The sequence below is a fragment of the Cygnus olor genome, chromosome 3, assembly GCF_009769625.2.
Source record: "Cygnus olor isolate bCygOlo1 chromosome 3, bCygOlo1.pri.v2, whole genome shotgun sequence".
Taxonomy (NCBI): domain Eukaryota; kingdom Metazoa; phylum Chordata; class Aves; order Anseriformes; family Anatidae; genus Cygnus; species Cygnus olor.
Genome location: NC_049171.1, coordinates 13754961 through 14331676, shown reverse-complemented (window position 1 = coordinate 14331676; position 576716 = coordinate 13754961). Strand labels below are relative to the sequence as shown.

General features: G+C 36.4%; 1 protein-coding gene across 1 annotated transcript; it reads left to right on the top strand.

The window, feature by feature from the left end:
- Window positions 1–480349: 480349 nt before the first annotated feature.
- LRATD1 (LRAT domain containing 1) lies at window positions 480350–483351 on the top strand. Its single transcript, XM_040552851.1, has 2 exons — window positions 480350–480515; window positions 481063–483351. The coding sequence occupies exon 2, from the start codon at window positions 481100–481102 to the stop codon at window positions 481952–481954; it is 855 nt and encodes a 284-aa protein (XP_040408785.1). The 5' UTR covers window positions 480350–480515; window positions 481063–481099; the 3' UTR covers window positions 481955–483351.
- The last annotated feature ends 93365 nt before the right edge of the window (window positions 483352–576716 follow it).

Here is a 576716-nt window from a genome sequence, read left to right as displayed (position 1 = left end):
TGTAATTCCTTTGCAAAAATAACGATTATAATGATTTTAACAAATTAATTGGCTTTAAAAGTCTAACAGAAGGATGTCTGGAAAGTGATAATGGTAATTCAGTAATCATCCTGAACTTGAATTATAAATCTCTCCTGCAATTTGTGCTGTTATTTACATGAGTTTTCTGGTTTATTTTTAGTACACAGAAATTTTCATCACCTTTCCCAACAGGAAGAATCAACATGCTGTGCGCAGGAGAGGACATTTTCCACTAGGGAAGCCTATGCCACTGCTGTGGTGGGGATCTGAGTTATGATACTCTCCAAAGTGGGGTGGACGTTGCAGCTAAGTCTCTACTGGTAAAATAGCACCAGGTTTTGTTCTGTACTCCTGAGGTCAACTACGTGGTCTGTTTGAATTGCTAACACAGAACAGCCCTTAATCCTCTAAATCAGGGAAACTGCATCCACACTGCCTATGGGACATGGCAACTTGCCAGTACTAACTCCAAAGCTGTGCATGGGAATTGTATGAATAAATTTTGGATGTATCAAGTCAAAACTGAACCAGGCACCATTTTAGCAGTTTTACAGAACAGAGGATAATACTAATACCCTAGAGCCACTGACCTAACTGAAATCTGAAATATTCCTATTCATATTATATATTCATATTATATATTTCCAATTGTAGGTTGCATTATCTATAGTAGTCCTACTCCAAAACACACAGGCACAAACATAAAGCCACATCTGATTTGTACTTAGGAATCCTGTAAGATCAAGAATCAGTGGAGATAGAAAGTATATCTAAAGAGTCACTAGAATAATTTAGAAAGCATTGATGTGCTTCAGGCTAAACATCAAAAATGTATCCTTTACAAGCTATCTTTATTCATGACTTTGATCTAGTCAGTATATAAACATTATCACACTTTTTTGAATTAAAGTTATGTCCTTGACACTGATCTATCTACTACTTATTCAAAAGAAATCACACTCACTCACACAATATTCATGTGTTTACACTGTAGAAGGAGTAGCCAGTACCTGTAAATTGCAGCTGCTGGGACTGCTTATTTAAAGTACTGCACTTTCTTTGTCTCTCTTACAAGCAATCTTTTAGGAATAACTTTAGAACTACATTATACAGAGACATGCTGCAAGACAGTTAACTGCCAACCTGGAATAGAAATGTCTAGCATTTCAATTATTTCTAAAATATATACTTTAAATCATTAAGTATAATCTAGTACCTAGAATTTAAGATTTTTTACAATAGCACTACATGGAATTCTTCAAAATAATGCACTCTCTAAATAAGTCTTTTCAGAATAAACGTTAAACTATTTGAGAATAATCTAGGCACAGGTTCAGTATGCTTCAAAAATATTCTTATTTGAAACACATTATTGGCAACAAATACTTTGCCTAACTGCAAAAGGAATATGTATCATTGGCTATCGGTCTTGTCCTCATTTGTACTGCTGTAAACTTGGACAAACTCCAGTAAGGTCAATGGACTTGAACTTGTACAAAACCTTAATATAAAACTGGGATGAGCAACAGCACTGTCTCCTGTGAAATATATAGACTTTATATTCCATGAAAAACTTAGGCTTCACTGATTATGGTTAATACATGCTCTTATGACAATGTGACAATTTGCAAAGATCGTGAACTGGGCATTTTATGTCCATATTTATTTCAAGCTTCATTTATGGTGAAGGGCCATTAAGATTAGAGATGATTAAAAAAGAAATAAAAGAAGAGAAAAAAAGGACTAGGCTTTTACTCATAAAATTTGCAGTTAACTTCTTTTTTTTTCTTTTTTTTTGTGGAAGTGGATTGGATTCAGTGAAAATTTCATAAAGACTGCTCCTAGGATTTTGGCTTAAAAGAAAGGATTCATTTTTAAGCCCCTTGCTCTGTGTTTGTTTTTAATTCCAGATTGGTCATTTTGGGGAGTAAAAATTTATTTTCCTGTCTTTGTTCCACACAGGCCTTCATAAAACATTTGGAAATGTCTTACTGTTACCTTATTAGCAAGCATGGAATTCAACTACCAAAGTTATCAGAAAAATTGTATTCCTATTTTTCATCCTGCCTTATTAAGGTTGATTTCTTATCAATTCCATTTCAGAAATACACAAGTATTTACTTGCATTAAAAATTGCAATGCCCAAGCAGTAAGGTTTTGTTGATAGCAAAGAACTTACTCCAGATTAACTAGTTGCTCATTTCAATGATATAGCTGATGGTCTCTGTGGCTTCTTCATTCGTCTATTTTGCTTCTTGTCATTAATTATTTTATCTCATACTTAGATATACTATTTGAAAGGAAAAACTTTGTTCCCAATAGTAAATGTTTCTATCTAAGAAATACTTATTTAACCATTGCCAGTTAGTGCTCCCCTAAAAGCAAAATAGAAGTAGAATACTGTCTAAGGATGGGATATCTTAAACGTGGAGAATGTCAAAGGATAGTATCAAAGCTTCTAGCAGTTTGATCTACATTATATTTTCTTTAAAATTGCTCAATAGCAGTTTTTCTGTAGCAGATATCACAATCCCTCTTGTTGAATATGTATATATAAAATCCTTGCCTCTTTAAAAGCAGTAGGGACATTTCTGTTCTTGCAGAACAACTGGATCTTTAGCCAAAGAGTCTTGAAGGAGATGATTTCTGTAATGAACCATTAAAGTTGTAGCACAATTTAATTATATTATAGGTAGGTAGATTTCATTCTGTAAGTGCTTACCTATAAATGCCTACTCTTTTTGAACATGGTTAAAATCTTGGCCTGAACAGTTATTGTGTCATTGCTTTCTATTGGATTGCTATGCATTTTATGAAATCTATTTCATTTTATCAGTGTTGTATTTGTTGTGTATCAATTTTAGTGGACATGTCTTTGTTCTTGCTGTATGAAAAGGAATATAAGAGCACCAGTTTACAGTCTCTAGACTATTTGTTAGTTCAAAAGCCTCTGTCATATCCATTTTTATTCCAGTCACTCTATCATAAGCGGTACCATGCTTTGGAGGCACACCATGCTCTTTAGAGAGACATCTTTGGTAGATTTTTACTAGCCATTTTTTATTGCTTCAATTTAAAAACTCATGCTATCAATTTGTTTGGCAAAAAATCACATTTAGGTTGTTTTAAAACATGTTTTTTACACAAGTACAGCAATAGATCCAATAACAATTCCAAGTGCCCTGAAATCAGGAATAGATATCTGCTTTGGACCAACTGTATGAAAAAAATATATTTTCATGTTTACAGTTCAAAAGCCCATTCTGTCAATTTTCAGATATTTCTGAAGAACTTTAACATAATTCATGGCTATGTGGCAAGACAATGGTGCATCAGTTTCCTGAAATGTGTCCAATTACTTGATAAAGCTTCTGGTCTAGTGTTGTCTTTTATGAAATTATATCCTTCTTTTTGTTATCCTGTGAAAATTATGCTCAGCAAGTCCAGTTTCATTCAAGTATATTTAAAGCTCTGTAAATAGATACTATACTATATCATTAACACAGTTTTAGAAATATTTTTACCACCTTTGATCTAAAATCTTGATTCTCTTAAATTAGTTGAATTAACTGAACTACTTAATGGTCTGCATTCCTGTATTTGGCATAGCACACAGCAAACTCAAAAGGTTTGACTTACTTTGGTAGGTAAATGACATCTTCACTCTATTAATCAAGGTATCTTGATAAATGCTATATGGTAATATCACTGAAGATCAGACAAATATCTCATCACTTTTATGACTTTAGTTGCAGACAGAATGATTTATGTAACTGAAACTATATTTTCATGTATAAGCTCTGTTTCAATGCTAACTTTTTAGTGTACTGAAAATTGGGCTACATATAGCAGCAGTATGTGTTTCACAGTCTTCATTGTGAGGTTTTACTTACCAGCATCCAGAATGGTTTCACTGTATGTCATCCTAAAACTGAGAGATGTTTGTTTGTTTTTCATTAAAAGCACAAGTTACAAGGTCAGTCCTAATTATTAGTAAGGGAGATATATCCAAAGTTAGTGATTTTTCTGTATACGTCTGAGGTATGTATTCTTATTTAATAGACCTCCTTCCTGTCCTTTCAACAGCGATAACAGACAAATTGCTTTATTCATTAAATCTCCATTCATTAAAAAATTAAAACACAGGAAATTATTTGAATCAATTCTAGTTGGACCAGGCATGCAGGTAGGAGGGACAAGAGAGTTGAACGTGCTTGGTTAGGCCCCACTTAGAGGAGAGTTAAGACAGAATATAGTACAAAAAGTTACTGGTAAATTAAAAAAAAAAAAAATCAGGAAAAAAACCATTACTATTATCCTGATATTATCCTGATAGTTAAGAAAATATGGAGAGCAAATTATTTATACATACTGAGATTTTATTCCTGATCTGGAAACTGCAGAGGTTTGATGTTCCCCTTTACAGGACTTAGAGTTTCATCAGAGCTCCAATTTCCTGATTTCAGTATAATAAAAATAGCAAAATATCCTGAGGATACATTGTGCTGAGGTAAAAATGTAAGTTTTATAAGTTTATGGTCCTTCAGGTTCATAAAAGTAATTTCATTTCAATTATTTATATATTTTCAAACATTGCTCATTTGGTGAATGTAAAGTCCATTCAAGAAGCATTTAAAAATAATAATAATCATATTTTAGCATTTAAACTACATATTTACAGGGCTGTTATTTAAATCCCAATGCTTAATTTTAACATATCCTAAAGATGAGAACAGCAAACCAACCAAAACTTGTTTAGTAGGTCACACAATCTAGTTTCTGATTTAAGTATTCTTTATAAGCCATTAAAATTTAAATTGTTATTATTAGAGAAAAGCGGAGATTGAGCTACATGGTTTCTACATGATGCTGAAAATCTGTCTCTACTGTATATCACATATTTTCCAATTGAATAGATAAAGGGAAAAAATACCGTGTATATTTTGTAAAACACAACATAATCCACATGCATTTACCATGTTTGACAGACACAGAATATTGTCTGGGAACAGAATCAGGTCTAGCAGGTGCTGTATCAAGTCCTAGCTTTCCTCTTCTTTGAACTTTACATACTCATTCCAGTCTGATAACCATTCGACCCCGCTTTGAGCTCAATATTCCAAATAGTATCCAACAGTATGCAAGCTTTGCCTATACTGGAAGTATAAATACCAAAATCAATTTAAAGACAAATTCTGTGTAATGCAAACTTGTTTTCAGTATACGTAGATTTTCTCAGTAGGCCAGAAGAGTTCTCTCTCTCTCTCTTTTTTTTTCTTTTTTTTTCTTCTAAATTAGGGAATTCAGTTTTGAGGCAGAGACCAAAAGTAAAGTATACACTTTGAAAGGATCAAAGATCAAGTGGCAAGTTATATAAGCTTCTTTTTGAAAATTTGGATTTGTGTTTGCACCGTGGTGTCTGTTTGCACCAAATTCGTGCCAGTATAAAGATGCTAGAAAAGACTGCATGCCAGAAAAAGGTACTAGAGCAACCTTGTCATGTCAAAATTTTCAGTAATTTCATCCCCCCGCCTTTTTTGTTGTGTTCACTTGGTAATGAACTTTCATCTCCCTTAAGTTCTTTAGGTTGTCAGTGTGGAAGAGACCTTACATTCAATCTTACATTTAATGAAAAGCGGGGGAGGGAAAACGTAATAAAAAGTGTCTGAAGTGTCTGACCTTGCTCCAATGAGAGATGCAGCAGTATAAGATCTTTCAGTTTATTTGTTGGGAAATAATAACATCAAGAGTTTGTTCCTCCTAAACATTCTGCAATTGTTCTGTTCCTGTACGATCTGGTAGAAAAGTGTTTGGGAACTTAGGAAGTGCTAATGGGATATTCATGAAGACATCAAACTAGATTTCAATGGGAGCTGGGAACTGATTTTGAGAGAACTGAGGCTGCAGAACACTGAAGTTCACCTACATGTGGGAGGGAGACATTCCCTGGTACTGAGAGAGTATAAGGATGTACATGCTGAGATACAGTAACAGATGAGACCAGCATCCCATCTTTGCCCATGACTAATTGGAAGTATTTAGGTAGAAAACATATGGCAAGTGATAATTTCCCTACATATTCAAAATATACATCTCCCAGTTCTGCACAATCTGCAGTTTAAAAGGACCTCCCGAACCTGAGCTTGCAGTAAGATTTGAATAGACCTTTGCCTGATTATTTTTAAATATAAGTTGTTTAAACATTTGGAATACACAGCATCCTGCAGCAGTGAGTGAGTTCTACAATATCTAGTTATGTCTTGGATAATAAAACTTTTTTTTTTCTTTTTTCCCACTAGGTGAAACAGTGGACAAGCATTACTTAATTTCTCCAAATAGCAGTTTTTAATCTCTCTTTGTCACACATTCCCTTCAGTTACCTGTTCTTACACAGAAGTTTTCATCATTCAATTACTCTTCCCTGTTTCTAGTATACATTGTGAGAACAACCAATTTGGCTAGGCACAATGGTTCATTTCCTTGGCAACTGGGGACTTATAAATCTTTTCAGTGGAGGTTATTATAAAGATTAGAACAGAACTGAACAACACCCTGAAAGTAAAAGTAACTACTCAGAAGCAGTTAGTGTACAAGAAGGAAAGGAAAGAGAAGATCACTAAAAAAGAGTCATTATCACACCGACTGTTTCATGGACACGGCAACTGGTGACCCTGGCCAAGAGTGTGTCCTGAAAATCAGTTTCCTATTGATTAGGTCAGCACCTGTCTGGTGATTGTAAGGTTTGCTGAGATGCCTTAATAAGTCTGTGAGTGAGAAAGGCATCACAAATTGCTTGTGTTTGTCCTTACCCCAACAACAAACCTGGACAAAACTAAATGTACTGCCAATACTGTCCCCTCCTCCATTCTTTCTCATCTAAGCTTCTTCATGAACACTGTGAGAGTTTTCTCAAGAGATCAGCAGCAAACTAAAACTGTAGATCAGTGGCACGGGTGGCTGGACCATAAGATGACAGTACAGATACATTCATAACGGGTGAATTAAAAAGAGACTATATAAAGTAGTCTAACCTACTACATATCACGGGCAATTAAATTTCAACTAAATACTACATGCTGTGCCAAAAATGCTGAGCATTCTCCCAAATAAAGGTTCAGTGGTGTGCAAATGTCATGTATTGCTCCCTGTAGATAGTTTGGATACAGCCACTCATTTTTGGGTGAGAAAGCTATGCAATCTAGATGCAAGCGAACTCATGCCATTTCTTTTCAAGGCCAGATAAGATGTCCTGGCCATCATAGTGTTAGCATAGTCCCAGACTGGAATGGAGAACGAAAGAGAGATCAGAGTGAGAAGTTGGCTGCTTAGCAACACTTGCTTATGGAGTGAAGACTGCCTCTATTTTTCCGGCATACAGAGGGCTCCTTTCAGCCCTTTGCTCTGTACTGCTGTACTACATGCCAGGCAGTACCTTTTGCATCATATAGCTATGGACTTGGAGTCATAACCCATTAGTTGATGCACAGAGCACCTATTTTCATTGAAAATTAACATTCCATCTTGGAAGTCAGAGTACACACCCTCCCTGTGAGATGAGAAACACACTGAGTAAAACCTTAGGATCCCAGCCAAGAACTCCATAACAGCTCATTCTCTCCAAGAAAGTCACTGCAAGTTCTATGAATTCAATTTTATGTTCTCCGACCATTTTTTTTTTAATATTGAAATTTAGCTTTTGTGATATTGCTGAGTAATTGAAAAAATATAAATAATTTTTGCAGAGGGCTCACACAGAAGTACTTTATGTCTGTATATGTATGTACACCACATTTCTTTATATGTATGTGTCCCGGTCAATATATTGTAAATGGTAACAGTATACCATTACTTTAGATTATTGGTCTTCTCTCTACCATCTGTCTTGTTTCCACTAGCATTCTTACAAGGCTAGCAAACATCTTTTTCCAACACTTGACAAGAATACTTCTTCAAACTGACCATTGTAGGTAGCAAAAATAGCCCAGCTTCTAGGATTTCCAAACTTTGCAGTCATCCAAAGAGGCTGTAGGCACACACCATTTCATTTGAACTTGCTATCTCAGTGGAAATAAAAGCACCAGCTATTTGTTACATACCCTTGAATCCACTTTAAACCTTTAAACTCAGGACGGGATTACAATGAAAATAACAAACTTTATCTGAGCAAAGCCAAAGCATCAATTTAACAGTTTTTTTTTCTTTTTCTTTTTTTTTTCTCCAGAGTATTGTTCTTCAGAAAGTCCCCAAATTCCCTGGAAGTTAACGAGTCATTACTAAGTACAAATGAAATGTCTCAACAGTTCTCTAGTACTCTTCCCTCAACCCCATCTATTTCCTTTCAATTCAAGGAGACTCTCTGTATTCTGGTTTTAACTGGCATGCCTGTTTTTGAAAATGCAAATGAAACATTATTTTAACATGTAAAGTTTAAAGAGCCTTCAGTATAGTCTACTGCTCTCTGAGTAAATCAACTTAAATAAAATTTTATCTTACTCTTTCACTCCTGGACAATAGATCTGCCATTACGATATGTTTTACTGTAGATAAGTGTTTTAGTGATATGTTAATTTACAATTTACATGTCAGAGAAGAAATTAACCATGTGAAAGTTCTCATAGTCTTACAGTTCTAAGTAAGCTGCTGGTTTGCTGTTGGTGGTTTGTTGGTTGGTTGTTTTTTGTTTGTTTGTTTGTTTACTGGTAGACATCATACACAGTATGTTAGTGTCTATATTTCTTATCAGCTTAAAATGTGTCAAAAAGATTTGTACAAGCAAGAGCTTTCTTAAGAAATTCATATCTTTCATTGTCATTTAGGCGCTGAAAATGCATCCAGTTTTTTAGACTTTGCAAATCTTAATTGGGAATCTCTATGTTCACCTGTATGTATAAGAGATACACAACCTCATTTAAAGAAATAAAGAAAGGAGAAACCATTTCAAAAGAAATAAGTGCATTTTACCATATATTTTTCTAATATTCTCTTCAGTGTTAAATGTATATGTGGGGCTACTAAAGAGTATATTGTGCTTTATAACCAGCATAAATGTGTGTCATCTCGTAGACAAAGAAAAGTTTTTCCCAACCAACTTCACAATCTTCAAAAATGATATAACAGTGGAGATCAAAACTACAAAGGAGAGAACATAGAAAAGATCTCAAAATAGGATTCAGGGGAACAATGTGAACATTTACTACACTTTTAGTAACCTTAATAGAGTGTGTGTGTATATATATATATATATATATATATATAAAACTAATTTTTCTCTTTTCCTTTTTCTTTTTCTTTTTTTTTTTTTTAATTCTCCTTCTCTTTGTCTTTTTTTTTTTTTTCTTTCCCTTCTCCTTCTCCTTCTCCTTCTCCTTCTCCTTCTCCTTCTCCTTCTCCTTCTCCTTCTCCTTCTCCTTCTCCTTCTCCTTCTCCTTCTCCTTCTCCTTCTCCTTCTCCTTCTCCTTCTCCTTCTCCTTCTCCTTCTCCTTCTCCTTCTCTTCTCCATTTTCCAATATGCTTTTTGTATTAAATAAACATTTGTACTGGTTTAAATTCAATAAGAAAAAGTCCTTTTACTACAGAACCACTGTTAAAAAATGTTTTGCCTGTCACCCATAATGATGAAAGAAACACAGCATGATTACTACTCTGAGTCACCTTCATCTGGATTACTGTGATGGGTTTAATGGCCCATAATATAAACATCATACAACTACTATCAATCTCTTGGGTTTCAGGTTGACATTCACGCATTCTGTGATAAACAGCATTTGAGCATTGCTATTGTTTATTTTCCCCCTAAAGGTAAGACTTGCCTGACCTTTAGTACAAGTTGCCTCACCTCATCAATATGATAATGATACTAAGTTTAGATGTCTGGGAGGGGTAGACAATCCTCCCCACATCTGTCCAACTGCATACCACTGATCAGGGACAGCCCTGTTGCTTGTCACACAGTGCCCAAATCACTGCAAATCCAAACCCAGGGTAAGAACATAAACTGCCACAAATTTCCCTTAATGTATTTTGCCAGGCTTGTAATGTACTGCAGTTTAGAAGGTACTTATGGAGAAACAGAGTTGTCACTGCGATAGAGGGACAGAGAATTGGGTGTGGATAAGGTGGGTCTATGCATATCCCAGAGTGACAGTGTATGTCAGAGCAATCTAGTGCTCTGAGGAAGGAAGGAAGGAAGGAAGGAAGGAAGGAAGGAAGGAAGGAAGGAAGGAAGGGAGGGAGGGAGGAAGGAGGGAGGGAGGGAGGGAGGGAGAAACCACCACCAGCAATAACAAACTTTCCTGAGTTATGATTAAGCCTGCCTGCTGTTGGGGAGCAGACAAATGTGGTTCAGTGCAGAAGCCATAGCTGGGATGGAGTGAAACTGAATCAAACGGTATATGCTGGCATCTCTGAATCACATACTCTGAGATAATGTTTTTCAAATTCAGAAACTAGAGAATTTTTACCTGCCAGCCTACAAGTTACAACTATGGGAGTAGGTGGCTGGAATTTGGAAAGGAATTTCTCTGACAGATACAAAGCCTTGCTTGTGGAAGTGCAGAGATATTTTGTCTACACATATCTTAGAAAACTGAATAGCAGCCGAGGAGGACTCCAACCACTGGAATTACATCAAATGGACAGTTAAATTGTCAGACTGATCTCCGGCAAGTGCTTGACCAGTCCAAGTATCACTCCCCAATCAATAGATTGATATTAGTAGTTAGTCTGTATGCAGCCACCCTCTTCAGTAAGGTGAGACTTGAAACATTTCAGGTTGTTGGCCTTTGTTGACTATAGAGATCCTTCCTCCTGGTGTATGGAAAGCTGAATTTCTCCTTTAAAAACAAACAAACAAACAAAGCTTGAAAAAATTAAGTTTAAAATTTTACTTTATTTTCAATTATTCTTTAACAGTTCTTTTGCTGTCTATAGTTTCTTTTGTGTTTAAAATCATAGCAATGTATATTTGTATTGAAGTCACCAAGTTCAAGAATTAAATAAAGAATTCACAAAGCTATTGTATTGCAAATAATACAAAAGATACAGTCTTCCAAAACTATAACTCATACAGCTACAAATTTATCCTAAAAAATAAAAAATTCTAATATGAAGTTTCCAAAAGGAATTTCATAGCTTTCTATAGCTCTTTTGTATAAAGGGTGGGAAGAAGAAAAACAACACTCTTCTGCCCATTTAGATTTCCTGTGATTTCTTATATGTAGTAATAAAAATAAATAGTATACATATATTAATTAATGAGAGAAAGAAGGGAATGAATCAGTTTGTATTTAAAAGATAGGGTTCCTTTGTTCATCATGAAGACGGGAGATAAATATTTTGCACTGCTTCATCAGCAAAGCTGATAAGGTTGCTTAGACAACCTGGAATAAAAATATATGTTTTGATTTTAAATGAATAAAAGCTTAGGCAATTTCAATTTCAACATGTCTATGCATTGCTTTTGAAGGTGTTTACTAATAAAACCCCACAAAATGAACACATGTAAAAGAAAGAATCAAATCAATCTTCCATAAATTCATTTGAGAATCAGAATGTCCTGAAAAAGGTATCACAAAGCAGGTAAAGTGTTAAAGCTCAAATAAAACCTCAGAGGCACAACTGGGAACAAACCCAGAGACTTTTTAATAACATTTCAGAATTATTGGTGCTTGTGACACTTTGCTTGAAAGATGCAATCCATGCCAGGTAAAATACAAGTTTCATAAAAAAAAAAAATATATACATATATATATATTCTGGGGCACTTATAACAAGCACTTTTTCCTTCTTTGGCTTTTTCTGTGTTTAAAAAATAAATAAATAAATAAATTAAAAAAAAAATAGCAAGTATGAGAGTTTATAGTATTGCACTATAGAGACCAAAAATATGTATATATAATTAAAAAACAAAAATCAGGTCTTGTATTGTTTGAAGCTTTGTGTACTTTGCAGAAGAGAATCATGGGCATCTACTTTTTCTTAATGGAATGCTTATTAAATTACTTGAGGGATGAATGGCTTCAGAGATGTGGCAATGGGACTTGGAGGCTGCCACATTGCTTGCTGCTTGAATATAAAAGCTCTGTGAAAAAGCATGCAGTGATGCACCAGGCAACCTAAAGACCAATAGGAGAGTTGGGAAAGAGACACACAGCTCTTCTAGTTCTTCTAACTTAGTAAAAAGAATTAATATATGTTACTCATTTTTAAATTGGTTATTTTGACATAAGGGAACTAAAAGGTTAGGATGTCTATATACTGTGCAAGTATGTCAGTTCCTGTCACACATTGCAAAATTAAACGTATATAGGTTAAAAGATCTGCCTGATAACACAGGCAGAGTCCTTTGTAATTTTTTTAATATATTGTTCCCTGTGTCTGTTGGAATTCTTTTTGAATGAGATTTTATTTAATTGTAATTCTCATGGGGGGGGGGGGGGGGGGGGGAATGAGGCATTGAATGCAAAAGGGAAAAGGGTAAATAAAAGAATAAATTGCACAAGATGGCTACTCTGGGATTGGCATGACTAAACGTAAACATATGCCTGTGAGCTAATCATACTAATTCTTTTTATGGATAAGTGAGAGAAATTGGCACTTACAACGGAAGGTTTATATCCTTTTGAAATATGGAATGGACAAGGTCAAACAAAACACTTCTTGAGCTGTTTTTTTTTCCCCAGCTAATAATTAATGAACTGTACAGTGGTAATGTGTAGACTGGGGTGACTAAATTTTAAACATCCAACAATGAAGGAGGCAAAGCTCACATTTTCATAGTTATATCAGAAAATGTAGTCATGCTGTACTAAACAGTTTAAACAATACACACAATGTATTTGATACTTGTTCTGATTTCTCCTCTGGATAAATGAAGTAAAGTCACTTCTGAATAGATCAAGAAGGCAAGCTAAAATTTTAATATTCATTGAACAAAAACTGCCAGACTCACAGGACAAAGGAGAGCTGTTTTACAAACAGTGCACTAGGGATTCAGGATCAGCTTTACATTTACAGGTGCTCCTGAAGGTGAACTTGAGAAAAATAACTTTTATATATAAATATTATTAGAAAATGACAGCTGAAGATGGGGGCCAGATTTCCAAAATTTTGTAAGAAAAGAGGTTATCAGAGATATTTTGAATGACTCGTGAAGCTATTTTTAAGTATAAAATGAACTATAACAATATTAAATAAAGTACTACATTTTAGGTACCATATTTTGTCATATGCAATGTAGACCACATAGATCTTTAGATTCCTTTTTGTTTGCTTGTTTTTATTTTCCATAAAGCTAAAGTTATGGCAGCTTTCCACAGCTTTTCCAGCATAAAACTGATTTAACCCAGGTTTAGCTAATCAGAGAATGGTACTGCTGAACAAAACAGTGTGCATCAGATACCTTCCTGCAGCACTATGGGAAACACAAACAGTGCGAGGAAGCAGAACTGCACTTCACCCACACTCTTCATGTTCACACACCTTGAATTCTTGCTACTATTAAAACTCATGTTTATTCAGTAGTTTCCACTTGTGGCTTCAAATCCATTCCAATCAATTATTCGAACCTCTACCTGCAATTTAGTCTAAGACCTTAAGCCTGAAATCATTCACTCCAAACCAATAAAATTATTCATCTGGCTACTTTTTTTTTTTTTTTTCCCAGTGAAAATACTCACACAAGAGAATATAAACTTGGAAAAGGAAAGATATTAGGAGATTATTTTTATGTATTCAGTAGAAATTGCACTTGGAAATTACATCCAGAAGCACACAAGTATGCATAAATGTTATTAAAATTAATGAGGTTTAAACACAAGATTCAAATTAGACATGCAGTTGCAGATTTTCATGAGCTGAGATGGAGTTAATCTTCCTTCAGCTGGACCCTAAATTTGCATTTAAAAATTTGCATTAAAATCAAAGAGGGTCTAAAATTGGATCCCTAAACATTTAAATATATCTTTAATATATATATATTAAATTATTAGTATATAAATTTTATTATATTAAATATAAATTATAAATATAAGTACATAATATAAATATAAATATATTATAAATATATACATATAATATAATGTGAATATGATTATAAATACAAAATTATCAATATATATTATATATTATATAATATATATTATATATTATATTATATATAAAGATATATTTAAAATATATCTTTAAAAACTGTTGCAGGAAATAACTAATTAAAAAAAAGAACTTAGGTCATTTTTATGACTTATAAAGCAAATGGAGTCTTGAAAGTTTTTGTAAGAAAAAAATAGCTAAGCAGACTTACCTTGTCAAAACAATCCAGAAGAGGAGTTATTATAGGAAAGAAAAATGAAGATTACTTAAGTTGGGTCTTGCGGTGGTTTTACTCGGGTGGGTGGCCAAGCTCCCACCACAACCGCTCTCTCACTCCCCCTCCTGAAAGAGGAACGGGGAGAAAATACGATGAAAAGGGCGCAAGGGTTGAGATAAGGACGAGGAGATCACACAGTAATTATTGTGACAGGCAAAACAGACTCAGCATAGGGAGATAGTAAGATTTATTGCCTATTACTAACAAGCTAGAGAAGTGAGAAACGAAGAAAAGAAACCAAAAGCACCTTCCCCCCCCCCCCACCCTCTTCCACCTCCTCCCGTCGAGCAGCGCAGGGGAACGGGGGAATGGGGGTTATGGTCAGTCTATAGCGCTTCTCGCCGCCGCTCCTTTTCGGTCACTCTTGTCCCCTGTGCTGTGGGGTCCCTCCCATGGGATGCAGTCCTTGCTGAACTGATCTGGCATGGGCTGCACATAGGCAGCAGCTCTTCAAGAACTGCTCCAGATATGGGTCCGTACCACCGGGTCCATCCCTCAGGAGCAAACTGCTCCAACCAGGGTCCCCCACGGGCAGCAGCTCCTGCCAGGTCACCTGCTCCTGCGTGGTCTCCTCTCCACGGGCTACAGGTCTAGCCCATAATCTGTTCTGGCGGGGGTCTTCCACAGGCCTCAGCCTCCGTCGGTGCAGGTCCACCTGCTCCACCGTGGTCTCCTCCACGGGCTGCAGCGTGGAACCCTACTGCACTGTGGTACTCCATGGGCTGCAGGGGGACAGCCTGCTTCACCATGGTCCTCACCCCTGGCCGCAGGGGATTTCTGCTCCGGCGCCTGGAGCACCTCTCCCCTCCTTCTTCACTGACCTTGGTGCCTGCAAGGCTGTTCCTCACTCCTCTCACTTTCCCAGCTGCTGTGTGGCACAGCGTGTTTTTTTTTTTTTTTTTTTTTTCCCTGTCTCCAATATGCTCTCACAGAGGCAACAAAGCAACATCACTTATTGGCTCAGCTCTGGTCAGCAGTGGGGCCCTTACCAAACGTAAGGCAGCTTCTAGATCCTTCTCACAAAAGCCACTCCTATGGCCCCCTGCTACCAACACCTTGCCACATAAACCCACTACAGGTCCATACAAATAATGTTAGTTCTATGTATTTCCTGCAATACCTTTCAACTATTAACCACTGCAGCCAATTTTAACAAAATATAATTGATAACTGTTACATATCTTATGCTTTAATACCTATAATTTAATTTAACAGACAATTAGAAAATAAACAAACAAAAAAGAAAATTAACAACATAATTAATAAATAAGATTAAAACTGTAATTATTTTTTTTAAAGAAAACTTACAATTTTATTATCAAAGCAAAAGTATATTCAATAAGCAACTGTAGTCATAATAAGTTACCAAGATCAGATTTCTTGCCAGATACCAAGAAATGCTGATACAGACAGGTATTTAGACAGAGAAATGAAAATTCCTTCAATCTGTAGTTACCACATGTACATTTATGGAACCTAAAGATATTTTCCAGTCGAGGTGTGGATCCTTGAACTGTGAATTTCTGCCTGCTGACAATTGGCTTCCCATTATTGCCTTTAAAGTAAACATTCACAAATAGTGCATTTAAGGTCAAAACACTTTCTTAATGTCACTGGTTAAAAAAAACACTGGAAAATGACACAAACAGGATAAATAATTTATGCACACACTAATTATCACCTACAAACCTTTCTGTCTTCACAGTCTTGTCTCCTTGCTTGTGACTGGACAGATTCTTGGGGAGATCTTTGGAAAACTTTTTATTCAGCCTGATTATACCTTTCCTCTTTAAGAAGACATAGATCTCTGCAAACTTTAGAGTTGATTACATTCAGATAGATCAGACACTTATTCTAAATTAGTCTGGACCAATTTAATACTTCAGAATTGAGGGAAACAAAGAAGTAAGGACAGATACAGGACAGCATGGATCATCACACCAAGCTTTAGTGTGTGTGGTAGGATTTTGCTCAAGATAAAGACACCTAAAGGAAGGTGATTATATCTTCACTTGTGCAAAGTGTATGTGACTTGGCAGATAAAGCTCAAGCCCAATGGGATGTTGATGCATGTTGGAAAGGCAGATGGAGGCCAGAACCTGTAAGTGCTTCTCAAGTGGCATTTCACTTGACGAATGTATTGAATTTTGAATTGAATTCAGTCATGTCCTAGAACAGATATCACCCATTCTCCATTAAAGATGTGACTCTGTTTCCTAAACATGAGCATTTAGTGCAATTCTACTGGTCTTGAGCATTGAATGTTATCTCTAACTGATGTTTCTAGAGGTTTTTGTTCTCCTTTTTTGGCCTCTGTCACATAGGCCAGCCCCATGCGATTATCCTAGAAAACTCACAGCATCTCAAGAAGCAATAAATGCTTCCATTTAAAGAAATGACTTGTCTTAGTTTGCCTTATAGTGAGATGAATTATTTGTAAAGTTCCATTCATTGTAGCGTCTTCACTGCTGAGAGCAGAAGACACATAGAGTAGCCCTGTGCAGCTATAAAAATTTGAGCTTCCTAACCTTGAGCTGAATCCTACTTTTCAGTGTATATCATAGCTGAGTTAGGCTGTCTTTATAGAAACTGACATGAAATGGAGCATCTAAATAATAGTTCATATAATTTATTTTTCATTTATTTTAAAACGAGATAAGTTTTCCCTAAAAGTGTTTTGTTGGTTTTTTTTTGTTTGTTGTTTGTTTTCCTTTTCCATTGGCCACAAAGTGAATCTGTGCAAGCAGTGTAGATTCAAACTTCTAAATATCCTACTTTGTTCATACTTTTCACTGTTCTTTTAGATCTTTGCATTTTCTTTTCATTGATTTTACCCACAATTGCTTAGGCATTTATTTTCCCTGTGATCACTGTTTTCTCTATTGTATTTACAAATTTGGGGAACAAATAGATTAGTGTTTAAAGGCAAGTCTACATTTTATCTTTCACTTTCTAATTCCTAGTGGCTCAACGTCGGCTCAAATATTAGTTTCCACCATTCTGGCAGTCTACTGCTACAAATAAACTTTTGCCAAACCTTTTTCTGAAGGTACAAACATTTAATTCCTGAAAATGCCTTCCATTCATCTCCTTTTTAGTGAACTGTGTCTGTGGTATACTTTTCTGCAGCAGTTACATGCTTGTGTCACTATGAACTCTTTTAAAGTTCTCTGAAGATGATGATAGCTTCTAAAATTTCATTTTTACTCATGGTCTTCATTGCTTGAATGTCTAGAGCAAAGTTTTTAAACCAGAACCATGTGGCAGCATATCCAGCAAAATATAATTTTTAGTCTTTAAAGATTGTGTTCTGAACAGCATGAGTGTAGGAGTAGTCTGAAATGAAGTGAAAGTCTTACAAGAAAAACTCAAGTTTTAAACACATGCTTATGACACTGGCAAAGGGTTTGTACTTAAGTCTGTTTTCCATCAAAATAAATAAATAAATAAATCCATAAAGCTTGAGAAAATAGCTTTGCATCTTAGTTAAGCAAGTATGTTTGTATTTCGTTACCTTATCAAGGCTTTCTGGGGATAACTGTTTAAAAGACAATGGGAACACAAAAAGTTCAATATAAGTGTGGGAAAGGAATTAGAAAGGTAAAGGCATAAAATACCTAAAATAAAAGACAAGCTTTTATTGTGTTACTTATAAGGATTTTAGAAAACATTTTGTCAATGATGTCCACTCCTGTACAAAGATGCATTAAAACTGTCAAAAATCTTTTCATAGATATCTACTGAGAAAGTTAAATAAGCCACAGCAGCATCTGTTTTACCATGCAAAAGTTGTTTGCTGTGACAGGTTGTTTAGAAGGTTCTTTGAAATAACCTGGACAATGCAAAACATGCTCCTAATAATTGTTGTCTGACAAGATAAAAGCATTGAGTTCTGCAGCCTATTTCTTTCTACAAATAACAGGAACCAGGAAATGTTATTTATTTATTTATTTTTATGGTACCACTTAAACTTCTTGACACTGAGGCAAGGTGATTTGAAATGTAATGATATTTATTACTTATTAAATAATTTGGTTCAATTATTCACTTAGCATATATATGTCTACATACATATATCTTTCCCTCCCTCCCAAGTTTTGCTTGATGGTGACTTTAGCTTAGGTATATTCAGGAAAGAAAATTATCTTGTGTTTAAAGTTATGCTTTTTTTTTCTTTTCTTTTTTTTTTCTTTTCTAAAACAGATTAGTTATCAATTAAAATGTGAGAAATACATAAGATGTAATCCCATCAAAATGAACAGTTATTATTCACATGAGCAATCTGGAAAACAATTTATGTGTATAAGGTCAGCTCAGTAATTGCCAACGACAAGCATAAAACACTTTGCCAATTAAATGGTACTTACATATATGTGCAATATACATTTTTAATATGGAATGTGAAAAAAATTACGTTATAATTGTTAACTGTATACATTGTTTATAAATACTGTTTCTATTACTGAGCACTCTTTAGGAACATTAATTAGAAACAGACTATACTGGAATCACTAGAACTGCAAACATGTAAGAGAGTAAACATCTAAACATACATATGACACTTTCTTAAACAATATAGTGTTTTTCTTTTTTTTTTATTCAGAAGTCTGAATATATTTAGCAACATATCTAATCCATCTAATTTGTCATTTTAAACATCTGGAATCTTATTTGTGATTCTACAAAGAGCAAAGAATTGATTGAACTATGTGTACTGGTTTACATTGCTGTTCATTCTAAATCCAAAGGTGTCAAAATATATGGAAAGTAAACTTAATCCTTTCCACTTTGTTGGGATTCATTTAATCTAATTTCAATAATCTAAAAGACAGACACATGAAAAGGAAATTGAGCTCATCATAAAGAGGTGTTTAAGATAATTAGGATGAATTGTTCTCCAGCTTCTTTGCTTTCTTTCAAGAGATCTGAGGCTGCTATTATAGACCAAGTGTCTAACTTTTGGATTGCTAAAGTTAGTGTAATGAATTCCAGCCTCTAGGTTTATACCTGGTAATATAATAGTAAGATTTTGGGGGGAGTTCAAGAAATAGATTTAAATAGTATTCTAAAGTTCTGCTCTTTGCAATCTGTAGCAACTGTTCCTCTTTTTTTTTTTTTTTTTTTTTTTTTTTTGATAAAAACACTCCTCTGTTTGTTCTGACAATAAAACAACATTGAATTCTGGACCTGAATGACTTCTAAGAAAGAAGAGTCTCTTTAGAAATGAGTCAAGTATGCTCCTTTTCTTCACATTTTACCAAGTTTTCCCCAAACACTGTCATTTCTACAACTGAATATCTCTCAACCGACAGCTCATAAAAAGTCCACTGCCTAGCTAGTGTTTAAATAATGCATTAAAGACATCTTTTTATAATATCAAAAACTGTTTGAACTTTGCTTGATTGCCCTTTTTCAAAAAGTGTTTTCCCCCCAGTTTGAAAATGTTCAAACTAAGTAGTCCTTTGTTTTTAATTTGTGCTTGCTGTCCTTGCTGCATCAAAATTGACCCCGGTTTAGTGGTGTAAAGAAAACTTGTACAGTTATCTCTAGGCTTGTATTATGGTATCATTTCCTTTAAGTGAAATCTACTTTTCTGAATTTATTTGGAATTCAACCACTAACTTTAAAATTGTTTGAGTACAGAGTATAAGATTACTAATGAACTGGAAGGTCTTTTTATTCTTTTTTGTTTAACCCTGTCTGTCTATTAGAAAGGCCTGGTCACAAAGGAAAAATAAGAAATAAGATTGATTGTTCCTCCTATTTGATTAAATCAGTCTGAATGTGAATAACCCTACCTCTACACCCCACCTCTGTAAAATAATTACAAAAAAAAAAATAAATCACCTGGGTGTCAGAGGGACTGCCTAACACTATCCTTTCGTTATTTTAAAAGAAAAAAAAATACATTTCCAAGCTCACATCAAAAATTTCAGAATTGCAAAACCTGTGTAATTGTGGATTACAGTGGTAATCCAGACAGTGGATTACTGTTGCATACCAAGCTGAACGTCCTCTGCATGTGTGGCCCGCTGGCAGAATATCATAGTAGATTTTGGCAATGTGTGTCCTGAATTCTCAGAGCACCCATCTTGTCTCAGCTTCAGTTTGTTTTTCCTTCCTATTCCATGGACCAAGCTACGATCTATGTCTAGACCTTGCAGCCCAAATGGCATGATTTAGCACCATCCACATTACTAAGCACTCTAACCAAAACAAGGTGGTACATTTAAACTAATTTTATGGAACACTCCCTGCATAACTTCCATGCTAATTCTCACATTGGGCCTGAGAACTGTTTGTAAAGTAATAGTTCACCTCAGTCAAAGTCATGCAAGTGATCTCTCTGACAGAGTAACAATTAAGGTAATCCAGTCTCCAATTCCGTTTCATTTATAGTTGCATATCCATCCCATTTATCCTTAGTTTAACTGATAGAGTTCAGTAGCTTGACCAATACCTAGCAGAGAAATGAATAACTGTACATGAGCTGAATGAAGCTCAGTTTAGACAAACATAAAAGTACTAACTGATTTGATAATGGGATGCTTCCTGTAAGATGTGTATTTTGCCATTGTTTCCCCCAAATCCTTTACCTGAAGTTTAAAATATTATAATGCACACTATCTTAACACTGTAAAGAGATAGATGAGGTGTCATAAAGAGCATATAACATAACTTGCAATGGCTATTTATGTATTTAAAATGCATTTAATATGTTATTTACCTGAATATGTTATTTTACCTAAAAAAACCTCTTTGAATGATAATCACTGTGTAATTCCACAAGTATAATTAGGTCAGATATATTGCATGAATATTCCTCAAACACATCCTTAGGAGCTGTGAGACTCCACTTGAGTCCAAAAATAGCCTAGAATTGTTGATTTACTAGTCATAATGTAAGGAATAATTGTTTGACTGGCTTTTGGAGACCAAAAGCTTGCCTCCTAAAACTGCAAAGGAATTGAAAGTAAGTTTTTGTTGGAATCATTATTTTAATGCTGCTGGAATACCTCTGTATCATATATCAAATATGTATAAATCTACGACTACAGACCTAGACAGAGGTTCATAATTTTAAATTATATGAATTAGCGTAATAATTTTTTTATTTAAGAAAAATCTTTCATCAAAAAGACGACAATTTGCATAAAGTGAAGAGATTTAATAAGCTTTGAATCATGCTTTGGCATGATTCTTTGATTTTTAATATTTTGTTGTTTTTGTTCAATGTGAAGAATACAATAAACTTAGTTATATACACAGACCCGAATGTTTCATATTCTGTAACTGCCATTTTATTAATAGTTGAAAAACTAAGAAAATTTAAATTTAGCCTTGGAAATATTAGTAGATATTAGTGTTTAAGAGAAGTGAAGAAATAAAGATTAAAGTGACTATAAATGGGAGTCACGTCCCTTAACAACTACCTGAATTGAAATGCTGTATTTTGTGTTTTGTCTAGACTGTTTCCAATTAATGGCAATAAAATGTGGCTTTCATATGCCAGTTTCACAGTTTATACTGTCCTAAAAGAAGTGTCAATGATCTCTGAGATGAAGTGCATTAAGAAGGTGCTGACTTCCTGTACTAACTACAGAGGAAGCTTCAGCAGCAAGCTGACATTAGCACTGACATATTTTTATCATATGGCAAGACTCTTGTACTGACTGTAGAAATTCATGCGATAAACATCTACAACTCAACTAGTCACCTTAGACTTTATTACTTATGAAGATAAATAAGCGCTTCTGGTGTTTCATCTAATCTATCTTTGTTGTCTACCTTCAGTTATAAATAAATAATCAGGTGCCTATGTAATAAATAGCAGGCTCTCTTAAAAATATGGTTTTCTCTTCATTGACCATAAAGGAAGTGAAATAAAGAAACTAAATACAATCATCCACATTTTATGTCTACATTAGCCACATTATGGCAAAATATTGCCTGAAAAGTTCCTCTTAGAGTTCTCCAGCAGAGCAGACTTCATTCTAATCATGAATATTAGAATTGTGAATCAAACAGAAACATCACTATGATACATTAAAAAAATAATAATAATCTAGTCACTTACAAAGGAGGTATCCATATTTGTCTACTTTAATTTTTTGCTGACACAAAAGGAAGATTCACTGAGATGTGGATCTGGCACCATCTGAAGAAAAGGGAGATGTGAGCTCATGAAACAATAAGGCTATCAGGAAGCCATTGGTTTTTTTGTAACTGAATGATACCAACGACTGCGTAGATTCTCTCAATTTATTTATATATTTCTTTACACAGGGTCTTGGGAAAAGAATCAATAAATATATTTCTGAAGTATATGGAATTAGGATTAGGTAGTCAGAACTGGCAACACAAGATTCCTCAATCAACTGTCTAATGCCAGAAGATGTAAAACAAAAAAGATATTTTAACTAGTGGGACTTGACAGGAATACTTCACCAGCATTGTGTTTCTTTCAAAGGTATAAAATATAAGGCAGCAGGCAGAAATCAGATTAACCTTGTCCATCTCTGTTATTCACTCACAGATACGACTAACCAAAGGTACAGATGTCTAAGTTATTTGTATTGCAGGTCCTGTATTGCTACAATATTCACTCTCATAAGTAAAAAGCGGGCATTAGTTCATTTTAATAAGTTAGGTTAGAAACTTATTTCTTCTTTAATATGCTGGGTTAGAAACTTTCTTCCCAAGATATTAGACATTCTGCTCAGAGCGGCAGCATCTATCAGAAGGGTAAGATGGGAGAATGACTGGTGGCTATAGCTGTTTCAGCTGTCTGAATTTAATCCTCTGTCACATGTCTGCTGGAGTCTTCAGTGAGATAAAGCATTGCCAAGGATTAGACAGACTATTAGTGAAATAGATTTTAATTAAGAATATTGACTTATTGAGAATTTAGGTTTATAGTGTTTTCTCCCGTTCAATCTTGAAAAACCAAGGACAAAATATTTTTGAGAGGGGGTATTAACTGATATAAGTAAGGCAAAAGCCAAGTAAAATTGTTATTTAGCTTTTTCTTAAAGTTACTACTTTCTACTCAGTGCCTTATCTTAAATTACATGAAATTACTTGATGAATTAAAAGGTCTTAAGTAACTTTCCTGAATATCTTCTCAAAGTGAATCAATCACTCCTATATGCTAAACATACTTAATGCCTGCATAAGATTAGTGCAATTGAAACTCCACAGAATATAAGGTTTGCTATTTTACACACTGTCCTGCTCCAAGAAGCTTCTACTCTATACATCAAAGTCAAGCTGAGAAAAAAAAAATAGAGGTGACATGATCTGGCAAGAAAAATGGGACATTTCTTGTCCAGTTCCTAGTTCAAAGCTTGTCTTCTGTATCATCTGACTCAGAAAATTCAATTGTGTATAATTAAATGCCCATAGCTTCAGGAAAGTTGGAAAAAAAATCATTTAGAGGGTATATATATGTGTATATATATATATATATATATATATAAAGGAAAGAAAAAAAAAAAAAAAAAAACACCACCAAAAAAACGTACTTCTTCAAAAGCATCATTTCTGTGAAGAATCCTCTGTGGACACTTTATACAAAATGAATTTATGTGAGGATTTCTTGGCCTAGAAAAAATTGCATGCTTTGGTATTGTGGAGATAAGAATATACTAAATACAACATAAATTGATATAGGAAAACAGCTCTTTGTTACCCCTGATACATAATAAACACTGTTGCATGGAGGAAAATGATTAAAAACAAATTAATAAAATATAATATTATATGCAGTTATTTTATTTGTCACAATAACTCTCATGTCACATTTCTGTGGAAAAAAAAAAATGTACCTAAAAAGGAAGAGTTGTGGAAGAGAATTTGGTAAAAGCCTGTTGTATTCATGGTATTAGAAACATGGTTTGTATCCGTATCTGAATGTGCTATTTAGTCCAGTCTAATGAATTTGTGGTCCAATGAAGAAATGATAGAAAGGCAGATGACAGTTTTCTCCCATGTTATTCTCAAGATATTTCTTTAAGACTTTATTAAACGTCTTTTCTTATGCAGTTGTGATGTGGAAGTACGTTATTTAATATGATTTCTGAATATTACAACATAGCATTTAAATATTTCTCCATAATACATCTGACTTTACCTATTGTATACATCTACTTTGGCAAAAAGTCATATTTTCTATTGCATAGTTTTGGCTAGTACATTTTAACAGATGTGTTACAGTCACAGATGAATGCAGCTTACTCTGTTCTAAGTTGAGCAATATAGAATTTACCTTTATACTTCCTGGCAAATTTTTCAACTCTTGTATATATACCACAACAGTTATGCTTTATTAACTTGCTCTTTATCGGTTTTTGTCCTATATTGCTAACCAGCTATGTGATCCCACACAAAAAGGTAGTCTTGTGAATGGCCAAGGACACAAAAACCCACTACATACAAGAGTTCAAGAAAAAAAATTCTGTGAGTATTTCTCAAATGGAAAATAGTAAAGGTTTCTGCATTTTCCACTGTGCTATGGGGTTAGACTGCCTTTATACCAGAGAGGGGACCAGATCACCTATCAGTTTTCGAATAACCTCACCTATGACATGTAGTTCCAAAAAGCCATTTTGACACTTTTTTTTTGTGACCTACATGTGGTTTAAGATTCAGATACTGATGTCGCCTGATGTGTATATGAACCAGTATTTTTTGTCTATTACTTTGTCTATTTAGTTCATACGAAAGACAGAATACAGATAGAACAAAACCTAGTGAAAGAGGAAAATAACTTGGAACAAGGGACAGATAGTATATCTAGGCTCCTATGTATTTGTCACATATATTCCTTGTATATGAAGTTGAATTCCTTCTGATAGACTCAGTTTGTGCAGAAGAAATGATATAGAAAGGTGATGAGTGGTGCTCTCCCTGAGGTATACCTTCAAGTCATGCTCCATTTCTTTTGAATGCTGAACGAGAGATGCAGGAAACATCATTACATCATCATATATGCACCTATAATTGACAGTTTTGATTTTTTATTCTTCACAGATCCAGACTCTCACTTAAAGTTCTGTAGGGGAAGCCATAAGCATCCAAACTTTTTTTTTTTTTTTTTTTTTTTTTTTTTTTTTTTTTGGAAGAAGCCCTAGCAGTATGAAAATTATCGCTCTCAATGAGCCAGAACAAACCCAACTCATCAAACATAATTTTGATAATGAACATCACCATTTTACATTCAAATACCTCCCAAAATGGTGGCAATTTATTAATGTCAGATTAAAGGGCTCAATTCATTACTCCCTTTCAGTAAAGAGGCAGTTAATGAGTGATGCATGCACATGGACAAGCTTCTAATTAGAGCTTCTGTATGTGTTGAAAGCTTGGTGCTGGGATACTGAGTGGCTGCCAGCAGACTATTGACTTTTCTTCTTCTTTGCTGAACATGCCTATTTATTCAGCTTATTGCTAATGAGATGCTAATTGAGTCTGCCATATCTAAATAAATAACAACAACAAAAAAAAAACTTGTGTTTATTGCTGAATCCTCTAAATGAAGCTCCATTTCAGAATGTTCTCCCCTGACTCATTCTCCTCAGCACTCTCTGTGCTCTGATTGAAAAATATTTTTCAACAATAAGAGCAGGATACCACTTAAAAAAAAAAAAAAAAAGAGGAAGATTATTTTTAATATTAGTTCAGAAAAGAACCTAGTGAATTTATGCCTGGGTATTTACATTTAGTTTTACTTAAAACAATTTCAAAATGCACTCAAAGAGGTGGTGAATGCTCTCTAGAATATGTATAAAAGAAAGTTTCTATGCCCTGGAAAGGTTCCAATATAATCGCTTTGCATGTAATGCAAGCAGCCTAAAATGATCATCACAAAAACAATAACAAAGCACATTAAGAAATGTAGAAAGAAGGCAAGAGTAAGGAACAGAGCAATTGAATCATTTGGTTATTTAACTTAAGGTTTAACAGGAGTGAAACATATCTAAGTATGACAGAGGTCTGTTTTTATGATCTTCAGCTTATTATTCATTCTTATAGTCCTTTTTTCTATACAGTTCTCTTTAATTTAGGATCAACACTAATTTTGGAAGTATTTCTCTAAAAACATTCAATGCTTCTTCATACTGTGGCTGAAATTCCCATTGGATTTGGGTTTTGTTCAATTTACTTTTCCTCTTTTTTTTTTTCTCTCCATTTTGTTATTTCTCTTTTGCTTTCCAATTTATGAACAATGCCTTTGGGATAAACTCTTTTCTAGGCATACCATCTGCAACAAGTCTGCAAAATTCTTCAGTTCATCATTATATTTCATACTGACAGCAATTCACTGTGATGTATCTCATGATGATGTTTGCATGCCTCTCCATGGTTTTAAATTCTCTTAGGTTGTGTGGGTAAAGGCTAATCACAGTGAACACAAAGACCTGGAAAGGATTAGAGGACAATAACAGGCAGAGAAACTGTAGTAACATAATCAGGAGCACATTGGATCCTCTACTCAAAAAAAAAAAAAAAAAAAAAAAAAAAAGAATAATCAGATCTGCCCCTGCTGTGAAACCCACCAAGACGTGTCAAGAAAAGAATCTCTCTGGAAGGACATGAAAACTAAAGGAATTACTGCATAAATAGGTGTAGGACTTATATTGGGATGCAGTGGGAAGAGAATCTGTGGAATCTGTGGACTGTGTAAAATTTATATGATGTTTCAATGCAATTTTGGAAACATGAAGATTCTTACGGAATGTTTAGGGGAAGGACTAGAAGGGGGAAAATGAGGTCTCAAGGTGGAACTAGCTTAGTGAGGAACTAGCTTAGGAAAAAATAGATGGAAAAAAAAAGTGATAAAAGAGTGTAATTGCCTGTAAACAGTGGCTGGTCAGCACATTCACCTGGGAAAACCATGCACCTGATCACTGCAGTCTATCACATATTCTTATTAAATCCTATATTTAACTGTCTTTGAGGTGTACGTGTTCCCTAGCTGAGCCTTTGTGTATACATGTTAGAGGACTTAAAGCCAAACAAGCTGGTGAATAGGAGAAGAGTGTATGTGACAGAGATAAACCTCTCCTGGCAGAAAGGGAACTGAAGTCCTGGTGACAGCAACTGGATGGACTGACTGCGTAAGACAGGAGAGATCCTATTGCGTGTATGCGTATTCCACTAGCAAGCTTTAACCCTGATCAGCAGGAGGGCAGGGACAAGACTAAGACAGCCACTTTGTTTGGTCTCACTGCTGGCTGGAGATGGGGGCATGAAAATGCAGCAGCCTTGCAACTATTTGGCTGGGACAGGAGAAATTCCTCTGGGCCCTGAAACCTACTGAATTCAGCTATCTCTAACTAATTATCCTAGAAAGATCAGCTTGTCTCCAAGCCAGAGAGGCTATAGAGCCTCCATCATTGGAAATGTTTAGATTAGAGAAATCATCTGTCAAGAATGGTATAGATGCAATTGATCTTACTTGGGGCAGAATGGACAAGCTAAATGAGGTCACTTCCAGCCTTATGATTTTATTAATCTCTGTCATTTGGACTATTATTCACACTCTTGGAAATAAAGACAGCCATTGGCCGAGCGGTGCTTGCTCTGTCTGACAACAAGGAGACTAAGAGGTGAGCCTGCAGCCCAAGGGAGCCTGAAAAGGTGAGCTGCAGTTGCCTGAAGGGCAGTTACAGACAAGAGAGTCAGTCTCTGCTCAGTAAATAAATGATGGTAAATCACAAGGTAAATGAACACAAACTGCAGTTTGGAAGGTTCAGAATGGACATTTAGTAAAATATTCTTCGTTAAGACAGTAATACAGCACTAAAGAATGTTTGCTAGAACCAATGAGGAAAAAAACTACCTTTAAGGCTCAGTTGAATAAAGTCACAGGCAAACTGCTTGGCACAAGTCCTGTTTCAAGGAGGAGGAGAACTGAATGACCTGCAGCAATCCCTTACAAGCAGCATTTTTAATGTTCTGTGATCCCTGCAGCAGCTGTTTCAAATGACACAGTTTAGGGAAGGTTACTTTCAAACAGTTTGGTAGCAGGATTGACACAGGCTATCACGACTTAGCTGGAAGGCTGATGAGTATGACTAGATTTTTAGCACTGGCATCGGATCAGTACCATAATTTCCCATTTCATCTTCAAGATTACGCCTTTCACAACACTCAAAAGTGGTACGATGCTACTTCACAGTGAGAAGACCCCAAGGTCGGTGCAGAAGGAGGGCAGGAGGTGCCAGAAGTTCCCCTGTGGCCTGTGGAGAGGCCCCTGGTGGAGAACGCTGTCTCCCTGCAGCCCACAGGTCCCATATGGAGCAGATCTCCACACTGCAGCCTGTGGAGGAGCTCCCCCGTGGAGCAGGTGGATGTGGCCTGGAGGAGGCTGCAGCCCATGGAGAGCCCCCGCAGGAGCAGGCCCCAGGCCGGAGCTGCAGCCTGTGGAGAGGAGCCCACGCAGGAGCAGGGGGTCTGGGGGGAGCTGCCGCCCGTGGGGTACCCGTGCTGGAGCAGTTTGCTCCTGGGGGATGGACCCCCTGGTACGGAGCTGTGTGGGAGCAGTTCTTGAAGAGCTGCTGCCCGTGGGCAGCCCCCGCAGGACCAGATCAGGAAGGACGGCGTCCGGTGGGAGGGACCCCACGTGGAGCAGGGGCACTGTGAAGGAGCCAGCAGTGACGAAGCATTAGGGACTGACTACAACACCCATTCCCTGTTCCCCTGTGCTGCTTGGGGGGAGGAGGTAGAAGAAGGTGGATGGGGGCAAGGTGTTTTTAATTTGCTTTTAAGTTTCTCACTGTTCTAGTCTGCTATTGATAGGCAATAAATTATTCTTTCTATGTTGAGTCTGTTTTGCCCATGATGGTAATTGTTGAGTGACCTCCCTGTCTTATCTCAACCTTTGAGCCCTTTTCCATCGTATTTTCTCCCCCTCTTTCTTTGAGGAGGAAGACTGAGAAAGAGGTTGTGGTGGAGTTTAGTTACCCATCAGTGTAAAATCACCAAAACTTGTAATAGCATTTCTAGTAAATATGTTTCTGCAAAGATTGTCCATGTCAGTTTAAAGCAGTTCAGTGCAAGTATAAAATGCCAGTTTAGAGTATTCAGGTACTAAATTAATGTGTGTGTATATATATATATACATATGTATACACACATACATACATAAATTGTCTTCCTACACTGATTATGAAGTTCATCAGATAACGTGCAGATGTATATAATGAAACAATCTCCCTTTACAGCCAATGGAAAGACACAGGCAATGTGAAAGCATCATTGATGCCACCCTAAGATTTATATTTCAAATGAAACAGAGAAATTTTATTTGTTCTTTTCAATGACCATGGAGGAACTCTAGAGTAGTTAGCTGAGATGTGTCTGTCTACGTTGCAGGCATTTTTTAGCTGACGGCAAGAGTTAACAAGTGGTAGGAACTTCACTAGGCAGTTTTCTGGTCTGGGGATCTGTTTGGAGAGAAAAATTATTTCATTCTATCTTAATAGGCCCTCTATCCCCCTGCAAGGCCCTCTATCCCCCTGCAAGAAAGCTTGGTCTGATTTCCAAAAAGCTGTCTATTGAAATGAGATAAATTAGTAAGGAGACTACTGAGTAAATGAGTGTTTCAGAGTTTCAGTAATAGTTGTACAGCATCCCAAATGAGTCTTTCAGTGCCTTTCACATTGCACTTTCTCTCCATGGTTACCCTCATGAACCCATCAGATGAAATTAGAAAAGTGTTGCCTAGTTTGCAGATTCTGATAATAGTAAATTAGGTGCTGTCAAGATGTAGTGCCTTCTCAACATGGCTGGAAGCTGAACTTTAAATGTAAGGAGAATTTTGATAGCAAAAACTTAAGCTTTTCCTAAGATCAATTTAATGTATCTTTGTTTAAGTAACAGTCTGGCACATCCTTTGAACTAGTCATCTGCTCTGAATAGAAAGAGACAGATGGCAATTCAACACACTTATTTTAGGAACATATATTTAGATAGGATGAAAAACCTTCTGTTTGTGCTTATCTCTTTCCTGGCTCAAATTTCTATTTATGCTCTTAATTCTAAATCTGAAATGTGTTATTGAAATTATGCCTGATATAATGACTTGTATATACCATATATACAATGCATATATGCATATATGCTTATATAAAATGCAACTTGATTCAATACAATATGCCTTCCTGAGGTAGAAATACTGTATTATGCATTTTTCTTCCATGTAGAACTAACAGGACACAAGATACACAACTTGAACAAATTATAGAATAAGAACATAGCAATACTACTTCTTGATGTAAGATACCACATACTAGCAGTAATTACTGCTATGTAGCTTGAATACTTGTCAGACGGACTATACTTTAGAACACTTTCTTTCACAACTGCCACTGCTTAAGATTCTTAGAGTAGCCCACAGAAAAAAGGATTGTTTAAAGCTGCAGGGTGGGCTTGCCATGCTTCTCACTGAAAATAACTAGGATTTTGGTTCTGAAGTCTTTCAGGTTATTTTGAGAAAGTTGTTTTATATTGGAGTGTATGTAGTATCTTCAGTATCTAATATCTTCATGCATCACCCTAGGTTCCCTTGGGAAACAGTGAGATAGACCCTTGGAAATAAAGAAGAAAAGATCAACAGTAGGTGAGGTAAATTGCCCCAACTACCTACAGATATCTAAATATAATTGAAATAAATACCATCCTCACAGCTTTAACAAAAGTAGCCAAATTATTTTTACACTGAAAATAGCAGAAACTCAATTGCAACTAATTTGTATGTTGAGTAATTTCTCATACATATCTCTCTGCCTTTCTTTGAACAGGAAAAAGGCCTTTAATTACCTGTCAGGAATAGCATGGTGTCCACAATGATACCAAAGCAAAAAAAGGCAAACTTAATTGTGTATTATTTGATAAACAAGCATTAGAAAAGATCTTTCCAGTTATAGTATGTAAGTAGTAATGTAGTTATGAAAGTACTGGTGAGAGCTCATCGAAGTTGTTATAATTTTTTCATAATTTATGATCAAAACCAGTGAATATGCAATAGAAGAAGAAAAGAAAAAAATATCAGGATGATCAGCAGAAAATAAGGCCTGTATTGTGAGAAGGCACAGAAAAAGCATAATCTGTTTAGCCTCACAGAATTAAGAGTGGATGCAAATATAATGTCGACACCAAGAACATTTATTTTAGCAAGCTATACACAGTGCCTCCGCACAACAATGCGTGCTGAAAGTGTAGGCTAAAGCTTCTGTGTAGGCTAAAGCTGCAGTCACATTGCACATGAAGGAATATCTCACATTTCTGTTGTCCTGCTCTGTTCTGTCAAAGTGCACATATTGAACAAGATTACACTGCAGGGAGTGTTGCAACCTTTGTTGCCTTATCCTTTGGGTCACCTCTCAGTCTTGCTCTGTAGAGAGTTCTCATTAGTGACATTTAGACCAGGTTGCATAATCCATCCTTTTACCTTACTTGGATAGCTGGAGAAGGGCAGATCAGTGAATCACTGAAAAGAAAAAGTAAGCACTGTATATATTTAAAGATCCTGATGACTTAGTCTGAAGGTAGGTACCTTTCTATGATAGCCATACCTGCAGTGTGAGAGGAAATATATTTTGGTCCATTAATCCAATTTTGATTATATAAATAAATAAATAAAAAGAAATTCAAGGCAAGCTTTTCTATCAACTATCACAAAACCAACAGATTTTAAGAGAAATATTGCAAACTTAAATGTTGAAAATATGTTAATCCATAAATGGCTTTGGGAAGGTTCTGGATACATTAAGCAGTCCACCTTAAAATAGTCTGTTAGGTAACTTTACCAGCTCTTGCTGTGTTACCTGAACTTCCTTTTTTCTACTGGGGTTACCTGCAAACATTGAGATAATGCATTAGGAATCCAACTAATTTTTATCTCCTGAAAACACACTACTTCTTAGGGGTAACCACTTTATATAACAGGTTATGCATATGTGGTATATAGGTATATATCTTCAGACATGTTTGTGTACTTTTAAACACTGCAAGAAAATGTATAATAGCTAATCAATTGTTGTGTTTTTATATGTATTTAATTTTCGTGTTCTATTCTTAACCTTTTGCTCAGCTAGGATTTCATAGCTTCTGACTCTACATCTGTATAGCATTACAGTGTCCACTAACACTTGTCCTTACAACTCATTTGGAGATTTTTCCAAACAGAAATTTTGGGCAAACTACTCTCCAAATAGCTATGGTCTAAATACAAATAATCTTAAAATACAAAAATAAAATCTGCAATACACACCAGTATCTAGAAGCAATATAAATTAATGTTATTGTAGTCAATGCTATTTTCCATTTACTTCATTCTTTATAATAGTTTATTAAACACACTCTTTTTTTTTTCCTGATTTTTTTTTTTTTTTTCAGATGATTCATGATTTTAGAAGTTTCATTTTCTGGGTGCTCATGCTGGTCATTTCTGAGAGGAGCTTTATTTTCAAAGGCTAGATAAATTGCACTTTCTGAAAATTAGACCCATTCTAAGATCATTCATTTTCTTATATGGAGATCTGAAATCACATTTTGTTGTGATAAAATTTTTGAAAGTTATTGTGATATTTAACAAGCTTATTTAAAGTTAGTGTCTATATCAGTATTTGACTGCAAAACTAGAAGCCTTTTTTCAATCCACTGAAAAGGATATTAACATCATCCATTTTATGCAATTGTAGGCATCTGACTCACAGGTGGTTTAGAATAGCAAATTTTATATCTCAAGTACTTACAACAGTGTATAGGAATATTCCACCCTTCCAGGGCAATATAACTGTTCAGAATATTTTCAGATGGATATTTCTGCTTGGACTGGTGAAATACTGGTTATGAAGAACAAATTAATGTCTTAACTGCTGACCTAGTAAAAAAATACATCAGACTTTCAGAAATTTATGTTATGGAGATTCATGAATTCCTTCAATATATACACTATTTTTACCACCACTATTTTTAGTTTGCTTTTTATTGGTTACATAATTATATAAAATACTTTTGTTTTCAGTTTATAACTGTACTTAATTAGGTTATGAATGGCATTTTAGGAATTCTTAGAATAAAATTCTTATGAATAACTTCTATATATTGCAAAGGTCTTTACAGAAATATACCTATCTGGAGTTTATTTTACAATGAAACCATAAAAGCATGGTCTTTGCTCATCAATTGGTGCTTATAAAAAGACAAAATGTTTTAAATACCCAGGTTGTAACATGAAATTTACCACGCATTTGGTAAAGCATGGCAAGAAAGAGTCAGCATACTATGAAATCTGATAAGTATACCCACCCACTCCAAAATCACTAAAATGTGTAATTTGTTCAGCAAATTCTAAATACATCTAAATATAACAGTTATCCAGAGTATGATTTAAGATTAATTCCAAAATTAGTTTACAGAAAATGAAGGATGTCAGGGTTTAAATCATTTTCTCTGATGGGAAGGAAAAAAAAAAAAAAAAAAAGCTGTATTTGGTTACATATAACCTAGCTGATGCCAACATTAGCTACAAAGATGATCAGAGGGCTGGAGCACCTCTGCTGTGAATAAAGGCTGAGAGAGTTGGGGATGTGCAGCCTGGAGAAGAGAAGGCTCCAGGGAGACCTCACTGCAACCTTTCAATACTGAAAGGGGTCTTATAAAAAAGATCCCAAACCTACCAACAAAGATGTATTAATCAAAGTATTTAAACTGTCTTTAACTTATTGCATGCAATTGCATGCATTAACTTATTGCATGCAATATTCTGCAATATAACACCATTTTAGTTATTTTATAATTATTGTTCATGCAAATCCAGCTGACATAACTTAGACCACTTTGGGCAGAAATCAAGGAAAAAATAACTTCTTTATAATCTAGATCTTCCAGCCTTGTGCATTGCTCTGCTGAAGGATGTTATCTCATTAAGTAAATAATTAAGACTCAGCATTTGGTGTTAATTTATCAGGAAGAAAAATCAAAATAAGCATTCACAGTGCATTTAGTAAGTCTGGGAGATGGTCATATTTTTGTGTATTTAACAAAGTAACAGTAAGAAATTAAAGAATGGAAATAAAAATAAGAATGTTGGTTTTTTTGTCATAACACCATGGAGTCAAAGTCATGGAGCAGAACCTCTTTTTACCAGCATTGTGCAAGACACAAATTATATACTTGTATGTGAAAATTAAAGGTTGTCTTTAATAAATTCATAAAATATGTTTACCTCTGTACTTCATAGAGTATCTGAACTATGTTTTTCATACTGACATTTTCTAATTTTTTGTCCCTATTGACATTATAACTTTAAGTTTAGTTTCTTATTTGCAGAGAAGCAAACATCCTGATGGATGATTCACTTACCTTTAGTTTTATGACCATAGTAAGAAAGCATATTGTCTTTTCTGGTTCTTCAGGCTTAAAAAGGACTGTCAAATTCCAAATGAGATTGAACAGTATTGCAAATCCTAATCTTTATATGATCTCTATAGGGCATATTAGGAAAGTTCAGGATCTTACAAACAGTGGGAAGTCAATAAACCTGGAAAGTGGAAGATGCCAGTGAGGGAACAAAATGGAAAACCAACATGGAAAAACATTCTTCAATTATGTATTAATAAAATTATTATTATTATTATTATTATTATTACTATTGTTATTGTTGTTATTATTGTTATTATTGTTATTGTTATTGTTATTACCTAGGTTTGCATACTCCAAAAATAGATGCTAATACCGCCCATATTTATAATCTGCAGATCAAGCCACACTCATAAGACAACTCAACTCTAGTCCTTGCTCCAGATGAATTAAAATGGGTGTTGGAAGCTATACTTCCCACAACCCAAATTAATTCTCTCATCAATGAGCAATTTCTGCATTTTGATGAGGACCATTACCAGCACTGTGACTCAACCATCTGAAGTGTTCAGTTGTTAAAATTGTCCCTGATAACGATTTTTTGAACAGTTACATTCTTCTGAAGGCTAAGAGACTTTACTAGCAAGGTTTTAGGCCCTTTATCACCTAAGTACAGAAGAAATTGACTGGTACTGTAATTGAAATTGACTGCAGTTTGATACTATACACTGCAGCAGCTCAGATATGTGGTAAGGCTTAAAAAAAAAAAAAGAGAGAGAGATAACTAGAGATAACTGTTAGGTAGCTTCACAAATACATTGGAGTTTAAGGAACTAGCACATCCAGATTTGTGTCATTTAAGTCATATTTTCCTCAGGGAACAGGAAATTTAGATTCCTGAGCTGAAAATACACACACACATATACATTCTTCTCTTCCAATACAATAAGAAACTAAAAATTTGAAGTTAAACATAAAAGTCATTCTTTAGCAGAAGGAAGAATTTTGGATCTTGGATTTCACTTCAAGACCATTTCCAACAACTTACTCTTGTACAGACTGCAAATCTGAAAAGATCGATCCAATCTCATGTTTCATTTCCATTCGTGACCACTCATTGGGCTTATGGGCAAATATTTCTTTATATTTGTCTCCAGGGTATTGCTTCCATCAATCAGTGGTGTACAGCTTTAAGACTATTTTTCCTTTTGTTTGCTTCTTTTTAGCCATAAAATTTACATTTTTTGCAGCAAGTTCTTTCTACCAACCCAGGAAGTCAGGCTGATGTTATATCCCTACCATCTTTTAATGATATCAAGAAGCTAAATATGCTTTTATAACAAAATAAATTTATACATAACAGAAAAAGTATATCACAGTATATGTTCTGTTTAGGATACACCACTTATAATCCAGCATTTCCTGCAGGGAAAAAAATTATTTGCAGGCAGATATTAGTACAGCACAAAGAGCAACCCTGGGAGCTGGGGATACTGCTGTACTTGTAACTGTTATTTCAAGATTCCTGAGTTCAACTGTAATTTATACTTTCCAAAAAATACAAGATTTCAGATGTAATTGTTATTAATTTTATCACTTGTTGTTTTCCTTGGCATTGACTACAGTATGCAATTTAAAATACCTCAATATTTCTGTCAGTTTTATTCATTCGTTTATTTGTAGGTTGGGGGATGGGGTGGGAGAAGAGAAGGGAGGGGAGTCTTTATCAATTTTATTTTTCACTTTCTTTTAAAATAATTAAATTGGAAATAATTGATCTATAATTTTGTCCTGTGCATGGATAGTTTTGTAATTAATACTCTGCTGATCTGTGAACGTTAATACATTATGATAACACACGGGAGAAAAGTATTCTTAATTTTAATCAAAACGAGTAGTATCTAACCTCTCAGGGCAAACGATTTGCCTATTTCTCAGGAACAGAAGAACTGTATGTAGCCTATTTCAGACATAAAGTTGTTATCTATCTATGCTCTAGAGTTGAGTTCTCATAGTTCATTTGTGAAGAATTTCAATGGCTTTGGAGATTGTGAACCATTTTAACAAAATTTAAATAAGCTAGGATTTTTTTTAAAAGGAGTCTAATTTATGGATATTTTTTACCTTCTTACAAGTGAATTAAGTTGATATAAAAATTGAAAGCAATTCTGGTTTACAATGCATACACTGAGTTTTCTACAGTTTTATTTTTTTTTTCTCAGAATAACTATAAATTGATGTTTTACCCTCAAATTATTAAACTCTTTAAATTTAATAAAAACTAGTGGAATGCAAAAAAAGCATTCCTTGCATTCATTTTTAATAAGAGCTCTTTACTTTTATTATTTAAAAACAGTGCATAAATATAAAATAGATATTTAACTATAAAATTAAAATAAGTCCATGAAAAATTTGCATTTTGAAAATATTATTCTAATAAATTCCCATCCACATATACAATTAAAATGACTGTCACTAATTTACAAAGTGTTGTGAAGACAGAAGCCATGAATTTTGCTTTGAATATTTTCTACTTATTGAAAAAAGAGAAGTATTTGGGGAGGCTATGCATTTACTTAAGGCAAGAGAGCAGTACTTGGGAGAACCATGTTCATAGCCTATTTTTTTTCCATATTTTCGTCATGACACTGAACAAGTTTAGAAATATGTTGTTTACAAATATGTTCTTTACAAATATGTTGTTAAAACAAGTTTACAAACTTCTTTTAAAGTTTATAAACATAAACTTGTTTTAAAGATTGTTCTTGAACTGTGATGCTGAGACAGCATGTGCCTGTCAGACATGGTTTTTAAAGACTGAAGAAAAACCCTCAGAATTTTGCTAGACACACTGTTAAATTACAGATTCCCGCTTGCTGTGAAAAATGTAAGAAACGCTTAGAAAAATAAAAGAATATCACTACAAAATATGATGACAATTTACCTGCAAAAAGAAACAACTTCCTCCCTCAGCAAAACAAACAAACAAAAACCCTCACATGAGTTGTAGTTCAGTTATACTGAGTTTCTGTTTAAAACTACAGCCCAAACCTCTTCCATACATCACCATCTATACATCCCTTACCAAAAGGTAGGGAAAGGAAGAGAAAAACAGGTATGTCAGAGACAAGACAAATCAAGCACAGCATATAAAACACATGCATGAAAAAAAGCTTCACCTCTGAATACTGTATGATGTTATTAACACAGTCAGGACTTTCATAACGCTACTTTCAGTTTTTGCCCTGGCTTCTTTTTCTTTTTTTTTTTTCTTTTCTTTTTTTTTTTTTCTTTTTACAGGGAGGTTGCCCCACAACACCACTTCTTTTTTCCAAATTCCAAACTAAGTATATCTACGATTAATTTTCCTGAATTAACATTGCCTATTTGTTCTTATGCCAGAATTGGACTTCATGAAAAAAAATATAAATAATAATCTTTTCTTTTTCACATATCTCACTTTGGATACATATACACATATAAAGAATAGCCTTAAAAGACTGAAAACACGAACAGCATCCTATAAGATATTCTGGCAGCAATATGGCATTCTCCCAGTCCAAAATAATTTCATATTTGTCTAGCCAAAAAAGTCATCAATTCTATTACAAAAAAAAGGCACACACAAAAATGTGCTTCTCAAAACCTACCTAATATTTACATAAACAGAAAAACAAAGCCAGTACTGAAGCTTTGACAATTGCAACCATTCTGCAGAGACCTCTTCAGTTTCTGTACAGGTTCCTGTCAAAAATGTGGCAAGTAATGATTTTCTGATAAATATAGTTTTAAAAATTAATTTTTAAAATCAAATTTCTATTATTAATGAACAAAGTCCTTTTAAATTATGTATAACGATAATTCCCTCTGTATTTTAGATCCCATTGGATTTCTCTCAAAATCTTGTTCTATTCTATGCTATGCTATACTATTCTTTCAGGTTTTTTTCCACTGAAAAAGAAATGCTTAAGTTTTTTTTTTTTTTTTTTTTTCGTAAGTTTCACTATATTTTAACAGATGCATATCAAAACTACTTTTCATTTTTTTTTTATAAAATGAAACACGTAGAGATTTGACAGTAACTCTGAGACATGTAAACAGACTGACAGAGCTTTTGAGAAAAGCTTGACTTGTGATTAATGATCCCTTTGCACAAGTTCTTGTTTTGTTCAGATACATAGCACATATAAAATTTAAAGCTGAACTGAAAAAATAATAAAAAAAATAATAAAGTGTTTACTTTTAGGAGAGCTTTGGGAACAAGAGCAACTTTCAAAATCATCCTTGAATAATTTTATTGTCATCTGAAATAACTATTATTTCTGGTTTACTTGCTAAGTTAATGCAAGATGTTATAAATATTACTTCAGTCTTATGTCCCCAAATTAATTTATTGTATAAATGTTTGTTAGTTGTATTTTATACTTTAATTTTTACCATGTAGTTTAATGGTAAATTATAAGTCAATTATTTAAACTTTGGAGGACAGGTTCTAATCCAAACCTCAAAGAAACAAATGTCTCACCCCCCCAAAAAAAAAAAATATTAAAATAATCTTCCTCAGAAAAGCAACAGTGAGCAAAGGTAAGGCAGCTTTTTTAAGAAAATACACAATCCTCTTATCTATAGATAGGAGGTATGCTTTACCTCTGAACCACATAGCGTAGCCTAGACTCAGTCAAATGGGTAATTTAGTAGATCATTTCCCTCTTGTAATATTCAAATTTATTGTATTGAAATCAGTATTTTCTAGATCCTGTACTTACAGTTTAATGGGAGTCAGGATGCCTCAAGCGGGTGTATGCAGCCGGGGAAGTGAATGCAGGACATTATTAAAAAATCATCTTTCATCCCTCATGGGAAACCTGTAGGCTTGGTCACCTCCCTGAAATGCTTGTATAGCAATACACGTAGCATGGGGAATAAACAGGACAGCTTGGAGATCTGTGTGAGGTCACAAGGCTACGATCTCATAGCAACTACGGAAATGCGGTGGGATAGCACACATGACTGGAATGCTGTCATGGAAGGCTATGTGCTTTATAGGAAAGACAGGCCAGGAAGATGAGGTGGTAGAGTTGCACTTTATGTGAGAGAACAACTAGAATGGATTGAGCTCTGCCTGGGGGTGGATGAAGAGCAAGTTGAGAGCTTGTGGGTAAGGATTAAAGGGCAGGCTACCATGGCTGATACTGTTGTGGGTGTTTACTACAGGCCACCTTATCAGGAAGAGGAAGTAGATGAAGCCTTATCTGGAATTAGCCTCCCAATCATAGGCCCTGGCCCGTACGGGGGATTTCAGCCTGCCTGATATCTGCTGGAAAGACCATACAGCTAGGCACAAGCAGGCCAGGAGCTTCCTTCAGAGCATTTTTGATAACGTTTCGACAGAGGTAATTGAGGAGCCAACAAGGAGAGGTATGCTGCTGGATCTTGTTCTTGCAAACAGAGAAGGGCTGGTTGGAGATGTGAGGGTCAGGGGTGGCCTTGGCTGCAGTGACAATGAGATGATGGAGTTCAGGACCCTGCGAGAAGGAAGCAGGGCAAGAAGCAGGATCACAATCCTGGACTTAAGAAGAACTAACTTTGGCCTCTTCAGGGACCTACTTAGAGGAAACCCATGGGTCAGGGCCCTAGAAGGACGGGGGACAAAGAGAGCTGGTCAAAATTCAAACATCACTTCCTCAAAATCTATGTATTCTATGTAATACACACAAAAAGGCAAGCAAAGGGGGCAAGAGACCTGCTTGGATGAGCAAGTAGCTCCTTGAAGGTCGCAGATGGAAGAAGGAAGTATACAGAATGTGGAAAAGGGAACAGACCACTTCGGAAGAATATAGGGACATTGTCAGAGAGTGCAGGGATGTGACAAGGAAGGTCAAGGCCCATTTGGAGTTAAATCTGGCAAGGGATGTTGAGGACAAGAAGAAGGGCTTTTTCAAATACCAATATCAGAGGATGACTAAAGAAAATGCGAGCCTGCTGCTCAATGAGGTGGGTGTCCTGGATACAGAGAAGGCAGAATTACTAAATGCCTTTTTTGTTTCAGTCTTCACTGCTAAGACCAGTCCTCAGGAATTTCTGGCCCTAGAGACAAGGGAGGAAGTCTGGAGAAAGGCGGACTTTCCTTTGATCAGAGGATCAGGCCAGAGATCTCTTAGGCAAACTTGACACCCACAGATTCATGGGCCCAGAAGGGATTCATCCACAAGTGCAGGGAGCAGGCGGATGTTATTGCTAGCCCACTTTCCATCATCTTTGAAAGGTTCTGGAGAACAGGAGAGGTGCCTGAGGACTGGAAGAAATCCCATGTCCCATGTCTTCCAAAAGGGCAAGAAGGAGGACACAGGAAACTACAGGCCTGTCAGCTTCACCTCCATCCCTGGAAAGGTGATGGAATCACTCATCCTGAAGGATTTCTTTTTGAATTTCTTTCTTTGGAGAATTAAAGATAGAATTTTAAAAATAGTAAAAAATATTCCAAAGAAATTGGCATCTGCTTAGCATGGCCAAGAACATTTGAGCATTCACCTGAAGTTCAGAATAACCAGAATCAAGGTTCAGTTTTTCATAGTGATTTGTGTCTGGCCTTAAATCACTCCAAATTACATTGCTTCTATTTGATCGCTTCTGCTTTCTGGTAGTGACATTTTTATTTATGGTGGAGCTTTATTCTTCACTATCCAAGGCTTTCCCCTATAACAAGTGAAAACCTAATTTGAATCAGACATGAACATTTTCTGGAAAATCAAGTTTTTCAAGAGAATGAGTTAAGTACTGAATGAATAACCAAGTTAGGATGGATTTATCTTTTTCTCTAATCATAACCTGCAAGCCAAATCAATATATATAGATTTGTATATATATATATACATATATATAAATATATATGCTTCCCCCCACACACACCCCCCCCTCCAAAAAAGAAACATTACTGCTTAGGATATATGACATCAGAAGTCTCTCTCTCTCTCAAAAACAGTGCTGTGTGTTTTAAAGCTTCTTTGAATTGGGGTGTCAGAGGGGTTTTACTTTTACCTGGATTAACCATGGACAAATGTTGTAAAAAAAGGACCTGACTGTGTTTCCGTGTTCATCAACTTCTTGTGAGTTCATTCTCACTACTTTACCATTGGTTCCAACAAAATTTAGCATTCAAGATTGGTTTTATAACATCTTAAGAGTATGAAAATGTTTTATTTCTACATAACATCATCAAGGCTGTTCTGGGATATCAAATGTCCTTTTGTAAAAAAAGTGGTAATCCATTATCAAAACTAAGAGATAGCTCATTATGCAGTAATGAAGTCCAAAGTAATCTAAGTAATCTGTCTTTATTACTGTTCACCGAGGACTACTTTTCTGGCAGCAGTTACAGTGAAAACCAAGCCAGAAAGTCTTTGGGTTTTAATTAATAATTGGGTTGTGATCTGAAAGACAGTGAAAGTCTAAAAGCTAGTCCCTTATTCTATAAATTAATAACTTGACAGTCTCTTTTAATTTTTTTGATACTTTCTGCAGCTTAACGTGTCAGAAAAAAAAAAAACACCTATTAACGAGAAAAAAAGACATTATTAAACTCGCAACAAAAATTAAGCTGTTAACAAAGTACCTCTGACTGAGCATCTTAATCTGTCTGTCATTCAGTGTTTTATACCCCATGAGGAGGTGCCTTTGAGGACCCAGAGACCCCTCTTGCCCTGCTTTACAGATGAACCTCTGACAGCAGAAGCTTCAAGTGGGTAGGGGTTAGCATTGTCAGCATAAATAGTCACATAGTCAAAAAAGGACTGTTTTCTCATGGAAAGAAATTCTGGAAACCTGCCAGGCATGTTTTCATTCTTGAATCTGCTAGTGAACTTCTTGAAATGGCTAGTGAACAACAACTGGGAAACACTTAGCAAGAGAAAAAGAAATGTTAACTATTACTGGAAAGCCTCTTAACTGTTATAAGAGCAGAGAGGAAAAAACTCAACCAACATTGCAGTTCTCAAAGTTCTGAAAAGAGACCTGAAGCTTAGAATATGTGAACACTATCATCCCAGAAATATACTGTACTACTCATATTTAAACAAGAAAGCAGCCTACAAGACTAAAGCAAATGCTCTGATTTGCTTAGTATTAATAAAATATCATCTGCCTGTGCCTGAATTTGGATAGGCACATATATATATATATATATATATCATATATATATATATATATACACAATTTGAAGAGAATTAAAAAGAAAACAGTCAAAATTATCAGAAGTTTGGAAAACACTGCTTTCAAAGAAAACATTTCAAAGTGTTGAATTTCAACCTAGTATTTTAGTCTAAATAACTAAAGACTGTATTTTGAGGATTACTTAAATTTGGAGAAGGCAGTTGTAAAAAGAAAGCAAAAACCCCACTGTCCACATCTATGACTGATGCAACAGGAATAAAAAGATTAATTTTGAGCAAACAAGTTTCACTTTTAAAAAAGCTTTCTAACAGGAAGAATATTGATGGACTAAAAAAGGCTACTTAGACCATTTCATGAGAATATTCCAATAATAATCTAAATGAACATCAATCATAAAACATCTTGCTGTTATGGTTTTGGCTGGGATAGGGTTAATAGGGCTAAACAAACAGGGGTGTTACTGTAGCAACCATAATAGGGATGTCAAAAAGGACTGTTGTGGTGTAGCCCCTGGCAGGCAGCTCAGCACCACCCAGCTGCTCCCTCACTCTCACCTGGTGGGATGAGGGAGTGAATTGGAAAGGTAAAAGTGCAAGAACTTTTGGGTTGAGACAAAGACAGTTTACTAAGGAAAGCAAAAGCTCCACGCAAATACCGTTTGTTCATCTAAAACGAAAGTTGACATTTATAGAATGATCCCAAAAGAAGATAAATGCTAGTAAAATAAATCAATGAATTATCTCAAAGAGTCTCATTGGTTTAGATGAAAGAGTCTTAATATATATGTATAGCAAAGAGTAAATTTAAGTAATATACCATTAGGTTTTTTTTTTTTTTTTTTGATTTTTAGTGAAGACGAAAGAGCAACAGCTTTGAACACAAGATATTTGATAATTTCATTAATTATTAAGGACAATTAATTGTGTACTTTTGGTGTCAGCAAACAAAATCTAAGTAGTGGTTAGAACTCATCAGAACTTTTGTGTGAATTTGAATGCATTTTTAGACACTTACGCATTCATCTTTCAAATCTGTCTTCCCTAGGGGTAGAAGTAGGGTTTGTATTTATTATCACCGATCATGGGCAGGAAATAATAATGTAATCATAGAATCATTTAGGCTGGAAAAGATCCGTAAAATCATCAAGTCTAACCATCACCTAAAACTACCAAGTCCACCACTGAACCATATGCACTACACGCACAGGTCTCTTAAATACCTCCAAGGATAGAGACTCTTATTACTTCCCTGGGTAGCCTGTTCCAATCCGTACCCACTCTTTTCATGAAGAAATTCTTCCTGACATCTAATCTAAACCTGACCCAGGTTTAGAGGCCGTTTCCTTGTGTCTTAATATTTGACCTTGCTAATGAGCATGCAGCTGAGTGCTCCTGCAAAAGGCTGGGGGTGCAAAACATGAGATGGAATGACTATGATATCATAATGTGCAATTATGAATACCCATCACATTGAGATTCATGTAGACTAGAACAAGAAGAATTCATTGGCAAAAGACTATCTCAACAGGTTTTAGAGACCCAGATTAAAAGTAACATTTTTTGGCAGGTACTAGAGTCCTGTGTGTTGAATAACAGTGAGGACATGCCTTTTTCTATAAATCTACCTCTGACTTTCATTCACCATACATTCTGGAAAGTATGTGATCTGTCTTTTATGCAGACAGTCCATTTCCATTTGAAAAACACTGTATTTTTATTGATTTATCATCTAGATTACACATATGTTCCAATATCCCTCTATTTCTTTGATATATTACCAAAAAAAGTAATATGATGATTCTTTTTTTTTTTCCCTTTTCCATATAACGTGCCCAGAATTAATATTATTTGGCAGCTGAAGTATTGGTCACAAATTATTGAAGAATCTCTTTCAAGGTTTATATTATTCTGAGTAAGATAATACTTCATAAGATTTTGATCTTTAACATTACAAAACTATAACTGTTTCATTTCTGTTTCCTCATCCAAATCTTAAAATACCTTTTGGATTTTTTTTTTTTTTGCAATGTTTATGCTTTTTTTTTTTTGAAAGACAATTAAGCATTCTTCTTACTGTGGTACCTCAGTTTTAGCTCTTTGAAGTGAACAGTAAGCAAGAATTAATGGTGTATTAAAGAAAGAAATCCAGTGATAAAAGATTAGCAATTCTATATCTAATTATTTTTTTCAGTTCAATGATGAAAGCTTATTTAACAATAGTGACTCTAAGTTAAAGTTTACATAGAAGCTATAACATTTAATTCTGGTTTTATTTTACTTTACTTTACTTTTTACTTTATTTTACTTTTATTTTATTTTATTTTATTATTATTTTTACTTAGTTTTTTTTTTTTTTTTTTTTTTTTTTTTTACAGCTGTCTTTATCATCTGCTATTTGGTGATTACAGAAAAAATACTGTGGACTCAATGAACTTTTAGTCTTATCTACAGCAGCCATTCTTACATTTTCATATTGCATGTATAGATATTTGAATATATGTAAAACTCTCCTAAGCCTCTGTTGAATTCTTTGTATATTGTTTTGCTTTGTTTTGTTTTGTTTTGTTTTTCAGGCAATCAACTTTTGTTTGGATGACACTGTTTTGAAAATGAAGATATGATCTATTTCTGATATTCCTCTTCATTGTTACCAAACACGGAAATGTCAATGGTGATTCTGCCTTCTTTCCACTTCTGTTTTCATGTGGGGTTTAATTCTTCACCCTGAACAATTTGAATTGCAGTAGCCTCCTAGTCCATATGCAGAGCATAAAGAACTTCCATCTTCTCTTTGTCATCAGCATATTCATTAGATTCTGTGTTTTAGTAATGTTTAAAAATAAGATGTTATTGGAAATCAGAACTTGCTGCTTACTGTGTGATCCTTCACATAGTCACTGGATAAAGTGATTAACTAACTTACGTGAGACTCCTGTAATAACTTCAAAATAGCAATAACCAAGGTGCTCTGGTGACCCCTTGCAGTTTTCCTTCAGTGACTGACAAGATTTAGACCAACAGCCTTACCTGAATCTAACTATCTGGCTAACTTCTTTTTGGCATACACTTTAGTACCATTTAGATGACATTTGAAAAAGAACTTCTGTCACTGACACTCAAAAATGTTAGCACACTTATGAATCAATGGAAATTCCAAGTGGCAGGGACTGATTTTGAGTACCATAACTTAGAGATAGATTTTAATAATGTTAGCTGTACAATAAATAGGGCTACTTGTGGATTAAACAATTATTCTTTGAAAGCAGTTACTCCATGAAAGCATAAAAATATGGCTATGAATGAACAGCTGTACGTCTTTGAAGAGCTCTTCTGTTGACAGTATGTGACATGATGCAAGACCTACTTCTTCTAGAAAGATAACGTTATTCCACAGAGGTAGGAATGAGGCAACTGAGTAGTAGTAGACTCTGAAGATCTGTTTTAGAAAGTGTAACTTCCTGTTACCTGGTGTTAAGCCCTAAAATTGAGGTAGGAAGGTCCTTCCAAAACACAAAAATAACAGACTAATATCATGAATTAAAGTTTGAATTTTCTTTCTTACTTTACCCAAATTTAGATCTCTCAAAATCCAGATGTCTTATGTGAAAACAGAATATATGTAACAGCTTTTAAAATGGAACAAAAATGAAGATATTTTAAGCTAAGGAAATTTTATCGTGCATGCATATCTTATTGAGCTTAGTATTTTCAGACAATTAACTGATTCATTCAATAACATGTTTTCATTCTATCATATTACTACTGTGCATTTTATCTATGTTGTCATACTGTGAAATCTCACATATAAGTTCCAGAGTCCTGTACATACACCTAATCATATAGTTTTAATGTTTATAGAATGTATCAATAAACATTTTCAATATGATAACGGACTGGTCTCATTTAGGATGCAGCATAGATCAGAACAGGAGTTTTTTAAAAAGATCCTAAATATAAATACAGGGTAGTTAAGCTCTATAGCTAAGATTTTTGTCATCTCATCTAACCTATTTTAGACATAAATATGTCCAAAGCTTAAGCACTAAATTTAAATGTCAAAATATCTACAGAAAATGGGATGGGAAATAACATTATGAGAAATATATATTTATTTCTCTCAACTGAGAGATTTGCCAATCAGTATTAAATCTCACTCTTTCACTTATGTATGAAGGCAATGTCAGATTTTTTGAGTTCATGGAAACTAGTAACTCTCTTTTTTTTTTTTTTTTTTTAAACTCTGGGGCTCAACTGAGTGTTCTAGACTCTTGAAGTATAGAGCCCTAAAAAATTCTAAATCAAGTGTCAACCGAGACCATATCGTGTAGATTGTATCAACAGTATTTTTGGAAATGCAAGTACATCAAAAGTGTATTTTAACAGAGTTGTCTATTAATTAATATTATAGATTAAAAAAATGTAACAGTTTACACTATTAGTGTTATTGGATTTGATTTTCTGAGGTATTCCTGTAATTTGTGTTCTGCCTTGTTGATGGTGATCATGTTGCCCCAAACCAATTTTTATCTTCTTTTTCCTTGGAAATTTATTAAATATATGAAATTATTTCTAGACCTATATTACATATAGATATATTTATTTTCCATTTTGTATCCTCCGTTACTTGTAATGGCACAGTAAAAGGTAACCAGCTGCGAAGGCATCAATGGGGAGGAAATCAATGATTTGGTGCTCAGCAGTTCCCTGCCAATTGTTCAGCTATTGACTGACTACCAATCAATTGCTACATGACTCCTACTGAGTCAGATAATGCAGATAAAGCACATGACTGAGGGTCAGGCAGCAGGATTCATAAAATGGAACGGGACCTCAAAGAGCATAAAGAAAAGGGAGAGTAGATGGTAATGGAAAAAAAAAAAAAAGAACAACGTAGGCAGAGTGAAAAACAAGGTCTAAAAAGAGAACGGTTGTGAAAATCAAAACTGCTGCTTACAGCTGGGGAATTGAAAAAAAGTAAAAAGATGCCTAACTTATCTTAGGTGATAGCTATTCTCCTCTACCTTCTGCTCCTCAGTTAACACTGAGAGTTTCAGGAAACCTTATCCACTCTCTTTCCTATTATAGACAGTATAATAGAGATAATAGAGAATGTGCAATTGCATGGAAGATATGTAGCAGATCCAAATTAGAAATAAGGATGTACCACATCCACTGTAACTGCTGCCAGAGAGAGAGAGAGAGAGAGAGAAAGCTGTAAATGCAAAGAATCATGTATCTTGAGGGGTCTGGTTCTTAGCATAATAAGGCACTGTTAGTTTACAATCCAAAAAACCTGTACTACCTGGTTAATCAAGATTTGAAGACTAGTGTTAGTTGCATAGAGTTAAACTTAAGAAAATATCCCCCCCCCCAAAAAAAAAAAAAATAATCCAGATACTTCTCCTTTCTAAAATGACACAATGCAACCTTCTCCAAACAGCTCTTTCCTTCACCTACCTCCAGCTAGTCTTGAACAGGACAGAAGGAAGTAGTAGAGTTAAAACACATGTAAGATGAAACACTAATATTAAAGCAAAATAAATTATTAAAACTGAAATGAATTAGCTAACATAGAAAATACCCCCGACAGAATTAAGCAATCTTACAACAATATAATATATGACTCAAGACAGATACTAGAAGAATGTTTACCTGAGATCTGTCCTGAAAATCTGAAGTTCAAAATTGTTGCAGTGATATTATGACGTATTTTCATTTATGAATACATTTATGGTTTCAAATAATCAGAAGAGTAAGAAGGAAATAACTAATCCCACAACAAAGAATTGATGGTGAAAGTGTTAATCTCAGAATTGCAGTTTAAATTCCTTGCTCCATCACTGATTTTTACTGTACCATTGGAAGTCAGTCTGTCTGTGCTTCAGTTCACTATCTTTAATGTGATGATAACTGCATTTTCATACCTCTCAGGAGTGCTGTAAATATTAATAGATGTAATTAATGCTTCTGAAATACTTAGACAATATAACATCAGGATCATGTTAATCCCTTATACACATGCTAAGAAGTAAGTGAAGTTAAACTACAAAGAGTTTTTTCAGTCTGTTAAATAGATGCTGTGTGATTCAGAAAGGTGGAAAGTGCAGGTAGTTTTCATTGACTTCAGAGAGTTGTTGAAGGTCTGTACTTCTGAACATCTAACTGTGCCCATTAACTGCTAACTGCTAGATGTGGTTTATAACACAAGCCTCTGTCAAGACCTTACTTACACCTTCCCATGTTTCACTTTAAAATACTGCCTGTATTATTTACTTTCATTGTTTAAAAGACAGAGGTATGTGATAAATAAAACAGGCTTTCCATGTCAATGACCATCACTTTTTCCATAAATATGTTAATTTTCAGATTCATAACCTCACTATTGCCATTCACTGACAGTATGGGAAATTGGAATGAAATAGATTTAACCTATTTAAAATCAGTAAAACGGGCAGATAGGATACATTATTAAAAAGAGAATGTGTTATTTCTTTGTGCTTGCTTCAAAGATAGGAATTGCATTGCAGGTACAGTGTGTGTGAGACAAAGCCCTTATTCCTAATTGTTGCCAACAGTTTTCTAATGTTTCATGACTAAGCATAACAGAAGTGATCTTTGTCTATTTTATCTGCTTCTAAGCTCACTATTGCATCCACTTGTCACAAAAGTTCCCTCCAATGCCACACCCAGGGCTCTGTATCCCCTCACCTAGATATACATGGACATTTGCATGAGAGGAGTAGACCGGTGACAAAAAGCTGTCTGTGCTTGGATAGTGAAACATTTGGTGGAATGGAAAAAAAGCTGGAACTATATTAGAAAGCTAACAAGTAAGGGAGAACCCATGTTGGAATTGAACCAGATCTTGACAAAGAGATCAGTACTGATCTTTTCTGACAGACATTTGAAATGAAAGACAGCCAAAGGGATAGTCCTGTGTATTACTCAGAGGCATGAATATTTACTACTGTGAGCAATAACAGAGTCTAGTTTTCACTCATATGGTAAGAGATTTTTTTTTAATTTTTATTTTTTTCAGCTTATTGAGCAGCTTAGGTAGCCACTCACAAAGAAAAGATTATGAGATTTTTTTTGTCCTACAAAGGGTATGCTTATAGGATCACTGGATTATCCAGGCTTGGAGAGACCTAGGAGGTCTTAAATCCAACGTCTTGCTCAAAGCTAAGGTCAAACCAGGTTGCTCAGGGCTTTCTTCAGTTGGTTTTGAAAATCTCCAAGGATGGAAAATCTAAGGATGTCTTCATAAAGAAAAAGGTTCTCTTATATCCAGTCTTAACTCCTGAACACCTGACTTCCTGCCAGGGTGCACTTTTGGCTCATGCGGCTTGCTGCCCACCAGAATTCCCTGGGCCTTTACCATGGGCCTTTACCAATTCCCTGGGCCTTTACCAACATCTATCTGTTTCCCATATAGACAGTCCCCAGCCCATGCTGTTGCAAAGCATTTCTTCTTTCCCAGCTGCAGGACTTCACATTTAACCTTTTTGAATTTCTTTGGGTTTCTGTCAACCTATTTCTCTAGCCTGTGTAAATATAATGGGAGCAAAACTCTCAGCATATTGACTGTTCTTTATTTGTTGTCATCTGCAAGCTTCAATTCCTTCCCCTCCACCCCACTAGTAGTTCTTCTCCCCTTGAATCCTGCCTCCAAGCACAGAGGCCTGGGAAATATTACTGGTAAAATAGAACCAAAAAAGATATTGACTGTGCCCATCTTTACTGTATCACTCATTACATTCAGCAAGAGGCTCACCTTTGGCTACTAATCATGGAATTATCATAGAACAGCTTGAGTTGGAAGGGACCTTAAAGATCATCCAACTCCAACTGGCCTGCTATGGGCAAGGACACCAATGACTAGGTCAGGTTGCTCAGGGCCTCATCTAACCTGGCCTTGAACACCTCTAGGGATAGGGCTTCCACAGCTTCTCTGGCAACCTGTGCCAGTGCCTCCCCTCTTTCTGAGTGAAGCATTTCTTCCTAACCTCTAATACAAATCTCCCCTCTTTTAATTTAAAACCATCCTCCCTTGTCCTATCATTATCTGCCCATGTAAAAGTCGCTGTCCATCTTCTTCATAAGCTCCCTTTAAGTACAGAAAGGCCACAATAATGTCTCCCCGGAGCCTTCTCCGGGCTGAACATCCCCAACTGTCTAAGCCTTTCTTCATAGGAGAAGTGCTCCAGCCCTCTGATCATCTTATAGGCCCTCTCCTGGACCCACTCTAACAGATCAACATCCTTCTTGTGCTGGGGGCTCCAGACCTGGATGCAGTCTTCAAGTGGGGCCTCACAAGGGCAGAGCAGAGATCACCTCCCTCAATCTGCTCCCAAGTCCTCTGTTGATGCAGCCCAGACTGCAGTTGGCCTTCTGGGCTGCAAGCATGCACTGCTGGCTCATGTTGAGCTTTTTGTCCACCAGAACCCCCAAGTCCTTCTGTGCAGGTCTGCTCTCAATGAGTTCTTCTCCCAGTCTGTACTCATATCTGGGATTGCTCTGACCCAGGTGTAGCACTTTGCACTTTGACTTGTTGAACCTCATTAGGTCCACATGGTTTCTCACTTGTTCTTTTGTCCCTTTGGATGGCATCCCTTCTTTCTGTTGTATCAACTGCACTACTCAGCTTGGTGTCATCTGCAAACTTGCTGAGGGTGCACTCAATCCCGTTGTCTATGTCACTGATAAAGATATTAAACAGTACTGGTCCCAGGACAGACCCCTGAGGTACCCTGAGAGACACCACTCATCACTGGCCTCCACACGGACATAAAGCCATTGACCACCACTCTCTGAGTGTGGCCTTCAAGCCACTGAATGGTCCACCCTTCAAATCTGTATCTCTACAATTTGGAGATCAGGGATGTCATCTGGGACCTTGTCAAAGGCCTTACAGGTAGATGACATTGGTCAGTCTTCCCTTGCCAACTGATGCTGTCACTCCATTGTAGGAGGCCACCGGATTGGTTAGGCACAATTTGCCCTTGGTGAAGCCATGCTGGCTGTACTACTACTAATGTAGTAGTAGATCTTGTTGCCCTTGATGTTCTCTGTAAACACTAATTCTACTTGATATTTGGCTTTCCTAACAACACTTTTTTATGCTTAGATAATATTTATAAATTTCTCCCTTGTATCCTGCTCCTGTTTTCTGTGGCTTTTCCTTTGTATTGGAGCTTTGTGATGAACCCCCTATGTAGCTAATCTGTCTTAATACATCTATTTATTTGCCTAAGTATGGACCATTAGTGTACTGTTTGCAACTCACATCTGACAAATCCCAAGATAATGGTCTTTGGCTAGAATATTTCCACTTACCTTTCATGCCATAAAAGTTAAGAATGTAGTCGTCGTTACATCTTTAAGCAGTAGAGAGAAAGATGTTTAGATGAAGATTTATCCCTTTTTTAGACAGATGTCACAGATGAATATATTCATATGGACAGAGCTTTGGTAAGTAACTTAGAACAGACTCATTACTTTCAGGTTGCTAGAGTTATCAACCTGAATCAGATAAATCATCTTTATCAGAAGACACTGAACATTGTTCCTTTGTTCTCTGATAACTCACTTGAATGACTAGTGAATCTGACAGAAGTAGATGAGATACTCTTTCTTTGCCCAGTTAGAAGAACACAATGCAGGAGTGGCAAAGACTAGGTTCCTTTAAGGTTTAGCAATTCTGTATGTAGCAGCCAACATCCGTGACAAAGCCAATATAGCAACAACACAGAACACTGCAGCCAGACAGTATTTGTTCAAGTGTTCAAGCTGTTTTAGAACAAAAATACTCTCCCTGTCTTACATGTGTGACATGTCCTTGCCTGTTGGCCTCTTTGGATCAGTAGCCTACGTGCAATTCTCTAAAAAGAACAATTGAGTACCCCTTCCTTAACCTTAGGAGTTCTTTTAGAATAGAAGCATCTTCCCTGAGTGAGGTAGACAGTCACAAAGTCCCTTGCTTCTTTGGTGGGATTCTTATGAACCAATGTGGATATTCACAGAACAGATCACTACATCTGAATTAGTCCTCAGTATGCTCTGCAAACAACGAATCTCTAGTAAATATTGACAGTGGAATTTAAGATGAGAAATTAATTGCATCTTACCAAATATGTTGAAAATAGGTCACATGCACCATTCCATAAAAGTTCCTGATTCTCCATTGATTAAAAGAGGAACATAGGATGGCAGGGTGAGATTGAGATACACATTGCACAAATCTCATATTAGGTGAGATGAATGGTTATTGACTGTGGTTATTCAGTTCCACAACACCAACAGACATTATTAATCTGAATCCTTTGTGCAAATGAAGCATTTATGTAAACATTCACTCCAAGATGAACATAGAAATAGTTAGTAAATTGAGTGACCATTATAAATGTTTCTTAATAATTAGCCTATTCTCACATTTTTCTTATTAAAACACGAGTGTAATAACATTGTTCTTATCAAGCAGTTTCAAACTAAATTATCTTTATTGACCTCCACAGACTTATTCATGATACATCATGTTATAACTGAAGACAAACAGGAGACATAATGCAATATTAGTAAATATAGAGAAGTGTGCTGTGGTTTCAGACAGAATAATAGATATGAGCGTTAGATAAATATTCTGAAGAATTAATATTTATTTGACACATGAAAAACTGTTTATTTGAAAAATTTATTTCATCTTCAAACACATTCATATAGTCTCCTCATTTATTTTTAAAAGCTTTTATTATCCTCTCAAGTCTAATTGGTTTATTAATAATAAAATATCTGATTATCAATAATAATACTTTCTACAGTTTTTTCTCACTTTGATGTTGTACATACTATATTTGGTGCAGTTCAAACATACTGGTGATGCAGGAGAAAAATGTAAGTATTAGGTTTGAATTATCTATAGTTATTTAAAAACCTTGCTATCATCTGGTTTACAGATCTTTCGCATATACCTGTAACATACTAACTTTTGCTATGATTTGATTTAGCATATGGTTTGTTATTGTAACTCTCCTTATTTTTTACGCCACAAGATAACACATGGTTCCTTACAGTCTTCATAAGGTGAAAGAGAATTCCCTTTGTAATGTATTCTCAGTGCAATCATATACTTATTATTCAGTGAGAAACAAAGAGCATACATAACACAGAAACTTTGCTTCAGAATGAATTGTGAACTATGACATTACAGAGATACTTGAATAAACACTAAATTTTTGAATAGGTAAATGAAACAGCAGAAAAGCCATGCACAAGTTGAACCTGGAACTGCTCTAAGGTAGAATATAACTTAAATAAATAAATAAAATCAGAATTCACTCTACCAAATCCAAACCATATAAGCCTAGAATGCAGAGGTAGTTTAAAGATAGTAGAAATTGATTACTTTTGAATTCCTCTGCACATAAAATCAGAGAATACAGGGTAATGAAAGGCTATCTGCTAGAAGCAAACATTCAATTTGCACTTGTTTGTGAGTCCATTTTAGCTGAAAAAGACTGCTATTTAATTAGCTCTCCTGCTGAATGCTCCAACAGATAGAGATGGAATTGAACAAACTGCATATTCTCCAATACAGAAGTTGTGCACTCATATAGCTTTCGATTGGGGAACTAGCATTGATCAATTTGGTACCAAATACAAGCAGTGTAAAATGAGTTTGTGATATATTATGACAAGAGCCACTCATTGATGTAAGTGTAAGAGAATATTTTTCAGAGCTGTGTCACACTCTTACATCAGGACTGAACTTGACCCAAAGGCACTAGAAGACAGGTGGAAATAAGAACACTCTTGAGCTTTGCATAAACTGTGTTACCCTTTATGCAATAAAAATACATAGTATTTACAGAACATAACCATAGCAATTACTTTAAATTACATTACATTTTATTAAGTACATCCAGAAAAAAAAAAAAAAAAAAGAAAAAAAAAAAAAAGGAAAACATCTTTGTTCTGCTGCTGGGCCAAAGATATTATAGAAAAGCAAATATAAGGCTGCATAAAATCTTTGGTTGTAGATATCATTAGTGGTGCTTTCACAGTGTGAATTTATTCAGTAAATTAGAAGCTGGAAAGAACTAAGATTCACTGAACACTATCTGCTCTTTGGCTAGAAACAAAGCACAGCTGGTTTGATCACAGAGGATAGTTCCATGAGTCTACTTGGCAGAGAGTCATCTTTTGTCCCAGCCAAAGTAGATAAAAACAAACTGTCAATGGATCAGTATAAAAGCCAGATGCCGTTGCACACGTGAGTATCTTGTTTCAAACACACAGGTATTTTATCAAAAGATAAGTAACAGAGTAGTATTTACACCTCTGTCTATATTTCAAAACTGATAGTTTCATAGAGAGCCCATTTTCTTAGAGGAGTAATATAAAATTCACAATTCCTTCAACATATTGATAAATTGATGCCAATAAATTTTTAAATAACAATAAACTTTTATTCTAGTAATGACAATCAATATTCATTCAATAATTAGAATTCAAAGAAAAAATATTTTATGTGGAACAAAAATGAGAGAGATTATTCATAATTTAGTGGTACAAAAAGAAGTGTACCCAGGTGGCCAAGAAGGCCAACGACATCCTGGCTTGTATCAAGAACAGTGTAGCCAGCAGGACCAGGGAGGTGATTGTTCCCCTGCACTCAGCTCTGTTGAGGCTGCACCTCGAGTACCGTGTTCAGTTTCTTGTAGTTTTTTCACCTCGAAGGACATCAAGGCCCTGGAGCGTGTCCAGAGAAGGGCTACGAAGCTGGTGAGGGGTCTGGAGTACAACTCCTGTGAGGAGCGGCTGAGGGAACTGGGGTCGTTTGGTCTGGAGAAGAGGAGGCTCAGGAGAGACCTTATTGCTCTCTACAACTACCTGAAAGGAAGGTGTGGGGAGCTGGCTTCTTCTCACAGGTAACTAGTGATAGGACTAGAGGGATTGGCCTCAATTTATGCCAGGAGAGGTTTAATTTGGAAATTAGGAGACATTTCTTCTCAGAAAGAGTAGTCAGACATTGGAATGGGTTGCTCAAGGGAGGTTGTGGAATCACCATCCCTTTTGGGTGTTTAAGGAAAGGTTGGACATGGTGCTTAGGGACATGGTTTAGTGGGTAATATTGGTGGTTGGGGGACAGTTGGACCAGATGAACTTGAAGGTTTTTTCCAACCTTAATCATTCTATGATTCTACGAATTTCAGGAAAATTCATTACAAAAATATTCTAAGGGATACACTTACAAAATTAAAGTTTTAACAGAAATGTAATTTTTTTTTTTTTGTCAGAAGCAAAAAGATATGATTGGAAAAAAAAAAAAGAGATGGAGATTCCAATAGTGATTGGAATTTTTAACTGAATTAATTGCAAAAAGTTTAGATCAATCTTCATATACTACTTATATGTTAATAACAATAAGACAAAGAAGAGAAAAGACATGTTTTTGTATAGAATGTATAAATGTGAAGCAGAAATTCCTTTGTTTTACTTTTTTTCCTCCAAAATTCATCACCTATCCTGCTTCGGACAAGTCACTTTATTTTTCTGCTTCTAAAGGAGAGATAGTACCATACTTAATTCTTGTCTACCTCATAGTGTTGTTTTGGAATCAAATGCTTAAAATAGACATTTCTGCTCAACCCTGTAATTAAAATATCTTAAAACAAACAAACAAAAAAACAAACACCTTTAGTGCATTGCAGTGAAAGTTTAAAGACTCTGTCTTGCATTTCTTACTGAATAATGCATCCTCTATAGCCCATTTGAAGTCAGCACGACCACCTGAATGAGTAATAGCACTGGAACAACTCCTAAAGGCTAATTTTGTTAGCTGTTCTTAGTTACGTGAATCAAATGTTTAACCTACAAGGTACTACAAGTGACTCAGTCATTAGTAAAAAAAGGAATTTCAACAATTTTGTTAAAAAAAAAAAAAAAGGACAATCATCCTGCAGAATTGTAATACATTATTGATGATTATTGTTCTCCCAGAAAGTACTCCCATCCTGTTGCTGAAAAGAAAAATGAAGCTGGTAGAAAAGCCAACGGATATGTGATAATATCTCTGATATCTTTTTTTGGCTTCAAGGAAAGTCGTTTCATCTTCTTTGCTGGTGAGCAGCATAACTTCTCTTTTCACTAGAAAGATATAAACTGTGAAGAAAGGACAACTATTAATTCCTATTGAATCACTGAGATTTAATTTTTTCAGCCTTGTTAGACAGCAGTGACTTTGTCTTTCAGTAACATAAGTGAACCAAATAATTCTAAAAAAAAAATACTCAGCTTGTTTAACATTTGTCATTTTTATTTCTTGAGAAAAAAAAAAACAAAACTGAAAACAACAGAACAAATAAAAAAACAAACTACCACCACCAACAACAAAAGAACCTTAATGATCATGGAAATACCTAGTGTCAAAAGCAGGATATTTATGAAATGCAAATAAACATTTGGGTACAGCAGGAAAGGTTACTTTAGGACAGAGAACTTGCCACATATCAGGAAATTGCAGCAGAGTATAGATTTCTTCCCTCAGATATGGAAAACAAGAAAAAAAATTCAAGTTCATTTGCAAGGGAAACTACAGAATGTTGCAAGTAGGTCTAGTATTTTGTTGGTCTGTTGAGATTTCCAGAAGAAATTAATTCAACAACTGTTGTCAGTTCCACTGAACAATTTTCATTTCTCTGATGAAGGGCAGTGAGAGGGTAGAAAATAGCACGGGAGTTTTGGGCCACTGCATAGCTGTGTCTGCTATCTGAGGATATTTCAGAGCCAAAGAATTAGTTGTCCAAATTCAGTCAATGATGCAAACTTAATTTTCAAGCAAGCTGAAGAGAGTTCTCTGAGAAGCATGTGGCAGAGTTTTATTACTTATTGTATGAATTTTTCTAGCTGATGGACATTTAAGCCTGCAGCTGAGACCTAAGGTTGCACTCCCAAACAAGCAATTCCATCCAATCTGATAAAGTGATCATGACAATGATAAGTAATTGTTAAAGCCAAAGCTCTGAATAGAAGTGGAGTGCAAAATGGTTTAACTGAAATATAATGCGAAAATGAAAATCAATACACACAAATGTTGAAGGATATATCATCCTATAGAAAGGATTGCTCAAGAGAAAAAGGAATGGAGGTAATAGCTTTATAGTTCAAAGAAGGTAAGTCAGTAAGACCGAACCCTTAAAGAAAACACAAGTGAAGAGGTCCTGATGATTATTCATAAGTGAAGGTATACATATCTAAGTTGTAGAATCTGTCACGCTAGGAATTAGCTAGCTCAATAGCACATAAACTAAAGGAAATCAAATATGATAAAAAATAATAGTATTCTACTGAATAAGTCATGGTATAAAAGAACACATTGTAGAAACCTACTTAAGGTAAAAAAGTAAAAAGAGTTGTGAGGGAGAAATTCTAAGACATAATTCTATTGACAGACTAAGGAAAAAAAAAGCCCTAGAATCTTCTTCTTTTACCTCTTTTTTTTTTTTTTCTTTTTTTTTTTTTTTTTCCTTTCTTAATCCTTTTCACAGCAGAAGTATGAAATGCATGGATTTGGAAGAATAGACAATGTTTGAGAGTTATCCTATCACCTCCTCTAGTAGTGGAGCTGGATATCAAAGCATGTCAACAATGAACAGTTAACAAGATGCAAAATAACTTTAGGAAACAATACAAAAAATAGTTGTAAATAACAATCTTAAACAACACTTTCATAGCCAGTCAGTTTAGAAGCCAGGACAAATACATGCTTCAGCAAATGAACACACCAAGAAACCAACTCTGTTACCCAAGCTTTGTGAAAACATACTACCCTAACATGCCATATGTTACAGAACAGAAAATACTCAGTTACAGCCAGTAGAAACCATAAACCAGCTGGTTTAATCAGTTTCCCGGTGCCAGTAGGGACACAACTGCACAGCTATATAATGTGATCAGTGAAAAATCTCAGTTAGGAAGGAGTAAAATTATACATCTCTAAGGTACCTGCCATTTTGGCCAGCAGAATAAAGTTACAAATGAAATTTGCAGATCTCTTCAAATTACCTGGCATCTTTTGGCCTCTACTTTCCATGTTTCACAGTACACATTGGAAAGGTTCAGTTTACTAAAGACTATATGTTTACTGAAAAACAACCCCCTCTCAGCACTCCTACAATCTGTTGTTAGTATATGATTTTTTTTTTCTCTCCCTCTTAAAGCAAATGTGAAACATCCTTATATTCCATTTAAATTTAGCAAGGAAGTGGGCATATACGTACAATTACTGTATTATACAATACTGCTATTCACATATAATGTGGTGGTATTGTATCTTGAATTATCCAAAGATTTATAAGACAGTTGCTCCTAAGGTTCAGTTGCTCCACAGCATCTCTGTATTCATCTTTCCCTCTCTCTGTATGTCCCTATTGACTCCACCACCTCCCTGGGCAACCCGCTCCAATGCCTGACTGCTCTTTCTGAGAAGAAATGTCTCCTAATTTCCAACCTAAGCCACCCCCGGCACAACTTGAGGCCATTACCTCTAGTCCTATCGCTGGTTATCTGCGAGAAGAGGCTGACCCCCACAACTTCATTTATTCCATTACCAAATAATCAGGAATTCTTTTTATATTTCCAGTATATGTTAACCTATGGAATTTTAATTGCAAGTTGATTTTTTTTGTTTTAAGTTGCTCTGTATTCAGTTTTTAACTCCAGAACACTATAAGTTTAGTTTCCTGCCATAAGACAATTCAAGAAGAGAAGCTGGAATTAAAGTAAAACAGTTAAGCCTCAGTCTTGCCTCAGTCCTTGGCATAAAACATTAGAGAAATGTTTAGCATTTCTGCAATGATAATTTTTTACCAATGCATTTGTAATAGGATTCCTAAAATATGTAAAAATATATCGATTTAAAAAATATATAAATAATCCTTTGGGAAAACATGATATTATTTTATCAAGGTGAAAATATGCTGTGGACAATACAGACCAAATTATGAACAAAAATACCCTCTGTCATTTCCAACATACCAAAATCAAGGAACTTTAGGTTTGTTTTTTTGTTTGTTTTGTTTTTTTTTCATCTTGCCAGTACCATCACCTTTGAGATATTTGAAATTAGGAAGAATGTAGGTATTTGCATACATTATTTTTAGAGCCTTTGATGTGCTTTCACAGGGGAAACATCTGTAGTCATAAATAGCAGCTCATTTGAGAGTCTGAAATAAAGTCGTTAATAATCAATACTCTAAGAATTTAAATGTTGAGTTATTTTTTATGATTACCGTTTGAATTATCTTTAAAATCTCCCTTAAGAATTAATGAGTATATTCAGATAGCACATAACACAGATAGATACAAGGGATACTTTCAGTGGATACAAACAGAAACAGACCAGAAAGCCTAAGTTATTATGAGGGGGTTGAAAGATTTAACTTTTACACTAAGAAGATTTGTTCTTTTAATAGTATAAAATGGCCAAGATTATACATACATTATGTAAACCTAGAAGTTCATTCTACATCTGAAAACCAAAATCTCTGTCATCAACAGTTCTAAGTTTCCAAAGAATAAATGAGACAAATGGAAGAGTTAAAGAAAAGACACAGAAAGCTTAACAGAAGACCATCATCTTTGCTGAGAGAAATGTAGGAGATTAATTTATTTCCAAAGGCATTATGGTGATTCTTCAAAATTTCTATAGGCTCAGGCACAATGAATACAGACAGCATGTCTATAAGTTATTTTTTTTCATTCGCTTTGTAATTAAAGGACATCTTATATACTCATATCACCTATTGATAGCAATGACAGCAATTACAGTGTGCTATTTACATTTTCTTTTGTTAAAGAAATATGTACCATATCTTCCCTTCTGAGGCTTTTTAAATTTTGACAAAAGTTTAAAATTAATATTGAATTACTAAAACCTTCTATATTGTTTAGTGAGTTACTGGCAAATATATTTTTAAAGGTAATCACCTGTACATTCAAACTCTGCAAATTGTTTTCTAGAGAGGAGACCTGAATATTAACTCATTTATTTAATGAGTTAAACATTATTACTGTTATTATTGTCTGTTAAACAAACAAACAAAAATAACAGAAGTGTAAGTTTAGACATCTGGACATCAAAGTAGTCTGCTTTGGAAATCTTAGCTTTTATTCAGATTCTTTTAATTATGGATATCTTTATTTTTATTTTATAGGAGTCCTGCTGAAATCAGTAGCTTGAATGACAAGGCAGAAACCAACCCAATAGGACTAGGATGGCAGAATCTTGCCTTCAGAAAGTCTTACATGAAATAAAAGAAAACAAAACATTCCAAAACACTGTGCTGTATCCATATGTTTCAAAGCATACTATTTCTACAAAACCATGTTGCATCAGTATAAAATAAATAAGAACGATATCTAGGAAAACAAAGCAAAGCAAAACCAAAGAAAGGAAAGAAAGAAACAAAAAATGTTCATGGCAATAAACAGAAATTATGTGTGAGTCACAACATAAACAAAATGTTGTATGTCAAGGGGTAAATGAAGAGCTACAAAATGTCACTGTGATGTGAAGACCAACCCTCCATGTTCTCAAGCAAGAAATGGATTAAGTAAGTAAATAAATAATTAAATGGAACTTAAGTAAATCATGAAAAGAGAGTTTGTGTTTGCTTGTTGGTTTGCTTTTAAATGAGGGCTATTCAATAAGGAAAAGGTGACAGATTCTCTCTTCCAGCATCTAGCTCCATTCTGAAAAGAACATGTGATATAACATGGTTATACGCCATTTGCAAATCTACATCCAGAACCAGAAAGCATGGAACCACTGCACATATGCCCCAGGCAGAATAAGTCAATGTATACTAAAGTCTTTTTCTCACAAAAGAAAATCAATTCTGAGCACAAAGGCCAATTAAATGACTTGCAAACCAATTGTGTTTGAAAATCTCCTTCTTTACTTGTAGTGGCCTTAGTCATAGTTAAATCTGAATTCTTGGGGTGGATTGGGTGTTAAAAACTCCTTGACTCTTAAAGCCTTGATAGTCTTGATAACAATTCATTTTCATTAAGAGGTATAATTTTTCCTCTGTGACATCATGCAGCTGTGGTTGTCAAATAATTTCATCAAACAGAATAACATCAAAGAGAATCACTGTGATAAGAGTCAATTCTCAGTATCCCTTATACTGCCATATAGATTTGAGAAGGTTTGCATTTTTCAGAATGTTACCCATTTTAAAGACAGCCACAGCTATTGAAAAATTTCAAAGTTTTGACTGAAAAAAAAAAAGAACATTTGATGGACACCTAATAATTTCAGTGATGACGATCACTTTTACCAGAAGACTAACATCATATTATTTTACGTTTGCTATCTAGTGAGTGTCTATTCACCTGGCAGCCAGTCCGTTCACAGTGCACGTGCAAAGCAACTCTTTTTTAATGCAAAGGAGAGATGGTCTGTGCTGACAAATATGTCTGTCAAGAACAGGAAGTGTCTGGCTTGCTGTACTATTTTTGGATCTGCCATTGTTGGCAGGATTGATGATATAATCTGTAAAACCATCAGCTTCAAATCTGGCAGCAATTAAGAAAATAAACAGAATGCCAGAAAGGATGGCAACAAAGATGGAAAAGGAGAACACATATCTGAAGAGATCATTTTAGATCTTGGCACGGTATACAGGAAATTAATGAGATCTTACCTGAAGTATTACACATAAATCTGAGCACCCTGTTAAGGCAAGTAGACCAAATACCTGGAAATTGTGCAAAATAGGGAGAGAAGTATGATGAAGTATCTTTCAGGTTATAACTACTGTTTGAAAGGAAGCTAAAAAATTCAGATTTATTGTCATTAGAAATGATTAAGAGAAGACAATTAAGCTATATAACATTTTGAAGAATGTAGAGGGTGTGTATCGTAGGCTATCAGCAAGGCAAAAATTCTCTCAAAATAAAAATGAAAACTGGAAAGCTAAAGGGGCCATGAGCACTGAGGGAGTTCAGGAGACAACTGCACTTTGAAAGCAAAAGCAATGTTCAGAATGGGCTAGAAACTGCATTAGTAGAAGGAAAAAAAGAAAAAAAAAAAAAAGTATAAGCTTCTATAGCAATTAGGGGAGGGGAAGAAAGAAGGAGAGAAAATTATATTCCTGTCCCCAAAGAGAGAGGGTTGAATGGGCTTGAAAGTTCAATTACACTCCCAGTCCTTGAAATACTGCCTCAGATCAGTACTGAAGAGATAAAGCATACTTTTGGAGTGAAATGGGCAAATGTAAGCATCTCCTCATGACCTAAACGTCATCAGACAAGTCCTTGTCTTTGGGGTTTATTTTCAAAAGAATTCTGTTCAAAAGAAGGATGAGATTTTACCATGGAATTTCAGTTCCAATATCCCTCCACTGTATCTTAAATTATCTTTTAGTTTTACATACTCTTTGCTGAGAAGGATACAAGCCCAGGAGCAGTAGTGATTAAGGCTGTCCACTAGGAACAAGGCTGAACACTAACTCATTTCACACAGGCTGTCAGAGGACTCGCAAACGATAATAACTTTTGGTTCCTACTTTCCTAGATGAGTCTCAAAGTGATTATCAAGAGGTGGAAAACTGTCATAGCCATGTCCTTTCCTTAAGTTTCTAGTTTATTTATTTATTTATATGCTACTCTTTCCAGAAGCAGTAAATTATTCATTAGATTGGATTTCAATAGTTTTTTGGTGGTGGTGGTGGTGTTTGTTTGTTGTTTTGTTTTTACCCACCATTCACAAAGCAACCACACAAGTACTTGTGCTACATAATGCAATGGGAGGACAGCAGTAGAACAAAACACCTGTGGAGAAAACAAAGGCAAATAACTCTTGATTGTTAGATTGTTAGGCTGGGAATTTTTGGTTGCCTTTTTAACTTTTTTTTTTTTTTTTTTTGTAAAACTCTTTTTTTTTTTTTTCCCAATGGCAAACACATCACTAGAGTTGTTATGCCTTAGTAGAGTGAAAAAAGTCCCTTTTATGTTCAAACTATTGTAGGCACTGAGTGAGCCTGCACCTTAGAGTTCTGGAAGTTAAGGTTTCACATCATAGACTTAAGGTTTCACAACATAGACTGTTGAGGAGATAGACATATTTTATGATTTTATATATATTTATATCTCAATATAATCTATATTTATATACAATCTATATAGATATATATATATCCTTCTGTGATGATGAAGAATAAGGGTTAGATTAGCCACTCCAACAAGCAGCATAGTTTAACTCTGTAAAAAGACCGTGTTAGATTTTGTGTAGTATGTAAATCCAGACTATAAATCTGGAATATATATAACATGTAAATCCAGGCTTATATTTGTAGTGCCCAAATCACAGAATCACAGAATATCCTGAGTTGGAAGGGTACCACAAGGATCATCGAGTCCAACTACTGTATCCACACAGGACCACAAGCAGACCGTGTGTCTGAGAGCATTGTCCAAATGCTCCTTAACTCCGGCAGGCTTGGTGCTGTGACCACAGCCCTGGGGAGCCTGTCCCAGTGCCTGACCACCCTCTGGGTGAAGAACATTTTCCTAACACCCAGCCTGACCCGCCCCTGTCCCAGCTCCATGCTGTTCCCTCGGGTCCTGTCCCTGTCCCCAGAGAGCAGAGCTCAGCAACTGCCCCTCCGCTCCTCTTGTGAGGGAGCTACAGGCCGCCATGAGGCCTCCCCTCAGCCTGCTGTGCTCTGGGCTGAACAAACCAAGGCACCTCAGCTGCTCCTCATATGCCATGTCCTCTAGACCCTTCATCATCTTCATAGCCCTTCTTTGGACACACTCTAATAGTTTTATGTCTGTCTTTTATTCTCGTGCCCCAAACTGTGCACAGTGCTTGAGGTGAGGCTGCACCAGCTCAGAGCAGAGCAGGACCATCCCTTCCTTCAACTGCCTGGCAATGCCATGATTGATGCACCCCAGGGTACGGTTGGCCCTTTTGGCTGCCAGGACACACTGTTGACTCATGTTCAACTTGCTGTCAACCAGAACCCCCAGATGGGGTTCTTCCATGGGGCAGCTCCCCAGCCTCTGGTCCCCCAGTCTGCAATGTATATCCAGGGCTGCCCTGTCCCAAGTGCAGAATCCAGCACTTGCTCTTGCTAAACTTCATACTGTTGGCGATTGCCCAGCCCTCTAATTTGTCAAGATAATTTAATTAATGTAATTACTTTGTAATAGAGTAATTTTTATAAGGTAGAATGTGAGCCATAAAATCTAGCTATTACAGAGTTATTTATGTTCTATAAATACTATAGCAATTATACTACAAGTTAAAGTACCATGCAATACCTAGCTTAATTGCCTCTTAGCTTGTATGGCGAGCTTGAAAATGAGGACCCTTTTTATGATAAGCATAGATATAAGTACATTATAACAATGTACATAATGTTTAATAGTTTAGCACATATAACTAAACAGCTAGAGCAAATCAAATTATTAACGACAAACAGCTTATACACAAATTTAGCCTCTTTATGGTATCCAGCAGTTTGCTTGTTGTTCCAACTGTCTGACAAAACTGTTTGTTTACTTTCTGTAAACAAATTTAGAATGACTGCTTCCTCATAGTTTATTGCCAGAATTAGTTTAATTGTTCAACAGAGAAAACTCTAATCAAGAGGTCTAATTGGTGAACCTACTTGCAATACAGTCAATATCTGTTTCTTGATTGGCTTTCCTGCAGAGAGGCAACAGAAATGTTTTATGAATACATAGAATAGGATTCTGAGGTTTCTGTAGCGCTTAGTGGCAAAGTTTCCACTCAGGCATTCAGAACATGATAGCCACATTACATGGGTGTAAGTTCTGTAAAGCTCTGTAAAGAAGTGGTGATGCGACACTTACTTTTCTTTCTGTTCCTCCTAACCCTTGACCAGCTGTCACAAGGCTTTTGTACTGAATCATCTCACCTTTCCAGGCTTGTTTCTGACAAACTTCATCTGCGGTCAAAGGAGTGACCTCTCTTCTTCTTTCCTCTTGAGGCTGTTATCTAAAGAAAGACTTAACTTTTGCCTGTGACGTGCTAGTAAAGGCAGCATCGTGGTTAACACTAAGGCCCATAGCAGCACTTCTATAGGATCTGTACAAGAGCTGTAGTCCTTCTGTCCTGATCAGCACTGTTGTTTTCTGTTTCAGTGCCACTTACCTTAGGAGTTGCAGGCAGCAAATTCCTCTCCTGTAGCCCTAGATTTATGCTGCTTTCAGACTGGTGATGAGCAATAGCACTTATCAGCTGTAGCAGCATGATCAAACGTGCTGTTTTGCAGTAGAAAACAGTAGCTGCAACCCACAGCATCAAGTGCTGATGCTATAAGGATCTAAGGCATTATTATGGTAATTTATTGCATTGCAAAGCTCGGAGTTGACCAGTGTTGCCCCAGTCTGAGACTACCCATTAGTACTTTGCCTTAGTGAACACCCTTCTCAGCCCTCTCACAGAATAGGGATAAAACAATTTTCAAGGTCTCTCCAGTGTTTTGATGGAGAAGGAAAAAGTCTGAGATATGCTGCTTTGTACTCTTCTTGTCCCTGGTTAAGAATACTTCTACTGTCCTCAGAAATGCATGAAAGGGACAGAGAAGTGGAGGATGGGTTTCCAGAAGGTATTCAAGTTTCTTAAAGTACTTTCCTGGCTGCTGTTGTCTTCTGACAAAGAGGAGGGCATTCCATCATTACATTTCATTTACATTTCCCTGTGAATTGATATTACCTAGAGAGAGAGAGAAAGATCCTAGTCTCTGGTGGCATCATTCATTCAGGGATATGCAGGACAAGAAAAGAAATAGGGATGCCAGTCACAGGTTGTCACTTGTCACTAAACCTTTGTTCAAAAGATTGAGTGCAGTTATGAAAATTCAAGGTATTGTGCCACACTTTTGCTATCAGCTCTAGGAAAATCAAGTTATCATTTTTCTCTGTTACATCCATTCAGTAACAGGACACAACTGAGCCATTGTGAGTTGATTCCCAGGACCTGACCTTGCTCCTCCCAAACACACACATCACTGATGAACTGGAGTATATGTAAAGGCTTCCCAGAGAAAGGGCTTCTGTATAACTTTAACTCTGTCTCAAACTCCGCATCAAACCACTGTTTCTCATCACTGGTACTTACTGAATTAAGTTGGTTTTTTAGTTTTCTGTTCCTTGCAATTCATGTTTATGGTTTGGCAAGCAGTCATAACACACATGGGTACAGATCTAGCCAAATATAACTGTCTGAACAAATAAAAATATTCCCTTCACAGAGAAATAATAACAAAACACATTCACAAATAACAGCTTAAACATAGCCAAAGGCAGTTAAGATTTATGTTAAACTGTGATTATAGAAATCTCCTCTTTGGATTCTATTCCAAACTACCTTTATAGTTATTTCTGAGCCATGTGTTTCACAGGTATTTTTAAATAAAACTATGTGAAACATTTTTATTACTTTTGTTTATTTGTTTATAAGTTACTGTTGCTGAAAGCCTGTCAAATTAGTGGGATTGTTTGTGAGCATGATTGATGTGGGAGCAGATTTTGGGGATGTTCTCCTGGAAATCTGATTGTCAAAACCTCACATAGACCACAGACTAAAAGAAGAATGGAGGATTTTGGAACAGTAGTTTGGAATTCAGGTGGTTTTCTTATACTAAAAAGAGAATGTGGAATGTTTATTTTGTAGATGTATTAGTCAACACATCTTTCTTTTAATTACAATATTTTGAGCTGCTACAGGAGAGCTGTCCAGGAGGGCTGCAAATCTGGCTGCCTAGCAGCTATATTACAGATTTAATTATCACACATTGAGAACTGGTGCAAATCAGCTGTGAAGGCATTCCCTTGCTATTGATGATGACAACCTTATGGAGGGCAAGCTGCAAATCCGCCTCACAGACTGCAGTGCAGTAACCATTATTCTATTGATCAGCTTTGTCTCAGATGTTATGTGGCTAAAATGTGGTAATCAGGTTGACAGGCTTAAAAGATGTAAGCTATTCATGGAGCTGGTGAGGAAAAGGAGGCTACAGGCATTTAGTGTCACTCAGAGCATCTTTTGAAAGAAAATACAATTTTTTGAATAAAGCAAAATGCCAGAAACAAAAATATGGCCAATCATAAAAGCAGGGTAAAAGATCTGAGTTTAAAACAAAGTGCACTAGAAAATAAATACTGAAAACAACCATCCAGGAAAATTCAGCACTTGTAGAAATGGGAAAAGACAAGAACAGATGTTTATTCCTTCTGATCTCTGTAAGGGAGCAGCGGCCTGCACAGTTGTTAATGACATCACAAGAATGGACAAAGAGGAAAAAGTGCAAACAAACAAACAAACAAAAGCACTGTTATTACCCAGTGTTGTGGCAATAAAAATGGTGTTTAGAAATAATGCCAGGGGAAACGTGCCCCTATGCATTGCCAAAGGAGGAAGATGTGAAAGTATTTTGACCTTAGAAAGTCTCAGTTCTGTTCTGTTCAGAGTCATAAATATTCTCATGGATGAACAGCTGAGAAACAGAACTGCTCCCTGAGGCTAATATGCCATCCTTGAGGTAGAATTACATCAGCATGGAAGAACTGAGTTAATAACAATGCCATGCTTGGGGAAAAGCACTCTTTGACTCATGTATTTTGAATTATTTTTAAGTAGTATTTGAGAAAGACCTAGCAATTGCTGAAACTAAATATGCAACCATTGATATAGAGACAATTAGCAAGTCTGCTGCAATTAAATTAGAAATTGTATGAAAGGATAACTCTAATTAACAGCTCTGGAGGAGGTGAGACAAATTATTTCTGGAATATTTACAGAAATCAGCAATTAAATACAAACTAATGAGTCAAAGAAATCATGTACTGTACCAAACAATGAATAAAGAGGAGCTTTAAATAGGGAGTAACTGATTTCCTGAATACTGACTACGAAAGAGGCTTGGGAGTTACTGTAGGTAATTCCCCAGGGGCCTTAGCAAATTATGCAGTTTCAAAAAAAGAAAGAATATAGAAGGTACTAATGCTCAGCTTCTTTACAAGAAGAATAGAGTTTAAATGAGTGTTGTAATTCGCTAACTGTAAAATATTGTGATATGCACAGCCTCTGAAAAGCAAGAACCAAGCTAACAAGTACAATGGACTTTGTTTAAACAGCACACTGTGATAAAATTATACCAACCAAAGAATTTTTGATTTAGGGTTGAAAAGCCATACAGCTAGCTCTCCTGACCATAGATAGCGTAGCCTATATGTAAAGTTATATTAACAGTCTGAGGGTGTGAACTGTTTACGTATTTATGAGAGTATTACTTTTGTTCATTCACATCACTATTATCTTCCCACTGCTCAGATATGAACATGGCTTTCTTTTGATACCACTCTGCTGTGAGCAACTCCCTGAACAGTAAAAGCATGCAGTATTTAAGGAGTATCTTCATCAGTTATTACCAAGATTTCCATCACATTTTTTCACACAGAAAATGGATTTACTCTTGAACTCCTCAGGTGTCCTGAAAGCTAAAGAAGCCAGACTTAAAGAAAAAGTTCAAATCCTACGTACAGCTTTTTGTCTCCTTTAACAAGATGGATGCATAGCTGCAAAATAAAAACTTTGGTAGATGAAAGACCACATTCGGTGAACTCAAGGGCAGGTTGTAGTGCCAGTCCCATTTGTCTGCACCCCTCAGAAATAGGTAAAGTTTCTTTAAGTTTAGCTTTAAGTATCTCTAAAAGAGATTTTTGTTTAAGTTTGACAAATATTATACATATGCTAGTTTTACATATGTCATCAAAAACAACAACAAAATAAACAAACAAAACAAAAAAAACACCTTGATATTAACTTCTGTTAGTCAGTTGGTGTAATTTAATTTTATCTGATAAATTGGTCACCCAAGTTATTGAGTTTTCAAATCCTTGAAAATATCATCACTGTCAAAGATTTTCTAAGAACAACCTGTTAAAAGATAAAAAGATATAATAGTTTTCTGTAAGCACAACGCTGATTCACTGACTTTGAATAACTCCAGTATACTAACAGCTGTATGCTAGCATTGGAAACGTGCAAAACTTGGGGATGTGTGAGCTAAAGTTGCTTGAAAAAAAGCATAAAACAAACATTCAACTAGAAGCAACGAAATTATACATGTACGTTATTTATACATCTTCCCTATTACCCATCCACAATCTCAGGTTGTCAGAACCCAAGAACTTTGAACTAGTTCAGCCTGAATTCATATAAATTTACAGGTTATTTGTGATCTGGCTTGCTTTCTTGAAGTATCTTTAGCAATATTAAAAGGTCAATAAATTTTACAACTTTAAGAAGCACCTGGTTCTTGAAACTAAACAGAAATCTCAGGTTTGTCCTGTGGTGGTTCACACTGAAGCACTTCTCAGTAATCTGTAGTGCAGCTGTTATTAACTGCTTAGCCTCAGGCAGGTGACAGACAATGCGCAGAATACACAAATCAAAAGCAACAAGGCACACTGTAAACTAAAAGTCTTCCTCAGTCATTAGAAGGCTTTCATAAATTCACAAACCATGTAAGCTGTTTCTATGCTGGCAAACAAGGAAGCTCTTGGGTCTTTTGTCTTACACAGAGGGCAAGCAATAGCTTGCATCCACAAAGTGATTGGAGACTGGAAAAGCATTCAAACTGTCTTCTGGGAACTGGTCTTTGGACTATGCCAACTCCCAGGAATTGTTTGGATGCCCAGGAATTGTTTATTTGGCTTAGGCTAAGAAGATGCTAAAGATAGTTGTAGCAATATGACAGTATAGACAGCTAGATGACATTAGCAATATAGAAGATTGATCTACGTGTTAACTCCTGAAACATTGTCATTACTTACAATTAGAGACACAACTTACAAAAAGCTATTCAAGTACAAAGATCCATTATTATTTTATTTTATTTTACTTTACTTTATTTTATTTTATTTTATTTTATTTATTTTATTTTATTTTATTTTATTTTATTTTATTTTATTTTATTTTATTCTATTCTATTCTATTCTATTCTATTCTATTCTATTTTTATTATTATTATTGGTGTGTTTTGTTTTGTTTTGTTTTTTAGTAAAATTAATCATATGTATGCAAAGTTGCAGCACTGGAATATTGTCTTTTGAGGCTTCATGTCTATTGCTGCCATGGTAATTTGATCAACTGGAATCCTCTTACATGGTTTTATACAAGATATTCTGACCTGAGGATTCACACTACTCTATTAATATCCTAGTGTAAATAAAAAGAAATTAACTAAATTATTGGCTGGTTCAAGTTATGAATATCAAGAATTTCTTTAAGAACAGTAAGTGTATCTTTCAGGGCATTCTGTGGCATTTGCAGAATGGAAAACACAGATATTTTGTCTCATATGAACTACATTAATAGCCACTTAAACTCCTAAAGCTTATGTGCTGCTAGATCTGTCTATAAAAGTAATCATTTTATCATGTTTTATCAGATTTTTTTTTTTTTTTTTTCACGAAATACTGCTCTTCTAGATATTATTCTACTGTTATTACTTTACCAATACTCAGGGAAAGCAGCATAGCCTAAAAAGCAAAGCATTCCCCTTCCTTTAAGAGTTTGGACTGTCTTTAAAGAAATAAATAAATACAAAATTAGAAAACAAGACAAAAACAAAAATACACACACACACACAAATAATAAAAAAATCAAATCAAATCAAAACGAAACCAAACAAAAAGCTCTTTTCTACTACTTCTGATGCAGCTATTCCTGCTCAGCCTTGACAGCACACATTTATTCCCCCTTTTTGCTGGTAGTCATGAGTCTCAAGTATTGGTGTGCCAGTGGTTCTCCACTTACAGCCCACTGGGACACAGAAAGCAAGACAGGGTAATTAAGCATAAGTGAAAGGTATCTGAGGAAAACTGGAGCTGAATGTTTTGATTTCAATATTTTGTCAGAGGTCGGTTGAAGGTTGCTAACATCAGCCAAGGTACAGAATGTGAAACGTATTATAAGAAACAAAGCGGTAAAAAGAGACAATATGCTATCCTTCCACCTTTAATTTGTTGACAGACAAGTGCACTCACTAATCTGTCTACAAAGCCAGTGAAATTACTCCAGCAGCATGCTTGCCTTAGCTGGCATTGCCTACAGCTATCAGAAAAGGTATTGCACAACTGTCTAAATTCATTATTAGAGTAGACAAAGGGTAGTTCACCTTCCTTTGAACCATAAGGAACTGGCCACAGCTGAAAACAGGATACCTGACTTAAAATAACAAACCAAAAAACTGAAAAATCAATTCCAGTGTGATGCATTACAGCTCTAAAAAATTGGATAAAGGCATTGCAAAATGATTGTCTAATCAGTAATATCAGCTGTCAAGCCTGAAAGAGACTGATGACTCTGATGCTGCTCTCCTATGCTATAATTTACACAGCCCTGGTATCTCTGTCCCCAAGAACAGCATGGCTTCAGAAACTTTTGTAGAACACCCACTCAAACGAGTGGAAATTTCCTGACTGGACTTATGAATGTTGGTATAAGAATAAATCACTTAAAATGCCCGCGGTAATGGTGACATTTATACTTACCAGTCTCCTGAAGTTTTGCAGCACAAAATGTGTTCCCATTTTCTATTAGCTATATTATTCTCCTAATTTACATAGGGCTTCTTCTTCTTCTTCTTCCAAAAGGTCTCTCAATATTTCTTTTTAACTAAATAGATAATGGAGGCCTCTAGCTGTGGCACTTCAAGTTGCACCTGTTAGGAGTAAAAATTGCCTTGTCAAAAGAGGATTTTTTTTAAAAAAATTATACTTCAGAATATAAATATATCATCATTGAATTCATCCCTATCATAAAGAAGTAGCTTATATCTTTAAAAAAATACCTTTTTTTTTTTTTTTTTTTAATCAGATCAAGAATGAAAATTCCTGGCAGTTCCTACTTCAGCCAGCAAAAATACAAACTATAGAAGAAAGTTTCTAAATAATTTCATAGCAGTTTAATTTTAGATTTTTTATTATTAAACACATAGTTTTCTGCTACATGTCTCCACCTAAGCTAACCATCTAGGCTGACTTTATAGTTCAGTGAGAGAAGTAGGAATTTGTGGAGAAAAAATTATCTCATCTTGAAGTAGGTATTAAAAACCCCTGTTTCTCTCCACTGACTGTAAAAGCAGTCCTGAACAAGTAGGAGAAAAGTTCTCGACAGGCTCTCTGCTGCAGGTAATTCTATGTGAGGTGAATCCTATCTTCTGTCCAAGAGGATATACTATGGTGAGAAGATAATTTTAAAACTCTAAAGGAAAATGTAGTGTACAGGTGTATCATTTAAAAAATCTATAAGATTTTAACATAAGTCCCTTAAAACATAAGAAAATAAATTTCAGCAGGTAAGAAATTCCAAACATATTTTCACAATTAACCTTCCCCGACTGTGGACCCCACTGAGCAAGACTCATCCTCATCTCCAATGAGGTCCCAGGTCTGGGACTGGGGGTGACAGGGTTTCTCTGCTCCTGGCTGTGGTGGTGGGATGGGCCCTGGTCGGTGTCTACCAGCACCCCATCCCCAGGAAACTCCCAGTGCACCCTGACCAACACCCTGACTTTTTCAGTGAAGAATTTAGATTTGACTAAAATCTTTTCCATGGGAAAATGTGTTATGACTAATACCCAAAATGAACAAAATCCAATCCATCTGTATTCAGAAGTTGTTTCATGTATATTTATTTGTTTGAGAATCTTAGTTGAGAGTACCTGTGCAAAATCAGATCAACAAGCTACATTATGAGTAAACTTAATTGGTCTAAAATCAGCTTTAACTGAGCATGCTATAAAGACATTTGCATATATGTAAAGGAGATGATGAAAGATTTCACTGGAGTCAATGCAAGCATGAATATGACTTACTTGAACCACATATTTACATTTTCAGGTTTATCTTTATTTTATTTATTTATTAAATATTCCTCAACTGCAAGAAGATCTACCCTTTGGGTGCACATGCAGTGTTCTCCAGTTCTTTCACACTTAGCCATAGTTCACCCAAATTAAATTTCAGACTGCAAAGCCTGGAATTACTCCCTGTCTGAGACAATAGCTGCTGTAACAGAATATAATAATAATAATAATAATAATAATAATAATAATAATAATAATAATTTTTAAAAATCTTCCTACAGTATTTAAATGTTTGACCTTCCTTGCTTTTATTTCAAACATTTTAATAGTGTAATACAGGGCATTTTAATTAGTGTTTTAAACTACCTATGCTATCCATTACCACCAAAGTGATAATTTGTATGAGGAATGGGATGTTAACAAACACAACTCTGGCACACACAGTGTATTTACTCATGAAACTAACATGAGGACACCACCTTGCTCAAGGTACAGGCAGGAATCATGTGCTCACAATCTGGTTAGGTTTGTCCCACTGTAATGAATATAGCAGAACTATTTTTAAATAGAAATTGGAATCCAATGACTGTTCACATTTTATACATCATATTTATAATAATGAATCGAGCAAACACCTTAAATCCAAAATCCTCTTACGACAATACTTACACAGCAGCCCAAAGTGATTAACAAGCTTTCCTCAAAACTTGAACCAAATTCAACAATGTACCCTTGAGTACAGAAGTACAGAAAGTACAGAAGAAGCAGACTCTATTCCTCAGGGTAAGTATCAAGATTGCAAATGGGAGATTTATTACTGATCTCTGTATAAAAGACATAGTCCTGTACACATTACTCCTGGGAGGCAGCTGCCACCCAATCACATAAAAATGTGGATTACATTGTCAATCAACTCCTGCATGCTTAATGCATCTATAAAGATAGTAATCTCTGTGACAGTAGAGCTGAGGAAACCTCAGAGGATTTTAAGGGGAAAATATGCAGAGAAAATGACTACGGAAAGCTGTCTGTGGTAATGGAACCTAGAAGGAGCTATACATTTTAGGACTTTGCACTTGCTACCTAATTGCAAAAGATATTCAGGAACAAAACATTTTGGAAAGGAAAGGGTGTGACTTTAGCACAAGTTCAAGTGAGCTATCAGTACTACAGCTTGACTCTTTGTTCTGGTTTCAGTTAGGACAGAGTTAATTTTCCTCCTAGTAGCTGGCAGGGTGCTATGTTTTGGATTAGAATGAGAAGAGCGCTGATAACATGCTGATGTTTTAATTGTTGTAGAGCAGTGCTTACACCAAGCCAAGGACTTTTCAGCTTCTCTCTCTGTCCTGCTAGCGAGCAGGCTAGGGATGCAGCAGGAGCTGGGAGGGGACAGACCCAGGACAGCTGACCCAAACTGGCCAAAGGGGTATTCCATACCATCTGACGTCATGCTGAACGATATATAGGGGTGGCTAGCCGGGGTGGAGGGGGGGGGGCCGGCTGCTCGGGGATAGGCTGGGCATCGGTCAACGGGTGGTGAGCAATTGCATTGTGCATCACTTATTTCGTACACATTATTACTATTAATACTATTATTATTATTATTATTGTTGTTATTCTTTTCCCTGTCTTAATAAACTGTCTTTATCTCAACTCACAGGCTTCACTTTCCCGTTTCTCTCCCCCATCCCGGAGAGGGAGGGGGGAGGGTGAGCGAACGGCTGTGTGGTGTTTGGCTGCCAGCCGGGCTAAACCACAACAGTCCATTTGGCGCCCAACGTGGGGCTCGAAGGGTTGAGATATCGACAGATTTGACCAGAGTGTGTTAAACTAAAATTGGTATAAGTATTCGACCTGCTTAATAGTTGCTAGTCACAATGTTGATTGCCTTAATCTCAAGTCTGCTGTGCCTGTTTCCCAAATTGAGTTTTATAGCAAGTTACTTTCTGTATGTGCTCCCTGTCGTGCTGTTTATCCTTTCCGGGCCCTGGTTTAAGATTGTTATGGTACTGTGTGGTGTAACGATGGCTTATGAAATGATGAGATATCTGGTCATGACTCTAACCTGGTATTTGTACTCAGCACTGTCGTCGACTCTATACTTCGGAAACCATATCTCAGAAACTATTAGCAATTACACCTATTGCCTTTTTTCATCAGGGAGTCAATCTCTGGAGGGGACAGGGGAAGATATTTTTTCCTACCTGTTCACTCTCCCTTCCTCCTTCACCACCTTCTTATCCCCCGAGCTAGTTACGGTAGCTCTCCAAGATGTTGAATATCCTTGGGATACTCAGACCAGCATGTTCGTGTTGTTATGTCTCCTGAATGCGCTTCAGGTTTTGTTTAAGGTTAAACAACTACTTAGGAATCTCATCCAGAGATCTGTCTTGAGGCGGGATATTTGCGAGTGGCAGGGAGTGTGGGAGGATATGGGCAGGCTTCTAGGGCAGTGGGCACCTCCAGTGTTTTGGACATTCACCCCTGAACAACTGCAAAATCCTAAAAAACTGGTAGAATGCTTGAAAAAAAGGTGTCATGACTCTGGCAGTTCCAAAGTGACACAAATCACTGTGGTGTGCTGGGGTCTGGCTTGTGCCTATCGAGCTGCAATTGATGCTACTATCAACCTAGTGACAGACCCTGCGGCCGTTCCAGTCCCGGCTCCTGCAGCCATTCCAGCTCCAGCTCCCGCAGCCGTCCCGGCTCCAGCTCCCGCAGCCGTTCCAGCTCCCGCAGCCGTTCCAGCTCCAGCTCCCGCAGCCGTTCCAGCTCCCGCAGCCGTTCCAGCTCCAGCTCCCGCAGCTTTCCCGGCTCCAGCTCCCGGAGCCGTTCCAGCTCCCGCAGCCATTCCAGCTCCCACAGCCGTTCCAGCTCCCGCAGCCGTTCCAGCTCCCGCAGCCGTTCCCACTCCTGTGGCTGGGTGAGAGAAACGAACTGTAGTAGTGCAAGTTGCCCCTGCAGAGGGTACTCCAACCCCTGTGGCAGACCCTGTGGCTGGGTCGGAGAAACGAACTGTAGCAGTGCAAGTTGCCCCTGCAGAGGGTATTCCAACCCCTGTGGCAGACCCTGTGGCTGGGTCGGAGAGGCGAGCTGTAGCAGTGCAAGTTGCCCCTGTAGAAAAGGTGAAAAAATGGTATAGAGACTCAGGTCGTTTAGAACGCAGAAAGTCTTCTGCTAAGTCTGGGTGTGGAGAAGACGAGGCTGGGCCATCAAGTGTGCAGGAGGATGAAGATGAGGATGAGGATGTCAGAAAATCAACAGTAACTACCCGAACCCTATACCAGCGTGAGCTACGAGATGTGCGAAAAGATTTTGGTCGCTGTATAGGTGAACAGCTTGTCACCTGGCTGCTCCGGTGCTGGGACACTGGAGGCAATGGTGTGGAATTAGAGGGCAGGGAAGCCAAGCGGTTGGGATCCCTTGCTAGAGATGCAAGCATTGACAAAGCAATTGGAGATGGAGCACGATCTCACAGCCTCTGGAGGCGTCTCCTGTTAGCTGTGAAGGGAAGGTATCCCTACAAGGAAGAACTTTACCAGTCAAGTGGACCACCATGGAGAAGGGAATTCAGTACCTGAGGGAATTAGCCGTACGGGAAGTAATTTATAAGGACCTAGACGATGCACAAACATCCACAGATCCAGATGAAGTCCAGTGTACTCGACCCATATGGCGGAAGTTTGTACGGAATGCACCATCAACATGGGCCAGCACATTGTCAATAATAACCTGGAAAGACGGTGAAGATCCCACAGTGGGTGACATGGCTAAACAACTCCGGGAGTACGAAGGAAATCTCTCCTCTTCCCTACAGGCCTGCGTCTCGGCTGTGGAGAAACTCTCTGAAGAGTTCCACCAACTTAAAGAGAATTTATCTTCCCCCCCACCTGAACAAACCAGTGGCCACCAACTAAAAGAGAATACTTTGGAGAAACTTTTTGAAGAGGTCCACCAACTTAAAGAGAATTTATGTTCCCCCCCCACCTGAACGAACCAGTGGCCACCAACTAAAAGAGAATACTTTGGAGAAACTTTTTGAAGAGGTCCACCAACTTAAAGAGAGTGTATTTTCTTCCCCACCTGTACAAACCAGCGTCTCGGCTATTAGGGGTAAAGGTGCATCCGTGCAAAGAAGACAATATGGTGGGTACACACCCTGCGCCACCCTGTGGTTTTACCTACGTGACCATGGAGAGGACATGAGAAAATGGGATGGAAAATCTACTGAGACCCTAGAGGCACGGGTACGTGAGTTGCAAAAGAAAACAATCGGGAGAAAGGGGTTCTCTGAAAAGTTTGCTGCTCCAACTTCTAGCAGGCAGTCTTTTAAACACAGAAACGAAGATTCTGACCAGGACTAGAGGGGCCCTGCCTCCAGCCAGGGGGAGGAAAGGGACAACCGAGTTTATTGGACTGTGTGGATTCGATGGCCTGGCACGTCTGACGCATAGAAGTATAAGGCTCTAGTAGACACCGGTGCACAATGCACTCTAATGCCATCAAGCTGTAAAGGGCCAGAGCCCATCTGTATTTATGGCGTGACAGGGGGATCCCAGCAGTTAACTGTATTGGAAGCTGAAGTGAGTCTAACCGGAAATGAGTGGCAAAAGCACCGTATTGTGACTGGCCCGGATGCTCCGTGCATCCTTGGCATAGACTATCTTAGAAGAGGATATTTCAAGGACCCAAAAGGGTTCCGCTGGGCTTTTGGCATAGCTGCCTTAGAGACAGAGGACATTAAACAGTTGTCTACCTTGCCCGGTCTCTCAGAGGACCCTTCTGTTGTGGGGTTGCTGAGGGTTGAAGAACAGCAAGTGCCAATCGCTACCACAACTGTGCACCGGCGGCAATATCGCACCAACCGAGACTCCCTGATTCCCATCCACGAGCTAATTCGTCAACTGGAGAGCCAAGGAGTGATCAGCAAGACCCATTCACCTTTTAATAGTCCCATATGGCCAGTGCGAAAGTCTAATGGTGAGTGGAGACTAACAGTGGACTATCGTGGCCTGAACGAAGTCACGTCACCACTGAGTGCTGCAGTGCCGAACATGCTAGAACTCCAGTACGAACTGGAATCAAAGGCAGCCAAGTGGTATGCCACAACTGATATTGCTAATGCATTTTTCTCCATCCCTCTAGCAGCAGAGTGCAGGCCACAGTTTGCTTTCACTTGGAGGGGAGTCCAATATACTTGGAATCGGCTGCCCCAGGGGTGGAAACATAGCCCTACCATTTGCCATGGACTGATCCAGTCTGCGCTGGAGCAGGGGGAGGCTCCTGAACACCTGCAGTACATCGATGACATCATTGTGTGGGGTGACACTGCAGAGGAAGTTTTCGAGAAAGGGAAGAAAATAGTCCAAATCCTTCTGAAGGCCGGTTTTGCCATAAAACAAAATAAAGTTAAAGGACCTGCACGAGAGATCCAGTTTTTAGGAATAAAATGGCAAGATGGACGTCATCAAATCCCAATGGATGTGATCAACAAAATAACAGCTATGTCTCCACCAACTAGCAAAAAGGAAACACAAACTTTCCTAGGTGTCGTGGGGTTTTGGAGAATGCATATTCCAAATTACAGTCTGATTGTAAACCCGCTCTACCAAGTAACTCGTAAGAAGAATGCTTTTGAATGGGGCCCTGAGCAACGACAAGCCTTTGAACAAATTAAACAGGAAATAGTTCATGCAGTAGCCCTTGGGCCAGTCCGAACAGGACCAGATGTAAAGAATGTGCTCTACACCGCAGCCGGGGAGAATGGTCCCACCTGGAGCCTCTGGCAGAAAGAACCTGGGGAAACTCGAGGTCGACCCCTGGGGTTTTGGAGTTGGGGATACAGAGGATCTGAGGCCCGCTATACTCCAACCGAAAAGGAGATATTGGCAGCATATGAGGGAGTTCGATCTGCTTCGGAAGTGGTCAGTACTGAAGCGCAGCTCCTCCTGGCACCCCGACTGCCGGTACTGGGTTGGATGTTCAAAGGAAGGGTCCCCTCTACACATCATGCAACTGATGCTACATGGAGCAAGTGGGTTGCACTGATTACTCAGCGGGCTCGAATAGGAAACCCCAGTCGCCCAGGAATCCTGGAAGTGATTATGGACTGGCCAGAAGGCAAGTACTTTGGGATATCATCAGAGGAGGAGGTGGTCCGTGCTGAAGAAGCCCCACTGTACAACAAGCTACCAGAAAATGAGAAGAAATATGCCCTGTTCACTGATGGGTCCTGTCGTATTGTGGGAAAGCATCGGAGATGGAAAGCTGCTGTATGGAGTCCTACACATGTGCCCCATGTCACCGCCCGGAACACTATCCTGGGCCTTGAAAAGCAAGTCCTATGGCGACATGGCACCCCAGAAAGAATTGAGTCAGACAATGGGACTCATTTCCAAAACAACCTTATAGACACTTGGGCCAAAGAACATGGTATTGAGTGGGTGTATCACATCCCTTATCATGCACCAGCCTCCGGGAAAGTTGAACGATACAATGGACTGTTAAAGACTACACTGAAAGCAATGGGTGCTGGGACATTCAAAAATTGGGAAACACATTTGGCAAAGGCCACCTGGTTAGTCAATACTAGAGGATCTGCCAACCGAGCTGGACCTGCCCAATCAAACCTGTTACGCACTGTAGAAGGGGATAAAGTTCCTGTAGTGCACGTAAGAAACATGCTGGGTAAGACAGTCTGGGCTACTCCCGCCTCAGGAAAAGGCAAGCCCATTCGTGGGATAACACTGTATGTCATCGCTACCATGGTTGCTATATATCATAGATGAAAATGGTGATTAATTAGAAGGTATTGGAAAGAGTGTAACCTGAGCATGACATAAATGGTATGGAATAAGGGGTGGATATCTGTCCTGGTTTCAGTTAGGACAGAGTTAATTTTCCTCCTAGTAGCTGGCAGGGTGCTATGTTTTGGATTAGAATGAGAAGAGCGCTGATAACATGCTGATGTTTTAATTGTTGTAGAGCAGTGCTTACACCAAGCCAAGGACTTTTCAGCTTCTCTCTCTGTCCTGCTAGCGAGCAGGCTAGGGATGCAGCAGGAGCTGGGAGGGGACAGACCCAGGACAGCTGACCCAAACTGGCCAAAGGGGTATTCCATACCATCTGACGTCATGCTGAACGATATATAGGGGTGGCTAGCCGGGGTGGAGGGGGGGGGGCCGGCTGCTTGGGGATAGGCTGGGCATCGGTCAACGGGTGGTGAGCAATTGCATTGTGCATCACTTATTTCGTACACATTATTACTATTAATACTATTATTATTATTATTATTGTTGTTATTCTTTTCCCTGTCTTAATAAACTGTCTTTATCTCAACTCACAGACTTCACTTTCCCGTTTCTCTCCCCCATCCCGGAGAGGGAGGGGGGAGGGTGAGCGAACGGCTGTGTGGTGTTTGACTGCCAGCTGGGCTAAACCACAACAGGGTCCAACCCCGCTGCCAAAGCAGGTTTCTTAGAGCAGGCTGCCCAGGTAGGCGTCCAGACGGGCCTTGAATCTCCAGAGGAGGAGACTCCACAACCTCCGTGGGCAGCCTGTTCCAGTGCTCCGTCACCCTCACTGTGAAGAAGTTCTTTCTCATGTTGGTGCAGAACTTCCTGTGATCCATCTTGTGGCCATTACCCCTTGTCCTGTCCCCACAAACCACTGAAAAGAGGTTGGTCAAATCCCACTGTCTCCCACACCTCAGGTATTTATACACATTGATGAGATCCCCTCTCAGTCGTCTTTTCTCTAGGCTGAACAGACCCAGGTCTCTCAGCCTTTCCTCATAGGGAAGATGCTCCAGGCCCCGTATCATCTTTGTGGTCCTCTGCTGGACTCTTTCCAGGAGTTCCCTGTCTTTTTTGTACCGGGGAGCCCAGAACTGGATGCAGTACTCCAGGTGAGGCCTGACCAGGGCAGAGTAGAGGGGGAGGATCACCTCCCTTGACCTGCTGGCCCCGCTTCTTTTATTGCACGCCAGGATCCCATTGGCCTTCTTGGCCACCAGGGCACACTGCTGGCTCATGGTCAAATATATATATATATTTACATATATTTATTTGTTTCTCTGTATCTATCTCTCACCAAATGCATTTACACTATGAATGCATAGCTATACAAGTTGCAGAAGTGGAGAATAGATTCAAAAGTATATTGGGAGGGTTACTATTAGTTCTGTACCTTAGCATCTCTTCTCTGCATGCAGATATAGCCATCTTAGAGAACATTTTTACGTTTGTGGTGAGTTCTTCAAGCTATTGTTTATATCTATAGTTCTATGTCTTGAAAGGTTACTTATTCATTCCCAAGATTCTTTTCTTCTATAGCTTGTGTTATGTTTTTGAACTAGCTCACAGATTTTAGACACTGTGCTTGTCAAAAGTGGTGGTAGATTTCCATTCAGTAACTTACATGGATATAGCCAGCTGCCTCAAACATGAGAAACGTTATCACTTAACTTTGTGTTTAACCCATATGCCCAAGGAGAGTGTTTGACACATGACTATTTGACATGACACTGACACCTGAAGAGGCATGAAGCTCTCCTGATCACCGTGCTTTATTTATTCATTTATTATTTATTTATGTATTATATTGGTTTAGGCAATTTCAGAGGACAACATAACTCTTCATGCATAACTGAGATTTCTAGGGGTTTGGGTATTTAAGCAAAGAAATAGAAGAGTAGGAATTCTGACTTGACTGTATTTGTCTTGACTATGAAACAGTGAAGAGGAAATCCTCCAACAGAACAAAGGTGTAGTCTGTCAGAGTCTAAGCAACACATATTCTTTGCCATGTTTCCATTTACACCATCTGCAGAGGAGATTCTCACAGATCTCTAGCAAAGTAGGTATTCAGGAATTCTCATTACAGTGCTTGTTTTAGAATAGTGCTTTTAATGAGCATGAGACTAGAAAAGCACTCAGTGGTAATTTAGAAATATATTGTATATCTGTTCACACAATCCCTTCCTTTCTTTCACAGTCCTTAGGAATCCATGCCTGAGAGGGATTTGAAAGGATGCCTCTTCTATCAGAAGGAAATTAGAAATGTAAAAATGAACATTCACCATGGAAGCAGACTGACCAGTTCCCGCCCCTCCAAAAACAACAACCAAAAGCCACTTTCTCCAGCTACACGTTTGTATATATAACCCATCATATGTACATAAAATATATGGTGCATTTCATGGAATAGTACCTTTAACTAACCTATGTTTAAAGTAGCTACCCTATCCCTACCTTACTATTAAAAATGCAAAATTAAAAAAAAAAAGAAAAGAAAAAAAAGTGCAGGTTGCATTAGCATAACTCTGAATGTTTTGGTTTGTTTGTTTGTTTGTTTTTAAGGAATGCCGTGGTCTTCCAGGTTCACCCTGTCTGTGATTCTAAACTAACCTATATTTTAAGTTGTGAGACCTTTATGACATGCCAGTGTTCAAAGAATCACTTGCAAAAAAAGCAATGTTCATCCCTTGGGTGAATTGATTTTTGGTCTTGGCAGTAAGTCTGATAAAGATTGATTTCAAGGCCGTGTTGGACATTAAGGTTACAGGCACGATAACTCAGAAGGTCAAAGGTCAGGGACCTGGTCTTTGCTTAATACGTTTTCATTACACACCATAATCCCCTATTTTTATCTTTGTCAAAAACTCTTCAATTCTTACTTTTTTTTTTTTTTTTCAAAGCGAATGTTTTTAATGGAAATGAACTAGAATAATATTTTTCTTTTCTGTATATGCTTATTATAAATGTCAACAATACACTTGACAGTTGAAGGATGACATATTGATTTCTTCTCTAATTTTAACTGTACAGCAAGGCAGCTGGCTGGCTAAACATTTGCAGATTCAGGATTTGCTGCCTCTATGAAAGAAATGGATTTTCTTTTTCTCTCTGATGGGACTATTGTTCAGACAAAGTTAATAACATGCTACAGCAGCATTTAAAATTTTTCAACACTACTATACATCTGTCTAAATTAAAATAAACTATACCAAGGCAAAACCTTATTGTTTTATGTTCAGTCTTGGACACTACTCACAAAATTGTTTATTCATTTTCTTCATTTTCCTGAGGAAAAAGAAAGACTTTATAAAAGAGTGCACTGCAGCTGTGTCTTTGAAATCATTATTAGGCTTTACAGAAGGAAGGTACAACCAATTGTAATTCTTAACTTCAGTGGAGTGGTTATAGATGAGGACATTTTGGGCTGTGCTTTGGTTTCTAAAACAATTTTCAAAAAAAAAAAGGTCTTGAATGAATATTCATCATACCTAATTTTAGCCCTAAAAATTTAGATATTTAACACATGCTAGTCTGTGGAGAGAGACAGGTGTTCTGGATAGTGATTTGTGCATGGGGAAACCTGCTAAAAGCAGTACATATGTCTGTAGTAGTAAACATGGCTTCTGTCAGTGTTGCAGCCTACTTTTCATGGATCCTGGCAGAAGGAATGAAACAATGTTCTTAATTCTATAGATTCTATAGATTTCCAAATTCAAAATATACATAAGCTATAATCCGGAAAACATTTGTGATAACTGTTTGTTTTTGTAGGATATATTAGGAAGGGAAAAAGAGTGAATGTATCAATGTTTCTATGTTTCCTGTTACCCTTAGCTCATAATACTTTCATCCTGGGGAAAAAAAAAAAATGTAATTCAGGGGAAAGGACTGGTATCAAAAAAAAAAAAAATAATCTTGATTGTGCTAGACGAGGCTGGATTGAAATGTGTTCCCAGCAGAGCATGAAATAATAGGTTGGATTTACCATACTAATTTCTGAGAATCATTGATATTTCCTGCAATATACATTTGTTTTTGTTGTTCTTGTTGTTTGTTTTCAAAAAACATAAGTCTATAGCAGTTATTGTGCTGAAAAGGCACTGTGAAGGGGAATCAAGATGTGATGATAGATACAAATAAATCTTTACGTATATAGTACTTATTGTTAGTTAGCTTTTTTTTTTTTAGTCTTTGTTTGTTTTTTACTTGGCAGACTAAAGGGTATCAGTCAGCATCTTTATTAAATATCATACACCTGTATATGCTTAACACCTCTTGCTTTTATTTAGAATATTACCTGATATTGAACCAACATTTATTTGGTGCTTTTGCTCAAACATATATACATTTTATTGAAAAGAGGATAGCATAAAATGGCATTTCTTCGATCTTTAAATCCAGATGCAGTTATCATGCCTCACCTCCATTTCAGCCAATCTCACTCACAGGATGGCACAAAATATATTGTCTATATATAGTTCAAGGCAATATTCCTCTTAAACACATATAAAGATGTGTCTTCAGCTGTAAGCACAAATATGTCTTAGATACAGCTTTTCTAAATAATGCCAAGAAACTCGGTTGTATTGTTTCTACATTGTCACACTATCTACATTATGACTGCAAAGGTTTTGCTGTTAGTTGTATTCAGAGGTGATTTTGCAATAATCCACAAATTTTCCTCTGTGCTCCATGTCAGATTTTGAAACGTGTCATTACAGTAAAAGATAAACAGGCATTTACTCTACCAACTATTGCTAATTAAACAGACAACTTAAAAAATGAAATTAACAAGCTTTTATCTGATAAAGACCTTTACTGTCCTGAAAAATTATGGGATGTGTTAGATTAAATTTTTCTCAAAGCAATCCAGGTCCCATATCATTTTAGGATGGCCATTTTTAGTCTATGGCAAACCTGTCATTTTATAATTCTCATTCTCAGGCTAAAGATGCTTTCAGCTTAAATATTTTCTCATCCATCTGCTCAGTGTTGTCCCTTGTGCAATTTCTTGCTCACCAGTGGCCTTATAGCAGGGAACCAGCAGGTAAGTGTGATCTCATTAGCTTGAGAAAGATTCCATAATGTCATAATGTCTTTTTTTTTTTTTTTCCCCTTCTGATCTATGTTGTATTCATTTTTTTTTTTTCTTCTTTTCTCCTATCCAGCTTCCTGCCAAGCACTGGACTTAATTTTAATGTCAGTATCTCCCAGGTCCATTTTCTTTCCCACTGAAGACAATTCATGCAGACAAATATAGCTTTGGATAAAAAAGGAACTCAATTGTCAACTGAAGTTATTTGCAGATCACTCCCCTGACATTACTGTAGATCTTTGTGTGTTCTGTTTTCCTTCTCCTCTCTTTTCAGATGAATATTTACAGGATTCTTAGAGGAACTTTATAATATATCATAAAGTAGAACTTGAATTAAAGAGGAGAATAATGTTGTTTTGATCACATAAAACTGGCACTGACTTTGAACTAGAGAATTTAAAATCCTTCATTTAGATATTGCAGTTTTATCCTAGAAACAAAAGGCTACTGTAAGTCACTCTCAACACTGGAATTGTCAGTCTTAAAGTAGATCTCTTACGCTCTTGACAACATGCAATAAAAACCATCAAGCAGTCCTGTAACTGTACAGCAAGAGATCATTTTTAAAACATTGCTAAACAACTGAAAATATAAACAGTTTTCGAAAACCTCTTTCTTTCGAAAGTTACTTTCTTTTAGTAAAAAGTTATGTGTAACAGCTGCTGAGTGCAAGTCAGATATCACAGACTTCTCAAAAGCAATGTGACTACAGCAAAAAATGTTTTGTTGTTGTTGTTGTTTTTCCCTAGCCAATATTTGATGTTTACGAACCCAAGCAAAGAAGGCCTTCATTGTTCTGGTGCTCATCTGGTATTTTTTCCATACTTTTGGTCCCACCAGAGGGCGCACTTTAAATTCTCCTCCCATCTTAGCAAATTCATAGCATTGTGCCATAGGGAACCTCACACTGAGAAGGATAAATGCCTGTCAAAACACCCAGGCCCTCGAACCTGTGTATTGTTCCTTCCCAGGTACTGGAGCCCATCTGGGTGTACTGGGAAGCCCTGGTGGTGTTTTTGTCCCAGCCAAAGTTCCTGTTTGCAGATTCAGCCAGTAGCAAGGCTGAGTGTGTACCCCAGTGATGTACACTCACAGAGGACATGAACACCATCAGCCACATAACACTACTAGAAGTCCAGGAGGTGAACACGTCTTAGTCCCTCCAGATCCTGGCACATAGTTCTATGAGCCTGGTGATTTGCAGCAGCTTTCCCAGTTGCTGGTACTTAGACTTTGTAGCACTCAGATAAGATATAGTCACATTACACAGAACAGGTTACTTAAGAAAAGGATCTCACGGCCTCTTTGCAAGATCAAGGAAACCTGCTAGTCTTTTTCCAATGTTTGTTCCTCCCTGATCTGCCCTGATCCTTCCTTCCCTGTCCCTGTATTCCAACCCCCCGCCCGAAAATCCCTCATGATTATCATGTTTCCTCATTCTTATCAGTTACAAGTCTCAGGTTGACCCCTTTGAAAGCTGTTCCTGAGTGATTCTTGGCCAATCCATCAGGGGCTGAAGAGCTCTGGTATTTCCTATTCTGTCTGCTAACAGCTGTACCTTAATGTTTCAGTTTCTATGTTTAATTTATCACTTTCCTTGATATATGTTATTTCCTTTATATTGAATAACATTTAGGTAGATAACTTGAGGTACAATGTAGTATCACATTCGAGTGACTTGTACAAGATGCAAGTGACAGAAAAGATCAGAAATTAGTTTTCTTAGTTCCGCAGTTATCCATCTGCTTTATTTCAGAAAGAGCAGTCAGGCACTGGAACGGGTTGCCCTGGGAGGTGTTGGTGTCACTGTCCCTGGGGGTGTTTAAGGAGAGGTTAGATTTAGTACTTAGGGACATGGTTTAGTGGATGACATTGTTAGTGGGGTGATGGTTGGACCAGATGATCTTGGAGGTCTTTTCCAACCTTAATGATTCTATTCTATTCTACAACAACTAGTAAAACTTGGCAACTAGTAAGTCTTGGACACATTTGAACATAAATGGGGATCCATAGTCAGAGTAATGGTCAAAGCATCAAAATCTTACTCCAAAAAAAATTTATTTCAAGTGGTTTTGCCTAAGACCAACGTGTGACAGAAGAACCAGGGGAAAACAAACAAACAAAAAGCACCATTTGGGGAAAAGGAAGGAATGAAAAGGAAAGGATTTGAAATATTGAAAGTAGGAAGCTGGTAACAACAACACAACAATGAAAATGGAATATGGCTACATTTTAATGAGTTTTAATTTAAAACAAAACAATATAACAAAACAAAAAAACAACGAAAAGCAAGCAAACACTACCAAAACCAACCAACCAACCAAAAAACCAATTAAATCCTGATATGATTGGCAGTCTTATTCGAAGCTCATAGTAAGCAGTATTAGGAATGACTGAACAAAGCCATTGGATGATTATTGATGAATAACTAATGGTTATCTACCATGTGACTTTGAAGGAAAAGGAACAGTAACCAATCATACCAAAGTAATTTTATTTATTTATTTTGCTTAAGTCCAATTTTAGCACACGAGTCTGTATATTGTTAAGATTTCCAAATTTTCACAGTAAGAATGTTGCATTTTGGAAAGAAAAAAAAAAAAACAAAAAACAAAAAACAAGCTTCATACTTTACTTTTTTATTCTAACAGAATGTATTTTACCACTCAGAAACATGTAACTGTGAAAGTGACCTCTACAATGGACTTCCTGTTTTGTGACCCAGGATATATTTGTTTCACAGCATGGTGTATATGGGTGTATTATATATCCTTCTTCCAATGATAAGTATATTTATGTTCTTGCCAGTCTTACCCTCCATTATATTTATAAGTTATAAAGTCAAAAGTCATATTGCTATTACCCAAACTGGCTTATTTTAGGGCAGACAATAGAATTTCCATACATTAATTCTCAGCTGAAGTGGATTGTGTCTTTCTGCTAAAAACATAGAAACACATATAATTTGAAATATATATATACACACACACACACATTATATATATATATAAATATTAGTGATGGAGGAACCATTCTAGTTTATAAAGAGTTTAAGTGGTTGCTTACTTTTGGTTGTACCTTAAAGTCAAATTAGAAATTAAAGTTAAAATTTCCTGTTATTGGATCCTGGCATGCCTTTTCCCGATAGATAGGAAAGTTGAAGTTGTTACAAGCATAATGCTGCTAAATGCATAGAGAAATTATTATAGACACATAATACATCCTCTGGTAGTCTACACCCAAAATGAAGTGTTCTTTTTGGAACATTGGGCTACCCTGTGAAAAGTGCATTTTTAAGAAGCCTGTCAGAGTTCATCTGCAAACCTAGTAATTGAAGTAGTTGGGACTGTACAGACATAATCAACTAGAGCTTCTTTTTGGAGCTAACTCTTAGGAAATAATTCAGTCGGTGGACACCAGAATACAAAATCAAATACAGCACACAGAAAGGCTGTTAGCACAGCAGGGCTAACAAAAAGTTTACAAAAATTATTCTTGTCTCTAAGCAGATAAGAGTTAAAGACTAGATATATTTATTAAGGTGACAGTCACTTTCCAGATTATAATGTCACTCTAACCAGTATCACAGCACTGATTTCCCAAGGAGATTCTAATGAAACTGAAACCTCCAGGAAGAATTATTTCAGATATGAAAAAGATTAATGAATATCACGCATTTTAATCACCAGTCATCTGATAAAATCAGATATTCAAAGTAAAAAATAAAAATAAAAATCCCCATCTGTCTATACTGTTATCTGTGACACTATTTCCTCAGAGGCTGTGTTCCTGTTTTAAATGTTTATATAACAATATATTTGTTTTATCAGTACAGTTTTAAAGGGTTGTAAAGTGTACATTTTACTTTTCTGGCTGTTGCTGAGTTATCTGAATAATGGTTTTGATTAGAAAGGCCAAAGTATGTAGGTGGTTATGATAACGATTTTTTTTTTTTTGATTCTGTCATCCCAAATTCAGTGGCTTTTGGGGACATCTGCATAATGGGATCTGATGCTGCTATAAAGTCTGAATGTTTGACAGCACAACAATAAACACAAAACCAACCAAAATAAATAAATTAATTAATTAAAAAATACAAACCGAGGTACTAAAATATACAAATACACAATAATAAAAGCAAGCCTATAATATTCTTATTAACCCCTTACCTCATATCCTCCAGAATATTTCTATTTATTTTGAATGGCTTATCAGAAGTGTAAAATACTCACATTTGTAGAATTAATGTCAGACCGCAAATCAATTTAAATTAGTTTGAACTGGAGATGTTTCTAAAGCTGCCAGAAATAAGCAAGTGATGTTTGTCTGAATGAACTATTTTACTAACCAATTTTCACTTATTTTCTTAATTAATTTTAGAGGTATAAAATTGTCAGGACCTTTACTATTTAGTTTTGCAGACGTACATCTTCCAAAGATGAATGTCCTCCCTTTCTCCTTTTCTTACATGTGAACCTGAATAGGCCTAGGAAAGAGTATTTATACTCAAACTTTTCATTTACATTTAAATTAAATCATTGTAACATGGACAAACTCATTATTGGCCTCCAAAGCAAGAAAGGTACATTTTTCGGGGTCTGCAAAATCAAATATAAAAATATTAAAACATGATTTAAAAGAGTGAGAAGGTTATTTCACAGCACCGTATTTAGTTCAGCAATTGTAAGAAAGAACAAGAAGCTTGGTTGAGATAAAATAAATAAAAATAACATGACAAAGTGAGCCTGCTAGATGCTTCTCTATTTCATTGCTGAGGCTAGAAAGACCATAATAATAATATTATTCAAAATATGGAGAGATAACATTAAAGGTTCTGAGTTAGTCTTTCTTCAGAGTTGGATTAGTTTCTTCCATTCTTAATGATATTTTGAAAATAGAGAATTCTTTAATATGTTTCACCTGTAAATCTGTGATGAGTAGACGAGTGTGATATTTTCACCTTTAGCCAACTGATGAAACAGGAGCTTATGAGCCAGAAAGATGTACAGAGATTTTTAGGATCAATATTTTTAATATTGGGGTTTAATCAGTTTTACAGAAAGAAAAAGAAAGAAAGGAAGAAAGGAAGAAAAGAAAGAAAGAAAGAAAGAAAGAAAGAAAGAAAGAAAGAAAGAAAGAAAGAAAGAAAGAGAAAGAAAGAAAAAGAGAGAGAGAGAGAAAGAAAAAGAAAGAAAGAAAGAAAGAAAGAAAGAAAGAAAGAGAAAAAGAAAGAAAGAAAGAAAGAAAGAAGGAAGGAAGGAAGGAAGGAAGGAAGGAAGGAAGGAAGGAAGGAAGGAAGGAAGGAAGAAGACCTTCTTTTACATTCATATTGAAATAAAGCCCACAGGTACACTGGTAAATTCTTTACCCTGTACTTGTACTTAACCACAATAAATGTCCTTAATTTAAATAGAATACACTTACACAAAGAGATGACAGTTCTCTCACACATCAGTTTCAAATCTATCTCTTGATGGGTAATAGCAATACCTGTTTGATAAAGCAGATTGAATTTTTATAAAAGAAAGGATCTCTTGTTGATTGTCGTTGGAGAAAGAATATATGATAACAGAAGCAGAAAGCTCGCTGAAGAAATGGCAAAGGCTCCAAGTTTTGAGAGAAAAAGCCCAGACCTCCAGGCTGGAACTATCAATATAGCAAGGGACTGATACGGAGTGAAGAATATTTGTTTGAACAAGAAAAAACAAGGTAGAAACATACACAGAAGTTTTCTTTAACTGCCATGTGCTCTTGAAGACTTGTGAACCCAGTTGTCCATAGAACTGATGCTTTGAGAAATTTGAGAGTCCACTTAATCTACTGAAGTGCTGTAAAAAGCCTTGAGATTTTAGACTAACCCAAACATGACTCTCTCTCTTTTTTTTTTTTTTTTTTTGGTGTGTGTGTGTATGTATGAACACGCAGCATTACTCTAAAGTAAGAGTGACTCAGAGACCAATGCTTTGTCACCTCTTCTTGTCACATAAACTTTACAATCATGTCCTAGCACCACAGAACCAATGGAAAGCAGCCAAGCAAACGATAAGGGGCAGCAGCTCCACAAAAATCTGGATGTCCAACGCTTTATAACTTTGCAGTAAAAGCAGCGATCTTATTAAATTTTCCACTGAGAATTCAAACTTGCTTTTCTTGAAGACAATTTAAAATCTCATTAATTTCTGAGAGAGCCTATTTAGTCCTGAAATTATTTTGTGTAACTTGTAGTTTTGTCATCGCTCCATACTTTCTTTAAAGTAACCTAAGATTCTGTTAAGTGTTTAAAGTGTTTAAACCCACAAATGTCCTTGAATCCTTATATATTACACATATATAATTACTTTTCAGTACAGTTAGTTCATTTTAGGTCTTTTTAGCAGAGGATTATTGTGTTTTTCTTAAAATGTTGTCCTAAAAATCATTTCTACTTCCATCTTTTTGATCCTTGGCTATGTTTTGAAGGTAGTTAGGAGGATGATACAAAATTCTTTTAGCTTGACTCCCTCTTTATCAGCTTTATTACTTTATCAAACTCACTCTTGTCAATCTGCCTCTCATTATTGCTTTGTGTATCCTGAAGGATTCATGTTTATCACATTCTGTCTGAGACCTACTTGATATTTAGCAATAAAAGGTTCCATTGTCAGTTGCTTATACCTTTGCTGATAATTTAACCCTCTATGTTTATATTCCTTATTCTTGGCTCAAAATGAACATTTTTAAGAAAAAAAAAAAAAAAAAAAAAAAACCATTCCCATATATATCTTGTGTGCCAATCATGCGGAAAAAATAGCATTGAGCATTTTTTATATTGGTATACTCTATAGGACTTTCAATCTGGGCCAAGAGCATTTAAGAGCTGTAAAAATATAACTAGATATATCAGTTTTGAAGTATGTCTACAAAACTTTAGCCACAGGCACAGAAATCATACTGAAGAGAAATGAGCACAAGCAATTTTCATCCTGATAAGTCTGAGGAGGTATATGCAACCATTTATTTTAATGTCTTCTGTTCCCATTAATTTACATATGTGTGTGTGTGTGGAATACCAATAGCAGGAAACCAATTACAAGACAAATGTCTGTCAGTCCCTTCAGGACCCCACAAGCTATTACTAGTCCTGACCAGTCTGCCTGGTGCCTTTCCTCACCCCCATGCATGGCCAAGAAGCCCTATTTCAGCTCATGTCAGGGCCATCAGGCTGTAGGTGTCCCTGTGCTTCCTCCTGTTCTTCCTAGATGGACTTGCATGGTAGGTTGCCTTGTCTCCAGTCCCGTCTTTGGACCTGTTTCCTGCTCTTCCTATCTGAATAAACCCTAGACATGACTCATTTCCTTTACTTCTCTGGACTGTAGGTAGTACTAATCACTGCCACTACTGTCACTGACTACTAGTCACTGCCACTAACCTGGTCCTGCTCAGATCCTGGAGGACTGTGCCCTGGTCACTGCCCTGCCTGTCACCCAGTCTTAAACATGCTGCTCCCTTCAGATGAATGCTATTCATTCAGCTATTCATGCTATTCAGCTATTCATTTTGAGTCCATTGTTTTATTTTAAAAGCCAGTAGAAGTTATTTGAGACATCTTATTCAAATCATGCTTAGAATATGGAATTATAAAGCACATCAGTAGAAATATCTTACTTTTCTCAGTATATCAGAAATATAATACTTTTCTCAGTCATTCACATGAACACATATATTTTCAAGTTATGACTATGAATTGAGAAGACAAATTCTTCTCCAAGGGATAGGAAAATAAAGTCTTATGAAGGCCCCAGGAAGGTTTTCCATTATATGAAGAATAATATATATATATAAATATATATTTATGCATATATATATATATATATTATTTTTTGATGTTTAACAAACATTATCTTTGGGGAGCCAATATGAAATGATTACAGCTTGATTTTCAAAACTCTTAGGGTTACAATTTCATAGTTTCAAAGTATGGCTACTTTAATTTTCAAATTATGAATGCCTATCATGTTTATCTATCATACCACGGTCTTCTAGACTGTGTACCCCAAAAGGAGACTAAAATGTACTAAAACCTCAATCTACTACAGAAGAAATGACAGAGGTATTGCTTTTTCATAGTGGTTCCCCAGTGCCTTCTTGCTAGGCTTAATGAATTCTATTCCTGGCTTCTAGGTTGAGTTGCTGAATTTTTGGACTGCCAAATTTTCTACTTCAGTGAAATACATGGAACAAATCATCATCAAAACCCCTTTAGGAGCCATCCTGTGCATATCCATCGGGGGTGGGGGGGGGGGGTGGGGAAGATAAAACTAAAATCTTTAGTAGCTCCATGGCTGGTTGCATCAGGCTGGCACACTGTTAAACACCATTAAACAATGTTAAATAGTGTCAACCTTAAGCACCCTGAGACCCAAGGAAGATTTTACAGCAATGTCCCAAGCTATTTGTAAAAGCAAATTTGCCTTTTAATAGAAGAAAAGCTGACTTCCAAAGAAATGTTTATAATTCCATAGTCCCTCAGTTCCAGCCTCTGGCTTTTTCATTTTCTTGTAGCGTAGCCTTGTCCTTCAACAATGTTGTGTTCTCTTCTTAACCAGCCTGGAAACTCACATCCCAGAGTATGGAAGCAAGCACACCACAACAGCAGGAGCTCCAGCTTCATGCAGGAGCAAGCTCCCACACAGGGACCTCACTGTTAGCTGCATCTGATCAAGGACTTACTGTACAGTTTATGTACACTAATTTAGGGTTTACTATCCTCTATTAATAATAATAATAAATCTTCAGATGGCTTCAGGCATATGATAACTAAATGAAGAGGAGAAATAAAGAGACTGAGACCTCAGGGTCTGTAGTAGTTTGAATTGATTGTATTAGTTATATCTATAAAGATATTTCTGTAGAAATAGAATTATCTACTAAAGTATTTAGAGGATCTTCTTAAATCTACAAGATCTGCTGCTAAAGGATTGCCCACACAGGCTCAGCAGACTCTGACCTTGGAGGTTTCAAGTCCCTGACCTTGGACGTTTCAAGACTTGACTGGTTTTCAACCTGAGCAGCCTAATCTCATAGCTGACATGGCTTTGAAGCAGGAGGTTGGAGTAGAAACCTCCTGAGGTTGCTTCTGACCTGAATTATTCTGTAATTCTAAAAAGAAGGTGCAAGGAAGCATGAACTATTAAAAGATCAAACTAAGGTGCTTATTTATTTATTTATGTGTTTAGGGACTACAAAAACTAGTCAACAGTAAGTTTTTGCCTACCTTTTCCAATATGCCAGGGTTAACTGGAATTACCTTTTTTTACAGTACTCCAAGTATTGCTGAATATAGTAGTTTCGGGACTGTGAGTAGGAGAGCCATGGAAACCAAACCTTAATGCATTTTGAAGCAATTAATCTGTAAGAACATTTTGTTACTGCTGAGTTCTATGAACTGAACAGAGATAACCTTAAAATGCACCCAGCAGACAAGCTGAATGATCTACATGCAGTTCCCAGTGTCATCTTAACTGTATTTTATTTATTTATTTATTTATTTATTTATTTATTTATTTTGTCATATGAAGTACTACAGTTTAAAAAGTATTTTCTTTCTTGAAATAACACAGGTATGCTTGGATTTTCCTTGCGTTATAACTGCAACAAATGAGAAAAGAGGTAAAAGCCCTCCAGCTTTTATTTGTTTTCTTCATAATGAAGCATTTGTTAACCAATTGTTTAATTTCAATTATTTAGAGGCAAGAAATTTCCTCTACCTGCAGTTGAGGAGAATAAATTAAGAGAATAAAAATAAAAATAAATAGTTAAAACCTTGACACTTTTGTCTCTATTCAGTCTGTAAAACATTTATTTGGCCCTGAACATTGGCTTTTCCTTCACTTTTACATGAACAAAGATCACTGTAATCATAACCAACAATAAATGACCAATGTCATCTATTCTTGTCTTCTGAAAGGTCCTTCAGTTTCATATATATATATATATATATATATGTATTTTTCAGGTACTGCAATTATTTCACAGCACAGAATGCTAAGATAGTCCTTCTCTGTTCCTCTTGGACAGGACTGAGGAGAGACAGGGAGGCACAAATCTGTAGTTAATTTCCATAAGCAAGTTCAACTGACTTTTTTTTACCAAGTGTTGAAGTCATCTAAACACTTAAGCTAGTTAACACAACACTTTCTAAGTTATTGGAGAAAAATGTAGAATTTAGCATAGGTAAGGTTTTTTGTTTGTTTGAATGTCTTCTCTCTCTCTCTCTCTCGCTCTCTCGCTCTCTCATATCCTCCAAATAGTATATTAGTATTTTTCCCCTTTTTCTCAGGGAGGACTAGGGTTAGGTAGCTTTTCTCCCCCGAAAGCAGTCATCTTCCCGATTTCCTAGACAGTGAGCCTCTTAAAGTCTTCCAATACTGGCTTCACAATCTGACTATTTCATGTAGACCTACCATTACCTACACTTGCAATAGTTTCTCAGACTTACCTCTTTCCCTTAAGAATAGCTCATTGAAGATACAAGATCCTTAATGATGATTTATGGTTCCATTCCAAAAGCTTAACTGACCCAGTTTCACAGAACTGTGTGCAACTCTTATGACCTTGCCAGTGTTTGTTTATTGTTTTCAAAGACACATTTGCTTTACCACTACCCACCTCTATTGTAAACTATTCAATTTGTGGAAAATAAATTAGGGAAAGAAATCTTGAACCTCTGTTACAGGCCAGAAGGCTAATTCCCCTTCCTCTTTACCTTCCCCTTCCCAGTGTATTTTCTGTATATTCTCACAAGGCTACAGGAAAGGGAAGCAAATGTTTTTGCTGATTCGTGGTCAACAGTGTGAAGTGTGTGGTCCTGTGTTCTTCCACTTATAAGTGAGTCTTCACTCTCTTCTGATGATTGCATGCAGTGACAGATTCACAGACAATGTGTTGTGTGTCAATTTTGTTGCAGAGGACAACTGCATTACAGAACAGCTGTAATAGATAGGATATGATGTGATAAATTCCAAAGGTATTAGATATTTTTTTCTCTCTCTGCCTAAGGCTATTGTTGCAATCAGACCATTTTTATCTAAAAAAAAAAAAAAAAAAAAAGGCAATTGAATAAACAAAGTAGCCACCCACAAAGAAACAATGCGATCTGTGGTATCTAAACTACATTATGTCTGAAATACAGTTAGTCATTAACACCAAACCACAAAACTGAAAGTGAAGAAGCAGAACAAAAACCTCCATAGATGGGGAAAGTAGTTGCTGGTTTTGCTAAAGGGCTTCATATGATGTCAGTGATGTCAAGCATCAACTTTGCCACTATGGTACTTTAGCCATGCCAGATAAATCTAGGGACGACTAATAAGTCATATGAAAGGAGAATACAATCAGTGAAGGAGGAAGCAGAATTCCAAAGGTTGACATCTCCTTCCTATTATCTAAAGAAAATGTAGACAAATGTGCAAGATGTAAAAATGTGGGTGTGTGTTTGTTTCTGTTTTTCCTATAAACGAAAGTGTTTGCACTATCGGAATGAGGTAGTCAGAAATTTAAGGCTTCCTGGAAGTAGGTGTGTGCGAAACTGAGCCAGTGAAAAAAGCTACTAGATAGAAAAAAAAAAAAAAAAAAAGGGAAAAAAGGGATCAAGCACAAACTTCTGTAGAGTATATATGGGACTGCATATTCATCCCTTAGTTCAAGCAACTAGTGATCTTTTGAAATATTTGTTTTAATAAATATATGAGTATGTGTTTCAATATTGTTATTCAATATCTGGTCTTTAAAACTACCATGTTTTTCTCTGCTTTGATGATTTGTATTGAAACTACAAACTGTTTTTTATGGTGAAGTTTTCTTAATTGTCTTATGTTTCTTACAGAAGAATGTTTGTCTTTTGGGAACTTCAGCAGTACTGAAACTTTAATTAATAATATGCACATACTGTTTAGTGGTGGGTGAAAAGAGGGTTGTTAATTTCTAGTGGAAGGTGTCCATGCCCATGGCAGTGAGGTTGCAACCAGACAATCTTTAAGGTCCAAACAATTCTATGATTCTACAAATTTTTAAAATCTGTTTTTTTTTTTTTGTTTGTTTATTTGTTTTTTTTTTGTTTTTAAACATAAATTTATAGAGGTTATTGCACAAGCAAATAATATATTTTTCCTATGTTTTGATATGAATGAAGAGCAGAAAAATGATCTATCTGGATACACACTCAGGTAAAATTTGCATTGCTTAAAGCTCAGGTACATAGGCAAACTCCTGAGAGGATATGCCATATATAGCTTAATTGTAGTACTTACCATGCTTCGAAAAAAAATATAATATATATATATATTGTACACCAAATATGAGCTATAAAACAACAGACCAAGTTTGACCCTATTGAAAATTTTTGAGGTTATACAAGGTTGTTTCATATATAGTAAAAGAAAACTAGGTTAGACATTATACTGCTTTCTGAGTAACCAAGCAGTCCACAGGAATGCAAATTTTACAGTTTTTGCATTCATATTAAAAAGATGTAAAGAACAAAATCCAGCAATTCTACATTCTAGGAAATGAATATAACAGTCTTCAAATATGAAGTATTTTATTTCACTGGTTTTGTAGTTATTGTGTTCCCTTACAGATACAAATCCTGTTCGTGTGCAGGCAAGCAATTCATACGATTTACATAAGAAAGGTTTAAAGAAAAAAATTAACATTCATTAGTGAGTCTGAGCTTCATCTTTCTCACATTGTCCTGGAGCAAATCCTACTTTATTTTTCCCCATCTCTGTATAACAAGTACAGCATTAAAAAAAAAAAATAGTAATAATAGTAATAGTAATAATAATAATAATAATAATAATAATAATAATAATAAATCTAGTGTGAACACAACAATTCTTTCAAAATTATATTTCTGGGAAATTCATGCAGAGTTTTATGACTTGTTCCATTAGAAGGAGAATATGTAAGTATACCATTATGTATCCCTGCCATCTCTAAAATAACATGGAATTCTAGTGGGGTATATAATTTACATATGCACAAACAAAGACATGAAGTCATATATCAACAGAGACCAAAATTATATATTTAGATTATATGAAAATGTATATAACATTTATATAACTGCTGATAAACTGCAGAATATGAGATACCAACCCTTCTGGCATTGTTTTTAGCTCTCTGAATATCTGAATGAATTTGTAGAAACTTCTGCTCTGTTTATATTGGTATAATATTCCCCAAATAATTCACACTGGGAGAGCATGAGAACACAATAATTTGGACTGTCCTATGTGTTATTGATAGTTGAATATATTGAATAATATTATTTCATTTTGTAAATGTGATTCTCAGATTTCTGTCAAGAAATATACCCAAAATTGCCATTAAAGTAGTCATAAAGGATTGCTTTCAAAGAGTTTGATAGAATCTAGTTAGTGCTATAACTATAAAGCAACTCCATTCAAATACTTATGATTCATTTCAAAAGCTTCCTATTCAGTATAATCAGAGTGTAACTTCCTATACAGTCCAATGAAGGCATTATGGCACTTAAATTAAAAATCCATCTAGGTGATTTTAATATAGCTCCCAAGTCCATTTATTTTTAAAGCCTACATTCTGTCTTCTGCTCATCCTAATTTTTAATCTATAGTAGCTGCCGATTTGACTTGTTATGGTCTTGTAAACGTAAGTGCACAGCAGAAATGTTTACAATCCACAGAGTGGTAAAGATCTGATCACAGTCTGAAGAAAGACTTGAGTTTATCACATATACAGGTAGATTGGACTATCAGTGTCTTGTCTCTCTACCGTTGCATGTACGCATTTTGCTTAAGATCAAAAAGGATAAGATACAAAAAAATAAAACAAGTTTTTAAGGTGGAATGCTAATATCACACTCTACTTTGTTTTCTATCTAATATGTTCAAATAACTTTACTCAGTAAGATCTTATTCTCATGAATTATTTATATTTCTAGAAAAGATTATTTCGTAGATATACTCCCAATATTATTACTCCAATTACCGTAGTGGACAGAAGTTGCAAGGTTAAACAGTACACTACACGTACAATTCTTGATAACGTACAATAATAACTCCTATAAGAAGCAAAAAGTATAGAGGAATGGAGAACTTGGCTCAGTAAAGGGACACAAAATGACCCGACTCTAACAAAGCTTAAAATTCCCATAAAAGAGCTATAAACATATTGTAGAAAAGCAAAATGATCTGAGTGGGTTTTTTTTGCCTTTTTTTTTTTTTTTCCACCAGTGTTCTCATGACAGATGTCTTCAGGGAAGTTCCTTTACGAGACTTACTCTCTGCTACAGAGAATTCCTGGGAAGAGAGCGAGGAAATTTCAATATCAATGCAAAATGTTATAATAAAATAATAATAATAACAACAACAACAACATCAGGACCAGATGGTACTAATCCACAAGTTCTAAAAGATCTCAGATATGATACTGCAGAAAAATTAATTGGTAGGTTATCTATCAGTCCAATCTGTCAAGAATTAGAGGAACAATATTTTGCAAGAGTGTCACCATCTTTAAAAAAGGCTTCACCACTGGTCCAGAACTTACCAGTGTTAGCTCTGACACATAAATCATGCAACTGGTTGGAAGTGGTAAATGGAAATCTACTAGTCAACACATGATAAACGAAGGGAGAGTCAATGGATCTAGTATTATATCACCAGGGTATTATATCTTGCAGAATATTAGAATTATTTGAAAAAAAATTGATGAGCATTTTGTATTGGATTTACGTGGCAAGGTTTTGGTAGTGGGGTCTGCAGGGGTGGCCTCTGTGAGAAGAATCCAGCAGCGGCCCCACGTTAGATAAGTTTCAGGGCCAGTTTCAGCTGGCTCCAAAAGGGACACACTGCTGGCCGAGCCAAGTAGGGGTCTGTGGGGAGCTGCCACCCGTGGGGTACCCATGTTGGAGCAGTTCGCTCCTGACGGATGGACCCCGTGGTATGGAGCCATGTGGGAGCAGTTCTTGAAGAGATGCTGCCTGTGGGCAGCCCCCACAGGATCAGTTTGGGAAAGACAGCATCCCATGTTTGGAGCAGGGGCAGAGAGTGATCATGAAGGAGAGATGGAGACAAAGTGCTATAGACTGACCAAAACCCTCATTCCCTGTTCCCCGGCGCTGCTCAGTGAAAGAGGTAGAAGAGAGTGGGTGGAGGTAAGGTGTTTTTAGTTTGCTTTTAGTTTTCATTGCTCTAGACTGTCTAGTAATTGGCAATTGTGGGCTTCTACGTCAGGATGAGCTGACTGCAATTGAGGCTTCATTGACCAAGTATAGTTTAGATTCAGGTGCCTAAACAAAGGTTGCCTAAATTTAGTATTACTGTAGTCATTAGAGGTATGTAAATTGCCACTGATTCATGCTGCCTAACCACTCTGTGTGTGCATGAATCTACTCCTGTTACAAAATTTAATTGTGTGCAGCTGTGAATAGCATCTGTGTCATAACTGGGGCCTACTAATGCAGTTGTCAAAATCAATGTGAAATAGAAGTTTGAATGCCCTCTGAGACATTTGAGTCAGCTATTTGATCTGGAAAGCTGGATAAAATTAAAAGATGAGAAAATGGGGAAATAAGCTTTATTTATTTTTTATTTTTTATTTATTTATTTTTTTTAGAAGTGAGGATCTCTCTATATTGCTTGATAGGAAACTTCTTGATCTTCTCATTATCATTTTACACTGAAGTAAAATAAACCCTTGCTTATTTCTGTAGGTTATTGTACTACACATTATGACAAACTTTTTAATGCATTTTTGGGTAAGAAGAATTTCAGCATGTATAACTTATGTATATGACTTAGTGTGAACAGAGATTGCCGTCCATTTATCCATTGGATTGCCATCCAATAAATAAATAAATAAAACCAAAACCCCAACAGTCAGCTAAATCACATGCTTGAATGCCTAAGGTTAAGACAAGTGACTTCATTTCATAGGAGGGTTCTTCTGTGATCTATGCCTATTTGCTTAGCTTGTTTTTATAGTTCTTCCCAATCAGAAAAATGGGGACAGCAGTGTTTCACAGGAGTGATTACATCTATTCCATTTATTAAGAACCAGAAGTCTCAGGTTACTTGTATCTGGATTAGACAAGCCACAGATTAACATGTTTTCTAGGTAGATATTGCCACTTAAAATTAAATATATATATATATTATTTCTAAAATTCTGACTGTAATGAAAGTCAACATCTTAAAATACATAAGGAGATACAATCTTCTTCTTACATATGACAAGGAGTTAGGAGGATAATTGCACTCAACATTGAGAGGTACTTGGATACCATGATCCAAGGAATTATGTAAACAGAGATAGGTCAGGGTCTGGGTTTGTTTTGGAATTCAGAGATGAAAACAGTCAACAATATCTTCATTACTACAATGCAAACAAAAACATTTAACAAATATTTAAATATAAAAATAATTCAAAGAATTAAACACATTGGAAATCTAACAAGTATGTTCAGAAAAATTTAAATTTAAACAGAGTAACATACTTTTTTTTTTTTTTTTCACTTTAAAGACTATTCAACAATAAAGAGGAAGACTTCTGTCTGGAAACAATCTCAGAACTCAGCTATTTTAACAATTTAATGGAATGAATAAGTGATTTTCCTAAAAAATAAGCAATGTGAAGTTTATTTATTTTGGAAAAATATTGAATACTTTCCTGTTAGAATTATTTAAAAGTTACACTTAATTGTCACATATTTTTCATTACTTGACAGGTAGACAAATCTTTAAGCAAATCTAAGAATAATTTCTTTTATCCTTTTTATTTTTAAAAAAATGTATTATAATGTCCACATTAGGGTATACTACAATATGAAATATATAAAAATGTGAGATTTTAAAATAAATCCTATTAAGGATAGGTTGCACCCTATCAAGGTGCAAACTTAATTTATGGATAAGTGATAATTACTTTGCCTAAGAAAAGCACTGGTTTTGTGCTTCCAACAGATCATAAGTTTTTGCCATTAAATATTCAATGAAACACAGCAGGGACTTGAAACAGGACCTCCCATAGCATTGCTCTTTGAATTCCAGTGAGAAAGTGTGTTTCTATTTTCTTGACATTTCTGAAAGGATCCAACTTGTTTCCCCAAGGATGGAGAAACACAAATTTCAGAACATGAACAATTTTTATTTTCTTGCAAATCTATATGAATCGTTCAAATCTATACGTATACCTATGACTCCTAGCTTAGAAAACAAACAAAAAGAAAAAAAAGAAAAAAATCTTCAGTAACAAAATATCATTCTGAGTTTTTTTGATATAATTCAGAACTATGTAGAAATTCTTAAGTTAATATTAGAAGTGGTAGGCAGAGGCTGATGTATTCATTTTCTGTGGTTCTCTCCTGTAGTTACTGGTAAATTCAGAGCTTGTTCCCAGGTACTGACCACCTGCTTGGCTCTGGTCTGTAACTGGTCTGTCTCTTTCCGTACTTTGTAACACCTTCTAACTTTCCCTGGTTCTTTGTGCATCTTGAAATACCCTTGTAGGCTCTTACTACATGCTTCATAGCCTTGATAACCTCAACTTCATTCCATAACAAGTGACTTAAATGTTTTGTTTGTTAGCATGTTTGTTTTTGTACACTTTATTTTGACTGCAGGGACTGGCCTTGATTTTTCTCTCTTTGTGCACTGTTGTGAGGCTCACATGTCTCTTCCTGATGCATTTGAACCTAAAGGACTAGCATAAAGGCGAAAACTGAAGCTGAATTCAATGTCACTGTTTTTACTACTAAATCTCACTTACTCATGACCAGTAATCTCTGCATAGTACTACACTGGTAAAATACAGCAGTAAGCTAATAAATATATTTGGTGAAGCTCTAATGATGAAAAGTATTTTAACATGCTATTTGCTGAGGTAAGGAATCAAGATTATAATGATATGGCACACATCTTACAAAAAGTTCTCATTTCCTTAGGTCAGCCAAACTATTATTAATTCAGATACAAATTATACTTTAAAAAGCTGAATTATGGTTATGCAAAGATAGTAGTTCTGTTTTTTCTTGCACTCAACTAGAGAAATCTAGACTTATTTTTAACTTTTTCCTTATTGATCCCTTTTTTTATTTAAAGCCAATGTTGTAGTTCAAAGAGCCCTCTAGATATATTATACTTATTCATGAGCTAGTTCTGCACATACTATTCCTTTCACTATGCTAAAGGAGGTTGTGCATATTTTCATTTAATCATATTTGTCTATATTTAAATGATAGCCATAAGCTTATGGTTACATTGTGTGCAACTGATTTAAGATAAAAACAACAAACAAACAAAACAAACAACATAAGTAGAAGAGAAAAAAAACAGTGGAGTCTAAACAATTCTACTTCTACACAGCTGCCTTGAATGTATCTCAGGAAGAAATAAGTAGTGTTACCAAATCAAAAGAAAATCACCTTTAATTTTCTTTCTTTTCATATTGCCAGTAACATGACTTATAAAAACGTAAAACATTCAATGCAACATATTATGGAGGTATATGAAAAGTGATGGCTTAGAGTTGTGTATCTTAAAATGCAATCAGCAATAATGGATAGCAATGCTAAGGAAAACATAATTTGAGGTTTACTAGAAATAACAACAATAAAAATTAAGGAAAAAAAAAAAACACTCAAATCCTGTTAGCAGCAGAGGAACCAATTCAGGAAAAAAAAAAAAAAAAAAGTGTCAGTACAATACTGAATGTATTGAAAGCCACCAGCACAAATAATTAACAGTACTCAGAATCACCTTCTCTGAATATATCTTTAGTTTTAGTCTTATAAAGGTAGTAAGAACAGCTTTAGCTAATGCTTCTATCTCTGAATCATTTATTTAGAAAATATTAATAGTTTTTACACAAGCTCCTTCATAATTTTTACACAAGTTGCTAGTTTTCAGAAAGAAAGCAAAAAGCTGCGTAATGCAGTCTTAGAAACATAAGCCTGGACAGAGATTCTTTGGTCACTGATCAGAGGCATACACAAACTTGTTGTCCATTCTGTTCTCAAAAATGCATAATGCATTTTTGCATTACAGTCTCCTTAGTTAATGTGCTTAACTATGATTTCCTAATGCAGTATATTTTGAATTAATTTAGGCTCTCTTTTATTATTATTATTATTATTATTATTATTATTATTATTACTATTATTATTATTATACGTGTTTACTTTTGGTGGATATAGAGATCTACTTTCACAATGTTCTTTAAAGCCTGTAATCAAATGCTTAAATACTTTTTTTTTTTTTTCCCCCTGTCATACATTGGCTACCTTTTCTAAATTAATTTTACCAATTTACACTGCACATAATTCTTACTATCATTCTTAACAACCTTGCAGGCAGTTTGCATTTTCTTGAGTGAAAAAATCATCTCTCTCTGAAGTATTGATAACCCAGTTAAGAGACCATGTTTTGTCATTATGTCTATTGTGGTCATAGCTTGAGACAGGCAACCACCTGGCTGGTAAAAGCTGCTTAAAGAAACCACATGCCCAAGCCTTGGGAGAGGGACTGCAAGTTTGCAGTCAGAACAGGCCAATGATATAATACAAAAAGAGACTGAAGGAAAAGAGGAAAAGTATCTTTGGTATTAAAACGATCATCACTACTGAATAAGCAACATACCTTAAATACAAACGTCAGATTTTGACCTTGCAACTCCATCTTACAGCAATAATTTAGCTAGCTATTCAAACGAGTTTCCAAGCTTTTTTAGTAGTAGGACAAAAAATGTCTGATAACTGCTTTTGATTTGCATAATAGGTGATTATAAAATAGTTATTTCTTTGAGTGAATAAATTCCAAATGTACAATTGTTGGATTTTATTTATCTGCATGACATTGTCAGATGCTTCTACAGAATTTGGTTATGAATTTTGCACAAAGGACATGCAGAATTAGCTGCTAGCATGCTATGGCTACAACTACATTAGCAAACAAGGCAACATTAGGGTATATCAGGTTAAGTAAATTTCTTTGCCATATTACAATTTGCTTCTTTTAAGATATAACTGTCAAAGACTTCTTTAGGTATATGTTAAGAATACATATATTTAATTTTATTGCAAGACTTCGTTCAGTTTACATCTATTTTGGAATCCAAAACTGCTAAAAATATTTTTCCTAGATACATTTTTATATCAGTCCTAGTAACTAATATGTTTCATTTACCTTATATTTTTAATGTACGTAAAGGTTGTCATGGACAGTCTAAATGAAAACAAAACCAAAAATAAACATCAACAACAAAATCCACTGACTGCCATTCAAGTTGTCTGTAGGTTTTCTTTTCAAAAAAATGCATATTAATTGAATTATACCTAAATTAACAATATTGCTGTTTCAAAAAAGTAAATAGCTATGATGGAATAACAGATACCTAGAGAGAAAAAGCAACTATTCCAGAAGATTGGATGCAGCAGTAGTAATCAGCTTTAAAGCTATCTTACTTTCTTCCACTTTAAAGAATGACAAGTCAGCTCTAGAAGAAAGGACATTTTATTTGATAAAATGGCAAATTATGTATTTTGACCAAATAATATGATTGCAAATATACAGACCAACACATTGTATGCTTTAAATAATACTGATCGTATAAAATATTATAAATATATATGCATATGTATGTATTTCAAGTGAGTATGTGCATAGATATATCTGTACAGGCACACAGAGCAAGAAATGTTGGTTTCCAGTTGTAATGCAATTCAGTAGCCTTCACATATTTCATTGCAGGCTTCTGTATGTAGCTGGATCAAACATTTGCCGTTCATGTTACATTCAAGTTCACTTGGATTTATTTCCTCCTTATTTCTCCACAGGTTTGGTTAACCACCTGCTGAATTCAGTGGGATATACCATCTGTTAAACTGGAGTCCAAGTCCTCCCTCAACAGCAACACTCACACTTTCCTAATATCCACATTGTAAATTTGCAAGCCCACATTAAAAGGTTTCCTTAAAAAAAAAAAAAAATAATAAAAATGGCAGGGCAGGACCAGGGAGGTGATCGTTCCCCTGTACTCTGCTCTGGTGAAGCCACACCTCGAGTACCGTGTTCAGAGTTTTGGGCCCCTCACTACAAGAAAGACATTGAGCATTTCTGGTATAGATTTAGCAGAGAGATGCTCAGGCATCACTGATATGCTTTTAGGCTCTGACATTCACTTGGCCCACAAAGCCTGAGTGATGTCTGGGCTGCAACCAACACTGTGGACAGAAAGTGTGAGAGTCCTGGCCTTCAACCTGCCCAGTATTCAAATCTCTTTACTTGCTGTTGTAAGCATTGCCAAGAATTTTTCTAATTCAATTAATTTTTTATTAGACCTCCAAATTCTCAGAAACTTGCAGGACCACTGGCAAGGTGGGGTTAATACATTTCCAAAACAAGACAGAAAACATTAAAACAAGCTCCTAGATGCCACTGCATTTATTTTGCTTTCAGTGTTCAAAAGCAGTCTGTTCGTCTTGGAGGAAAACCCATGAATTTAATCTGTTTCAAGCTGTTCAGCTACTTTACTTGGCATATAGGCACTTATCCATAAGGGAGCAGCTATCAGTGATGTTGAGAGGTTAATTATTATTCAAATTTGTGACAAACATTTAGTATATTTGTAACCAAGAGTTATTTGTTCATTCTTAGTCATGTAACATTGCTCCTTAAATCGTTGTAAGATATAGTGCATTTTAACCCTAGGAATTACTAGTACCTACCAAAAGGCACTAGTCAGCTGGCACCCCTTGATCAGAGTCAGTTAGCACATTACAAAATTACCTGCCTGAAAATTACATTGCAGCCTGGGTACATGGTGTATCAATGTGGCTACCTGCATGGCTAACATGAAATCATAGAATCATAGAATGGTTTGGCTTGGAAGGGACCTTAAAGATCATCTAATTCCCTACACACACAACACGGCCAGGGACACCTTCCGCTAGACCAAGTTGCTCAAAGCCCCATCCAAACTGTCCTTAAACACTTCCAGAGATGGGGGCATTCACGGCCCCTTTGGGCAACCTGTTCCAGTGCCTCACCACTGTCACAATAAAGATTTTCTTCTGAATATCCAATCTAAATCTACCCTTTTTTAGTTTAAAATAATTACTCTTTGTCCTATCACTACAGTCTCTGACAAGTCCCTCCCTAGCTTTCCTCTAGGTATTGGAAGGCCACTATAAGTTCTTCCTGGAGCCTTCTCTTCTCCAGGCTGAATAACCCCAACTACTTTTTCAGCCTGTATTCGTAGGAGAGGTGCTCCAGCCTTTTGATCATCCTCGTGGCCCTCCCCTGGATTTCTTCTAATATGCCCATGTCCTTCTTGTGCTGGGGGCCCTAGAACTGAATGCAGTACTCCAGCTGGGGCCACGAGGGCAGAGCAGAGGGGGAGAATCGTCTCCCTCAACCTGCTGGCCTCACTTCTTTTGAAATAAAGAATAATCCTGGTTTTTGAAACCAGGATATGGTTGGCTTTCTGGGCTGCAAGCACACATTCCCAGATCATATTAAGCTTCTCGTTAACCAACACCCCCAGGTCTTTCTCCTCAGGGCTGCTCTCAATCCATTCTCTGCCCAGCCTGTAGTTGTGCTTGGGATTGCCCCAAACCATGTGTAGGACCTTGCACTTGGCCTTGTTGAACCTCATGAGATTTGCACAGGCCCACCACTCAGGCCTGTGTCATCGGTAAACTTGCTAAGGGTGTACTCCATCCTACTGTCCAACAAAGATGTTAAACAGCACCAGTCCCAATACTGACCCCTGAGGAACACCATTCGTTACTGATCTCCACCTGAATATTGAGCTAATGACCGCAACTCTTTGAGTGCGACCATCTAGCCAATTCCTTACCCACTGCTTGGTCCATCCATCAAATCCATGTGTCTCCAAGTTGGAGACAAGGATGTTGTGTGGGACACTGTCAAACGATACTTGTTAAAATAATATGAATGATAAGTATTTCCTTTTTTTTTTTTTTTTTTTTTTTTTGGTTGCATTAAGGTTAGCAACCTTTTCGTTAGAAATAAATATAGATTTTGTCACATTTTGCTTCTTCATAGTTGCTGTAAGCATATGATTAAACTGTATAATCATTTCAGCTCTGACAGACAATCTATTATGAGTCCTTCCATTTGTGGCCTCTGATTTAGAAATGTCTTGACATTATATGGATTTTTGTCTTTGATTTAGAATCATAATAGTTTTTTTCTGTGCCTTACAATCCCTTGCTGCCTTTTGTATCCCATCCCTCACAAATAGTAACTTTGTAGGAGTAACATTAGAAGAATCAGTAAGACTAACTTCTACACTAAGTATAGCATATGTTAGCTCAGTGACATAATCTGACAAAATGATAGATGAGTCATTGTTTTTTGCATTTGATGATAGGATTCTATGAAATCTCCAATCCAAAACTGCATCAGTCAGGATAACCAAGGCTTTCATATTTTGCTAAAATCCACCTATTTTTCTATAGATCCATTTGGAATATGTCTGACAATTGCAGGGATTCATTTTTAGAATCTGGAATTTGCTAGAAAGTAGTTCAATAACTGAAGGGAGAAATGGATTTATAATCATTATTCAGAGTCGAGTGTTCAGTCAGCTTTATCTGATTTTGAATAAAGAGAAATATTCTTCCTTTTTCATTTTGTAAAATTAATCTTCCCCATTCGACTGCTGAAGAAAATAGGTCATGCAATAAAATCTGTTCATATTCTAGAATGATTAAAGTCTGCCTAGAAAGAAGGAAAAAATCCAGTTCTGTAGGAGAATTAGCATCTAGATCCACAAAGATCTTTCCAGTTTGTTTAATATCTACTAATTATCCAGTTAACATATTTATATTGCTGATAATTATTTTTAATGCTGTGTCCATGTTGACAACTCAATGCTATCAAGTTCCTTGACTTTCATACCTCAAAGATGTTATTTTCTTCTTCAGGTGATAACATTATACTACTGTCATGATCTTATGGAATATAACTTCATTAATCATTCTGTCGTCATGTCTCTTGTCTTTTTTATCTTGCCATTTCATTGCTGCTGTATGTTTTAAAATTTTGCCTTGCAAATGGTTTTGTATGCATAACATCTATTACAGTTTCCTTCTAAGGCCTCTTACTCATCAAGCATTCCTAATGCATCTACTTCTTATCTTTTGATGTAAGATTAATGACAGATTGTGTCGTACATGAATTATAAAGACTGTGAGTATAATCAGCACACAAAAAGCTGGATGGAGTCACGTGGAACTGTACATAATCTGTTCCAAACAATGTCCTGGAATTTTTCACTGCAAAGCTAGAAGCAAACCTGCTGGAAGCAAGTGTTATTTGTAAAAGGACTTTAAGCGGCAACAGCTACTTGTGAATTGTTTATTTAGTAGCCAGCTGGTTGCCAGCTTTTTTTTTTTTTCTAAAGTTTATTTATTTATTTGTGCATGATCTGTGAAAATAGTATGAAAAGATGGATACACTTTTTGTAACATATATCATTTTACCTACAGTTATGTAGAATGAGTGTGCAGTGTATACCAAACATAAAATTACTAGTGAAAATAATTCATTACTAAATATTACCACATTTATCACCAAGAAACTCCACATAGGTAGCTGAATGGAGCCATGCCTTAACTGGAATTATAGGGATGGTTTTGTTTTATGCAGTTTAATGGTTTTAGCTATTTCTGCATTGAAAACTTAACCTTGTACTTTTCTTCTTTCATCCAAGAGGGCTGGCATCAGAGGGGTAGGGGTAGGTGTTGATAGAAATTGCTTTCAGATTTTATTTTTTAGTTTTAATTTTTAGTAAGTAATCACTAAACTGGCAACCTGACAATGAATATAGATACACTGTGCTTTTCCAGTCAATTTTCAGAGGCTATCAAACAAGAAAATGTCACATTTCCTTGTCTCAGATACATACTCAAAGGTCAAGCTCATTAAAATTTTTAACATTTTCCTTTTAAAAAGAAGAAGAAGAAGAAAAAAAGTTATCCTACCACCCTCATTGGCCATTTAAGTCTTCACTTTTCTATTTATTGGTCCAGATTAAAACCTCAGGTAGGTCCATTAAATTCAGTGGAACTATACATTAAAATTTATACTTATTTAGCTTACTACTGGAAAAGTTCTAGTTGACTGCTGTCAACAAATTAATTTTCATTATTTCTGAATAGAAAATAAGAGGAAAAGCATCAGACACAACATGATCCTCCTGCCTCTAACCCAAGACAATGCCCATTTGCAGTATGAATATGAAAACACTTTCAGTGTTTTCTTCTCATTTTATATGTACCCATTGCTATCCTGTGTTCTTTGGTTTTCTCAGCATGACTATCCTATTTTCTTCTGCACCTGAATTTTCTATCTGACATTCTCTTCACAGGTATGTGCATCATTTCTCACGTGTGGTATCAAAACCCAATCTCAAAAGCTAAATTTATTTTCCCTGTCATGCTTATGGAATTAGTTATCAGGATATAATTACTTTATATTTATTATATTTATATATTTATATTATTGTATATTTATATATATTACTTATAAAAACTTTAGGGCAGTGCATAACTATTTTAAGCTGAGATGCAGATAACTATTTAAGTAGATAACTATTTTAAGTTAAGTTATTGATGGGTTAAAAACTATGTGTTTAAATGTTATTTTTAAGACTTATATCAAAAGTCCAGCTTAGGAAAATGACTGGGTAATTTCCTGTATTCATGTGAATAATAGAAATTCATGAAACATTTTTAAAGGACTAGATTTATCATGATAGACTTATTAGAAATTTTTTAAACACAAGTAAATGCATGAGTAAGAAGCCCTGGTAACAGGTGATAGAACTGACACAGATTTTATGTTTTAAAAACTGTTTTTCTGCTTTTACCTTCGTATCACTTTCATCTTCCAGTTGTCTCTGAATTCCTCCTTTGTTCCCTTTGCTGAGTTCATGCATATGTTGGGCTTTATTTTGCTTTGTAGTGCTTTGTTTCTATGACATTGCTAATAGTTAACATGTTATTTCTGAAAAAAAGTATAATCGAATACCTTAAAAAAAAAAAGTAAAAAAGGCAATTACAGTTTTCACCAGAATACCTATTGTTAGCACTTGACAACTCTTGGCAGGTTGGTAGAATAGAATATTTATTTGGAATATATTATGGAAAAGACATTCTCAATTTAACTTCATTAGTCCTAGTTATATGTCACTTATTATGGATGGGATGCTATTAAAGCTTTTAAAAACAAGATTTAAGTGAAATTCAAAAACTTATGTCCAAAATTGTGACTGTTAAAACACACACTCAGCTGTCACCTGAGTCTCTGCGTGCCTTGCATTTTTAAATTGCAGATTTCCAGGGATATAGAGTTGTGCCTCAGAGCTTGTGCAAAGCTTCAGCCCTTGCCAGGCTAAGCAGCATCACACCTAGCCTGATCCTAAAACAGTCAGGCCCTATTTGTAGCCATTTTCAAACAAGAAACAGCAAATGTTGTCCATCAAAATTAGTTCTCTCTCTTTTAAAGCTGGAGATGGCAGTGTAACAACAATATCACTCACCTTCAGGTCTACTTTCTCCCTGAGGATTCAATCCCATGGAAATGTAATGATATTCACGGTAGCTAACAGGAAAGGGAAAGGGACTGTTTGCAGTCTCTCAAAACTGTATCATTGTTTTCTTTAGTATAGGTTAGTCAGACTTGAGCCCACATCCCAGTGATGGACAGGAACTACATGGGAGCACTGGACAAGCTGATCTTTTTATTTCTTCCTACCTGAATTGGTTTTAGCACTGGAGAACTCTTGGAAGAACACTTTTCTCTTACATTATAATGAAGACAAAAGTGCCAGCATTTCCACTCCAAATAGCAAGATATTCTTAGGAGCTACAATATATCAGTGTTCAGGTTGCAGCCAAAAAGAAAAAGAACAAATGCTACAAAATCCCTTGAAAGAGACACTATTGCAATGTTTTAGAAAAATATTCAAAGCTACTCTCTTGCCGTGAGTGAGGTTCCAGAAAGAAAAATTGAAGACGTGGCATAGTTACCTACATAGCTTTGATTTCATGTTTTTTCCCTCCCAATTTGTGTTACTTACCAAGAAAACAACATATCTATATTTACACAAAGAACACATTTTTTAAAGATGGTAGTGAAAAAACATTTCAAAATCACTAGTCATCAGAAGGTAACACATAATGATATCTGAGAAACTGGTTTGGGTCATTGCTGATTATTTTGTGTGTGTGTGTGAAACAGTGAGGTATCTGAAAGCATTCCTTTTTGTGCAACATATCTTAAGCAAGTTTAGCAGTAATACTAGTAACGTATAACTTATGCATGTCAGATGCTTTAGTATCAGACTCTAACTTGTCTTATCCAAAACTCATCTCTCAAGATAGTTTAACTATTCTCTTCATCTGTAGTGCATTGCCTCCATTTCAGACCCTTATACCCCTCCTCATGTTGTCCTGAATTTCTCAGGTATTTTCTGGCCTATCAGAAATTGCAGGTAGAGGAAGCAGAAAATTATTGTACTTTCTAAGGAAACATTTTTATTTTTTTATCATTTTTTTTTCCACTCTAACTCACAGATTCTCTAAAATAGTTCTTTTGTGCCATGTTCAAAGCATATGAGTTTGTAGCTGTTATAATGAAATGAAGGTAATTACTCCACATTTAACAAAAAATATAAAAGGACCTCAAGGCCATTTATTCAATAAATTTCTTCTTAGGGTTTCACTTAGAAGAATAAAACTTGTTCAGTTTGATTATGTGGGAGTTACCTCCATTCTCCTTTGACTTTAGCTGAGACAGTAAGTAATCCAGTTGGCTTCACTGGATCCATTCAAATGAGAAATACTTACAGGACTCAGTGGTGTCGTGTTTTTTTTTTTTTTTTTTTTTTTTTTAATTAATATCATTTGCTAACTTTAGCCACTCTAAGAATGGCAATTACTGCGACACAATGACTGTGTCATACAGAAAAAGACTTCTTATTTTTGTTCTCAGTTATCTACCAGAAATGAGGGATGGAAGATTACTTCTCTGTCACATGTTAGGAGGTGTATTTAATCGACTGCAGCATTTCCTGCTATAATTACCTACAGGGATGTTGTTTTCTTTAAAAATAATAAAGTTTCCAATGGTGTAGTAGACACAAGAGTGGAAAACATGAACTCACTGTACTAATATACAATAAAATATACATAAATACACATAAAAAATACATAAAAAAATACATAAAATATACAATTCAGTCATAGCTTCTCTCCTTCCTTTGTCTCAGATACATTATTAGAAAGGTTAAGAGTTTTGACTGATTTTTTTTTTTTTTCTTACAGGCAACCCAAAGCATACATTCCAATGGGGTATTTCAAATCAACTGTGAAATAAATAACCACTAATATTTTATTTAAATGCCTCTTCTCTCACACAAATTAAACCATTATTTTTAAATCATTAGGGGCATAATTTTGTGGATAATAAATATGCAGATTAGCCTACTTACATATATTCTATAATAAATTACTTTTCGTTGAGACATTAAAGAAGCAATAAGGCCATAAGAAGCATTTAGAAAACTCATTGAGACAAGTGTTCTGGTGGATTTCTCTCTTCCAAGAGCCATCTTGACTCAGGGAAGCTGAGCAGAGATGTGGTCCCCAGCAAAACCTGACCTGTCAGGCTTCTCATTTCCATGGTAGAGACTGCAATTACATTTAAAATTAAACATTCTAGTAGGAATGAAGAGCAGGAATGAGGGCTGGTTTACTAACAACTGCTTAGAGTGATAGGAGCTAATATTTAAATTTTGCAAAGCCTCACATTTCATTTTCAGTTGAAATGTGTTTTGCATTGTACTACTTCTACCTGAGGAGGCCATAAAACTGCTGCTCCACAGTAGTGCCGTCCTGTTCATTTACATCATCTGGAAATTGAAAATTCCAGTTATAATTCCTACCTTTTCACTGTTATGTTAACTCATTTTTACCACTGTAAATCAACTGATCAAAGGTTCAGTCTTTTTTTCTTATTCCCAGTGGAGATGACTTTCCGAGACAAGGCTGAAATTAAAACAACATGAAAATGTCTTTCACCTGCCAAGCTGACTGGAGGGTCAGTGGCAGTCTTCTCTCCCCAACCCATCAACTGCCCCCCCCCCCCCCCCAAAAAAAAAAAAAAAAAAAAAAAAAGAGAAAACAAACAAACAAGATTGCAAGGATTGTAAACAGGACACATAGGAAAGCTCAGAGTTTTGGAGATGCCTAAAAACCAAGGAGATTCCTTTTACAGAACATCTGTCATGGAAAGTTGAGGGTTCTTTTTTCTTGTTTGTTTGTTTGTTTGTTTTCCTTTAATCTAAATTTTAAACAAGTATATTATCCACTAAATGACACCTTACATGACATGCTTTTATGTCAGTATATAAATATTTTAAGTTTTGCAGTATGTTTCATTTACCTATATTTTACTTCCATTAATTTTTAGCTATATTAAGGAAAGTTCAGGATTAAAGAAAAACTTTACAGAAGACAAAATGTTTATACTGAACAATGTATACTATGAATCCGAGAATACATAATGTAATACATTTATGATATTTATGTGACATAACATAAACAATGGCATATAATGTAGTACACCAATCCATTATATAACTCAATCTATAGCTTATTAGCAGTGAATGCTAGAATTTATTTGCTACTTTCAATATTCTTCTTCTAATTTTGTACCAATATCATTTTTAGAACTTATTAAAAACCTTTTTAACCACAATATAATTAATAATCACATGGATTACATTTAATTAACAGCTTATAAACTGCTAATCTTTGTGACATGCTAATTGCTTGAAGGTTTATATTTGTATTACATTTTTCATCACACAAGGTATGTAAGTGTTTAGAGTCCATTTCTCTTCTAATTTTATACCATAAATCCTGGTTCATGTTACTGTGTCAACACTAGCACAGTAGTGGAAGAAAAGAGTAGAACTGAAAAACACAAACTTTGGTTTGAGGCTATGTCAGGGAAGTCAAAGAAAAATGAAAAATCTTTACATGTTGCCCTTCTTCTGAAAAACCCTCAGAGCAGAGTAGGGGTGTAACTCACGAGGGAGAAAAAGAACCCACCAACACAATAAATTCAAAAATAGCTCAAGTCTGCACATCTGTGGAGTTACTGAGACCATGTATAAATATTTCTTATAATTGAGGAGACTACGTAGGAAAAAATACTGTTGATCCAAACCATCCTGTGCAACTTCTGTTTGAAAAGAAAGATGATGTACATCCCCTGGCTCCAGCTCAAACCATTCATTTATTCTCAACATTTTCCACTACGGAAATCATTTTGACATTTGGAGCTAGTACTTTTTGAGGAAACCATCTTGTCTCATGTCTGAGAACAATCTTCCAGTAAATGTGATCTAGTCCTTTTCAAAGATTTATGAAGAAAGGGAATGTGAACTATTATATAAAATGTGACAGTTTGTACTTTCTATGGAGAGAAGAGTAATTTGCTGTGGGCAACTTCCCCCACAGTCAAAAATAAATGCCCTCCTAAAATAAAGACAAAGTTTCTGTGGCGACCGAACATCTGTGAGTTCTGGGTGTGGAAACCCACTCTTCAAGACTTTAGGAAAGGAATTGTGTCGGTCTGCTCTGCATGCTGGTCAGTGACATAGACTGCTTTCCTTTCCAAAAATTTTCTTCTCTGTAGATTGTGCTATAGCTCCGCAACTGTTTCCAGTCTAGGTGGATTCACTCCAGAAGATATCTGAAGTCTCAATATCTACTGTTACTGCTACCACTGCTGTCACCACTACAACTACTACTAGTACTACTACTGTTGCTGCTGCTATTACTACTACTGCTACTGCTACTGTTTACTGTATTTCTGTTTCTCTGGCTACTAAATTTTCTTTTCCCTAAAGGCAAAATGTAGCTTTGTTTTGTAGCATTGCCTTGTCTAGAAATGTGTCCTTTCAGACTTCTGCAAGGAAATTATCTTTATGTATCATTATCATCTTTTAAAGATGAAATGGGCTGAGTTTTGCTCCTATTAGTAGGCATCACAATGCTATGTTTTCTGTGGAACTGGCCTTTTATCTTTCTGTGACTCTATTCCTCAACTTTTTTGAGAGGTTCATCATTATAGTATCATAGAATCATAGAATCATGGAATGGCTTGTACTGGAAAGGACCATAAAGATTATCTAGTTCCAACCCCTCTGCCATGGAGTCCCAGCCCACTAGACCAGGTTGCTCAAAGCCCCATCCAACCTGACTTTGAACACCTCCATGGATGGGGCATTCACAACTTCTCTGAGCAACCTTTTCCAGTGCCTCACCACCCTCTGAGTGAAGAATTCCCTCCTAACAGCTAATCTAAATCTCACCTCTTTTAATTTAAACCTGTGCCCCCCTTGTTCTATCACCATCTGCCTTTCTGATTGCTCTCCATCTTTTTTATAAGCACCCTTTAAATATTAAAAAGCTGCAAATGAGGTCTCCCCAGAGCCTTCCCTTCTCCAGGCTGAATGTCCCCAGCCTTCCTTCATAGGAGAGGTGCTCCAGCCCTCTGATCAACTTCGTAGCTCTCCTCTGAACGCATTTTAACAGATCAACATCCTTCTTTTGCTGGGGGCCGCAGACCTGGACGTAGTACTCCAACTGGGGCCTCACAAGGGCAGACTAGAGGGGCACAATCACCTCCCTTGACCTGCTGGCCACACAGTCACTCCTCTGTTGATGCAGTCATGCTTCACAATCATCTTGTGAGAAAAATACATTAAAACACTGGTCTTGAGAAAACATATATATATATATATATATATATATATGTAATAGTGAAAATAACAGAAAAATAATCTGAGACTTATAATGAAGTGTTTATTATTATTATTATTTATTTAGAAAGTCATCTGATACTTAATAGGACATTTATTTTGCCTAGGACATATACTTGAAAAAATAGTAAAGTTTTCTGCAGAGAAAGACTGTCATCACAGATGTAAATATCTATAATATATAATAAAGGCTAAAGCAGCCAAACAAATAAGTGATGTCTAATGTTTCATATCCACATGGAACATGATATTCCTCGATTCTAAAATGGAAGTGTAAGTGCCATTCCCACAGCATGGGAAGACTGTGTTTGTTTGTTTCCACTCCATATTTCCCTAAGGACACTTTGCTCTGCCAGTATAATTAGGATGACATTTGGAGCTGCTGTATGTCAATGCAAGAGTAAGAGACACTGTGCAGCTTGACAAGAGATTATGATGACAAGTCAATTGCTGTTGCAATATCAATATTTATTCCCTCAGTCCTTCTGTCTTATTTTTGTTTCCCTTTTTCTATTATGCATAGAATAAAGTCTAAAACTATCTGGCTGCTGCAACATATTTTTTTTTATTCTAGACATCCTTGCTTTTTCTCTGTTAATTTTGATCTTAAATCCTTTGCCCTCTCAGGTGAATGCTAGTTAACCCTTTCACTGGTGCCATCTATTTGCATCAAATTTATTGACATTTGATGTTATACAACTTTTCTAATAAGCTTATGTATCTGTTTGAATTAATTTAATATCGCTTTCAGAACTATAATGATTATTTTTTTTTCAGTTTTTGTTGTTTCACTAACAGAGAGTACATAAGGTACAGCAGTTGCTTTTAAACAGGCAATACTTGCCAGCACTGCATAGCATTACCAAAGGCTCCTGAAAGTTTATTTTGTGAAGATTAAAAGAGAGATGTGGTTACCAGCTGGTCCATACTTTCTTTTTATAGCGTATCAGAAATAATTTACTGTGAAGTGGAGTTAGACCATCAGGTAGATCCTGATGAACGTTTCAGCATTTTTTCTGTGGAATAATGTAATAACAACAAAGCACAGCAACACAGATGCCGGAGTTCAGAGCCAGCAGTGAAGCAATTACATTTAATTGATATTAGTTTAGCCTGATTAATTTTCTTTTATATTTGCCTGATTTTATTGCAGAAAACATAAGTATAATTATGTTCGGTGATACATTTTTCTAAGAAAGTGTTTCACTATCTTAGGGATACATATCTATCTGTTTATAAATATATTTAATTCATACCAAAGGCACAATTTCATTGCTAAGATTATTTTCTTAAATGAATCAGAAAACCAGTCTCCTAATTTGAAGGTCTGTTGAGCTTTAATGCATTAGCTCTTTGTTGAGAATTGTGTTTGTTTATAACAAATTATGTTATTGGTCTGTAACAAGGACTTTGTAGATGTATGACCTGGTTAAATTTTTATCTTACCGCTAGATGGCAGTGTCTCTTCCCGCCTTCTTTGTGTTTCTACAGGTCTCCAAGACATTTGTTTCAGAACCGTTCAATTTCTGTTAACCATTCAGCATGCACAATGTTAATATCAAATTCATTTGTTTTCACTATGAAACATAAGGTAAATACCAAAAGAATTAATGATGATTTCCTATTTGCTATGAGTGGGTTACAGGTGTTTATTGTTGCCCTATTTTGAAGTGAATTTTATACCTAATTTCACTACATCAATATGATAAGATCAACCTGTGATATAGCTGAACTTTTCTGCAATCAATTATCAACTCATCTATTTTCATGTTTATGTTATGTTTTTTTTCTTTTACTGTCACTTATTACCTGACTGCATGGTGCTCCAGATAATTAAAATAATAATAATAATAATAATACCTTTTTAATGCATAAAAAGAGAGAAAGAGATCTGGGGGTTGAGGAGAGAGAGAAAGAGAGAGTGCCCTTTGTGTTATATCCTTATGCTACACTCCTGTCTTCCAAAACCACTGGAGCCACTGGGATTTCAGCTAGGTATTTGTAAATTCAGCATAGTGAAGCTGGGCTTCCACTGGGATCTACAGAAATGTATACCACTATCCAGAATACAACTGGAATAGTTACAGATGGGTTTGAATACAGCTCATTTGAGGCATTTATACATGGGCAGCCAGAATATGCTTTCTGCCTTGGCTGCCTCTGTAGTCGGCAATCAGACAGGCATTTCCATAGGCTTTTTTGTGTGCTGGGACAACAATTCACTCACCCATGATAACCTTGGGACAATCAAGCTCACACTTTTTAGATCACATTTTTATGATATATTGTGTAAACCTGTGAAAACACTTGTCTTTCTCCATACATCTATATTAAATGTACTATATTCAATGTAATTAAATGTAAACATTTTAGTTATCTAAAAGTTAGTTAGAAAAAAAATTTACTTTAAATTGAACTCCTCTCCATTGATTATAATCAATGGAGGAAACTCAGGATAAGTTCGAGCTAAGCTTTATAAATTCTTCCCTTAAGTGACCCTGGACGTTTAGAATGAGTCTGCAAGCATATGGTAAAATTATCTGTTTCTTTATCAAAAGGGGATATTTAACACTTACAATTTGTTGAAGTTCCATCAGAGAAGAAGCTTAAGAAAAGCAGTTCTGAGCTCTTCTCACTTGGAGTTTCTCTGGTTTGTGTTAACTGGAATGTTCCTACCTGTAAAGTTTTGTGTGCTGCCACAGCTACTGTGTCATCACAGCTGGATGCAACAGCTCTGAAACCATAAAGACACTTTAGCAGCACATTTTACATCATTAAGTTGTTATTTTGAGCTAAGCAGTGAGAGCTAGATAAGGGAAACCTTGATTTTTAGAACAACTTTTTGTATTCAGTTTAAGCTGAAAACAGAAATGAAGTTTACAGGTTGTGAAATAGTATGCTGTTACCTCTAAATTATGGTGAGAGCTTCAGCCCTTCATTCACACAAATGCCTGTCTCCATCACTTCACAAAACAGAACTGAACAGTACCTAGCTGAAAGATTCCAAAATCTTTGTATTTTCCCTCTTACATAGAGCCTTTTGTAAACAACAGCCTCAAATTAAACAGTTACAACAACTTTTTCTTCTCTTAATGCTGTCTTTTCCTTCCTTTCGTTGGTCAGAATGTCTCTTCAGCATGTGCTGCTTCATCTTTTATTCCTTGAGGTGTCTCAGCTGAAAACTGTTTTCACAAGCAACTCCTAATCTGTTGTGGACTGTAAATTATCAATCATTTCCTCTTTCCCCATGGATGCACCCAGATTACATCCAAAGGATTTTCTGGTGAATTCATTTATTTTATTCTCACCTACATAATACCTTGGAGCTGATGAACAAACACATTATAGAAGCAGTTTGGAAAGAAGCTGAGTAGGAAATGTGGGACATTTAATATCACTGAAAAACTGGCAGCATGGCTTCATTCATTTGCATCACACAGGAACAGATAATGAAGGCTTTGAGCAAATAAAGACTAATTGATTGCTGGTTTTGTTGTTGTTTTCTTAGTATGGGTGTTCTGCTTTTATTTGTTTGTTTTATTATCATTTTACTTTTATTTATTTATTTATTTATTTTTATTCATGTTTAATTTATGATGTGGAGTGACCATGGTCCAAAATACCATTATACTACTGTGGTTCTACATACAACATAGAAACACCTCCCCTGTTGTAGAAAACTTTTCAGACAAATACACAATGCTCGGAGAAAGAAAATCTCCAACATAAAGATGGAAGCACAAAAGGAAATGGTAAGATGAGGTATTAAAGACAATAAGTTTGTTCCGTTTTGATAGAATCTTTGTATTCTTTGGGAGAGAGAAGTCTGCTTTGCAGATTGCTGTTTCCAAATACAGTAGATCATCAAGTACTTTCCAACTTATGTGACCACCTGTGACTATTTTAATAAGAAAGACAGATTTTGTCAGAATATTTTCATTACGAATTACATAGGGAAAATCACTCTAAGTCAGAAGTGATTATCCTCTGTATAGCTCTCTGTGCTTCTCTTTCAGGCAAAGGGATTATGGTGAAAAAAATCTACATTTAACATACACAGGAGTCTACAATGCATGAGCTATAGTCGTTAACATATAGCTTTATTAATTCTCAGAAAGAACAAAAGTCTCTTCTGATGTTTTGTGCTGTGACTTTTTTGATTGCTTCTTTAGAGGCAAATATCTCAATATGGCTCCATTAAACCACAAAGATGGAGAAAAAATTGTAAAAGTTTTGATCATGAGTATTCACAAAGCAGATCATATTTTCACATGAAAATATGTAGGCCTTATGTTGCATTTATCTCTTAATTTATGGAAGAGATGACTATACTTCTGCATGTTAAAACACCAATAAATTCAGAATATTTAAATGCCAGACTCATTTACCATTTCAGGTGATCTGTTTTCCTAAGAAGAGAATGATCAATCTGTTGATAAAGTCAGTTCTGCAAGTAATTAAGAACGTCACTCATAAACACATGCTTGTTGATTCAATGTCACAACACTTCTACTCTGTACAAGAATTACAAACTGTGTAGCCTACAGTAATAGAACTAAACATCATATTATCAGAAAAGTTCAGGACTTAAGAAAAGTTATTTTGTTATATAGTTACCCAATAAGCATTGCAGTTAATATCTCTATCTATCTATCTATCTATCTAATATACGAATATCCTATAGGATATAGGATATTTAAGAGAAGGCCTTAATAAGAAGGCTATATCCTTCTTATTCACTATAACAAATAAAGAGCAAATATGACATCAAATACGTCAACAAGAACATATTCTCCAGAACATATGTTTTATCACTTCAGAAAAGAATGCTAAGCACATGAATGAATCATAGAATATTTCATTAGTTATTTAGGCCCACATTTAAATTCTCTTTGTTTTTCTCCTTCAAATTTATCAGATATAATCATTTTGGTCTGAAACTATAGGTAATCTGATCCAGGATCACAGCATTCTCCCTTTTATCTTTGACAGAATATTCACAGAAATATTTTCAGGTTTACTGTCAAGCAGTCTAAATACTAGAATTTTCATTATGTCTTAAGAATCCACCAGAGTTTTGAAAAAACCTCGGGAATGAACTAGGCAGCACCTCTGTGCTAGCAAATAAAGTAGGATCATAATCTGATTGATTTGATCAGAATCTGAATTGAAATTTCTTCATCTCTTCATCTTTTTCATTCCTTATCAAACAAGTAGAGAAATCTCCTGTAGTTTTTTGTTTGTTTGTTTCCCTAGCTAAAATTCAAGGCAGAAAGGAAGAAAATGTGCAAGCTTATTATATATATATATATTTAACTTTAATAAAGTACCTGTTCTAGTACCTGGAGCTATCTTATGAGGACAGAGAATCTTGTTTTATTTATATCAGTTATCTTATAGCTGTGGTGAAGCATTACTATAATAATGTGCTCAGGTATTGACAGCTCTCTTTCCATAATCTGTTCAGCCACAACCAAATTATTAGATTCTAGTTGTACTTCAGTTCTTCTGCCTGAATTCAGTAAAAAATCAGAGATTTATTCATGATCATGAACAAAGTTTGTCACGAAATGGAAGATTCACTCCAGAAGTGAATTTAGTCAACCAGAATAGCTTTGACTGTTAACATGTCATACAAAAGTATCTAACAATTCACAGATTCAGACCACGTCTCAAACAAATAGACAAAGAAAAATTGATCTTCAACATGGCTAGTAGGTACTAGCCATACTGATGCAAATCTAGTAAAAGTGACTTTTGTGGTCATTCATATTCAGAAAAGCTGGACAACACAGCTTTGGATATCTGAGACAGAACAGAAGAGGAAATACCAGAATAATCACAAATTAGGTTTCTTGTCTGAAGAGAGGAGTCTGAAAGGAAGCCTGAAAAGGGATAAAAATGATATCATGAAATTGGAAAAAAAAGAGATGAGGAATAAAAAAAAAAAAAAAGAAGAAACTGATAACATTAATATTAGAATAATGGTCTGTACATTAATATATGTAGGCTGCAAACTAGGAAAAAGAAAAAAAATATATATTTTAATTACCAGAGAAATGTGGTTCTGAAACAATTCCAATAGGAGAGCTGTTGACAAAAAGCGAATTGATTTGATAAGGAACTAAAACACTTAAGGAGTTACAGTACAAGTTAGACAACCCAGAGAAGGATTAATAATTGGGCAAAATGTTGGAGTGCTTAACAGAAAGAAAAGAAACAAGTTACAGTTTAATCAACGTGGTATTTTTTGTTTACAGATCCTCTTCTCAGGCTTATTTAATAAACTAGTATTTTTTGTCATTGGTATTGTGTAAGGATTAGCTAAAGAGGTGAGACAGAATGTTTGAGTAGCAATTAATAATGTAGATTATGTTTTTGTATAAGGACTTGAAGGGAAAATTACTTCAAAACATATTTGTTTTTTTATTCTTGAATATAAAAATATATTGAGAAATATAAAGAAACTTCTGGGATGCTAAAATGTGCTCTTGTGTTGAATAATGTGAAAATACTTTTCTGAAGTCTCTTTTGCAGAAGAGCATACATTTAAAAATCTGAATATCTGATCCACTCAAAGAAAAGTCCAAAATATGATAGCATGCTGAAGGAAATCAAACAGAAAATTATTCTGTCTCAGAGAATGAAAGCTAAAATCCCTGAAACTGCAATCATTTCTGACATCTGCGTAACATTTCAGCAAAAGTCTTGTTTTTGTTTTTGTCACTTATATTATCTAAGAAAATGAAAACCAAGCTAGCCTACAGTTTTGTTTTTCCACCGCATTTGTCTGACAACTTGTTTATTTCTTATATTCTTATTTTCATCCTGAAGTGTTGGTGTTGATGAAAAAATCCATTTTGGTCTGTAGCTGATGCAAGAGCATAGTTATCAATTCATTTATAACATTATTTGCCTTTGACATTATGGCTATTATTGGAACTGTCCCTTTTCCCCACAGGGGCTAATTAGCTTTTGCTACTTCATTGCAGCTGATGATGGAACTCAATGGCCAGAAGATAACTGGAGGGTCCTTTTAATAATCTTGTTTGTCATAACACTTTCTTTCGTGCTGAGTAATTTGCTTGCTCAGCTAGTTGCCTTGGAAGATTTACTGCCGTTTGCTCACTGTTGAAAGACACATTCCCATCCTCAGTGCACAACCAGCACACCTTTAAAAAGTTGGCAATTAATGATTTTAAACATAAGATCACTTTCAGTATTTATATTTAGGTGGACTAAAACTTACACTTATACAATCACTTAACCAGTGATTAACTATTATGTTCTATTGTGTGGATGCCATAGGTTTATGACAAACAATACTCACACACCTAAAAGTTACCTAATTCTGTCCAAGGATCTATCTAGCAAAGCTGACAAATTCTTTGTCAGTGCTAGACATTTGCTTGGTCTTTATGTCACTGATCCTGTTTGCAAAAATTTATGTTCACTCATAAGTTGCTTCCTGCCTTTCTTGTTTCAGTTATATCCAGTATATCCTTATATTCAGTTCAAGAATTTAATCCCGTGTCTGTCTGTTTTAGGAATCTAATTTATTTATAAGTCTGAAGTGTAAAGAAACTAGTAGGTGCCTTCTTTCTTCCTAGTTAGTGAAATGTCATAGATGCTTTTGGAAATTTCTATTAAAAAACATTTTTTTCTAAGTCTAGGAAAAAAAAAAAAAACAGACGAATTGATACAAATTTAAGCTTTTTATACTATATTTTTATGAAGTGGTATACAAGGTTGTATCTTTCATAAATCTAGTTCAAGACCAGTAAATTTATTACTAGTCTTTAATCAAGACTCCTAAAGTTTCAAAGTTTTTTAATAACTGCTTCTAATTTGAGGGATTTAAAATAAATAAATAAATAAATAAATAAATAAAAGTCAGGTGCACTAGGTACTTTGTGTTTAGCTTCTTAAAACATTGGGAATGGCTTTTTTCAGGGTACCTAATACTGGAGGCTTAGAGATGAAATTTCAGAAACGTATCTGCCTACCCACAAATCCCTTTAAATCTCTTTTTCCAAATTGTCATCAAAGCTTAAAAAATGTTTACCTTATTATATGTATTATTTATAGAAGATATTTGGGGAAACAATAAACAGCATAATATTCCTGGGATTTGTCTATACCATGTTCAAGTATTAGAACAGAATTTTAGCTAATAAATTTTACAGGAATAAGGTTCCTTTGAGTTCATTCAGTCGTTAGATAAACAAAGGATACCTCTTTCTGACTTTTCATATACATAATATTTCCATCTCCTAGTCTATAGGCAAGTAAGGAATTATGAACTGAGCTTTTTTTAACAGAAGTATTAGTAATATTTTTGTTAAACTAGCCCATTATCATTCCTACCACATTTATTTTTCTTCCCCCAGTACATTTTAGGTTTTGTCCTTGAGTGTGCAATCTCTTACAGGCAAGGACTGCCATTTATTCCAGTACAATGAAGTTCCAGCTAAGCAGACCTCTATGTGCTTCTGCAAAATAACCAGTGGTACTAAGTGGAATTAATCAAAATCACAGAATCACAGCAAGGTGGGAAAAGACCTCCAAGATCATCTGGTCCAACCATCACCCTACCAATGTCACCCACTAAACCACGTTCCTAAGCACCAGGTCCAACCTTTCCTTAAACACCCCCAGGGACGGTGGCTCCACCACCTCCCTGAGCAACCTGTTCCAATGCCTAACTACTCTTTCTGAGAAGAAATGTCTCCTAATTTCCAACCTAAACCTCCGCTGGTGCAACTTGAGGCCATTCCCTCTAGTCTAATTCCTGTGACATAATTAGTATATAGATATAATGAGCACATTGTAATTTAGGACTGTTTTGACAGAATTGAATAAAGAACCATACCATTTCAGTGGACAGAAAACCATGGGGGAAAAGATCTGCAGAAAGTTATGAATGCTTTTTTTTTTTTTTTTAAGATGTCTCTGTGTACCTGCTTTAATGTTTCTTCATCTTTGGCAATCTGTTTTGCAGTAAATGAATTCCTGTATGCTTATTGTATAGTACACATTTTAGGATTATATAATTGATATAACCTGTTTTAATAAGGCAAAAGCTTTGTTGTACAAAAAATTAGGCAAACAAGGTCTTAAACATCATCCCTATAGATGGCAGTTAAGGCCCTAAACTGAGATATAGGTCCCAGAAAACGCTGGTGTTCAAATCTGTGAAGAGAGTTGGAGCAGAACCAAGAAATATTTTCACTGAAGTAGTGCTGATGTAGACCAAATAAGAATCCTTCTTTCCTTGTTTACTAGGACAAATCCAGTAGTATATTTTCTGTGGAACTAAATACCTAGATGAGAAGCAAATGCACTCCAAGGTCAGGACACTACAAAATAACTTTGACTTTTGCATTCTGTAAATGCTTCTGACTATTTATAATCAGAACAGAATGGAAAAGAATGGAGAAAAGTATAAAGAAAAGGTGCATTTTGTGTAAAAATTAAATTTTGTGTTAATAGAATCATTTCTCCATTTAAGAAAAAAGGCATTCAGCATTGCTGAAAAGGTATTCAGCACTGCTTTGTGCTTTAGTTTTCCGTACAGGCTTACTGGTGCTTTTGATTCAGAGAAGTGATGAGTTCAAAAACCTATTCATTTCTGTCAGTGGGGATAAACATAATTTAGTCAGTTGAGTTTAGTCAGTTCAGTCAGCACAAATTAGTTTTGCTTTAAAACTTAAAGAAAGTTGTGGGAGTCCTTCTTTTTTCCTCCCTTTGTCTTAAAGTAGATGTTACTTTACCTTAAAATAGATGGTACTTTGTGAAAACTTATTGCCTGCCACTTTGAAAAGGAAGTTTTCCCCTGATGGTTAAAAATGATGGGAAAGGCAGTGAGATAGTTGTTCATCAATTAGATGGAAGGCTGCAATGTCAGTATGTTCAATGTGTCTCAGAAGGTCTTGCAAGCTAAAGAAGACATAGAAAAACAAAATAATATAGTCATATAACTAGTGACCTTCAGTTCATCTTTACAGTAGTGCTAGAACTATCTCATGCCTAATCACCACCAAGACAGAGGGTGTTGTTCTTTTATCTACACTCCTGTCCTCTGTTCATAGCTTCTTTGTGCTGAGATGGATATTTATTTGGTGAGGAAGTTCTGGGAGCTAAGACAGCAGAAAGATGTTAACTCTTTTCTTCTACAGGCCTAGTTTTCTGCATTTCGTGGAGTGATTATTTCTATTTATTTTAAAAAGCTGATAAAATAAGCATTCAACATAAAGTCTGCCCTGACTTGGAAAAGCATAAGACTCATTAAGAAGGCACAAGAAAAACATGTCTGAGCTAAGACTGTGTGTGTGTGTGTGTGTGTGAATTTTCTAAACCTTGCTGAACATAAGTGTAGTTAAAACCCCATCCCCTCTTTCATCTCTCACTGCATATTGCTGATGTCTTTCGACACCAGTGAGGGAAGAAGGAATCAGTAGGTGCTTAGTGAACAGAGCTATGTTACAGAAGAACTGACTGGGTCCTCAGATGCAGCCTTGTTGTCTGAGAGGAGAAAGCTGTAGCACGGAAAATCTGTGCTGTCTTCTATTGCTTTACTGCATCAAGTAGCATGAATGCATTTGTGGAAACATGGCCCCCCATCTTCACTGTATCATTTTATCTTTTCTTCTCTTCCTACCTCATTGACAGCACATACCAGCCTTTCTCTATGTTTGTCAGAGTGGATAAAATGAATTTCCCGGAGTTCATTGAATATTTGTGTGATGAACTTCTCTACCTTCTTCTGCATATATAAATGAAGGGAGGCCACTTTCTTTTCCCTCCTCATATAGTTTTGAGGAGATCAGAGCTAGCTCTCAGCTATTACACTTGTGAGAAGCATGGGAGCACTGACATATTGGAGGAGAAGGACTGTGGAAGTTTAGAAATGTAGTGTGATTGTATAAGCAGGTCTAAACTGCTGAACCTTTTGAAATTAATCTGGCAAGTAAAAAATATATATTTTTACCTTAATTGCCAGATCTTCTTGAATACACCAATACGTTGCTAAAACAACTGTAAATTAGCAGAGCAGAAACACATTTTGAGAGAATAATAGTAGTGAGAATGTTGAAGCTTTTCTTCTATGTGCTATCCTATTTCATTTGTACAATACAATGATATAAGGGAGACTGAATCAGCCTGTAATTCTGTGCACTAAAGATTTATATGCAGTGCTTGAAACCACTGCTTCACTTGTCAAGTTCCCTCATTAAATCTTGAATATTTTTAAATTGTAAGAAGACAATACTGCAGGGCACATCTGCTAAATTGTAGATGTAGGTAAAGTGTCTGTGACATCATTAACATTTCTTTTGTTCTAAAATTTTAGAGGGCCTAGAAAAGCCTAGAAAGATATCTTGAATATGCCTACATTAGATTTCACAGGAAAAACTAAAACAACAAGCTCTAGTGACCCAAAGAAGGAAGTTGTAAATTTAAGCTTCTGTACATACAGGTAGATTTCTTCATAGGAGAATATTTACTAACAGAACAATTTTTGATGAACAGTCAATAATAAGTGAGAGTCTGTAAAATTCCAGTCATATGAGACAGATTACTTTATTACTATCTTAAATAAAAAAGGTAGTAAAATACTGTGTTTTATCTTGGACACAGCTGTTCATTCACACATACACACACTGGGAGGGGGGAGAGAATCGGGAGGAGAAAAAGTAAACGCTCATGCCTTGAGATAAAGACATTTAAATAGAAATGGAAGAGAAATAATATTAATAATAATAATTATTATTAATAGAATGTACAAAGCAAGTGATGCACAATGTAATTGCTCACCACCAACTGACCCAACCCATCCCCAAACAGCAGACCCCTACCCCAGCCAGCCACCTCATATTAAATGTTAAGAACATCCACACAACCATGTCACACAACCATGTGTGACATCACATGGTATGGAATATCCCTTTGGTCAGTTTGAGTCAGCTGTCCTGATTCTGTCCCCTTCCAGTTTCTTGTGACTCCCCAGCCTCCTCAGAAGCAGGGAGGTATGAGAATCTGAAAAGGCTTAGTGTAAGCACTGCTGTGCAACAGCTAAAATATCAGGGCGTTATCAGCATTATTCTCATCCTAAATCCAAAACACAGAACCGTGTCAGCTACTAGGAGGAAAATTAATTCTATCCTAGCTGAAACCAGGACAAGGGGAAAGGGGGATCCTGTACCTTAAAAGATGGTTCATCAGTCTGCTGATGAATAATCACCACCAGGCCTGCTCCTGCGGGGTCTCTCCATGGGCCGCAGCCTTCTCCAGGCCACATCCACCTGCTCCACCGGGGGCTCCTCCACGGGCTGCAGCGTGGAGATCTGCTCCATGTGGGACCCATGGGCTGCAGGGGGACAGCCTGCTCCACCAGGGGCCTCTCCACAGGCTGCAGGAGAGCTTCTGCTGTGTGCCTGGAGCACCTCCTGCCCTCCTTCTGCACTGCCCATGGGGTCTGCAGGGCTGTTTCTCACTCCTGGCTTTCCTGACTGCTATTGTTCAGCAGTTCTTTTCCCTTTCTTCAATCTGCTGTCACAGAGGCGCAAACATCGCTTATTGGCTTGGCTGTGGCCTACAGCGGGTCCCTTTGGAGCTGGCTGAAACTGGCCCTTATCTAACATGGGGCAGCTGCTGGATTTTTCTTACAGAGGCCACCCCTGCAGCCCCCACAACCAAAACTTTGCCATGTAAACACAATCCAGAAGGACCCATGAAAAGAGCTGGTATACTTCGTGGTAAAACATCCTGAAGAGACTGTTAAGTTTTTCAAGAAATAATATCATATTGCCACATTACTGCATTCACTGGAACATTGTTGATGATGCAGTTAAGAGCAATGAGTCAAGCCCCCTTCAAAGTAAAAAGGAGCTAGAGACCTTAAATCAATAACAACAACAACAACAAACAAATGAACAAAAATCTTTAAGTCATGTACACTGAAATTCTTTTGCTCTGTATCTTTAAACTACAAAAGTAGTACAACAGCGTGCTCTGACACGCTAAAAGACAATTAAAATTTTCCACCTGGCATAGCTGCAGTGTACTGAAATGCTTTTGCTTAAAATAAATATATTCAATAACTCTAGAGAATAGTCAACAAATAAAGGAGCAGTGCATAACATTCATTCCAAAACTCTATTAAATCAGTCTCATCTGGTGTAGAATGATGCAAATCCAACTAGACTACAACTCCAGCATGTTTGTGACAGAATAATTGATTCTGGCTTGGGATATGTGTTTGAGAATTATGCTGCTGAGTACTCACTTCATATATATTTTACATCTGTATACATTTCCTAGAGCTGTTTCCATTAATGTCTAGGCTTCTTTTCTCCTTAGTACTGCCATATGTAATAATATGTAATATTTTATCTTGTATAATAACCCACAGCTAAACTGTAAGCTGATTTACACACATTTAGATTTGAAGTAATGTTTGTATTGCCTTCACTGTATAGCTTATTTCTGGGTAAAGAAAAGCCTGAACTTTTAAGTGTTCACAGATCTAAATAAACTTGTTAAATAGTGACATATTTAATTTATTGTAGAAACTGTGCAGATCAGCATCTTTCAAGAGTTCCTCCATCACACAATTATTTTTATTTTTACTTGCTCTGCAATGTACATTTCACACAATAAGGTCACTCTTTACTTTGCAGTATTAAGCAAATCTTCATATTCCTCGCTGTAATAAATTTTCTTATCTGCAGTATACATCAGTGCAAGGGAAGATTCTGCAACAACGGCTTCTACTTGCATTGAGTCCCTGTTATGAAAACCTTGGATATCGTCAGAAATCCTTCAGGATAACTCCCTTATAAATAATTAAGAGAATGATTCAGCTTCTTTGAAAATCAACAGCATGTTTTCCATAAAAAAATAAAAAATAAAAAAAAAGCTTTAAAATATACTTTATATTAATGTCTCATATTAGTTATATCCCTATAGCTTACCAAGGACAAACTGTCTGTACTGGTAATGAAGAGCATGGACACAAGCATGTTATCTCAGTTCTGTTAAACTGTTCTGGGAAGAGCCGATATGCATGGGCCAGCTGCCATTCTGGCTGCCAGTTCCCAGTCCTGATTTGGGGACAACCATGATCTAAGGGGCTTTGGCCAACAATCACTTTGGATGTCATTGCCCTCTTTGGTATTGGGGTGTATAGCTGTAGACATGATGTACCAGCTGTCCAAAAGCAACAGAAGGGTTGTGAGGCTGTTTCAGCTGTTTATAAAAATGTATCCTTGCAAGTGGGAAAGAGCCAACCAACCAACCAGACAAATTGGTGTTACCTGGTTACTGCTGGAGGGTCTTGGTCATGTGCTACAGATTCCAAAAAGCAAATATTTTATTATTATTATTATTTTTTAGAACTTATATAAAAAGTTAAAATACACCAGCTTGCTTCTCCAAAACTGATTTGTTTTTAATGTTCTTGAAAGGTTGCCAAGATTTAAATTGAACTTCTGAATTCAATTTTAGTTTGCAGAATATGGTATTAGCCAATGCAATCCCTTTGGAGGGGTGGGGGATGAGGTGGGGGTGAAAAAAAAAGTTTAGGACCTTTTCATTAATAAAAATGCTTCAAGCTCTGTTTTCTCTCTGCAGATTTAAAATGCAGATGATGAAAAAGACTCCATAGTAGTCTGTCTATTCATATATTGTATATCGATGATGCTAAATGTAAGATATTAGGATTTAAATTACAGATAGGGATATTATTTTAATTTATTACATAATATGCATGTATAAATCCTATGTTTCCAACAAGCCAAACAGTTTCAGAATTGCAGGTCCTGTGCTCAGTGATACCCTTGCACAAGGGGACATCCTTTGCCTACAGATTCTATGGACTTTACCACTGCTGTTAAGCAAATGATGCTGAGAGATAGTGTTTCTTTACTCTGTTCCCCACAAAATCCAGCCTCCCACAGCCTTATTTGCAGAACATAAGAGGAGAAGCAATACCCCACAGTAAAGCCATGGTTTATTTTACTGCTGGAATAACTAAAAGCTATGACTAATTAAATACCCCCAAATATGTTTTTTATGGAAGTGGAAGATGTCTTTCTTGAACATTTTGTTTTCCATCAGTAAAACTTATCACTTTGTGCCTTGAAAACTTTGGCTATTCTCCCATTTATGGCTTCTGTGGATTCTGAGGTGGTGGTGAAGGGGAAGATAAATGCAAGATTTCTCCAACAGAAAAGCCATGAACAATCAACATTTGGAATACATTTGGAACACTGCATTTTCAGAATTGCAGAGTAGATTGCTTATATATCCTGGGGGAATGCACCTGGTGAATTTAAAAACATTTTTAACTCTAATCTGGAATTCAGTGTGTCCTTACTATGCAGCTCTAGAGAATGATTTAAATAACCTGTATATAAGGTCTCATTCATTGTAGTATTTATATTTCTTGGATTTTAAAAATAGCTTTTGTAAAGAAATAAGTAAAACAGCTGTTTGCTCTCTACTGTTGTTTCTATATGTACAGCAAGTTTTTCAACACTCTTTCCATAGCTGTGACTGACTTATGGACACGGGCCATAGTTCCCTTCAAATTTCAGTGCCTGAGTTTATGTGGGATATTTGTGGACATGGGTGGTGCACAGGGATGAAAAATGGGGATGGATAATAGGGATGGGTTGCATACCACAATAAATCCACAGCATGTCTCAGGTATGCATCAAAACTTGGAAAATTCGTCCAAAGCTCATCAAAAAGACTTAGCACAATAATCCCTTATAGTTTTATATAAACTAGTCAAGAGTGGGCACTACCACCTTTTTCTTTTTTTCAGGATGCATCAGGGAAAAAAGTTTAAGATTTATATTGCCAGAAACTAAAGGCATAACTGTACTATGTACCATCATGATTTTCACCTTCACTGGTGCTTGCTACCTCCTAAGGTACAAAAAAACCCCACCCTTTACATCCTTTTTAGTTAACTAAAGGAAGCTTCCTGTCAAATAAAACAAAAATGGAATGAGCATACCCATATCCAAGAAACTGTGAAGGATCCTAAGCAAAACTGTTTTCCTGAGTACCAATTATATTTTGTTTTGTAGACACACCTTTAATGGTTATGTGCACTAAAGCTAAAGGAAAAGCATTTAGAAAGTTAAAATGAAAAACTTTTGCCCAGATTAGAAAGTGTGCTGCAGTAGAAAATGTTCATAGGGCAAAGTAACATTTTTCAACAAATATATGGAAGAAAACACTTCAAACTTTCCAGTTTGAACATCGGTGGAAAACCTCTGTAATATATATATATATATATAAATATAATATATATAACATATATATATATAATATATATATATATATATATATATATATAAAATATATATATTGGTAAGAGCAGCCAAGGAAATCGTGCTCCTGCCTCCTACAGATATGCTGGGAATAATGGTATGAATAAATTTATTTGTTAAATCTAAGAGTGCCATGAGAAAAATAACTATTTTTGGTCAGCTGTAATAATTTCCGTTTGTTGCTTTTGTTGTTTGTTGTTGATGTTGTTTAATTTGGTATGTTTTTCCATAAATGTATTTAAAAGAAATATTAAACCTACTTAGAAAGCAACACTGAAAGAAGGTTTCTAATGTGTAGTGGAATTATTTCTTTGTCTTATTTTCAGAAATGTATACTACTTTTTTTTTTTTTTTTCTCAAAACAAAATAAAGCAAAACAAAGGAAAAAAATAAAGAGGAAAAAAAAGTTAAGGGTTCCTACAAACTGAGATCACACACGGAAAATTAGAGCCTGGAAAAGTAATAGATTTTAGCCTTAAATATACTTTAAAGTTAATACTGAAAAAGACCTTTACAATGAAAGTGATTACACAGCCATATCTCTATTGCTATATATAAAGTCATCTATGACATTAACATTTACTTTTAAATGTATATGCTTGGAAAACATACAGCAAAATGCAGGCAATGTTGTGTTAGAAACCATACTTTTTTGAATTCCCTGAATACAGGATTAACAACTATGAGATATTAGGGTAAGAAGCAAGTCAATTTGATGTATATTTTTAATCCTAAGTGCAAAGTATCTGAAAGGCATAATGAAAGTAAAAGAAAGAAACCAAGTAAGAAGCAACAAAGGGAACAAAATGTCTTTAAAATTCTAGTTCAAATGAAGACAATGAGAAAACTATGAAGCCAGAATTGTTTCTATCATTTTTTTCAAATACTAATGAATGCTTTAAGGCCTGAATTTTCAAAGGAAATTTGCTGCTACTTAAACAACAAAATAAGCACCCAAATTATCAAAAGATCCCAGCAGGTAGTAGCGAAGTGAGACTTTTTTAAAAATCTGCCTACAAGCATCACATAAAACTTCTCAGCACAAATATTATTCTAGTCCTTACACTAATTCTATGTCAAATTGCTTAATAATTACATTATTAAGCTTAATATACATGAATTTTATAGGAATTGGCAGAATCACAGAATAGCTGATGTAGGAAGGGACCTCTGGGTGTTGTCTGGTTCAACCCCCCTGCTCAGAGACACCCTGAGCATGTTGCCCAGAACCATGTGCAGGTAACTTTTGAAGATCTCCAAGGAGGGAGAATCCACAACTTCTCTGGGCAACCTGTGACACTGCTCAGGCAGCCACACAGTAAAGAAGTGCCGATTGCATCTTGTCCTGGCACTAGGCACCACTGAAAAGAGTCTGGTTACATCTTCACTGAGTTTTCATTTCAGGTCATTGCAGACGTTGCTAAGATCCCCCTTGAGACTAGTCTTCTCTAGGCTGAACAGTCCCAGCTCTCTCAGCCTCTCTTGATAAGAGAGGTGCTCTTGTCCATTAATTGTCTTGGTGACCCTGTGTTGGACTCTCTCCAGTATGTCTAGGTCTCCTTTGTACTGAGGGATGCAGAACTGAACCCTGTACTCTAAGTGTGGCCTCACCAATACTGAGTAGAGCAGAAAAATCATCTCTCTTGACCTGCTGGCAATACTTTGCCTAATGCAGCCAAGAATACCGTTAGTCTTCTTACTGGTACGGGCACATTGTTGACTCATGTTCAACTTGGTGTCTACCAGGACTCCTAGGTCTTTTCTGCAGAGCTGATTTCCAGCTTGGCATCCCCCAGCATGTCCTGGTCCCTGGGGTTGTTCCTCCCCAGATTCAGGACTCTGCACTTTTCCTCACTGAACTTCATGAGATTCTTGTAAGCTCACCTCTCCAGCCTGTCAAGGTCCCTCTGGATGGCTGCACAGCCTTTTAGTGAGTCAGCCACTCCACCTAATTTCATGTCATCTATGAATTTACTGAAGGTGCACTCTAACCCATCGTTCAGATCATTAATGAAGATATTAAAAAAGACTGTGGGTCCTGTAACGAACTCTGGGTTATTCCGCTCATTACTGGCCTCCAACTAGACTTTGTGCCACTGCTGTGGAAGTTTTCCATTAATCTCATAGAGAACTAGATCTTCTCTGCAACAGTAATGATTGTCTTTATTTGATTAAGAGATATATTATGTTGAGCTTCTCATTTAAATGTAACACATTTACAGAGTGAAAATAGTGTTTTGTCACTCTTGCAGTTGGCAAGCTGCGAATTGGCAAATGTGACATGCACTATCGTTATTTCAAGATGGGCTGAATGGACAGATGCCTGCCATTTAGACTTCTTTTTTTGCTTATTCAGATGCTACCAGGACAGCAGAAGACAACCAGCTCTTACCTCCTGAGAAATAAGTTAGAGTCTAACTGAACCATTGTAGCTATATTATGGTAAACTCAATAGTGCTGTCACCTGTGCTTTCTCCTTGAAATCAGTGGACAGAATTCAGCTACACGAGTACTGTTAGCACCCTGAAAAGTAGTAGCTATATCCAAACTGTCTACAAGAGTGGTACCTTGCCTGGGCTGACTCCTGAGAACCCTGGGTGTTTTGGGAACATCACTTATTTACCTGAAACAAAACAGTGTCAGAATCAGTTATAAAAATTTAAAAGTGTGTCTCAAATGTACTTACAGAACAAAAGTCTTAATAGCACTAAACTGAAATAGGACATCCTAGGTCATATGATTTTTACCCGATTTTCCTTTTTTAAAACTCACAGGTCTCGGAGTTTTATTCCCCACCCTTTTCCTAGTTTATCTTACCACCTTCACATGTCCTGGACAGGCAACGTTTTTTCTTTGAAAATTTATTTTTCTACTTCTTTGTTTTCCTTTTTATGAAGACTGGTCACAACCCTTTCCTTATCTAACTTCAGTGTTTATCCCTAATTAACTTCATTCATTAACCTCTAAAGGTCTTCCCTTTGATCCTGAATAACTGTGCAGCTAATAGGCTGCATATGATGGTTGAGATGATCTAGGTCATTCCTAACATTTTGTCAGGTAAAACATTGTCTCCAAATCTAATGAATTCTTTCAAAGAAAATATTATAACAACAGAGGAGTAGACAGTAGATGTCATCCCTTTCCTTATGAATTGTGTTCAGCATATCCAAACTAATGTGATTTAGGGATCAGTATCAGCTAAACTATTCTCCTTCCTAAGGACTGTGAAGCACCATGACAAATCACTAGATGCAGATTTCAGATCAATAACAGTATATGCTGGATCAGTAAAATGGATAAACACGGTCAATTTTTAAACAAAATTTATTGAAGTCAACTTGGTTTCCACTTACCCACAAAGTTAATTTCCTCTCTTTTGTAGATCAAAACTCTTGGACTTTATTTTGTACTAGATGTAGGTGTTAATAAGACGCTTAATCTTCTGTTGCAAAATGGAAGCATCCTTTAGTTTAGCTCAGAATAAATAAATAAATAAATAAATATCCTTTTAGAAAACCAGAAAATTATAAACTTTTGAAGTTAATAAATCTTTGGACCATTTAAGGAATGCTTTGGACTCACACTTACTGCTTATACTATTTTCTAGCAAAGCACAAGTGTCTGATTTGGTGAGGCCTACGAGGTTTACTTATAAACTTAACTATGTGCTGAGTGAAGGACCATGAGCTCAGTGTGTTGCTGGACTAAAGTAATACTTAAGGGTTTATATAAGAAAATACGATTTACATACTTTTATACAATTTTATACACTTCTTATATATGTATGTACGTAGAGAACCTACATATTTTCTATAGTTTTGTACATATAGTGTAAATATACATTTCTGCAGACTAACATATACCTAACTCATGTAAATAACATATAAAAAGAATATGTTAACAGACATACATGCACACTTAAATATACAGACACTCACCTTTATTTTGCTATTTCTTGTGATGATACATTTTTGTAGTTAGTTCCAGCACTCACACACATCAGAGAATGATAAGTAGCCATAACTGACACATGGATTCATGCAATCATAGAATCATTTAGGTTGGATCAATCTATCCATACAGCCACTTATCTGCCTTCCTCAGTTCTCTGAAATAACTATTCTCATTAATTAGTTCATTCAAAATACGGTAATATTAACTAGAAGGGAACAGGAAAATGGAAATTCACAGCAAGCCGTCATAACTGTAAAATAAAAATACTGAAATACTGCAAAACATTTTTACAGTAGACAGATTTTTTTTTTTGAATATTTCCCTTGAATTCACAATGACTACTCAAAGCAGATTTTTGTACGGTGAGGGGGATGCATGAGGGGAATGGGGACAAGTTACGTAAAGCCAATAGGTAAGAAAACATCCACTACCAAACTTTCTTAGACTGAAACCAGATGTTTTGGTGAAGTCAAGCCTTTACCTTCAGAATAAAAGAGGCTATGTCACTCACTGCACTACAGTCTTTCCTGTCTGCTTCTGCACACTGCAGACAACTCTCAGCACAGCAGATCACAAGGAAGTACTTTAGTGTGTGGGTGTGGGTGGGGTGGGGGGGTGGGGGGGGTTGTTTTTTTGTTTGTTTTGTTTTCTCCAAAAACAAGCAGCGATGTTCAGTTTTGCCATAATGACATGTTTTGTTGATATGGTTTTCTGGTTGTTTTACCCTTCTGGGCAGCTAAACTCCACCACAACCGCTCTCTCACTCTCCCTCCTCAGAGGGAAAGAGGGAGAAAATATGATGGAAGGGGCTCAAAGGTTGAGATAAGGACAGGGAGGTCACTCACCAATTATTGTCAGGGACAAAACAGACTCAACATAGGAAGAAAAATTTATTGGTTATCACTAGCAGAGTAGAACAGTGAGAAACTAAAAAGCAAATTAAAAACGCCTTCTGCCACCCATCCTCTTCTACCTCCTCCCCCCGAGTAGCAAAGGGGAAAAGGGAATTGGGGCTGCAGTCAGTCCATGATGTTTTGTCATCTGCCACTTCTTCATGGTCAGTTTCTGCCCCTGCTCCAACATGGGGTCCCTCCCACGGGATGCCGTCCTTCCCAGACTGATCCTGCGGGGGCTGCCCACAGGCAGCAGCTCTTCAAGAACTGCTCCCACATGGCTCCGTACCAGGGGGTCCATCCCACAGGAGCAAACTGCTCCAGCACGGGTCCCCCACGGGCAGCAGCTCCACCAAGACCCCCTCCTCCTGCGTGGGCTCCTCTCCACGGGCTGCAGCTCCAGCCTGGGGCCTGCTCCTGCGGGGGCTCTCCATGGGCCACAGCCTCCTCCAGGCCACATCCACCTGCTCCACCGGGGGCTCCTCCACGGGCCGCAGGGGAACTTCTGCTGTGTGCCTGGAGCACCTCCTGCCCTCCTTCTGCACTGACCTTGGGGGGCTGCAGGGCTGTTTCTCACTCCTCACTCTCCCAGCTGCTGTTGCACAGCAGTTGTTTTCTTTTCTTAAATCTACTTTCACGGAGAAACAACTAATGTCATTCACTGGCCCTGTTCTGGCCAGTGGTGGGTCTCTTTGGAGCCAGCCGGAGCTGGCTCTGATCTGACATGGGGCAGGAGCTACCAAAACCTTGTCACCTAAACCCAATACAGGTTTATAAAATAATTTTATCTTAACTCATTGTGAGACAGGGTGATATTACAAGGCAACTTTCAAACTGTTAATATTTTAGTCTAGAAATAACAACAACAACAAATAAAATAAAATTAATTTCCCCCTAAAATGGCATTTCTCATTTACTTACAAAAAAATATATTTTCAGAATTTCTAGCTTGATAGTAGTTTCTTACAATGTGTCAGAGTCACTTGAAAATAAGAAAGGACATACAATAAAAATATACAAAAAATAACAGAAAACTTTTTTATTGATGTGCATATACAATCCATATATCAAGAGTTTAGACATTGGTTAACATCCTTCAGGACAAATGAGATTTTCTATTAAGAAAGGAAACCTCAGAAAACTTTTGACTGTCTCATATATAAAGAACTGGAGATGTGTGTGTGGTCACAAGGCTACAGTCTCATTGCAATCATGGAGACATGGTGGGATAGCTCACACAACTGGAAGGCTGTCATGGAAGGCTACGTGCTTTTTAGAAATGACCGGCCAGGAAGACGAGGTGATGGAGTTGCTCTTTTTGTGAGAGAGCAACTGGAACGCGTGGAGCTCTGCCCAGGAGTGAATGAAGAGCAAGTTGAGAGCTCACGGCCCTTATTAAAGTGCAGGTTACTGTGGCTGATACCATTGTAGATGTTTACTACGGGCCACCTGATCAGGAAGAGGAAGTAGATGAAGCCTTCTACAGACAGCTGGAAGTAACCTCTCAATTACAAGCTCTGGTTCTCGTGGGGAACTTCAACCAGCCTGATATCTGCTGGGAATACCACACAGCTAGGCACAAACAATCCAGGATGTTCCTGCAGTGCACTGATGGTAACTTTTTTACACGGGTGGTGAGGAGCCAACGAGGAGAGGTGTATTGCTGGATCTTGTATTCACAAATGAGGAAAGACTAATTGGAGATGTGAAGGTTGGGGGCGGCCTCGGCTGCAGTGACCATGATATGGTGGAGTTCAGGATCTTGCAAGGAGGAACCAGGACAAAATGTAGGATTGCGACCCTGGACTTCAGGAGAGCAAACTTTGGCCTCTTCGGGGATCTACTTGGAAAAAACCCATTGGTTAGGGCTTTAGAAGGAAGGGGGGTCCAAGACAGCTGGTCAATATTCAAGCATCACTTCCTCCAAGCTCCACATCGGTGCATCCCTTTGAGTATGAAGGCATGCAAAAGGGGCAGGAGACCTGTGTAAATGAGCAGGGAGCTCTTAGCAAAACTCAAACAGAAGAAGGAAGTATAACAGCATGTGGAAAAAGGGACTGTCCACTTGGCAGGAATACAGGGACACTGTCAGTGTATGCAGGGATGTGACAAGGAAGGCTAAGGCCCATTTGGAATTAAGTCTGGCAAGGGATGTCAAGGAAAACAAGAAGGACTTCTTCAGACACATCAGTAGAAAAAGGAAGACTTGGGAAAATGTCAGCCTGCTGCTGAATGGGGTCGGTGCTCTGGTGATAAAGGATATGGAAAAGGCAGGATTACTGAATGCCTTTTTTGCTTCAGACTTTACTGATGAGACCAGCCCTCAGGAATCTCAGACCCTGAAGACAAGAGAGGAAGTCTGGAGAAAGGAAGACTTTCCCTTGGTCGAGGAGGATCGGGTCAGAGATCATTTAAGCAAACTTGACATCCACAAATCCATGAACCCCAATGGAATGCACCCATGGGTGCTGAGGGAGCTGGCCAATTTTATTGCTAGGCCACTCTCCATCATCTTTGAAAGGTTGTGGAGAGCAGGAGAGGTGCCTGAGGACTGGAAGAAAGCCCACGTCACACCAGTCTTCCAAAAGGGCAAGAAGGAGGACCCAGGCAACTACAGGCCAGTCAGCCTCACCTCCATCCCTTGAAAGGTGATGGTATCACTCATCCTGGAGGTCACCTACAAGCACATGAAGGATAAGAAGGTGGTCAGGAGTAGTCAGTATGGATTCACCAAGGGGTGATCATGCCTCACCAATTTGATAGCCTTCTGTGGTGGGGTGACTAGCTAGCTAGATGAGGGGAGAGCAGAGGATGTTGTCTACCTTGAATTCAGCAAGGCTTTTGACACTGTTTCCCTTAACATCCTCATAGGCAAGCTCAGGAAGTGCAGGCTAGATGACAGGACAGTGAGATGGACTGGTAGTTGGCTGGGTGGCAGAGCTCAGGACGTTGTGATCAGTGGCGCTGAGGCCTGTAGCTAATGGTGTCCCCCAGGGGTCTGCACTGGGTCCAGTCCTGTTCAACTTATCCATCAATGACCTGGACGATAGAGTAGAGTGCATCCTCAGCAAGTTTTTGGATGACACAAAACTGGGAAGAGTGTCTGATACACCAGAGGATTCTGTTGCCATTCAGAGGGACCTGGACAGGCTGGAGCATTGGTGGTGAGCAACCTCATGTAGTTCAACAAAGGCAAACGCAGGATCCTGCACCTAGGGTGGAATAACCCTAAGCACCAGTATGGGTTTGGAGCTGAACCACTGGAAAGCTGCCCTGCAGAGAAGGAGCTGGGAGTCTTGGTGAACAGAGGGTTAACCATGAGTCAGCGTTGTGCCCGTGTGGCCAAGAAGGCCACTGGTATCCTGGGCTGCATTTGGAAGAGTGTTGCCAGCAGGTCAAGGAAGGTGATCCTGCCCCTCTACTGAGCCCTGGTGAGGCCACACCTGGAGTCCTGTGCTCAGTTCTGGGCTCCCCAGTACAAGAGGGACAGGGAACTCCTGGAGCAAGTCCAACGGAGGGCTATGAAGATGGTTAGGGGACTGGAGCACCTGTTGTATGAGGACAGACTGAAAGAGCTGGGCCTGTTTAGCTTGGAGAAGACTGAGACTGGATGTGTACAAATATCTGAAGGAAGGGTGTCAAGAGGATGGGGCTGGACTCTTTTCAGTTGTGCCCAGAGACAGGACAAGAGGCAATGGGCACAAACACCTGAAGTTCTGGCTAAATATGAGATGTCACATTTTTACTGTGATGGTGACAGAGCACTGTAACAGTTTCCCCAGGAGGCTGTGGAGTCTCCTTTGGAGATATCCAAAACCTGCCTGGATGTGATCCTGTGCAACGTGCACTAGGTGATGCTGCTTGGCAGGGGGATTGGACTAGATGATCTTCAGAGGTCCCTTCCAACCTCAACCATTCTGTGATTCTGTGATCTCTAATTTGTAAAACTGAATTATTCTGATTTGCAGTTACAGTTTTGTTTGTTTGTTTGTGCTCCCGTGCCCCCATTTATCTTTTATATATTTATATATACATAAAGACAAAATTCTCTCTCACAGTGCAACATACATTCAGGACTGCTATTTCAGCTGCATTTTTTTTTTTTTTTCCTTCACAGAAATGAGAAAAATAAAATAAAACCAACATAATTAAATTCTTTTTCAAAATTCTTTTTTTTTTTTTTTTTTTTTTTAATTTTATTTTTCCTGATATCCTGGAGAGCTTTTAGAATTCTCTTATTATTCTGTGCATTTTTACAGTGCATAATATTTCATTTGCTTTTCACTAAAATATCCAGTGCCTCTTGCTGGTTTCATTTTACCATTAAATTGAATTTAACATTAAATTTTGCTCTTTAAACCATCACTCTTCTTTGTTCTAATTAAAACAAGAATATTCAAGCCATTCACAAAATTTATATGTACATGTACAGAACACATCTAATTAGAAAGAAGTTGTACTGAATCTCAAAGAGGTTTGAAAAAATTACTCTAATATTCTGTTCATGTGGATTTTCTGTTAACATTGGTCCCTGCTGATACACTAGTATAAATATAGATTTGTAGATGTATGCTATATTACACACAAAATTTTTTTGTCTAAGAAATAACATTTTATAGACTCAGTTCATGAGATACAATATGCAATATAAGCATGGAGAAATCTGAGAAGAAAACTACAAAACACAGGAGATTTCAATTCAGTAGGCATCTATTTTTACTGTGAAGACGGAAAGTGTTCTGTTTTTCTGCAATTTGGTTAAGTATGCTTCTGCTTACACTGACATCAGTGGCAAAAGTCTTTCCTGTCAATAACAGAGCAACATAACCTGAATATTAGAAATGCTGAACTTGATAGTGCATTTAGTCTACATAAAATCCTCTCTTTGCCAAATAGGAGCACTGGGTATGAAAAAGTGTCACCCTAAGTATGACAGAGATAGAGGCAAAATAATATTTCTTCTGCAGTTGTTAAAATCAAATAGTTTTAAATTTGATCAAGTAGGTCTACTTGGCAGCTCCAAGAATCAGGTGAGAATAGGTCTCATTTCAAACTACCTATTTCTAGTAAAATTAAGATTGGATTAATTCTCACTTTCCATAGCCATCTAAAAATTTACTTAACATTGGTTGTTTAGACTTTCTCTACAATGAGATGGAATCTTAGGCCTGAGAGATAGATACTTACATAAGTGGGGTGATTTGTCCTGAGGAAATACCTCATTCTCTTTTTGACTGGCTAGTTTCTGGTCAATAAGTCAAAATTTCAGCTCAAGTTGTGCTAGTTGGATCTCACCTATAGGGAAAAAGAATTTGTATGCAAAAAATCAGCAACATAAATGACAAAAAGTATAACATTTTCTTGTTCTTAAAGCAATTAGTATAGTATCTCAGCCATGATTAAGGTTGTTTAAATATTTTAAGGAAGGCATTCATAGAGGATGTTGTTTAGTGAGGGGAAAAAAAAAGTACGTAAGCCTAACCAGGATGTAACAAATCAATACATAAACAGTTAGAAGAACAGTCTATTAATTAGTCAGGGTATACAAATGAGACACTGTACTGCATAAAATATTGGGATTCTAAGTAAATCCTGAGCTGAAAAACTTAAACAGGGGAGTAAATGCCACACTGCAATATTAAATTGGTCACCACATTTCACCCTATTGTTTTTTTTCTTGGCTGGATAATACATTACAGTTGCTTGTTTATTGCATAGGAATTCAATCCTCACCTGGAGTACTGTGTTCAGCTCTGGGGTCCCCAGCATGAGAAACACATAGACCAGCTAAAGAGGAGGGCCATGAAGGTAAATAGGGGACTGGAGTAACTCTCCTATGAAGAGAGACTGAGAGAGTTGGGGCTGTTTAACCTAGAGAAGAGAAGGCTCTGGGAAGATATTATAGTAGCCTTCCAGTACTTAAAGGGGGTCTACAAGAAATCTGGAGAGGTACTCTTTGTCAGGGAGTGTAGTGTTAGGACAAGGAGCAATGCTTTCAACCTAAAAGAGGGTAGATTTAGATTAGATATTAGAAACAAATTCTTTACTATGTGCGTGGTGAGATTCTGGAACAAGTAACACAGAGAAGTTGTGGATTCCCCCTCCCTGGAAATGTTCAAGGCAAAGTTGGATAGAGATTTGAGCAAAGTGATATAGTGGAAGGTGTCCCTGCCAATGGCAGAGGGCTTGGAATGAGATGATTTTTACGGTTCCTTCCATCCTTCCAGTGCAAACTATTCTATGATTCTTATACAGGAAATCAAGGAATTAAATCTTTTTTTTTTTTTTTGGGGGGGGGGGGGGTGGGATTTTCTGTGTAACCACAAGTTTGACTATTTCATAGTCAAACTATTTCATTCTCAAACTTCTTTTTCAGTATACATGAAGAGAGTGTAATTATGTATCTGTATTACTAATGCATTTTGAAGCTCCATTACACAGTTCATTCGTATCAAACACAGACATCCTTAACAGGGAAAAAAAAAAAAAAAGTATTAACATACAAATATTTATTTATTTATTTATTATGTTCTCTAATTAGTAAATTCACTATTAGGGTTACAGTCTAGAACATAACATTTAACAGCCATTTTAACATCAGTTATTTGCTTGACATTAGGAGCTGTTTTCCCTTTCAGTAGCACTTTGCAAACTTTATGACTCCCTTCTGCCTTTTTCTGAAACAAAATGCTTGCTGACATAGACTACTTTTTCATGTACTTAAGAACACTGTAGATTTCCAGGATATTTATTTCAAGTCTCAAATCTTCAACTTTATGACTCATTCCCTATGAGCATAATTCTGTTTCTCGATATATGCCATTACTGGTTTGTTTGGTTTATTTCCTTCAGTATGTTTTCAAAGATTGGCAAGTCTTGTCAAATATGCTGCATAGGTTTTAATTTTAACAGAATAGTAATAGCAAGCAGGGGGAGGGGGAAGACCTTGGATTGCAAGTAGTCTGTGCATTGTTTGACAAAGCATCCCTGCCAACGTGTAACACTGACATGTTGGAGAGGCATTCAGGAAGACACTTTGATGTCTCCGCCGTGACATTTTAGGGAAGCTATAAGGTACCTTTTTAATTAGTCACTAAATGATAGAGACAAATTCAGCCCTAAGACAGCTATCAAATTCAACACTGCTAAATCAGGAAATTAGTCTGGCCCGAAGTATTCTGACAGATCTCATTCCTATTAACAAGTTTTTGCCCTGTTCTTTAGGTGATGTCAGTTTTGATGAAATTTGTGGGTGGGTCAGTGATCAGGCAAAAATATGACAAGTGTCCAGAGGCTGAGCAAGTCTGTTACATTCAGAGGAAGAGACCTACAGACAACCACAGGGAGGCTTCTCGAGTTGGCTTTCATGGTCACCTGACACCTATCGCTCTGGGGAACAAATAAATAGCAGTGACCTGAGTTTCTGAGACAAGGATGATGAAGGACAGAGATCTGAAGAGAAACAAAAAGTGGTTCAATCTTGGGCTGTCTGACACAGATGTGTGAGGCATCTATAAGAGAAAGATCTCAAGAAATGGCATTGCATGGCACTGCTGTTACAGTTCTGATTATTTAGGAATTTAAACATGGCAAGATCTGTCCAGTTTATGTTATTTATTAAGCCAACTACTGTATTGTGGGTGGGAAGACAAATTTTAAGCTGAAACAACCACATTCCAACCGTGACTAGTTGATCCTTCTTGTCAGGGAGCAGCAGGGCAGGGTGCTGGGCAGGTGCAGGGTGCGGGGAGCTGAGGGTGCCCTCACCCGCAGCACAGCCTCCTGGGGGAGGTGGTGCAGGCCAATGTTGGGGGACCAGGGCCTGCCACAGTTCTGAGAGGGCAGAACTCCTAAGGCCCAGTGGGGAGGTCATGGCAGTGGGTGGGAGAGGGGCACAGACAAGCACGGGGCTGAGAGCCAGAGCTGAAATGCAGCCCTGAAGCTGGGGAGATGGCCCTTGCAGCACCTCATCTCTCTGGTTCACACAGTTCATCCCACTACTACCATGGCTACATGGCAGCATTCCTCAGCACCAGCCTGAGGTGAGAATGATCAACCCCTGGGGTGCTGTGAGTGGGATCTCAGTCAGGGACCTACACAGAAGTGAGACAGATCAAAGGAGCACTCATTTTTCATGAGAAAATTACATCTTGAAAAATGACCACTCAACCTCTGATCTCCCATTCTCTTTAGTAAGATCTACAAAAGCCTTGGGAAGGTGAGTCTGAGAACTCATCACTCCAATGGATGCTAAATCATGGGTTTTATAAACATAGGGTTTTGTGACATATTATAATCATTTTCGTATGGTTTCTCATTCTACCTGTTAATGCCAATTTAGCATAAACACTGTCCTTTTTAAAACCCTGTCCTAAACCCTGTCCTATTTTAAAACCCTGTCCTATTTTAAAAAAAGTCATTTTCCCTTCCTCATAGAAAATAACTACCTCATCTTTCCCCTTTGCAATGCATCCTCCCCTCCTCGTGGGTGTAAAATACTTTTTCCTGTTTGAGAAACCTTATAAAATATCCAAAGCTGGCATTGAGGTCAGAATTTTGTCGGACTTGAAGAAATATTTGCTGTGCCAGAAAACTCATCTATTTTTGTCTAATACAGTATTTCCTTTACTTGCCAACCTTGTCTTACTTATGGTTACAGAAAGACTCAGCTAGGTTTACATTAACATTTGAACTACATTTTTTCTTAATAACTGCATATCAGCAGGGATAGTATTTTATTCATGTAGAACCTTGGAAGAGGCTCCTGGGAGGAAGAAAGGGAGGCAGCATCCAGGCTGTCTGCCAGATTGCATGAGCACCATTGCATGAGAAAGTCCCAATATTTTTTGCTGTCTTGTCTTACTATATGTGCTGGATACTTTTTCTAACTGTGTTTAAATCATCTAGGCAGTCTTTGAAGGAGCTTTTATCTGAAAGTTGATCTGCATAGATTACATTACTGTCTCCTCCTGCCATCTAGAGTGGACTCATGAACTTATTAATTACTTCTGCAAAGTTAAGAACTATCCAAGTTAGTGAGATTTGTCATAGATGAAAAGGCCACAATGTTGACTGCACAGTTGTGGACATATTTGCATTACTTCCATGTGGAAACTACTACGCAAATATCATTGTGATTAACAACAAGAAAGCCATCTTGGAAAGTCAACAGGTTTTGTGCTACATGTCAGAGCGTTCAGTATTAGTCACACAGCAAAACTCATATTTGACTTTCACATGTATTTGACATTACCTTAATATATAAGAAGTTCTGAGTTGACTGTCAATTAAAGGGTCATCTAATGGAAATAAATAAAATAAAATAAAAATATCTAAGCAGTAATCTAATATCCTGTTCAAATTTATTCAGTTAGCAAGCAAGACTATCGGCAAGATTTCTTCTTTCTTCACCCCAAATTGCGCAAGGACTCCTTACTGTAAAATCTATTTTGATGATAAAACAATTTGGCATTTAGAGAGCTGATAATACTGAAAGCTGTTATGTTTTGACATGAAAAGAGGTTGAGAGTGCTCACAGCCTCACTGGATCATTGTTCTAAACGGAGCTAAAGAACAACAGAAAATATTATTAAACAAACAAACAAACATAATCTATTGACCTCTTAGATAGCTTGATTAAGACATTATTGATAAGCAAAAGCAAAATGAAATGACAGGAAGTATGAAAGAACAACTCATAGACAATGGAAAAAAAGTGAGTGATAGCAAAGAAAATAACCTCTGTGGTTTTGAACATTCTAGTAGCTGAATGGAAGAATCTGAGTGAATGCATACTCTGTTCTGCAGTGAGAATACATACTGCAGTAAAACTAGGACTCAGCCAATCCTCTGTGTTGAGATGCAACGCCTTAGGCAAGCTCCAAGCGATGAATCTGTCTTCACATAATTATTCAGGTAAAAAAGAAAGTTCTAAGCAAGGCATGAACGGTCAGAAGTATGATTAGCGAAGGCAATAAATCTGTATGCAGTAATTTTTATTTACGAAAAGTGTGCAGAAGAAAGGAAAGACTGAAATATAATATCTTGTTCCCTTTCAAATCAGTAAGTAAACAATATTGAGAAAAAGTAGCTAATTAAATAAAAGCATTAGGATGCCCCACTTGCCCTAATGCAGATAATCATTAACCTCTCTAGTAGTAGGACCTAAAATGAAGATGAAAACTGACCAGAGAGCAGAATGGATATCCATTATATATTATTATATTCCATATAATATTCTCTTACCCCTACCCAAGTTCAAAAAAAAATTTTGTTTGTTCATTCTGTACCTTGAATGCAGTTTATAAATGTTTGCCTTTAATGCAGGGCTTGCACTCTCACCTGTGCACTGCTGCATTTTTTATAAACCATCTATCCACTACTATTATGTTAGGCAGTATGTAGTACAAAGATCATGCAGTTTCTGCCCCAGAAAATACAGAACTGGAATTCAGACAGTACTTTAAGTAGGCTCTGCAAGAAGTGAATATTTGGAGAAGAGGTGGAAAACCCTTAGATTCAAAGTGAGAAATCCCTGAAAAGCCATAACTGACAATGCAGAACAGTTCAGTGCTACAGCTGGGACATTAGTTAAATATGTCTCATGCTGGCAACCTTGTAATAATAAGTTTACTTGTTAAATTCTAATCCACTATTCATTTAACCTTTAAAAAGAGAAGCCTGACACATTACTGTAATTTTACATTCGTGGAGTATTAATAACCTCAAGGAAGGCTAGAAGTATGACCTGTGTGTTATTGGAGAAGTAACTTGCCAACCAAAAATAAACTTTGGTCATATTCTTTGACCTTCCAGTTATTTAGCTGTCATCTATACTCAGCTTTCCAAATAGTCTGAATAAAATTATCCATTATATATGTATTAGTGATTTTCAAAAATGCAAATGCTTAGACTTAGAATGCTCAAATTTCCATTGCTCCATTTTTCATAAGTTTTATTCTTAACTTCTTTGGTTTATACATTGATGTTCAGTAAAAAAACACTGCACCACAACATTGTAATTTGTTGAAGGAATTAAAGAACTTTGCTTTACAGATGTAGCTCTACATTGTTTTAATTGCAAATAATAGAATTGATTATGAAAGAGAATTGTCAAGTTATAGACCTTCTTCTTCTTCTTCTTTAATTAGAGAATAGAGAGATTTCCTACATAGATATATGTTTTAATGGTAAATCTTAAAAATTGTCCCTCAAGACGTTTCTTAGCACTAAAGACGAAAGACTGCATTTTCAGAAAGAGTGAGTACAACTTATATTACCAGTTCGGAACTTCATTGAAGTGAGTAATCTCGAGCAAAAGATAAGAAAACATAAAGTGCATTTCTTTGCAGATGGGGAGACCAATTGGAGACAGACAAATTAATGGGAAGCATCTTAAATCCAATTTCAATTGTGCTTTTCCTCTGTTTATCAAGAATATCTTACTTTGCCACTTCAAGGATGAAGTTTCCAATTGTTTTATAGTTTGAAGGAAGAAGTTATTATTTTTTCAAGTTACAGTATCTTTTTAATATCAAGTACAAGTTTATATGGTATTTCTATATATTATATAGGAACATAAAAAAAGACTGAGCTGTGCTCAGACTGGATATCAGGAAAAAGTTCTTAACTGAGAGGGTGGTTGAGCACTGAAACAGGCTCCCAAGGGAAGTGGTCATGGCACTGAGCCTGCCGGAGTTCAAGAAGTGTTTGGACAATGCTCTCAGACACTTTTTTTTTTTTTTTTTTGGGTCGTCCTTTGGAGACCCACGAGTTGGACTCAGTGATCCTTGTGTGTCCCTTCCAACTCAGATATTCTATGATTCTATGACCAAGGGCTAGGTATGTTTGGGGGAAAAGTATCAAATGATATTTTTCATAATGTATATCCCAACCTGTAGTGATTCAAGCTGCAAGATCTATTTTACTAATAATGAAGAAACAATGGTAAGTTGGAAAACTGCTTCCTCTTCATTGTGTTCAGTTCATCAATTCTCTATCATTTTTTCCCTTTCCTTTTCTTACTTTTTTTTTTTTACTTTTTATTTTATTTTTTTTTCCTGAAATGAAAACAGTAAATTGGACTGATGGTGGAATTGTTTGTGTGGTGCTCAAATTATATTTATTATCTATTTCTATCTTATTTGCTTGCCAAAGAAGGAAAACCAGGTCTTCCCAAGACTGGCTAAATTCAAAATGTGTCTACTGCTGTTCTTTCATCAAGTCATATTAACATGCAATTTATTAATGAATATGTACTATCTGACTGATTGCTTTTTTTTTTTTTTTTTTTTTTTCTGGCCAAAAATGATCAGTAGGTACTTAAACACTGAGTTTTAACTTTTTTCTACCATATATGGCATTCCTGAGATCTCCCTATTTTCCAAACACTAATGGCATTAAGATTAGTTTACTGAAGCCCTTGATTTATATTAAAAGGCTACCATACTTTTCAGACATATTTTCAAAGATAATTCTTAAGGAGTGCTTAAAATCTGAAAAATCACAAGATAATCTGCTATATTCTCTTATTGTCTATCTCTAAAACTTTTTTTTTTTTTAATTTACTACTTTTGATGGCATAATTCATTAGAAATCCAAGAGAACTAGTTCTCTAGTCTGTATTAGTTTGGTAGTCATATTGTTTCTTAGTACTTAAGTATGATATTAAAATATCTTGACATTGTCATAAGTGAGGCATATAATAATTACATTAATTTCTATAAGGCTTCATTTGAAACAGTGTTTGGAAATGAAATAAATCTTTTCTAGTTCTAAGTATGTTACTTAAAGTTTAATTGTTAGGACTTGAACATTTATGTGTTCTCAAACAAACAAACTGTCCACCCCTCTGTGTGTCCCCCTCCCCCCCCCCCCCAAAAAAAAAAGAAAGAAAGAAAGAAAGAAAGAAAGAAAGAAAGAAAGAAAAAGAAAGAAAAAAAGAAACAAAGAAAGAAAGAAAGAAAGAAAAAGAAAGAAAAAAAAGAACGAAAGAGAAAGAAAGAAAGAAAGAAAGAAAGAAAGAAAGAAAGAAAGAAAGAAAGAAAGAAAGAAAGCCAATTCTCAGACATTTTTAAGCTTTAGAAAAGTAAGATTCTTTTTTTCTTGCAAAGGGAAGTTAAAGAGAGTCAACTGATTTTACAGTGTATTTTTATGACTCTGACAAAAGCAAAACCAAACCAAAACAAAACACAACTCTGGATTCATCCTTATTCCTGAGTGAAACATCATCGCAGTATTTTAAGACATAACTCCTTCTTAAAACAGATATTTTACAACATTACTTGTTCTTTAATACACCTTTTACCAAAAGATATTTTTAGAAATGTAAAGCCTTCTGGATTTTGATAAAAGAAACGTGTTGCAATTTTTTTTTGAGCCAATACTCCTTAAATTTACAATGTTGCATTTATAGGGATTACTGTTTACTTTGAAAATCATCTGTTCAATATTTTATTTAAAACAGATTTTACAATGACACGTAGACATATCCTTCGGAAATATACATATGTATATAATGATATCAAATACAAATGCAAAAATTTGCTGAGTGTTAGATTCCTTGTAAAACATAAAATTTGTAGTCAGCAAAAAGTAATTGTCTTAGAACTCTCTTCAGTGTGAATACTGTTAATCCTTTTTTTTTTTTTTTTTTTTTTTGTGTAAAAAAAGGAAGAAGTACATATTATCAACTTAAGCACAATAAAAAAATCCCCAATGTCTCCTGGAATTACAATGAATAAATAAATAAATAAACAAATAAATAAATAATGATGCAGAAACAGAGTAAACAAAATGGATTTTCATGAGTATATTGATTCATATTTGGACTGTGCTTTTTTCTTTTGCAGAAAATGACTTCCATTTGACTTAGTTTTAAATGAGTCTCTCATCTCTCAGAATGGGTGGAGGTAACAAAGCCATGAGGATGTGATGTTCTGTAGCCTCATTCTCTTTTATGCTGTTAGCTGTTGAACTGACATTCCTCCACCACAGTAACCTAAAAGGACAGCCTAAGACAAAGAGGAACTTTCACCTTACTTGAAACCAAGGGAGGGTCTAGTTCCAATAAGCTGACGTTGTAAGAAAACATACTGATAAGTGATTGAACCATTGGGCCCTGTGCCTTACTGAACAGTGGCTGTGACCTGTAAAGAATGTCCTATGTTTCATTTTATCTAAAATGTCAGAATGATTTCTTCCGTGTGAATGGGTTGCTCAAGTGGAAGAAATAATTCATGGACTATAAGGACAAGATGGAGCCTATTTATATTCTGAGACACCAAAGGCTACTTGGGTAATCAGCACAAACCTCTCAGGCACAGTGGAGGATTAGCTAACAAGGTATGCAACAAAATTGCAGAGGATGCTGGAGAGGAAAACGTGTTTGTATAAATCAGATTAGATGTTACAAAAGCTGTAATATTTTATAAAATCAGCTCTGTCATGAACGAAATATTCTGTGATCCACAGCTTCCAAGGTATATCTTATCAGCAATATGATTGGCATGTCTGAGTGTCTTCTTTGTAATTTGGCCCCTATATGTCTTGATGACTTCCTCAAAACTTGTTCATTTTAACTAGACATTAGATTAGTTGTGCAAACCACATTCCTCTGTTTTATCTCCATAGGTTTCCTGACTGCTCAGGCCACATTCCTATGTTTTATCTCCATTGGTTTCCTGACTGCTCAGTTTCTCTTACTTGCTTATTTATTTTTGTAGTGTTTGTTTACGATATGATCATGTCTAAAACCACCAAACAGTCCTAAAAACCTACCAGCACTGCTGTCAGAAGGTGAGTGAGTTCTCCTCTGTCTCTGCTTTGTCTTCCATCTGCTGACACAAAGATATGTAGACCAGATGTTAAAATCTGCTAAAAAAAAAAAAAAAAAAAAAAAAAAAAGACATTAAAATCTAAGAGCTGGATTTTTAACATCAGTGAGTAACTAAATATACCATTAGACCTGTAGACATATTCTGAAAATGCTGTTAGGTTTTTATTTTCATCTCTCCAACACGTTTCATAATCCAGGTCTTAGCTGTTTAACATTCAAGGTTTTAGGCTTTGACTTTTGGCTCTTGTTTTGATCCTATCTTGAGCTTAGTGAACCGAATTCAAATGGTAGGAGTTGAACTTGCAAATACCCATCTATGACAAAGTATTGTATGTAGAATTAATGCTCAGAAAGATTTTCTGTGTTTATTTTTAAATTATTATTTTATTTTATTTTACTTATTTTATTTTTCTTATTTTTTAAACTGTATCTTTCAAGTATTTCCAACAACCTTTACTTTATAGCTATATGAATTTTGTTCAAGATTCCTTTTAAATCACCTATTCACAGCATATTACATTGTATTGAAGCCTGTCAAATGTTGGAGTCCATCACAATAAATCTTATGTCATATTGCACTGAACTGTGTCATCTAGGGACTTAAGTGTAATGCGAATGTCAAATTGTCATCTATAGTTATGCTTCCTAAGGGAAGTAGTGGAAGCCCCATTGTTAGAATAATTTAAAATGAGACTGGCCAAATCACTTGAAAACTGTACTGTGGGGAACAATCTCAGTTCAGCAGGAAGGAAGAAATAATATTTATTTATTTACTTATTTTCTGTCTTCAGCTTTTGTTAACCTATGAGACATGACAAAGTAGGGTCTGTATTGTTTGTACATTATACACTGTTTAATAAACCTCTAATGCCTAGTAGTTTTTGCCTCTTATATAGTGTCATCATTATAAATTTACAGAATTTGTGGTTCAAAACAGATAAACTTTGTTGTTCTAAAAAGGATTATTATCAAATGCTGAAACTGAGTCATTGATATTTGGTCCTGTTTCTGACGTTGCCATTTTGTTTCCCGAGCTAGTATGGCCTAACTATAAAATCAAACAAAAAAAATTTGCTAGAGGAAGACAGAAAAATATCAGTGATTTAAAACTTATGTGAAATTCTTTTCTTCTGCAATAATCTTTGATTGAAATTCAAACAAAATACTAGCATAATGGAAAGGAAAGGAAAGGAAAGGAAAGGAAAGGAAAGGAAAGGAAAGGAAAGGAAAGGAAAGGAAAGGAAAGGAAAGGAAAGGAAAGGAAAGGAAAGGAAAGGAAAGGAAAGGAAAGGAAAGGAAAGGAAAGGATACATGATACAAATAAACAATTTGTAAAATTGTATCATTATTAAATATGTATGCTAAATATGAGGACAAAAATGCACAAATGAAATCCAGAAAATATATTAAAAATTATATATTTTAAAATTGTATGCATATATAATATGTAATATGCATATATATATACCAAATTAAATTCATATATGTAATATATACAGTACGAGCATATACATTTAGATGGGTAAAGGTATATAGTGTAAGATATAACAATATTTTAGGAATTGTGAAATGACCATATTTCACTTTAAGGGAACTCTCATGATACGGTAAGTGCAAAGAGTTCCAGGGCTGGTAACCTACTGCTTCCTGGTTTTTGTGAATGTTTTGTGTTCAAGAACAGTGTTTATTTCTGAGTTTGCAAGCACTCACTGGTCTTGCTATGCTTTACATGTTTTGAAGACTGTTGCAGAGTTGTGTCTTGGAAGAGACAAAATGTGCTTTTACCCAAAACAGACAGACAGAAATGGAGAGGATGTCCCAAATAAGGACATCCGTGTTAGTCACTACTTTCTGTTGAGTAACTGACTATAAATAGCCTTGTTGTTTCTACTGATGCCTCTAAGGTTTGGGGTGTGCAAGATGATAACTAATTTTTTGGGCTGTATTATTCCATCAGCAGCAGTCTGGGAAGCACTTCTGTCTATAGCATCAATCACCACACCAAAGCCCATCTCTCTAAACAGTTGTCTCAACCTTGAGATACTAGAGGTCATTTCTTCCTGTATTGATGAGGATCCTTGAAATCGCTCTGGATCATACTACTGTAAAACAGGTCAGTTTCAAATTGTACATATTTGGGCTTCGTGATTATCACAAAAAAAAATTTATAAAGTAATTTTGATCATAGAATCATAGAATGGTTTGCACTGGAAGGGACTAAATATCATCTTGTTCCAACTCCCTTGTCATGGGCAGGGACACCTTCCGTAGAGCAGGTTGCTTGAATCTTTATCCAACCTGGCTCTGAACACTTCCAGGAAGGGGGAATTCACAACTTCTCTAGGCAATCCATTCCAGTGTCTCATGACCCTAAAAGTGAATTTCTTTCTAACATCTAATCTAAATCTACGCTCTTTTTGATTAAAACCATTATTCCTTGTCCTCCCTGATAAATACTCCTTTCCCAGCTTTCCTGTAGGCCATTTAACTACTAGAAGGCCGCTCTAAGGTCTCCCCGGAATCTTCTCTTCACTAGGCTAAATAACCCCAGATCCCTCAGTTTGTCTTCATAGAAGAATTACTCCAGCCATCTTATCATCTTCATGACTCTCTGGACCTGCTCTGATAGGTCTGCCTTTCTTATACCGGGGGCCCCAGAGCTGAGTGCATACTCCAATGAGTGTAATAGAAATGGAGAATCACCTCCCTTGACCTGCTAGCTACACTTTTGATGCAACCCAGAATAAGATTGGCTTTTTGGGTTGCAAGAGCACATGTAGGCAAAGACTAAGCAGAAGCAAGACGTATTAGTAATATCAGTACTTCTGTACTTCAACAGGAGCAATTACCCTTTGAGTAAGAAGACAGGGATAGACATTAAGTTTTGATAGATATGAGAAAAATATAAGGGAACACAGAAAAAAGGGATGAGGGATAGGAGTACAGATGCAAACTAGATGACGATTTGCTTTTGTAGATCTTAGGAAGGGCACTGAGTCAAAGGAAAGAATAAATGAGTTGTGTAGAGAGTTAAGGACTTGAGTGGGAGGAATTTCAGAAATGCCCCTCTAAATAGTGACATGCTAAAACTGATGAGTTTATAAAATAGGGAAAATTATCACCTAAAGAGTGAGACCAACCCTGCTCTGTTCTCATACTCTGTCAGTAGTCCTGCATCTAGCTTGTGTCAGCACATGAGAGCAACTCACCTCAGAATCACAGAATTCTTAAAGTTGGAAGGTGCATTTGGAGGTCATCTGGTCCAACCCCCCTGCTCAAGCAGGGATACATAGAGCAGATTTTCCAGGACCATGTCCAGGCAGATTTTGAAGATTTCCAAGAAGGGAGACTTCACAACATCTCTGGCCAATCTGTTTCAGTGCTTGGTCCCCTGCACAGTAAAAAAGTGTTTCCTGATATCCAGGCAGAACCTCTTGTGTTTCAGTTTGTGTCCATTGTCTCTTGTCCTGCACTGGGCACCACTGAAAACAGTCTGACTGCATCATCTTTGTACCCTCCCTTCAGTTATTTATAGACATTGATAAGATTGCCCGTGGGCCTCATCTTCTCTAGGCTCAGTAGTCCCAGCTCTCAGTCTCTCCTCATAGGAAAATTTCCTCATCTCCATGATCATCTAGGTCATCCTGTGTTGAACTCTTTCCAGCATTTCCAGTTCTTTCTTGCAATGGGGGGGCCCCAAACTGGACCTAGTAATCCAGGTACTCACCAGTACTGAGTAGCTGGGAAGGATCATCTCCCTCAACATGCTCGCAACACTAGTTGCCAGTGGCAGATTCCTTTCAGTCTTGTGACTGAATCTTGTGACCGTGATCCATCAGCTTTAGTAGAGAGTGGCTATGGCCTCATTACTTGCATGAATTAAATTCTATGATACAAGTGAAGAACAAAAATCAGTAGGGAAGATGGTTGTTCAGAAACCAGACTGGAGATTAAATGAAAGACTAGCATTGCTCCTGTTGAATTCTCCTTTGCCTCAGCATTCTGCTCATTTTGTTTCAGCAGGGTCTGGTGCATTGAACCAGAAGTGCTTTAAAAGGAGGAGAAAAATGCAGGTAAGATTCTTAATACATGGGACTCCTTTAGTTTGTTTTGGTATCCTGATTATCTTAGAGAAATGACACAATAATAGTCATTGTGCTGCTGTTTCAAATTCTGAATATTGCCATCAGAAGGATTTATTTTTTCCTTCATTCACAGGGCATAAAAATTCAACTGTGCTTAAGCAGCTGAGAAGTCCAGTTCCCATTCTCATGGATAGCTCTGACAGAAAATCCATCATTGGGATGCCAGGAACTGGAGTAGAAGGAATGAAACAATCAGGCTGCATCTTTCCTACTTAAAACCTGAGACCAGGTAGTATAATGCAGTTTGTATCCATGTGGTGGAGATCTATTCCACAAAAAGAACAGCTTCACCCAAACCATTGAAGAAATTTGCTCTGGGCTTAACTCATAACACATCACAAAATGTATGCTTGTGCTGGGAACGCAAATTTTGGCATACTCTCAAACTAGAACAGTTAAATAGTATGACTAATGTCAGCCTGTATGGTGATGTTGATGCCTGTACTTCAAAATAAAACCTGAAAGAAGAATAAAAGCCAAGTGTGTACAGTAGGTTTTGGGGGGAAATATTTAGGGAACTTCAGAAAATGTATAAGCCAGGGATCAGATATTTTCCATCTCATATATACTCACACATCAAACACAGAAATACTGTGCTGTACAATATTTTTTACTCTGCAAAAACAAACAGGGAAGTCTTTTGTTGCATTCCAGTTTTGGATGACAGGACTGAAGATTTTCTCTCACTGCCACTTAGTAGTAGGAAGAAGGCTGTGTACTTTTTGGCTGTCTTTAGTGATGGCTAGCAACATTTTTGTGTTAATTGAGTGTTACTTGTCTGTCTTAACAGAGTCCTGACATAATTTAAGAGAAATGCATAGAGGGATGGTTAAATTTAATTGGAAATTAATGTAGGGTAGACTGAAGAAATAGTAAGGAATGATATTTGATAGTTAGGAAAAAATGCTGGTGCAGGGAAACTATGTAAATAATCCCATAGGTGTATATAAATAGATTATGTGGTGAAGCTAGAAATTGGTGCTACCTCTGCAAGCAGGATTAATTAGAGCTGCCAAAGGTTCCCTCCCCCTCTCCATGTCCATTGCAGTGAGTGAATGAAAAGCTCATGGAGAAAATTTTCTCATCTCCTGCTGTGCTATTGTCAGGAAGATGCTAAGTGACAAGAGACAATTTTGTTAACTTTAAGGAACTGTGAAGTAAGAAACTGTGCTGCCTACACAGGAATGAGTGCAGCATAAAAGAAAATGTTGAAAGTCTGTTGACCTTTGCAATTGACAGAAACAATATTTTGGGGGCAGCAGCTATGAGTAAACCTATATCTCATATTGATTCGACCAAGGCTCAAGTATAGAATTCACTCTCTTATTCCCAGGGGTGCAAACCTACAATCTCCTAGTATGAATGTAGCTGTGTTACATGTAGAAAATTGTAGTTTGGTATTTTAACTCCTCCTTTGGCTGTACAGTTTTTCAGAGCACAGAAGAACATAAACTGTTCCTTCGTTGTTTCCATTCACAATGTGATACTTTTCCCACAAGTTTTCAAAAGGTTTATACTGTGTCATCATCTATAACTAGAGGACTGTTGCTTCATTAATCAAAAAGAGATATTTCTCCTCATGTACAGCAGCTAGTTCAGGACCTAATTATAAGATTAATATGTCAAATTATATATTTCTGTTATGAAATGTTCTCTTCAAATAAGTAACTGATTCCTCAAAAGTCTGATGTGGTTAGATTAACAGAGGCTTTGACTGGGGAGTGTGGAAAAGCTTATAATGATTTGGCATTATCCAGTTAGTGTTTGCTGCTGAAGGTTGATTGTGATTGCTATTCAGGTACATACATGGCATGCCTAATTACTGAGTATTTGTACAGGAGAATATTTCAGGATTGTAGCCAAGGTTGTCACTTAATGAAAAGTAAATAAATTACAAACAAACAAACAGAAAAACACAACAAAAAACAAAACAAACAAACAAAATAACATCAGTTGAGAAAAGGAGGTATTACATTCATCAGTTTGAATTAAATGGAAAGAGCTCATAGGGAGCACATTCACAAAAGCATAACCTGCCTGGAGATTCCGTAGCAATTGATTAACTCTGTAGGGACTGAAATATATAACTGACCCATAAAACAGAATTTCTACCAAAAGTGAGTAAACAAGTTCCATTCTGAAAAAAAAAATAATAATAATAATAAAAAAATCCAGCTAAGGCCACCTGGTTTTTACATAACCCGCTAAAAATCTGCAGTTTTAAGCTATTTCAGTGATTGTCACATCTTTTTGTAGTTGTAGGACATAAATATATCTACAGGGAAAAGTATATCTACCATAAGCATTTGAATACCAGAAAGAGGCTAGAATTGGCCAGATCCATGCCAGCTGATGATAAGATTTCATACCCAAAGGGCAGGTTTAGGCCAGGTTTATTTTTCACTGTTAAGTCAAAAATCAAAAAGGTAAATTAAAAAATAATAGATTTGAATAATTGTTGTTTATTATCAGAAGAGTAAATTCTGGTATCCTCACAATAATTAATTACTTGATACCTTAATATTAAGTAAATGCTGTTGAAGTTGATGGAATTTCACTGGAAAGTAAGGGAGAGATATCATTTGCTAACATTCATGTCAAATGCCTCTGCTCCTGCCAAATGCCTCCTTTCTCACCAAAACTTATCAGGTTTATTCTTTTTGATGTCTCATTTGGAGTCAAGTCATACATTTGGGAAGTCATTATAAGCAAAACAATGTATCTTTGAAATTCCTGCTCAATATACTCTTCCCTGTAATTTCAGTTATATAGGAAATATCTATCCTGTCCAATTTTCATGGAATTCAGTAATAAGAAATTCATACAAGTCCCTATGCAAATTCTGTTTGAAAGCAAGTAGTTTAACTTGCTTGAATAGTTTTTTTTTTTGGTTTGATTATTTATTAGGAGTTGGACTTAATGATCCTTGTGGGTCCCTTCCAACTTCTATGATTTTTTTTTTCACCAGAAAAATAACCAAAACCAGTTTCATGTGCCTGTTCGCATCCTCACAGCACATTAAATTTTGTTTGGCTTTTAGATTTTGTAGGAAATTACCTTAAGATGTGAAAGAATGCATCAAGACATTCCAGAACATGTAAGAATTAAAACATCTGCCTTACTTTAAGCACACAAACCATCCTATTAATTTCAAAAATCCTCTCTGGAAAAACACTTGGCAAATATTAATGTGGTGTCAATTGTAAATATATGGTATCAATTGTAAATATATGGTTGTCTTTAATCCTTGTGTTGTTGAAAACATCTAAATTATTTCACCTAAGATACCTTTAATTGCTCGCAACTTTTATCTATTAGTACTGATTTTTGTTAGTAGTCAAGATAATTATGCTTCCTATTCTTTGTATCAGTGAATCATAAGAGTTTAAAAATATTATTAGTGATTATGATTGTGTCCATTCTTATGCAAGGACTGAAGCATGATAAGTTCAAAACAGTTGATAATGGCTACCTATGGACAATTATTAAAGTGATTAAATAAAATCTGTGTACAGAATTCTGGTTCTAAGGTCTGTCCTGCCCCTGAGATCACATTACCTTACAGGACTATGAAGTAATACCCCTAGAAATCCATCACATCTTTCTGCCTGAAAGATGTCAGATGGTTCCCACATTATGGAACCTCATTCACAGAATGTCTCATTTACAGAATGATTAGCCATGGAGATTAACCGCTTTCATTACCAAAAACTTACTCTCCAATGTAAAGCCTAAGAACCTGTGTAACATATAATTATAGAATCACAGAAAGGTTTGTGTTGGAAAGGACCTTAAAGATCACTTAGTCCCAACCCCCCCTGCCATGGGGAGGGACACTTTCCATTAGACCAGGTTGCTCAAAGCTCCATCCAACCTAGCCTGAAACAATTCCAGGAATGGGACATCCACAACTTCTCTGGGCAACCTGTTCCAGTGCCTCACCACCCTCATGGTAAAGTGATGGAAATTAATGCTATCTGCAACCCCAGAGGGCAAGGAAATAGGCTCTGAACAGCTAAAAGTATTTTTATTTGATTTCAATGCATTCTAAGGAAAGGTAAGGACTTGTAATGAATCCTAAGAATAAAAAGGAGGATAACCTTTCAAAATACTGTTAAATATTGTTGATGTTAGGTTGATAATTATTTGTGGCTGTCATGCCAGGCCAAGAGAAATGCAATCTTCCCCCTGGAAAAAAATGGGCTGTCCCCCCCCCCACCTTAAAAAAAAAAAAAAAAAAAAAAAAAAAAAAAAAGATACTGACAGGGTGAAAGATAAATCCTTGCCACATAAATAAGCATTAAACCCATGATTATGTTGCTTGTTTTGTTTGTTTGTTTTTAAGGGATGTGGAAAGGTATGACAAGCTTTTTTCCTTTCTCATTTCTCATTCAAATTTCATGTTCAACTTAATCAGAGATTAAGAGCCTAAAATTCATTTCAAGAGTGTACAGTCCTTTTATACTGGTAAGCACTACCTTTGTTCCTTTGGTTTTCCCGATAATTCTCATGACTTGTTAGGCACAGTACTGTACTCAAAAACAGGAATTATGAAGAACTAGCAGGGAGAAGAATTTGCACCAGAAGGGTGCACGGTGAAATGAATTGGATATCCTTTGAAATAAGTAAATCGGTTAGAAAATTAGGAATCATATTTATTTTCTGCATTAAATTCTGTTTGCTTGTCTAACAAATCTGAAACTGGTTAGATATTGTTATATATATATATATATATTTGTACTCCCTTTTTTAGTGATTTTGAAGATACGATTGCACAATATAGCTTTCTGAAGAATCCCCCTATTTTATATTATATTCCCATATCCCAAGTATTTAGTCCTAATGGTGACATATGACATTGGTACAGATTGATGAAAAGCTATATTCCTATTTGCTACCAAATAAAAGAGCTTTTATCTTTTTTTTTTATTTGTTTGAAGATTATTTTTTTTAATCAATGACAGAAAATCTATAAAACTATGTAATTTAGAAAAGTAGAACATCAATCTAAGTAAGTTGGAGTATTATTTTTATTATGTCTATCAGATTGTAGCATCAGTATCATTATGTAACAATGGATTGATTTTTCATATGTGGAGGAGAGATAAACATAGTTTTGGTATATGTCTAAAATTACAACCAACCCCCATTTATTTTCTGAAAGGAGTAGCCTGAATTTTGGAAAGACAAGAGAGAAAGAAAGAAAAAAAGAAAAGCAACACAGTGACTATACTATATCCATACTGAGAAACTCTGTTCACAATTATTATATTGACAATAATGATAAAACCTTAATTGCACATTGTGTTGATACTTGTCTTATTCTGCAGAAATGGTCATCTCACAATCATTAGTGCATTTTAAATTTCAGTGTCCTTGTGAGGCAGAAAATTGCTAATATCTTTATTTTATATGAGAGGCTAATTTTTATGAAGTCAAGTGTTTAATTGTGTTTAGACACCTGAAGTTGCAAAGAGAGGTTCGCTAAGACTTTTTAGAAATGCTTTAATGCAAGACATGCTAATTTTAATGATAAAAAGGTAAGAGTGGGTAGAATTCATCTAACTAATTTTAACAGTAAAATGTAAATGACTAATTCTGAACTTATCACTCCTTATACAGTCAAACAGAAAAATAGGCATCTGCAGATGGTAATTCACTGAACTACTTTTGACTTGTATTTCTGAATGAGAAATTGTCTTTTGGTAATACCTATTTTTTCTTCATTAATGATGAAAGTAGGCCACAGGACTAGGTGAGATTTAGAGCTTCTGAACACATAGTATTGGTCTGAATGTTCAGCTAATTATTTTTCTCTCTTTTTGATCAATGTGAGAGACAAAATTCTACAGATGACAATTTATCCTAGATAACTGTTTTAGGAGAAGCTTCTGTCACTCTTTCATCTCTATAGTGAACCTGAATGATTAGTGTTAGCTGAATGCTAATTTCTGACTGCTAAAATTAGGGTGTATTAATACTATCTAAAGCTTACTACTTATCTATAAAGTGTTTTCTGGGTTGGGGCTTAATTATACTGATATGGAAACAGCAAAGCTGACTTCTTCACTGTCAAAAGCTCTATAGTAAGATGTGTTCCTTTGAAATTCTTATCTATTACTAATAAAGGAGAAAATATCACAGTGGTTTCACCGTTTCTACCAGACAAGGTTCTACCCTTCTGCTGGCTGGAAAATTTCCGCTAAAGAAAACCAGGATTTTCCAAATGATGGGCTCTTAATTCATAAAAAATTAAGGGGGAGGGGGAAGAAAAGAAAACTAAGCCATCTCTTAGGGATGTTAATGAAAGTTTCTGGTCTTTCTTTGAAGATAAAGGTACTTGATTTGCTCATAAATATTGTATTGCCTCTGCAATAATAGAAAAGTTAACAGTTGCTTCAGGAAAACAGTGCAATAATTATTGTGATTTAGTATATTAGGTCTTTTTTTCAGCCTTGAAAATTGAAATGCTTCCCCTCATTTGTCAGTAAAAACACAGAACAGGTACATTTCATTTGTCTTTTGGAAAAGTGCCTCTAAGGAATAATATCTCTCCTGAGGGGTATCAGAATTTAGTTTTACACATGACTTTTTGCGATGTTGCCATACTGGAATCTCCTTTTTCATCAAAACATGTAAACCTTCAGTATAGACATAACTAGATATCCAATCCTTTTTTTTTTTTTTTTTTTTTTTGTCTAGAATTTGGTCAGTTCTTTCCAATTAAAAGACTCTGGAGAATTCAGAAACACTACAGGACAGATCTAAACCAATTGCTGAATTTATTTCCTGCCAAATACTTGTTTATCTTTATTTATAAATGACCTCTTTAAAACAAAGACAACAGTAAATTTGCTATTTAGAATACAGCATTTTTTTATACAGAATTTTTTTATTATTGTTCTTCCATGAATTTGTTTAATCCCTTTTTGTCTAATCTCTATTAGATACGTCTTCTTTATTTACTTTTTTTAAAAATTATTATTATTAAGTTTTCTGTGGTATTTTCATGTGAAATCCTCTAGTTCTTATGTCATGAGAAGTGAATAATTATATTTATTCACCTTTTCTGTGCCACTTGATTTTATGCTTTTTTATTGCATCTCTCCGGTATATCTTGTCAAGGTTGTAGGCTTCCAGTCTATTTCTTCATTCGTCATACAGAAGCCACTTTATTACTTTGATCATTCCTGTAACCCTTCTCTGTCCTTTCTGATTCTACTGCATTTTTTTTTTAGGTAGAAAGATTCCAAAAATATGCAAGAGAGAAGCAAGCAATAGATTTCTACAACAACAGGTTTCTTTTTCCTTCCTAGTCAATAATGACATTTAGTTTGCTTTCTGTAAACCTTGTAATACTAAAGTAATGTTTTGATACAACATGTTAAGCAAAAACATCACTATTGCCTGTAAATCAAGCAAACAACAATACAATGTCTTCTATAAACTAGAGTCTGCCAACTGTGAGGAAGAGATTAAACTGGACCACAATGTGCATATACAAAGTGTTGTTTTTTTCCTGTTTTTTGTTTGTTTGTTTGTTTGTTTTGTTAAAGATTAAAAAAAAAAAAAAAAAAAAAAAACCACAAATTAAATAGTAAGCAGTCTTTTCGAGTGAGGTAGGTCACCCTCTTCCGTTATAAAGATTATATCCAGTAAACAGTCTTGACAGAAATCAATTCTGCACATCCCTAAATATGATACAGCTTGCAATTTTCAAAGCTCATTAGTAATACACAAAACACAGAAAAATGTTAAGCTCAGACCTAAAATCCTCTTCAGGTGGAATCATATGAAGCAGAAGTGGAGAAAATGGGCTATGTTAAATATTTTAATTAAAATGTTTTGGGGGCCCTATCTCTCTTGAACATAAACACATTCAACAACATTGATTAAGGATCTTCTATGTAAAAATGCCAGCTTTCAGTTTCCTTTATTCTTCATATATGCTGGGTTTGGAAGTCAGATGAAAATTTAACACTTGTGTGAAATGATCATTGCTGCACCGGCAGCTGGAAGGATGTGAAAAAGTGCAGTGACATTCATAAATCCTTTGATTGCCAGGGATGATTAGATGCCCTGGTTAGACAGAGTAGTGTTTATTATTTCTTTGTAGCAGAGTCAGTCATTAGATATAAGTGCTCAGTAGGAAAAGGTGCAATAGAGGTAAAATATCTAGTCTAGAAATATTACAGATGATATTTAGGGCACTAACTTGCTTGGCCTGCTTCGTTAATGGTTGAAACCATAATAGAACTTGGAATGTCAAAGTGGTAATGAAATTGCAAAGTATGTTCTTATTTTCCAGAAGTTTGGTTTGTCAAATGCCACTCAAATGAGATCAAACCTCACAGATTAATCATAAAGCTTTGTTTCAAGTTTAGCTATTTGTATAGGATGTCTCTCTCCATAGTTTAGGCATTTCAGGTGAGGCGTCTAACCTAAACTAATATTTTAGCCTCCTTCCACTGTCAATGGTTTACTCTCTCAATTGTCCATGCCCTTCCATCTGCTATGCTACAGCTGTGCAAACCACCCCATCATTTTTCCGTGACACTAGTGAGGCTATAGGTCTGTAGCTTTATATGCATTTATGATTCTTCCTGTTTGTTTCCCATTCTCCTTTCTTTCATGTACAGGCACTTGGCAAGGGCCCCCAGTCATGCTGATCCCTCAGAGAAAGAGTGGGAGTATCCAGCCACATAGTTCTCCTTGCCTCTGTACCTCCACTTTGGTCTTTGATCCCCATCTTTCAATGTTGTTAAGTTAACGTTGAAGATGCTGGCTGCTATCACTTTTTTTTTTTGTTGTTTTTGTTTTTGTCAAATGCATCCTGTCTATTCCCAGCAATCCTTGTTTCTCAAAAAGTGTTTTGAGACCATAAAAGCCTGCACCTTGTGTGCAACATCTGCCACTCAAAATCATAGTGACCTGCAGGCTGAATCTGCTCCTGCCAGATCCTTTCCATTTCACTGGCAAGCCCAGAGAACACATGGGTTGGGCTTCCAAGCCCTTCACCTTGGCCCCCGGAACCCCGCAGTCACTCCTGATACACTAGAGGTTTCTCTAGGCAGTACTGTTGGATCTCACATGGGTGAGCAGCAAGGGGCAATAGTTGGAGGGCTGGATGCCTCTTGGCAGTCTCTCCAACACATATTAGTTCTAGGCTTCTGGCAAGTAAAGTTGCCAAGTCAGCTCGGCAGATGAGTGCCTTAGTTGGCTGAAGAAAAGGAGGCTCTGATCACTGCTACCTATTACTTCCTCCTGGTGGCACTGTTCCAACCCACAAATCTAACTCAGCTGACCTAGATGCCTCCAGTACTGAGTTCATCTTTCATAGTGACCATGGTTCTATACCTTGTCAGTGTCACCTGCTGGCAGAGAAATAACCTTACTGGTGCCAGAAGTCACAGCTTCCACTGCCATGAGAGACCCATAACACTCTCCACACACTTAAGCATGTCATCTGGCTGTCCCTTGTTCTGTGCGACAGGAATTACACAGCTCCCCCTTCCCTCCCAGGGTCTCTGGAAATAACCTGTGGATCCCCTGTTGCTACACAGTCTGCTCTCCTCTCTGACTGGCAGCTCTACAATTTCAGTGCAGGCTTCACAAATAACACTGCTGAGACAGTGACCTACACCCTCCGGAGCCCTGTCAGGGCCAAAGTCTCTGACTGACCAGGAAAGCCAAACCTACCAGCACAGAGGACCATCTTGAAATGTTGCCACCATCATCATGCTGTGTTCTGCAGTCCCAAAATGCCCTATGGGAGCAGCATCTCAAGGTCTCCTGGGTGTTCCTTTCTACATCAATAGCCAAATCCCTGTTTGCTCATTCTGGCCAATAGTTAAATATGGAGTTATTAAATAGGTCTTACTTAAATAGCAAACTGGACACATTTGGAATCATGCTCAAACTCCCAGGTTATATCCTTAAAATAGTTTGCTTACTTGGGTGAAAGTTAGTTTTAAAAGTATGTGTGCCTTTGGAATAAAAGCCATGCCTAACTCTTCTGGCATCTTGGAATTTTCTGCTTCTTTGTGTATAAGCAATACATTATTTTATGTGTTATCTGAGAATTTCAAAGTGTATGATGCTAATCTTAAACTGCAAAATATAGAAGGCATATTACTCCCACTTTGCCTTTTCAAATGTGAAATTCATGTCTAATATATGACATATAACAACAGAAATAGTTTTTGTATTACAATGAATGAGTATATTACTTCAAATGTTAAAATAATACACTGTACTGTGTTTTTCATTTTGATGAAAGAATTGTAAGTGTCAGTCATATTCCTAAATGTACTAGTAGAATCTGGTACCTACAACAGATGGAAAGGATGAAGTACAATTGTTTTATAATACTACTTAGAATTGCAAGTTTTTTTCATTTTCAAGGTATTACAAACAGATTCTGCATTGTGGGACTGGGTGGTATCATTGCCTTTTGCATGCATTTATTATCCAACCTCAATGATTCTATAATTATTTTGCACTAATGGATATTTTACAACAGCAGATCTGCAGATAGATGATGTGAGTTGTTCAGTTTTTAAAGAACTGTATTTCTAGAAAGTGATGCACCAACTTCACCTCTATCCAGATGTTTTGTGCAGATGGTATATATGGTTTTCTAAGATGTATATAAAGAAGTCTGATAATATAAAAATTATGATGGCATCTGTAGGCGTGACTTGAAGAAAGGAATTATTTTCCTCTACCTACCTCCACAACTAGTTCTAAAAATTGTTTTGAACTTTTCTTTCTAAATTACTTCAGTTCTTTCAAAAACTATAAGAATGAGGATGCTCAGAATTCTTGTCAGCCTGAGATTATCTTACTAAAATTTAACTTTATGCATGAATGATTTCCTTCACTGTGATGAACAGGTCTTGTTTTCATAAATATTAGGGAAAGGATAGAAAAGAGGGAAGGGAAGGGAAGGGAAGGGAAGGGAAGGGAAGGGAAGGGAAGGGAAGGGAAGGGAAGGGAAGGGAAGGGAAGGGAAGGGAAGGGAAGGGAAGGGAAGGGAAGGGAAGGGAAGGGAAGGGAAGGGAAGGGAAGGGAAGGGAAGGGAAGGGAAGGGAAGGGAAGGGAAGGGAAGGGAAGGGAAGGGAAGGGAAGGGAAGGGAAGGGAAGGGGAGGGGAGGGCAGGGGAGGGGAGGGGAGGGCAGGGGAGGGGAGGGGAGGGCAGGGGAGGGGAGAAAATCAAAACTACAGGTATGACTAAATATTTTGGATTAAATCAAAGAACGGCTTCAGTTAGAAGACACTGAGATACAAATGACTATGTTTAAGGCTCTAACACTGAAAGGAATTGTTTTTGTCCCTCTGTCATGTGCTGGTAACGAAGCTGGTGAGGGATCTGGAGAACAAGTCTTATGAGGAGCGGCTGAGGGAGCTGGGATTGTTCAGCCTGGAGAAGAGGAGGCTCAGGGGCGACCTTATCGCTCTCTACAGGTACCTTAAAGGTGGGTGTAGAGAGGTGGGGATTGGTCTATTCTCCCACATGCCTGGTGACAGGACGAGGGGGAATGGGCTAAAGTTGCGCCAGGGGAGGTTTAGGTTGGATATTAGGAGGAACTTCTTTACTGAAAGAGTTGTTAGGCATTGGAATGGGCTGGCCAGGGAAGTGGTTGAGTCACCATCCCTGGAGGTCTTTAAGAGATGTTTAGATGTAGAGCTTAGTGATATGGTTTAGTGGAGGACTTGTTAGTGTTAGGTATGAGATTGGACTGGGTGATCTTGGAGGTCTCTTCCAACCTAGATGATTCTGTGATTCTGTGACACAGGTATCACATGACAAAAAACCTGAAATCTATGTTGCATATTAAGGAAGCAAGAAATGAGAGTGTCTGGGATTAGCAAAAAATAGTCATCTTGATGGATCCAATCTGAAAAGAAGACTAAATGCAAATCAGATGTATGTGTCTCAGGCTACTTCAGGCTAAATTATCAAAAAGAATTACAGTACCTCAAAACACCCATTTAACCTGACACTTAAGCTACAAAAAGTTTATAGTTTAGCTTTTGCCTAAGTGTTCAGAGACACATTTCTTCACATGTTCCAATCTCTAAGATGTTGGAAGTGAGGAGAAATGTAAAATTTAGTTTGTGCCTCAACCCTGTGGAGATTTGTTCTTGTCTTGAACAGAGATGCTAGAGAGAAACATTTTCAGAGCGACCTGATAGACTGGTGTCAGAACAAAACACAGCTGGAGCAATGCTGATATTTTTATAAGTATGAAGTCTTTAGTTTAACAGAAGTGTGTAGAAATCAGACAGGCTTGCTTGACCTGCATCTTCATACCTTCATAAGAAACCTTTTTAATGTGCTTTAACCTTTCTTTCTGACAGAGCATCGATACCTTGTGTGCTCAAACAGACCACAATCTGGCATCTGTTTTGTCTTGATAGACTGCTTGAATTCCATCAGAGTTCAGGCAATATGCAAATTGCATACACATTTATGGCCACTAGTGTTAGGCACTTTCTCTGCTTGATGTTGCTTGCATGACAAAACCACTGGCATGCATCAATGGATGTGCACAGAGTACTGGTGCATCTCCATATGCAGGCAATTGTTCCCTTGAGCACTGTCTAGAGGACAGTATGCAATTGATCTTTCCTATCCACAGGAGTACAAGCTGTGTTGCCCCTGAATTGGCCCAGAGAAGGATCACTCAAGCAATTAATTAAGTGGAGGTTTATAACAAATTGTGAGCATCCTGAAAGCTTCACTAGGTTTGACTGGAAGCCTAGAGGAGATTTATTCCTCCCCTTTGCCAGGAAGTGCATGAAGCACATGGTTTCTTCCTCTTCAGTCTGGGTTGTGTTTGATTTTAGGTTTAGACATATTCTTGTCACGGTTTGCTTAAGAGTATTTTGGTTTTGTTTTCCTTTTTTTCCCCTTTGGTTTTGAGGATCCTGTCTCGTTCAGTTTTCAGTCTCCCTTTGTTATTTCTAGAATTGATTTTACAGAATCAGTACAAAATTGTGCTCTTGTAGTGACCATTGACTGATGACTAGAATCTGTGATACCATTCCTTACACATCACATTTTATTTTGGTATCAAAAGTGGTTCACATGGAAAAACTAGTTGTTATCACTATAAACTAAAGTTAAAATAATTTTAGGCAGGAATAGCAGCTAAAACAAATTTAATTAGTTTAGTACAAAACAAGTCAGAAAAATTCTGAGAGATGCACTATCAAGTCAAGAAAAAACTGAAGTCTCTCAGGAGTTATAACGAAATTGTATTTGCTAGACTAGTAGGGGAATGAGGATGCTGTCACACTACAGTATAATACATATTTTTGCTTTGTCAGTTTAGATTCCTTACATTAAACAAAAGTCCATTATTAAATTGAAGGTTAGTTCATCTTATTGAAAATATATAATAGCTATTTTAGGTATTATAAATGTCTTGGCCAGTAAATAGAAATCGACTATTTCTACAATCATTTATTTATTTATTTATTTATAGTTTTTATTCTTCCTTTTGCTATATGGCATGAACTATATGAGGTGGGATTTCAGATAACAGACTGACAGATCACCTATACAGAGAAAAATATTAAATCTGCATTACATTGCTTTTAATATGTGATGATTGTATGAAATAGCCACACAGAAATAAAAAAGCCATCAACTTACAGTGAGTGTTTATATGGGTGTTATTTACTAAGGGATAAAAATTATTACATAATACAGAAAGAAATATGTAACAAATTACAAAATTTGATCATTATTTATCTATTGACTTTCAAATTCTCTCAAAAATCTCTCATATTCTCTCTCAAATATCACTCTCAACAGATGAAAAACATGAAAAGAAGTATTAACGGTATACTGATTTAGATGGAAGTTATCAGTAAATACAAATTTAATATATATTTTTTTTTCTGTAAGCCTTTACTTAACATATTTTTAGAAGCTACTCTAACTTGCAGTTCATTAGTTTGAGAAATTATATGATTGATTTGATCCCTGTTGTTCAATGCCACGCAATCTGTGTAATTCTTTATCTGAGTATGAAAGTATTTTTTATGATAACATTATTTTATATTTTCCTGGATAGGTGTAAAAACTAAGGCAAAAACTAAGACAAAGAATGGACAAAAAAAATATTTTGGGGCATATTGCATGCTTTCTTCTTTTTAATCTTCTTAGAAATTGTTTTCTATTTTAACAGCAGTGAATTTGCTATTAGTATTTTGAAAATAATAACTGTGATTTATCATCAATCCATTAAGATTTATCAATAATTTTGCCTTTCATTCTGTTACAATCCATGGTAACTGAATGGTACTCAATGGAGCCAATTCATCCATATTTTATATCGCATAAATGTGGTAGATCACAGAATCACAGAATGGTTGAGGTTAGAAGGGACCTCTGAAGATCATCTAGTCCAACCACCCTGCCAAGCAGCATCACCTAGTGCACGTTGCACAGGATCACATCCAGGCAGGTTTTGGATATCTCCAAAGGAGACTCCACAGCCTCCTGGGGAAACTGTTACAGTGCTCTGTCACCATCACAGTAAAAATGTGACATCTCATATTTAGCCAGAACTTCAGGTGTTTGTGCCCATTGCCTCTTGTCCTGTCTCTGGGCACAACTGAAAAGAGTCCAGCCCCATCCTCTTGACACCCTTCCTTCAGATATTTGTACACATCCAGTCTCAGTCTTCTCCAAGCTAAACAGGCCCAGCTCTCTCAGTCTGTCCTCATACAACAGGTGCTCCAGTCCCCTAACCATCTTCATAGCCCTCCGTTGGACTTGCTCCAGGAGTTCCCTGTCCCTCTTGTACTGGGGAGCCCAGAACTGAGCACAGTACTCCAGGTGTGGCCTCACCAGGGCTCAGTAGAGGGGCAGGATCACCTTCCTTGACCTGCTGGCAACACTCTTCCAAATGCAGCCCAGGCTACCAGTGGCCTTCTTGGCCACACGGGCACAACGCTGACTCATGGTTAACCCTCTGTTCACCAAGACTCCCAGCTCCTTCTCTGCAGGGCAGCTTTCCAGTGGTTCAGCTCCAAACCCATACTGGTGCTTAGGGTTATTCCACCCTAGGTGCAGGATCCTGCGTTTGCCTTTGTTGAACTACATGAGGTTGCTCACTACCAATGCTCCAGCCTGTCCAGGTCCCTCTGAATGGCAACAGAATCCTCTGGTGTATCAGACACTCTTCCCAGTTTTGTGTCATCCAAAAACTTGCTGAGGATGCACTCTACTCTATCGTCCAGGTCATTGATGGATAAGTTGAACAGGACTGGACCCAGTGCAGACCCCTGGGGGACACTACTAGCTACAGGCTTCCAACTAAGCTCAATGCTGCTTATCACAACTCTCTGAGCTCTGCCACCCAGCCAACTACCAGTCCATCTCACTGTCCTGTCATCTAGCCTGCACTTCCTGAGCTTGCCTATGAGGATGTTATGGGACAGCAGTTATCAGTGTCAAAAGGCTTATTCTTTTGTTTTAACTCATAAAATTTTTAAAGTGTATAGGCATTAAAACAAATGACATTCTATTGTTATATTTATTTTCTTGAGAAAATAATTGTTTCATAGAAGCATTTTGTTTGAACCTCCTTTTTTTTTTTCTTTTTTTCTTTTTTTTCTTTGCCACTTAACGGCTTCTTTCTAATGCAGTTAGCCTTACAATAATCTTTTCATGTCAATCCGTATAGTCAACTTGGACAGGCTAGGTGCTGTTAGTGTCTGCGCCATAAAAGCTCTTGTCATATAAAGCCAGAATTGTACATCTTGAGTTTGTATTCAGACAGTTAAAACACCAGCTGCTCACTGCTGGAGGCAATATATAGTTTATTTCTCTTTCAGTCATGGTCTCCAGCACTTCTTAGGAAGGCAGCCTGAGGAATGATGGCCATTAATATAAATTTGAAGTCAGAGAAAAGATTAACACTGAAAATTTCCATGCTTGTGCCAGCAAACACTGACAAACCCCCATGATTTAAAATACCTTCCTGACAGTTTTGATTATAATTAAATCACAGACATATGGGAGGCGAATAACTGAATGTCATTTGAGCTGCGTGAGTAACAAAGAGAAGTTTTAGAAGCAAAGAAACAGGGAACTTGTTTCTTATTGAATGTCACTTCTGTTGTTTGTTCCCTGTTCTTTGCTTTGCTAACTGATCCAGCAGTGTAGCCAATGTTTTATTGCCAAATATTTCCCTGCTGTGACAAGCAAAGAGATTCCAGCTTGGAATCTGAACTTTTTTTTTTCTTTCCTCCAGTAAGTAATGTACTGAATGATATTGACCAAGGCAGGATTTTTTTTAAATTATTTTATTTTATTTTTCTGTAGTCCAGAATTGCAGTCAACAGTCAACTATATTTTCTGACAAGATACTCAGGGCTTCAGAGAAAACAGGACCTGCTTACCATATTGATAAACCTTCTGGACTGCTTACTTAATGTAAAATATCAGCAGTTTCTGGAAAACAATCTATCTGTCACAGATTTATAAAACAACAATGATATGGTCTAATTGTCTTTGTTTATAATATGTCATTATTGATTCAGTTCTGAGAAGGTTTAAATTATGTAGCAATGAATAAGTCCACTATATAGAAGGCTGTAAAGATTAAGAAGAAAAAATCAATTTCTCTTTTTAAAACATTTAAATGTCTATATAATCTGTTATTTTTATTTTCTGAATTATCTTTTATCATGAACCAAATTCTAGCCTCAGGTAAACTACTTTGCCTCAAGTGAACTTTTTCCAGGACTTCAAAATGTACAGGTTAACTCCAAGTTATCTTTGCTGACAGTTTAAATAGGTAGTCAAAATAGACTGTAGAATGATCTAATCTTCATTTTTACAAGCATTTAACAACTAAATGCCTGCCCTTGTCATTAACATAGAAAATTACCTGCATATGTATGTGTTTTATATATACTTAGATGACATTCTACTTGTTAGTTCCTTGTAAAAATTTGAAATGCTCAAATGTCTGACCCATATGTCTTACAATTTTCAGATCTAGATCTAGATTTTATATGAAAATACTAATGTAATAAATACTGAAATAAACAAGGAGAATCAGCTAAAACTTAGAAAACAGAAAGCAAATAATGTGATTTTTAGCTTAAAATTCTTCACATTAGGCACAGGTAAAACAACCCCGAAGGAAATATAAGAAGGTAGAGGGAAAAATGTAAACTAGTAATGAGATAGTGCAGAAAGAGTAGAAGGTTCTTTTTTGTTTGTTTGTTTGTTTTGTTTTGTTTGTTATAATATAGCTGTCTAGGTGATTGACTTTGGATAATCAGAGTAATTGCCTCCAGAAAATCCAGAGAAGTTTCTGAACATTCTCAAGAGTATTGTTTAATTTTAGAGTCCTCATTACTTAAAGGCAAATAAAAAGGAACTCTGAAAAGTGATTAAAAATGAGAAACTGAATTTATGGAGAAAGTTTAAAATGAGATTAAATAGTAATGGTCTGCTGAAGAGCCCTCTAGAGAGAAAAGGAAACTTGGGACAGATAAGAGTAATCAGTGTAGCAGCGTAGACCAAATTGATTGTTGCTGCCCTGAAGGTGTGAGCAACAAGGCAGTCTTCATCACGGACCAGGGAAAAATTCAGTTTGTACCAATGACGAAGTATGTTCCAGGTATAATAGACGTAAGGCAAATGATGAAATGTAAGGAGGAACTAAAAATCTTCTCAGAGGATGAGAATGCCTCAAGGACTGAGTTGTAATTGTGGATTCACTCAAATGGACCAAGAGCTGCCAAAGGGGCAGTTAGAGCTGTGATGTGGAAATGGGGTATTTCTGAAGAGAGTAAGAACAATGGTCAGATAAAGTTCTTAGACAAAATTAAATAAAAGAGTACCATTAGATAGTGGCACATAATTCAGAGATGTCATGTGTAGACTGAATTTTAAGGGTGGGCATGTGCCATAAATAAACTATTTCAGAAGGTAGTTCAGAGGGCTATATTCTACCTGCACTGCCATTCTAAAAGCTGATATTTAGATCACACTTATTTTAAATGTCATGGTGGTCATAATTTTTTTTTACTTGAAGGAGGCTTTTCTGATGTTCATACATTGATATGATTGAAGCTGAAAACTAAATGTTCTCTTCTTCCATGTAGGAAGTTAAATTATGGCATGAAGGAGGGTCTACCTGAGACAAACTCATGACCATAATTTAGCCATGAAAGAGGTACTGCATGCTTTTATCTCTATTTTTGAAAAAGGATCAATAACCTTGTAGTAAGGGTAGAGCTAGATCAGACACATTGGTGACTATCACAGAGCAGATGTCAAGTTTAAATAATTCTCTAGCACAGTATAAAGCACATATAACTACATTATTGTCACCAGTTTCAGTGCTTACCACACTTTGGAGATGTCCTTCAACACATAGCCCAGATTTATGAGACTTGAACTGTAGCTAACTACTTTTAACTTATCTTGAAATAAATAAATAAAGGCAACTTCTGCTTCCTAAATTTCTTCACTCTTCTTGTTATCTGAAATAATAATAATTATTTTTTTTAATGTTATTGTATCAGATAATTCTAATCCTATTCAGATTATAGTAAAACTAGTTTGTACCGTCCTTTACATTCTATTTAGTTTTTGCTTTCTGTGTACTACGCATTTCATTTCTATTATCCTGCATGTCTAGATGCATCATTCAACAGTTCAAAAGCAACTCATACCATTACTGAGGCAACACGCATTACAACATGATTTTTTTTGCAGAACTTTGCCTATTTAATCTTGTACTAAAAAAAACAACAACTCTAAATTAGTGTGATGTGACAAAGCAAAAAAAAAAGATGTTAGACTGTAAACATAGATAACTGTAAATATAAATAAGCTATTGATCTATTTTTGGTGCAGCTGTTATAATGTTAGGAATAAACCATGAGCATTTCTATCAATTTGTAATTTTGGAAATTGGCATTCTAATGAATCTCTTTACTAATTTTAAGATTAGACTCCAGAAAAATGTTTGTGTTTAATTATTATATTTATTTATTTATTTATTTATAGTTGACTATCATAATGTAAAACATCACTACTGCAACAAAAGCTTTTAACCTGCTGTGAACATATGTTACCTAAAGTAATTAAGTCTCTTTGATCTGTAGCTTGCTCTCCTATACGCTTCTCTTATTCTTCCCAGATGTTATTCATGATTGACCTATCTGGTCTTTATCTAGAAATTGTTTATTCTCTGTGTACCAGAGAAGTATCAACTTCAGAAAAGATGAGTTTAGTACCAAAGTATTCTTAAATATTTATAAAAGTTATTTTATGATTCCTTAACAATTTAGAACAAAGTTATAATTTAATAACTTATCATAGTTGCAATAGGAGAATAAGGATCATCAGGTGGTGAAAATCTCTCAAAATTAAGTTTACTTAGCACAGGTTTCAAAGGGGTTATTCTAATGACAACTTTTTTATTTTTATTTTATATATTTTTTTTTCTGACAACGATAACTGAATCAGATCAAGAGTTAAGCCTTCCCTGTTGATTTCTTGTGCTGAACATAGAATGAAAGCACAAGATGGTGGAGGACACCAACTCAGAATGTAATGTTGGATAAGAAGTTCTTTACTTATTCACCCAAGACAATATATGAAGGGTAGCGTGGAGAACAAGGAGTATATCTTCTATTAAGAATTGCTTCCTTGGGTTCATACCATAGGCAGAATGGGTGAAGGATCTGGACCTCATGTTTCCCAGGCCACCCAGGTTGCTGTGGAGAACTAGAGGTAGAATCCTGTTCAAGATTCTAGCAGAAAACAAAGAAGAATCAAATAAGTAATTTGTGATGTGTTTTGGTCTTTTCTCTGTTCCTGAAGATATGGAACTTTGATATCAATTTGTTCCAGGTTCCCTCTGTTTCGTGTGGCTGCATCTGTATGATTTATGGACAAGACTAACCCGTGTCAACTTTTTTTGCTGGGAATACTCTGCTTTTCTTTTTTTAGAACTCTGGAAATTGAAGACTGTGCCCACATTTTATTTTATTTTATTTTATTTATTTATTTATTTATTTATGAGAGACAGGATTGGGTCTTTTTCTGAGGATTGCTTTAGCGATTTTATTTGCCAACAGTAGCAGATTTTAGTTGCTGGTGATGGGTATTAGCATGATCTGGCGAAAGGAGGAGCCTGGGAGGGAAACGGTTAATTAGTGGAATTAATCCCTAATTAAAGTGTAAGGTGGAAGAGTTGTATAATGAATAAGAGGGGACTTCTGGAGAAGCTGATGGTTGCTAAGGAGTATGGGCTGTGAGAACATTTATGAAAGGATGCTTTAGTAAAAGATACTTTTAAGTTCTTCTGATTGCTTTTGTTTAGAGGACAGGGTTCTCCACAAATTATCATCCTCATCAAATAGTCCCCCATACTTTTCCTTCTTTCTCTCTCTCTTTTTTTTTTCTTTTTTTTTTTTTAAGGAAAAAAAAAAAAAGAGATTTATAGTGTTATAAAAGGGAATCATGGCTGTGACTATCATGCTTGCACATCAGCTTCTCACAGCAATGTTTTATAAATTCTATGTCCCCTGAGTCTTGCAGAAAAAAACTATAAATTGAACGTCCATGGGGGTCGAAGTCCAATATTTCTTCCTTACTACAGCACAAGTAAATCTTTATTTTTGCCCTTTCCAGTCCTAATCAGCATATCCCTCAAATATACAGACAAGTCAAGGTGGGTTGGTCTTTCCAGCAGAAATTTTAAGAACAAAGTTTGCTCAGAAGTGAAAGAAGATAGGATCAGGTTTATTTCTGCTTTCTAAAAGCCTGTTACATAGTGCAGGCTAATTCCCCCTCTCTAATTTAAACTCCCTTGATTCATTATGTGAGCCCCATATAGCAATCAGGTCTATATATTATATACTACAAATTGGAAAATGCAGAGAATGATATAATGATTTCAAGGTCCAAATTAAAACACAAATATTGAGATACGGTGAAACAAACGTCCTGAGTATATTTTCTTGTCTAGTCTGAAAGGCCAGATATCTTCTTCCAGGTTAATACATTGATTACTTTAGTGCTACCAAGTTCTGAGCTTTGTTCCCTGCTGTTTCTTATGCAGATCAGGAGCAATGGAACCAGTGTCCAAAATACTGAAGTTTGAATATCTTTGATATTCAAAATACTGTGCCAGAGCCTGATGACTCTTTCTGGACAATTTGTTGCTTAATAATGCTCAGGACAACCTTACAGTTGAAATACTGCTTCCTAGTTGAAAATGGCTCAGGAAGGATCCTGTTTTTTTTTTTTTTTTTACAGAAAACAAAGGTACTCCATGCTTAAAGTGCGAGTCACATCTTGAGTATGAATGCTAATTGCCTGTCCCTTCAGCTTACTTTTTCTGTTACTGCAGTAAAAATGGAACCTAAATAAAATGACTAGTGTTCTTCCTTGTGTGATCTTTAAAAACCTTAGAAGAGACATAAGAGCAGATGGTATTTGTACAGATTCTCAGACAGAGTGTAGCTTCTTACAAGATACAATTATGTATCAGGTACAAAATCATGGAAGTTTCCTCTGACCTCAAAGCGTGTTAGAAACTAATTACCATGTCGTGTTTATTCCTAGATCTTAATATCAAGAATTTGCACAGAGAATATTTCCATTACCTTACAAGTTTTCTGGCCTGTTTTGCTATTGAAATGGCATGGAGTAACATCTGTGTGACTGTATCAGAAGTCCACTGTGCTTATCAAAATGTTATTGTTAGGATTTTTTTTTTTACCTTTTTTTTTTTTTTTTTTTTAAAGAGTTTATGGGGAAATGTGCAAAACTGCACATTAAAAGACAGAAGTTTAGAGTTACTTTATGTCTAGCCTAAAGAAACCTTGTAGTTATATGGGATATATCTCAGAGCTCAAAATCTTTATTTATCACAGACACAATTTTCAGTGAAATTCTTGGTGCAACAATTTGCACTTTGAGGACCCATAATGGTACGTTTTTGCTAACTCACACTGTTTGGCTGTGTTGATATTATTACCCTCTCTAGTTGGACCAATCAAATTCTTTTGATCAAGCTGATTGTTTTGACTGGTCCTTAGACTGGGCTAACACCGAAGTCATGCATAAGAATTTTGGGAAATGCTGACCATTTTAACAATTTGCGAAATAGAAATACAGTGCTTGGACCACTGTGCTAGCACTTTTTATTTTACTAGTATGAACATAATCTTTGAGTGTCCCTGACTGGCTTTTTCACTCTTGCTTCATCTCTTAAAAATTCTATACCAGCTGTAAGCTGTATGTGGCACAATGCAGCAAAAGGGATCAAGTTTATACGCTCTCCTTAAGCTGCACAGCACAAATACACAGCAGAATCACTATGGTTTCACTGTTTGTAAAGTCTTACAGCAAAGAGTACATTTTTGGCCTTGAATGTAATGTACGGCTCTACATTCTTTAATGATATGAACCAGTAAATCTCAAAAACGTTTGCATATTTCCTGTTTATGGAGAAGTTTAAGACAAGTTTGTTTGTTTTTCAAAGAAAAGTGAATGGTACTTGAAATGTGACGTGAAAATTGTGTATCCTTTCATATTGACAGTAAGAGAGAAGGAATTTCATTTTTGTTTTAACATCATACCGGAATATTTAATTTTTGTTATCTCTTTTGGGTGATTCTATTTTATTTTTATTTTCCTAATAAAAAAATAAATAAATAAAAGAGTTACCAATGATATGATTCAGGGATATCCTTTTACATGTCTGTGACAGGATAAGGTGAAAAACTTGATTAACAGAATCTGTAGCTCAGACTGAGGAATTCCACATTGACAAATTTATAGTAGATATAGTATTATCACAAATTCAAAGTATTTTCCAGATATCTATAATAGAAAATATGTTTAAATAACTTTCTTGCTTGAGGCTGAGTTTAATTTATATGTGAGGAAGATATTGTTGTGTTTTATTCAACACGATGATAAGGCTGGAAAAAAATTGTAGTAAGCTTTTGACAAAAAAAGCTCTTCATGTTTGCCCAAAGATTTTTTAGTAATTCTTTCCTCTAAAATGTTCATAACTTGACTGCACAAAGCTTTGGGCAATATGATCTAACTTGGATGTGAGCCGTGCTTTGAGCAGGTATTTCCTCACTAGATGACTCCCAAATGTCCCTTCCAACCTAAAAAGTGTAATGATTGTGTAATAGGATTAAAGCTTTTCCTTTTCTTATCTTTCACCTTTTTGTACCCAAAGGAGATTGAAGTTACCAGGGTAGAATTCAGAGCTATCCAATACATTTCATCATTTGGCCAGCCAAGTTTCCTGAATATTCTTAGTTTTGACTCTTCAAGCTAACAAGCAGAACTGGGGATAGAAGTAATGGGGCCAGTATGACAGTAAGGATGCCTTGGACTTTTGGACATGCTGAGGCAGTTACTGACTTGCAGAGAGGACAGGCCAAGCCATGCTGCACCTGCCTCAGCCATAATCCATATATCTCATGTGCACATGAAATAATATCTGTTGTTATCTACAGATATATGAGATGATCTGTGGGTCTTGCTAACCATGACCTCTTCTTGCATTTTATGTGATTAAATGAGCTACATGTGCAGCCTGGACCCAGAAGGTTTACTGATCTGGCTAAAATTAAGTTGCCTTATGTTGACTTTCTTCCTTAATTCCTCACAACTAGAAGAGTTACTCATCTTAAGCAGAAGTTGGCTTACTCATAACACATATAATCTGAATAGCCACTATTTGAAATTCTCATATCTGGAGTAGGTCAGGTAAAGCCTTACTCAGAAAAATTCTCTATCCAATAGATTCTTGTTAAGAAGATGTATTGTAATATTAATACCATTAAGCTTGGAGAAGTTTGGCAGTTAGTTGTCATATGATCTGTTTGGAGGTTTCTGGTTAAACGGAATATTGATGCCTCCCACCTCCCATCAGGAAATAGGTAGATCTAGGAAATGTAAAATCTAAACTGTTTCTGAAACTTAGATGTTCTCTAAGCTTTCAAGTTGAGAATTTATGTAGTAGACATGTCCAGCTTTTATGTATTCATTCCCAGCTCTGCCACTACCTCCTGCATAATGTGGACAGTCAGTTGTCCCACCTGTATTTTGTTTACTTCAAGCAGGATGTGTAGTGGTTGACTTTTACTACCTCTGAATACAGTGCATAGAACAGTGATACTAATTAGGCAGCATGCTGTTACAAAGAAATGGACCTTAAAATCTGATTATTTAGGTATAAAGATACTCACTTACATCATAATGAAATGGGCTGGGAGCTGGAGGTTGTCCTGTTCTCGCAGATAACTAGTAACAGGACTAGAGGGAATGGCCTCAAGTTGCTCCAGGGGAGGTTTAGGTTGGAAATTAGTAGACATTTCTTCTCAGAAAGAGTAGTCAGGCATTGGAACAGATTGCTCAGGGAGGTGGTGGAGTCACCATCCCTGGGGGTGTTTAAGGAAAGGTTGGACCTGGTGCTTAGGGACATGGTTTAGTGGGTGACGGTGGTACGGGGATGGTTGGACCAGATGAGCTTGGAGGTCTTTTCCAACCCTGATGATTCCATGATTCTATGAAATCTTTAAGTGAAAAGAACAGTAGTTCTAAATGTATTTTCCACATTTCATGGTAAAATATTGTCTGGACAAATGAATATGTTGTGGCATGCATTTATCAATGAATTGTTATATGTGATCTGTTTAATGTGCCTTCTAGTATAAGGGATTTTTAAATTCATATTTCTTATGAAAACAATTGTATTATGAATATTAAAATAAAATATGTTAATGAGTGAATTCTGTTCAAAACTTTGTTCTTTTAAGTTTGTGGATATATATATATATATATATATAATATATATATATATATATATATATATTTTCTTCTAATAGGTACACAGCAGCTTCACAATACTCCTGGGAATACCAATGGTTAATTCATTGGTATAGAAGACAAGCATATTTAGAGACTTTCAAGGAATAATTAAAATAAATAAATAATGTAAGTGAAAACTATCACAAAACAAAAAATTCTGAAATTCCTCTGAAGGTAGCTACAGCCATCTTGATTCTAGAAGCAGGGCATTACAAATGGCTCCCTTGTGCTCCTTCTGAGAAAAGCTGGGGACTGGGATTCTGATCTTTATTATCAGACATCTGCTCCATTTAGCTTCTTTTTGTTCACTAGGTTGACCTCAGAAAATGATTTCATTGACTCTGCCTTAGGGGGTCTGCCACACTGCCACTTCAATCTAATATATGCTCCAAAGGGAACATATGTAGTGATAAACTAAAAGACAATGTAACCTATTATATCTGAGAAAAAGCTTTCATTAAATGTCATGAAATCATTAAAAGGTGATTATTTTGAATATGTAAATAAATGATGGATCCATAGTGGAAGGTGTTGAATCTTAAATGTCAGTAACTCAGTAGAGGTGAAACATTCTCTACCTTTCCAGTTCTGGACCCAACTGTGTAATTAATATTAAAAAAAAAAAAAAAAAAAAAAAAAAAAAAAAGTATTTCTGAAGAACTTTCAACATTTTTTGCTCTATTGCAAAGAAAAAAAATGTGTATAGGTTTCTAATACTTGAATGTGGTGACAATATAAGTTCTGATTTTTCTGATGTTTATTTAACATTTTATATATTGATGGAATATTCATACATTTATAATGGAATTGCCCAACTATGAATATTTATTAGACAGTCATGTATCCAGAGATAAAGATAATTACAGGTCAGAGTTATCATCTGACCCCATGGTTATCCAGCTTGACATTGTGATTAATGGGATTTATACACAGTGGTGGTTCATTGCTGCTTCTGATAAATCCTATTATGTTCATTTGTCGCTAACCAAGTATTGAAATAAATGTCTAATGATATACAAATCAGATAGGGAATGTAGAAACCTTGCTGAGAAAAGAAAAGAAATCATTCTTGAGTACCAGTACCCTGAAACCCCTATTATCAGAAGAAATTTACATGGTCTGCATAAATTTTATAACTAAGTATAGTCATAAAGTTGGAATGGAATAGTAAAAAGATAAAAATATTAAAATGAAAATACTAAAACCAAACCAAACAAACAAACAACAAACAAACAAACAAAAAACATTGCTTAGTTTTCTGCACCCTCCGGTGAGGATATGGGCTACTGAACAAGTATAGAGGAATCCTGCTTATTCTTACACATAAGTCTCTTGTTAAGGCCCTTAAGGCCCTTCTATGATTTCTTTCAGAGCACAATTTATTTTTCATGCTAGTTCTTATACAAAGTTGAAAAAATACAATCTACCCTTAAATAGCTATTCTGCTTTGCACTCTAGTAACCTATGGTATATACTGTGATACCAGCTGTGATACCAGCACTGGAAAAAAATAAAAAGATAAAAAAAAAGTCAGATGGGCTAGGGTACAGAAATAAGTAATAGAAAACACAGAAAGAAAACTTTAATTTTGCAAGAATATTCAGGTTAGTTAGTAAATCAATTAATAATTGAATTATAATATACAAAATTTCTAGTATAGTTATCAAACTGGAAGCTGCTTCTTGGCTGAGTTTACGTCTAAAGGATAAAAGGTGGCAGTAGGTGTTGAAATAGTGTTCACTCTTCCCTTAAAGTTGTTTCTTCTCTGAACTGTAGATTATTCTAATTTTCTCTACTGAGTTGTGATAGGCTTGGCACATTTTGTATGGAAAATATTTGCTGTAGCAATAGCCAATCCTTATGCTCTCTGGAAAAAGGTACAAGTTTATAGGCCCGTATCCCAAAGTTTGACTCAAGACATAGATCATGAGTAGCTGTGGAGAATAGCCAGACTTGTTAGTACCATTGATAAACACCAGCCTTGGGCAAAGGGGAGTTAAGCAGCTTGCTCCTGCTTATCTCTTTTACAAACATTGTGGATGGAGTTCTTCAGGCTTGGCATGAGAGGATATCAAAGGAGGGAGTCTTGTGTTGGTGGGAAGGCCCTGTTTTGGCAGAAGAACAGAATCTTGAAGGCCGCAGTGCCCAGAGTGCTTCATTATTTGTAGAATAAATATTAAAGTTAACACCCCTGAATACCCCTCATAATGAGCTTAATGAAGTACATGCTAAACATTGCTAAACATATATGACTATAATACTCAACTCTTCAGAGGCCAAGTTTTGGCTCTGATGAGTCTGCCTTAACAGTAGGAACTTTTATTTAAAAAAAAAAAAAAAAAACACAGGAGTTTAATGAGTTTAATCTGAATAAACAGTCAATATCTTAAAACATTAGGATCGTTATGTACATGATTCCAGAAAAAAAAAAAAAAAAAAAAGATAAAATTCAACAGGGACTTAATTAAGACAGATCAGAGATGGACATGTAATCCATATTTTGTAGTATTGGTATAAGCCATAAAAATTACTTTGATTTCTGTAAAACATTTGCTACACAGTTATGAGGAGATGAGTCAGATTTAAGAAGACTGTATTTCTTGCATGTATCCCTGTTTTGTGGTTGTGAGAAGTTGTTTCTGGAAATGACTGTGGGAAGAACGGCCTGTGTATGATAGTTAGATACAGAACCACTGTGTCACATCAGTGTTAATGAGTTGTGAAAAGGAAAAAATAGATGGTACTATGAAAATATTTTCAGTAAAGATATCATTAATACTACTGCAGTAGTAGCATTAATGTCCTCCTCACAGGAGCTGTATATAGAATACTTAATGTAATTCTAAATTTGCATTTTAACATTATTAATTCCATATTAGCACATTACACATTACACAGAGGGCACAGTCTACTGATGGTACAGAGCTAATTCAGTTTAGAACTAGTTTCAAAAATCTCATTTTGGATGTAAAATACTGGCATCACAAAAGCAAACAATAGCCACAGTGCTGCTCCAAATGTTGAACATTGAGACAATATTAAATTTTGTGATATAGGTCTTATACAGAAATCTGAGTCAAGGGATGTTTCATCTTGATATCAAAATAAATGTAGAGTCCCAGCTTGCATAAAAAGGCAAGTGGAAGGATGGAAGACAAATGTTCTTTGAAAAGGGGACCAAAAAACACTGGCAAAATACTATGAGTCTGCAATGAAGTCCACCAAAGCTACAATGTGCTATAGGAGGTAAGTATTTGAAAAAATAATTAAAATGTCACTTGCTTTTTGAACAAACTTAATCCAACAGTCAGAAGTTATGCAAGGCCAATATTTCGACTGTCAGCATCCAAGTACACCTAATAGTCTTTCTTATTAAATATAATACAACTTGTGCTGCCACTATTTTGGGAAAGAAAAAAGATGCATATACAATTCGTTTATCAAAAATACTTCCTGAAAAGACATAAGAGCCATCTGGTAGGGTATATAGGGAAAAGGGGAATGCGCACAGAGAATGGTTCTATGAACGGTAATTCCAGAATCTGCAGGTTCTACCTGAGCATGAGGAGTTCAGGCTATAAATGAAAATACTTCTATCCAACAGTGAGGTTCTATGACAACTTTAGTACACTAAGTTTTGGCAGTGTATAAACTCAAGTCCTTTTAAAAACAATTTGTTTCTTAAACGGTTTGCTTGTCCTGTTTGTTGTAACAGGGACACAGATCCAGAGGTTGCCTTGTATTCCTGTTCAGTAAAAGACTAACCCTAACACAATTTTAGATTGCATTTAGATATGTGCTTATCTATTTCTTCAGCAATTTTGCTTTTAATAAAATTATATATATAATTGCTTTGTTTCTTTGAAGGTAAAAAGAACAACAACAACAACAACAACAAAACTAGCAGGCTTTCATTTCTATTTCATATAGAGTCATGCCATGAACTGTGTAAACATAAGGCATTCTATCTATCTATCTATCTAATCTATCTATCTATCTATCTATCTATTTATTGTGATATCCTGAAAAAATTAGTTCAACTGTAGTAACAACACAGTCCTAGCAGTCAGTTTCATGAGAGCCTTTTATTGCTATCTGAGAGAAGAAGTGTGGATAATCGGTACCCTAAGGGGAGTATATGAGCACTATAAATCAATTTATAAGTGACCCAGCAATTAATAACCAATAATGATGAGGGCCAAAGAGCAAAAGGACAGGATATGTCATAAATTATTTCAGGAAAGAGATTGTATGAGAAAGGAGATAATTCTCAGGGATGTTATAGGCCAGCAGAGCATTTTTAATAGCCCTAGATCTGTAAGTGAACTCTGTTGTATGAAAAAAAATAAATATAGTTTTCCTCTAAAATCTAAGCTCATTTAGAAGAAAAATAATGTTTAAATAAATAATGTTACATAGTTTTTCAAAGCTGAAGCATGCGAAATCAAGCAGTTTGAGCAAAACAGGGTTCCCTAACACATTTTCATGCAGCATAGCCATAGTGGTAGTGCTATGAAATGAAATACATTATCATACAGTTTTGTAGGTTGTAAAGGAAAAAGACAAGAAAAAAAATCTATGAAAATGTAAATGTAGAATTGTATAGTGTAACAACAAAATACTAAGATAAGTTTACTTGAGCTAATTCTGGGAAAACAGATGTCTCTACTTATCTGTGCTTTACTGTTACCCCTAAACTGTTTTTCCCTTTTGTTCTTTAAGTTGAATCTTAAATATGCAATCATACGATATAAAACTGTCTCATTACTGGGCTCAGATTGGCACTCAGATATTCGAATAAAGCCTTATCCATTTATGAAAATGGATGATACAGATGGAAAATGAGTGTAAATGTAATCTCATGAATGCCTTAAAAATTCTAAAATACATTTCAAGTAGCTGTGTTTGAGCGTTCACATCCATGGTTGTATATGCATTAATGTACAGGACAGGGATTTGGTTAAAACATTTCTTTTAGCAGGATGCCTTTTTACCTTTTTTTTCTACCTTTTTGTTGTTGTTGAAAATAGTCTTCAAGTATCAAAGTATGGTCAAGCTGCTTATGCAAGAGCAAACAGAAGAAGCAAAAGTGTTTAAGAAAGCCATCTACATGCATCTTTGTATTTGTGTTACTACCATACGAACAGCTAAAACATCCAAACAAAAACATATTGAAGATATTTTATTGACTACAAGCCGGGGGGTTGAGGAGTATTTATCATGATTAGATTTAAACAAACAAACAAATAAATAAATAAAAATGGTCTAATGATGGACTAGGCAGGCAAGTAGTAGAGAGACTACTCTGGAGTAGACAAGAGACATACAAATTCAACATCAAGAGAGAATCTAGAATATTTTTCTTCCCTATAAGAATATATACTTAAATATAAAATAAACTCCACTTTAGAATGTCAAAGAAAAATATTTTGACCTTAACAAAATGAATCATTTTCATAATGCTGATCTGAAACAAACAAATACTTCTGAAATTTCATTGGGGGAAATTTCATTTCATAGGGAAAAAAATGAAAAATCTGAGTTTTCTTCATTATTGAAATCTAGGAATTTTTGAAAGAGTGATTACACAACAGCAAAGAATTTCACTGGAAAAAGAATCTGTATGTCTTTTTGCAGAGATTTAACATAAACCCCAAGCAACACAAATATTAACAATCTGATTTTTAGTCTGTAACAGGGAACATTATAATAGGAAATATTAGCAGGCACTGGACCTCAATTTATTTGTACAGCTAAGATGTCAGACAGTCTTTGGCATCATTTTGACCTAATTAGCTCTTTTTCTCCTAAACAATTTCTGTGAATGGTTTGAGATTTAATGTAGGCCAGTGGAAATTTCGGTACACATTCTGGAAGTTACTCTTGTGACTAGTCGCAAAGAAGGCTGTGGCTTCACGCTTACTTAGTATAGCTGAATCCAGTAAATTTATTCTGAGGATTAAAATAAAAGTGAGGTTCACCATTTTGATGTTTTGCCTAAATAATTATTTAATTTCAAAGGCTTATTTTCTTATTGGAAATCTATGTGAAAGTGTGGGTGTTCTGTTTGCATTTTCCTTGTAAATTAAATAATAATCTTTATGAAAACTAGAAAGGTTTTTAAGTCAAGTGTCTTGTTATTTTAATGATCAAATGTGTGTGTGGCTTTTTAGAACTTTGATCTGAATAAGTATAATAATTTTCATGCATTTTTTATGTGTTTGTTTGTTTGTTTTCTTACTCCTTCTAGAGTAAGAAATAGATGTCAGATAGATATTTAGTTTTGGGCTTTCTTCTGTAGCTTCAACAGCCATGAGATCATGGCATTTAAGATTCTGGGATAAATGAACAAAATGAACAGTGGAATTACAACTGCATGAAAGTAGACTCTCTAGTTCAGGGATCTGCCATGGCAGCAGTTTGTCATGGAAGACTGCCCTGTGAGCGAGCAAAAGGGACTGAGAGCTGTCTGATCTTCAAGAATGATCTCTTCAGGGGTGAAAACAGGTACAGCAGATTTTTTTTTAATGCACATAGGGCTCAGAAAGGGGTTGTGAAAGGCCACAAAGAACAAATTGAAGCTCAGTTGAAAAAACTAATACACACAAAATGGAAGTAGAAATGGATGGGATAAAGCCATGAACCAGTACTGGCTGGGGCAGAGAAGGCCCTGGGTGTTGTGGTGGGCAACAAGTTGACCTTCAGTCAGCAGTGTACCTTTGAAGCAAAAAAGGACAAGCACATCCTGGGCTGCATTAGCAACTGAAGCGTACAAATATGCATGTGCCAGTTATGGAATCGATTTTTTGAGATTTGTTTAGAAGACTGACAAATCAGGTCAGTATTAACCTTTAAAACTAAACTTTAAAACTGAACTTCACTGAATTAATTTCACTAACACATTTTATGCCAGTAGTTAATTTTTATGCATTATTAATCAGTATTACTAAGTGTTCAAAATTGTCTGTGTTTAACATTTACATGTGGGTGTGCAATACCATGAAACTGATGCCACACACTTATTGATGGCTATGGTCAAGGTGATCTTTGCCAATGAAGGTGAAGAGTGCTTTTGTCTTTCTTTTCTGATGGTTGCCTGATGATTTTGTGATATTTTGCTCTAAAATCCCCCTCAAAAATAATAAAGGGATCTCATCTGCTCCCAGTACTGCCTGTCATGTTTTCAATTGTCATTCATCCTTATGTATGCAGGTGGATGTCCTTTCTATTTGCAGTCTCTTCTGCTTATCTCGTCCTTTGTCTAAATTTTTCTGTTACTTGTATATCACCTACACGTGATGTTTTCTAACTTTTTTTTTTTCTATGCACCCCCATCTCAATTTCAACATTTAATTCTCCCTTATATTAATTTTGCTGCAAAGGCTATTTGTAGATTATCCATTATATCATGTCCCCCCTTCAGTGTCCTCCATTACCCCAAATGAAGAAAAACATTTTTATTGTGTTGGTGACTGAACACATGAACGGGCTACCCAGTGAGCTTCTGGAGTCTCCACCTATGGAGACATTTAAACAGTAAACAGTTCTGAGCAACCTGCTCTAGTTGACCCTGCTTTGTGAAGGGCTGTTGGACTAATCTCCAGAAGTCTCTTCTGATTTCATATGTATTGTGACTTTTTTTGTGATATCTTCCTAAAATATTTTACACGCTCTCATAAGGATTGTCATATGCTGTGGCAAGTTCAAACCTCCTTGAGAGAAGGAAGCTGGGGACAAGACAGGAAATATAGACATGTCATGTGTTCATCATTCTCTCTCACATCTTAGTAGTCATCAGTTTCTGCAAAAACTGATATTGTCAACACTGTAACCTGCTAAAATTGTAAAGTTAGCCAGTGACTGGATAACCGGTTCAAAGTCATTATAGCAATAAGAAAAAGGGATCAGACAGAGAAACATAACACAAGCTTTTCTTTACTAAACTAGATGAGAAAGAGAACTTCAAATAACCACTAATTCCCTATCCGCAGTGCTTTTCCTAGGACTTGATTTCCTGTTTTATATACATACAAACATATTTGTAATGTAAATCTCTTTTCTAGGATACATAAAAGGAGAAAGATTCCCATTCATTAAAAAAGAAACAAAAATCATAACGGGACATAGTTGTGAAGTGATCAGAAGGAATTAGCCTGAGAAGTTTGGCCCAAGGGAGCGATTACTTATTTACAAATTACTTATTCTGATCTCTTTAGCACTTAATTCACAGGCTTCATTCAATAATATTCTTTATATTGTTGATAAAGTTGGATACAATGCTCTGCAAACAAAATCTGAATACTGTTGTATATTTTTTCTCTGTGACTACACCATTTATGCATATCAACAAATCACAACAGCAACAAGAGCTTTTGGCTAGCTACTCCTGGTGGCTTAAATTAGTAAAATGTATCTGTGCACAGTCTTTTCATCTATGGCTGTTCTTTCTGCCTTGTATATCTTTACCTATTCAGGTGGAAATTTTAAGAGCTTGTAGAACTATACAAAATGAGTACAGAATAACCTCAATGTCCTCTCCATTCATGTTCCCAATATAAAATCAAGTTGCAATTCTATGTCTGCATGTGAACTATTGTTGCAGCATAATAGCAGTTCTGTTTGCCTACAGGGCACAGCACTATCAACATTTAATTCATTACTTTGTAAAACACTTCATAGCACCCAATGTCTGAAAAGCTGTATGAACAATTTAATTTTATTATTGTGAATGTAAAGGAAGAATAGGCAATTCCGGGTATATTAGCCTTTCTTCATGTTCCTGTCACTTTAGAAATTTAAAGGTACCTGATTAAAGGAGCAGGACAGAAATTAAATGCTAATTGAGAATAACACTTTTCTAAAGAGTAAAATTAACGATGACAGAACTAAAACCTTGAACACTCTCAAAACCTTATCCATCTTGACAAAGCCCTTGAGGTAAAATTCCCTGGCTGTCCACATTGCTGTGCCTTAATCTTCCTCCCATAACATCTTGAGAACAAGCCAAGTAACACTTCTAGGAGAGAAATCTCAGACACATCTGGGCCCTTGTAGATTTCTTTAGGTATTCCTATACTCCATCTGGGTGATGGTCACATCTAAACCATATATTTTTGCAATGTTTCATGTCTACTATGGAGAAATCTCATACCATTTCCTCCAGAATATTCACAGTTTTACCATCATAAGACTGTTATCAGCAGCTACCTCAAGTACTCCACTGACTGGATATTCAGTGTAATCTTGGCTATTCTGTATAATTGCTAACATACATGAAGCTGTAAGAACTATTTAAGTGTGATGGGTTGAATTTAGCTGGCTGCCAGTTGACAACCAACGGAAGAAAATGGGATGAAAAAACTCATGGGTTCACATAAGGACAGAGAGATGGTTTACCAGTTACCATGACAGGCAAAACAGACAGCTTAGAGATTACTACTAGGTTAAAGGTTGTACAAGATGATCTTAGAGGTCTTTTCCAACCTGAACGATTCTATGATTAATTTGTTTTTAGTTCTCATATATTGAAAATAAATTAAACTAAAAATGCTTTCCCCTCACTACCATTTCCACCCCCCCCCCCCCCCCCCCCCCTCCATCCCCCAGCTCAGTCACAGTCCTGATTCTGCTACTTCCTCCCCACGAGTGGCAGAGGGGAATGGGGAATGGAGGTTGTGGTCAGTTCATAAGGCTTCGTCTCTGCTAGTCCTTCATCTTTGCTCTCTTCCCCAGCTCTAATGTGGGGTCCCTCCTATGGGATTTAGTCCTTCACTAACTGATCCAGCATGGGCTTCCCACAGACTTCAGTTCTGAAAGAACTGCTCCAGTGTGGGTCCTTTCCCTCAGCTCCAAAAAGCATTTTTATCCTTTCTGTAGTATGCTCTCAAAGAGGTGCAACCAGCATCACTCAGATTTGGCCAGTGGTAGTTTAATTTTGGAGTCAGATGCCTCTGGCTCTGTCCAGCATGGGGCAGCTCATGGTCTCTTCTCACAGAGGCCAGCCCTGCCTCTCACCTGCCACCAAAGCCTTGCCAGGTAAATCCAACACAGACAAAAAAAAAGGCTGACTAAACTATGGTTGTTTGGTCTGTGACATGGCCACAACTGGGGAATACACTCTCAGAATGAAGTGAACTTGAAAGTTTCCTGGGTGGGGAGGGAGGAAAATAAATGGTTGGAGTACAGATGAATGTGCTATAAACATTTTGGGAGACTACATAAATAAATAAATAAAATCTAACTTTTGTCCTGAACTTGTGAGATTAACACAGGAAGCAGTGGTAATAAAAGTAGATAGAAAAGGAGAGTCAAACATTAATGAATCTGTTCCTTGCAGAAGAATGTCAGCATTTTTGTGGTTGTGTCCCATCGCTGTCATCAGATTACACGAATAATTTCAAATCAATAAAACAGGTATTGAATATATTAAACCATAATAATTGCATATATTTGAAATAATTGCATAATAAAAGCCTAAATATTAGATGATTAATATGAGAAAAATAGAGGAAAGTAAACAGTAAAATATCAGAACAGTCCTTCCTTTATTGTCCATCACTGATCTCTCCCTGCATGGTCACGTGATATGTGCTTATAATTGCTTTACAGATTCTGATCACTGCACTGTATTGTTGGCTAGCCACTGGGATTGCATTTAGATTGAAAAAAATGAAACCCCATGAACAAAATGAATATAATAGTCTGCTCTGTGTGTAAATTACATTTGTTTGTCTGCAGCCAGCAAGATAAAATGCTTAATCTAAAAAACTAATAATCACAAAACAGAAATTCATTGCTATAACTCATTACTTCAGCACATGTTGCAAATTAAAAAATAAACACTAGAGGAAACTATATATAAAGAATCCCAGAGGCTTGTAAACTATCTAAAATGAATCATAATTTAACAGCTGAAGAACTGTAATATTAATTTATTGATGGATTGTGCTCACAAGTTGTGACTGTGCAGATAAATTATGTTTTAAAAATCAGAAGCAGATGATGGAAATCCTCTCTCCCCCCCCTTTCTTTTTTTTAAAGGTGCTATTGAAATTCATTCTTTAAGCTTGGTAATTGTGTGTTGGCCTTTATCAGGAAAATGTGTCACACCACAATTAAACTGTAACTAGTCATCCTTAATTGATGCTAGCGTTCATCCTGCTTTCACTGGAATTAGAATCAAAATTTTATATACTTAATGGTGAAAATATCATTTCATTTGGACCTCGACATAGTACAATTAAAATAAGATATATACTTTAGAATACAAAGATTCTACCTTTTAATAGAATTTCCTGTGTGAGAAAGAAAAGTTGATGATTCTATAAACAGAGATATGAGAAAAATGAACTCAGATTAAATTACTTACCTCTGTGGGCTTTTGTATTGATGAATAAAATAATCTTTAGTTTCTAAATTAAGACAGTGTAAGATATAGAGTACATTAAATTTAAAGACTTCGTTCCCAGACCCAATTTGGAGATTAGAGGATTCTCCTGTAGCTAAACTGCTAGACAAACCACATACAAGGTATACAATTAATTTTTGTCTAGTTGTAGTCAGTAGACAACTCAGCCTATCTATCAGCTTTCCGGAAAAATAAATAAATAAATGAAACTTGTATTGACCCAAGGAAATTATTTGGCAAACTAATTTACAAAATTCTCCATTCTGATAAACATCAATGACTGCATAACTGACCCAAAAATAGGAAGTAATACCACTTTTCAATGATATTTGCTTTAGGAAATCTGAATTCTTTGTTTGTCCACTGAGAACATTGATAACTTGCACAAAGCACTTGTTGCCCCCCAGTCAGACCAGGATATCCACAAAGTAGAACGGGATGAATATAATTTTCAGAGGTTCTTCAGAGTATGTTTTCTCCTTGGAAAGAAATCAAAGGAAACTCAACTAAGGAAGTCTTCACCTAAAATCCAGAAATTTAACCTAGAAAATAAATGTCAAAATAAATAGAAAATAAATGTGGGGCAGAGAGACACATTAAAGAAAACAAGGATAATTAAAAATTTAATAGTTATACTTTGTCAGTGTCAGGTAGGCTCAATCCTACAAACATTGACACCCTTCATTTTACATGTGGGAATAGCAATGTTGTCTTGGATGCCATAAATCATGAATCAAGAATAACGAAGTACTTAAATTATAGTCTGTAATTGTTTTGTTATGGAGCCTCTGAACTCAAAGAAGGACCTTGTTGATGGTAATAAGTGGAACAGTACCACAGAAGTGACAAAATAAATAAATAAATCTCTCTGTTTCCAGCTGTCATGCTAGCAGTAGCTTAAAAATAGTCCCATCTATAAAGGGTGGGAAAGGAACTTCATTCTGTTCTAATTTCTACTCATGCTTTTTACATTAGAAAGTTTTTGGATTAAAAAACAAAACACAACACAACAAAATAAGCATTAAAAAAAGCCAAACAAACAAACAAACAAAAAAAAAAATTGAAATAATCCAGGACAAGAAGATTTCTCATTCTTACTTTTTCTTCTTAAAATTCTCAATTCTCCCTTATTAAAAAAAAAATAAATAAATAAAAAATCAAGTCTGCTTATTTTTATGTTTTTATAAAAGTGAATCAGCTGTATTCCATTCATGATTATTACGTGTTACAGTAATCTGTTTGCTTTTTTAAAACTGCATAGTTGTTCAGAAATGAGATCACTGGCTGAATTTAAAAAAAATAAAAAATAAATCTAGAAACATTTTTATTTATCTAATCTTGAAGATGACCATCATGTTCAAGTCTATGTGGAGTATGTATTCATCCACCCTGAACAGTATTTCAGATTAAGTAATTGATGCTGTTTTCATTGTACTCCATAGAGATTTATGCTAACTTTAAAAAATATAATATTTTGAAAACTATTTTACATGAATATCTGGATGTAAATCCTAGCCCAATGTAATAAGTAGTATGTTGGTAGTAAGCCTTTGCTATTTACCATATTTAAAATTTATTTTACTTTACATTTATTTTGTTAAAATATGTTATATTTCTTTAAAATGGTGGTGAGAATACTGTACATCATTACTATGGACATTATAGTCTTCTGTGCTCAATGGTGTATGCTATTTAAAGAGTTAGAAATGCCAGAAGATAATTTGTTTAGTTATCATTTACTGAAATAGTGAATTTCTCTACTGAAAAAGCCCAATTATAACCACCTGGTCATATTCACCATCTGCTCCCAAACAAATTGCCAAACTAAGGAGGCTTACATTTAAAATGTTCCATCAGAACAGAAGAGATTTATCCAATGGATTACAATAACCTTGTCTGAGAATAGAGAGCAAAATTTATATTTTCTGATCTGAGAAGAAACTTAGACTTTTGTTGTTGTCATGTATTTGTGAATCAGGTGTCATGTATTGTGAATCAGGCAGCAGTAAGAAAAACTCTTCTCCAAAACTAGTTATAATCCACATAGCTGTATTTCTAAATTGTATGATTGGACAAAAACCTATACAGAAATTTGGTAAAAATGGTACTGCTTTATAAGCTCGTCCCTTAGGATTTTATATATAATTTGAAAAAAAATATCAAATTAACCTTTTTTCCATTACTATGTGTGGTGAATAGTAAGTGACAGACATGTTTAAATCAGAAAATTTCTACAAATTTTGATGCTTTGTCCTTCTCAGAATGTATGTATATTAACGAAATGCAATGTAGCTGAATTATTCTGCTGGAAATGCTTAGGCCAGAATGAAAATCCTTGCTGGACCACATAATTTCACTCATATGAGGAAAAAAAGAATTACGACAAGTGAGGGTTTGGAAAATTGCAGGCTTTGAGTTTTGTTTCAGGAGATTAGAGTTGCTTGGAAAACTAACTGCAAAATGATGGAATAGGAACTGGGGAGGAAGAACTTTCAATCACTTTTACTGAGAGCTTCAAGCCTCAAAAATATCACTAGTTGTTCTTCAGTCCATAGTTACAGTGATCTTGCAAGCCAAAATCTTATATTCTACACATTTTTGCTGTAGTACCTTGAACTCTTCCTATTGAAAGTACATTTTTTTTAAATAGGTGTGTTTTTGTGCTTGTATATTAACAGTAAAGTTAATTATAATAGTCTACAATCCACCAGTTGGCTAATAGTTCTCTTTGAGGGGAACAATTTGTCTCTGATGCACACAAACAGTAAATCTGAATAAGCAAGAAAAAATAAAACAACAGTACTCTTACTGAGCTTACTAAAAGATATGTAGCTCATGTTTGACATCAAGCTGTTTTAGGAACATGGGATTTACTTAAAAATATCCATTTTCTATTATAAACATTTAAATGTGTAGACTTCTTAGTTTCAAGAACAATTCAAACACAATTTTATCTCTAAATGCATAGCAATAAAAACGTGTATTTATTTATTTATTTATTACTTTTAATTATAATTTTAATACTGATCTATCATGATTTTTGAATGGAAAAGAATGGCAATCTCAGGACTTAAGATTTACTTTAGGATTTACAGTCATAGAGGACTATGTTATGATATGAGAACAGAGATACCTGTTTCTCATAAATTGATTAAAGAAAAATATTTTTAAAATAACACCATTAACAGCAGTCATTGTTTTGCTAAAAAGGGGGTGACAATGTCAAGGAAACTAAGGAATGTTAAAGGAGTATGAAGTAATTACACGTGAATTACAATAAACTTTTTGAGAACAAATCAGTGGTGTTTGTGAAAATCTTTTCAGACTTACTGACTGATTATGTTGAATGTAACTTTGTTTTATTAATTCATTATGGAGAATAATATCATTTTGGAGGATTCTAATCTCTCTTTCTCACCCCCTTTCATACAGAAATGAACAAACTGAAACAATTTTAAATATTTTTTTTTTTGCAAAGTGAAGTTTGTCCAAAGGATCAGATTTTTAATCAGGCTTCACTCAGAGCACTTAAAAATACAACCTGAAATTTGGTAAATTTTCAATAGACACTCTTCCACAAACATTGCAGCCTTGACACAACCACTAAAAATAATTAAAGATGTGTCCCATATTCAATCTTTTCATTTTTTGTTCAAAGAGCAGTTCCTGATAATTGTCTAGGGTGAAAAGTGGCAATGAATTATAAAAAGGAAGAATTATTCAAGAAGAAATATTCTGCGCAGAGAAATCAGTATGATTAAGAGACAGTATGAGATGTTTCCAAAAGGAATCATAAAGAATTTCAATCCAAATCTACAAATAGCTTTCATTAACTCAAAATTTGATTTTTTCAGTAGATAACATTTTCACCAGTAAAGCTTCATCAGCTTACCTGAGGATCTAGTTGCTGCCTCTCTAACTTTTATTGATCCATTATTTCCTTGCAGTGGCTGCTACTGTTGCTGCATCTGCTGCTCTTTCTCCAGTCATATCAATGCTACTGTAGTACGTGCTTTTTATAGTCTGAAGGCACATATTACCAAATAAAAAATACCACCACAATATGATGGCAATCACCAATTTTTTATTTTATTTTATTTTTTTCCAGAGACTTCTAGTTCAGAATAACTGAAAAGGAATCCATGATCCTAGATCACTTTCAACTAAATTCTATCCCAATGTACATTTACTGAGCTGCCTTAATCTACCCCCTTTTCCTACAGTGTCTGATGGGGAGAGACTATTTTTTTATTTGTTTATTATAAAAATAAAAAAATATGAGGCCAAAGAATATGACTTTTCAGCTCATCTGAGAAGATAACAAGCTACAGTCAGTCAAAAATAGGTAGAAGGGGGAGAGGAGGTAGCAGATTGAACACACATGGATTCACATTGCCAATAGGACATTTCATAGCAACTTTGCTTCATAACCAAGCAACATTTGTTGTCTCTGTTGAGCTCATAAGTCTATTGTTGACTCAATTTTGTATTCACTTTTTTTTTTTTTTTTTTTTTAGTAATAACTACATCTACTAAGTAATGGCAATATAGATTGCAGATTCAGATCTATTTCTGCTTTTTCAGTACCTTTGCCACCCTATGCATAGCTTTTGCAGCCCACATGTAACTTCTACAAGAGAGGCTGTTCACTGCATGTCAAGTAGCTCCCAAACAACCCCTTTGGTTGGCATAACCATAGTCTGAAAGTCACTCTCTTTACTGATGTCCATTCTTCAATAATGCACCTGCTATTACCAAATGCAGAACATTAACTGGAAGCTAACCAGCATCTCTCCACCCTCTACATTACAAATCATAAATGGTTCTGAATTAATTTAATCTGTTTTGATATCCATTTTACATGGTGTATTTTGATTTTTAATAGAGACTTTTATGGTTCATTTTTCACTGTAAAAATGTAATTACATTTTTGGGGCCTTCAAAGTAAGGTAGCATCAATGACACAAAGACCAGAGCTCGAAAAACAAACTCCAGAGCTGCCAAATGGAGTTTTTGGATTACAAAGGCAGCAGGGCTGGGTTTTAAAATATTGCTGAAAATTGATTCCTATCTACAGGCAGAAGCTTCATGCCAAGGGCTGCCAGGGGCTGAATAGTGAGATTTCAATGACTTCAGGAGGAAGAAATAATGGAAGAAAGGAGATAGGGACATTTCTTAATGACTTGCATACGCTATTTATGAAATATCCCAATATATGCAAATAGCTGTCAAAAATGTATATAAAATATTCTACCTGGAATATTTTAACGATTTTATACTTCTGGTTCCCACATATGAGTGAACTAACTCTAGCTGGCACAGGTAGTGACCACGGCTTCACTTGGACTCCTGATCCCATTCTTTTTTATATGTTCCCTTTGCTTTTGCAAATACATAGCAAAATTAGACTCCATGTAAATAAGAGTGATTTAAGTCCTTTCCTCCACAAAAAACTTATTCCCTGGCCATCTGGTATCTCCTTAGGTGGTAACTAAAGATGTTCTCATGATAGATGAGGTTGCCTTTTTGTACTTTATGAGCCATGGTAATAAGAGTATAAGTACTCTGCCAAGTACCAATGGCACAATGGTTCCATTAATCTTTTCTGGCTTAACACCATGAATATGCAGATTTGTTAGTCTGCCATATTCTAGAAAGGAGGTGTGGACTGGGGCACCATGTATTTTGCTAGGCCATCTGGCAGCGGTAGTAGCCATACACAGAGATGAGAAAAGTTCTAATGGAGTAACATCCTTTTTAGTTGCTGACACACGTCTGTTGGGGAGTCTGGATATGTAGATGTGTGTCATCAGTATTGTCAACATAGCTGGGAGATTCACATGAGCAAAGCCTGCTATGCTGATATACATGTCATTACTGAAAAACAATATGAGTTAAGAACAGGAGTTGCTAATTCTCCAAGTGATTTTTCAGTCCTTGAACTGACTGTAAACAGAGCAATGGAAATTGAGGGTTGCATATTTCCAAATGCATCATGTAGTATTCTTCTTGATGGTAACTGTTATTATTATACTAGTCATTCACTATTTTCTTGTCTGAGTAAGCATCACATTTCTTATTGTTCAGTTCTCGTTCTCCTTATAGTTTCCCCATATTTTTCATGCTACTCTGTGCCATGAGGCATTATTATTCTAATGAACCAGACACTGGAGAAAAAGGGTGTAGTTCACTTTCATTTTCACTTTTTTTTTTTTTTTTCAACAATACGAGTCAAGCAGTTTGGGATACTGTAAATCAATCTGCATGTGTGTCACTGGCTCTGAACAAGCATAGTGTAAGATTCTTCCTCCAGCCATGCCAGTGGTGGATGCAGCTGCTGTCACTGACATGGCTACCCAAGGCAGAACATAAAAATGTCATATTGTCATTACCATGCTGCAGTGCAGCTGTGGCCTAGTCCCACTTTGGGGTAGATCACTCATTTTATGGGGGTTAGTGATTGATCTGAGGATCAGAGCAGCCAAAGGAGACAGTCAAAATGGTCTGTCATACCAAAGCCCACAGGGCAAGCAAGAACAGCTGAATACAATGGAATGCAACATGCAAAGCAGTATTTGTGGTGCATTCTCACAAAATGAACTTCTCTACCTTCTTGCCAGTCCATTGGTTCCTGTTTGTAACACTCACGTACCAATGCTATTAACAATCTCAGCTCTCCACAAATTGATGGTCTCTACTGCATATGTCCAGGATTAATTATCAAGCCATAGCTTTATTCTGTCACATCTTTTTTCACATTTGTCTGACACTGAAAATAACTCTTTCTACTCTTCTACTGCTTCATTTAATGTACCTTCATGGGTTAGTCATGGCTTTGATTCTAGTTCTTAAATGTAGAAGACCCATTTCTTGTATCTCACTTTAAATATTTGACCTTGTAAGGTGTGCTACTAACTGGCAAAATGTTCCAATCTTTCTCCATTATCTTATAGCCTCAGTAGGTGTTTACATTGATTTAAAATGGACATAGAATATTTTGGATATGTTTTAGAGAAAGTAATATTAAACCAGATATTAACCAAGAGTTGGTTTTAAACACAGAGTACATATTACTCTATATACTTTTAGGTTGGAGGTGTTTTTGTTAGAACAGCTATCATTCCTATAACTGTGCTTAAAGCTGCCTGGATAGAAGTCAGATTCAGTTTGTAGTAGACATTCTTGTAATGATGCAGTACCTTACCTGAAGAGCATACTAATCTGGGCAGTTTCCTCGTATGTAACTGCATTCATCCACACAGCAGTATAAGAATGTGTGAAAACTCCTCCAGACTTCTTGCAAATTCCTAGTGGACCCAGCAGGATGACTGTATGAATGATCATTGTCTTTGAGGGTACTACTGAGCTGTTAATTGTTGTATTTATATTTTCCCTAAATAGCAAATTCTGACTTTAGGGCCTATTACTAAGTCTGAGGAAATTTAAATCAGGATATTAAAAGCTTGGAATAAGTGAGCTATGAGACCCTCAGGACCTCCACAGTGTGCTCTTAGAAAGCTAATCCTATACAGCATTAAATTGTTCTGCCATCCTTGAGGACTTGTATGCTTTTTATTTCAAGTGAGCTAATTCACCACCATTGTCTGACTGCACTGGATTGCTACAGCACTGTGATTTAGGATATCCATCTCATTAAGAAAAGTCACCACAATTTTTCGTTCATTCTCCATTAAAATATCAGCATCTATGTTAAAACATTATTATTTGTGTTACTTTTTAAATCTCAAATCAAATTCATAAATTTAAATGTGTTTTGTTTGTTTGTTTGTTTTGTGCTGTTGTTTTACAGTATGGCATCATTCCAAGCTTAATTTGTTAGATAAAATGTTTTTATGGGTTGTTTTGTTTTAATGAAAGATACATACATCTTGATCTGAGAACAGCCCTTGAAACATTAGTTTATTTATTGCTTTGTTTCCTTCTTGAATCATAATAAAAAATCAGTTCTAAATATATATATATTTCTGTATTATTATCAGAATGTTAATATCATGAAAACTATCATGTTATAAAAATGTAAATTATGCTAAAGATATTTTCTGTAATAAAAAATTTCCAAATTAGACAGGTGCATCAGTAATTCAGCAATATCAGATTACAGCTTTTGTGATGGTAGGCGATCAAGACAAAGTAGTCCTGCCTTTATAAATCATCGTACATTATTGCAGAAATTATGACAGTTGTGAATCATAATCAAAGTTAGAATCTAATTTTTTGATATAATGTAAATATAAAATAAATGACATAAGTGATGTGTAAACCCCAGCCACCCTGTCTTGGTGTTACTGAACAAGTATTGTGTCCTGACATCATGGAGCTGTCATCCACCACTGGGAGCCATCAGTAAGTATGATGTTGAGTACAGAAGAACATGCTGGAAGTCCTTTTTGGTTGAATATAGGAGGCGTACTGTTTTCTTGCTCTGATATTTCAAATTCTGCTCTCCCACTATGACTGTTGAATATGAAGCTCAAGGTCACATTTGTAAAACTATTTAGCTATTGTCAAACTTATTTCGTTATATTTTGATATTTAGAATTGTTTGCCCAAATACATGACCTCAGGTTACCCAAATATTGTGTGAGTACTTAAGGATTACATTACCGAGTCTCTTATCAGTAATGAAAGACCCTTAGCAAATATTCTTGTAGTTGAGATTCTGAGAAAGCTCTGTCTTCTGAATTATGACCCAAAGACCATCTTTACACCGATAAATTGGTTTAATTTAAAAGTTCCAGTTAGTTAGTTCCAGTCATGTTAACTATTACTGTTTTTGTAAAGTACACCCATTCTGCTATGTAATTATAATTTACATCTTGCAGACATTACCTGTATTGAACAAGCTCCTTATTTCTATCAATTGTATTAGCTGAATAAAATAGAGTTGGTGTGATTGTCCAGATAATAACAAATATTCATTTATTTTACTATCTTCCCCTCAGGATTGAGTTAACACCTTTTTTCCACCATTTTTCTCTGAACGCTTCAGGAGTTACTACTAAGATCCTCTCTCCCGCATGTTTATGAAGGGTGTGGCGATCTGTGTGTCCATTTCCAGTACATGCATTTTATCTGACATTATGAAACTGTCTCTGTGAAACTCTCTGTGACAGCAGATGTCTATACATCTAACTCTAATGGCACACCTCAAACAAGCCCCTTCCATTAGAATGGGCACAGTGAAGAGGTTTTCATTTTGAAATAACTTTTTTGACCAAGCAGTTAGCATTCTGAAGAGGTTTGTCAAAATGAGGGGAAGCTGCTCATCCGCAATGAAAAGGTTTGAAGACTAGAAATTCCCCATATGAGACAAAGGAAGAACAAAGAGATTAACAAATTAGAACCTCAAAAAAAGTTGTAAGTAGCCATACTAGCTGGTGATCTCCCTGTTTCAATGTCCCTATTGCAGTCCAGAGCTTCCAGCTCCTCTGCTGTATGCAGTATTATTCCTTCCCTTACATGACTCTTCTCCTAGCTGTGTCCTCAGCTGTCTGTAATCAATGCCTACTTCTGATATAGTATCACTGAGAAACCTTTGTTCAGGTTTCTGAGAAAACGACTAAGTGGTTAGCTCTCGGTTAGATGCATAAAGATTCATGATGAGAAATCATGAATCAGTGGTCAGTGTTAAAATTTGAAGCCAGGGTAACTAAAGTTTTTGAGATAAAAGCAAACAAACAAACAAAATTAAGGAGCATAAGGAGCGGAAAGAAGCAGTTGGAAAACAGCAACTTAAAAATCAGCCAAAGCCAGAAAACAATGAATGCCAAGACTTCCCCTCCTGATTGACAACTACCAACCCAACCACAGTGCTTTACAACAGATTTACTGGGGATGATGAACCCATTATTACATAGTCTGGTTTTTATGCCACTTTATTTTTTAAACAGGATTCAAGGAGGATCCAGGGAACTATAGGTCAATAACAATCTTTATATGTGAGAGGTAAATGTAAACAAGTATAATAAAGAATAGGATAAGCGAGTCAATGGATAAATATATAGTGGGCAAATTTCAACTCTTTAGGTTACAGAAACAGCTACACAGTTACAAAGACAGTAATTTTATTGGATGCTTAACAGATATTCAGCAAAGTTGCTCACCAAAATCTTTTAAAGAGACAAAATTGTTATGGGATAACAAGGGAGGTCCTCTTGTGCTTCGACAACTGATCCAGAAAGGAAGTGTGGGAATAAAGTATCAGTTTTTTTAGTGGGGGAAGGAGTCTCTGAGGGGACTGCCATTCATAAATAATCTTGAACAAGGGTTAAATGAGCAACAGGTCAAAGATTATGTTAAATTACTTGTGACAGTAAATCCACTGCATCTGCATCAGTATCCACTGTTTTTATACACAGATCTTTACCCTGTTTAACATTCCATTTATGTAAGTGGCTATATTCTCGAAAGAACTCAAGAGTTTGACTGAGTTTAAAACTTGTCAGCATTTTTCACATAAAGACAAGCTTTTACTGAATTGTGATCTTTTCTCTAAACTGAAACTTAAATTAGAAAATAAGGATTGTTTTCCACTTCTTATTTTTCACAAAATGTTCTTCATGTCTTCTGTAAATTACTTAAGATAAATGAAATGTAACAGCTGACTAAATAAACAAATAAAAAATGTTTCATTTGCCATTATTGCATGTTTTCTTCACTTTTTATTTATTTATTCGTTTGTTTGTTTTAAAGTTCTTGACAGGATAACTAATAATGAAGTTGGTAGGACCTAAGGGATGGAAAATAAAAGCTCAAAATCTTGTTCTATGTTGTCCTTCTCTACATGGAGAAATTGTTCAACTCTCAATACCTAATATACCTTAAGGAGAGCTCAAGCTGTGTTCAGTGCTACAGAGACATTCTGAAGCCCTCCTCAGTTGGACAAAGATTCTCAACTTCAATTGTATTGACGAGAAACTACCTAATGAAATCTTTGATGAAACTAGAACAGAAAAAAAATATATGAAAAATATTTAAAAATGTAAACAAAAATTAAAGAGAAAATTTAAAAGATTAATTAGGAAAAAAAATCATTAGTTTTACATCTAGAAAATTAAATATAAAGGAGCTGGTAAATGAAAACAACTGAAAAAATATATCCAAAGAAATTTAATAAATAGTGTAAAGCAGGTGAAGTAAAAGTTCAAGATAAACTACAATGGGTTTTGTTTCATCAGAATGACATCCATTGTTTAGTACTGTTTTGTTTGGGGTGTAATGAAATTTTCACAGTATACCTTAGAAGTGGTGTTGAGTTTAGAAAGAGGTTACCCTCAAAGTTAATTCTTGTTATCCGAAAACAGGCTTAAGTTATCCTTCAGAAATATTTTATTCTATTCCTGCCTTTGTATTTGAGTGAACTTTGTCATGGACAGATGATGAACCTCAATGGCAATGCAGAATGCCAACAAAGTTCAAAAAAAGCAACAACCTTAATGAGTCTGTGGATATGAATCATAATCCATGAAATTGATGCAAAACTTTGATTTCTGAGAAAGGTGTATTTCCTTACATCTTTACTGACTTCATTGACTTAATTTCCTTACACATTTATTGACTTTCTTATATGGGATATGTTTAAATAACAAAAACGCAAGTATTCCAGTCACAGGTGGTGTTCCCCAGGGGTCAGTGTTGGGGACCATCTTCCTTAATATCTTTATTGATGACTTGGATGTGGTAATTGAGTGCAACCTCAGTAAGTTTGCAGACAACACCAAGTTGGGGAGAAGTGTCAGTCTGCCGGAGGGTGGGAAGGCCCTAGGGACCTGGACAGGTTGGATCAATGGGCAGAAGCTAATGGGAAGAGGTTCAACATGGCTAAGTGCTGGTTCCTGCACTTTGGTCACAACAACCCCATTCAACATTACAGGCTTGGGGCAGAGTGGCTGGAAAGGTGTGCAGAAGAAAAGGATCTGGGGGTGTTAGTCGATGCTCGCCCGAACATGAGCCGGCAGCGTGCCCAGATGGTCAATAAGACCAGTGAAACCCTGGCTTGTATCAGGAATAGTGTAGCCAGCAGGACCAGGGAGGTGACTGTCCCCTTGCATTCTGCTCTGGTGAGGCCACAACTCAGTACTGTGTTCAGCTTTGGGCCCCTCACTACAAGAAGGACATCAAGGCCCTGTAGCATGTCCAGAGAAGGGCTATGAAGCTGGTGAAGGGCCAGGAAGACAAGTCCTATGAGGACTGGCTGAGAGAACTGGGGTTGTTTAGTCTGGAGAAGAGGAGGCTCGGGAGAGACCTTATTGCTTTCTACAACTACCTGAAAGGAAGGCGTGGGGAGCTGGGGGTTGGCCCCTTCTCACAGATTAGTGATAGGACTAGAGGGAATGGCCTCAAGTTGTGCTGGGTGAGGGCGGCGGGGGGGGGGGGGGGGGGGGGGGGGGGCGGGGGCAGGGTGCAGAATAGGTTGGAAATTAGGAGACATTTCTTCTCAGAAAGAGTGGTCAGGCATTGGAATGGGTTGCCAAGGGAGGTGGTAGAGTGACCATCCCTGGGGATATTTAAGGAATATGGTTGGATGTGGTACTTAGGGACATAAATTAGTGGGTGATATTGGTGGTAGGGGGACGGTGGACTAGATGATCTTGGAGGTCTTTTCCAACCTTAATGATTCTATGATTCTAGGATATTACAGTTAGATAAGTGTCTGGCATCACTAGAGCTTGTTGTAAGATACATCATTTGATAAGTTTCAAACAAGGTTTTGAGTTTCAGATTCTTATCTTTAGGAGTGATGTGGACATTTGGGCTGTGGATGTGGTTTACCTTGACCTCAGTAAGGCTTTTGACACCGTTCCCCACAACATTCTCCTCAAGAAACTGGCTGCGCGGGGCTTGGACTGGCGTACGCTTCGCTGGGTTAGAAACTGGCTGCATAGCCGGGCCCAGAGAGTTGTGGTGAATGGAGTCAAATCTGGTTGGAGGCTGGTCACAAGTGGTGTCCCCCAGGGCTCGGTACTGGGGCCGGTCCTCTTTAATATCTTTATCGATGATCTGGATGAGGGCGTCCAGTGCACCCTCAGTAAGTTTGCAGATGACACCAAGCTAAGTGCGTGTGTCGATCTGCTCGAGGGCAGGAAGGCTCTGCAGGAGGATCTGGATAGGCTGGAGCGATGGGCTGAGATCAACTGTATGAAGTTCAACAAGGCCAAGTGCCAGGTCCTGCACCTGGGGCGCAACAACCCCAAGCAGCGCTACAGGCTGGGAGATGAGTGGTTGGAAAGCTGCCTGGCCGAGAAGGACCTGGGAGTATTGGTTGATAGTCGGCTGAATATGAGCCAGCAGTGTGCTCAGGTGGCCAAGAAGGCCAACAGCATCCTGGCCTGTATAAGAAGCAGTGTGGCCAGCAGGTCTAGGGAAGTGATTGTGCCCCTGTACTCGGCTCTGGTGAGGCCGCACCTCGAGTACTGTGTTCAGTTTTGGGCCCCTCGCTACAGGAAGGACATGGACGTGCTCGAGCGAGTCCAGAGAAGGGCGACCAAGCTGGTGAGGGGTCTGGAGAACAAGTCTTACGAGGAGCGGCTGAGGGAGCTGGGCTTGTTCAGCCTGGAGAAGAGGAGGCTCAGGGGAGACCTCATCGCTCTCTACAGTTACCTTAAACGAGGCTGTAGTGAGGTGGGGATTGGTCTGTTCTCCCACGTGCCTGGTGACAGGATGAGGGGGAATGGGCGAAAGTTGCGACAGGGGAGTTTTAGGTTGGATGTTAGGAAGTACTTCTTTACCGAAAGGGTTATTAAGCATTGGAACGGGCTGCCCAGGGAGGTGGTGGAGTCACCATCCCTGGAGGTCTTTAAAAGACGTTTAGATGTAGAGCTTAGCGATATGGTTTAGTGGAGTGCTTAGTGTTAGGTCGGAGGTTGGACTCGATGATCTTGAGGTCTCTTCCAACCTAGAAATCTGTGTCTGTGTCTGTGTCTATCACTGTAAACAAAGCTGAATTTTGGCCTTATGTGCTATAGCTATACCTCCCATTTTTTCTTTAAAATTGAAATAAACACAAGCAGTGACTTGAAGGTATTGTACTTGACTGGCAAATTGAATTTGAAAGTTTGAAAAATGTTCTGATGACTGTCAGGAATTTTGAGTTCTAATCCTGGCTTTGGCACACTGTGTTCTGTACAAGTTATTTAAGTGCCTCTGTTTGTCTTGGTTTCATTTTCTGTATGATAGGAAAAAAATATTACATACCAAATAACCTTAATGCTGGTAAAGCATTTTATTTTTTTTCCCAAGTTGGACTTTTTAATGAATATTTCATTGTGCTTAACAGCTGATTTTTATATGTGCCTCAGTTAGACAGCTACTACATCTTTTAAGATTTTAGGGGTAAACTTTTAGAAGAGGAAATTAGATACAGGACACATTAGCATAATCATAGAATTTATTTTTACAAATAGGCTTTGCATCTAGAAATTTATGCATCATGACTTCTTAATATGATGTATTACTGTGAACAATTTAACACTTGCTTAATCAATTTAGTTTGAACTGGTAAACAACACGGGGCAAAAACTCTGAAAGGAAAAAGGAAGAAATAAAGAGAAATCTATTGTATTGTTAACTTATAAGTTAACAACCAGTTCCAATACAGATGACTGTGGGACATCACTCGTCTCTGGTCTCTACACGGTCATTGGATTGTTGACTTCAACTCTTTGAGTGTGACCATCCAGCCAATTCCTTAACCACCAAATGGTCCATCAATAAAATCCAGATCTTTTTTTTTTTCTTTTTTTTCTTTTTCTTCATCTTCTTTGTGATTCTGTTATTTAAGCACTGTTAAATACCTGTGCGAGAGTCAGGAAGTTTAGTGAGAGAGCAAGGATTTTAAACTAAAAGTTAGATATAAGGAAGAAATTCTTTATTATGAAGGTCTGGAACAGGTTGCCCAGAGAAGTTATGGATGCACCCATTCCTAGAATTGTTTCAGGACATTGGATAGGACTTTAAGCAACCTGGTCTAGCGGATGGTATCCCTGCCCCAGGCAGGGATGTTGGAATTAAATGATCTTTAAGGTCTCTTCCAATCCAAATCATTCTATGATTCTATGAGTTTTGAAATATTAATGTCTTTACTGACAACCTGTCATTTGATGTCCTTCTTTTGTTCCTGGTGTCTTCTTACTGGTCACTCAAACACCAGGCTAGACTCTATGGAAAAAAATAGTCTTGAAGAATTCTTCACTTTCTTGCCTAAGGACTTTAATTAGCTGTAATGATTTTATTTCCCTGTTGCTCAGACCTGTAATCTCTCCTTTTCCCTCATTTTAGTGTCATGCTTTTTTAACAGGCTTGGCAATCCCCTCTGAGTTTGTAATATTTAACTCATTGTGGAAGACTGTATCACAGAATCACAGAATCATGGAACGATTAAGGTTGGAAGGGACCTCTGGAGTTCACCTGGTTCAAACTTCTCACTCAAGCTGAGATACCTAGAGCAGGTTGCCCAGGATCACATCCAGATGGTTTTTAAAGATCTCCAAGGAGGGAGACTCCACAGTTGCCCAGAGAGGTTGTGGAGTATCCCTCCTTGGAGATATGCAGTTAAAATAAATAATTAAATAAATAAACAGCAACACTGCAAACCCAGAATGAGGTCAGACAAAAGTGCAAGTTCTTTTTCTTGGTGGTATCTACACATGGAACAGAGAAAAACAATTTCCACAACTGCAGGAAGCTCTTCTTGAAATGCTGTAGACTGAATTCAGACATAATTCAGAACACATTGCTATAGTGGTTAATTCTCATCTTAAAATACATGACTTTGTGGAAGCTTCCATTAAATCCAGGTCAAAAAGCAAAAAAGATTACTTCTGCTGAAGTATTGAGCTCCTCTTGAAAGAGCAGAACTGATTTTTCTTAAAATATCACAGCAAATTCTTGAATTTCTTTTTATAAATCAACATCACTTTTTATGCTAGCATATTTGATTCACAACCCTGCTGAAAGTCACAAATGTTTAGGACTCCCATTTTCTGTCACTAAGTTTCAAGCTCCTTAAACAGTATATTTTTAGCTTGATTAATTTGGTAATGAAAGATTTTTCAATTTTAATTTGTACAAGAGTCAGAAAATGACTGCCTGGCACAATACTTCAGAGAAGCATACTACTTTTGTGCAATGAATCTGAAGGTATCTAAAATAATCTGTGTAGATGTTATGAAATATTTAGTTAGGTCTTAATGTACAGACTTATTCATAAACTTTGACAGATGCACAATAGAATTACCAGAATATATATATAATATCAGAATTACTTTATTTCATAGGATTAGATTTTATATATATGTTTAGCTTAGAACACTGAGAAAGCCTAACCATATTTAAAACCGCAATTATGACAACATTAGAAAACCCCTCAAATGTTCCATGCAGTCGATAAAGGCAGGAAAAGCACTTAGCGTGTATTATTAATGAGGTTCTCTAGGTTAAACTAATCATATTTATACACTGTATTACAATATCCTATGTTCTCAAATTACCCACAAGTAATTTAATATACTCAAATCATATGTCTACAAGCACTGCCAAAATCCATTTGTTAAATTTGCATTTTCTTCACTAAATATGAGGTTATACAGGGTAATACGATGGAAATATACTTTAAAATAAAATTTTCCATTGGAATGTCAAGTAGATACAGACTAGAGATAACATTGATTCTGTGCTTTACATGATGGATTCAAAAATACAGTGCTGCAATAGAGCAAAAGTACTCAGATCATTGATGAAAGAGTTCACGTCAAAGGCTTTTTCAAACCTTGTAGGCACTGACCTGCAGTGACATAAGTTATCGTCAGCTCTTGCTGTATCTTGCAAGATGAAACAGAAGAGATTATTCCAAGTAGAACTTCCTCTTAATTTTATGGCATGCCGAGGGAACATGTGAGCTGCTATAACCAGTCAGGCATGCAGCCTTTGTGTCTGGCAATATTTAATTAAGGAACAGATGTGATTAGGTTAAAAGTTTAGTTTAAGAATATTTTAATAATTATACAGTTAAATACTTTTTTTTTTTTTTTTTTAATCTTTATCACTCTTAGACCCCTCAAGAAAAAAATGGAAGAGACAGAAAGAGAGGATATGAGAATCATTCAGATTGGAAGGGACCTCTTGAGATCCAACTCAATTGCTCGAGACATCTACTAATTCAGCAGCCAACGTAATCACAGATTCAAAGAATCATAGAATAACCTGAGTTAGAAGGGACCAATATCTGGCTCCACACAGGACTACCCAAAAATCAAACCATAAAACCGTAATTGTCCCATCTTTCTCCTTGGTTCTTCACAACTCTAACTCTCACAATATTTTCTTCATTTTTGTTGCTAGTCCATCAACAACTTTAGCCCATAATCCATTATAGCCCAATAATTATTTTTTTTTTCTTTTTACTTTGATGTCATTACTTATGTATTGAATACAGTCCTTATGTTGGCCTTTAATGGCTGCTCTCTCTTCATTAGGACTTCTTTCAACAGTCTGTATTGTTATAATGCCCACAAGAAAATTTTCCGTTAAATTTTTGGACAGTTGAAAAGCTTTCTGAGAAACACTCTTTCTTCTTAACATGATTCTAGAAACCAGAGGTGAAAAAATAGCTGCAGTGCGCTGCAGAGAAAACCAAGTTTCCTTGAGATAGCTGCCCTGGGCTACTGATTCTGTCTCAGAAAACGATACTTAATCTTCTGTTTAAACTGTGCTTTCTCAGTGAATCAATATATTGTTCTTCAAAACTTGATAAAAGATCTGATTGTGCAAGTGACATAGGACAACTGTAGATTTTTTGACCATCTGCAGAATACTTTATCCCGAGTTGTAACTCAGACTAGAGGAAAATAATAAATAAATAAATAAATAAATAAATAAAATCAAGGCTCTTTGAGTAGAAGTCATCTGACCAAATGTTAATGTCTACATTTTAGACAGTTGTCTGGGGTTCCCATTACAGTAAAAGGAAAGAAATAGGCACATCGTAAAATTATTCTCATCCTAACATAGATGTCTAAAATGGGTCCAGAAAAACTGCACTGTTTCTTTGTACCTGTATCTTTGTACCATTAAAAAAGACAAATAGGTCGGATATAGATGCTATGTTATTTAAGTTAGGTAAAATTAATCTGCTCTGTTGGATTCTTTCCTGGTTTGGGGAGTCAAAACTAAAAGTGTAGAATCATTGTCGATAATTCGTAAAGATTCTTCATTCATTTTAAGACTTGTGAAACATTATCTTTAATACACAGTAATCTTGACTTCAACTCATAAGTCATGTTGAAATTTGACTTGCCTGCCAGTAAAGTGAAATGGACACTAGCTTGAGAGCATTACCTCACAACTGTCCATATGGCTGAATGGTTAATGTGCCTTTTTTTGCTGCTTTAACTTTTGCCAGGACTTTCCCAGACAGAGACCACCTATAGTTCAGGGGACAGGACTAGTTAGGATCTGTTCCCAAGAGGCATTTTGGATGTATCACCTGATATGGTGAAGTAACATGCTTAGGCAGTGAGCATGAACTGAACTAAGCCAGTTTGCCACAGAGTCAAGGAACAATTGTTAACCTGCTTTATTGATTGTGCAACTGTAGCTTTAGGTAGGGCTCAGGCTAAAAGCTGGTTCCACTAAAATAATAGCTAATACTGTTTCATAAAAGACAGGATTTTCCTTTTATCTTTTTATTATAAATACACATGCAAATCTCAGTTTCTGCGAGAACTGCACAGTGAAGACCAAAGGTGTTCTTTAATTCTGGGAACTGGAACAGGAAGATCTTCTTGTTTCTTACATAGCTGGTTTAAAATAGTTCATATAATGTCTGTAACAACTTCAGAGAAGCCTTCCTTTTACTTTTTTTTTTTTTTTTTAAAGTATATTAGTAATTGCTATTTTGTGTTTCTGAAGATAAAAAAGCGGGAGGAAAGTGGGGAGGGGGAGCTGAAAGGTATAGACATATTTGAAAGATTTAAGTAAAAGAGGACAGATCTAGTTTTTATGAGAAACTGATTTTATTTCATAAACTCTCAAGTCATTTTCACTATGCAAGATAAAGCCCATGGGATTAAAATGATCTTTCCAAATTTACACTAAAGAGAATTATATAAAATTTGTGTTGCATTTTACAAACGCAGATTAGTAAGCCTATCAGTTTCAAATCTCAATTTAGATGGATGAAGTTCTAGCACCTGTAGGACTAATTAGGATTTTATGGATGTTTAAGTAATTTATTTTATGTCTGATTTTCTGCTGTGGAAATCCCTTACATTTGAAATTAAATTATAAGTGCATTATGGCAACTATTTAAAATATCAGCTTCCTGGGGAAAAAGAAAAAAAAAAAGTCTTTTATTAGGGCTAAATTTTATTTTTTGGTCCTGACTTCAACAAGCAATATTCAGTACAGCTACCCCTTTGACCAAACAATTCAGGTTCAGCTCATTCTCTTTAGGTCTCTTCATCTCAAGAACCACTTCCACACTGAAGTCTGAATGGTACTTTCAAATATTTTTGGAAAGCATTCATGCAGTTATAAGTGTCCCACAATCAAGCAGAACCAAAGCTTAGAGAGGGCAGCAGGGACCTTACAAAGGACCTGAAAGAGAGGAAACTATGCATAATCTGCTTGGAAGTACTTCACTTTCCATTCACAGAAGTAAGACTTTAAAAAATTCATGTGGCCGTCACATTAATATTTAAGTATTAAAGATAAGATGCATAATTCTGAGTAAAAACTAACATGAACTGGAGACTCTCAACACTGAAAGGAGATTTTATAATACTAGTAAAGACTAGAATTTACAAGTAAAAAAGCAATACATAATTTCTGACAGAATTTGCTAGTGTGTCAATTACAAATATACAATGGAATTGTATCATTTTGGAGGGAAAAACAATATATGTGAAGCCATCTCAAAAGAAAAAAAAAATCTTCAGAAGAACGATATGACAATTTAGCCAGCCAACACTTAGCCAGCCAATTTTGCCAGGCAAAGAGAGTAGCAGAGCCACGTTGAACTGTAAAGGTAACAGGAGTCAGGTTACTATGCTGATTCTAAAGACCACTAGTGATGAGTTTCTTACAAGCCAGTCTCGTCTTACAAACTGAGACAGAATTCAAATATTTGTCTTTAATTTTTAGAAGGAAGAATTAAGCTGTTGTGGGAATTTTGGCTTGAGAGATATATCTTGGAGTTCCTGTTCAGATACTGATGTTTCCAAAGTACATACTGTTGATAAGTTTTCTAACACATATGGTATTATACCTAATGATAAAATTAAGTTTGTTTAATAACTTGTTCTAAAAAATATTTTAAACTATATGTTGACCAGCAACCAGTAAACACAAGTGGAGTGCAATTAAAATAAATAAAGAGAGGGCAGATTCTAAATGTATTATGGAAAGAAAAGAAGCTGTGATGTTTCACAGAGGCAATTTTCCTGAAATCTGAAGAAATTTTTAATTGATATTGGCTATTAGGAAAGTAAAGAAGTGTAAATTCATGATGGTAAGTTGGAAGTTCTTTTAGAAGACTTTTATAGAATAACAAGAAAAAAAAAAGAGATTCTCTTTTCTTAAACTCTCTCTAGGCTAAAGTGCTAAGGATTCAACAATTAGAAATAAACAATATATTCAAATTAAAAAGTGAAAATTTAATATATATTAAATTTCAGATATGTCTCAAATAAGTAAAAAACTTTTTTTTTTTTTTTTTTGAAAAAAGGGAAAATTCTGCTGTTTGGGGACATTTTCTCATCTCTCATGTATCATATGTCTCATAGACATATATGTATAAATCTATATTAGATTAAACCTAATATTAAATCTAATATTATCTATATTAGATATATAGATTAGATTAGAAAAATTTACAGACATTTCTCATATAATCATAGTAAGAATAATCAAAATGAAGTTAATAACTACATTAGGTCTATTACTGAGAAACACTGACAGAATGTTTAATAATTTATTTTGTTTGGGGGGGTATGCTTTGCAAAGTAACATTATAATTCTCATATCACATGAGAACTACTGAAACAAACTGTAGGCCATGAGTGAGTAAATAATAGACAGTAAATAAAATGTTATATCATATACAGTAGAGATAAATATTTACAATCGTATGACCTGGACAATTTACATCACAGAATCATGTAGGAGTCGGTTGAGAATATTACCATTATTGTTTTTCCAGTGTTTAATCCTGAAAATAAAATAAAATAAAATATGAAATAAAATAAAATAAAATAATAAAATAAAATAAAATAAAATAAAATAAAATAAAATAAAATAAAATAAAATAAAATAAAAAAAGATAAAGATAAAATAAAATAAATTCAGGCCTTGAAGAAGAAGTATGGTTTCTCAATGTTAAAGAAAATTTAGCAAGGCAACCAGGTAATTCAAGGTGACCTAGCTTGAGTCAAAGGTAAAAATAAGGAGGGGAAAAAAAAAACTGCTAGGGAATTTAATTAATAAAGAATTAAATGATTAAATTATAGCCACTGCTAATCACCATAGTTTTACAGAAAAAAAAAAAGGTTTATTAAACAAACTATACAATTTCAAATTATACATATAATTGATAATGATAGATGCACACTGATGAAACAGTTTCTTGTAAGGTGTTTGTGACAAAGTACTGTATATTATCTGGCATAAAGATTAGCAGTATTTGAAATCAGTAATGTAAACATTAAACAGATTATAAACCAGGTGACACATCTCAGGAAGCTGTTGATAATTGAAATGCATATTCTAATGTGAATTTCTAGTGACATCCCATAGGCATGGTAACTTCCAACTTTTTTGAATGTTTAATCAGTGAACCAGAAGAAAACACAAAATCCCTGCCAGTAAAATGTTCAGATGAAAACACTAAATGAATGATAAAAGATGGGGAGACATGAATCTTGGAAAACTGAGACAGTTCAGACAAAAAAATAATTTAAAATAATTTAATTAATTTAATTAATTTAATTTAATTAATAATTTAAAAAATTAATTAATCATATTCTGTGTCCTACATCTGTGAACAGGCAACGTAGACCATATTTACAGATTGAGAAACTAACTTGCAAAGCAGGGCCATAATAAACCATACACAATGGAACTTAAGAACTGTGTAAAAGGGTTAAAATAGCATGATTCTTGACTGTCTGAACAGTAGAGTAGTATACAGAACTCAAAAAATCTCTCTCTCTTTTTTTTTTTTTTCTTTTTCCTTGGATATGCTACTGGACTTCAGAAACACTTTCTGTACTCCTCTTACCACTTCTGTGAAAAGACAATAAAATATTGGAAATATTGGAACGGATAAGTAAAAAGCCACAAAATCACACAAGGTTTATAGGCAATGCTGGGAAAAATAAATAAATAAATAAAAATAAATCAGACCACTGTATTTATTTCGCTTACTGGAAATGAGACTAGAAGGTGACTTGACTATAGTAAGTCATTGTCTTCACAGAGAGAAAATACAAGTTCTGACAGGCTCCCAAACTGCACAAAGAAAGGCAGAACAAACTTATACATGGACAGTAAAGCTGTCCTTGTTCAAACTGGTAATCAAACACAACACTTCTTCAAGTGAGGGTAGTCCTTTTAAAAAGATAGTGTTGAATCTCTTACTGTCTTCATGTACATCTTCATGGCCAATCAGACCTTGCCAAAGAAAGTAAATATGGAGAATTATGCAGCCTAATGCAGGCAAAATATTAGACCAGATGAGCTAAGATTACCATGTTGTCTCACAAACCTATGAATGTCTTGCAAAAAATACACATTGATTGCTGAAGCTCAGCTAATCCATCTTTTTCTTGCTTTATCCTGAAACTTCTAGACAGCAACCACTAGGGCTAACAAGCATAGCTTTCAAAAAGATGCCATATTACGTATTCCAGTTGAGGTTGTGGAGATGCACACCATGTCTACCAGCACAAGGAAGAATGAGAAAGAGAAGACGGGAACAAGGCTTTGCAGGAAAGCTCTTCCATGGCTCAGACAGCTTGTGTGTCAGGACCTTTCAGAGAGTAATTCTATAATTCTTTTTTTGGGGGTTAAAATAATTTCAGTTTTCCTTTCTTGCCTTACTTTATTAGACAGCAGTGCCCACTTAAAACAGGATTTGATCTCACAAATTTCCATTGCAAAAAAATATTTTGTCTGGTGAGGTAATTCATGTCTCTGTTTTTTTGTTTATTTGTTTGTTTGGTTTGGTCCTATTTTGTTGTTGGGGCCTGCAGTGAGGTAATGACTTTAGACTGGAAAAGTTAACTCCATAGGTTCTTCTGCAGTCTCTGAAGAAAAATGGTACACTGTGACTCAAAACAAGATCCCAACTTCAGTACAATTATTCTTGGGAAAAGCCTGTTGAGAGTTCTGAATAACCCAACTTCTCTCAGCCAAAGTCAGCTCAGTGCTGTCCTTTACCTTTTTCCCCATTGGTCACAGGAAGACGCCAAAGTTGAGAGCTTAGTCATTCTATCCTCTTTATAAAAGGTATAAAGCTAAGGTACTAAGCTTCCTACTCTTCAACTGGATGCCTAAAGATATAGGTATGAATCAATTCAGTCTCAAAGGTATGGGAGGGCTGTATTTTTGTTGTTGTTTAGTGGTGGTGGTGGCGGCTAGTTGTGTTCTCCGTATGTTTCAATGCTTCACAGCATTTTAAAGGAAGTTGCTCATTAATTAAAATAAGTAAAACGTACAGCAGCTATGCAAATATCAGAATAGCTGCAAATTAATATGCCATTTATTTTCTTAAGAGAGAAAGTCTCATATTCTTAAGCTAAATGTCACCATCAGTTCTGTTTTTTTGTATTTGATTGTCGTGTAAAAAATAAAGTTAAGAGCTGTCCTGGACAAGACACAACTGACAAGCTCTTCTGTCTTAGCGAATCAACATAACTATCATAATGTAACATGTTATGTATATATGTAACCTGCCATAGTTTAGAGAAACGTAAATGTCTACCAAAACAAAGTGAATATAAGCAATCATTGATGACAACGATGACACTGAAAAATTAAAAATCAGTACATTTGACTGAATATATACAGTATTTTTTTTTCCCTGAGGGGTCTTGTAAAGTCAATAATCATACCCTGTTTTTTTTGTTGTTGTTGTTTTGTTTTTTTAAGCATGTATGCCTTTTCTTTCACTGAATAGGATAACAAATGTCTAAAAGAGAAAATAGAAAGAATATTAAGTCTCTTGCCATGTCAAACACACTTTCCTTGAAGACATATTTACAATCTACATTTTCTATTTTGTTGTTAGAATGATGCTCTCTGTATTAACAATTTAAACAATTCATCTGATAGATATCTGAAGCTGCAATCTAGATGCATGTACTCTATTGTATTTTCACTCAAGCTGATCCTGGCCTTGAGACTTATTGAAATGTATGACATCTGGTATTTAGTTTTAAGTATCATTAAATAAAATACAGTTCCAGCATGCTGACTGTTAATTATTATTTTATACCAATAATTTTATATTTCAGAAAAATAGATATATATTAAATATTGACTAAATTGGTCATTAATAATGAATTTATTTTTTATTTTTATGCTGAGACAAATATTTTTTAGTAAAGAATGTAATATATAAATGCTCTGTAAGACCTCTGCCTATTAAGAGTCAGTTTAGGAGCAAGTGTATCATCAAGAAAGTGTTTGTATGAGAAAAAATGAAAGAGAGGGAGACTTAAGGTTTTCATTTTACTTTTCTGCATTCCAGCTCTATCCTTTTCTCTAAGAGCAAGACTTCAAGGAAATAAAATGTTCTTTTTTACTCTACAGAAACAGTAAGCCTGGCATTCCCACTCACTGGGTTAGCAAAGGACACTTTTGGTTATCATGGATGTATTGTTTCTGTTTTCCTCTGGTCATTGCTGTCTCCCTTCTTAGACCCTTTTTCTTCTGCTCCTGCTGCTTAGTAGACTCTGTATAAGGAAATAAGAAGGGGACGGGAGAAAGAATACTTCCTTTTACTTTGACTCACTGTTTAAAAACATCTACTTGTTCTATGAGAACATCATCAAGCATAAATTCTAACATTATTGCTAGGCATCAGGAAAAGATTCACTAAGAGATAAGACACGGTAACAGGAAAATTTTCCCAGAGATGATCCAATAGAAAATGGTATGCATAATAAAATTATGCTTGATCAGCAGGCATACGCTATTTCAGTGAATACCAACTTCTAACAGCCTTTTGATCATAGCAAACCTTGTTATTCCCTCCCAGCAGAATATTCTTTACCTCTGCTGTGTTTCATAGTCAAAATAGCCTGGTGATCAAAAAGAGCCATTTTCATTTCTGATATGCAGAAGTTTTTGCCATTAATCTGGGAAGAAGTAGTTATTGTTGCAATTTTTTTTTTCCTTCTGAAAGTATAAATAATACTTTATTTTTTATTTTTTCCCATCTTTCCTTTGAGCAGGAAGGAAGAGGTTCTTTTTGTCTAACACATATTCTAGGGAATAGTACCAGCATGTCTATCACTTTCTGCCAGAGACATAGCAAAAACATGCAGTCTGCATAAACAAAAATAGCTGTGTCCCAAGAAGCATGTTTCCCATCAAACTCACCTTGCTTGACATCTTCAGTGCCAGCTGGAAAGACTACTAGATGTTTTGATCTCACTGTGCTTTTCTCTCAACTCTTACATCTTCCATCCTAATTTGCTGTTTGTATTTTCTTGATAGTATATACAAGATGACAACCATTCTGAATAGTGTTTGCTGATTTGACATCCACTTTGACTGCTTAATAAAAGCTTGTAATAATCTCACAAAAATTCAGCGAAGTTAAGTTTTTGATTGAAACAGATCACACAAGATGTATGAACTAGCTGGTTGGCAGCAAGGTTGGCAACAAGGCTTGATTAAAGGTAAAAGGATGCTGTTAAGCAAAAGAAACCGTAGGCTGTATGTCAGGGAAATTTATACTTAAATGAGTGTAAGACTAGAATTGACTCCCAAGTGAAATGTTTCAAGAAGCATTGTGTGACTAAGTTAAAGCAAATTATGCAAAACACAGACTGTAGGGAACATTTTTTGAAAATGAATTTTTATCTCTAATTTCCAGGGCTAAGAATATACATGATACAAGCAAATCCTATGTGGTATAAGTGGCAATTGGACCATGTTCTTCTAATGGATTGTCATTTGTATCATTCTCTTAAGGGAACTTAACAAACAAGGGATTCCATCCTGAAACTATCAAAAGATATTTCTTACTGCCTAGGATATCTGTCTTCAAGGGACCTGAAAATGTGTGAGAAACATTACATGGTAGAACTGCCATTTTCTTCAGTCCTAATCAGCCCAGATCAGTGGGCAGGAAACAAGCTGACATTAAATAACACTAAAAAAAAAAAAAAAAAAAAAGACCAAAAAAAAAGTCATCTAGTAATCTTCTGGATATCTCCTATTACCACAGATTTCTTTCTGAAATTTGGAAGTTCCAGACAATGAAGGATAATTGGAAACCTTGAAATATTTATTGCTTTCCTACGTCATTCACATGAATAGAATAGAATAGAATAGAGTAGAGTAGAGTAGAGTAGAGTAGAGTAGAGTAGAGTAGAGTAGAGTAGAATAGAATAGAATAGAATAGAATAGAATAGAATAGAATAGAATAGAATAGAATAGTTCAGTTGGAAGGGACCTTCAAAGATCATTGTGTCCAAATGCCTGACCTCATCAAGTCTAACCAAAAGTTAAAGAATGTTATTGAGGACATTGTCCAAATGCCTCTTGAACAGGCATGGGACATCAAACACGTCATTAGGAAGCCTGTTCCAGTGTTTGACCACCATCATGGTAAAGAAATTTTTCCTAATGTCTGAACCTCCAGTCAGAACCTCCCTTGGCACAGCTTTGTGCCATTCCCTCACATCCTGTCATTGGTCACTGGGGAGAAGAGATTGGAAGTTGTAGAGAGCAACGAGGTCACCTCTTAGTCTCCCTTTCTCCAGACTAGACAACCCAAGTGTCCTCAGCCTCTCCTCACAGGACATACTTTCCAGACCTTTCACAAATTTTGTTGCCCTTCTCTGGATGCTTTCAAGGATACTTAACATCCTTTTTATACTACAGAGTCCAGAACTGCACGTGATATTCAAAGTAAGGCCACACCAACACAACATATAGTGAGAGAATCACCTCTTTCAACTGAATGGCTATGCTTTGTTTAATATACCCAAAAATTCAGTTTGTCCTTGGCTGCCATGGCACACTGCTCACCCATGTTGAGCCTACTGTCAACAATTACCCCCAGATCCCTTTCTTCTGAGCTGCTCTTTATCTGCTCATCTCCCAGTATGTACCTGTATCCAGTATTACTCTGTAGCAAGTGCAGAACCCAACATTTTCCTATGCTGAAATTCAACTTCATGCTGTTGATGATTGTCCAATGTTGGAATCTATCTATATCCATCTGCAAGGCCTCTCTTCCCTCCGGAGAGTCAACAACACATTCCAGTTTAGTATTAGCAGCAAACTTGCTGAGGATGTATTCCACTCCTGCATCCAGATCACTGATAAAAATGTTGAACAGACTTGGCCCTAAATTGATCCCTGCAGAACACCACTAGTGACCATCCACCAGCCAGATGTAGTCTTGTTCACTAAAACACTTTGAGATCTATCTTTGAGCCAGTACATTGCCTGGCATAGCATGAATCTGTTTATCTGGACAATCTGTCCAGAAGGATGCTGTGAGGGACCATACCAAAGGCTTTACTAAAATCCAGAAAGTTTACATTTGCTACCTTCCCCTCATCCACAAAGTGGGTGACCTTATCATAGAAAGAGATCAGATTACTAAGGCACAATTTTTCCTTCATGAATCCATGATGACTATGCTCAATAATAGCTGTGTTCTGTAAATGTCTTGCAATAACCCTCAGGATAATCTTCTGCATAACTTTTCCAGGGTCTGAGTTTAGACTAACAGGTTTGTTGTTCTCTGGGTCTTTTCTCATGCCCTTTTTGTAGGTGGGTACAATGTTTGCTAGCAGGGACCTCCTTACGCTCCCACAACCTTCAGTAAATTGTTGAGAATGGCCCAGCTATAATATCCACTAATTCCTTCAGTAGTTCGGGTTGAATCCCATCTGTTTGTATGAAGGTAGGAAGGTTGAGCTGATACAACTGTTCCTTAAAATTTTGGTGACCATAGATGCAATCGTCCTAGGTGGGTGGTATATAGCAGACACCCATGATGATATCTGCTTTGCTATCATCACCCAGAGGCTCTCTACCATGTCATCTATAAAAACAAGGTCTGTAGAGTCTAATCTCTCTTATATACCGCACAACATCTCCACCTCATCTGCCCCACCTATCCCTCCTGAACAGTCGATAGCCCTTTATACCTACACTCCAGTCGTGGGACTTGTCCCACTAAGTCTCATTAATACCAGTGATATCATAACTCTGGGAAAGGAACAAAGCTTCCAGTTGATCCTGTTCGTTCCTCATACTGTGTCCATTGGTATACAAGCATTTCAGATGTGCTCTTGAAACTGCAGTGCTGCCTAGAGCACCATAAGCCTTGGCACCTTCAAATGGCACCATACCGTTCCTTGGCTTTACTTCAGTGTTCCTAATGGTATCTCCCTCCCGCATCAGTCCTAGTTTGAAGCCCTCTCAACCTCACTGGGTTACTGGCCAAGAAACTTTTCCCCTATCAAGACATGTTGGTCCTGTCAGTCCCCAGCAGTCCTTGCATCTAGAAAACTCTTCCATGATTATAAAAACTTCTGGCAGAGGCATCAGTTTTGGAGGCAGGCATTGATGACTTGGGTTCACCTGCTTCATTCTGTCTCTCCCGATTACTAGGAGGACTGAGGAAAACACTATCTGTGTTCCTGACTCTTTCAGTTGTCTCCCCAGGACCCCAAAATTGCTTTATATAGACCTCAGTCTTCCTGTTGCTACATCGTTGGTACATTGCAGACTATTCCAAGAATTCAATTACCTTCTAGCCCTTGTTTATTACAGTTATCTTTGCAAACTCAGAACTACATCAACTCTCATGAAGAAGGATCTATAGAATTCTTTGGAAGAATAAGACTCTTAAAAGTACAAGCAACCTTTCACACACACACACACATGCAAAGACACAGGAGTAGTAAACTAATTTGTTCTGATGTTTTAAAATATTTAATTAAAATAGGGGCCATGAACCTGAGCACTATGTTTAGCTCTCTACTAACACAAACGCTCATATACCTCTTGATATCCTGAGAGTTATCACAAAATATATTTGTTTTATTTGTCCTGCTGCTTTCTTCAGACTTTTTTTTTTCCACAGCTTTACTATGCTGATTACTATAAACCTACTAGTTGCCAGTCTAAATTAATTCATTTATGGACATTCAGTTCTTATGTCAGCATTGTTCTTTTCTATAGGTAAGTTGTCTTCTCTGGTGTTTTACTCTTGTAAAATATTTATAGAAAGGAAGCACGTTTTGCTTTTGGTCTAGATTCTGTTAAGCTAAATAAATCAACTCTTCTCTTACAATATCCAGGTTCATGATGGTAAATATTATTGATGTGTTTTTCTGAATGTTGATTTCCATAACAGTTCACAGAGTCTTGTACAACAGCATTAATACTTCTGATCTCTCTTGGCAACATCTGAATGTGATAGATCATACAAATATACTTTTAATTTAGTAATTCTAGATCTTTTTCCCAGTCTCTCATTTCTACCTGTGTTACCCAGTTTAGAACAGATCTTTTTTTCTTAATATTTTCCATATGCCTAATCTTCTGATCTGTTCCACATTTTTTCATCTCATTTCTGTTAACTCAGTGCTAACAATATCCCAAATCCTCTTTTATGGCATAGACATAACTGAGTCTTAGATATGCTCGCTTCTTGGTCAGATCTGATTCAGATTTATCTGATAGGTTCATGCACTAATGACAGATAAAGAAAGTAATTAAGCTGCTGTGGAAGTCATATGCGCTTTGATGCATCATAAGATCTATCTAATCAAAAGCTATTTTTATTCTCTGAAGTTAGCTTTTAAGGTAGCTTGATGCTAAGCTTGAGATCAGCTGTAAAAAGAAGGCTCATACTTCCACTCTTAAAACAGCAGAACAATCAATTACCCAGCTGCAAATGAATGTAAAACTACTCACATTCTTAAAAGTCAAACGTAATATATTCAATTGTGACTTTTCTGTTTCAACCATTTGAAGATGTAGCTCCCAAGGAGATGTGGGTGAATCTTGCTTAGCATTATTAAAAATAAATGTTTTATTATCACAGACCTCACTTAAGTTTTGTATAGAGGAAACAGTGGAAACTCTTTGTAGGAAATGGAAATGGCTGAATAGGAATTGTGATTACAGGGCCTCCTAGGACTTATTTATATCTTGAGTTAATAGTAAGGGAGAGATGTAGAAAGATCACTGTTTTTGTCATCAAATTGTTTTGAGTTACTCTTGTTTCACTTGAAACAGATAAACAGATCAAGCAGTGCTTCTTTGTGGCCAGCATCACCTTTTTCTCTTTTATGCACATATTCACAAAGGACATATTCTGTAAAAATCAATTTCCAGGATTCCTACTGGTGTGCATAAAACAGCTGTGTCATAATATGATAAAATGTAGATTTGAACTGAGAACAGGAGATGTGGGACTTCAGTCTTCTTCATTTAAGTAATTTCAGGAAAACAGAAATTGTCATGCTTGGGAGGATGATCAGAACCCAACAGAGAAATATGCACTGCCTCTTGCTTCCCACTAGGATGCCAGAGACCCCACAGTAACAGATTTAGAATAGAATCATAAAATCACTTAGGTTGGAAAAGACCCTTAAGATCATCAAGTCCAACCATCCACCTACCTACCAGATCCACCACTAAAACATGCTTTTCTTTAGCATCACATCCACAGGTTTCTTAAATATCTCCAGGTATGGCAACTCCACCACTTCCCTGGGCAGCCCATTCCAATGCTTGATCACCTTCTCCATGAGGAAATTCTTCTCAATAACCAATTGAAACATCCACAGCATAACTTGAGTATGTTTCCTCACGTCCTCTCATTTGTCACCTGAGAAGAGACTGACAACCACTTCACTACATCCTCCTTTCAGGTAGTGGTAGAGAGCAATTAGGCCTCCTCTCAGCTTCCTTTTCTTCAGTCTAAACAGCCAGTTTTTCAGTCACTCCTTATAAATCTTGTTTTCTAGTCCATTCACCAGCTTCATTGCTCTTCTCTGAATGTGTTTCACCAACTCAGTATCTTTCTTGTAGTGAGGGGCCCAAAACTAAACACAGTACTTGAGGTGTGGTCTTGCCTATGCTGAGTACAGCAGGACTCAATTGACTTCCCTAGTCCTGCTTGCCACACTATTTCTGATACAAGCCAGGATGGCATTGGTCTTCTTCACTGGCCTTCAAATCCAGGCCCTTTTCTTCTGGGCAGCTTTCCAGCCACTCTTCCCCAAGCCTATTACTGCTGCACGGGGTTGTTATGACTCAAGAGCAGCACTCAGCGTTTAGCATTGTTGAGTGCCATACAAATGGACACGGCCCATCAATCTAGCCTACCTCTCTGCAGAGCCCTCCTACCCTCAAGCGGATCAACACTCCCCTGCAACTTGGTGTTGTCTGCAAACTTACTGAGTGTGCACTCAATCCCCTCACTGACAAAAATGTTACCTAAAACTTGCCCCAGTACTGAGCCTTGCCTAACACCAATGGTGACTGGCTACCAACCAGATTTAACTCCATTCACAATGATCTTTTGGGCCCGTGCGTGCAGCCAGTTTTTCACCCAGTGAACTGTACACCTGTAGCCAACTTCTCCAGAAGAAGGCTGTAGGAAACAGTATCAAACACTTTGCAAAGTCTAAGTAAACACCATCCACAGTCTTTCCCTTGTCCACTAAGCAGGTCATCTTGTCGTAGAAGGAGATCAGGTTAGTCAAGCAGGACCAGCCTTTCTTAAACCCATGCTGGCTGGGCCTGATCACCTGTTGTCCTGCATGATGTCCTGTATGTATACTGTATGTATACTGTACTGTATGATGACACTCAAGATGATCTGCTCCATGATCTTCCCTGGCAACAAGGTCAGACTGACAGTCTTGGTTTGAACCCAGAACAATTTTATTTATTTATTTTTTTCTGGCTGCCTTGGAAATAAGGATTTCTAACCATACCATGACTCATTTATTTGGAATTTTCAAAAGATATGGTCAGGATTTGTCTTAACTCTACACTTACATAGTGGGCAAGTAACATTCACAAAATATTTGTGTGTTTTTTTGACTTTCAGCATGTGAATTTTTTGATAGGTGGTTTGTTGGTGCTGTACCACATATTATGTAATAAATGCTGCAACCTGTACAGTGAATTCAGAATTTGAATGATTAGCCTTTTCTTTCCCTGACCCTCTTACACAGAAAAGTCATGTAAAGCTTTTTCAGCAATAGTAAAGGAAACTTTGTGAGCTACAAAAGTAGGCAGAGAGAAATTAAAGGATTGCCTTCAGTCACACACACTAAGCTTTCAATTCTGTAATCTGCTTTTCAAGATTTAAGCAAATCCAATTGAACCCTCTGGAATGAATTCAGAGGTATAGTGACCCTGAATACTTGTGGGATTGAGATACAAAGTTTATAAAAAGCTATAAAGAAATCCTTCCTTTTATATTTATTTATTTATTTATTATTTGTCAATAAGCAGCATTTACTCTTTTCTTCAAAAGCAAATTTTTACTTTTGCAAAATAGGTGCAAAGTGTCCTCATTTTCATTTAGTGAAGCTTTGTGTTTTCTTTGCATTAGAATATCTAAATGCCAAAAATGCAAAAACCACTCACAAAGATGATCCTTCCTCCCCAGTCTTATGGAGCCCCCCTCCACAAAGTAAGCAGGCCCAAGACAGAGCTACCCGAGTACACACTAGACTGGTGTAAATGACTGAAGTTTCTACAGGGCTGATATTACGGGCAGTAGTATCCTGGAAGAAACAGGAATCTGCTTGAGGGTGTAGTGGGTTTATGTGGCAAGGTTTGGGAGATGCATAGGGGTGCCTTCTCCCATAAGAATCTAGAAGCTGCCCCATGTTAGGTAAGGGACCCAACAGCTAGCCAGAGCTGAGCCAATAAGCTACACTGTTTGCACCTCTGTGAAGGCAGATTGAAGAAAGGGGGAAAAAATAAAAATAAAAATGCTGCAAAACAGCGGCTGGGAGAGAGAGAGGAGTGAGAAACAGCCCTGCAGCCCCCAAGGCGTGTGCAGCAGGAGGGCAGGAGGTGTTCCAGGCATGCAGCAGAAGTTTCCCTGAGGCCTGTGGAGAGGCCCCTGGTGGAGCAGGCTGTCTCCCTGCAGCCCATGGGTCCCACATGGAGCAGATCTCCACGCTGCAGCCCGTGGAGGAGCCCCCGGTGGAGCAGGTGGATGTGGCCTGGAGGAGGCTGCGGCCCATGGAGAGCCCCCGCAGGAGCAGGCCCCGGGCCGGAGCTGCAGCCCATGGAGAGGAGCCCACGCAGGAGCAGGGGGTCTGGGCGGAGCTGCCGCCCGTGGGGGACCTGTGCTGGAGCAGTTTGCTTCTGGGGGATGGATGGACCCCGTGGTATGGAGCCATGTGGGAGCAGTTCTTGAAGAGCTGCTGCCTGTGGGCAGCCCCCACAGGCTCAGTTCAGGAAGGACGGCATCCCGTGGGAGGGACCCCACGTGGAGCAGGGGCACAGAGTGACCGTGAAGGAGCGGCAGACACAAAGTGCTACAGACTGACTGCAACCCCTGTTCCCCCGTTCCCCTTTGCCACTCAGGAAGAGGAGGTGGAAGATGGTGGATGGGGGGGAAGGTGTTTTTGATTTCCTTCCTTTGTTTCTCACTTCTCTACCTCGTTAGTAATAGGCAATAAATTTTACTAATCTCTCAACTCTGAGTCTGTTTTGCCCATCACATTAATTGTTGAGCAATCTTCCCATCCTTATCTCAGCCCTTGAGCCACTTATCATCATATTTTCTCCCCCTTTTAATTTGAGGAGGGGGAGTAAGAGAACGGTTGTGGTGGAGCTCGGCTGCCCACCTGAGTAAAACCACCAGAGAGGAAAAAAATGATCTCAATGTTACTGTATCATTAAAGGCCTCTAAATTTAAAACAAATTCTTAGATTGACCATTGGTACAAATGAAAACCAGAAAAAGACAGAAAAGACAACCAGTATGACTGATGAGATACCTCTTTATAAAGAAAATTGAGAAATTCAATATAAGGAGCAGCCCAAATTTCTTGATATGCTAAGGAGGTATTGTCTTGCAAGAAGAGTTGCAAAAACTGGGAAAAAATAATCAAAACAATATGAGTAGTCTGTGTGAGTTTATTAGATATGAATTTGGTCTAACAGTCTTTTTTCTTATTTTCTGTACTTACTGCCTGTGCAGCATTTGCTTTTCTGTATAAGTCTGGACATAGTAAGTCTGGCCATTATCTATGAGTCTGCTGGATGTTATAATATGAAGATTGAATAGATTCTACAAATCTATTTTATTTTCTTATGTTTCACTCTGAGAACAGTCTGTATATTATGACTTTGTGTTGTCGCCTCTTTTGCTAAGGAAAACTGGCAGCATTATAGAAATATAAACACTTAGCACTTACTGAAACACCTGACAGCTTATTATGACAAATCACAATCAAACACAGATGCTTACTCAATTTAGAGCCAATTTCACAGTGTTTTGGTTATGTTAATATAAAACAGTTATATTAAGTAGTTGGCTGATTATTATGAAAAATGTACATATCAGACCACTATTTCAGCCAAAGCAAATGCAGGTATGATTAATGGAATTAAACTCAAATAAATTGCATAATATTCAGATCTTTTACATTTCTTATCTGAACTTTAACATATTTTCAAAAACAAACAATGACAATGGTCTTTCTATTTGAAAGTTTGAAGGCTATTATTGAACTTTAGTCAACCTTTTCTCTTTTTTCTTTTCTCTTTTTTTTTTTTTTTTTTTTTTTAATTAAAAATGTGGGCTGCAGACAGGAAACAGTATGAAATTTGTGGAAGAATGAGACATGAGAGAAAAATGATTACTTATTTGGCTGGGAGTGTTTGCAGCTGGATTCTCCGGCCTAATTTGAACAAGCTCTTTTCTTTTTATGAGGCAAAAACAGGAACAAATGGTTTGCACTCTAAAGTCCTAATGACAAGCACTTGAATATGAAAGTGTTGACCTTTGCTCTGTGCATGGAATTAGGAGACTCTGAAATTGCTGTGACTTTCTTTTCCCACTATCATAATTGAACATGTTGAAAAATGGTTCTCTTATGTTTAAAAGATACATCAGAGGATTTATTCCACTGAATAAAACTGACTCATTATGATAAACTTTAAAAGATCAGAAAGTCAAGATTAGACTTTAATAGCCTTAAATACATGAGAGAACAGCAATATAATGAAAAAGGTTCAGGTCTTAATCTAAGGATACCTCTAAACAACCTACATCTCTACCAGTGCAGAAGAGAGTTAGCATACGCCTATAGACCTGCACTTCGTGCCTAGCATTTCCGATGGCTATTTCAATGTTCCAGTTAAAAACAATATAATGCAATTACATGATTATGGCCATACTAATGCAGTCACTGCAGCAAATATCATCAATAAAAAGGTTATTTATTTATTTATTTATATATATATTTTTAAGGAAACATTCTCACAGCTAAAAGGGCAGAAATTTAATGAGTTCTCTAAGTAATTTGGTCCCATTACAATGTTCCTTTTCATAGCTAATGACTTCATTTGCAGATGATATGGGGTTATGCAGTTCAAGACGGTTTAAAATAGATGAAGAGAAAGAAACATAGAAAATTCTCAATTTCAAGTGATTCTGACTGTAAGCCAGGTAGGTACTCAGTATATTCAATGTCAGAGCAAAAAGATATAATACATTAGTATCACACAAGACCAATTATTGTCACAAGCAATTTCTCTGTTACAAGAGACTCCAGGGTGGCTAATTCAAATATGGAAACCTATCATAAATATCTACAATACATCAGTTGAATCATCACTCATGTAATGATTCAGTCAACGTATGGAGGATGCCGTTCCTTGTTTCCTATCAATCTGAAAGACTGTTTTTAATGGCAGTGGGGATATGTATTTTTTAAAAAAGTCCTACTATCTGGGGGTTCATTTGTAGATGTGGATTTTTGGTTGTTTCTTGTTTGTTCGTTTGTTTGTTTTGTTTTGTTTAAGTGGTATTTTTTTTTCCTTTTTTTTTCCTCCCAAGTAAATAGTTTTGTGAGCTGCATTAAAAAAAAAAAAAAAAAAAAAAAAGTCAGGTCAAAAAGGTGATTCTCCCTCTCTACTACACTCTCATGAGACCTTGGAGTACTGAGTCATGAGACCTTGGAGTACTGGTCATGAGACCTGGAGTACTGAATTCAGCTGAGGGGACCCCACCATGAGAAAAATATTAAAAATTTCATAAGACCAATTAAAGCAGGTACAGAGGAGGACCACAAGGATGATCAGAGGACGGGAGCACCTCTCCTGTGAAGAGAGGTTGAGAGAGTTGGAATTGTTCAGCCTAGAGAAGAGAAGGCTCTGGAATGATCTTCTAGTACTTAAAGGGTGCCTACAGGAAAGATGAAGAGTGACTCTTTATTAGGGAGTGCAATAATAGGTCAAGAGGTAAGGGTTTAAACTTAAAAGAGGATAGATTAGAATAGATATTAGGAAGAAATTCCTTATTTTGAGTGTGGTGAGACGCTGGAACGTGTTGCCCAGAGAAGCTGTGGATGCCCCATCCCTGGAAGTGTTCAAGGCCAGGTTGGATGGGGCTTTGAGCAACCTATCTAGTGGAAAGTGTCCCTGCCCAAGGCACAGGGCTTAGAACTAGATGATCTTTATGGTTTCTTCCAATCCAATCATTCTATTATTCTATGATGAAGAAATAGTCTTCTACATTTTGCTAAAGACACTGAGAAAAAAAAATATTAACTTTGATGGAAGCCAGATACGGAGAACAGTGTATCTTTATTGTGAATATAATAATATGAGTAATTATCAGATGACAAAATTTAAACTATTCCAATATTTAAATAGATTTTAGTCAAATTCCAGTTTTAAAGGAAGGTAATAACTGTGAAGTTTGTAGATTTATTTGGATTAATGGAGATTTTTGAGTTTTTCCAGTGTATCACAATAATGAAATGGAAAAAAAAATATTGTCCTGAGAATACTAGCAGTTATGTCTTTTACTGTTAATGTTTGTTGTGCTTTCTTCTCTGGAAGCCAAATGATAGGGTCACAGATGCAAGCTGAATGGACCACCAGAATACAAATGTTTTACAAAAAATAAGGATAAAAAGTACTTCTTCTCCTATTTGCTATTGGGAAATGCAAGTACAGACAATTCAAAACTTTCTTTTAACAGCTATTACCCTTTCTTTACTTCTTTTTATTTCTGAAAGCTCTTTACTCTGAAACAATGTCACTCATGCTCTGCAACCCCCATTTATTTGAATTATCCTTAAACATCTTGGTGAAAGGACTGACTTCCATCTCTAAGCAGAATTAAAATAAGGACAAGAGTTGGCTGAGTGTACTGCAAAATACCTTAATATAGAAGATTCAGTATTTTGATATCATTACCTTTTCCAAAAGGTTACAAGTGTAAGATTTCATGAAAGAGATATTAGACAAAAGATAAAATTTTACCTTCTGTCACTACAGTCAGATGATCTTGGCTGGCCAACAGGTGCCTGCCAAGCCGTTCTTACATTCCCCCTCCTCAGCAAGATGGGGGAAGAAAATACAATTGAAAAGCTGGTAGGTTTTCATATTAGGACAGGGAGATTACTCATCTATTACAATCATGGGCAAAACTTAATTTGGGGAAGATTAATTTAAATTATTGCCAATTAAAAATAGTGTAGAGCAGTAAGAACCATAAACAAATAAGCACACCTTCCCCCAAATCCTATTCTTCCCAGGCTCAATTTCAATCTAAATTTTTCTACTTCCTCTCCCTGAGCAATGCAGGGGGATGGAGAATGGGAGCTGTGTCCATAACAATTCATTTTTGCCACTCCTTCTTCCTCATGCTCTTCCACTGCTCCAGCATGGGGTCCCTCCAACAGTACTTCAGGAAAAACTCCAGTATGGTATTCCCATTAGCTGCAGTTCTTCAAAAACTGCTCCAGCATGGATCTGTACTACAGGATGCAATTCCTCAGGAATGGACTGCTACAGCGTGGGCCACCCACAGGGCACACCTCCTGACAGACAACTTGCTCCTGTGTTGGCTCTCCACAGGCTACAGCTTCCTTCAGGTCACGTCCACCTCCACCAGGTGTAGCCTAGATATATGATCTGACATGGCACACCATAGGCCGCAGGCTGACAGCCTCCTCCACCATGGGCCTCTCCATGGGCTGCAGGGGAACTTCTGCTCCAATACCCTGAGCACCTCCTCTCTCTCCTTCTGCACTGACCTTGGTGGCTGTAGGGATGTTTCACTCACATTTTCTCACTCCTCTCTCCCAGCTGCTGTCATGCATCAGTTTTTATGCTTTCTTAAATATGTTATCACAGAGACACAACCACTAGTGCTCACTGGCTCAGGTTTGGCCAGTGGTGGATTCCTTTTCAAGCTGGCTGGAACTGTCTCTGTCTCTGACACACAATAAGAATTTGTGTGTATGCATATGATCACACATACATGCATATGTGTAGATGTATACATGTATGTATGTGTATATAAAGTTATTCCAAAACCACCTAATAGCTCACTGTGCTTGTTCATCTAAGTGGTGTAGATTAACAAGGTTTGCATATTACATGCTATTGAGAATTTAATCATAGCTATTGTTGTGGGTTGTCAGGTAATATCTGTGAGTTCTGATCTCCTTGTCTGGGATCTCATATACTCACCAGATGCTTTAGTAGCTTCTATCAGTTCCGTCTTTCCTGAAATTCCAGGTACATTCTTTTAAACATACCCTTTCTTATTTCTACATAAGGAAAGATTGCTTCCAAGTTCAATCCCCCCAGGAATGAAACATCAGGAAAGAAAAGAACAGAGGTTTGGTAAAGCAATATATTAACCACAGTAAACTTAAGTATAAGGATAAACAAATCTCGTCAGAGGAAGTTTGTTTTATAGAAGAAATTACTTAAACAAAAGGTACTACCTCTCTCCCTAAAATTATTTCTTGTTTACATTTTCAGATCATGATGGATAGAGCAACATTAGTAGCATGATAAAAATCCTTGGCTGCATGATGGTTCTGTGAAAATAAATTTAAAATAAAGTAAATTCAGAAATGCTCCATGTCCCTGTTACCTTACTTCCAGATGATGCAACACCTGCATCAGCAAATTAACAGGGAACAACTAGAAGTGAGAGTGACAGTATTATGCACAACAGAGTCATAAGGACAAGAGATTATTTTTGAATTCTTTTTTTCCAGTCAGCACATTGCTCAAAGTACTTACTGTCACGTGGAAAGTGCCATGATATACTCCTGTCAAATCTTGTTCCAGGGTCCAGTTTCAAAAGTTAATTATGAGGTGTCTTACCCACTGCTGCATGGTCAAGACATGTTTTTCCTTACTTCTGTCTTATTCCATGAAATATCTCAGATCTGCTTGGTTTTCCAATTTATTTTTAATATTTTCACTAAATACGTGAAAAGTAACAGAAATGTTTCCACTATTAGTTTTCACTGTCCATATTTCACTACAGTTGTTTTTTTTTTGGTTGGTTGGTTTTGTGGTTTTATGTTTTGTTTTGTTTTGTTTTGTTTTTAATAAAGGAAATGAGAACTCAGTCAAGACCTCATTTCCAACACTGACTACATGTGTTTTGGAGGTCTGTTTATATACAAGTACTTACTGTCTTCCCAGAGAACTACAGAGATCTACCAAGTAAACTGAACTGGTTCTTAAGGAGTGTAAAGTGATGTGAAAAACTGGTTCGGTAGCAAAATCAGATTTATAAATACTAAAAATATTTCCATGTTAAGATTTCATGCAGGAAAGGCTATTCATTGGTATGCAGACATGACAGAAAATAATAATTATTCATAGTACCTTTTTTAAAACTTTATTAATGTCATTGCAACGTGCAGCTACGGAAATTGATTGCAACTTATTTTTCTACAAAAATGATATTCTAAATGTTGTTTTTATTGAGAATTAGAATTTTTAAATGTCTGAAATTTCTGAAAAAATTCCAGTTGTTAACACAAAATAATTCCCTTTAAAGAATGAGAAAAAGTGCATGAAAGGATTTATATTTATATATTTTATTCAATTTATATTGTGATACTAATCCTAGATGAGTCTTTATATTCGAGCATAATTGAAGCAGTTTATACTATCAAAGTAAAATCTCTAAATGATTTGTTTTGACACTTTACTGTTATAAACTTTGCTGAAATCAGTATGCTTGTGTCTTTTATTGAGATGTTGACTAACTGCATTTTTAAGGTGTTTATCTTAATGTACTTTTGTTGAGTTCTAGAATATTCCACTAACCTTAAATTATTAAATAGACTTTCTGTCTCCACTTTATCTAGCTTTCCTGGCTTTCAGGCCAATTTTCTAACCATATATGTATAAACACTGTTATGTATTCTAGTCTGTTCTACATAGACCTGTTGGCTAGACTTACCATTTTAGAGTAAGCATTAAAACCTTTTTCTTTTCTGAGGACTAACAGGGAAGGAAGGAAGGAAGGAAGGAAGGAAGGAAGGAAGGAAGGAAGGAAGGAAGGAAGGAAGGAAGGAAGGAAGGAAGGAAGGAAATCTAAAATAACCATTTTAGATTAAATAATCAACAAATCAGGAGTTAGAAGGATGCCTATTATAATATTTTCATCACATTTACACCTTTACCGATTATATATCTCAGATTGAATACCCTTAGAAAATTTCAGCTGTTATTTCTCTGGCTTTTTCTGCCAAGCACAGAAGAGAAAATATCTCTCAGTGTTAAACAAACAAACATACAAACAAAACAACACAAACAAACAAACAAACAAAAACAAACAAAAACGAGTTTTAGTGGCCTTTCATCTGATAAGGTTCCTGAACTGTAGCTGGAGTACTTTGAGGACCTTTCCATTTTGTTTTTCCATGAATAACAGGACACTGGTAGAAACTTAGAACAGTTCTGTTGACAGTTCAGTTAACAGTTCTGTTAACAGAACCATTCAAACTAATTACAGAGATTTAGGACAAGGTACTAGGGAGGCATCACTGAGGGTATGTTTATTGCCCCCAAATAGCTAGTCTGAAAGTGAAAGATATCGAGAATATGGACACAGTATAAATGGCATAGGAAAAAAACTATGTCAGAAAAATAGTCCGATGAGGATAAATCTTCTAAGCCATGCATCATACCACAATCTGGCAATGATCCTGTGAGCCTTATCTAGCTACAGCTGTTGTTGTCTGTCTTTGGAAACAACCTCTGATGCATGTCAGCACCTTACATGCTGATTCACATAAGGGATAATAATTTCCTCTTGCAACTAGGGGTAGATGTCATTATGAAAGAATTCTATTTTTTTTCAGTTTCCTTTTAAACATAGTGACAAAAATATAAAAGAATTATTTCACAAAGTCAGGCATAATTCCAACTAAAAATATGTGAAGGGATAAAATATGTGAAGAAATCATGTGTAAATGATAACATCAAACTAAGAGCAACTGTACAATATTAATTCTAGGTTGTTGTTTTGTGTTTTTTTTTTTCTTTAAATTTAATCAACTTAGATTTTTATTGCAATTTTCCAATTGATAAGTGTGGTAGATAAATTTGTCTTTTATAGATAAATGGAGGGGGAAAGAGAGCAGAAGCAAATATGTAATCAGCAATGATATTATTCTGGTTTGGCTGGAAAATGATTGGGTGAGCAGAACCACAGCCTTTTATACATTTGTCCAGTAGCTTAAAAGAAACACAATATTTTCTATTGTTCATACCTTTGAAAAAATATATACTGCAGCCTAGGCAACTCAGACATGCTATAATCTAGGTTGCTGCTAGCAGCAGAATGAACCTTCAGAACTTACGGCTTTACCAGCTGATATGAGAATATCTAAATAAATAAAATCCTTTCCCAACTGTACCGTCAGCTCACAAACATATTTTCTTACCTCATAAGCCTGTCAATATAAGTTATTTGGTGGAACAATTTATCTCAACTGAGAACAGAGTTACCTTCCAGCTGTAAACAACATTTCTTTTCCAATCTATTTATCCAAATTAAACTCTGAATCTGTGGCTGTCATGGTAAGCTGATAACTTTACACTGATGTATATTATCCAGTTTTAAATAAATATGTCTTTTTTCAATGTTTGCCTCTGGGAGTTGTAGTAGGACTTCTGTTTACTTTTCAGCTGTTTAATTTCAAATGTTCTGATATCTTCCTCTTCTTCTTAGTCTTAGTTACTTCATAGCTAGGAGCATTCAACAATGTAGTTTAAAGTCTTAATTATAATCAATGTGAGCCTTGGACTGTATATGACTGTATCTAGGCATCTTCCTGCATCTTGCTTTGTTAGAAGGATCATAGAATCATAGAATCGTAGAATATCCCGAGTTGGAAGGGACCCATAAGGATCATCAAGTCCAACTCCTGGCACCGCACAGGTCTGCCCAAAAGTTTAGACCATGTGACTAAGTGCACGGTCCAATCTCTTCTTAAATTCAGACAGGCTTGGTGCAGTGACTACTTCACTGGGGAGCCTGTTCCAGTGTGCGACCACCCTCTTGGTGAAGAACCTCTTCCGGATGTCCAGGAAGGAGAAGCATGGATGTTACCAGGAGGACAAAGATGAGCAAGAGGCAGAAGTAAATTTCATCTGCTGTTTTAGTCTATGAGAATTTACTGGATTACATGATTACATGTTAAAGAGTGTGAAGATCACTTCCCCAGCACATTCTTAGAGTCTTTTTTCAATGAATGGACCTGGATCTTCTTCATTAGAAAGTGACGGAGTCGTATTGGAGGGTTAAGAGACCACCTTATATGTAACCAATGTTAAAATAATAAAAATGCCTTTTTTTTTTTTTTTTCTGTTTGCTTTTGTGAGCATGAGCCCTTTGGGATCATGTATAAAAAAATTCTCTGTAACTAGAAACTTTCTCTAAGGAAGCGTGTCAAAGCTCTCATATAATCATAACAATGATAGGGAAGTGTCATTTAAAGATGATACTGTATAAATTTGAAGATATTCAGCAAATATTTCCACTTAAAAACCTAATCTTCCCATAGTTCTAAAGAGTGGTACAGCTCTCATTTCTCTGTATTCAGGGAAAAGTGAAAAATGTCTCAAATATTTAGACATACAACAGACCGGGTCCTGAATAATAAAGGACCTGAATGATAAATGACAACTGAAAAATATCTCTCTCTCTCTCTCTCTCTCTTTCTTAACTTCAAATATATATATATATATATAGGTCATATGCTAGGCCTGAAAAGAAAATAAACAAATAAACAAAACAAAACCATAACAACCTTTTTTATACATACATATACATATATATATATATATATAAAACTGTTTTTGCAAATATTATATTTTAAACTTTCTTTTTAGGACTTTATATTTTCACTTGTAGTAGCATAGAGTCATGTATCCATTTTTTTTTTTTCCATTTATTCTTAGGCTAAATGTTTGAGAGGTACTTCCTGAGGAAGAAAAATGATTTTAGTCAGGAAGTGCATCATCTGCAGTAAAGAAAATATTGTAGTATTACCTATTTCTCATTCAAAAGTGAACTAGTGGTGAATTTTTGAATATGTTAATGAGGCTTTACAGCATCATTTCAAATTAATTTTTTTTTCAGGAGGAATAACGAGAACAAAAACTGAAGAATAATGGTTAGTATTTACTTCCTAACATTTTTTTTCCTGTATTCAAGAGAGAACAGAAAATTATGACTGCATTGATTTTTTTTTTTTTCATGGTGAAAGAAAATAAAGCCCAAACTGTCTATATTAGTAAGTGAGTTATTTGGTTATAGCTGACAGCAGTAGAGGCACAGCTATAGTATTTCAAGTATATAAAGTATTCGATAATACTCAACATCTGTACATTGCTGGTATATATTGCCTAAATTCAAATGTTGGAAGAAAGTCTAGCTTCATACAACTGCTTGTGAATGTGCTGTTAGTGCCCTAGCTGTGTATATTTCTTTCCATCATTCATAGCTGTATATGAAGAGAAAAAAACAAAAGTAACAACCAGAGAAGCAACAAGTTCTAGTTAATTTAAAAAGGGGAAAAACATATTTTAACAATTTTGGGAGAAACGTTTACTTTTAAAATTCTAAAGTCAATTTTTGCGTAGAGAAAACTATTCATAACTTCTCCGACAATATACACTAACCTCCTTACATTCATACTTCTTATTCTAAGATATCATTTGCCCATTACTTTAATTAGAGTTGTGTTTTGATTCTGAAAAAGCAACTTAGAGGACAGAATTATTGCAGACCACTAAGTAAATATGTCTTTGAATGTTCTAAAAGCACCTTGTTCAATTTCAGGAACCAGCAGGTAAATAATATTGAGAAAATTAACTCAGTGATATTTTAAAAAAATTGGCACCGCTATGTATGATTGGCATCAATATGTAAAATTGGAGTTTAAACCGGAAAAAATCAGGTTTTGGTCTTCACAGATAACTTCAGAGGAGCAGGAGATTGTTCAAAAGGCAAACTGAAAATATGTATGTATATATATATAAGCATATTTTACTTTTTATCATCTTTTGTCTGGAAAATTTTCCTCAGAAATTTGCAGAATTATATTTTGTGTGAAAGTCAAAAAAAAATATGCTGTTTTCATTCTGAGTGTTGTGACTTAAAGAATTTTCTCAGACTCGAAAATAAATAAATAAATCATGAAAGATAACAGCAAGGAGTACAGGCAAAATCTTATTATGAATAAAGAATTTTACTGGCTGCCCTGAAGCTGGCACTCTCCTATGACTCCACCTCTTGTAAGCCATACCTGGGGTGTGGGGAAAGAACAAAACCACCTCATAATTATATTTAGTTAGGTGGAACAAAGTGGATTTCTGTGCTGTGCAGCATGAGCACACCTACTGAGCCACCATCTGCACACAGTCTCTCTATCTAACTACATCTAAACTAGTTCAGTGGCAGGCAAAGAGTCCTCTGCAGCCACAGTATAGTGCAAGGATTTGCTTATTGTTACAGAACCACGAAGAAGTTAACAAGGAAACAATACAACAGAAAATTTCATCTGCCAAGAAAGTGAGATAATTTCATAACTAAGACAGTTTGAAAGAGGCAAAGAAGTTTCTTGTGCATAATGTTCTTTATGGTGACCTCTATCTTGTGTTAGTTTTCCAAATAGACTCTTGTCTGTAGTGGTCTTCATGTCTGTTAGAAGGACACTTTGTCAAGCAGCCATTCCTTGCCTGTCTTTTGATCATTTTTTCTAAGCCCCCATTTTGTGATACCACCACGGGGAATCTGATCCAGATTAAGCTTGTCTCTAGCATTCTGGATTTGAATTCTAGCTACATTCCCTGAATTTGAAAGTAATAATATTCACAATACTTTATTGTAGAGACCTTCACTTTATCCAGTGTGTGCTGAAGTCAGTAAGAATATTTTAATGCATTTTTGTTAGTGTTGTACTGGTTCCTGGGAGAAGCAGTTACCACTATGTGTACACTGGGGTCTTCCTACCGTTGACTTCTTCTGTCATGATATCCCTTCTCACCTGGATGTCTTGTTCCTCATTTGTCTCATTCCATTGATACTCCATTCTTGGCTAGAGCTTCCCATTTTGTTTCTGCTTCTCGCTGTCTGACCCATGGCTCCTAAAGGACTGTCTCATTGTTCTAGTCAAACCCAAGACCCTTCTCTTCCTGCCACTAGCTTCTTAAACATCCACATTTCCTCTTACTTCCCACAGGTTCCTGTAGCGCCTCCTTGGACCGCTCCTATTTATCTTGTCAGACTGTACCGTCCCTGATACACAAACACATGGAATTGCAGCTGTTCTGTTAAATATTTTAGCTAGTGACAAAGGAATATCAGCTACTTGTCTCATAGTCCTAGAGTAAGAGGTGATTTTGCAGATTATAAATGCCACCTTATTTTTCTATAGGTTTACCTTATTCATTTTTATAATTGTGTAAATAACTGTGCTTCTTCAAAATATTAACAGAATCCTCCAAAATGTTCTGGACTGAGGAAAAGAGAGATAGAGAGAGAAAATCAGTATCTTGAGACTAAATTCTTGACTCCCTGAATTACCTAGCTGTTATGCAAGAATGAAAGGAGCAGAGACATGCTGGAGGCTAGTAAGATGATGTAGCAGTTCTTTTGAACTGTAATATTTTACTGCCCATGGGTCAAGCAAGGAGATTCAAGAAACTAGTTCAAGGGGGAACAGATCTACTCGGTCTGTTGAAAGAATATGTAATCTGTCTTTTTCTAAGGGGCAAAACAACAACAGGTTTTTTTTTTGTTGTTGTTGTTGTTGTTGTTGTTTTTTTTTCTTTATTTGGCTTTTAAATTTGATTTTCTTTAAATCCCATGGAATTCATTCACATAAGTACCCCAATAATAACAGCAAAATACATTTAACCATATCCCACTATCTGAAAGAGCATCCTTTTGTTGGAAAAAGCATGGTTTAGACTCTGCTGGAGGATTATGTTGTGAGCAATGCATTTGAATGTTGTCATACCTGAATTTTAACACCAAATTATGGCTCCAAATTTTCCTGGTCAAATGTGAATAAGCAAAATACAGATTCATTCAGAACATTTTGTCCCTCAGATGTGTACTAGATACAAAGATACATTATTTCTAATTCTTATTTTAACCAAGTTGTGAGGTGTAACATACGAAGCCTTGTAAAAGCCTACTGTCATCATCTTACTATGTTTGAACTTAATTATAAACCCTCAATTTTCCTAATTAGAAGATAATGAAAAGATATGGCAGTCCTTTTGCTGTAAGCAATTTAGCTTCTTCAAGGCATGGCAATGAATCATCCTGTAAGGCAAGTTTCCAAACAAGGTCACATAATTTGTTATACAGAAGGTAAGCACAGACTTTGTGACTGTAAGGGAAAGGAAGCAGACCTATGCTTGAATCCCAGCATAAAATGTTTGAATAGTATTTTTTTTTCCCATAATAACCTGAACTGGAAGACAAAACATGGAAAACTTGTAGTTATGAACCTGTGCACACTGCTGTGAACTGAAGATTTCATGCATGTGGCTGTATTGCTTGAACAAGCAAACTGCCTTTGAAATCAGCATGGAGGTAGGACTGAAATATGTTTTTACTTTCTGAGCTTTCTACCCTCCTTTGTATTTTGTTTCTTCCTCTGAGTAAAAGAAAAGCACTCAAACTTTCTCCTTAGAAGTGTAAATTGCATTTGTTTTTCCAAACCATTCTTTCTCCTTAGAACTAGGTTAACAGACAGAAAGCATGAGCTATTTATTACCCCACTCTGTTTTCAGTAAGACCATTGTGAACACGATGGTATGACTATTATGCATTTTTATTTGTCTTCAGATTCTTATTGCCAAAATAGCTTGCTGCTTATAAAATTTAGCAAATATCGGCCAGGATTTCTTGGTCCATTAAAGCCACTTTGCTCGTGGCACGGATTTGGAAGCAGCATGAAAATAAGATAAGTGATTTTTTTCTGTGCAGGACAACTCTGCAGAAATTTGGCAGACGAACTTTTCTCTTCCTACTTTACAAACCACAGTACAATATATATGTTACCTATTTTTTTCTAAGCTATATCTTCTTCTGTATAGCAGTGAAGCTACCTTATACTGTCACAAGTATACTTTCTCCTTCCCACATAATCACTCATGGAATTTCTTGTTCTCATGTCATATTCTACATTAAAATGATTTTTGTTCTGGATTAGATGATTTTCCCTACTTCATAAATAGAAGAAAAGACATGTAGATAAGTTATATATGCAAATTAATAACATAAGATTCTATATAGCTTCTATATATAATACATATATAATTTTATACTAACGCAAACATATCGTTATTTATATACTAATGTGTATAACCTTAAAATGTTACACAAGCCTTGTTACCAATTTGATGCCAGCAAGATACAAATATTTAAGCATATTAATTCTAACTAATACACTGCATACATTCTAACAAATATAGAATACTTTTTTTTCTTCTTGAAAGTTATTTTTATTTTAATTTAAAAAGTAAATCAAGTAGTTTATTCCACAATAAAGATTCAGTTGTTGAACTTTAAAGTGAATATATATATATATATGTAAATGAGATATTTATAAAAATGAGAAGTAATAAAATATTAAAATATTAGTATTTTAAAAATGAAATTAATATAAAATGATTTGACAGTGATATTTGTGTGGGTTTTCTTTTTTTAGAAACGTGGCAAAACTAGTAGCTCCAGGCCTGTAGCTTTGAGTTCTGATTCTTGCCTGTCAGCAGCTCCCAAAAGCAGATCAGGTGATGCTTTGATGGAGACTAGGGAAGAGGACAATTGTAAAGGGGTAAACTGAAATTTTGAAACCTTATGGGAAATTTCTTTTTTCCTAAAGAAGAAGACAAATTAATACTGATGCCTTAATTTGCACTGAGTATGAAATACATGAATGTTCTGTAGTCTCCTGTGTTATTAAAATGTCTGGAAAAAAAAATGATTCTATGATTCTGCTGTCCATAAAGCAGAACATATGGACTACTGATCTTACCAGCATGGCTGTCAGGGTGTGAAGACACCCATCTGAAAGCTCCCCACCCCAGAGCTTTCTCAATTCGTTTGCTTTTGGACAGTGACTGGGATCCTCTTCTGGACCTGTTATATTACAGTAAAAAAAATTACTCTGATCTGTTGCTTTTTGGTTTCTACCTGCCAAAGATCACCGAACACCTGAAATAGTCTGTCTCAACTCTTCCTGTAATGACTCCCTAGACTACTTATTTAAATTAAACTATCTTAGTTTAAATACTTTAAAGATAGGTCTTTATATACAGGTCTATATATAGGTCTTAATATATATATATTTTTCCCTTTACTCTGGCTTACTCAGCTAGCTTCTCTGGCAATAACAGTAACTATGAGCAGCTCAAGGTAGGCTAGGGAATATTTATTCAATTTTAATTTCTCTTTACTCATTTCGAGCAGAGCTCATTGAAGTTGAAATTAACTGAACTCATCCCTGCAGAAATAAAAATAAAAGTTCTTTCTTCACTAGAATTGACCTGTTTTTCTAGTCTATTCCTCCCCGGTGAAGAAAGAAGTCAAAAAGAAAAAAACATTCTTCTATTTTTCATCTATCCACCATCTCCCATTCATTTTCTCTTTCTCTGAGCTGCTTTTAGAAGACAATAACTTCAGATACTGCTTATCATACAGCCTTTGACTTATGTAGATATGAAGCTTGGCTTGCACTGAAATATTGTATTGATATTTTTTTCATTATTATTGACATTAATAGTGATAATCATATTGATATTGATCATATGATATCATATACGTTTCCATAATTTTAAAAACAAAGTGACGAGACTCTCATCTTGAGGTGTGGCTACCATTACTAAGTAATTCTAAATAAATAGAAAAAAAAAAAAAAAATTGCCCATGTAATTTGAAAGGTATGGTTCCAAAGAATTATATAAAACAAAAACTGGCTTTTTCAAAGAAGAGATCTGGTCATATTCAATATAATCCTGGAAAATAAAGAGATTGTGATTTCAAATTTGTCTACTCACTTTGTTAAATATCTCAAATAATATGACAAAAAAAGGACAATGAATGCTCCTAAATGTATTTTAAAAAGAAAGTAGGATTTGCAAAGCAAACAAACAAGCAATAATAAAAACAAAACAAAACAAAACAACAAACAACAAAATAAATGTGCTATATGGAAGAAAAAAAATATTTTCCCCAGAACATCTTGTTTCCTTTACCTTCCATTTTCCTTTTCCAACTCCTTTCTCCCCTGTCCTCACCATTCTCTCCAACATCAGTCTGGCTGTTCCCTGCTACTGTCTCAAATTATTCCTTCTGTTTTTGTACATGATTCTGTCTCTATTAGTATAAGTGTCATGTCTGGATCTGATCTTTGATCAAAAATCTGAAAACACCAGAAGTATTGTCACTGCACTAACTGACATATAAATGTATCTTGTTTTATCCTTTACTAAAAAATAAGTTATTTTCCCTCAACAACTTAATTTAAGAAGCCAAAAGGTGATCAGAATGTGTGAAGTCTACCTTGACTAAATGTTTAGGGTTTTGGAATTTGCAGAAAAATGAAGTAAGAAAGAATAGCAGAGATTGAACATTTTTTTATTTACCTGTAATTTCTAATTGAAAATAAATAAATAAATAAAATTTTCTGTAGCAGCTGAGGAAAGAGGGAGTTCCATGACTGACAGAAGCTACGTGTTGCTCCTATTGTGTATGAAACTTTTTTAATATTGTCCTCAGGCTTCTGAAAGGGAGGCGTATATAGCATATTATAGTTACAAATGCAAGAAGCCTCAGATAAAGGTAGTACCCTAGATCTTCATGCAGTGCAGGACAGGTGCCTAGTGACTTCTTTTTGCATATTAGCAATGCTGCTGGGTGTCTATGAGTGGGACTTCTGGAAGTATACACCAGCTTTATCAAAATATTCTCTTTGTATTTCATTTTAGATACTAATTACATTAAGTGTGGGGTTATGTACCTGGCTGAATCTGGGCCAAAAAATCAACTTCATAAACTGTGTGGGAAGAAAACTGCACCCTGTACTAACAGTATTAAATGAGACATATCTTTTCAATGCATATTTCTGACAAGACAGTTGATGATGTGAGTGTATTATATTTTTTGTAGTACAGGTTATACTTTCCAATCAATGCTGATAAGCTAGTGAACCACAAATCAAATCCATTAGGTACAATTTGCACATCCTGTCAATGATTTCCATGCGCAGTCATTCCATCAGAAATTAGTGCTGTCAGTTCAAACAAAATAAAATGTAGGCCAGGCATTTTCTGCTTTTAAAGTAATGACTACTTGTGCTCAGCTTTATTTTGGATGTTGCTTTTGCCCTGAAATTCTTTTAAAATCATTTCAAATTTATTGCTAAAATTTATAGTCATTATATGCAATTAGGTGGATCATAAGTGTCTCAAAAGTAATAAAACGTTTAAAAAATATTTTAGGCGTGATACACACAAGTGAAAATTACTCTGCCATTATTATTATTATTTTGTTTAGTAATCTCTTTTTCATGAAAATATTCTGTTTTATCAAATCTGTTGTAACCCCTCTCCCTTTTAATCAGGATAATTCTCTTGTCTTCTATGTCTATGGTGATACCAGCTTGCTCACTGGAAACGTCAAAAGAAAGCCTCTTCTCCAGATAGATTCTCTTTCTTCAGTCATATTAGAATTTGCTGTTACAGTTTCCTTGGACTTATTTTTTCTGTGTCTTTTTCTCCTGGTAGCTGTTTTATCCATCACTATGTATTCTGTGTCATTTTATAAAACAGATTAAATAAAGCAGACAAGCTATTGTGCCTATGTCAGTGCTGACATGTAAAAGTCATGTGAAATGTCATGTGCTGTGCAAAAGAAGTGAAGAAAGTTTCCAAATTTATTTAAAAAAAAAAAAGGAAAGAAAAAAAAAAAGGAAAGAAAAACATTTTCTTATGGGATATTGAATACAAATTGTCTTTAGAGCTTCACAAAATAATAAATGTTATGTTTGCTCCACTGCAGACACTAATGAATGGAGTTCAGAAATAAAGAGATTAGATCTGCCATTTCATCTTGTAAATTTTTTCCTCTGAAATTTTGTAAATTAAATAATCTAGAAATGTGTATCAACATTAGAGGGGATTACTTTTTTCATAGACTGCGCCTTGATCATTCAGTAGTCCTAAAACAGTTCAGTACCTAATCTAAATGAAGATTTAAGTGTTAGGTTTAGGATTTTGACTTCTAACTCCCACTGGCATCCCATCTGTTTCTTTAAAAAGAAATAAAATTCAACAAACAGAGAGAGGCCAGGTAGATACAAAGATATAGGCACCAGCCAAGTCCCTGGGATAATTACACATTCATCAGTGTGGGACATCTGTATTAGCTTGAATATACACATCCATTCTTTCTAAATTCATACAATAAATGCTTTTTCATCAGGGTAAATTAAATTGTGTCATCTAGCCATTCATGTTTGATAAAGAAATATACATATCTCTCTTCCCCTGTTACTATCTTTAAATGCAGAATATACTGGCAACGTAGGAGTTGTATAGTTTATATGAAACAGGTTAACATTTATGAATATTATGAAACCGTCGTCACAGAGAAACTCTGAACCTGATGTCTTTTCTCTAATGGATCTTTCTGTTTTAGGAAGGACTTCCTCAAATAAAAATAACTGGGGTAATACCTCCCTAGAACATTTTATCTCCATCCTTGAAAGTTTCAGACATTTGCTAGAGAAAATGTAGATTTGACCTTGTATTACTAATATTTGAGTTTCAAGATAGAGGCTGGAGTATAAAACCTCCATGGCTCTTTTCTGACTCACGTCTGTGGCTCCTTGACTTAGCCACAACAAAGGCACTCTAATTTGGACATGGCTGACAGGGTGCTATGCTCTTCCTATTATCTAGTGAAATTAAAGATATTAATTTCCAGAAGTGTCAGTTTGGAATCTCTGAATAACATCATTTTAACTGTGAAGATTAACTGTGATGAACTGTGACAATCTCCATTTTCACAGAGATTTTAAAATAAGTACAAAGATTTTAAAATAAGAAAGGTCGGAGTAGAAAAGAGGTTAAACTGCTAAAACTTTTCAAATCTAACCTAATTGTAGAGCAAGTTATAGGATTGGGTAAGCAGTTTTTTAGAGAAAAGACCAATCTGGATGTACGGAGGAGTCAGACAAAGAGAGGAGCTGGGGATATTCGGAAGACTGTAGGATATCAGTTGCCTCAGCGTCCTGCAACAAGATGAGCACCTGATGTAAACTGACATGATGTCAAAACAAGCACCAAGTTTACCAAATCAACTTTCAAGAACATGTTACTATCCCTTATATATGAATGACTAATTAGCATTGATAATAACAAAAAACAAATGGAATTAAAATAAAATAAAATAAATAAAATAAAATAGAATAAAATAAAATAAATAAAATAAAATAAAATAAAACCTCTTTGTGAATATCTTTTTTTTTTTCTTTGTAATATCAGGAAAGTGATTTTGTATTGTAAGAAGACTGAGAAAAAAAGTATTCAAGCAATTCCACATAGTGCTCTGTCCCTCACATTCACTATCCTGTTAAGTGAAATAAATAGCTATGTTGTCCAACAGCTGTTCAAAAGTGAGAACTGCTAATCAGGTGTTTGAACTCTATCCGATCAGTTTATCATGTAAGTCTGTGCTAACTGGATACAACTGATTCGTACAAGCAGCTGTTAAATAGAATTTTCAGCAGAATGTCTATAGGTCAGAGCTGTGATGGGAGCAAAAATGTAAATGGTGCGGGAAGATGTGTTACTCATTTAGTAGGTGACATTCTGAAGACAGTTTCAGAATGTAATAGCACTCTGATCTAGAACATATTGAATCCACTGTGCTTCTCAAAATACTATTTCTTAGAGAAAACATAGTGACAAATGTTGCTGGATATAAGGTGGTACAAACTAAAGTAGCTTATATTCACTTACATTTCCTATTCATGTGTAATAATAATAATAATTATGTGTAATAATAATAGTGTAATAATAATAATTCATGTGTAAGTCTAAACTGATCTAATTTAGAGAGAATTTAAGATAAAAGACTACTAGACCAGCAGGAAGGATGTCAGTATTTAATGCAGTATTAGGATGCCTTGAAGAATACAGAAAATCTTATGTTTTTCTAGGCTGCCTTTGCCAACTAATATTTCATATTCATCTTTAAATAGGCCAAAAAATAACTTAGAATAAATGTATAGTTTAGCTAGAAAACCCTTAGAACTTTCTTTACAATGCCAAAGCCTTTTTTTTTTTTTTTTTTTTCACTTGCTATTTTTGTAAAAGCAATTACAGGAATGATTTGCAAAACCGAAATGTTATAGTACAGAGAAGTAATTGAAGTATTTATTTATTTATTTATTTATTTATTTATTTTTGCTTCGTGGATGTATCAAAGCAAAAGACAAGCTCAGCAAATTTTTAATCTAAGTTCTAAAAAGATTGTTTTTTTAAATTCCTACAGTGAATGCATTATAAAAATCTATATGGAAACAGCCTTGATATTTTCCGTTTAGTTGACATGAGAACAGATTAACCTTTAACATCTAAATGGATTTTTACAAAGATACACAGCAAGTTTCAAGTTACTCTAGGGAAAATTAAGATAGGAATGTCTGGAGAAGTTTCTTGTTTGTTTGTTTGTTTGTTTCTGTTGCTTTGTATTGTTTTTCCCCCTTCTCAAGCCCTTCGATATTACAGAGTTGAAAATTGAGTATTTATATAAAAATAAAAACTCATAATTTATCTTTAATTATTACACTTTAAGATGTTTCAATTTTCACATTAAAAGATTCTCATGTTAGCAAACAAAATTCCTTTCATGCTCTTCTGTTTCAATTTTCTGTCATAAGCCCTCTGCTTCACAATTGAAAACTCACATATGGCGTCCTGTTTCCCCACTTGCCTGTCACCACATCAATTTCTGTGCTGTTTTGCCTGTAACCATTTCTGAGGCACTGTCTCTTGTGGGTCCTTTCCTTTCCACCCCTTCTGTGGGGTCTCTGACTCTGAATCCATGTTTAGACTCAATCATAGCTGAGTTTCCGTTTTATGAATATTTTGAGAAAAATATTAACATGTTCTAAATGCAGAAGAAAACAGTTTTCTGCACATGTGACTAATATTATAGTTGAACAAAAAAAAAAAAAAAAAAAAAGGAGAAAAGAGTAAAATGCATCTTTATGGTGTAGAAAAATGTAAGTTAGTACAAACTGAATTGTCAACCCACTTTAGAAAATAATGAGATTTAACAAATCAGAAAATGGATTGCCAAGATGCCTTGGTCAACAGTATATTTTTAAGTGATAAAAGTTTCTCACTTCTGCTTCTCAGCTGTCTTTAACTTTCAGATCGCACTCACATCTTAAAAACACTCACCATCAAATTACAGTAAGATTAAACAGAATTTAGTTTGCCATTTGTTATTAATTTTACTAGGTTCAGTTTTGGCCAGTGATGTGAAAATTATAATTGGAAGTCACAGACTGACTTAAGCAGAAAATAAGAATTAATTATAGAATTGATACTCTTTATTGCTTTAAAAATAAAACAAAACAAACAACAAAAAACTAACCAGTTGTTAGGTTTCAAAGATGTATTTCTTAAATGAATTCTTGCTTGTATAATCTGATTTATGTACTCATAATACCCAATGAAGTATACATTGCGCAACAAATTTAAAAGTATTTAAGTTATAATTGTCTAATTTTTATATTTGAAACATCAGTAGAGTCACTATTATCTTAGAAATATTTTGTTAAAATCATTTAAAGTTGCATTATTTTAATAAATGTCTTTTATAAACTCTTGTTGTCTTGTAAATCTTAACTCTCCAATATCAAAAGTCCTCTAACATTCAAAGAAGAAATAAATAAATAAATATCCCTTGGGATGTTATTTTTCTTTTATTCATTAAGGAAAAAGAAAAAAAAAAACACACACACACAAAAAAAAAACATTTTTCTGGGATAAAAGTAAATCACACTTACTTATGTTGAACAGAGGCAAGTACTTTTCTGGACTTGTAAAGTAAACCCCCAAACCTTTTGGTTTGTTCGTTTTTTTTTTTTTTTTTTTTTTTTTTTTTTTTTTTTTTTTTATTGTTGTTGTTTGTTTTGTTTGTTTGCTTGTTTGTTTTTTGTTTTGTTTTGTTTTAAGGGAACTCTACAGTCTCATTATTAAGGTTTAAAATGTTCTTTGATATAACAAGAACCCTTCAGATATTTATAATTTTAATCTCTATAGAAATAATTGTGTTATTCTATCACATTAAATACGAATTTTATGGGCTATGCAATTTTAGGTGACAAATCTGGACTATTGTCACAACTTTTTCTGGGATGTTCATGAGGATTTCTAGTCCCATACTGAGATGAGGGATATAAGAGGAGAACTTGGATGGTACATATCTAGGTCTAGGTGTTGTCATGGTAGTTTACAAAAATACTGGCTGGAATGGATCCTAAAGTCTGTCTCTGGGGAAGACCACTCGACGAGTTCAACTTCTACCACCTCATAACAATTTCATTTCTCTGTCTATCTGTCTGTTAATTTGTCACAAAAAGAATTATGCACTTCACTCATAAGACAGAAGCAGCAATATATTTATTGTTGAAAACAGTGATTTATCAGGGCTTAATTGTGAATCGGAGAGTGATTTAACAAAATTCTAATGGTAAATGCAACATTAACAAGGTTTGTGATGGCAAGGTCATTTGGTTATTTACTGCATAGAGGACAGAGTGAGACTAAAAGTGTCAGAGAGACCCACATATTTAGTCATGAGGTTCAGAAAAAAAGTCCCTTTTGCTGTCCAAAATCCAAGATACAACCAGATCCTATCCCAATCCCAGATTTAATAATTTATACCTAAAGGACTATGCACAATCAATCCTTTATATCGCTTAGCTAAGGTTACAAAGTTTCAGCATGCTTAGACAATTAAACACAAAGTTTCAGCAAGATAACTATTGGTTACTTACAGAGTATCTGCCACAGGTAAATGATCTCTTGACCTCAAGGAGTGACCTTGAGAGGCATCCCTGCTCACGGGAAAGATCCTGGCACATGCAGTACAGGACCACTGCAGTACAGGAAAGCTCAATGGACTCTGGCCTGTCCCCTATTTATGGGGTACGGTGATTGACTACGAGTCATATTTTCATACCAGCCATATTTGGTTGGTGCATACTCCATTAGCCCTTGGATCTATGTCATACAAATCTACCTTGAGCCTGGTTCAGCTATCATAAACAGATGCTCACATCACAGTCACCACTGATGGCTATTGCCCAAGCAAGGTTACAAGTGAAAAGTCAGGTTAGGGGAGGTGAGGAGGAGTACACCGCCACACCATTTGCTTCACAAAACATTTGGTAATCTTCTTTTTCACCAGTTCAGTTAAGCATTTCCCGCATGGCTTGATAAAGTTGTTTGTGCGTGATAGTATATACTGTTATACAGGATGTAAAATGAAATTATGACGCTATTCTTTTTTGGCCATAACTTCTTTGAACGGTAAGTTTTACTGAAAATCTGAATCAGTGTTGTGTGTCACCACGGAATATTCTGGTTTCCCAAAACATAGTGAAGTTGACCCAAAGCTCATTAAAATGATTGCACAGATGCCAACTGCCTTCAGGCCCCTACTGAAAAATGAAATATTCTAGCCTATAAAGCCCCTAAAATGTGTAAAATAAAAATTTAGGGTATAAAGACTGAAGCCTTCGTTGAATCTCTGCAGAAATACTACTTTTGAGAATATTAAGATTAAATCAGCCTTGAAATATGTTCGATAGTAACTTTTCATACCTCTATCTAAGAAAAATAAAATAAAAATACCATTTATGTACCTCAAATGTGGCCTGCAGAATTGAAGTTGTAGACGTGTTATTCTTATGCTTAGTAACCTTCATATAAAGTTACGTCTAAAAGTCATTCAGAACCTGAACCTGAAGTCCAAGAGGAATTTCAGCATTGATCTATATGGGAACTGCAGATAGATAAAAAAAGATTCAGTCCAAGTAGACATCTTTACACAAATATCTGAAGGGTCTACCCCTCTCAGTGGCCACTATCTCACTGCACAGCTAGATGGCTAATGGTCGCTCAGTCCAGCTTCCTCCTCTTTGCTACCTGCAGCTCAATGCCTGAAGATAAAAATTATGAAATCATTATCAGAAGAGGCTTCAGAAAGGAAAAAGATCCTTTCATTGCATCTTGAAAAACACAGCCTGCTTATAGAATTGGAAAACTAGGGCTTTTTTTGAATGACATCTGTGTCTGCATCACATTGTTTAAATGCTGCATACAAGATAGAACACATTGAAGGACTTCAAAGGAGCTTTAAAAACAAACTTTTTTTCTTTTTTTTTTTTCTTTTCTTTATAGTCTTCGATGTCTGTAAAATCTCAATTTTCTTCCTTCATTTTAGCAAGTTCAGAGTTCTAATAAACTTTTGTGTGGAAATGGGGTAGATGGCCCACACAACAAAATAATTCTTAAAGAATAAAACAAAACATATTTGGTACTCTTTATGGTCCATCTGCAACCCTGGAGGTGAACTGTCCATTTCTCTTACATTTTTACACTTATACAGTCCCATTATAGACACTTTGTAGAGTATTCTCTTAACATTCATTTAGCAGACTAAGGAAAACATGTAGGTGTAATTTTTATAATGATATTTTGAGGCAAAGAACTTGTGAAGATCATCACACACACTAACACTTCTACTTTCATGAGATTTTCTCATAGTGAGCCATAGAAAGACTTCCTTTTTAGCAACAGCCATTTTGGGGCCTTTGTCTGAATTTCACACAATAAACTTTTGTCATACAAGTAGTTCAATATGAACTGGAGCTTGGTAGTTTTTTGAAATTAAAAATGATTAATCCTGCAATGATCTGTCCTTTGGTATTCTAGAACTTTCCATTACCAAGTAAAAAATGGTATGGATTTAAACACCCTGCACCACCTTTGAGATGAAGGAGAAAACCTAAACTCTTTTGGAATCAAACTGTGAGGTTTTTTGGCTACTGTTTCTTCTCTATAAGTGACACTTCCTCTGATGTAGAGGGACATCGATTTTGTAAAAGCATTTATATGGAATTGTTCTACACAATGCTAAGCAGTGATGAATTCCACTCATGATTATGCTGTAATAAATACACTGACTTAATCATTAGTAAGGATTACCCCAAATCACTGTGACTTTACCAAAATAGTTCAGACAAGAATTGATTTAATGTTAAGCAAAGAAAACAGGATTGTGGCTAACGATGTTTATCTCCCTAAAAGAAAAGAAAACAACAACAACAACAAACAACAAAAACAACAACAGCTATTAACCTTTCTGTGACAGTAAGTTCTTATTTTAGTGGAAGGCCCAGAATAATATTTCATTTTCATACAGTAACAAAGATTTCTAAAAATAAATAATAGCAAAAAAAAATCTAAACAGACTTTGGATATTTGGTGTCTATTCTTATATTGTGTAAATATTGTACAAATATGTACAAATAGTTTTAAAACTATTGTTTATTAATGACTCCCTGTGACCAATTTAGATATCTCCTAAGGAGTCAAGGTGGCAGGCTGACAATTCTGTTTTCTATGACAGTGTTGACCATCATTTTTACTCCAGCACAAAGCTGCAACTGTTCATTTTATAGGCTGATTTTCAAATTCTGAATGAAGAGCGACTGAGGTATCTAAGTTTAATAAAAATGATATGAAACATAAAGGTCAGGGATCTTTGCAGCATTGTATTGATTCGAGCTTATAGAGATAAGATATAAAGTTACTTATTAAAGATTTAATAAACCACTGGCTATCAATGGGCCTGTACATGTCTAGAGAAAGTAAAAATAATTACGTTCCTTCTAAGACTCATAAAATAATTGAATTTTCATTTCCAAAAATCTAATATGTTTGCAAATAAATAAAGAAGGAAACTGTTTATAAATTATGCACTGAAAAATCCTTTGAAAGGATGTAAAATTTCATCCTGACAACTTTCATGCTATTCTTGTATTTCACTCCTAAAGTAAAATGTTAGAAACATACTATATATTGATGATTCTTCACATTTTATGGTGTCGAAAACTGAAGGCCAGATCTTTTTTATTTTTTATTTTTTATTTTTTATTTTTTATTTATTTTTTATTTTTTATTTTTTATTTTTTATTTTCATTTAAGATAACAGGGTATAAGAGGCAAATTCTGATACCTTTAGTTTCAGGAATATTCTCTTTCAATAATCACTTGCACTGGCATTAAGCACATTAGTTACAGAGTAAGATAACTTATGATGAAGTAAGATAATTTATGATGATGACAAAGGCTTCAATTGTATCATTAGATCTATCATTATGCAATGTGATAACAGTGTCCAAGCATATTAAAAGAGAAAAATTCTAGTTCTAGACTTGCATCTAAACTTCCATCATGAAAGGAAATGTAGCCTGTCCTAATAGATTTTCTTTGTTGGATAAATGACTAAGTCTTGATTAGCTCATCAAACAAGTAAGTAGAAGTGTGCCAGGCTTTTTAGCTTATGGCACAAAAGAGACTGCTGTAGCCAGCATCACATCTGTTTTTTCTTGAGTCTTCAGTATGACCGACCACTCCCAGCAAGATTACCCAGTACAGCCCTTCAGAATGCATCCTCCAAAATGTTCACATTTATTCCTTGTTCAGTAATAAAAGCCTTGACCAATTTTATGTTTTATTAATAAAAACTTACCAATGTAAAATGCTTATAACTTTTTCCTGCATTTAAATATGTAAGACCACAGCTAAGATAATTTACAGATTCAAATATCTGGGCTACATTTTTTTTTTTCAAAAACACAAAAATGATTAAGCAATTGAAGCATCTCTCCTGTGATGAAAGTCTGAGAGAGCTGGGTATGTTTGGTCTTTAAGAGAGAAGGCTCAGGGGGAATTTATCAATGTATACAAATACCTGAAGCAACAGCGCAAATAAGGTGGTGCCAGAATCTCCAGGAGGTTTCATCAGAACATCAGGATGCACTTCTTTACTGTGTGGGTGACTGAGCACTGGAACAGGTTGTCCAGAGAGGATATGAAGTCTCTCTGCTTGTAGATATTCAAAAGCCTGACAAAAGTCTGGGCATCATCCTGGAAAACTGGCTCTAGGTGTCCTTGTTTGAGTAGGGGATTATAACAGATGACTTCCAGAGATCCCTTCCAACCTACACCATTCTACTATTCTGCCATTTTGTGATTACTTGAGCATATGCTTACTTATAAATAAGGAAGTATAGACATGGAAGCTTATAAGGAATTCAAAATACATGTTCAGTATATCTACCACATTATCTTAATTTAGCTTTTAAGGGAAAAACAGGGCTGAAGATAAGCGGAGTTGTAGTTGCATATATTCTCCTACAGTAATCCCCAAAATTGTCAATCTCCTTTAACTGTTTTCTGGTTCGTTTGTTTTGTTTTATTTTGTTTTGTTTTGTTGTTCATGCCCATTATTTTATTCCTGGTAAGTAGTTGAATGAAAAAACATATACTATATTTTAAAGAAATTTTTGCAAGCATGACATCCTTTAACATTCTCAAGCCACTGTTAACCTTTCAGGTTTAATGGTGCATTTCACCTCATTTACCAATCCACTCTACATTGACTCTTGCACAACAGGCAAGTAAATGAACCATTTTTTATTTAACCTTATACATTCCTTCTCTTTCTCCAGATACAGTATTATGATTATGTTTATTATGATTACCTGGAGTACTGGGCCCCAGATTTGGGGCCCCCAGCACAAGAAAGATGTGGACTTATTAGAACAGGGGCCACAAAGATGATCAAAGCGCTAGAGCACTTCTCCTATGAAGAAAGGTTGAGAGAGCTGGAGATGGTCAGCCTGGAGAAGAGAAGGCTTTGGGGAGACCTCATCACGGCCTTTCAATATTTAAAGGAGTGTTATAAAAAGGATAGAGAGGGACTCGGGTAGAAAATGATAGGACAGGGAATGGTCTTAAACTAAAAGAGGATATATTTATATTAGACATTAGGAGGAAATTCTTCACTGTAAGGGTAGTGAGGCACTGGAACAGGTTTCCCAGAGAAGCTGTGGATGCCCCATCCCTGGTGGTGTTCAAGGACAGTTTGGATGGAGCCTTGGCCAACTTGATCTACTGGGTGGCATCCCTATCTGTGACAGGGGAGTTGGAACTAGATGATCTTTATGGTCCCTTCCAACCCAAGGTATTCTATGATTCTGTGATGCAATAAAATTTCAGATGATTCTACTTAGAATCATAGAATCATAGATTCTAAATAGAATCATCTGAAATTTTATTGCATCACAGAATCATAGAATACCTTGCATTGGAAGGGCCCTTAGGGATGCCAGAACTTCTTTGGTAGTGGTAAGCCCTTCCTAGATCCTAACATTAAAAATCTTCTAAAAATATTATAAAAATATTATCACTTGATTTCCTGTAATAATCATTTATTCTGTAATAATCACATTTCCTTTATTTACTGAATATACTATACTTATCAAAAATATATTTCAAAACTGAATATAAAATCATTTCTCAAATTTCTTAATTTCTTAAATTAAGAATTATTTAATACATTATCTCTGTATACACTCTTAAATGCTGTCAGTTCAGTCCAGTTTTCTCAAGAGAAAAGCTAATGGTATAACATTTCTAAAGCTTGAGTGTATTGTGAACTTCTAAATGTTACTTTTGTCCTCAAGCAGAAAAGGAAAAGGTCATATGACCTCCTTATTAATTAAGTATTCTGCATTGTTTACATAGTTTCATTAACCTTTCTGTTCTTTATTAATAGATGTTATGTGTGTGTGTGTTCAGAGTTCATCAAAATGCTATATTTTGATCAATATTTGGTTATATGATCATTTTGCATATTTCTGTTTTGAAGTGTATCATAGTTTGCAAGGAGCATGAGAATGGTTTATAATGTCAATATATGGCAGAGTGAATTATAAATGAGGATGTTTTCCATTTCTATGAAAACATTTCATTTCCTTTTCATGTCCATTGTGACATTTTAGAATTCAAAGCAAGAGTTTCCTATAGGCATAATTTAATTTAGACTTTTGGAATTCAAATCTCTAGAATGTCCTATCTCTCATTTTTTCATTGATTGATAACAAGACTGATGTTCTTCATGGCATTTCACAGAATCACAGAATCGTCTAGGTTGGAAGAGACCTCCAAGATCAGCCAGTCCAACCTCTGACCTAACACTAACAAGTCCTCCACTAAACCATTTCACTAAGCTTTAAATCCAAATGTCTTTTAAAGACCTCCAGGGATGGTGACTCAACCACTTCCCTGGCCAGCCCATTCCAATGCCTAACAACTGTTTCAGTAAAGAATTTTTTCCTAATATCCAACCTAAACCTCCCCTGGCACAACTTTAGCCCATTCCCCCTCATCCTGTCACCAGGCACGTGGGAGAATAGACCAACCCCCACCTCGCTACAGCCTCCTTTAAGGTACCTGTAGAGAGCGATAAGGTCGCCCTTGAGCCTCCTCTTCTCCAGGCTGAACAATCCCAGCTCCCTCAGCCACTCCTCATAAGACTTGTTCTCCAGACCCCTCACCAGCCTCGTTGCCCTTCTCCGGACTCACTCAAGCACCTTGATGTCCTTCTTGTAGCGAGGGGCCGAAAACTGAACACAGTACTCAAGGTGCGGCTGTTCTTTTAACTTAGCAAATTAACCCTGACACAGTTCAAGCTTCTCTTCTCCTAAGAACAGTTACATTTACATCATTTCAGACAGTTGCACTACTTAATACATATTTAGGCTAAATAGTTATTTATTAACAAACTCTGATCATTAATGGCTAATATGGGACTGCAGTGGTCTGGGCTTCGATATACTTAATTTTCATCATAGTAACATCTATGCTGCTATGGTTTGGATTTGTGACAAAAGCAGCATTGATAACACAGAGATTATTTTAGTTGTTGTTGAACAGTGCTTATACAACCAAGGTATTTTTTGTTTCTTACTGTGCCGCACCAGCAAGTAGGCTGGGGGAGCACAAGAAGCTGGGGGGGGGACAGAATCAGGACAGCTGACCAAAACTGACAAAAGGAATATTCCATACCATACATCATCATGCTCAGTAATAAAAGTTGGAGGAAAGAAGGAAGAAGGGCGAATGTTTGGAGTTATGGCATTTGTTTTCCCAAGTAACTGTGATGTGTGATGAAGCCCTGCTCTCCTGGAAACGGCTGAACATCTGTCTGCTGATGGAAAGTAGTTCCTTTTTTTTTTTGCTTGCACACACACCTTTTGCTTTACCTATTAAACTGTCTTTATCTCAACCCACAAGTTTTCTCACATTTAGCATTCTAATTCTCTTTTCCATCCCAGTGGAAGGGATGGAGAGAGTGGCTCTTTTGGGGGCTTAGATGCCAACTGGGCAGCTAAGTTAACTGTCTTAACCCAAAACAGCAACAAACAGATTGGTTACCAGGATTGTCTAGCATCATTTGCAACTCACCTACACGAGTCCTGACTGTTTTGATGAATGTGCTGTATTTGTATGGATTGAATTTAATTCTACAAGTATGTTTTGGATATGAACTCTATGAAGCCAATATTCCAATGGTGCAGTGACAGATCTTCAAATCTTAACTCTTTTCAAATCTTAACTCTTTTTTTTTTTTTTTCTTAAAGCTTGTTACATCCCCCTGGCATGTAAAGAAGTGGTGTTATTGGCAGTGTCACCTGATAATGAGTAGAGAGTTTGTGACAGCTGTCAAAATTTCCCCGGTAGACGTGGAAATGCTTCACATCTGTTATATGCAGTTTTGCAGCTGGAGAACATTGTATTCTACAATGAAGTCTTGTCAGATTAATTTATTTTGCACAAGGGAGTGGCAATTCCACACCTCAGAGAAAGGAATAATTCTCATTAGATTTTGTCTCACAAAAGACTTGTCTTAGAATCATAGAATCATTAAGGTTGTAAAAGATTGTCAAGATCACCTGGTCCAACCATTACCCTACTACCAATGTCACCCACTAAACTATGTCCCTAAGCACCAGGTCTAACCTTTCCTTGAGCACCCCCAGGGATAGTGACGCCACCACCTCCCTGGGAAACCCATTCCAGTGCCTGACTGCTCTTTCTGAGAAGAAATGTCTCCTAATTTCTAACCTAAACTTCCCCGGCGCAACTTGAGACCATTCCCTCTAGTCCTATCACTAGTTACCTGCAAGAAGAGGCTGACCCCCTGTTCCCCACAAGTTCCTTTCAGGTAGTTGTAGAGAGCAATAAGGTCTCCCCCGAGCCTCATCTTATCCAGACTAAACAACCCCAGTTCCCTCAGCCGCTCCTCATAGGACTTGTCTTCCTTAAAAGATTTCATCTAATGATTAATTTATTGGTGCCCCTTTCTGAAACCTTTTCCACAAGAAGTTCATCACATCAAAGTAAAACTCATCCTTACCCTGCCTGTTACCCATATTTTTGCTTCATGGTAAGCTGATTTTATAATCAATGTTCAAAAAATGAGACGAAGATATAGTAAAGCATTAAAGGATTAAGGAAGTATATACTGTTGACAACCTGGTTCTCAAAGGGAAAAAAAAAATTACAGACCAGATAGACAGATGAATAAGGAAATGGAGCATTTTAACATAACTGTGAAGTAATATTGCTACATACTACACTTATGATAACATGTAGGATGAAACCACGAAGATGAAGGTTGGGAAGGAAATGTGAATCTTAATGTTTTCTTCCCCAAAGTAGCTAATCAAGTGTGAAATGAAATTTTCCACACTGGTGATCTAAAGTATAATTTACAAGGAAAGTAGTCTATAAGTGCCTGAGCCTCATATGCCCTCCCAGCTGTATATAAAATTCCTCTGATAATATCTCTGCTGATTAAGTAATTTAGAAAGAGAGTTATCTGTGTTTGTTGATTTTGATAAGATTCAAGATGACAGATTTATGCGTGTTCTGGAATACACTGATGACTCAAAACATACCTACCTTGTTTAGAAAAGTTTATATTGTGCATAGAAAGAGTAATATAAATAAACCATATAACATCATGTAACATGAAGAAAGAAGTACTTCTATTCCATTTCAACAGAGATGTACAAAGGGTATTGGAGACTTTGTGCACTGTCAAAATTAGTGGAATATTATATCAACACAAAAGTTCTATAGAACAATGAATGAGAGTTATGGGAAAGTACAAAATGTTAAGAAAAATAAAGTCAGGGCAAGTCTAAACTGTTAAGATGTGCCAAATGACCAAGTGGCAGACCATGTGATAGATTCCTATGATTCAGGAGTCTGATAATACAGATACAGAAGGAAGAAATAAAGGAAGTAGTACATGAAAGATGACTATCCAAAAAATACTTGACAGATTCTGAAGGTGGTTTTGTGATAGAGAAATTTACTTATCATCCATTTATGATTAATGAAATATTACATGGAAAAAACTCTAAAGGGAAAGTTATGGCAACAGTGCTGCCGTAAAAATAGTGCTGCTTGAAGTATTAGCTGAATATTAACAGATTAGTGTGAATAATTTCATTTCAGTATTTATATTCTCAAAATACATAAAAAATAAAACAAGGAAAGTGAGACAGAAGACAAATATCAGAAACTGCAGGATAAAGTTCTGTGCAAGAGACAAGAGATTAATTAACACTTCAGGATATTAATATGTTATTCCAAGACTGAGTTACTGATAATGTAATATGTTACCTTTTTAGGAGCTTAAGGAAGCTCTTAATGCATTTTGCAGCTTCCTTATCAAGTAAAACATCTCAGTTGGGATACAGAATTGTGCTAGTGTATAATACTGTGATCTTTATAATCGGTTAACCTTTCCATGTCATTTCATGCACAGTTTTGTTGAAGCCTATTGGGAACTCATTTTTTCAGAAACTGTTCTTTAACCCATTACTAAATTACTCAAGTCCTTCTTATAAGAGGTACATCATCTTGACCCTTTTTAATTTATGATATAAGAACCATAAATAAGGTATTCTCTGTAACAGAATATGGACTCAGAAATGCATTTTCCCCTTTAATCTCAGATAGTTTGTTGACTTTAATTATACATCACAAATTAACATTTTTTTCAGCATAAGATCATACTGGTGGAAACTCAGGGTTAAGGCAATTTTACTTTATAATGACTGAATGCTCCATACAGAATAGGAGAAATGAAAGACCTAACAGTCCTGGTCACTTCTGTGTCACAACATGTCTACTTCTTGAATGTACAGTCTAAAGTTGGAGACTGGTTTTCTTTGTCAATAAGTAATGGAAACAAATAAACAAGGTAATATATAATGTTACCACAACTATTTTGTGCAACCTTTCTAGCTCTGTGTCCTCATCTTATTCCATATGCTGACAATACTTGAAGCCATGAGTGTTGACAACCAGGCATAAACAGTATATGTGAAATAGCCAATATGTACATTGCCAGACCTGGAAAATTATATCAGTTAAAGAGTTAGGAGACAGACAGAAACCATGACATGAAAATTAGCCTTCTAGACAAGCTGATCCAGGTGGACTTTTAGTGACTTATAGGAAAGAGCCATAGTAAAAAGACAGTGACTTGTTTACAGTTCCTAAATTCTGCTGAGTTCCTAAGCTTCCAGGGAAATAAATGGTGATATTTCTACCAAGGGGTGAAATGTGGGGAAATATTACTACCATAAGCCTGGTGACTGTCATTGCTCTTACTCTTCACAGAAGCACCCAAAGGGAATACAGTGCAACATGTCAATCAAATTTTAGTGGGAACAAGGGTTTGATTGCAGTCTATGATTCAAGAGTGCTGAGGGTCTTGACGTAAGAGAAATAATAAATCTTCATCCCTGAGGTGTTATGGTTAGGTCAACAAAAAAAAAATAAAAAATGAAGTGTCCACAAAATAGAAGTTTAAGTCTTTTGACCAATATAATTCAAGAAATCTGAAATAGTGTTACCAAAAAACTCCTCTGGACACTCAGTGAACTCTTCAGCCTACTATAAAATGTTCCTGTATGCATGGGGGTACCATATTAACAGAAAATACTGAAAAAATATTTATAAATGGCTTTCAAGTGTATTGTTTCGTGTCTTAAAACAACTGACAAAAATATAAATTGGGAGAATTTTCCAAGAAAAAAAAAAGTATAAAGACCTTGTTTAAGGCATTTCATTTAACTTAGAGTAAATATAACATGTACAATCTAATTGTATTATTCAATTCTATTTTCTCCCTCTCTCAAAGTACTGATTAATACATGGTAAACACCATGGATCATATTCCTGACTAATATCTCTCTGACATGATTCAGTTGTCATTGGTGATATTGAAGAAGTTCTTCTATTCATTCAAACATTTTTAATGTGAACATAAAATGTTCTATTTTACTTTTATTTCCAGTTACTACTCACTCTATCCTTCTTGTTTCATCCAATACTCAGTGTTATGTGACTCCTTATAATCACAGAAATTACCTTTGTGAAACTTGACTGCATGTAAATAACTTGAGAAGGCTATAATGAGAACACTGGAATCTTAATCCAGTGGTGTTCCCAAGGCCCTTGATGCCTTCTTTGTGAAGGCACCAGGTTTTTGTGCCTTTGGAAATGTTTTTGAACATGAAAGAAAATTCTTAATACCTTGCAGGATGAAGCACCAGTGATTGTATACTGGTTCCTCGATGGATATATATCTTCCTTCTTTTCCTCCCTGTTCCCTGTTTGAGATACTAGTATAAAAATAATTTCCAAAGTTTTTATTCTGGGGGATAAAATTATATGTTATCAATCAACATGCTGTATCATCAAATGACAGAGACCAGCTTTCTAGAAGTGCAAAACTGAAATTGCTGCTTTTGTTGTTGTTGGTTGGTTGGTTGGTTGGCTACTTGTCTAGTCGTGTTTTTTTTAGTGAATTTTTTTTTGGGGGGGGTGGGGTTGGGGTAACTGTTGCACAGCTAAATTGTTTCCCACTTCATAGACAAGTAGAGAAAGGGGAAGGGAGAAACAGAAGGAGAAAGCTATACAGTTAAAAGCAAAATTCTTGGATTTTTCTCTTCCGCATTTACACATTACATCATTTACTTCACAATTCTATCAATTTATCAATATGAAATATATCGAATGAAGACAAAAAAACTTAATGAATGGCTTGCACCTTGGCCAATTTAATGTTTGAAATCAAATTTCTCTCAGCTAGTGAGAATTTTGACTTTATAAGGAAGGGCATTGCACAGACTAGTAGGAGCAGATACAAAAATTTGGATTGGCTTTCATTTGTGGAGTTGGTTAAGAACAGTATTTTGAAGCATCTGTTTATTCTAACTTCCTGATTTTTGGCTGCACCTGAATCACTGTTAACTATCAAATGTTGAAGAACATGTTCCTTCTTTGCTCCATTTTGGCCTATACTTCTAAAAAGCACAGGAGAAGCTACCAAGTCTCAGCTGAGAACTGTAACCGTCATCACATAACAATACGATAAATTATGAAGTTGTAACCTTGTTGTACCTGGTAATAAGTGAATTTTAACAGAGCATTTCAAGACAAAATTGTTCAGCTGAGATCACCTTCACCAGTGATACAAGTTAGGAGCTTCACTTGGCCTTAACAGATTCACTAGACTCAAAGTCAATTATTGGATTTTGTCTAGGAGGTGGTGTCTTTGCTAGGCTGAATTGTGAGACTGACTCCAGGCCATTTCAGAGCAAAATCAGAAAAGGGTCAGCATGTGGGAACTGTGATGTGTGATTTCTGTCAGCTTTCAGCATGGTGTCAGAGCAGGTTACCACTTCCAGCTGGGCAAACAGTGACCTCTTCAGTCATTAAAGTTAATTCTGACAAGAACTGTGCATCAGAGCTCTGATATTCTTTACTTCATAGTCCAGTATACCAACACAAAATGAAAGAGATGGGGATTTAGAATAATATACTCAATGTTTAACTGCAACAGCTCAAGAATGGATAGATTTCCCATATATATACTGCTCTGCATAGAATTTAATTTGTATTATTTACAAGTTTTCATTGCTTTCTTAATAGGTAAGAACATATCCTTTGTCTGCAACATAACCTAATCTACTGAAAATTCTTTGGATTATTTCAATGATGGTAGCTGTGGGAAATAAACTAATCAAAATTTTCAGGAGTAACCAATCATTTTTTATGTCTCCATTTTTGGTGCCTAGCTTGGAAATAAACAGAGCAAAGGGCTGATCTAACGTCTAAGAGTGGCAAAAAATATTTTTGGAGAATCAAAGACTATGGTCTTTGAGACCATTTTGAGATTATGTTTTCTTAAGCTAATTTCTCCCTTTGTGAAGGTGACCTTCCATCCTTGGAAGTGTCATTCCAGTAGTTAGCAATTTCACATAATTACTTCTTATATCACAGTTCAAAACACCACTTACACCTACACAGCTTTTATTAACAAACCAGTGATCCTCCATTGCTTTGTGGTACAAGTGGTTGTCACATACAATATGCACGTGAGATCTAAACTCTGATAAAAACTGTTCTCTTCTCCCTGTCAAAAGAGCTACCTGTCTCACTTCAAAATGGAACACAGGTATGAGCTAACATGTTGACATTGTAAACAATTAATTGCCTTTTACCACTTTTGATAAAATGGGTTTAGTTCCACTGATCATATAAATACACTGGAGTGCTGGGCTATTCTCATTGCAGAATAAGGCTGGCAGGTTCATTTTCAAGACTTTAATTTACCTTGACTGTACTGAAACTTCAAGTTAGCAGACCTTTTATTCTACAAATAATCTAGGCAATGAGTCTAGTGCCACACACTTTCTTCCATTGCCCATTCCCTAAAGGAAACTCCACTGGAGAACACAAAGCAATTCTCTGTGTCATTTATATGTGTGCCATCTGTTCCACAGCTGCACAGCCTATGTATCTCTTTCCCTGAGAGCAGCATCTCATTTATTAGACTAGTGGGCAATTTTATCATATTTTTCACCTTAACAGGCCCTAGCACAGCCTTTCCAGTGGTAAGAATTCATAGGATTTCCCAGTCTGCAATTTGTAGCTGAAAGTGAAGTCCTGACCATGCTGAAAGATGTAAGAATTCTGCCAGATTTTCTCACTTATACCTCAGGCAAAATAACACAAAAGTCCTTTGGGGCTCTTGGTACATTTATTTAAGTTCTAACCAACCTTAATAACAGCTAATCTGTTTTAACTCAAATTTTAAAGTATTTTATGTTCTGGGAGATATTTTACTGAGGTAGCATGAGTACAACTATAATACAAGGCAGTAACGGTGATCTTATGGATGGCAAAGTCATAAATAACTTCCTTAGCTATTACTTCCTTCTGAAGAAGCAAGATTGCTCCATTTTATTCTTATGTGCCACTTTTGGCACTTATTCTTTGACTGTTCAAGTCTCCTTCAGATACTACAGACTCTATAGTGAATTTTCTCTCAGGGGAAATTCAAACTGCTGGAGGAACTATTCAGATAAGGATGAATATCTGCTGCCATAAGGATACCTGCTGATAAAAATACTGGGGAAAAATAAATAAAATAAAATAAAATGAAACAAAACAAAACAAAACAAAACAAAATAAAACAAAACAAAAACAAAAAAGAACAAGTACCTGGTATTTCATGATGTTGGACTATTTTAAACAATTAGCAAGTACTTTCAAAGGCAGTAGCCTTTGCTAATATACTTCTGCTGCTGGAATTCCAGAGACATATTTGTGTATACATGAGGTTGGTAAAGGAGGATATTTATTCTTCCAGTTCTATTATTTATTATGTGCTATAACATTCCTTATTTTTCTGGAAGATGGCTAGAAGGTGTCAAGGCTCTGAATCTCGACAGAGGATTTACCACCCTGGTCTGCTGGCACAAAACATGACGCAGTGAGTTCTGCTTAGTAGAGATGACCAAGAGAAAGACTGCAGTATGCGTAACATTTCCTTCAAAGGACACCTTGGAGATTTAAAATAGAAAAGTGAAGAGATGTCATTTTGTATCAGACCTGTAGTGGACTGCCTTGTCTTCAAACTCTATACAGAAGTTCTTTTTCCTTCTCAGAAACTGTTGGGCTATACTTTCCCTAGTGACAAATAAAATTGACCAAAAAAATAAAATAAAAAAAAAGTGTTTTGTTTTCAAGAGAAATCTTAGATTTAAATATAAATCTACACCACTTGGGAGATATATTACCTTCTTATTCTGTGCTTAGGAAGAGAACAATACAATAATTTTTAGGGTCAGCAGTTGGCAGTTGGTTACTGCCAAATAATATTTGTTGACAGATGATATCGAATAATAAAACGGATATCAAGAGACTGAAAGTTTACACGAATGTTGTTCTTGTTTTTGTCAAGTTAGTTTACTTCTCTCTCTCTCTCTCTCTCTATATATATATATATATATACAAAATCTGTTTTTAAAACCTGTTTTTCTAACAGGTGTCTTGGTTATTTCTCTGCTAGTATTTTAAAGAGTTATGTGACTCCTTTAAACTCTTATGTGTACTTTCCAAAAATCAAATTATCATTCTCATGATAACATCCAAAAATATTGAATCTTACACAAAAACTGCTTAATATTTTTAGCAGAAAGTGATTTCAAGCTCCTGGGTTAGTGCACTCCAGTGAAGCAGTAATTTCTGCAATTAACAGACAAGTCTATACTATAAACAAGGTGTTATATGTAAACAAGGTCAAATGATGCTTCATTTTCTGATAGGCCATCAAACTGCTGAATCAATAAAATGAACAAAACACATTTTCTCCTGGTTTTGGTGTTGATGGGTATAATATACAGAAATAATTGAACATAACATATCAAAAATTTTTTCTTCTTAAAAAAGAAAAAAAAAAGATTGTTCAAAATTGAAGTGTTTTAGTGGTATTAAATAAGGTAAATAAATAATTTTTATCAGCAACAACATCTGAAACAGAAGTAACCTACATATACCAACCTGAAAAATAATTGGCAAGTCGATGCAAAAATGTAACATTTTATAATTCCATTTAACCTGTAGTATCTCCTACTTCCAGATCTACACAGCTGCTGATTCAATTCAGGAAGGTGGTATGTTGAGCATAATCAAGATAGTATTTCATTTCCAATCTCTTTTGAATGTAGCTGCATTATAAATAGATTTAAAAAAATAAAACTAACAACAAGAACAACAAAAAACAACACCATAGAGTATGTGAGGAAACAAATTACAATTAAATTTTAGCACCTCATTCTTTTAAGATAGCACCCCATAATTACTTAACTTGAGATCATTGGGGTCAGGTAATATTTATCTACAAAAATGTGTCTGATTAACGATTTTCATTACCTCTTTGTGGAAAGAAAGTGAAAACAAGCTTTCCAGAAAAGATTTTCTTTAATGTCAATGATAGATGGTCTTTCAGTTGACACTCCATGTTTTGACCACCTCCTCACTTGGCAAGGCAGTTTACAGTTTACAGTGCACTATATTGCTTTAATTTCATTCCAAAATAGACCATATGTCTTTAACTACTTGATGTTGAATCTGCAGGAAAGAGTTTCAGAAGTGATCCAAACTGTTAATCTTTGGACACAATCTGGTTTATCTCACTGTTTTCAGTTCTGCTTCTAGGACAATTAGAAAACAGAAGTCTAGCACAGTGTTATACTTCTTCCAGTTGAAAGCTTTCATGGGCTGGAAACTGTCAGGGTTCAGAAGACTCCCCTCTTAGGAGTTTAGTTCTTCTGACAAGTTCAGCTTGCTGATAGATCTGTAGAAGTCTTGACAGCCTTGGGGATCCTTAAGAAAAAACTGAAAGAAGGCTCAGAAGAGCCTTTCCCCTAACAATTCTGCTAAAGAGCCTCTGCAGTGTCTCCCCCTTCTTTTGCTTGGTTGTTGCTTATAAGCTGAGACTCTTTCACTTAATCATTGCCTGAACTGCTGCCTGAAGCAGCACTGCAGTTATGCATCTGCCTGGTCATTGACACTATTAGTCTGGACAATGACCCTGGCTGGTAGAGCTGGTTTCCTGACTTGAACTCAGATTGTCCTTGTCAGTTTGGACTTAGATGGCGATCATTAGGCTCTTGGCCTAATCACTAATCTTCTTTCTCAGATACCACAGTACTCTGTCATTGTACATGATGCTACTCCCTCTGTCTGTCTTGCCCTGGCTTCTGGCTTTGAGTAGCCTTTCTTTACGAAGAAGCATATCACAGAATCACAGAATCACAGAATCGAAGGGGTTGGAAGGGACCTCGAAAGATCATCGGGTCCAACCCCCCTGCCAAAGCAGGCTCCTTAGAGCAGGCTGCCCAGGTAGGCATCCAGACAGGCCTTGAATATCTCCAGAGAGGGAGACTCCACAACCTCCCTACAAACCACTGAGAAGAGGTTGGCCAAACCCCTCTGTCTCCCACACCTCAGGTATTTATACACATTGATGAGATCCCCTCTCAGTCTTCTTTTCTCAAGGCTGAACAGACCCAGGTCTCACAGCCTTTCCTCATAGAGAAGATGCTCCAGGCCCCGTATCATCTTTGTGGCCCTCCGCTGGACTCTTTCCAGGAGTTCCCTGTCTTTTTTTTTTACCGGGGAGCCCAGAACTGGACATAGTACTCCAGGTGAGGCCTGACCAGGGTGGAGTAGAGGGGGAGGATCACCTCCCTTGACCTGCTGGCCACACTCTTTTTAATGCACGCCAGGATCCCATTGGCCCTCTTGGCCACGAGGGCACACTGCCGGCTCATGGTCAACCTGTCGTCCACCAGGACCCCCAGGTCCTTCTCCTCAGAGCTCCTCTCCAGCAGGTCGTCCCCCAGCCTGTACTGATACATCTGGTTGTTCCTTCCCAGGTGCAGGACCCTACACTTGCTCTTATTAAACCTCATTTGGTTTATTCCTGCCCATCTCTCCAGCTGGTCCAGGTCTCACTGAATGGCGGCACAACCTTCTGGCGTGTCAGCCACTCCTCCCAGCTTCGTGTCATCGGCGTACTTGCTGAGGGCAGACACTATTCCCTCATCAAGGTCATCGATGAAGATGTTGAACAAAACCAGACCCAGCACTGACCCCTGGGGAACGCCGCTAGTCACAGGTCTCCAGACGGACTCTGCGCCACTGATCACCACCCTCTGAGCTCAGCCAGTCAGCCAGTTCTCAACCCACTTAACTGTCCACTCCCCTATCCCACACTTTCTCAGCTTTGCTATCAGGATGTCAAGGGAGACAGTATCGAAAGCCTTGCTAAAGTCAAGGTAGATGACATCCACTGATCTGCCCCCATCTACCCAGCTGGTGATGTCACCATAGAAGGCAACGAGGTTGGTCGAGCATGACTTCCCCTTGGTAAATCCATGCTGACTACTCCTCATAACATTCTTCCAATTGCTTGGAGATGACATCCAGAACGAGCTGTTCCAACACCTTTCCAGGGACAGAGGTGAGACTGACTGGCCTGTAGTTTCCCGGATCCTCCTTCTTGCCCTTCTTGAAGACCGGAGTGACATTGGCTATCCTTCAAGCTTCAGGCACCTCTCCTGTTCTCCAGGACCTTTCAAATATGATAGAGAGCAGTTTGGCAATCACCTCTGCCAACTCCCTTAGCACACGTGTATGCATTCCATCGGGACCCATGGATTTGTGTGTGTTGAGCCCACTCAGGCACTCCCCAACTATCCCCGGGTCAACCACAGGGGAGCCCTCCATTTCCCAGCTGCTCCCTAGGTTATTAATATATGTCCGTACTAGATGTATAGCCTAAGCCTATATTCAGTGTCTTGGCTTTCAAAACAACTTGGCCTGATCTGGTTATTCTGTCAATATGAGCTGCATGCTATGGGGGCATGCACACATCCTAGGGAATAGCCACATCCCAGCCCATTATTATATAGCTGTGACTATTGACATGTAACTTGCTATGAAACAAAGGTTTTGAACAGTATGATCATGAAGACAGGTAATTTTTCTAGTAATTTCATCTTTGCTACAACACATGCTACAGTGATTCGGATTACTCCTTGAATTTTCATTTGTTTCTCTCAGCTGAGCTATGATACTCATCTCAGCACTCCAGATATGCTTCTGTGTAAAGAATACAGGTGATTTAAGGAGGTCTATGTTTTATTTGCACTGGAACACACTCAGCATAATCACAGGATTAGTTACAGTTGAAAGGCTGGTTAGGAAGTGGCTTGTTACTGACTGTCATCCATTAGCATATGGCTCCATATTACTCCATTCCCCAGCAAAATTTCATTTAGTAGATAATTTAAAGGGCTTGTTTTCTCCATCTAAACTAATAGATCAGTGGTTGAATTTGTTGGTTACTTCTCTGTTTGCTGCTCTGTACCCAGAAGTCTTCTAGGAGCAAAGGGTCAGAAGCAGCAATTCCTTACTGAGGTTATAGTGCATTCGATCATCTAACAAGGTCTCTATACTGGACTTTATTTCAATTAATCACCAATTCTGTGATATGCTGACATTGTTATTTGTCCATAGGCAAATCTTTCATTTGAGAAATCTATTTCTCCACATAAAGAGAAATCTTAGGATGAGTGAAGTAGATAAAGAAAATGCAAAGTGTCAACACTTTGCCGAGGCGATCGGCTCCGGGGCAGACGCGTTCTGCAGTGGAGCGGGGGATTGGGACAGGCAGGGCTTTTTTTCCAGCATCGAGGCCACTCGAGGGAGCCGCCAGGACCCGGCAGCCCTTGCGAGGGAGGCTGACGAGGTGTAGGCAGAGCCAGCAGCGCCCCCTCCCTGACCGTTCAAAAGCAGCCCCTAGGGAGCATGAGCGACCAGGAGAGTGGCGAACAGGGCAGGCAAACAGGATGTGGCGCGTCAGAAGGGCGGGGCGAGGCAGTTTGCCGGCAGTTCGCGCAGGAAGGGCGAGCAGGGAGGGCCCCTCGCCGGTCTTTTGTAGGGGTCTTTCCCTTCGGTACCTGTAACCTGCCTGCGAGGAACCTGGCCATGGTATCAACCAGGCAGAAAACCACAGCCTCCGCATCTCTTGCAGCCTCTCCAGCCACTGTCACTGATGTGGCTACTCAGACGGAGGGCTCGGGGAAACACACAGCCGTCCAGGTCTTGGGCTGCAGGGTGTGCCCGAGTCTTCAGTCGGTATCCGACAGCAGCGGCAAGGGGTATGCCTGTGGGAGGTGTGCCCAGGTTGAAGAGCTGCTCAGCCAGGTAGCGGAGCTTCGGGAGGAGGTGAGCAGGCTCAGAAGCATCAGGGAGTCAGAGAGGGAAATTGACTGGTGGGGGTGTACTGTGCCCTCTCTGAGACAGACTCACGAGCCTGACATAGCACAAATGTCTCCTGCTATGCAGAAGACAAAAGTTCCCTCATCCCGCCAGGCAGCAGGAGGGGACCTAAGCCAAGGGGGGGAATGGAGGCAGGTTCCTGTTCAGCGGGGTAGGCGAGCTCTGTCCCTGCCCACCTCACCTTCCCATCTACCCTTACATAACAGGTACGAAGCTCTAGAACATGACAACCAGAACAATGAAGCAGGCGAAAGCCCGTCCCGGTTGGTGAGGATGCCTAAGACAAGGTCCCCTACCCCCCACATTGCTACATCAGCTCTCAAAAAAGAAAGAAGGGTTATTGTCATAGGGGACTCCCTTTTGAAAGGGACAGAGGGCCCAATATGCCGACCAGACCCTACCCACAGGGAAGTCTGTTGCCTCCCTGGGGCTCAGGTGAGAGACTTCGCTAGGAAAGTCAAGCACCTGATACGGCCCACCGACTACAACCCACTACTGGTCTTTCAGGCTGGTAATGATGAGGTAGCAATGAGAAGTCCGAGAGCAATCAAAAGGGACTTTAGGGCTTTGGGGCGACTACTTAAAGGATCAGGGGCACAGGTTGTGTTTGCCTCTGTCCTTCCGATAGGAGGGATTGAAGCTGACAAGCAGACTCGTCACATTAACACGTGGCTTCAGGACTGGTGCAACCGGCAGAATTTTGGGTTTTTCAATCACGGGAAGGTCTACGCGACCCCGGGCCTGCTGGCACCAGATGGGATGCGCCTCTCTCAGAGAGGGGTGAGGATTTTTGCTCAGGAGTTGGCTGGGCTGATAGATAGGGCTTTAAACTAGAGTCGAAGGGGAAGGGGATAGAACCAGGCATGCCGGTGACGAGCTAAGGGATGGTGTGCTAGAAGCAGAGAGACTGTGTCCTAGTGAGGCCCTTCAGTCGGATACACAAGGTGCTGCGTGTAGGGAGGCGCATTTGAAGTGCTTCTGCACAAATGCACGCAGTATGAGGAATAAAATGGATGCGCTGGAAGTCTTGGCCCAGTCCCACAGCTACGACATCATTGGCATAAGCGAAACCTGGTGGGATGAGTCCTGTGGCTGGTGTGTTGCAATAGATGGTTACAGGCTCTTCAGGAGGGACAGGCAGGGTAGGCGAGGTGGTGGGGTGGCAATGTATGTGAAGAATGGGCTGGACTGTGTGGAACTTCAAGTTGGCGATGGCAAAGTTGAGAGCCTCTGGGTAAGGATTAAGGGACGAACAAATAAAGGGGATGTTGTTGTGGGAGTCTATTACAGACCACCTGGCCAGGATGACAACGCTGATGAATTAATCTTTGCAGAAATAAGAGATGCCTTGAGATCAACTCCCCTCGTCCTAAAGGGGGATTTTAACTTGCCAGACATCAACTGGGATCACCACACGGCTGACATGAGCAAGTCCAGGAGGTTCATAAAGCACCTAGATGATAATTTATTGGTGCAGGTGCTAAGTGAGCCAACTAGGAAAGGCGCCCTCCTAGATCTGTTGCTGGAGAACAGAGAGGGTCTTGAGGGAGACGTGGCAATTGGCGGCTGTCTCGGTCATAGTGACCATGAAGTGGTTGAGTTTAAAATTTATGGTGACAGAAGGAAAACTGCCACCAAAACTTCAGCCCTGGATATGGGGAAAGCAGACTTCAGGCTGCTCAGGGAACTAGTCAGCAAGGTCCCCTGGGAAACTGCTTTTGAAGGCATTGGCGTCCATCAGTGCTGGTCAATCTTTAAGCAATGCCTCCTAAAAGCTCAAGATCAGGCGATTCCAAAATATCGGAAGGCAGGCAAGTGGGGCAGAAGGCCGGCCTGGCTGACCAGGGATCTTCTACTGGAGCTAAGGCGAAAAAAGAAAGTGTACGGCTGCTGGAAGGAGGGTCAGGCGACGAGGAAGGAATACAGGGATGCTGTTCGTGTTTGTAGGGAGAAAATTCATGTGGCCAAAGCCCAACTAGAGTTGAAGCTGGCCATGTCTGTGGGAGACAATAAAAGAGTTTTTTTTAGATATATGAACAGAAAAAGGAGAACCAAAGAAAACATAGGTCCGCTACTAGATGGGGAGGGTCTCCTCACAGACAATGACATAGGCAAAGCAGAGACCTTTAATGCCTTATTTGCCTCTGTCTTCAATGCTGGTGATGGGCTTCGGGACCCAGGGTGCCCCGAGCTGGAGGACCATGACGGTGGGAATGACAAACTCCCAACCGACCCTGAACGTGTGCGGGATTTGCTGCTCCACCTGGATCCATACAAGTCCATGGGTCCGGATGGGATTTATCCCAGGGTGCTTAAAGAGCTGGCAGACATCATCGCGGGACCTCTCTCAATTATTTTTCAGTGATCTTGGGAATCTGGAGAGGTCCCAGTGGACTGGAAGCTGGCAAATGTTGTGCCAATTTTCAAGAAGGGTAAGAAAGAAGACCCTAGCAATTACAGGCCTGTCAGTCTCATGTCAGTGCCTGGTAAAATTATGGAGAGGATGATCCTTGAAGTTATTGAAGCGCACCTGGGGGACAATGCAGTCACTGGTCCCAGCCAACATGGATTCATGAGGGGTAGGTCCTGCCTAACAAATTTGATCTCCTTTTATGATAAGATCACCCACCTAGTCGATCAAGGGAAACCAGTTGATGTGATCTTTTTGGACTTCAGCAAAGCTTTTGACACGGTTTCCCATAGGATCCTACTGGACAAAATGTCCAGCATACAGCTCAACAAAAACATCATACGATGGGTGAGCAATTGGCTGACGGGCAGGGCTCAAAGGGTAGTGGTAAATGGGGCCACATCTGGCTGGTGGATGGTCACTAGTGGGGTCCCTCAAGGCTCCATTTTAGGGCCAGTCCTCTTCAGTGTTTTTATAAATGATTTGGATGTAGGACTAGAAGGTGTTCTGAGCAAATTTGCTGAAGACACTAAACTTGGAGGAGTTGTGGACTCAGATGAGGGTGGAAGGGCCTTGCAGAGAGATCTGGAGAGATTGGAGAGCTGGCAATCACCAACCACATGAAGTTTAACAAAAGCAAGTGCCGGGTCCTGCACCTGGGACGGGGCAACCCTGCCTATATGTACAGACTGGGCGACAAGATGCTGAAGAGCAGCCCTGCAGAGAGGGATCTGGGGGTTGTGGTTGACAGCAAGTTGAATATGAGCCAGCAGTGTGCCCTGGCAGCCAGGAGGGCCAACCGTATCCTGGGGTTCATCAAGCACAGCATTGCTAGTTGGTCGAGGGAAGTGATTGTCCCGCTCTACTCTGCGCTGGTGCGGCCTCACCTCGAGTACTGTGTGCAGTTCTGGGCACCACAGTACAAACAGGACATTAAACTGTTGGAGAGTGTCCAGAGGAGGGTGACGAAGATGGTGAATGGCCTAGAGGGTAAGACATATGAGGAGCGGCTGAGGTCACTGGGCCTGTTCAGCCTGGAGAAGAGGAGGCTGAGGGGGGGACCTCATCGCAGTCTACAACTTTCTCGCAAGAGGGAGTGGAGAGGCAGATGACCTATTCTCTGTTATCACCAGTGACAGGACCCGTGGGAACGGTGTGAAGCTGAGGCAGGGGAAGTTTAGGCTGGACATGAGGAAGAGGTTCTTCACCGAGAGGGTAGTTGCACACTGGAACAGGCTCCCCAGTGAAGTAGTCACTGCACCAAGCCTGTCTGAATTTAAGAAGAGATTGGACTGTGCACTTAGTCACATGGTCTAAACTTTTGGGCAGACCTGTGCGGTGCCAGGAGTTGGACTTGATGATCCTTATGGGTCCCTTCCAACTCGGGATATTCTATGATTCTATGATTCTATGATTCTAACACAAAAGCTAATAATTATGTTTGTCACCATGATGCATGCCTTAGATTTTCCATATTTTTCTACCTTATCAACAATACACATAATTCATCTTAAAAAAATCATAATCTAACATGATTTCAATGTCTTGAAAGAAAGAATTATTTTGAACATCTGAATTAATTGGTTTTATCACTTCCAGTATCACAGCCTGAATGGATCTGAGTAGCAAAAGGTAGGAAAATACCAAAGTTACACCAAGTGTAACTTAAACCAGCTTTCTAGAGGTTTGTATATTTTTGAATAAATTTCTATTCTGTGGTGTCTAGTGAAAGCAATGACACACATGAAGTCAGTCTGTTGATATGAGGACACTTGAGACAGTGAGTTTCTTAAAGCTCATGTTCAAATAAATAACCATTATATGGGCAAAACTGTTTGCCCCCAAACCCAGCAGATTGGCTTCAGGTGCTCTGGACAGTGAAGATGAATAAACCAAACTTGATAGAGATGTCATTGCTTATTTTTCAGTATATTCATAATTCCTGTGAAGAGCAACCAATATCATATTTCACTAGAATCTTTCACTTAATCATACTTAATGCTCATCGTGATTCATATTAAGATTTATTATCTCTTCACAGCCAGAAGAAAGGTAGTAGGAAATGATATTTGAAACAGTGCTGGTATTGGTACATTTCAAATTATGTTTTGCATAATGATCTTGTAGAAAGCATAAACTCACCTAAATATATGTTTGGATAATTTACAGCTGCATCTTCCTGTTTTATTCTCTGGTAGTAACCCCACTGAAATAACGGAAGAATAAAAGTACTAGGCATTTTGAATGTGGCTGTGAGAAGATGGGGAGGACTTCTCTCTGGAATACCCATCTCCTTAGACAAACATATTAATAAGTTTCTTAAAACACATTTATTTCCAGTAGACAGTAATGATTCATTTAGTGTTATTGCCGAGACTCTCCACTGCACTACCCACAAATAATTAATTAGTCTCTATAATGGTAGTCCATCACATGAATTACTACTTGGGGACTTTGATAGGTTAATTGCATGATACTAGTTCTGGAAGAAACCATTATGATCTATTATGTCAGCAAATATGAAAGGAAAGAGGAAGAAAATATTTACAGTTCATCATAGACCTTAATGCAACGTATTTTCTGCAACAATAGTTTTATGTCTTGACAAACAGCCTTGAAAATATCTGTCCTGTGAATGTATTTCAAAGATTTGTGGTGTTTTGTTGTTTGTTATTTTCTTGATTCACAAGAAGTAACATTAAAAAAATGATACTAGTGATAAATATTAAGATTTTCTTAATATAACTCACACTTCCTAATACATTTCATATCAGTAGAATTCACTGAAGTATTAATATTTCTTTTGTAGTAATTATATGTATACCAAAAAAGCAATTTTTATATCAAAAATGCGTTGCCTTTTCTTGTCTCAAAATTTGGAATGAGAATGATTTTCTCTTTATTTTTGTGTTTTAGATTTTTGAATTTTAACAATCCTTTGTGAAAGTAAGAAAAGTGTGCTTTTGTGCTCCCATACTATGCAACAACAGCATTATCCAAGGTTAAGTAGTTTCTACTTCACTACTTCACCTTGGAACTTCACCAAGAAACTACTTCATCTAGGATTTAAGACCTCTTTTTGGCTTTTCAGATGAGTTTATACCTACTTCATTATGAATTGGGTGAAGAAAAAAAGACTACTGTTACAGACACCAGAGTGTTTGTAATTCTCAGAAGTCATATAAAATAAAACCTGTAACTTTAGAACAGGTTTTCCAGAACTGAGATTCTGAAGATGTACATCAAAACCATCATATGGTATGCTTCTTTGCAATAAAAACATAGTATGGAGGAAAATACTGTTGGCAAAGACCCAAGGGCACACGCTAAATCCTCCTCCACCCTTTTTATCAACAGAAAAGATAATAAAATAGTGCATACACTGAAATAATGAAAGTTTAAATTCTCCCTAGCCCTCTACAGAAAGCGTTAGTTAGCTTGGCTCAGCAACTTCTGTTTCCTTTTTGGGTAGGCTATCAGGAAACTGGTCAGTTCCAGATAGAACTAAAAGTGTGATAGGTAAATTAGCATTTTCTGATGGAAAACTCTTCAATTGGAAATGACTTTTGACCAGCTCTTTAATAAGACTGCCTTAAGTCTATGTCTGCTCACTGTATAGTAAAATCGGTATTACCTATTCAATAACCTACATGCAGTCAAGAGGCAATTAGAGTGTACCATGCTCTTCACTGCTTTTCAAGCTGAGAATCCTGCTATGGATCACTGATAATATTGTTTAAGTGATCACCGTTATGAAATAGTTTTCAGAAAGTAAGTCTTGCTGGGACTGAAAATACTAATCCATTTTGGTTCAACAACTAAAAAGAGAATAACTTTTTAAATTGTCTACAGAAAAGCGTATGGCTGACACCCTGTTCCAGAATCCATGGTAAGTCTTTGTTTTATATATCCATGTCTGGTGTTATGTAACAAGCTTGGTGTTCCAGATGAAGTAACTGCTGTACAAATAGCAACATGAACATTTATATTTACTCTACTTGTACTTAATTAAATTCTTATGATTGTTAAGAAATCTGCTATACTTAGTGGGATCCAACTCATGAATGAGAGCTGGCAATTCTGCAATGCATTTGTCTTCCAGATGTTAAACCAAGAAATCTTTTCAAATATTGAAAGCAGGGATCTTCAGACAATATTACAGACCTTTGAACCTCCAAGTAGAGCAAAGGAAATCAGAGAATTCCCTCATTATAAAGGAAATGTTCTGCTATTAGATAAGCATTAGATTGAGAATCCATTCTCAGGTTTCAACCAAAGAGGGGTTTTGTTGGGCAGTAGGGTGAGGAGCACTCTGTGCTGTTGTGTAGTCTTGCTTTAGTAAAGGCCTAGTCATGCAACTCAAGATCCTTTGAAACTTGTACCCATGACGGGTGCCTTAAAAGAATTTGAGGAAATGTTATAGACTTTATATATTATATATTAAGAAGTTAAAAACATTATGCTCTTTAGTTCTGTCCAGGGGGATAGAGAAGGTTTAATGGACAGGAGTCTTCACAAGGAAATGAATCTTTTGTATGATCTCAGTGTATTATACTTTGTTAGGTACTAAACAAATATTGGAAATAACTGATTGCCCATCTTCCTGAGTGCCACCTGCTGACACATGTAAATGGAAAATTGTTGTCATAACATTATTTTTCAGTGGTGAATGAAGCATGAAGATGACATTTTAAAGATGGGTATTTGAGCTGTAGTCTCATCATGAAAGCTATTACAAAGTCCTTATTCCCTCATCAAAGTGTTTAGACTAAAATTGAGGTACTGAAAGCCTAGTTGCCTGGAGGTATGGGAAATAATGATAATATGAAAAAGGGTGTGTCTCTTCTGTTATCTAAAATGAAAGATTGGATTCATAAGACTCTGATATGCTGAGTTTTAAGTTTTTCCCAATAAAACACCTATGGAAAACAACCACACCTTTAGAATACATGGAGAGCAAGCACTGAGTAATGAAAATGATGTTCACGTATATAAGCAGGGTGGGTTCATAGCTGCTCCCTAGCTAACAAGGATCTTGTGGAGAGGAGTATGTTTCCTTCTCAAATATTGTACTGGTAAACTACTGGGAAACACTTGGAGATTTCGCTATGGATCTATTCTGATTAGAATTACTTCTTTTCCACAAAGTATAATGAGAAGGAAATATTTCTTTATGCTCAAATAAACATTTACTTGAAAAGGGAAAGACCAGATTTCAAAGTACAACTCAAAGTCAGACAGAAATAGCAGATTGGTGCATGATGGAGATTTTTGTTTGTTCCTCCACACTGTTGATTTTATTCCCAGTATGTCAGGAAGATTCTGAGAAAGTTTTGCCAGTCTTGTGGAGCAAAGCTTAATTCATAAATAGCAGAAAGTAAAATATATAATAATAATGGTTTAAAAATATACATTAAACTTAATATTTTCTTTTCCAGTTACTAAATAACTGGATCCATCTAACTAGAATTATTGTGCCCTGATCAATGCTACAATTGAATTTATACTTCTGACTGAAGGAAAACCAAAGAGAAAAGGCAAAAACATCATAATTCATCACTATCTATATATGGCACAGAAGTAGCAAGCATAGTAAATTTTAAGTAAGTTGAGACCTTACATAGCTATTTAATACACTCTCAAAGAGAAGTACAGATAGCATGCTAATAAAATAAATAAAATACTCCTACCCCACCAACAAAAACAAGCAGACAAACACTTCCTTAGATCTTTTAGGATTTAATGTTTTAGGATTTAATGCTCACCCAGCCAATCAAATCTCCTAAGCATGATGCTCAGCCACTGTCTAGATGGTGATGGACACCTATGTTGCAAAGCTCTTTGAAACTGCATCTTTACCTGGATCAAAAGCATTGTTATTTTCAATTCCAGCTGCCCCACAGTCCTACCTGATGACTTCATTAATGTAAGATTTATTACTATTAATTCTCTGAAGCTACCTATAAAAATATCCTCTAGCTACTCTTACTAAGTGCAAAAGACTATCATATGTGATCATTTATTGATCTGCAGGAATATTTTCTACTGACTTTTTACAAGTACTTATACTGTTTGCTGAATCTGCAGCAAGGACAACCTCAGGGAGTCTCTGAGATGGTCAGATTCTCCAGCATGCTAAGTAACACAAAAACATACGTATAGTTCTGAACAACTGTCTAGGAAGCAGGAACTGCCTAGGGTAATCCTAGATATTGTGGAAATTCCCACTAACAGAGCTTTTGTAACAGTTAATCAAATATTTTGTTTTGAATGCTCTTGGGGTTGAGTCAATCACCTCATCAAAAGTTGTTTTATTGTCTTCTATCAGTACGTTGTCTAATATATACTAGCCAGGAAGTTGCTGGGTCACCTGTGAAATTAAGGACCTAACTGCACTAAGTTATCACAGCCCTAATACACAGCTACACTTTACTCTATTAACTATAGGATAAACCACTCACCAAGTGCAGATGTCTTCTGGACTGTGAGATGGGAGTTCTCGATCATCAGATCTCACTCTGTCTCCTTCGGAGGCTTGTGTACTGGACCTTGGTATACTCAGCTGACTTTTTGTTTTCTGGTACTAGTTTCTGTTTTTTCTTTCTTCACAGTAGCTGGAAATGAGCCTTATGTTTCTGGGAAATTAGGGTTTATATGTTAGATACTGCTGTAAACCTTATTTTTAATGCAAATGAAGAGTTTAATGTTTGAGATATACTTGCATAATTTTGCAATTAGTAATATAACAAGAACAAAGAGGTTCTGTATTATAAGCACCTACTCCTCTTAAGTACTTTCTGTTTCTGTTCTTTCTTAAGTGTGTTTTAACAAAGGCATCACAAACTTTGTGAATGGGCTCAACTATGCCCTGCTCTGGTTCAGCTGTGAAGCCAGCTGGAACCATATCTTGCATGGGGCAGCCCTGGCCTCTTCTCACAGAGGCCATCCACGCTTTCCTTCACTACCAATACATTGATATTTATACCCAATGCAATAGCAGGTTCTGAAAGGAAACTTCTTTCAAAGTAAGCAAGATCAAAAGGGCAAAACATGAGCATATTACATATAAGGGAGCTACTGAATGAAAATTATTTTTTCCTCTTTCTTTCGCACTTCTTCTTCACTTACTCAGACAGTTCTAACTTCAAATAATGATCTAATTTCTGGTAAAATTGATCTTTTGCATTTATACTTTTTTATTATGTATATATATACTTTTTCTGAAAATAGAATGTGCTGATAAGGTTGGGGTATGCTCCTGATCTGAGTAGTTTATAAAAAGAACAGTACCAGGAGAATATAAAATAATAAAATTGTCATTATCAGTAATGTAAGCAATTCCCAAAATTTCAGTGCCCACAAGGGAGTTATGATCTCCTTTTAGTGGCAAGTGAGACCAAACCATTATAGCTTTATTACAATTGTGGAGATAGCAAAAATATTTTGACAATAGCAGAGTGCAAGTGGGGAGGGGACAGAGAGTGATGTGCTTTGTGAAGAAGAAAACTTACGATTTCAGACTCATGGTAGCTACTGAAGATCAGAAACCACAAAGAACAAGTTCTTTGGATTTTAATATCAGCAGGTGTAAGAGTGTTCTCTGAACTGTTTTCTTCTTTATCTTTTAGCACACACACTTTGACGAAATCATCAAAAGTTCTAATAGAGAGAAAATTAGTGATATTTATTTTATTGGCCACAAAAAAAAAAAAAAAACGGGGGGGGGGAGGGAGGTGGCTAGTAACTGTTTTCTGTCAATGCAACATCAGCAGTGGTTAAAAAAATACTTACAGTATTAGCATTGACTCACATCAGAAAATATTTGTTATTAATGTTGTTTACTGTCTTCTGGAGGATTTTATTTCATTATTTTCAAGAGTCTCTATGGAAAGAGTAGGGATAAATATTAAATTGTAAGGTATACGAAGAACGAAACAAAATATTCAAGGAGTCTATCAGAAAAGCTTCCAGTTGGTATATGTGGGATAAACAATTTTTTCAATGTCTTGGTTATTTTCAAGTTTTAGTTCATATATGGGTCATGAAAATAAACTTGAAATTTGAAAGACTACCTCTGTAATGCAACTAGATTTCCGATTCAGCATTTCTACTTATGTTAGCTGTCAACAAATCAAATTCAATATAATTGGAATAAAACCTTGAAAGCCCAAACATGAAATTCGGTAAGCTGGATTTTCCTTACCACACTTGTAAAGAATAGACTGTACATGATGTTGTATAAGACATTTAAGTGTGAAATTCCTCTGTCTGGTTACATTAGGCTAAAAAAAAAAAAAATAATAATAACCAGAAAGACAGATTTGGAGAGTTTCCGTACTTGATTAAGGGGGGGGGGGGAAAAAAAAAAAAAAAGCACATCTTAATGTGAAATGCTGATTGACGTGAGAATACTAATAATCTTATTGAATACTTACATCTCATTTTGTAGAAAGATTAAAGAAACCATTCTTCCTCCCATTTGTAGCTACATTACTCTGGAATCAACAGAAAGTAAAGATCAAAATGTTTTGTTCATTGAGGGAAATAAGCTTCATTCTGCAAGACTGAACAAATATAGAAAAAAATGTCTTCACAAACAGTGAAATTAGTAATAGTGTTGTGGAATTAAGTAGCAATTTGTTTTTAATAGCAAATATGTCAGGTTCTGTTGATATATATATATATATATAAAGTGATATTTCTGTTCTAATAGCTGTGTAAATTTCAAGCTGATCTCCAACAAGTCTTTTTCTGCTGTCTAGATAATTACTTGGCCTCTAATTTGATTCTATATTTCTGTGTTTGATGATCAAAACAGAGAAGACTTAGTTTGTTTATAAACTTCTTCATTGTCCCTGCAGTAGAGGGTACAATAAAACCTAGTGTTTATTTGGGGAATGGATAAACATGAATCTGAGCCTGATATTGCACATGTTGAAGAGAAAAAATACTATTTTAAGTGTTCCTTTTTATTAGAGTGTGGAATTAAAGTCCCATAGTTGAAAATTATAGTTTTCATAAGTCCAGAGAGAACATACCTGTAGCAAAACCTCTGGGGTATTTCTGATCATTTAACCAGTTTAGAACACCTTTGCACACCTGAATCACAATGGGATAAAGTGGAAAGGTAGGTATTGAGCAGCATGTTGGCTGAGTAGCTGAAATATGTTGCTTAAGGTTTCATTTTTAACAGAAAATAATATGACTGTCACTGCTTTAATCTGGTGGGGAAAGAAAAAAAAAAAGTGTTAGGAAAAACTAAGTTACTGAATAATGTCCTATTGGCTTGAGTACTTATAAGTAAGAGGATAACTTCAATTCAAGTCCCTGGAATAATTGTGAACTATTCACTTTTTGAATTACATCAAAATATCAGCAATACCATTACCTGCATTCAAAATAAATAATAAATCATGCCAAATTATTGTCTGTTCTAAAAGAGGAATTATGCTTGGAATCTCCATATGTTTTATTATACAGATGTATAGTTATTATGTATAGATATAATATTATTATTCAGATTTTTTTTCCGCAAGGTCAAAAATTCAAGTAAGCCTTTCTTGTAAGTTTGTTTGCTACTCTCTTACTGTCTGTCCAGCTCTATATTTATGAACATTAATTGACACTCTAAAATCTCGAAATTAATCCAGTTTATCACAAAGGGTCCTGAATTATTAAGGTTTATCTAGTTATCTTTTTAAAGTCAGGGAGCTGATGCCCACATTCTCTAGTTTAATGTTGGGACTTTAGCTGAAGCAGCTAAGTTAGCAACCCACTTGCCATCTTGATTAATATTATAAATTTATCAAGCAGATTATCCATCTCTTCCCATTACATAAAAAGTGACCTATGGTTTCTATAAGCCTAATATAAATGCATCTGTGAGAAAACAAGTCGACAAAGAGTATGGCCAAAATATTTATTCTGTTTAATATTGACACAATGGAAAGGATGAACTGGGGAGGATATAACATCAAAATGTCAGCAGTTGATCCGTGCTCCATATTACACAGAAAAAAAAAAAAAAAGAAAAAAGAAAAAAAAAAAACACAATACAAACAAACAAATAAAAAAGCCTAAAATTGAAAACCCCTAAACTTGACCTGGGGGAGAAATAGCTACTCACATTTAATTGTCTGAATGACTAAGCTGTTACTGATTAAGAGCACAGGTCCTTCCAGTCTCACAAGATATTTCTCATCTATCATTCTTTTACCAATAATCAATCTGAGCTTTTAAAGAATCTGTGATGTAAAAATGATCATAACAAGCTAGACAAAGGCTGGAGCTGCACTCAGTGTTGACATGAACATAGTAACCATTATCTAGCATTTATGCAAGAAAACTTCTGAGTACTAACCTTCTGCAGCAAATCAGAATAGACACATATACAGAAATCATAACAACCACGTGAGAAATCTAGAACTGATAAATGGATGGAAATCCTTTAAAGTCCATAATCTTAAATGGCAGCTCTTTATGTACCAGAACGATGACTGGACTTAAAGATAGATTATGTTTTTTACTTAATCCAGACTTATCTTCTTATTTCTGTTATCTCATTAACCTTGCCAAAAACTGCTAAAAATAAAAAATAAAAAATCTACTTTGCTCCTGCCTGATCTCATTTCCACATATGAATTAGCAATTTATGAAGTAAGATGCAATTATATTTTTCTATAATCACGGGACTTGTTAAATTGATGTTTGTGTAGACAATGATACTAGCAGTCATTTGCCAAGTTACTAGTTGTTAATACAGCTGTAAGTGAACGTCTATATGTTATTAGAAGACAGTCTTTATTGACCCCCGAAAAGCAAAAAATAAATCTAAATATAGAGTATACTGATAGCATCTTCCAACTTTCTTATTTTAGGCCACAACAAAATTTCTATATATCTTTCTATATCTTTCATCACCTGATCTTTGTTTTTTGCTCCATGCTGTTGCCTAACACAAAGTGCCTAACTCCTCTTCCAAGAGTTTACCTGGCTAAGGCAAGTACAGCTGGCTGAGTCTAAGGTCAGTCCCTCACTTATAAGAGCAGTTATGAAGACAGCTAGAAGAAAGAGTATCCCTTCTTACTCTGAGAAATTAATTTTATGCTAGAGTTCTCCTGCTGATGCCCTGTACTAAAACTATGTCTGCACCTGGTCACATCTCCTCAATTCTAACCCTGACCTATTGGTTTGCTTGATCTTGGACCTGTGTCATCGTGATGGACCAGCACAGCACTCAGGCTGATTATGATCACTGCCCACATGTTAGATCCTGAACCTAACTTTCTAAGTCAATATCATAACTCCTTATTGCTGCCTGATTTACTCTCACCCTCAAGAAATTTAAAAGCAGCTCCCAAAGAAAGGAGGGGCAGCCTCCCTTTCTAGTTTTGTTCATGACAGCTGTTCCCAGTCAAGAAGCTGATTTACATTCAGCTTGGATTCAGCCAGCTGAACTCTTAGAAGGTGAGATATACTCACAGCCCTGACATGCTAATGATATTGCTTTCCTTCTTGTGACTCTGATCATGACTTCATATACCTCTGCAAATAAGTGAAAATTAATTTTTTGTTTGTTTGTTTTTCAGGATGAAGTTTTTTAAGTGGAGTGCAGAACATTTTGCTCGTTGTTTATAATGACAGCAGTCTTAACTCATTTCCACCTGACAAGCTGTCAAAGCACCTGTATAGCCTATGCCTGTATTGTTACTATGTACATCTATCTGCACATAGTAGCATTTGGACATGCTAACAGGTAGGTATTCCTGATGGGTTATTATCTGGCTGATTTCTGCAAATGCAACAGAAACACTTCTGAAAGTTTTTCTGTTGTTTGTTGTTGTAGTTTGTTTGTTTGTTTTCTGATAATTTGACCAAGAGACTTGTGGTGGTTATATCTTGCTGTGCAGCTGAACTCCACCACAACCGCTCTCTCACTCCCCCTCCTTAGAAGGAGAGGGGGAGAAGAAAGTATGCTGGAAAGAAAATAACTCACAGGTAGAGATAAGGATAATTTAATTAAAGGGAAAAGGAAGAGGGGGGAAAAACAAGAAAAGTCCGTGCAGAAGCAGAGAGGGAAAAGAAATTATTCTCTACTTCCCACCAACGAGCGATGTTTGGCCACGTCCCAGGAAGCAGAGCCTTAATACCCGTAGCCATTGTTTGTGAGCAAAGACATCTTCATAATGAGAGCTTCCCCTCTCCTTCCCATTTCCCACCTTTTATTGCTGAGTGTGACACCATATAGTAAGGAGTATCCATTTGGTTGGTTTAGGTCAGCTGCCCTGGTGATGTCCCCTCCCTACCCCTTGCCCACCCCCAGCCTACTGGCTCGGGGTGGGGGGGAGGGGGGTTGCGGATTAACGGAATCTTGATGCTGTGCCAGTATTGCTCATCAATAAACAAAACACTGGTGTGATACCAGTGCTGTTCTAGCTACAAGTGCAGAGCACAGCACTGTATGGGCTACTGCAGGGAAAGTTAACTCCATCCCAGCCAGACCCAGTACAAGCCTACATAATTAAGGAACAATGCTGAGAAAGACCATGTACTGAGGAGTGTTCTGGGGCCAATGAAGTCTAAGAAATTGAAGTGCTTGTTGATTGTTGAAACATTGAACAATTAAATGTGATTTGGGGTTTTAGGTCCTATTACTGCTGATGATACTATTGTGACAATCACATTTGATTATAAAAATACAATAAGCAGGGAGAAAGTTAAGACACTTGGAAAATCTGAGAAAGCAAAATAATTAGTACTACACATTCCAAGGGTAAACGTTTCTTTAATTTCCTTCAGCCATGTAATTCTTTACAAAAAGAGAGTTATCCTACAGCAAAATTTTCTTGATAACAAGAGCTGTTGCCTACTATTTTCTCATTCAGGGAGAAGCAGATTATTTTTAAAGCAGCACAGAAAAGTTGACAGGTGATTTGTGAAGTCAAAGAAGGAAGAATAGCAAAGATTTGCAACCCTTCTGTTTTTAGCTTTGGACAAACTCATTGCTGGAGAAGCATAGAGCAGTAACTGGTCTTTTAATCAGATGAAGATGTGGTAATCTTGTGCCAGTAAAATGCATCAGATGCTTCTGTAAATGTTTGATCATGAGTTATTTTCCAGTAGTGAGAGACCTTCTTGATAAAGTAATGCAAACTGTTGTAACCAAAAAAAAGAAGGGAGAGGGGGAGAGGAAGGTGGATTGGGGGAATGGAGAGAGAGAGAGAGAGAGAGAGGGAGAGGGAGAGAGAGAAAGAGAAATGATTTGAACCAGTGTTTTATATATCAGGATTTCTCCAAATCCAAGCTGAAGCGAAGACAGGTATTTGTTGTTGTGTTCCGTCTTTTTGATCTGACATAAGTAAGATGATTCTAAGATGATGATGACATATACTGTCAATATGAGTGACAGGAGTGACAAGTGAATGACACAGGAGTGTTCCAGGATGTCAGAAACACTATCCATGTTGTTTATGAGGTGGCTTCCTGCTTGCTTTAAAGCAACCTAATCCCTAAACAGTAATTAATTTATTATTATTATCATTATTTTTCTAGAAGTTCAAGAATATTTGGTCCTGTAGCCAAACAAAATTTTTATTCTTACAATTTTATTATTATTTAAACCTGAACACTCCAATGGACTGATAGAACATTATTATGGACTCTTTTCTAACTTTCTCCAAATAGTTGGCAAAAGATTTAGAAACAAACAAACAAACAAAAACCCTAGCCTCAGTAATCAGACCACTTCTGTACACTAGTCAAAATTCATCTTAAAAATAAATTGTTTTTTATGGTTTTGTAGTGGCAGTCCTACTAAAAGGCTGCAATTGAGCCTCATTGATTTATTTTGGAATCTTCCTGTAATTTCTAGTTTATATGTAAATTTATCCTTTCATTAATTTATCCTTTCAGCTCAGATTGAGTTTCCTTCTTTTCTTATTAAACACGGTCTTTGAACATATAACACTAAAGCTTTTACCTTTCTTGGCAAGATAGGTTCTTTATTACTCATGCACACTAGCTTCTCTTGGCCCACACACATGTACAGGACAAATACATTAATAGTTTTATTATTGTTACGTATAAGATCTCACCAAGAGTTTTTAAGGTAGAGTTAACAATTTCCTGCATTACTGGTGCTCTATCCTACTGGTATGCTACAATATATATTCTGAGCTAACATTTCTCTTTTTACTACTGATGTTTTTGGTAGTTTATCAGAAGGTAATGGAAGACCATATTATCATCATCATCATCATCATTTACGCTGGCCATTTTCAATTAATAAAGTTGTGCACAAATTCTTATTAATACTCAAGAGCATGATCTTGCCCTCTATAATTTATCTGATTTTCTATTACTCTGATCATCATGTTTATGTGGCTCTTCATGCATGATACCCTAGTATTTTTCCAAATTACTTCCATGCTTACATTAACAACTTTATGCACAATTGCAAGCTAATTTGGATTCCTGTTACCATTTAAGATCTCAGAGTATGATTTTTGATTGGTTGTCACGCAAACAAGTAGAATAATGATTCAGTAGGGCAATCACAATAATGTCTTCATTGTCTCCTTTTTGACAATACAGGTATTATTCTAAAGTAGAGATGAATTAATTACCTTTAGCAACTGACCACTGAAGGACTTAGCTCTCCTCTTGGGGCATGATAAACTCTGGTTTCTTATGACAAAAATTCTTCTTGAGAGACTATGCAGTCTTTTAACAACAGCATTTCAATGAAAAGTTCTAAAAAGTGACTTGAGCTACTGAACATGTATAACACAATGGTGAGATGACAATTCTAAAATAATGAATGAGCTCTGAAGAACAAGAAAGTATGCTATTCCAAGATGTGTTTAATCATAACTGAAAGCCAGGAGGTCGGATTAAAATGACTGCTAATTTGCTAGTTCTTTAACTCACTTTTCCCTGTGCTGTTAGTAAAGGAAAGACAAAATAAACATAAATTTACTAGGTCATTCATGATTTATTTTTGTGTTCCTTAATGAACAACAGTTGGTTATTAGCTTAGAAGTTCATATAAAAGATGTGTTTGTTAACAATATGTCATCCAAAGCTAAATGATATGAAGTTTGTTAAACTGAGCGTGTTGTTACTACTTTTATTAAAATTGGTTAAAATTCATTTTCATTAACAAGCATACTACCAAATACACTGAGCTTGTGTTGTTACTGCAAACAAATATCTGACAAAAGACAAAATGAAACCCCAGTAACTTCGACACATGCGTTATATTTATAATTCCATAAAAATTAACAATTTTTCCCTTATGAGACCTAAATATACACAGTGTAAGTTTTATACATAAATTCTTAGTAAATTACATGTTCAAGTGATGTTTTATTTTATCAGAAAACTGTCTAGAAGGAGCTAATTCCCAAATAAGAAAGTTTCCTTTGCTTTTGTCTTGTTTTGGGGATATCTTTCCTTATTCTTTGACAGCAGATCCTTAACATTTATATAGTAGCGTTCAGATACCTGTTTCTATCATTTCTATCAGGCTGCTGTTCAAGATAGCTGATATAGATATCAAATGCTTCAGTGCTAGTTCACTGATTCAGCTGATGAAATAGTCTACTGTCTATTTCCTTGTCCTTCTCTGAGATTTTTCTTGCTGAAGGCAGTCACTAATATCTTCCCTGTACAATGTCTGCTTCATCACATATGCTACTGATGTCACTTCAGTTTCATCATTTGGAACAAATCCATTCAAAAGCATCTTAAAGCCTCAAGGAAGTTTATTCCAGGTTGCAAAAGAGTTTCAGACTTATTTTTATTTTACATCTTTCTTACTGTTTATATGCAATCTGTAGCCAAATAATTTGAAAAAATAAATAATAACAATTACCTTTAAATAAAACTTTAAACCTCTAGACTTTATTAAGGTTTCTCGGCTTTTCTTGATGGATTGACAGATGGAGTTTGTGGCTTTACACATAGTTGTTTCCAACCACCTGATTGTAACATTATTCCTTAATAAGAGGCAAAAGGGATTGCACAGAATTATTACATTTAAATACATATATATATTTTCTGAAATTTAAAAATTAATTGAGGCATATGCATTTTTTTCTTACATAGTTCTACATTTTAATCATCAGCTAGATCTCTACTCCAGAATTTCAGATAATTATGTCATGCTACTTTTGATGTCCACCAAATTCATCTTGATATGCTTTAAAGCTTTCATCATAGGCATCTCCGAACCAATTCTTATGCAATATTTCTTTTTACAAACGTCCCTTAAGATATGTAACCTTCATTTTCTCTTGCATTCCCTACATATACAGTGAGTCCTGCATAACGTACTACAGATACAGAATGTTATTGTCATCTTCTCTCCAGATTTTCTTTTATTCAGTAGCTACAAATGAAATTTCACCTCTTCAGCAATAAAATTTTGGCCATGTCATTTTTCATGATGCAATGCAGAATTTTATACCAGGTATAAAGACTATTTGAGAGAGAGGGAATATCCCTTGTCCTGCATTGTTATCATAATCAGCTTTCTTTTAGCTTTCCAAGCTGAACATGAGAGAATCAGTATTTTTTTTATACAGGAGAAAATAAATAAATAAATGAAAAAGACTGAATAAAACAGGAAGGAGAGAGAAATAAGCCAGGATATGAGTGGCTAGGAGTATTCTGAGTTGTGCATGAAGAATATGTTTCCCAGTACCTACTGCTGGAAAGACTCTGATATCTTCCAGACCTGAGGAAAGAAAATTCAACATAAAAATTTTCAAGGATTTTCTGTTGAATTATCAGTTCCACAACTTCACCCTTTTAAAATATAGAGCATAAAGAGAATAGGAATCAAATTAGTTGTAAAAAAATTCTCAAGGTTTCTGTCAAAACTCAGGCTATACTTGGCTGGCATCCACACGAGTGTGAGTAATGAAAATTGAGTGAGGATCCAGTGTTAGAAGATGGTTGGGCAGAAAGTGTTTGGATTTTAATTTGAATTTTGGACCTTCAGATGGTGATATTACAGAGTAGAGCCTTAAATGAGCCTTGGGCTGCATGAAAAGAAGCATGGCAAGCAGGTTGTGGGAGGTGATTCTTCCCCCCTCATCTGCTCTTGACCCCACCTGGAGTACTGTGTTTAGCTCTGGGGCCCCCAGCACAAAGACATGGTTGTTAGAGCAAGTACAGAAGAGGGCCACAAGGATGATCAGAAGACTGGAGCATCTGTCCTGCAAAGACAGGATGAGGAAGTTGGGGTTGTTCATCCTGGAGAAGAGAAGACTCCAGGGAGACCTTAGAGTGGCTTTCCCTAAAAGGGGCCTACAGGAAAGCTGGGGAGGGACTCTTTGTCAAGGGGTGTAGTGATAGCACAAGGAGTAATGGCTTTGAACTAAAAGAGGGTAGGTTTAAATTACATATAAGCAAGAAATTCTTCAGTCAGAGGGTGGCGAGGCACTGGCACAGGTTGCCCAGAGAGGTTGTGGATGCCTCTTCCATGGAAGTGTTCAAGGCCAAGCTGGATGAGGCTTTGAGAAACCTGATGTAGTGGGAGGTGTCCCTACCCATGGCAGGGGGGTTGGAAGTAGATGATGTTTAAGGTTTTTTATTCTGATAAATAAGTTAAATTGAAAAAAAAAAAAAAAAGCAAAAAAGAGCAAACATTTGTGGTGGTCTATCGCATAATTAGTTATAGAAACTAGTCAATCATATAGACATGTGCATAGAAATAGTTAAATAATTTATTTCCTAAGTGTGAAACAAATCAGCATTGGTAGGTAATTATAATTTGACACACCTTTAATTTGAATACGTTGAATCAGTTGAACTCCCATGACCATGAATCATTTGTGTAGATTACATTTAAATCAGTATTCCAATTTAACAGAAATGCTCTTATTTGTGCACATTACTCCATCATTCTGCTTGGATAAGATATCTGATGAATGACCTACACTGAATTGCTTTATAAAACTTTTTCAGAACCTTGAACTCCTGTATTGCCTTTCAAATCTATTATAATAATATGACTGCCTTATTTTAATTCAATATTCTATCGAGTAGAGTATTACATACTAATATTTCTACAAATTCATTCCATGTTTTTGTATTCTTAACAGATTAAAGATAGGAAATAAAGCTCATTCATTTATTGCTTTTACATATATATATGTCAATCCATTGATGCATAAATACAAGATTGCTGAATATGATCTTTTTATGTTTTTCACATTTTTTTATGTAAAGGACATTTAATCCACAAATGTTTTCTTGGATGTGAGCCCACACTTGCAAAACTCAATAATCATGCCTAGACAAAGTATAGAAACCAAAATAGCACCAAAAGGTTGTACAAATTTAAAACATAATCTTTAATTGAAATGTTAAATTAAGATTGTTCCATCTCTTCCTCTTCCTCTTCCTCTTCCTCTTCCTCTTCCTTTCTTTTCTTTCTCTAGACTTTTGTTTGAATTGACTTCGAGTTAAGTTCTTTAATGTATATTGTATAAGAATACATTTAATATATCTAAGAAATATATATAATGTATATGATATAATTAATCTAATAGAATGTAATATTCCAGATTCAAATTTATGATTAAAAGGAATCAAGAAATGTTTGATCCTCTGTCATAGCATCATCTCTCCAGCTACTGGGTCAGGAAGAGCTGCTATACTCTTCTACAAGCAACTATGGAAAGGAAGCTTGTATGCTTGTTGCTGAAAGTTGTCAAATAAACTGTACAAATGCATAAGAGAAAACGTAAGCAACGAGTAGAGAGATAATGCATACAGTCCAGGAAAAAAAAATAAATGTTTGTATTAGAAAAGCACATTGTATATATTGTCCCATGGTGAACTTTTTTTATGGTTTCTCATTCACAGATATATTCACATACTGCAAGAATTGATTGCTCTTGGGAGTGAGGATTAAGCCAAGGTGTTGGTAAAAGACTTAGCACTTATGAACTGCTAAATTGAGAATTAAAATTGCTATAGAGTTGTGAATTAACATAAGCAATTAAATACATGTATAACTTGAAGATTTACAAAATTTCTTACATGTGATCAAAACTATCTAAAGAAAAATATGTAGCTTTTCTTATTGCTCAAACTTGTGATGGATAAAAGCATAATTAATGTGCAATAGAATGCTGTAATAGCTTTCAAACTTGTCCTAAAAGGAATGTCTCAGCAGAGTTCTGGACTGTATTTTTAAGTAAATGCCAATTCTAGAAATCTGAAGCTTATCAAATCCTTATAATTCCAACAGCTTGAAATGAAACATTCTGCTCATGCATATAAGCTTTAGGATATAACTGTACTGTTTTTCAGAATTTTATAAAATACAGCTGACATCACAATGACCTTTCAATTTATCTATGTTTACATTTATATTGTGTAATATTTATAATTAAAACATATTTTGCTAAATATTTTGAACAAACTATATATCCATTTAATCTATTTTCTGTTCTTTGTTTATCATGTAAGATATTTTCTCTTATATGAATGACTAAAACTTCATGCAAAAAAACATTTGACAAAAAGTGACAGCTCACTGCAGCATAAATTTTAAGGATTACACTTTGATGTTAGAATTTCTTATACTCCTGTACTCACAAATTCAGAATTTATTCATTTACTAAATCAATGTAGCTAATTCCCAGGCATATGTGCTAGGCAACATTCATACTCACATTGCATAACTACGTCTTCCATGTTCCCATCAGTTTTACAGTGCAGATAATGGAAACTTATTTCTTATCAGCCCGGCACTAATACTGTTATTACACGTTGTTGTGGTTTAACCTGGCAAGCAGCTAGGCACCACACAGCCATTTGTTCACTCCTCTGTGGGATGGGGGGGAGAATCAGGAAAAATGTAAAAGCTTGTGGGTTGAGATAAAGAAAACATAATAGACAGAAAAGAAAGAGAAATAACAATAATAATAATGATAATAGTAATAATAATAATGTGTACAAAGCAAGTGATGCACAATGCAACTGCTCACCACCCGCCGACCAGCCTATCCCCAAGCAGCCAGTCCCCACATCCCGGCCAGCCCTCCCATATTAATTGTTCAGCACAACGTCAGATGGTATGGAATACCCCTTTGGCCAGTTTGGGTCAGCTGTCTTGGTTCTGTCTCTTCCCAGCTCCCTGTGCAACTCCAGCCTGCCCACTTGCAGGACAGTGTGAAAAACTGAGAAGTCCTTGACTTGGTGTAAGCATTACTCGTCAACAATTAAAACATCAGCGTTATCAACTTTATTCTCATCCTAAATCCAAAACACAACACTGTACCAGCTACTAGGAGGAAAATTAACTCTATCTTAGCCAAAACCGGGACAGCAATCTAAAACAATGTCCTCTTAAGCAATGTTAGGACATTCAGTGTTCCTTACTACTCAACTTCTTAAAACTTACATACATGTATTTATTTTAATCAGCGCATTGCCCAGTTTTATTAATAAATGTATTCCTAGTTTCTTTTTCTCTGCACGGCTGGGGAATTCTTAGGGGACTTATCTATTTTAAATTTCTTTCATCTAACAAGAAAAAATATATATATATGTTTGTCAATAGCAAGAGGTGTTTTTTTATGTAGACTTTATTTATTTATTTTTCCATTCAGTTTGAAAAGAGAGACAGGCATTTTCAAAGTGTAAATTGTTGCCAAGGAATAAAAAGATTAAAGCTTAGAATTTCCCCAGCACATTGAAAAATAATTGAATGATACCCACTATTAACTTTAAATTTTGTGAAATCTAACATATGTCCTCTCCAGACAAACCATGATGGAATAAGCTAGATTTATCCAAATCCACACAAAGCTGTCTACAAAATGGCTCTAAAAGTAATTGCTAAATCTGAAATCATATATATCTATAACAGTTAGCGTCACTTATTACAGAAGACAAGAAATACTCTATTCAGTCTTGAGAATGTGGTTTAAGGCAGAAGATATTTTCAAATCACAGTAGTTTATTTTGAAGCTACTACTGTCACTTCCTGTCTCATTTTTATTTAGTTGGCCTCTATAATCATATGTGAAGCATGGTACTGAAAGGATTTTAATGCATGAAAGTCTAGAAAAGCAAGAAAAACAGTATTAAAACCTACATGCATTTTGCAGTAGTTGTGCATATTCATTTCCAATTTCAGTTTAAGAATACAAAATGCTGTTTAGAAAAGTTGCTTTATCTTTGTATGTATTATATTGTATCTTTGTATGTATTATAGGGCACAGTCTACTCTTTGCTATTAATAAATATGATCCACAGTGTATTAGAATCTACCATTATGCTTTGATAAAGCAGAATTTGGCCATGTTTTTAATTTAATAGTATATCTATATTACATCTGAGAATAATCAGTGAAAAAAGAAACACTTACGATGCAAGGGAAACAGACAGTCCTTTTTGCAGAGGAGTATATTGTTAAGCTTTCTATTATCATGAGAGAAAGAAATATTCCTGTGTTCAGAACAGGTCGTGAATTGATTTTAAATATTAGATAATACAAAATATAAAATAAAATATCATTTATAAACTTAAAAGACATACGAATAAATAGTCTATTAAGTATATGGTCTCATGTTTTATCTAATAAGAAAAGTAAAAAAAGAATCTCTCGGAAGTTAATTAGTCTGTTATCTTACCTTCTGTGTTTCACGTTCTTCATAAAGCACCAGTTTAAAAAAGGAAAATTACCTTTATTATATGACTTCATTGTGCCAAGCAGGATATAATTTTTTTCACTATTTTTCCCCGACAGTTATTGAATAACAATGTATTGGAAAATAAAGGTAGGTCCTGAAACTTCTCATGATAATCACCACTAGGTTATGCTACAAAGCATTAAGCTTTAGGAAGAAGGTCGTCTTTCCCAAGAAGAGCATATCTTTCAGATGCAAAGGAAAACATCTTGACAGAAAGCAGATATGGTTCTACAGTATGCAGCAGTAGCAATGTCCATTTCAAGAAAAGTGAAACTTATGAGCATAATGGAAACCTAGCAATTCTGTGAAAGTTGTCCCAAGATTAAAATCAACATCTCGGGTAACTTTCATGTTATGATTTGCCTTGTTTTACTGATTTTCTGGTTTTGTTTGTTTGTTTGCTTGCTTGCTTTCTAAAGCATGGGTATATATATCCATGCAAACTGGAAACTATTAAAGTTTGAGATACTCACCATATTCCAGGATTTTAGGCCTTAAGGAAATTCTTGAAAGCTCTGCAAAATTCATAATTAAATCAGTTGGGTACACCTCCTTTCTCTTCACTTGAACTGTTTCACTGACATGGGGGTGAAATGCGCTCTTTCAAACCATTCATGATCATTTAAAGGTTATTATTTGACAGTTTAATAATGTTTCATATAAATTTTAGAGTGTAATCTCAGAAATATACAAATTAGTTGTTTGTGTCACCTTTTCTAAGATGTAATATTATTTTATAGGAGAAGTATAAGATCAAGTTTCAAATGTATTAGTGAAAAGGAAAAAGTTTACATTTTATCCTAAAAACATGGGGACAAGAGTACTATTGTCTGCAGGTATTCTAAACAAAACACCTCCATGATATCTCATATGAGCAGAAGTGAAATTTATGTTTGAACAAGATGAGCTATCGTCACCTAGAAGGACCAGAGGAATTGCAGTGGCATCAAATTCTATAGCTTGAATCAATGATACTGCAACGAGCATGAAAATGCCATGTTTCTAAAAGGATACACTAACAGTATGAAGTTTAAAATAGAAATACATACTGCTGTGTTTAAAACAAAACGGGAAAAAATATTTAAAGTCCCTTTTCCAAGCCCAAGAATTAAAACCCATCACCTTTTATAATATTGATAACCAACGTTAATGCAACAGGACTGAAGAGAACAAAAACAGGATGACATTGAGGACTTAAGCAACTTTGATTAACTGATTAAATGATTTAAACTCCAGTTTTATAGCCTAGACATTACTTCTCCTCTATGCCACTCAATAGTGATCCCCCTTACCTCTCATTTTTCCTGGCTTTATATAATTATACCCTCTTTTAGAACTATAATTTTACAAAGCACAGGATGTATTCGGGGCATGGATGGTATAACCCAAAGTGTCAGGCAAAGGTCTGTTTTGTGCGTATTCATATACGAAAATGCAGTCTTACTCTTAAAACAGAATAAAAGTTTGGCTGTACTTGAGAATGATGGATAGAGAGATTTTTATGAAAGATCAATTCTGACTGAGCAAGATGGAGGCTTCGGTTTTCATCAATGCTGTTGCCTGGATGAGAAAAATTGTATTTAATGTTTATGATAAACCAGCTGACAGCCCTACAAACAATACACAGTTCAGAAGTAAAATGTATAAAACATGATAACCTTTTATTAAAGTTGTAGATGATATTAGATAATTCATACATATCAACATTGTAACTATGTTTCATATATAAAAAACACACATATCCCTCAGTGAAGCTGATTATTTCTGAGCCTTGAAGAGACAAAGAGGGAGAAATCTGCTTTAAGCATCTATAATCCATTTTTTATTGTTGTTTGCTCCCTTGCACTTACTGTCTGTAGAAGTTTGTTAGGATCTTTTGTATTTTTAAATTCTCTAGACTTGAATGCTTAGAAAACCTAAGAGAACAAAATTGCCCATGATTACTGACATATGGGTTTAATTCTCACTTAGACTTTTATGTAAATAAATAAGTGAGAATTAGAGTAAAGCCTTTTGAAGTCAGTCCATTTTCAGATTCATGAGAAGACCATAAACAAGACAGAAACCTGCCTCAGTATTTTGTTTTGAAGAGGGTTTATATCTTTCTTATGAATATAATTTTACTTTTTTTTTTTTTTTTTTAACCTTAACCTCTGGCAATCAAAAGTATTAATCTACAATCTCCTTTGATTGAGCCAAGCTGAGTGACTAGCCACAAATGTAAATAAGAGGATGCTGTTCACATCAAATGTAATGTTGTTTTGAAGTTGTGGTTTAGCATATCAAAAGGAGTACACTGAAAAAGCAGTATCACAAATATCCAAGACAGAGGGAAAAGTGGAAAAAAAAAAAAAAAAAAAAAAAAAGGCTGTGCATGGGGTGGGGGCAAAAAATAATTTTTTGTATGTTTTTTTTTTGTGTGTGTGTTTTATATGAAAAAAAAGGTTAGGGGGCTAAAAATGAGAGAAGTAGAACATATAGAGGAAACGAATGGCTGAAACTTTGCCTGGTAGAGGAAAGTTTTTGCACTTTACTGATTTAATATTTTATATTGACTTTAAGTACATATTTTGACTGAAAGCATTTTCATATTTGTGAGCTGTACAGAAGAAAGAATAGAAATTTGACTTTAAATACTTAAATTATTTTTTCAGGTATGGGCAGAAGCTGATAAATGGTGTGTACCTATAGGATCATGCTGTATCATGAAGAAGTGGGGTCCTAGTAGCACTCTTTTGCACTTTCTTTAGTGAAATGGCTAGATGTTACATAGAAAGAGAAATGATCACTACAAATATGCATACAGCCACACATGGAAGGATTTTGCTCAACTCTGCTTTTATTAAGTGTTCCTAAGCCACGAAAAAATCAAAAAGGGTAAGACGGAAATGACTGTTCTCTGCCAGTAACTTCAAATACATGATTGCCTTGATGAGTTTCAACAAATATATCTGAAGGATAAAAGTTTCAGAAGTATGAACTTCCAATGGCTTAATAAAAATCATGAGTTGGAGAAGACATTTTCACTCCTGGAAAAAAAAAAAAAAATAGACTTGATAGTTATTTTCTGACAGATTTTTTGGCTGTCCAGAAAAGCACATGTAGCTTGGAAACCAATGTGCTTTTATTCTGCCTGTACTCAGGATACACTGTAAAGAGCTGTGTTTTAGGGTAAAATTATGATATTTGGTACAAACGAGATTATTCAGGAAAAAGAAGGCAGCTTCTGACTGTAAAATACAGAAGACTCCTCCTTGCAGCCAGCTTTAGCTGGGGAGCATATAGCATTTGCATTTCTATCTCTTATGGCCTTGTCAGTGCTACAGCTGTCACCAAGAAGGAAATAATTACCTGTGTCTATCAAATATTTTGGAACTCTAAACAGATTAAACAATTTTTAAAATGTGTGTTAAGAAACCTCTTTATTTCCAAGGTCTCCCCCTGCTCCCTAAACATTCTATGAAATACAGTCTTTTGATATAGTTTAGCAGACAGCTTTGATGAAAGCTACAATATGCTTTTACAGACATTGTATCTAGTACATATCCAAATGAAATAGAGTATTTAACAGAGTTATTTAACAGAGTAACTCAGTTAGATGCTATCACTTCTACCCACCCATCTAATGAAAAGAAAGCAATCAATGACTATTTCATAGTAAATGCAAGAAAACAACTGTGGGAGTAATACAGTATGGGAGTAATACAGTAAACCAGTGAAGGAAAACAATACAAAACATATGAGGATTACCCATAACTTCTGACAGGAATACAGTTATAATAATAGGACTATGAAAGCACTTCTGCTTATGCATGCAACTGTGTTTTTTTTTCTTTCCTTTTGTGTTTGAATGTGAACTAGATGAAGGACAAGAAAATAAAATGATCATAAAAGGAGCCTTTATTTTTAGCAGCATTTGTGTTATGCGTGTGTTGTGGTTTAGCCCGGCTGGCAGCCAAACACCACACAGCCGTTCGCTCACCCTCCCCCCTCCCTCTCCGGGATGGGGGAGAGAAACGGGAAAGTGAAGTCTGTGAGTTGAGATAAAGACAGTTTATTAAGACAGGGAAAAGAATAACAATAATAATAATAATAATAATAATAATAATAATAATAATAGTATTAATAGTAATAATGTGTACGAAATAAGTGATGCACAATGCAATTGCTCACCACCCGTTGACCAATGCCCAGCCTATCCCCGAGCAGCCGGCCCCCCCCCCTCCACCCCAGCTAGCCACCCCTATATATTGTTCAGCATGACGTCAGATGGTATGGAATACCCCTTTGGCCAGTTTGGGTCAGCTGTCCTGGGTCTGTCCCCTCCCAGCTCCTGCTGCACCCCTAGCCTGCTCGCTAGCAGGACAGAGCGAGAAGCTGAAAAGTCCTTGGCTTGGTGTAAGCATTGCTCTACAACAATTAAAACATCAGCATGTTTTCAGCGCTCTTCTCATTCTAATCCAAAACATAGCACCCTGCCAGCTACTAGGAGGAAAATTAACTCTGTCCTACCTGAAACCAGGACAGCGTGTCTTCTACCGATGCAAATGCTTTGCTCTGATTCCGGTTATCTGATGTAGCCAAATTATTCCATGTATTTCTTTCATTCTCTTCTTTTCCTCCATGTCTAGTTTCATCTTACATATTTTAACTTTGCCAGAAGAATGACAATAAGGTTTAAGTACCTTTTTTCTTTTGTACATTCTGGTTAATTCTCTCTTTGCATTTTGCTTTCCCAAAATCTTTTACACACTGATGACAGTCTGTCACTCTTGAATTTCTTTTTAGTAGATCTTCAAGCTTGAAACTTTATGCATTAATATTACAAGATTTTCCATCTTCCAAATTTTCTCCTATTATGCAAAAAGGTATTGTATAAATCTAGTAAATGGATTTAGGTGTCATAGAGTTGTCATCTTCAAATCACCTACATAATTGTAGAAAGGTTATAAGAAATAGTCATCTTAATAGCTCTGAGGTATCTTAACAACGAAGATTACAAATTCTAAAGTAAAAATTTGTGGTAGTCATGTGGGAGCTATATTAAATTAAGATACATTCAACATACATAAAATAAACTGAAAAATCTTCAGGGCAAGGATCCTGCCTCCTTTTCTTGTTTTGAAGTATTTTGATAAAGGAAAGACATAAGCAAGTCTAAGCACACATTTAGGCATTTTGCTGTATTGTGGATAAATGTCCATGTGTGGTGTTTTCTGTTTGTTTGTGTGTGTGTGTTTGTTTGTTTTTGTTTGCTTGCTTGCTTTTATCATAAGCTAGTTGCAGAAAAAAAGTAATAGTGTATGCCTGGGAATTATCAGATCTCTACCTGCATTCCGTGTCTGAATATAACTTTTGAAATCTTCACAGTATTCATTGATTTTATATAGACTACTGCGATCTTATAATGCCCTTGAGAAGTCTCTTTAAGAGGATAAGAAGGGGACATTTACTTGGCTGCATCATTATAGTGTCTGATACAACGTTTAGGCAATTTCATCACCCTAAAAAATATGAAGGATGAAAACAATGTAAAAGAATATGTTGCTTATAACAGTATTTTATGGGTTATGATTAACCAACACTGTATGCTGTTATATGTGCAGATGGTACCTCTCTTGCCCCTGCTGTGACATTTCTCCTTACATGAAAGCGTTCAGATATCTAACACATTGGAAGTCATAATGTAAGAATATATACCTATAATATGTATTATAATATAGGTGATTTAAATACACACTGGTGTTAGGATCTTTTATACCTTCTTGTATGTACCCCCACATATAAGCTGTAGTATCATATGAATATAGAATTTATTGGTTATACTTGACAAAAAAAAAAAATAATCAAGGGAACTCACTAGGTACTGGAATCTTACTATTTATAATATTAAATTGTTTGAACTGTACCTGGAGTAGTCTTGGTCCAGGCCAATAAGTACTTGCCCAAACAGTTCCTGAATACAGGATGGGAGTTTTCACAGGGAACCATTTCTAGTGGACTGTTCTCATGCAACTGTTCCACTTTGGAGGATGAGTACTGTAGGTTGTATATTAGGGCTTTCTATGTCATTTGACCTCAGTGCAAGACCTGAGCCTGAGCACAATTAGCACATCAGAAGCTACACTCATTCATTTTCTAACTCAAGGCATATTTGAATATTTCCAGGAGAAAGAAAGAGCTCCAACATGTGGAACTGAACAACAAGCTTCAGGGTACTGCATATCTGATACTTAGGCAGATCAAAACTAATAATGGGAACTTGAACACAACTGTAAAGACAGAGTTTGATCCCTAGTTTTGTACTGACTCCCTGAATGTTTAAATTAAGAGATAATACACATTCCTAACTTGAGAAGTTCATTTGTTGAACAACTTAAATTCTAGTCTTTAGTAGATATAGTCTCAACTTTATTCAGTGGTGAGAACTTCAGAAGACCAAGATTTTAGCCTTTTCCTGACACTGCATAGGAAACAGCTGATTCAACTTCTTAATCATCATATTGTTAGGACTATGTCCATTCTGAAGTACTGCTATTGCTCAGTGGGCATTGTGCAGCTTAGATTCAGTACTTGAATGTAATGAGTTGTTCCAGAAGTTGGAAGGTTATTTTGAAGACCATTCCTTTCAGATCTTAATTCCCATTTGTGTATCTCACTAAGCATAATTATATAAATATTAACAAGAAAAAAATTCTGACTAGATGAAAGTTCAACTTGACAGTTTTATTCATGTTATTCCCGATTCTTCACCTCACTGCACCAGTTTTGCTTTGCTTTGACTCCATTGACAAGAGTTCAGTCACACTGGCATAGAACCAGTTTAATGAGGTAGATGATTATGGCAACAAGATTCTTAAAAAAAAAAAAAAAATATACCTCTCTTAAGAAAGTAAGTTAGGCACTTTAATGAGGGGATGCTTGAATTTAAGTTCCCTAGGCAACATTACCCAATACTTTTGAAAATGTTTTATGATAGCCTGCCATTTTCTTAACCCTCTAGGATCCATGATAACCTCAGTGTAGTGAGCAACCTAGAACTGAGACTAGAACATCCTTTTCCTACTTTTTTTTTTTTTGAAGGGGCCCACTGCATTTACTGAAATTTATTGAAATACTACACAATAATATATATATATATATATAGTTTCTTGGAATTCCAAACTTTGGTAGCCATGGTAGGGCTGCTTTCTCTGTTGTAGGACAATATATCACAAGTGAGGACAAGCCTGAACCAAAAATTTCTTCTGTGGTCCTGGCTGGTCCTTTTAGACCTGCTGTCCTCCAGCTGTATGATAGTATGGGCTCTACAATTCTACATACCCACTTTTCCACTTAAATAGTTGTGGGTGCTTTTCACCAAGTATATTGCACTTTAGACCTTTGTAAGGCATCAAAAATGAGAATGAAATCATTTTCAAAACTAGTGACAAGGAACTTGTCATATGATTTCATAAGAATACCATAGAAAACTTGCAGCTGAGGTACTAAATTTATTTATTTATTTAGGGTGGTATTCACTTAAACCAGGAGATGTAATTTTTTCCTTCTGCAGTTTTGTTTTATTTTCCATATAAGTCCCAATATCTAGAGAAAATAAAGTATTATTCCTTCCATTAGCACTATTTATGATGCATCTTTTTTTCTTTACCCTGATTCCATTATTCCAGCATGCTGAATAAGTCATGAGTCCTTTGGCTTAAAGAGCATTATAACGCTTATGTGCAAGGGAAATGTAGGTTTTTCCCTACTTTCAACCACATATAGATTTTTGTAATTAAAGACATTAAACTTTAATTTTGCTTGTGCGTTATGTTGAGAGGCAAGCGGTAGAAACTGTTTTGTACCGCTTTGGCATAATCCTGCACACCTTAACTAAGGCTTCTTTGTTTTTGTTTATTCTGTGTGTGTTTTTTTGTTGTTGTTGTTGTTGTTTTTTATTTGTTTGTTTTTTTTTAGTGAATATTTCTCTCTATCTTTACCCCGGGAGCTTGGATCTCAAATAGATGAACCACAGAAAATCTCTCACACTCTCGCTGGTGACTGTCAAACTTGAATCTATTTCTGCAAATATATTTATAATTTATTTTCCTTTTTACTCTGAAAACAAATATGAAATAAAGCTTTTGTTAAACATTTCTGCAAAAATGTATTTTATTAGTCATAAACCTATATTATTCACTACTGTAAATCCTTCTTTTTTGTTGTTGTTTTGGTGTGTTTATACCCACCCACAATAAAGACACAAGTTTGAACTGTTACGGCTTATTTTCTGTTATTTTCTTTGCCTTAGCAACACATCTAAAGAATTTTGTATTTCATGAGAGTACAGGTGCTACAAACACCCCGTGACTCACATTTTCTGCTAATTGGGGGGGGGCGGGGGGACGGGGATGGGACATACAACATACCTTAAAGGGTAAAGATATTCCTTAAAGAAGATATTCCATCTGTCTGATAATCCGTGAACACTTAACACATAAAGTGTTCATGTTGCAAATGTATTTTGTAATCCTAAATATTCAACACATTTTTTTGAATAAGCTATTTGGAATGTGTTGGTCATTCATGAAACAGCTGCTTTTACTTACTCTAAATTCAAATTCTATTATTTTTCATTCTGTTTTGTGTGCTTTACAATGTAAACCATACCAACATATTTTCTTTTATTTTATATCTTTGTAGAAATTACATTCTACATACCTGCCATGGTCCATATGTCAAGAAGAATATTTGCATGCTGTGCAGACAAACATCATCCTATCACAATGGGATACAAACGTTTTCTGGAGTTTGAATACAAAACAAATAAAATTTTTGGATGATGGAGTTTTTTAGAGGTCTTTATGTAGTTTCCTTTGTTATTTAAATCTGTTTCATGTTTAAACTTTTCATAAAAGCCTGGAAAAATTTCCTTCTAGACCTTGAGCATGGCAACATCTCTGTGAAAAGCTAAAATATGTATTTATTTTAATAGCTTAACCTCAAGAAAGATTTTTATGGGATTAATTGCATTAAAACAGTTAAGCAGTGCAATTTATATCAACTTATGAAACGACAAGATTCTAAAATCCTACTTGGCATCTTTATAGATCTTTAGTTTTATAATTAATTTAATAGACTAGCAATAATGTTCAAAGGTTCTTGAGCATATCATATACAATGATTGTTCTCTGATTTACTTACCCTACTAAGGTCAGAAGAAACAATTGGTACAAATCATAAAACAGAATTTGGGCTCAAATCTTTTCATGCTCTAATTCTTTATGTATAAAAGGCAGTCAACCAAGATATCACGCATTACTATGACAGTTTCTGTATGGAAAGTTCTGAGTATAATGTGGCGATGGCCCATCAACTATCTGAAGTTGGCAAGTGTAGAGTTTTGTCTTTCAGTATACAAAATAGCACACATTGGTTTTGTATCGCAACTCTGGTAAAACACCTTTCAAAATGCAAATTTCTGTCTCCTAAGTTACCTTCCTGTGACACAGGAGTCTGTGATACAGACTCTAGGAATTTATTAAATATCCTTGGTGAAGCATATGTCCAAGTTATTAATCTCAGTTCAGTACTGGGAAATAAATAATGAATGTGAAATACTGCCTCTGAATCCAAGCAGAGCACAGATGTAATTAATCATTCCCACTTTAAAAAAAATCTTGTTTTTCACAGCTTTGGTTAATGGTTAGAAAATTGTTATTCCCCTTTTTATTGTGCTGATTCTTGCTGAACTGGTGATTATGAAAAATGTTGACTTCAGCTTAGTTCCCCATTTTGTATAAACCCATACCTTCTTGAGATCCACTCCAAGAGAATTAAGAATTCTTGTGTCTCAATTCTGGGAGGTTAGGGGAGAAGGAAAAGGGGAGAAGGGAAGTTTGATCTTAAATTTAATTAATTAATTAATTAATTTATTTATTCTTACTCTCATCTAGGGTTTGGTGGCTTGGCTTGGCTTGGCTTGGCTTGGCTTGGCTTGGCTTGGCTTGGCTTGGCATGGCTTGGCGTGGCTTGGTTTGGTTTTAACCAATGCTACCACTACAGTTCCTATCTTAGGTTGCTCCTTTTCTCACACTGAGGTTCGTAATTTCCACAAACACTCTTGTACATATTTTTTAAAAGACCAGAAACAGAAATAATTATATAAATTAGTTAATAGTTCACTTAGATACTGTCCACCATATTTTCTCAGATTTTACATGTTCAAGAAAAACAGCCGAGGCTTTTCTAAACCAGTAGTATAAATCTAGATACAAATATTTCTCTCTGCTGATAAAAATATAGAGAAAATTATTCTGGGAGTTATTGAAAAACACCTGAAGGACAATGCAGTAATTGGTCACAGCCACAGGTTCATGAGGGGAGGGTCCTTAACAAACTTAATTTAATTTTATGACAAGGTCACCCCTCTAGTTGACCAAGGGAAGCCAGTTGATGCAATCTTTTTGAATTCAGTAAAGGTTTTGATACTGTTTCTCACAGTATCCTTATGAATAAAATGTTCATCACACAGCTAGATAAATATATAGCATGATGGATGAAGAATTGACAGACAGCTCAGGCTCAAAGGGTTGTAGTAAATGTGGTTACATTAGTTGGCGGCCACTAGCAGGAATCCATTTTAAGGGCAGTTCTCTTTAATGTTTTCATAAATGACTTGGGTGCTGGAGTTGGAGGTATACTAACAAAGTTTGTGGAGGACACTAAACTTGGAGGAGCTGTTGATTCTGTCAAGGGTGGAGAGGCCTTTCAGGGAGATCTTGACAAATTAGAGAGCTGGGCAATCTCCAATAGTATGAAGTTTAACAAGGGCAAGTGCCCTATTTTGCACGTGGGAAGGGACAACTCTGGATGTACAGACTGGGGGATGAGAGGCTGGAGAGCAGCCCCACAGAAGAGGATCTGGGGATCATGATTGATGGCAAGTTGAATATGAATCAACTGTGGAGGGCCAACTGTACCCATGGGTGCATTGCTAGCTGGTCGAGGGAAGAGATTGTACCTCTCTGTTCCGCACTGGTGCAATCTCACTTTGAGTGCTGTGTGTAGTTTTGGATACCACATTGTAAAACGGACATAAAACTATTAAAGAGTGTCCAAAGGAAGGCTACAAAGATGGTGAAGGGTCTAGAGGTCAAGATGTATGAGGAGTTGCTGAAGTCACTTAGTTTGCTCACCCTAGAAAAGAGGAGCCTGAGGGGAGGCCTGCAGCTTCCTCATGAGGGCAGCAGAGGGGCAGGCACCGAGCTCTGCTCTCTGGCAATAGGACTCAAGGGAATGGCATGAAGCTGCATCAGGAGAGGTTCAGGGTGGATGTTAGCCAAAGGTAGGGTGGTTTGGCACTAGATCAAGCTCTCCACAGAAATGGTCATGACATCGAACCTGCTGGAGTTCAAGAAGCATTTGGACAATGCTCTCAGGCATATGGTCTGATTTTTGGGTGGTCGTGCGTGGAGCCAAGAGCTGGACTCAACGATCATTGGGGATCCTTTCCAGGGGGAGGACATTCTGTGATTCTATGATTCTATAATTCAAAATTATGGAAGACTTTCAACATTTTTAATTTAGAAGAGCGACTAAATCCTAGATATGCCCTATCAGCTGAAATTTTTAGATACCATGGCTTTAGATTTAGTGAGTGTTCCATTACTTTTTATAAATAGGATGACATCAGTAGTAGAATATGAGGGACCTTACCATACACTAATACAGGGTACTTGGTTCATAAGTTTGATATAATTCAAAAAAGAGAAGGGAAGAAATTCTTTTTCTCAGGGCTGAGAACAAGGCAAGAGGAAGAAGAAAATTGTCTTCTTTTTCAGTGCTTTTACTATTATATATCTGTATTTTGATAAAAACTTTGCTTCTCCTGTGTCAAACAAAATGTTTTATTTTATTTGGGGGGTGTGGGGGGTGTGGGGGGGAGAAACATCAATTATTTTGACAGTCCAAAATGTGAGATGTTCCCTTGGAGAAGGGAGAAATCAATGGAGTAAGAAATTTTGGTTTCCTATGTTTGTTTGTTTGTTTGTTTGTTTTTGTTAAATGTAACTCATTAAATAGTTTTTTTTTTTTCCCAAATAAGATTTGACAGAAAATATTCAAGACTTCAGTTTCTCTTTTCAGATGCTTTACATATTTTCTTCAAAATACAAGTATGTTCTATTTTTTTATTAAATGTATAATGATGATACTGTCATCCTGGGTGCATTCATGCTGACTAAGAGATCACACTTTATTTTAAATTACAACTTTTTAAATCCAGTATCTTGCCACTTCATCTGAAAGTCCCAAATAAGGCACCATAATTCACTGCACAGTATGCTGAGGAAAACTCCTCAAATGTAGATCAGGAACACCTACATATTAAAAAGATTTCATTTGGTCCTGTGCAGACCCAGGACTTGGACTCGATGATCCTTGTGGGTCCTTTTCAGCTTGGGATATTCTGTGATTCTGTGATTATGCTCTACTTCTACATGACATGTTCATGTGTCTGTGCTAGAATGATGATAAAATGTCTTGTGAAAAAAAAAAAAAAAAAAAAAAGAAAAAAAGAAAAAAAAAACTTAAGTTCTAACTCTGAAATTAAGCTCAAAGTGGAAAAAAAAATAATATAGCTTTAGATACCTCCCACCATGAGTGGTTGTGTTATTTAAGCTACAAGATATGACAGACTATGTGGCAGTGCTGATTAATGGACATCTTGGGTGTGTAGCAAGGCATGAAGTGAAGCTGATGCACATAAGAAGTACATTAATCACAAGTTCAGAATCCTGAAGCATCTTATTGTCACTCTGTAATAAATAAGTTTTACATGTAAAAATACATACTGTTTATGCTTATTTTTACTGTTGTCATATGCACTAAAGTTTTATAGTCTTTTTTTCTCCCTCTTAAAAATGTGAATTATACCATCAAATTGGAAACTGGTTAGTAGTTCGGAGAATGGCCATTTTTAATTGCTAGAGGGTAAAGTCTTCAAGGGCCTTTGAAAATGGATATATAGATATATATATATATATATACACATATTGCAGTTCTACAATATAGATTATATTTGCATACAAAATAACAACAAAAGTTGTCTTTTTAGATATTAATTTAAGAAAAGGAAAAAGCTGTCTGTATAAAGTTGGCTGGTAAAACAGCAGCAGAAGCCTGTATTTCATTTTCATCAACTTGACTGTTCTTTAGTTTTGCTTGCCTGTGTCATTGTAACTTACCAGAATGTTATAATTCATGTTTGATGATGAAAGACATTGTAAGACACTGCTTAATGAAAGACATTGTATATATCTTGCCAACAGGAAGGGAGCACAAATGATTTCTTAATCAGCCAATTCTAGTATCTTAAGCTTTTAGTCATACCCTAGAGAGATCATTATGCTTTAAGGCATTCAGAGCAATTTTTTTTTTCTTTGAATGCTTGTCTATTAACTCTGTAAATAAGCCTCCTGTGCACCTCCTCATGCACAATTCATGTAAATATGTATAATATTATCTTCAGAGTAGAGATGACACTGTTTAACCTTAAAATGTAACTATGGTTATAGACCATAGAAAACATAAAGAATCTTTAAAAGAAATCTGTCTGGTTCCTGAATGATTCAAGAACTACTGAAAAATCTCCTGCAATTTTCCCAAGGAGTTGAGTATTCAAAGGCCAGTCTGTGCAATGGATCATGACATATTCATTCAAAAAAGATGCTTCATGCCTTTGGAGATGTAACGCTCAAAAGTACTGTTGGTGAAATTGTAGTCCCAAGCTGGGAAGAAACAAGGAAACCATGAAGAAAATAAGGAGACTTGTAGCTTGTGTAGTCTTTAGCTGAGAAAATAAGGAAGCCTTAAAGAAAACAGAGACTGGTAGCCTTGAGCTAGCAGAAGCAAGGAAGATAAGGGATGAAAGGTTAAAAAAAAAAAAAAAAAAAAAAAAAAAAAAAGTTGTAGGAAGATTCCAGACTGATTTATAACCTTTTGCTCATTAAGGGTCATTAACATATTAAAAACACACATGCATTAAAATGCTAATGTAGGATTATGTTAATGTGGGATTTGGTGTCGTGTCCCCCCTTAAAAAAAAGGGTTTAAAAACCTTTATGCTTTACAAAATAAGGTCCAGGGCTCCAGAATGTCTCTTCTTACGTTCAGCTCATGACATTTGCTTATGTTTTCCTTCTTATAACTGAGACATTCCTCTGTCATACAAAATATATTTATTTTATTTATGTTCCTTAGCAATGAACTATGGGATCTGAAAAGATACAAAGGACGCTTATGTTTCTAACTTCTAGCACATCTGTGTGATTTATATGTTCCTGCGTGTATCAGCGAGGTTGCAAGTCAACACAGAGTTCTCTTGCTAAGGTCACAAAGATCAGTACTATTGTAAGACATTAATGCCATGACAGGAGAATATATCAGGATTCTCTTAGTGTAATGCTGATGGTTTTGGTTTGACCCATCGTGCCTCTTGGCTGTACTACAAATACTTATTTTCCATCCTCCCTCAATGCCAGTACTTATTTATTCATATATTAGGTGCCTTAAAGATGAATGTTCCATGAATGTTCCACAGGAACATAGAAAGTCTCTTTGAGTACTTCAGCAAGCATTAATTTTCTGTCAGTGCATAGGTATAATCCCTTTGTCTTGGAAGCCATTTTAGAAAACAGTTAAATCACTTATTTCATTTTACATGGGGCAGAAAAATGTCAAACAGGCAAAACATATAAATTAAATAAAATCCTGAAGTAAATCCACTGTTTACAATGCAACTTTTTAGCTGCTTTCAACATTTTCAGTTTTCATAGAATTGTAATCATATTATCAGTTGCCTTTTGTGCTGTTGATTCTGAGAACCATTGCAGTTTCTAACCACAATAGCTACACAAATAATTTCGGATTTGAATCTTTTTACATTATTAAAATTTAAGTTTTTCTTCCTGCTTATAAATTCTCTAATTATTTCTAATCATATTCTTTTTCTTTTTTTATTGTATCATGGAACATGGAGGCTTTAAGAGACATGACGTCTCTTACAGTCGCCTTGGCTGTTATATCTAGAACTTTAACGTACTCGGAAATCTGCAACATTTATCTAAGATTATGCAATGTATTGGGTTTACCGAGCAAGGTTTTGGTAGCTGGGGGGCTGCAGGGTGGGCCTCTGTGAGAAGGGTCCAGCAGTTGTTCCATGTCAGATCAGAGCCAGCTCCGGCCAGCTCCAAGCCAATAAAGCAATGTTGTGTGCATCTCTGTGAGAGCAGATTTATGGAAAAAAAAAAAAAAAAAAAAAAAAAAAAGACAGCTGCACAACAGCAGCTGGGAGAGTGAGAAGTGAAGTGAGAACCAGCCCTGCAGCCCCCAAGGTCAGTGCAGAAGGAGGGCAGGAGGTGCTCCAGGCACACAACAGAAGTTCCCCTGCGGCCTGTGGAGAGGCCCCTGGTAGAGCAGGCTGTCCCCCTGCAGCCCATGGGTCCCATATGGAGCAGATCTCCACGCTGCAGCCCGTGGAGGAGCCCCCGGTGGAGCAGGTGGATGTGGCCTGGAGGAGGCTGTGGCCCATGGAGAGCCCCCACAGGAGCAGGCCCCGAGCCGGAGCTGCAGCCCGTGGAAAGGAGGCCATGGTGGAAGAGGTCATCTGGTAGAAGCTGCTGCCTGTGGGGTCCTGTGTTGGAGCAGTTTGCTCCTGAAGGGCTCCACCCTATGGTATAGCCCCATATTTGGAGCAGTTCTTGAAGAGCTGCTGCCCGAAGGCAGCCCCCACAGGCTCAGTTCGGGAAGGACAGCATCCCGTGGGAGGGACCCCACGTGGAGCAGAGGCAGAGAGTGACCGTGAAGGAGCGGCAGAGACGAAGTGTGTCCTGGTTTCAGGTAGGACAGAGTTAATTTTCCTCCTAGTAGCTGGCAGGGTGCTATGTTTTGGATTAGGATGAGAAGAGTGCTGATAACATACTGATGTTTTAATTGTTGCAGAGCAGTGCTTACACCAAGCCAAGGACTTTTCAGCTTCTCGCTCTGTCCTGCCAGCGAGCAGGCTAGGGGTGCAGCAGGAGCTGGGAGGGGACAGACCCAGGACAGCTGACCCAAACTGGCCAAAGGGGTATTCCATACCATCTGATGTCATGCTGAACAATATATAGGGGTGGCTAGCCGGGGTGGAGGGGGGGCCGGCTGCTCGGGGATAGGCTGGGCATCGGTCAACGGGTGGTGAGCAATTGCATTGTGCATCACTTATTTCGTACACATTATTACTATTAATACTACTACTACTACTACTACTACTATTATTATTATTATTATTATTATTGTTATTCTTTTCCCTGTCTTAATAAACTGTCTTTATCTCAACTCACAGACTTCACTTTCCCGTTTCTCTCCCCCATCCCGGAGAGGGAGGGGGGAGGGTGAGCGAACGGCTGTGTGGTGTTTGGCTGCCAGCCGGGCTAAACTACAACAAAGTGTTAGGGACTGACTGCAGCCCCCATTCCCCAATCCTCTGTGCTGCTCGGAGGGAGGAGGTGGAAGAGGGTGGATGGGGGTAAAGTGTTTTTAGTTGGTTTTTGTTTGTTTCTCACTGCTCTAGCTTGTTAGTAATAGGCAATATATTTTATGTATCTCCCTTTCCTGAGTCTGTTTTGCCTGTGATGATAATTCTTGAGCGATCTCCCTGTCCTTACCTGAACCCTTGAGCCCTTTTCATTGTATTTTCTCCCCCTTTCCCTTTGAAGAGAGGGAGTGAGAGAGCGGTTGTGGTGGTGCTCAGCTGCCCAGCTGGGTAATACCACCACATGTATGGATAAGTTTAAACTGTTACAGACTTCTGATAAATAGCTTAGTGAGTTTTGGTCTTGTCCTGACTCCTGCAGTCTGCAATAAGATGGGCGAAAGCATACCATCTTTGACTACTAAAAAGCAATTTGATTTCACAATAGTTTCACAGCTAATTTATCTTTATATGTATTACATAATTCTCTTTTACCATTGACCCTTTCACTATTCCGAAATCTGAATCTTTTGTCTTACCTATTGCTCACTTTGGATTATCCGCACTGCCCATCTTCATATCTTTTCATGTATTTATATGAATCTTCTGAAGTAGGGGACCATATCTTTCAGCAATACTCAAGTGTGTTGGAGAAAGCACAATGGATTTATGTAAGGGCAAATCTTTGTATTTATGTGGGCCTGTGCAAACCCCATGAAGTTCAACAAGACCAAGTGCAAGGTCCTGCATCTGGTCCTGGGCAATCACAAGAACAAATACAGGCTGAGTGGAGAATGGATTGAGAACAGCTCTGAGGAGGACTTGGGGGTGCTGGTTGAAAAGAAGCTCAACATGAGCTGGCAATGTGCACTTGCAGATCAGAAAGCCAGCTGTATTCTAGGCTGCATTAAAAGAAGCATGGCCAGCAGGTCAAAGGAGGTGATTCTCACCCTCTACTCTTGTGAAACCCCACCTAGAGTACTGCATTCAGTTCTGGGGCCCCCAGCACAAGAAGTATATAGACATATTATAACAAGTCCAGAGGAGGGCCATGAGGATGATCAAAGGGGCTAGAGCACCTGTCCTATGAAGAGAGGCTGAGAGAGTTGAGGTTGTTCAGCCTGGAGAAGGGAAGGCTCTGTAGAGACCTTATAGCAGCCTTCCAGTACCTAAAGGGTGCCTACAGGAAAGCAGGAGAGGGACTCTTTGTCAGGGAGTGTAGTGATAGGACAAGGAGTAATGATTTTAAACTAAAGGAGGGGAGATTTAGGTTAGATATAAGGAAAAAAAAATTACTGTGAGGATGGTGAGGCACTGGAATAGGTATCCTAGAGGAGCTGTGGATGCCCCAGCCCTGGAAGGGGCAGGTTGGATGGGGCCAGGGCCAGGTTGGATGGGGCTTTGAGCAACCTGGTCTAGTGGGAGGTATCCCTGCCCATTGCAAGGGGGTTGGAATTAGATGATCTTTAGGGTTCCTTCCAACCCAAAGCATTTTATAATTCTATGTATGTTTCTTCTCTACTTAGTTCCTAGTAACTGCTAATACACAGTTTTGTTTTTGACCACTTCCAAGCAATGCAGAAATGTTTTCATAGAACTGCATATACCTCATAGATTTTTTTCCTTATAACTACTTCTGGACTTTTGCTTTGTATTTAAAGATTGTTTATTTGCTGTTGTTTCATTGATTTTACTCAGGTATATCACTTGACATTTTCAACACTGAATTTTATTTACCATTTTATACTACACTCCTGTAATATTGTGTAATCCTTCTGTAACTTGTCATATTTCTTTTTATCTTTACAAAGCTGAATTGGATGTTTATTCTGTCTTTTTTTTTTTTTTTCATTACCTTCCACTTTTTGTGACTTTATTACTATTTTAGGACTGGTCCCTGCAGATCTCTGGTGATGACCTCCCTACACTATTCAAGCTGCCTAATTATTTCTATCCTTGATTTGCTATCTTCTAGCTAGTAATTAGCTTACAGGATCTTTCCTCCTTTATGCTTTTGTTTCTTTAAAACCTTTTAGTGAAGAATTTTGTCAAATACTTTTTAGAAATCCAGTTAGACTTGTTTGACCCCATCTCTCTTGTCCACACATTTTTTGACTCCTAAAAAAATGTTCTAAGTTCAGACTTTCTTTTATAAGAGCTACACTGACTTTTCTATAACATTATTGTTTATATTTAATTTGGGAGCACTTTGATTTATTTTGCTGGTTAGCATTTCATGAGTCATACTTAAAGTCTTTCAAAAAATAAAATCCTTATTCCTTTCAAAGAAACCAGAAAAAAAATCATATGTCATCCTATGATATAAAAAAATCATATTTCATCCTATGGTATTAGGGCAGTCATAAATTAGAAGTTATTACTACATTTGAATCTGACAGCTTAGCTATTTCATACTCAAGTTCCTTTACAACTCTGAAGGAATAACAGCTGGTTGTATTCATTTGTTACTCTTCATTTTGTTGACTTTTGCTAAGCCCCTCCGTGTTCACACTTAAATTTCAGACATTTTCTCTGGCTAGCCTAATGTGAGGAAAGGTTCTAGTGTGGGAATATTTAAGATCTCCTGCACTAGACATGAATGTGAAAGAATAATCTATTTTTCCTTCTATGCTTATATTTTTAGGTACATTCACTCTTTCATGATCTACCAACCCTAAAGACTCCCTGGCAGGCATCTTGCATCAATGGATTTCTTGTTGGATCTTTTTCCTTAGAGAAGTGTATCTATCTCCTTATATTTATTTATTTATTTATGCTGGTGATGTTGAGCTTTTTAAATTTTATTTTCCATTTCAGTATTCCTTTTGTATTTTCCTCACATGGACATGACTTTAGATTTTTTTTTTTTTTTTTAAAGGGTATCTTCATACTTTAAATATATTTTTGTATTCTTCCACTTTGCTATATTTTTAAAGTTTGTTCTCAGCTGGCTTCATTTCTCTGGTCATCTGTAAGCAATCTTCATACATGTAACCATTTCATACAGGCAACCATTTTATCCTTTTGGCTGCACTTTTCTAGAATTTTTAACAACCTGTTTAATGTTGTTCTTTTTATTTAAAAAAATTGTTATTATTTTCTTTGTTGAGTTAGTAATGTATTATGACTTACAGAATCACAGAATCACAGAATCGTCTAGGTTGGAAGAGACCTCCAAGAACACCCAGTCCAACCTCTTACCTAATACTAACAAGTCCTCCACTAAACCATATCACTAAGCTCAACATCTAAACGTCTCTTAAAGACCTCCAGGGATGGCAACTTAACCACTTCCCTGGGCAGCCTATTCCAATGCCTAACAACCCTTTCAGTAAAGAAGTTCTTCCTAATATCCAACCTAAACCTCCCCTGGCACAACTTTAGCCCATTCCCCCTCGTCCTGTCACCAGGCATGTGGGAGAATAGACCAATCCCCACCTCGCTACAACCTCCTTTAAGGTACCTGTAGAGAGCGATAAGGTTACCCCTGAGCCTCCTCTTCTCCAGGCTGAACAATCCCAGCTCCCTCAGCCGCTCCTCGTAAGACTTGTTCTCCAGACCCCTCACCAGCTTCGTCGCCCTTCTCTGGACTCTCTCAAGCACCTCGATGTCCTTCTTGTAGCAAGGGGCCCAAAACTGAACACAGTACTCGAGGTGCGGCCTCACCAGAGCCGAGTACCGGGGGACAATCACTTCCCCAGACCTGCTGGCCACACTGCTTCTTATACAAGCCACGAAGCTGTTGGCCTTCTTGGCCACCTGAACACACTGCTGGCTCATATTCAGCTGACTATCAACCAATACTCCCAGGTCTTTCTCTGCCAGGCAGCTTTCCAACCACTCATCTCCCAGCCTGTAGCGCTGCTTGGGGTTGTTGTGCCCCAGGTGCAGGACCCGGCACTTAGCCTTGTTGAACTTCATACAGTTGACCTCAGCCCATAGGTCCAGCCTATCCAGATCCTCCTGCAGAGCCTTCCTACCCTCGAGCAGATCGACACACACACCTAACTTGGTGTCGTCTGCAAACTTACTGAGGGTGCACTCAATCCCCTCATCCAGATCATCGATAAAGATATTGAAGAGGACTGGCCCCAGTACTGAACCCTGGGGGACTCCACTAGTGACCAGCCTCCAACTGGATTTGACTCCATTCACCACAACTCTTTGGGCCCGGCTATCAAGCCAGTTTTTAACCCAACGAAGCGTATGGCAGTCCAAGCCACAAGCAGCCAGTTTTTTGAGGAGAATGTTGTGGGAAATGGTATCAAAAGCCTTACTGAAGTCAAGGTAGACCACATCCACAGCCTTTTCCTCATCCACTAAGCATGTCACTTTGTCATAGAAGGAGATCAGGTTCGTCAAGCAGGACCTGCCCTTCATAATTTACATATTGAAGGTTACAATCTCAGCCTCTATGGGTTCTGCTGCTATCTAAAAGCTGAATTATATTTCTAAGATATGCCTATATTCTTAATATAGGCATCAGTGTTCCATTGTGACTTTGTTTTTCCTACACATATGGTGCAACATTTAGTAAAACACAAGTTGTTTTACTGAGTTCCTTGTATTCCTTTTATGCTAATATTTATGCTAATATCCACAGGCTCTTTTTCCTACTATTATATTTCCTAAGTCTCAGGACTGCTTTTAAATTGAACTCTTTTTACAGTAGATTTCACCATTTGCTCTCTATACTTTGCTAACTTCTGCTTTGTAGGTGTCTAAAAAACACTTAGATAAACTACACACAACTAAGGACTGAAACGCTTTGATCCTTAAGATCTCACTTTATTTATTCTTTCAATAGAATACTCTGTTTTAGGATATGCGTTGCTCATGAGGAGTGCTGGAGCTTGAATAGGTCTTTCTCTATTCCAGAGATGTACTAATAGTACTGATCTGCTGATTTTACAAACAACAACAACAACAACAACAAAAGGTTCTATTTGTTCTATTTGTTGTAATATTGTAAATTCAAAAATTCCATTAGGTTGCCTGTCAGATTGGCATTCCTACAGAAAAACAAACAAGATATCCTACATATTATTGTTGAGACTTTCAAATTATAGGGAAAAAAATTATTTGGACAAAGGCTCAAATACATCTCAGATAGAAGGGAAAACTGAGCTAGGAGCTGAGAGTTTGTACCAGTTGTGATCTTAGTCATGTAGCTTTACTTTACCTATAATATTGGGATATATTATATATACCAACAAAATCCACTTAAATACAACTGAGACTTTTTTTTTTTTTTTTTTTTAGAATTATGTGTGTGTTTGCGTGGAAATTCAGTTTCCACATTGATTCTGTCACAAATATCCGCCCCCCCCCCCTCTCCACCATCACCCTCGTCTATCTCTATAGCGATAGTAAAAGACAGAAGTATAAGGTCAATAACATCATGTGCATGTTTTGGGAGGCAAGAAGAAAGGGGGAGTAATGCAGGCATCTTAAATAGCTCCTGATGGGATTCACAGCATTAATGGCAAGACTTGAATCCAATACATGGTGGATCAACATTAATAACATACATTTATACATTAACAATTAATTGAGGTGAGTATAGATTTACCCTCTCCCAGGACAATGTTGCCTGTTAGTGAATTGGGTTTTAGGATTTAATGGCATTTTTACTTTACTTTTACAACTTTGAGGCCATCAAATCTGAATTCTAATAATTCCATACCAGCAACAGTACCTATTTGCACAGTAAAAGGTAGTAAGACTTATGCTGATGAAGGCTGTTGAGGATATGAAATAAATTGCCTACATGCTAAATAACAGAAGCATTCAATTCCTTTTTATTTATTTTTTTCTGATCAAGTATGTCTTAATATAGCCTATTTCCCATTAGAAAAGTTTAATAGGAGATAAAAGTTGATTAAAAATAAACTCCAGTTATGTTTATAAACACAGCAGTTGTTCCTTGTCACTTATTTAAACCAGGACAAGCAAAAGCTAGTCAATCATAAACTTGTCCTTTATAAATCACCCTCTGCAGGTGAAAAACAAAGAACATACAAGTGACCCTTCAAGCCTCATGAAGATTTAGATCAGTCACTTGCAGAATATCATATAAGAATGACATGATCAACAAATATTATTTCTTCCCTGTGAAGATGTGAGATGCAAGAATGGCATAGCTTTCAATTTTCATTGAAAAGCTTCATGGTCAGATCAAAAATGACAAAGACTTCCTAAGGTGAAAAATGGACACTACAACACCACAAAGAAATCAAAGGATCTCAGCTTAATTCTGGAGCTCTTGTAAGCTTTCTTACTCTGGACTATAACCTAAACTGGATCTGTATGGTCCGTAAAAGAAGGGGATGGGATGAAAGCTGTGGACCCTGACCCTGTTTCGTGTTTTGCATTCCTGATAAGAGGGGATGTATAGATGATTTATAAAATTTAAATATGTCATATAGGGAGGCATTGTAACTCTCCCTCATGAACACCTTGTTCATACAGTTTTTACTACATGAAAAGAGTCTTTGTTAGCAGAATATGCACAGCTTAACAGTATGCACCAGTTATTTATTAGCTCATACACAGTAGATAACTAGGTTTGGCATCCAACCAGTTTACCTGTTCACACGCTCACCATCAGCATCCATTTTTCCAAATGGCTGATATTCAGTTATGCTGAGTTGTCATCTTCTGTTTGTGAGGGCTTATAGGGGTATATAACTTTCATGAAGTTCAGCATTATCTTTGTGAATCATTGAGTCATTCTTACCACCTCAACAGTTTCTATGTTGTAACTCATCTTACTCTCTCAGTGCCCAACAATATACATATTTTTTAATGCTGCAAAAATATGCCAAGGTAACACAGCTACAATTCACAAAATTGGACTTTAAGTCACAGACAGTTGATGCCTAAGGCCATGGTTTACTGTAGAGCCATTCCGCTAATGAGCTACCCTACCTTCTCTGGCCAGCATCAGTAGCATAGGATATACCAGCCAGTTCACTTGGGCTTTTTCCTCTGCAGTGCTTTAGAATTAGTGTATAGGATTTTTATCTTAAAGATTTTGTAGTCAGACCCTCAGGGGGTTGAAAAAATAAATAAAAAAATCTTTAAATGCAAAAACAAGTCTGAATCTTTCCAGTGGGTGTTATATTTTGCATATAAACTTAATTAATTCCTAGTTTGTAATTTGGAAGTAATAATTTTTAGCCAGTTTACTATGAAGTTTTGAAGATATTTTCTTTAGTATGTTTGAGGAGTTTCAATTCCATAATGCTCAAATTAAGAAGAACCTGTTTAGGTTTCAGCATTAGCAGAAATCAATGTATACCAAGAATGGTGGTGGGGTTATAACCCTTTTTTAAGCATTATGGAAATAGCTGTACTCCTGCTTTATTAATCACTACACTGTACTTAAAACCTTGGAAATATACTTCAGTTATGCTGTGAAAAAAAAAAGATGTGCCAAGACCAGAGGAAGTCTGCTCCTTCCAAACCATAGAAGCATAGTTAGATTCTGTAACAGTTCCACAGTCGACATAAACATTTTGACAGAAAATATGTGGTGGTGACTGCAGTGTAAAACTATTTGAGAATAAATGTACTGTGACTTGGAACGTAATATACAATTTTATTTGCATAAAGGCAAGATGAAGTGATGACAGAGTTCACAAAACCTATTCTCCTCTTCAAATTGCAATTTGACCTTGCTTTTCAATAGGAGTCTTTCAAAAAATTGAACTTGATAGTGCAAGAAATTTCACAGACTTTTGTCTATAATTGTCAATTTCAATAAAACAATGCCCAAATTCTTCTTTAGTCTTCTGTTCATGAGAATACTAGAATGAGATCTCTGGGTCACCAGACCATAGTACTTACAGTAGCAACATAAAATTGTACATTTCAAGTTAATGGCTGTTTGAATCCAGACTTTCTGCTCATTACACTAAGTATTGTACAGAAAGTCCAAAAAAATGGACTTCTCTCCCTTTCTGGGCTACAGAAGTTTTCATTCTTTAATGCAAATGAAACATTTTCCCCAGGAGAGTGATAGGGCAAAACCATCACACTTTGGGCACTTTCCTGGGAAAGCATATAGTAGAATCTCCTTGGAAAATGAAAATGCCTAAGTTCACTTTCCTATGGATACGAATTTTCTCAAGTCCTGAAAGAGTGCTGAAACCTTTGTACTGGCAGGTTTATGAAAGTCACTATCACCTCTGCCTGTTTCTTAGGGTAATGTAATGGCTCTAGTTCAGTGACTCCAACTGTTTCAAAATAAAGGATTTAAATACTTTCTCTTGGGGGAGGTTCAGAGCTATGAGTGCTGAACAGAGAAACAGAGTAAAACATTTTAATATTAGACAGGAACAAGATTTAAGGCATATGTTTTTTATTTATTTATTTATTATATATTGGATTTCCTATTGACATGGAACTTGCTAAAAGTACAAGATCAGTATGAAAAGTTTAATATATTTCATATATTCTACAGGAAGTCTAGCTATCTAGTTCAGGGCAGATAATTTTCTTAAGCCACAGGTAGATTCATTTTAGTCTCAGTAGTTGATATATTGAAACCTTCATTTTAAATTATGAGGCCTTCCATATATCTTATCTAATATACATCCTTTGATATCTGCAATGGCACCACAGTTTTGGGTGGGGAGGATTTGTGGAGCTTGGTGGCAGGTCTGAGTCATTCCTTACAGCATAGTTCAAGCAAACTTGAGGTTTGCTCAAGAGGTTACTGCAAGACACTTTTCAAAATATTTACTTATGATTTTAAGCTTTCTATCCATATGGTTGATAAACTGAGTCAGCATGTGTTGTGGTTTAGCCTGGCTGGCAGCTAAACACCACACAGCCGTTCGCTCACCCTCCCCCCTCCCTCTCCGGGATGGGGGAGAGAAACGGGAAAGTGAAGTCTGTGAGTTGAGATAAAGACAGTTTATTAAGACAGGAAAATAATAATAACAACAATAATAATAATGATGATAATAGTATTAATAGTAATAATGTGTACGAAATAAGTGATGCACAATGCAATTGCTCACCACCCGTTGACCGATGCCCAGCCTATCCCCGAGCAGCCGGCCCCCCCTCCACCCCGGCTAGCCACCCCTATATATTGTTCAGCATGACGTCAGATGGTATGGAATACCCCTTTGGCCAGTTTGGGTCAGCTGTCCTGGGTCTGTCCCCTCCCAGCTCCTGCTGCACCCCTAGCCTGCTCGCTGGCAGGACAGAGCGAGAAGCTGAAAAGTCCTTGGCTTGGTGTAAGCACTGCTCTGCAACAATTAAAACATCAGTATGTTATCAGCACTCTTCTCATCCTAATCCAAAACATAGCACCCTACCAGCTACTAGGAGGAAAATTAACTCTGTCCTAACTGAAACCAGGACAGCATGCTATCAGGAATCTCCTGTTGTTTGCAGGAGTTACTTCTAAAATGAAGTTCAAACAATTAGGGACTAGGCACATTACAAATACATTTAGCCTCTGTAGTACAACATTTTATCAAAAGAGTGTAAATGAAGGGCTGTATTTCCATATATTTCCATGAGCTCGTCATGCTATTCAAATTGTATTCACATAGAGTAAGAATTTAGCATTGTAAATTAAAAACACTGAAATATTGCTTGTTAATACGCTTACATCTGTCAGCAAAGTCACTCTATATGCCCCGTAGCAACCTCAGGAAATAATGAGTAGGCTGAATAGATTACCTTAAAGAAATGAATTGTCCTTAAAATAAATCCTAAGATGCAGTTTTTAACAATTAAGCAAAATACTGAAATTCAGCAAAATATAAGAAAACTGAAGTATATGCACGTCTACTTCCATGTCAGAGTGTCTTATAGGTGGTGCATAAAACACACATAATCAAATCATCTTTTGTTATTAATCAGTATGATTCCTAGAACTGAAAGTATCCATGCCAATTCAGTTCAGTTAATGTTATAATGTCATAACGGATAATGTTATCCATATGTATGTATCCATATGTATAAAATGGTATTAACAAAAAAAAAAAACTGGATTTGTGTTTGAATACAAAATAAGAAAACAGCAATAAAACAACAGAGATAGGTTTAAATGGTCTATTTCAAAATTCCAAAAGGTTAAGAGGGGGAGGGCAGGTATTGTACTCAGGCTATGATCTGCAAAAGGTCATGCTGGGTGACAGCCTGCTGATGACACATTTAATTAGTTGAGTCTAAGCTGTACTGTAAAAGATTATGAGAAATTCTAAAGACACAAAGCAATGGCAGAGGGAATCTTACAACATCAAAGTAAGGTGGATTGGACAGAAGCTATTGAGCAACTCATGCAAACCTAGACTGTAAACCCTCGTGCAAACCTAGATTGTAAACTGTAAACTCTCTGATAATTTCCTGAAGTAATACTGAAAAAGTCAACAAAACAAAGGATGAATAATGCTTTGAAAAGAAATTACTACAGACAAACCACACACACCAAAAAAAAAAGGATGAAAATCAAAATCAAAGCTGTCTGAAAACCTTTTCTCCAGCATCCTAATATAACAGTTCATTCCGATGTTCCCCAGTGCACTGTTTTAGTAAGTGATATATTTTAGAACAGGATGCTTCTGGCTATATTTTAAAAACAAATCTTTGACTGCTCTTATCCCTGTACTAGGTATTGGCTTCTCCATGTCCAAAACTGCACTGCTGAGTTGATTGATGAGTGCTGGTTTCCATAATTTGTAACACTATAGGATAAGTAAATGCACAGACTTTAATTTATATCTTATAAGAAAAATCACATTTGCTATGGTGCAATTGATTAAAAAAAATATGCATCAACAACTCAGGATGCTAGCTGAATATGTCACTGATGGTGCCACCGCTGCAGTTCTGCATACGGGTCTACTCTCTACAGCTTCATATTGGGACTTTCTCAAGTCTTTTGGTGACATTTCTTTTGTCCCTTCACTCTTTAATATTTATCATTATTTACATCAGGTAATTACAGCAAGTATGTATTAACCGTACCATTGTATTGGGTTTATGTGGCAAGGTTTTGGTAGTGGTAGGCTGCAAGAGTGGCCTCTGTGAGAATAATCCAGAAGCTGCCCCATGCCAGGTAAGGGCCAGTTTCAGCTGGCTCAAAAGGGACCTACCACTGCCCAGAGACGAAGCAATAAGCAGTGTTGTTTACGCCTTTGTGAGTGCAGACTTAAGAAAGGAAAAAAAAAAAAAAAACCTGCTGCACAACAGCAGCTGAGAGAGTGAGGAGTGAGAAAATGTGAGAGAACCAGCCCTGCAGACGCCAAGGTCAGTGCAGAAGCAGGGCAGGATGTGCTCCAGGCATGCAGCAGAAGTTCCCCTGCAGCCCGTGGAGAGGCCCCTGGTGGAGCAGGTGGATGTGGCCTGGAGGAGGCTGCGGCCCATGGAGAGCCCAGGCAGGAGCAGGGGGTCTGGGGGGAGCCGCCACCCGTGGGGGAGCCATGCTGGAGCAGTTTGCTCCTGGGGGATGGATGGACCCCGTGGTATAGCGCCATGTGGGAGCAGTTCTTGAAGAGCTGCTGCCTGTGGGCAGCCCCCGCAGGCTCAGTTTGGGAAGGACGGCATCCTGTGGGAGGGACCCCACGTGGAGCAGGACCAGAGAGTGACCATGAAGGAGCAGCGGAGATTATTTTTTAAGTGCTATAGACTGACCACAGCCCCAATTCCCCCTTTCCTCTGCTGCTCAGGGGGAGGAGGTGAAAGAGGATGGATGGGGGGAAGGTGTTTTTAGTTGGTTTTCTTTGTTTCTCACTTCTCTAGCTTGTTAGTAATAAGTAATACATTTCGCTAATCTCCCAGTGCTGTCTTTTTTTTTGCCCATGTTGAATGTTCTCCCTGTCCTTATCTCAGCCCTCAAGTCCTTTTCATCATATTCCCCCCCACTTTCCCTTGGAGGAGGGGGAGTGAGAGAGCAGTTGTGGTAGAGCTCATCTGCCAGGCTTGGTAAAACCATACTACAGCCTATTTCAAGAAACACTTATTTGTCAAGGAGCCTGCAGCTGTAACGATGTCAAGGAAGATTCTGTAATCAAGGTTTTACCCAGAGATGGATTGCTCCCAAAATTTTTGGTCCAGTTGTTTCTCAACTTTTGCTGTTGATTTCATACAAGATGAATGAAGGCTTGCATGTTCTTCGTTATGTTTCAATTTCTTTGAAACTTTTTTCTTTTTCCCTCCTAAACATTTAAAAATCACTAATGAGGTGGTTTAGAAAATAGGTGAAGTGTCTTTGCAAGTTTATTATTTTTTTTTCATTTTTTCTTTTTTTTCTGGGCTGAAACCATACATGCCAAGCTCTTTTTTTTTTTTTTTTTTTTTTTTTTTTTTTTTTTTTTTAATGGTTGAGTTATAAACTCCCATGTAAAGGTTTATAATAGAAACAGTGACAAGCATTTAACTATTACACTAGTAGCAGGCTTGTTATAATAATTGGATTTGGGGTAGAATTCAAAGCTAAATTTACAGATTCTTTCTGCCTTGGGGGAACCATTCATTTCTGTCTGAAACAGCTAAGGCAAAACTTAACATCAGCATAGGAAAAAGACACTAAAAAATGAATGGTTCCATCTCTGTTAGCTGAAAGAACACAATCATTACTTGATAGATTTAGTGATGCATGAAATATTGGAGCCCACATCTGGGAATTGTTATAATAAATAAATAATAATAATAATAATTTGTATTGAAGGTCTTAATTTGTTACTATAAGTGAAAATGTGAAAGTTGATAACTGTCACACGTAGTTTTTCATTGGATAGTGCACTGGAGCATTAAATTAAACGAAGGACACCCAAATAAAACTGAAGAAATAAAGGCTGAAGCAATCAAGAATTTATCCTGCAGATTTTTTTTTTTTTTTCTGAGAGTCCTGTAGTTTAATTCAGTTAAAAAAGATGCCTTGTCTTTATTCTTTTTTTTTTTCCTGTTACTGAGTTTGTCAGCTCTTGATAACATCTTAATGTTTATACAAGTGAATGAAATTGCTTAATTCTGCCAGAGAGATAAATAAGATAAAGTCATCAACAAATTTTACTCAGTAGCAATACCAACATTATTTGTCATAACTCAAAAACCTTGCAGAAGGCCCTTCATCTCAGGACATTCTTTAGTTTTATACCCTTGTCAAGACTGTAGTGCTTGTACATTTCTAGTTGTCTCTTAAAAATACCCACTGTGCTGTCTCATCAATAGCTAAACATTAACTGATAAAGTTTGACTTGTATTTGAACTACAAAGACATGACAGATCAAATCTGGTATTCAACTCAATGAACTTAATCAGTCCAAGCATCTAGGCAGCTTGTACTATAATTTCTATCAGAAAACCCACCTTCATCAAATGAAGGGGGAAATTTGATTTTTTTTTTTTTTCAAATCTAGAGTTATTGTCACCCAGACGGTGATGTTCAATAATGAGTCAGATCCAAGAGTAAACCTTTTTTTTTTTAAGATACAGTCAAGTGTCTTTAAAAGCTATGCTTGAGCAACAGCACTCACTGAAATAAAACCAAACTAGAATTTATATTTAAAAGTGTCTGCATCAGAAAGTATTTGTACAGAACTTTGCATTTTTAAGAATGAACATTTTTAAGTTTGAACAGAAGAAACATTTTAATGACCTTTACTGGCTTGCATGAGATCTGTTCTCTCTGCCTGGACTAGGTTGGCAGCTCACATTCCTTTCAGCACATCAGTGGGCAATATTCTTCCTTGGTGGTCTGAATGGTAAAATGAAAGTCCTGATATAGAGTACTATCACCTTCCTATAGTATTCAGAAAAAATATTTCAATGATAATTGAAATTTGCTGATATGATCATATATAGGTCTATTTCAACTCCACAGCACTGAGCTTGTCCCTTTTTCTTCTTTGCGTGTCAGAGGAAGAGAAATGTCTTCACACTGTCCAATTAATATCTTACTCTGTATTTGCTGACTGCCTACATGGCTGTTGCCCATCATACTCTCAGAGATAGATATGATACCCTCAGGAAGCCCGCAAGTTGCTATCTCCCTCTCTTGGGCAAGGAGTGGGAGCAAAGGCAGAAGTGAAACTCTTCTCTGCAGCTGCTTTCTACATGAGTCTGCCTGTTTTTAATAAGTAACTTAATTCCAGTATAGTTAGTGTAATTGTTGTGAACTGAAATTTTACTCCTGATGAATCATGAAGGCATACTCTGCCTTTTTTCAGTGCTTTCAGAAGTGATCTAAAACATTTAATTTTGGAACTATTTCTAAGTTCAGCCATAGAGGTGGCTGTCAGAGCACCATACACTTTGCTTCTGTAAAACCTTGTTTTCTAAAGCAGTCTCTGTGTTAGCCTGAAATGTTTTTTTCCTTGTATCCTAAAGGATATATTCAGTCTAATGACTGTGTAGTTATCGGTAAGCATCCCCACAATGCTCTTTGTAAGAGACTACTGCCTTGTATCTTGGGACTGAGTTGCTGTAGCTGATGCACAGTAATTCATTAGACAAATGTTGCTACAGAAAACCTAGCTACAGAATTCACTATATAGCACTGTCCAATAGTAAACTGCTGACATAATTTGTTAATCAGTAATGTACCTGAAGTTGCTTTCATGGACTATTTAAATACAGAATGCAAGCAAAAAATAAAATAGCTAAAATAAAATAAAATAAAATAAAATAAATAACAGTCAGGAGGATGTTGAAGGATGTTGATCTGTTAGAACTGTTTCAGAGGTGGGCCACAAAGATGATCAAGGGGATGGAGCACCTCTCCTACGAAGAAAGGCTGAAAGAGCTAGGGATGTTCAGCCTGGAGTAGAGAAGTCTCTGGGGTGACCTCTTTGCAACCTTTCAGTACTTGAAGGGGACTTATAAAAAAGATGGAGAACAACTCTTTGCTCAATCAGATATTGACAGGACCAGGGGGAATGTTTTTAAACAAAAAGAGGGGAGATTTAGATTAGAGGTTAGGAGGAAATTCTTCACTCAGATGGTAGTTAGGAGGAAATTCTTCACTCAGATGGTGGTGAGGCACTGGAACAGGTTGTCCAGAGAAGCTATGGATGCCTGGAGGTGTTCAAGAACAGGTTGGATGAGGCCAGGAGCAACCTGATCTAGTGGGTGGCATCCCTGCCTATGGCAGGGGGCTTCGAACTAGGTTGTCTTTGAAGTCCCTCCCAACCTAAGCTATTCTATGAGTCTAAGCTAGATGTTGCTCTCCATCTTTTTTATAAGCCCCCTTTAAATATTGAAAGGCTGCAATCACAGAATCACAGAATGTCCAAGGTTGGAAGGGACCTCTGGAGATCATCTAGTCCAACTCCCCTGCCGAGCAGAATCACCTAGAACACATTGTGCAGGATCACATCCAGGTGGGTTTTGAATGTCTCCAGACAAGGAGACTCCACAACTTCTCTGGGCAACCTGTTCCAGTGCTCTGTCACCCTCACAGTAAAGAAGTGCCCTCTCGTGTTCAGCCAGAACCTCCTGTGCTTCAGTTTGTGCCCATTGCCTCTTGTCCTGTCACTGGGCACAAGTAAAAGGAGATCAGCTCCATCCTCTTGTCAACCTCCCCTCAGATATTTATACACATTGATGAGGTCTCCTCTCAATCTTCTATTTTCAGTGATTTCCCCCCGGAACCTTCTCTTCTTCAGGCTGAACATCACCAGCTCTCTCAGCCTTTCTTTGTAGGAGAGGTGCTCCAGCCCTCTGATCATCTTTGTGGCCCTCCTGGACCTTCTCTAACAGGTCTATATCCTTCTTGTGCTGGGAGCCCTGGATGCAATACTCCAAGTGATACCTACACTTTTGCTATAATAATGAAGAAAGTCCTCTTGAGAGTGAGTTTGTCTTAAACTGGCTTTAGACCAGTTGTGAAGAGCATTTCAGTGAAGACAAGATACCTTCTAATGATGAGGTTCTTAAATCAGGCACCTCAGGTAAGTGAGGTGCACAGCAGGATAGCTTTTCCCCTGGACAATTAGATAATCATTGTACTAGGAATCCAGAGAATCTGTGGTGCTCATGGCTAGCCAGGAGCCAAGGCTCTGAAAGTTCAATTTCTTTGCTTTTTTTATAAAAGGAAAGGGAGAGCAAACCTCCTTTCCCGCAGAATGAACAGCTGAAAATTCTCAGAGCGAAGCCTCTGTGGACTGAGCTTACCATTTGTTGTGTTTGATTCCACACAGAATAAAATTAAAATAACATAAAATAAATAAAATAAAATAAAATAAAATATAATAAAAACAAAACACCACCTCATTTTAAAAGGGGCAGGTGGTCCAGAAAGAGAGGAAATAGATGAAGAATTGTGATTCAGTCTGTGATGAATGCTTGAGTTGTTTGGATTTGAATTTATAGCTTTTGTTAATCAGCATTATATTGGAATATAAAATGATCCAAGCTATTTTAAAACCTGAGCCATTTTTATTGTTCTCTTAATAGAGTCCTTTTACACAATACTGTTTTCTGAACATCATTTTTAACATGAAATTTAATGATTCGGTATACAAGAGTACATGAAGGAAAACAGTGTAGTTTTTAAGTCCCTGCATGTGCATTTGAATTAAACAAAGATAAATGTTCCACTTTTATTACAGGACTTGTCATTAATAATACTAGCTAAATCATATGCATTATGACAGGTTCAGTGCATTTGCTCCATTTGACATTTTATGAAATGATCATAATGAAATTTGTGAGCTGCTACACAACTTTGTGGAAAAGAAAATAATGCCTGAGATTATTTGCAAAAGTTTATAAAAATGTCAGTTAAATAAATAATCTATTTCTGGGAGATGTTATGAATTCCATTAAGGAACTGCAAAAGATTTTTATTTTTATTTTAAACTTGTAACTCTCCATGTAATTTTGCAACTTTTTTCAGCCTCTATCATCACCCCTTTCTTTCTTTATAGATAAGTACTCACTTTTGGTAAAATACAACGGCAAGAATTTAAAGTTTATCAGTCTACATGAAAATTTCATTGAAGTAGTCCTTTAGTTTCCCCTTTGTTTAAAAAATAGCACAGCAATTTGTTCTTGTAACATTAGACTATGCTAGCAATTGTCTTGCAACATTTACATTTATAAATGTTGTGGAAATAGTTAAATGAGGAACAGAATATCTTTAGCATAAATTTAGGATGTAGGAGTCTATAGCTTTTGACCCTGTTCTCCAGCTGGCTGACTGGTAATACTGGAAAACCTCTGTAGAGTAAGGGAGATAATACCACTCTATCAATCATGACTGGTGTAATGATTGGTTGTTTAATATCTGTACATCTCTGTAAAAGTTACAAGTGCTAAATATTATTGAAGAATATTCTGGCTTACAAGAAATCTTGACAGCTCATTCCATAAAACAAGTCTGATGATGTATTGTCATGGCAATGGCTGCATCATCACAGGTTGTGGACTGATTGTACTTCCTCTGCAGAATCAACCAAATGAGAATAATTGGCCAGCAGGAGAGAAAGAGCTTTGCTTAAATCTGAACAGCAAAAAGAAGCTATTAAAAAAAAAAAAAAAAAAGGTAGAAAGGGAAATACATACATTTGAGAAAGCAACTCTATTTCAGTTAAATTATGATGTGTGAATTTAGAAAGTTTTCTCAGTCAGAAAATCTCCACTTAACAAACTGAAGAGCAGCACGGATTTTCAGAAATGTCTCTAATGGGAACTGATATTTAAAAGCAAAGGCTAGTGGGGATGATTACTTTTCTCATTAGGTAGCAACTCTAACAAAATAAATCAGATGTTGCCATATAACATTTCAAAAAATCTGTCAAACTGAAGGATATAATCTGGAAACATACCATGAAATTAGCATAGACCCAGGCAGAATTGGATTCAACAAGCATTTTCATCTTACACTAATTGACAAAAAGCAGTGCCACTGTAGCACACAATTTCACATGCAATTATTTTTAGAGGGACAAGTGAAAACATTCTGAATTACATTTTTCTCCTCATATTTTGATGTCAAGTGCTACCCAAACCAATGTCCGGGCTAAGTAGAATTTTCTCTTTAATACTGTACATTATATTCTTCAGCAGCATCTTCCTCCATTTAAAAGCAAACAGTTAAATGAGATCCCTTCCCTGCGTAACTCTGGTCTACGGCGGAAAAAAAAAAAAAAAAAAAAAAAAAAAGTAAAAATGCTTCTGAGCAAGGAGTGTGGAATTAGTTCAGTGTGCTAACATATAGACTCCAATGTGTCATAATTACTTCTGTAGAGCAAAGTGGCTTTCAGCAAGGTACTGAACATCTGGAAACTATAGAGAAATGAACAAGTATCTCTTTTTGATATGCTCAATTTGATGTGCTTGCCAAAAAATAGGCATACATCTGGGAAAACACAAATGTAGCAACCCATCTTCAATACTTTCTTGAGTCTCTTCAGCCTCAACTCTCCTTAGCTGCTTTCAGGTTTGGTGCAAAAAGTTGACAGTTGAAGCAGGGGTTGGTTATCAGATCACTGTTGATAGCAAAAATTTGATTAATGATATTTGATAGAGTGTTGATAGTTATAATTCATCAGGCAAGCACATTTTGTGTACTTATATCTTCAGCAAAGGCCCTATCTCTGGCTGAACTTTATTCAAGCTTTTAGGGAGAGGTACCTCTTGTGCTTTATTATTATTATTATTATTATTATTATTATTCATTATAGTTATTGTTATCATTATTATTATTGTTATTGTTGTTTTGTTGTTGTTGTTTTATTGTTTGTTTATTTATTGCATATTATTCCCTTTGTTATGTGAAGCATACCATTCTGGCTAAATTAACAACAAACAGACAATCTACTGCACTATATACCTTATCGGGTTGTTCAATGAAGCACAACATTCAGTTTCCGTGCAATTGGTATTTTAGCATAACTTACACTGAATAATCACTGGAGTTTAAAAATTTGTACCATTATCCAGCTTTTATTTCTACTAATTTATTTCTCTTACTTCTGCTAATTTATTCTTTTGTAACAAAGAATGATAAAATTTTACATGTACTGCCCAAGCAACCGTCTCTTGTGGTTTCCTGTGAAATCAGACTTTTTGGTTTTGTTACTTTTCAAGATTGTTATTGAAAAATGGCAAAACATCCTCCGTAATAATAATAATAATAATAAAAAAGCATGTGTGTGTGTTCCTCTTATAAAATCTATCCGATAAGATCTCTTATCAACTGGAGAGGGAATGACTGAACAGTGAAAGGTCAATCCCCACTGCTTCACATAATGATATTCTGCCTAATGCATGACAAAACATACGTGAAAGGAAAAGCAATTATCAATGTAACATTTCAGATTATAAAAATTCTCATAAAATAATTAAACGCTCTGTTTACTCTGATCAGTTACTGTGTGGATGATATTCTACCATGATGACATCTGTGGTTTTAAAGAAAAGATTTTCTAATGTAGGTGGCATTTACAAAACTTTGGCACAAGCTGTGCTGCAGTTCAAAAGCAGTGTGTGTTCTGTGTAAAGGAAAAAATACAGAATAGTAGCTACATATATTATCAGTAGTAGGGAATGGGATAATTAAAAGATAACGAGGAAGATAATTAAATGATAGCAGAGAATAACCTGATGTGCTTTAGGCTAAGTGCAATAATTAATCTTGATACATGGTATATAATAAGGGCTTTCCAGTATATGCTTCTACACTAGCTTGCTATTATAAAATCTTATATACAGGAAATAATTGGGCCAAAGTAAAATGTTCAAGTTAGACTAGCGCTGTCACTAGCATAGTTGTTCTGTGAAAGGTGCATTTTATAGAGCAAGCAGGAAGAACAGAACTCAATTAGCTATGGAATTTCTGAGGCTTCCAAATACATAGAAAAAATCCTACTCTGCCCCCACCCCCACTTTTTTTTTTTTTTTTGAGGCATGCTGAGGGTGGGAGTCAATGACTTTAATGAAAGGTGCTGGAGTGGTTGGTCTGGAGACTGCAACACTCAAAAGAGTTGAAGGTTCAGTGAACTGCAGGATACTTTAAACCTGTTCTGGAACAGTTGATTGTTGGCACTGGTCAGGAAAAGTGGTTCCCCTCACATGCACCTTAATTAAAATAAACGTGTTGTTTGTTTTGTTTTTGTTTTGTTTTTCTGTTATACATTGGAGAAAACACAGATTCTTAAAGCTCTTCACTGTGTGATAGTGAACAAACGTTACATGAAATGTGGATTGACTTAATTTTGATCGCAAGCACAAACGTATCTTGCATCCTAGATGGTTGCCTTGTCACATCACTTTCACTCCCTCATCTCTCCTAGTTTTAAATTTTCTTTTAATATTTCTGTCAAATTCTTCAGCTGTTGATAAATGAGTGGAAATTCTCTTGTGTAAAATTAATGTTGTAACAGATCACCCAAAACCAGAGAATAAAATAATAAATGGGAAAAACACTTATTTCTATGTGAAGCTATCAAAAGGGTTGGGCCCCTTTGCATTATTGTTGTTGTTGTTGTTGTTGTTATTATCATTATTATTATTATTATTAAATAGATTTTAAGATTTTTATGATGATACCCTCATCTTATTTTTATGACAATAACCTCAACCCTCAACTTTTTCAACTTGCTACTTTTATCATTTATTTATTTATTTATTTATTTATAAAGTGTACATCTCATTACCACAATTTTACACTGTTCTTTTTAGAGGTAAGGGAAGTTACGATTTATAAAATAGCAAATGGTAGGTTACAGTCATTCATTATGTTGACTTTCTGGGGAAATGGTAAAAATAAGTGTTAATTAGTATCAGCTATGACACTGCCTTTTATAATACTGATTTGTTAGAAATGAATTGATGTCAATAATTTCCATTCACACAGCTTTCCAAATAATGGCAGCATTTTAATGAGACTATAGTTAGAAAGAGTTTAACCACATAACATTTGCTTATAGAATAATTATTTGAAAGAAAGTACAATTAGTAGAAATAAAACATTCTATCTGTTTTTGAGAATAAGGCATTTTTGCCTTAAAACCAGTTCAGGGCTATTGTGAAATTTCAGCTTTAAGAAACAATGAGAAACATGGGATGAAAAGCAGAAAAGAATCACTAGATCAGCTTTGAAGATATCCTGAAGGTATATTCACAATCCAAATTCCTAGATAAGAGAACTGAGCAAAACTCCATTTGTTTGTACCAATAGGGGAGGTAGTTATACCTCTCTGTGTTTGGCTTTCCTGGTGTGGAATAATTGCCTGAGGTGATTTAGAAATTAAGCTTATATTCATATTTTACAGAAAAGGTACAGCATTTAAGAAGCTTCCAGGGCGTAGTGTAGCTGCATTCCACAGAAGTTCCATAAGCCTCCAACCTCAGATGTTGGCCACATCAGGGGAACTTGGTGTGCTGACTCTAAGAGGAACTGTATGGAGGGCGGAGCAGAGTGGAGACACCGCGGCCAGGCTCTGTGATAAGATGGGAACTCAAAGATACATCAGAACTGATAAACTTCATTTTTGCTACCCTGGGCCAATGGCCTGCCATGTTTTTGACAAAATGCTATACTTTGGTCTATCTCCCCCCACATTGGGATGCCTCTGGGTAAGATCTGAACACTTGGTCATACCATGTGCCTTCCCAGGAAACTTAGAAATCTCTACAGAGTCTTTGTGCCTTTTAACGCGTTTATAGCCAGGTTGTGTTACTTATACTTTTGGTATTTGAGTGTGCTTTGCAGAGAGTGAATTTATCATGGACAACCCAAAAAACCTGTGTACCTGTTGCTTTAATAAATTGCAGTAGATTCCATTAAACCTAGCCATGATAGTTCTCATTGAACACGATCAAGCTCTTTAAGTGTGGCTGTGGTAGTTCATGGAATGGAACTAGACTGAGGGTGTATTATGTTATTTGTGAATCCGTAATCATGATAGTTCTGTACACTGAACGCGACCGGACATATAATGGCTAATTGGGCATCTCTCCCAATTACTTTAACCTTTAACACAACACCTGGCTATACGGAAATTGCTTCCTCCTTTGTAAGCTGCAGTGATTCAGATGTGCCATTTTGTAGGTATCCATGTCATGGGGTGGATGGCAAAGGGATGACTGAGAGGATGCTCTGCTCTGGGGGGTGGACAGTACAAGATTCTTTCTGGATCTCAATAAGAAGGGCACAACAGCAAATAGTGTAATAAAAATGCTTTAATAATAAGATGGAAATAGGAAGAGAACTATATATACTATATACTATTTATTATCACAAGTAAATCTTTCATTCCTTCAGATGCTGGGAACTCTGCTTCTGTGCAGCATTGAATGGACCCCAGGTGAATTCCCACAGCACACTGGGCAGATCCCATCTGCGGAGAGGTTCTGTCTCCCTACCACACTGTGGTGCATTTTGCTTTGTGTAGCAAAGAAAAGTGTCTTCTCCTGACAGGATGGGATGTTATCTCTTTCTTGACATCCCCCTAGAGCTCAGCACTGACTGTCCCAGAGCATTCAGCACCTTCAATTACAGTGCTACATAGAGAGGCTTGGTTATATGGCAGCTGCTCATGTTACGGCTTTTGAAGCTTTAAGTACAAGGCTCAATAGAGCATATGTGGCTTGCCCAAGATCACTAACTACTCAAACGTGATGTCTTCCCCAAGGCACCCATTACAGAGGGCTGGTCAGTTAGTGCAATATGGGGTAGGACTGATATGCATATTACAAATAATTTACCTTAACAAGCTGTGGAAGTCTCTTTGACAATGCAGAATTTATAATAAAACTAAAACTAGAAGTTTGAGTGAGGAGGTTGTGTTCATATATCACAGTATACAATTTCTCTGAATTGGTGAAGTTAGGGGAAAGTTTCTTTAGAGCAGAAGATCACTTGCTGCACAGTCTTTTGTTTTCAGAACATACTTTTAAATTTTAAACAGCGTACTTGAGAGCAGGATAGTGGGTGGAAGAATGCAATTTTATTTTCTCTGCTTAGTAACCAGACTCTGAAATAATTCTTCCAGGCTATCATCTTCAAAAATATCTATGTCATACCTGGTGACATGATTTGTGGAGGCTTGGCCCTGTGTTTCCAGTTCTCTGCCTCATGGATATAAATGCATTTAACCTTGTGAATCTTTGACATATGTCAAACATAAATGCTTGAGGAAATACAGTCCCTTTCTATGGCTTCTGCTTTGACAGATTCCACTTCTGGAATTTTAGAAGTTGTAATCTTTACCCAGCCCTGATCCTGATTTATTTATAATTACACCTCCTGTGATTTTAAGATGACAAAATTACTTAATCTGCCAAGTTTTGTCAAGCATGAAAGAAAGCAACTGTGATAATGTTCTATGAGAAATTATTGTGAAATGTATTGATTACAGGAATTAAGTAGGAAATTCAATACATTTTCTTTCCATTTTTGTTTATTCTTTGGTAGGAGAACTCAGATTCTCATAAGAACTGTAAATGTAAATTTTATCATATCTAGTGTAGTAGTTTTACCCAGCTGGACAGCTGAGCTCCACCACAGCCACAACCGCTCTCTCACTCTCCTTCCTCAATGGAAAGGGGAGAGGAAATATGATGAAAAGGGTTCAAGTGCTGAGATAAGGGCAGGGAGATCACTGTATAATTATCATCACAGGCAAAAAAGACTCAGCAATGGGAGATAAGAGAAATTTATTACCTATATATTTATTATCTAAATTTATTACCAACTAGCTATAGAAGTGAGAAACAAAGAAAACCAACTAAAAACACCTTCCCCCCCATCCATCCACCCTCTTTCACCTCCTCCCCCTGAGCAGTGCAGGAGAACGGGGAATGGGGGCTGCGGTCAGCCCTTAACACTTTGTCTCCACTGCTCCTGCAAGGTCACCCTCTGGCCCTGCTCCATGTGGGGTCCCTCCCACAGGATGCCGTCCTTCCCGAACTGATCCAGCAGGGGCTGCCCATAGGCAGCAGCTCTTCAAGAACTGCTCCCACATGGCACCATACCACGGGGTCCATCCATCCCCCAGGAGCAAACTGCTCCAGCACAGCTCCCCCATGGGCAGCAGCTCCCCCCAGACACCCTGCTCCTGCGTGGGCTCCTTTCCGCAGGCTGCAGCTCTGGCCCGGGGCCTGCTCCTGCGGGGGCTCTCCATGGGCCGCAGCCTCCTCCAGGCCACATCCACCTGCTCCACCGGGGACTCCTCCACGGGCTGCAGCATGGAGACCTGCTCCGTGTGGGACCCATGGGCTGCAGGGGGACAGCCTGCTCCACCAGGGGCCTCTCCACAGGCCGCAGGGGAACTTCTGCTGTGTGCCTGGAGCACCTCCTGCCCTCCTTCTGCACTGACCTTGGGGGCTGCAGGGCTGTTTCTCACTCCTTGCTCTCTCCGCTGCAGTTGTGTAGCAGTCTCTTTTTCCCTTTCTTAAATATGCTCTCACAAAGGTGCAAACAACATCGCTTACTGGCTCAGCTCTGGCCAGTGGCAGGTCCCTTTGGAGCCAGCTGAAACTGGCCCTTAGCTAACATGGGGCAGCTTCTGAACTCTTGCCACAGAGGCCACTCCTGCAGCCCGCCGGTACCAAAACCTTGCCACGTAAACCCACTACATCTTTAAAAAATATACACTTGCTCTCATTTAACTGAAGTCAAGGATCTTCAGAGATCTCCTGAAAAGTATGTTTTGTAGTCTTTCATGTTCAAGTAGTAAATTGAACAAGGATTTGAATGAAATCATCAAGTAATTTGGCACTGGCTCATTGCTAAAATTTCATAGGCTTTGTTTGGATGTGAGCAGTTTTTCGTTTTTTTTTTTTTTTTTTTTTTTCCTCTTGTGAGTGTGTTTTTTTTTGTTGTTGTTGTTGTTTTGTTTGTTTTTTTTTGCAAGATTCAGCATGTGTCTTTTTGGGGAGATGATGCATGGTTGCAAATCCTGTTTCACTAAGTGGGAGATGAAGGTGTCTGACACTTCTGGAGAAGAACTCAGAGTTAACAAAATGTTAACAAATTAACATTAACAAATGTTAACCATCACAAGCTTAGAAGGAACAGTATTTTAATAAGACTATAGCTATTATTTATTTGCAAGAGGACAACTGATTAAAGTATATTTAGAAATGTGAGACTGTATGAAGCAGAGATAAGCAACTTACCATTTCTGCTGCAGTAGCTACTTCTTGTAACAATAATAATAAAGAAAAATGATCTAGGTTTTTCTAGAATAGGAGGAAAAAATGAAGTAGCTATTCATTCCCTAGACCAAGGAGTTGAGTTTGTGTGTCTTGATAACAAAAGCTATGCATGGTGCCAAAACCAGCTGGGAAGTAGCAAGGTAATGCAAGAAGAACTGTTTACCAAGGGGTATGTCACTATTAAGCTCCCATGATAACAGAAATTCAAATAAATAAAGTTATACTGATACCACTCAAGGATGAATGAGTCTTGTAACAAAGCTCTCCTTATAAACACTTTTATATGTCGCATTTCATTAATGTTAAGCTTATAATATATTAAGTATAGTTCTTTTCAGTTTGATTACTTTAATGAGAATTAGTCCTCTGGCTGTGAGCTTTTCCTAATAGCTTTCCCCTTTACCCATTCCAGATTACAACATCCCTGTCAGCTGGCACTTCCTAACATTGCCCCCTGCCCAAGCCATTATAGCTTACTAAGAACTTAACTAAAGTTCTCCAGTCTGTCTTTGTAAATATAGCAAAACATGTTTTTTTTGCACAAGTTATTTATTTATTTGCTGTATCTATATGAGAAGCAGACTTGGTGCCTGATAAAGACCTTTGAGTCCACCTTAAGCCCTCTAGCTCAAAATAAAACTCATACATTTCCTTGCAGCACAGTTATGTTCTTGATTACAAAGCTGGAAGCAGTGCCTCCAAAGTAAAGCATAAAATAGGAAAACTTAATCTTAGATCATACTTGGCAAGGATCTTAGCTACTCTTGTATCTTACCTTGCTTGGGGGGCTTTTGCTTTATTCTGTGCAGAGATGCACTCCTGTAGCAAAAGCTATTTCAGCTCTCTTTTGCAAAACTACCTAACACATGTGCCCAATCCTTGTATGTGAAAATTCCTTCACGCTGGAAGGAATAGATTGAACAAGAACATGTTGCCTGACTAAATTCTTCTCCTACACCTAACGTAAACTAGCTTAAAATTACATTTTTTTGTTTTTGCATTGCTAAAAACACTAGAAAGTATTGGGAGTGTAATTTTAAAGGTCACAGGGAAAGGTCTAAATTGTTATTGGCACCTGATGTACCAAAGTAGAGAAAGACAGGAGACAGGAAGGTGGGAGAAAACTCACTTTTGTAAAATCTCTCTCTCTCAATCTGTATACTCTTCATTCACCTCAAAGATCCAGGCTGTTTACCCCAATGGAAAATGAAGCCTTCTGTCACAGAGGAAAGGAGAGAAATGCTTAGGCCATGAACCACAACTATATTTGATGTATACCATGAAAGTCTAACTAGCATAGACTGAGCAGATATTGATATTACTTTAGTGAAATGGAAATTTTTCTTAGATCAAAGAGTAAACCCTTTAAAATTTAGGGAGATGTTTTTCATTCCTATTTTCACTATGTCATTTTTTAGGTAAAGAACAGATATTTCTTCAGTTCAAAAAGATGTCATAGATATAACAGATGTGAGTTGTACAGTATTTATTGCTTGCATTAACATATCATGAAGGAACATGAAACAGAGCCAACAGCTAGAAAAATAGAATGACCAGAAAGGGTAGGAACCTTGGAAACATTTTAGGTGACATTATTTCTCTTGACTTTATAATATTCCTGTTTATGATGACATGTGCAGTTCTTCAGATTGAAGAATTCATTCAGACTGTCTTATGATAAATTCCTCATGATTAAACCTTAATTAATAAAAAATCACTGGCCTTTGATATGTCCAAGAATAGAACGCAGGACCATTGAGTCTAACTTCCTGCATCCTACAGTTGAATAGTATAATTTCATTCCTCTAGACAGACTTTTCTGGAGATATTATGATATGAATCATGATAAAGAATATGTCTTTATCCTCTCCCATTCTTAACAAAACACTTCCCTAGCCTTATAAATTCTTTCCTCAAAAAAAAGCCATCCAGACTGCAGTTACATCATCCTTTCAGAAAGTAAAATGCAGCCACAAATAATAAATAAGTTTATTTTCCTGTGAGTGTTAACGTGGAGTTTCCCAAAAAATCATCATGAAAATGATGTGAGGAGAATCGTATATTCTGGATGTTGCCCTTATATAGAATGTTACAACAGAATAAAATCTGAATCTGCACCTTTTATCTAAGTCTAAACCATTCTTCTTCACCGCCACAAAGAAAAGAAAAAGATGCACATAAAGAATTGGAGAGAAAAAAAAAACAACCCCCCAATTCCCCTACACAACCACAGTGATTTTTGGTTTATCTCTCTGTTTACTGAAACTGACTTATTAATGTTTAAAAATTCCCTGATAATGTCTGTAAGAAGTTCACTAGAGTTTTAAATAACGTATCTTGGTAGTTGGCTGGAGCCATACCTCATATTTCTGTTTGATTAATCTAGATTATATTTTCTTCATGGTGAGACCATGACTAGAAGCAGTATATTGATTTACGAGACAAAAACCAAATTAAATATTGCTTACTGTCCTAGAGAATTTGAAATTATTGAATGGTTTCTTGCATCTTGTCACTGGTAATCCTCCAGGTGATGGGATTCACTGTTTTCAGATAAATTGTAATAATCGTTTCCAAAATTAGAAATGTACTCCCTTTTAGGGAAAAAAAAAAACTTTGAAGCAAGTACTCAAACAAAAGACATTCGCTTTTTCTAAATGGCCCCTAGGAGTCACTACACATAAATACTGCATTGCATAGGCTGTCAATAATAAAACACTTTCAGGACCAAATACAAATACATCCAGCGTCTTTAATAGCCCTTGGTATATGATACTGACAATCTTATACTTGTCTGGTCTTTTTAAAATAGAATGAAGATCTTGTCCCACAAGAACATCCCACTGTGCTTAAAAATTATCACAGCTAATCAGAACTTTTTGGAGACAGTTAGTTTGTATTTAAAAAATAGAATTATTTGAGAATACTGGTAAGCTATCATGTGTCCATAATTATGAGGATCTTTTATTAAGTGTTTCTGAGTGGGTGCTAAGTTACAGGAAAAACAACATAATACATGCTTCTTGTATTCTTTCTGCAAATTTGGAAATAATTACTTTGATCTTAATGGTATCTCTTGACACTGTTTCTTCCAGCAAAGGCGGCACCACTAGTTGCCATATTGTTGATGTGTGTCTTTAACTTGACTTCAGCCTGTAAGTGCTGCTTTTATCCAATACAGGCAGCTGACCTTCCCCTCTCACAGCACAGCCTGTTCGTTTAAAGAAGTCTAGAGACAAAACTAACAGTGGGAGGCAGTATCACTTAACTGAAGTCGGCTTATGGTTATAAAATTGTCCCACTGAAACAGCCCTTGAATTTCTCTTGTTTTTTAAGAAGATTTTTTTAAGCTTTTTTTTTTTTTTTTTTAATCATTGTCAGAATAAACTGAAAATAACTATTCAGGCTTCCCTTGCATGAAGTATTAGGTTGATCTGATGTATCTCACATTGAATTGCTGTAAAATTAACCATGCAAACAATATGTGTCAATATAGCTGCCACAACAAAAGTTGTCAACTCCAACCCTGCAGAAAATAAATAAATAAAAGTGCTCTTAAGAATCTGTAGATGTTAATAATTTACTCTTGATGGTAAGTAGGTGACAATATCTGAAAGGAGACAAAGAAAAATATTGACTTTCTACAGCCAGTTCTACTCCCAGGTATATCATGCTAATGTCACTGCTGTGGTTAGTAACTTTCTGTCACATTAGTAGCCTTATGTATGACTTTGTCCTGATGCTGTGCCAGTACTGCTCAGCAATAAATGAAACACTGGTGTGATACCAGTGCTGTTCTAGCTACAAGTGCAGAGCACAACACTGTATGAACTGCTACAGGGAAGGTTAACTCCACCCCAGTAGGACCCAGTACACCAGTAAATCTCCTGCTATCTTTTTTCCCTTAGCTGGAAAGTCTGTTATCCTTGAACAGACTACAAAAGGGTCAGCTGATCCTTTAAAGGAGTTCTTGGAAGCAACTTGGAGTTGCAACAATTCAAGAATACATATCTGAATACGTAACTGGAAAAAATTGAATTAATTTAATTCATAGTGTTGTTGCACAGAAGAAAAAAGTTGAAACAAATGTTTCATGTCTTCTAATGACTTTGGGAGAGTTTGATTTTTTTGTAGGAATCTTCTAATTTTTAAACATACCTAAATTAATTTATATTTTCACAACACGCAGAAATCTCTAAAGCCAAATCAAAGCATATCATATCAGGCATATGTTTCATTCAAACTGACAGAAGTTTTTTGTTTATTGTTTGTAATGTGTAAGAACTCCTGAGGAGAAAGAAGTAGCACAGAATAAGTCAGGAGTCACACAGGGGAATCTTAGTGCTCAAGATCAAATCAGATAACTCTTGATGGCTGAAGATGTACATTCAAAATTTCAAGGTAGGCTATAGACTGCCTAACTTCTGTAACTCATGTGTGCCTAAATTGCAACTGTAAAACCATCCGTCAAATTTATCTCATAGCATTTTGCCAATGGAGCGAAATAAATTACTCTAGATTTTTTCATTACATTAAACATGGAAATTAGGCAGAGTGCATCTCACTCCAAAGGTCTTCAAAGACAACTGTAGAACCATAGAATCATTCGGGTTGGAAAAGACCTGTAAGATTGAGTTGGACTTGATCCTTATGGGTTCCTTCCAACTTGGGATATTCTATGATTCTATATAAGATCATCTAGTCCAATCTTTAACCTAGTAATGAAGTCCACCATTAAACCATGCTAATAAGTTCTAAATCTACACATTTCTTGAAAACCTCCAGGGATGGTGACTCAGACATTTTCCTGGGCAGCCTATTCAAATGCAGCACAACTCTTTCAGTAAAAAAAAAAAAAAAAAAAAAAATCTCCTAATATCCAACTTTATTTCTATTGCTAAAACAGACATCTAAATGAGCAGGGATTTCCAAAATGATAGGTATACAGACTGAAGTCCAAAGAAGAAACCAGATCAGCAATGGGCAATGTAAAAATATTGATTTCTTATACTAGTATGTATGATAAATAACTTTCCTCCCTTTTGTAATAGAAAGAAAATGATGTTTGACTCCTACCTTTTTTTTCCCTTGGTATGGACACTGTCATCCTAAGGGAAGACTGAGAAGAAGCACAGTGTACAATTGCAGAGTGGTAGAAGATCCTTGGGTTGCCCTCAGGACTTCCGGTATCTAAAGGGGGCCTACGAAAAAGTAGCAGAGGGTCTCTTGTCAGGGAATGTAGCGATAGGACAAGGAATAATGTTTTTAAACTGAAGGAGGGGAGATTTAGATTAGATAGTTGGAAGAAATTCTTTACTGTGAGGGACATGAGGCACTGGAACAGGTTGCCCAGGTAAGCTATGGGTGCCCCATCCCTAATATTGTTTGAGGCCAGGCTGGATGGGGCTTTGAGCAACCTGGTCTAGTGGAACGTGTCCCTGGGTATGGCAAGGGTGTTGGAAATAAATTAACTTTAAGGTCCCTTCCAACCCAAACCATTCTATGATTTATTTTTTTTCTCCAGATGCTGATAAACAATTGCATACAGCAATCTAATTTCTCCTTTCTTTCTGGGTTGGATAGTTCTGAAGCAAAGGCAAAGTCAGAAAATCATAGAATGCCTTGGGCTGAATGGGATCTTAAAGATCATCTAGTTCGAACCCCCTTGCCATAGGCAGGGACACTACCCACTATGTCAGGTTGCTCAGGGCCTCGTCCAACCTGGCCTTGAACACCTCCAATGATGGGACATCCACAACCACTGGGCAACCTGTTCCAGTGCCTCACCACCCTCTGAATGAAGAATTTCCTCCTAACCTCTAATCTAAATCTCTCCTCTTATAGTTTAAAGCCATCCACCCTTGTCCTGTCATTATCTGCCCAAGCTAGAAGTTGCTTTCCATCTTTTTCATAAGCCCCCTTTAAGTATTGAAAGGCTTCAGAGAAGTCTCACTGGAGCTTTCTCTTCATCAAGCAGAAGCTTCTCTTCATCAAGCTTCATCCCTCTCAACCTTTCTTCATAGGAGAGGTGCTCCAGTCATCTGGTATTCTTTGTGGCCCTCCTCTCGACCTGCTCTAACAGATCAACATCCTTCTTGTGCTGGGGGCCCCAGACCTGGATGCAGTTCTCTAGCTGGGCCTCACAAGGGCAGAATAGAGTAGAAGTAGCTCATCGTATTATGGGAATATAAAGACAGACAGTTCTCTGCTTTAAGAAGCAGGAGTATGGTAACATAGATTACCGTACTATGTATTATGTATACTAATTATGTAATACTAATGTATTACGTAGAAGGCACTCTGTGGCTAGTAAAAGACAAGGGGTATGTTTGAGGGAAAACACTGTAAAAAGGAAAGCTTCTATATGCATAGTAATAATAAATTTTAAAATTGTTAGTTTGTAGATAAGGCTTAGCGTAAGACCTATTGTTGATAAATTCAAAATTACTGAGTTCCTACAGGAAAAGTTACTGTGAAAACACTGTCAAAGAAAACAGAACTAGTTCCGCAGATCTGGATGCAGATCTGTACAGCCTAGTATACTAATATTAGTCATTATTAGAATCACTAAGATGAGCTATTTTTACCTTGCCTTACATCCCAAGCAGTAAATTTAACTCGCATTAAAATAAACCAAAACATCTGAAATTTTATTAGGACCAGATTTTGTGAAAATTTGAGCTTGGCATGTTTTGAAATGATATCCGAAGTAAGTTTCTAACACATTATCTAACACAGGTATTCAGGATTTGCAAGAGACTAATGAGAAAAACCTTTACCCTGGAGAGGTTTGAGGAGGAAGCTGGGTTTGATCATACTGAATACTAACATAACATTTTCTAAGTCCAAACATTATGATACAGGTCCTTTGTAACCATTAGAGGCCAAAATTATTCTATGATGGTCAGCAGAAAAAAAAAGGAAACCTTAATTTGTAAGATGCTAGCAGAGCTATTTCAGATGTTTTCAATAACCTAATGTGAAGGTGTATATTTAAAATTTCTCACGTTTCTTTGGACAAATACTTTTATTTAAATAATTTTACTTCACAGCAAATGAAGCTTGGGCCATTGAGCTATTTTCTTGCTTGCCTTCTTTGAATGTCAATAGATTTCTGATCTTTGGGATTTTTCAGTGTTTCAAAACTTAATAAAAATGAACACTAGTAGGCCAGAAAAATCCACAGTTAGCTCATTTAGCAATACTGTTTGCAATTTCACCAAACACATTGATTTAAAAATGTTTATACCTAGTAGATGTTTGACATGCTCCACTGTTTCTAATGGGCTGTGAAGAACTTCATCATGCTTGTGTGATGTAATCAATCATCTTGTTATTTCTTAAATATGGAAAAATACTTGAAGATTTCTGGCTTTTCTGATTTATTTTTAGCAATCTATCTCCACTATCAGACGCAAATAATTTTTTCATTCTTATAAGTTAGTAAACAAATAATAACAATTGTTCTTACTGTCATTAGCTCCATAAACCATGGATTTCTTACTTTGTAATATATTGATACAGGATGATAGGTAAGCAATCTTCATCTTTGAATTTATATACATTGCTAAAATTGTCTCCTTTTCAATTCATAAAATACTACGATTTGTTATCACTACTTTTATTTAACCTCCAGCCTTTAATTAAACTTTTATGATGTCTAATGTTATCCTCCCTTTAGATTAAGCTGTTAGGATATTCAATGAACTCTTCATAAAGAACTGTAAATTCTAATTCACCTTTTTTTTTTTCTATTTTTCTTCTTTGGTTGAATTACCTTAAGCTTTAGGAAACTTTCCATTTACAAGTAGTGGGCATACATTTACTGCTGATAATGATGTTTCTTTGTTTGCCCATTTTAAATATATCTAGGTCAGGGTCACTGGTTCCTAGGCAACATTGAACTGACCTGTAAAGCTGTTAATTTACCATGATGTCCCATAATGAGATCTTAAGTAGATACCTGGCTACAGAAATAGCCAACTTTGACACAAATCTGTTCCCAGCCAATATGGAAAAACATGTAGTGTTAAACCAAACCTGTAGTTAACTTACATTTGTTTGCACATATGTACACTTTCTCAGCAGGTAAAAGCAATGAGCTGCAACAGGGAAAGAGTCAGTTCTTTGTATTTTCCTGTTCTTTCAGAAATATGAACCACATTCTATAATGATTGGTTATGAATTTATAAGATAACTCTTTACACATGTAATTGTCTAAAAAAACTGCAGAAAGTTCTCATAGCAATGTCAAAAGTTCCAGCTTTTATTGTAGTAGAATGACACTTCATAAAGTTTATATGCTGATGATTTAAAGTATATATGTCCTGAAGTACTGAGACTACAATCCAGCAGTGTTCCTCAGGAGTTGGTATTGGGACCAGTGCTATTTAACATCTTTTTCAGAGATATGGACAGTGAGATCAAGTGCACCCTCAGCAAGTTTCCTGATGACACCAAGCTGTGTGTTGCAGTCAACATGCTGGAGGGAAGGGATGCCATCCAGAGGGACCTGTGCAGGAAGGCCTGAGAGGAAGGCCTGTGTGAACCTCATGAGGTTGAACAAGGCCAAGTGCAAGGTCCTGCATCTGGGTTGGGGTAATCCCAAGTACAAGTACAGACCAGGCACAGAGTGGATTGAGAGCAGCTCTGAGGAGAAGGACTTAGGGATGTTAGTTGATGAGAAGCTCAACATGAGCTGCTAGTGTGTGCTTGCAGTACAGAAAGCCAACTGTATCCTGGGCTGCATCAAAAGCATGGCCAGCAGGTTGAGGGAAGTGATTCTCCCCCTTTATTCTGCTCCTGTGAGACCCCACCTGGAGTACTGCATTCAGTTATGAAGTCCCCAGTATATGAAGGACATGGGCCTATTACAGCAAGTCCAGAGGAGGGCCATGAGGATGGTCAAAGGGGCTGAAACACCTCTCCTATGAGGACAGGCTGAGAGAGTTGAGGTTTTTCAGCCTGGAGAAGAGAAGGCACCAGGGAGACGTTATAGAGGTCATCCAATACCTGAAGGGGACCTACAAGAAAACAGGAGAGGGTCTCTGTCATGGAGTGTAGTATAGGACAAGGAGCAATGGTTTTAAATTAAAGGAGGGTAGATTTACATTAGATATAAGGAAAAAATTCTTTACTGTGAGGGTGGTGAGACACTGGAACAGGTTGCCCAGGTAAGCTGTGGATGCCCCATCCCTGGAAGTGTTCAAGGCCAGGTTGGATAGGTCTTTGAGCAACCTTGTCCAGTGGGGGGGAGGTGTCCCTGCCTATGGCTGGGGGGTTGGAATTAGATGACCTTTAAGGCCCCTTCCAACCCAAACCACCCTATGATTGTATGATTCTATGAGGTAACTTCATCAATTGCATGAGAGCTCAACATTTTACTGCTGGCAGAGCATTAATATTATTAAAATGTATTCAGATTAGTGTATTAAGGATGCTACATAAAATGAATATTATGTATATAAAAATGATATACAATGTGGCATAGAACACCTTCAAAAGCTTCCTAGATACCTGCAAATAAATGATTCAATCTCTATGGTAGTTCCACCATCACAATGATTTTGCCATACTTTGACTTGTCTATTTGATGTAAGGCTCTTCAGGGCTGACTCTCTCTCGTATTCATGCAGTCCCAAGCATAATGGACCCTGATTTCATGTCCCTTCAGGCTCTGTGATAATATTAATAATTAACTGATTCACTCGACTTTTACAGTGGAGATGTTTTCAAGCTACATAACACAGATTGTTTTAATTAGTTTTTTGTGTTGAAGTCATCAGTAGGGCAGCCGACTTATTTCCAGCCCATTCCTATGTGCCAAGGTTTGGTATAGTTAGATGAAGAGTTTTCAGCAAAACTAAGCTCTGATTATTACAATAGACTAATTGGAGGGAAACAATCTGTTAGAAGTATTGTAAGCCAAGTCTTGGTTATTTCACAAAAAAAATAGAACATTTATCAGGATGATTTTATTTAAAGAGGAGCTGCTATGCTTCCCTTACATCACGAAGTCATTACCAAGTATTTGTGTACACATGATGCTCCTTTTTAAATTTCACTTAACTTGAAAGTCTTTTCAATACGAAGTGTAGATTTCAAGTCCAAAGGACTATCATACTTTCCAATCTATTAGTCACTGTTCTCCTTTTAGTCTAAGATAAGGAAACTAACAGTTTTTCAGAAAAAAAATCTGTATACCTGAAATAGGATTTAAGAATAATATTTGCAAATTTGCTAATGGTTCTTAAAGTGCTGTGAAAAAACACTATTCATAGATATTTTATATTATCTATCTTTTAGTGGTGTAATGATGCATTTCCTTGCCCTGGCACATATGTATTCTCTCTTGGGTTCTGAAGCTTGGTAGAGTCCTACTTTGTTAGGCTGGTAAGCGTATTTTCCTCTGGGCATAATGAAGAACTTAAACTGTGAATAAAACTCCAAATATGAAAAAATTGCTTTTGCTGATCATTACTTAGATATATGAATGTATGCATTAAAAGCAATGGAACTGTTTGATCAGTATATGCAATGGTTCCACTGTTGGCTCAGAAAAAAACTGTTCTGTGAATAGGTGAGACAAAACATTCTAGCTGTTCAACTGCTACTAACCAAAAACATTAACTTCTTTTTAGAACATCTAAGTGCATCACTTTGCCTGTCAGTACAGTTCCAGAAAAGATTTTTGGTTGGATTGTGTAATTAATAGACTATGAGTTCTGACAAGCTTTCCTGCAAAGTCCAGTCAGAGATAATGCAGAACAGTAACAACAGTCCCAGACACCTGATTGACAGAGCCCTTTGTGGTGTTGCTGATTTAAAGGCATGAAAGAGAAGAGATACCAAGTAGAAGATACCATCCATCTCTGCTTCTGCCTTCTGAATATTATTAAAGGAAACAAATATTTCTTTTAATATTAGTTCCCCAGCTAAGTAATTGTTGTAATTTCCTTTAGACAATGATAAGAACAAGACAGAGTAGATAGGTTCAGGAAACAATCTCACTTTTAAAATATGACCTTCACTACTGATAACCTGCCTTTGCAATACAGCTAGAGAAATACACAGTTTTAAAGACCAATACACTTTACCAGCACTACAGGAAGCTCACCATTGAAGTGGTTTAGACAATTTCAAGTGTATTATTGTAACTAGTCACTTCTCAACCAGCATCATTACTTCAACAGATATCACCTCTGTTTTGTCCTTTTTAAGAGATATTCTACTTCTGGAACATCTGCACACAAAATAATGTATTTAGAAAGTGCTCATGCATTTTGAGCAAGGCTTGATTAGAACGCCAGGAATAATGCACGCTTCTATCTATATATAAAACAAAAACTAACAAAACAACAACAAAACAGTCTAAATCCTATTTTATAAAGTCCCTTATAATGTAATGTAATAGCTGCCAATACAGGGGACTCCACAGTTGGAGGTGAATCAGCAGCAGCCTGCAGCATGTATACACAGAATCATAAAGAATCATCTAGGTTGGAAGAGACCTCCAAGATCACCTAGTCCAATCTCATACCTAACACTAACAAGTCCTCCACTAAACCATATCACTAAGCTCTACATCTAAACATCTCTTAAAGACCTCCAGGGATGGTGACTCAACCACTTCCCTGGGCAGCCCATTCCAATGCCTAACAACCCTTTCAGTAAAGAAGTTCTTCCTAATATCCAACCTAAACCTCCCCTGGCACAACTTTAGCCCATTCCCCCTCATCCTGTCACCAGGCATGTGGGAGAATAGACCAATCCCCACCTCACTACAGCCTCCTTTAAGGTACCTGTAGAGAGTGATAAGGTTACCCCTGAGCCTCCTCTTCTCCAGGCTGAACAATCCCAGCTCCCTCAGCCACTCCTCATAAGCCTTGTTCTCCAGACCACTCACCAGCCTCATTGCCCTTCTCTGGACTCTCTCAAGCACCTTGATGTCCTTCTTGTAGCGAGGGGCCCAAAACTGAACACAGTACTTTAGGTGCAGCCTCACCAGAGCCGAGTACAGGGGGGACAATCACTTCCCTAGCCCTGCTGGCCACACTGTTTCTGATACAAGCCAGGATGCTGTTTGGCCTTCTTAGCCACCTGAGCACACTGCTGGCTCATATTCAGCTATCAACCAATACTCCCAGGTCCTTCTCTGTCAGGCAGCTTTCTAACCACTCATCTCCCAGCCTGCAGTGGTGCTTGGGGTAGAATAAGTTTTTTTATCTTCTTTCTACAAGAAAGAAAAAGAGAAGGTCATATCTGTGATGGACATACAAATAGTACAGCTCCTTGCAGAGGACTCAAGCACAGAGACCAGAGCCAGAGAAAAACCCTCTGATCCACAGATGCCAACAGGACATGAATGCACAGCAGCCCCAGCAGAGGTAATCACAGACTTACCCTTCACAGATGAAAAAAGTGACCCTGCTCAGTCTCTTGGTAATACTGCACCTATGTGGTCAAGTCCCTTGCAGTACATACTGAAGCTCTTTGTGAATCCTCTGGAGAGTTACACAAATGGCTTGATATATCTAGAGACTAAAATATAACCCAAAACCAGAAGTGTACCCCACCACATCCCAACAACAAGTTAGCCAGCAACCTCTGCTAAATATCCCTCTATTAAGGGAATTCCAAGCACTTAAAACCTAGAAGGCTACAAGGTCTAAAGATTCTACTGCCAGCAAAACAGCAGAAAAAAGCTCCAGAAATATAAGAAACTGTCCCTAACCCTGAAAAAGGCTACACCTTACATACTTACTTTTGCTGTTTTCAGATACCCACTGGCACAGGGAACTTGGATGATACATTTCCCCTAAACCCTGCTGCATCACTTTAACACCAAGGTTGTAACTTTGATAACATTTGACATACAGGTGAAGGCATAAGGTCACATTCACAGTAAGCCCCGTAATTCTGCAAAAATCCTAAGAGACCTAGAACCACAAAGCAAACACTTAAAGTAACATCATCTTCCTATCCATAAGCATGCTCTAAAAGTTACTCACCTGAAGAAGAGCTGCATGCAGTCAAGGCACCTACTACTATAGAGCTTGCTTTACTCTAAAAGATCCTACCAGTTGTTAACATTAGTACTTGTTAAGACATGCTTAGCTCTCTCAACTTGGAAACACATCAGCCCATGCACTCTGACCCACCTGAAGAACCCTACCACTGGCTGAAGGAAAAACAAAGCACTTACCCCAAAGAGCAGCTCAGGCAGAAAAAGCTCTCTGATGGGACACCTACGGCTTATATACCATTAGGCCCACCTGGCACCCAACCAATCACCTGGGAAAGGGGCGGGGCAAAGCAAAAATGTAGAAATCAAGCAGGATGAGCAGCAGCTGTGTTGTTCTTGTTTATCTGGCTTAGCTCAACAGTGTATAAAGCACAGCACAGAGACCTGGGCTGTTTCTAGAAGTACCAATTCTGGTGCTTTTGCTTCAGCTTTGAATACTGAAAGGACAATATGAACAAGTAAGCAACTGAAACCATTTCAACTGGAGTTAGCTCAAATCTTTCTTCACAATTATAATGGATGAAGGCCTCTCCATGTTAATTCTCTTAGGTTTATAACTGCTGTTAGTAACGTTAGCCATAATCTTCTTTTGAATCTGAACAGTCTTGTATGGCAGTAAAAGGATTGCTTAATGTTGGCTGCCCATATTTTTCTTTTGGGGGCCCTTAGGTTCATTGTTTATCATTTTTAGAGTACTTTCATGCCAATAAAGACCAGGCAAGATTATGACTGGTCTTAATGAAATTAAGTACTATGAAAACTGGGAAAAACTACTGGGAAAACTTACTGAGAACGTTTAATATCAGCAAGCCAATGCAAGTGATAAAAAATATTTTAAATATATTCACTTTCAGTGGGATTTGTGGAATAAAGGGAAAGACATAAGGATAAGAAAAAGAAATTTCCCTTAACATGGAGAATGTTCCTTTTCCCAGTTGTGTAAAATGGCATCAGCATAAACTCTTGCATCCCCTTGGCCTTTTTGATTTTTAATCAGGTTGTTTTAACTTTTATTGTCTTATACAGCATGTGAAACTGAGCACATGGTTGCTATTAAGGAGATTAATATAGACCTAAAGATATACATCTGTGCCTTCTTTTTGACTATGTCAGAGTAAATTAATCAAAATATGGGTTTATCCTTTTGAAACAGCACTTTGACACTTAGAGGTTCTATCATTTGTTGCATATTTCAAAGATGAAAGCTATACAGGCCTCCCTATCATTTAAAGAGACAAGACCAAACACAAAGTTGAAAACAAATGAAAAAACATATATTGTAAGAGAAGACAATGTTACAGTCATATTTTACAAACCAGGTCTTCCTTAAGGATCTGGAGGAATGATATATACCATCCTGACAGAAATCTTCTAGGTGATGCCGTGTGCTCCCAGCATGACTGAGGAGAAGAACTGCCTTAATAGAGCTTTCTGGACTAAAACCTTTGTTTTAGGACCTAGACACATATAAAAGTTTAGAAGAGGTAGAAAGGATGAAAAAGAATCAGTAAAGAAGCACACAATGATCTGTGCATGGGTTCCTTAGCAGATAACGTAGTGGCATCTTTCTTAGCAGATAACAAAGACTTTTTGTGAGATGTGACATAAACATGTCACTCCCAGTGAATCTACCAAACCTCACAGTGACACATAAGAAATTAGTATGAGAGTATGTTTCTTGATACTGTGTGGCTCAAAATAATTTATAAAGACCAATGACACACATCAGGATGAGTTAATGAGGTGCTTTGTGCTCTCCTGGCCTCCTCCTCTTTCTTTTAGTGCCTATGAACTCTAACTACTCTGAGCACTAGCTGTCAGAATATTGGGGACCTTGTCCAAAGACAAATTAGGGCAAAGAAGTTTTAACACTGACTTCAGCCATCTTTGTATGCACATTGTAATGCAGATGCAATGTGGCCCTTCTTGCTTAATAGACTTGACACATTTTCTTATTTACCAAGAACGTTTTTAATCAGTAGGCAAGAATCTCTTTCTGACTGCATTTGTGGATAGAGCTGAGAACTCTTTCACTCTATATACTACATAGTTTATTTATTTGTATTTATCAAGTCTCTAATTAATATCTAAGTCCATGCTGAACTAAATGATGCATTTTGTTATGATTTTTTTATAGGAAATTAGTAAAATAAGAGTAAGCATTGGCATTAGCTCTTAATAGCTAAATTCAGTCACAGCCTTTCTCAAAACAATTTCATGCTACATTTTATTTTCTTCTTTCTCCCCTATTCTTGTTTTTTGTCTTAACCCCCTTTACACCCTCACTGACCAGATGATCCTTTTGTAGGCTACTACCAACTGTGGAAATTTCAATAAGCAATTTTCTCTAAGTGCTTTCTCCTGTGTCTCCTGAACCTTTCTTATATATCTTGCAATCTTTCTCATTGAAACAGGAGGTTTATGATTGGTTTGGCTAGCAGAAGTACAAATTGGGCCTCATCTTGACACTGTGCTTGATGTGGGAGATTCATGTAGTCAGGGACTTTTCAGTAGAAGTTCCTTCTTCATTCTTATTTGGAAATACCTGCCTTTATAAATTAACAAGCAAACGAAGTCATATATATGTATTCAGAATAACTGTCTGAAGTGGAGGACTACATACTAGTAATATCTCTGAGCAGTGCAAATCTGCTTATCACCACTGACTGTAGTATAGCCATGATGGCTTAGAGCAGCAGTGAATTTCAGCCATGGGACAGGTTTCCACTCCAGGTTTTGAAGTGCTTGTGCTGCAGTATGGTACCTTTAGCCATACTGTTTATACAAGTTAATATTCAAAATAATAACAATAATAACAACAAACAGGATTGTTTCATAATTGTCTTATAATAACCCTAGGAAAATTTGAAAGCATGTTATTAAAAATATCCAGGCATTAATAATGCCAACAACTGAATTTCAACTATAGAAATCTTTGTGCTTGAAATTTTTCATTTGCATAATTTTGTTACCATCTAGAAATTCCAGTAATTGACCAAGTGCAAATAGAAAGTTAAAGCAAAGCATATTATTTTCCAGTGCAGCCAGTGTTTGCATTCTTAACCTAATCACACATTCAAATATAGGTTTTACTTTATGAGGAATTTTAATTTTTACAATCACAAAATCACAGAATGGCCGAGGTTGGAAGGGACCTCTGAAGAAGATCATCCAGACCAAACCCCCAGCTGAGCAGGATCACCTCGAGCATTTTATGCAGGATGGTCTCCAGAGAAGGAGACTCCACAACCTCTCTGGGCAGCCTGTTCCAGTGCTCTGTCACCCTCACAGTAAAAAAGTGCCCTCTCATTTTCAGCTGTGTTCAAGCCTCCTGTGCTTCAGTTTGTGCCCATTGCCTCTTGTCCTGTTGCTGGGCACAACTGGAAAGAGACCAGCTCCATCCTCTCGACATCCTCCCCTCCAATACTTACCAATATATACATTGATGAGATCTCCCCTCAGTCTTCTCTTTTCTGGGCTAAACAGGCCCATTTTTTTCAGCCTGTCCTCATACAACAGGTGTTCCAGTCCTCTAATCATCTTAGTAGCCCTCCTCTGAACTCAATTATATTTGAAAAATTGTGCATATTTAGCAATTCAACTCATAACGAAATTTATCCTTTGGCTTTTTTTCCTGATTAGAATTATTCCACCTTTTTTTTCCTTTCTGTGTTGCTCTCTATGGTCACCTGCACTGTTAAAAAGGGGACTAAGACAATTAATGTAAATAAAGGTATTATACATCAGATTCTTAACTGGTGTTCTACTTCATATACTGTTTAGAAACTGATTAATGAAAATGATCATCTGACTGATGGGAAAGGCACTAAGATTATTTTTCAAGCCTCTCTCTTCTTTTTACATTATTTAATGTACATTTTAAGGCTGCAGCACTGATGAAAATCAGAAGAGTAAAATCTGGATTAAACCTCTTATTTTGTTTGTATAACTTTAATGTTCTGATCCTTCCCTAGAGCACTGTGCCTTTGAAATAGAGACAAGACATAACACTGTTTTTCTTTTCCCATAGTTTCTAATTTGCTTTGGAGTTGAATAGTTGGTTATTTTTTAACCTAAATACCAGAACTAATAACCATACTTCTGCAGATGCAGACTTACAAGAGGATGTGGAGAAAGAGAGGTGCAGCACAGGGATTTTTACTTCCCTTTCAAGGACCAGCTGATTCAAAGCATATTGCCATGTATTGCATTTCCAACCACACTATTTTGAAGCCACGTATTAGTAGGTCACTATGCAGGCAAACAAATCAAAAGAGTTTATGCTGTTACACACTCATATGATTTGCTGAGTCAGGAACTTCAGCAACAAACCAAGGAAAACATGCTTGCAGAAATATGAGAAGCCAGAAATCAATGAACCTTGTGTATGGGGTATAAATGCTTTTTGTAGTTAATATAATAGTGCCTTACAATAAGGCACTGGGCCATGGTGTTTTGATTCTATCATCATATGCTGCCATGTTTATACTAACCAGTTAGATGTTTCTGAAGCCAGTGAACATAAACCTACTTTCTGAGTGAAGGGCTGCTTTCTTTTGCAGGTGCACTGACAAGACTGAGAAATCTCAGAAGGTTAAAAAAAAAAAAAAGGATTTTTTGCAGCATATTGCTCTTTGAAAAGCCTCAACACGGACTGTTTATATTTTTTATATGAAATACTGTTTTTACTGTTTTATACTGTTTTTATTTTTTTATACTTTTATATTTTATCAATAGATTAGAAAATACGAAATACAGAGGCAATGTGGGGATCAGGGTTGCAGACCACGTTACTGCATGTTAGAAACCCTTTATGGGCCAGCACAGAAACCTATCTGCATTCTATGTGTGCGCTCATCTTTCTTTAAAAAAATTCCCTTTCAAGATAAGGAGTACCATGCTTTTGTTTGGGAGTACCTTGCTGCTGCTGCTGCTGTTGTTGTTGTTTTTTTTTTTTTTTTTGTTTACTTCTCTTCAAGCATAGAAATAGACCCAAAGATGTCAGCAAGGTGTCTCTCATGCTCAGATATTAAATATGCGCTTCTTGATTTGCAGCAGAGAATTATATGATCTAAAATGACACGGTCTCAACAGTTTAACGTGCCTGCTGACTTTGATTAAAAACAGTATTTTGTCATGATCTTGCACATTAGATAGGAAGACAACATTGCTGAAGTAGATTTTTAATAGTAGCTTTAGTTTGTGTTGAGCAGGTTCTAAATTTTAAATGAATTCCAGCAGAATTTTCCACCCAAACTGCTCAGTATTCTCCTACTTACCTGAACCTTACTAAGGATGAAAAATTTTTGTCACCTTCTAGCATGTTCTCCAATACTTCCAACATAACCATTATAATCTCTGTCACTTGCTCATATCTGAAGTTGGCAGGCCAATTCAGAATAGCAGGACAAGCTGAAGTCTCTGTTGTTTATCCCTGAAGCTACTGTGTTTCAGGGAGAGTTTACTGACATCTGCAAGACCAGAGGGAGCCTCTTCCAACAACGGCTGACCCAGTACCCCGCAGCCCTCTGTAGTATCCATGCTGAAATATGCCTTTTAGTGAGGGAATTACCATTGCAAAAATTTTGGTAATTTAAGGTTGTTTAAGTGGAAAACCAACTTTCACAAGGACGAGTTTCAGTCATTGGAACATTACTGTCTTCCAAGATGCACAGAGCACTGCCGATGCATTACTCAGTGTTTTTATCAGAACAGCATCTTTTCCTTGGGGAAACTTATCTATTACTATGGCTGGAGCTGCTTTATTGTTATAAAATTGTTTACTTAATCTGAAACAATAACAAGAACCACAGCTTAGATGATATTAAATGGTCAGAATAAGAACCCAAAGGATTATTCCAGAGATATTCTGTGCTGTAAGGCAAAATTTTCCTCTTAGAGACTGTACTTGAGCCATTCATCACAGGGAGTGAATTGTGGAAAAACAGATGTTCTTCATGCTTGCAGCAGAAAAGCTGTTTTCTGTACTTCCTTTGAAAGTTTGAAAATACTTTATATAGATTTAAGAAAAGGTAAAAACTGAAGCACTATGACAAGATTATCATTTCAGCTGTGACTAAATGGTTGGTTCGGTTTTCTGACAGCTTCATTAGAAGTTGTGAATCAGAACCACCCATTCTGGTTTGCATTGCTTTCCTGACATAAAACAACTGTAAACTTGGCTTAACTGGTACTATTCCATGAATTATTGTTGACTAATTCAGCCACTGCTAGCAAAAGTTGCTTTGGAGAAAAACAGAACTTTTTTTCCCCACTGATTAGTAAAAGAAATATGTTAGCTTTTCAGCACTCCATAAATTTCATTAAAAAAAAGCTTCCTTGTGTTTCTATAACCTGAATTTACTTTATTCCACAGACATTAAAAAATAATAATAATAAAAAAAAGAAAATAGAGAAAATAATATAAATTTCTGATAAACTCCAGTACTGAGCTGCATTCATGATGTCCTAATTCACATTACAATATTATCATTATACTTGATTGTTAATGATTTCCTTCTCTTATATTTAAGACTATCCTCCTCTTTTCTTTGCTTTTAATAAAAGAAGAATATCTTTTAGCATTTTGCATTCACCCTTTAAAGACTTTCATGAGGAGAATGGCAATATTATCACAATTAAAATGAGATGTTCAAGCAGAGCTGTCTCCTTCCAAATCTTTGAGTGGAGCTGTGCAGAGCTAGTTACTTTAATTGAACTAATGAATTCAGCCTGCAGTACCCCATGTGGATATTCTTTTACTTTAGCAGCTACGTTAAAGGTTTTCTATTAAAAGTGACATTATATGGGGACATTTATTTGTCTGCATAATCAGAAATGTGTGTGTTGATTTCTCCAATTATATATCTGAATTTTTATTTTCTTTTTAATATTTTCAGGAGCATGCACAAAGCATTGAAAATCATAAGAATTTCTAGCCTTTGGTTAGAGCAAGTCATGTTCTTGCATGTAAAAGTATCTATCTATAGGTTTTTGCACTAAATTTTATTGTGATTTTTGTCTTCCTTGCATACTCCCTATCACCATGTTGCACTAAACGCCACTTTGATTCTGAGGTTCATAGAATGGCCAAGGACTGAGGGCAGATTCAGCCCGTTAAAGCTGACATGGTATGGACTTTGGCTGAGATGATCTTTTACTTTTAGAGTTTGATATATTTCATTTTTCAGTCAGCCTTTCCCTTCAGGTCCGATTCAACCATGCACTGAAGTCCATCAAAAGATAGACATTGTCTTCAGCTGAGTTGGATTGGGCCCTCAAGGGCACATGAGGATGTTTTCACCACGGATGGCAGCAGCAGTATTTTTCTTTCCTTGAAAAAACAGAGCACTCAATTTTCAGAAGAGTCAGCAAGGACAGATATTCAATAATATCATATTAAAAAATAAATTATGGAGAATTAGATTTTTATCAACAGTTCTGTTAAACAACAGCTGATTTGACAGATATGATTGTAGTTTTCATGAGGAAACTTGTGTGAATAACACTGGAATTTACCTACAAAGGTGTTTCCTTTTTTCAGTCAAGCTTCTTATATACATAGCACATAATTTATATTTATAAGTGGAGTTATTTAAAATGGCTTATTAGTTGAAGGAAATGGCACAAATCTGGCACAGCATAAAACATACAAGTTTGAGTGCCTTTTTTAATGGTGGTAGCAAATGCCCTTTAATTCAGAAGAGGGTGAATTCTTACAGTGTAAAGTGTCTTACTGATACAAGGTTATGCAGAGATTTTATTTTACTTTGTTTTTAATATTCTATTTTACTTTATTCTGTGGTGCTTACAGACAACAAATAATCTAAAATCTTAATTTTTATTTTGCCAGGAGCAATACAAAAATAAAAAAAAGTCAGAAAATACAAGGAAACAAGAAATATTTTAATTAAGGATCATCCTGTTTAAATGAAAGGAAACTTTCTTCTTTCTGACTTGTGGAGTTAGCAAATTTGTGCTATGATATATAGGAAATGACTGCACCAAAGATTTTTGTCATTCCCATTCTAAAAATAGCATTACAGAAATCTCTTTGTGCATTTCCTCACCGTTGTGTAGAACTCTATACCTCCCCCACAGAGCTAACTAATTCTCTCAATGTATAGAAGCTAAAGTGCATGCCTTACAAATTGGGTTAGGTGTCTGGAGTAGATATTCTAAAGTTTTTTAATGTCTATCACACAGAAAATCATTGTTTTAATTTGTTGCATTTCAAAAGATAACTTGAACTCTCAAAAAAAATCTAAAAACTATATAGGAAAGAATTACAATCATGTCAAAGATCAGAATAAACACTTAAATTTTAAAATATTAATCTCATTTTATGATGGTATCTATTTTATGTTACTGAACGATTTTTCTTCAAAGTGACTGAAAATAGTTTATCTTGCATCCTCTTCTCTACATATCACATGGTGATGTGTGAACCAGTGCCCCTATTTATCCCTTAAAATCATATCTGTCTGTATCACGTAGAGATGTGAATTTATTTCCATAGCATCTTGTAAGGTGAACAGTATATCATCCCCACTCTAAAAAGTAAGACTTGTTGCCCTTTATAGATTAAATGCAAGAGATCTAGAAATTCTAAGTGTCCATAATAAGAAATGCAGGATCTGATTTTGCAGAGTGTTCATATTGCATTTTATATATTCAAAGCACAATCTCTATTGACTGCATTTGCACTTCTATAAATCAGAGCCTACAGTCTCAAGTTAGACACACAGAAAATGAGGAACATGTAGTTGGTAGTCTCCTCTGAAAGACTGAATTTAAGTGATTTACTACAATCAGAGAATTATATATAGTTCCATGCAAGCATTCTGATGTCTAGGTCACCAAGTAACTGCTGTAACTGGAAGGCCACCTTTTTTTTTATACGGTCTTACAAATGTGGAAAATTTAGATCCACTCTGTTGGTCATACCAAGCAATATATAATAACTACTGGCACTTAAAAGTTGTCACCCTTTGTGAAATTCAATGTGCCGTATGGAAGAGATACACACTTAATGGATTTCACAGATATTGGTTTACAGGGGAAGGCAATCTCTGTGCTAAAGATGAATAAAATCTCTTTGGAGTTAAGGAGAGACCTATGTAAGGAGGATTCTATGTAAGCTGAATCATTTTCAAATTTGAATAGATTTTCATGGGAACTTAAATACGTTTCATAACTTAAATTCATCAATCAAAGCAGGTTTTGTTAAAAAAAATCAATACTTTTACATGTTAGTGGAACGATGTATTCCTTTCATAGCCTTATTCTCTGAAACAGCTGTACTGTTAAGGTTTTTTTGGGGAGGAGGGAGTTTTTGGTGTCTTTAATAGATTAATATTTGGATGTATTGCAAATCCCATTCAGATTATTTTTGTTAAACTATAATAAAACCATATAAATTATAAACTAAAAATATCCAGAACCTTAAATTTTGACGATCCTAAGAACAGAGAACTGCTAATGAGCCCCTGCCTCATTAGAAAGTTGGATGACTTTCAGCTTTAAATTAGGAGAGAGGACTGGTTTTCAGGCCTGATGGCAGGTAGTTTTCAACTTGTTCTTGAATTTATTAAGGACAGCTTGATTACAGCTGTAAGTGGCTGCTTATAAGGTTCTGCTTCTGCTGTTTCTAGTTTATTCCTGTTTATTACTTATGGAGTAGAGAAAGAAACTTCAAAATTAATATAGCCCTACCCTGAAAGTTAAAAGAATGTGCAAGGCCGTGCCTAGGGTTGTAGAACAAAGCCATGTGCATATTGATTTGGGGTTTGTTTAGATCTTCTAACATGTCCAAAAGAGTAGTTCTTGAATGAATCAAACCACGGTATGAAAGCTTGTCCTGTATTCATTGTCAGGTTTAGGGGGAAAAGTATTAGTAACAGAGCTATTCTTCATATTTTAATTAATAATGGAAGGTGACAGCTCATCTGACAGATTTTCAAACTACAAATAAAAAATGATTGAGGTTCAGCCACTGAAAATATCTGTGAAAATAACTTGCTGCAAACTCAAAACATCAGTTGGCTCCCAGCTCTGTTTCACCAGTAACATCAGGAACAATTAAGAAGTTTATCATTTTATTTCTCACTTCTACTTTATTCCATTTTATGCACTGCAAACACAAGTACTCTGCGTTTTAGATACGTTTTGTCAATTCATTAATGTACTAAAGTCTAATATGACTATGCTATTCTAGAACAGAAAATAAAATGTTGCTGTTGAGTTCTGTCTGTTGCCATTTCAATGTCAGACTAGGATCATCTAAGCTGGAGTAAGGTACTGATAACAATATCAAAACATAGTTTTCTGGTCTACTAATGGCTTTTTTTATATAGTACCTTAAAGTAGTAGAACAGTGATTTTTATTTAAACATTTTGGTGTAATGTGACATAAACATTTCATAATAATAGCCGCTACCTACTGAACACTAAGTCTGGTGCAATACTCCCTCTCTTTCACAGTTGTTTGTGAAGAATGGTACGTGATTCTGGGAATAATTGTGAACAGTTCTTCAGGTCTGGTTTTCAGACATATTGCAAGGGGCTGTAATAAAAATATTGCTAGGGTATTACATGAAACAAATGTTCTTACATGTCAAGGCCTTCACAATTATACATATTTTTAATTATAATTATATATATGTTATAATAAAAATAAAAACTAATTTTAAAAGATATCTCCTTTCTAATATTCTTGAATCAGTTAAGATCTTCATCTTTGTTAAGTTGTTTGATTCTAATTGGATGCAGAACAAAAATCTCCAGCAATCTTGCTGACGCTTGTGCTAAATTTCTTTACTGGCTTCGGATGTGCTCTCAGGTATATTTCAGAATATTAATGATGATTTTTACAGCCGTGCATAGTCTGAGATTTGTTTTTTTTAAGAGCTCATTGTCATTCTTCTTGCTATTAATTAGGAAGCTAGAATGTTTGGACTAGTATGCATTTAAATGCTTCTGTAGTTTTAATATGTTGATGTTAGAATTACCTATTAGTAATTACCAACCTAGCGTAGCCAGCCCAATATGTATGCCAAACAACAGCAGCAACAACAACAAAGGAAGACAAGAAAAAGCAGTAACACTGAAAACATAAACAACCCCCCTCTTTTTGATATATATTTTTGATGGTTTTGATATAGCACCTTTCATTTAGAAGAGGAATGCAAACTGCTGTTTCAAGAGCTGTTATTCTGATATAAGCTCTCTCCATTTAGAGGCTTTCTTGGTATAGTCACTGTGGCAGCCCATTCCTTACCTAGACAGGCTTTCTTAGCTCTGAAATCTGACAACCTGGGTGAATTGTGTGTTAATAAATGAGTGTAAGTCTATTCAAGCCACAAGATTTACTTATTCTCATCTTGGCAGACAATATTCAGTGGTAAGGACTTGTAAGGACAGTCTCATGGCTTAAAGATTCACTTGCATTGACAGGCTTTGAGGGATGACCTACAGTTCAGCTTTGTTTGATTGTAATTATTTTTTTCCTATGATCCCACTACTGCTCAGTTATGAAGAGAATGCTGGTAAGAGTAAGTTTGTGTTCATGTATTTATCACCCCTAGCTTCATACATTCTACCAGCTTCAGTTTTCTCTGTATTAGCTACGACAAATGCGTTATCCAAATCAGAAATCTCTATTATCTTTATTATGCAAAAGCAGAAGTGTTCAAGGATTCCTACAATTAGTAAATTGAAACCTTATCAATGGGTACATTTATATCTTTGCACCATACATATTTAACTTTCTAGAATTTACCCTTCAGCATGTTGCTGAAGCTAAAAGCTATCTATGCAGGATCCGATCAAACACAGACTTTTGCATATAGTCTAAACATGCAGAACTATATTGGTACATCTTTTTTAAATCAGAGGTTTGGGGAAAATATTCATTTTCACTCACTTCTAACTACTATGAGTCAGTTAGATACTACATGTTATTCCATCCCTTCCCAGTGTAAAGTCTCTTGAACTTTCTGTTCTATATCTGCCTGGACCCATCATTACTAAGACAATGCACCAGTGAGCCGAAGTGAAAAAGCTGATGCACACTGGCTCCCAAATGCTAGCAAAACTATGCTAGTGAACACACAGCTGCCATCACAGTGAGCATCAAGTCTGTTGGTAGTAGAGGAGGCAGGGGTTTAGTGGAGGGGCTGGAGATTAGTAACAGGACATTCTGAGAATGAAGATGATGAGGTTATCTGTGACACTGTGAGGGTGGTTAAACTGGATGGACCCAGTGGAAACTCAGGGGAGTGCTCATACAGGAAGGAGAAAGATTGCACAGATGCCATGGTCCATTTCAAAAAGCAGGAAAAATTATTAGCTACTACTATTATTTTTATTCTATTATTAGCTACTACTTTGGAAAAATAACAGAAAAATAACAGAACAAGAGAAACACCAAAATGATATCTACTGCCAGGAGCTGGTTTACATGTAACATTTGAGTGACTCAATGCTTCAATCCTGTGTCCAGACAGAGAGCAGAGAGCATCTTATGTTTAGTGAGGGGTCTAAAGACCTGTGATATCCTCTCTAGGGATATGCCCCAGTGAAAGTTCTTTCTCCCATTCATTGTTACACTGCTTAGTACAACGTCTGGGTAAGGAGAGTTCAGCCACTAATAGCAAAAGAGGTTGTGACTAATTATTCCACTTCATATTGACTGCAAGCCTGCATTTAATCATTTTCTTTTCACTTAATTCTAATAAAATATTAGAATTATCTCAACCTAAATGTAGTATCACACCATATGAAGTAACCGCACCGTCCAGACTGTTCTGATTTCTCAGAAGTGGTCTGTTAGGATGTTGGGATCCTAAGACTTAGGATCCTATTAACAGCTATCTATGGTGTTATTTTTAAACTTTGTTTCAGTGCATTTCTACAATTAATACCTTTTATATCATATGGACTGGTGTTAATTATAACAATATCTTAATACAGTTTCTTGAACAAGTAAGCACACAGTGGAACACATGCACTGTTTTTAGAAGAGGAGTGTACTTTTTTTGAGAGAAAATTCTGTGTAATGCTGACTGGCCTACATTTTTGCATAGACAACAGTGAAAAGTCTTCTCTACTAATTTGGCTAAGGGCTATACAAACCTAATTAGAAATGTTCAGTCCCAAAAGAGCAGAAAACTCTAGCTGGAAACAGCCATTTAAATATTCATTTCTACCCCCCTGCCCACCCCCACCCCACCCCCCCAAAAAAAAAAGGAGAATAAAATATTTTATTTTGTAAAAACCTTCATGTACAGGGAAAACAAGGTTACTATAAAATTATTAATTAGTGGTTGGTGATTACTCCGTCTTATTTGATGATGTCATGAATTCAATGCTATACTCTAAGACTGAGTTTAACTTTGTGTATTCTATATACTGCAAACAATACCTCCTTGATTTATGAGTCAATAATATTCCTACTTTAATTAGAGTCAGACTGTAGAGTTGTTTTTTTTTTTCTTTCTGCATAACAGCAAGTTTGATATGTAAAAATGGCTATCTGCACATTGATTAATTTGGCCTTCATTTAAATTGTTTCTTACAGATGCTGAAATAACAATGCCTATATTCCCACGTTTTCTTTTCCTTTTTTTTTTGCTTTTTGTGTGTGTGTGTGTGTTGTTGTTGTTGACTGAACTGAGGAATTGGAAAACAAATCACTTTTCTAATCCATTTCTAATTTCCTAACAACATTTTTTTTCTGGTGGATGATATTAAAAAGTAATACTGAAAACTGAGTGTTGTCAGGTAAAATTAAGCAGCAACTGCCTGATATAAGTCTTGTACCAGTTAATAATCATGCACAGTGTAATTCAGCCACTAGTGTTAAAAATGCATCTAGCAAAAATGTATCTAGCAATAATCTTGCTTTTGGTTTAATTGTTGTATGTTCTCAGTATTTAAACTAACTCAGTATCAAACCATTCACAATCAGCAGTTGATTTTTTCCCCTTTCCTTCTTTTCCTTACAGGGTATTTACTCCTTCTGTAACGACTTCAAAATAAAGGATAAGATGTCTCTCCATTTGTCTTCCTTGAAAGATCCCAAAAGAGTTTGAATTCATGTTTTAGCTTAGGAAGTTTGTCTCTAACATCTCAGTTCAAATTTGATCTCAGGCTTCATGCAGCTCTGTAGGAGCGACAGCCATAGGTAGTAAACAGTTTTTAATGATATCATACCCAGTGCTGGCACTTGAAATCATTCCACAGATAGGGGCAACATCCTTAGATAGCAGTAATGCAAGTGCTTTTGTTAAATGTTACATTTTCTCATGTCATGCCATCCAAATATGTAGTAAAAAGAATGTCATTTTCTTCATCATCCTTTTCGTGTTACATGCCACAAACAAGAAGACAGTCAGACCTCAGGATTTTTTCGTGAATGCGTTGTAGTTATTTGTTGCTTGTATTGATATTTTATACAGTTGAACGTACCAGGTGTACTGAGAAGTAGTTTCCCATAGACTTCTGTTTGCAATCATTTCCCCAGGCCATTTCAGAGATGTTCCTAAGGAGCAACAGGCTACAAACTCACTGGTAGCCTCAGTAATGCCAGGGTATGGGCACAAATATGAGCACTAGACATTCTTTAGCTGTTTACTATGGTTTTGGATTAGGCCAGCCTGAAAACAGCTAACTTTTGCTAACAGCTCCAAGGATGGACCAGGAGTTCAGACAGGTCAGGTCATCTTTCCAGCTGGCAACTTAAATGCTAGTACCCTCTTTCTGGATTTAAAACAGCCACATGTTGTCCAAAAGTCCAGATACTCTATAGTTTAGCCCTTTTCTCTCAGAAACACAAATACCTGATAGATATTTTTTTGACTCTTTCAGGCATGGCAACTGGCTATTGATTTACTTCCAGTTTGTTAATATCATCAGTACATCATATAATCAAATGCTCTAAAATGGCTCTACTCCGTCAATTATCCTCTGAAAACCTTGTTGTCTACTTTCTGCATTTTCTTACCCATGTGTTTTAAAGAAGGTTGAGTCATCCTGTAACACCTTGGATATGCCTAAACTACTCACTGGTTAGTTCTGCCCAAACCCAAAGGGCAACTACTTGGTCGTACATTATAAATTGCATCGTGGACCAGAACACATCCCCCTCTGCCTGCCTCTCTTTAAACCAGCAAAGGAACTTGGAAAGATCACAGGAAAGAGTTATAACTTAAAGAAAATGGTAGAGAATTAGGAGAATTACAGGTGTGTGGGAATGTATTGAAATCATTATCTCCTAATAACTGATCCCAAAAGATTTATACAACTGAAAAACTGCTAGATTCATCTTTTTCTCTCCCTCTGCTCTCAAGGCTGAAATCACAATGTCACTGTTCAGTGTAAAAATATAGGGATGATTAGTGCTACTAGCAACAAGCGTAATGAGAACAAGGTACTGAATACAGCAGAGAGGTTTTTTGAGTGCAGTCCCTTTGATAACCCAGTTATAAAACAGGACTCTGATTACTGTAGCAACTATTTGAAGAAAAAAAGTTCTCCTGCTGAATTTCTCTTTTGCCTTTAAACACCATGTTAACCTTGCATATTCAGCAGAATTCTTTCAAAGCCACAGTCATGCTTTCTGCTTCCAGAAAATAATGTATTGGAGTGTTCTCATGGACTTGGCAATCAATTAGAAGAACCTATTCTCAGGGAGTGTATACATTTATATATGAAAGCTAACAACTTGGTCTTTTGCTGCTCCTTTAGAAGGTTGTTTCTTTGGTTACACTTGACTTCAGATACCAAGACAGGGTGTATTTTCATGTTTTTCAGCAGATATACTTTTTAAGTACTTCATTTACTTGTGGTGCCTAAGCAGAATGTCTTTGGAAAAGAGTACATTTTTTAAAAAAAAGAGAACTTTGGTCATGAAAGTTTGTCAAGAATCTCATACCATGGAATTTCAGTGCAATGAAAAACATTTGACTGCAAACATTTGTTGGTTATATTCACAGGAAGTAATGGACAAAAGGGACAGCAAATTCAACCTGCTGTGTTACAAGCACTGTCCTACTAGTGTGAGCCATATTAACTGAATTTGACTCTGTAGTCGATAGCTGTCTTTCCTCCTCTCAAATATATAACTCACTGGGCAACTGAAACTGTAGGAAGCAGAAGGACAAATGGAGAAAGAATCTAATAATTATGCATGATACATTTGGGATGCTTGTTGTCTATGATCATTCAGTTATTCTGAAATTTAGAACTCAGCAGTAGATTTTGTGGTTTTGTAGGAAGAAAAAAAGAACTGTGTTGTACTTAAAGGATAAACATTGACTATGATGTTCAGAAAAATGTAAATACTTATATCTATTTAAAAAACTTTGTCATTAAGAGGACAATAAAATGACTGTGATAATGCAGCATTAAAGTAGCAAAATATTTCACTAAATAGCAGAACATTATTATTTGCTTTACATAATTAACTTATGAATAACTGAAATTCAGACTTTTCTTGTTCAATTACATTTAGTAACATGAAATTATGTCTCAGAAGCTTCCAACGAAGTGGTTTATTCACATATTTTCAAAATAATACATTTTCAATGTTCATAGGTTTTGTTAATTTTGAGTAAATTTTCATGGCAGATCAAAACTCACATTCCTTATATAAAAATTGCAGTCAGTCTCCTCTTTCAAACACTATGTCCTTTCACCAAGAGTAGAGATGTTTCCATTTTTCATGCCTGTTAGTTCAACAGTTTCAAGGCAGTTCTTTCTAAAAGTAATGTATTGTCCTTAACTGATGCATTCAAAATCTCACATGGTGACTTGGACAATATCCTCCCATATTTTCTTATTAGGTAAAGCCGTAAGCAGCCAAAGAGAGCTGCTTCATTAGGGAGATAGGAATCTTTAGCTATAACAGAGTTCTCAAGATTGCTGTGCAAAAGTCCTTTATGAAGTTTATATCAATTTCCATTCTAAGTATATTATGCTGTTAATGCTTCTTTCATGCTCTATGAACCCATCCCTCTCAGAGTTAAGCATCATGTAAACCAGAGTACAAACCCTTTGACTGATCTTTGAATTTGTACACTACTCAGCATACTGTGACTTATTGCCAGTTTGGACTTATGGCTCATCCAGTGGTAGCTGACAGTTCATTTGGATAAATCACATGTTGAGGACTATTTAGTTATAAGATTACATTCAAGAATTGAATTATGTTGTAACGTTGTTGGTTTGCCCAAGAAGCAGTCCTTCCGAATGAAGTTTCCCTTTCTCAGAACACTTTTCCTTTTCTATAAATGTTTCTAGTTGCAATACCCACGGCCTACTATCCTTCATAGACTAGATTCAATAACTGACATATGCTTTAACAGATTTTCAGAAATGAGTATTTTCATTCACTTTATATATTAGGTTACTTTTTAGTGAACAAATAAATACAGATAATTTTCAAGCCTGAACACCTATACTATGAAACTGGATTTTAAGATTAAATAATTTGTATAATGTAAACAGAATTTCAAATGTTCACATTAAAATATATCCTTATATAGCTGTACCTTTAACAGGGAAATCTTTTCAACTTCTCAGATTATAGAGAGATGTTAAGAAACTTTATTTATTTATTTATTTTTAATATGTCTTCATTTGTCTAACTTCTTTCTTAGGTGCTATTTAACAGTACTGAATTATTTAGGTAGTGAAGGATCCTTTCAGCATTCAGTTTAGAGAATGGATGATTGTCTCAGAAAGAAACAAGGTGTGGGAAAATCATCTATTTGTATAGACCTCCAATTTATTACAGAAATTAAATGAGACTCACTCAGTAGAAATTGTATGATATTGCTGATCAGTGCAGTAAATGTCACTAAATTAAGGATAGATTATTAGTCAAAGAATTTGAGTTATTAAGTAAAAAGACAAGAATTTGTCTTCTGTAACATCTCTGTGAATGTTAGCTTATTCAGGAAACATCATCTGCATGGTCACTTTTGTTACTAAAAACTGTCAAACACTCTTCTGTAGAAGCCAAAATGATGTAGTTCAAAATGCACTGGAAACCTTGTAGTGTCCCATCAAAAAATGTAGGGGGAGAATCACCTTGGTGATTCAAGATACATTCTTAAAAAATAGTTTTTCCTTGCCTTTTTTTTTCATCTTAGCTTCATCCGTTGTGAAATGTGGACACTTCTATTTGACTTTTCATATTAATACAAACCCACTTTATAAATATACTTGAAGTACAGGTCTGCCAAAGCAATATATTACTTCAGCTCCCACAGCATGAACTATAAATAGCATGTAATTTCAGCATATGGAACACAATATTACAGAAAAACTATTAATATTGACCTTAAATCTTTTCATTTGTTCATTGGACCTTTCTTAAAGTATGATTTTGCAGTTCTTGTTGCTGTTACTCTAGTGATTTAACTACAGTTCTGAAAATGAATATACTTTTGAGCCACAATCACTATTTCTAGCTTAGAATGGCAGAGTGACATTTTTTCTTGCTAAGCCAAAGTTTGTCTTCAATTCTGTTGACGTACCAGAGACAATTACAGTGAATGAAAATACATGAACATTCTCAGCCAGTTTCAAAAATGAATAGTAGCAGAGACATAAAGCAGATGATGTGCTGAGATCATTTGCTCTATTTTAGTGGCATGAGAGCAGGGCAAAGCACCTGATTACAGGGATATCATATAGCATTAGCAATAATTATGTGACTGAGCTAACTATTTTATGAGCTCAACATGAGCAATTTTTTTCTCATCTTGAAGTCACACTGCTCCATGACAGGAAAACTAAGTTCAGCTGAAATCCCGTCTGTTTTCAGAGCATTATGTACTTCCTCCAGGTTGGTTACTTACTGCTGAGCATGATGAATCGCTTCAAAGTATTTAGAAATTAGGTGACCTAGGGAATTCTTAAACTTGGAGATAAGCTTCTTTTTTTTACTGCATCCATGTTACACAGATTTCTATTTAAAGAAAAATGTGTTGTTTTTCTAAGGTGAAACTAAAAATATTTAATTGCCCTTCTTTTTATTAAAATTAGACTACTGCAACATCAGAGCATCTTAAATCACCCAGCTATGATCTAAATCCTCACATCTCTCAAGTGAAAAGAAACAAACACTGACAAAGGAAGTACTGTTCCCCTTTCCTTCCTATCCGATTTATTAATGAGGAGATGAAGCAGAGGAAATATGCCTATACCAATAATAGCAATCCAGCTCTATCTGTATGATGTCTACACAGATGTTAGCCTAGAAGGAGAACCACACAAATGTTGGTAAATTGCTTGTGGGCAGTTGCACTGGCCGCACCAGTTCTGTATATATGTACTAGCAAGTCAAGCAGTGCAAGAAACTAGCCACTGTCAGAACAATTCTTAATGGTTTCTGCCTCAGGTCAAATCTTCAAAACAATTCATAGGCACTGAACCAATCTAAAACGGTCAGTTTCAGAGAGAGCAAATGGGCTATGGCACTATTTATTTTACTACTACAGGCATATTTGCAGAAGTCTATTTCATAATATACCGTGAGTATCCATGAGAATGGAGTCCCTCATTTTCTGCTTCTTGGAGTACTTCCTTCGCTCTAAAACCAGACTGACATCATTTTTTCCTTGTGGCTGCTCTTTTTCAGTTTCTTCCACCAAAAAAAAAAAAAAAAAAAAAAGAGAGAGAGAGTTTGGATTGAATATCAGCAATCACAGATGCTGCTGTAGTTGCAAATTCTTCCCTGTCAGGTTATGAAAACTGTCATTTTAGAAATGCTTGGAAGAAGCTCATGTTGTTGAGGAAAGTCAAGAAAATAACCTTGCCAGCAGCAGTATTGTCAGGGCTTGACATCAGTTGTGAAACCAAAAGAGGTCAGGGAGTCAGAACTCAGTTCTCTCAGCTATAAGAAAGTTCATTTCAACCACTTTGACAGAGTATGGTAGGTCTAGAGGTTCATCTGCTCTTGAAAGCTTTTCAACCTGTGCATTTTCATGCCTCATACACAGAGTCAGGACTCACTGGAAAATGAAGTAGCCCCTACCTTTCTCATGAAGTGGACCACAGAGGTCCACATCATCAAGGGCTAACACACAGGTCACAGGAGCTGTTGAAAGTCGCCATTTTTCTTCTTATTCTTGATTACCTGACTCCTGGATAAAGAAGTTATGAATTCAATCATTTCATCTCTACCTTGAGAGCTTCCACTTGATAATTCTTCTATCCATGAAAGTTCCTATGATACTTTCTGTATGGATTCATCATAAATTTTACTTGTGACTAACCTGCTTTGGTTATCACTTTTGATAAAAGTGATTTCAAATGTAAAGGAAAGAAGATGTACATTTTATGACAAAAGAAAAGATTGAAAAGATATTAATAATGCTAAATATTAACATTAATGTAATTAATAAATATTATTAACATTTTATATTTATATTAATATAAGATATATATTAATATAATATATTGTATTTATATTATAAAGTAATATTAATGAAGTAATACATTGCAATGTAGATGTGCATAAAGTCAAAGGAATAATAAGTGAAACAGCAAATCCAAAGGCTTTTTGTTTAACCTTTTTAAACTGAAATTAAAGTAAATTGATAAGAACAGATTTAAAACTGATGGCAAGACATCTGTTTTTCACAGTGGAAATCTGTTTAACTTCTAGAACTCATTGCCATAATATGTTGGTGAGTTCAAGAGCCTAGTAAGCTTTAAAACAACTAACCATTTACATGGATAATGGGAACACCCACTGTTATATTAGATAGAAAATAATGATTTTGTTCAAAATGGGAATAAATCTTCATATTTTTATACAGAAACATATCATTAGCTGACAAGTACTAAGAAACAATTTCCATATGGACCAGTTATTTTGAAAGAAATGTTCATATAACCAGGAAGGAAGGAAGGGAGAGAGAGAGAGAGAGATCGAGAGAGAGAAATAAAGAAGGAAAGAAAAAAGAAAGAAAGAAAGAAAGAAAACAGAATTATTGGTGAAGTAAAAAGACAGCATGTTTTGTGTCAAACAAAGCCTCCAGTTTTATTTGCAATTTTTTAAAAATTGAAATAGATTGAAATAATAAATAAATATAAATTAATAATAATAATAATTACAAAAAAAAAAAAAAAAAGCCATCAACTTCTGAAGACCTTTTCTTTGAAACCATCTCTTAAGGTTGCTGGATTACTTCTGGAGAGCTGAGGCTGGCTTGTAGCATTCATGGCATGTCCTTCTGATGACAGGGACGCAGAGACTCTCAGGGGCTGAAGTAGCTACAAGGCAAGCCAGGAGACAGCTGGGAGATGAGTGGCAGGATCAATCGTGACTACCTGCAGAAGCCGCTTTATCAGAGAAGTACAGGCCGTTAATCTTGCTAACTAGTTGGTATTGCACTTACTCAAGTTTATTTTATTTTTGAATGAAATTTGAACACTAGTTTTGTTTTGTTTTGTTTGTTGATTCTAAAATTATGGCTTTTTTAAGTCTCTCCTGTTAAAATTGATATTCTGTGCATAGAAAAATTAAACAAACTTTTGACCAGACAGAGAAAAAATGGAGAGCTTGATGCCTCTTGTGCATGCATGCACTTGTGCATATCTTGTTTATGCAAATGGAACCTCTCAATTAGGGAGAAAAAAATGTAAATCTTTCACCAGTACCATTCATCTTTAAATCTTATTTTTTTTTTCTACCAATTAATATTATATTCAATGAATATTATATTTTTCATCAGTCATTGATTAAAAAGCATTTTCACAGGTAAGAAGGAGAATAGATATGAATCCAGAGATGAGCATTTGCCCAACTGACATGTTAGTAACCCAGAAATGCATGTTCTAGTACATGCTTTATGTCAGTGAAAGGTAAACACCATAAACAGATCAGAAGACCAAACCTTAAAAGTCCCTATTCACATGCATCTTTTATATAGAACTTAGATAGAGTTAAAGACATAAAAAGATCTGCTATGCAGATATCTACACTGAGATCGGGTGAACCTACCTATTTTCTTTGTAGTCTGTTTGATGTTTATTGTCCACACTACTAAGAGACTATTACTTATCCCAGTACTAGTTTTGTTTTATTAAGGTATCTTCAATGTCCACCACTCTTCCTTCATATTTTTCTCTATGTGAGAAAGCTGAAATGTATAACATTATTTTAATGAAATTTTAGTGCCTTTTCTTGTGTGTATAGGTCATGGATCAGCAGGTATATCTTTGTCAGTCAGCTCAGTTGATACAATTTTTAGAGATGATATTCTGCCTACCTATAGTCTCACCAGTTACCTGTAGTCAGTATCCACCAGCACGAAATTATTTCTTAAGTCCTTAATTTTCTGTACTAACTTCAGAAGGTCACAGTACAAGCTCAGGACAAGTTTAATCACTGAACATAATAATTGCCTTTACAAACTCAGAGCTCAGTAATGAGTAACATCGTACAGTTGCTAAAAATTGTGTACTAAAAGCAATCTCTTCCACCTGTTCTGAAAATGCTCAATAATTTCTTTAAGTGTGTATGTATTTTTGCATTATTTTTTTTCCTAATTCCTTTTTGCCTCTCTTTCCCTTCAATCAGTAAGGAAGCTGCATGATTCATGATAAAGGATATTAATTAAACTCTCCATAGGAACATAAACTTGAAAAAAAAAAAAAGCAAGCTTGCTTTTCTGGCATCTCTCTGTGAACCTTCTCAGGTTTGACATTCACATTTAATCATAGCCTTCAAACAAATTAAATTCTATTGTGTTGCTTCTTATTGTGTTTATTATTATTATTATTTTTAAAATATCAGGCAAGGCATATTCTATATTGTTTGCCCCAACATATTTTTAGACAATTATATTGAACTTCAAAAGTATGAGAAATATATGTCCATCTCCTTATTATGTTGTTCTTCAAGAAGCAGTTCAATTTTCTTTAAAATTGAACAAACTCAGTTCATTAGCATTTTGATGAAATTAGGAGGGGAGGTCTAAGAACCTGATTGTATTCTGATGGAAAATAAAGAGCAAAGAAGCAGAAAACTGTTATAAAGAGAAATAGGAGATTTAGAACTCAAAAGTGGCACTAGAAATGATCTCCACTTCATTGTCTGTGATGTAACAAACATATTTTTAATAAACTATTTTATAATTGGATTTTAGACCTGGAGTCAGGATAATTTCTGTGTTTAGAAAGAAAGAGATAAAAAGACTACAGACTGAGAGATAAATAGGGAGGAAAGGAAGGAAGGAAGGAGAGAAAGAGAGAGAGAGAAAGGGAGAGAGGGAAAGAGAGAGAGGGAGAAAGAAAGAAAAAGAAAGAAAGAAAAGAAAGAAAGAAAGAAAATTATTAAGTATCTCACATTTCAGATACATTGCTCAAAGAACATTTGTTTAAATCAAAAATATTTCAAAAAGTCTGCAGTAGTGCATACATGCAGAGTTTAAATAATATTTTCAGGAAATCATGTTTTGAGAAATGCTTAAATTCACTTCTATTTAAAGATAACCAACAACATGCATGTGTTTTTTTGTTTGCTTGTCTGATTGATTTTAAAGGTGTTTTGGTTTGATGGGCGAACTAAGAAGTAAAGTAAAATATTATGGGTCAGCCTGAACTTTTTTTTTCCAACATGAAGAAAGTTATAGGTACACATGACCGCTTCAAAAATTAGAAACTCATTATTTCTTTTGACACAATGATAATCTTCAGCCCATTAACTAAGATGTTCTTCAGAGATGTTCAGAGGCAATCAATACTTTTCTTACCTTTTACAAACCACATCTCATATACTCAAGAATCTAGCCTGAGTTGGTTTATTCTGACATATCCAACTACTTTTCTTTTTTCTAATTCAACATGAATTCAGTAATGACTTCAGGCAACCCAAACATACATTTGTTTTAGAAAACAGTCATTGTAAAACATTCACCAAGACACAATGCTGGGCCCTCGGGGTTCAAACAGAGCTGAAGATGATGCAAGAAGTGCAGGCAACATTAATAACAAAACTTCTGTTGATAAATTAGAAAAACATTCAAATATATACAGATAGTTACTATATATATCTATTCTATACGATCTGACTGGCTTGAAATAATTTAGTCCTAACTTTATTCTCATTAAAGGACACAGAAAAATTATAATCAACTGTTTTCAAAGTGCTAATTTAGAAATCCCATTTTTAAAATGTAACTCAACTTATATGCAAGCGTCCTAGCTGACATCTTAGTTGCTAAGCATGGCACTGGCCAGAGTAGAGCCACTTGAATAGCTGGCTGCAGATTCAGAACTTTCTTTTTTCTCCTGCACTGAACCATGTTGTTTGGACTCTTATATGAAAACTCACAGAGAACACTGAGAGACTGGATAGTCAGAGACTGTTCTATTTCTTTCCCTTTAGCAGAGGACTTCTTTAGAAATATTTGTTCAAAAGTTTCCCATTTCACTTTTCTTTCTTTGATCTTTTAATCAAAGACCTCCAATTTTCATATTCAAAGAAAAATGTTATGATTTGAGATTTAAATACTGATATTAAGACATTAAAACTTCTGCAGTAATTGTAAACATCACTAACAAAAGAGATTGGACATGGCTGACTAAGATTCCCCCAGAAAACATAATTTTCAAGGTTTTGATTGGTTCAAAATTAATATCTTCAAAATAATATTAATAGCAAAATAAGAAAAACATTGGTCTCTCTTTTAGGATATCAGAGGTGAAAACCACAGAATTAAATAAAAAGAAATACAAATAGCTTCTGAAGTTGCGTAAGGAAATGTTATAAATAGGGAATTATGATAAAAAGCTAACAAATTTAGGAGGAATTAATTATTCTTTTTAATCATATTCAACCTCAATAACACAAATTTAATAGGCTTATACCTTTCTGCCAACTTCAGAAAAGATTGCTACTGATCAATATCATCTATTTTCAAGAGAGTAAGGCAAAGGATAGATGCTAGTGGCTGAAGAGACACTTTTTATTTTTTTTTCCCCAAAGTGTCTGAAAAGTGGCATAATGCTGTCTGAAACACAGAGGTCATATACCAAATAATCATCAGTTTTATTCATCCCTCCTAAAGCTTTTACTTGCAATTATTTATTGTTTATTTTCTTACTCAGCACTGCAAGAATTCAGATAAGTTACACCTGTTTGGAACAGAGTATTTTCTTGACATAGGGCAGTTGAGACTTCCTATAGAATTCACCATAGGGAAGAAATTCCCGGTACTACATGAGATACAGAGGACCCTGGATGTAGAAATACATCATAGCATAGTATATTCCCATCTGTGAGACACTTTTTGTCTTAAAGCTGGGCAACAGTTTAAGACCCTGAATGTCCTGTTTTGATTCCTGTTTTTTCATAACTGATCTCATACACCTTTTGGTTCTGCTGCTTCAGTTCTCCAGCTTTCTATTTACATGGACATTCCCTCCGTTTATTTTATTAATTCGTTTGCTTGTTTTTTTTTTTTTTTTATTTGTCAGGTCGTGCATTCAAAACTTTCCAGTCTAAGTAGAGAAATAGTTTTACAAGCTTCATTTGCTACTCTCCAGCCACTTCTCATGGCTTTCAGCTTACAGTTTTCTTTTTTATTATTATTATTTTTTTGTCATCCAATATTTCATTTTGTTTCTCTTCCCAGCACAAAATTGCACCATTGCTCATTATTAGTTCATTGAATTCACATCTATACCTGTAAATAAAAGAGGGCAGGGAGTGTTCCTTGGCAGAGAGATGACTGTTCCACACTGTTAAAATCTTTTACCTCTAGAATATGGTGGCCATACTTTTTCCTTTATTAGTTCCTTCATCAAAAATACACCGTGATTGCTAGAGTTGATAGAAAGGTTGAGACAGAAGTTATGGCTGCATAAGGACAGGAGTCTTCCACCACAGGGAAATAGATGATACTGCCAGCTCTGCTAATTCAGTGATCCCAGTTAAAGAAAGAAACTACAGACTAAAACAAAACTTTAAAATGCCTTAAAATAGGATTTTATTTTTTTTTTATTTTTTATTTATTTTTTGTGCTTGTGTGTCCAGGATCAGGATTCACTACTTGGTGATTATCTATAATGCGTTGATTCTCAGCATTTTTGTGCACATACAGAATTTTGTGCTGCCTACACACAGTAAAAACAGGCAGATGCAAGCACACATGCTGTACATAGGGCTAGCCAACCAGAAACCAGCTAAGATTCAAGACAAGCTAGTGGGCATTTCATTGATTTCATGCACATATACCCTGTTTTTTAAAGACTGTGTTAATCTGATATGATAACACTAATGTTGACATAGGTTTCCTGAACTGGAGCTAGTTCACATCCTGACTACCTGAAGGTCAGAGGACCTCAGTTCTGCATGCAGTTGCTGATAAGCAGTTAGCCTCCGGAGGCCCCCCAACCAGTAGCTGGCTCCAAGAGATCTGTATTAGTGGCATGGGCACAAAAAAAATGCTTGGAAACAATTGGTGCCTTGCATTAAAAATCTACAACATTCTGACACTTAATAGTAGCAGGCACACATATTCTGCTGAAATGCTAAATACAAAGCCATGGTTGAACTAACTCCCATTTGGGGGAACATTGCCTGTTTGAGTGCATCTGATTGCATGCTTGACTCATACAGGCATGTACTGGATGTCCAAAGCTCTTCTGGTGGTAGATGCCTATTCCTTCTACCTCTCCTTTTCAAAAAAGGACAGTTTTGGTCCTGTTTGTCTGTACAGCATTGTGGTTCAATTACTGTAAAACAGTGGTTCAGCAAAGAATTCACAATTTAGAGGTATGCAGAGAAAAGAAAAGAAAACAAACAAACAAATAATTTGATTCTAAAAACTAAGGACAGAGATTTACGCTTTTTTTTTTTTTCTGTTAAAATGTGTAATGACAAACAGATTTTGTGACTCATAAAGGACAGTGACATGGTAAAAACAATGGCATGATCATTTAATTTTGTTGTTGTTGTTGTTATATTTTTTTTCAGAAATACTAGGAGGAGGAAGGAGCACCAGAATATACAGAAGGTCTGATAGAGAATCTTTCGTTGTAAAGACTGAAGAGGCTTAAATTGTGCAAAAGTGCTTCTCTTTTTTGTGTCATTGAAGTTCATTATAGGTAAGGTGGTACATGTGCTACATGGAACAAAGACAGCAATGCTTCTTTTATTGTATGAGACAAATTTGAATGAAGCCAAACAAAAATGCATGGATGAGTGAATATGCAAAAATGCCGTATGGCTTATTTTGAAAACGCTTGCATACAATAACTCTGGAACTATCTTTTTTAAAAATATCTAACCATCTGCATTGACTTTAGTTCTTGATAAACACAATTTTAAACCTTTATACATTATATATCTTTAAAACTTTAGAGTGGTCAAAATATGTGCCTTTATCACCATCTTCCACAATATTCTCATATCCATCTAGTCTGAATAAATGGAAAACCAGATACATGAATTTCTGGTTGGATGTTTGGGCTTAGAGTGTAGTGGGTAATGGATCATAATATGCTTAGAGGTTGATAGCTAGCAGGGTACCACAGGGGTCAATCGTACAACTGTCCTTACCAATGCCCCAGAGCAGGTGGAGTGCTGCATCATCAACTTTGCAGATGACATCACATTGGAGAGATGATTTGTTACTTCAGAGAGCAGGCTGACATCCTGAGGGACCTAGACAGGCTGGAAAAACAGTTTGATAGGAACCTTACGAAATTCATCAAGGTAAAATGTGAAGTCCTTCACCTGGGAAGAAACAATCCTTTGCAACAACGCAGGCTGGGTACTGACTGGATGGGGAGCAACTCTATTGAAAACCTGGGGAAGGCTGCACAGGTGCTCTTAGAGTACCTTGAAAGGAATGATATGCATCAGCATCATGAGCTGTGTGAACAGAAGTAGAGTCAGGAGGCCAAGGGAGGACATTATCCCCCTACTCAGCACTGAATATTATTTCCAGTTTTGTTTTCCCCAGAAGACATGGATAAACTGGAGAAAGTTCAGCACAGGGCCAGAAGGTTAGTCAGGGGCCAACACATAACATATTAGAGCAGACTGATGGACTGGGGTTTGTTCATCCAAAGAGATGGTTTCTGAGGGATCTAATAGCTGCCTGACAGTACTTTCAGGAAGGTAGTCAAGGAGATGAAGCTAGGCTGTTCACAGTGGTACATTGAGGGAGCAGAGGCAAAGGACATGCAGTGAAATAATATATATCCATACTGGATATGAGTTAAAATCTTTCTCTCCAATGAGGACAGTCAAGCAGTGAACCGCTTGCCTACTTGTCATGTTGCTAAGAGAGATTGTACAGTTCCCCTTTGTTGTGGTTTAGCCCGGCTGGCAGTCAAACACCACACAGCCGTTCGCTCACCCTCCTCCCTCCCTCTCCGGGATGGGGGAGAGAAATGGGAAAGTGAAGTCTGTGAGTTGAGATAAAGACAGTTTGTTAAGACAGGGAAAAGAATAACAACAACAATAATAATAATATTAATAGTAATAATGTGTACGAAATAAGTGATGCACAATGCAATTGCTCACTACCCATTGACCGATGCCCAGCCTATCCCCGAGCAGCCGGCCCCCCCCCCTCCACCCCGGCTAGCCACCCCTATATATTGTTCAGCATGACGTCAGATGGTATGGAATACCCTTTTGACCAGTTTGGGTCAGCTGTCCTGGGTCTGTCCCCTCCCAGCTCCTGCTGCATCCCTAGCCTGCTCGCTAGCAGGACAGAGCGAGAAGCTGAAAAGTCCTTGGCTTGGTGTAAGCACTGCTCTACAACAATTAAAACATCAGCATGTTATCAGCGCTCTTCTCATTCTAATCCAAAACATAGCACCCTGCCAGCTACTAGGAGGAAAATTAACTCTGTCCTAACTGAAACCAGGACACCCTTCTTGGAAGTTTTCAAGATCAATCGGAAAAAGTCCTAAGCATTCTGGTCTGACCAGAATGTTCATTGAATTCACAGCTATATCTGTAAATAAAAGAGGTAAATAAAACACTGCTACAGTTTACAGCTATTACCTGTAAATAAAACACTGAGCAAGTTTTGAGCAAAAGGTTGAACTAGAGATCTCCTGAGGTCCCTTCTAACCAGAATGATGTTAAGGTCATATATACCTGCCTGTGTTTTAAAATGTTGGTCTTAAAAATCTAGATCTGCTCTCCAATCATCGGCTTACATGCAAATGCTCAACCACTTGTGTTTCGTCATTTTTGTTTCTTCTTCTTTCTTTCTTTTTTCCTTCTTTTTTATTCTTGTATATTAAGTTCCAAGAGGGGAGCCTTGACTGATTGTATAAATGAGGACACAGCAACTGCAACCACTGTTTTATAACACTTTCATATCGTGAATCTAAATTCAGCCCCCCCCCCTCCCCCCCCCCAAATTTTAATCCAAACATAGAAACTAGCGGTATAGTACTGGATTTTCATATTAAATAGAACATTCTTTCTTATTAATCCTACATTTTTTTCCAGTCCACAAACCTAAATATATATATATATATATATATATATAAATATATATATGGTTTAATTTTCCAGCTGTAACCTTCAAAATGATGTCAGTGTGAGGAAGTTCTCAAGGATATCTCATGTTGTCTTAGCTATATTTCATTATATTAGGTAGAAAGACTGTGTGATTTGGGAACTTCAGTGACAGGTGGACAGCATAAGTGGATACGTCACGTTTTTCCACATGAGACCGTACTGACAATTTTTTTTACTTGAGACAGCATGTGAGTGCAAAGAACACTCTCATGCAACTTTTCTGATCTTTAGAAAGCATTCCAGAAGAAATTCACCATTTGAATATGATTCATTGTAATCAGCTAAGTTTGGAAGAGTCACTTGATTCATAAAGTATATGAATGTTAAGAGAAATTTATAAAAAGAGATTCCCTTAAGACTGAAGAAAGCAACTGCTTGTCTACTTAAGGCAATACAATTTCCTGACACTCTGTATTCTTACTGTGAACTCCAAGTCAACAATATTTACTCGAGCTGCATGACATACATTGTAAGTTATGGTTTAAGTGATCTAGCAATGTGTTTATATCCTGTTTTGTCCAGCTTAGTAGACAAAAGAATATTTAGCAGTTATTCCTATTTAGTGATTAGTAGCTGATGGATGATGATGGTATTTCAGTAAATTACTTCTCTACAGTTAAGTGATGTTGTTAGCTTTGTTGTTACTGTTCCTTGGAAGTATATGGCTTCTTTACATTAGAAATGTGTACCATGTTAACTGTTCTGGAAAAGATTACATCGTTTCTCCAGTGTGGGTATGGATGAACTTATATTTATAAATGATGATTAATTCAGGCATAGTTATTTCCATAAAGGATATGCTATTAATAAATAGCTTTTGTATCAGTGAACTTGTATCCATGCTACTGGTGCATCTGGCTGCGCTTGTTAATGTTGTGATCTGGGATCTTAGGATCATAAGATCATTTGTGTTGGAAGGGACCTCAGGTGATCTCTGGCCCTACCTCCTGACCAAAAAAAGGGCCGACTATAAGTCAGAGTAGGTTGCTTAAGCTTTAGTCTTGTTAGATCTTGAAAGTTTCCAAGGAAGTAGAGTGCACCTCTCTGGGCAGTATATTCTACTACCTGCTTGTTTTATCAGGTACTTTTTAAGCATGCTCCCCTTCCTTTCCTTCCGATGAGACACCTGCTTGTCATCTCTTTTCATAGTATACATTCAACCTTTCCTCTGCTTTCTTCTATGATTCTTATCAGTAACTGTCTCCAGATAATCTGTCACTGCTACATCCTCATCAGTGTTTCTTTGTATGCACTGATACCAACACAGTTATGCTTCTTTTATCCATGAGACATATCATGTATATAGACTTTCCAATTATTGCATTCATTTAAAAATCTATCAATTCTGTGAAAATTTAAAGACAGCTTTGGGAACACTTCTCAACACTGACTTTTTTTTACTTCCTCCTTTTCTGCACATATTATTCAGTGGCCAAATTTTGTCATGCATAGTACCTGAAATAGCACTGCAAATTTTCTCTAACCATACATGGGCTGCAAGTTCATTCTTATTTTTAACAGTTTGAGTAACGGAATGATCTGACCAGCTCCACTTCACAGCTATAGCCAGGTCAGTGTCCTCCGATACTAAAAAACAAGTTTCCTCCATTAACCTGAACATCTAACTTTTTAGTGGCACCCCGACCCATCAAACTGCAGTTTGAGTCTGCTCATCTTCTTCATCTGAGTACATAATGATCATCAGATGATTCTGTCTACAGTGTATTTTTTTTTCTGATATTTTTACTGCTGTCTTTCTCATCTTTTCTTTGTGAATATCTTTCATGTGAAATAACAGGAAAAACACTAGTTAATTGAGAAAGACTTTGTCTGAGTTTCACTGCAGAGGATACATATTTCTAAAACATGAAAAACTGTTCAAAATGGTAAAGAATTAAATTTAAGAGTACCAGAGCCCAAGCACTGTGATTGTCATGTATTGATACATGGGAATCATGGGCAGGAATGCACGGGCACATTTCTGGAGTTATTACAAGCTAGTAATTAATTTTCAACAGATATTTTGAAAGCAGCCACCCTGTTTTAGACAGTAAGAGCATCTACCATTATGGACATGACTGAAACTTGCCTGCTGGCTGCAGACCCAAAGTGACACAGAAACTGCTCGATACATTAATATCCCTGTCACTGTAGAAGATGCCACCTCAGGGAATTAAAAGGGAGGGTAATACATATTTCTCTCATTTTGTTATAGTAACAAGGGTCCACAAAAAATTATTTTCCTAATTGGTGATGTTTCCTCGTGTTCCTTCAGCTGTGATGCATATGCTATTGACATGAATGTGGGCTGTGTGCATGCAGCGAGTGTAGCCTCGTATTTTGATTCTTATTTCAATTCTTTGTTAAATTCCTTTTGCTTCTTTGTTCAATATGTAATACTCTTTGGAAGATTGTCTGTGTTTAAAAACCCTAATCTATCAAACAGATAAATAACTGCAAAATTCATTTTCAAATTTTTGAGTAATGCAGATAGCTCTGTGCCAGTATTAGTAGGGTTTTCATTTGTTTCCAAAGATGTTTCTTTTGTTTCTTTTTTTTTTTCTCTTAATGCAAAAATCTACTATTTTTTTCTTTTGTATTTATTTATTTATTTTTGTGGCTTCTGAAGCAATATGAGTTCTACAATATAGAGTTAAGTTTAAAATGATCTGTAAATTCTTAGTGCACACCTAGTCATTTTACTTGCCAAACTGGATGAAATTTCATTAATAATGTGTGATAAAATAGAATAAAACAGGATTGCTGTATGTATAATTTTATGATATATCTATGTATGCCTTTATGGATATTGTGTGTGTGCATGTACACACATATCTATATCTATGTACAGATATGTACGTACAATGCATGAAAAAAGATCAGATTTCCTCCTTGGCACCACCAAAGATTTTTTAACGGCCTGAAGACCTAGCATCTGTGGAAGGATCCTGTTTAGAAAACATTAATAAGCCCAAGTCTGAAAGGGCTGGAGTAGAAAAAAAGCACTCCTAATTATGTTGACACTCAGAAGGTTACCCCCATGTAAAACAGCAGGGAGCATGACTCAAATTCACATTTCAAGGTGACTTCTATTTTATGTTTCTAGTATGCCAGGTAATATTTCAGGTCCAACTAGTTTAATCAGGTCTTTCATAAGAATTGTCAACACATTATGCCATCCTAGATGTATTTTATATTAAGGAGTAACATGTTTTTCTCATTTTAATGTGGCACGTAGGCACTCTTTTCCTACACTCATGAGTGAGCAACTACAATTACATTCAACAGAAGTTTCTTTTCTCCAGAAAGTGGGAAACAGAGTTCTCTGTATCTGCTTCAGCCCTTATAACAAAGTTCTACAGAAAGATTTTCAGAAAACAGATAAGTGAATGAACAATATCAAAATATTGCTAATTATCAGTTAATTCCTTTCCTCTCATTGACTTTCTTATGAGAATGACAAATTTTTGAACAGGCGTGAGCATGTGTTGTAAAAGTCATTCCTTTGGCTGATGGTATGTGTGCATTGGCACAGGCAATGAATAAATAAATATTTAAAAAAGGATGATGCTTTTGAAGGAAAAAAAAAAAAGTTAATTGTAATTTCAAACATCTTTCAGTCAAATTATTTCTGCAATACACAGCTTGAACACAGCAGTGCAGCTTTTGGCTTCATATAGCATTTTGTTTACAGGTCACGTGTTTTTTCCAAGACAATTAAAATACCATGTACAGGGAAATTAAAACAGTTTGTAAAAAAGTCTTTTCTGTCAAAAGTTCTCTTATCTTTACCATAATCATTACATTATACTGTTATTAAAAAAATAAATAAAAAAAAAATCAGGTGTTTGAGACTTAAAAAATATATTTTGTTTCAATTTGTTTTCCAGCATAAATATTGTGCTTACTATAAGCTTGCATAAAGAGAATTCTGTAGAGAGATTAAAATTTGCTTGTGTTTCTTTTGTTCACACATCTGTAAAATAAGTCTCTCAAGTATATGTTTCTATTCAGTTTTTCTGCTGTCTTTACAAATACATTTGGTTCAGTGGTTTACTGTTGCAAATATAAGTCATGCTCTTTGTTTTAGTTGTATGCACTCGTGACTAATTGAACATGGTATTTCATCTAAGGCTTGAAACCTTGACTGAACACCCAGGTAATATTTTTGTTTGTTTGTTTGTTTGTTTATTTCAATCTACCAACTGTTGAAATGCATAATCTTTTGAATAACCTTGTATCTAACTCAGTCAAATGACTATCTGAGTGAGGAAAGCAAACAGAAAAGGCTGGTAAATATACAAGTGTAAATTAATTTTTTTGATCTTGTGATGATCCAAAAAATATTCCTCAAACCTAGTATTCATTAGTTCGACATCTGCTGAGAAAGTAAACATTGCTGGTCTCGTGATGCTGTGGGGAAGTAGAATGCTGTAGGTTGTTCTGTATGCTAGCAACATTAGGTATTTGATGGTAGAAATCTAAATCACAACCATAAACTAAGTCCAAAGCATAGCATGGACTTAACCTTATCTACAACGTATCTTCCTGTAGCTGAAAAGTAAAAGTCAGAAATTAGTGGGTTTTGTTTTGTTTTGTTTTGTTTTTTAAATAATAAATTTGTATTTGTTGTTCAATGATATAATCAAATACATTTTTCTTCTTCAAGACCCCTGGCTCACTGAGTGTGTGCATAGTGATGTTTATTTAAGAACTGCTCAAAATTTCTTTTGTTATCTGTGTTTTCATGTTTTATTATTAATCAAGCCTTCTTCTGAAGATAACATGCATATTCATGGCTTTAAAATACTTTTCTAGTTTTCAAGACTGTTTATCACCTCAAAATCTCATTAGAAATCATTTGAAATATTTATGTCCGCCATCTTTAAATGGCCTTTAAATTCCAGTTAATTATTCATAACTTTTGGTGCTGATTTGGATAGTTAATTTATGTGTCTTTGTATGAATTCCACACTTAATGAGGTGTACTTCAGTAGGAATGTTAGACTTTTTGTTATTTTGTTTATTGGCCTTAGTTCCTTAGTTGATTGGCTGTAAGAAAGAAAAAAAAATGTTGACAGTTTTGTTTTTTTTTCTTTTTTTCAGATTTTTTTTTTCTCAGATACACGGTAATCACCATGAAGACACAGAAAACCTATTGTTCATTCCTAAGACAGCACTTCAGATATATTGATGTCCCTTAAAAATAAAATAAACTGTTAATACATCAAGATACAGATAATAGCATTATTTTCAATAACAAAACAAAAAAAATCAGGACGGCTAAAGCCCTGTATGAGCTCAACCTGGACACTATGGTTAAGGATTTAAAAAAAATAAATTAAAAAAAAAAATTATAAATATATTAACAGCAAGAGGAAGGCCAAGGAGAATCTCCATCCTTTACTGGATGCAGGGGGGAACATGACTACTGAGGAAAAAGCTGAGGTTCTTAATGCCTTCTTTACATCTGTATTTACTAGCCAGACCATTTATCCTTGGAGTACTCAGCCTCCCAACCTGGAGGTCGGCCTCTTCTCGCAGATAACTAGCAATAGGACTAGAGGGAATGGCCTCAAGTTGCTCCAGGGGAGGTTTAGGTTGGAAATTAGGAGACATTTCTTCTCAGAAAGAGTAGACAGACATTGAAACGGGTTTCCCAGGGAGGTGGTGGAGTCACCGTCCCTGGGGGTGTTTAAGGAAAAGTTGCATGTGGTACTTAGGGACATGCTTTAGTGGGTGATATTGGTGCTATGGTGATGGTTGGACCAGATGACCTTGGAGGTCTTTTCCAACCTTAATGATTCTATGATTCTATGTAGCTACTCACAGCTGTGAAGAAATAATAATGACGGGCTGACCTACAGCAGTCATATAAGTTAAGAATCTGACACCCAGATGGGATAAGAATTTGTCTCTCCTAGCAAAGAAGAAAAACTGCTTACATACAAGATCTTTTTGTACTCTCTCATAACTGTCCTACTTTTTAAAAACTCTTTCACTATGACAGTATATATCTACTAGAACTTCCAAAGGTCATTAATCAGCTCACTAATTTTTATGAATATTAGTGGCACACTAGTGAGTAGAAATCCTGAAAAGAAATCGTGTAACAGGTGAATGCATAAGAGAAAGTTTTGTTATCATCTGCTAAGATCCAGTGAGATATCTCAGTTCATGTTGATCTATACTTGAATTGCCTTGGAAGACTAGAATGTACAGTGGGGTAGTAGTAATTCACAAGTGGCACGACTCCATCCAGTTTAGCCCTGACCCATCATTCCGGACTGAAATAATCATTGGAGACACTGTATTTTCCAATGAGTTTTATGTCTAAGGTCTCAAACATTTCTAGCAATGATTTTCTTTTTTTTTTCCCCCCTTTAAAAAAAAAATGAATGAAATCATGTGTAACCCTGATGCTCTAATGATTTTGAAGCAATTAGAGGCAGATGTAAAATATTCATTTTTTATCTATGAATCTTGAGATTCACTATCATCATCTTGACATTTATTTATTTATTTATTTACTTCTGAACACTTACACAGAGCTGCATTCTATCAACCTCCCATTTTCCCTTGCAGAACTTTTTTATTCTGGCAGGTGTTTAATTAGCATTTTCTCTACTTTTGAAAAACTGCTCAACTTCAGAGCAGAATGCAGTTGGCCTTCATAGTTTCTTTCTAAGTTGATTAAACAGTTCTCAGAGTTCTGGTCTGCTCTGTGGACCTCTGAGAATAAAAATGTCATATAGCTGTCAGTAGTTCTTTTTGTCAAATTAATTGACACAGTGTATGTCCTGTATTTAAAATTCAGAAACTCTTTGTTACTCTACCCTAGAGAGCAAAGCATAGCATGGACCAAAAGCAATACAATAAAGTTAGCTAAATGTATTATTTTAAGACTCAGAAGTACTATGATCAAATTGCTGAACTAAAGGTACATTTACAAAAGGGACAATTATACTATTATACCTTGTACTATCTTGTACTATTATTTACTAAAGAGCAGTTCAGACTTTTTTGAACCAAACTAGATACATGCCTTGTTTGTAAGTATAAAGCTCTTCCATAACCAAATCTAAAATTATTTCCAGAAATGGTGTGCTTTGCAACAGCCAGAAATCTGCAAAGAAAACATGTCTTTGTCTCATATTGCTTGTGTTGGTAGCTGTATGTTTTACTAAATACATATAGTCACAGTTTCAAACTGAACACTAAGTTATAGGAGGACGATACCACAGAGCCTGTGGACTCCATGAACTATCTTTCAAATGAATACAACACTACAATTTTCAACTTCCAGCAGGTCTGTTGACAGGTGATAGCAGTACATATACTGTTATTTTGTAAGCAAATTTTTGTGATTCATTTCCACGTGGTATGTTCTGCCAAGCTTTTCCTCAATAAATTGTTGGTCATTACAGGATTTGTTCAGGTAACATAAGATAAAAAGCAACTTATCAGTCTCTTACCTGTTAGACACTCACAAATACATCATCCTCTCAAACAAACTTCAAAGAAAGCAGCTGTCTAATCTGTAATTTAATTTGCAGTCAACCTTAGAGAAAAACCTTTGCAATGTCACACACTAAAGCAGAAACTTCAAAGAAATGGTGATTGCCAAGGACTGCAAAAGAGGTTTTTCCTTCCTACACCTTGAAAAAATAGTTTTAGAAATATAAATCAAGGTTTTTTTTGGTTTGCCTTTTTTTTTTCTTTAGATACAGTCAGGATTTTGATATCTAAACACAAATTTTGTGCATTCAGCTGCAGGAATAGTGTACAAGCAAAGAAACTAGTGTTAGAGTCTAGGAACGGTCTGCTAATTTTTACTCAGAGTGGATCAGATAAAGAGTAGAATGTGAGGTGACAGCTTCAGCATGAAAGTAATCTGGGGTGCTGGAAATAAGGGCACTGGTACGGCAGTACTATCTTGTTTTGTTCAACTGTAGAGCTTTAAGATCAACATGATTAGTTTAAAAAAAAAAAAAAAAAAAAAAGCCATACAAGAAAGCACAGAACTAAGCTAGAACAGTTGAGGCTGGTCAGAATTTTAAAAGATCCCACGCAGGTTTGATACAATGGTTTAATATAGCTGCTAGTTGCCTACACACAAAGTTTTTCACATGGTCTGTACTAAAAGACTTCTCAGGCACAGTACAACAGAGGTTGAAAAATATTTGACTTTTATATTTATTGGTGGTACAAATAATCTGGGGAATTCAGCTAGATTTAAGAGACATTAAATGTCAAACACAAAATCTGCCTGATTCTGTTAACATCTTTTTCTTCCAATTTGGAAATCAAATGACAAGCGCTATGGAAAAGGTCATCTCTTGGTTAATGGTAGCTCTGAAAGAAAATGCATTAGATTGAAACATAGTAGTTTTCTTTTTTTTTTTTTTTAGCTTTTTATTTTTTTTTTTTCTGCTTGCAAAGTATTTGAAACTGGGGATCCTTTGCATCAATCATGAATTCATATAGGCTGTAATCAAGAAGACTGTATCATAGAGTACTTGAAGAGACTGAAATACCTAAAGGAAGTGTACAGTAGTCAGACAAAGTTTCTATTGTGCCCAAGAACAAGCATGATTTGAATTGCTGCTTCAGCAAGAGTCTGGCAGAATATGTAGCAGCAGCAAAAGCACATCCAAATCATTAAAAAAATCGTTAAAAAGTAGGTCTTTATTCAGTGAGAGGTTCGCACAGGTAGGAAGAGTCAGGTCAGTCTCTTCACCACAGTGAGGTTATAGCAGGTGATACATGTGAATTCCTGATTTTGCTTCTTGCTACTAGTGCAGAAAAAAAAAAAAATCTGTTTAGGAAATAAATAAATAAATAAACAGCTATATGCCAAATTATATTTTGTGATTCCCTGCTGAAATACCAGCGACATTAAATGGACCAATAGATAAATAATTAATTAAATAAAATTGTTATTATTCCATAATAGCATTGACGTTAAAATTAAATTTGCGTCTGTAGCTTGACTTCAAATCATGCTCCCTTGCACATTGTGAGACCATTGTGAGACAGACTGAAAAAATGTGCTAATGAAAAAAACTGCACACAGCCTTTTACCAATGAAACTTAGCAAAACATTTTTTTGATTTTGTGATCTCTTTTCTGAGGTGTTGGTGGCCAATACTGCATCTCACTCTGTGGAGCTAATACTTTCAGAGTTTGGTCTCTACTATTTGCAAATCTTGCATAAAGTGCTTTAGAATTTGAAGCTAATTGTGAACATCTTGGAAGTTTATTCTGGGAAGTTGTGATTTTTATGCCAAAAGTTGAAACTTTGCATGACATTCAAAAGCTACTTCCACAAAGTAGTAAATTTTCAGAAAAATAAAATGCATGAAATATGTAATATATTGTCCCCTTAACAACAGTGACCAAATCTACAGAAAGTTAGATCTTGTCAGAGAGTGAAAAAAGTAGTTGGAGAACTAAACAGTTATTCATATTTTATTAAATATGGAAACAAGGACACCAGTACTTCAAACAACACAATATTTATTTTTTACTGATTAAGTCTTCAGACCCCAAAGAAGTTAAGAACTCACAAATCTCAAACTCTCTCTCTCTTTAATGCACGTTGTTTTTATGCAGATAATGTAATAAGTATTTGAAATGCAAACAGACTGACTCATGCATCTGAAATACAAAAATAGTGAATGCAGAGGACTCTGTACTTGGAGAGTGTAACTGCAGTCAGAGCAGCCTGCGTTGGCATTCCTGTCTAGAACTACATCTTTGATGTACCCTTTATGTATATCAGTAGGCTGACTTCAGTAGGCTGCCCACTCCTCTCTGATCATCTTCAAGGCATCTTTAATCTTTGACCTCAGAAGCAGACAGTTGGTCAAGACAGGAACTTGGCTGAATTTTTATTTTACGAAACAGAGTAAAATATGTCAGGGTGCAGCACAGGCCAGCAGCTCCCTGGTGCTGTGAGTGGCAGGGGCTCCCCAGGGATGTCAGGGCAGAGACTGTCAGTCAGGGCCTATCCCACCAAGAAAGCCAGGAACAGGGGGCAGGCCAGGAGACATTGGTGGCAGCCCCAGACCTGGTCATCAGCACCTCCCCGGGGATGCTAATACGTCCAAGGATGATGTTAGCCCTTTTGACCAGGCCTAGCTGTGGAGACCAGTAAATAATCTTTGTAATGCAATATAAAACAGATTATGTGTGTGCAGGGGTCAATGGAGATATCACGATCACCTGCAAAATCATACAGGCAGATAGACAAGGGAAAATAGCAAGATTATAAACTAGGAGATACACTGTCCTGAGAAGCAGCACATAATATGCTGTCATATCATCAGAGATACCTAGCAAATATCTTCTATGAGATTTAGAGAAGAAATGAACAGAAACAAATATATTCATAAACAGTTGCCTGGCAGAAAAGGACTTGGTGGTGCATGTCAACAGTAGGCTGAGTGTGCCCAGATGACCAAGAAAACTACTGGCATTCTGACCTGCTTCAGAAACAGTATGTCCAGCAAAAATAGGGATGTGATTATCCTCTTGTATGTGACACTGGTGAGACCGCACTTCAAATATTGTGTTCAGTTTGGGACTCCTAACTACAAGGATATTGAGTTGCTCAGGCATTTGTACAGAAAAGCAACAAAGCTGGTGAAGGGACTAGAAAACAAGACTTATGAAGAGTGACTGAGGGAACTGGGGTTGTTTAGTCTGGAGAAGAGCAAGCTGTGGGGAGACCTTATTGCTATCTACAACTACCTGAAAGGAGGTTGCAGCAAGGAGGGTGTCAGTCTCTTTTCTCAGGTGACAAGTGATGGGATGTAAGGAAATTGTTTCAGATTGTGCCAGGGGAGGTTTAGGTTCAACCTTATGAAGAATTTATTCACAGAGAGGGTGGTCAATGGAGAGTACTGCCGAGGGATGGAGTTCCCATCCCTAGAGTTATTTAAGAGATATGTGGATATGGCTCTTAGGTACATGGTTTAGAGATGGACTTGGTAGTGTTAGGCTGATGGTTGGACTTGATGATTTTGAAGGTTTTTTCCAAGCTAGGTGGTTCTAAGATTCCGTTTTACTAAGAGCTGACAGTCCATCTTGAGTACTGTTTTTTAGGGGGGTATAGACATACCCATGGTAATCACCATTCAATATCTTTCTTTCTGTCAAATTAAATTGGTTTGAGGGAAATTAATTATTATGTGGACAAAAGGAAACAGGGAAGCTATTGGAAATAATTGGAAGCTGCACATAAGAGAGATGGGAGGGAAAGAAAAAATAGTCTCCAAAACAGCTTAATTGAAACTTCAAGGTTAAAAACAAAATAGCTCGTGTTGCTGCCATTTCTCCTAGAAAGCCTTTTCTTCATGGCCATAATTTCATTGGTACGCAGAAAATTGCTAGAGATTTCCTATGTTCATGTTTGTAATTTGGAATACATTCTCAAAGAGATAGCCAGTTACATTTGCAAATTTCAAATCTAGGAAATCTAAATGCTAGTGTATGGAAGGTCTCCATGGGTCCTGGTCAGAATCAGCTTAGAAGTGACATAAAGGGACATCATGAAAATTTTGTGCTGACAGCAGCTTCCATGAAATAAAGGTATATTGTAAACTGCTACTTAAATGTAATGAGCATGCTTTCGTATATTATCTTCAAGACATTTTGTTTTCTTTGAGAGCTTGTGACTCAGTGTTGTCTAAAATTAATTAAAACTGAAATAACGTGTTATTTTTTAATATAAAGTTTCTGGATTTTCCTTTTTTTTTTCTTTTTTTTTTTTTTTTTTTCCCCATGTCATATGAAATAAATCATGTAGTTTAAGGATTCTCAGACAGAGGGCCTGTATTTTGTTCTATTCTCTGGAAGAAAACAAGCTAAAACCATACAAGTAATTGGAGTCACTTGGTAAGCAATAAAGAGATGGTTATAAAAGTGGGTAAATTTAGGCTGTATTTTACAGATAAGGAATAATTAAAAACAAAAAACAAAACCAACCAAACAAAACAATATTAGAGGAACATTTCATCCTCTTTCCACCAAAGCATAAATGAAGCAATATTTACTAATCAAAGTCAATAATAGAAAACACCATACAAAAATATGTTTACAGCTGTGGTAGCTTTACTTGAGTGGGCAGCTGAGTTCCACCATGGCCGCTTTCACTCCCCCTCCTTAAAGGGGAAGGGGGAGAGAATATTACACAAAGGGCTCAAGGGTTGAGATAAGGACAGGGAGATCACTCAACAATTATCGTGACCTGCAAAACAGACTCAGAGTAGGGAGATAGCAAGATTTATTACCTTTTACTAACAAGCTAGGGAAGTGAGAAACAAAGGAAAGAAACCTAAAACACCTTCCCCCCATCCGCCCTCTTCCACCTCCTCCCCCAAAACAGCGCAGGGGAACGGGGGAGTGGGGGCTGCGGTCAGTTCCTGACGCTTTGTCTCCTCTGCTCCTTCACAGTCACTCTCTGCCTCTGCTCCACGTGGGGTCCCTCCCACGGGATGCCGACCTTCCCGAACTGAGCCTGCGGGGGCTGCCCACAGGCAGCAGCTCTTCAAGAACTGCTCCCACATGGCTCCGTACCACGGGGTCCATCCCCCAGGAGCAAACTGCTCCAGCACGGGTCCCCCACGGGTGGGCAGCAGCTCCCCCCAGACCCCGTGCTCCTGTGTGGGCTCCTCTCCACGGGCTGCAGCTCCGGCCCGGGGCCTGCTCCTGCAGGGGCTCTCCATGGGCCGCAGCCTCCTCCAGGCCACATCCACCTGCTCCACCGGGGACTCCTCCACGGGCTGCAGCGTGGAGATCTGCTCCATGTGGGACCCATGGGCTGCAGGGGGACAGCCTGCTCCACCAGGGGCCTCTCCACAGACTGCTGGGGAACTTTTGCTCCAGCTGCTGGAGCACCTCTCCCCCTCCTTCTTCACTGACCTTGGCGTCTGTTTGCAAGGCTGTTTCTTACTCCTCTCTCCCAGCTGCTGTTCCCAGCAATTTTTTTCCCCTTTCTTAAATATGCTCTCATAAAGGTGCAAAGAACATTGCTTACTGGCTCCTCTCTGGCCAGCAGCGGGGCTCTTACCTAACATGGGGCAGCTTCTAGATTCTTCTCACAGAAGACACCTCTGTGGCCCCCCTGCTACCAAAACCTTGCCACCTAAACCCACTACAATGGCCAAAAGCAAAACTTACCCTAATAAAATTGCTTGGCACAAATTAAACTGCCTATTTTCCTCACATCATAGTTATAAGATTTAATCATATTATTATTCTTTGCTTGCTATGACCTAGAGGTTTTGCAATTGGTAATCAATCTTTAGTTTTACTTATAATAATACCATTTTTGATCCCTTTTTTCTTCATTCAAAGAGTTCATTATTTAGTCTGTGTAGTATAATTACATATCATTGTTAATCACACCATGAAATAAAATGTAAATGTATCCTTCAAATATATTCATAAACAGTTGTCCAGTTGCAAAACACTTTTTCAAGTAAACTATCATAAAGGGCTTTAACCTTCAACAGCATTTATATTTAGTGGCATAAGTGAAAGAGGATGACATTAAAACTTCAAAGCAGCAGGGATGATACATTTCCAATCACGCTGTCACAGTGAGATCTACAAACAACATACCAGTACCCAAAGAACTGCTTTTTGTTTTACTGAAGTTCAAACATTGTCTTATCTCAAACAATATCTAATTCTACTGGTACTTCAAATCCACCAAATGGCCATGACAAATATATGTGATATTTTGGTAAATTGATCGCTTAATACAAAACTTAAATAGTTATTCAATCTTTGTCCCAGAATGACCACCAAAATTTAAAACATTATGATGTTAACATGGCTAATCATCTGTTTATGTCACAGTATCAAAAACACTGTGAATACAGTGACATGAAAAATGTCATTCAATTACTTCAGGTCAAGACTGCATGTAAAAACTGTCCTCTATCTTGCCACTAATTAAAGCTGTGGATTGGCCTGAAACTATTCTTCACTTGATTTCACCACAATTTTGCATGGGATTAATTTCATATAGACATCTCACAGTATGTTGTCCAATGCCAGCATAGGCTGTCTGAGATTGCCATGTTTTTAGCCTATGAAAAGAAATAGGTGCTTTCAGATGTCAGTTTCCTTAGGGTAGTGGTATAAAATAATTGAACTGACCCTCACAATTGCTTTGTTCTGCCCATAGCTTGTAAAGAAGCCAAGATTGTATAACTTGAAATTAGATGGTCAATTTAGAGATGTCTGACAATAGAAGAGGTGAAAACCACCCTTAATACCAGTAAGAAAAATGAGAACATTCCTAAGTAATGTTGTGATAATTATATAGAATAGAATAGAATAGAATAGAATAGAATAGAATAGAATAGAATAGAATAGAATAGAATAGAGTAGAATAGAGTAGAATAGAGTAGAATAGAATAGGAGTAGTTCAGTTCGAAGAGACCTACAAAGATCATCTTGTCCAACTATCTGATCACTTCAGGGCTAACCAAAAGTTAAAGGATGTTACTGAGGGAATTATCCAAATGTCTCTTGAACACTGACAGCCATGGGGCATCAATCACCTAACTAGGAAGCCTGTTCCAGTGTTTGATCAACCTCATGGTAAAGAATTTTTTTTCTAATATCTGTCTGATACAGCTTTGTGCTGTTCCAACGCATCCTATTAGTGGTTACCACTGAAAAGACCAGCACCTCCTTCTCCATTTCCCCTTCTCATAAAGTCATAGAGAACAATGAATTTGCTTCTTATTCTCTTTTTTTCTCCAAACTAGGTATCTTTATTTAAAGAAGTTAGTGCCAAACAAACTCTTCAATATGCTTCACTTCAACACAGCTGTTTCTTGCTCATAAATTGATCTCAGTACAGGATTCAACTACTTCTGTGGTCTTCAAGTAGCCACAGTTTCAAAGATAATCACTCTGAATCTTGTATTACTACCTGAAGTACTGAGTGTGAACACAATGGAAGGTGTTGATAGTTCATGTAAATTGGTGAGAATATTCACAGGACTGGGCACAGGATCCTGCTTAACACTAAAGACAATTTCATATATAATAATAACATATTTTCCCTTTGTGGTTTTATTATTCTATGCATTTCCTCAAAATATGCAACATATCCACATACAAATTATAAGGCTTCACAATGTTACTCCATTCATGAAAGGAATTAGAGTTTACATGCTGAAATGGCATGTTGTTCTGAAACAGTGAAATTCCATATTGGGCTGTATAAGCAGAGTGTAATAGGTAATTGTTCTCCATTATTCAGTACTGCATTAACCTCTGTTTAGTTTTGGCTTTAATTGTCAACAAAAAATGAGATTAATAGAATAGACTCCAGAAGAGAGTAACAATGGAGAACATGAACGATAAGGAAGATGTAAAGCTTAGAACGTTTTTAGTTTGGAGAGAAGCTAGGTAGGCAAAAATGCAAGGTAAAACAGTTGGGGAAAAAAAAAAAAAAAAGATAATAGTCTTCTAATACATGTTAGAAGTATTTCAAAGAATATTCTCAGACCCTTGTGTTCTTGACAGGATAAAATGATATTGACTTAAACAGTTATAAAAAAAAAATAATTCATACATGAGGGAAATATTTTTACTGATAAGACTGGTAGATTTTTTTAGGAGGTTATCGGAACCTCAGAAAATGTGCATCTTAAAAATAAAATAAAATAAAAGACTAATCAAATGCCCGTTAAGAATGATATTTATAAAGCATATGCTACTTAGGCCTAAAGATGGACTAGGTGATGGACTACAGGTCAGGTCTTTTCCTATCCTATGTTTTTTTGTCATTCTTTGTAATTTAAGTATTATAACTTTATGTAGACATTGTAACATATTTAAATATATAACATTATAACTTACTAAACGTATTCTAATTCTTTTCCAGGTTGTCAAGGTCAATTAACATTATCTCTATTAAAGATCCTACAACAAACTATGCTCTGAGAAAATGACATCAACATAGACTTAGTTTGACTGGTCAATTCAATAAGTATATATATATGTCATATATATGTATGAGGCTTATATATATACTATAATAATTACAAAACAGAGAATAGATAGGTGCAAAGAAAGCATATGGATTTGCTTACAGAGTATGGTGCTGCTCAATGTAGGAACAGCAGAACTGTGGTTACTCTGAGAGCTTTTCCACTGTGGTACTAGTAAGAGTTTTAGTTTTCAGATAAGGGAACTATTTATAGGAATTTGCTTTCAAATTTCAGCTTATATGATTTCAAACAGGATTTTTCAAAAGGATGCTTATGTAATTTTGAGGAAAAGTCAACAGAAAATAGGTCTGATTTGAAATGGACTTCATTCTGAGGTTGTTTGAAATAAAAAAAAAAGAATGGATAAAGATCTCTAAGAATTCCGAAATAATAGCAAAAAGAAAATAGTCTTTTTTTTTTTTTTTTTCTATTTAATTTCAAATACAGAAGCAAAGCAGGCACCCTGACAAGCCCTGAGGAAATCATTGATGGAGATGTGAAGGTCGATGATACATTCTTCCCAGATAAATGTTAAAAAATATGGTATTTCTAACGGATGACACTATTAAATTGGCGGCTAAATTGTTTCTGAAGAATAAATCTGAATAAACAGTTGCCTTTTCTTATACACATGCCTTTTCTTATTTACACTGCATTCACATATAGAATCTGTTCATTTATTGACTGTTGTAAGATTATTATTTTTCATCTTTTTTTTTTGTCTGAATTTTTCAGTAAACTCATGCATTTTTTTTTATCTAATCTGACCAACATCTGACTAGATTTCCTGATGCTAACCTTTTCACAAATGCAAACTATTATGCTGAAAAGAATACAAAGAAAAATGTGTGGAACGCTGATTTTATGATAATCATGGACATAGAAAAAGTACACCTCAGATCCTACCACAAAAGAATCTGATAATACATCAGAATTGTTTATAAATTAAAATAAAAGTTGATCACAGAGAATTGTTCTGTGTTTTGTTTTGTTTTGTTTGTTTTGTTTTGTTGCACAGAAGGAAAAATTCAGTGCATTTCAGCACCCTGCCCTGCCAAATGGGTTATTCATCAGATTGTTTGTGCATACATTATAAAATCAGTTTCCCACTTTTTAACAAAAGAGCTGTCAGACACCACGGTACAAGGACCGAAGCAGAATCATACACAGAGACAGCCAGATAATTACCAGCAAAGAGCATGCAATACACAAACAAAAAAGTGAATATCTTTTATTGACAAATGTTCTTCATTCTTGACAGTAGCCATAGTCACTGCATCCAGCACAAAACCTTTTCACAGACAATGACCGAAATGAATGCCTGGAGTTAAGTGTAAGAAGACGGCAAGGACACTTCTGCCAAGTACTGTCATAGGCTTGAATCATATATGGCTTAAGAGTCTTCTCTGCCAGAAGTGATCTGTCCGTATTTAGTAACCCAAAGCAGATTTTTATTCTGTGTTTGTCCAATCTTCCTATGAAATGTGTAAAATTTTAGAAACCATAGCACCCAGGAACAACGATTTTTACTACTCATCTATGTATTGTATTGGAAGCTACCGATACATCTTATACCACCAAAAACTTGTGCTAAATCACAAGAATGGTCAGTGCTTAACATGAATTGAAAACTGAGTCTTATGTAGTTTGGCTGTTATTTAAATCAGTTTTCTGCTATAAATCTTAGAACTAGAATTATTTCCATAAAATTACAGGCTGTGTTCTGAAATTATGACATTGAAAACAGTTTAGAATGCAAATAGGCAATTTCTTCAAATGAAATGCATGTCATATATGAAATAGTCCATTGAAACTGTAAATTTTCACTTGTATCTTGATCCCCCACCATTATGCATCAGTTTTATTATTCTATAATGGTCATTAAAGGTGTGGAAACCCTTAAGATTATGAAAACACCAACAAGGAAATAGTCTGTCTCACAGTAAGATTTATAGAAACAAGTAGTTTTTCAAACACATGGAATTTCATATCTGAGAGGCTTTATTTTTGGTCTGCACTAATTACAAACAAGTTGTGAAATGAAGCCTCCTTCATTTGTGGCATATCTGACAGGAGGCAGCCTCAGTGTCTTGTCATATGCCTGACATAGCATATCATCTATGTGATCTGCTCACTTTCTGGTTTTGACATGTTTAAAATATTAAATGAAAGTCAATTTAAAAGCCTTTGAGATGAGTTACAACAGACCCAGAAAAAAAAAATTAAAAAAAAATAAAAACACATTGTAGTCATCTCTCTGATATTCCCTGATATTCACTCACTCAAAGGTCTTTAAAAATATCTTTGATGGAAGTTAATTTCATGAATTAACTATGCCTTGGTTTGCTTGAAGGGCCATATCTTAATTTTTTATTCAAGTCACTTTTTAAATGCCCTAAGATATTAATGGTGCAAGATGAAACACTCAAAGCCTTACTCTTTAAAGTTATTTCCTAAAATGTAACCTAAAAATTCCTGTATAGTGTATTCAATTTCCAGATTTTCTGTGGAATATCCCTATGCAGTGGGCCTCATTGTGCTCAATTTAAATTCCTCAGAGAGTTAATAATCAATGTTGATGGTAGAAGAGACAATGCAGTAAATAAAGTTATAACAGCCTCTGTAACTATCACACTTTGCCTCTGAGGTATTTGTAAGTACTCATATCATTTTTATAGTCTTTCCGTCAAACTGTGGAATAGTATATTAAAATGTCTTAACCTTTTTTTCATATGTCACAGCTCCAAATCCTTCTTTCTGGATTTTTTTTTTTTTTAAGTTTGTAAAATCATCTTTCTACATTGAGTATTGTCAGTGTGCACAGAGGACTCCGAGTGCAGGAACAGCAACGGGCTATAGCTTACTAAAACCTACAAATGTTCATTCTCATTTAAATTCACTGAAGAAAGATAGTAACTTTTTTGTTGGAGCAACACACTGAAAAGTCTTACTTGTTAACCATAAGTGTCTGCTATCTTTTTCTGCTCTTCCTGAACAGACAGTACTCTGATATGACAGAGATACAGAATTAGCTAATCATTATCCCCGGTATTCACCCTCTGTTTTTTACAGAAGATCCATCTAAAGTCAATCTTCTGCTTCTCTTTAAATTGGATATTCTTGTCCCTGAGTAGCAAAGAGAAAACTTGCAAGCTTGATCTACATGTTTATGTACTTTATTTTTTTTCCTTTTTCCATATTCTTAAAGACATCTGAGTCAAAAAGTTGATTTCTGAAACCATTACATGCCCATCCAAAAATAATGTTAATAATAAGAAAGACACAATTATCACTACAAACTCTGTCCTTTTGTTTACAGTATTACTGTGCCAGATGGAGTGGTTTCAAATTTATCAAAAGCAATATTGTGCTTGTAAAGATCTGAGGCGAGCAAATAAACCCCAGAGACAGTGAGAAAATACTCTGAGAAGGTTTCAGTGAAAAAAACTATATAAAAATCACAACCACTTCTCCATGAAGCAACTCCCAGGCAATTGTCAAGGTGTTTAACTTGTGTGATCTGCTGACATCACTGGCCAAATAATACAGCTGAAGGTTAAGGGCTAGCCTACATAGTGCTTTGTCACCCTGCCAGATATGGAATTCACCAACACTTGCTAGCATCAGTCCTCAGTAATTTCTGATGCATCCAGAAGAAGTATGCAGGACAGCACTAGCTCTTAACAGTATCTCTATAATTCTTGTCTTTTTGTTTTATCTTTCAGATGACTGGACAAAATAATTTCAACTTCTTTAGATTTTCTAGCACAAAGGAGTAGAAAGGCTTACAGGACCATGTCAGTTACTCTTCTTTAAAGTCTTATATCAACTGAGAAATTGAACATTACTTTGGAAGTACATACAGAAATCAGAATATTTTAATAGAAATGTCAGATGTAATCCATAGCAGAATTAGACCATATTGTTTAAAGCAGCTGACCAGACTTTGCTATTGATGCTCAATGTATGTATAGTTTCTTATTGTAATCATGTTATGGTAGGGCTAGCTGTTTGAGCATTTCTTGATCAATTCCTATTTTTAATTGCCTGAGTTTCCTGAGTGCTAGGGGAGCATGATTTCTTTACAATAGAAAAAGAAATATAATGTACGTTTTTATTAATCATAATGATAATAAAACATTAAAGGTAACTTTAATGCCATTTTTTTGTGATAGTGTATACATCTAGGTATGACGGTATAGAATTTATGAAGAACCCTTTTTTACAGATGAAGCAAGATGAAAATGACAAGTGAAATAAAAGCTTTATTCTGAGCAAAGCATCTATTTTTCATGGCTTGCTCATAAACAGAAGATAATACAATCATTTTACTCATAAAAGTCACTGGAAACTACGACTACTTTTTGATGCTATTCTGTTTATCATATTCTCACTTCGAGGATGAATGTCAATGGTTGAGAATTGGTGTCTCTCTTTTATTATCTGTTTTGACCATCTTTGTTTAACCATGGAATAAATTTATGGATGTTTCCATCGGTCCTAATGATTCATTTAAATATATTTTCAATTCCGTTATTCATTGTCTTTAACAGCTTAATGTCAATAATGCGTTAAGTCAGTACGAAACTATAGTTTTCCTAATTCTCATTTGCTTCCTATATCTGTTACTGCATATTTTAATTGCTGCCTTGATGATCTATTGGAATTTTGCTTCCTTTTTCTATGTTCTTCTGCACTGTGCTATACATGATTCAATGCCATATTTCAGTTCTTTAATTAACCCTCTATCTAGCTCTCACTCATTCTTCCAATGTTGCACATTCTTAGTGGATTTACTTTTCTGCCTTCATTGTGATATTGTCCGTTCTGAATTTATTGCTTTATTCCTAATATCTCTGCTCATGGGACTTGTGCCATTTGTAAAATCTAATATAATGTAAGTGTATACATAATTTAATTAAAGTCCTGTAAACAGTATTTAGGCTCACAGTCTTCTATGTTACACATTTTCTATAGAGCTATGGAAGTTTTTTCATTTTAATGATTTCTCTTCTTAAAGGGTGGGCAGAGAGAAAGGTACTACTGAAACTTCTGACCTTTCTGTCTTTCCCAAATTAATCCTACATCGGACCTCCCCCTCTTTTACTGGGGAGTAGGACAGGTTATCTTATACTTTGGGTATAAACTGCAGTCTATACTAGTATATAGTACTTTATACTATACTATACTGCTCTGTAGTACTTGGGTTGTACTATAGTATACTGCTCTGTACGACTTGAGTTAGTTCATTTCAAGCTTCCCTTTCATATCCATACAAAATACAATATACAATATGACAATGTTTTTGTCACAGAAGGTCCTGTTTCTGCAATACCTTTAAAATTATGCCTTAAATATTTCTATTTCTATGAGAAACTTTTGTTTCAATGAGTATTTCTATTCCTACTAGCACTTAACTATATTTGCTCACAGATTTGCTTAGAAACCAGGACTGTGATAAATATTTTTCTTCATACTGTAAAATTTGCACCAAAATAATTTATTAGATCAAGCTGCATTCTTGGGTGACTTTATGTCACACAAGATGGTTTTGTAAACCAAGAACCATGAATTACATAATCTGGAACCACAGTCAATTTCTTCTGCAGGCATCAATTATTTGTAGGAGCCTGTAGTTAGAAAGCAAGCTTTCAGACAAATTCCTAAAATCCAGGGTTTGAATCCAGGGAAAGTTGCATAGGCTAAATATTAATAAATATATATACACATTAATATATTATATATAAGTATATATAATATATATATTATTAAATATATAGAAATATCCCACTGTAAGCAAAGAGAAAGTTTGGGACCTCCTGATGCAACTTAACAACTATAAATCTATGGGCCCTAATAACATGCATCCCAGAGTCCTGAGGGAGTTGGCTGATGTAGTTGTCAAGCCACTCTCCATTTGATTGGAAAACTCATGGCAGTCAGGTGAAATCTCTGGTGACTGGAAAAAGGGAAACATCACTCTCGTTTTTTAAAAGGGTAGAAAGGAAGACCTGGGAAGCTACAGATCAGTGAGCCTCATCTCTGTGCATGAGAAGGTCATGGAACAAATCCTCCTGGAGGCAATGTTAAGGCACATGCAGGACAAGGAGGTGATCTGGGACAGCCAGCATGGCTTCACCAATGGTAAATTATGCCTGACCAATCTGGTGGCCTTCTATGATGGAGTGACTGTATCAGTCATCTACTTGGACTTCTGTAAGGCCTTTGACACAGGCCCACATGACATCCTAATCTCTAAATTAGAAAGATTTGAAGGGTGGACCATCCAGTGGATAAGGAATTGGCTTGATGACCACACCCAGAGAGTAGTGGTCAGTAGTTCTATGTCCAGGTAGAGACCAGTGAGGAGCAGTGTCCCTCAGGGGGTCTGTCTGGAGACTGGTGTTTTTCAATACCTTCATCAATGACGTAGACAATGGGATTGAGTGTACCCTCAGCAAGTTTGCAGATGATACCAAGCTGAGTGGTGCAGTTGATACCAAAGAAGGAAGAGATGCCATTCAAAGGGACCTGGACAGGCTGGAGAAGTTGGCCCATGTGAACCACATGAAGTCCAAGAAGTCCAACTGCAAGGTGCTGCACCTGGGTCATGGCAATCCAAAATAATCTTCATTATTTATGCATGATTTAAGAATACCTGAAGTACAAAAATGGTTTGGAAACATAAGGCACTTAACTGAATAAATGTTTATTACATTGAAAACAGTTGCTTGAATAAAAGTATTTAAATATACACATATATATAAAGTATTCTCTTCAGAAATATTTGTTCCTCTTCTCCAGAAATGAGCAAAGAAAATAATATACATGTACGATCTGGTTATAAACACAAATGTTTTTGTTTAAGGCAACATTTTAAATGAGAGGAACTTCATTCAACCTAATAAGAAGCTAAGGGAATATGCCTGTGGTCTGTCTATCTAGGAAGAAACATCCCCAGGCTGGAGGGAAAAACATGATTTGTGTGCCATATCAGACAAATGCAGAGCTGACATTGAACTAAACATCTTTTTTTGTTCTTGTTAGTATAGCAGGAATTGCACTGTGATGCTCTTCAGGTTCTTACTTTTCCTGGTCCTTAGAGAAAGTCCACATGCTCACCTCTATTATAGTTTCTCGAAGAAAACCTCTATGATCATTTTCTTCTTATACTGGCATTTAGACTGAAAGATGGAGACAAAGGAAACACATCTTACTGGAGCAGTATAATTTAAAAATGAAACTCATCAATCTGAAAAAAAAAAAAAAAAAGTTTTCTTTTAAATGTTAGTATCATTAGGGTTGTAACTGAGGAAGATCTATTTTAAGGGACTATTGATTTTTAAATGTTGGTGTTTAGCTTGCAGTTTCTGTTGTCTCTTCCAGGATGTGTAAGTAATTTCAATTAATCCTAATTACAGAGTAAACTTAGATCTATAGAGGATTTTACAATTTGTTTGGCTCTCAATAAGCCAAAAGTCAACACCACTTTTTGATGGGTTAAAATAGATAAGAAAGCACATGCTGAGACAGTGAAAGTGTTCTTGTTTAAATAACATGCAGGCTTTTAATCCAAGACTCTGAACATGCTTTGAAAATTGTGATTCAGGAAAATAAAAGCCCTGAACGACCACATTCTGATATGGTATAAAAAACAAAATGAAACCAGACTCAAGATGTACAAAAAGACATAGTTCTGGAAGAACATTGGAAAGCTAGGAAAACAAACAAAACCTCAGTTTTATTCTTCATATGAAAAATTTGAATTAACTGTCAGAAATGCATAAATCACAATTTTCTGTGACTGTTAACCTTATAGTGTGGTAATATAGTGGAATTATAGAAATTATTTTTAGAACATATGAGTTAAGAATTCTGTGTAAAGGAATGTAACGTAAATTCTTATCTTTCAGCAAAGACTAACAAACAGCTGGAGAATCTACATGCATGTATTCTCTTGTCACTTTTATAAATTGCCTTTGAAATAATTTACAGCTGGTATGTATTTCTACAGAAGTTCTCACTAAATTGCCTTTGGGTCAAACTATTACATAGACTTTGTCTTGACTTCTTGTGAGACTATCCTTACATTTAAAGCTGAAATATCAAGAAGAAAAATACCAGCCTCAGGTTTAGTGTGCATAGCAATATCCAGTCTTTTCCAGAAAAGAACAGGAAGATCTACCCATATATATATTTATTCATAGATACTTACATTTACACATGTAGCAAAGGCATATGTAATTTATACCCACAAAGCTTAAGAAACATTTTGTCTCTTTTTTTCATCTGATACTTAAAATGAGGACTGAATAAAATTGCTATTTGACTCAAGGATATTCACTGTAGAAAATCAAAACAGAGTGATTGAATATGGTGTCAATAAAACAATTTATGATAGATAGCATTATTTTCTTTATGACTCAGTGAGAATATTTTATAACCAGTATAACTCATTTGATTACAAAATGTATTTATTTGCATAGTGTTTTAAATGGCAATACTAATATCAATATGTATGTTTATGCACATACATATAAATATATATAATAACTATTTATATAAACTAAAACTCTTTAAGCAAGCAAATATCTCATTAGTTTGAATATTTTAATTCTATTTTTACAACAAAAATCTTAGCTTTTGGAAAGAACTATCTTGTAGTACAAATAGCATATTCTTTGTAATATTACTTTTACAAAGAAGATTATACTTAAAGAGATGAAAACACATGTTCATGATTAGACAAAAGTGTACAGCCCAGAGAATGTTTCTGGTAGTGGCCAGTATCAGAAGAAGAGGGCAAGTATAAGGTGATGCACCAACACTATACTCCAAGTTTCTGACAAATTGCAGTTTAGGTGAAGAATGATGTTTCATCCTCTTACCAAATTTAATAACCCTTGAGAACTTCAGCACCATAAATTGACTTAAACACTTTTTAAATTTCAACTACACTTTCACTATCTACACCATACACCATTGTAAGTTCTACAGCTGAATTATTTATCATGTTAGAAGACATTTTCTTAATTAAGTAATTAATTTTAAATTTTAATCTGAAGTATTTACTTGATAATGTTCCTACCTAAAGAGATAATCTTTTTTTTTTTTTTTCTTTAACTGAGGACACAGAGGACTGGGGACTGATGTGGGCACCTCAACATATAATATTTTTGAGGTAAGCTTAACTATAATGTTAAGAAATTAAAGTCAGTGGTGTCTATAAATTTCAATACGCTCACAAATGCATGAACTGAATTCTTTCTGCCTCTTCCTTTCATTCACAAAACGATATTATAATGATTTTTTCCCACATTCCCTGGAAGTAAAGTATGAAGCAGACGTTATTTTTGTAGCTGGAAAATAACAAATAACTTACTTATAAGGAAAAACAAAACAAAACAAACAAAAAACAAACAAACAAAAATAAGCAAAGATCTGTAGAAACTAGAAAGCATGGACTAGGAAAGATATGGAGTCTTTTAACTGAGGTTCACAGGAAGATGGCAGGGAAAAACCTAAGAAGCATTTTCTTAGCACAACTATGTCAGAGCACAGAGATGGACTCAGTCACTTGACAAAGTCCCTTTCAAATCCATTTAGTTGCATCTTTATATTTCTTAATAAGTCCATGTTGTTCTTTATCTTGATCTTTATGAATCAAAGATAAAGAAGTTTTTATACTGCATTTTGGCATTCCAGGAAACCAGTGCCTAAAGAAATGCAAGAGAATTTTGTGTTAAATTAATAAGGCTTATCTATAACATTTTTACAAGTGCATAATAAAAACCCTGACGTGTGTTCTCCCTGCTCTCAGCATGGAATAAGCAATGCTGATCTCAAATATAACAATACAAGACTAGAATTACTATTTATTACAAATTGAAATGGAGACAAATTTAAATAAACTGCAGTTCCAAGTTTTTGATTTAATACTGTAAAATTGGAGTGTCCTTGCATGTCTGCTCTGAATCATAACTTTGAAGGTAATGAGTAACCCAAAATGTCGCCCAGCCAGGCTGCACAAGGTAAATATGGCATATGGACATCACACAGATGCTAAATGAAAAGCGTTAGAATGCACAAAGGTAAAGGTTTGTAGAACAAGTCATTTTTCTTATTTTATTCCACTCCTTTAATTCTTCTATGTGACTCTAAATGTTCATTTGGAGAATAGAATGTTAGCTGTGATCCCCGATAAGTTGTATGCAATGATCATAATCATATTTAAGCTACCAGGTAGGATTATTTATTTTCTTCTGGGTTAGATACTCTAATAGTTAGTAGTTATACAACCTTACTGCAAGTGCCTTACTGTATTCTTAATCGATTCTATAAGTGTTTACCTTGTGCTGTCATAAGAAAGTTTCTTTTTACTGCCACTGAATAAAGGGTGATATTCCTGGTTCAGGAAAGAACCACATATGCTTAGCCTTATACACACACGTAGGCAGATTGTTGCTTTACACTCATTCTTTTGGCATAATGATTATATAATCCATAGATAAAATTGGGCACTTGGACCTCCAGATATTTATGGTTAAAGGTAATAATAACAACAACAACAATAATAATAATAATTACACCCTTACCAGTTTCTAATTTAAGCAAATGGAAACTTTACGTGATATATTTCTCAATTACACACCAAGTATCAATATGTAGAAAAGCAGCAGTTTACAGAAAACCTGTATTGATTATTCTTACTTTTGCATCTTCAATAAGAAATTTAAAGATAAAGCAGTAGTTAATGCTCAGGCTACACCTTTTTATAATATGCTGGTGGCTGTTTTTTAAAGCCAAAATATTAAAAGCAATAAGTTAATATCAGACAAGAAATCATTAAATTCCCACCTTCACGCAGCTCAGATGAAAGTGAGAAAGAGCATTCTGGTTGGGTTATTTCTGAGGTCATCCAAAGGAAAGTGACAAAGACTATCAGATGCATTTGATAGAATTTATGTTTTGAGTCATTTGTATACTTTTATACTTTTAAACTATGAGCACTCTCAGTCATTATTATGACTCCTGAGACTTGTAATTTCATACAATTTCCTAAAAGTTTTTTATGGATGTGATCCTCAGTTCTGTGATGAGAAACTTTGGCAGAACAAAACTTAAGATCTCTTAATTTGGTCAAAATTATATGAAACTTCCAATCAAAATGTATGGTTTAGTTACAACTGAAAATTATCAATTGCCTCTAAGCTATAGTCATGCATGTCAAAAACATAAGCATTTTGAAAATAGAATGTTAATTATGAAATTACCATACTAGTAACAGAGCAAAAAGATTTTCCATATGAAAATAGAAGTATGAAAAAATTACATTAAAATTCTAAGAATGTATTAAAAGTACATATATTTAAATCTTAACTGCAGTATGGGTAACTGGCTATTTAAGAAGTAGAGATATTTTATGACAGACAAATAAACATAACAAAAGCAAGTAAACTGGGGGAAAAAAATCAGTATCATAAGTTAAAAGTATGCTTGTTCATCTATTGCTGGAATCATAGATGTTAGGCTCAGTTCACTGATAAGGTAAAAGTATGGTAGTTAGAAAGCCCACACAGTTTCCATCCTACCTATGCTTATATTACACTGTTATTGACATCCCAAATGGCAGGCAAGAAAGGATGAAAACTGGCACTTTTTTTTCCTCCTGCCTCCACACCTTTTTAGTCTTAAAATGGATTTCAATTACATAGTGGTTTTAAATTCTCTGGAGTCAAAAAGTTCAGAAAAAGAAGAAATAAGAGTTTTACTTTAAGCCATGAGAAACAGACTAAAAAAAAAAAAAAAAAAAAAAAAAAGGAAAAACAGGAAAAATTTCAACTTGATGCCTGAAGATTTAAGCATATGTGCAAGCCTAACCTTGTGAACTGTAGCTGCGCCCACAAATCCATGGTCAATACCACCCCACATAACAAACAGAATGATAGAAATACTAAATACAGTGAAGATGTCTTTCTTTTTTCTCTTTTCCTGTCTTTTTATTGTTATCTTTTTCCCTTGCTTTTCCTTCTTTCCTTGCCTTTACTTTCTTTCTTTCTTTCCTTGCCTTTCTTTTCCTTGCCTTTCTTTGCCTTTCCTTTACTTTTTGTAAGAAAATGTTTTTGCCCTGTTGGAAATGCTTTTACTTCCAGTCATAAAGAACAGGACATTTTATGTAAAACCAGAATTCCTAAGAAGAAACCTCATCTCAGAAGCTTTTAGCTCACATTTTTCTCTACAGACACTAATCACGTTTTGCCTCTGATCATTCTTTTGGGGCACTGGGGATGTTTTGGCCTCGGTGAGGCTCCTGCAGTACAAATGCCTACTACAGTAGAAGACAACAGTCTTCCTTTTAAAATAGTTTTGCAATTCAGTGCCATAGATCCGGTGATTGTACTCTTGGAGTACTGAAAGGACTGGATTGAGAGCAGCCCTAAGGAGAGGGACCTGCGGGTGTTGGTTGACAAGAAGCTCAAGATGACCCCGCAATGTGCACTTGCAGCCCAGAAAGCCAACCATATCCCAGGCTGCATCAAAAGTGTGGCCAGTAGGTTGAGGGAGGTGGTTGTCCCCTTCTACTCTCCTCACATGATACCCCACAAGTACCAAGTTCAGCTCTGGAGGCCCCCAACATAAGAAAAACCTGTAGAAGTGGGTCTACAGGAGGGCCATGAGGATGATCAAAGGGGTGGAACACCTTTCTCATGAAGACAGGCTGAGAGAGTTGGGGTTGTTCAGCCTGGAGAACAGAAAGGTCCAGAGAGACCTTACAGTGGCCTTCCAATACCTAAAGGAAAGCTGGAGAAGGAGTCTTTGTCAGGGAGTATAGTGATAGGACAAGAAGTCATGGTTTTAAACTACAGAAAGGGTAGACCTAGATTACATATTCAGAAGAAGTTCTTTACACTGAGGGTGCTGAGACACTGGAATAGGTTTCCCAGAGAAGCTGTGGGTTATCCATCCCTGAAAGTGTTTAAAACCAGGTTGAATGAGGCTTTGAGCAACCTGGTCTAATGGAAGGTGTCCCAGCCCATGACAGGGGCTGGAACTAGAAGATCTTTAAGGGTCCCTTTCTACTCAAACCATTCCATGATACTATGATTAAAAAAAAAAAAAAAAAAAAAAAGAGAGAGAGAGAGAGAGAGAGAGAGAAATGGAGCACATTTAAGAGCTACATGCAACCTAAATGGCCTTATATCATGGTTTTAGCTGGGACAGAGTTAATTTTGTTTGTAGAAGCTCACACAATGCTTTGGATTTTTGATGAGAATGGTGATGATAACACACTGATGTTTTTAGTTGTTGCACTGTAGTGTTTACATAGAGCCAAGGAATTTTTTGCTTCTCATACCGCCCATCCAGGGAAGAGGCAGGAAGTGGGAAGGGAACACAACAAGGACAGCTGACCCATACTGACCAAAGGGATATTCCATACCATAGGGCATCATGCTCAGCAATAAAAGCTGGGGGAAAGAAAAAGGAAGGGGTCATGTTCAGGGTAATGGTTTTTGTCCTCCCAAGAAACCGTTACATGCAATGAGCCCTACTTTCCTGAGGGTGGCTGAACACCTGACTGCCGATGGGAAGCAGCAAGTGAATTCTTTAGTTTTCTTTGTTTGTGCACGCGGCTTTTGCTTTCCTACTAAACTGTCTTTGTCTTAACCCATGAGTTCTCACACTTTTACCTTTCTGACTCTGTTCCCCAGCACACTTGGGGAGAGTGAGCAGAAGTCTGGGTGGTGCTGAGCTGCCTGCCGGGATTAAACCTAAAGGCCTTAGGAATGGTATTGTGGTACAATAGGTGTAGTAAATGTTGAGGAAACACTAGCTTTGAGTTATTAGCCATTTGTAATGCAAAATACCCACTCTTCTGTTTCCAAACTAAGCAATTCCAGTGACAATTTTCTCGTATTTTTTTCTCCTCCCTTCTGTCTTGGTCAGCTTCATTGAGCAGCATTAAGTCCATAGAAAATGCAAAATAGCTTACAAGAAAATAAAAACCTAAAAACAGACAAAGTGCCAAATATCTTCTGATGTTGGAAGCATCTAACACACTGATCATGTAATTACTTCCTAATTTCACTGTGTAGAAACCGATTCCACCAAGCCCAGAAAGGTAATTCAACCTGCAACTTGTAAAACAAAGCTCAACACAGTTGAGCTGTCACAGTTTGAATATATGTATTGAATGCATGACTGTTAAAAGCATCCACCAAACTAAAGAAACCATGCAGCAGAGAATATGAGAAAAATAGTGGTTAATAATATTTTTTCTGTCGTACATAAGGCATATGTTTTTTCTGGTATTCCATTTTCCAACCTGTCTGACAGCCTGCCTTGCCTGAGCATTAAAAGAAGAAATTAATATTTCTTTTCTTTCTTTACTTTATGCTAATGTAATGCACACACTTCTCAATGACAAATGCAGCAAGATTTTAATAGAATATGAAATTAATAGGAAAAGAGACAGATCATTAAGAGAATGTTAAACTCAGATGCAGTCTGATAATGTAACTAAACCCTGTAACTAAAACCTGAATCTAAGGCCAAATAAAATAAATAAATAAAGAAATAAATGTTATTTTGTATTCACTTTAAGAAAGCTCCAACCTCTACTGTGAAGAAAATTTTCCCATGTAAATAATATCATCCAAGTATGTTCAGAAGCAGAAGTTAAGGCTGCAAAGAAATGTGAATACAATTTCAAGGTAATGTTGTATTACAGCAAAAATAAATATTGGAAGTCTAGAAAATAAACTTTCAGGACTATAAAATCTTTTTTAGCCTATATTTATTTCTATTTATATAATGTATATTTTAATCTTTATGATATAGTTATAAAGCAGCGTGTTAGTTTGTTCAGTTGCACTTTTATACCTTAACATATTCAAATTCTAAAATATGAGATATAAACTTTTAAAAGTAATTAAAATGTTACAACATATTCCTTTATAAGTTCTGCTTACTTTATGTTTCTTGGGATACCATGAAAAGCTAGAGCTTTGCAGCCATAACAGATGGGGTTAATTTTTATTTTATATTTTTTCCTCATTAGAGAATAATGAAGCAACTGGGTAAATATCCTGGATTTTCTCTATCTTTACCTTGACAGGAGTTAATCTGCCTCTTGAACTTTAATTTCAATGTAAACATGTAGACACATTTATTTACTAATCTGCCTATTCTGTCTACATTTACAGTTCATTATATTTCTCGTAGTAGGAACATTTAAGAAAAAAAATATATTGACTAAATAAATATTTAATATCCTTCACTTTTTTTTTTTTTTTTTTTTAATGCTGGTTTCACAAAAATTCACAAACAAATACTTCTTTCAAATGTCTATCCTATATGTCAAATTTAGGTCACTTAAGCAGCTTTCAGGAAAGATGACCACCTATAGTGTGACAAAATGGATACTATTTAGTTCCACTGAAAAAAAAGAGAAAATTGCCCTTTTCCAAAATGGACACTTAAATGGGCACTTTGGTTCCATAAAGGTTTGTACAAGTGTAAGTTTTTTTTTTTTTTTTTAAGATTTTAATGATCTTTGTATCATGATGTTGTTCTTTGATACAAACAAAAATAATATTTTTTATCTCAAAAATAACAACAATTCCAAAAAAAAATCTATCCCGCCATGTTCCAGGCTATTTCATCAGTACCAAGCTCTATAAATGTATAACCTAAAAGAAGGATTCATTCTATCATTAAGATAATTAAAACTTCACAATTTCAGTGAGCTTTCTTTTATTTCTAACTGATACAACCTAACATGGGTTAGATATAAATAGCAGGTAACACAGGTCGTCTGATCTGGTTTTAACAGCTGGTGTTACAACCTGAATCAGGGCAGCTCCTCTGAAGACAAAACATCAATCTTATACACAATTCTATGTGCTGAACATAAGGGTTACATCTCTAACAGTACACTAAACAGCGTCTGTGTCTAAATAGATTCACACAATGAAACTTAAATCCTTCTACTGGTCAATTATCAGAAAAGTCCCTAAACTTTTGGCCTGGGACAATTGATTCCTAAAATTTCCAGGCATGGTTTAGAAGTTAACAGAAACATGCTGGATATAGGCTAAGAAAATGTAGCATGAAGCTAGTCAAATTCTGCCAGCTGGACTCAGAACTGTAGAAAAACTCTGGCACTGTTCAGTTTCTTAGTACAAACATAGCTGTGAATAAGTATTAATAGCTTCTTTTTTTCCTGTTAATTTCAGAACTGAGAGGAAAAAATAAAAATAAAATAAAGTGTATTCTTGGTGTCCTGGTAACTTGGTTTTAAGAGCAAGTCTTATGTAATCTCCAAAAATGCTGAGATCTGAATTGGTATGTGTTACGTGAGGCAAAGAAGCCCAGCCACCTCCTCCAGCTGCTCCGACCCATGATTGCTCTTGTCCAGTTGCTGAGGCCCAGCCCAGAGCCCAGGGACCCAGGGTCTCTGCCCAGGCTGGGGGACGTGGCTGCCTCTTTCCCCGTTGCAGGTTCAGCTGGTAGCAAAGCTAAGCCTGTTTCCTGGTGACACACAGAGGCAGAGACTCTGTCACACTGGCATGCACACTGGCATGACTGGCCACACAGTCTGCCCAGTCAAGGGTTGCCTTCAACAGGACTTGCATAAAACATAGGCACAGACAGCCAAGTCCCCTTCCTCATCTCTGGCTGTTAGAGACAGTTCACTAGTGAAGGTACACACACAGCAGTCTCTAGGTTCACAATCACACACACGTTCATGGATCTCTTGAATACCCTGTACTGTCTGTCCAGTACCCCTGCCTGGGTCTGAGGCCTGGCAGGGGCACCAGTTTCATTCACACACACACAGGTCTCACCAGGAGATGGCATGTAGTCCTGGCAGCACACATACACACAGGAGAGAGAGTGCAAATGCAGAGAGAGAAAGAGTTAAGAAAAGATTTATTGAGGAAATATAAGAAGATAAGACAGAGTGCACTGATGAGGCACAGGGTTCGGCCAGACATGCATACTGACCAGCCCCCTCTTACACACGACTGACCTTTTCATACCCTTTTCTACCTACCCCTCCTTTGTTCCTCCTGCTCTCCCTTCCATTGCACAAACCTCCAGAGGTTTGAAGAGCTCTGCTATTTCTACATCCTTATGGTCCGTGTTCACAATCTTATTAGCTGCAAAGTCCAGGATGATCTTCTTGGAAATAGCACCTTTAGTTTGATAGCTCATCAACCAGTGTGATGAGGAGGTTTGTTTCTTGTCATTGTTTCATTTTTGCTTTGTCAGGTCTGTGTCTCAACTTTTTGCTCACAGTGCCCACTTCTTTATTTCTATCATCCTGCTCCAGAGATCTTCACTCAGACAACTTTGCTTGAATCAATATTCCAACATTACATCTTACATACATACATACATATTACATCTCTTTCCTGACCAGACTTGGTTCCCATCATTTCCTCCCTTTCTTCCCCTTTGTTGCATTGGAGAAGGACATTAACCAGATACCCTGAAAGGGGCAGATGCTTTCCTCACAAATAAACTTACAGTATGAATTGTAGGCAGTCAGAAATAACCTTTCTTCACATCATACCTGGGTGTGTTATGAGGCACTAAGAGGAAAAATGTCTTTGAAAAGATTTTCATATAATTATTATTTCATTTCATGATTGTTTTATCTTTGTAATAGGGGCTACTGGGACCATTATTTTGTGATATTACATAGAAAAATGTGAACTGTTTTAATTGCTCTCCTTTGGTGTCTTTTCCAGTTTACATAACACCTTGGGACTTATAAAAGTATGAAACCATCCTCCCCATGAATGAATAGTTAAGCAACACATTTTTTATTACAAGTAAGCATTACTTAATATTGGACATGATGAAATAGATTATTTATTTATTTTTATCCCCAAACAATTTTTTATCAGCTTGGCAGCAGTACAGCAATGTAGCTCCCACTGGGGAAAAACAGCATTTAATCATCAGTGATTGCTAGAGGGACCTGACATATTGCAGCTCATCAAATTTTATTTCTGTAAAGATATCATGGTCAGTCCTTAGCCAAACCTGCAAATCTGATTTGACCCCTCATGAACGCTAATCAGATGCATTGAGATAAAGAGAACTGGAAATAGCTGAGACCTTGTGATAAAACATGGCAAGAACAGGGTTGCTGTCTCTATTTTAAGTCTGAGACACAGTAAAGGACATGTCAGACTTTGAAAAAAACAGAGAAGAGAAATAAAAGAATATATGAGTAAATAGGTAAAGTGTAACAACCAAAGCACTCAATGTCCAAATGAAGATCTCCAGTTATTTTTTATTATTTTTGCTCAGTTCTGCTACTTGCAGTATGCAGAGAAATCCTTGGAATGATTCAGGAGGACATGACCAATCACTGGTAGTAAAATGTGCACATTGGTTTCAGTTACTGTGCTTTCATTTGGCAACAACTGTCCCGAGACAGGTAGAGAACTGCTGTATGACTCTGTGGACCAGTCTTATTTACGGGTTCCCAGAGTACAAATAATAAACAATCACAGTAAAACACACAGAGATCCTTTTGCTCCACTTGATTCTTCTTTGAGGATTTCATAGCATTTTTGAAATGGAGAAGGTTAAAAATGGGCACAAAACAAAATCTTTTTCTTTCCAATCTTTAATCATAACAACCGACAGATTAGTGACATTTAACCTTGACTTTGTTATTTTCCTAATGCTGAGCTGGATTTTTTTCTGTTACCATGTACTATTAAACTGTTACTATATAAAGTAATGATTTCAAAAGAAAAGAAAGTAATGACTTTTTTGAAAGACATCTCTCGAAATGGATTCACTGCCACTGAATTCAGAAAACCTTTTCCTTCCAGAAGATCTGAACAGTGCTGCATGCTGATGCATTTTTTTTTTTAAAGTTACTGAGTATCCAAAACAGTTCTTTGACAAGAATGATAGGATTTACCCTCCTCTCCCTCTTCATGCTGTAGGTACAATACAGCCCTTTTTTCTTCACCCTTGATCCACCTTTTGAAAGAATTTTTGTTTTGCTTTTTTTCTGCTTTATAATTTATCTGAAACCTCCCTCTGTGCTCTCCTCACACCACATACAAATCCAATACTGACAAGCCAGCCCAGTTTAAATTATTCACACTTCAGTGTACGTGAGCTGCAGTGCAACAATCAGTCGAGCAATCGTTCCATTCATTGGTCTCTTCTGAACTTATTGATGAAAAATGCAAGAGGAAAACTAGAATTCTTTGTTGCTAATGAAAGCTTAAGTCTGAGCAAAATAATTTTCATATAACACACACACACACAAAAAAAAACACTCTTAGAATAAATGTATAAATACATAAATAAACTAAAAACATTACCAAAAGATCATAGAACAATTATTAAGAACTGTTTTGAACATATGATATGGTAGCATAGAATCACACTGAAATCTTCAAAATCTCCTTTGTTTTTTCTAAAAAGTTGCAAGATTTTCATAGCAAGCTCCTTTAATTGACTTCTGCTTTACATACCAGAGATAAAAAGAAGCTAGTGGAGACTGTAGAGGAGGTCAGGAAACATTTCTCTTCCACCAAAACAGTTCAGCTAACTTATGTTAGCATGACACTGAAAGACAGGTTTATACATCATAACATTTAGTACTGTGAGTCAATAAAACAAATGAGGTATCTTGTGATACAAAAAAGAAGCGTACACTTTAAGGTTGAATTTTGTAGAAAACAGAAGCATTGTTAAAAGTCACCTTCCTCTAACATTAAACCTGACTACCTTTTTTCTTGGTTTATGTAAATTGAGAGAAAAACTGTATGACATATGGTAGCAGTGTCAGGCCAGATGCATGTAGCAAAGTAAGCAACATTCCTTCAGAAGAAAAAGGTGGGGGGGGGGGGGGGGGAGGGGGGCAGATATATTTATTCAAAAAAGAGCTTGCTCTTTTAGCCCTGATCCATGTCAAACATCTTTTGATCTAGTGATCTTCAGGTTACAGAAATAGGAATATCTATGATAGCTTATGCTGTCTAGTTATGCTAATATAGAAGCCAAGTCCTGGGCACAGGCTCAAGGACAGACTTCCTGCAGTTGTTCAAGTTACTAACAAGCAGATTTCCCAGTACTATTTAGCCCCTGCCAATTATCATTCTCTACCCTATACACTTCCCCAACAGTGTCCCAGAAAGCTTTGCACCCTGCGATGTTCCACGTGCCCTCACACCTACACCCAGGACATGAAACTTCTACCTTGCTGCTTCAGAAATCTCTACTTCACTGTGTTTTCTCATAGCTCATCAGCTGAAGTCCCTTTAAAAGTAAGCCAATAGCAAACCTCCAATTTATATGAAAACAACAAGACCCAAAGGTAGTCGATATGGGGGAGCACATGACAAAACTAATGAGCAGACAAATAAAACTGTGTGCTGAGTGAGCTTTCTGTAGCTATTTAGAGCTACAGTGAAGTGAATGTGCTGTAGTAAGTTATACAAGAAGTTTGGTTAGAAGTTAGCTGAAAGAATTAAAGTAGGTTAATGGAATGGTCAAACAATTGTAGCTCTTTGAAAATCACCGAGTAGTAAAAACAGTGTTTAAAACTGAATAAAAATATCATTCCAGCTAAAAAGAAACTTCAAGTGAATTGAAAACCACTGAGTTGTAAAAACACATTTCAATTAGAAATTGTCAGAGCAATTATTTTGGTTCTAGTAGAAAAGATTATTTTTCTCTAGGTTGTTGCATCATTTTCTTTTGACATGTCAGAAAAGATCTGACAATACAATGAATTCAGTGCAAGATCACAGATGGTTTCAGTTAAACAAAACTTGCATTGAGGGGTAAAAAAAAATCTTGCTCTTGAAATTTTTTTTTGCAGAAAACTCACTCTGATCTAGAAAACTTAATTGAAGGCCAGTAATTTTGTCTGACAGCCCAGACAACACAAAAGAGAGAATAAAGTTAGCCATGTAACAGTAGGCAGATCTTTTCACTGAATATACTGCTTAGTGCAAATGCAGGACCTCTAGTCACCCTAGTCTTGTACGAAGGAGCTCTATTTTGTGTTTTCAGGCAGCATATGTTACAAGCAATGTCTGGCAGGCAAATTTTGAACAGGAAATCTTCTAACACATGCAGACTTTGCAGAGCAACTTTGGTAGGTATATGTATGTATCATTCCTATATTGTTGATTTTTTTTGTTTGTTTGTTTTGTTTTTCCTTAGGAGAAATAGAAATGTAGATTTCCTCTTTTTTCCCCCTTTCTCCTCCATTTCTTCCTGATTTTAGCAAGAAAGCTGGTGGGGAAAAAAAAAAAAAATCTTAAACTGTTAATGTCCTCAGAGTTACCACTTAAAGTTAAAGGTGTTGCAGCTAATCATATTACTGATTAATGAATCATAGAATCATTAAGGTTGGAAAAGATCTCCAAGATCATGGGTTCTTCCAGACAATGTTCTTCCAGACATTTTAAAATTTAGAGTTTAGTCCTTTTACAGGAGATATACAGGTGTAGTAGTTTTTCTTTTTAATAGCTTCAGGATTACGATGAATGGCAGCTGCTGATTGACTGCCTACATCTTTAAGGAGTAAAATGTCACATTGAGCACCTGTTAGGGTTCTTCTTCAAGCATCACAAAATCTTACATCCTTCAGAATGCTCAGCACAGCCAAACAGCGATGTATATTGTACTGTTAACTATTCACTTCTCATCTATCTAACTCTGTGTTAGATCAGTGTCAGGTCTCCTTGATTGCTTTTTAGAAATAGAAGAGATCAAACTCACACAGATTTGTATAAAGTATTTTAAAGTAACAAGCTCTTAAAAAATTCTCGTGTGAGATTATCAGCAAATAATTATTCTATTGGTGTGAAATTATGCTGTTTTCTAAAACTTTCATTCACTATATGGTTGTTACTGGAACCAAGAGGGAAAACTAGGTGATGTGGAGATTATTTCCAAGCGGTTTGACTTTCTGTCTTGAAGGAAAAAAAAAAAAAAGTATTGACTATGTGACAGCCTTTCATGTAAACAAAGCTAGATGTGGAAATTCTTCTGTTTGGAATTAAACTCCATGCTAAATTCCATGGTAGGTGGAATGCCAGAAGTCTAATCTGAATACTGCCCTAGTTTTCCCTAAAGACTATATTCTGAGCACCAGACACAGGCCTGAAAAGACTTATGTATGGACACAGGGAAGCATGAGTCATATTTCCTGCAGTCTGAGGGCACCAGCTAGGCTGTTACGGTGACACAGCCAAAGGGTTTTATATTTTCCCAGTAATCTGAGCACTTGTGACTGAAGGCACTGTTTGGCAACAGAAGGAAATACTTCTGATCCATATGTTTGTAGTTAGCAAACATGTCATTGGATTCTGTCACTTGGCCACAGATCAGCTTTACCAGGAATCCCCTTCATATTCAAGTGCTCCAGCAAAGCAACCCTGTCTGGTTTACCACTCCTTATTCATGAGAATAGAGTTTGCTTCAAAGGAACCAGATCAGGTACTGGAGCAGTCTGGCCTTGTCAACACAGAGCTCCTCTTAGCCTGGAAAATCTGTTTCTCTGCTGCAAGGAGCAAAGGTAGTTCATTTAAATTTAGCTCTATATTGCTGTCTGGAAACCATGTTATTTCCAGCTGTGCTAGATAGCAAGAGTTACAGTTCTGATACTGACATATTTCCCTGGGTCTATCTCTTTCTATTTCAGAGGAAGTATATGCTCTAAACCATTCTGTGCGACAGTCTGATATTGATTATTTAAATTCTTCTCTTAGGCACAATTGTTACTGAGCTGAGGCATGCAGGTTTCAATAAAAGCAGATCTGTGCTTCTGTGAAACTTTTGTAAATTGATCAGATTTTTGTACAATTGTCATTAAATAGTTATGGGTTATGTTACCATCCACATTGTTCCAGGCTCTTTCCAAGCTGTCCCTACCTGAAAAGCAATATTCCTTTGTTAAAATATCAGTGGCAGTGATGTCAATGGTGTTGCACCCAAGATACATCTGACTGAAGTTTTCACTGTGACTGTTGCTCTCATATATCTCTTTCAGCTCTGCTAAGCAGAGTAGAAAATGTATCTTCTAGAACTACTCAGGAAAACATGGAGAATTATCTTTGCATCTTTATTGTCCAAGAGAGCTCAGTCTGTAGCATGAGACTCATTTAGACGATGCAGTATCCCAGGGAAATGGGGTATGTTGCATAAGAGAAATGAATGCAAGTTGAAAAGATGCAATACTAGGTGATTAATCTAGTCACAGTTTCTCTAGATTGCTGTCTGTGGAGAACTAGTGTAGCATTGTTTTGAAAACTGTTGTGTCGATGCTTGATGCTTGAATTTGTCCCTATCAGACATATATGTAAATAGTCTCAGAATATTATTTTGGGGGGAAAAAAAAAAAAAAAGAGAGAGAGATAGGATGAAGGAGTTGAGACTCACCAAACTGTATTAATCTAAAAATTAAGTTTCCCAACTAAATAATCATGTAATTAGTTTCTTTCTGTTCTTTGTATAGAGAGAACATCGATTATCGAGATCAGATTAAACTAAGGCAGCTCCAGAGGTCAATTCTCCCTACTCATCTTAGAGAACATTTTAGCTAGCCTCTCATCTATTCTAGCCAGCGTCTGAGGAATTATCCTCAGAGATGCCTAGGCTAGAGATGTGAGATTTACAGCCTGCTAGGTACCTGAAGTTCTCTCTCTGTCATAGACATACCTCAAATGTATGCAAATATTCAGTACTTTTTCCTACATATGTATCTGTCAATTATTTAATATTTGATCTGGTACAATTTACAGTTATATTTACAGAGAGGGTGACTAAAAGCTATGAGTCTTTTTCAACCTACTTAAATGGAAACAATTTTTATGCAATTATGCAATGCCTCATAGCAATGTCATTTAATTTCTGTATCTACTCCAGAATGGTCCGTATTACCATGGATTCGTAAGATTAAAAATCATTTAAACAATTGAATATTTTTTTTCAGTATCCATGACATTCATAATTAGTTTGTGCATTGGAAACTCTTATCCTTCATGATATCTCTGTGTATACGTGTGTGTGTATTTGGGGGAGGAGGGGAGAAGAGGGAAGCATGCATGTGTCTATGTGTTTCCAACAGAAAAACATTATCCAAACAAGATAACTGTAACATGTCACCTTGAAAACACCAACCTTTTAATATTTATGAGAAAATTCTGTCTCTGCGTCCTTCTGGAATATATGCTACTTGTAATAGAAGGTACTGTACTTCTATTTCCTCTTGTAAGGCTGCTACATCTTGTCATCTGCTATTGTGTGTTTATCTATCCATATTGACTCATTCCTGGTCAGAAGGAAATCCAACTTTGATCTGGAGGGCAAGTTTTATGCAAAACTGATTTCACAGCAGTCTTCTAACACAGTGGAAAAAACATATACATATATATAGCTGAGGTAGAAAACTGGAAAATGCTACCTTTGATTTTGATTTTTTCTTTCATTTTAATAAAAAATCCAAATAATTTAATATCATTAATTCTAATAATGATATTTAAATAGATAAATAATAAATTATATTTCAAAATTCTAAGAGTAAAATCTCAACCCTTTTAAAGTATTTAGGAATTTTAATCTAACTTTGATAGGAGCAGAATTTTATATAGCAGCTAAAAACAGCAAGAACAAAGTAATTGAGAAAGTGTTGTAATTTCAAAGGAAAACTACAAAGATAACATTTTGTCAATATGAACTAACTGTCAGTATTCATACTCTATTAAATTATGCTTTATCTCAAATGTGCTATCATTTGGATTTTTGGTGAAAAAGCCCATATTAGAATTTGGCTTGTGTTTTACTGAAAACTTGCAAGTATATCAAACATTTCTGTTTATCACGTATTTCTCTATTGAGTGATTTGAAAAACAGTATGATTACTGCATTGTGTTACTCTTGTATATCAGATTTTAGATCCTGATCTCTTTTAACTATGGGGGAATTTAAATTAAAGTGATTTAAATTGAATCCTCTTCGTGTCAAATCATTTAATTGAGATTTTCCTTAACCAAAATAATAATAAAAAAAGCAATTTCTTAGCAACATACATTATAGACAAAAACTGCATAAAAGAACTATATTCAAAATCATTAAAGCATTTAAAAAATAAATAAATAAATGAAATAAAAACCTGACTTCAGAACTCCAGGTACAATATGGAGAACTTATTAAAGAACATGTCTGGACCCTTGCTGTGCCTAGATTGTGTGCTTTAGTTATGGTACAGTTTAAGACATACTTTTAATATCCTTATACCAGACAGCTGACTTATGTATTTCTTAGATTTTATTTATTATTATTAAACTGGGATTTGTCTATTTCCCTCTGTGTTTGTTAATATTGATTATTTTGCAACTGTATTGAATAGGGTAGACTCAAAAGGAATTTAATTATATTAACACACAATTAAAAACAATTATTTTGTCAAGAAATGAAGAACAAATCCATAACTGAAAGACAAACAGACAAAACAGAAACACCAGAAAAATCATGGTGGAATTTATAATATATCACTCAGTAATTACATTTTTTTTTCTTTTCAGAGTTTGATCTCACCAAACAAAAGCTTTTTGTATTACTGTATGTTCGAGTTTTCTGTGTATTTGTCTTTCTTTGTCAGCTTCAGACCATGAACCAGAATCACAGATCACAGAATCACAGAATCATCTAGGTTGGAGGAGACCTCCAAGATCACCGAGTCCAACCTCTGACCTAACACTAACAAGTCCTCCACTAAACCATATCACTAAGCTCTAAATCCAAACGTCTTTTAAGGACCTCCAGGGATGGTGACTGAACCACTTCCCTGGGCAGCCTATTCCAATGCCTAACAACCTTATGCCAAGCAGAATCTTTCATGAAAAGAATTCCAACTGATTTCAGAAAACCGACTTACAATGAAATATTGTTCACGTTAGTACAGATGGTCAAACTGGATAATTGCATCATACACTTGAGAACTATTCCAGTTATTGTTAATGGTCTCCATTGCCATAAGGAGATTTTGGCTTTATGCCCCTGAATTTTTACCCTATTAGTAGTATTAATGTGTGAATTTCATATTATATTCTGAATGAAATGTTAGATATGCACAGAATTTCCACTTGTTGTTTGTTTGTTTGTTTGTTTGTTTTTCTTTCAGGGTATTTTCATATGGTACTGTCCTCTGGAGTAGATGTTATGGACTGGCTCACATCTGCACCCTTCCAAACTGTACTCACTTTTGCAGACTGACCACATGTGGATGGCTAGTGCTGCTGACCCACACAGAGTTCCTCAAGGCTTTGTCCTCAAAATTGTATTTTTTCTCTGGTCTAGTTCACATCCACGTGCCAAAACACTTTCCCCAGCTTGGAAAGCAGGCTTGGATAAAAGAAGATAAATATGTTCTTAGTTTCATACACCTGGGGACCAGAATTGGGTAAAATTCTGTTCCTTCAGGGTCAGCTGCCACCTTTGATGGACCCATTCACATAAAGGTAATATCCTTCCTTTTTGTCACCACATTGCACATTATCATAAACCCAGACTGTTATCAGTCTGTAAGTGCAAATATACTATGGACCTTCCAGTTCTGATTTCTTGCCAATATCAACAGAGTCTGTATCAACCAAATCATAAAGATAACAGGGGATCTAAGCCAAAGACGAATTCATAGGATTTCTGTATCACATAAGTTCTGGAGTACCTGTTCTATGTCCATACAGATTGCAAAGACCAGCATTCAATTATTCTTCACACTCCTAAACAATCACAGGTTTAGACATATAGACACCAGCACCATATAGACACCAGCAAGAACACAATGTCTGGGTTTAAACTTTTTAGAGCTATTACAGTGGGAACAAAAAATTATCTTCTGCCTTTCTAGTGAACATTGTCATTAAAAGATAACAGTGCTTAAGATGCCTAACAATGACAACTATCCTGCTTCATACAGCTGGACATCAACAGTAAGGAAACTGACACAGCCTTAAAAATAGCAAAGAAAGAAGCCTCACTCCCCTCCCCCCCCCCAAACAAAAAAAAAAAATCTGCATTCTTGCAAAGTAATAGCTGACCAAAGAAATATGAAAACAGAACTATCAAAGAATCACCACTAAGAATATTGCCAGGATCTTCATGGCCTACTTCATCCCAGTACCAAAGGTTTCAGTTTTGCATAAGGATGTTTAGACAAGCCTCATGACTTGAATACTGAAATCTAAAAGGTCTTTTGGGGAGAATCTCATCCCATTGCTGGTCATCTAAGCAAGGATAAATGGCTTTATGTATAGCTTCAGTGACCTGCAGCAGCCTTAGAAATTCCAGAAGGGAGGGAAAGAAGGCAGCATCAGTCTGTGTGTATATCCTGCATGATGAGCATGTTTTGTTATTTCTCTGCTGTCTTTTCTATGTATTCAAAATAGCAGGTGAATCTAGAACATCACACTGTTTCTTTCACGTGTAGAGCATCATTCCTATTTGCCATGCAGCTCTTGTGTGCTTTTTCTGAAGGAGAAGTGGTTTGGAAGGGAATGCTTCTGCAGTTGTTCTGCTCTCTTCACTTTTCCTTCCCTCTAAACATTTCTTCAGAGATGGGGATGAAGAGCATATCTGACAGTTCTCTGGATTCATGTAAAAACAGCAGAGGCAGTTCACTGTAGTGTGAATACAAAGAAACCTCACTGAATACTTGAATCTTGGATTTGCTACCTTAAATGTTTTAAATTAAATCTAAACTGACCAGGATTGAATTCAGAAATGGCAGTACCAACTTGCTGAGCTACTTCTATATATATATTTAGAGGAGTCTTCCCCACAACAAAACTATGGCTTCCCTACTCTTTATACACACAACTCCATGAAGATCTATGTCTTCTTATATATATAACAAGTGGTTTATATTTTCTGTGTATCTCCTCTGCAAACTCTTGAGACAAACTTATTTATGGGTCTTTTGACCACACAATTCCCAAACAGAAATCACTTGACAAAATACTGATATTGCTTGCAATCCATCAGAATTATATTTCTACAGCTTGTCAAGTAAGGATGCTTGATGCATGCCTTGGAAGTTAGTGAAGGCACAAGATCTGCTGGTATCGTAACGGGGGAAATGGGGGGGTTACACTGACGGAATGAGTGTACAGTGATGTAGGCCTTCTAACGTAGCAGATGAGGACTGGATCCTGACCGAAGAAAGCTTTTGACTTCACCTGTGCTTGCTGATGGAAAGATCTAGTTGCTTCACACCAGGTGGGAACCTGAGAACCTGCTAACATGGGTGATCATGGAGTATGCATGGAGTATTGCACAGTCATACATACTGCCCAAGCCTGAAATCATTCTAAAAAGAAGCCAAAATGCATGATTAAAAAAAAAAAAAAAATGTGTTCAACAACAACCGTACATATAGTCCTATAGTTAACAACTACCAGCACTGGTGGAACTCCCCTGATATCAATATATCAATATATCATATTGCTACATAACCATAGAGCCTATGGGTCTCACATACGTAAGTGTAAAGGTGTTACTGGAGTAATTTTAGAAGAGAATTGGAACAGGAAAGCTGAAAAATTTTGGCTACATCTATAATATCAAAGAAAAATATTTTAGAGATTTTACTCTGTTCCCCCAACCAACTAGCATGGTTTGGTTTTATCTGTTCTGTGAAACTCTCTTAGACCCCTCTCTTCACAATGTGGCTGCATCCAAACTATCTACTTGGCCTATGCTTAACGCCTGAATTACATATGGGAAACATCCTGGAGAATGTTAGTCTGTCAAAGTGAAAAGCAGACTAGGTAATATTGCAACAATCAAATAAAGAGTATAAGCAACCGAGTTCTAGTGCACACATAAGAGGAATATTACTATAATTCTACCATGGATAAGATCTGCAGGTAATGTCATTGTAGCCCATATGGCTAATGATGCTGTCATCATCTGTTGAGCAAAGCAAAGAAAGGAAAACAAACTACAGTGTGAAGAAGGTGAAGGAGGGAGAAAGGATGAGAGATGCTTTTTTTGGATAAGGAAAATGTTTGTTTTTCTGAGCCATTACTGTTGCTTATTCTTTCTGTTTTCCCAGTTGGCTGTATGTGGAGAACAGAAAAGCCCACCCTGCAGGTTAGCAACATTCCGTAATAGCTGAATTCAAAGGTAATGTAGTTAGAGGCCAATGGTCCTTTTAGGGACCTGAAGCTCAGGAGCATTAAGACATATCCAGAAGCTTTATTTAGGAGAAAATGAAGAGTTCAGGGTAATGAGGACAGATGTTAGGGTGCCCAAGAATTCTCAGGATAATTCATAACAGAAATAAAATAAAATAAAATAAAATAAAATAAAATAAAGTAATAAAATAAAATAAAATAAAATAAAATAAAATAAAATAGTTCCACTGGTTGCAATTTCTTCTTGTTAGGAGTCCAGACTTGTAGAGTACATAGGGGATCCACAAATGCTTTTCTACCAGTATGTTTCCACATAGACAGGTTAAATAGACAAATAATCTTTTTTTTTTTTTTTTTTTTTTTTTTTCCCAACACGGATGAAGGAGGGTTCATCTGAGGGGATGGATGATATTGTGAGGACAGGTAAGGGAAAAAATGTATTTTCACTAGTCTGATCCTCCTCTTCTGTTTTTTTGTTTGTTTGTTTGTTTGTTTTGTTGTTGTTGTTGTGTTGTTTTTTAAATGATATTTTATGTCCAGGGGAAAAAAGAAATGTAGTCAAAAACAATAAATAAGATTGTTTTCATAACTGGCAAATGTTGCTGTACAAAAATGGGGGAATAGTGAAACAGCCAAATCAATTTGAAATGCTTGGCTGCAAAAGTTATTTTCAAGCTGCATATGCAAAAACCCAATCCCTAATCTTCTGACAAGATCTCTCTTGTCATGAGCAAGAATATGCTTTCATCAATACAGAAAACTTCCATTGAAATCCTGAAAAAAAAAAAAAAAAAAGCTCTGGATCCAAATAGTAAAGAAAAATTGTAATGTATACATTCAATGTAGTCTTAAATGGACTCAAGACATCATGGACATCAAGACAAATGGACACAAGACTCATACACAGTCAAATAAAGGCTGGGTGATTTTAGATCTGTCTTTATGGTCAAGTGAAACTGCCTTTACACTTAGTTTCCTGCCCAGCTAGGATCAAATTATACAGCATTTTCAGTACAACTAACTCTACCTACAGTCCAAGCCAGAATAGTGCAAACCACTTCTGGCCACAAAATAAATGTCTTAGAAGTGCAGGAATATGCCCACAGGCTAGTAAGCCACCTGAGACACAGAATGCATTAACACTCAGCACAGTCATGTCAGTGCATGCGAATTTATCTAAATGGTGTCAGCGCTGAAGCTGCCTTATGCCCCAGTGTTTTGGGACACAGGGGAATTGACCTGTGACACAGGTCACAGGGGAATTGACCAGCACTTAGCAATTTAAATGAACTGCAAAGGATTTATCTCATCTAATTTGGGCACCTAAAAATTTCTTTTGGTCAGTGGAGATAAATAGATAATTCCCAAAGATGATTCAACACACGTATTTAGGAGCCTAAGGTAATTAGTTTGAACTGTAACAGCTAATGCTTAGCTACCTAAATTAGATTAATCTGTGTACGTAACTGAAAATAACTTCTGAATATAAATCAGTTTCTTGCCCTTATGATGGCTACACTTACATCTGAAAAGTCAGTGCTAGTTCTTTCTAAAGGAGTAATCACTCAGCCTGTATTGTAATGAATTTTTAATAGGGATGAATAAATCAGAAAAAAAAATGGAGATCTTTAGAAGTATCCCATAATACATAATATTATCTTTGCAAGTATTACTCCTCAGGGTGAGAATGTGACTCAGGTCAGATAGCACTCAGCCTCTAAGGATACTGCCAATATACTATGGTGTTAATTCTCGTGATTTTTACTGTACATATTCTTTGGGAACTGTCCCTCATTTCCCAGGAACTGAACTCTGCTGGAAAATCATTTTATTTCTCCACCAGATAGAAATAAATATCTGTTAGGAATAGTCCAAGCAATCCTCAAACTGATGATCTATCAGTAAAACTGTAGTGAAAGGACATTGTGCAAATGGAAAATAAATTAAAAAATAAATAAAATTAACTACTGACTTTCAAAACAAAGAATTCAGTAGCATTCTCTGTGGAGAATGTGCAAATCTATGGATCCCCAATAGCCTTAAATTGGGGACATCTGGCTTCAGTAAGTCTGTATGTTTACCTTCCAAGTTCCCTCAAAATGCACTTCATGTTGCTAAAAACAGCTACAAGTGGGTTCCACAGGGTAGAATAAGGACAGACATTACTGAAATACACATTAACCTACACTGTTTGATCCCATCTATTTAAGAGAAAATGTGCTTCTGGTTTTTGAGTCCTTCACAGGAAAACATTGGCTTTGATTCTCTATCTTCTCTCGTATAAATAGTACATTCATGTAATAATTATAAATGTAGCTATTTATAATGATGACATGAGTTACGTAGAGAAATGTCAATGGCTGTTGCTTGTATGTTTAAAAAAAAAAAAAGTAAAATTACGTATCAACTCACTGTGACAAGCAATATCACAAATGCACTTCTGAAAAAGAGGATCTACTGAAGTAAGTTTTTAGGGCTGTGCATAGTAGATTAGGCATGCAGTTGCCATTAACATTAACAGAAATTACATGCTTGAGCTGCCACAAATGCTGCTGAGATTTCTTTCTATGTCATAAAGCAAAAGCCATTGATTTCCACTAGCAAATGAAGTTCCACAACCAAAGGGGAAGATGCAGAAATTATTCCTACGTTATCAACAGTAACAGATTGTGAGGACCAACAGAGTCACAGCTTAACAAAAAGGGAAAAGTAGCTTTTTCAAGCGTGGCTAGAACACCTTTTTCTTCCAGTTTACAATCATTTACAGTTTAGTTAGTTCCAGCTTTCAAATAACATCCAAGTCCTCATCAGGTCTTATCTGTTTTTGTTTGTTTGTTTGTTTGTTTGTTTTTTAATTTACATAAGGAAGTAAATAGCAAAATAGCAGAAACTAATAATATAACAGTGGTAGATTAAAAAACAACAACAACAACAACAACAAACACATTATTAATCACCAGCCTCACAAATGAAGCTAGGTGCTTTAAAACAACCACCTAAAAACTGCAATACAACTAGATTTTTTTTTTTTTGCCAAGTCAGTAGTGCATATGACATATAACTTACATTTCTCTTTACAAATGAATGAATTTTTTTAATGGTTTTCATCACAGAGATATCTGAGGATGAAACAAAACTCTGAAGTATATATATAGGTATGAATATATAGAGAAAATTCTGAATTTGTACCTACCTGGGCATAGCTATCTTCAGTCTACAGTGACTTGATCTGGGGGGACAAGTTGCTGAGGAATAAACGTGGTTTTTGTTTGGTTTATTTTCCTTCCTTTTTGTAACAGAGAGAAAATTCAATCAAAGACTTTATCTGTGACACTCATACCTTCCATATCACTGCTGGAACACCTAGGCACTTCATAATACATTAAAACTCCTGTCTTCAGCAACATTTATTATCCCCATTTTCATGGAAGGGAATCTGAGCAAAACCCACTGTCTCCGGGGAATAGAGAAAGGCTGGGAGAGAGACCCATGAGTGTGGATCAAGGTCCCCAACGTTAGCCTGACAGCATTTAGACTCACAGTCACTTTGCTTTCTCCTCTGGCAGTCTCCCAGATTTGTGGACAGTTTGGTGATGCAGCTTTTGCTCCTTCATATGAACTGCACTGTTTTGACTGACAGCTTCATTGATAACCTCGTAATCTACAGGGAGGGAATGATGGGTGCCGTGTGCTGACATGATAGTCTCTCAGAAGCCTATATTGATCCTTCTCCTTTAAATTGTACAACTATATTCTCAGGTTCTCTTGTTATTGTAGTGTCACTATTTAGTTGTTATCTGATTCTTGGTCCTATAAAACAGTTCTCTAAAATGCAATATAGAATCAGGTGCAATCCTGCCACTCCCACCCCAGGTGAATAAGCACTTCACACATTCAAGAAAAGAACAATTAGGAGAAAAAAATGCAGTGCCACACAGAGCACTGTTTTTTCTACACTTCAGTTTTCTTTTTTATTATTATTTGACAATTTGTTTATACTGACTGTATAGTTACAACTCTGACATAGATTTGACGATCTGTAGTTGCTTCTTATGATTACCTATTTGATTCTAAACCTAAGCAGATTTATACTATTAAAGATGCCACGTAAGTTGCTATGATACATTAGTTTCAATATTTATAAGCAAAACAAGGAAAGAGATAAGATTGAACAGTACACATCTCTGAAATGAACGAACTAATGTCATAATCACTATGAATATAATCTTCACACTGCACAGCATGACAAAAGCAACAAGATTTCATATTATGAAAACAGACCTCACAAGTCTAAAAGGTTGAGTAATGTTATTTAAGAGTAATCAATTAAAGATGTTTTTACATTTCATAGTTTCTACAATTTTCCAATAATTTAAGCAGTAGTATCTCATTAGTCAGCTATGTGTCTGTGTTAAATACAGTCTGATGGTACAATAAGCACTATAAATTTACAGAAAATGATAGATAACTCCTATTTTTTGATAATATATATTAACCATAAATACTTATTAATTCAACATTTTCCATTCAGGTGTGATATCGTACAGCCTTGCTTTTTATAAGGTTAATACGGTCAGAATATTACAAAGCAAACCTGAGCAAAAGGAATAAACTTGTCTCCCTAACCGTCCATGCATCATTCTGTAGCCCCATCCCCTTTGCTCTGTGCTGACATGGCATGACAGAAATCCCTGGTCATCTTAGGAAATGAGACATCCCATTTTATCTCCGCTCATAGTAAAATTCCCATTACATGGGTCTAAGCCATTTGTTGGTCATGCCTTGTCTAGCTCACTTCAATTAAATCATAATTTTGCACATTTTTCAAATCTGGTTTAAAGATTCTGTTACTCCAACATGATAAATAGCCATTGTTTAGATATCATAACCTCAGCTACTCAGTTCCAGTCACACCATGTCTAACAATAAAGCTTTAGACTTCCCATGTAACTCAAAAAATTGCCAATTTCACACTTGATTTTCCACCTGCTCCACTCTGTAGATTTCATGTTTCTTGTCTGTCTTTATACTTTTTGCAGAATCATTTTGGATTGAACCATTAATAATCACACTATTAAAAAAGTGTCTTGATTTAAACAGTATAATCCTTAAATCAGATTCTAAAGCTTTTGAGTTTGGCTTCCTCCAGATCACTGATTTCCAGCTTTTTCTCTGCTATAGCTTAAAAATATGTTAAACCCTTCTTGTTTATTTGTAAATAAAAGAACTTTAATTCTGACAATACCCTGCCCGCCAGGAGACATACCACATCCCTGAAAATCCATGTTCTAAATTTCTTTTTATGTTGAAAAGTTTAGGGAGCTGAGCTAAAAGCACATCTTTGTGCTTTCTCCAGTCTCTCCTCTGCCAGTAATCCTGACAGAGGAAATCTCATATAGCAAAGGGACAAGGACTTCAGTGTGCTTTTTGCATTGCCTCATTCTTCATGTACTTTTTAGAGCACCTGGATGTCTGAGTACATTTATAGAGTACAAACAGAGAGTACATTTACATTGTGAAAGAACTTAGTTCCTTGGTTTCTCCTCAGAAATCCATTCATTTAATTCTGTTCACTTTCACTCTCTTTTGCAGTGAACCAGGTAGTCCTTCCAGAGATGAAACTTAGGTGAGCTTCAGAGGATAATCTACCCTAGGGTCATTCCTGACAGGCAAATTGATTCTCTCTTCTCTTACTATTTCAGTGACATTTGTGTTTTAAATGGTCACATATACTTTTTTTCCTCCAAAGAGCATGTAGAATCTGGTCTTAGTTTCACATTATAAAAACAGACCTCACAAGTTTTCAGATGTTTTTTAAATGAAAAAAAATATATATATAAGCTAATATTTGTTCCTCACACACCAAGAGATATGGCATATGGCTCAAAGGAGATCTTGTCCTTCTGTGTTAAGATGATTGTCTCCATCAATGAGGGAAGTGGAGTGGATGTTGTTTACTTTGTCTTTAGCAATGGTTTTGACACAGTCATAACATCCATCAATGTCTTTTGACCATAATATCCTTGTAGCAAAGCTGAAAAGAGTTGGACTGGATGTGTGGCCTAAAATGTGGGTTGAAAACTGCTTAATCACAGTGCTCAAAAGGTTGTGGTCATCAATAAAAATTCTAACTCACATCTGATTACCAATGAGATTCCTTAAGCACAATGATAGGGCCAATACTGTTCAATGACTTCAGCAATGACCCAATTTGCAGAGGAGATAAAACTGGTGGGGAAATGATCCTTCTATTCACACTTGTGGGGTGGCATTGCTATACTCTGTTCAGTTTTATCCAAATACAATCTAAATAAGACATACACATGCGTTGAGGGAAGTGTCACCAAGATTTTCAGTGGGCTGGAGCACATAATGTGCAAGGAGAGGTTAAGAGAAAAGTGTTTTTAGCCTTGATAAGAAATATCTGAAGAGAGATCTTACTGCTAACTACCTAATACCGTACTACCGTATAGATGACTATCTAATGTGAAGATATGGATAAGATGGAATGAGACACTTCTTGAAGGTGGAAAGAGAAAGAATGAGTGGCATCTATCAATAGTGCAACAATAATTCCATTCATATATTAGGATTTTATCACACCATAGGGGTAGAAAAACTCTGCAACAGGTTGCTCACAGAGGCTGTGAACTGTCCACCTTTGAGGACAGTTGAAAGCTGACTGGATAAGGCCCTATGTAATTTACTCCAGGTTAGCACTACTTTGAGTGGGGATTAGACCAGATCTCCAGAGGTGTCTTGCTGCCTAAACTGTTCTATGATTTTAAATGCAATTTAATGGTCCAGCATACCAATTCACTGTACAAGGCAATCAGTTTTAGCAGTATACATGTTACTCTGGAACAAGTTACTCTGGAACAAGTTACTCTGGAACATATCTGCCATGCATGAATTAATCCTGAAAGTGAAAGCATCTTCCAGTAACAGAGTGGTCTAAGACTCTGTATGGCATTACCAGAGAGACAAGATGGTCTGCAGGGCTGATGGGGGAAAGATTAATGGACTAAAGTTGTAACAACCAAAACTGAGCTTGCAAGTGAAAAATTTGTGAACTGTTGGGCTTTTGCAGTTATCAGTGAAGGTGACGTGATGATGAAGGTAGAGCTTTATAAACTCAATATACTGACTTGTATTTTCTTCCAGAGTAAAGCTTTGCAGATTGTCCCTGTTAAAGTCATGGTTCAAATTCTGTCCAACTTAGAAAGAATGGCAGAAAAGAGAAAATAATATTCGAGGTACTATTCTGTTAGTATGTAGGTATCGGAATTATATTTTTTTTTCTAATCATCTGTATTCTACAGAAATTCATGGAAGGTTTAAATATTTATTTTAAATATTTATTTTGGAGAATAGAAAAAAGACCAAAATAGGCCCCTTAAGTGCATTCAATTTAGATTTCATGATGTCTAAAATTAGGCTAACAGGTGATTCAGACATCCAGGTTCTCTAAAAAGTACATGAAGAATGAGGCAATGCAAAAAGCACAAAACAGTCCATTGGCACCCGGACTAGGTGAATTAGATGTTTATGCTAGATGAGGTCCAAAAATGGAGTTTCTTTCAGGTAGAATATAACTGACACAGCAGGACTCATTTGTTGAAGCATAGTAAAGAGAATAACTTGTAAGGGTGATATTGACCACCTCTTATTAAATATGCAAGTGTTGCAGAGGAGTGTAGTACTGTCTCAGGGAGAAGATGTCTTGGATTATTATCTAGTTTTTATCTAGTATTACTCCTAATGGGCTTTGCAGCTGCTCAAGCAGGAGTCTTTGGATTGCTTTTTTAAAAAGAAATGCCAGAATTCCATTTAAATGAAGTTAAATAAAGTTAGAAATCAATTTTATATTATGGTATATTTTTACAACCTTCCTTTAAAAAAGTTTTAATTGGCAATACAAGATGGAACTACTGTGATTATCATACCCTCCTTTATACCACAAGGCATGCAATTTCAGGTGCTGAATCTTATATCAATCATTTCTGACTGAACTGTGTCATTTCTTTAAAAAAGAAAAATGACACCTAAAATTTCTCAGCACATCTCTGGTATCATGAAATGCTCCTATTTGGATCATATTGATTTGATCTGCCCAGCCTGTATTTAGAGATCTTATACATTCTTGCCCCTCAGTAAGGTTTGTTAGCTGGGAAAGTGGATCTAAGATTATTCCTCATTACTAAAAACAGTATGCATGCACTCCTGTGTATTTGAAGATGGATAGTTGGAGAGCGGATGGTTGTGTCTTTACATTCTTTCGCACCCTGCAGAATTGTGCTTGTGCTAACAAACTCCAGATCACTATAACTCAGTTGTCTATTGTTAAAATGCTATTGTGTTTTCTGAAAAAAAGGTTTGTGGTTTTTGTTTTGTTTTGTTGTTGTTTTGTTCTGTTTTTTAACCTGGGACATATTGTGTCTCCCATAGAAATCCTTGCATAATTTGAAATTTAGCTTGGGTCAGAGACATTTCCCCATGGGGTTGATCACCAACAGCCAACAAATACCCGGATTGGATACAGCCATCCCATGGTTTTGGTCTTAAAAGAATTCAATATCATTGATTCAACAAGGTTGTATATCAGTCTCATGGCCAGAAAATTAGTACCTACAAATGTAGTGATGTGTATAGTCAGCTAGTTGAGGGGGAGAGGGAGGGAACAGAAAGAGAAGAAAACAGAATAGAATTCCAAGTTATTTATAGATGACCAGTGCTTATCTTCCTTGTCTAAATAATTATGATATATAATAGTAGTTAAATATATGAGCTAAATTGCAGACCTTCCCTCACAGAAATGTAGGCTGGAAAAGTTTAGCAGAGGTAGAACAGAATAAAGATGGAATTACACTGTCTGCAGCACTGACACTATAAAAAAGCTGTTTTGTCCCCACAAACCCTTGAACTTACAGAAGTGCCCTCATAAACCACCTTTATTACATTTTAAACTGCTGAACTTGCAAGCTTTACAAGTAACATGTTTTTCAAATAGACTGTCTCCATTGGCAATGCATGTAGGAGTCCAAGAGATATCTAGACTCCCTTTAGACTTCCCCTAGCACCAAGCTCAACTTTCTCATGACCAAACCGCACAATCTAGCTGTTGTGAATTTTGTACAGATCTGGATCTGAAATTAATCTATAGCTAGTTTCAGTCCACAAAGTAAAGCATTCTGTAGTATCCAAGGTCTTTGGATTGTTACAACTTGGAAATGAAAGTTTGAAACACAGAAAAATGTTTTATCAGTAAGCTTTCACGAGTTTGTTGAATACATGAGAACAATGTCAGACTCCCAAATGTATTGAAAGGAGTAGGATTTGATGAATTTTAATGCTTTTTATACATTCAAATACTTAATTCACAAGTGAGAGGTATTGATTGAGAATGTTTCTTTCTTTAATGACAATGCCAGGCAGTGGGAAAGAGGTGGCATGTAAATTGTCTTTTCTTCACTTGATCTGGAAATGGATTTTGCTATTATGAGGCATTGTTTCTATTCAGTAGGCAGTTCACAGATGAATGCATTAAGAACTGAGTTATCTCAGAATCTGTATATCACAGAATATTGGTGACATCAACATTTCACCTTTGTAAGATTGTATATTTAATCTTTTCTTCTGAATAAATTACATTGATTTAATATATTTCATAAATGTTCCAGCTTTGAAAGATTTATATAGTCAGTACTTTTAAGTTTTATGCTAACTGAAAGCTATTTGCTGTCAGAATTACAGAAATGACCTTTGCTTTCATAGACCTCAACTTTTGAGTATCTAGTATGAGATAGGACAGACACCTTGTAGGTAGAATTTTATTTGGCAGTTTTACCTTTATTAATTCTACCCATTGACTGGAACTTCTCTATTTTTCTGTTTATTACTATCTCAATTAATTTTCTGAAAGAAGTCTTCCACCCCGCCCTCTCTCGTCCCCATCCTTCATCTTTTAATCTGGGATTGAGAACCATTCTATATTGTTTCTTGTACTGAGCTAATTTGAATGTCAGGAACAAAATTATGGACCCATTAACTCCCAATCATAAACTCTAAGTGCAAGCAAATGTTACCTCTAACAGGCAGAATAATATTTATTAACACTTACATTTCTCTTACTATTTTTTGAATATTTTCTTAGTGAAAGACCTAACTTGCTATAAGTATTATCAGTCTATTTTCAAAATGCTTTGCACCCATAATTAAAATGTACTAAAAATACTGAAGTAGATACTGCATATGCCATGTGAAAACTTAGACACGTTTCTCTTTGATGATTTTCCAGGGCCAAATTTTCATTCACAGTATCTGATCTAACTCTTAAACTTATCGTGCGGTGGTGTTGTGGTTTTTTTGTTTGTTTGTTTGTTTGTTTTTAAAGTTTAATAAAATTCAAACTATAACTATATATATATATATATATTTCTGCCTTATCAAACATTGCCCCTTCCTGAAGACCTAGGAAACTTTAATACACAAGATGTTGAATAATGTTTTATTTTCCCATACTTTGTCTCCTCTTATAATTACAGTCTTAGGTCATTATGTAAATCTCAATATGTGTCAGTTTTCCCGTGTGAAAAGCAAGTATAAATTCTGTCATATCTTTGCAGAGGGCAAGGTGGTTTCTGGGAAATTTATCACAGTGTGAATTTAGAAAATGTGATCAGTTTCAGAACCTGTAATAAAACAGTACTGCATGGTGGTGAGTTAGTCCATGTGATAGTGAACACTAGCTGGTAGTAGCTTCCCAAATTACTTACATTTAGCCTTAAGTGATTATTAAGATCTTGAGGCTAAATGAAATAACAAAGTAACTGCATTTTTCAGTTCTCACTTGGGTTCAAAATGAATTTAAAGATGAAACCTCCCTTATATATGGATTATTACTTATATCCAAAGGAAAAAGAAGAGACCAAGACACCTGATTTCTTCTTTGCCTTGGTCTTCACTCAGCCTTCCCAGTTTGAAGTGGTCAAACACTGAAACAGGTTGCCCAAAAAGGCAGAAAAATATCCATACTTAGAGATATTTAAAACAAGGTCCAGAGCAACATATTCAAACCTTCAAACCTTGGTCCTTCTTGGAGTAAGGGTTTGTATCTGTCTTACTGATATCTCAGGCTGCTTATTCCTAAAGTGAAACCTTCATCTCTGGTGTTAAGAGCTGAGCTAATAACACAGGAAGTCAGGGGCCAAAATCTCTTTTGGAAAAGGAATCAGTAGAGATGAATGACCATTAAAAAATAAATAAATAAATAAATAAATAAATAAATTGAAAATATAATTTTCAAATAATTACTCTCAAAGTTAACGTCACATTCATAATGTACACACACACACACAAAAAAAAAAAAAAAAGAAAAATATTATTTTCAAATAAATACTTTCAAAGTTAAAGTTACATTCATAATGTACACCAAATTGACAAACACCAACCAGAAGACTGAGAGAGTCAGTTTAAAAGAAATCAAAGAATGGGTAGAATCTGGAAGAAAGGAGACAATACGATAAAAAGTGAAAGTTGAAGAGGTTAAAAAAGGAGGGAGGGGAAGGGAGTTTGACAGACAATAAAGGAAAGGAATATGAAACTGAAAATAGAAGATAAATAATGGCACCCAGCTAGGGAAAAGAAGAAAAAAAAAAAAAAAAAAAGCATTGAATGGAAACTGCTTACTGTTATCACTTTCGAATTCTAATCTTTGTAGCTGCAGAGCTCAAAATTAGAGTACATTTCCCTACTGTCTCTATTATCATCATTCTTTTAAAATGCACTCTCTGCCAGTCTACCTTATTATCTTTTCATTCAAAAACTTGGCCTTTGACTGTTTGATCTGCCTTTGTCTCACCTAATGTTACCCTCTACCTTTTTCTTAATCTTTTCCCATGGATTGCATATGTCAGTATATATTGCTGAATATAAGAAAGCATATCGAGTTACTGGGTTTTACCATAACCTGCTCATACTAAATTTAGTATGCATATTTCAGTCTGAAATATTTGAGACACCACTATCAGTACTGTCTGGATCCTTAATGGTATTCACAGAATATATATGAGATTTAGGATGTTACTGTTCAGATAGCTGAAATATTACAAATCCTAGCATGCATTACACTCATTTTCTTTACCTTGATCTTTTTTTATTTTTATTTTTACTTGGGTAGTCAACATACACCAGCTACATTCCCTGGATATATCTCCACATACCTAAGATTTAATTGTGTTAGAAAAAGATTTGTTTTCCTGGTGTGTTTACTGCTAATTTCAGAATACCACGTGCATAGAAATAAAATTAAAAAAAAAAAAAAAGGAAAAAAAAAAAAAAAAGAGAGAATGAGAAATATTAGGACATATTCTTGAGTAATATCTGCTTCACAGAAAGCACAGAAAGCCATAGACCAATCTTATTGATAAAATAGATGAAATCCTGACCTCAAAGAAATTTACTTATTCTGCATAATGACAAATATTTACTTGTAAGACCAGAGCTCATTAAAAATATGTTTGAATAATCAAGTCCTACTTAAGAAGAGAAAGATAGTATGACTGCTACTAGAAAATAGAGAAATACTGAAATTTGATTATAACTGCAAAGATTTAGTACTGTGCATTTATTGCACTGTTCTACTTGGCTCCAGGTAACAAAAGTCTCTCCCAAGAGCAGAATGGATGCCTTTCACTTAGTGGGATACAACACATATAAAGAACACCCACAGCTGCAAGCTAAATAATGTTAGACTTGCTGTCTAGCCCTCAGGCGAGGCCATATGCTGACTCTCACTCTGTACCAAAGGACTGCTTGAGTTAATGCTAGGTGGCCCCAGCCCTACCCATAACAGAGGCTCTTTGAATAATATAGCAGTGGCCACAGCCCTACCTATAACAGATGCTATTGAATAATGTAGCAGTATGGACTCAGGTATTCCACTGCTCATGCAGATCACCAGTTTACTAATAGTTTCTAATATGCACACTATATTAGAGTGCTCAGCTATCAATTTAGTGACAAATTGAGAGATTATGACCAAACGTGCATTTTTCTGTTTAAATTTGTTGTCTAGACTTTTTGTTGTCTAGATTCCCTGAGTTCCTTGTAGTGAACAGAGAAATAAACATTTCTGGGTGTCATCTCTCATCTGGAAATGTATTAGATAGACTGTGTTTTAAATATGCTCTCACTGACTACAAAGGGAGCAGAATTTGGTTGTCAGAGATGTTGTACATGTATACACAGATTTCTAAAGTTCAGTAAAATTAATCCCATTCTGACCCTCTACAGGTGATACACAAATATTTCAGCTTATTCGGAGTTGGAAAGAAACTGCATGAGATCATAAGAATTTGTTGCTAATTTTGGGAAGTTTGAGGGAAAAGCTCTGCTTATTTACATTGTTTAATGCCTTGCTGAATTTAGATAAGCTGTCTCTTGGGAATAAATCAATGTGAAAGGTATCATTTCATTCTACCATGTGTGATGGAAAGAAAGAAAATGGCAACAACTTAGGAAAAAGGTATTGCTGTTTTTTAAGGGGTGTTTGCCAGTGATTTGTAGGGTGCATACCTTCTATTTCTATTGACTGGCACATTCACAGTGGCATGTCACAGAAGGGTTGTTTATGGTCTCAACTCTCATTTCAGTAAGAATAGTCCTGCAGGCTGTAACTGTTGTAACTATACCAACAAAATGTTTCTATAGAGATTTGTTGATTATATTCCCAAATGTAATACCAACAGTGCTTAAGTAAAGTTCAGAGTGAAAACAGAATTATATTTGTTATGCATAAGCATATTCACTAAGATGGACATATTGAAGACCACAGAGTGTTTTTTTTTCCTCAAATTCTGTTCTGTTCTTAGGAAAGAGATGGATAGGAAACCTACACTGGACTACACAAGAAAAAATTAAGATCACAGAAAATGAAATTCATTTCTCATGTTAAATAGATTATGAAGAAATGGGCATAGGTCTTGATGAGTGAGAAACACAGATTTTGTACATATTTTGCTCACATCGGTCTCTGAAGTTAAACAAAGTAGTCCAGACAACAGGTAGGCATTATGTAATTCCAAATATTATTTCTAGATGTTTACAGGGAAATAAAATTCAGCCAAGACATCATAGCCATTATTGTACACCAAAGTTTTAACACAGTAGAATAAAGAATGTGCAAGAACATTTAATGAAGCAGTTAGAAATGAGGAAATGTCAATACTACAATTTGCAAAGCAAAAATAGTAAGACTTTTTTTTTTGATGTATTTAGATTTTGATGCGCTCTTTAATTACAAGTTCACATGATATATTTCTTATATTGTTGTTGTTTGTGCAAAGATTGACAACTGTCCATATAATGATTAACTCATATTAACTTATATGAATATATAATGATAATGTTATTATAATATATTATTATTTTTATCATATAATGGTGTTATTATATTAACTTATATGAATAGAACTATTCAACAGCTATTTTCTAGCATATGCTCAATGAGTAGTTCAATGCATTACTTTCTGCACATTAGTTAAACCCTGCTCTGAACACAGAATTATTCATTTCCTGTGGCTTTTCTTCTGGTACTCATCAGTGTAGTATCTGAGTGTTTTACTTAGACTACTGACTTCACTTCCACAACCATCTGACAAAATTATCATCCCCATTTTACAGATTGAGAATTGAGGCACATGGATACAAACATCCGAAGTTCCCACTAATCTTCTCGTTCAATCAGAGAAACACAGAACCTGATTTTGTGGAGTAGAAAGAATTACACAGCATAGTAGATGTTCAAAGCAGCCTCCTACAGACATCAGTGGCAGCTGTGAGTGAACACAGTTACTGGAAATCAGACCCTGGAGTCTCAATTCAGGCAGTGAGATAACAAGGACTACACCATTTCGTATGTCTACACAGTACGTTGCAGATCTGTGAGCAACGTCTTGGAATGAATGATTTGGATATAAGAAACAGCACACTAGTGTTAATACAATGTCCTGCCTTAACCATTCAGCTCTGCGAAGCAGGATGTTTCAGACCTGCTGTGGCATTTTGGTGCTTTCCTCCCAAAACATTCCCGCTCCATCTTGCACCCTCACTCCCTATACACCCTACACCTTTTGCTGGAAATTATTGTGGAGGGCCTATGACAATGACAAGGAGGGCTTTTTGTAACTGCACAGTCCTTATCTATTCTCTGAGGTGTGTCCTTCCTCTACAGTGAATGAAGCAATGGTCAGGAGGAAAAAAAAAAAAAAAAAAAAGAAAAAAGGTAGTATGCAATGCTGTAACTACATCAAAAAGCCTAGGAACTCAGAAGACAAAATAGTACTGCTATTTCTTTGAGGGTTTTATGGGAAGCTCTCCTGAGCAAACTACTCAGGTTAAAAAAAAAAAAAATCCCTTTCACTTCCTTCTGAAAAGAGAGAAGGAGAGAAAGAGAGAAAGGAGAGAGAGAGAAAGAGAGAAAGAGAGGAGAAGAAGGAAGGAAGGAAGGAAGGAAGGAAGGAAGGAAGGAAGGAAGGAAGGAAGGAAGGAAGGAAGGAAGGAAAATCTGTGGAAGATTTTAGTCCAAGTGATTGAGTCTTGGCAAAATTATCAGCAACTAAAATAGAGTATAATGTTTTGCAATTCAGAAATTCAATTTAATTTATATTTGTAGCTTTAGAACTGTATTTGTTATTTAGGTGTATTAGATGTAGCCATTTGTTATGGAGTGATACTTACTGAGATACAGAAATAATCATTAGAAACGGAGGATGCAAACTATATTTTTGGAAATGGTTAAGCAATTTAATTGCTTGAGTAATGATCTAAATGGTAAATTTAATTAAATATTATACCTTTTAAAGTATATTAGGATAAAATCCTGAATCAGCTTCTTCTAAACATTTTAAGCAGTGTATATTTTCATAATGAAAGAGATCAAATAATGTTGTGGTATTTTTTTTTTATTTTATTTTTTGTTATTACCTAGAACTTGGATTACAAAATTACAAAAATCAGTTGTAAAGACATTTCTCCATGCTTTTATTTTTCATTCTCTTTTATCCTGGTGTTTTACAAAATATGGCCATGGACTTTCAAACTTGCATTTCTTTCCCCCTACCCCTAATCTCAGACCAGGAAGTTGGCAAAAGTGTAAAGCAAATTCATGAATTTTAAAGGTGAAATAACCAGCAGCTTAGCTAAGGTGTTGGCCTTTTCATTGTTTGGAATTCATCAGGTATCTATTCCAGAGCAGTTTTAGGCACGAGGATCATAACTCTAGAGAACATTAATAAAACAGGAATTTTCAGCACTTACCAACAATGTTAGCTTCAGAACTGGGAAACATTACAAAGAAATATTTCAAATATATGTTAAAATGTTGTTAATTGTCACATTAAATGAAAACAACAGCAAATAAAAACATTTTCAAAGATGAAAGAAATATAAAGAATTGCCACAAAGATTGGCATATTTATATTAAGTTCTACTGCACTAAAAACCAACATGACTTTAGGCATAATACAGTGCAGGTAATTCAGACACCTGACCAAGCATGCAGTCTTACCAAATTCTTGATTACCTGTCTTGAGGGTGAGTTGTGCCTGATCATCCAGTCTCCCTTCCATATACTTAATGGAAGGAGACAGAAATTGCTGAAAATGTTTATGAGGGAGATCTTCTACCCCATTTTGTATACTTTCTCCTCTATATGAGACACCTCTGTGCAAAGCTATATATTTAAATATACATCTGCTCTTTGTGAAGAATAATGGGAACCAAAAGAAAATACTAGGCTCTTATGTATATTTGGGATGTTTGAGAACAGCATTTTGGCCTCTTAGACAAATTACAGTTAAAATAATAATTGTGGAACCATATACCCAATCAGAAAACCAAAGTCATGGAGAATCTGTGCTGGAGCACACAGCAGCCCTTCCCTTGAAACCAGAACACTATGCAGCAAGCCAGCCCATTAAGGATGGAACTGTGAACAGTTATCTTTCTTCCCTGGAAAGTGGCTTGTCTGGCAGAGAAATATACAAGGGATGATCCCCAGCACAGAACAACTGAAGTTTGGCTTAAAAAGAGTTTTTAAGCTAACAAAAACCACCCAGTTAATGAAAGTGCCTGCAGAGTTAAGCACTGCTGTACAGAAAGTAATCTACATTATTGTTTGGACCTTGGGTAGATTTTGCAACTCAAGTCACAATTTGGTCAGGGTTCAGGAGACACTATATTTGTGTCCAATTGCAAACTCTTATTAATAGCCCAAATTGAATCTAATAGATGTGGAGCAAGATTATGATATATAGCTGAAATAACAGACCACTGAGCAATGTACTTAAAGCGGTAATTTGGTATTTACAACTCCTTAGTGCTTTCTGTCAGCCTTTCAAGTAATTCTATTTTGACTTTACCCAGCTCATAGGGATGTAGTATAAAATAACTAATACTCAATTTCTTATATCTTGCACCTGGGAGTTAAGGAATTTAATAGTCAGAAACCTAGCTGCTGTTATGGACAGGCCTCGACTGGCTGCCTCAGTCAGGAAGTGAGATGGAGAAAAATCATGGGTGAAGTTTCATTAGCTGGAAAGGAAATTGGAAATATTCTGCAAGAAAAGTTAGAAATAAGACATCAAAATCTATTAGAAGAGGAGTTATAAACTGAGTTTTAGTTTTGGTGTACCTGGAGGATCAGTGTAGTTGTCCCCTCCCTCCAACACGTGTGCACTGTTACTAGTATTCTCCAGTGAAAACAAAAAGAACCTTCAAAAGATAAATTACTAACTGCAAATTTAACCCCTGGCAGTAACTAGTCCATAGAGCAGAGATTCTTTCTGAATTAAACCCTCCCAGATCCATGCTGTAGAAACTGAGTCTTAGTTGTCAAGAATCTTCTGGAAACCTGCCTTCCACCCACTGTTTATGACACTGTAAAAACATTGAGGAAGTGCTCTTTTAAAATTTGTGTCTGTGAACTCATATTTGGCATGCTGCAGCACTAAAACAAATTCATTCATAGGCATTAAATATGCTGAGATAAGGAAAATTTGAGGTGTACTGTATACTATATTATTCAGATGGGAGAGATGATTAAAAGCAGAGAGGTGGTTACACAGGTGGTATAAGGCTGGCCCAACATTGTAAGAGAGAAGAAAACTTAAATTAAGGTTTCAGAAACAAAACAAAACAAAACGAAACAAAACAAAACGAACAAACAAAAACACTTAGCACCACCACTAATCTGGGCAAAATTGAATGTTATGTACTCCCAAATTGTTCATGCTCTTTTGGAAATTCTACACCAGTGTCTGTGTACATGTTTACAATCAAATAAATAGAATTTTTATCACAGTGAAGGGAAAAAGAAAATCAATAATTAGAACTGAGTTCTTTCTTTTTCTTGAAGGGTTTTTGTGTTTTGTTACACTTTATGTAATACAAATCAGTGCTAGTAAACATGCATTCTAAATTTCTTGGGACGTTTCAAATGCTTTGAGTAGTTCATATATTTATGAAAGAAGGCCCTAGTCCTTTGCAGCTAAGAAAAACAAGGCAGCTTTGTAAGTTAAAACACAAAATGAAAGTATGTTGAAATAACTGGTTTTATTCTTAAATTAGTTAGATGTCATGCAATGGAATTCCAGAAGGATGGTCATTACAGGTGTCAATAGTGTCAGGGGGTGAATTTATGCTCCATCTTTCCTTTATTTCTCTAATCTGTAGGAGTTTTCCCCCACACAATCTGTGCTGTAGTTAAAAAAAGCAGTATGTTCTTGCATGTGATAGTTTGAGTAGACAGTTGTTTATTAAACTCTGCTGCTTTTCTACAAAATGAGTCCAAACCATTAAGTGAAATTCTTCAAAACTTAAAAATCTCTACAAATCTTTTTCCTTTAAAATATATTTTTTCCGTTACTCTGCCTTTCTTACAGAGACACTTTTCTTACGGAAGGGACTACCTTTCTTACAGACCACACATCCTCTGAGCCACGTTCAGCACTGGGAGCCTAGAATTGAAATATACGATGCATTGACTTCATGGTGTGTGCCTGGCCAACTACATAGGCCAAAAACTCTTCTAGTCTCAGAAGAGACTCAAAAAACCTTGAAATTAAAGAGAAAAAATATTTAAAAAAAAAATAAGTCACTTGCTGGCTTTACTAAAGAATGACCTCAGAAACTGTCTAGGTTCTGTATGTAGCTTATGTATCTAGTTTATCAGGTACCATTTTTTCATTTATATTTTTGCCTCATTAACTGCATGTATTATTAAGTCCATGCCAACAGCAGGGCATTGCTAATGAAGCTTTATGAGTGTATGGAGCTCTTTAAGATCTTCTGATGTCTGCTAGGAAAATTTGGCACTGGCTCTGGTATTGATGCCATCCTTTGATATCCTTTAGGCACTGACTGGATTAGTACAAACCCCTTTCATTATAAGTAAACAGATAAACAAACAAACAAATAATCAGTAACTAGTTTGTTTTATACACATTGTTCTCTAAGTATTGCTTGGGAAAACTTGGAAAGCTTGGAAAGCTGTAGGAAGCCTAACTATATCAATTAAACTGTCAGCCATTCATCTATGAACTCAATGGAAGGTCTGCTGACAAACTAATAAATAAATAAATAAATAAATAAATAAAATGATAAAAAAAAGAAAAGCATATATAGTTGATTTTGAATACTAATTTCTCAAGCACATTATGTACTGATTTTAATATGTCAGACTGCATTCTTTTAAATGTGAATATCATTGTTTTGTTGACTTGGAGGTTTTAAGATTAAAGAATGGATTTTCAGTAAAAAAATATATTTTTTCTGATTTTTTAGCTATTAGTAATGTGAATGATTTTATATTTGCTCCAGTTTTGTAGCTTTATAAAGAACTGCTTTTGTATGCACTCCCACACACATACCCACGTGTATATCCAAGGCTGACCTTTGTAGCTAAGAATATTTGGCATGGAGACATTTTATGACTGGATGATTCATTTTTGTTAAACCAAAAATTTTATTTTAGATAAACCTCTAATTTACAAATCGAAGATTTATTTTTTTTTAATATTCTCCAGAGAAATAAGATGATTAACTTTAAAATTTGACAATATTTTCCCCAGTACTTGTAAAATGAATGCAGACATAAAAATTTAAAGAAACAGTCAGTGAAACCAGTAAGAGCTGAGTCCAGGGCATACTTACATCTCACTTAATTGGCTTTTACCAGCTATAGATTCCATTCAATAGAAATTATATTGCAAACAGTGGACATTATAACATTCTTTAGACAAAAATGTTCTCGTGAACACAAAGGGTGGGGTGGGGGGATGCAAGAACAAACTGATATATTGAAGTAAATTGGTTTGATGTACCACAATATGATATGCATTTTGCTTAACGTAACATTCCTGATATATTTAAAAGTAATATGAAATTTGTGAAAAAGGTGAAAAAAAGTAAGAGGATCTATGCTAGACAAATGTTAGACAACATATATATTAGACATATTTTTATAAAACTGCCTTTGTATATACTTACATGTATACATACATGTATACAGTGTTCATGGTCTTATGTGTATATATATATATAGTTCTCCATATATATGGACATTATTACTACATGCATTTATGAATATTTCACATTACAATAACCATAACAGTGCAGTCCCGGGTGCTGAAAGCAGCTGAAGTACAGAATTCTAGAAGGTGAGAGAGTATTACAGAAAAGCATTAATGTGTGCTTACTCTGTTTGTACAATCTTTTACTAAGCATCTGCTTCTGGCTGCTCTCAAAAACCAGATATGGGTAGATATTCGGTCTGACCAAGCACTGATATTCTTACATTCCCATGTAAATATTATATTATTATTATTATTATTATGAATACCTCAAAGATCTCGTCTTATAGTAATAAACTCATATTATGCAGTTCCTGGGCTCTCCAAGGTCTGTCTTGACATGGAATGAGTGCTTCATGCTGGATGCTTTACATTTCAGTTCCTGAAAAACAGACCCTTGCTTATGTAGGAATTCAAACAAGGTTGATCTCTCTTCCTTTATTCCTTTAATTACTCTGATACTTTTTCAGCCATGTATCAGGGATAGTTACAAGTCATTTCATGCAACTACATGACTTGCCCTTTCTTTCCCACTGATGTCCTTGCCATGGGAACGTATCCCCACATGATCATGACATGCTATTATTCTTTCTAACAAAATGAGCTTTCAGCAAGACTGGCTTCAATTTCCCTGGCTTCAGGTTAATATTGCTTTAGGTTTGTCCATAAAGGGCACATCCTTTGTTTGTTGTTTTGGCTCTTACAAGATTGCTTGTTGGCCTCAGACTGACATTGTTCATTATTTAAAATAGTTAATGCTGTATCTCTGAGATCAGGTTCACTGCATCTTATTCAGACATCTGCATGATTGAGTACCTTCTATCCAGATTAACTTCCCCCCACCCCCACCCCCACCCCTTAATTTATAGCTACTGTGGTATTCTCTGAGTGCATTTCTTGCTTGGGTTAAGAATTTCCTGTGATTTTCTTAACACATTAAGAATTTCTTTCTTAATCTGATTAGTGAAGATAGCTTCTTAAAGATGATATTCTTCCAGCAGAGACATTCAAGGAACACCTTTTATATTTCAGTAAGGTGATTAGTAAGAACTAAATATTTTCCAGTTATTTATTTAGATTATTTGTCAGTAACAGTTTACATGCACGTATATATACATATCCATATATGCAAATAAATGTATACTTTTTGTGTGTTTGAAGCTCTTACAAAGTTAGAGACTCTGCAACAGTAATGTTTCCAAGGATCCATAAATATTTTGGTTCATTAAGATAAATAAGACTTAAGGTAGCACTTCAGAAATTGTATACACAAGACTTTTCATCCATTTTGCTTAAATTTAAGTTCTGTGTTAGAAACTGAATATACTTATTAGTATGCCATATACTTCTTTCCTTTCCTTTTCAAGCCTAAGTCAACACAACCGTGTTATCTTCATTCAGTACTGAAAAAAAAAAAAAATAATAAATAAATATATATCTTTTTTTCATAAAGAGACTATTTTTTTTTAATGTTAAGTATTGCATATTCTTAAAAGCTAGCAAAATGAATGCTAATTACCATGTACATTTACAGACATTAGTAGGAGCCTCCTATTCATGCTGATACACATTAATCAGGAAAAAAAAAAAAAAAAGTATTAGCAATAATCTTGAACTGGTCTTCTATGTTAAGCTTGAATACCGTGTCACATTGATTCAGGTAGCATTCCCATACTAAAAAAGAATATACTTTTATAGGAACCTAGCTAAATTGGTCTCCCCGTCTTCTATATTTGAATGAGTAGACTGATACTCTGCCCCAGTTACTCATTTTTGTGTTCAAGATAAAAATTGTTTTCTTTTTTTTACTAAAGAACCATAAAGAATAGCTGAACAACTAGTCCAATCCTACCCCACCCCCCAACTACAAGCTGGAGTTGTTAGTTAACAAGATTTTAACATTAGACCATGATAATTTTGTGTTAGAATGCAGTTCCTGACCATGGTGAATATCACTAAATCATAAGGACGTTATTTAAATCCAGTTGCTTTTATTACTCATGCTTCTTATATCATCTTTCAAAAGCCCATATTGGCCAATATTCTCTTCACTTCATGTGCAAAACATGTTCAACATATTTTGCCTGGGTATGAGATCAAGCAAACAAACTCATATTTACATTCATACACACATATTACTTTTTAGTATTTTAAATATTGTTAAATATTTTGATTTTTTCATTTCCTAGTGATATGAAATGAGTAAAATTCAAATTTACTTTTCTTTTTTTTTCTTTCCAGTTTTGTATTTTAGGGTTAAGTTTTCAACTTGTCTGACTTAAAATTGTTGTTTTGGTGGGGGCTTTTTATTTGTTTGTGTGTTTGCTCTAGGTTCGCATTTAGATATGCAGACACAGGTTTATTGGCAGTTCTAAACAGGGCTATGGTCTCCTGCATGCAGGTTTTATATCCTGTGACACACTTTCTTAGCTCAGACTTTTCATGGAAAGCTCAGGCAGCATCATCACTAAGGAAACTGAAGGACCAGAAAAGTATCACAGAACCACATTATCTTAATTTAACCTCATCTTGTTTTCATGTCAGAGAGTGACCATGCTCTCCCATTCTCTAACAGTAATATCCATAAAATAAGGAGAACATGTAAGTTTTCGTATTCTGTAATTTCTGTAGCTTTTGAGTTATACAATGTTGATTTTTCTCATGTTTGCCAGAACATTAAGAAAATAATTCTTTAAGAAGGTGTTCCTATTTAGAGTTTCATTTTCTCATATCAAGTCAATATAGAATAAATTAAAAAATCCAATCTCACTCATGTCTGAAAACACACAGGGATGTTACTGACAGAAAGTCTAATCTTTTTTTTTGGTTGAAGGAATACAAAATCACTTGTCTGCAGTCCCTGGGCCATGTCTAACTTAGTTCCATAGTGACCATAAGTCATTGTCACCTGGCAGGTGTCTTCTGACCTAGGGGAAATCAGTTTGTTTTTAAACTCCGTTTCCTGGAAATGCTAGATTTCTTATGTATCTATATCCTAGTTCCAAGACTCATCATCTCAGCAGACAGGTTGAAAATTGAGTGAGCATGGACACTGAACAACACCTTTGCTCTGTTAGAAAAGTCTTCTTGAAAACAGAGAGGAAACATCGTGGAAAATGTGCAAAAAAATCTTACTGAAAACCTGGACAGTCCTTTTCCTTTGGATAGGCAGGAGAGGCAGGTTTCTAGTACTGTCATTAAAAAATCATACTAAAAATGTCACCATACGAAGGAATGCAAGTTCAAAGCTTGAAGGGAGAAAGTAGAACCAATAGCCTTTCTATTTGTTTTATCCCTGTTTTGAAAATTTGAGAGAACTGCTTTAGAATTAAATTAACCCATCCTAAAAAAGCTAATAATTACCAACTGCTATTGAAGCACTTAATTCTAATTAACTTCTCATTAACACTCAATTAGGATGCCACTCCACATATACCCAATAGGAAGAAATAAATGAGATCAACAATTGATATTCTGGGCTACTGTATAGGCTTTTTTTTTTTTTTTTTTTCCTTAAAGCTGTGTTCGTCATCGAGAATGTCTCATCTTGAGTGTGTCAGATATCACCTCAATGTCCTTTTTGTATAGATCAGGATAAATCTTTCTAATATTTTTGAGGGAAGTGTGCTCTCAAATCAGGATATTTTCACTTTAAGAGAGAGTCTTGAAAATTAATTTTAAACTCTGACAAAGTGTTTTATAAACTCTGACAAAGTGTTATGAATTTAAGATTATAATGAAGTGTTCTCTAAACAGGAGAGGGGCTGCACCAATTGCTATTCATTGCATTTTATGGATGGATGGAAAAGGGCTTTCTGAGGGTAAGGAATAAAGTTACACTGTTAATTTAATGAACCTTCACTTCTGACACAGAATTTGGCATTATCTGTAAGTGTCATTACAGTATTGCTAGCTCCAGTGATTTTACTGTGAATTTCACAATGGATGGTGTTTTACTTCAAGCCACATCTGCTGGAATTAAATCACCTTTTACTTGTGAAAATAAGTTTCTATCCCTCACGTTGGAAAAAAAGAGCTTGAAAATCAGTGAGAGAAAAAAAGCAGGAATTTACAATTTGTGTGAGGAGGAGGTGCTTATTATTGTTTTCATGATTTTTAAACCAATCACATGGAATTTTTTAGAAAAAGAAACACTTGTCATGGTGTAGTTGGGTGTAGTTGGGTTGATAGCATTTGTCTAGCATCTGCACTGAAGTGATATTTGTAGATTTTGTTTTGTTTTATTCAATGTTAACTATGGTTTTGGAGCTGTTCATGAACATCACTTGATTTTTACATTAGTTGAAAGAGAAAGTTTTGTGTTCAACTCCGTTCAGCTTCTTGTGTTCAATTCAATTCAGCTTCTCAAAAATCATGAAGCTTGAAAACTTCGTACTGTTTGAAGTCTTGTGGCTCCATCTGTGTTTCATAAAAAAGAAAGGATTATAATTGTGCTACATAAATCTTATCTATGTATACACAACTGCACATATCCTAATACATGATGCAGACGTGTATTTGTCAAATTATATATATACATATGAATTTTATATAATGCTTTTACATGGATACGTATACATATCTGTAGCTACCTTAGTAGCTATGGAGACATGCTCATATATCTTATCAAATGCTCAAAAGCTACTCGAATATGGGGAAAAAAAAAATCAAACCCTCATGCTCGGGAATATTTGTATTATTAAAATGATAGCTTGTTTAGTTTCTGAAACAGTCATTTAACTCAATGATTATTAAATATGTTGTCCTGAAAGATGGAATTTAACATAAAATTTCTCAATATCCACCAACATTATTGTCAAGTCTTTTAATTAAATTAAATTAATTAATTTAATTAAACTAACAACATGTTTCTAGCAGCAGACACTTTGCAGAGCATACCATCACACCACTAGAATCATCAAAAAAATTGCAGGAATCCCTGGCACAGATAGTTTTAAAAATATGATAATTCTGACAAAGTATTCAAACACATTTTATTTGAAATTCTTATTCTGTGCTACATACTGCACATGGAGAATCAGAGATTTTGGGGATGAAAATAAATTGGAAAGCCCTTCTAACTTCCTTAATGGTCTTGCTGTGATTCTCCATTATAACTCTACACACCCCATTCTAAATACTCTGCTAGCATTTAATAGAGCTAGACCTTCTTACAAGAATTCCCATAATAAGGACAAATTTTCTAACCAGATGGACCTTTCCAACAGGCTGAAAACACATTTTACAAGGACTATTAATCAATTGAGTCTGTTGTGATTAGATAATTAATACAAGGAAAAGTACTTGACAAAAAGGGTGGTTTTTAAGTCTTTAATGATGTGTCATGAATTAGCTAGTAGAATTTAATGAAGAGCTCAGCTTCCTAGTGTCCATATTTCCTGATGAAAAAATTAACAGTCCAAAAGTTTTCAGTGGCTGTTAGGAACACCTAAATGTACAATTTCTTGATCTTAATTTGAAGTATGATTTTCATGGGGTGTCAAACATGCAAATGCATTAGTTCTCTTAGCAGTTATGGGCTTATCTATAAGAAACAAACAAAACAAAAACATTCAATGTTATTTAATTTTTCTTTTCCTCACAACATATGAAATTCTTCTGTCTATGAATCACTTCTTCCGAATTCCAGCAGTTTAAGTTAGCTCCTGTGGTACAGACCTGGAGGACAGTATGAATAGGGTTTCTTCCAGCTTTTCCACTAAGCAACTCCTCTGACACCAGCCTGGATTTGAAGTAATTGCCTAACCATACAGTCACAGGGCTGAACTACCTGCCCAAAGTCAAGGACAAATGGGCATGCCCCTGAGACCTGTTAATTCTCAAAGAATTATGAATTATGTACTTTGAGGTAGTAAAGTGTATATTGAGTATGATTTTGCTTTGTGATCTATTTACCTCTTTAGAAATTATAAGGGTTTTTTAGTATGTAAATATAAATTCTCAGAGCTATCTAAAACATTATTTATCAGTCATTATGTATTGTAAGATATGCTTCCTTATGATAACAAATAATGTGATTTATTATCCCACGGTCTGATGTTACAGTTTCAGGATGAACCACTTGAAACTATTAATTTATAAACCTACTGTAATGTCATTCATTTTATTCATTCATTTATTTAAACCAATACCATTTATAACTCAAATTCTTGTCTATGTAGCTGAAAACAAAAAGAAAAAAAATTACCTGGTACAGGCTGAAAGCTCACAGTAGACAGTGAAGTGAAAGGATTAGACACTTATTATGTTTCCTTTGGAAAACTGCAGAGATGGTGCCACAAAGGTCTTACATGATGTGCAGAGTAGACCACAAAGGCATTTCAGAGTGTCAGGTGTGCTCAGGAAGCACAGCATGCCCATTTTATATTCATCCTTCCTAAACTACACTGCTATCTCTATACTCTTATAGTGTATTCCTGAATGTTACATCTCAGATTCCAGCCAAAGTTACTGAAGTCTACAAATTAATAAGAAAGCAGAGAAGACATGCACACGCATAGATGAAAAGGAATATAGTTACTATAAAGTCCTTAGCTCATTTCAGGAACAAACTACATTTCTGCTTTTGTTCTGTATGATACATTGGAACTTGCAGAGTCTTGGTTAAAGTCAACTTTATTGACACAATAATATGACAATGATGCTTTTCTATATGTAAATTATAACAAAAAGTTGCTCATGGGATCAAACTTCTCATGTCAGATTGCCCTTCCTTTACTGAAACGACTGTCACTGAGGTCAGCATAAAACAATCAAATAAAGTTTGTGGTGTTAAATAAAGGGAAAGAAAGAGGCCTCTGGGAACTGCCACCCACTCAGAGTTGCTAAAACAAGAAGTGCATACCTGAGTGAGAGCACCTGTTCTCCCTTCTCCTCCAGGAGGTGTTTCTGACTGTAAGTTTGTCTGGGCATTTCCACAGGAGGCGTGATAGGAAATATCCAAGATCAACAAAGTAGAAAACAAACAAACTGGTTGCATTAGCCTCACTTTCAAGCTGTGGTCCTGCTGGCTCCTGGAAGTCATTTTTTTCAGGGATCCATCAATGCACAGTACTTTTGGAACAAGCTTGTAGGTTTCATGAGCTAAAGCAGGTCCATTTCTAGTTATCTTTCTGAAGTACCCCTTCTTTGCACATTACACTCACTATGTAGGCACTGTATAGGTGACACTTCCACAACTGATATGATTTTTCAGGGGAGCAAAAAGGACTCCTTCCCCACTCTACATAGGGAATGCAGCTTACCCAGTTAGAAAGTGTGCATATCACTGATCTTTATCACTCAGAGGTTTTATATGCTTTAGACACCATAGCTACATGTGGTACAATAGCATAATTTACTCCTCCCTGTCATCCATCTTGGAGAGTCTGGGAGGACCTAAGAGATCCCCTCTAGGGCTTCTGCAGCCAGACGAGCTTCCAGGGTTTCACAGCTCTTTGCCTGCAAATCCTGTTTACCTGGTAAGGTGCATTGCCTCTGCACTATTCCAACTTTGCAGTGAGTATGTAGCCTTTCCTCTGAGTCAGCAGCACATTCCTGTTGGGGCTTGCACCACAGAAAGCTTGTCTATGCCAATGTATTTACTCAGTTATTTGGGCATCTGTAATGCTGCAACCATATCATTTTGGCCTATCATCCTTTTCAACAGTCAAGTGAAGTTTCCAGATTGTGGGGACCATATGAAATCTCATAAGGCTCTACTCTAAAATATATTCTATCAAAACAAATGCCAGTTAAAAGCCATAAAAGTGAAAAGTTGATATAAAGACTTTGGTTAACATGACAGAGTCAGGTAAATTTTCTATGCTAATTTCTTGGTCTTCATCCAAGAAAGGTAGTTATCATATCAGTTACTTATTTTTCTCATTAATACTATTGTGCATCTAATACTAAATATACCTTCAGTTCTCCTTAGGAGATATCAGTGATTTTAGTGAACCTACTCTGAGATTCAGTTGGTAGGATAAAATCCTGGATTTTAACTTTTTTTTTTTCCTAAATGCTGCATGTGTTTTTAAAATAAAATTTTAAACTAACAAAACTGGGAAAACAATCATTTTGGAGATAATGAGAATGTCTCGGGTCACTTAGGTGAAGAGAAAATCTTCAGTAGTTTACATTTACAGTCCTATTTTGTTATTTAAAATGACTAGAAATATAGTAAAATGAAGTCTGTAGGGAATTCCATTCAATATCACTGAAAACACCAAAAATCAAATGTATGGATTGAAGAGGGTTTTTGAATAACATACATTTTCATTTAAAATTTTTGATTGACAGTAACCTACAGTATTGCTACCAAATATGTTCCTATCCTTTCAAAATGAACACTGCGCTACATGTCTTAACAGGAATCTTGACAAATAACATACAGTTAGCTGTTGCTTAACATAGACTAACCATGCCCTTGTCCATCACTAATCTGCTTTTGCAATGTTGCATAACTGCTCCTGGGAAAACACGAGAGCACAAGGCATGTCCAAGCAAGAAATAAAAACCCAGTAAGCAAATGAGTGTCTGCTAATCATCATGTAAGACCAAATTTAGAAAGCCTAATGATTTGAGCTCATCAAAGGAAATCTCTAAAACTCTTTTTTTTGGGGGGTGGGATAGGGAGATGGAGGGAAAACATTATATGAAAAAATTACTTAGAAGCCTACCTGTGTATAATTCATTGCTTTGCAGATGGGGGACACAAACATATTATATACCACCATGTCCATGTTGCTGACCTAAAAGGAGCTTGATGAATTTCAGAAAAGGGGCACTATGCAAGCACCATGAACTTCCCAAGCTGGAAGAATTAAACCTGTGACAGGCTCATATAGATTGGCTCAGAAGTGGCTCTAAGCTTCCTTGCTACCTAACTCCTCAATCCCTCTGCATTCAGAAATTTCGGGGCTAGGAACATCCAGGGCATTTCCTTCACACTGAGAGTTGAGAATGAACAGCCTCTGGAGCTGACTTGGTGGTGGTCAGATCAAGTTCTGCCTGCAGTGCTGTGGACAGTAGGCTCAGGGTTATGGAAATTTAAAAAAAAAAAAAAAAAAAAAAAAAAAAAAAAAAAAAAAGGATTATTTCTCACTGAGATAATATAAGAATGCACATTTTTCATTATACTTCTAAGCAAACTTCTTGATTTGATGGTAGGAGACATAGCTAATATGACACAATGACCATACACAGTTCCTGATTCATGTTATTTTTTTAACTTTAATAAGCCTCCACAAAGCTTGGAAGCTGCCTTAGTATAGAAGCATCAAATCATAGAATCAAGGAATCATCTAGGCTGGAAAAGACCTTCAAGATTACCAAGTCCAACCATCAACCTGACCTACTGAGCCCCATCACAAAACCCTTAATGCCATGTCCACACATCTCTAAAATACTTCAAGAGATGGGGACTCCACTACTTCCCTGGCCAGCCCATTCCAATGCCTAACCACATTCTCCATGAAGAAATTCTTCATAATGTCCCATCTAAACCTCCTCTGGTGCAATTTGAGGCCATTTCTTTGCATCCTATCACTTGTCACTGAAGAAAAGAGATCAACACCCTCCTTGCTGCAACCTCCTTTCAGGTAGTTGTAGAGAGTGATAAGGTCTACCCTCAGCCTCATCTTCTCCAGACTAAACAGCCCCAGTTCCTTCAGTCACTCCTCATGTCATGTTTTCTAGTTCCTTCACCAGCATTGTTGCTCTTTTCTGCACATGCTCAAGCAACTCAAATATTATTCTTGTAGTGAGGGGCCTGAACACAATATTTAAAACGCAGTCCCACCAGTGCCTCATACAAGAGGACAATCACACCCCTAACCCTGCTGGCCACGCTATTTCTGACACAAGCCAGGATGTCATTGGCCTTCTTGACTACCTGTCATACTGCTGGCTAATGTTCAGCTGGCTGTCAGCCAGCACCCCATATCCTTTTCTGGCAGGCAACTTTCTAGCCACCATTCTCCAAGCCTATACCACTGCATGGGGTCTGTGTAGGACTTGGCACTTAGGCTTTTTGAATATCATGTGACTGGACTCAGCCCATCAATCTAGCCTATCCAGATCCTTCTGCAAAGCCTTCCTACAGCAGATCAACCTCTGGAACAGGTTGCCCAGAGAGGTTGTGGATGCCCCATCCCTGGAGGCATTCAAGGCCAGGCTGGATGTGGCTCTGGGCAGCCTGCTCTAGTGGTTGGCAACCCTGTCCAGAGCAGCGGGGTTGAAACTCGATGATCTTTAAGGTCCTTTTCAACCCAGGCCATTCTATGATCAACAGTTGCACCCATCTCGGTATCTTCTGCAAACTTCTGAGGGTGAATTCGAACCCCTCATCTAGATGATTGATAAAAATGTTAAACAAATCTGGCCCCAGCACTGAGCCCTGGGGAACACCACAGGTGTCTGGCTGACAAATGATTTGAACTCCATTAGCCATGACTCTTTGAGGCCAGCCATCCAGCCAGTTCCTCACCCAGTGAACTGTACACGTGTCCAAGTCACGAGCAGCTAGTTTCTTCAGGAGAATACTGTGGGAAACAATGTCAAACACTTTACTAAAATCCAGGTAAACAACATCCACAGATATTCCTTCATCTCTTAAGCAGGTCTCCTTATCATAGAAGGAGATCAGATTAGCCAGGAAACACCTGCCTTTCATAACCCCCTGGCTGGCTTTTTCTATTCACTTGATTGTCCCATAAATGTCATGTGAAGACATTCGTGATGACCTGCTCAATAACCTTACCAGGTACTGAGGTCAAACTGACAGGTCTGTAATTCCCTGCATCTTCCTTCCTTCACATCTTGTAGATTAGAGACACATTCACTAACCTCCAGTCAACTGAGACCTCCCAGTTAGCCAAGACTGCAAGTAAATTGAAAGTAGCTTGGTGAACACTTCCACCAGCTTCTTCAGTACCCATGGATAAGTCCCATCTGGCTCCATAGACCTATGAACTTTCAAAATGATGTATTAGTTCACTTATACCACATTATCTGGTTCAGATCCATTTAACTTAAGACAACCTCAGAAAGTTATCCAGGAAATGGTAAATCTTACCTAGAAGGGTATCTAAGTTAAACACATTTGAGTAACTGCAGACATTTACAGAATAGGAGTTGACATCTGAACTGGTGGTCTAGATTTCTCTGACAGACAAGGAAGAGAAATAGGCATTTGTAGGTGTCATTCATTATTTCCTGACATAGATTTATAAAGCAGACCTGAGAAATTGTTTTTCCATTGCCTGTTTCTCCCCATAGATTACTCCATGAGGCTAAGGCTACTAGCTGAACTGTAGGTACATTTCTTGTAAACATCTAACATTAGGTGCTAGTGAAATCAATCTCCTTTGAACCAGGCTTTAATTGCTGGCCTTGCTGTCCACTTTCTTTGTTATATAATCATTGTGCATTACTTTGGGATTCTTGGTTGTTTCCTTCTTTTTTGTTTTTGTTTTTGTTTTTCTTTGTTTGTTTTTTGATGGCATGTTAAAATATGAAATGTTTCAGAACTCTATGTCCTATTCTTGTAAAACAGTGAAATAGAAGGATTATTTCAGACAGAGATTACACTGTCATGACTACTTAGTGTTCACAGCGCAACACATGTTTACTACACTTGGCTCTGATATGTGCCACCGTCCTGTTTGATTTACGTATTTGTTAAAAGTGAAAATGACAACCTTTAAAATGCATCAATAAACACATTATTACTGTAAGAATATTGGAAAAAAAAATCTTCATTTCTCCATATATCTAAGACAGTCATACAAATCTCAAAAATTCAATATTGTTCAAATACTTGTGACAGTAAAAAAATAACAATAAAAAAATGCTGAGACTAGTAGTGTGGTTGATTAATTCTGTTTGCTTGTTTGTTTGTTTGTTTGTTTGTTCCTGAAAGTTTGTCCAACATCAAACATCCTGGCTTGTATCAGAAATAGTGTGGCCCAATTAAACTTCACAAAACCAAGTATTCAGCTAGAGTGAATATTCACAATGAAGTATAAACCATGAAAGAAAGTTTTAAAAAGACAAGTTGGCATGCACTGTCTGGCAGTGCTATTACAAATTTTGTAGTACATTAAAAAAAAATAAAAATCTTGGAAATGACTTATTTCCTTTTATTTTCCTTTTCCTTTTTATTTCTTTGAGCTGAGTTATTGACAGACATATTAACATTTATTTCGTTTATATTTGAGTGCTGAATTATCTTTAATTGTCATGTACTTTCTTCTGCTTGCATGAAAGAATTAATAAACCACTACTGTCAACTTCTGCACAGATATATTCTGCTTACACATGATGTATCAAAGACTGAGAAGAAGAGAACTTTACTGTAAGTAAATTAATCTAAATGGACCCAGGAGTCTTTTAGAATATTGAATGGAATGGAAGCTAAGAAAAAAAAATATTAAATTTCCCCTCGGACTTTTCAGAATTTTCGACATCTTTATTTCAATTGGGTTTGTTCAGCCTGGAGAAGTGAAAGCTCTGGAGAGACCTTATAGCATCCTTCCAGTACCTAAAGGGTACAGAAAAGCTGGGGAGGAACTTTTTGTCAGGGAGTGTAGTGACATGTCAAGGAGTAATGGCTTTAAACTGAAAGAGGATAGATTTAGATTAGATTCAGAAGAAATTCTTCACTCTGGGGGTGGTGAGACACTGGAACAGATTGCTCAGAGAAGCTGTAGATGCCCCAGCCCTGGAGGTATTCAAGGCCAGGTTGAATAAGGCTTTGAGCATCCTGGTCTGGTGGGAGGTGTCCCTGTCCATGGCAGGGGGGTTAGAATTGAGTGATTTTTAATGTCCCTTCCAACCCAAACCATGCTATGACTCCATGATAAGTGAAAGGGAAAAAACAGGTGTGCCACTCGTAGGAAAAAATCATATATTATACAACTTGATATTTTGTCTGGGACAGGAACTGTTTTTCAATCTGGGTACTGGAAAGAAAACAATCTTACAGATCTTCTCTTATCATGAGCAAAGTACTTTACATAAAATTTCTCTTGTTCCACCAGAAAATGCTTGCTATGTTTTATTAAAATGGTCAGTAATGTACTTATATTGTTCAAATACTAGTAAGTAAGTGGTAATGCGTGCTACAGATCTACTCATGTCATGTCCTCACTTGAAACTTGCATGAAAATATAAAATCACAAATAAAATATTGATGACAGGACAGCCTGGCTGTGTTGGCCTGATTGAATTGTCTGACAGGAAGAATATGTCATTTTCACAAGTCTGCACAAAGAATAGCCCTTGTAAGCCTGAGCTCAAACCCATTCCATAGTTCATGCCACAGCAGACGGAAAACTGCAAGCAGCCACTCTTCTGCATCTGCGTAGGGAAGAGTTCAGTTAACTACACAGTGCACATAGCAGGAAGTAAAACAATATTTGAAATCTGTACAAGTCTATTTTAATGTTCCAGAATCAAATTAACTTTGATAATAGCCTCCATATTATATCTATTACTTTGAGTGCCCACAGGCCATGCAAGTCTGTTAGGCTTTGCTGGCAAGTCATAATCTTGCTTAAGTCCAAATGCATGATTTTGATTCTTACAAAATTTCTCAGAAAGTGTCATTTTAAGAGAAAGGTAAATATATACCAATTTAGTGAAATTACAGCAAATAATTTCACTGAAGAAATTTAAATTTTCCAAATAAAACATTACTCTTCAATGAAAGAGTTTTGTTAAAATGCTTGTTATGTTGAAGGCTTTTTTTTTTTTTTTTTCATTTTAGAATCTCTTTGAGTCTGACAATTACAATTAATCAATGGCAAATAAAAATCTTAATAACTTTGAATGACAGACCAACACTAAACTATTTCTCTGCCTAATTTTTCAGTCCAACCACCAAAGCAAAAAAAAAAAATAAAAATTAAAAAAAAAAGTCTAACATTCACAGATTTAAGCAGAAAGTACAACAGTTTAACAATGTTATGTACAGCAAAGCTACATATTTTTTTCCTGCTAGAATTACATCTCTGCCTCCCACAAAGTATCTGATTACCACCAATCCCTTCTTCCTGCTTTCATCCTCCTTCTCACACCCCCAGAAGGGTGCACATAGCCTCTGCAACCTGCATAAGCTGTGGTGTCGGTGGTGTAGCAGAGAGGCTGCACCCATAGCTGCCGTTATCTTTCACTTAGTGGGCATCTGGCTGACACATGTGATAACATGCTGGATTGTGGCCTTCCAGAACATCTTTGAGGCACCCCTGTAAATTACTTAAATGTGCTTCACTGCCCCCTGATAAGCCACAAGACAGAAAGCAGACTGAGGGATGTCTTAAACATTGTTTGTCTGATCTTCCTGTGCATTTTAGTCCCCTTTTCCAAGACAGCTACTGCTTTTTTTCCACAGTAGTACACTGGCTAGCAACTGGGACAGTCCCTCTAACTCACACCATCCTGCACAGTGTAGAGGTGACCCCAAAGACTGTGCATACAAGGCTGGATAAAACAGGGGGGAAGGCAGAGGCAGGGAATGGTTTCCTAGAGTCTTTATTAATTGCAGGACTCTTGCTAGTGCTGCTTTGATTCCTGCCACCTAACATGGCCCTGAACAACCCCTGGATGCATTTGGAAGGGATGGTAACACCTGCAGGGGACTTCTCCCAGCAGTCAAAAGCCATCTTTCTTTGACAGGGAGATGGTATCATCATATAGATATACCTACATGCACATGCACACACACACAAATATATACATATACATGTATACATAAATATATATACACACATGCACATGTGTACATATATTCTTATACATATATATACACACATAGTGTTATTCCACTTGCCTTCTGAGCACTGCACAGGCTCTAGCCTGTCAAGTTTAACGAGGTAGAGTGAGAGGCTAACTATTTTCTATCCCACAAAAACAATTGTGCACTTAGATTCATTCACAACCAAAGCCAATGTAAGTTTTGGTCTTTGGAGTGTTTTTAAGGAGGAAGGGGAAAAAAGTTTTGTAACAAATACAGGGCAATTTTTTTTTGTTTTGTTTTTTCTTGTTCATTTTGTTTCTCTTTTTAACACTAAAGCTTTTCTTGATGAAGATCTAAAGTTTTCCTTTTCCTTAGATGAATAAGTACTAAAAATATTAACTCTATTTTGAATAATATTCATTTTACCTTTATTTAGTACTCTGAGTCTCAATCCCATACTGAGATTTTCTATTTGAGGTTTTTGCTCATGATTACAATAGAGGCAGAAGAGGGCCCTAGACAGAAAAAAATTGACACATCCATCCAACTTAAAATGAAACATTGCAGTTTTACATATTTTCAACAATTTGAACAGAAACTGACTGTAAATATGGTCACTTCTAAGAATAGAAGACAAGTAAATACAAAATGCTAATACTGCAGTCTGGAAAATGGGGTATTCTGTAGGTAGGTTTTGCTTGTCTGTGCATGTTTTCTTGTTTCCATTTATTTTGCGTTATTACTAAGATTTGCATTTCCTGGCACCCCTTGTCTTCACCGGCTTTTCATTTATTTCCAGTTTTGTTCTGAATATGTATATTTTCTTGTTTGCCAGGATCTCTCAGTTTCTTTGAGTCACTATTATATAAATCTCTGTAATTGATTAGTTTAGTACTACAAAGCATTTTGTCATGTGGTATAGATGAAAAATACCAAAGGGACAAAAAATATTTATAGCATCCCCATAGGCAATAACTACTTTAGAGTAGTTACAATACTCCAAATAATAACTCAATAACTTCAAGACATTAGCAAGATGTAGTTTTTGATCCCAGATTTGAACTGTTATTAAACTAAAAGGGAATCATCAATCAGAGTCAGGAAAACAGAGTCTCTGAAACAAGCTTATCTTCCTAAGGCATATATTGCCGTGTACTAATTAACTTCCTACAATATTATTTGTCAGATTATCAGTTATTTATGACAATATAAGCATTGATAATCTTCTGAAGTACAGTCTACTATTAGTTAATTATACATTATCAAATTTAAGATAAATTTCTACGTAGGGATACAAGGACTTCACAGAGGATGAACAGACCTCATATTTGGGTGAGGTATGCTGATTTTAGAAGGTAACAGGCCTGGGCTAGGCACACACCTAATTCACTGCAAACACCTCATTGGTAGTTCTGTGCTTTGAATTAAGTTATTCTATTTATGATTTACTCTAGGTTCTTCAACCATCCTCCTTAATGCAACATAACTGATCTTGTTTCTAATTTTGTTAATATTACTATTATCAATAAACTCCAGCAAAGATCAGCTTGTAAATTATTCTTCTGGAAGTATTCCAAGCTAAAATGTTTCCTATGTTGGTGGTAATTCCACTGGGCTCTTAACACATGTGAACATGAACATGCACACTCATGCATACAATATACATATTTAAAATGACCCAATACAAATTAAAAAATACATACTGCATAACCACAGTTTTGCTTCTTCAGTGCTTAGCTGAGTTTACTCCATTTGGATTTTTCTTTATTCTTCAGTTCTCTCAGACTCAGAAACTTAACTTGTTTATTTTCCTAGGTTACCTGCCGAGAGAAGTCAGCATATTAAGCACGTCTTTCTGCAAAAACACCTAACACCTCACAGCCAGGTGAGTCAGCAGCAGAGCTCTGCAATTCTGGGTGACATACCTGGATCTGATGTGGCATAACACCACTGGTCTGCTGAGTATTGCACCTCCAAATGATACAGAAGAAATGAACCTTCTTTCTTTGACAAACTGGAGCTAAAGATAAAAGATGATAATGATAAAACAAAAAGCTTCAGCCTAAACACTGTAAAGAGACAGAAAAGAGAATGAATGCTGAGAGAGAGGAAGCATTCTAAATATCAAATGAACATTTACGTTATTTTTGGCTCGGCTAGCACAAACCAATCCCAGAAGCCAGCACCAGCTCCAGTGCAGCCTGTAATACCAGTTATTCAGTCCTGCATTACCGCTGATTCTGCATAGAGTACACTGAGCTTGCTGTAACATCTTGCTGTGTCTTTGTGTGTTGTGCTCCAACTGTTCTAGTAGTGTCATTATCATTATTAGTTCTAAGATTTCTTAAATGTTTTCACTGCCTCATCTATTTTATGACTTTTGCAGTGAATATAGTCCGTTATGATTAGTAAAGTAGAGGTATTTAGAGAAGTATTTATGGATTAAATTATATTAAATTTTCAAGAAGAGGATATTTCTAACAGTGTTTGTTTATTTCATGAGAAATACCAGCCACAACAACAAAACCAAGAACAGTAGAAAGCACCAGCTCTAGCTGCCTTGTGCTTATATTTCTTATTAAAAGTCTGATAATAACTTTGCTGAATTCCAATTTGAATACACATAAGTGAGTCTGAATGAACACACACACGTTGAAAACAATGGAAGTACAGTCATTTACACCATTTCTGGATTTGTCTCACATTATGTTAACACGCCTCCTAGTATTTTTCAGTCCTGACTTGGAACAGCAGGTGTTGTTCCATGAATCATGAATTATACCCAATTACATTTGTTTTCTGCTATGAAGTATTTTTCACTGAGGATTACAATGAGAATAAGTCTAAATGAAGCCTTAATAGACAATAATCTCATCTCAGATATAATGGTTTATATCAGAAGTAGCTTCACCAAAACCGACAGCACCGACAGCACTGATCTCCATTGCCTTGTAATGTAACATATACCTTTCCAAAGCAGAACAGGGGTATTTTATACTCATTTAGCACTATTTCATGTAACAAGTTCATAACAAGACACATCTGCCACAGTCAACTTCTGTGGTGGTGCTTGAAACTGTGTTGCTTAAACTATGCAGCCTAATTTTTTTTATTTTTTTTATTTTTTCTGTTTTAATATCACAGAATTGTAGGGGTTGGAAGGGACCTCCAGAGATCATCGGGTCCAACCCCCTTGCCAAAGCAGGTTCCGTAGAGCAGGTTGCCCATCCAGGTAGGTGTCCAGACAGGCCTTGAATATCTCCAGAGAAAGACTCAACACCTTCCCTGGGCAGCCTGTTCCACTGCTCCATCACCCTCACCATGAAGAAGTTATTTCACATGTTGGTGCAGAACTTCCTGTGATCCATTTTTTGGCCATTGCCCCTTGTCTTGTCCCCACAAACCACTGAAAAGAGGTTGGCCAAATCCCACTGTCTCCCACACTTAAGATATTTGTAAACATTGATGAGATCCCCTATCAGTCTTCTTTTCTCAAGGCTGAACAGACCCAGTTCTCTCAGCCTTTCCTCAGAGGGAAGATGCTTCAGGCCCCGTATCATCTTTGTGGCCCTCTGCTGGACTCTTTCCAGGAAATCCCTGTCTTTTTTGTACCAGGGAGCCCAGGACTGGACACAATACTCCAGGTGAAGCTTGACCAGGGCAGAGTAGAGGGGGAGGATCACCTCCCTTGACCTGCTGACCATGCTCCTTTTAATGCACACCAGGATCCCATCAGCCTTCTTGACCACCAGGGCACACTGCTGGATCACAATATGTTACTTTATAAACAATCAGTTATTCTCTCCTCAGTTTGAACTAGTGTTAGACTGTTTCTATTCAAGCTGTGGGAGAAAAAGCACTCCAGCAAGTCTTCCCAATCACCTTGGCAGTTCCTCTGAAAAAAAAGAAAAAAGTCAAGTATCCGTGGAGATGTATTAACTGCAAACATGCATATTAAATACTTTAATTTCTTTATGGCTTAGCATTGCTTAAAAATAAATAAATAAAATTTAAAATAAAATTAAAATAAAATAAAATAAAATTAAATTAAATTAAATTAAATTAAATAATAAAATAAAATAAAATAAAATAAAATAAAATAAAATAAAATAAATAAAATACCAGTTTAGTGTTTCAGGAAGCATTAACCATTGCAATGGTCATTGTTTTTAATAGAAGAAAAGAGGTCAGATACAAAAGCACAACACTACTTTACAAAAACACTCTATCTTTTGCCTGCTGATGTTTAGACTCCAAAATACTCTTTCTATATTAATTTTCTATGTAAGTGGATTATTGTTATTGCTCCCAGACTTGAATAGATGACTGATCTCCATCAGATGATCTTGCTGTGATCAATGCTATAGAAGCCCTATGAGTTCCCATTTATTGCAGTTATGTAGAAATATTATGGCCAGACATTTTTTTCTTTTTTGCTCACTTGTTTGCTCACAGTGAAACTGTGATACTGTCTGCTCAATAAGTAAAACTACCAAAAGAATATGATACACATTTTAATTCAAAGAGAAACAGTATCTGTAATCAGCTTTACCCCCTATATATAGAGATATAAAAATATATAAATATGTATATATAAAAGAAAAAAGAAACAGACCCTAAACTATCAAGCTTTCCAGTAGCCATTAAAAATCTCTTATTGCCCTTCCTCCTGCCTCTCAAAGTTGCAGGCATCATAACTATCACTCACATTTCAAATCTCTAATTGGTACCATTAACCATCATCAGTGAGACATTTAATTGCCTCTTCTGCAGTTCATCATGTTGGAATTGTGTTTCATTTAATGTATGTCAAACCCATATAGAAAGTTCAGTTAATATGCTTCACATTTTTGTTTATTTTCCAGTGTAGTATGTGTTATAATGCACTGCATGCTGAGATTTCTCAGGTTATAAAATACACAACCAAAATCATTGCTTAAAAGCTTTTGATGATTGTTCATGCCTCTCAGTCCTAATGCATCAGTGAAATCTTTGGAAGAAAATTATAATGCATAGAGATTTTAGCAAATCCACATTGTTTATTTGTTTATTCACATACTAAATGTAGAAAATAATCTCACACATTATTATTTCTATTGAAGGCAGAAATCTCTCATACTGTGCAGAAAAAGGAAAGGCTGTGTTGCAGGGATTAATAATGCATCTAATATGGATATCTTGGTAAAATTAAAGATGAAAGAAACAACAAAAATAACATGAAAGCTGAGACATCAAAACACTAAAGCATGGACATTCTGAATTCAGAATGCCATTTCACTATTATTACAGATCTTTTGTGCCTAGGCGTTGTAACAAAGAACTACACAAATCCAAAGCACATTTAAACAAAAATTGTGCACTCATTTATTAATATATATGTGTATGTATGTAGTTCAAGAAGTTTACTAAATACACAGTCATTACTAATAACTTACTGCTGCAGGAATACAGTAGCATAATGTAGTACTGAGGCTCCCTGCCACCTTATTTTTCAAGTCACCATTGTTATAGCTTATAATTTTGCAAAATATTAATGATTTGGGGTGATTTTTTTAATGACAGATGCCTGCCTGAGGCTGTTTCTTTGGTGGGTAACAATCAATCAAACAACTCAACCATTTTGGGGAATTGAATTATGGAAAAATTAACATTACAATGTTCATAACCTCATTTTATAAAGTAGAACTGTGTTTTGAAGCCCAGACATCACATTTGCAATGGGAAGGCTTTTTATCATCTTTTAAAAAATATGTAGAAATTTACCAGTTCTAAACACTTGGGGAAAACAAAAATTTAAAAGTCAGTTTTGCATGCTCAGAAAAAATGTTTTGCTAGAGCTTCATTTAACCTAACATAGTTCTTAGTGTTGTGCACAGAATTGCACATGTTCTAGGCCTCAGACTAGAGGATGCTGCACATCACTTGACTATACTGGCTAAGGGGAAAAGGCTAGGCAAGAAAGATGACCAAACTTGGAAAACAAGGAACCAAAATCTCTTGTGTCATTAATTAATATCCTACTGGCAAAAGGAGTCTTGGAGAGATCAGTATCAAAAATATCCACTAAACCTAGTCACTTAGTTTGAAATACTAACCCCATTCTTTATTTCTGGAATGCCATGTAACATGGAACTTCTGCCCCAGAGAACAACACAACAGCAGGAACATTTTTAGAGGACAGTGAGACCATTGCAGGTAAGGAGATGACACGCTATTAAGGTAAGCAGTACTGTAGCATTCAATGTGTTTGATGACCTAAGAATGTCTTTTGGTGAGAGAGTAGTGGAGAAAAAAATCAGTTAGCCACTAAATGAATAAACATTGGTGGATGAAGATCATATCTTGGCAATGGATTAGCAGGAAAACTGAAATACTTTGTTTTTTTCCTCTGTCTTACCAGGCAAGCCAGCATGGTTTAGAAAGAAGAATGGTCGGGCAGCAACAGGACAGGTATTAAAACTGAGTTATTCATCTTATAGACTCTGAAGATGTACCCAAGCCTGTAGAAGAGTTGGCCAATGTAATTATAAAGCTGTTAATAATATTTAAAAGTCATGGCTAAGACAAATCAGGCTTATATCTAAAAATGGTAAGAAGGACAATCTGAGGTACTATCAGCTGGTCAAACTAAGCTCTATCCCTGGCAGGATGGAGTATGTATATCATCCTGGCATCCATTTATGACCATGCACATGACAAGAAGGCAATCAGGAACAGTCACTACAGATTTATAAAGGCAAATCATACCTGACCAACCTGATTGCCTTCTGTGAAGAAATGACTGACTATGAAGATAAGGGATAACTGTTCCTGTAACTTTCACTTCAGTAAGGCATTTGTCAGTGTCTTCCACATTATCACACGGAGCCTGAGAATGTGTGGTGGGATAAATAGTTTTTTTTAACTGGACTGAAAAGTAGCTGCACCAGTGAGCTCCAAGGACCGCACCAGTGAGCTCCAAGGACATATTAAATAGTTTGAAGTCTAAAGGTTGGTAATGAATGAGGTACCCCAGGGTTTGATATCAGTGTCAGTGCAGTTTAGTATCTTCTCCTGGAGCACTAGTCACAACACTCTTTCAGAAAATTTGTGGAGGAAGTTTTCAATACATCAGATTATATGGATTCAGACCTGGGACCTTGAGAAACATGACAACTGTGCCAACAGAAGCTTTGTAAAGCTCAAGAAGTGGAAAATTCTGCATGTGAGATGGAATGATATCATTGACAAGTGGCATTCTTCAGGGGTCGGTATTGGGAACAGTGTTGTTTAATATCTTTGCTGGTGACATGGGCAGTGGGATTGAGCACACCCTCAGCAAGTTGGTCAATGACACCAAGCTGTGTGGTGTGGTCAACACACTGGAAGGAAGAAATGCCATCCAGAGGGACTTTGACAGGCTTGAGGGGTGGGCCTGTGTGAACCTCATGAAGTTCAACAAGTGCCACATCCTGCACCTGGGTTGGGGCAATCCCAAGCACAACTGCAGGCTGTGTGGAAAATGGATTGAGAGCAGCCCTGAGGAGAAGGACTTGGGGAGGTTAGTTGATGAGAAACTCATCTTGAAGAGCTGGCAATGTGCACTTGCAGACCAGAAAGCCAAACATATTCTGAGCTGCATGAAAAGAAGCATGACCAGCAGGTCAAGGGAGGTGGTTCTCGCCCTCTAATCTCTTCTTGTGCTACCCCACCTGGAGCACTGTTCAACTCTGGGACCCCCAGGACAACAGAGACACGGACATCTTTGAGTGAGTCAAAGATGATCAAGGGTCTGGAGCACCTCTCTTATGAAGGCAGGCTGAGAGAATTGGGGTTGTTCATCCTGGAGAAGAGAAGGCTCCAGGGAGACCATATAACAGCCTTCCAGTACCTAAAGAGGGCCTACAAAAAAAGATGAGGAGGGACTCTTTGTCAGGGAGTGTAGTGATAGGACAAGGAGTAATGGCTTTAAACTAAAAGAAGGTAGATTTAGATTAGATATTCCCAAGAAATTCTTTGTGGTGAGGGACAGGTATTCCAGAGAAATTATGGATGCCCCATCCTTGGAAGTGCTTAAAGCCAAGATGAGTCTCTGATCAACCTGGTCTAGTGGGAAGTGTCCCTGCCCATGGCAAGGGGGGTGGAACTAGATGATCTTTAAGGTCTCTTCCAACCCAAAGCATTCTATAATTCTATGATTCTGCTTACATCTTATTCAAATGTTTTGTGTGCTCTTCAGGGTCTCTCTTCAGGGTCTTTCAGTTTATATAGATGAACTGCTTTGTGAACAAGAGATTTAGTGATATTGAGTTCTGCAAAGAGGAAAAAAACTGTGGATATAATCACGAGAGCAAGAAGCAAGTTGTAGTGATTTAAAAGAATTTCACAGATTCCAAAGTTTTAAGGTCAGAAATAGGAATTTAGGAAAAAAAAAAAATTGTTTCATTGAAAAAAGATCTAGTTAGATCACAATCTAAATGTGAATCAACGGTTCCACACCTTTGTAAAAAGTTACACAACATACTGAAAGGTATGAAACCATATTGAAATATATAGACAGCCTGCAAAAAAATCTTGCGCTTTACTCTGCTCTGTTAAAGCCTCAGCTGGATTTCTTTTTTCAATTTCAGGCACTGTAGTTTATGAAGGATGAAAAATTAAAGAGAGCTCAGTAGAATAATAAGAGCAACTGGGATTCTAGAACACAAAACTGGAGAGAAAAGACTGAATGAATTAAGATTCTTTAACCTTAAAAAAAAAAAAAAAAAGAAAAAAAAAAGGAGTTTCTTCAGGTATATGAAACACTGCAAGAACAAGAGAAGGAGCAAATTATTCTCCATGCTCTACTAAATAGAAGAACTGATGGATTTAAAATGCAACAAAGGTTGAGATTAGGATTAGAATATAAGAAAATGGTAACATAAGTATTGGTAGTATGGTAAGAATAGTGAAATAGCTAAAATAGGTTTTCTGGGAAACTGTGGGCTCTCCAACTGTAGAAATATTCAAAATGATGTGCGAGAGCTGTCAGTACTCAGAGATATTGCTCAGAAGGAGGAGATTAGGCAATGAATTTATTAAAATATTTCATTTTATTTTTTCCTTTGACTATATAGAAACCAATGTTATTTGACTGTTCTGTACAATATACCCCGTTTAAAATATTAGATAGTGCAAGTATTGTATTATTCTCTGAACTATTTTCTAATAGCTAATTATTTTTTTAGTAAAACTATAGAGGCAATTTCAGTTCATGGAAAGTATTCACTGCAGTTCCACTTCTGTCAGGATGGTTTCCCAGAACAGCTACATCTTTTTTCTTTGGCAAATACTCTGTGTACGAATATATATATATATATATATATATATATATATATATATATATATTACGTGCTCCATCATTTTTTTTTTCAAATTCAAGTTAAATTCAGTGAAAACTTTCAGACTAAAAAAATATTCAGCATTTTCGAAGGTTCTAAATATACTGTTTTGACATTAGCATTAGCATCTATTCTATTATTATTATTTGAAAAAGATGAATTGTTTTCTTTCAAAGGGAAATTTCACTTCCCACTTACACAAAAAAAAAAAAAAAAAAAAAAAAAAAAGTGCTTGATTAAAACTCCCCACTCCTCAGGTCATAAATATTTCACTTAATATAAAATTACTTTTTTTATAGGTTAAATTTTTTTTTATTTTGTTTTTTTTTTTTTTTTTTTTTTTTTTTTTTTTTTTTTTTTTTTAATGCCTGGTAAATTTTTGGATGCAGCACAGCTCATAAACAACAGTTCTTGACTGAGTGATTCTTGAAAGAATCACTGGCCACATCAGGGCTTTATAGCTGTAAGCTTCATCACATCATAGACACTGGTCTATGATCTTAACCTCAGGTGAACACCTCTGTGTTAAATGGCACAGCAATCACTGAAAGTTTATCCAGGGTTTCAGAGTGTTCAAAGGCTTATTATCATTAGGAGTTCTCTTGTACACTACAAGTACAACACAGGAGCTGCTATGGGCTGTGTTTTCACACCTGGAACTTCATCCATATTGTGCATTATTGACCACCCGAACCTGATGATGTCAAAAATAACATAATTCTTACAGCACTGTATGCAAAATGTCAGTGATGGTCTAGGGAACATGTAAGTAAAATGAAATGAATATGCAATTATATTGCTCAAATTCATTTCTGACAGTATCTCCATATCCCATGTTTGTTACATTTCACTTATGTGTTCCCTGCAGAGATGTATTAACATCACTATGTTTCATTTTAACAGTGTTACATTGTCTCCCCAGACCTTCCCTGAGATTGTAGCACTATTGTCTTCTGTCCTAAATTACCGTCTCATATTGCCACCAATATTTTTATTTATTTATTTTTCTTTCCTAGCAAGGAATAACATTCCCTGCATTATTTAGCACCTTGAGCCCAACTGTTATTGCAAATTTGTGTCCCAGTAAGGGTCTGAAGAGTCAGCAAAAGAAAAAGACTTGTAAGAATTACTGCAAACAAATAGACAGGCATGTCCTATACAACTGGTATCAGGAAACATAGAAGTTAAAGGGGATGAAGGAAGTATGAATATTCCCATTTACACAGGGAAGGTAAGCAGTGCAGAGATTGAGAGAGCCAATAATAGATTTAAACATCTAAAGCAGGATTTGGAGAAAATAGAGACGCTTGGGTGAATAGTTGTAATCTGAGCAGCAAAGCAACATCTGTTTTCTAAACTTGAAGGCACTTCCACCCAAGAGAGACTGTAGCTCTGACTTTACAAGAGGTTAGTATTCCCTTTTATGAGTATGCCTGAAGTTTTCTGAACCTAAGCAACACAGCAGTATCAAGAGTGGCCCCGTGTGAGCTCATGCTAAATCCTGGGAAGCTCCATGGAGCAATGTGCTGTGCTCTGTAGTGCTGACCATCCAACACAGGGTGCAGCTCACAACCACATTGTTTTAAAACATTGCTGTTAGAAAAGGTGATGTTCTCAACCATCCATTTTGTAATCAGGAGTCAAATCAGAAAACATTTATCAGGAAGGTAGGATCCAGAGTTTTTTTTCTGTTCCGTAAAAAAAAAAAAAAAAAAAAAAAAAAAAAAAAAAAAAAAAAAAAAACACCTATTTTTGGAGGAAAGTTCTCATCTCAAGGCTATTTCCATTTTTACATTAAGTAGTCTTTGAACTATAGGAACAGAAATAGGAACCCAGGTTTCTTTGCCTTAAGGTGAGTACTCTAATCAATTAGTTAAAAGCTTCATTCGTGCTTCCTTGAATTATTTTCTTAATGTCGAGGTTACAACATGATGACTGGAAAATAGCCAGATAACCTCTAGAGTGTCTAATGAGTAGATACTCTTAAAGTAAATGACATAGATTTAAGCCATTGTGGCTACATAAGGAACTGAACCCAGATTTTGCACATCTAAGATAAGTAGCAGTAAGATACGATATAACGTTTGCCTCTTTGTTGTCAAAACAGAAGACTTCTTCCTGTTCTGTTGCTTTAAATACTGATTGAAAACACCAACCTAACCCTCACTGACATGGCCAGAGAAACTTAGAGAGACTCTGTAGCACAGATAAGAATAAAACAAAGAGGTACAAAACCAGTCCTGTTTCAAATCAGAAGGCTTTTTTTCTCTTCTTTACAGTATTTTTTTTTTCTTTACCAAAATTACATTTACTTCTGTTTTCTAAAAATGAAAATAAAAATGTTTCGGTAAAGTACTTTCATACGTTGTGCAACCCATCCTAAGTATATTCAAGTCATGATGCATCTTCTAAACACAAGGAAAACAACAACTCTGTACGGTTTCTGTTCCTACTGAAGAAACAATGTGGCTAAGTACAATGAGCTTTAGTCTACGCTCATCTATGCATTATAGATAAAGTAGTTGTTTAAAGTTTAGTACACTACATCTCTAAAAACTTTTGAAAATAATAGGTTTATATAGACATAGTCACAACAAGTATAAAGGTAATGGGGTTAACATATGAATCTAATTATGTCAGTCAGGCTTGTAGCTGTAAAAATTAGTTATGTGAAGACTTGCATTTTAGACACAAGGATAAATATAGAGGCTGGCATTTGTAAGTTCAAAATGTTTGCAAATTTTTACTGGGAATACTTACAAGCTCAAACTTATTCAAATTCATTTTCTGTCGAGCAGAAACTTATTTTTAAAAGCATCATTGTGCAGTCTCAATGGTTTTATTCAGTACACCTTCACAAACAGAATGAATTCTAATTGTATAAATTTGCCATTTCTAAACATTTATGTCTGAGTTGTTTCTTTGAATGTACACAGAGATCTCATTGGTTTCAAAGGAAATAGTGTGCATGCACCTGGTAACAGACTTCTCTGTATTACAGTCAGGAGGAGGTTGGCCTGGCAGCATAATTGATATGAGTTTTGAATGACTTAGTTCTTCAAGACTGGGCTCTGTACTTGGAAAATGAAAATAGAGGCTAACTCCAAAAGATATTTATATATAGCTAGCAATGATTCCCATACTAAATCTAGTTCTGTAACTCAGTCAAAAGGGTTCAGCTAACATCATAAACCATGAGAGTGAAGCTCAAACAGTTTATGAATAGCAACTGTCACACAGATTGAATCTCTTCTTTGCTATTCAGTCAAGAGGTGTTTGTTATTGCTTATAATATTTAGAAAGTCATTTTTGGAATTGAGGTATTGAAAGTCTCACAGATAAAAATATTTTATAAAATATTAACCAGCATAATAGAAAGACACATTGGGTGCTCATTCTATTTAAACATTTAATTTTCAAAGGAGTCCTTCAGGGCAGCAGCAGGAATATCATACATATTATTAAAAATGAGAAGAATTATAATAGAATGGACTTAGAGAACAATGACGTGATAAAGGATCCCAAAGCATATGCAGAAAATGAAAGGGCCAAGCAAACAAGCATCCCTGTTTTAACACATGCAGTCAAATTTTAAATTGCCAGCAGCTTTTCAACTAGGTATATATTTACACGTGTATATATTTCTTTGTGTATATATACTCATGTATGTATAATAAACATCCTCACTAGTTTTGCATGGGAACTGCATGAAAGCTTCATGTCTTATGCTGGAGAAAACATTCTGCCTTTTCTCTTTCTAGAGCTTGGCTAATAGTTAACAAGCAAGCTGGCAAGCTAATAGTAAATAAGGTTAATAATATGATAATTGAGTAAACAATAGGTTCTTAGATATTCCATATTTATTATGGATTTCTCATTAGGTCATTTAGGGACAGAGTTAACATCATTAACGAAGACTCATATACTGAAAAAGTCATCTGTTGTGAAGAACTACTATATTACTCCTTATGGCCAGATATTTCCAGAAAAAAAAAAAATAAAATAAAATAAGTATACAAAACTGATTAGGAAAGAAGTTACTGAAGTTTCTGAAGTTACAAAATGTTAGTTGAAGAAAGACATTAAAAGTTGATTTGCCATGTGACAGTGGCCCTTTGTCTTAATAAGATTGCATTAGAAGATGGTTACAAATACCTTTTTTTTTTTTCCCTATCAGCTTCTTTCTTGAAGTTGCACTAGTTTCTGGAGCCATTTTCCCTGCACAAAAGTTATGATGTCATTTTTATTTTAGATTTACTTCTAGCTAGAGCTAGAGAAGACTATGGGAATTTTCCTTCTAAGTTGCCACTACCATCATCCTTTTATCATAGGAACAATGTAACCACCTCTAACAAAAGCCATGTCAAAAGCATATATTCATAAGGGACCAATACCTGCGACTGTTTCAGTTTAAGAGCACCAAATATAAAGTGCCAACACCTTTAAAAAAAAGATCTGTTTTTCATCTGGCACATATTCAGCATTTCCTTCAGCAGTGCTGTAAATTTAAACTCACCCTGTAACTACATGATTACAAGATCAGCTGTAAAATAAGTTGAAGAAGTATGTAGTTGGGGTTAAAGCTCACTGTCAGTTGGTGCACCTTTTATTCATGATTAAATGTAATGTGAAACTGCACTTTTATTGAAAAAAAAAAGAAAGAATATAAATTCACATATGATATTGAACCTACTCATACCAATATGTGATTGAATTAGCAAATTTAAGGCCAAGGTTACTTAACCAAAGTCTTTCAAATACAGTCACCAGAAAAACAGATTTCATGGCTACAATCATTTGGTTAGGCTCACCACAAGGCTAGGCTATATTTTATTTCGTAACGGAGATAAAAGGTAAAACTGAATTTAAGTAAATAATACAAACTTTTAGACTATGCTCATGAATGAAACAACAGAGTGCATATAGGTAATTTTTCTGATATGAATAAGCAGATTTTCCCTATTTCAATGTGGTCATGTCATAGAGGGTTTTGTAGTTTTGTTTTATTTTTCTGTCTTTATATGAAAATGGTGGCAAATCAGAGGATTTTGGAACATTTAAAATAACATCAGTAAAGAGATAAGCCTGGAAATACAAAGGTCTAGAAACGAGATTTACTGTTAATTGATCTAACTTTATGCTTGTCAATACCTGATTCTAAGAAAGTTCATAAAACACATTGTCTAAAATATTATAATCCCAGGGAAGGCTTCTCTGCATATCATATTAACCAATTTAAGAGTGGCCTCTCCCACCCCAACCCCAAACAGCCTATGTATTCAGTTTCATTTTAGTGTAGAGAGACAGACATCTAAATGAAAATCTAGTCCTTCAGCTAGTTTTTTCATACTCCACTGAATGAATACGATGCTACCATCAGGGCCCTCAGTGCACTGGAAAGATCTACAAGCTCTTCCCCCACTTCTTAAGGCTTTGCTGCTTACATTCAAGATAGCTCTGATAAGGTGAACCTCAGATCAGACGTCTGGGAGAAATGGGAAGTTAATGATGAAACACTGAGGAGGCTTGTCTGAGACAGCAGCCCCTGACTTGGGAACTTCATTTAAGCGCTGGCCTGTGCCTGGATGGGCCTCAACTGACCCTGGACCCCTGCCTTGCTCTGCTCAGCAGACCACTGGGGGCTGCACTGGTGGTGAGGGCACTCTTGGCTCCCCACACCCTGCCCCCTGTGTTGTGGTTTCACTTGACAGGCAGCTCAGCAACACAAAACCATTTGCTCACTCCCTCCTAATCCCTCAAGTGGGATGGGGGAGAGAAATGGAAAAGAAGGTTAAAAAATCATGGGTTGAAATAAAGACAGCTTAACAGGACAGAAAAGGAAGGAAAAATAACAATAATGATAACGATGATAAAAGAATATACAAAGCAAGTGATGCACAGTGCAATTGTTCACCACCTGCTGACCAATGCCCAGACAGTCCACGAGCAGTGTCCCCGCCCCCAGCCAACTCCCCACAGTTTTACTGTTCAGCATGACACCGCATGGTATGGGATATCCCTTTGGCCAGTTTCTGTCAGTTGTCCTAGCTGTGTCCCCATCAGCTCCTTGTGCACACCCAGCCCCTTTGCTGGCAGGGCAGCATCAGAAACTGAAAACGCCTTGGCTCTGTGTAACCACTGCTCTGCAACTAAACCATCAGTGTCGTATCAGCATTATTTTCATCCTAAATCCAAATCACAGCATCATACCAGCTACTAGGAAGAAATTTAACTCTGTCCCACCTGAAACCAGGACACCCTGGCAGCTGAAAGCGACAAGGCTTCCCTGTGTGGAATCTTGTCCACAGAATCCTGTCTTCCAGAGATAAGTACATTTAAAAAGACAGTCTTCCCACCTTTCCTCAAAACCTTTCCTAGAATATTTTTTTGGTTGTGTCAATTGACCAGAAAGCAGAAATTAATTTGGGGGTCTTTACAGGTTATATCTGACAAAAAAATACAGTTGGCTGTGCCTCACCGCTCCTTCAGAAGATGAATTAAGTGCAAATAGCTGGCTACAAAGGGCCAGGTCACAGGGCCAATGATTGGCACAATATTACTCATACTATTAAATTGGTAGCGTGGCCTCCTGAAAGCATTTGGCACAGGCCAACTACTATTCTTCCATACAGTGCAGGGATTAAAATGGGTTCAGAATAATTCTTAATAGGCTTGGATGCAGCTACCCAGTTTCGGAGTTTGTAGAGTTCAGCTGAGCAGGTATATAGTTATAATATCCCTCATGGCCAGAAAACAGCCCCTGGCCAATTTTACTTATAAAAAAAAAAAGTGGCTTTGTGAATGCAAAAATCACAAAACCAGCAAAGTCGGTAAAAGAGCAGAAAAGACACAAAGGGAAAATCTGTGGCCATAGTTATCTTCTTCAGTAAATTTTGACATTTTATATTTCACCATCATTGGACAAAAAAATATAGAAGCTCTCCAAAATCAAGATCATAATCTCTGTAGATTTCTAAACTAGATAGCTGTAGAAAAAGTGTCATTCCTATTACAGGGCTGGAAGGGCACACTTTTACCTAGATTGTCCCAAAACTGGACATTTTGGCCTTGCCTTGGTATGTGGGCAATTTGTGTGCAAAGCTATTTGCAAAAAGAACAACTCTACCATCTACACCAGTTGTGGTCCAGATCACAGGTTTCTCAAAGGACTAACATCTTATGTCTCTGATGCCTTAGGTATACCAAGGTATAAGGTATTATAGGTATAATGGGGACAAATAATTTGAATGTGTAGTTGAACTACAGCTGGAGTACGTCATTTTAGAGAACTTCAGGTGAAGAAGATCCTTTCTAGTACCTGTTATGTCAAAGTGCCTATATGCAGACCACACGGCAATCTGAAATAAAGATGAGTTTCTGGACATCTGAGATTCAATATTACCAGAACTGCAATTGACATATATCTGTGATCTAGAAAAAATTTATAATACATAGGCAAGTTCCCACCCTTGTCATGAATTTTTTATCTCTGGTTATTTACAGAAACATGCATTCCCAAATTTTTTCTGTACAAATGTTCTAATTCAAATTAAGAGAGTTTTCAGCTCCATTTTTAGCAGAGGCCCAAGACTCCAAAGCTTAGCTCAAGGCAAGATGATGAGAACATTTAAAAAACAAGTTTTGAAAAATAAGCTACTGGGCATCTATTTTGTTACATATTTGAAAAGAGTTTTCACTGTATTAAATTAAACATAAATGCAAAAGTGACAAAATGCCAAGGATGGAAAAAGACACAAAAGGAAAAAATAGCAATTAAAAATGTAAGTTCACTGCCTTCGAGTAGACAAGGATAAAGCCAGTGCTGGTGATATCAGGTTTCTTTCCTATGTCTAGTCTAAGGGAAAGAAAAAAAAAAAAAAAAGTTAGCTTTAATGACAATGGACTAATGCCAAATTCCCATATCCTGGTGTAAGATGAGGTTATGACCCTGGTTAATGAGACTGAAGCTGGTGAACACAAGTGTAAGCAGCATGACACTGCAGTGCTAGTGCCATGGTCTGAGAGCAGTGAAGCCTTCACTAACTGCCATGCTAAATAAGCATCCATGAACTCCCCAAACTAAAATGCCTAAAGGGGATGATAAACATATTAATCAAGGTAACTCAAGTATTCCCAGTAGGCTATGACAATTCACTTCTGTGGACACTGTGTACTCCTGTTGTAACATCATTTAACATCAACAGAAGCCTTCAAACTGAGAGAATTATTTCAAGATATTGGTTTGCATAATTTCTGTGATTTTTCTGTAGTGTCCTTTAATGACAGTTTTATATAACTATGTTTATACTGGGATTTGTTTTGTTTTGTTTTGTTTTATGGCACGTTCTTAACACTTTCCATACTTTAAAATTGGGATTGGAGAGAAACAGAGAAAAAAAAATCCTTCTTGAGGGACAGAGGAAGAGTATGATGGAATTGAAATGTAATGAGAAAATGAGTGTTGAAGGTGTGCTGAATAGAGGTCATGGAGAGATGTGGATTGTACTGGATTGTAAGTGCTTCCACAAGAGATGGGATACACTCATTAAGCAGACTTGCAAAGGCATGAGAAACCTAGAAAATGGTTAAAATTTTGCAGGAACTATTCCACCTGGTTAGAAATGCAGATCCTTTCTTAGACCCAGACTCCTCCCTTCTGCACTATGCAGGTTACTGAAGCAATCTGTTCTCCATTATTTTGCATGGAAAAGATGAAATAATGTATTGTTTGTTTAGAACTGTCTAAAAATTACTCCACATAGCCTTGATGATTGGCAAATGTGGGAAGTGTGAATTGTGTGAGCGCAACCTAAAAAGATGCAGACTTTCAACAGGAAAAAAAATATATAAACAGTTTAGAAAACAGAAATTGCTGATAAAAGATGTATCTGTGGAAAATGCCTTCAACTTAGACTAGATTTAACAATGAAGCACATTAACTATTATATTAAAAAAATTAAAATATCTAAACACTGTTTTACAGCCTAAACTATAAACCTATTAGAGTGTTTTCATAACTTAATTTAAAAGTTGCATTTGATGAAGGTCATGCCATAAAAGAACATATAATTTCTGACAATCATTAGAAAAGCATTTACACAGTTTCAGAGATTTTTAATATCCATTATGTTTAGCCCTGTGAAACTTTCAAATGCATATATTCTGGTAGAATCCTTTTCTTCTATGTACGTTTTTCTTTCAAATTCACTTTGTAGTTCTACAGACCCCTGAATGCTGCATCTTTAACTGCTGTAAACCAGCAGTTTACAGACTCCAATGAGTCTGAGACTGTAGTCCCAGCATTTATGAGACATGGGAAGTCTTTAACCATCAACAGAATCATGTAATTGCCACAGTGAAAAATAACTGATGTCAGTCTTAGAGTGTCATACCACTGAACACACCTTTATTTCTTTTCCATGTGTGTTCTGATGTCTTTGCATATGTTAAAAAATTAATGAGAAAAAAAAATGTTGTTCTTGATAAATAGTCATATAAATGTTTGAATGGAAAAAGAAAGGGCTCATTCAAAGTAAATGCATATTTAAGAAAACCAGCATTTGACCTATACAAATTTAACTATGCAACCCGTGCCATGAAAAACAGGAAATCACTATATTTATTTAAAGGTGTATGCCCCTCTATCATTAGCATAAACCGTTGGCATTACTGTTCTCAGTTAATCAAGCCCAAAGACTGGACTGGAAGTCTAAGACAGGGAGTCAGAAGTGAAGATGGATAGTATCAACAAGCACTGTAAGCAGAAATACTTATCTCTGTATGACAAACTTATTTCCACTGTGAAGAAAGTGGTAAATTTACTTCTAGATAAAAATGGTACTTTAATATGATTCACATATGAATCTAATAATTACGTTCAATTTTTTTCATGGAGTGTTTTAAAATATTTAGGTTCTTATTTCTTAGAAGTTTTCATTAGAGCACTCAGAAGAATGAGGCTACAATCCCATCACTAACACAGCCCTACAGGCAAACTGTGGTCAAATCAACTAATCATTCTCGAGCTTCGTTTCTATAATGTGCAAATTTACGTGTAAAAGTGTGTATTGGCATTAACCACTATAGACAGATTTTGGATTTCATATATTTTAGGAAGGGATGGACTGCTACCTTCAGGCAGCCTGATCTTTTACATAAGTCATGCCACAGCACGTCTTCTAGTCAGTTCTGAGGACAACCCACTACTGCTGCTGCAGCCAGGTGCACAAAGACAACCACAGGTGGAGTCACCTCACCTAACACCGTCTCAACATTTCAATATCCCGTCTAGGCGATGGTAAGAGACACCTCCTTAGGGCAATTCACCCCTTCCTAAAACAGGCTGAGCAATAGGCAAGAGGAACAGCCTTATGGAAACGCCAGCCTCCCTTGACCAGGGGGGACTTCAATTACACAGATACGACTTGAGGTGTCTAAAGTTGGGTGAGAGGGATCTGATCTCCTCCCTTGATGGATGCAGTAAGTCTTGGACACGCGCGACCCTCCAGCAAAGCCATCTTCCTTATTATTGAAACAGATACGTATATATTTTCCCTTTGCAGCGGCGTTGGGGCACTCTCTTTGAACCCCTTCCCCTCCAACAAGCCCCTCCTCCACCCGGTACCGAGCCACCTCTCGGTGTCGCAGCCCCGGGGCCGGCGGCGCCCGGCCAGGCAGTGCCTCTGCCGATCCCCGGTACCGGTGGTACCGGTACCGCCGCCACCGGGCGCGGCGCGGCCGCGGCCAATGAGCGGGGCCGGGGCGGGTTCGGGAGCGGCGCCGCCGGTACTTAGGCTCGCCGGAGGGGCCGGGCAGCCCACAGCCGAGCGGGGAGGAGCGGGCGGAGGAACCAGGCGCGCAGCAGGGAGGACGGAGCTCACCTCCTCTGTGGCGCCCATGGGGACAGGACGACTTTAAAGGAGTTTTTTTTTTTTTTTCTTCGAGGGGGGGGTGTTCTGGAGCTGGGAGACCACGGGTACGGAGGGGAGAGAGAGGGGCTGTTTGGAGGCGGGGGGTGCTTATTGCTTATTCTTTATCCGCTTATGCTTTATTTTTTTTTCGGAGAGCCAGCCGCCTGCTCTTATGCAGCGCTGCTCGGCTGCGAGCGGGCTCGGGACCCTCGGGGCGGCCTTTCGGAGGCACCCTTGCGGAGGATCCCGGGGCAGCTCCGTTCCCCGGGCTGAGCTTGGGGGGAGGCGAGGAGCCGCCTGCTTCCCCCGGCAGCAGCGGGACCCGGGCCCGGGAGCTCCGGTACCGCGGGACTCGGGCAGCACCGCCCGGAGAGCGCCGCGGAGCCGGGGCTGTGCCCTGCACCCCGAGGGCAGGAGGGAAGAATCCGCACCGGGAGTTCCCCCCCACACCCTTTGCACGGAGGGGAGGGATGGAGTGGGGGAGGGATGAAGAATCGCTGAAATCTTTTGTGTTTGTCTTGATTTTATTTTTCTTCCTTTCCTTCCCTTCGTTTGCGCCCTCCTTCCCCTCTCTTGTTCTTTCTGTCCCTGCCCGCTCCACCCTTCCTCCAGATCCGGCAATTCCTGCCCTCGCCTCGCCCTGTCATTGATGGGAAATCAACTGGATCGCATCACCCACCTGAATTACAGCGAGCTGCCGACCGGGGACCCCTCGGGGATCGAGAAAGACGAGCTGCGCGTCGGGGTGGCTTACTTCTTTTCGGATGAGGAGGAGGACCTGGACGAGCGAGGCCAGCCAGACAAGTACAGCGTGAAGGGCTCCGGCAGCCCTGGCCAGGAGACGCCCACCCACCACCTCCACCACCAGCTGGTGCTGAACGAGACCCAGTTCTCCGCTTTCCGCGGCCAGGAATGCATCTTCTCCAAGGTCAGCAGCGGCCCCCAGGCTGGAGACCTCAGCGTCTACTCGGTGTCAGCGCTGCCTGCCCTCTGCAAGCCGGGGGACCTGCTGGAGCTGCTGTACCTGGGGCCGTCAGAGCATCCCCCGCCACACTGGGCAGTGTACGTGGGCAGCGGGCAGATCATCCACCTGCACCAGGGGCAGATCCGCCAGGACAGCTTGTACGAGGCGGCCGCGGGCAACGTGGGCCGGGTGGTGAATAGCTGGTACCGCTTTCGCCCGCTGGTGGCTGAGCTGGTGGTGCAAAACGCCTGCGGGCACCTGGGCTTAAAAAGCGACGAGATCTGCTGGACTAACTCCGAGAGCTTTGCCGCCTGGTGCCGCTTCGGGAAAAGGGAGTTCAAAGCCGGGGGGGAGCTGCAGGCTGCTGCCGGCACCCAGCACCAGCAGCAATACTATCTCAAGATCCACTTGGCAGAGAACAAGGTGCACACGGTGAGGTTCCACAGCCTGGAGGATCTAATACGCGAGAAGCGCAGGATCGATGCCAGTGGCAAACTGAGGGTGATCAAAGACCTGGCTATAGTGGATGAGAAAGAATAACGAGCAGCAGGGGTACATGGCTATCTCTTCCTTCTGCCCTGTCGGGGGAGACCAGCCTGCAACAGAGACAGGAGGCTGCACCCTCTTTCCATGGGACGCGACTGGAAGCAAGATCCATGGCGACATTCCAAAAAACCAGCATTCTTTACACCCATAGCCAGTATTTTGTTTGGCTTTTAATAGCATTAATGCTGAAAGAGTGCAAGAGGGAGAGGAAGAAGAGAGGGGGGAGGTGCACGAAAGCTGTTTGCAGAGTATGTGGACCAAGTCTCTACTGTCAATCAATGTTGACCATTCTAGCAACATGCTAATAAAATTTCAAATTGAAATTTTTTTAATTTTTATTTCATGGCTTTAATCCATGATGAGTTTTAAACATTGGGGGCCATGGATGTGGATTTAGCTAAATGAAATTTTAGCTAACATTTGCCATGCAGTCAACCAAAAGCATCAGTCGTACTTTGCTAGCTGAAAGGGGTGGGGGGTGGGGGGCTCTAAATGCCTATTTGTTTTGTTTCTTGGCACTGTCGCTTCAGCCTGTAGCTGCAACCCGGATTTTGTCCCAGACAACTCTAGCAAGATCCTAACAGGGGAAAATGTTTTCACATTTCTGGTTGAAACTGATTACATTTTAAATACTTGTCTTTTCTGTCTGCTTTTCTCTGCTAAATGTCATCATGATACACAAGCAAGCTGTTTCAACCTCTTCCCCTTTCCTTTTTTCATGGAAAAAGTTGGTTAGCAGTTGTTTTCTTGAAATTAAATTCATTGGTTGAAGGTGTATTTTGGAGAACAGTATACTCAGTGTTTCTCCTCAGAGATGCAGCCTCTAGGATCTCATGTTTGAGCTGTGGATTTGTATCACTGTAGAGATTCTTATTGCACCACTGCCTCAATACCTCCCTCTTCGTGCACAGGTCAACGGGATCCTACAAGAAACAAATAGGCTTGAATTCTGCATGTTGCCTCTTTCAAACAGAAATTTATCACATATTTACAATTCCACTTAAAGAAAATAGATGTAACATGGCCAAGTTCATTTTGCATTTCAAATTCCAAGCAACTAAAAATCCTATTCAGTTTAAGTTTAGAAATCCACAGCTGCGTTTAAAAGATGCCTTTTAATGTGATGTGAGCAATACCTTGATTGTATTTCAGATCCTATTGTCCCACTGCTTAATTCTTCAGTTCTGAAGTAAAAGATCAAAATATTAAGTATACATAAAATCTAAAATAAGTATACTAGGGCATTTCTAAATCTGTCTATTCTATTTTTATTACTCTAGGCTGCATAAAAGTTATAATAAGCAATTTGTCTTTGCATGTTTCAGTGCTGGAAAAAAAAAAAAGGGATTTGTTTTTCTTCCCTCTTCCCACGTCAATGTCAGATGGCATAACAGAAGTAACATCCTTCTGTGTATACAATACACTCCACCCCCTATCAATGTACTGTGTCCTGGCTCCTTTTTGTATTAAACAATGCCATTGTTGCAACAGTAATTTATTTTCTACAAAGGGTTTACCTCCCATAGTTGAAGCTGTGAAGGTGGAGTGTAGTTCACCATAATAAAAGTGCAAGCATAAATAAATATATATATACCCCTTTAGTGAAGGTCATCTAACAGACTATGTTTTGCTGATACATAACTTGGCAAAGTTATGCTGCAATAGGCAGTGTTACTTTTATTTCCCTTTTCACCTTAAAGTATCATGGTTACTACAATATAGACTAAACATTTTATTGGAAGTGTATTGCCATCAATGTTAACCTACTGCTGAAATAACCTCAAATCACAACATACCCTTTATTAAATGTGTAATATTTTAGCTTTATATTGGTGATAATTGTTGTCATAATGGTAGCTCTTTTCCATAACATTAACAGTCATCATAATATTTATGTATTTTAATAATTTTACTGCATTACATCTACCAAATTATCTGTTACAACAGAGTTCCCAACAACACTTAGTGGGAGCATTGTGAGATTGCAGGAAGACACTGGCGTTACAACCAAGGCCCTTACAAAAAATCAAAACATAAATGGTAGGAGAAGGAAGAGTGGGCAAAAGTAACTTGTTTTAATACCCCCTTATAAAATATATATATATTGAAGAACTGAGGTAGGAAGAGGCAGGGAGAATTACATGAAGAGGGAATAAATAACAGGATGTTTATGAAGACAGGAAGAATGAAGTGGAATCATGTCATAAATTTTGAATTCTGAAACGCTTTTTTCTTCAAATTGCTATCCAATTAATAATACAGTATTAGACAGAGGATCCTTGCAAGAATAGCATTGTACATCCTCACTAGTGAGAATTTAAAACATACTGGCTTTAAACTTTTCACTGTGCTTTCCAAATAGTCCATCTTTTTTTTGTTTTTTTTTTTTTGTTTTGTTTTGTTTTGTTTTGTTTTGTTTTGTTTTTTAATGATTTACTAACCTGGTTCATGAACATGGCAATTTTCCTTAGTTTACCTTGCTAGATGTGTATTTATTCAAGCTCTGTCAGAAGTCTTTGGCAGTGCTCCAAATTTGTACAGATAAAGGTAACAACAAAATTAGGGCCTTAATCCTTTGCGTAAGGTCTGGAAATATGTACTGTACGTACTGGAGATATTCACAAAATATATTACCCTAAGACATATTACTGCTCTGACTATATTCAAGTATCAGTCTGCTATTAACAGCAGAGGTGCCCACACAGATCCTTTTGGTTTTTCTTTCACTAGATTTTAGTCCTGAGTTATTGACAGCAATCTGGTCCTGATTCATAGTCCATTGAAGTTAATGGACGGGCTCTCACTGACTTCAGTGAGCTTTGGATCAGATTTTATTGTTTAGGAGATGGTTAAAATTTGTGGACCTTGAGGAGAAATGAGATTTAAGAAGGTATTTCAGAGACCAGAAGGGACACCTTTCTGAGATGGGAGACAGGCAATACTGTGGAAATAACGGAAGAGAACAGACAAGCTCTGAAACAAGCAGCATTAATCTGAAGCGGCAGTAGGAGAACAGTGAAAAAGAGAGAGGAAAAAGTATATTGAAAAAGTTGTTTGGTGCCTTGAAACAAGAAATGAAAGATGGGGGGCAGTCAGCTGCAAGCAAGGCAGTGATGTAAATGACTGACAGATAGAAAAGGTAATTGATTATACTCATCTTTCAGGATCAGTGACCTGTCTGAGTTAACATTTCCATTTCTATCAGTAAAGATATTGACAAATTACATTATATCTGTGGAATCTGTTTACATTCTTCAGTCTAGCTACTTAGGGTAAATATTTGCATCTAAGTAATTCATTGCTCTTGAAGTACTGTCTTTTAATGTGACTGCAGTGTTAGGTTACTTGGAAAATCCTGCTTTTGTGTGATGTTTCCAGTTTTCTGTTAGCTATTTGGGGAGCGGCTTTACAGAGACTTTTTTGCTCTGATACTATTTTCCATGTCATTTCAAAATGCAATCTTTTGAATTGCTTTGAGGCTAACATTTTATTAAAAATTCAATTCATGTTCTCTTGAAGCATAGAGAGCCTTTGTGAAATGTTTTATTGGCATGACCGAACAGTTTGCTGGATCTTGGCTGTGCATAGAGGAAGAGGACTATAAGAATGGATGGCAAAATAGATTTTTTCTCCATCAGCCTTATGTTTCCAAGTTACTTTGTTTTCATTTTTTAGTTTTTTGTTGTTGTTGTTGTTGTTGTTGTTTTGTTTTGTTTTGTTTTTCTTCCCTCTTTTGGGGAAAACACATTATGGCTGTATAAAATTTAAAAAAAAAAAAAGGAAAACCCTTGTACTGTATTTTTGGGATAATATTATGCTATTGATACATATGATCCATATGTGGATTTCAGATTGAAATCAGGCTGTTACACGATATGGCCTTCCGGGTGTGACAAGAAATGGCCTTCAGTCTGTGCTATAGCATGCACAGTCTTAATTATCCTGCCTCATTTAATTTTAGTATCTTTCATATTCAGGTAAGTGATGTGCAAAAATCTGTCAGAGTTTATAGACCTGTTTATATGATGTGTTGAACATCTGTAACTCTAACCAAAGTTGGAGTTGAGAGAATGATGGATCTCACTGGAGACATGCAACATCTTGTAAGATCAGGTACCTCAGCCACCCCACCTTCCCCCTGCATCCCTGTTCCCAAACCTCTGTTTTCAGCTACAGAAGAAATAGGGGGGGCTATGATATCTACAGCTACTTTTATATTATTTTCTGTGAAAGGTTTATACTAGAGTAGAAACAATATTCTGTCTATAATTATGCTTGGCTGTGACTAAAATATTGTATGTGTTGCTACTTATATCGTGTAAACGGTGCATTTTCTGCTTTATAATCCAGGAGAAAGATGAAGGTCCCAGTCTCAAAAGATTAATCCAGGAACATGTAAGGAGGTATGGTTGGGCTACCAAAATGAGGGGAGTTTCATTGTAGAATTAGGGTGTAAAGGATGGTAATATATGATTAGAGTTTGATCAAATGCTTTTGTTAATTCATGAATGTCAGTGTTTCCATGGCAAATCTGGAATTTATTTGCTTTCTTTATCACTATGAAATATGAAACTTCTCTGTACTTTGAGTTCAGATATGACATGTAAAACTGCCCTGTGCTCATGGATCCTCTGACAAAATGCTAGTTTAATCTGTCAGATTTTTTTTTTCAGTTTTATTGTAAAGAAAATTAATGAATAGTGGGACCAGATACTTCACTGAACTGCTTGTAAATCAAAAAGAGGATGTTAGGTTAAGAAAAAGACAGTGAACTAAGAATCTTCTGTTACTTGGTGTATCAGTGGATTTACTCCCATTTTATACCAGTATAAACTACTAGTGCTATAATTTTTTTTTAGGAAACAAGTTGTGGTACTCTGCATTCCCTCTTTTGCAATGTAGTATTAACTTATATACATAACAATATATATTGAATGTATTCTTTTTCCATATGTTTTAATGCCACCATGCCATTGAAATTAACAGTTATTTTAACCATATTTTGCTCTGAGCAAGAAACTAGAATGTCTGATAGTATTTATAATTGAGCAGCTACTAATATACGCTTTTATTTCTTAATTTTAAATATTTTGCATCAAGAACAAATCTTATGTGGATATGTCTAGAGGAATCACGATATCCATCAACAGAGGTCATTCAGATTGAAATTATCCTTTTATATGGTGACCTTTTTTTTTTTTTTTGATATTTTTATTTGTGTCTTCTGAGAGTTTCTGATCCTGTAGGTGATCCATGTATGTAAAACTGCTTACCTCTTCAAGTGTTTACAGTATCAGGATCTTTCAAGTAAAAGGTCTACCCCATTCATCTAGCTTTAGCCTAAAATTGAGGAGTAGGGTTAGCCAGCATCAGGACCTCAGCATCAACCTCGCAGAGAATTCAGTTGAAAATTTATGTACATGATCTCTACCAGACGGGCCTTAATTGCATATTCTTACTTGTACATATAATAATGATCTATGCAATTTGGCATTTTCCTAGATAAAATGGGTTAATGCTTTTCAGATATCATTTTGATTTTCACTTGTGTGGCTGTGTGGGTACAAGTGTTGGACATTGATACAAGATGGAAACTTAGAGTATGGGCTTGAACCTCTGAATGCCAATATCTCCATATTTTTTGACAGGAACTCAGAATTTGAAATTAATATAGATATAACAGAAAAGTGTGGGAGAGTTTGCAGTTAAACTTCAGACTTTTCAGGCAAGGTATTCAGAGCTAAGTTTAAAACTCTATTCTTTTTTCTTCTCCAAGGTGCATGAGGGTGAATGACTGCACACCCCTCATGCATAAAATCATTCACGCTTTGGAGATCCATGTTACTGGATCTCAATAGGGTGAGTAAAATATGCAGTGTCACATCAGCCTTATGTAGCAAATATTTTTTTCTAAGTTTAAACACTATTTGTATACAGAGTGGCATTGGCAATCTATTTCGAAAAGTCTTATTTAAGCTCATAAACAAAACAGCGTAAGATACTTGTAAATGGAAGACCTCAAAGATCTTTCTTCCTAATTTCTATACAGTAGAGGTTAGTGCTTGTTCCCAGTTTGTGTAAGTCAAAGAGTAACCCTAGTTCAGGAAAATAAACATGTGGTGGACTTTGCAACTACATGAATCAATCAAGTCCCAAATTTAGGTCTAGCATAACACTATCACTGCTGCAAGTAAAGAAATGGCAAACCTAAATCCAACAGCATGAGTAAATACAAAATGTTGCATTGTGACCCTCCTTCACAGAAGAGTACTTTATACCACAGAAGGAATACTCCTCATACCTTATTCAACACAAGTAAAAATATTTGGTCTTAAAACAGATATTTTATTTCCATATGTTCCCATTGTTTCCATATACCCTTTCAGTCAGATGAAAGCAATATAAAGAATGACTCTGAAAAATATGCTAATTGTTTGTAAATATTTAAGCAGACATTTATATGCATATTGATATACAACTAATATATATACTTGTATAAACATATACATATGTAAACAGTGTGTGATTATATTATGCATACACATACACAAGAAGTCTTGACTATTTTGTTAGTATTAGTAATAAATGGCAGTCGTTTTTGTATGTATATTATCTGTACAACAGATGGATACCCAAGGCTCACTGACAGGATTTTAACACTATTCAAATATTTGCTCTTTAGGGTATGCCATGGTCTTCTGACAGAAAGAGAAGCGAATTAAATATGTGGGTTTTGACATATTGCTACTTAATGCAGGAAAAATATCAAGGAGCTCTACATTTTACAATAATGAAGTACCCTTTTAGAATGAACTATGCTGCTACTGGCTTTGTGTGTTTATAAATAATAATTAAAAAAATGCTCCAGTAAAGTATCCATCCATCTTTCCATTTGGCATATTTTAATGGATAGTGCCACAAAGATTTTTTCATAATTTAAATGTTTTTTCCCTTACTGTAATATTTTGGAAGCATAACACTGAAATTAGCTGTGTTCTATTGTTCAGCCATGCTTAACTATTGTTTTATAGTTGTTCTTAAGTAAAGAGACAGCTGGCATTGATATTTCTCAACTTTTCTCATTTTATCTTACTTTGAATTGGTACATTTTATTTGAAAAGCTAAATGGTGGGACTTTGAAAAGCACTAACAATTGAGTTGATTCCTTCCCCATTGAACTCAAGGGTGAACTTTCACCAAAGTTATTGGGGCCACAGGTAGGCTAGCACTGACTGCTTTTAGAAACCTTACCTAATGAACACATGGTGAAAATCAGATCTGTCATGAACAGTTAATGCTTTGTGTGTACAAGTTTGTAGAGAGTTACACTTGTGACTCCTTGAGAGATTAAATTTCATTACAAGAACTAGAATAGCTCAGTTATCCCATGTTCTCACCCATTATGTTTTTTGGTTTTTTGTTTGTTTGTTTGTTTTGTTTTGTTTTGTTTTCCTATCTGAAATTCTTCCTTCTCATCAAATCACCTGTGAGTGATGTAAGACCCTCTTTCATGAACAAGCCCATCACTGGAAATCATTGTTCCACAGGCTGTCGGCACTGAATCCTTCTCCAGAGAATACTGTCATTTCCAGAGGCAGAGGAAGAAAAAGGATACGCTCACCTACCTTGCTAAAGTCTTTTAATAAAACATGTCTATTGAAAATAAATAAATAAATACAACTATTGATGCTGAAAATAGAGCCAGTATAACAGAACATAGACCACCATAACATTGTTAGTAATTAAAATATCTGAATGAGCATCAACACGGTCACTTTTAAGAAACTTAAATAGAGATGCAATTAACAGATACCTTAAATGAATGCTAGACTTGTTACTGTTTATCACAGAACTATGTAACACAGCTCTGTTTATTTGCCAATATGACACAGCATTACTTTATCTTTAAATTCAGACCCTGTTGCATGATATGTCTGCCTACCTGAAGGGGTTTCTGGATTAGTATTTCTAACCTGTCCTGACTTTATATCATTGATTCTTCAGCTAGATGTAATCAAAGGTCATTAATATTGAAAAGTTCACTTTAATAGACCCATTGACTTATTTTAATTATGGCAATATAAAAGAGTGTCAAGTGCCAGACCCCTACAAAAAAAAGTCAGTTAATATGCGGATTCATCCTGGCAGAAATATTGCCTTGGTCCTTTTAGCTCTAGTTAAGGGCTATAAAAGAGTTTCCTACTTCTTCATCTCTCTTTCAAGTTGAAGGAATATGGGAAAATAGGTTGGCAGAAGAAAAAGGTTCTAAAAAAGTCATGCTCAGCAGAAATCTCAAGCTGGTTTTGTTTGTTTCATACAAACTATACAGATAAACTCAAAAACACACAGATAAAACTTTCACTTATGTTAGGAGCACCAATTATAGAAATAATAGCCTTTAAATTTTGGCATACTAGAATCTTGCATGTGTATGCTGAATATAGGGGATAATCTTTTGTTTTTCTATTTCACAGCTTGCTAGCAACTTTTTTTTAATTCATAGGCACCCAAAGTTGAGTTCTCTGTGTGCTGATAATGTACCCCAAGAGCAATAGAAATGTCAAATGTCTGCATAATGCAAATCACTACTGAAAGACTGTCTTCAATTTCGTCCTCCTAAAATCATTAATCTCATGCATACCTTTGAGCTTTCCTAAGAATAAAGTCCCGGATAACATGAATGGAAATAAAGCTGAAACATAAAATGCTAAAGGAAGAATTTGTTTCGTATTAAGTATTTGTTTCGACTGTCATAATTTTCTTATTTCCTTGAAGCAGGAATAAAATTTGTATTGATATTTAAGGAGCAGTTCTCTTTGTAAGATCCATAGACCTCTTTTTCTAAATACAAGAGTGTTTTACAGAAACAAACAATGCTAAGGAAGAGGAAAATGTACCATTTTGAATTTGATAGAATTTTCATATTGGCAGGAAAATTCTAGTCATATTCATTAACTATTTCAAATCTTAGTAGAACTAGTTTCAGTCTGAATAATTCAAAAATACAAGATGTTTAGTTTTATGTTAGTCTTGTTCATAGTTGTCAGTGTTTTACAAATACTTTCATTTGTGGTGCCTCACCCTCTCTGCACTTTTCTGAACACCTCCCAAACTGTTTTGTGTGGGGCTTTTGTTTGTTTGATTTAAATTAAATAAATATGTCAAACACCTGCCACCTGAGAATGAAAACCCCAAGGAGACCCCAGTCACAAACTGAATATTGAAGACAGCTTAAATGAAGCTTGGAAATATTACTCACATATTCTAATGAGCTTACACAACTATAAAATAAATCTTGTAAAACACAATTCAATATTGTATGTTGTTAAACATTAAATATGCTAGGATTATTAAACATAAAAGTGTATTACATGTAAAAATGTTGCTGCTAAGCAGTTTATCTTAAAAATGAACCCACTATATCTTGTATGCAAGGTACAGAGGTCAGAAAAATACTTCTTAAATCTGATTTATGAGCTAATCTACCCCTTTTTGGTGAAGTTTCCATTATCATTCAAATTCAAATGATTTCAAATAAATGTATCCATGTACATAAATGCTTGTTGAATCTCTGTTATTACTTCTCTTTCTGAGTATTTGTGTGTAAGAATGGCTGTACAATCACAGCCAATCACAACAGAGATACTGGCATCCCTATTATCTTTATTATATTACATTGAGTGTGATAATTAACTGTTAACTAGGAAGAAGGCAGTAGATGGAACTTTGTTCAGAGGAAAAATAGACCAGGGTTCAGAGTAGAAGAAATGATCCTTCTGCAAATGACATTTCATTCAGTGTATGAATGCATAAATGAAAGATGCAAATGCATAAGGGAATAGAGTTGGAAAAAAAAAAATCAATTCCAGTACTTACCAGACATACAAAGTAGTGTGTTGGAGATGGCACAAAGGAACACATAATCATAGAATTGGCTAGATCAGGAAAGATCTTCAAGATCATCAAGCCCAGCCATCACCCAGACCTAGAGAGTCCTTTAGTATCACATCCACATCTTTTAAATACCTCTAGAGATGGGGACTCCACTACCTCCCTGGGCAGACCCTTCCAACACTTAGTTACCCTCTCTGTGAAGAAAATTCTTCCTAATATACAATCTGAACCTCTCCTGGTGCAACTTGAGATTGTTTCCTCATGTCCTATGACTCACAGTGATATAATAATGGTCTTCCCAACAGGGCCTGAAGTATCATATGAGCCTTACAAAGGCTCACCAATGAAATTCTGTTTAGAAATGTCCTTGTAATTCCCATTATGTAAGTGTCATCAGGAACTGTAAGTATAAAATGTGCAATATAGTCAATCAGTCCAGCTTCTTTCTCACTCCAGCCAGTAAGTCAGTTTCATCAGGGGCCCAATTTAAACATCTCTACGTTAATGCATGTAGCATGGGGAATAAAGACGAGTAAGAGATGTGTGCACACCTGCAGAGCTGTGACCTCATTGGCATTACAGAGACATTGTGGGATGTCTCCCATGACTGGAGAGTTGGAATGGAAGGATACATGCTCTTTAGGGAGGACAGGCAAGAGAGATGAGGAGGGGTCGTCGCCCTCTATGTCAATGAGCACCCGGAGTGCATGGAGCTCTGCCAGGAGATGGATGAGGAGCTGACAGAGAGCTTGTGGTTCAGGATTAAAGGGAGGACAGGGACAGGTGACATAGTGGGGGTCTGCTACAGGTCACCTAATCAGGAAGACCAAGCAGATGAGGCCCCCTATAGACAGATAGAAACAGCCTCATATTCCCCCTTGACATCATGGGGGACTTCAACCACCCTATCTGTTGGAGGGACAGCACAGAAGGGCATAGGCAATCCAGGAGATTCCTGGAATCCACTGATGATAGCTTCCTCCTCCAAATGATACAGGAGCCAATGAGGAGAGGTGCTATGCTGGACCTTGTTCTCACCAACAAGGAGGGGCTGGTGGGGAATGTGAAGCTCAAGGGCAGCCTTAGCTGCAAAGACCAGGAAATGGTGGAGTTTGGGATCCTGGGGCCAGAAAGGAAGGAGCACAGCAAGCTTGCTACCCTGGACTTCAGGAGAGCAGACTTTGGCCTCCTCAGGGATCTGCTTGGTAGAGTAGTACCATGGGACAAAGCCCTGCAGGGAAGAGGGGCCCAAGAAGACTGGTTAATATTCAAGGATCACCTCCTTCAAGCTCAGGAGCAATGCAAACCAATAAAAAGGAAGCCAGGCAGAAATGCCAGGAGGCCTGCATGGATGAATTAGGAGCTGGCCAAAATCAAACACAAAAAGGAGGCCTACAGAAGGTGGAAGCAAGGACAGATACCCTGTGAGGAATACGGAGAAACTGTCCGAGCAGCTAGGGATAAAGTTAAGAAAACTAAAACCCTGTTAGAACTAAATTTGGCCAGGGATGTCAAGGGCAACAAGAAAGGCTTCTATAGATACATCAGTGATAAAAGGTTGACTAGGGAAATTGTGGGCCCTCTCCAGAAGGAAATGAGAGATCTGGTCACCCAGGAAATGGGGAAGGCTGAGGTACTTAATGACTTTTTTGCCTCAGTTTTCACCAGCAAGAGCTTTAGCTACATAGCCCAAGTCCCAGAAGGCAAAGGTGGGGACTGGCAGAATGAAGAAACACCCACTGTAGGAGAAGATCAGCTTTGAGACCAGCTAAGGAACATAAAGGTGCACGAGTACATGGGGCCTGATGAGATGTATCTGTGGGTCCTGAAGGAACTGGCAGATGAAGGTGCTAAGCCACTGTCCATCATATTTGAGAAGTTGTGGCAGTCCAGTGAAATTCCCACTGACTAGAAGAGGGGAAACATAACCTCCATTTTTAAAAAGGGGAAAAAAGGAGGACCCAGAGAACTACAGTCTCACCTCTGTGCCATGCAATTGGCCAAGGTTTCAGAGTAAATGGGATGCCTCTTAGCTAACCAAAAGAGATAAGAATCATAGAATCATGGCAAGATCATGAAACAGTTCCTCCTGAAAATTCTGCTAAGGCACATGGAAAATAAGGAGGTGATTGGTGACAACCAACATGGCTTCACTAAGGACAGATCGTGCCTGATAAATCAGGTGGCCTTTACAATGGAGTTAGAGCATTGGTGGATAGGGGAAGACAACTGACATTATCTACCTGGACTTGTGCAAAGCATTTGACACTGCCCCAAATTATATCCTGGTCTCTAAACTGGAGAACATGGATTTGATGGATGACCACTCGGTGGGTAAGGAATTGGCTGATGGTCACACTCATAGAGTTGCAGTCAAAGGCTTGATATCCAGGTGGAGGTCACTAACGAGTGGCGTTCCTCAGGTGTTGGTATTGGGACTGTCATTATTTAAAATCCTAGTTGGTGACCTGGACAGTGAGATTGAGTGCACCCTCAGCAAGTTTGCCAAAGACACCAAGCTGTGTGGTGTGCTCGACACTCTGGAGGGAAAGGATGCCATCCAAAGGGACCTGGACAGGCTTGAGATGTGGGCCTGTGTGAACCTCATGAAGTTCAACAAGGCCAAGTGCAATGCCCTGCACATGAGTCAAGGCAATCCAAAGCACAACTACAGTCTGGGTGGAGAGCAGCCCTGAGGAGAAGGGAGGTTAGTTGATGAGAAGCTCATCTTGAAGAACCGGCAATGTGTGCCTGCAGCCTGGAAAGCCAAACATATCCTGGACTGCATGAAAAGAGGCATGATCAGCAGGTCAAGGGAGGTGATTCTCCCCCTCTACTCTGTTCTCGTGAGACCTCACCTGGAGTACTGCATTCAGCTCTGGGCAGCCCCACACAAAAAGGACATGGAAGTATTAGAACAAGCCCAGAGGAGTGCCGCGAGGATGAAGGGCTGGAGCATCTCTCTCATGAAGACAAGCTGAGTTGGGGTTGTTCAGCCTGCAGAAGAGAAGTCTCCGGCAAGACCTTGTGGTGGCCTTCCAGTACCTAAAGGGGGCACTTTGTTCTCTAAAGATGCCCGTGTCTCCACTGGCTGTAGGAGATGCCCAGAGTAGCAATGCTCTTAACCTACCTACTACAGTTAAGTGGAGCAAAAACAGACTGAAAGGCTCTGATTCCCTCACCCATTACTTTTTTTTAAAGCTATGCATATAGTCCAAGTTACTCATCTAAACAGTGGAAAGACAGCCATGCTTTCAGAGGGCAGCTCATCCTATTTCAACAAACATGTAATAAAATCACACATTTCAAATGCCTTTATCTCCCTTTCTGTTTAGTGATTACACAGCTAGGATTAACTGAATGCTGGAGTAGCTAACAAAGGTGAGATTAACTGAGAAAAAATGTCCTGAAATCATATGCTTTCTTCTCTTCCAAGAAGAGCTCCATTGTTTTGTCAAAATTCGGACTAATAAAGCTCATTTTACTGAGTTGGAGAATGCTTTGTGATCTCAAAACAATGACAGTCTTAGATAGATTGAGGATAATTGATAGACCATATTATTCAACAAATAGGCAATTACACAGAAAAGATTTCGTAACTATAAACAATGTATTAACTAGGGAAAAAAAAAAGAAAAAAAAAGAAAATACATATTTTGGAAAATGTCTGCTGAATCATTTGCCCACTTCGAATCACACACAATGGAAAACCCGCTGCCCTCTAGTAAGTTTACAGAACTCAGTCAATTATTTTAAGAATATCTCAGGAACTGATTGCCTGAGCATCTGGACATCTTACAATAAATTAAAAACAAATATTAATTACACAACTATCCATTCAGATGGCTCAATGCACTTTAGCTGCCTTTTATTTGTCTCACAAAGGACCAGCATACTGACATGTTAGTTAATTGAATGCTTGATTGAGCAAGTAAACCTTACATTACACTTTGCAGCCTGCCAAATTTAAATTCTGGTGGCCTGCCAGAGGAATAGACTTCCAGTGTGAGAACCACCACTGATATCTTAGAAAATTTGAATCTGATGACTCATTTTAGGAGATCTGCAACTTATTTTAACTTTTATGAGGAGAAATAGTGTGAGAGGTGATCTAATGTAAAGCTGATATCTATATCACTCAAGGTTTTGAATAGTATTAATAACATGTTCAAATTTGTCTGACCAAAAATAAAGTTTTCATAAAACTAACATGTTATATGTTAGTTACGGTAGATTCTGCTTAAATAAAAAAATAAAAATAAAAAAATAATAAAAAAAAAGATTTTGTATTTGTTGAAAATTCTCAGGTGATTGCCAAGGGTAGCCTTATAGATATTGTACCTGCATAAAGGAAGAAAAGAACTGAATAGCTAACAGAGATTATGTTTAAAAGGATGTATTATGTTAGTGAGAAAAATAATGAATCCTCACATAGTAATAGATATCAGCTGCATAACAATACTAGTAAAGGCTTTAGCACTTATTGTACTCAATATTTCTATAGATGACATGACAACCTGTCAACCAGGAACCTATTCACTTGTCGTCATTAAAACTCATTTAACAGGTGTTAGTGATAGTCAATACAGCAGCAAGACAGCAGGTTTTGCATTTTAGGAGAATGAAGTCTAAAAAACTGAATGAAACCATTTGGGATTGAGTTTGCATGTTTTAAGATGGACAGCTCAACTTAGTTGTTATTCAAAACAATAAGAAAGAAAAAAAAGAAAAAAAAAAAAAAAAAAGATGATTTGAAACTGATGCCAGAGATTGTAACAGAGCTCTGAGTAATCTCAAAATATATTCTAAAGGTTGAAGCCATGATATTAAACTAATGTAAACTGAAGAAAGCTGGAGTTATGTCACAGCTAAAGGCAAGTAGAAGGCCAGATTTGATACCTTTGATAACACTGTACTTTCTCAAGTGTCTAATTGCCCTATTTTGTTCATATGTTAAAAGGCTTCTCCACTAACAAGATTCATGTTCAGTCTTCACAAGCAAAGGAAAAAATTAGCTGCTCTGTGGCATAATCCATTTTCTAAAATCATCTGTAAAGTTTTAATTAACAGAATTTCTTAAATTCATACAATCTCCTCTGCTTTTTTCTTGTAAGATGTCTCTTTCACTGCAAGTCTGAAATTCATATGATTATTGGAACACAGTCTATGGCTCATGAGAGTATAGTGACACATGGAACAGATGTTCTGTGAAATCTGTTTACATATGGCAGAAAAGCTTGCATTTATGGAGGATTGGACATGGTTATTCAAGTGACTCCATTCTTATGGTCCAAAATCAGTTCACTAGCTGCAGATTTGACATTGAAAAGTGTAGTAAGAAGCCCATCTTTCAGGGTTTGAAACTACCAGTTTCTGTTAGTGGTGACACTGAATTCATTTTTCCATTTGTGTCTAGTACTTTTGAACTAATTGCCTTCCTGTCCTCTAACTTCAAAGTTAGTGTAGCTGTTGCTTTTCTTCAAAGCAGGGATAATCTTATACGTTTTGATGGTAATGCCATTTCATATTCTGTCAGTGCAAACCTCTTTGAGAAGACTGGTGACCTGTGGGTGAGTGCTCAATTCAGGCAGCAGGTGGTAGACCATTTTTCGTCCTGTCGTATACTTAGATCAGCACATTCCACTCACAGAAGTGGAGATAAAGGCCACAGACTTTCAAAGACTTAGTCTCGCTTTCAAAAATCACAAGAATTTAGCCACTTCTCTTCAGCTTCTTTCTGAAGCAGGAAAGCTGTTATTTCCTAGGTACCTTGCTCTTGGTCTGACAGCTCCTATAATGCTTGCAGTCTTGCCTTTTCAGGCAGTTTTGGACTCCAGTGAAATGCAATGAAAACTGTTTTTGGCTACAAGTTGATATATGCAACTTTGTCACAGGCCTGAATGGTTACAGAAATCACTTTGATGTGGATGGTAATTCCTTTCTTCATTTGTCCATGAACATTCTACCTTACCTCGTCTGTCCAGTTAACTCTGGGCTAATTGTTTAGTGACAAAAGCTATCCCTAATGCAAAAACAATATAAAACTATTACAATGTCTTCAAAGGAGGACTACAAATATGGTGAAGGGTCTAGAGGAAAAGATGAATGAAAAGTAGTTGAGGTCACTTCATTTGTTCAGCTTAGGTAAGAGAAGACTGAGGGGAGACATCACTGCAATCTACAGATTTCTCAGAGAGGGAGAGCGCTGGCAGAGGCAATGATCTCTTCCCTCTGGTGACCAGCAGTAGGACCCAAGGGAATGGTATGAAGCTGCATTAGGGGAGGTTCAAATTACATATTAGGAAAGGGTTCTTCACCAAGAGGCTAGTCAGGCACTGGAACAGGCTCCCTAGGGAAGTGGTCACGGCACCAAGCCTGCCAGAGTTCAAGAAGCATTTGGGCAATGCACTTAGACAGATGGTCTGATTTTTAAGTAGTCCTGTGAGGAGCCAGGAGTTGGATTTGGTGATCTTTGTGGGTCCTTTCCAACTCAGGATATTCTATTATTCTATGAAAATTTGTGTCACTGTGCAAGAAATCACAGAAAATTCAGAGGCATCAAATATATCTTGCCTTCATAGTTAAAGCACCATCCTTGTAGGTTAAAGTCCTGTATTCTTGGACCTATTCCAAGTGCAATTCAATGTATGTAACTAAGCAGCCATTGAATAAAATACATGAACATCATCTGGAGCCAGGATCAGAACCCAAAACTGCCTGCAGAAGCTGGAAGAGCTCAAGCCAAAGTCCATCAAAATCAAAAGACCTCCCTTCATGCATTTCAAAGGGTTTTGAATGAGGGCCAGATTTGCTTCTGAATCTCTCTCTAGACTCAATTTGTCCATGAGTATAGTCTGTCTGCAGCTGCCAAGGCACAGAATTTGAAAGAAACTACTTAAAACAAGGAAGACATTGAAGTGGTAATGTTACACAGTTCTCTAGTACTGAAGGTGAATTTATGTAATAAAAAATTTTAGCTACTTTTTTGGAGGCTCTCTTCTTGACCTCTTGCTTTCCTTTGAATTTTAGGTCCTGGCTGACAAATTTTACAGTGTAATACAACAACAGGAAGCACTTGTGTATCCTCATTTCACTGCTCATCTCTACTCTTACAAATTTGCTATGCTGGTTTAGGCTCTGATTGACCAGACCATAAATCTCTTTATCACATGCCTTCAAATAACGACACTTGTTATCTAGAAAGACAGATGAATAAAGGGTACCCAGATTAAAAAATTGAGATACACAAATCTTAAATGCTCTCTTTGTGAAATTCACGCTTGACTGTAAATTAACTATTGAAAATAGCTGCCTCCAACATTCCAAATCCACTTTGGTTCCTGCTTGAGGCATCCCTTATGAAACATAAAAAGCAGATGAGAGATAAAGCAGAGAATGAAACTGAAGTATCATTTACAATAATATAACGAGCACCAGATCTTTATCTTAAGGATTGACCTCTACCCTTTTATTATTATTATTATTACTGGAAGAATTTACATGTACATTTATATAATACCATCTTGAAATAAAAAGTGATAATATCTATTCTTGGAAAGATATGATAAGCTAAAATCTGATTCTTTCTTTCTTTCTTTCTTTCTTTCTTTCTTTCTTTCTTTCTTTCTTTCCTTTTCTTTCCTTTTCCTTCCTTCCTTCCTTCCTTCCTTCCTTCCTTCCTTCCTTCCTTCCTTCCTTCCTTCCATTGAATTTATTTTTTTTTAATTGAAAAACAGAGTTTATGTCCAATGGGAGGGGGGACAGGCAACTCAGGGAGAGTACAAGGAAGTTGCTAGCATATGAAGGGAAAAAATCAGAAAGACTAAAGCCTAGCATGAGCTCAACCTGGGCACTGTGGTAAAAGATAACAACAACAACAAAAAATGTTTTTACAAATATATTGACAGTAAGAGGAGGGCCAAGGAGAATCTCGATCCTATACTGGATGCAGTGGAAAACATGACTACTGAGATAAGGAAAAGGCTGAGATTCTCAAAGCCTTCTTTAAATTTGTCTTTAATAGTCAGACCAGTTATCCTTGGGGTACTCAGCTTCCTGACCTAGAAGTGTGGGATGGGGAGCAGAATAAACTCCCCATGATTCAGATGGAAACATTTAGAGACCTGCTGCTCCACCTGGACTGTCACAAGTCTGTGGGGCCAGATGTGATCCATGTGGAGGGAGCTGGCAGATGTGATTGCCAAGTCACTTTCCATCAACTATCAGTGGTCATGGTCAATTGGAGAGGTCCCAGATCACTGGAGACCTTCAAATGTGACACCCATTTAGAAGAAGGGTCTTAAGGAAGTTCTGGGGAACTACAGGCCTGTCAGCCTGGCCACAGTGACAGGGAAGGTTATGGAACAAATCTTCTTGAATGGAGTCACGCAACATGTGCACGATAACCAGGGGATCAGGCCCAGTCAACATCATCCAAAAATCATCCAAATCATCAATAAATATATTAAAGAGGATGGGCCCCAGATCATTGATAAAGATATTAAAGAGGATGGGCCCCAACACCAACCGCTGGGGGACACTGCTTGTACCATTCACCATCTGAATTTCACTCTATTCACCACCATTCTCTGGGCTTGGCCATCCAGACAGCTCTTAACCCAGAAGAGTTTACCTGTCCAAGCCATGGGCTTCCAGCTTCTCCAGGAGAATACTATGGGAGACCGTGTCAAAGGTCTTTTCCAACCTTAATGATTCTATGATTCTATGAACTAATTATTCATTCATTACTTATAGTAAATGCATTTTTTAGAATAAGTTTTGAAAATATACATGAGAATCCAAATACTTTTAAAATCCTCTACACTTTGGTGAAAACACATTTTCAGTTGTAAGGAATAGATATAAATAGTTTTATTTTCTTCTTGAACATTTTAATTTTAAAAACATACATCTTTTTCTCCTTTTTCTCTCTCTCTTTTTTCTCTCTCTTTTTTTTTTTTTTTTTTTTTTTGCCACACTAAACTTCCAGTGACCAAATCATTCTCCATTCATAACGTCTTCTGTAAATATGATAACCTCTAAAGCTGAAAAAAATAATAGTTTTGTTTTCCTGGAGACTCTGACCATGGTATCCAAAACTAAACTAGGTCAAGCGAATGTGAAATATTATCTTCACATGGTTCCAGATTTGTCCCATTTTCTCCATTAAATGTAAGCAAAACCAATGATAGTTAATTGTATTTTGATCTTAAGGTATGTAGGTTTTTTTATACCACAACAGTAATTTACTTTGGAAAGGACTGTAAAAATCCAAATAAAAATTGCTCTAGGACTGCTAATTCCTGGACTTTTATAAGCAAATAGAAGTTCTCCTATAAAAACTTTGTCTGTTGAGTTAGCTATCACAGTTAACAGTGAATAGCCTCCTACTTACACCATAACAATTTTCTTAAGATTTTGAAGACCAAATGGTAGCCATACCATCTGTTCTTTGATTCACCAGAAAACACCAAAGCAGAAGGCATCTTGGGATGTATTGTAAGTCCTTATCCACTTGATCTCTTCAGAGGGCTGTGTGATCTAACTGGTAAGTTTACTAGGTTTCTCAAGTTCTAAAATGCTGAAGATATCATCTCAGCAGTCAGATTTACAATTGATGATCTAGAAAAACCTTCATCAAGACATTGCTTAGTTGCAGAAAGCTGAATTAGAACTTAATTTTTCAGTCCTCACACACCTCTGTCCAAGTCCCTACCATTAGAAACCTCACAATCTCTCCCCTTGGAGGTGAGAGTAACAGTAACTTTTATGCTACAACAACTTCCTTAAGCTTTTGTGATAGAAGTGGAGAAATATCTATACCAGTTCCCATGAAGAGACCAAAATTGCTGAAAGAGAGTATTTAATCTGTGTGGATCTTTCAGGACCTAAAGAACATCAGTAGAATGACCATCAGACACTATTTCCTGCCATCTTTTTATTTATTTATTTATTTATTTGGTCTTTTTGTGTGTGTGTGACTCAAGTTTTAGAAGGCTCTTGAGGAAAAAAATGACGATAATACATGAGGTTGAATTTTATCTTGACTCTTGGGTAGATTGTTCCAGACTGTGTTTGAGTACAGAACTACTGAACTTAACAATGAATGGGGGAATGTGGGAGTGAGGGGACGACATGAATAATTACATATTTTTTTTGTGTTCCTAGGGTCCACTGCTTTTCCAGATAAATTTCAATAGATCAGAGAGTCATCTAGTGGTCAAACAAAGGAATTTTGAAATTTTCTACTCAGGAGTATGACTGTCATCAGCTCTCATGTGGTTCATCTCAGACACTGGTGGCAATCAGGCATGAGGATATCCTCTCATGAGGATAAAATAAGAAAGGAGATACGAAGGGCTATGAATATGATTAGAGGACTGAAGAACCTGTCGCATGAGGATAGGCTGAGAGAACTAGAACTGCTTAGCCTGGAAAAGACTGAGGGGAGACTTCATCAATGTATATAAATATCTGAAGGGAGGGTGTGGAGAGGATGGACCCGGTCTCTTTTCAATTGTGCCCAGCGACAGTAGCAGAGGCAATGGGCACAAACTGAAGCACAGGAGGTTCCAGCTGAATATGGAAGGGCAATTCTTTACTGTGAGGGTAACAGAGCACTAGAACATGTTGCCCAGAGAGGTTGTGGAGTCTTCTTCTCTGGAAATATTCAAAACCCACCTGGATGCCATCCTGTGCAATGTGCTCTAGGTGATCCTGATCTGCAGGGAGGTTGGACTAGATGATCTTCAGAGGTCCCTTCTAACCTCAGCCATTCTGTTACTCTGTGATATAAAACCCTTCTTCTGCTCCAGAAAAAAAGCAGTGCACTCACTTATGCCAGTTTTATCAGACAGATGAAATGTGAATTTGAGCATTACTATTTCAGCAGTTTTAGAGTACTAAGAGTTAGAGTCTCAGTCTGACCACAGAGACTATCTATGTTTTGGTAGCACCAGTAGCTTAATCTAAATTTTATCTATCCACATAACTAAAAGATAGAAAAAGGGAAACATAGCGTAATTTTATTGTGAGTTTTTCTCTGGCTCTTTTTTGTGACTGTCTACTGAATCTTTTCATTTTAGCTGTGCTTTTCTTCATACTTTTATATATCTGAGACAAGCTTCCAATATTCTATACTAATTTGCACCATTGTTTTGTATAGACATGTATAAATGTGTCCATGCACATTATATTTTTTACACACTTTAACTTCTTGCTTGCTTCAAGAATCTTAAATTAAGAATCTTAAGTTCTTAAGCAGTTCTTAAATTCTTAAGATTCTACCCTGGTTTTATTCTTCTACAGATTATAAAGAGTGCTGGCAGTCCTTCCATATTATCTGACACAAATTTAGGGCCAGTAGTAATAAGACAGATTAACTGGTTTGGAGAGGTAACTTACACAGTTGCTCTAAGCAAATAGTTTCAGAGTCCAATTGTCAGATGTTGTTATAAAATATTGAACTCAAGAACTTGGCAAAATACATATGAAATTCCAAATTAGACACAAATATATATATATATATTTTTTTTTTTTTTCTACCACGGCAATTAAAAATATTTTAGAGTTATATTTTCGGAGGAAAACAACAACCAAATGCAGGCTTTCAATTATTGAAGCTTTAAAGTTGTTAGGCCTCAATCCAAAATGGATATACTGTATACACTATTTTAATGTCTGCTCTGATTTCCTCCCACATCTCCCTTCCTTCCAAAACTCCAAACAAATGTTTGGGTCACTGCTTCATTTCATAGAATCATAGAATCATTAGGGTTGGAAAAGACCTCCAAGATCATGTGGTCTAATCATCACCCTACTACCAATATCACCCACTAAACCATGTCCCTAAACCCCAAGTCCAACCTTTTCTTAAACACCCCCAGGGACGGTGACGCCACCACTTCCCTGGACAACCTGTTCCAATGCCTGATTACTCTATCTGAGAAAAAATGCCTCCTAATTTCCAACCTAAACCTCCCATGGGTTTCAATGGATTCACACTAGTCAACAGGCTTTTGCTTTCTTCTCTCAAAGTACTCATCCAGCGCCTAAGAGACAAAAGTGGGTTAGACTTTGGTGCTCTGAGGGAACAGGCAGATTATGAGAAAAGTGCAGCTATGTTTTGTGCTACCATTGGGCACGTTTTCTAAGAATGATGGAGTAAAGATGCTACTTCCCTGCTTCTCTAAGTGACGAATGGTATGACTGGTGTAATGAGGCATTCACAACGTTGCCAAGGCGTTGGCAACTTTGGTGCAACCTTGGCCAATGCTGCTCATGTGACTGAAAAAAAAAAAAAAAAAAAAAAAAGTTGGTGTTTTGTTTCTTTCCATTTTTCCTGTCATCTTGCCTTTGTGCCTCCAGTAAAGTGTCATGTGGTCACATTTCTAGACAACCATGCAGGGTACCCTTCAGCAATTCCACCACCAGCAATGGACACACAGCTCTAATTAAGTTCATTTTACTTCATCAGACATTGGTAGAGATGTGATATCAAATAAAGAGTGGATAAGATCTCCTACTTGCTTGATTCAGCCTAGATATTGAGAAGTAGTTATGATCCATAGTGCCCTGTTTAGAGGTATATAACAACTTTTTTATTATTAGTGGAGCACTAGAAAGCCACAGGCTCTCCATGGCAGATTTCTTGAGCTCTTAGGCTTGACACACATGGGACAAATCTTGAAAATATTCCAGAAATTATAATCCACATTGTACAATCCTGGACTCATCAAAAGTCCTAGACAAATAACACATTATCTTCTTTATGGAGCATGCTGACAAAACTTGTCATTTAATTTAACCTTCAAAACATCTTCGCTGTCTCTCCCTTAGATACAATTTGTGAGTTCAGCAGGGAATATCATTACTGAACAATGAGTGTTTCTCAGAAAAAAAAAAAAAAAAAAAAAAAAGAAACAGTGAGCTTGGAGAATAAGCAGCCTTTTCAGTTTTCTCTCACTAAAGCACCCTTGTAAATTTACTTGAACTCTGATAAGAAAAAGACAGCTGCATTCAAGAGGAGTAAGGCAATGTGAGTCACAAGGAGCATTTATTCCCTGAAAGAAAGACAGAAAAAAAAAAAAAAAAAAAAAGGCGCAGTTCTTTTACTCTATCATCAAGAGGGGTCCAAAATATTGGTGGTGCTAGCAAGGACCTAACTGCCTACTAAAACGTGCTCTAGGGAGGAAAATGTAGTCTTGTCTTAGACATGAAAATATTAACATTTCAGAAGCAGCATCACTGTGTGATTTCACCCTAAAAATTATTTCAAAGAGAGTGCTAGTGTCAAACAGCTGGTTTGGAAAGACAAGTGGCTTACAAGTGTTTCTAGAGCTTGCTCTTTTTTATTCTTTCTCCTCTTCTTCTGGATTCTCAGGGAAATATATGCTTTGTATCCATTTCTAGCATCTAACGTGTAATTATCCCTAAACTGTGAGTGGCAATTGAGTCAGGTTCTCTTAAGCACATACACAAATTATTAAATAAATAAAGAAAAGCCTAGTTTTCTAAAGAGCAAACTGACAGTAGAAGAATGATGTGAAATTCAGTAATTAAGGAAGTAAATAGATGTGGAGCTAAATATTCTAAAGATTTGATGTGATCAGCAGTATCCACAATTACACGGTTTTTCAAAAAGTACTAATGGAAGTACAAACGTTTACAGAACTGAAAGAGCTTAGCCTACAATATGCAAAATCTGAAAACCTTCTCTTGTGCTTTAGTAGGAGTGATGCTGTCATAAATAGGGTCTAAAAAGCTTTTAAATGAGTACTTTAGCTTCTTTACACAGCATATACTGAATGCCATTAAAATGGGACATTCCCATCTCATCATTGAATATGGTGTACAGCTCACAAAGGGAGGAGTTTCCACAGGTTTCTAAGCCATGAAATAAGAATTAGACAGAAACATTACCCAGTGCAGAATGTTATTATTCAGCCTATGATAATATTATATATCAGCTGCATGATTCTGGAGGAACTGGAAAATCCAGATCTTCTGCAAATCTGTATGGGAACAGTAAGACAGCAATGACCATAACTTCAGTATTACCAGTAATATAGCAAACACTATAACATCATAACTTTTTCACTCCTTGTCCCTCTTGACCTGCTGGAGAAGGCAGACCAAGGGGCGAGAGCCACAAATGCCTAGATCCTCAGATAGTAGCTTACATTGGCCATGGCAGTGTCTCAAAGTGTACAGATTGTTCATTGGAAGCTCCTCAAATCCTTGTTTCAGACACCTGAGTCTTCACCTTGGTTTCCAAGAGGATTTCTGCTTCTCATGAGACAATAACTGAACAGACATTAACAGAGTCAATTTAAATATTCCAAGAATTTGAAATATCTTGTGTGAAAACTTCAGGTGGGGAATGACATCTTAGTGTTTTTCCTTCCACGTATGGATTATGTCTGCAGGATTGACTCTCAGTTTTATGGAGAGACGTCTGATCAACATTTCACATTAGTGTCTGTCTGGAGACTGTCACTTTGCTTTTTATTAATGTTCTTTTTCTTTTTCTGTGCATTTATGAAGTTTTAGTATTATTAGTGCATGTTCAGAAAGAGTCCTTTTCTACATAGCTTACATGAAAAAAAAAAAAACATTCAAAATTCAGTGGAAAGGAAAAGATAAGTATCCAATATTTTTAAAACGTTTGAATATGGAAAGTATCATCATAAAATCAACAGCTTCCAGTGACAGGCAAAGTACGCACATTGTCTGTTTAAATTAAATGCTTGAAAGCTCTAAGGCTCTTCTGCAAACCTGTTATTTTTCTGTATGAATTGGTTCATTATTTTGGATTCCACTAATTCTGTATTTCAATGAAATGGCATATTAATCTGTGTGGAAGACTACTCTAATTTTTTGTTTGTTTGTTTTCTGTAAAACCTGCATAACTTGGACGTTAACTGATCTATGTCTTTTGTTTTCACTAGAAGAAGGGAAAGAAATCTATCAGCAATACTTTGGAGAAGTGATGTTTATAATTGTACATGATTCATATTTACAGAACAATTTTTCATAGGAATTCCATTTGTTTCTGTTTTTTATCTGCTTCTAGAAGTGTGTAAATGACTATGTCTTGCTCCATTGCTGTAACTCAGATTATTTTGTGGAGAATGTAAAAAAAAAAATAAATCCAAAAATCTGTGTAGACATGGTCTCTTCTCAAAGAGACTTAAAGTCAAAAATAAAGGACACCTCTAAGATTTCTTTCCCTCCAGTATTTGTGAGACTCCTTTTCATTTTATTCGAACCAGCCACTAAGCAGTTACTTAATAGACAAAGAAACCAACTTTCCATAACAAAACTGTGCAGGAATAGATTCTGTGACTGTATAATGTAATCATGTACATTTCTTTTTAAAACTATGTACTTTTGTTCTGTTGATTAGAAATAAAGATATTCCTAGCAGTGAAATTCAAACTGAAAAATTGCACAATTTACTACTCACTCAAGCTCGGAGTCAATTGTTTGTCTTGTTGCTTTTTTTTTTTTTTTTTTTTTTTTTTTTTTTTTTTTTGGGGGGGAGGGTGTATGTAATGCACAAAATGTTCAAGCCCTGCTGGTAAACTTAATTCGAGTCCTTTTTTCTACTGAAAAATAATCATACATAGCTATGTCTGATACTTTCCATTTTCCATCAAAGAAGAGGGAAAATATTTGCACTCTCTGCTATCTACCTAGACTGTATACTCAGGTGTAGTTTTTATTAATTTGAAGCCCATGAGATGTAGTGGTCTTCACCTGCACAACTGAAATTAAATCAATTTTGCTAATGATTTCAAAAAAGTAGAATTTAAAGTGTGTTTAATTCCCTTGCTGCTCTTCATTGCCTAGTCAGGAGGATAATTCAGGTATTGAAGCATAGTTGTATACTTCTATTTCAGATGTTGTAGGGAATCTGGGGCATCAGCCCTAAGCTGGCAGACAACACAAGGGCTATGCAGACAATCCACTCCATTTTGGAGTCAGGGCTGGAAGCAAAGTGAAAACGGCGTCTCAGACAACACCGAACACTCATATTTAGGTATGATTTATTTATTTATTTGTTTTTATTGTTTGGAAACAGAAGTGCTGAGGTACTAAGAGGCCTATTCCTGTTCTTACCCCCATCACCAGAGTGGTTCCAAAGAGTGTTTATCAATATAGTGATAGGCACTTTATATATATAAATATGTACATATAAAATCTTTCTCACTCATCACAGGTGGGAAAGATCATCACCCAAAGGAGGAACTGGTGTGTCCAGAAGTTATTCATTATACCAGAACAGATGAAAAAGATAATAGGATGAACAGGTTTCCTCGTTTCTCTCTGTAAAGGGAGCTTAACTGAATATTTTCAACTAGACGCTTTATTATACTTAGCTGAATTTAAACAATGCATTGTATCCTTGGAATAAGACCTACTGGGAATCAGAAAAAAAATAATTTAAATGTGTCTGCCATTTTTATCTAAAAAGCTTATCTGCCTTTTACAAAGAGCTAAACTCCCATCCAAGATGAATAAGTTATTTGAGTGTAAATGCATGAATAAAAAGTTTAGTTTGGAATTATACAAAGTAAATGAGAGCTGAATAGTCAGAGCAATTGCAACAAACTAGTGAGTTATTCACAGAGGATACAAGTATAGCTCCCAGCTACAGAGGGCTGTTTTTTTAGCTCAAGCTGTTGCATTTAATGTTCATAGCTCTTGAGGTTGCTCTCTTAGTCCCTGTTGTACTAACCGAGTTCGGCTGTCACAGAGATGCTTGCAAACACAAAGCAGAGAAAGTAAAACTGAGATCCTTAATGGTGCAGGAGGATAAAACTCCCTGTGTTGCTGCACTCTGCAGTAATTTTCTGCCCGAAAGACTACGTGGGCTCTACGAACCCCATTTCTGTGAAATTAAAAAGAGCCCAAGTAGGAGTTTCAAAGGATTCATATATCACAGCTGACAAATTACAATCCTCTTTCTTAGGATGATATTTACCCTCTCTTGTAGAAAGCTACACCACATCCACCAGTGAGTATACTGACTAGAATTAAACTATACATAAGGTAAAACATTATTTAGATGTTTGATTTTTAGCTATGTATATAATTTTACCTTCTGCCAGTAAATCAGAGTGTGATTGAACAGTTAATATCTATCTATTCCTAGAAAATAGGATAACAATTTTTGAAGGCTCCTGAGATCTAGCTGAAGGAATTATATATGTTTTGAATGTTTCTCTAACCTCTTGTCGGAGATGAATGAAAATAAAAGAATGTAGATAAAAGTATATATGAAGATAACATGAATCTTTTGCAAGAAAAACATTGTTTATTTATTTATTTATTTTACCCTGAAAGCTGCAGTTCAGGGTTATTTGCCTTAGGAATCTTCCTAATAGGTCTGTTTTTTAGAATCATTTTGGAAGTTGTTTGTTAGTAGAGAACAAGAATAGGAAAGAAATTGTGGTGGTTTTTTGTTTGTTTGTTTGTTTTTTATGACAGAGAAACATGAAAGTGGAAATAACATATGTTCGATGTAGACACCACTCTGAGAAACAGCATGTCCTGTAAGCGTAGATCATAGTGTTCTTGATCTACAGTGTCTCTACTGTCAGCTAGGTCAGAAACCAGTCTGAGCAAGTATGAAATGTACGTCTCTTTTGTCTTATCCATTAAGTTGTGAAGAGACACAACATCATCATCTTCAGGAAGATGGTGATTTCTCTCATCTTCTCTTTTATTTATTGCCTCCATTGCACTAGTGTTCACAAATGGTACAAGACCTTTCTGTGATGACACAAAACATGAAGCATGAAGAAGCATCCCAAGGAATTCACAGTTTCATTTCAGACAAGAAGACACAGACAGCTGTGTAGATAGTAGTTTGGTCAGCATCAGCCTGTAGCAGCCCTTGAATGGAGGACTACAAGTCACTAAGAAAGGGAGGAATATAACATACAGAGAAATCCAAAAGGGTAGCTGTAAGTGGGAAAAATTACAGTGGCAATGTGCTATATTTGTTTACACACACACACACACACACAAAAAAAAAAAAAAAAAGGAGAAAATGTACCTGTGTCTATCTTCTGTTGTAGTTAAAAGATAAATACTGTCCCTGGAAAGAAATATATTGTTTAGTCTTTATTTCTTATTCTCTTTCAATGCTTAGATTTCTCCCTCTTTCTTTCTTTTTTTTTTCCTTTTTTCCTTCTCTTTCCTTCTCTCTGTCTCCCTGTCTCCTTTTTTATTTTATGTTCAGCTGCAGTTGGCTGCTGATAATTTAAATTCATTGCTTCGTGAGTGCCTTCCTATTAGAGATAAATGACACTTCACACATTTGCTACTTGTTTGTTTAACAGCTGCCACTCCTAAGCCTCTATGTTGTAGGTATCTGGAAAAATGTCATATTTTGTACAGTAACAGGTTTGATTTTGTGCTAATATATATATATATATATATATATTTTTTAAGAGAATTGCAGTTCTCTGTTTATGGTCATTTACTGCCAAATTCTGGCACCAAACATTAAGTCTGCTTTTATTTTTAAGAGATGACATGATAGAAATAGCAAAACAATAAATCACAATTATACTGCTTGAGTAAACATCAGAAATGTTGATTACAGCACAACAGCAGCGTCATCCTTCTTTGCAGAGACATGATAGCCATCCAAACTCAAAATTATGTTTTCACTTTTAAAATCATGTATGAACTGCAAATAAGATTATTTGGCACTTTTTAAAGAATAAGTTATTATGTTAGAGGGGATAATAGAAGATCTAGGTTTAGTGTTAAATCAAAATTCAATATAAAATAAAATAAAAACATCGTGCACCTGAAGAGTATTGAAATGTCCTGACCTAAGTAAGAAGCAACTCAGCACTGTAAAGGTCCTTTGGGAATCCATTTGCCCAGTATATGAAGGTACATGTATTTGGTCATAACTACATTAAAAATCACACATACAATAGTTTTAAAGTATGCCCTTTTCATTTTTGACTTATGATTGCTCAGTGAGTATAGATTTGTGTTAGCTACTTTGCTTCAAATTTCTTCTCCTTACCTTCTTAAATAAAGATATAAACAAATTCTATAATTAAAAAAAAAAAAAGACTTGATACTATCACTATTGCATTTCATAGATCAAGGTTATGCTCACTGACACCTTAAAAACAGGTTATAAAATATCACTGAAAATTTTCAAAGTGTTTGTTTCCTGTTTCATTTATTAGATGTTCAGCAACAACTGTATTTTTATACATTTTTATTGTACATAAAAAAAAGAAAAAAAGAAACAGAAACTGTACTTTGATTAAATTAAGTACATCTGCAACTGTAGCTGAATCCAATATTAAGTGTCAATAACACTAATGCATAAACCTCTATGCATTCAATAATGTTCTTGAGGACCTTGAACAAACAGAAAGCTACTTTTGCTGGGAAGAACCAAAATGCTTGAATCTACTCCTTCTACTCACATTGAATACTTAAATTACTGAGTCCTGAGGGAATGGCATGAAGCTGCATTGGGGAAGGTTCAGGCTGGATGTTAGGTAATGGTCCTTCACCAAGAGTGTGGTCAGGCACTGGAACAGCTTCCCCAGGGAAGTGGTCACTTCACCAAGTTTGCTGGAGTTCAGGAAGCATTTGTAAAATTCTCTCAGACATATGGATCGATTTTTGGGTAGTCCTGTGTGGAATCAGGAGTGAGACTCAGTGATCCTTGTGGGTCCCTTCCAACTAGGGATATTTTGTGATTCTACAATTCTATGTAAAGGTGATAAGTAACTATTACTTGCTGGTGACTGTATTCAGTAACAAAATAAGAAAGTGACCTTTAAAAAAATGTTTGGGGGGGAATGATGCAGGAATAGACAGTTGAAATGTATAAAGAGGTACATGGATAAATATGACATACAGTAAAGGAGCTCAACATCAATAACTAAATATCTTTCTTACAGAGGAAAAGTGTGCTGCACAGAGCTGATAGATTTCTGTGAAGAGGTGAAATAGCACATATATATGGCTGGTCCACTCAGAGTTGCATACACAAGACTCTTACAAGCTTTTGACAGTACTCTTGTCAGAAGGCTCTAAGAAAACTGAGTCTCTTATGTTGGTAAGAAACAGGTTTCACTTGTGGATTAGTAACTGGTTAGGATAAAAACAAGGTTCAAGCCTAAAAAATACCAATAATCACAAAGGAAAGAGGTTACTGAAATTCAGACATGAGCTCATTGAATCAATAAAAATAATTCAGATAAGGAGAGAATAGCGAGGAGACAAAGTCTGCCGATGATACACAGTTATTCAAGAAAGTCAAAGCTAACACTGATTGCAGAGTTACAGAAGTGAATGGGAAATAAAATATATAAGAGATTCAGTGTTGACAAATGCAAAGAAGTAAGCACAGGAAAAACTGTGTATAAAATGATGAGTTCTAAATGAGCTATTATCACTCAGAGGACAGAATTTTGCAGTCATTGTAGATATTTCTAAGGAAATGCCTGCTTAACAGAAGTCGATCAGGAAACATAAAGTTAAGAAATTATTAGTAAAGAAATTGAGATCAAAACAGGAAACAAGTTTTTTCCATTATGTGCAGCTGCATCTTGAACTCTGCCTACTATATTTCTTAAAGCACTTTAAAAAGTGTTTGTTTTTCAAAAAAATAAAAATAAAATAAATATATATAACTATTTCAAAGCCTATTAAATACAGTGTTTTAGATTCAAACTCCAGGTCAGCAGCTACTTCAGACTTTGCTGCTAGGAGCTAGAAAACATATTGGAGAAGGATCAGACTGATTTATATTCATTTATAGTTTTTTGTTTGTTTGTTTGTTTTAGCTTTGGGGTCACTCACAGTGTCAAGGGAGGAAAGAGTGAGATGTTCACCCTGGTGCTGATCCAAAGCACAGAAGGTGATTTTTACAAGGAATTATGCTCATGAGGAAGCCCATTTTTCTTCTGTGACTGTACAGACAGGCTGGGAGAACCCCTGTCCTAACTAAAGTAAATAAGTAAAGAATTCCAAAGTTGGGCAGTGCAGTGAAATCCCTTTACCTTTCTTTGTATCACATCTGAACATTTTAACTTTTTATATATATATATAATTTTATTTGATAAATCAGATTAGTCTTTTCTAATTCAAAAATAAACAAAATATATGACCTTATATTTCCCAGATTAGTTCACTTATGTAGTGATAAATTCCTTACACATTGAAGGGACCAATTCCTGAATAAGGTGGGAGCTACTTTATGTTAATAAGACTAAAGCAAACTTAACAATAAATGAATTGAAGGGTGAAAACATCAGCTCACTATAACCCAGACCAAAAGGTTACCATGAGAATATTACTTCAGTTCTCCTCTAATTCAATAAATAGTTTTGATGGGAATTGGACTTGGTTCCAAACACAGAATATTATTACTGGGGGATTCATTAGTTCAGTGAACTGATAAAAGCCAAGTATTTGTTGAAAGTACCTGAAGTTGAAGGAAAATAAAATCTTTTTAGCGCAGAAATGAGGTAATCATCAGCTGGCTAATATTTATGTGAACAGCTTGCCTGATCTCAGCCTAAACAGATGATCAGGGGTTGCAAGCCACCAAAGTGGTATATAAAAAAAAAAACCAAAACACTTTACCCTCTTCCAATAAAAGATTTGAATTAAAATGGCAAGTTTATTGTTGTTGTTCTTTGGTATTCTGTTTGTTTGTTTTTCTCCCTCCATAATTTTGATCAGTGATTCATCTAAATTCTTCTTGGATACCCTGCAGGACGGTTTTTGAGTCCTTTTTTTTTTTCCTCTGGTTATCCACTTAGGATATCCTTCCAGGATTCTCAATAACCATTTCCTGAATACCAAGCAAAGACAGTCATAATAATTTGAAAAAGAAAGTTGCTTATAAAGACCAGCTTGAACTGGAGAACAAGTATATTAGAGTCATAATCTGATAAGAAAGAAAAAAAAATTAAAGTTTCTGGACTGGCTAGAAAAATGAAAGCTAAAAATATAGGTTTGGTTTATGGTACAGAGGAGCAAAATAATCAGGAGAGCTTGTCACTGGCACTGTACTGTGCAACTTGGTGAGGTAAACAAAATACCCTCATTTGGGAAAATAATGTGAGTATCTAAAGGTTAGAGAAAATATTCTAGGGGATAACTGCCAGACTGTTTGAAGATCAGGTGTTTTATAACACATACCACTGTGGATATAAGTGTTTGAGTAGTTGACAAAATAAAGAATTACTTCTGACAGTTATTACTGGAATGAAGAGTAAAAAACAAAAGGCTGCTGTGACATTCAATATGGCATAAGGTCACATTGTATTAATTGCACCACTCAATCTGACATAATATATCATGATGAATATTGTGTACAGTCAGGGTCATCACTGTGATGCTGTACATCTGGTCATACCTCAAAAAAGAGAGAGAGAGAGATTCCAAGGAAAGCTACAATTAAACAAATGTTTTCCTCTATAAATTATATTTAATTTCAATTAAAAAGGAATGTGAAATTTTGCAGCAAAGGACAAACCATAAAAATCAGTGATTTCTGTAATATATTTTTTTCTCTGGACATTAAAAATATAAAATAAAAACTTTTTATAAAAAGTGGTGTATAAAGCTTTAGCTTATGCAAGGAAACACAGGCATATTGGGAACGAAACCTGGTACTAAGCAGCAGCAAAGTAGGCAAACAAATAACTACAAGCAAAGCAGCTGTAACCTGTGAACCACCATGCCCTATAAAACTAGTTCCCCACAGCTGCATGTCAAATCAGAAAGTGTGGTAGATCAGAAAGCGTGCAGGTAACTGAAGAGAGTATTTCCAGTTACTGAGGCGTCTCCTTAAAGAACAGCCTGAACCTTTAGGTTTCATAGAATCACCGAATGGTTGAGGTTGGAAGGGATGTCTGGAAGCATTCTGGTCTAACCTCCCTGCTCAAGCAGGGATACCTACAGCAGGTTGCCCAAGACCATGTCTAGACAGCTTTTAAATATCTCTCAGGAGGAGACTCCACAATCTGTCTGAGCACCCTGTGCCAGTGCTTGGTCACTTGCACAGTAAAGTGCTTCCTGATGTCTACACAAAAGTGCCTGTGTTCCAGTTTGTGTCCATCAGATCTTGTCCTGGCATTAAGCTCCACTGAAATGAGCCTGGTTCATTCCCCTTTTCTCCCTCCCTTCACGTACTGATAGATATTGGTAAGATCCCCTCTGAAACTCCTCTTCTCCGGGTTGAACAGTCCCAGCTCTCTCAGCCTTTCCTCCAAGGACAGATACTCCAGTCACTTAAAAAATAAAAACAAAACCAAAACTAAACAAACACGAAGATTCCCTCCTTGCACCTCTCTGTCCACTGTCAGGACTGTTTTATCCCTGTTCAGACTGTTCCCTTTAACCATAGCAGCTCTTCACTCTTGATGTGGCAAAATTCAGTTTTACCTACACTGCTCTCAAAACTTGAGGTAGATTTTTTTGAGGAGATGGAGAAGTAGGGCCACTCTCAGGAAATGGAGCACTACTCGACCAACCCATCACTCTGGTATCCTTGGCACCTTGCTGTCATTTCACTGATTTTCACAGTGTGTGGGCTGTGCCTTCTGAGGGCAGCTCTGGCACAGCTTATCCACTTTGCATTTGCTTTGACAGCAGATAGGTGGCCAATGAGTACAATTACAAGTGAACCCATGTGTTGAAGCTAGCCACGGCATATGTTGTCCCTGGTTCAGCAGTTGTTTATCTGAGTAGAAAAGAATGTGGCTATGGCTGACTCGAATACGTTCAGTCATTTAAAAGTTAGACCTCTGGTTTAGGTCATTTAGTTTACCAATATAGCGTTGCAGCTACTGACCACCCTGTAAATTCAAATCATAACCACAATCTCCAAACACCTGTCTGAGGATATTCATTACAATTTTTCTCGTAGTTTATCTCAAACTCTAGAGTTTGCCAGTTTTTCTATATTTTGCAGGATGAAAAGTGAATATTGCTATGTATATACACGCAGAGTTCTGTTGATAACAGGCTTGTGATTAATATATAATTTCACCTCTCATGGAAGTTGCTCTCAGATGTTGTCTTTCTGTCCCAAGTCCAGTAGTTCACAAGTGGTAGGACCATCATAGAGTAGTTCATTATTAAGCTTCTTCGCAGAAGCCTATATGCATTTTCACTATAGTTCAGATTACTGTCTTTACATTGCAAGAAGTACATGAACCTAGTCTTTGAGTAAGTAATAAAGTCCCTTGTTCCTCACATCTAAAGGAAGACCAAAGGTTTTGAGGTTATCTACTTTCAAATGTGGTTCCTCTGTTTTAAGTTTTCTTCAGAAACAGTTCACCAAAGCTTTGGAAGAGAAATGAATAATATAGCCATCTTGAAAATTTCTTTATATATGTTAAATTATTTTCTCATCCCCAGCTGGTCTCTTCAGGGAAATTAAGTGTTAGTGAAAAAAAGATTAATCCATTTCATCTCTTTTTACTAGAAATAATCACAGTAAATTAATTTGTGCAGATTCAAAAAAAAAAAAAATCAGCTAAAATAACATCAGTTAGATTATATCAATTATTTTTGTTCTGTGTTATATACTCCACATCTCTTTGGCAGGCAATCTGAGAAATAGAAGGATTTGAGGAGCTAAATGACTGGAAGCTATGTAATAATATTTCTAGGTAGTTTTTGCTTCAAAGAAGAAAATCTGATTGATTAAAAAAAAAAAATGAAAATATGGTTTTGTTCTGCATTTATTGAAAGTTTTTTTTTCAAAGAGAAAAAATTTAAGAATGAAAACAATAGATGTCAGAATAGATAATACTTACAGCTTTCACACTGGAATTAATAAGTATCTTTCTGAATCTTTAGTTTGTCCAGCTGATTATATAGCTAAACAGTAGAAACATCAGGGCAAATTCTGACATCAGCATTCTTCTTCAATGAGCATGGAAATCTGCATGACCTGAAGTACCTGGACTATCTGGAACATTCTGCACCTAAATGTTAAATATTTTATTGCCTAAGCAGGCACAAATATTCAGACTCCATTATAAAATATATAGGGTCAATCTATCCTCAGTCTTGGAACTTAAATTTTTTTTGAAGTTTCAGGTGAGATTTTTACCCATGAAATGATTGTGGTTTTTTTTTTGGTGGTGGTGGTGTTTTGTTTTGTGAGTTGTTTTTTTTTTTTTTTTTCTAAAGTTGTCACTAGAAATCTTTACTAGACTCACAGTTTTTTGTTTGTTTGTTTGTTTGTTTTTTCTTTTATTAAATGTTTAAAATGTTAAAATTGGAAAGATGGTAATCAGGAACAGAAAGATGAACATCATCCTACATCTCTAGGTCAGACTCAATGTGTTGCTAAACTGTGTTGAAAGACTTTGGTCATACCACTACAAAGATAAAATTGGATCAAATCTTCACTAGCTTAAAATAGCTTTTTTCTCAGTTATACAGTCTACATTTCGTTGTTTCTTTCCTTCCTAACTTCCTTTCTTTCTTTTGAGAGATTAATTTAAATATATATATGTAGATTATAATAATGTATAATAAATACAAAAATAATGTACCTTGCAGATTAGATAGTTAACATGCCTGAGGGCAAAGATGTCATTCAGAGCAACCTAGACAAGCTGAGAGAACGGGCCTCCTGAAATTTAGCAAGGAGAAAAATGAAGTCCTGCACTTGGGAAGGAAGGTGCAATGATACAGCTAGAAATGGACTGTCTGGGGAGCAGCTTTTCTACAAGGTAAACATGAGTCAGCAGTGCACCCTAGTAGTAATGAAGGTTAATAATATACTGGGCTGTCCTGACAGACCAGCGATCCTTGAATGAGTGGGGGGCTGGAGCACTGCATGAGCCAGGCTGAGAAAATGGGACTTGTTCAGCTTGGAGAAGAAAGGGCTTTGAGTGTAATTAATGACAACATGTCAATATCTATGAGGAGAGCATCAAGAAGACAGAGCCACATCGTTCATAGCTGTCCATGGTGGAAGAATAGTAAATAAGGTCATAAACAGAAACATTAAAATTATAGTGGGAAAAAAAAATACAGTATTTAGGAATGCAGTATGTTAGCCACTTGACCACATACAGTATCCATCATTTCAAAGGTAAATTGGAAAGGATTAATCTAATCAAATATTCATGTCTGCACGCAGTGCAGATGGTGACAGATGTCTCCTAAAGATATGAGCAAGTCACTTTGAGATCCATTCATAGTCAGTGCAAAAAGATAGGCAATTTTAGTTATAATTCAGTATTTTTTTGAAATGAATATACAAAGCAGGCCAAATGAATCAATTCCTGGAAATGATTATTTCTCTCCACTGATCATAAAGTGGATTTAAGGTGATTAGTTCTGCCATGGAAGTTTACATGTTGCACATCAGAAATCAGATGTGAAGAAAGCCAGCCATTGTATTTAACTCATTTCCTCCAGGAAAACACACTAACACTCCCAGAGTGAAAAAAAAAAAAAAAAAAAAAAAAAAAAAAAAAATAAAAAAAGAAAGCACAGTCCTGAAGATGTGAACAAGAGAACTCTCCATCCTGAGAACTGAAGAATCCAGTTGTATATAAACTTTTCTTAATCTTTCTAGTAGGATAGATCAGAGTTTACATTCTGCATGGCAATTCACTATTTGATTTTAGAAGGAGGTACAAGCTGAGTAAACAAGGTAGGAAAAATAAATTTGCCTGTTTCTTTTCACTAGGTATTTAAGAAGTCAGTAGGAAATGCTAGGCATCCTCCATCCAGTCTTTGAATCCAGGCTGTCTGATCCTTTTCACAGAAAAGATACCTAGTAGAATAAGGTTGACTGTAATAAAACGAAGATGATGTGTAGAAAATGTGGTCTTACTGTTCTACTGTGTCCTACTGTTTTTAACACTTGCCAGGAATGAGTGAGCTGCAATTTCAGAGTATTCTTAGTCTGAGCAGGCTTGAATTTATCACTTCTGCTTCCTAAGAAATTACTTTATTCCTTATGCCTTAGCACTTCTAGGTGATACACTTTACCAAACAATATGAAGTTCAGATGTTTCACTTCAAAGGATGCAGGTGTCATAAATCTGATTTTCATCAAATTTCAGAATTGGTATGATTAAAACAAAATGGGTATCCTTAGATATTTTATTTAGATATTTAGTATTTTATATTAATTTGTCACAGGAATAAAATAATAAAAATAAACAGAAACGGTTGGAAGAACAGTAATCAAAATAGTAACTAGGTAACTGCAAACACTGTCATTGTATCCTGATCACTATGAGTACTTTTTATGTCTTCTCTTTCTGAACTCCATATATCCTGTGCACTTACCTACATATGCTTGAAGGAGAGTTCCCATGTGAAAATGCTTATCTGATGGCTATCGTCTGTCTTAATACTAAGAGAAGTCTCCTGGGTTTTAAATTATATAGATTTAATTCCCTCCAGGAAAAATGTCTCTTTCTTCTTGGTTAAATATGTGATGTGATAAGCTCTTAAGGAATCTATCAGCAGCCTCCCTTTTATCAGTACTTATAGTCATATTCAAGTTCATGATGAAGTTGACAAAAATTTAGATTATCCTAGGCAGATGTTTTCTTAGACCTGGACTGCCAAGGAAGTTAAGTTGTCTTTATCTGTCTTTCATATCAGGACATTTCTGTGTATGCTTTGATGTCTGTAATTAAATGTCAAGGAAAACTGTGGACCATTAAGGACAGAAAACATTACATATTTACCTATATGGACAGTATGGGGAAAATATATGATTACACTGCTGTGTTGTATGTAAGCAAAACTTGAGCTCTTGTCCCTATTTTAGGCAGGATTTAAGATAACATAGTTCAATCATTTCTTAACATTGCTGTGCCCTAGTTAAAACATAATTTAGTATAAAATAGTAACAATAACAATAATGACCTCTCATGACAATCACTTGGTTTGTGTCATGTTTTTGTTTTGTGGGGTTATTTTGATTTTCTTTTTCCCCCACTTTTTTTTTTTTTTTAATCTTTATATTAATGTTCTCCATCTTTGATGTTTACCAAACAAAAAATCTTTTGGGGGCGAAGTTTTAGACTGTGATTGTCCTGGGGGAAGATAAAAGTGAGAAAATACAATTTATTCATTACTGTGCCAAGAAAAGAAAATAATAGTGACCTTTTTTGAACAGCTGTAGAGTAAAGAATCATGCAGTTTGAAATATGTTATTCTGTATAGAATATCTATTGACAATTATCAGTGAATGACCTTTTCCTGACAGATTTTTTTTTTGTCTGTTTGTTTAATAAGGAGCAAACATTGACAAATTTCATCATGAAATACACTACATATTTTTCATTAACTACATAAGGGCGTGATCCAAACCACCTGAGGGTTAACTGAGCACTTACAGCATATCTCAGTAGCATCTCAGTCAGTCAGCTTGCTGTAACTGATGCATCAACTTGACACTGCATCATTTCAGGAAAAGGATTTCCCTACACTGGACTGAAGTTTGATTCTATTTTGCTTATCTTCAAATTTAAAATGTGAAGCAGGAATAACATCTTATATTGTTCTAGTTAAACCATTACATTCAAAACAAGCATTAAGGTTCTTTTTTTGTTTGTTTGTTTGTTTGCTGCAAACCTAAAACTCCCTAATTCTTAGTCAAAATTTTGCTATTGTTTTTTGCTTTCTAAGTAAAGACAATCTGCAAAGCGCAACACAATTTTATTGAAAACCATTTAATTCATCATTACATAGGCTTTAGGCAAGATTCTCCCCCCAGAAAGTATCTATTACAGAAAAAGTATATATATATTTATAGAATTTGATGTCAATGTAATTGCTCACATGAATATATGTTTTTTTCAGGGTGCTGGAGTTTGCACTATTATGGTCCAAAGTTGCATATAAAAAAGTCAGCCTTGTTCCTGGTTTTATATGTACCATGTTGTCCTTATTTCAGCTGGGACAGTTAATTTCCTTCCTAGTAGCTGGTATGGTGTTCTGGATTTAGGATGAGAGTAATGTTGATAACACTCATGTTTTACTTGTTGCTGAGCAGAGCTTACACGAAGTCAAGGCCTTTTCAGTTTCTCCTACCACCCTTCCAGTGAGGAGGCACAAGGAGCTAGGAGGCTGGGGGTGCAGAAGGAGCTGGGAGGGGACACAACGAGGACAGCTGACGCAGACTGACCAAAGGCATATTCTATACCACGTGATGTCACGTTCTGCAATAAAACTGAGTTTGGCCAGAGGGAACTGATGCTGCTTGGGGACTGACTGGGTTTTGTTTGGTGGGTGGAGAGTAATTACATTGTGCTTCTCTTGTTTTTTACTTTCTTTTGCTATCGTTGTTATTGTGTTTTTTTTTTCCTTTATTTTTTATCTTTTCTTTCCTTTTTCCTTTTTTTTTTTTTTTGCCCCCCTTTTTTCTTATTAAACTGTCCTTATCTCCACCCGTAAGTTCTTTCATTTTTCTGTTCAATATTCTCCCCGTCTCACTGGTGGAGGGAGTGTTTGAAAGGCTGTGTAGTGCTCAGCTTCCTGACAGGTTAAACCACAACACGTGTAACACTTTGAACTAAGATTTTACCAGCTCTTTTCTCTTCCTCCTCCCCTATTTTTCTCATTGGAATTATCTAAAACACCAATCAAATTAGTACTTGAGATTCACATTTTCTTTTCAGGTAGTATAATTTTTGGTTATAAAACACAAGTAAAATGTCTCATATTATATATATATATATATATATTTGTAGCAATAGTAGTAGGGTGGTTTTTTTTCAGATTATTTTTATAGAAAATTCCATATAGTTTTCAATTAGGTTGCAATGGGGTTAAGAAGATGAAGAACACTGTGGAAGTAATAAGCTTAAAAGTGACATTCATTTCTTGTCAAGATATGCTGTACATGCTTTCTATAAACATTATTCAATCTATTTCTTTAGCTCAGAAATCACTTATTTTATATTAATTCAGCTAAAGATTGTAATTAACTTCTGCTGTACCTTAGTCATTAGTGACCCCCTGAATTTTGTCTATTTTGTCATTTTAATTTCCAGTGAATACATTTTTCAAATCCCCCTCACACCATACTTTGCTATGTTTCCATTGATAACTACCTTTTTGCCCTTTTGCCTCTTCTATCTGCAAAAAGCAAAGCATGAGCTGAAGCAGAAGTATGTAGTCTTCACCCTTGACCAGTATAGTTCAAAACCAAAATGTAATATATTTTGTTTAATCTAATCAAAGAAAATCATTACTTTGAAGACATTTTCATCTTAGCCCATATGAATTGCTCTCATATCCTTATTCCAGTCATTCTTACTTAAAATTGGTAATGGTTGTGGTAATCTGCAGCTAACACATTGAAATATCACAGCAGAAACTGAAAAATCAGATAAAACTCTGCCTTGCTGAACACTGAGATACAGTGTTTGTCTTACTGGTTAGGGACGAAATGTCCATACCTAGAATTATAAGTAGATGGCACAGGCTTTTAGTCTGACTGCTTGTTTAAAAAACAAACTCTTCTGCAGATGATTACAGTCATTATAGGGCAGAGTAGGTGTCCAAGAAACTCAATTGTGGACTTGTTGGAAGTCAAGTTACTCATCTCTGCATGAACTTGCAATTCAAGCCAGTTTATGTCAGATATATTTATAACTTTATAGTTTGTCTGTTGATATTGTTCCCCCCTTCCTCCCCTTTATTTTTTACATATTGTTATTACATGCACTTTACACTCATCTTTCTATCAGGTTTTCTGACACTTCCTCTGAGAGAAGATTTTTGTTACTTTCTTTTGGAGTTTTCACAACATATACTCCAAGCTTTAGAAATTACTAGGAGAGAAACCATTACTGCATTGCTACATTTCTATAAGATTCTTGTTTCATTTGTTGTGTGAATTCATGGTGAAGAGGTACAGTCCTGTACTACCTACTAAACAGAACTATATTCACATTTGCTAATTTTTAAAACTAGCCAATTAAAAAACACAATTTTAATGGACTTCTGCAATAGTCTTTATGAATATTTATGAATTTATTTAACTTCCTACCCTCATAAGCAGGGGTTATAGACTAAAATAAATAAATATATATTTTTAAAAAGAACTATTTAGACCTATACTCATCCATTCATCTCTGCTGCAGGATCACTCACATCCCAAATCTTGCAGTGACTCATCCCCCACACCCTGCTTTTTTTTCCCATCTTCTAAAACTCAATCATGTCAAGGGTTTCCAAACAAAGCTACTTAGACAAGTATTGCTAGCTTCCTTAAAAGGCCATTAATAAAGCAGCTGAAAAAACTTGCAATGATAAACTATGCAAATTATACCTTACTACTAGAAGAAAAATGCCAGAAAATGAGAGCTAAATCCTCTCCCCCCAACTCTTCACCTACCAAGCATGCAAACAAGGAACAAGGTGCTTAACAGCAATATCCATTTTATGCAGTGAAATTTTGCTCTCACTCCCACCTAACTGGTAATTTCTGGAAGATGGGAAATCAGAAGGATTATCCAGTTCACGGCACAATATATCCAACAAATGAAACACCAAAAGATACATTTGCTGGTAACAGATCACACTGTAAAACTTGCAATATGCCACTACTCAGTGATTTTGGACCTAAAACTTCATTAATCATTCATGAACCTGTGCACTGCTAAAGGGAATAACACAGTCTACAATCTTCAGGAAGTGTGTGGGGAAAAATCCCTTTTTTACTGGAGTAAATAAAAATGCCTTTAACCCCAAAATTTCCTAGCTCTGCAGCTCTTTATGAGTAGTAAAAATATTTAGAGTCACAGCACTATTTGGACCTGTAGTCTTAGCTCCTGTGCACTACAGATCCTTCATTTTCAACCAGTTTATTTTCAGCTCAACACAATACTGTGTTTTTGACTCACACAGCTTTTCCATAAATATCTTAATCTGGAGATATTAAGAAGTGAAAAACTTACCATTTCTCTTAATGATTTGCTCCAGTGGCTACAAATGTACTCACGTCTTATCTAAATGTATCTTCAGCAATTAGTCATAGGAATATGTTCTGTCTTTTTCTATAGGATTACATGTGAACGGGGCTAGCAGCAATTAGTATATTTTCCCCATACTTAGGCATATATGATTAGACCTATAGGACAGCTGAGGCACTCCTTCATCCCATGATGTACCCAATCCAACGCAAAAATGATTTGAGATGTCTGGAGCTTCTGGCTCCATCCATACCCTTGGCTTTTTTTTCTTGCCCTCAGCTGCACACATGCTATTGAATTCTCTTTTCTCCCTGCCCAAAATAAAGTGGCTTTATCTGTGTTGCTACCAGAGCCGTGCCTGGCCCATGCAAACCTAAATTAGGTATTTCTTGGGAGAGTGCTCTTTGATCTGAGCTAAAGCCATTACATGGAACACACAAACAATTGTTCATTACAGATGGCTGCTGTCCAGAGAGCAAACCTATACCTGCTCTTGTTCAGCTTCTTTCTATAGACATAGACCCCATTTCTATGAATAACTTCTCTAAGTGCTTATATTACATGTGGTGGATGTCTGAGCTTTATCATTTCCATCATGTTCAAGTCCCAGTAGGACTGAAAGACTAATAGGGCTGTTCAAGATATCTGTGAAGCCTCAGCAGTTAGTCATCCTGGCAAAACAAACAGCTGTTTACATGTCTAACACCATTGTAGCGTATAATCATGAAAGGCTTACCTGGAGAGCAGAATTATCTGTGTGAGTACTGAACTGGGTTTGTACTCAAACAAAAATTAGCTCCACATTATATTAAAAAAAAAAAAGTGTCTTCTCTTTCTCTCTCACATGCACAATGCACATATTACACATGCAAAGAAGCAAATTCTGTTTAGATCTCAGCGATGCAGCTATAATAGGCTTAGGGTATTACTATGGAGTGAATGGATGCTGCATACTAAAAGGAGATGAAAATAGCACTTTTAAAAATTTCTGCAAGATAAAACAATATTTTCAGGAATACCTTAAATCTGCGAATGCCTCACAGAGATTTGGTTTCTGCACTTCCTTGAAACATCATACGCACCGACTATTCCAATAATAAACAGAAATCTGGTTTATGCTAGCTAGATTGTTAAATAAACCCAGACACCCAGTTTGCCAGTTAAAAAAGTGTGTTGCTGTTGTGATGTTATCCATCTGTAGTATATACCACATTGCTGTTACTACTTACAATGAGTTAGAAAGATAATTAGAGGGGGAAAAAAAAAAAAAAAAAAAAAAACACCACAATTTACAAGATAATCTTGTTAGGTGTGTTCCAGGCTTTCTTTTATATTTTTCATTTTTATTTTTATTTATTTTTTTCCTACCCTCATCCAGGTTCAGGGATTCTTTTAATACTGAAATATTATCTCCAGGATTATTTATATCTTGTACATAGTAGATACTTGTCAGAAAAAAAAAAAAATGGGCTAGATCCTTTTCAGCCCATACTGATGTGAGGTTATATACTGAGTCCTTTACATGTGGATACAGTAGAAATGGAGAGAGGTAGAAAAGACTGTAAGAGAAAATAAAAATGAGGATGAGGAGTTGGAAGGTGCAGGAAGACCCCATGAATCTGTGAGAGGGCAAAATGTTGGGCCTGAAGAGGTCTCAGGGTCAGATAGGGAAGGCAATGACACCAGAATATAGCAGCAGTAGTGCTAGGAGATGCATGAGGAAAGGCCCAGGATCAGATCTGTGGTAAGGAGAAAAGGTCTTGATTGCTGCCTACCTTCCACTAGGGTCAGGCTGGGGTGTGGATGGCACCCAAGGGTGGTGCTTTGCTCAGAGATGCCAGAAGACAAGGCAGCAGACGCAGGACCCAGACATTTTTGTCATCCTGGCAGCGTGGGGACCATTGTCTGCAGAGCTCATGAGGAGCTCCTATACCTCACTGGAGCCTCAGGTGGGGAGGAAAGCCAGGAAAGCTACGAAAGTACGTGAGGAAACAGCACAAGGTGAAAAACCAGACAATGTTATTAGAAAAAGATAATATTTGAGAAACTTTAGCATAGATTGTCATTAATGTATTTGCACAGCATTTAAATCTCTTACTGCTCATAACTATACCTCTTTTTGTGAGATATCTTTTGCAAAATCAGGTAGCTAGATTTCAAAGCAAATAAATGAGACAGGCTCAAGGCCTTTCCCTTCTCTATCTGCTATTCACACTTTTGAAGCACACTTGCTTCCTGGGACTGAATTTTGTAAGCTTAAAAGAGACGTTGTTTTTAAAAGAAGGCACTGAATGACATGTTGTATGGAAATGCTCTGACAAAGGTTCCGACACAGAAGCAATAAAGGAGCCCATTAAGTTTCTACTTAACCTCTTTTGCTGCTCTATTGCATACACCTATGCAAAAATATAATTACCATAGATTTTTTTCTGAAATCCTTCTAGAGTGTAAAAAAATGATCCTTTGAGGATGTTAACCAAGTGAAAATATTTGCAGCTAACACTAATGTTGCAGTTTATTAAAAAAGAGAAAGGCAAAATCTGATTATTTTTATTTTTAATATCAGAAGAGGATTTTGATATTTGTCAGCATTCACATCCATTTCCCTAATTTTCCTCTTAAATAGTTTTTGTGTTTTTTTTTTTTTTTTTAATTGATAATTTGCATGTACTCTTTTGAGGGATAAAACTGAAAGGTTTGCCCTCACCTAGTCAATATGTGAAATATTAAGTTCTAATTAAAATTACAAAAGCTTCAAAACCACAAGTTTCAAAAATCAAAGATCAAGTATAGAGTAGTCAAATAAATCATGATGAATTCATACATTTTATAGGTGTGTACATCTCTTACATATATAATTCCTTTCATGAATTATTTATGGAGAAATTAAAATCTGGTTGCAGTATTTCAACAGAGAGAAAATGTGACTGAATAGGTCAAATAAATTATTAAGTGAGCATTTTTCTCTTAGACTAAGTAATTAATGATGTAGGATTTAGTATAAGAAAAGGATAGCTATATATTGTAGATGGTCTTGAGCACTTCCCATTTCCACAGCAATGTTTCTACCATGGAGCACACATTGGGATTTACAGGACTGAAAGAGATGTATTTTTGCTGTTCATTATATCCACAATGGAATGAAACTTGAATGTTATATAGTTGTATAAAACAAATTCAAATCTTGGCGATCTGAAGAGAATTGTCAGTGAACTAACACTCACAATTGTTATTCTGGAAATTCATCTGTACTCCTGTAGTCCTAGAATTAGCCACTGACAAGTGCCTACATTTTCTGCCTGATGAATGGTGATTTAGTGTCATGCTTTTGGCTGGGATAGAGTTAATTTTCTTTGTAGATGCTCACACAATGGTGTGTTTTGGGTTTTTGAAGAAAATAGCAATGATAACACAATGATGTTTAAGTTCTTGCAGAGCAGTGCTCACACAGAGCCAAGGACTTTTCTTCTCCTTGTGCTGCCCTGCCAGCAAGGGGGCTGGGGGTGCACCGGAAGCTGGGAGGGGGCACAGCCAGGATAAGCGGCCCAGGGGGCATTCAGAGTGATGGTGTTTGTCTTCCCAAGAAACCATTACACGTGATGACCCCTGCTTTCCTGGAACTGGCTGAACACCTGCCCGCCAAGGGGAAGCAGCGAATGGACTCCTTGGTTTGCTTTGCTTGTGCACATGGCTTTAGCTTTCCCTAGTAAACTGTTTTTGTCTCAACCTGTGAGTTTTTTACCTTTCTGATTCTCTCTCCCATATCACCTGGGGAGAGTGAATGAGTAGCTGGGTGGTGCAAAGCTGCCTGCCAGGGCTTACCCACAACAGTCCTATTTTGATGCTCAACATGGGGAGTGAAGGGTTTGAGATGATGACAGATTTGATTGCAGTGTGGAGTGCTAAACTAAATTTACAAAACAGCTGTTACAGATGTTTAGCTGCTAATTGGCAGGTTTCATGAGGCTTGTTTGCCTTACTGTATGTTAGAGTTCAGTGCTTGTTAGCGGCTGCTTTTGTTTTTGCCGTTTGCTCTATGCCTTATCATCTTGCTTTGCTGTTCCTGGGAATTTTTTGACAACAGCTATGGCCATCCACCTGGCTGGCCAATGGCCAGGACATCGCTGCTGTTCCTATGCTGCTGTAATGGATAGTCTGGGACTCCAGACTGGACTCAAGTCAGAGGGACTGTGACCTGTGGATGAGTCTACCTGGGAGCATGTACATCCCAAAACATCTGTGGCCACAGGTAAGTCCATTCTGGAGCAAAGTACACCTGGAAGCATCTGTAGACACAGAGAAGTCCATGCCACAGCATGGACACCTTCCTAAGTGTCCATGTCTGTGGATAAGGTCATTCCAGAATACCTCAAAGTGTCTGTGACCATGGATAAGACCATGACACAGAAGGTGTCTGAAGGGACCTCTGAAGGTTCTGTGGCCAATGGAAAAGTCCATGCCAGAGCAGATACACCTCGAAGCATCTGTGGCCATGGGTAAGTCCACCACATAGTAGGTAGAACTCTGAAGAGACTGCGGCTCATGGATAAGGCCATGCTGGAGCAGGTACACCTCTAAAGGACTGTAGCCAATGGACAAGCCCAGGCTGGAGCAGGGCTGAGGGCCCAATGTTAAACCCTATGAGCTGTTCTTAAAGGACAAGAGGTGGAGAGTATAATTGATATGCCTTTAAACTGTTGTAACCCATGCATGATTTGAGTTGCATGTTATTGAAAATACTATAGCAGGAACACCTTGCCACTAGCCAGGCCAGGGGCAAGGGGAAGAGTTCATTGCAATGTTATACCATGTAGCCTGATCTGAAGGAACAAGACGGTGGAGATTATGATGGATAGATATACCTTTAAATTGTTGTAACCCATGATCTGAGTTGCAAGTTATAGGAAGTCCTGTAACAGAAACCACTCAAACCAACAGAGGATGAGCTTCACAAGAAACAGTGCAAGTACAGCAGTGACCCAACCTGAGCTGGTTTTGCCATCCAATAACTCCATGCAACACACCACCTCCCCCGTCCTGAGCAACCACCCTAACAGACAGAAGTTAAGTCATGGAGTAAAAGAACTGATATTTTATGAACATTTTATGGACATTTCACAGAGGTTAAACCACAACAGTTAGACACATGAAACTGGAATTCAGTATTGCTGCTGCAATAAATTATGGGTTGGTAGCCAGTAGGAGTTATTAAAGAGAACAGTAGAAGATGATCTGAAATTGATGCCACCAAGTCCTTGGTTAAACATCTGTGAGAGCATGGTCAGAATATGGCACCATACCAGCAGGTCCACACACTTCAAGGCCACAGACAAAAGAAGTGTGTTTTTTTCTGTGTTGTTTTTTTTTGTTTGTTTGTTTCTAAAAGCTGTGTAGCTGATGCACTCCTACTCCAAAAGTGGGAAATACCTCAGCATAGAAGAACACATTGTATCATCTAGCATATTGTCACATTTTTTATGAGGGTTTTATCCTTTCAGTTCTGTATGAGGTGTACCTGTAACATACAGAGTAACCTGAGTCCCTCAGCAGTCATACTGCACTTACCAATTTCAGTAGCCATACGTGGTCCCTCACTACAAGGACATCCAGGTGCTGGGGTGTGCCGAAAGAAGGGCAACAAAGCTGGTGAAGGGTCTGGAAAACAAGTCTTGTGAGGAGCAGCTGAGGGAGCTGGGTCTACTGAGCTTGGGAGAAGAGAAGGCTTAGGGGAAACCTTAATGTACTTTACAATTACCTTAATGGGGGGTGTAGTGAGGTGGGGATCGGGCTCTTCTCATCTTTTCACTTGGTGCTTGGGAGGGGAGATGGCCTCTAGTTGCACCAGGGAGGTTTAGGTTGGATATTTTGAGAAATGTCTTTACTGAAAGGGTTGTGCAGCATTGGAACAGGCTTCCCAGGGAAGTGGTTGGGTCGCCATCCCTGGAGATCTTCAAGAAATATATAGATGTAGAACTTAGTAGCATGATTTAGTGGTGGACTTTAGCACTAGGTTAAAGGTTGGACTAGATGATCTTAGAGGTCTTTTCCAACTTGACTGGTGCTATGCTATATGAAGGAAATGGAGAGGGGAGGGGAGGGGAGCCATGGATAACTCCTCAAATCTATGCAGATTTTGTACCAACCTTGGAGGAATGGAGCTGAAAAGCTGGGTTATTTAGATTGTGCCAGGTGAACTGGAGAAAGGACAGATCAGTGAATACAGAGGAAGAAACGCTTAGGACAGACTATATAATCTAACTTGGAAACAAAAGTTAACTAAGGGTGAACTGGAAGATGTAGCAGCAACACAAACACACAGTGCTGAGCTATATGTAAACTAGTATACTGTGGGTGGGAGAAGAGTTAAGGTGATGGATTGCATGCTGACAGCATATTCTTCTAATTCTTTTTTTTTTTTTTTTTTTTTTTCCACCTCCTCCTCTGTCCTAGTCTGCTACCCGGGGTCAGCTCTTATTCTGTTACCCAGAAGAAATGTAGGAAGAAAGACTGAAAAACAGAGGCATGGCAGCGCTTCTACACTGCAGGTAGTGTCAGACAGTATGTATGGAAGAGGAGAGGAAGAATATATTTCTCAGCATGTTCTCAGCATTTTTATCAACTCTTTTCTGCTTCTTTCATGCTCCCAGCTCCTTTGGACTCTCCTTGTTCATTCCGAGCACCCACTCCCTGACGAAAAGCTGTGGCCAATGTTCAATGTCACACATAGTTCTCAATATGAGACTCAAATTTTCTGGCCAAGAATCAGGTAAGTATATGTTTCCTGAGGATGTAAAGTGAAATAACAGTTCTACACCAATGGATGTCAGCATCTCAGCTAATTGTAATTACTGTTTTCATTATTCATTGAATATTCTTCTTTACAGAAAAAAAGAAATACCTAGCTTATTCTGATGCTGTTAAGTGTACAGATTTCTGAAAGCATTCCAAGAAAAAGAAAATAATAATTCCACAAGAAGAAGGAAAGAAACTGTTCAGTCCTTTGCAAAATTCTCCAATAGTTTATTCACTAAGAATTTTTTCTACCATTTCTCTACACTCTCCTCTGCGTTCCTGGAAAATAAAATAAAAATAAGATAAATATTTTAATGTTGAGATTTTATTCCATTTTCACTTCTGCATTTTATGCTATTGTAATTACCAAATGTGCTAAGAGCTAGAAGAGTGAACATTCTCTATGTCTAATCCATTCTATTCAAATATGAATAATGTCAAACTGAGGAATGTTTGCTTTAATAATTTTGCAAGCCAAATCATTTTCCTAGTGTTGCCATCTCTTTATACTTCTAAACACAGCTAAATAAAACAAATGTGATACCTTAATTTCTCTTGGAAGGTGAACAAACACACTCAGTGTGCTCCAGCTGATATTTCTGTCTAGCTTATAAAACAACTGCCACCTTTTCACTGAGAAGTGTCCCATTAATTAAAAATGAACATCAGTCTGCTGCATTATGTAGACATATGTATATTACCTAAACCTGTTCTCTGCACCACTAGCACAATTTTAACTTACCCCAACATCCACAGAGAATCCTTCTTGCAGCTCATCAGCGTGGTGTTGTCAAGTAATAATAATAATAACAATTTGTTTTAGGGAAAAAAAAAAAAAGCAGGATAATACAGTTAGTGCATAGTGATAAAAAAGGACAACATTTCAAAGCAAGCCACAAAAGACAAAGTCAAAGCAGCAGCTGCACCTCACTGGTGATGAGCCCAAGAAGAGTAAAGCACATCTGTTAGTTGCTGTTCCTTTTTTTGGCAGGCTTAATACAAAACCCTCGGTTGGTAATTTTTAAATACAGCTAAAGCTGTCAGCCTAAAAGATAATTAAATTACTGACAATGTTTTTCACTGTTGTTTTGTTTTGGAAAAAAAAAATAAATAAATAAATATAGCATGGTTTTATTTGGGCCTTTTCATTTTCTTTTCTCTGGAAGAGCAGGAAGAATGTAATACATATTTGCTAAATGATCACTCAAATAATCAGCCTGCTGAGAATTAAGACTGCTTGAGTATAAGGCATCTTGTGCTACCCAGAGTGAAGGATTAAAAGAGATGGAAGATTAGGGCCCAAAGAAGAGGGCAAAGTGAGATTGCAACTCCCCTCCCCCTGCAAGAACAATGACTTCAGTATTTGGGATAAGGGTTTGCTGTTCTCACTCTCTGCTGTAGTAGATCCATTTTAACCGTGGATTAACCACACTTCCTAGTGGATTTTAAGTTTAGATAAGTTTCCATATGAAAATCTGAGTCACACTAAGCTGTTCCAGCAGTAACTTCCCCTCTGTACTCATTACTTCAGAAAGCATTTGCTTACCATTCTTCTGAGGGATTGTAAGAGAGAACAGCTACTCAGGAGACCCTGAAAGTAGTGGACAGATACTCTGAGATCCATAGGTGTGACTCAACTCTACCTGCTCTTTGCTTACCAAGGTGAATGAGTCTTGCCCTTGTGAGTATTCTCAGGTCGATGAGCATATGGCCCAGTTTGACTGATTCAGGGATTTGCTGAGTGTTCAGAGGATGACATAGAAATGTGTAGTTAGTTCCTAGGCACTCATAGACTAGGCAGTCACTTAGGGATATATTCATACTACCCATTATAAGTGACTACCTAGGCATGCTAACTATGATAGTGCTTAAAGCCAAAGTGTTATGAGCAATTTAGATTCCCTACTATATAGTGCTGCCTGTCATTTACTCATTGAAGAGAAGTCATGACACCTAACTCATCAAATGTGGTTATATGTAGATTAAGTATATTAAAACATCTCGGGAATGTTCCTGTGCTCCAGCAGCCATCATCTACACTTATAAACAATCAGAGTATTCTTGGCATGGTTTTAGCCTACGTCCACTAGGACTTTTTTCCAAACTACTCCCAGACACTACTCAGGATCTAGCATGGGCCAGACAATGTTTGCAATGTGCAGCACAGTTGTGACCATCACGGTCCGCAGCCTCAGACAGTAGAAAGTACCAAAGGGCCCAGATCATGTCAATTGACATGACCAAGAGCAGGCCATCCATTGCTTAATTTACTGCTATGGATAGGCTTCACCATTAGCAGTCTGCCCAATTTAAACATTGTTTTCTCCACAAAGTATAGAGGAAGCCATTCTCAGGGGGATCTGCCTAGGAGGCAGCTGGAACCTCTCACTGCAGTTAAGCATTAAAATTATAAGAGGCAGTCTAAATACATCTTTATAAGAAGAATAAAGTTTCTTTTGGCCCAAAGGTTGTTGGCTTTTGTTCATTCCTTTTACCTTTCATTTTGTTTTGTTTTGTTTTGTTTTTATTTCTTTTTCAGTGGAGGGGCTCCTAGAGGGAAAGTATGTCTGTAAATTAGAGTTAAGATTGGTTTGAATTATTTATACAGTGGTGGTCCTGGTACTACAATTTTATCTTGTATAGGTGAATGTCTTCAATTCTGTTTATGGAATTGATGTTTTCAGTTGTAGGATCTTTTTTGTTCATTTATTTTGGTGGGTTGGGTTGGGTTGGGTTGGGTTGGGTTTGGGTTTGGGTTTAATTTTGGCTGGTTGATTGGGTTTGTTTTGCTTTGTTTTTGTTTTTGTTTTTTGATCACTTGCATTTTTAATGTTATCATTTTTTACGATTCATTAGTTGGTAATTTGACTATTTTTTAAATAGTATAAACTAGAAAATAGAAATTCATACCATAGTTTGAAGCCTTTTTTTTTTTTTTTTTTCTGCTGCTTGTAGTTACCGTAACTCAATCTGTAATTACTCTCTTTAGGAAAAAAAAAATCTTTCTTATTTCAAAATTAAAACCTCTGTGTAGATTCTAAAATTCTGAATGACTTCAACTGTCTAATGAAACCAGAGATTAATATTTTAATATTTAGTGCAAATTAAAGTGCAGGATGGACTCATAATGGAGACATTGTATCTGCATATAGATGAAATGACAGGAAAAATGTTTCGGACCTTTTTCTCTTTAGGGAAAAAGCTATAAGCTGCTCACAAAATTACATGTTTTCTAGTTAGTTAAGTCAAAATAAAGTACTGTTGTCAGCTCTGGAAGAAACTAGATCACACCTGAAATTGTTTTCTTATGGATAAGTGATTGTATTTTCTTAAACAGAGCTTTAAATATTAAACAGTAGTGATTCAATGCTAAGGAAGCATCAGGGCTTTTTTCTGTTGAAACAGGTTTCTTCAACAAGTGAGTAATCCATTCTCCACAGACTGTGATAGTTAGATTTTGAAAGTGAAGCAAGTGGTAGTAACATGAACTATCTACAGAATATGTTAAGTACTCAACCAGGTGTGAACGCAATAGTGTTGGAGATTATGGGCTGGCAAATCATTGCCTTGTATCACCAAAACAACCTGCTCAGCTTTGGTGCCTAGCAATAAAAGGATGAAGTTTAGTGTTAGCCTTCTGATTCCTGTAGGGAACACAGTATGGAAGAAAAGAACATGTGGTGAACCATGCATTCATGAGTGAGGGACAGCAGCCAAGAACTGAGACAGCATGAGCAGTTGCTGGTGAGCAGGAAGACTCATGGGGAACAGAGCAAGCTCATGTTTGGCTTCTTGGTTAAATGATATCCAAGGTAGCAAGACTGAGGAGGAGGAGCAGAGAGAAACCAAGCAGTTACTGTGGCAGCTGATACAGACGGGGGTTCAGAGGCACTGCCAGAGACTGAGTGAGGCTGCCAGAGTCAGTACAGCAGTCGATGGTGGCAACACGTGGCAAGCCATAGTACTCTGCTTGATGTGACCACTGCTGATGCACCAGACCCTTCAGTCTAAACTGAACTACTGTGTCAGAATGCCATCCCTTCTGCAGGCTGCAGGCTGTACCCAGTGCTCCTTCCTATGGTAGGGACTGGTGTGTGTGCATGTGTCTGTGTGTGTGTCTGTGTGTGTGTGACATTCGTACAGTAACTGTGGAGTTGCAGAGCAGGAGGAAGGAAAGCAGACAATAAAGCAACAATAAACTGATATGGGAAATTAACAGGATCATTGTGAAAACTCTACAGGGACAAGAATGAAAGTCCTATATTGCACAGAAGGAGGGATGCCCAGAGATGACACTTGAGCAGAGGGAAGATAAGATCTGCTTTGACATTAGGATTGGAAGCTTGTAACTTCCAGAGACAAGAATATTTGTTCCCCACCTGCATTCATTTGGAGAACAGATACAGAGACACATACAGAAGGGGGGAACTAGCATCTGAACTGTCCATGCATGATCAACAGATTCATACTAGTACTACAGACAGAAAGGTAATCGAGGTGTGGGACTCCCTTCTGCACTTGATGGGGACACTTCTCTGCAAATAAGACCTTCTGTTTCCAGGGGTTTTCTGTTTGTTTCTAAACAAGATTTAGGACATCATGGAGAGAGTGCTGAGGCTCTTCCAGCCCTCAGATTGTTACCTTGTTTGTTGTTATTGTTTGCTGCACCAGTGACACTGCTGAGGGAGAGCTTGGGTGGATCCAGTATTACTCCAGGGACTAGGTACAAAGGTACAGGAGTTCAGGTGCTGTTGTCACCCATCTTTTTAGTCAGGCAGATTGACTAAGGCAGGAGCAGATGCACACTGCAGATCAACACCTGACTGCATCGCTGCTTTCACCAGCAAGCTTTTAGCTACTGTGATCTGGAGACCACCTGTTGGTGAGAGTCGTGACCTACTTGGCAAAGTGGGACAGAAGTATCTTTGCCAGCAAGCTTGCTCAGGATCTAGGAAGGCTTTAAGTGAGGTTTGTCAGATAATGGAAGCCAAAATCCAAAGCAGTAAAAGAGGAAGTAAGGGGGAAGTAAAGATGGGGCAAGGCAAAGAAGGAGGTTCTCAGAGTTTTCTAAATAAAGAAATAGAGAACCCAGTGACTGTTAGATGAAGAGGTTACAGATCCTGAAGGGAGTCAAGTTGTACAACTTGAACTTCAGGAAAGATTTTTTTTTTTTTTTTCCCTTCAGGTATCTAATAGGCAGGATCCCATGCAAGACTGACCTGAGGGAGCCCAAGGGGGCAAGATGTTTTTCAGTGACATTCGCCTGAAAAAACAAGAACATTCTGTTTTTATTGCAGAAAGTACGGTAGTAGTAGAAAGATTCCATTTTTGTTGAGGTAGAACTACTGACTGAGCTGAAATACAAAAAAAAAAAAAAAAAGTATATGGAAAGTGAAAGTGAGGAGGGGCTATCCTAGAGAATCACCTGGATATGCAAGGATGGAATTAGGAATACCAAAGATTAGCTGTAGTCAAAGCTGGAGATGGCTATTGAGTGCAACACAAACATGGACTGAAGTTATGTCAGCAGCAGGAGTTCTTGGCAATATCTAATTCAACTGTTTAGTTTCCAAATATTTATTTTTAACATCTACTAAATCCATTAATGATAATGTAAATTTTGCATTTTACTCAACTGATTATTTGGTTGACACTTTCTTTTGCTGGAAGTGCTAAAGACATTTAGGGTTTCAAACGTCACTCTTCAAATCATGACCTAGGTAGTTTCAGGGTTGCCATAGCTACCACAGATTTCATATGTTCCTTTTGAAGGACTGAATAGCTCGGCCAGCTGATCCGTATAGTTGAAGATCCATGTTCCATAGACTTCCCATTTCTGTTAATGCAGTGGAATAAATGGTAAATTTTTGTAACATATAGGTGTTATGGATCATTGACATCACGTTGTGTGCTCTAACTTGTTCATATTGGTTCTTTAGCAGTCCAGGCATTCCATGACCAGTAGGTTATGTAAGTTGGGATTTCATGGTAAAGTAATTGATTACAATTACTGTACCATGAAATTCTTTTTCATAAAACTGTTTAAGACTTGTCGATTCTGTCTAAAGTTAAAAGTTGTACTGAGAGACTTGCAGAAGAAATTGCATTTGAAGAACTAGCCAATTTGAGCAGGCCAAATCTGCTCTATTGGGCCTTCTTAGGGCTTGAGAATCTCATACGTTAGCATGAGTAGCTGCTGTGTGGGAGCTTGCTGGAGCGTACTATGCCAGGCTGTGCTGCACGCTAGTAGGTGTGACACAGATAACAATCCAACAAGTAAGGAAACTATTACCTGAACAGCTTATTAATATAATTTGTAGTTTATAATGTATTTGAGAAAGGTAAACTGTATGTGGATCGGGGGTGGCCTTTCCTATTGAAATCCTAAGAGAACCTTGCACCATCTCTCTCTCTCTCTCTCATGCCTCGTCTCCTCCCCCATGCAGAACATAAGCCTGCTTTAAAAATGCAGATTTCTGTCTGATCAAGCATGGAACTAGTTTATAGCTTTATTGTTTCCCACTGATTGCTCCATAAACTTAGCTTCATAAAAAAGCCAAGACAGTTATTTGGTTCTGCTTAGGATCTCATTATTAAAAAACATGAAATCGAGGAAATGACATCAAAGTTTTGCATTAAGCATGTTCAGAAACGTAGGTGGTCAGTGCTACAAACCAAAACAAACAAACAAACCAAAACAAACAAACAAACAAAAAAAACTCAGTCACCTGTAAATATGAAAGAAAAGTTATCTATAGGTCTTTAAAGGTGAATGAAACTTACACCCATTCCAGATACAAATGAGTTGGTTGCACTGCTCCTCTACCACAGGTATAGAACTCCTCAGATTTGAATTGTTGACTTACCCTCCCAATATTGACTCCTCAGATATCTCTGTATCACTCATTAATGTATGGTAAATGGAAAATAAGTTCTGATAAGCAGTTATAGAAGGCTCCTTTGTCTAACCCAACTCATTATGATTAAAACATATTAGGAATTGTTCCTTCCCCGTTCCAAAAGCAGGTCATTTACATAGTGGAGTAACTTCTTACAGAGGGCTACCATTAGAATTGTCAATGATGGGATGAGTTTATTTTTGTTTCAGACAGAGCAGACTCATACACAAGTTACAGAACTATGTGCTCAGACCCATTCTCATCCCAGCTAAGGTTAATCATGAGGTATGTAGGATTCAGTTTCCAGGGCTCTGGGCAACCAGCACCATCTTTCTTCTTCACTGTTTTTAGAAAAACAATCCTGTCAATCAGCTGTTATATCTAAGTCATGCAGAGTCTTTCTCACAGAAAGGGTGTTTCATTCCTTCAGAAATATGTTGTCACAGTGTAAGGTATCCTCTGTCTTTCATAACAATTCATTGCCTATGTGCAGTATAACATGATGGTGTTTGTGATCATTGCTTAACAAAACTAGTTGCATGGCAAGTATTTTCAGGAATGTCTGGCTTGTCAATATAATTTCACTACCTTTTATTTCAGCACTTTTTCCGTTATGTTAGAACAAAGAGCAAACAATTGGAATTTCAGAACATTGTATGGTTATATACCTAATGGAAATTTAAAAAAAAAAAAAAAAAAAAAAAAAAGAATAAATAATAACAATATAAACTAAAAATATTTAGTTATAAAAAGTTGGATATGCTCAATTTTGTGGTGTGTTAGGAACTTGAGATCAGCCACTGCTGCTTTTGAGCTGCATTAATTTAGCCTCCTGGTTCAGTGTACTACTCTGATATTAGGCAGCTTCATCATTCTTTTTAAATCAACAGCGAAATATCTACCCTTTTTGTTGTCGTTGTTGTTGTTATTACCTTCAAAATAAAAAGCAGAGATTGTTCAATTTGGATCATGTTCCAACATCATTTACATAAAACATATGCATCACAGCTTACTCAGATTTCATCTCATTCACTCCCCTCTTCAGCAGCCTGTCCAAGAGTACCTGATGAAAGAGCAGTGCTGTTAAGTTTGTCTCCAGTTGGAAGCCTGCCTGGTTGTGTGAGAAGGAACCAGGAGCATCAGATTCCCTCACTGCTCTTCAAAAGTCTGATCTCACAGACCTCTCTGCTTCAAGCCCTGGCATTTGGGATGCTTCAGGATGGGGCACCACCATTGTCCATGGGACTGAGGCCACAGATGTATGAACTGCCCCACAATTGGGGTTAAATTGCCTTTTTGTAGAGTGTTTTGGGATTTGAGGTTTGTTATCCAAATAGCAACTAAAATAAATGTTTAATTGTTTTTAAAAAAAAAAAAATCTTAAAAAAGATGTAGGTCTCTACTCTCTCTTCTAGGTCTTGCTGTAGCACATGTTTTTTAGAGGGTGGAAACTTTGGCTAAATCCTAAGTTTCATTTAGTATATAACGCTCAGTGCTCTGCTATTTTCCCCTCCCTGATGCATCATTTTCCTCAAGGCTTGTTCTTTTTCTTTCCTATTATTTTCTTTCTGTTTCCTGCCTAATAGTCTGTCTCAGACTGCCAAATCAATTCTATTTCTTATATTACTGCTGGGAACGTATGACTAGAAGAGCAAACAAAAAGCGTTGACTTACATAGATTGTGTATTGGGTTCATGTGGGAAGGGTTTGGTAGCAGGGGGCTGCAGGGGTGGCCTCTGTAAGAAGAATCCAGCAGCTGACCCATGTCAGATCAGAGCCAGCTTCAGTCGGCCCCAAAAGGGACCCGAACTGAGCCATGAGTGACACTGGTTGGGCCTCTGGGAGAGCAGAACTAAGAACGGGGAAAAATACCATGCAACAGCAGCTGGGAGAGTGAGAAGTGAAGTGAGAACCAGCCCTGCAGCCCCCAAGGTCAGTGCAGAAGGAGGGCAGGAGGTGCTTCAGGCACACAGCAGAAGTTCCCCTGCAGCCCGTGGAGGAGCCCCTCATGGAGCAGGTGAATGTGGCCTGGAGGAGGCTGCAGGCCATGGAGAGTCCCCGCAGGAGCAGGCCCCAGGCCGGAGCCGCAGCCCGTGGAGAGGAGCCCACGCAGGAGCAGGGGGTCTGGGGGGAGCTGCTGCCCATGGGGGACCCGTGCTGGAGCAGTTTGCTCCTGGGGGATGGACCCCCTGGTACGGGGCCATGTGGGAGCAGTTCTTGAAGAGCTGCTGCCTGTGGAAAGCCCCCGTAGGATCAGTTTGGGAAGGACGGCATCCTGTGGAGGAGCCCTCGGTGGAGCAGGGGCAGAGAGTGACTGTGAAGGAGCAGTGGAGATGAAACGTTAGGGACTGATCGCAGCCCCCATTCCCTGTTCCCCTGCACTGCTTGGGGGGAGGAGGTAGAGAAGTATGTATTAGTTTGCTTTTGGTTCTCACTGTTCTATTCTGTTAGTAATAGGCAAAGAATTATATTAATCTCTCTCTGTTGAGTCTGTTTTGCCCGTGACAATAATTGTTGAGTGATCTTCCCCCACTTCCTCTGAAGAGGAGGTGTGGTAGAGAGCTTGTGGTGGAGTTTAGATGCCCCCAGAAGGGTAAAACCACCACAGATTGGCACTGGAAGAGGTTTTTCAGGTCTCAAACTAGTTGCTAAGACACTATGCTCTGTCAGTAATATCCATTAGTAAGGTTTGAATAAATGAGAAACATTTCAGTTTTCTGTGTCTGTTACTGTTCGTAGCATTTTACTTAAGATCATCTGGCTGTCTTTTGGAGGGAAATTCTGCAATAGACAGAGCGTGGATAAACTCGCTTTGTTTTCATCCCAAGAAAAAGAGGGTCAATATGAAATGAAAACTAGCAAATAAAAGAAGCACTTTTCCCTGCTATAGGAAAAGAAAATAATTAATATAGTAAAAAACAAACAAAGAAACAAAAAAGCAAGCAATTAAAGAAAAAAACCCTTACCTATTCCCTTTTCCCCCTCAACTCCATATTTAAAGAAGGATTTAAAGAATATGCATTCACAGCTGGTACAGTGAAAGTTTCCACCAGTACCTTAACGTGATATCCCAAACTAAATCTCATAATTTAATATTGTAACCATGAGAAAAGACATTATTAATCTCTTACTTCAAAATTCTCTTTTGTGAACAGAGAAAGCATAAAAGAGTTCTTCAAGTGCTCTGAGCAGGCATGCAAAAAAGACCAGAGTTGAACCCTTTCAGCAGTACCTTTTCTGCATTACCTACTGTAGTAACTGTGTTCACACAGGATGAAAAGTAAGGAATTTAGGTGAAGTCACAGAATGGAAGTTGGTTCAACAAGTTCTACAAAATTTATCTTTTTCCCTCCCAAATGTTACCAAAATTTAACACTGATTTTAAATGAAAATTCACTAAATGTAAAAATGAAGCATCATTAAGAAAAATCTAACATCAGGCCTTGATGAGGAACTGTTGCATGTAAATTAATGGTGATAATTAATAAATGATCAAATTCTAAGATCTCAGACACAGAAATCCTTGTAGGAAGTGATTTTTTTTTCTACATAACTAAGGAATTAGATTGACCTTCTCTTAAGCTTTTACAATTTCATGCTATTTCAGTATATAATTAACTGCAGAAAAAACATTAATAAGAATCATGCTTGTGACTAATATCAGCATGTATGTGTAAAATTCCACTTATAGTCAACGAGCCCTGGGAATAATAAAGTGTTAAAAGTGAATACTTCACAACATAGCAAGATGGAGAGTTACACATCTATCTCATCTCAGAAGTTTTACAAACAAACTTTTTTTTCTATAAGTGTCACATTGATATTTCATGGTTCCTATGGAGTACATGGTTTATTGAGAGCAACTTAAGTGAATTTGCATTGCAATCACAGAACCAACACGGTGCAGCACAGAACTTAATCTCCTTTGCTGGAACTGCAGAGAAGACTTAGGCATCTTTAATGGCAGCTTAGTTCTAAAGCTACACAAATCAGGGGGATTTAATGACACTTCTAGAAACATGAGAATGGAGATTTAATCAACCAGAACTTTAAACCATTCATATTTTTTCCCATGTAGTGGCTTGTTTTATTTTTATCCATTTTGTTTTCCCCTTGTTCATAAAAATCAGGTTGGTCAAGCATGATTTACTTTTAGTAAATCCATGCTGCCTGTTCTTAGGCACCTTCTCAATGATATGCCCCAAAATGTTTTCCAAGATGTTTTTCTCTATGGTTTTCTGAGAGATTGCACTGGTATATTGAAGCCTGCAGTCTGATGACACATCATTTTGGTCTTCGGTGAAGATGGCTACCACGTTTGCATTTTTTCAGGCACTGGGGTTCTTCCCCAGTCTTCACAGCCTTTAAAAGATGGTAGATAGTGTCTTTGCAAGGACATGGCCAGCTCTTTCAGTATCTTGGGTGCAGCCCACCAAATTCTATAGACTTAAATGGGTCAAGTCCTCTCACATAATTCCTATCTTATTCCTTATCCACTTCTTATCCTTGAACCATGCTCAGAGGTCTGGGAGAACTAGATTGCATCTCATAGTATAGAAAAGTTAATAAAGTGAGGTGTTTGTTGTTGGAGGTGGTGGTTGTTGTTTCATGTTTATTTTTTGTTTTGTTTGTTTGTTTGTTTGTTTTTTAATACGCCATCAATTCTGGCAAAATGATTGGGGTATGTTTTGAGGAAATAATGTCTCCCCTGATCTGATCCTACTCAGCCTATATCTCATGATTCTCTATTGAAGTTAGAAGTGCGGTGGTTCAAAAATACTCTTTGTATAAAGTAATGTAAAGAAAAAAAATCCACAGGTCATATCTGCTCTCCTGCAAGTTAAAGGATCCTCAGTTTGTAAAGCTACTTTACAGTAATGAACATACATAATATATGCCAAATTCAGTTTGGCCTAGAGAACTCGGTTCACCAAGAAAAAATATTTCTTTATAAATTAGGTTAGGAAGCCCTCAAAGTTCAAACACTGATTCTTCCGCAATGTTGCTAAAGCTATGCATAGAAGCAGCCTCATAATCCAGTTGGACATGAAAGACAGGGAGATGCAATACATAATAATTCACAGAATCAGCCTTCTTCCTGGCCTTTTGCCATTACAAGAAGAGTTTCTTGTTGCATACAATCTACCAGCTGCCATTTATACAAACAAATATAGTTGCACACACAGATACAATCCAATAACGGCAACAAAACCTAGAATAGAATATATATGCCGATAAACAAGTAAAACTTTATAATAGATTGTTTCTAAGCTCTTTCCCCAGAAATTATACATAATAAGGCATATGACTTTTCCAGTCATCCAAGTAGTTTCATTTCTTTTCTTTCCTTTCCAAGCTGTTTATTTTCAGTATAAAATAACAAATAATTCCATGGGAAGTTAATTTGATGCCTTATTTAATTCATAAATATCACTTGTATAAATGGGGATCGGAATTCATTCCCTCATAGAAGTTATCACACCCACTGAAAAATGAAATGAAAACAATAATCTTATTAGTAATTTTTTTCAGATGTTTCACTATTCTTTGGATTTCCCCTCAACTTTTATTATGCTCTAAAATGTCCTGAAAACACTGCACGTCTAGAAGATATTTTTATTTTACTTTATTTATATTTTTTTTAACACAAGCATCGTTTGCAACATCACTGAATGTCCATTAAAATTCCTTTCTGAACTAGGGGAGTATACATGTCTAATGCCTTCTTCAGCACAGTTTGGCATCTTTTTTTCTAGAGTTCAATCAAGTTGTTGTGGTGATCAAGGTATTAAATATAATAAATAAATCCATTTCATACATCAAAAAAGCCAGTGTTCCTTTTACTTTAACAGACTTGCACCAACAGTAAATTTACATTTTTCTTTTCCTCCAAGTTTCTAGCTATTTTGGCGTATGTAGTTGTCATTTCTCAGATAGCTGAAAATACTTTCAGGCTGTTTCATGATGATATCATTACTAATGTGAATTTCTAAAAGATATATGATTATCCACCTTCAGGCATGATCCACTGACAACTGGGGAAGTGTTTTCACTGTATAGATTCAGGTATCTGGGGTACATACAGCAGGAACATAGTCTCTTTGGGATTTTTGTATAGCCAGTTGGGAGAAATTCAAAGACTGTATGAGTCTGTTGTATAAAGTAGAAGTATAGACATTAATGAGACGTGCAAATCTATGTAACAGTTTGGTAGTTTTGGATTCTTCCTCTTATTGGTGCCTTTCTCATTGTTCTTGGCATAGCCTTGCACTCTAATGTCATTGCTTATGGCAGGATACAGAAGTATGTTTTCTTCTTACAATGTAGTAGCAAGAAGAAAAACAAAAGAAAAGGAGACAAACATACAAACAAACAAACAAAAAATGCAATGTAGGTGTTAGGAACTAATGAAAGTTTTAAGTCTGATACTTCTCAAGTTAGGAAACGATATGCAGCTCTTCAAAGCCATGATCCCAAGCATTTAATTGGTGTATACAGGAATAATCTCTAGCTTCAGGGTTCCTTAAGAAGAGCAAAGTGCTGAGAGGAAAGTATCTGATAAATCAGGATAATGTAGTTTTAAGTTCGGGTATCTCATTACCTGTCACGGCTCTCAGATTCAAGCCAAAGCCTGGGGAATTGAAAGATATCAGATCTCAAAACTAATCCTGTTTTCCTGTCTTCATTCTGTGTCAGAAAGTGCTATTTTTTACTGTTGCTATTACAGTAAGCAAATGAAATAGGTTTTTCCTTCCTGCCACTGATAGGCTGGAGTCTGTGGTGTGTACTGGAGGGTGCGCTGGCTCCCAGTCTTTGGTAGAAACTATGGTGAATAGAAAAGTATGTGAATGCAACAAAGTTATTTCTGTATTAGCATATTAACAGTATACCTGTAGAGGCAACAGAGCTTTACAGTTTATTTCTGTGGGTCTTCCTGTGGGCCAGACAGTGGAAGCTGAGTGCCTGTGTGCCTCTTGTGCTTCTGAATATCTTTAGCTAAGTTGCTTTCCATTCAAAAGCTATGTATTCCATTTTTGGTCACCTCTCTCAGTATTGCTTGTTTTGTTCAATCACTTATCTTGGGCAATTTTCTGCCACCAAGATGAATGCTGTGTTGATTCATTTCCCTGTCTCAGGCCTTCATGGAGAAGGTACTCAAAGATGTCAACTTGTTTTTCTTTTGTTATCCTTCCGTTTCCTTCTTTTTCTCTCCCTGTTCATAGTGACATGGTCATCAGCTCTTCTACTATTTTTACTTAATTAGAGTCACAGTATTCTACATTTCTACTGTAGTTGTTCATTAACAAATCTCTCTGACTACTTCACAGATGAAAAGCATGTATTTAAAGTCTTACTGACTTCTATTTTACTCTCTCTTACACTTTTTTTTTCTTATAAGTGTGAAAAATCCTCCCCTTCCAATAAATTCATATGTCTGGCTAAACCCAAATGTCAGACTGATTTAATTCACAATCCCAGTTAAAGCCCTAATTAATTAATGCTAACATTCTTTCATACTTGAGGCTTGCCGTATCAAAAATTGCATACACAGAATCTAAAGGTTATTACATTAAAATAGTAATAGTAAAGTAAAAATTCTTATGAACATCAAGACCTTGGAAACAAAAATCAAACCCCAAACCCATTATTTTTGTCCAGAATGAGTTTTGCAGGAGCAGCGGCTATGTTAGTTTCCCCCACTGCCTGCAAACGTGATTACATCTGAGTCAGAAGTACCATGCTTCAAGGAAATAAGATGTTTTAAGCTCTCTGCTGAAAACTACATCTGAAGGCCAAAATATTAGAAACACATACACCTTAAAATTATGCTCAGGCTAACAATTGCCTCCTGATTGTCCCTCACCCTGAATTTGAAAAAAGTCACATACTTTTCTTGAAGCCCACTGGATTTTTGCAGAATTCTCTCTCATTATTTCACCACTGGAGGTTTCAGTGGCAATGTCATGAGTGACTGGTTTTCTGAATCTGAACTTTGATGTTTTTGATGTCAATGTACTTTCAATCAACCTTGAAGAGCTGGGGAGCTGTGTCACCACTAAATGCAATTACAGAGCTACAGAACATGACAAATTGTTCCATTTGCACTATTATGACTGTAACACTACACATTTTCCTTAGGAACAAAATATAGATAAAATTTAATCTAAAGTCTTCTACAGCTGATTCTCAAAAAGGAGTACCTGAAGGGGCAAAAAGCGATCTCTTGTTGAGATCTCCTTACAAAAGAAATTATGGTTTCCATGTTGCACATTTGATTTTTATTTTAAATTGCTTAAGTCAAATCATCTGGCTCAGGTATCTGCTGAGAACACAGGCTATAGGATTAAGTCCCAACCCCCATAAGCTTGAAAGAAAGATCTGCCTTCCTCCTAGGATTTACAGTGAGGCATATCTGACGTACTTTAGATGGCTGCAGCTGAGACAGTCCAGTAAAAGGAAAGAGGAAGGCACTTCTATGTCACAGTTCATCAGACTGATATAAAAAGTTTGCTTTAGAATAAAATGATTCACACTGTCACAGTCATTTATTTATCATTGACTACAAAGATATGCTTGGATGATATATTCAGATGTACATGCCTGCACTGTGGATATATCTATTTGGAAAGATGGATATGATCCACACTGTCTGATGGACGTATAGGTCTAAAACATAGTTTCTGTGTGAAAACAAAATAAAAGGAGCCTTACTGAGAGAAGGAAGACTTATCAGCTGGGTAGCAGAAGAGATTAGCTCAAGTCTCTGCTGCAGTTAATTTTACTTGCTTATGCACAGTGAAAACCTATAGAAAAAGATACTGAAAAAACATCTCATTGCAGAAAACTTCCCTGTTCGCTAGCTAGGACCCTTGAGTATACTTGTGCCAGGGAAAGAAGTGTCTTCACATCAGGCATTGCAGGGAAAATGCAAGATGTTTCATAGGCAAATCTCCAGTCCCTTCATCCTGGACTAATGGATGTTTTTTGTAAATACATAAGCAGGAAAAGGAGGACTAAGGAGAATCTCCATCCTTTATTGGATGTGGAGGGAAACATAGTGACGAGAGATGAGGAAAAGGCTGAGGTACTTAATGTGTTCTTTGCCTTGGTCTTTAGCAGCAAGACCAGTTGTTCCCTGGGTACTCACCCCCTGAGCTGGTAGATAGGGACAGGGAGCAGAATGAAGCCCTCATAATCCACAAGGAAATGGCTAGCGACTTGCTACTCCACTTAGATGTATACAAGTCTATGGGGCCAGATGGGATCCGCTTGAGGGTACTGAGGGTGATGGCAGAAGTGTTCTCCAAGTTGCTTTCCATAATATCAGCATTATCACCAGCGTTCCTGGCTGTCAGGGGAGGTCCCAGTCAACTAGCAAACGGTGGCTAGCAAATGTGATACCCACCTACAAGAAGGGCCAGAAGGAGGGGGGCAAAGAATCTTGTGAGTGTGTTTTAGCAGTCTAAGTTAACCCCTTGAGAACAGATCAGTTCATCCCCAGTTATTCTCTCTTCACCTTGAAAAATACCAAAATGAATATTTTGCATATATTATTATTATTATTATTATTATTATTATTATTATTTGTTTCTGATGAAACCAGTGTATGCAATCACACAGTCTGTGTGTATTTCTGTATATCCTTCTTGCAACTTTTGGACTTTCTGTCTAATTTCAATCAAGACTAGAGCTCCTACAGAGTATCCCTTGAAACCAAAAAACTAGGTAAATGTGAATTCAGGATTGAAAGTTCACAAGTGTGAACCAAATTATCATTGATTCTGTTTGTAAAATACAGTATTGAAAGTCAAATATGGCATCATGTGTTACTTCCAAAATTCTCTATGAGAAAGAACACTTTTAGATACAAGCACAGATAGAAGAATATATTATCATAATTTGATTTAAGGGTCAATCAAATAAAAGACATGGACCTATAGGAAATTAAGATATATTCATTTAAAATTGAATGTGATTGCAACAGAATAACATGAGTGACATTATAATTTTTATGACTGCAAACTTCCATTTAAATAAACTTACAGTTTATAACATGAAGTAGGTATACATGGAAGTTGTAGTTTTAGGGAATACTATTCAGTGAATTCATTCAGCTGTAGACATCAGAAGTGCCTTGCTGAGAATCAGTTCCAGTTTCCATTGATGTACTTATAGACTTTTAAGGTGGACTCCATTTCAGAAGAACTGATTTCCTTAATGTTTTCAAAGGCAGAAGAAATTCACACTTCCCTGAATACCACTTGACTGCAACTAAAAATGTTAACAGCTTGTGAGAGTGCTAATTAGAGCATCATAAAATTTATTGGGCTTCTTTGACACTAACTTAACCAGAAGATGAAGCTCAATCTGTTATGAAAATCTCAGGATTTTACTTCCATCTTGCCTGAGCAAGGAATTTTAAAAACCTGAATTCCGTTTTAGTTCATATGATCACATTTTTTGTTACATGTCATTTCATCATATGCTTCTGTAAGTCCAGGTTCCAGAGTCACTTATCACTGGCTGATCCGTTAGGTATGTACTGGAAAAGAGAGATTCATTATAGCATTTTCCTCATTCAGCTCTTTAACATGGGGCACATACACCTGCAAACATGTACCCCCATCCAATTAATAAAATTACCACAAGACATACATAATAACAGACATAAATATGCACATAAATGTCTACAGCAAAGGGACACTTAGTTCTTGACTTTTATAATTGCATATACACATACAAACGGGGACAAAATTTGTTATTTATTTTTGAGCAGACACTTATTCAGAGATTCTCTGTTTTGGTGGCTGTCTATACAGTGCCTTGAAGGGAAAGCTAAAAATACTGCAACATTGCTTTCTCAGTGAGAAGGGGCTGAAACTTTAATCAAGGAAGTAACTGTGCCTGTATGGTAGGTATCTAGTCAAAACTGGGTAAGAGTATTTCATATAAAGTTGATAGAATTAGGTAAGATTCCAAGAAGGTCTCAGGGAAGAGATGTCTGTCATCTGCCTTCATTTCTGTCACAGGCTGTCCCTCTGGAGGCCTTCAAAGGTTCCTCTTCTCATTGGTCTTTATAGACACATATAGAGTCACATGTGGTACTTCCACATAAAGTCTTACACACATGGAACTTCCACAGCTTCTACCTGTTATCTCACTGCCAAATATTCACACACAGATTCACTTCCCTGTTAGATGAGCTGGGACTCCACATCCCTGATCCACACACGGCAGCAAGGGAATCTTTGTGAAATCTAGTTGGTTGGAAATTATTTTTCATGTTATATTTTAGAAACAGTTTTACATATCAGGCTTGTTGCAACAACTACATGTCATAGCTAATGTAGCAGCTCCCATTGTTTTTTGCTATATTTTCTTCAAGTTAAGAATTCAATTTAGGTCAATTTTTCTTAAATGAGACCCAAAATCCTCTGAAAATCTGACCTCAGTTGCTCAAGAAGAGTTTAAAATCTGAATCTTAGTATCTGGAAACTACTAAAAGATCTTGTTCTCTTCTTATTATGACTTAGCTTATGCAGGAAAAAGAGTGATGCTTGATTTCAGTCTACCCCATGTAATTTTAATTCTTTGATGAAACAGCACTCCTGACAGAGATAAAAACCTGTCTTCTTTGTATATTCAACAAAGCCAAGTAAGTTCTTTAAAAATTGTTAGTTCTTTATTTAAAACAATGTACAAAAATGTAAAGAAAAAATAAATAAATAGATAGATAGATAGATAAAAGAAAACTGTGAACAACTGACATTTTTAACTTAATTTAAAACATTATTAGTTGCATTCTACAATAAAATGTAGATTTGAAATCCAAGTTGTCTGTGGCTGGGTGTGAATAGAAATGTCTTTGGAATATTTGGGGGGGTTCTGCATGAATCATAGGGTGTTTAGAAGAAATTTTAAACACTTCCATTAATACAGCTAACAATTTATTTTTAATATACATGCATTAGTAGAGACAATGACAACTGGGGATTGTTTGAAATGTTGAATTGCTTAATTAATTTGTATATCTAATTATTCATGTTTTAATTCCCAAAAGGCACAGTGCATGTGTGGAAAGACTGTTTTCTCAATACATATACACCAAGATATCTACAGTTTAATTTTTACCATATAAATCACTGTGCTAACCTGTACAACACACACACACACACACACACACACACAAAAACTAACCTTAATTTTGTAAACATTGTTGTTGCTTTCCTTGATAGCAGAAAGCATAAGTTCTTTTGTGAGGAAACACTCAGAAAGAGTGTCATGAAAATGTCACACAAACTTCATTTTTAGTGATGACTGTTACTTGCTCATCACATGAAAAAAGTGAGTACTTTTCCTACAACACTGATTTGACTTTAGATAGTAATTTGGTCTACTTAAAATGCTTTTACTGACACATCTGAAATAGAAACAGGAAAAATATCTCTAAAAACATCTCTCACATAAGAAAAAAAACTGTTTATGCTTCCACAAAAGTATATCTCATCTGCACAGCATCACCTAGGAAAATTCGTCACTTATGAAAATTGTGACTCAGGCCCTGAAAATGGAGAGTTGTTTTGTTTTGTTTTGTTTAAGATCAATATATTTTTTAATTGTCTGCTTGAGTTTTTCCTGTTCTTATTTGAAAGCTTTCTGTAAGATTCAGAAAGGTTAAATATGTATTTATTTTAAGTCTTGAATAGAGGAAAAGATTGCAGGAGCTAGGACTTGAAGAATGCCAACTGTCCTGAATCTTGAACACAAAGAAATTGCATAAATTGAGCTATAAGAAATGCTTGAAAAAAAGCAACTGGAAAAATAGCATTCAGGAGGTCTAACCAGGGCACATTTCATAATAACTGTCTATACAAGAGAAAGTGTGAAATTGGCCAGATGTAAAATGCTTCAAAAACACAAAGCCAATAAAATGAATTATCTCTGGCTCCTTCAGCTATGACAGTGACACTATCTCTAGAATTAGCTATGATCATAAAATTATTCAATATTTATTGATTTATTTAAAATGTTTTTGCTATATCTATCAATATAATTGGGCTTCTATGCCTATACATGTTATTATGCATTATATATATTATGACAAACTATATTAAATGACATTATATATAATATATATATATAATATGTCTACATACATGCAGTCTAAGATGAGAATATACACAAATTAGGAAACAGAAATGATTTCTAGAAACTTTCAATTTTTTTCAATGGACTTGTGAGCATTAAAATGCATGCACTATGTTACAAAATAATGAATGCTTATTGTAGAAAGAAACAGGAGCATAAATGCATGTTATTTACACTAGGAAGGTGTTGTTCCAGGAGTCATGTGCAAATGGGCTTTTAACACAAAGACTTGACTAACAACAATGAAGCAGCATATGTGGCTTTTTGCTAACAAGTAATATTTTTGTCTGGTCTCATAAACATCATTACTCCCTTATATCCAGTTGTTAATGACATCAGAAACACTTTCTATTCAGCACTGATAATAGATTGTTAGGAAAAGATGGGAAACACATCTAAATTTCTTGGTTTAAAAACTTATGTACATATTTTATTTTATTTTATTTTATTCTATTCTATTCTATTCTATTCTATTTTATTACATTACATTACATTACATTACAGTATTTTGGAAAGTTTTCTTTTTTTTTTTTGTCTTTTTTTGGCAAAACGAATATTTTCCGCATCCTTGGAATGAGTATTTCCTACACTATTGCAGACATCCGGTGTGGTCTTGGTCAACGTAATGTTCATTTTCACTTAAAAAAATATGCTTTTCTGTCTACAGGAAACAGTTCTGTTCTAGAATAAATTATCTGATTTCCCTCCTACATCAGTTCCTTTTGCTATATGGATGTTGTCACAGAAATACATTTTATTACAAAGCATGTTATCTGGAATTCTTTTCGTTGCTAATGTAATCTTTTTCATCTTCTAAATATGAGTTTCCCACAGCAGTCCCTATACATGTCCCTACTCTAGACATGTAAATAGCCCCTTGGAATTTACAGTTTCGCTCACTTCCAGTAGCATAAAAGAGTTGCGGTGTCATTTGGCTTCACATGCATTAAAATGAGGGAGAGCTTTTCTCCAAGTTTCTGCAAACCCTTCAAAAGCAATCCATGATTTATGCAGACATTTTAAAGCATTAAAGTTACCATTCTACCTTTCTGTGTGGCCCTGAGTACAAAAAGAGTGGTTTGGTATGCAGGCTATAATCAAAGCTCAAAGCTGGGTTGTAGACAAAACATGACCATTGGAATAATTAATAAAACCAAACAGCAATAGCCGTGTTTCCCTTTCTATGATAATAAAATAAGACATGCAAGCACACACACAGAGAGAGAGAAACATGATGACAGAGTAATTAATTCTGCATGCCTTGTTCTGAAGTAGTTGCCGGAGCATCTCTTTGATTTCTTATGATCTTATGTACAATTGAAAGATGTCCCCACCTATGCTTCTAACCATGGAAAGCTGCAATAGGCTTTTACAAAACTCTATGCAAGTTACATCCTAAAAAAAGTTTTATGGATCTCAGAAGGTTGCATTTTTTTAGTGTCCAGTAATCAATGTTTATGTATATGTTTGGAACTTTGGGGGGTTATATGTACACAGCATAAGCACTGATGCACCCTTGTCTTCAGGTCATTAAGTATTTCATTATACAGATATAGTAGTCCACATAAGCATACTGTTTTGTTAACTCCTAGTTGTAGGAATCTGTTGGTTATAGTGATATCACACTTAGATTAGCAAAACTCTTACAAAAATAGTCATGTAAAACTGTAAACAATACCCTTTATAGACTGGGGTACTGTTCACTCTCCTATATTTACAACTGGATGATGTAAAACACTCCTCATTGCTGCTTCTGCCTTAGTGCTCCACATGTTCCTTGAGATATGCTTTCTCTTAATATTTTTAATTAATATCATAAGTACCTTGCAACTGTAACAAAGTCAACAGAGTGATGCAGTATTCTAGTTCTACAGTAAAAAACAGGTACTGCACGTAACCACAGAGTGGATATTTAAGAAGATATCAAGATTTGTTATAAAAATAATACTAATGATTTTTAAGAAGAAATGATTATAAAAGGATTTTTGTTGCTTAAATAAAAAGATTCCTGGAATCTCTTCATAACCACTATCATTGAGAATAGGTCTCCAATTTAGTCTATGCATCAGGTAACATTAAGCAAACAAACTTTCTCTTTTTTTCTTTTTATCTTTTTTTTTTTTTCATGCTCGTATGGTAACAATGTGAGGATCAAGCAAGTTGACCCACTATCCATAAGTAAGTATCACTGTCCTGCAGGAGTTAATCCACAGAGATGAAAATAAATAAATAAATAAATAACAAAAACAATAACAACGACAACAACAACAAAATAGAGAACGTGCTGGGTTACTATCTAGTTATGAAGATATTTCCACTCATTTCTATTAGCTGTATCCTTGCACATGGCTTTTCCCTTCATCATTGCTCTGAAACACTGAGTGTGCCTGACTGACTATCTTGCTTCATCTCAAACATATAAGAAAGGCAGATGGTTCACAGATACTTAAACAAATAAAAATAAAAATAAAAATAAATCATAAAAACTGTTTGAATGCTTTCACCAGTAATGGGGAAAAAAAATGATAAAATTTGAAATCTAGAAAAGAATTGCGTTAAATAAGGATGGACTTTAAATTCCCATATTATTTCCAACCATGCTGCTTTTTGGAATATGCATTAAAATCAGTAAATACCTACTTTTTACTCTCTGCAAATTGTTCAGCTATATTGTTACCTACGAAAGCATTTGAGAAGCTTAACTAAACTAGATTATTCTGTGACCTGTACTCATTCAGAACTGTAACTGCTCAGATATGAAGCTCAACTGAGCTCATATAAATTTGATGGGAATCATAAGTACACACAAGCCTAACTACGGCAAGGTCTAGACATCTGATATTTGATCTATGATCTATGGATAAAATATTTTATAGAAGGTCAATATAACATTGCTGTTATTACAAGGATCTGTTTAACATCTAGAAGTAAGCTACCTTTAGTTATTTTATAAATATTTATATGTGGTATGTTTTTAGCCTGGAGTTGCACCTTGCACTCACTTAGGGCTTAAACTTTGAAATAGTATTATTTGAATGAATCTTATGATGATATAACAGATGTGCCATCAGAGTATAGGAAGAAAAAACAATGGCATTACAGTGTACTACCTATGCATTTCAGGTATTCTATATGATGTTTATTATCGAGTAATTTTAATTTTGTCTTCCGTGGTTTTTTTTTGCAATTTCTATAGTTTAGTCTTTTCAGAAACTAATATTCTGCTTCCTTCAAATAGATTTTTAAAAAGTATGAGTGAATGAATGAATGAATGAATGAATGATTTTTTTATTTTTTTGTGCAAAATCACACTCTCTTCATGTAAGGAAAAATAAAATAAGGAAAAATAATGGGGGGCTGGGGGGAGAGAGACCAACCCTTACTTTTTGAATCCTGGTTTCTCCCTTCTATCTTTTTGGATCTCCAGAAAAATCTTTGGCAACTCTATATGCATTTCCAAAACTTTGTCTATTCATTTTAAGAATATTTTACTTTGAAAGAAGTAAAGTCTAAAATTAATTGTAAGTAATTAATGTCAGATGCCTCTTTCAATTGCAGAGTCTTTTGGGATGATATTCAATTCTTTCACTTTAATATATATCATGGGATTCTGAAATGGGAAAGTTGTGAATATTTAAGGTTTAGAATTCTGTTTTTTTGTTTGTTTGTTTGTGTTTCTAATTTAAAATAATTTAAGGAGAAGAGACATCCAAATGAGCAGTATAATGTTTCCTGTAGGTACCTCAGCTCCCTCAGCAGAAAAAAACAATAAGGAAGCCAGAACAGCCAGGACAATTGCATTGTTATAGATTTCAGCACTCAAATTCCAGTAGCTTATCAAGGTTTAAAAAAAAAAAAAAAAAAAAAAAAAATCCCTGGGGTGCAGGAACACTTGCCTGTGCACACATATCAGCTAGAATAAGACCCTTCCAGCCTTTTGCACAATTCAGGAGTGAACTCCATCAAATAGCATGGCTTTTCCCAGTTGCTGATCCCTGACATTTCAGTGATGGGTCATCAGTTCATCAGTTTGCTTAACTGCAGTTAGTTTTGAATGCTTTGAAAACAGAGTTCAGTTTTTATTGTCATTTGTAGAGAGGTCAGTTTTCTCAAATGTTGATTTTTAACTCATCTAAATAGATGAATGTCTGGCTTCAAGGTAATTGATACTTGATTCATAGTTCTCTACAAAGTCATTCCCTTGAAGAGAACTGCAGGAAACAGGAACATCAAGGATAATTGCTTTGCAATGGGCTTCAGCTCTCAGCTCTACTCTTTTTCAAGATTAAGCCCCAAGGATATAGGAAGGAAAAGTCCCAGCCCACCAAACAGCAGAAACCCTCTTCTCTTACCCTTATTTTAAGAGTAACCTGTAACATACATGTGAGTTCTGTATTGTGAGTATGTGGATCAGAAGTTATTTCCATGTAGAGTCAGTGAAGGGTAAAGACTTAATTCATTACAGGAGTTCCTTGATATGGCAAATGGAAGAAGTAAAACCATAAGATTGGAAATACAACAGCTCTGTAATTACTCTAGCAGTAATTACTCTTCTTCCAGAAGGATGATCTTGATCAAGTTATTAATTTAATTATGTATCATAAAGCAACTATAATCAGTAATCTCAATGCATTGTCCTTCCAATTTATCCTATGGGTAGAAAGCCCTGTCATTGGCAAGTAGAAGTGGTCACATTTCGTGCATAACATGGTAGGACTGCTGTTCTCTCCCTTACATCCTATTTGCATGATAAGAAGAAAAGATTTATCTTTTAGGAGAAAAGATCTTTTTCATTAATAACTAGCTAGCTCCATTCCTATAAGCAGCACAGACTGCAGTTTGCATTGCTTTAACATGTCAAGGGTACAGGGGAATACCTTTATTGCAATTATATCTCGGGGCAAGGATATATTAGAAAACCATATTGTAAAACAGGTCACTGATATATACTTGTAATATGGGCCATCTGTTAAATTAGCAATAATCTTACACCTCTATTGACAGTGCCTAATGTTAAGCCTTTGTCTGAGATGTCTCTCATGCTGACTCACAAGAAGAAAAGAATGACAAAATTTGTAAGCAGTATTTTTTATTTTCTCTTGTGTCCCTAGCAGTTATTCTTACACTCAGTCTATGCTCCAAAATTCCAGCCAAATTTAGCTGTGAATAATAATTATAATACAAATAAAACATTTTGCTTTAAAAACATACTCTAGAACTTTTTTTTTTTTTTTTGGGGGGGGGGAAGAAAGTATACATATAGTTAGGTTGAAAACATAACTAAGAATATATATAATATATGTAGAAGCCTCTGATGCATTCAGATTACATTTGCACAGACAGAAAAAAAAATACAGTAAATTTGTTTTAAATGTATCTTCAATGTAATGCATTCATAACAGGGAAATATAAGGAAATCTGCATCTGATTATTAAAATAATAAGAAAGAAAATATACTTGCATGCCATTCACTGAGAAGCATTCAGTCTGAATGATTTAACGGAAATATTCTAGTAGGATTATTGGATAGAAGCTTTCCAGTCAAAAAGCCTAAGTACAAAACAAATGACTTGCACGCTGTGCTTACATTCAGGTAATAGACAGAAATGGTTGCTCACTCAGGGGTTCCCACTCTGACTGATTGCAAAGCTAGCTGGTGGTCATGACTCTCCTCCACTTGTGCAGCGTCTGGTTTGTTCTTTTTCCCTCCTGAAATGATTTAACTGACATGTTCAAATAAACATTGTTTACTCTTTGCCCACTCTCTGTTAAGAAGCCCAACCTTATTTTCCCTCCTGGAAAAGCATATTTGTGCCAGCCACAAAAACTCCTGGGATGCAACTGATATAAGGGCTGACAACATATGGGCTAGCTTTGGAAGACTTCAGAATATCACCGCCCTTCTCATACCTGCTTAAAACTTGAGCAAGATGAAGAGCTAAATGCATGCTTATTAAAAGCACGTTTTAAGAACTGGTTGAAGTATGCATCGGGACATCATACCACACATATATCAATGAACACTGATGTTTTGAAGTGCTGAAAGTCAAAACCAGGTAAGAATATCTTTCCTAGCAGAGAGAGGAATAAGAAGAGCCTGAGGATTGCATCCTGAGCACCTCACTTTCTTCTCCAATACTCTGTGAATGTAATTTCTTTATGAATATTCATGTTCTATTAAGTGGTGCTTTATTTTGTGATATCTTATATCGAAAGATTATAATATTGAGGGTTAATGAAAATGGTTAAAATATTGGTAGTGTGTTTTCATCCTCACTCAGCAAATATCAATGATGTTTCATCTAATCAAACTATTATGAGAGAACCACAGTTGGAAGAAACTGATATAAAATCACTAACAGCCTTTAAACACTGAATTGTGGCAGCCATCTTGTGATTTGACATTCAATCCTAAATATTTCCTTCCCTTAGTAAGGGCCACTGTAGTTTTCTAATAGGTGCAACACCTATGAAATTGAATGTTAAAGGTACAAAAACGCACTGACAGATTTTGTCCTCGGTGGATAATTTTGTATCTCTGGATATTCTGCAGTTTTATATGCTCAGAAATTAGACTATGAAGCTTTGACCAGCCAGACAGTTGTACTGAGCTGTTGAACTGTACATCTTAGAAAGGGAAACTGCAAGCTCATACTGAACTATGGAGCTGTAGGCCAACAGAGCCACCCTAGTGGAAGAAAGAAAGCAATATTAATTTTGGAAATTACTTTATTTCTACAACAAAACTAATCTCAAGAGAGCTGCCAGAACAATCAAAACTACATTCATGCTGTCAAGGTGTTAGGATGGATTTAAGTAATCCTGAACTTCTCTGCAGTGGTTCATAGAATGCATTACAAAGACAGAATTCAGAGCATAGCTGCACAATAATAAATGCCATGGAAAATACACAGAGATACAGAAGGAAAAAAAAAAAAAAAAAAAAAAGAGAGAGAAGCAGAAGAAAAAAAAAAAAAAGAGAGAGAAGCAGAGGTTGTTAAGAGAGAAACATGACTACAGAAGATAAAATATCTTTCTAAAAGCAATTGTACTCATATGCAGAGGGACAGAGGTAATACTGATTACAGGTAATATTGATTACAGAGGTAATATTGATTACAGTAAAAAATAAAGAATAATGCAGTATACGGATATTTGGTTGCAAGTAAAAGAAAAAGAAAATTGTTTAAAATGCACTAAAATTAGCCCTAAAAGAAGATTGCAATGATAACTAAAACTATTCTAGGAGGTTTCTTATTAAGAGTGCTCTTTGTGTCATGGGAAGGATAAGAAGAGTTAAACCTAGTCCTGCCATTGCAGAAAGAGGCTTGATTGGCCATTAAAGTAATTTTCTTCTGACATAATGAATTGCACGGTAAACTCAGGGTGCAGCTAAAAATATTTGCAAGACCATCAAATACAATGATCTATGATGTAGCAAAAAAAAATGTCAGTTGATTTGTGAAGCTATTCAGAGTGGAAAAGCTCAAAATTGTATAAGAAAGAAACAGGAGAAGAGTGAAAATGTGTGATTTGGTCTTCTATAGACAACAGTGAAGGACAGATGTAATAAACCTGGCTAAGCAGAATTGAATCTTGGCATCTATTATAACTAAGGAAATTAAGAGTAAGGGAGGAAGGTACATGAAAGTATCCTCTGAGAGATCTCTCAAGCCTGGCTTTCTGCGGGTCTGAGCTGGCTACCTTGTAGGAAGTGTATTAGGTAAGCTGAATAAAATCAACGCCTTCAAATAAACCTGTATCTTTCCATTGGCTTCATGTGGTGTAAACTTTTAGTTCATCTGATCTGAATTATTCTGTTCTGGCCTTGTGCCCTTTTTAAATGTTACAATATCTAGAGGTACTTAGAGAAGGTAGTTAGATTATGGTCTATACATCCTTTATTTTCTTTGAGGTAAGTGAACCACTATCATATAGCCATGCTGGCTCAGAGGAAAGATTCATCTCATCTCAATGGTAGAGGTACTGAGAAAGAAATCATAATCTTCAGTTTCATTAATCTGCAGCACAAAGTCTTCTTTATGTTGAATAGCTCACGTATTCAGATTTTTTTTTATACTGTCTCTTGGAAATGGCCAAATCTCCTAACTTTTTTCTTGTGTGAGCTCCCTCCCATCAGGACTGATTACAGACACCAAGAATGGTCTTTTTTTTTTTTTTTTTTTTTTCTTTTTAAATCCATTATTCCATTGCTGTTATTCCATTATTCTGTTGCTGCTTTTTTTTTCTTTAGTATCATGAATGTTATCATTTCATAATCACTTTTGCATAAATTCACATAATAAAACATGACCTGGGCTGCATCAAAAGAACCATGGCCAGTAGGTCAAGGGAGGTGATTCTCACTTTCTACTCTGCTCTCGTGAGATCCTACCTACAGTAATGCATTCAGCTATGGGGCCCAGAAGAACATGTACATACTAGAATGAGTCCAGAGGAGGGTCGTGAGGATGATCAGATAGCTAGAACACCTCTCCTATGAAGACAGGCAGAGAGAGTTGAGCTTGTTTACACTGGAGAAGATAATGCTCTGGGGATACCTTATAGTGACCTCCCAGTACCTAAAGAGGGCCTACAGGAAAGCAGGACTAAAAAAAGAGGGACTCTTTTTCAAGGAGTATAGTGATAGGACAATGAGTAATGGTTTTAAACTAAAAAAGGGCAGATTTAGACTAGATATAAGGAAGAAATTCTTTACTCTGAAGGTAGCGAGGCACTAGAACAGGTTGCCCAGAGAAGCTGTAGATACCCCATCCCTGCAGTGTTTAAGGCCAAGCTAGATGGGACTTTGAGCAACCTGGTCTAGTGTAAGGTGTGCCTTCCCATGGGAGGGGGGGTGGAATTATATGGTCTTTCAGGTCCCTTCCAATCCGGACCATTCTATAATTCTATGATAAATTGTCTTCCCCGGTTTCCAGTTTTCATACAGTCACTGGGACTTGGTTAGAATTAAACAGAATCAAACCTAAAACAACTGATCTTAATTACCAGTCCTTGGTATTTTCTTTATTACTTTCACATGCTACAAAAACTTTGGAAGTGTCTCTTTTTTATGATAATAGAATTTGATATAATGTTACTCAGAAAACAGTTTCCTGTTTCTCAGGAAACATATTTACTATTATTACCAATCCAGACTTTTGATATCCACCCTACATTCAAAGAAAAAAGAAATCTACCTGCTAGTACAAGGATCTGGGATAGACTTCTTCCACAACATTTTCCATCTCCCTTCCTTTTGTATTTCACTCAGCAAATTTTGCCATACCTCCTCTCATCTCTCTGGAACTCTTTATATACTGTACTTTCTTCTTGATGTTTTTCCTGATCAAGTTCTGTGTTAAATTTCCAGCCCTGACTTTATCTCACTAAATCTAAGTGATGTCACATGACTTCCTTGTTTGTTTATTTTTTGTGTATGCTAACATTGAGGTTTCTTTTCATTTACTTCCTATTGCAATGTATACATAGCTAAGAGTTCAACAAAATATGTTGCTCCGTCCATTTGTATTTTTTGATAATTTTTTTTTCTTACTTGGGTTTCAAACTAAGAGCAAGATTTTCTCTCTCTTTCTCTCTCTCTCTCTTTCTCTCTTTCTCTCTCTCTCTCTCTTTCTCTCTCTCTCTCTTTCTCTCTCTCTCTCTTCCTTCCCTTTTCTTCCTTCCCCCTTCCTTCCCTTTTCTTTCTTTCTTTCTTTCTTTTTCTTTCTTTCTTTCTTTCTTTCTTTCTTTCTTTCTTTCTTTCTTTCTTTCTTTCTTTCTTTCAACATGTGAACATTGTCATTGGTCCCTTACCTGTACTTTAAATTTTAAACTTATAAATAGGTCAATAACTATCTCCTATCTCAGCAGATACATCATGGTATTTCCTAGCAGTCATCTGTTATAGAATATCATGCAATGCAATATAAACAAAACTTACCAGGGAAAACTGATTTTGGAGGATTCTTAACTTAGCTTTTCATAGTAGAAGGTAGAGTCACTCAAAATATTGAAGTTTTACTGTTGTGCATATGATGACAACCTCACCTTTTCTAGAAAATTACTTGTTAAATGTGTCCAAAAAGTGAAAGTCCCCTATTAATTCTTCATTTTACCTTAGCTGACCTCCAATACATGTTTTTCAGGAACTGTATCAAGTTTTTAACATGAATAACAATTTGGGAAGAACCCCCAGCTCATTAAAAAAAAACGGAATAAATAAATGAATATGTTTAAAGATGTTATGTGCTTCTGCTGGTCATTTCAATAAACAGCAGTATTTGTCTTGGGAATTGTGAAAGCCTGTACTAAATGTTTCATATAACAGTCTATCATACAGTTATAAATAAGCTAAATAGCTATGAGCTGCTGAAATTTGGTGGATCTGTGAAAAATTCATACAGTTTCTAGACTTATCTTTGCAGTTCATATGGAATAGCCTATAAAAAAAATGAACACTAGAAAACAGAGGAACCAATAAAACTAGAATGTTTCGAGTATTAATTAACAGAGTAAATAAAGCTCTCCCACAAGAAGAAGAATTTTGAAACTGGGAGAAGTAACTTCTGCTGCTGCCACCATCCTAAAAAGGACAGAAAAGCAATGCCCTTACACAAAATAGGGTATAAAAAATGTGTAACAAACTCTCAGGGTAGCCCAGAGAACAACTGTAACATTCTGCACAGTCTACCTATTGCATTCTCTGACAGTTACAGATTATGAAACCTTTTTTTCCCAATTTGGGAAATCACTAAGATTCTACTAGTGCTTAACCTATCATCTGCACAATGATAATGATGGTAGTTTTACAAATTTATCTATCCAGATCCTCCTCATGTATTTATGTCCCTAGAGAATTAATACTCAGCAGAATAATGAACAATAGACAGAACCTGTACGTACATAAATAAATAAATAAAATAGCATTTAAAAAATACAAAAAAAATATTCAAACTGTAAGTAATCCATTTTAAACTTGAATGCAGAGCTTGGTTTCCAGAAGTCCTTTACAACTTTAATTCCATACAAACATGGTGAGGAACTGGATGCTTAATAAATCAGAAAAATACAACTCATAATCATCTCAAGATTAAGAGTAATGTAGTGATGATAATATATTTAGACTCACTTTTTCCCACACTCTTTTGAGAAAGGTTTTTTCTATTCGTAATATTAATGGGCCAGTTTGGTCAGATGTTCAAAAATTTAACAATGAAAAACATATTTTTTGCAACCGGTATAAAAGATATTAATTCAATCAATATTTCAAAAGTAGACCAAAGTTATCATCTTCAAAATCTAATAGAATGAAACCTTCAGATATCTATAAATTTCATGCTACACAGAAATTATTTTAACTTTTCAAGCATTTTTTTCTGGTCTTATTTTGGAATGATAGTGAACAGAGGGAATTTGAAATCAGATACAATTTTTAGACGAATAGCCACAATAGAAGTCATGCAACACATACACGCAATAGACAAAAAATGCTATGTGAACTGCTAGACAACTTTGGGGAAGTTGATTATTCTGTGATTCCACTGTAGTCCACGTCTAGGATTTCTTACAGAAAGCAAAACATATAAGGAAAGTTGGAGAGAAGAGATTGGTGGATTTTCAGTTACAGTTTCAGTTTCTAGACCTATCTTTGCACTTCACATGGAATAGTTCCATTGTAGGATTGGAAGTGGCCAGAATGCAGACCCAGAAATAAGAACGTAGAAGTGCTTCAGACCCACATATTCACAGCACATGCCAGGGAGCTAAACCTAGTATATAAATGACCCATGGTATTTCTGTCCAAATGTCTGCACCAAAAAATGTTCAAAAGCCAACAGTGTCTTCTAAATCAACTTATTACCTGGAACAAGTGAAGTCTGTTCAGACACTCATGCTAAAGTCTTGAAAAGAACAAGACCAGATCCTTTGAACAACCACTGCAAAGCAAGGCAAAAAGCATTCAGCACCTAAACTACCCTGACAACCAAGAGCATTTCCCAGCAGAATCCCCCTTTCCATCCTGTAGTCATTCCTGTGAAAGGCGATAGATAGTGCAAGATGAAATGAGAGCTCCAGTTCTCCTTGTCCAACTCAGCAGCTGAGAAATTGCTGATTCTAGGGCAATGCTGACTAGGAAGATGAAATGGTGGCTTCAGCAGACCCAGGAATATGAACTAGTTCCATGCTTATAAAACAACTGAGTGAACAAGGGGGAGAGAAATTTGGGGACAGATCCCAAAAGAAAGGGAAAGGAGAGAAAATAAATGAAGACAGATTAGCAGCCTGCAAAACTAAAGTCATGCACAGACTAACATGATCTCTTTTTTTTTTTTTTTTTTTTTGAACCATGTCTCCTATTATCACACACCTAACAGTTCAGCACCACACTCCAAGCATCACAGATAGAAGTGCCTTCTGTGGTGATGCTTTCCCTACAACATGATTCTCCACACACAAATTGCAATTCTAGTGAAGACCTATATGTTTTCAAAAAAATTCTCTACATGACATCTTCAAAATGCCAAAGCTATACTGGAGAAACTGCTACAGAAAGGCTTTCTGAATAGACCTGTAACCCACAGCCATCAAGTTCAGCTGTTTCTGAACAAAGATTCATTTTTTTGAATTAAGGTTGTGATCCAGTACATCAGTTTTACAGAGTATGCTACTGAGTTGCAAGAGAGTAGGTAATGTAAGATAAGTAAAAACAGAGAAAGAACTTTGAGAAACTAATGTTTATCAGCTCAAGGATTCAAAATACTTCCATGAAAAGAGTTAAAATGCTAGCAAAATAAAGAATAATGAATCAGGAAAGAAAGAAAAAAAAAAAAAAAAAAAGGCGAGATCAAAGATAAGCCTGTCCCGAGGAACAATGGAGGTGGACTTTTCCCTGTCTGATGACTACCAGATGACAGGGACTTATCAGGTGTCTCAGTGGGAGTGCGAACATATTAATGATTAGGCTAGTAAAATATAAATCCTAGCTATTTATTATTCACAGAGAAACTTAACATGAATTAGCAAGTGGCCCAAATCCTGCTTGTAGAGTCTCTTTGTATATGGCTCAGGAAGCACAAACAAAAATGTCTGGGTGGAGGGGAAGTTACATACCCATGCATGAATAAGGAGTGTCATCATGAATAAGGAGTGTCATCAGACAGATGACACTCACCTTTATTCTCAGCATGGTTTGGGAAGTAAAATGAGCTGAAGAGTCTGCTGCTTGTATTCAGTAGTAATTAGGACAGAGAAATCAGTTCTCAACTTGAAGTCAGTGCCAAGCCAGCACTTCCTCCTTAATCCAGGGAGGTTCCCTGGATGATCTCCAGGTCCAGCTCAGTCACCCAAAATTTCTCCCTGAAACCTCCTTCACTGGTATGCACCCTCTGTCAATAAAGTTCTCATGGGGACACCATGAAGAGGGAGAATCCAGTGCATGGCCAAGAAATGGCTAATTATTTACTTAGGCAATGTGTAGCACTACTGCCATCCCCAAAACAATATCATTGATTTGGCCATCCTCAAACAGAAGGAAGGCAGCGTTCAGAAACTTCTCATAGCTGAGCATTGTAAATGCTGAATAAGCTCCACAGCATCCCACACGCTTGTATAGGCCATCCAGTTGTGCTAAGATTGTTATCATCCCAGGCTCAACAATGACTACTTGTTCACTACATTCATATCACCTGTGAAACCCAATCTTAGCTTGGCCAGCAATGTTATAACAGATGTGTGGTAGGAGATAGATACTGTCCATGAAAGTCACAAAGCCAGGAGCTCGTGAAAACTATGCTGTATTGCTGGACTGCTTCTTCGTGCATGAATGTGGAAACATGTTCATGTCCTTCAGCATGGCCTTTTCCAGATTCTAACTACTCTGGAAGTTTCAGGACTTCTATGACCTTTCACTCCTGACAGCTGTAGTTAACTTAGCACATAAGTAGAAAAATGTCCTACATGGACCATAGAGTTCATTTGGGACAAATATAAACTAAACTGAAACAAAATAAAGGTGTCCACTGAGTATTGATTACTCATTTAACAGACCAGATGATCTATTTGCAAATGGGACCTCTTCTTTGTTTGATCTTACAGACCATTTCATAAACTCAGAATAATGGATTAGCTTTACGGATTCAGTGAGTTAATTTATAAATTTCTTCATTGAAACAGCTTTCAAAGAAGACTGTCTCATATAGTATGTATATGTATATGTATATAGCATATATATGTATGCATGTATATGTATATAAAATTAGATAATCTCTTATGAAGAAACCTGAGCACATAAATTGTAGAAGTGTTGATCCAGCTATCTTTAGTACAAAGGCATGAGGTAGGGTAGCTGGTTTTTGAACACTCATATATACACATTCCATCATGGTTGTTTGTTGTTTTGTGGTGTTTGTTTGTTTGTTTGTTTGTTTTGTTTTGTTTTGTTTTAATATAATTATTTACAGTTACACTTTTGCCCAAAATGAAGGCAGTATAACAGATGGAGTGTAAATAAGTAGCTGAAAAAAAATCAGTTGTTAAAATGTACACAGAAAGCTTTTGCTTTCAATTTATCTTGCTATTGCTGAAGGTGATGTTTTTGAGGCAGTGGGGCAGTGATGAATGACAAACGATAACTGAAGAAACTATTGAGTCAGGTGCAGGGAATTAAAGACATGCTGTAATGACAGTCCTACAACAAATGTCTGTCCAAGCCAATCATCCAGAGGCTTGTTCCAATTACAGATTGAAAAGCACTAAGCTTATGGGGATTGTATGCTTTCAGATATTTATTTGCTATCATTTAGAAATGTGGGGGATCTTTTTGGTCATCAGCCTCACATTTTCAGTTCACGTTTGAGGGGTTTTCATTTTTTCTATGTAACTCTTCCTTTTTTCCTCTTCTGTTCTGATCTGATAATATGCTTTTCACTTGTACATGGTTATCAGAGGTCTCCAAGCACACCTGAATCTTTAGAAAAATTAGGGTTCAGCTCAGAGGACTGCCAGCTTTGCAGGCATTATGTTTGTCACTCACATTTGGGACCTCACAAAGCTGAGAGTTATCAGCACAGACCACCAGCTGGCACAGCATTCCTGCTAGACATGCCTGAGCATATTATTACCTATATCCTTCGCCTAAGCTATCTATTTTGCATTTTGCTCTTTGGACGAGTTCGCTCATGTGCTGCATCACGTCTTAAAATAGAAAGCAAGAAGCAAAAGACACCAAACTTTTGACACTCAAAATATAGTTGCCAGATCTGAAGACAGTCACCCTAAGCTCCCTTTATAGTGGTTATGAAGGTACAGCTGCAGAAGGCAATTCATCTCACGTACCTGAAGTATCTAACTGAGATATCTTGCTTCAACTTTACAAAGTTTTGCATCAAAAGTGATAGCCAGAGACACTTCCAGTGATGATACTACTGACTGTTTTTAATAAAACAGCCCAGTGTCCCCTTCCCCCAAACCCCAGTCTTGATTCCAGAAGTAAAATATCTGAGTAATCTATCTTCCCCATTCCAAATCATCTGTGAATACTTCAGTTTTAGGATTCACACCTCCCATTTTGTATATCTAAAGTAGCAAAGGATGTGGAGGAGGGAGACTTTGTATGCTGAAGCTGGGATAAGATGCAGCCAGAAGCATCAGAAGATGCAGGTGCAGAAAAAGCAATTTGTAACATGGCTCTTGCTTAAGTGTTAGGCAAACAACCTGTAATTTAACACATAGGATTTCTAGAAAACTCTGCCGTCATCAATTTTCTACTTGATGATTGGGCCTTAGACAAAATGGAGACATATTTCACAGAAAATGTCGAAAACGCAAAGTCCAGGGGTTCCCACCATGTTAGGTACCAGCTCTGAATTAGGAGGTACCAATGGTGTTCCTTGCTACATCTCAGACAGAAGTCCTGCATTCAGTTGCAGCTGATTCTGGTATGTCTGCAGTGAGTACAGACATTTGCTCCAGTAAAGCACCTTCCCTGAAACTACAGGGTAGGGACTGGTCCAGTTGGCTGGCGAGTGGTCCTGTGAGTGCATAAACAAATGCAAATTGATATTAAAGTCTTTGAATTTAATGTGTCAGATTGCAGGGGATTTGAAAGGCTTGTTTTCATGTTTCTTATTGAGAAATGCCAACATTTAGCACGTTGCCTATTTAAAATCCCAACACATAAATGCTAATTAACTCCACATAATATAGTGGAGATGGGGTGCCAAAGTCTTCCATTTTCAATGCTGAGGACCTAAACTGCAGAATTCTAGTGCTGAACACTATAATGCCTATGTTTTTGTGTGTGTTTTTTTTTCTGTTTTTTTTTGTTGTTGTTGTTGTTTGTTTGTTTGTTTGTTTTGTTTTAGAACTAGTCTTATAAAATTACTGTTATGAAAGTACAGTTTAGGAATTTAGTAAGTCATGGAACCTATGCAACCTCATTAAATCTGAAACCTGTATCATCTGTCTGGCCAATGGTGTTACCAAAACTGCATGTGCAGAACAAATTAGTGTTCACAAATGTAAAATAATGTCCATCATTGAAAAAGCTAAAGAGAATTACAATCAGTTCAGTTAGCTCCGTGTCTCACCACATTGCAGCAAAAGCAGCTAAGCAACATTTTACAAATCCATTTTACAGCAACAGAAACTAGTGCATAAGGAAGTGATTCCTTAAGGTCTCAGGACATATCAGAAGATGGTCAGAGGCTGTCATGACCATGACATTCTGTTCCCACTAGAGCCAAGGACAAAATTGCTGTTGATTTCAGTGAAGACAGAGCTTCAAACTGAAGATCATTACTCCCAAATATCAAAAGACATATATTTCTGTAAGTATTAACACATAATTTGTTTTAAAAATTAATAAAAAATAATATTTTACAGTCTGCACTTTCTGTTATAGAAACATAATGAATGAAATTGACTCAATATGAACAGCCAAGGAAGCAGTTTTTCTTGTATGTATTTTTAATATATTGGTCAGCAAGTTCTGTCATTAATGCTGAAGAGAGATAAGCTTAGGACTTCATCTTCACATAAAGATAGCATTGTACTCTTCCAATAGCATATGCAGGAATTTAATCAGAAACTAATAATGTATTTCATTTGTGCTTGCCTTGCTGTAAATTAAAGAGTGTAATGTAAATGAAAACAGTACCAAAGGTAAGGCAGCAAACTTCACATTATTCCATTTAAGAAAGCAAAGGTCAAAGTTCATTGAATTCTTTTTTTCTGACTACCAAAAGAAAGACAGTAGAGCTCCAAAATATACAGTTACTAATTCTCCATCATAAAGGAACAGGTCCCACACCATGAGGAGACAGAAAAACAGAGTATGGTGTAGAAAATTGAGCTTGATGAGATAGATGGGGAAAAAATACTCCACTAATAACTAATCCCTCTTCAGCCAAAAATAAACCTTGTAACTGAAAAAAATAATAATTTTACTTAATAATTTAGATGTATTGAGGATGTATTTTATTGCAAAATGAATTCATAACAGGTAATAACTTCACAAACTAGAGGTCTTTAGAACAGAAATAACATTCTGTGACCAGCCTGTCTCCAAATTTCATGCCTCTTTTTTTTCTTCAAATACCAGATATATCAATTTCAGAGTATTTTTTTTTTTTTTTTTTTTTTTTCTCTTGCAGATCATGCAACGACACTCCAGTTTAACCAAAACCCAGAAGGAAATAAATGTGGAAGATGTGTACAGATTTACTGTAGTTATGAACTTGCAGTTCTTACCCACTGTTTTAGGCATTTCTCTCCAATGACCAACTGCACAGATGTTAGCACTTTCATGAGTGTTAATAGAGCAAATTAACAGGTAAAATATCTTTTTATATTTATGGAGTGATGAGGACTGTGTAACCAAACTATAGGAAATTCACCCTTACAGTTTTGACTGGACATTCAGTGTTTCATAAAAATGCCTAAGTTCTATCTCCTACCCATAAAATTATCCACTTGACTGACACTGAGAATATTACACTGAAAAAGGAGGAACATTTTTCTTCCCCGCTTCACATGCAATCTGTAGACCCAGGCATGAGAGCACAGTGAAATTCAGCCTTCAATTATTCCCACATTTCAACATTATTATAAGTCAACGCTCATATACCATATCTATTTTCAGTCCAATTATTTAGAGAATTATACAGACACTAATAAACATGATAGTGACTTAAAATGCATCAACACTCTTACAACATGTGCTGAAGTAGTAGCAAACAATCGTTTTGGATTGCCTGGGCTGACGTAGACTCAGAAAGGTTGCAATCTTTCTGGTAGAAATGTGTGGAACAGTAAAAGTTTAGGGATGTATCTCAATAATTTATTCTGCCAAAAGCAGGGTAGTCAAAATGCACAGCTAATGTATTTTGGTTTTATTCCAACAATTTCTTAAAATATGGGCAAAGGAAAGGCTGAGGAAATCTAAGGATCTACGTAGGAAGCTGGGATCACATTGAAAAGGAGACAGGGAAATTATTTACAAATGAAATGCAGAAGAAAACAATGAGGAAACTAAGGTTTCTTAGAACAAATGAAGGGCCATAAAACAATATACATCTACAACCAACCATATTAAATTTCAACCACCTGGATATCTGCTGAGAAAGCTATACAGCAGGCTGTAAGCAATCCAGGAGACTCCCAGAGTGCACTGGGGATAACCTTCTGGTCCAGGTATTAGACAAACCAACCAGAGGAGAAGTTTTACTGGACCTGGTGCTCAACAATGCAGATGAACTCATTAAAGAGTTGAGGACTGGAAGCAGTCTGGGCTGCAGCAACCATAGCTTGGTTGAGTTTGTGACCTCAAGGAATATGGGCCTGGAAAAGAGCAAAGTTGGGACCCTGAAGTTTACAAGAGCAAACTTCCAGCTGTTTAAAGACCTAGTGGAGGCTGGTGACGAGTGGTGTCCCTCAGAAGTCTGTCTTAGGACCTGTACTGTTTAACATCTTTATCAGTGACATAGACAGTGGGATTGAGTGCATCCTCAGCAAGTTTGCTGACAACACCAAGCCGAGTGGTGCAGTTGATCCAACAGAAGGAAGGGATGCCATCCAAAGGGACCTGGACAAGCTTGCAAAGTGGAACCACATGAACCTAATGGGGTTCAACAAGTCTAAGTGCAAGGTGCTGCACCTGGGTCAGGGCAATCCCAGACATGAGTCTGGGACAACTCATTGAGAGCAGCCCTGAAGAGAAGGACTTGGGGGTTCTGGATAAAAAGCTTGACAAGAGCCAGCAGCGTGTGGTTGCAGCCCAGAAATCTAATAGCAAGCTGGGCTGCCTCAAAAGAAATGTGACTAGAAGATCAAGGGAGGTGATTCTCCCTCTCAACTCTGCTCTTGTGGGACCTCATCTGGAGTACTGCATCCAAGTCTGGAGCCTCCAGCATAAGACAGAATTGTTAGAGTGGCTCCAGAGGGCCATGAAGATGATCAGAGAGCTGGAGCACCTCTCCTATGAAGAAAGGCTGAGAGAATGGGGAATGGTCAGCCTAAAGAAAAAAGTCTCCAGGGAGACCTCATTGCAGCCTTTCACTTCTTAAAGGGCCGTTATAAAAAAGATGGAGAGCAAATTTTTACTCAGGTAGATAATGATAGGAAAAGGAGAAATGTTTTTAAACTAAAAGAGGGTAGATTTAGATTAGATATAAGGAAGTAATTTTTCACTATGAGAGTGGTGAGGCACCAGAACAGGTTGCCAGAGAGGCCCTGGGAAACTTGATCTAGTGGGTGGCATCCAAGTCCATGGCAGGGGGGTTGGAACTAGATGATCTTTAAGGTCCCTTTCCAGCCCAAGCCATTCTATGAGCCTATGATTCTATGAATGAAATTAATTGAAATAAGTGTGTTAATTGTACAGAAGCATCTCATACATATCTGCAAAACTATTCCACTCATACTAAGAATTCTTTATGATGGTGGAACAGGACTTGACATATCACGAATAGATTATGATGGAAATTATTAAAGAAATGGTACTCACTGTTATCAATGAGCTGCTACAGACGTCCTAGCATCACTTAAGGATCTTCAGTTCAGCTTCCAAATTTATGCTTGTTTTGCCTTTATTTTGTCAGTAATTACTAAGTCTAGAGGAGGAAATCCTTTTTCTTTTTATATTTCACATTAGTAATGGGATAGTCTGGAACCCACATCAAATGCATTGCCAATAAACCACTGGCTTGTAGGTGACGCTTAGACTACCCAGATTGATATATATTTCCTTTTAAGGTAGTAGTTTCACAATGAAACAATACTCCATAAAGCACTCTAAGTGGTAGCTTTAACTACTGAAGTTGCAAAATGGTTTACCTTGAACTTCATTTTTAAAAGAAAACCTAGCTGAATGGATAGCAGGTAACTGTCAAAGGATTGAGAAAGTACATGACTGCACATCATGGTAATTTATTTATTTTTTAGTAAAACATGATGTAATTAACTCTGGGTACTGCATGAAATGACTGGTTTGGAAACTTATAAACAGATAAGATTTTGATAGCAACATTACAAGTGGATTCCTGCTGGCATTTTTGCCACTTGGATATTCTCCAGCAATACTGCTGATTCGTCTGCAATTTTAATCAGAAGTAGAAATACAGATGCCAAAGAAACTAGTTAGGCTTTACGGAAATCTTCATGAAAGGAGAACTAGAACATTTTCCATTTGGCATCTAGAAATTTGTTTCTACACCTACAAAAATATTGGTTTCATAAAAATAAGAACATCTCTAGCCGTAAAATTTAATGGATAGGTGCTGTAAAAGATGTAAAACCCTTTGGGGAATAAGTCTGGGGTTTAGTAAACACTGCCAAATTATATTAATGTATCTTTAAGACAGCCAAAATGGGAACATCTCAGGCTTGATATTAAGACTGTTCAAAAAGACATATATTTTATTAAAAAAAAAAAAATGTGGAGTGACAAGAGACAAGTAATGTTATTTTGAAATACATGCATAAATTGTGTGGGTTTTTTCTTTTTTTTTTTTGCTTGTTTGTTTTGTTTGTTTGTTTGTTTTTAATTTTTAGGGCAGCACACCCTACCTGAGTGACGTAAGTAGCAAATCTCTTGCTTTAACTCTATATTAATATTATTCAGCCACTGGGGTTTGAAGCTGACCTTAAATTGACTTGTTTCTGGCAAGGTAAGAAATTCTTTTGGAATCACATACAGCTTATTTCTGCTGCCCTTTAAATCATTGGTAATTTTCTACTCAACATCAGCATAAAGAGCTTTTCCACTGTTGCTATGGGAATGTCATGTTTCTCTCCGTTATGCGATTCCCCACATACACTGACTTACATACATCCCTCAGCAATGCATTTGTACTCTTTTTGTGTACACAGTCATGACAACATGCATACTGTAGAGAAAAGCATAAAATACATGCTGTATGTCAAAATGCTAAATCAGTTCAAGCAAGGCAATCGGAACTGTAAAAGATTCACTGAAAAGATTTTTCCTATGTCAAGCCTCAACCACTCCTGCAGTCACCTAGAAATTAGGAAAGATCAATCTGAAAACAAATCTCTTGAAGTAGTGGAAAATGGTGGACTGTCACAGAGTCTTCTGACAAAGATGATTTCTTGTCATCCTTCAGAGATCACCAGGTTTTATTCTCATACTTTTTGGGGGTTTTAATCTAGATCCTCCTTTTGATCCTCTTAGACTGTACAGTAAAAGGAGTCTTTGTACATTGCCAATCAGTCCAAGTACATTTTCAGCCAATAAAATTGATATCTTACTGATATAATATTCAGCAAACTTTACAAAAATTATTGATTAACCTTCCAAAAACACCTTGAGACACATTAGAATTTCCCATCAATTTTAGCATTGGGAAAACCAATGGTTAAATGGCTCACCCTAGGTCTGGGAGTAGGTCAGTGTCTGGAACATAAGATTACAGCTCCAGTCCTGAGATCATAATGCCCTGCAATTTTGTTTCATGTATGCCATTAATTGTACCATCTATAAAGGGCTTTGGAGACAAGTGATAAAAATAAGCCACAATACATTGGAGTGCAAAGACTCTAGACACTTACAAATGTAAAGTGTTTTATAGCAGGCAAATCAAACTTAAAAGCTGCCACTTATAGTCACTTTCATTTAGGTTTTAAGAATCATCCTTCCCTACTGATGCTGCTTAAAAAGTAACTGTTTCCATTACTTTCCCATACAGCTATAATCATGTCACTGCTTTCTATGGCTGTCTCACTCCCAGAGGCTTTCCTAACCACCCTTAAATTATTTGAATACAGTTTCTCACACATTAATATTAATACTTCATTGTCAACAGCAAACTCTTTAATTGCTTTCATAGTGAGTACTTGATGTGTCTGAGTAAGCATTCCTTACTTAAAGTTGTTGCTGCATTAGTAATTGTAATTATTGTATATGCCACAAATAAAAGCCTGAATTTAGTATACTTAAAGAGTGCAAGATATGAGTAATATATTACCTGACACAGAAAGTAAGGAGAAACACAGGGAGAAAATGTGAATATACAGAAATGTACTGGAGAATAGCTGGTCTGTAAAATGCAAGTTCTTTTTAGAGGTCAGAGTACACATTACCTTTTTAAAATTTACATTTTCCTCTTACTTTTCTTTGGTTTGAAATCTCTCTAGCATAATTTCTGGGAAGTAGCCAGAATTTTCTCTCAAATGCAAGCCTAACTGAAATCCATTTTTTTATCATTTTCCATTCAAGTAGTTTTATTTCTTTTATGGCTTTCCAAACTCTGCACTGCAAGCTATACAGGCTTGCAAAACCATTGCACCTTCAGATGATGCCTCCCTTTTAAAGGCACCACCATCATTTTTTTCTTTTGCAGCAGTAAATTCATAAAGAGGGTCCAGGAGTAATCTATGTCTTTTCTTTTTTAACTCTACTTTGCACAGTGTATGAATTGTTGTGTCATATGCTGGGGAGTACAGAAGCATCTCTTCTGGCTCATCCCTGCTGTGGCAGCTTTCTACTCCACTGCTTTCCTATTACTGAAGTTAATTTATGCAGATTTTCTGTGCACACTTGGTCTAACTGGTCTTATATCCAATAAATCCCAAATCCAAACAGTGTTTAACAGGTATTTAAGTCACACTGAAGATTTTCCATCTTCAAAGAAGATCTTAGAGTCATTTTTAAAACCAGCCTCCAGTGCACTAGAAAGTAATTCACTGGTCAAAGCTCTCAGTCTTTGGAATATCCAATATCATAAAATCATAGAATGATTTAGGTTGTAAGGGACCATAAAAATCATCTAATTCCAAACCCCTGCCATGAGCAGGGACATCTTCCACTAGACCAGGTTGCCCAAAGCACCGTCTGACCTGGCCTTGAACACTTCCAGGGATGGGGCATCCACAGCTTCTCTGGGCAACCTGTTCCAGTGTCTCACCACTCTCATAGTAAAGAATTACTTCCTTATATCTAATCTAAATCTACCTTCTTTTCATTTAAAAACATTACTTCTTGTCCTATCACTACACATGCTGATAAAGAGTCCCTCCCCATCTTTTCTGTAGGCCCCCTTTAAGTACTGGAAGATGGACTCACTGTAATAGGTCCATCTCCTTCTTACATTGGGGTGCCCAGAGCTGAACGTAGTACTCTAGGCGGGGTCTCATGAGAGCAGAGTAGAGGGGGAGAATCACCTCCCTCAACATGTTGGTCATGCTTCCTTTATGCAAATTTGATACAAATTTAAAATATTGCTTCTCTTACCTCCCCACACCTACAACCATCATGTAATCAATGTGGCGTGGAGATACTAATTTTCCCTTGAATCTGGCCATACAGAAAATGAATCACTATCAACTTAAAGAAGAAATGCATGAAAAATACAGTTCTTCATCCTGGTATGTAGAGAACTTACCCCTCTATTTTGCTACTTTAATAGCAACTAAAGTAAAAGAGGTTAACAGCTGAAACTCAGACATTTAGGCATGCCAATTTGTGATTCAGGTGCCTAAATTTCTTCCCTTTTTCCATTATTCTTGATTTCTGATTTTACATTTTCTTCAGTGACAGTTCACATTCAGATCTGTGCAGCCATTACTCATCTTTCTTTCACACCCTGTTTAAACTCTGGGAAAAGTTTCCTTCTGGTACTTTACTTACCACTACTTCTAGATATTCCCAACATGACTAGATTATACTCTCAACAGAGTCAGTAATAAAACTCTGGCATTAGCAGAACTAGCTAGATCAGTCTTGAGAATTTCTGGTTTGCAAATGTTATTATTAGATTAATGAATTTAGAGTAAAATATCCTGAAATATGACATAATGCATGGTACTGTAACTGTGTTAACCTTTTTTCCCACAAAAAATAAAACTCTCTGGGAGTCTGGGAGTCATTCTGAAAACAGTCCTTTCTTTGAAGATTTCTTCAATGATAGCTCAGTCATTAGAGCACTTCTTAATACCATTTAGGATCTACACTTAATTAAAAAAAAAAAAAAAGGGGGGGGGGGGGGGCAAGAGAGAGTTCTAGCTTAATGAAACCATATCCCTACTGTTTTTTGTTTTGTTTTGTTGTCATTGTTTTTGTTGTTGTTGTTTGTTTTTGTTGTTTGTTTTAAATCAGATATGTCCCAGGAAAAAGGCAGGAATTAAATATAAAATATTTGCCTTTTAGTCATCTATCTACGTGACATGATGCTAACTTTGTACTCATGAAATGTGTCTTCCCTACATATGCTTTACTGTTAACCTAGATAGTCTTCCATCTTTATAGCACTGAATGTTTTCTTCTGCCTGTAGGGAAGAAAAAGAAATGTTGCCTTATACACCGAAACGTTTCTATAATGTCTCTCAGGCTGTATTATGGAGAATACACAATTTGCAATGAGACCTAAGGTACCAGAGCTTTGAATTTTATTTGCCTCAACCTTCTCCTTAGGCTCACTATCAGAAGGAATCCAAAGACCTTTAAAATGCACTTTCTGTCAAAGTTTTATTCCAGTAAAAATGTTAGAATATTTAACATTTTAAATGGAGAAAACTCAACATGACCAAGAGAGTGAGAATAGAAATAAAAAGGAGTTATGAGCAATTCCCTCCTTTACATTGCCTCCTTGCAAGTGAGTAATTTTTTCATTCTTTTTTATTTGTTTGTTTTATACAGAGGATAGAGAAATAATTAAATGTGAAGGAAATATAGTTTCCAATAAGAGGAACTGTTCAGCAATGTCAATGAGAACAAATTTGAATAAAAAAATCATAAAAATATGATATTGTGACTTTAAGAACAGGATGAAAATAAGAAAAAAAAAAGACAAAAAATAAAAAGATTTTGGGAAGGTACGTTTCAAAAATCCTGAAAGTCAGTCAAATAAAAAAAATAAAATCTGGAGTTTAAATTAAAGTACAAAAGTACTACCTATTTGTTGAAGAGGAAAAGTAGGAAGAAAAGAAAAAAGTTAACATTCAAAAAGAGGAAAAAGTACATAGGAAGTATAAATTAGGCCGTGTTATTAAACACAAATGTGGAAGAATTTTTTAGGTAGATAAGAATAACAGAAATACCAAGATACAGAATGAATGAAAGTAAAAAGTATTACTGACTGTTCATCTGCCTTCACCACAAATGGTTATAACCACATAGCTATAAAAACATTAATTTCAGTAGTAAGGTAGTGAGATAACAGGGTATGAATTCAGCCTAGTAAAAGGAAGGAATGGTTAGAAATTTCTTTGCCAAACTCTATTTGACTACAAAACTACCTAAAAGAACTCTGATCTGTTGGCATACTTTGAGCACTACTAAATGATGTCTGATACTCTGGAAGACTGGAAAAAACAAATGTGGTGCCCATCAAAACAGAAAAGGAGCATTATAGACCAGTTGGCTTGTGCTTACAGAAAAATACCGTAAAAGGTAATCAAACTGTTCATAAATACCTGGAAGATAACACAGATATAAGTAATAATCTTCATAGACTTTCAAGAACAACTTGCAGACCAAAGTTACTGCTGCAAGGTGGTAACTAGTCTTGTGAAGATGAGATAAAAAGA

Coding starts and splice junctions, on each gene's coding strand:
- LRATD1 (XM_040552851.1), top strand. CDS start 481,100: ATGGGAAATCAACTGGATCGCATCACCCACCTGAATTACAGCGAGCTG.